We start from the raw sequence: 576,716 nt of genomic DNA, 5'->3' as shown, positions 1-576,716 counted from the left end.
CCTCTACCTGGCAGAACAGAACTGACAACCTGTACTGGAGACCAACAATTTATACAAGGAGAGAGAAAAGAGAGAGAGAGAGCGATTGGCATTGTCCTGGAACTTGCAACTGACAGACCCAGAAGAAACAAGGGAAGCGGGGACTTCAGGAGGAAGGAATGAATTTAAAAGGACAAAAATGAAAAGAAGAAAAGAAAGAGAAGGCATTCCCCTTCACACAGCTAGAGAAAAAACCCTCCCAGAACAAACCCAAAAGTGGGGTCCACACACCCTCAGTAAAGTAGGCAGGACAAGAGAGAAAAATCAGGGTTTCACTAACCAACTTTATAGGCACTGTCTGCTACTACCTCCCTGTATAGTCTGGATTAATCACCAGAGGCCTTGAGCAAAAAGTAGTTTGAACTCTTTTCTTGCAAATTTCTGTGATGTTCACTTGTGAGGGTCATAAAATAATAACTGCTATCGGGAGGGAAATATTCATTCCCACTCCCACCGGAGAGCAAAGAATGGTCGACAGGGCTTTGGGGAGATATGCCAAAAAGGCAATAACTGAGCCAGAACATTTGCCCTTGATCTCCAGCTCCTCTGAGAATATTTAAAGATAAATCATATGGGCCAAGTAAGAAGCCTACCATATAGCATATATACACATAAAAAATATCATATATGTATGCATAGAAAGACAGCAAAAGGCGAGACACCAAAATACTAGTGTTTTCCCAGGGTTTGAGATTACAAGTGATTTTTATTTTCTTATGCAGCACAGCATTTTAAAATATTAATTGATGCTTGTTTTCCTTCTTGATAATCCTTTCTGCCCTGCAGTACATCCCACAATTAAAATTAAACACTAGCTCTGAAGCTTATTGCCCCAGGGAAGGAAGGACAAAAAATAACCCAGGAAAACAATGAGTCAAAATTTTTATATTTGAGTTTCAAAATAAAACTGTAAAGTCCTTAGCTAAGAGGAGAGACTGAAAGCCAAAGAAACTGATTTGCTAGAGTGAGGCACCCAAGAGAGAAAAATAACATTTTGGAATTCTAAAACTTGCCATTCATAAAGACTGGAGGACCCAGGGTTTATAGCATAAATCATTTAGCAGGGAAGAATTTGTAGTGATATAGGAGGGGTTTTCCAGCCATAAAGAGAAAAAAGAATCCCTTCTGTACTGGTAGATGTTTGGAGAAGTTTGAAAGACTAAAGATGCCCTCTCCCCAGGTCAAAAGCCACTGAAATGAGAATGGAAAGTTGAAAAAAAAATCAGATCTGTTTGATAATTCTACATGTGCCCCATTTGTCAACTACATCTTTTGGAGGAGGCAGCCTCTAAGAATGCCCCTGGTGACTGCAAAATGGCTGTACTGGAGTAGGGATGGCAGTATGGCATGTCTAGGCACAAAGGGACTTGATATAGTGCCACTTTTTCCTGAATCTCTCTTGGCTTCCAAGGTGTGTGTAGGTAATCTGAAAAGTTCCCATGTGTCTGAAAGTAGCGAGGAAAATTACCAAGAACTGATAAACAGTATGTCTTGCCAGGGTGTTATCATAGCCCAGGGACAGGGAACGGAGTAGCAGAAGGCGCAACTAGACAGCCGAAGTCTGAAGCTAGTGAAATTGACTGAGTCTCAGCAACTGAGTTTATCTATACGAGCTGAAAAGGAGGTCCAATTAGCCTGAAATTACTATCAGGCTTCCAGTTCCCCCACTTACCCTACCCCCAAACCATTACTGTGCGTTGCCCACACCAAGAGAAGTACACAAGTAAGCACATCAGCATGGAATGCAGAGGTGCTGATACACACGTTCAGGCTAAACAAGCTACACACACCTCAGTGGAGGTCAATCAGCATAGAGGGTTGATGTTCACGCCCAAAGGAAATTAGAACACCCAGAAGAAAGGAAGAAGCAATTGAGTCCTTCATAAAGGACTGAGCTTAAAATCAGAAATACTTAAGATATATTGCAGAACTAAGTTTACTGCAGAAAATTGAAAAGCAAGTTAAAAGCTAGGTGACTTCCAATTGTAGGGAAATAAAGAACCTCGCAGTCTTGTACAGTTGAGTTGTGATTGTGAAAATTTCGACTTCTATATTTCTTTAAACTTTCTGGAATTTTCCAAATGTACTGCATATTTACACTTATTCTTTCAAACCTGAACAAAACAAACATTAAAATAAAGCTATTGGAAAATGTTTTTTCAAAGATGCAGACTACCTTATGTTAGTTTTACAAAGTTCTAGGCTAGTAGAAGTCTGAATTTAAATCTAGAGGCACCATAAAAGAGGGGGTCCTATTGTCAGCATGCAAAGTGCCAAACTTAGAAGCTGATAGAGACTTGCTGAACATTTTTTAATCAATACACATTAAAACCTTTAGAAGTTGCTAAAATCTGTAGGTATCTGGAGACAGTATCTTTTGTTCTAAGAGAAAGTGAAAGATTCTTCATCTCAAATAGGGAAAAGAGTGACATTTGATAAACAACTTGGTAAAGGTATGAACAAAGTGTTATGGGAGCAAATGCAGGGGAGTCATTAGTTCCTTGGAGAGGTTTATAATTCTCTTGCAAGTTGAATCTGCAAACTTAAACATATAAAGTGATGACAGTGAACACTGATACTTCCTTTTCTTTGACAAATCCTCATAATAGGTGTGTGAGTTGATGTCAAGGTAGAGAGGACATAATCGAGGATGCTTCTTGCTGTCCTGGAATAAACGTGGTGTTACAAAGAATAAATTTTCCCTGTCATTTTTAGACTCAATCCAGGAGTAGCAAATGCTTAACACCCTGGCTGACCTGGCCCACAGACATGTTTATTCTGGCTTACAATTTTCTTTAAAATAAATTTAAGCATCCTTTGGTTTATCATACTTGCTCCAGGTCACCATTGGACACACCAGTCCCTTTTGGAAAATCAACACTTCTCAAAGGTTAAGAATAGAGACACTAATAGAGTACTTGAGTTGAAATTCAAGATTTATCACTTACTAACCATGTGACCTTTGAGAAATGATTTAACTTCTCTGTGCCTTGGCTGTCTCATCTATAAAATGGGAATAGTAATAGTAGGGTTGTAGTGAGAATTAGGTGAATTAATATTCATAAAGCATTTAGAATAATGCCCAGCACACAGTAAGCGCTGTGTAAAGATTTGTTAAATATAATATTGGCTTACCTCTAGCTTGATTGTGTTCCCTCCTTGGCCCCTATAAACATTTGGGCTTGTACCTCTGGCTTAATTTTATCCCCCAATAAAACTCTCACCTTGGCCTTCCATGTAAGCAATTGGGTGTCCCTCCCTGCAGGGTGTGATATGAGGGATCCCAAGAGTTATTTTCCACATATCTCCCCTATATGTACCATATGACTGACTCATTACCATCGTCATAAAAATGTCCTGAGCTCCTTGAACACTGGAGACACTAAGGGACACAGATACAGTCTCTGTCTTACGGGGATGACTGCCCAGTCAGAGAGACTGGGATTGTGTAGTGCAATAGAAGATTGCATATGCTAAATGCTAGATGATTGGAGTCTACTGGAGAAAGCAGTGACCACAGAGGGATGGGTTGGGCCAGGTAGGCTCTATAGAGGGTATGGGGCTTGAGCTAGTTCTTGAGGGGAGAGTAGAGCTTAGATCTGGCTGGGGATTAGGTAGAGGAAGGCATTCTGAACAAGAATTTATCGGGAAGTTTGAGAAACTACACACACATTTCCTTTGAGTAGGGAGCAGGTTATGTGTCAGAAATCTTTTTTTGGTTTTAGATTTATTTATGTTTTTAAGCTTTAGAAACTAGCCTTTAAAATATCCTCATCCCCTTCCCTCAGATAGTAAAATACACTCTGACAACTGATACCATTTTAACTGAAGAAGTTCTCCTTATGTGTCAGAAATTATAGGAGATCTAGGCCCATATATGAGGACTGGATTGTAGAGAGCACTGAACTCCAGATGAAGGGCTCAAGGTTTTATCTTGAAAGCAGTAGGAAGTCAAAGGAGATTCCAGAGCTGGGAGAGATGGTAAGGAAAGAGTGATGATTTCTACAAAGAAATATTTTATGACGATTAATCTGTTAACAAGATGGAGGATGGACAGGAGCCAGTGGATAGCAGGGAAGTTAAAACACCAGAGAGGAAACTTGAAGACTGGCTGGGAGAATATTTCAATAAACAGTCTGAGATTGAGCTGACCTAGGTCTGGATCAAAGTGAAGCCATGAACCTGGAAAGGAAAGGATGTAAACCAAAGACATTGTTATGAAGCCTCTCAATTATTTTGCCTAATTAATTTCTTTCTATTCATCCATCAAAATGAAGAGTTAGCTCTTCAAGAACTCTGTTTTCCCACAGCTTTAAGTGCATTTGTACATATTACAACAAACTAAAATGTTCTGTTATCATGTATGTTTCTTCTTAACTTTAGAAACTCCTACAGATGATGTTTTTTTTATTTAAAGATTTTATTTATCCATTTATTTGAGACAGAGAGAGAGAAAGAGAGAGAGAGAGAAGGGGAGGAGCAGAGGCGAAGGCAGAGGGAGGGGGAAAGAATCTCAGGCAGACTCTGCGCTGAGCGTGGAGCCTGACACAGGGCTCTGTCTTACGACCCTGAGATCATGACCTGAGCCGAAACCAAGAGTTGAACGCTTAACTGACTGAGCCACACAGGCTCCTCAGGTTATGGGGTTTTGTGTGATTTTGTTTGTTTCTCTAGAACCCATCACAGTGCCTGGTACATACTGAAGTTTTAAAAAGTGTAAAACTGAACCAAAGAATCAATACAAATAGGTAGCTTTTGATGAATGGGGAAAGAAGTAGCTTTTGAGGCTGCTTGGCACTTGGAAGTCTAAGAGAATATGATAAAAAGAATTTGGAAGAGGATCACGTGGGGTGGGGGGAGGAAAGAAATTTTCAGGTGTGAAAGCTTTGAAAATCTCTTTCTCTCTCTCTCCATCCTTTTCACACCTTTTCCTCTCCGTTTTCTTCCCTCTCTCCTTCCCTCCCTCTCTCAATAAAGTTACTACTTAGGAGGAATAACAAAGCTATATATTTTAATAACTTTGTACACAGTTATTATAAAAACTACAAGGCATAGAGCCCCATTAGGGAATGGAACACAGGAACAATCAGTCTGAGGTTAGAATATAGACAGAAGCAGAGCATCTGGTGATCTGTATGAAATGGGGGTTCAGGGAAACTGAGATGGGATACGAAAAATGCAAGGGGCTCTAAAAGAGTAAACTATTTATTGGCCAATAAAACAATTGGATTAATGTCACCATGATCATCAGCTTTGGGTTTGACCTACCACTGTCCCTGAAAAGATGAAGTCACATACTATTAAATGAAATGTAGAAAGGGACATTTCAAATATAGCCATGCTACTTCCAGATTAAACTTTCCAGGGTCCGCAATTGTCCTTCCACTTCTATAGAACCAGGGACACTGCTTATCTCAGGGACTATCTCTGAACAGTTAAACAATGCAGGAAACTATCCCTTATCTCTTATCTCCTGGAGGTGGATGGGTTTCCAAGAAGCTAAAGGACCTTAGGAAACTAGGCAATTTCCCAGTGGCGAGGCATGGCCTTTTCACTGAACTGCTCAAGAGGTATCTGCTCCCTTTTATCCTGAGAGAGAAGTATGAAATGATATAGTTGCAGTCTAATTCTCTGACAATATCAATACGGCCCCAATGAGTCATCACCGTCAGTGAGACATGGACTTCGCACAGGGCGGGGCATACACGGATGCTTAATAAATGTTTCTGGAGTTAACCCGAATTGCACTTGGGGTGGTGGTGATGAATTTGCCCTTATCTAGCTATATGTGGTCAAGGCATCCAGCTGTGATATTTCTGGTCAAGGTTTAGGTACATACAGTGGCCAGAAAATGAAGTAAATAAACTTGGCAAAACTAATGAGGCAGAGTGGAGAACTAGAAATTTCATGGGCTTTAGAGTAAGATATATTGGGATTTCAGTTCTGGCTTTACCACTTCCTAGCTATATGAACTTGGGCAAGTTTATTAACTTCTATGAGCTCCACTACTGCATCTCCAAAATGAGATTATAATAACACTTACCTCATAACAGTTGCTGTTGGGATTATATTATGTAATCCATAATCATCAGTATGGTACTTATGAAGCATCAAACAATATTAGCTTCACAAACGTAGGTACTCTAACCAAGTAAGCAAAACATTGTTATCATTAGAGTTGGACTGATGTGGTAGACAGAATAATGCCCCTGCAAAGACGTCCTTGTCCTAATCCCTAGAACTGTTGAAAATGTTACCTTACATGGCAAAGGGGATTTTTCAGGTATGATTAAAGATCTTGAAATGGGGAGGTTATACTGCATTTTTTCAGTGGGCTCAATGTAAATACAGGGGTCCCTATAAGAGTGAGGCAAGAGGGTCACAGACAGAAAAAGGAGGAGTGATGATGGAAGCCAAGGTCGAAGTGGTGTGCTTTGAAGATAGGGAAGGGGACATAAGCCAAAGAGTGCAGTTGGCCTCTAGAAGCTGGAAAAAGCAAGGAAATGGATTCTCCCGTAGAGTCTGCCAAAGGAACTTAGCCCTATAGATGCCTTGATTTTAAGACTTCTTACCTCTAGAGGCTCCTCGGTGGCTCAGTTGGTTGAGTGACCCAATCTTGGTTTCAGCTCAGGTCATGATCTCATGGGTCTTGATCAGGTCATGATCTCAGGTCATGATCTCATGGATCTCATGGGTCTTGATCAGGTCATGATCTCAGGTCATGATCTCATGGATCTCATGGGACCTTCATTGGGCTCCATGCTCAGCAGGGAGTCTGCTTGAGGATTCTCTACCTCTGCCACTCCTCCCCAATAAATAAACAAATCCTTAAAAAAAAGAGAGAGAGAGAGACTTCTTACCTCCAGAACGTAACACAATACATTTTTGTTGTTTTAAGTCACTAGGTTTGTGGTAATTTGTTACAGCAGCCATAGGAAACTAATAAATCTGGATTTGATGAAAACAATTAAGTGTATTATCATCATCCTCCAAAAAAATCAGCTTTGGGGATGGTATCACCAAATATCTCCACAGTTTGGCACCATAGCAGCTGTTGCCCATTTAAAGTCAAAAACAAAAATAAAACCTGAATTTCTTTTCCAAATCACACAGTATCACTCTGGAATACAAGCCCTTGACTGGACTGGTAACATTTCTTAGAACATGGTCCTAGAATGGCTATATGGGCCCAAAAGAGAAGTTTGTATTGATATTTTTTTTACCTTCTTTGTGGACGATTCTCACTCTAGGGCTGCAGAGATAGCAAGAAAGATGCTCATCATTTTTTTTTTTTTTTTTTACCCTTTAAGGAAAAGTGGTCTGCTTTAACCACCTGTGCCTAAGAGGTGGCACCAACTGAGTGAGTGGCTGGCACTGTTCTTATGGATAATGCAAACCTTCTGGTTCCTACTCATCAGAATCCAAATTGCATTTGATGCTGAGGGGACATGGGCAGCACTCCAACTCTGTTAGTGTGCTATTTGTACTGCTCTGGTGTGAGACAGAGAGGCAAGATATCTGAGCTTCCATGGAAATATGCCTGGGTAAGTTGCTTGCCATTGTTCCAGGTCCTGTGCCTAATTTCAGAAAAAAAAATGAGACCTTTTGGAATGTTCACTTTCACTAGATTAAGAATAAGCTACTTTCAATTTTACAAAAACCACTGAAGCATTTTGCTCAATACTGAACAAACACTGACTTATTTTTGAAAAAGACTACCTTACCATGTAATGTATTTTAACTGTGAAAAGGATGGTGAGGAATTCTCTCCCTTCTTTCATTATTTTGCATTTTTTAAAATGAAGCATCCAATGTAAAAATCACTATGGACACAATGTTTACATTTTCCTGCCAGCATCAATAAATTCAGCTTTATTTTTTTAAAAGGCAAGCTTCTGTCTGCTGGAAATAAAAATTTTTTTTCAAGTTAACTTTTTCATTATTTGAGTCTAGTTGACACACAATGTTACATTAGTTTCAGGTGTACAACATAGTGATTCAGCATCTCCCTATGTTACGCTATGCTCACTGCAAGTGTAGCTTCCATCTGTCCCCATACAGTATCATCAACTATATTCCCTATATGCTGCGCCATGTATTTCTGTGGCTTAGTCATTCCATAAAGAGGCCTGTACCTCCCTCTCCCCTGCACCCATTTTGCCCATTCCCCTCTTCCCTCTGGCAACCATGAGTTTGTTCTCTGTATTTATAAGTCTGATTCTGTTTGTTCATTTATTTGTTTTGTCTTTTAGATTCCACATATGAATGAAATCATATGGTATTTGTCTTTCTCACTCTAACTTGTATCATTTATATTATACCCTCTAGGTCCATCCATGTCGTTACAAATGGCAAGACCTCATCCTTTTTTATGGAAAAAAATCTTGACCATTGAGTTATTGGGGAAAAATCTCAGATATAACCTGAGAAGACCAAACTTTGTATTTCCCATACACATTGGATATGGACAAATTCCAGAAGTCTAATAGTCAGAAGCACATAACTTTTAGCCAATTAATAAGATCCCTGCACTAACTCCTCCTTTTGAGGCAAATTTCCAAAATTAGAAGTCATGTTCATATCCCAGAGCTCAGTACAGTGCCTGGCATTCATGCACACATTTATTTATTCATAATTCCATTCATTCAACAAATATTTACCAGGCGCATGGTAATAGGAATATAAGAGTGAATAAGACAGGTCTTTGGACTCATGGAACTTAAGGTCTAGTGAATGGTACATAGTAGACATGTGTTACATGTTTGGTAAATAAATAAGTTTATTTGTTTATCTGTAGTTCCAAGGTTAATTACTAAGAAATGCCCTAATTTCTGTGTGTGTGTGGGTGTGTAGTCATAATGGTATTTAAACTAAAGAGAGGAAACAGACACCATGGGGGTGAATCTCATATACTTCACCTAATCTACGCCTGTGCCACTGACAGCTCTAGTCATGAATGTAACCACTGAAGGTAAGGATGATAACCCTGAGATCTTCAATGAAAATCACTATATTTTGATTAAGGCAAGAAAGTGGACTCAGACACTTTTAACGAGAGTTGGGAAGAAAAGGGGTTCTAAGTCATCTTAAATAAATCTAATTATCTCAGAATCAGTATGGTGTAGTGGTTTCCAAAGAACATGGGATATGGAGTGAGATAGCCTGGATTTGAATCTCAGCTCTGTTACATGCATTTGGGCACCTCTCTAGGACTATATGTTTAAAATAGAGGTAATAATACTAACCTAGCAGGGTTCTGGGAATTAGATGAGACAATGCATGTGAATCACTTACCACAAGGCCCCATACATAGTTCTCAGTGAAACTGCTGGCTGTTGTTATTTTTGTTTTTGGTGCTATTATGCTGATTTCCCACAAATTCAGTTAGCTAAGAATTTGCTATGTCCTGACCACCCATACTTACTGGGCTTCCCAGTATAAACAGAAAAGAAAATTGGTCACAGAAGACAAAATATGACTTTGATTCTCTTTCTGAGCCATACATACATCCCCTCTATGGTGTCTTCTTCCCCTCTTCAGTTCTAAACACTATTATAATCTCTCTCTCTCTCTCTCTCTCTCTCTCTCTCTCTCACACACACACACACACACACACACACACACATGAATTAGGCCAGAGTTGGCATGACCTGAGAGAATTTGTTGAGAAAGATCCTGAGATTGCACTGGGAATCAACATTTAAAAGTAACATGATTGATTAGTAATGCCTGTTAAGGGCTTGGATTAGTAAGTGATAGTATACATGCTATATATTTGGCATCTGGCTATATATTTGGCACCCTTTACTGGCAAGAAAGGAGAGATCATTAACACATTAGTATGACGTTCACTTTATTTTCTTTCCTTTTTTTAATTTTTGGAGTACACACATGCCTTTTAGGTTTTAGTATTTATTGTGGAATAAAAGTCTTAGCTTCCTATGAAATTTCCAGCATTGGCAAGCAAGTAATGAAGAGACTTAGGAGGATAGCACTGCCTTTCTGGAAATTGTGTCAGATGATACAACAACCTGCTTCACTCTTGCTTAAGTTGCTCCTTAATTTTTGTGATTCCACAAATGTATTTGCCTTAGACAAATGTAAGATTTCCCTTAATAAATGTTCCTTAATAAAAGCTCTACTAACAACCTATCAATGAGATAACATTATATATTTATACAATGGAATACTAATCAGAAATTTAAAATGAAGGAATTACTGATACATGGAACAATATGAATAAATTTCACAGATATTTTGCTGAGAAAAAAAAGACCAGACACAAAAGAATACATATTATATGATTCTCTTTCTCTTTCTCTATTCATATATATATGAATTTCTAAAGCACACAAAACTGCTTTGTGCAGCAGTTCTCAAACTTAGTTGTGCAACAGAATCTCCTGAAGAGTTTGTTAAAATTTTTCTAGACCCCACTCTCAGAGTTTCTAACTCAGTTGGGCTGGGGTGGGGCCTGAGAATGTGCATCTCTAGCAAGTTCCCAGGTGATGCTGATGTTATTAGTTCCAGGTCCACACTTGGAGAACCACAGATGTATAGTGACAAAAGTTAGAAGAGTGACTACCTTGGGGTGGGGATTGGTGTGGACTGGAAAGGGACACAAAAGAACTTTCTGGGATGATGGAAATGTTCTACATCTTGACCTGGGTGGTGATCATGTAGGTATATACATATGTAAGATACTATTTGGTTGTATCTTTCAGGTTTGTGTCATTTACTGCAGGTAAAATACACTTTTAATTAGAGGGAAGAATGTGAGCTTCAGCGTCAAACAAACGAAGTTTAAATTCCCAGCTCTACCATTTATCAATTCTGTGACATTTGGCAAGTTATTTCACTTGCCCGAGCTTACTATTTTCGTATATAAAATAGGATTCATAACAGTACTACCTCAGAAGATTGTAAGAATTCACTAAGATGCTCACTATAAGGTGCTGAGGCCAATGCTTGTCATAGAGAAAACACTGTAAATGTTTGCTTTCATTTTTAGACATAAGTCTAAATTACAGGAATGAAGTAGTTCCTCTCTTCTCTGTGTGTCTATCTGTCTCTCTCTCACACGCACACATTCCTATCCCTCTTCTCCATTTGCACTGGCATTCATTATCTTAGAAATGCCCTCATTCTTTTGAACATCACTTTGACCAGTGGAGTTTCTACTGAAACAAAACTATTTATTTCACCGTAATAATGCCAGTATGTGCTGGCCTGGAACCACCTGCCTCCCTGCTAAGCAAATGAGCAGCTGTATCAATTGAGACAGGTGCACCTTAGTGCTCACCATGGGCACGGAGTGTTCCCTGAATGTTACTGAGAGTCCCTGGACTAGGTAAACCACCCATGAAATCCAATTCAACTTGGGGAAATAGATTATAAATATGACTCAATGAAGACACCTCTACGAAGAACTAATCCTGGCAGTTGGTAGCTCCAAGGACACAAACCGAAGGCAGACATGTGCAGGCCACAGATTCAAGCTCTGTGTCCCTCTTTGCAGTGCTGCTACAGCTCACAGCCTCCATATTTCCTGCTTTTAGGCTCTTTAAAGATTGCTAGTCTTCAAAATCCACTCTAGCAGGGACATATACTTGGTAATGAATGTGCCCCCTCTCATCTCATGATATCGAGTTAGCCCTTGCATTTAGTTCAATTCCAGAAATACAGACTGAGCCCCTTCTCTGTGCCAAGCACAGTGCTGCCTGGTACAGATACAGACCCAAAGCATACCTGATTCTTCTCCTAGAGCCTTCTATAAATGGGGCAAGAATGCCATGTAGACAATGATAGATGAAGCAAAGTGTATTAAGGTAACACTGAAGAGAAGTATCTAAATCTACACTGGAGGGCAGAGAGTATGGGGGAGAGCCAAGAAACGCTTCCTGGGAGAAATCACCTTTTAAAATCTTTTGAATCAAACAAACTAGGCTAAAGGCAAGGAGCCCATTTCAGCATAAAAGAAAAAGAAGAGACCAGGTATTATTTGGATGTTTGGATAGGCATGGGAAAGGGAGTTTAAGCACAAGAGTTTATGTGCAGAGTTTATTATGAAATAACCCAGAAGAGAATTAGGAATAATGGGTCTGGTTAGGCCTAGAAACAGGTATGAATCTTGCCATTTTGTCTAGTGCCAGAGCTTATCTAGAGCAGAGTTGAATTAAGGCTCTTCGCTGCACACCTTTTTGTGTGCTTCTACTCTACGTGACCAATCCCCAAATTAACCCTCAAGTTAACTGATTGCTGCTATTGTACTGCCAAGGACTTGGAAAACAGCCCCATGGCACATAGCTCAGAAAACTAGAGACACCTATGAGTCCTGTTCTGCCCTTCCCCACCCATTTCCACCCAACTTAGGGGAAAAAAAATAACCATTTATAAATTGAGGAGTTGACGAACCGAGAATAGGTGCAATAAAATATGTTGCTTTTGAAGATTGATTTTGTGCTTATTTGTGGGGAAAAAGCAGCTTTGTTTCTTTTATGAAGCCCTGTAATTGATTAGACAGAGTGAGGACTCATCATTTTTTTCCCAGTGTTTTTATTAAAATGGGTAAGGCATTTTGTTTTTCACAAGATTATTATGCAATTGCACAGCACATTTTTTCCCACCCCTCTGTTCTATAAGATTTTTCCTGCAGGCAGGCCTGTTATGTAACCCTAACCCTGGCCCTATATAACTGATCATGTCACAGAGGTACTAACTCATCATCCTCCAAGCAAGCACGTGAAATGCCATCCCTGAAAACGGGTCCGTTCTCAAGATTCTCTTTGGAGGCCCATCATTCATCCTCTGGCCATGATAATGATGCCCTTTGAAAAGTCGTGTCTGGACATATCAAACATTTTTCCCTCTCCACCCATGTTCAGGGAGGAAAGAGGCTGACCAAATTCCACCAATACTTTATATGGAGGGTAAGTGATAATCATTGGAGAAAGACATGAACAAAAGCATCAGGAAGTGAAATTGTCAAGCATATGCGCGCACGTGTGCGTGTGCGTGTGTCTGTGTGTGTGTGTGTGTGGAGAGAGAGAGAGAGAAAGAGAGGGAAAATGGAAGGGAGAAACCCCTAAATCTTTTACCTAAATCACAAGGCAGAGGGACTCCTTTAGCCAGGTGATGTATTTTACTTCTAAGTGACATCCTGCCATATTTTGGCCACCAAAATAGCAGTGTGACCTTGATCAAGTTAATTCCATTTTCTGGGCTTCAGTTTCTTCATCTATAAAAAGAGTGAAGAGTGAGCATCAAAAGGTCCTTCCAGCTGTGGTTTCATATGACCTTAGATTGGAGTTAGTCCGTATTACTGAGACATGAGGCCGGGGCACAGAACTGTGCTCGTTACCATAGCTGGCTTCAGCACTGCTGCGCGGTGCCCAAGCCCAATTCAGAATAATGTATGCGCAGAGGTCTGGGTGGGTTTCTAGGCTTTGTTTTATTTTTTAGCTACAAGCTGTTAAGGTGTCCCTTCCAGATGCCCCACTAAGCATATTCTTGGCCACAGAAGAATCAGGTGTGTCCAACTCTAAGCATTGGTCCCTGAGTCCTTGAGCTTAAAATGAGCACTCTTTCTCCCAGATGCTTTATCGCTTCTCGGCCTTTTGGCTAAGATCAAGTGTAGTATCTGTAGCATTCATTCTCTGTAATACTCTTCTATATTGCATTTTGTCATGTGCATTCCTGAATGTGTGTGGTGGAGGGAAGACAGACAGAGACAGAGACAAAGACAGAGAGTATACATCTCCCCAGTCAGTCTCTTAACTCTTTGAGAGCAAGGATCTCTGATTTCAAATCCCAGCCTCCATCACTTACAAGATGAATGAAATTTAACAAGTATTCTAAACTCTCTGAGCCTCAGTTTTCTGATCTGTAAAATGGGGATGATAACAGTTTCTACCTCTGCTATAGACTGAATGCTTGTGGCCCTCCCTCTGAAATTTATATGTTAACATCCTAATCTCCAAAGTGATGATATTTGGAGGTAGGGGCCTTTGGGAAGTGATTAAGTCATGAGAGTAAAACCCTCATGAATGAGATTAGTGTCCTTATAAAAGAGACCCCAGAGAACTTCCTCACCCCTTTCACCCTGCGAGGACACAGCGAGAAAACTGCAGTTTATGAACTGGGAAGTGGGCCCTCACTGGACACCATATCTACTGGTGCCCCTTGGACTTCTTAGCCTCCAGAACTGTGAGAAATAAATTTCTGTTATTTATAAGCCACCCAGTATATGGTATTTTTGTTATAGCAGACTGAACAAACTAAAACAACCTCATAAGGATCTTGTGAAGATTATATGAGCTAATATATGTAAAGCACTTGGAACATTACCTAGCACATAGTAAATACTTCATAAATGTTAGCTACTGTCATGAGCATCGTCATCATTATTATTATCATCTGAAAACAGAGAAAATGCACACCAAGCATGGGCTAGAAGTGACTGAGCCAATCTATCACATACATTTGTTTCATTACTTTGATATATTTAAAGACTGAAACAGTAGAACATGTTCATCTGAAGAATTTCAAATAATGCAGACATCTAAAAAGTAAACAGGGAAAGTGACTCTTCAGGACTGCCCCTCCCCCCCCACCAACAGCACTCCCATCTTTGTTCCCCAGGTGTAACTCCTATCCTTTCAGACTTGTTTTCTATGCAAATATAAGTTTATACCATTTCTTGAAAATTTTACAAAATAAATTGGGTATCATGCTACAGTGTGCTGAAACTCGCTTTTAAATCCTAACAATGAATCATAGGAATACTTTCATGTCCTTGCATCTAATACACTTCATTTTTTTAAATGGCTGCATAATATTTCATCACATGAATGTGCTATAATGTTTAACCACTCCAACTAATGAGCAGTCAGGCTATTACAACTAAAGCGACAATAACCATCCTTTGTATATGTCTCCAAATGCACACAGGGGTAATTCTCTGGGATATATACATAGATGTGGAATTGCTGGGCTGATGTAAAGACCTGTTTTCATATTTTATAGAAACTACCAAACCATCTTCCAAAGGGTTGTGCCTATTTTCGTTCCCACCAACAGTGTATGTGAGTGCATTTTCCCCACGTCCTCTCCACACTAAAGACTGTTTATTTTTGTCTGTTTGAATAGCTATGACGAGATGGTGGTATTTGAATGGGAATTTTTCCCTGATTGCTAGTGACGACCCACAGTGAAAATCTTGCCCAAGTAAGCAATTCCTGTCTCGGTACACAGGGATGGCTCTGGTACAGTAGGCATGGGCTGAAGGGCCTCTTGCCATATTTGCTAGGGACAAGGGTGTCCATGCCCACTGGATTAGGTGTCTGGCGCTGCCGTCGTCTTGTAATGCAAGCTTGCTCCCTGAGACACTGTGCACAAACCATTTGTAGAGTTTGTATTACCTTTGTCTACAGACTTGCATCATGCTTCCAATGCCGCCTTATCTTCATTAAGACTGATTTTCATGAGCTGTGGCTCCTGTTCTTCAACATTTTAATCTTTCTTTTCTACCTCAACATAGCTCTTCCACTATATGGCAGGAACTGTATTAGGCACTTACATATGGTATCATACCGAAGCCTCGCAATAACTCTGTGAGACAGGATGAGTACTGTATTCCTCCCCATTTTACAGATGAGAAAACTGACATGGAGGCACAGAGAGGTTAAGGAACTTGCCTAAGGCTGTTTTCTTCCAAAGCCCATGCTCTTTCCATGGCACCACAGTGTCTTTCAGTTTTCTGGAAGCATTCATCTTTTTGCATTGCCACAGTTCTTATTTAAGAACACTTGCATGGAATCTTTTGTAAACTGAATGCATCAACCAATTAATTCCCAGTGTGAGCAAAGTGCTCTTCTGGTTTCTGACATGAGAACGACATTCCAAAGTATTTTTTCTTTTCACCACAAGGTTTTCAGTTTGTTCAGTGAACTTTCTTTGGACTTCATTCAGGCTGCTGAGGATTATTCAGTTATGGCCTCTGGTCTCACTGTTTTTAGGGTGCAAGCATCAGTGAGCTCAGGACACAAATAATCAATGCTAAAGAAACAACACCAGTTACCTGCTCAGAAATTCTGTCCCTGTCAAGATGGAGGTACTCAGAGTTAGGCCAGGGATCAAAGGGAGGTAAAAGGGAAATGATGGCAGTCTTTGACCCTCCAGTCTGCCTCTGCCCCTCCCTCAGGAGTTGGAGGTGCCATCTGCCTCAGTTGCCCAGAGCCAAAGTGTTCACTTCCCCTACCACCTCTGCCATCTCACCACCGTCCAAAACACAAATTCTCCTGGCTCATGTTTCAGATCTAACCCTTGGATAAAATTAAGTCACCCAGGTCTTCCTCAGACTTCACATTAGTGGATAAACTACAACTAAGGAATTGATGATGGTATTTAATGCTTCTCCCAAATGGTACTGATATTTTAACAATAAACTTCCAAAGATACCATGTCTTAGCCCAAAGATAGAGAGTTTTCTAAGCTGCCTTAGCTTCCCGTCCTGTGACTGAGAACAGACACCAACAAACTGTTGGTCACAGTTTGGACACAGACTGGAGGAAGTACAAGTTCATCTGGTCTCCTGTACCATGGTGTACACATACCCCCAGACGGCTGCTCTGCCTCGGTAACACTCAATGGCCAGGAATACAGATTCCGGATCCTGACAATCACATTCATTGTGTGTATGACAAATTACCATCAACTCCTCTAGCATTGTAGTAGAGTATTGTATTATCAAGGTCTTTCAATGGTCAGATTTCAACTTCCTCCCTGAATCTTACATTCTGGATTTATCAAGATTGTCTCATTGAGCTTGGACCATCTGGAAGCATAGCTCTTTGCTGGGGAAAAGGTGCATTAAAGCAAAAGGTACAGAAAGTAAAAGGGCACACTGGCCTTAGTGATTCATTTCTCTGGAAAATTACGTATGTTTGTCAAACTGTATATGAATCCACCTGTGAAGTCCAACATAGAAAGGAACACTAATGGCTGATTTGACTGAATATTTTAGCAATCCTCAAATCATACCACCTAGGTAATTATCTGCTTTACTTAAGGATGTGGCTATCCCTGGTTGAATTGACCTGACCGCCCCCCCCCAAAAAAAAGAGGCAGCATAAGATAGTGGTCAGGAATATAGTTTCCAAAGTCAGGCACACTTAAATTCAAATCCTGGCTTAGCCAGTTCCTAGCTATATAACCCTGAGTAGGCTATCTAGTCTTTCTGAGGTCAATCTTTTCACTTGTAAAATGGGGATAATAATACTAGCATTCACCTCATAGGGTGGCTTGTGAGGATTCAGTTAAACAAAAGCATACATTTAAAGTGCCTGAAATGGAGTAAGCACTCACTAATTACTGACTATCCATAATGATGATACCAATTATAACAAGATATTTCTCCACACACTACCTTCTCTGGACTGGGGCTCCAAGGTGGTATAAGCCACAGACCTGCTCTGGAGCAGTTAATCATCTATATGCTCACACCTCAGATTGCTAAAACCATCTGAAACTTGCTGCTGAGTTCTGTTAAATATAAGCCCTCATCTATAGATGGTGTGGTTGTGTGCTACTGGCCCCTCCCACCATGGAAAATTGGCCTTGTGCCTTCAGATCATAAATGGCAGAACCCAGTAAGCCAGATGGGAGAGAGAAGCCTCTTGCCAAGAGTCACCTTTAATAGAGCTGCTACTGTCTTTGACCTTTACCTAGTATTTTCCAAAGAGAATCCTCAGAAAGCAAAAAGCTGCTCAAAAGCCTCTCCAGTTAGTCCTAAGTTGAGGAAGATGCTACTGTATTCAAGCTGAGCACTAAGGGGCTGCCTAGTGGTCATCAACTATTTTTCCCAGGGGACGTGAGAGCTGCTCTTGTGGCAGGAGGTACAGTCCAGGCGCTGTCACCTTTGGACACAAACCTCCTTCTTTCAGAAATGAAACTACAAAACATGAGAGATGAAAGAACCTTTTTAGGCTGAGCATGAGGATGTTAAACTAGGGATTCCTCATTTTGATAAACGAGGAAACAGGCCCAAAAAGAAAAGTTGACTTCACCTGGTGAATCACTCACAAAATCCGGCCTAGAACTCTGATCTCCTGGTTCCCAGTCAAATTCTTGAGGAGTCCAGCTCCAGACCAAAATCCTGTGTTGATCTTTAAGACCTGGCCACAGGCAATTACAAGGCTTTGCTTGGCAGGCGTCATGAATGGAAGCTTCCTTCACCACACTAGACTTGGTGCACAGCCATTGCTTTGCAACTTTCTGGAGGGAGTTACTGTCATGGACTCAGGCTGCCCACTCCAGGCTAGTCATGCTCAGACACATATCTGCATTCCTGGCCCAAGCACCCCCACTTGGAGGCCTTCTTATCATAAGCTTCAGCTAAGGCATTTCCCTCACATCTCCACCGTGGTCTCCTTGTAAGGGGTCTCGGTGGAAGTGCTTTTCTCTGATCTGTCTGAATTCCTTTCCACTACTAGCCCTTCCCTCTCTCCTTATCTCCAGCCCACGGGTCCATAAAGAAGAAAGAGCCTTTTGTTAGGGGCTCCTCAGTAGCAAGATGATTACAAGATGATTACTTGTGCACTGTATCCATCTGACCCTTGCCCAGTGCCATTCCATGGGGGAAAATGGAACACTAGAGAGTTGGCACCAATTTTGCCTCTTGTTTGCAGTATCACAGTAAGTAAATAAAGGCTTGATTATTACTTTCAGTTTGTTTCATTGTCCTAATTGACCACCCTGACATCTGGCAGCTGGAGTCTCCTTTCTAATCCACTGCTCTGTTCTCTGGCCTGAGAATGCCAGGGGTTATTTTGAAGGAAGCCTATTTTGTTGTATTTAAAAAACAACATCTATTTTTTGGATGGTTGAGTTTGAGAAGTTCTTTATAGATCTTGGATACCAGACCTTTATCTGTAGTGTCATTTGCAAATATCTTCTCCCATTCTGTGGGTCGCCTCTTTGTTTTGTTAACTGTTTCCTTTGCTGTGCAGAAGCTTTTTATCTTGATGAAGTCCCAAAAGTTCATTTTTGCTTTTGTTTCACTACCTTTTGGAGATGTATCTTGAAAGAAGTTGCTGTGGCTGATGTCAAAGAGGTTACTGCCTATAGGATTTTGATGGATTCCTGTCTCACATTGAGGTCTTTCATCCATTTTGAGTTTACCTTTGTGTATGGTGTTAGAGAATGGTCGAGTTTCATTCTTCCGCATGTGGCTGTCCAATTTTCCCAGCACCATTTATCAAAGAGACTGTCTTTTTTCCATTGCATATTTTTTCCTGCTTTGTCAAAGATTATTTAACCATAGAGTTGAGGGTCCATATCTGGGCTCTCTCTTCTGTTCCATTGGTCTATATGTCTGTTTTTGTGCCAGTACCATGCTGTCTTGGTGATCACTGCTTTGTAGTATAGCTTGAAATCGGGCAACATGATACCCTCAGCTTTGTTTTTCTTTTTCAACATTTCCTTGATGATTCAGGGTCTTTTCTCTTCTTTTTTTTATTATGTTATATTAATCACCATACATTACATCATTAGTTTTTGATGTAGTGTTCCATGATTCATTGCTTGCGTATAACACCCAGTGCTCCAGGCAGAGTGTGCCCTCTTTAATACCCATCACCAGGCTAACCCATCCCCCCACCCCCCTCCCCTCTAGAACCCTCAGTTTGCTTTTCAGAGTCCATAGTCTCTCATGGTTCATCTCCCTCTCCGATTTCTCCCTCTTCATTCTTCCCCTCCTATCTTCTTTTTTTTTTAAATATATAATGTATTATTTGTTTCAGAGGTAAAGGTCTGTGATTCAACAGTATATATCTACAGTGGAATATTATGCAGCCATCAAAAGAAATGAAATCTTGCCATTTGCAATGACATGGATGGAATGGGGTCTTTTCTGATTCCATACAAATTTTAGGATTGTTTGTTCCAGCACTTTGAAAAATGTCATTGGAATTTTGATCAGGATGGCATTGAAGGTGTAAATTGCTCTGGGTAGCATAAACATTTTAACAATGTTTATTCTTCCAATCCATGAGCATGGAATGTTTTTCCATCTTTTTGTGTCTTCTTCAATTCCTTTCATAATCAAGTCAAAAAATGGGCAGAAGACATGAACAGACACTTCTCTGAAGACATACAAATGGCTAACAGACACATGAAAAAATGTTCAACATCATTAGCCATCAGGGAAATTCAAATCAAAACCACACTGAGATACCACCTTACACCAGTTAGAATGGCAAAAATGGACAGGGCAAGAAACAGTAAATGTTGGAGAGGTTGTGGAGAAAGGGGAGCCCTCTTACACTGTTGGTGGGAATGCAAGTTGGTACAGCCACTTTGGAAAACAGCGTGGAGGTGCTTCAAAAAATGAAACAGAGCTACCCTATGACCCAACAATTGCACTCCTGGGTATTTACCCCAAAGACATAGATGTAGTGAAAAGAAGGGCCATATGCACCCCAATGTTCATAGCAGCAGTGTCTGCAATAGCCAAACTGTGGAAAGAGATGAGATGCCCTTCAACAGATGAATGAATAAAGAAGATGTAGTCCATATATATAATGGAATATTACTCAGCCATCAGAAAGGATGAATACCCAACTTTTACATCCACATGGATGGGACTGGAGGAGATCTTACTAAGTGAAATAAGTCAAGCAGAGAAAGTCAATTACCATATGGTTTCACTTATTTGTGGAACATAAGGAACAGCATGGAGGACATTAGGAGAAGGAAGGGAACAATGAGGGGGAGGAATCAGAGGGAGAGATGAACCATGAGAGACTATGGACTCTGAGAAACAAACAGGGTTTTAGAGGGGAGGGGGGAGGGGGGATTGGTTAGCCCGGTGATGGGTATTAAGGAGGGCACGTACTGCATGGAGCACTGGGAGTTATATGCAAACAATGGATTGTGGATCATCACATCAAAAACTAATGATGTATTGTATGGTGACTAACATAACATAATAAAATTAAATTAAAAAAATAAAAGAACTAAGTCAAAAAGAAAATAAATAAATAAATAAAAATAAAAAACAACATCATGCAGAGTGGAGTCTGGGATACCTATAAATTAGATATAGCTTTGTGATCTTATTAATCTGTAGAATCCATATTTTGGTGGTTCTCAAACTTTAAATGGCATCAGAATTAGTTGGAGACCTTTATAAAATTCATATCATCAGGCTCTAAACCTACACATTTTGATTCAGTAGATCTGGGATGGGGATCATGAATCCACATTTTGGAAAAGGATCATAGCTGAAGACATACTGAATTAAGGGAAATAGTCTTCAAAACATGACTCTATATAGAAAAAAAAATAGCCTATTACTCTGTACACACACACACACACACACACACACACACATACACACACACACCAAGCATAATTTTTCTACCTTGAAATAGCCAGATAGGTTGGATAGATTCCCAATTGCCTTTTTAACCAGATATTTGATATCTACCAGGCACTCACTGGAGTTTATTAGAACCATTTCCTTTAATAAAATATAAAGCACTGTCAGACACAGTCTGGGACTCTTAGTGATGATTTTTCCAAGGGGAATCTCAATGTGTGGCATGCTGAGCTAAGCAGAATCAATTCAAGCCTGCTTGATGCCATATCTCAGTGGCAGAAGCTGTTTCTCTATAAAAGAGAAATGGCTGGCAACCTCAAATAATAGCAGGAAGATCCCAAATGGAGCCAAAGCTCCTGGGATGCAAGATTAATGGGAGCCCTTAAAAAGGAGTCATTAAGGTTCACAGCTTAACCTGGTACTACAAAGGGAATTGTAGACGTCCCTTCTGATCTCTTTTGAACGCAATGCCTCATCACCAATTATATATACAGATCTGTGGATGCTACTCCTCTGCTTTAAACTTCCATTGGTTCCTACAGAGTAAAGTCCTTGACTTTGGTGCTGATGAGAACTTAATTTTAGATCTCTTCTCCCACCAATTTCACCATACACGATTTAGCTATTTTGCGCTTCTTACAATTCCCAGACATTCTATGATCTTTCACAGTTCCCTGCTTTTGTTCATGCCATTTCCCCTGCATAGAATGGCTTTCTTATGAATCTTTCTTATGAATCTTATGAATTCTTACTTATTCTTCCAGATCCACCTTAAATGTCACCTCTTTTATTAAGCCTTCCCTGGCACAAAAAAAATGCTGGAGAGTATTGCTGGAATTCTGTCCTCGGGCTCAGTGCACACTTCATGACTACAGAAGAAGCAACTTGAAAGATATGTGTAATTCTGTCATGCTAAACAAATAACAGGCTCTAGAAAGGGAGAAATATTATCTTTTTTTCCATACGTCCTATTGACTATTGAAAATAACACTGCCACTAAATTCATCTTTTCTCTAAGCAGATTCCTCCTTCCAAATTCCCTATTATAAATGATGACATCACCATCTACTCAATATCTCAAACTCAAAAGCACAGATTTTACTCTTTGATTCTTCCCTCTCCTTCCACCCCACTCATGTCTGCTAATCTCTAAATTCTGCAGCCTCTACCTTAGAATTATCATCTCTCAAAATCTATTATCTTCCCATCTCCACTATCATCATCTCTTGACCAGATTATTACAACAGTCTCCTAAACAGTCTTTCTACTTTGTGATTTGTGCTCCAGGCTGCTACCAGAGTGTTTGTTTTTTGTTGTTGTTGTTGTTTTAATGCAAAACTGATCATATTACTCACCAATTCAAAAACCTTTAATGGCTAGAATCACTTCTACCACACAGGCCAAAACTGCTACATGGCATGCAAATGGTCCTTCACAGTCACCAGACTTATTTCCAGGCTCATCTTTCACTATGACTCCATGAAATGTTCATACCAACAAACAGCATTTTGCAGAGATCATGGGGCATACATACAATCTCATCTGAGTTTCTACACATGTGATGTTTTTATGGCTTCACTGCTTTCCCATACTTTCTGCCCAGCTCTTACTGATCCTTCAGTGCTCAGCCTATATTCCTTCATCTTGTGAAGCTTCAAATCCCATTCAAACCCCACAAAGCTGAGTTAGTTCATAGTAACCATTTATTTGGCCCTTCAACCATGCTTTATAAATACTTATATCATGGCACTTAACCGGTTACCAGCCCGTATTCCTCTTTAGTCTATGAGTTGCTCCAGGGAAGTGATCTGACTTCATTCATCCATATTATAGTGAGTACCTATCAAGAACCAAACCAAAGTCATTCTAAAACCATTCACTTAGTGCCTACTGACTGTATTTCTCACAGCTCTTAATGCAGAAGTAGGCACATAAGTTCAGTAAATGCTTATTGAAGAATTAATTCCCCTGGTGGGTTCCAAGAAGCACCTATTTCATTCCAAATTCCTTTCAACAGCAAATAAAGTTATCACACATTTTCAAATTCTTTCTTTTGCCGGAAATCGTTACTGAATATTAAAAATGGTTTTATTTTTGTTTTTGTAATTGAGGCCATGACTATGTACATAAAGCACAACTCTCAAGTCAAGTCAAGCAACCAAATGAAAATGGAAATAAATTGGTTCTGATACCTGGATTTGGTGTGTTCCTGTCCACCTGAGGAAATGGTATTAAAAGGCAGCCTGATAGCCTACCCCTCCCATGTAAGCCAGACAAACAAGACATAATGAAAATAATCCTTATTATGAATTTGTACATGCTGCTTTCTCATCCACTGACTCATTTGATTTTCACAATAATCCTGAGAAATTGGCAGGGAGGTTCTACCATATTTCTTTGTCTCTAGGATGCCATAAATTATAAGATGAACTATCAATTTAATTATAACTTTTCTCAGAAAAAAATAAATGTCTTATGGACATTTATGGACCATAATGGACCATAAGACTTATTCTGATTTCAAAAACTTTAAAGTATGAAAACAAAACTTTTTCTTTTTAAATAGGCTCCACACCCAACGTGGAGCTCAAACTCATGACCCAGAGATCAAGAGTCACACGCTCTACCGACTGAGCCAGCTAGGCACCCCTGAAAACAAAACTATTAAGTAGGAGATCCAGAGAAGAAGTTTATTTTTTTAATAAGGAGGTCAGTCTTCTTTTTATTGCACTAAACTTTTCTAATGTCATTCAATGGAATAATAATCTTGTAAGAATGTTAATGGGGGGAAAGCTTCTGTAATTAACTCAATTTGAGAAATTCAGAGTTAGAAAGAAGTAAGTTTCCTTAACTGTATAACTTCTCAGAGCTTTTACTATGTTAATTAATGTACATCATGAATTTCCAAAATGGGACTATACCATCATACAGTGTTATCGCAAAGTTATTTGAGCATAGAACCTTCTTCTTTCTCTTAAAAAGTATCTTGTGGAACTAGTGCTCTATGTAACACACTTTGGAAAACTACACCATACCAAGATAGAATTTCATCAGCCTCCAAAAGGCATGAATTACAACTTCCAATTTGTTAACCATCAATTTCAAAATGCATATGTGGTAAAGTACTAAGTGGTAGATTCTATTGATCCAATTTGGCTGTTAAGAATGCTGAAGTGAGAAGTTTCATTCAAGAAAACTTGAGGAAGTAGCCATCAACATAGTGACATTGGCCAAAGCGGTACAAGTCTGACATTTGTCATACAACAAATATGACCTAAAACAATCAGGGTTCTCTAAAGTCAGCCTTCCACTAGGAATATAATATTTGCCAACTTCTTGAGAAAAACGATATCCTTGAAAATGGCTGGCAGATTTTTCATGTTGTTTTTCAGTAGTGCATACAGAAATGTCTACTAGTTACTAGAAACTCATTCATTCATCCAACAAATAATCCCAGAGGGCTTAGCATTTACTAGGCACTATCTGAACACTAGGGATATAACAGTAAAAAGGACAGATCAGTCTGGGCTCTCATGATGCCCACAGTCTAGTCTGGGAAAAATTGACATACAAGATACAATCTAATAAACATTTCAATCAAGTCTGAACATGGAAAGTGACACAGAGCACAGGATATTTACCTGCATAATGCATGTCCCCAAAAGTCTGTCTGAAATATCTGAAACAGTAAAGCCCAAGTAGAGCCAAGGGCTTAGCTTGATAGAATGACTGGCCCAGCACTCTGGCTTACATTGTCAACCAAGTGCTGCTCTAACCAATGCCACCCATTTGCAAAGACAAACAAAAATATCCAACGTCTTTACCAATGTCACATTTTTATCTTCACTCACGGTAAAGAGCAAACATTTAAAAATATATTTACAGAAATCTACCTGCCAGGTCCTGATGAATAATTGTTTATTTCAAAGATATTGGAATGTTCTCCAAGTTTAGTAATCCAATGGGTGCACCATAAGGAAATTAGAGATATAAAATACCTGCTAGACTGCTACCAATCTGTCTCTCAGCCGGTGCCAAAAAGCAACAGAAGCAGAGTCCCTCGCAGCATTAAAGCATTAAACACTACTCTGCTGCCTGGAGCTTTTTTTCTTCCTTCTTGTCATTCATATGCCACCTGATACGTTTCTCCATCTTTATACAGAAGGACACATTAATAACTGCCTTCATTGATTGAACATTTTACGTCCTTTTTACCCTTAAATGATCTGCTATAATTTTTTACATATCTATAAACCAAGTGAACTCTCTCTCCCTCTTTTCTATGAAATCCTGGTCTTATTCCTATCTCTGCCTTATTTGCATTCCCCCTTTTACCCCCAGCTTTTGCTTCTGATTCCAGAACTTTGATGACTGCAGTTGTAAAGGAGGATTAAGGACTAATGTATATGTTTGTTCCCAAAGGCCAGAGGGCACTTATTTGTGGGTTAATTCAAAATAATGTTTTCTCGTGTTTCTTCTTTTCAATCTGATGGAGATTTTCTAACTCCACACAGCGGGTTATTGTTGAGTGCTTCTTGCTGAGAGTGCTGGCAGAGGTTGGCTTATCAAGTGATTCATGAGCTTCCCTAAATTCCAGCCCTAACACTGCTTAGGTTTATAAGAATGGCTTTTACAGAGGGACGGCATGGATCAGAATAGTCAGACTCATTCATTTATAGTTACTGTTTGCCAAGACACTTGAACTATGGGCTCCCATTGCTATGAGGCCTTTATTAAACACTATGAACTGGTAATATTGTATATGAGAAAAATAATAATAGTAGGTCTTATTAGTACCTTATTATATCTTAGTACAGTAAGTTCCAACAGGCTTACTATTTGCCAAACACTCTTCTAAACACTTCACATGTAACTACTTATTTAATTCTCACAAATGCCCTCTGGGGAGGTACTATTTTGAAATCCCAACTTTATAGATGGAGAAACTGAGGCATGGGGATACTTACCCATAATGATAGTTAATAAATGATGGAGTTTGGCTTTTGTAGCTGTTAACAGCTTTATATTCACTCCTCTCCTTCCCCTCCCCTGCTCTGCTCTTCATCACAGTAACTACTTTCCTAGGTTCCCCTGTCCTCTGGCTTTGAATAAGTTTGATCCATAGGAGGCACTGGTAAAAAGAAAATTGTAGAACAAGAGTTGGGGAAAGGCCAGTCTCTCTTTCTCTCTCTCTCTCTCTCTTTCTCTACATCTCTATTTCTATCTCTTCCCCTGCCACCTTCCTATAGCATCTCTGGAAGCAGCTGTGTCTCCTCCAGCTAAAGGTGGACACGTCTCCCGCCATAGCCCAAGGTCTGTCTGGGCAGCCTCTGCCTAGGTTCAACCACATAGTCTGGCTTCAACCACATAGTCTGGCTTTAACCACATAGTCTGGCTTCAAGGTTCTGGTAGCACCACCTCCTCTCATTGCCCATCTAGCCCTAGAAGTGAAAGCAGCTTCCTGCTCTTACTAATCTCTTGGTGGTCTCACCATTCTTTGCTTGATTTCTCAGTAAGTCTTCCTCATGTAACCCTTCCCCTATATTAAATCCCCTTTAGCTGAAAGATCTAGTAGTTTCCATTTTCTTGGCAAGACCCTAACAGATAAAACTTTGAACTCAGTCTAGCCCTAGAGTCCATGCACTTAAACACTATGCTATTTTGCACTTCCATAGAAGAGTTTCATTCCGTGAATTTTTCCAAAGGACCTAAGAGTTGAATAATCTAGCTAACTTCTTTGAATTCTGGCTAGTCAAGTGTAGCCTATAACTACCCCCAGGACTTCGCACTAGAACGTAAGCTCTGTGAGGACAGCAACTGTGCCTACTTTGTTCATTGCTGTGTCCCCAGCACACAACACAATGCCTGACACATAGTAAGGGTACATACAACACGTTTGCTGAATCACCACCTGAAATCTACTTCCTTTTGTTGTCATGTAAGTAAAATTGATAATAAAGTCTGTCTCATAATATTTATTCAGCATTACATATAGATGATAAGACATCATATGTTCATTATATGTATTAATGGGTTTAGGAATCAGACTGTCTGGGCTCGGTCCCAGCTCTGCCATTCCCTAGATATGTGAATTTGGGCATGTAAGTTAATTTCTCGGATCTATTATATGAAGACAATGTTGGGATCTATCTCATAGAGTTATTGTAAGAATTAAATGAGGTAATATAAATAAAGTGCCCACTACAGGCCTGGGGCATGGTAATTACTTATTAAATGGAAGCAGGTGCTGCTTTTACTATTGTTGCTATTTTGTTACTATTATTGTTACTATTACTGCTGTTACTGTTATTTATCTTTTCCCCTTTATGAAATGAATTAATGTTGGAACATTTCCTCAGGAGTCAGAGACCTTTTTTTTTTTAGAAGGGGGAGGTGGGGGCAGAGGGCGAGGGAGAGAGAGAATCTCAAGCAGGCTCCACACCCAGCTTGATGCAGGGCTTGACACGGGGCTTGATCTCATGACCCTGAGATCATGACCTGAGCTGAAATCAAGAGTTGGAACCTTAACCAACTGAGCCATCCAGGCATCCCAAGTCAGAGACTGATTTTAACTGCTTTGTTCTCCATAAGACCTCTCAGCCTCTGTTTTCTCCATGCGTCCCTGCTGTACAGGCTGAAAACCTTTATAATTGCAGACTTAAGTCCATCAAGTCCTTGAGCCTCACTGCCAGTGGAGAGGATTTTGAATGATTTTCTCTGTCCTAAGTCTGATACCAGCCCAGGGTTACCATTAGTCTCAACTTCCTTACTGCTTTCTGCTAGGTTTAGCTGGTATAGATAACTGGGATTCTGCCTGTTTCCAGATTGCACTGCAGCTTCTCTGGTGGCTCTAGAGCCTGAATCTCTGACTGTGTGATTACCCTTTGCTGATGGGAACATTCTCCTCATTCCTTGCTTTCAAACAAATGGGCCTTGGGCGCCTGGGTGGCTCAGTTGGTTAAGCGACTGCCTTCGGCTCAGGTCATGATCCTGGAGTCCCGGGATCGAGTCCCGCATCGGGCTCCCTGCTCAGCAGGGAGTCTGCTTCTCCCTCTGACCCTCTTCCCTCTCGTGCTCTCTCTCTATCTCATTCTCTCTCTCAAATAAATAAATAAAATCTACAAATGGGCCTTATAGAACCACAGTGCTACCATATTTCCCATATAGAGCTAACTATCACTTGGAAACTTCTGCTTATGAGCATCCACATACCATCCTGTTGTCTCTCCCTTGGAAATTTATGCCAGCTTGGCCTGAACTTGCTATGCTGCTTATGGACACTATGACATTAACTGCTAGCTTGCTCCTTTCAAAGCTATTGCTAAACTGATTTAGTTCCACAGCCCTAACTATGTTCTCTCCTGGATTGTTTTCCTCCCCCACTGACCCTCTAAAATCCTAGTGGGTTTTGTAGCTCAGCTTATAAGGATTATAACAGCTTTCATCCCAGCATGCTGTGCAGTTAGGTACATCCCACACATTTTCTAAATTAGAGTGCTGGCTTTATTGGACCCAAAACCATTCAGCTAAATCTGCTCATTTGGTCATTTCTCTGTCTTCCTTCCTTCCTTCCTTCTTTCCTTCCTTCCTTCCTTCCTTCCTTCCTTCCTTCCTTCTTTGAGCAAATACCTTTGTGTGTACTCTCCTAGAAACAGGAGATACAGTGGTGAATAAAACAAATCTATAACCTCAAGGAGATTACCTTCTGCGGGGTTGGGGCTCAACAAGAAAACTTTCTGGAATATTTCCAGGTCTTTTCCTGTACTTTCTATCCTTCTAGAAAATGATTTCAAGGATCATATATCACTAATTTACTGACTTCTACAATGATTCCCTTGCAAAGAAAGTGAATTTTTTGCTACCAATAACATCAGGAATAAAAGTGAACACCCTTATCCATCACACACCCACAAACCCACACCCACACACTAAGTTGTTAGTACTAAGGGAAAATAATTATTTTCATTTCACCAAAAACTATGCTCCAAAGTGCCAAAGCATCTACAGATTTGGTTCTATTTAAGAATGGAAGAACTGACCAAGTTAATTGGGCTCATCAAGTCAGACATTCAACAACATTCTGTAAGTTGGGAAAATAAAGTGAGTATGATGTCAGACCAGCCTTCAGGTCAGCAGCTGTGCTCTGTAATCGAGCTCACAATCCATTCAGAATGTCCAATCCAATCCAAAGTAACTAGAATGACCAGACGAATTTTCCAAGAGCAAAAGATGCTATCACTTCCTCTTGTTTGCATCTTTCACTGTCAATAGGTAATTAATGACTACGTTCCACCTCAGTGCTATAGGAATTTTTCTAATGATATATTATATGAATAACTAAAAAGAAAAAAGTCTCCAATGACATAATATGCATAACGTGCATTTTAATTGGAAGGCAATTTAGATATTTATTTAGGCCATGTTCACGTGCAAGTTATTTCTAATGATGGAAAGCTGCTTTTGTGTAACTAATTATAATAAATTACTAACAGTGGTTGCAAACATTAACTATTCAGCCAAAGTGATCAATAGACCAAAAACCAAGCTTAGAGAAAGTTACAAACGCTTTATATGAACTTCTTATGGAATTAAAAAAGGGCCCCCTTTATCTTGTTCTACCAGAGAGTGAGTCCTCCAAGCCAAGTGCATTAAGATCTTCTTAGCATTGGCAAAGCTGCCTTAAGATAGAAATGTAGGAGTCCCTAGATCCCCAGGAAAGGGACTCCTGGTCTTTCCCATAACTCATTCAATTCTCAGAAGAACTGAGGTACTAATACAATGTTGAAACACCCCAACTAAACTTCACTTTTCTGAGAAATCAGTGTTATCTTGGTACAAGAGGTACCAGGCTTGATGGAAACCCCCTAGATGAAAATTTAATTTTGCATCGTTCATTTATTCTCACATTTGCTGTCAGTGACAGAAGAAAATAGGGCAATTTCCATATGACCACAAATCAAATGCAATAGAAATGTATTTAGAGCCATGCAAAGTCCATTTAAAAGTGGGTTGGACCACCCAAAGAACAAATGATCCAATCAAGAAATGGGCAGAAGACATGAACAGACATTTTTCCAAAGAAAACATCCAAACGGCCAACAGACACATGAAAAAGTGCTCAACGTCACTCGGCATCAGGGAAATCCACATCAAAACCTCAATGAGATACCACCTCACACCAGTCAGAATGGCTAAAATTAACAAGTCAGGAAATGACAGATGTTGGCAAGGATGCGGAGAAAGGGGAACTCTTCTATGGTGTTGGTGGGAATGCAAGCTGGTGCAGCCTCTCTGGAAAACAGTATGGAGGTTCCTCAAAAAGCTGAAAATACAGCTACCATACAACCCAGCAATTGCACTACTGGGTATTTACCCCCAAAATACAAATGTAGTGATCTGAAGGGATACATGCACCCCAATATTTATAGCAGCAATGTCCACAATAGCCAAACTATGGAAAGAGCCAAGATGTCCATCAACAGATGAATGGATAAAGAGGATGTGGTATATATATATATCATATATATATATATTGGAATATTATGCAGCCATCAAAAACCCCCCAAAATCTTGCCATCTGCAATGACGTAGATGGAACTAGAGGGTATTATGCTAAGCAAAATAAGTCAATCAGAGAAAGACATATATCATATGATCTCACGGATATGAGGAATTCTTTTTTTTTTTAAGATTTTATTTATTTGACAAAGAGAGACACAGCGAGAGAGGGAACACAATCAGGGGGAGCAGGAGAGGGAGAAGCAGGCTTCCTGTGGAGCAGGGAGCCCAATGTGGGGCTCGATCCCAGGACCCTGGGATCATGACCTGAGCAGAAGGCAGATGTTTAATGACTGAACCACCCCGACGCCCCTGATATGAGCAATTCTTAATCTCAGGAAACAAACTGAGGGTTGCTGGAGTGGTGGGGGGTGGGAGGGATGGGGTGGCTGGGTGATAGACACTGGGGAGGGTATGTGCTATGGTGAGCACTGTGAATTGTGTAAGACTGTTGAATCACAGACCTGTACCTCTGAAACAAATAATACATTATATGTTAAAAAAAAAAAGATAGTAGGAAGGGAAAAATGAAGGGGGGGAAATCAGAGGGGGAGATGAACCATGAGAGACTATGGACCCTGAAAAGCAAACTGAGGGTTTTAGAGGGGAGAGGGTGGGGGTATGGGTTACCCTGGTGATGGGTATTAAGGAGGGCACATATTGAATGGAGCACTGGGTGTTATACGCAAACAATGAATCATGGAACACTACATCAAAAACTAATGATGTAATGTATGGTGATTAACATAATATAATAAAATAAAATTTAAAAAATTAAAAAAAATGGGTTGGACAACTGGAGTCTTTGCTGCCCAAAACAATCTTGCTCAAGTGTGGAGCTACTTTTCTGCTTCAGACTTCATCACAAAAGCACCTGGTTCTGTGCACTGTAAAATATTCAGTAGGACCTCCCACTCTCGCTTGGTATTTTGAAGCCATGGACCACAATGAATACAGAATACCATGCACAGAAATGCTGGTTCCCAGATTGCCAGAGAATGCCCTGGGTATACAGTTTTTAAATTTATGTCTCCTTATTTAAGAACTGCAAACGGCAAAGCAAATAATTCACTCTCCTATCTACCGTTCAGTTTATGAAATAAAACATCACAGATACAAATGAAGCCACCCGTGTAGTGCATCTCGTCCTGTCCCTATTCCCTTCCTCCCTCCCTAGAAGTAAGCACTATTGTAAATTTGGTGTTAGCTATTTCCATGCATGATTAATACTATGCTTTATACATATATACCCATAAACAACATATAATATCATTTTGTATTTTATGGTATCATGCTGTATGTACTTTTCTATAAATTACATGCTGTTATTCACTCAACATTGTGGTTGTTGAGATTCATCTGTGTTGATGCACATAGCCCTAATTGAATCATTTGTATTTCTGTATCTACTGCTTTGTATTCCTACACCACAAATTTATAACTTTTCTCCATTCACACACGTTCAGGTTATTTCCACCTTTCTGCTATTACAAATAATGCCACTGTGAGCATGTTTCTTGACACTCATGTTCAGGAGTCTTTCTAGGGTGTGTACCTGGGGCGCAGAGTTCCTGGACTGCAGGGTATAGGCACATCTCCAGCTTTACCAAATAAAGCCAAATTGTTTTCCAGAGTGATCGTACCAATTTACATGCCCACCGGCAGTGTAAGAGGGTTTCCACGGGATATTTTTCGAAAGTCCCTTTTTTTCCCTCAAAAAGTTACACCTTTGTTAGCGCAACATTATTTCTTACTTCAGTTCCTATAATATTGAAAAAAAATTGAAAATGTGGTCCCAAGCCAGTCAGCTTGTTTAGCCGGGGTCCACTTGGGGATGGAAATGGATCATTTTAAGCTGCTACTTATCAGTTCAGCCAACTGATTTGATGTCTTACCTTGAGTACAGCCGTGCCATTACCAGTAACTACTTCATGCTCCCTCCAAATCCCATTCTCACAATAGTTTGCCTGTCAATCGCTGGCCCATTCATTTATTCATTTGGTCATCCATTCAATTGTTCAACAACTATGTACTGAGTGCTTAAAATTTGCCAGACGCTATATAATGGGGTTAAAAATAGAAGGGAGGGGTCAGAGTGAACAAGACTGGTACCTCTTCTGCCTATGTTCCAACTCTCTTCTCTTTGTCAGAAAATCTGATCAATTAAATCAAGGTGAATAGGAAAAGGACAAGTCTTAATTGAGCACCTACTATGAGCTAATGTGTCTGCAGCTGAAAATGACAGCATGTTTACTCTTACATGTAACATATGTATACAGTAACATGGCCATCAGTGATCCAAAGGAATGCGAGTAGAAAGAAAGCTGTCATTTATTATCAATGTGTTTCAGGCACAGAGTTATCTCCTTTTAATTCTACAACAGTATTATGACATAAGGAGTATTATTATTCACAGTTAGCAATGAGGAAACTGATCTTTAGAGAAAATCAGTGACTTACCCAAGGTCTCATAGTAAAAGCTTGATCTAAGATTCAAATCCTGGTCCCCACTAGTCCAAGGCCTCTGATGGCTGATGGTAGGAATTTTAAATATCATGAACCAGACAAGAAAAACAGTTTCCCATCTTAAGCCACTATATGCAGCCCAGACAGACAGGATATAATTTGCTGATGTGATTTTTGCCAAGAAAACATCAAAGGAATCTTTAATCACTGTGAGTGAGATGAGGTTCCATTGCCCATTATAGATGGTGCCTCCTTTAGGACAAGGTCTCAGTACACAAGTTTTGATTCACTGCCCAGTCTGGTTTCATGTCATGAGAGCTAAGGAGTGTATCTCTGGCTTCAGGATACCTCCACAAAAAAAAAAAAAAAAAAATTCCCTAACATGCCCTAATGAAGGGTAGGGCCAAGACAGAACTGCTGTGAGGCCATCAGCAGTCTTGGAACTTTCTTTTCAATGTGTAGGATCTCCCTAAACTCAGCAACTACAAGGACAACTGGGTGAAGGAAGAAAGTGACATTATGGAGTCAATCCCTGAGGATCAAAAAATGGCAGGTGACAGCAACCTCGTTGCCACCTGGAGGAGCCCAGAGGTCAGATCTCAGTTTACATGTCACCTCTTCAGGGTAGTTTTTCCACACCACTCAAGCCCTGGCTTGGTGTCCATCTTGCATGCTTCCACAGAGCCCTGTGCTGCCCCTACCACTAACACTGACCCTACTGTACTTTGGTTGTTTGATTATAGGTCTGTCTCTTCCATCACGACTGTAAGCTCCATAAGAGAAGAAACCATACTTGTATTCACTCTTCTATTTTTTTATTTTTATTTTTTTATTATGTTATGTTAATCACCATACATTACATCATTAGTTTTTGACTTGTATTCACTCTTCTATTTGTAGTGCCTAACACAGTGGCTGTGTTACACCTGTGTAACAGGTACTCATTAGGTATTTGTTGAATAAGTTAGTGAATGTACAAGTGAAATTAGGGCTGAAAAATCCATCTCCCTTTTTCCTCAGAGGAATAAACCCAGAAATAATCTGACTGAGGCATTATAAGAAGCTAAAAAGCAGGACCCCATTGACCCACAAAACATCCATAACACTTAATTAGCCCTTGCTATGTGTCAGGCACTGTTCTAAGTGATTTTATATTTTATATTTATTGATTCATGTCATTCAGCTAGGAAGTGCTGGAGCTGGGCTTTGTACCCAAATAGTGTGGATTCAATTTCTGTGCTCTTAATCACCTGGGTAAACCATAAAGTACAAAGTCCTCTTGATTTTTGTCCCAAGATAAAGTACTAATAACTCCAGAGCCACCATATTTTCCTATGTCTAGGCCCTAAAATCCTTATTAAACTAGACTCTGCTCTCCTTGAGAGACACCACCTAATCCTGGGCCTAATCCATTTTCGTTGTTCTGAAAAACTGCCATGCTACACTCTATACAAGAAGACCTGTATTTGAGTCAGACTATTATTGTACCTTGGGTAAATTATCTTAGGTTAGGCTCTGGCACGAGGCAAAACTAGGTTTAAATTCTGGCTCTAACATTTACTAACAAATAGATCTTAAACAAAATACCTACACCCTTTAAATCTTAGTTTCTCATCTGTAAGAGATACCAATAGCATCTATCTCAAAGAATGCTCTGCACAGCAAATGTGGTAAGCTAGGTAAAATGCTTCGTGCAGTGCCTGGCACAGAGAGAATGTTCAACAAACATTAGGAAGTGCTGTCTGTGGGATTTGTTTCTCTCTTTGCAAAACAGGGATCCTACTACATATTTCCTGGGGTTGTTGCAAGGACTAGAGGAGCGGATGCCTAGCAACAAGTCATTTTACCTATTGCCTCCCTCTGCATCCCACTTTCCTCTTTCCTACTTCCTTCCAGCTATAGACTTACCACTATACTAAAACTACTCTTTAAAAGGTCACCTATAGCTTCCAAAATGTCAATTCTAATGTTATTTTCTCAAGTTTCATCCTTACTGGCCCTGTCTGCTATGTGTGTGCATGTGCGTGCGTGCGTGCGTGTGTGTGTGTGTGTGTGTGTGTGTTATTGACCACTCCTCTGTCTTAAATTTCTCTCCTCTTGGTCACCGTAAAATTGCATTGTTGCTGCTGCCTAGAGAGATATCTCTTATACTACAAGCTCCTCTCTGTCAACCCCTTCAATGGATACTTGCCAAGGTTCTAGCCCTGACACATTCCCCTTCCTACTGAGCCCACTCCTATGAGGCAATCACATCTACTACTGCAGCCACGAGAGCTTGCTCTGTGTGGATGAGCCCCAAATTTATGACTCTGACCTTAACCTCAAGTAAACCCGAGTCCTGAATTTCTATTTGTTGCGGGATGTCAAGCTTGGCGATCTCACCTTTCTCCCTCTTCCTATGTTTCTTGTTTTCAGTTAATGGTCTCACCACCCTCCCAAGACACCAGAGCTTGAAACTGTACTAATGCCTTTCGGTTGTACCCCTTATTATTTCTCGTCCAAACTAGAATAGTAATTACCAAACAAAGCTCATCGGTTCCACTCTCCATCTGTTCTACCTGTCCTTTAGCCTGTTCCAGTTTCATAGATGTAATAGAGCAACTCCCTGGTCTAGAAGTACGCATAGACGCAACAGTGACAAATTGAAAATTTCAAACCCCTTCACCCAGTAATCTTGCCTTCAAAGTCCTTTATCAATTCAACCCCCTTCTAAACCTAAATTATCATTCCCCTTGGTATTTTCCAAAGCTGATCCAACCTTTACCACAGAATGTCATACATTTACATTGTTCTCTCTGCTTAGACTATCCTGTGTAAGTCTCTCTTCCCTCAAAGACATGTTTCAAATGCACACTCATCTTCTAAGCTTCCCTAAAATCCCACCTCAACCACATAGCCACCTTAAAAAGCCTCAGTGTGAATTTCTCTCTTTTCCCCTTATAATCCCATAGCATCTAACTTTTTACCTCTGTTATGGAGCTTTCCGCAGTTCATCTTATGTTACAATTATTTAAATCTAGATCTTCTTCATGGACTGGATTATAAGCTATTTGAGGACAAGGAAGATCCTATATGTTTTTATTTATAAATTGGATGTTTTATTTATAAATTGCCCGCATAGGGTTTTACATATGGTAGGAACTCAGGAGGAGTTGTATGTATGTGTGTGTGTTTGTGTGCAGGTTTTAGTGGAACTGAGCTTTATGTACCCTGAACGTTCGTGATCTCTGCAGTCCTTCTCATCAAAGAAGTCCATGGGAGCCCTCTGTGCTCCCTGGGTGGGTGGACTTTAGAAAGAAACCTTACCTGAGCTCCAGAACCCAGTTCAGCAAATGGCCTGGGTAGGGAACTAAACTCAAACCTCTACCTCACTACCCACAGCCTATAACCAGCAACTAAGACAGCCACATAATTTGACAGTTTGGAGACGCCATCAGCTGAGAAAATCTTAGGATTCCACATGCCTAGCTCACTGCAGCCTTAGACAAATGTATTAACAATGTCTGTATGTAAAGCATAACAGTAGGCAGCCTCTCATCATGGGTTTACCATCATCAATTCACCCTTCAAATTTAAAGTGAGACCATTATGATAAGCATTAATAATTCCCAGCATAATAATAGTGAGAACAGCAGGTAGTTCTTGAAAACTATTACCCATATTTCAGGAACACATCCTGAATGTTGAGCTTAAAGCAGTTTCCTGAGTAGAGTTGGAAATGGAAATATTCCAATAATAACAGTTTATAGTAATAATAGTTTAGAGTTCTAGCTTGAAGTTGGTTGTGGGTGTCTTTTCTTTTTTGAGTCTCTGAGTAACATCACTTATGAAATCTCATTTTTCAAAAGTACAGGCATGAGCTGATCTCACTTGATAATGCTGCAGTCATAGAATGGCTACAGTCCAAAAATTTATAAAAATTATAGACTCTCAGAAATATTAGTGGCACCCAAATACCAAACCACAATGTATGGAATTCCTTTTTTGTTATTGTTAAAAGGGTCTGCTCTGTACCAATGGATTATTTAGAAATGGACAATTTGAAAAAAATGCTGAGGTTCAGTGGATAAAAGCAATAGATTTGGAGTATGTCAAAGCTGGGTTTGGAACCTTGGTTTGGCCACTTCCTTTTGGCAAGTCACTTAACATCCCTTCTGTTAAGCTTCTTGTAAGATGGAGCTAATGACACCTCATCTTGTTGGGAAGATTATGTGAGGTAATATGTAGAAAGCACCTGACACACAATAAATAAGCCTGAAGTTGTGAACTCTGATCTTCATACAGGTCAGTTCATATATTCAAGATTTTATTCAACAAACTTTTTCTCTGTGAGCCAGCCACTGGGGAGCCAGTCCTAGGACTCCCTGCCCCTTTGAGGATCACAGCATAGAGGGCCTCAGTGAAAGATGTCTACTACATGGTGTAATAAATGCTGTGATAGAACATACATAGTACAGTAGATCTTAGAGACGGTTTCTCGGAGGAGGCTGGGCCTAAGTTTAGAATAGCTATTTCCAGGATGGAGAGAAGAAGAGAGGCTTTTGCCAGAGGAGACAGCATGAGCAAAGAATAGCTGGTTTTTCTGTCTTAATAGACTGGATTCCCAGTCCCACCCAGTGTCTCACAAGTCCCTTAGACAGAGAAAGAACAGCTGGATCAGAGAAAACCCATCCTATCCCTCGGAGAATAACTCAGACCATCCATCCTTCTGATAGAGTGGGGAGCTTGCAGCATCATCTCCATGAAATTAGGATAGCAAAGTATTTACATAGGGGTCTCAAAATCCTTCAAGATACCAATAAACACAGCACTAAATGGAAACAAAAGACAAAGCCACTTCAGCTAAACTTAGTAAATTGAAGACATTTTCAACTTATTAAAAGTTAGATCTAAGGGGTTTTAAGATGCGTGGCAATAGGAGATGCCTAGGAAAATTACTATGTGTGTCTGAATCAGGAAGATGATCTTTGTTAGCTGTCATTTAGATGAGAGAGATTTCCAACCCATGTGCAAAGGTTACAGGTGTGCTAAGACCACTCCCAACATTCAGCAGACCAGGAGAGGCCTGGGGTAGCCAGAGCCCTGGACTTTTGAGCTATGGCAGTAAGAAGTCCTTTCCTTTTACTCTATGTGAAAATAATATTATTCTATCTGGAATGACAAGACAATAATTGAGAGATATTGCTATGGAGTTCCTTCTCTAAATGAACTTCTCTTAAGAAATGTCAGCCTGAATTATATTGGAGCTAGAGAGTTAAGGACATCATCATCACCACTGTCATCAGTAGTATTTCTGGTTTTTAAATTAACCTAAATTTTTATTTAAATTCCACTATAGTTAACATACAGCATCATATTAGTTTCAGGTGTACAATATAGTGATTCAACAGTTCCACAGATTACTCAGTGCTCATCAAGATAAGTGTACTCTTAATCCCCTTCACCTGTTTCACCCATTCCACCACCACCACCCCCGCCCCCCCCGCCCACCTCCCCACTGGTAACCATCTGTATATGAGTCTGTTATTTGGTCTGTCTCTTTCTCCCCTTTTGTTTGCTGTTTTGTTTCTTAAATTCCACATATGAGTAAAATCATATGGTATTTGTCTTTCTCTGATGGGCTTATTTTGCCTAGCCTTATACTCTCTAGATTCATCCATGTCCTTGCAAATGGAAAGATATCATTCTTTTTTATGGCTGCATAATATTGCATCGTATGCACCTCTTTTTTATCCATTCATCCACTAATGTGCGTTTGGGCTGTTTCCATAGTTTGGCTTTTGTAAATAATTGTTGCTATAAACCTAGGGGGTGCATGGATCCCTTTGAATTAGTGTTTTTGTATTCTTTGGGTAAATACCCAGTAATGCAATTGCTGGATCTAGGGTACTTCTATTTTTTAACTTTTTCCATACTCTTTTCCAGAGTGGCTGCTCCAGTTTGCATTCCCACCAAGAATACATGAGGCTTCCTTTTTCTCCACATCTTCACCAATACCTATTGTTTCTTGTGTTGTTGATTTTAGCCATTCTGACAGGTGTGAGGTGATATCTCATTGTAGTTTTGATTTGCATTTCCCTGATGGAAAGTGATGTTGAGCATCTTTTCATGTGTCTGTTGGCCATCTGGATGTCTTCTTTGGAGAAATGTCTGTCCATGTCTCCTGCCCATTTTTAAATGGATTGTTTTTTGAGTACTGAGTTTTATAAGTTCTTTATATAGTTTGGATACTGACCCTTTATTAGATATGTCATTTACAGAGATCTTCTCCCATTCCATAGGTTGCTTATTAGTTTTATTGATTGTTTCCTTCTCCGTGCAGAAGATTTTTATTTTGATGTAGTCCCAATAGTTTATTTTTGCTTTTGTTTCCCTTGCCTCAGGAGACATATCTAAAAAGGTGTTGCTGTGGCTAATGTCAGAGAAATTACTGCCCATCCACTCTTCTAGGATTTTTATGGTTTCAGGTCTTATATTTAGGTCTTAAACCCATGTTGAGTTGATTTTGTGTATGGTGTAATAAAGTGATCCAGTTTCTTTCTTTTGCATGTTGCTGTCCAGTTTTCCCAACACCATTTGTTGAAGAGACTGTATTTTTTCCATTGCATATTTTTGCCTCCTTTATCAAAGATTAATTGACCACATAATTGTGGATTTGTTTCTGGGCTTTCTATTCTGTTCTATTGATCTATGTGTCTATTTTTGTGCCAATACCATGCTGTTTTAATTACTACAGCTTTGTAATATAACTTGAAGTCCAGAATAGTGATACCTCCAGTTCTGTTTTTTGTTTTCAAGATTGCTTTGGCTATTTGGAGTCTTGTGTGGTTCCATACAGATTTTAAGATTGTTTGTCCTAGTTCTGTGAAAAATGCTGGTGATATTTTGATAGGGATTGCATAAAATGTGTAGATTGCTTTTTTTTAGATTACTTTTTAACAGTATTTGTTCTTCCAATACTTGAGCATGGAATGTCTTTCCATTTCTCTGTGTCATCTTCAGTTTCTTTCATCAAGTTTTTAAAAGATTTTATTTATTTATTTGACAGAAAGAGAGAGAGAGAGAGCACAAGCAGGCAGAATGGCAGGAAGAGGGAGAGGGAGAAGCAGGCTCCCTGCTGAACAGAGAGCCCAATGTTGGGCTGATCCCAGGGTCCTGGGATCATGACATGAGCTGAAGACAGCTGCTCAACTGACTGAGCCACCCAGGTGCTCCACTTTCATCAACATTTTACAGTTTTCAGACTACAGGTCTTTCACCTCTTTAAGTTTATTCCTAGATATTTTATTATTTTTTGGTGGAATTATAATTGGGACTGTTTTCTTAATTTTTTTTTCTGCTGCTTCGTTATTAGTGTATAGAAATGCTACAGATTTCTACACATTGATTTGTACCCTGTGACTTTATTGAATTCATTTGTCAGTTCTCGTAGTTTTTTGGTGGAGTTTTTTGGGTTTTCTACATATAGGATCATGTCATCCACAAATAGTGAAAGTTTGACTTCTTCCTTACCGATCTGGATGCCTTTACTTCTTTTTGTTGTCTGCTTGCTGTGGCTAGGATTTCCAATACTATGTTGAATAGAAGTGGTGAGCGTAGATATCTTTGTCTTGTTCCCAACCTTAGGAGGAAAGCCCTCATTTTTTTCCCCATTGAGGATGATGTTAGCTGTGGGCTTTTCATATATAGCCTTCATTATGTTGAGGTATGTTCCCTCTAAACCTACTTTTTTGAGGGCTTTTATCATGAATGGATGTTGTACTTTGTCAAATGCTTTTTCTGTGTCTATTGAAATGATCTTATGGTTCTTATCCTTTCTCTTATTGATGTTATGTATCACATTAATTGATTTGGGAATATTGAAGCACTTTGTATCCTGGGAATAAATCCCACTTGATCATGGCAAGTGATTTCTTTTAATGTATTGTTGGATTTGGTTTGCCAATATTTTGTTGAGGATTTTTGCATCTATGTTCATCAAAGATATTGGCCTGTAGTTCTCTTTTTTGTAGTGTCTTTATCTGGTTTTGGTATCAGGGTAATGCTGGCCTCATAGAATGAATTTGGAAGTTTTCCTTCATCTTGTGTTTTTTGGAATAGTTTGAGAAGAATAGGTATTAACTCTTCTCTAAATGTTTGGTAAAATTCACCTGTGAAGGCATCTGGTCCTGGACTTTTGTTTGTGGGAAGTTTTTTGAGTACTGATTCAATTTCTTTGCTGGTAATCAGTCTGTTCAAGTTTTGTATTTCTTCCTGATTCAGTTTGCGGAGGTTATATGTTTCTCAGAATTTATCCATTTCTTCTAGGTTGTCCAGTTTTTGGCATATAATTTTTCATAATATTCTCTTGCAATCCTTTGTATTTCTGTGGTGTCAGTTGTTATTTCTCCTCTTTCATTTGTGATTTTGTTTATTTGAGTCCCCCCTCCTCTTTCTTTTTGTGTTTTCTTCTCTGATGAGTCTGGCTTGAGACTTATCAACTTTGTTGATCTTTTCAAAGAACAAGCTTCTGGTTTCATTGATCTGTTCTATTGTTTTTTCAGTTTTATATCATTTATTTCTGCTTTAATCTCTATTATTTCCTCCTTTTTTGTTGGGTTTAGGTTTTGTTTATTGTTCTTTTTCTAGCTCCTTTAGGTGTAAGGTTAAGTTGTTTATTTGAGATTTTTCTTGCTTCTTGAGATAGGTTCAAATTGATATAAACTTCCCTTCTAGAACCACTTTTGCTGCATCCCAGAGATTTTGTACCATGTATTTTCAATTTCATTTTTCTCCATGTAATTTTTAAAAATTTCTTCTTTGATTTCTTGGCTGACCCATTCATTGTTTAGTACCATGTTATTTAAATTCCATGTCTTTGTGCTCTTTCCAGATTTTTTTTCTTGTGGTTGACTTCTAGTTTCATAGCATCATCATCAGAAAAGATGCATGGTATGATTTCAACCTTTTTGAATTTGTTGAGACTTGTTTTATGGGCTAATATGTGATCTATTCTGGAGAATGTTTCATGTGCATTTGAGAAGAATGTGTATCTGCTATTTCAGGATGGAATGTTCTGAATATATCTGTTAAATTCATCTGGTCTAGTGTGTTATTCAATGTCACAGTTTCCTTGTTGATTTTGTGTTTGTGTCCACTGATGCAAGTGGGGTGTAAAAGTCTCCTGTTATTATAATATTATTGATTAGTTCTTTTATGTTTGTTATTAACTGTTTTATGTATTTGGATGCTCCCATCTTGGGTGCATAAATATTTACAATTGTTATGTTTTCTTGTTGGATTGTTCCCTTTATTATTATATTGTGTCCTTCTTTGTCTCTTGTTCTAGTTTTTGTTTTAAAGTCTATTTTATCCAATGTAAGTATTGCTACCCTCGCTTTCTTTTCACTTCCACTTGCATGTTAAATATTTCTTCATCTCCTCTCTTTCAATCTGCAGGTGTCTTTAGGTCTAAAATGAGTCTCTTATAAGCATTATATAGGTGGGTCTCTTTTTTTTTTATCCATTTTGTCACCCTGTGTCTTTTGATTGGAGGTTTAGTCCACTTACATTCGGAGTAATTATTGATAGCTATGTACTTATTGCCATTTTGTTACTTGTTTTATGGTTGCTTTTGTAGTTCTTCTCTGTTCCTTTCTTTTCTTCCTCTCTTCTCTCCCAGTTTGCTGGCTTTCTTTAGTGATATACTTGGATTCCTTTCTCTTTCATTGCATCAAGCATATTCCTAATATTGTTTATTGCACTCTTCACCTCTGATTGGTTCTTTTTATTTCTTTATTAAAGATCTCACTGATGTCCTCCACTCTTTTCTCAAGTCCAGTGAGTATCTTTATAATCTTTGCTTTCTCTAACAGGTGTGCACTCTCTCTCTCTCTCTCTCTCTTGCTCTCTCGAATAAATAAATTTTAAAAATCTTAAAAAAAAAAAAAGGGAGAGGGAGGCTGGGTGGCTCAGACGGTTAAGCATCCAGCTCTTGGTTTCCGCTCTGGTCATGATCTCAGGGTTCTCTCCCTCTGCTCCTCCCCACCCTCAAATTAATTAATTAATTAATTAATAAGTTAAAAAAAATCTTTAAATTCTCTAACAAGCATGTTGCTTATCTCCATTTCTCTTAGCTATCTTGCTGTAATTTTGTCCTGTCTTTTATTTGGGACATATTCCTCTGTCTCCTCACATTATTTGTATCTGTTTTACTTAGATCTCTGGCCATGGCCTTGTCCCCTTCTTTCATTTGGGATAAATTTCTCTGTCTCCTCATTTCGTCTAACTCTGTGTGTCTGTTTCTGTGTGTTAGAGAGTTCAGTTATGTCTTCTGCTCTTGAAAATAATGACCTTATGAAGAAGAGGTCCTGTAGTGCCCTGCAGTGCAGTGCCTCCTGTTCACCAGAACCTGGCATTTCAGGGCTGTCTCCTATCTGTATTGTGTGCACCCAGCTGTTGTGTCCTGGCTGTTTTTTCCTTCAGTCCAGTCATCTGCAGAGGTTCTCTTTGCCTATTGTGAGCAGTGTTTGGCCCCCAGCCAGGGTGGGGCACACAGTTTTAATAAGGTGTGGGCTGATCTTGCCAAATGGGCCCTGCCACCACCCCCCTCCACCAGGACTGGGGCTGTGTGGGCAGGGCACACAATTTTAACAAGGTGTGCCCTGGGCTTCTGCAGGGCCACCCCCATAGCCAAACCAAGGCACCGTGAAACTTGCGGGTCAGGAGATGCGGTGTTGGCACAGTTTGCACCCATCTCCTGGGGGAGGGGACCCACAGTGCCCGGACTGAGGCATATGTAACTAGGAAGGGTGGATCCACCAAATCACGGGTGCCAAGGCTTGGTGTAAGCAAGTTCAGTAGTGAATATTGCCTGCAAATTGAAAGCGAGGGGATGAAGAAACATTTATCATGCAAGTGGAAGTGAAAAGAAAGCCAGGGTAGCAATACTTACATTGGACTGCCCTGGTTCCTGCAGGTGGTATGTGTTTATGCTGGGAGACAGGGGAGGGACATGATGCTTGCCAGCTCCTTTGTTCCTGGAGAACTCCTTCCGTGAGCCCTGCCCCTCTAGAATTTGCTCTGAAATGAGTCAACTAACTTTCCCTCCCCTAAGCCCCAGGTGTCTTTCAAACTGCTGCTTCTAGGCTGTTTCTTCGAGGGCTGTGTCTTTAAGGGCAGGGACTCAGCTTCCTAACACCCTCTGGGCTTTCCCAGAGCTGAGCCCACTGATTCTTAAAATTCCAGGCTTTAAGTCTCATTGGTTGTAAGAACTCAAGAAATTTGGCCCATCTTGCTTTCAAAGCCAAGTGTTAATGAGGATTTGTCTTTTCTGTGAGGGCTCCCCCATGTGACAGTCTGTTTCTCACTCTTCTCTGCACCCCTGGCTCCCTCCCCATGGCAGACAACCTGGGTTTCACTCACCACCACGTCTCCACCTTTCCTACTCTCTTCATTGTCGTCTCCTCTCTACTTTAGTTGCAGAATTTGTTGTGCCAGTCTTTGTGTTGTTTTCTGGATTATTTACACTGATTTGAGTGTTATCTAGTTATATCCGTGGGAAGAAGTGAGCTTAGGGTCCTCCTACTCTGCCATCCTGGCCTCCATCCAGTCGTGTTCCTATTATTAAAGCAAAAGGATTCCCTGTTCTGAGTTACATGGCTTCTCCCAAATATCTTGCTCCACTCCTGGCATAGAGTGATGACCAGAATGAGTGTCATGGGATTATGGTTTATGATATAGAGAAGACAATCAATCTTAATCAAAAGCCATTGTAACTGTGACTAATTCTTGACACTGTCACCCATAAAGTAAGCATGTGTTTGGAGTGGGTATTCATCTGTCACCATCTGAAGGAGCCCTAAATAAGACTGTGCATGTATGTGGCAGCATCATGGAGATGTGGTCTCTCTTTATACAAGAGCAAATAAATATTCCACCTGGAAAGAGGATGATAGAAACAGAGGCAAGAAATCATGAAATCGCCTATTCATTGCCCCTTCTTTTCTACTTAAAATAAAGCAAAAACTAACCAACTGACCTTTCGACATAACAGTTTGGGTTTTTTTCACGCAAAAGCTCATTTCAAGGGCCATTAGGGGAATGTTTCAGCCTGGCCAGGTTACTCTGGATTTGTAGCTCTGCTGTCAATCCAGGGCAGACTCCCAGCAGAAGCCTCCTAATTGGCTGTCAGTGAGTCACTTTTATGCAGAATTTCTTTAAAATCTTTTCCACTCCAGTAACATGGCCTCTCTACATCAGCCCCCAAACACATTGGAAGTGTAGGTGTTGGGAGTGGGAGAAAGGAGGGATGGAAACCACACTGAACTGGTGCTTTGAAATTTGTGAATATTTCCCAAGTGTTTTCACTGTGAATGTATTTCAGTCATGTTAAGACAGTCAAAACAGTTTGACAAGTTTCTCTTTGGCTCTGGTCTCGGCTACTGTGTTCCTGACCTGATTAGCTAGTGCCTAGAAGGGATTGACAAGAGTGGCAAATCCACCGAGACAGCTCTTTGTAAAGGGAATTTATGGCTGTGTAATACAGTGATTAACCCTAAGCACCCACAAGCTGTTACCCAGGGCACAACTTCTTCAGAGCCAAGGAAAGCAGAAGAATGAAATCAAACATTTCCTGCATGTAAATGTGTCCACCCTCCAAATATATTTGCTTGCCTTTGAATCTGACTTTACTGTTGCCAGTTAGAATTTGGAGCTGAATTTGAATCTTGGCTCTGCTACCTAACAGTTATGTGAACCTAAGATATTTAACTTTTCTGAGTCTCATGTTCTTGTTTGTTGATTTCCACCCCTGAGGATGGTTCTTTACATGCAAAACAAGCACAATGCCCGGTTCACAGTAGGCAATCAATATATGTTGATTTCCTTCCTTTCCTTGTTGAGTTAGGACTCGTTCCCATTACCAGCACAAGACTTAAAATCCAGAGAAAACACTTGAGGCCTGAACTGTCTGCCCTTTGCACTATGCCAAAATGATATCCCAAATCTTAAAAGCTCTCTGTTCTGACTAGCTTATGCTGGTTTTCCTGGCCGGATGCAATCTGCCACCTCATTCGTCATCCATAGGAAGTTACCTCTAGGACTTAATATTCTTTTTGGCTGCTCTCGGGCATTGATCTCCAAAGATGAGATATCTGAGCAGAATTCTTTTAACACTATCTTTGCACATGGAGCACTTAGCTTTCTTAAAGGTCTTCCCTCTGCTGCTACTGACTAACTGACCCTCTGGCATATAAGTGCCAGCAAATGCCCTTGCTCTTGAAATATCTTAGACTTTCGGGTCATATTGCCTGGAGAGATAGAGTGCTGAGAAAGGAAATAGGGTATGACAGAAAATTAAGTTGAGCTCATATTTTCTCATTATTAGGATCGTCGTTTGTAAGGTTGAGATGCCACTACCACCCTGCAACTGGGTTGAGCCCCTCTTCTGTCTCCTATTCCTTCTTTTGTTCATCGAAGTACTTACCTTACTATATTGTTATTAATCTCAGAGAGCCTTTGGGTCAGGAACTGTGTCTTGAACTTTGTCATAAACCCAGCAACTTACATAATGCCTGGCACATGATAGGTGTTCAGCTAATTGTCAGGTGAGAGAATAAATGAATAAAAGAATGAATGTTGGCAAAACTATTAATAAATGTTTTCAAGACCTTTAAGAGTTTCCTAATCTCATCTTCCACTCCCCAATTTTGCCCAAATGTACAGAATCCAATATGGGGAAATAAATCTTTCTCCTCCTCCCTGAGAAAAATAAATGAATTATGACAAGAATCCTAATATGACCCCCAGTTAAATACACAGTCCATTATTTAACACCAGGGAAAAGAGAACAGAAATAACTGAAACCCATACACCTGGCACTCTCTACTCTGTGCCATTTTACCTTTTTGGCCTCCCCTCTCACTCCTCCTCAGCCTGAACATACATTGCAAATGTGCCATTCTTCCCTAGGTCTAATTTGCAATGCCAACCCCCTGAGAATGATTCTCACAAGATATTGGGCCTGCAAATCTGCAGTTGAATGGCAGTACCTTGGATCTGACAGCAGAGGTCCAATGAGAAAGCTGTCTCTATGGGACTATTGAGAACTGTAAATGAGATAGTGTATACAAAGCACCCGGCACAGTGCTTGGCACATAAGTGCTCGATATATGTGAGCTAACTAGCTAATTTTCTGCTCCTCTAAGAGAGAGGCATCAAGTGGTCTTCTTAATCCCTCAACTCACTCTTCAACGCACCTTCAAAGAAAGATCCAGAACAGAGTCACAGACCACATTTCTTTCTACATAATTATTGTTGTTTCAATACAGAAAAGGTTACTAGACAGACCATAACTGTAAAATGCTAATTCATTCACTTTTGGCCAGCCCCTCCCCAATGCCCCTCCTTTTTTAACCAGAAGTTTTATTTTCGTTTGAAGAGGTCATTGCCCCTACTACCAGAAACTTTGAACTTTTTTTATAATCCATTAAAGCTTTACTTGTCTTAAAGAAACCAGAATTCCATTTTTTTAAAGAATGCTTAAGATCATATGGAAACAAAACCTTTTAACAAAGCTATATACAGTAATTATTTTCTTGTATGTCATGTGCTTTTTCCTGCTACCCATACTCACTCCACCTGTATTCGCAATGAAGCTGTTCCTGCCAACACCAATTCACACCTATTTTTCCTTCTCTTGGCCTCTTGCAGTGCTTGCAATACAACGCCCACTGCTTAGCCCTTGATTTCAATTCCATAGTTTCTTGGAGATGTCTGGAGTTTCTTCAGATTAAGTGCTCATTTTTCTTCTACTTCTTTTGAATCTCCACTAACATATTGCCTTAGGATAGTTCTTGGCACCAAACAGGGGCTTATTACACCTTGTTGAATGAACATATGGTCTTTAGGTGGGGGTTTTAGCCTGGGAATGGGTAAAGCTCAGGTAACAATGGCTCCATTCTCCTTGTGGTCAATCCCCCACTGCAGCTGTTTCTGTCCCATCTTGTGGCTTTGAGCCTAAGGAAGCATCCTCAGGCCAGACAGAGCTGGAAGAGATGGCTCTCTTAGGTGATTTTCTTTCCAATATGGAAGTTCAGTGAAAAAGCCAAGGAAACAGACGCTCCATCCCTCCAGGTTTTCTTGTTCTCTTGCCTGCAAAAGACAGACTTTCATCAGCTAAATACTCTCTAATATAGCCAGCACCTGGCAACATGGAAACAGAGAAATTTGCTGCCTTAATGGAAAAAGGGGCATTTTTATTTAGCCTAGAAAAACAACTTAGTAGCCAATGAATACATTTGGACCATAAGAGTAAACAAGTGTCTCTATACTAAATGGAAGAAGAAAAGAACCACAATTTAGAGATTAGAAAGCACCATTCAAAATTAGGCCAGTGCTGGATACCATTTCATGTTCAAACTAAGGAGAGGGGACTATTAATAAGGGTATTTGTTTCTCTATGTGTGATGCTCCTCCATACCATCAGTTTACTAGTGAATGGGGAAGGCATTCCACAACTGGATGCCTCCTAGCTGACAGACACTGTTCTAGAAGTTTCTAGGGAATTCTGATGATGTGTTGGATCTATCCAAAGATAAAACTGCTGGAATAAAGAAAAGAGGCTCAAAAAAGATTTGAAAACTGCTTAGTTGCTTCGTGAAGAAGGGGCAGAAAGAAAAACTCCAACAGATGTCTCATTTAATATTCACAAGTCTATGAGAAATGTACTACTATTATCTCCATTTCAGGAATGAGGAAATAGAAGTTAAGAAAATCAAGGATGACTAGAATTATAAGAAAATATTATATTATTTGATTTTCCCATTCATCTTATAAATGCAGAAAGTAAGGATCAGAGAGAGAAGGTGTTTTTATTAAAGTCACACAACTGCTAAGTAGCAGGATCAAAACACAAACACTTCTGACTTTAAATATCGTACTCTACCCACTATTTTAAGCTCATTTCTTTGCCAGCCCAAATCCAATCCCTCCACCCCAAATATACCCCTTTAGTCTTTATCTTCAGTTTGTAGGATGTGATTTAATATTTGTATCTTGTACTCATCCATGTATTCAAATAGTATTTATTGAGTGCCATTTATTGAGTGACATTTGAAATCTAGTGAGCAACACAGACATTAATAAAACGATTAACAAATAGATAACCAACAACCATTAATACAATTAAGGAATACTACAGAGCATATAAGTGTATAACAGGGGGAATAATTTGGTTTGAATGGGATGCATTCAGGAAGGGCCTTTTGAGGAAATGACTATCAAGCAGGGATCAGAAATATAAGTAGAAGTTGGTCCATCAGAGTCCAGTATTATCACTTTGGGGCCTAATGTGTTTAATAATATATTTTATTCACTCAATAAAATATAGTGTTTATCCACTTAAATATTTTGTATGGCAGAGTCATTTCATTTTCAGTATAGAGTTGGATGCTTCAGAAAAGTGTTCTGATGGTAATTATGGAAAAAGAATCAGTCTCATAGAGCACAGATGATTATCTCAAGCATTGATTAGTTAGCCTCACCTAAAGATTTGTTGCCAAAAAGTTTACAAACTGCCTTTAAACTAAGGGCATTACTTGAACAAAGGCACTAAAATGTGCCTTCACAAATCTCAACTGAAATGATCAAACAAGTCTGCCTAATGGGATTATCAACAATCCCAGTTCTCTCACCACCTTATTTCTCATTGTCATTAAGATTGTCCCAAGGTTAGAGGTTACATTTCACAAGTGATAAGACCAATCTTTTAAAGGTAAAATACTTCAGGAGAGTTTTGCACAAACAAATTAGTTAAGAATTCAATGTGATGATGACAAAATACAGATTAAGTATTGATTAAACTTTAGCTGGCCCTTTATCCTACCCTACTCTTTTTGTTCTTCGTACCTGATTTGTAGATATTATCTGGCTAGTCCTTATCTTTACAACAAAGAATGTTATGTGTGGTACAACTCTTTGCACTCTTAAAAACTTTTTTGTCACAACCTAATAGAAAAATTGGAGAGCTATAACAGTTCACACCAAAAAATGCAAATACTCTTTTCTCAAAACATTTGAAACATAAAAATGCAAATTAGACCTGGACTGTGATACCATTTTTCACCTATCAAACTGGCAAAAATCTAAAAGTTTAGTAATATCTATCACTCTGTTGGTGGAACTATGGGTAAACAGGTGCTCTCGTACATGGCTAATGGGATGCAAGATGATACACTTACTATAGAGGGAAATTTGGTAAGATTTAGCAAATTACACATGCATTTACCATTTGATTCAGCAATCTCACCTCTAGGGGTCTATCCCGTGATACATTGTCAAAAATATAAAATGACATATACTGAAATAGCAAAAGACTGGAAACACTCCAAATGCAGATTAGTAAGAAACTATTTTAATAAACTGGGGCATCCATACAATGGAATAACTTGCAGCCATATAAAAGAAATAAGGCAGAGCTCCTTATACTACCATGAAGTGATCTCATATTGTTTTGTACCAAAGTGGGGTACAGAACAGTGTGTTATATTATGCTACTTTTTTTTAAATTTTATTTTATTATGTTATGTTAATCACCATACATTACATCATTAGTTTTTGATGTAGTGTTCCATGATTCATTGTTTTATTATGCTCCTTTTATATAAGGAAGTGTAAAAAGCTATGAATTATAAATAATTATATTTATATTTTCTTATATTTTAAAAAGGAAACAATGGAAGGATAAGCCAAAACTATTTTTAATGGTAATCTATAATAGGGGCAGAGGGAACAGAATGGAAGGGACAGGGAGAGAAACTAGACTTCTTTTAACGTACCTTGTTTTTGTTTTCTTTGGAACAATGTGAATATTTTACATAACTATAAAACAAAGTTAAATTTAAAAAAGGATTGTTGAAAAACAAAAATAAAATAAATGAACTTAATTATATAACAAGTTGTTGGCATAAGTACAAAAATAATTATTTCAAGGGACTTTAAAACACAGTAGTTTGATTATACATTCTAGCAGGATATATACCCCAAGGACAAAAAAATTTTAAAGATCTGCAAAGAATTCTCAAATTACTTTCAGTAATCACTTTATTAGTAATAATATATTTATATTACTGTTTTGAAAGTATACATACCAAAGAAGCAATTATATTAGTGTAATAGGGACCCAAGATTTTCATATAAGAAAAAAGAAATTAAGTAAAACTCATAAATTTGAGTGGAAAATATTAGTATAAAATCATGATATATTTTTCTAGCTCTGGCTACTGAAAATGTTTAAAAGATGATGACTCTGTTCTGAGTACTGGAGATACAAGGACAGACAAGCTAGGATGGGTCCAGAGTAGGGTCTAGTGAGGAAAGCAGAGAGTAAAAATGTACATACAATTGAGCAGTTCAGTTGTAGGTGGACAAGGGCCATGGTAAGTGAACTAGAGTTTCTCTAGAACACAAAGTAAATGGAAATAAAAACAAAAGAATAAATTAAAGATGCACTATATAGAGGATAGAATTGCTGTACATAAAGAAGCAGTGGAACAAATGGAAAAGAAGCAAGAAGCAAGAAGCAAAGTTATAAGGAAGAAAGCTTTTCTGAGGTGAACAAAGACCTAAGTCAGCAGATGGAAAACATTCACTAGATCCTGGACTAAAATGACCTTCAAGGACTAATTCGTAAACATATTCAAATATCCAAATAATGTGGGGTTTTTTTGTTTTCTGGGTTTTTTTTTACCTCCACAGATAAAGGATAGTATCAGTATCCGGACACATTTTTTTAAAGTTTTTTTAATCTACAAAGAAATAAAATCAGTTTTGTCCTCTGCAAAACTGAACAACTACGAATAGACTACAGGTTTGTCATGAGACAGGTGTGTAAAAACTAAGCAATTCTGAAATATTAAAAGTAAAAGAATAAACAAAGGTTGAATCAGACAAATAACAAAGAAAATGAAATCAGACTTGTCAATATCAACATTCAAGACAAAAAGTAGAATTGAAGGTAAGAACCATTGAAGAAGACAGGGAAAGTCAATGTCTATTGATGATAGTTTCATGACAGATCCTCATTGTAAACTTTATGCTTAATGTGTCAAATAATATAAGACTGGAATAAGTAAATAATGATTAAAATATAAAATAGATCTTATTCTTACTGGTAACCAAAAATATAAATATAAATAATCTTTCAGCCACAAAAAAGTGTGGAAATCTCTAAGAAGAAAAGCATAATTTTTAAATGGAAAATACAAAAAAAAAAATCCATGAAAAGAGGAATGAATCAGGGGAGCCTGGGTGGCTCAGTTGGTTGATTTCTGCTCAGGTCATGATCTCAGGGTCATGGGATCGGCCCCACTTAGGGCTCCACACTCAGCACAGACTCTGCTCCTGATTGTTTCTCTCCCTCTCCCTCTGCCTTGTATTAAAAACATGTTAATTCTTCCCATATATATCAATTTAATGCAATCTGAATCCAAAGCATATTGATTTTTTTGAACCTACTCTAAATGTTTTTGAAGTCTATATAAAGGAAAGTACAGGATGAATTTGCATTATTAGACACTGAAGCATATTATTCTGACAACAGAAACAGTGAAGTACTTGAGCAGAAATAGACATATCAATGAAACAAATTGGAAAGCCCAGGGAAATAAACCAGTATATTTAAATATTTAGTAATTTTGGTATATAATAACAATGGTATTACAACACAATTGAGAGAGATTATTTATGGTAATGCCATAACTGGTGAACATTTTTCTAAAAATATAGAAGTTAGGAATATATATTGCACAGTGAAATGAAAGTGATTTCAAGAAAATTTTATGAATATCTGTTGTTTGGGTAGGAAGACCTTTCTAAGTCTAAATATGAAAAAAAGAAACTAGAGAGAAACAGAGAAAAGAAAGAGAAAACATGACAGATTTAACCAATTTACAATTTAAAACTTTGGATGTCAAATGGTACCATAAACAAAATTAAAAGGCAAACAATAAATAAGAAAATATAACATATACCAAAAGAATATTGTATCATTATTTTATATTATAATATATATTTTATAGTAGTTTTATATATGTCATCTAATCTAAAATATCTTACAAATCAGTAAGAAATGGAAATTAAATAAACCAGAGGATCATAGGGGAAGGGAAGGTAAAATAAAATGAGATAAAAACAGAGGGAGGTAAACCATAAGAGACTCTTAACTCTAGGAAACAAACTGAGGTTGCTGGAGGGAAGAGGGGGTAACTGGGTGATGGGTATTAAGGAGGGCATTTGTTGTAATGAGCAATGGATGTTATATGCAACTGATGAATCACTAGACTCTACCTCTGAAACTAATAATACACTATATGTCAACTAATTGAATTTAAATAATTTTTAAAAAGATATAAACAAACAATTCATAATGTAGAAGGACAGAAAACCAAGGAAAACATAAATTAAAACAAGACCAATTTGACAGTTGAAAAGCAATACCATAATGATTGAGATTATAATATCCTGAAATTGTGAGGATTTAGTGAAATAGGTAATTATACAACTATTGGTAGGAATATAAATCGTACAATATATCTGGGAAAAAATGTGTTATATGTACCCACTCATATACTCTCTACAAAAAAAAAAATCACAAAAAGGCACATAGATTTGACCCATTAGTGCAATCACTAGAAATTTATAAATAGTAAATAATGTTACAGTCTTAAGAGTTATGATATAATAGTGATAATAACCCTCACTATTTATTGAGAGCTTTTAATATGCCAAACACTGGGCAGCAGTTTGTATATACAATCTCCTTCAACATCCTTGACAACCCAAAAGGTTGTTAATATTTTCAATTCCATTTTACAAATGAAGAACATGAGAGTTAAAGAAGTTAAGTGACTTGTCAAGATCACAAAGCCAGTGAGCATCAAATCAAGGATTCCAACAGACACTATCCCCCTATTGCTGTAAATAATATAGTGGTTCATAAATTATGATCTATCCCTATGAAAGACTGCCACACAGCCATTAAAATCATAGTGCATCATATTTAGTGACAGGAATATGCTCATAATTTACTAAGTGAAAAAATGTTTTACATTTTGGAGCTGTGTCCACATATTTTCACATGTATGTCATTCTAAGGGTACCAAAAAAATGCCAAATCTGTGCCAACAGGGGACAATGGAAAAAGCAGAGATTGGAGCAAGGCTGCTCTGTCCACATTTCTCATTAGAACCGGCTAGTGCCTCTGATACAATGCAAGCAGTTGAGGTCATGTCCCTTGTGAGCAGGCAGCAGATATCACTGGTGGTGGCTTTGCTGAGATTCTCACACATCCTTGTTTCCCGAAAGCAATCTCCTGACGTTCTTCACCGCACTCCTTCCAATGGAACAAAAGCTTTTAATTCTGTGAATTACTCTCTGTGTACCTCTCTGTATATGTAAAATATCCCAAATGGCTTCTGCCTTTCTGAATGGACAGTGATTGATACAGGATTTAATATCAGAAGATGGTGATACATGCCAGCTAAGAGATGCCAAAGGCAACACAATCTCCTAAAAGGGATTGAGCATTGTTCTGTGGGCTAATGTTCAGTTTTTCTTTAATCTCTACAGTAACAGTACCTCTATTCTTCAGTAATAAGAATATCTGTAAAGAAAACAAATTACCAGCGCTAATCAACCCTATGAACGTCAAAAAATAAAATAAGATAAAATAAAATCCACCCAGCAGACATGTCCCTAAATAGAGATGTTGCATTTGAGTATCTTCAGGACCCCATTCAGGGAAAATTGGTCTTAGTCCACTGAGGTTTGCAGTAAACAGATCTGACTTGTTTCTTATAATTAGCATTGTTATTATTTATAGATTGCTCTATTAAAATAGAATTAAATTGAAGATCAGATTAAGCAGAATTCAAACTAAGTCAAGTTGAAAGCCTAGAATAAAGGGCCAAAAGGGAACAGCAGTGAGAGATCGTAATAATAATAACACCTTGGATTTATATAGCTCTCATCCTCCCACAAGCGCACAGTGAATGTGAACAGCATATATAAGTGGATGAGGAAGTAAATGCAGTTTTGGTTTTTCAAGTCTGGATTTAAAAAGATGTGGCAGAAGAGGCTAGCAAATGGAGAATCAAGATCTTAAGACCAATTTGGAAAAGCTCCTCATGGAAACACATGCTTTAAAAATTTGTTTGCTATTCCTGTTAAAGGGGCAGTGTTCTCAAAAGAAAGCCAAAACTTGTATGTCAAGACAGGGGCATCAAAATAAACAAATAAGAGAGGATATATCAGTAATTGTCCCTCAGATATGACAATAAAAATACTATCTTGTCCATGAAATTTCCCTAAATTGCCCCATCTACAAGTGATCTCTGAACTCCTGAAAGGGTTTTGCATCTGTTTCATGGGGCACACACATAAGGTTCTACCTTATGTTGGGATTATTTTTTTAATTCTTTATTTAAATTCAATGTAGTTAACGTATAGTGTATTATTAGTTACCAGGGTAGAATTTTGTGATTCATCAGTTGCCTGTCACACCCAGTGCTCATTCCATCAAGGGCCCTCCCTAATGCCCATCACCAAGTTACCACATCCCCCCACCCACCACCCCTCCAGCAACCCTCAGTTTGTTCCCTAGTGTTAAGAGTCTTTTATGGTTTACTGCCTTCTCTCTTTTTATCTTATTTTATTTTTCCTTCCCTTCCCTATGTTCATCTGATATGTTGGGATTATTTATGTATATTCTTATCTCTTTCACCAGATCACTAGTTCCCAAACTTAATGTTCTTTATAATCACAGTAGGAATGTATTAAGATCTTGATTTGAATGCCTTATTCTCAGATTCTTATTTGGTTGAGTCTTGGGTGGGCCCCGGAACTGACTTGTTTTATATTCGCTTCTGGTAATCTGGTGTGGTGGTTGAGGCCTAGACTGGGACTTCTTGAGGGCAGCGACAGTGTTCCATATCATAGATAGCTGGATATCACTGAAGCATTTTATACAATGCTATGCACGTAAGAGATTGCTCAGTAAGTATTCGTAAAATGGATGAATGAAGATGAAATAACTAAATGTACCAGATTATCTATTTAGAGGACAAAAGAAGCAGTATAATATTCAAACGCTGTGAAGTTCAGAGAAAGGTAATTTCATGCGCTAAAATACTGGACATTTTCATGGAGGTAGGCATTCTATAAGGTGGACTCTGAAGAAAAGGGGGTGCTGAGAACAGGGGAAAAAAGAGCAGGAAAGGCAGTAGAAAGAGTAAGCAATGGTACCAAAGTAGGAATACATGGGGCATGTTTAGAGAATAGTTATTGGAAATTCCTGTCTCTATTTCTTCCTTTTTCAAAGTCAGAAGTTATAGATTCCACTTAATTTAATGCACAATCCACATATTTTCACCTAGCTCTGCTCCCATAAGAACCAAGTGACTTCCCTTTTTATAACATGACTCCCAAGTGTCTTCAGTTTAAAAATTCCAACTCCTTAGCATGTCATATCTAGACTTTGAGGATCTAGTCCTTTCATATATTTATCCTCCTGAACACACACACACACGCACACACCCTCATTTCCAATTATATCAAACTGCCTGCAGTTTAAGATACAGTGCCTCTATGCCCTTTCTCCCTCCTGCACCCCATCTTTTCAGCCAGAGTTACTCACTTCAAAACAAGGGTCAGATATCACATCTTCCAAGATCAATTCTTTGACCACACATCCAGATCCTTCCAGCATTAGAATACAGTGCCTTCTCGGGGCGCCTGGGTGGCTCAGTTGGTTGGGTGTCTGCCTTTGGCTCAGGTCATGATCTCAGGGTCCTGGGATGGAGCCCCACCTCGGGCTCCCTACTCAGTGGGGAGCCTGCTTCTCCCTCTTTCTCTCCCTTTCCCCCCTGCTCATGCTCTCTCCCTCTCTCTCCCTCAAATAAATAAATAAAATCTTAAAAAAAAAATAAAATGCCTCCTCACTACCTGTGCAATCCCAAGCACATCACATATTATACTGTATTATAACTTACTCTAGCTTTGTTCTATAAATGTATCATCCTCCACAGACATAGTCAGAAAAGAAAAGATAGAATATCTCTAGTCTGAGAAGTTCTCTCTGTGGCAGGCAGCCTCTGAGATGACCCCCAATAATCCCTGCCTCCTGGTATTCATACCCTTCTGTGATCCCCTGCCCTTGAGTGTGGGTGCAATAATTGGCTCTTTGAAATGAAAAGAATACAGCAGAAGTCATGGGATTCCACTTTCAAGATTAGGTTATAAAAAGACTGTGGCTTCCATCTTGGACACTCTTTAGCATATTCTCTCTCTCTCTCCTCATCATCAGTTGCCATATATTGAGAACACTCAGGTCCTTGTAATGAGGAACCAAAGCCTGTCAGCAACCACATAAATGAACTGGAAGCTGATCTTCCCAGTCAACAGATAACGTGAGTGAGATTAGAAGCAAATTCTCCAGTCCAAGCCAAGAGTTGATATGACTACTACTGCTCTGACCAATGGCTTAGCTGTAACTTCATAAGAGACCTGGACTGGGAAGCACCCAGTTAAACTGTGTCCAGGACTCCTGACCCACAGAAACTGAGAGTTAAATCTTTGCTGTTTTAAGCAGCTAAGTTTGGGGAAATTTGTTAAACAGCAATAGATAAGTTTTATATTCTCCTTTATTTCACTAATACTATTCTGGGTGCACTCCAGAAGACAGAATCTGAAGTTTGCTTTCCCTGTTTCTTTCTTAATTTTTAACAGCCTTATTGAGATACGATGTATATGCAATTCAATTTGCCCATTAAAAGTATACCATTCAGGGACACCTGGCTGGCTTGGTAGGTTGTGTCCAACTCTTGATTGTGGCTCAAATCATGATCTCGAGGGCATGAGATGGAGCCCCCAGTCAAGTCCTGCATCAGGCTCCACACTGGGTGTGGAGTTTGCTTAAGATTCTCTCCCTCTCCCTCTGCCCCTCCCCCTCCCTGCTGCTCATGCTTGTGCACTTTCTCTCTAAAAAAAACGTATGCCATTCAGTGGTTCTCAATATATTCAGAGTTATGCATCCATCACTAAAAATTTTAGAACATGTTTCTTCATGTGCTGTATGCCTTTAGGACAATTTCCAGAAACTTTAAATTGTTTTTAAAAAATAATTTTCACCAGTACTCTGAGGAGCAGGTCAAAAGAACTCCTCACTGTCATGCCAGAAGTGGAACCACTCTCTTCTTCTTTCTACAGATAATGAGGACCTAACTCAGCCTGGAGCAGTCTCAAGATAAATGATGCCAGATAAACTAAGTATTACTTTTTGAGATTTCTCTCCTGAGAGATATCCCTTTTTGTATAAGTCAAAATGCTACAAAGAAGAATCGAGGCCCTTCTACAACAAGGATGTGGGGGATATCCTGGTGAATGGAGGGAGGGGAGGCTTGAGTCCTTTTAGGCCAGAGAGGCTGTGTTTAGAGTATTTGTCCAATCACTTGGGAAAAAATAAAGAATTGTTATTTCTTTTCCAGTAACAAAAACAATTCCCAGATTTCTCAGACACCACCGGATTTATGCTCAAAATTTCCAGATATCATGGCCTTTAATAGTTTAGACATTAAATGAGCTTAGCAACTTAGAAAGGCAATCTGCAATTCCAGGAATATTTATTGGGCACCTATTATTTAGAGGACTATCATTGAACATTCTGTTGCTATAAAAAAGAAGTCAATGACTTTTTTGGGGAGCTTGCCAGATAGAAAGAAAATGGATATTCCTGAAATAGCCAGAAAGGTCATTTTAAAATAATATTAATAAGTATAAGAACATGGCACTCTTTAAACAGCATGCCCAGTATGAAAATAATGTTGCGAGCATGGCAGCTTAGTGAGGGAAGGCTTTGAAGAGGAGGCATGTTCTGGTATGAGTCTTGAAAGAGGTGATGTGGATTAAGGTTTATATGGTTAAAAGAAGTTACAACACTGTATGGCAATTAAATAATGTAATCCTAATTTATCTATCTGTATTCATAATTATTTGCAGAACAGCAAATACAATGCTTTAGTACAGCATAAATAGCAATTTTGACATATTTTAGACTTTTGAGAAGAGTAGATGAAATGATGGTTTCATTAAGTTACAGGCAGTTATTCAAGTAAACACAGTTGTGTATACACTCATCCACTCTTCCTATCCTGATTATTTGCATACCAACACCTTTGGTATGTAAATTTTGTTTAATGACACTTGCCAGACATTTAATTATTGGATGTCACACAGAATGTGTAGACATTTTTAATTGTAAAAGCTTAAAATCCTGTCATTCTGTCAACAGCCACATTTACAATATGTCTCCTTTTTTTTAAGTCAGAAGCTATAGATCTGCCTCAATTTAATGCATGATCAACAGGTTTTCACAGTTAACAAATAAACAAATTGGAACACATACTGTAAATGCCTAACACCATTACAACAATATTATGAGATTTCAACAGGCCCAATTTACTACACAGTGAAATTGTGAAAATGATAATGGATAAAAGATTTTATTTTTGTAACAGTGAAGGAGAGAGAAACAGGTTTTTTAAGTCCTTGTCTTCATGAAACTTAAACAACTGTCTGAAATATAAGAAATGCAATCAATTGGTCTGGAATAACACCCAGAATTCATGCTAGCCTTCTTTCTCTACGATCTCCATATGCCTCACCCTCTAGCCCAAGCTAATTTTCATTACAGAATAGTGTGAAAGAGCATGGGGTATGGAATCATAGATCTCAGTTAATATCCCAGATCTGCCACTAAGTGGTTATCTGGCCTTAGGCAAATTATTTAACATCTTTGCATTGTAGTCTTCCATCTGTAAAATGGGAAAATTAATATCTAGTTAATGGGTTTGTTAAGTGGACTGAGTTTATATATATATAAAGAATATAATGTTTATGTACAGTGGTCAAGCACACATTAAATGCTCAATAAATAGCATTAGGTGCTTGATAAATATTTGGTGACTGAATTGAATAAATCTAACTTCCCATAGCAATGTCTTAACTGGAAAAAAATCAGGTGTATGTATTCCCCTTAGAGGGGAGTTACTCATGAGTGGGTGTTACGAACTGAATGTTTGTGTCCCCCCACAATTTATATGTTGAAACCCTACTCCTCAGTGTGAGAGTTAGGAGGTGGGGCCTTTGGGAGGTAATTAGGATTAGATGAACTCAGGAAGGTGGAGCCTCAGGAATGGGATTAGTGTCCTTTTAAGAGTCATCTACTCTCTGCCACATGAGGATACAATAAGAAGCTGGCAGTCTGCAGCTCAGAAGAGGACTCTCACCAGAATTCAACCATGCAGGCACCCTGATCTCTGACTTTCCACCTCCAGAACTGTGAAAAGTAAGTTTCTGTTGTTTATATGCCACCGGGTCTGTGGCACTTAGTTATAGCAGCCTAAACAAAGTGAGTGAGAACTGCGACAGCTATTCAATCAGGTAAGAATTATACCAGACTGAGATTACAGGCAATGTGTAGGGCTTCACAACCAAATAATCAGAGATCGCCACAATATGGTCATTTCAAGAGCTACTGCATCTCACTTTCTTTATGGCCCATGAACTTTGTAATGTAAACTACAAACCACTCCGTGTGGCCCCCATCATAGTTAGCAGGACCATCATCATCTGATCTTCATCCTTTGCTTAGAGAACCTCTCCCTGCTCCAGGTTGAACCTGTTTCTGGGGTAATGGGTTGGAGTTTCCAGAATTGAAGCATTTTTAAAAGACTCTTTAAAATTGAGATAAAATTCACATAATATAAAATTCATCACTTTAATCATCTTAATGTGTACAATTCAGTGTTTTTTTGTATATTCAAAATACCAATATCTAACTCCAGACCATTTTCATCACCTTATGAAGAAATCTTGTGCCCATTCAACACTCATTTTTTAATTCCCCACTCTTTCAACCCCTGGTAACCACTAACCTCCCTTCTGTCTCTATGGATTAACCGACTCTGAATATTTCATATATATGGAATCATATTGTCTTAGTCTACTTGGGCTGCTATAACAAAATACTACAGAGTGGGTAGCTTATAAGCTATAAACATTTATTTCTCACAGTTCTGGGGGACTGGGAAGTCCAAGATCAAAGTGCCAGCATGGTTGAATTCTGATGACAGCCCTCTTCCTGGTTCATAACCTGTGCCTTCTCACTGTGTCCTCAAATAGTGGGAGGGGCTAAGGATCTATCTGGAGCCTCTTTATAAAGCACTAATCCCCTTCATGGGATCTCCACCCTCATGACTTAAGCATCTCCCACAGACCCCACCTCCTAATACTATCATCTTTGGAGGTTAGGATTCCAACATGAATTTTGGGAGGACACAAACATTCACACCATAGCACATAGAATATGTCACCTTTTATGTCTGGCTTCTTTCAGTGTGTTTTCAAAGATCCATCCATGTTGTAGCATGTATCAGTACTTTATTCTTTTATGGCTGAATAATAATACATTTGGATTTACCACATTGTGTTGTTTTTTTTTTTTTAATTACCACATTGTGTTTATCCATTCATCAGATAATGGACATTTGGATTATTTACACTTGGGACTAGTATGAATAATTCTGCTATGAACATTCATGTACAAGTTTTTGTTTGAACATATGTTTTCAATTCTCTAGGTTTACGCTTAGGAGTGAAATTTCTGGGCCACATGGCAATTCTATGCTTAAGTTTTTGAGGAACATCTATACTGTTTTCCACAGTGGTCTCACCATCTTACATTGCCACCAGTGATGTATGAGGGTTCTAATCGCTCCACATCCTCACCAACCATTGTTATTTTCCTTTTTTTTTTAATTCTAGCCATCCTAGCAAATGTGAAGTAATAGCTCATTGTGGTTTTGATTTACACTTCCCTGATGACTAATGATGTTGAACATCTTTTCATGGGTTTGTGGGCCATTTGTATACCTTCTTTGGGGATGTGTCTATTCAAGTGTTTTCCCCATTTTTTTTCACAATTTATTTTTTTTTAAAGATTTTATTTATTTATTTGAGAGAGAGAGAATGAGAGATAGCACGAGAGAGAAGAGGGTCAGAGGGAGAAGCAGACTCCCTGCCGAGCAGGGAGCCCGATGTGGGACTCGATCCCGGGACTCCAGGATCATGACCTGAGCCAAAGGCAGTCGCTTAACCAACTGAGCCACCCAGGCGCCCTTCCCCATTTTTTAATTGGGTCATTTGTCTTTTCCTTGTTGAGTTGTAAGAGTTCTTTACATATTCTGAATACTAGACTTTTATCAGATATATGATTTGCATTCTGTTAATTATTTTTTCATTGCCTTGATAGTGTCCTTTAATGCACAATAGTTTTTAATTTTGGTGAATTCATATTTATATGTTTTTCTTTAGTTGCTTGTACTTTTCATGTATTTAAGAAAATGTTGATTAATAAAAGGTCACAAAGATTTATACCTATTTTTCCTTCCAAAGGTTTTATAAGTTTAGCTTTTCATTTAGGTCTTTGATCCATTTTGAGTTAATTTTTTATAGGGTGTGATATAGGGTTCTATATTCATTCTTTTGCATATGGATATCCAGTTGTCCAGGGACCATTTATTGAAAAGACTATTCTTTCCCCCATTGAATGGCTTGGAGCTCTTGTCAAAGATCAATTGATCATCAGTGAATGGCTTATTTCCAAATTCTCAATTCTATTCCATGCATCTCTGTATCTATCTTTATGCCAGGGCCACACTGTTTCGATTACTATAGCTTTGTATTAATTATTGAAATTGAAAAACATGAATTCTCTTGCTTCATTCTTCTTTCTGATTGTTTTTGCTATTTTGTGTCTCTCACAATTCCACGTAAATTTTAAGATAAGCTTGTCTATTTCTTCACCAAAGGAAAAAAAAGGCAATAGAAAGTTTAACAAGGATTGCATTGAATCCATAGATAAATTTGGTGAGTATTGCCGTTTTCCTATCCATGATCATGGGATGTCTTTCCATTTAATTTTTTTCAACAGTGTTTTGTAGTTTTCAGTATTTAAGTCTTGCACATCTTTTGTTAAAGTTATTTTTAAGTATTTTATTCTTTTAGATACTATTGTATTTCATTTCTGGGTTATTTATTGTTAGTGGTATAGAAATACAGCTGGCTTTTTGTAAATTGATCTCGTTTCCTGCAACAATGTTGAACTTGTTTATTACTCTAAGAGTTTTTTTGTGGTTTCGTTAAAATTTTTTGTGTGAAAGATTATATCAACTGCAAATAGATATAATTTTACTATTTCCTTTTTGATTTGGATGCTTTTTATTTTTTTCTTGCCTAACTGCCCCAGCTAGAACTTCTATACAATGTTTGAATAGAAGTGGTGAGAGAGCAGACATCATGTCATGTCTAATATTAAGTGGAAGGCTTTCAGTCTTTCAACTCTAAGTATGATGTTAACTGTGGGTATTTCATAGATGCCCTTTATCATTTTGAAGAAGCTTCCCTCTACTCGTAATCTGAGTGTTTTTATCATCAAAGGGTATTAGATTTTGTTAAATGATTTCTGTGCATCTAATGAGATAATCATGTAGCATTTTTCCTTAATTCTACTGATATATTGTGTTGAATTGACTAAACCAAATATGTGGAACCAGCCTTGCACTCTTGGGATAAAGCCCATTTGATCCTGGTACATAATCCTCTTAATGTGTTGCTATATTTGGTTTTCTAGTATCGTGTTGAGAATTTTTGCATTCATATTCCTAAGAGATATTGGTCTATAGTTTTTTTCTTGTAATATCTTTTTCTGGATTTGGTATCATAGAATAGTTAGCCTCATAGAATTAGTTAGGAAATGCTCCTTTCTCTTCTGTTTTAGGAGAATCTGTGAATGATTGGTGTTAATTCTTTAAACATTTAGTAGAATTCAGTAATGAAGCCATCTGGTTCTGGGTTTTGTTGTTGTTGCTGTTGTTGGGAAGTCTTTGATTACTAATTCAATCTCTTTACTTGTTATAGTGCTATTCAGAATTCTACTTCTTGTATCAGTTTTAATAGTTTGTGTGTCATTAGGAATTTTTCATTTCATCTACTTTAATTAGTTGTCATATAATTGTTCTTAGTATTTTCTTATAATCATTTTTTATTTCTGTAAGATCAGTAGTAATGACCACACTTTCTTTTCTGATTTTATTAATTTGAGTATTCTCTCTTTTTTTTCTTCATAAATCTAGCTAGAGATTTTTCAAGTTTGTTGATCTTTTTAAAGAAGCAAATTTAGAGCTTGTTGATTCTTTCTACTATTTTTTATTATCCATTTCATTTATATCTGAACTAATCTTTATTATTTCCTTTTTTCTATACAGACGGAAAGTAGATCAGTGGTTGCCTACTGGTGGCTGGGAATGGGGAATGACTTCAAATAGATACAAGGGATCTTTTTAGAGTAATGAAAATGTTCTAAAACTAGACTATGGTAATAGATGCACAATTCTGTAAATTTACCAAAAATTATTGAATTGTACACTTAAAATGGGTACATTTTATGATATGCAAATTATATCTCAATAAAACTGTTCTTAAAAAAATCTCCATCTCTGCCACTTAGTAATTAGGTGATCTTGGACAAAATATTTAATTTCTTTAAGCTTAATTTTCTTCATCTGTTAGGTGAGAATAATAGTTTCTGTTTCAGAAGTTTATCTTGAGTTAGATATCATGTACATCATGTATATAGAATTAGAGATAATGTATATAAAGTAACACAACTCTTTGCACATCATAAATTTTCAGTAAGTATCAATTACCTTTCTACTTCTCTTTAATTTGTTGGTTGTGATAATACTAATGACGATGAGGAGGAGAATCTTACTCTGCTCAGGAAGATCTCTGAAGCATATACAATTCTCATTCAGCCCAGATTCAGTTGGGAGAACACTAGAGTAGAGCCAAATTGGTACTTGAAAAAAAAGACTTATAAAGTGTATCCTCAAAAATGCTTTGACTTCTCAAAATTATCTGTAATACAAAAACAATTTTGAGATAAAACTGAGTCAAAGAGAATGGCATGTTTTATTCTAGTATGGAGTTCATAGTTTGGTTCAAGTATCTAGCTTGGGGAAAGGAAAAATGTTTTGACTTGGGCCTGATTCCATAGGTCTTAAACTGTGGAAGACAATGAAGCCCTCAAAATTTTCACTTTGAGAGTTCTTTGAAGACTTAAATTTCCCCCAAATAGCTATTTGGGGGCTAGGACCCAGACCACTTTTTGCACAAAAAACAGTCTCTGTTTCCTGCTCAAAGTCCATAAAGGGTAGGAGATGGTGGGTTGTTGCAGAGGTTTCCTTTGAGCGGTTTGGAAGCTAGGCAATCACACACACTCAGCCTTGAGACTGAACTATCTTTGGAAATATCTGACATAGAAAACTGCCAAGTATCATCTCAAGTCCCTGGAAGAGTAGCCAAAGCTGCTGACCCTACATTGTTGTAGTTCTAAATAACTTCCCATTCAGAAGTTGTTCCATTCCCCACAGACTACAGAGATACATAGTAAAGGTGGAAGAAAGACAGGAGGCAGGTCAGCACAGAAAAATGGCCCTTTCCTCACTACCTGCTTAGCAAATATGACCACCATTCAAATTCCCTCTACCCTGGGACTAAGCAATAAGGAGAGAAAATAAGATATAAATTCTTATAATTCAAAAGTTGAGGGAGGGAAGGAAAAGGAAGACCTGACACTGTCTGGCAATGTAGGAAGTATATTTTCAGGGTGTCTCTCATTCTCACACTATATGCCTTCTCAAGGACTTGCCTCTTTCCTTACTTGGCTTTCAGTCATAGATATACTACTAAGCAGCTGTGGCTTTGAGCACATAACTTGAACCTCTCTGAGTTTCAGTGGCTTCATATAAAGGATGGGGAAAATAATAAAATTTATCTTACAGCATCCTTATGAGTATTCATGAGGTGATAAAGCAACTGGAAAATATCTAGTTCAGTGCTTGGCACATAAAATATACTTACTTAAATTTCTATTGAATCCAGAGTCCATTTGATAAACTTGTCACTCCAGATGATAATGAGCACTGTGTTTGTATGTTCCTTCCTCTATGTAGCATGCATGCATTTTAAGTCTTTCACTGTCTCAAGTTGAAAGATTGACTACTGATAGATATTTCAGAAAAGATACAAAGCAATAATGAGGGAAGCAAAGAGCCTTTCCATTTTTCTTCGGCCCTCAAGAGAAATTGCAGTAAAGTAATTAGCCCCAGGTGACCTGTCAGGGTCAAAGTTCTAAGTCCTTGCAGGGATGTGAATATATGATACCACTTCTTTACTAAGGAGTAAAGAATTATGATCAATAAGTCTATCTAACACAATAGAAGAAAGTAAAAAGGGGCAGTGAAAACTGGAGCCTAGGTCAATAGTATACATGGGGTAAGGGGGTAGAGACGGGGTAAGAATTATAGGGAGAGGAGTTAACATGAGACATGTAATATAAGGCTATGTTATAGAGGTTTCTGATTTCCAGGACATGGTATTTTGAATAGTTTAGCTCTTCAAGTGTTTACTTAAAAGAAGAATCTGGATCAACACGAGGTAGTGCTATTGCTTATATATGCCCTAACAAATCTTGAAAATTACTAAGTTGGCAAGAAAAGAATGAGTATTTGGTGATTTCAGTGTAATTCTTGGGTCCTTCCTAGAACCATCTGTGAGGTGAGTCTTGGCAAAAAAGCAAATTAAATAATGATGTCATTAAGCAACATGCATATTCATGCAGACGCTGTTGTTTACACATTCTTTTCTGTCATGGCTAAATAAAACACAGCACCATTTACTTGCAAATCACTACATAATGATTCTACCACCCTTCTAAATGACTGAAGAGAGTGTTATTGGGTACAGACTTTCCAAGTCTTTAGGAATTATGGTGAGCCATCCAATAAAAATCAGTTGGTGTGCTCCATTGGATCATGAAACGAAGGATAGCAAGATTGTGAGCCCAGGGAAGAAGGACATCTATAAATCAAAAAAGCCTGGGTGAAGATGAATCAGAGAACAGGTAAGCCACAGAAGTCAAGAGGCCCCATTGAGAAGAATAAAGATAAAAGGGAAGAGAACTGGTAGTGTCTACAATATATCAGGTGCTATTCTAGGTGTTTTATACACATTATCTCAAGTACTGTATTCCCATTTTACAGATGAAGAAACTGAGACTCATCAAGGTTTGCTTGGTGACACCAACTAGTATGCCATGAAGCTGAGCTTAGTTCTCTCTGAAGCCAAAGTCTGTATCCTTCTACCACAGCATGTTATCTCCACAGAAACAGGACAAAGATATTTGGAAAATGGCCAAAGAGTATGCAGTAGGTTCACAGGAAATAAGCAATGGATGGAGTAGGGTGAGGTGGAAGTACAAGGCAGCAAATAGGAGAAGCTAATAAAAATGTAGCACAAAGAGCAAAAGAACAACCACAGGTTGTCTTTGCATCTCTCCCTCAGTTAAGAACAAATCCTGCATAAGCTTAGCCTGGAAACTTGAGAAGACAAATAGAAACAAAAGCCTGAATGCTCAGCACCACTGACTGGCCAGCTGAGCCCTGCATTCAAAGGATTCTGTGTCAGAGACTCTTCCCTGATTCAGCCTTTATATAGATATTAGCACAACTGGCTTCTTTGGCCTTTCAAACCAGTGAGTAGCTTGTGTAAATATTAAACTGGAGAGAAATGCCATCGTGTGAACTCTGTGTCTGTTCCTCTGCTGGCCCCGTGAACATTAATGTTTGCAGAAAAAGCTGTTTACAACTGCTTACTCTGGTCCTCTAAGCAAAGAGCACTGGAAGACTAGTATTTGTATTAGAAAGCCACCATATTGAGACCCTAAGGAGAAGAGCATCAGATAGAGCTCCTCTTTTTCTGGAAAGTTGGGATGCTTTTTGAGAGCACTGGCTAAGGGGAAAAAGAAAGGAAGTCCAGCATAATACCAAAAGATAGAATTTATTGTGTGAGCCAATTTGGTATAGGTTGGGAATATATATATTTTTTGTGTGAGCCAATTTGGTATAGGGTTCAGAATTCTTAAATTACAGGAAATAGCCAGATAAAGCCTTTTCTGCTTACTAGCACAGCTGAACACACATGTGAGTGATCTGAGTTAGGGGCTTATCAATTGATTTTAGGCATTTGTTCAGTAAAACATAAAATTCCACTTTTAAGATTCAGGCTAGCTAATTGAAAAGCATTTTGATCCCTGTTAAAATGTAAACATCCTTGGGCAGGGTAACACTTGTATAAGTTAACTCTTTTATCAGCTGTGCTTTTCTGGACTTTTTCATCTAAAGCAGGGTCAGAAAACTTTTCCTATAAAGGACCAGATAACAAATATTTTTAGTTTTGACATGATTACTCAGCTCTGCGGTTGTAAGGAAAAAAGCAGCCAGAGATCGTGTATAAGCAAATGAGTGCGACAGTATTTCAATAAAACTTTATTTTACATCCCCCCACCACCACCAATTGGCCAAATTTTTGTCAAACATTGATCTAAACACAACTTCTCTGAATAGGAAGGCTAAGATCCCTAAATAGGTGGAACCAGGAGAAAATTGAGAGGCTGCCCTACAAGGCATCTAAATGGGCTAAAGATGTCAGAAGTCATTATTAGTTCTCCACATAACCAAAATGCAAAAGAAAATTCTATCTAGAGAACATGGATTTAAAATGTTGCAGGAATGTACATTTTTCTGAAAAGAAGGTCCTTTTCTTTCATCAGATTTTCAAAAGGATGGATGTCCCAATAAAGGGTGGAACCCCACAGCATAGAAGGGATCGTCTTGCCTTGAAAGCTTACTTTCTTCAAGCCAGCCCCTCATCCTAGTCTTCCAGGAAAGCCCAGTAACCACTGTTATGTCCACTCTCATGCCTTCTGCAATCGACCCAGAGAAAACATACATTTTACATTTTATTTCCTCTAAACTCCTTTTGCTGGCTATTTATTTATAGTAATTGCCCCAAAAAGTATATATTCATCACTAAAAGGTTGAGTTTAGGATTCTACCTATTCTTAACCTGATCCTGGGTAATAAAAATAAAATTATATACTTACAGTTAATGAGCCAATTAATGTTCTACCAGACATTGAACCTATCTTTCATTCTTTTATTATGAGCATAAACTGATTCTAGACAAACAGAGATATGGTCATCAGAATCAACCTTACTCAAAGTTAGCAATAGTGGAGTGAGTGGGTACGTTGAGGCTATGATTTGGGACATAAAAAGACAAGATTTGGGTTCAGATTATGGAAAGAGCTTGGAAATTGTCACTCTTGTTCTTGAAACAACAAAAAGCTGGACAAAAAAAAAAAATCAATGACATTTCTTGGACCCATCACAGAACTGATGTTGCAGAGCAAATATTACCCCAAAATTTGGAGAGATAGTCAAATCCAGAATGATATAACCATTGAAATTTGCTTACCTGGAACAAAAGCCCCTGAAATCCATAAGTTAGTAGGGAGACTTAAATGACTATTTTGATAAATTTCTGAAGGCTAAGTGCAGACTACCTTGAGAGTGACAAACTCCTGGGGGCTGCAGTCAGAAGAGGGCTCCTCACACTTACATGGGCTTTCGCTCCCATAATTCACCAGGTACTCACAGTGAGAATCTAGAAGAGGTCTCCTTGTGGTCATGGTTGATAATTATTAATAAATAATTAACAGTATTTGAAATGTTTTTAAAAGAAGTATCTCGAGAGAGAACAAATGAAATCACATAAAATACTCAAAGCCACAGAAGGTAGAAAAAAGGGGAAAAAAGAAATAGAGCAAAGATGTAGCTAATAGAAAGGAGTTGCAAAGATGGTCTCTATAATCCAACTATATAAATAATCAATTTAATTTTAATTTTTCACCAGTTAACAATGTGGTACAGAGGGGAAGTCTGAATATTCCTGCAACTTTTTTTTGTATACCTAAAACTATTCTAAAATTAAAAGTTTATTAAGAGTTATTTTAAAAAGGCACATTTCATCCCCAAATCTATCTTCCCAGCCCACTGCTATGGGATCCGAAGTGCCACCATAGAGAGCCATCATCTTATTTTGTAATTCTTATTCTGTAAAGGATTCTTATTTTGTAAAGGAAACCTTCCTGGGTATCATGTTAAGCATCAATGTTATCTTGATTAGCACTGTGGTAGGTGTTTTTCTCTCCTATAACTAGCTAACTATAACTTCAGGGAACTGAAGGAACTCAACTTTTCACTGAGGAGAAGGGAGGGTAACTATGGAGCTGACATGGCCAGGAATGCAGGCATAAATCGAGTGCCTCCAGCAGGGTTTACCAATCCTGAGGGCCCAGGCTCTGCGTTTGTGAAGACCTATGGAATAAACATGGTAAACAGAGGGGCAAATAGAAGCAGTTCCAACCTGCATGTGGGGAGGAGGGCCTCTTGACTCCTGGTGACTTTTACCTCAATAGCCTTGGCTTAGTGTCATAGAACTTCTAGTGGCACTCTCTCAGAGCACTTCACAGCGTCTTAAATTAAAAGCAGGCTCTCCCTGGTGATGTATTACTTTAGAACTCTACACAAATGGTGAGGGATTCGCAGTAGCACTTGACTGTCTATTTTATCACAAGTTACAGGAAGGCTGGGAAGAAATGGTTAGGGAGTGGGTAATTATGGAAAGGAATACAAACTCGATGCTTTGCCTCCTAGACATGTTCCAACTTGTGTCTGGGTTCAGCTTAGCATAGGTGAAATCTTACTTAGCCAAATCAACATGGTTCTGAAAATATCCAGGCGATGAGGGTGAGAGAATCAAATTTTTATCAAGCAAATGCTGTTTTCTCCTTGGGTTCAACATCACTTCGGAAATGTTTTATAGTCATATCTTCTGGATCTTCAATGTGTTATGATCCCCTGACATGAATTACAAATCCTCTCTGCCTCCTCCTCTAGTTTCTCTGTCACCTACTTAAACGTAATTCTGTAAATAAATAATTAAAAACAGTAGGAAAGCCTCTTCTTTAATGGTTTGCCACTGTGACTCTTTCTCCTTAAACAAAGAATTCTTCTGGCTATGTCAATAACCCCTTCCCTAGGCATCTGCAGGCCTTGGTTTTCTTAGGCAGAGCATGTCTATCATCCTGTGAGTTTTTCACAGAGGAGCCTTTTACAGGCAGAGCTGGACAAAAAGAGAAACAGCCTGGTCCAACAGCCTTTAGACCTAGATTATCATCAGAATCACCTGGAAAGCTGGTTAAATACACAGATTTCCAGGCCATGCCCCTCACCTACTGAATCCCTGGAGGTAGGACCTAGGAAATAGTATGCTAAAAGTGCTACAATTCCAGATTTAATTACCATGCATATTTGCAGTCAACAGTAGAACAGATTTAACTAAATAAGAACCATCCCACCCCCAGGTCATTCTGATGATTAACCAGTTTTCAAAACACTGATCTAGTCCAAATCTCAACTAAAGGTTTAGCAGTCAAGACAACAGAGCCACAGTGAGCAGCTCCATGAGCCTGGAATATTTCTGAGAAACTCAGTAGCATATTGATTGAGGAGACCTAAGTTCTTAGGTCCTATTCATTTATGTTCACAATTTTCCTGCCTGGAGAACAGGGCCAAGTTTACTATCTATGATCAATATAAGTATTGTATTTTCCTTTGCTTCAGCTCAAGAAAATTTAACCATCTTAGTTCTTTTATTAAAAAAAATGGTTTATTTACTCCCCAAAAAGTTGAAAATAGAGCTACCATATGACCCAGCAATTGCACTACTGGGTATTTGCCACAAAGATACAAATGTAGGGATCTGAAGGGGTACATGCACCCCGATGTTTATAGCAGCAATGGCCACAATAGCCAAACTATGGAAAGAGCCAAGATGTCCATCGACACATGAATGGATAAGGAAGATGTGGTGTATATATACACAATGGAATATTATGCAGCCATCAAAAGGAACGAGATCTTGCCATTTGCAACAACATGGATAGAACTGGAGGGTATTATGCTGAGCAAAATAAGTCAATCAGAGAAAGACATGTATCATATGACCTCACTGATATGAGGAATTCTTAATCTTAGGAAACAAACTGAGGGCTGCTGGAATGGTGGGGGGTGGGAGGGATGGGGTGGCTGGGTGATAGACACTGGGGGGGGCTATATGCTATGGTGAGCACTGTGAATTGTGTAAGACTGTTGAATCACAGACCTGTACCTCTGAAACAAATAATACATTATATGTTAAAAAAAAAAAGAGGAAGATAGTAGGAAGGGAAAAATGAAGGGGGGGAATCGGAGGGGGAGATGAACCATGAGAAACTATGGACTCTGAGAAACAAACTGAGGGTTTTAGAGGGGAGGGGGGTGGGGGGATGGCTTAGCCTGGTGATGGGTATTAAGGAGGGCACGTATTGAATGGAGCACTGGGTGTTATATGCAAACAATGAATCATGGAACACTACATCAAAAACTAATGATGTAATGTAGGGTGATTAACATAACATAATAAAATTAAAAAAAGGTTTATTTACTTATTTGAGAGAGAGAGAGAGAGATTGAGCAGGGGGAGGGGCAGAGGGAGATGGAGGGAGAGAATCTCAAGCAGACTCCCCAATGAGCGTGGAGCTCCACGCAGGGCTTGATCCCAGGACCCTGAGATCATGACCTAGTTGAAATCAAGAATCAGATGCTTAATCAACTGAGCCACCCTGGTGCCCACATCCTAGTTCTTAGCTCAATCTTACTTCAGCCCCTAAAAACCACTCTGGAATCATCCCATTTCTTCACCTTAGTCTGACAGACAATGTGGGGTTAGTACCAGGATTTAAATACCAACTCATAATCTATCAACTACAGACAGAAACATTCACAGGGAAACACTTAGAATTTTCCAGAGGAAATGACTCCAAATTTGGTTGGGCAAATGCCCAAGAGATCAAATTACTAGGCAAAGTGTCATGGTGGCTGAGCCACAGCAATCTTTTCACTCTCAGCTGGAAAAGCTCCAAGAGAATAGGTTCCTCTATTCTATACGATTGTCTGAGTGCAACTTACAAATACAGACCCTAGAATTTCATTTTTTGAGATATATTACAATGAGCACTGCACTTGGAGTTAGGAGACATCTGGTTGGGTAATCTTAGATAAATTACTTTTCCTCTTTGAACCTTTGTTTTCACATCTGTAAAATGAAAGAATTAAACTGAACAAGCTTTTAGAATCATAGCTCTAATATTTCATTGAAACTAGTAGGGGTGTTTGTAGTATGGATCCTGGACTTCTTAGGGCCCCAGCTATGTGTAAGGGATATGAAAAGGAACGCTAACAGTTACTTGCTTGGTATTAAATTCAGCCCCAAAGAACTTCCAACTTTTCATCCCAGCTCACCTTGCACCAGACCTGCCATCTTGGCCTGTAAGCTACCCAGCCTCAAGGCAAGGGAGCCAGGAAAAACAGTCTGTTAACATTGTTGCTCATAGCCTAAGAGGGCCTATCAGGAAACCCATGACTTTCAACATAATTGAGTTCCATGAATGTCAAAGGAAATGGTTTTAAGGTTACTATCGCAATGCAAAATCCCCCAAATGAGATAAAATCCTAAAAAGTCTTTTAGTTAGAACAACGATTGTTCAGTTTTAGCACCTGGTGATAGCAATAAAGACAGCCCCATGCCTATTGTCTGGTCTCTTAAAGTGAAAGGACCAAATTAACATTGGTGGGTGGTCAATAGGCTCACTCAAGCTCTATAGATGGATCTTTCTCGCTTCCCCCTCCTACCTCACCTGTCTTTCTTGGGGGTCCTTATTCTACTTAGTCTCAATCAGATGATTTCTTTGCTGCCAGTTTCCCAGCTACCTTTTTACTGAGATTATCATTTCTGTGGAAACAATCTTTTCTGACCAAACTATGGACACAGATTTCTGCTTGATTTGGGGGTAGTTATTTGAATTTTTTTAAGATTTTATTTATTTATTTGAGAGAGAGAGAAAGAGTGAGAGAGAGACAGAGAGAGAGAGTGCACGGGAGGGGGAGAGTCAGAGGGAGAAGTAGACTCTCCACCAAGCAGGAAGCCTGATGCGGGACTTCATCCTGGGACTCCAGGATCATGACCTGAGCCAAAAGCAGTCATTTAACTGGTAGTGATTTTTTTTTTAATCTTTCTTTCCTTCCTTCCTTCTTTTCTTTCCTTCCTTCCTTCTTTCTTTCTCTCTTTCTTTCTTTCTCTTTCTTTCTTCTTCCTTCCTTCCTTCCTTCCTTCCTTTTCTTCTTTCTCTAGTGTGTGTTGGCAGGAGGAAGCGAGGGTATGATTTTGGTCCCAAAAGCATAGCTCAAGTTTCCCACACTATAAAGCTAACCGGCCTCATAAAACATCATGACAACATCCTCGCCTCTTCTACTGAAAGCCCATAAATAACAGAAGAGGCCATTGGAAGTCCATTTCCCCAAAAAACATACAAGTATCTTTTTATAATACTGATTCCAAAGGTTAGGACCTACACCCAAATATATCATACTACTGAATGGTATGGTTATGTTGGGGAGACAAGGTTTGATGGGTAGTAATGCAAATTGCCATCACAGCACACTGTCCTTTACCTGAAAAAGGCATTTCCCATCACCAAATGAAGTTATCTTTCCAGGAAACCATAAAGTCTCCAATCACCCACAGTGTCAGCACAAATTCACCATACCTGTATTTCCAAAATGGATGTACTATTTTTTTTTTCACTGTTTGTGTCACCACTGCCATAATCACAAAAGTCAGCAAAAAAGCCCTGGTATTCAAGGTTCTGCTGGTTCTAATGTACATCCAAAAGGCTAATGGGCCCTGGGAGGGGGTTAGAATGACCCTAAAAATAAACTTTTCTCAGAGGCAGACCTTCCTATACTCTATAACTTCTTTGCATTCTAAGGATCCAAATTAAAGGGCAAAATCTGACATAGAGAACAGATACCCTGTGGAAGATACCTCAATTCTCAGACCAACTGGGTAAGATGTGAATTAACCCACATAACCATTTACCCAACTCCTTGTCCACAAAGACTTTCAATCCTCTCTGGGATCATTTAGTCCCCTGCTTCAGCTTCAGTGTTGTTCTAACCTCTGGATCAATCAGAACCCTAGTTAGGGAGAATTTAAGAAACTCATAACCAGTATACCCTGCTCATAGATCCTCCTCTGACGTGAAACTGGTTTTTTTGGTTTGTTTCTTATGATCAAGTTCTATCTTATTTCCTTGTTCCAGTAACTGGGCTTTTTTTTTTTTTTTAACATGTCTTTCTGTGACAAGTACCTGAGATTCCCAGGAGTTTCTGCCTATTACCTAAAACTACATCATTGCCATGTTCTATATGCTCATTCTGTGGCCTACTCCTAAGAACTTCCAAGATCAGTTTCTATTTCCCAATAGGGCTGTTTGGACTCTAGGCCTTAGCCCTCTTTGTTCTGGATTATTTCACTACTACCCAAGGCCCACTTGACAGTCCAAAAAAAGTCTCAGATTCACTAGGATCTCAACAGGGAATACCCATGACCCATAGCTAATCCTACTCACCATTAGTAGCCAGTAAGCTAGATTGGCTATCTGGCAACTTCCAAGTGATAGGGGGCAGAGGGGCATGGGGATTGGTTGGGGAAGGGAGCAAGTAAAGCTTCTGTTTGTAGCGAGAAGACAACAATGTTGTCCTTGACTCCCATATCAATATACTAAGGCATGTTTTTCATGACTCCTGGGTATAAACCTGGAGGCCACACCCCACATGTAACATAGTTTGGGTCCCATATACAAGATCCTATCATGTGTTCTTGCATCTTACTATGTACCTCGGGACAGTAGTCATTCTTATGAAGGACCTAACACAAAGGTAATGACAAGTCCTAATTGTTTAGGTTTTGCTTTGGTCTACTCAATCTCCATCCACTCTAGCCAGATTATCACTTCACTCTGCTGCAATAGCACTGCTAGCCTGATGATCACAGTAACCATCAACCTATGAGGATCCTACTCCAGGATGTGAATGTCCAGGGAATTTGTCACATATCTGATGAAAGCCCAGAATTATCAGCAACTCTTTTTTGGCTCAGATCCCGGACACAAGACCCAAAACTTTTCTTTCTGAGAGACTTAGGCATGTCCTCTGGTCCAGAACAAACCCAGCCTTTTGTTTCCCAGAAGCCTGAAATGCTAATATAAAGACTCATAGCCCTTTGGTTCAAATCTGAAACACTGATATTAATTAAATTCATTCATTCAACAAATATTACTAAACACCTAATATGTGCCATTCACCGGGGATTCAGCAAGAAATAAAACAACGTCCCCACTCTCATGAAGCTCAGAGTGTAGCAGCAATAGACAGACATTAAACAAATGAAATTAATTGATTAATATTATATTGTGATTAGGACTATAGAAAAAATGAATCAGGTCAGGGAAGAGGAATGGTATGTTGTGGGAAAGGGTTGCAATTTTAAATACTGTGGTGAGGATAGGCCTCACTAATATGTGGTATTTGAGCAAAGACCTGAGGCATATCGGGGAGAGAACCACATAGGGATCTGAGGGGAAGAATCTTCCAAGCAAAGGGTGTAGGCAGGACAGAAAACCTGGAGTAGGTATGTGCTTGGTGTGTTTGAGGAACAGCAAGGAGGCCAGCGTGGCTGAAGTTGCATGAACTAAGGAAACAGTAGCAAAGGGACAAGCTAAGGAACTAGAGGCCCAATCACAGTCCATTGTGAGGACTTTGGATTTACTACAAGTGGGAGGGGAAGCCATGGGGGTTTTGAGTAGAGAAGTGGCAGGAGTTGACTTACATTTAAACAATACCACTCTGGCTGCCATGTGAAAAATAGATTGAAAGGGGCAAGGGGTGAAGCCAGGAGACCAGTAAGGAGACTATTACTCTAGTCCAGGTAAGCGGGGACAGTGGCTTAGACTGGGGAGATAGCCTCAGGAAGGTTGTCAAAGTTTATTGCCTCTGTTGACTAGCCCAGAATCCTTGGGCCTGCCTTTGCTGAACTCACTGCTGCTAAAGTTTATGAAATCCATCCTCTTTTGCTGCTCTCTCCTAGCCCAATCAACTAGCGATGTCATCTATTTGCCAATCGGGTCTCAGCCCAGTTCTAGTCACTTCAGGACTGGTACCTGTTCTGTGCCTGGAGACTGAAAAAATATCCTGCAGTAGTGTTCCTTTAGCCAGGAAACTAGAACTTCACTTGCCTTCATAAACCAGAAACCAACCCATGAGACATTGGTTGTTGGCTCACAGAAACTCAAGAAGCCACTCCCACAGCACAGCTGAGTGTCATTCTCCAATAGCCCTAAGTAGAGAAGTGATATTATTGTAACATTGTTTTGAGTGCTTATTATATGGGAAAGCATCGTGAAGAATTCTCTGCATGGATTATTTCATTTAAGCCTTTTAACAAACCCATGAGACAGATTCTATTATTACTCACTTGAGATGGTTAGTTTTATATGTCAACCTGACTAGACTACAGTACCCAAGTTTTCAATCAAACATTAATCTAGGTGTTACTGTACAGGTATTTTGTAGACATGGTTAACATACACAATCAGTTGACTTTACATAAAGGAAGTTATTCTTAATAACGTGGACGGGCCTCATTCAATCAGTTGGAAGTAAAACTGAGTTTTCTCAGAGAAGAAATTCCGCCTCAAGACTGCAGAATCAACTCCTGCCTGAGTTTCCAGCCTGCCAGCCTGTTCTACAGATTTCAGATGTGCCAGCCCCCACAATCAAGTGAACTGATTCCTTGAAATATATATATCCTAGTGGTTCTGTTCCTCTGGAGAACACTGACTGATAGACCACTTTGACAGATGAATAAGGAGATTCAAAGTAGTTAAGCAAGTTGCTCTAGATCACAACATCTACTAAGTGTAAAGAATTGGACCCAAGTAGACTGACTCCAAACCACACATCCCATCCCCTGCTTCCTCTAAAATGTCTGAATCCATTTTAAAAATTTTCTGATTTTGAGAAATCTCATGGGAATACTTCAAGCCTCTGTGTACTTATAACATTAAAAGCTTATTATTACTTATACTTATTATACTTATTAGTGATAATTATACTTAGTATTTATTAAGTTGTTCCTGTATGCAGGCATTGTGATGAGCATTTTACATACATTATTTATTTTATATAATCTTCACAACAACCATATAAGATAGTTAATGTTACCATCATTTTATAGATGGCAAATATGAGGATCAGAGATATTAAGTAACTAGTCCAAAGTCACACAGCTAGTAAAAGGCAGAGCTGGGATTCAATATCATTGCTCTGGTCTGACTTCTCCCGAACTAGTGTGAGAAGAACCCAATGATTATACAGTTTTAATTCTAAGGAGCCACTGTTAACCCACTGAGCCAGTTTATTATTTGTCCATGGGCCATGTCTCTGCTTGCTTAGGGTCCTTGGTTCCTCACTCACCTCTAGAATCAAGTTTCTAGAACAGTCCCTAAAAGTACCAGATCTGTCATTTCTACTCTGGATTAAGTAGTTACCAGTACAGGGCCTTGCCCTAGGTAGACACAATTTATGAGGTCAATGGCTCTTATAAAGAGGTATTAAGGAATAGAGAGGCCACGTCTTCTGGTTCTATGGAATAAGCTTTGAAGTCAGAACACTTAGGTTCAAATTTCTGCTCTGTGACTTTGAACACATTAACTAACTTTTCTGAGCCTTGATTTCTTCATCTGTAAAATGGAAATGATAATTGCTATAGGGCTGTTTTGAAGATTAAAAAAGGTAATATGAGGAAAACATCAGGCCAGAATATGGGATCACCAAATGTGAACTATATGCAACCAGTTATAGAACCTTAAACTCTAGCTATTGGAGCTTCAGGCTGACCTGAGCACCTCAGCAGGCAACCTGGGAGCTCTGACTGGGCTCCAAACTGAAATAAATTGCTCAAGTACAAACAAAGCCTTGTCTGTATAATTTACTGGGTAGACCTCATACTCAGCAAATGGCATTTTAAAGCCATTTTAAAACATCTATTATCTCACTGTTTCTGTAGGCCAGGAATTTATGCATAGCTTAGCTAGGTGCCTTGGGTTCAAGGTCTTTTTTTTTTTAAGATTTTATTTATTTGAGAGAGAGAGAGAGAGAACATGAGTGGCGGGAAGAGGGGGGACAAGCAGATTCCCAGCCGAGCAGGGAGCCTAATGTGCAGCTCCATCCCCAAAGCCCGGGATCATGACCTGAGCCAAACGCAGAAGCTTAACAGACTGAGCCACCCAGGTGACCCTCAAAGTCTTTTTTGAGGTCACAGTCAAACTGTCTGCCTGGGCTGCAATCTCTTCTTAAGGCTTGACTGAAAGGGAAAAGATTACATAGGACATAAATACCAGGGGTTGGGGATCTTTGGGGGCCATCTTAGAAGCTGTCTAGCATAGTCTCTAATATCATCCAAAGGCAGAAAACTCTGCATTGACCCTCCTAGTAGATCATTAGTCTGACTTGTTGCCCTCAGGTACTAGAGTATACTGCACCATTGAATTCAGAAGAAATCCTAATAAAAACTACATTAAGATTTTACCTGTACTTCTATGATTTTCATTAGTTTCATTTGTGCCCTTATTTCTAGTTTTTGCCAGACAGGCTTCTGAGAAGTGCTATAAAACTAGACTGTTCCTTCCTTAACTTGCCACCATTTCACCTCTTGACTCAGGTCCAGGAAGACTTCCCTAACTGATCTTGCCTGGCACAAGGGGATTTTCTTGCCTGAGACCTAAATGAGTTCCTTTAAGATACACATATAAGCAAATAATAGCAGGTTTTGTGTGGAATTTGGAATAGGCAAGGTTGATGACACTTTTTCCTGCTAAGTAGAATCAGCTATACCCACAGACTTCTAAGCATTTATTATATATAATTAACACTTATAAAAACCAGGTTACACTCACTGGTACAAAGAACAACGTGGGGTGGGTTCTTCTCTGAGACAAGTGCTTACTTCAGTATTTCTTGTTTATTGTTGTCAACATTTCTAATTTTCTGGACTCTTGGGCCTACATAGATCTCCTTAACTCTTCTTTCCTACCTTAGCTGGTCTAACAAGTGTTGTTAGCAAGTGAGCTGATTAACTGTCTAACGCTGCTGTCTTCCGTTAACTAAGCTTGCCTATCAGCAAAATCAACTTGAGTTTTCATAGACAGTTTGTTCCTCCAAGCTACAACTTTATCTAACCAAACCACAAGTTCTAGACCCTCTTAGTCACCCTTTGTCACTTATTCCATATTGTAAAAACTACCCTCTTTCACCTAGAGCAAATTCTTTGCCTCTATAGGAAATTAATGCCTTTGGGCAAAGACACCTTGTTACAATCTTACCCAAGCTTGTCCTGTCTAAGCTCTGTATCAAACTTGAAAATATTATTTCCAATTTCTGCATCTCCCATCAAATTTACCTGTTCCCTGATGAGTGCCTTCAGCACCCTCTACCTGAAAAACTAACTCATGTTGTGTTGTTGATCACTGCAAATACCTCAATGAGTTACCCTATACAAAAGAATTCTCACTTTAGTTATTGAAGAAAAAAAATGCCAGAGCACAAACTGAATATTTATAGTAGAATTTCTGGCACTCTGGCAGCATAGTAGGATTATTACTTGGGATATAAGGACATAACAGTTGTACCCTTCAAATTACACTACAAGTACCCTCCCACTCCACTTATGCAAAAGGCTAGTCCTTTATAGAACATACATAAGCTATAAAGAAATTGCTCTAAAAAAGTATCTCATCACATTGACCTGCTGAAGCTGTCTTTACCTACATAGCTCTAAATATTTGGAAATATCCTTAGAAAACCAGGAGTTTTTATGTCTTTTAATTAAAAAAAATGGACAATAGTACATTGCATGGAAAAGTGTACAACTTTAGCTATTGTCTGGACCAACATCTTCTGACTGGCTTTCTTTTTAGGACTTTGAAAGCATAATTACTGCCAGCTATCAAGTTCCTATAGAACATAAGATTACACAAAAGAATCCTAAGTATTCTATCCTCTATTGTAGAGAAAAACCAAGTACCATTTTTATATAGCCTTATTTCCAAGGCACAGTGTGTTCTGAGTTACAAAAAACTGCTTGATAGATGAACTTTTGGAAGTCAACCCATGTGCAAGTTAGGAACTACTTATGTTATGTATGTGGTATTTTCCCAGGTTTTTAAACACTATACTATAGAAGATCCTGTGGGTTTTTTTGGCTGGTTGGTTGGTTTCATTTTGTTTTGTTTTGTTTTGTTTTGTTTGCTAATCAGAAGAAATCCACATCTTTTCCATGGTGATATCTGCTTCATCTTACCAACATATAGTGAGAGACATAGACCAGCATCTCTCAGACTGGGTATCAGGACGTTTTGGTGCATTACAAAAATAACTGTGAGTAAAGTGTCTCCCACATGTACACACTTTCCCAGGGGACCCCTAAACAAGCAAAATCTACCCCCAAACTTCAAACAAATGGCATTATTAATAGCATTCCTTTTCTGAAGAAAGGGAAGAAACAAAACCAAAACCCAAATTAAAGATTTAGTCAGAGACTACTCGAATGAGGTGTCAACACCACACTCCTTGATCCCCATCTCCTCTCCTTGGTGCCTGGGGGACAGAGACTGGTCTCCTCAGCCTACCTTACACAGCCTTTCACAGTCAGGCCCCAGTTTTTTCCACGCTCTTCTCTCTTTATTCCTATACATAAATCCTCTCCATACCAGTCAGATAGCCCCTTCACTGGTCCCTGAACATCAGCTCCTGTGTGCCTTTGCTTGCATCATCTCCTCTGCCTGATTGTCTCAGACTGATTCTCTTCACTAAAAGGAAGCAGTCTAGTATGTTGAAAGGAGAATGAGTTCTGGAGTGTGAAAAGTCCAGGGTTCAGATCCTGACTCTGCCACTTAACAGTTGTATGCCTTTAGGCAAAGTTTCTTAGTTTCTCTAAAACTCAGTTCCTTCACCTGAAAAGTGGTGATAATAATGTTGCCTACCTTGTAGGAATATTAGTGAGTTAAATGAGATAATGCATGTAAGGCACCTAGCCCATGTAAGGTTTCCAACAAATAGGATATATCATCATCATTATTATCCTTTTTCATTTTTTAAGTCATAACTCATAGCTCAACCTCCAGCCCAGCCCACAGGGCATGTACGTTCTCTGAACTCTAATATCTTACTGCATCTATATCACATCTGGTACTTTAATATCATTAGTTTTCTTTTAAAGACTTATTTATTTAAGGCAGGGGAGCAGAGGGAGAGGGAAAGAGAGAATCCTGAAGCGGACTCTGCACTGAGTGCAGAGCCTGACATGGGGTTTGATCCCAGGATCCTGAGATCATGACCTGAGCTGAAATCAAGAGCCAGCCACTAACCAACTGAGCCACCCAGGTGCCGCAATATAATTAGTTTTATTTGTAGGTGTAAATATTTTATCTACCCAAGTACACTGAAAGCTTATTTAGGGCTAGGGTTATGCCAAACTTCACTGTATTCTTCCAGATCATCTTATATAACCCCCAAAATATCTGTTGATTGTCTAAGATTACAGATGTACAATCAGTAAGCACTAATTGGCAGGATGATGACATACAGCTTGAAGAATAATAAAATTGAATAATAATGTCACTTGCAGCTAACATTTTATTGAACACTAAAAGCAACTGCTTACTTAAAAAAAAATTGCTTACTAAAAGCAACAAATGTAAGTATTTACTGTATTGCAGATACTCTGCCAGGCACTTGACAGATATGTCATATCATCTTCACAACAACACTGTGAGGTAGGTATTATTAGCTCCATTTTACAGATAGGGAAACTGAGTCTCAGAAGTTATGTAACTTCCCTGGGATTACATAGCTAGTAAGTAGAAGAGCCAGGACCTAGATTGTTTGACTCCAGAATCTGAGTCTTAAACCTGTAGGCATCCTGCCTAACTATGGGACAGATACTGTCCTAAGGACTTTACAAACTATCTGTTGTTAATAAAAGTATACCTTGGTGAAAAAGTCTACATAAGAGGAAGATCGTCAGTATTCCTGGTTAAAAAAAAAAAAAAAACAGTTCTGGCTCACCAGATCATCTCCACACTCATCCACTGCATGTAATTCCTGATCATTCTTGAATTGAGGATCCAATCTATGTGGAAGAAGAAGGGAGGGTGATCAAGAGGAGGCACATAGATGGGCAGATGGCTGGAGGAGTGGATGGCCATGTGGGAGAGTACAGGGACTGTCGCCTGCTGTGTCCTAAGAAGGCTCAATGTCCATCAAGGAAAGAAAACGATTGGGAAACACTGCACAGTGCAACACAACAAATGGAACAAGAGCCTATTCATCCACTTGGAGCAAGAAAAAAGTAACAGTGCCCACTGCCTGTGTGGGTGTTCTTGGCCTTTTCCAGCAAGGTGTGTGTTTAAAAAAAGATTAGTACAATAGGGCACGAACAGTCCTATTGAAAACAGCCGCCTGCATAGACTTGGCAGATTTGTACTGTGGAACAGTTCCGTCTGACATTTAAAATGTGGCAAAACTACTTAAATTCAATTTAAAAATAAGTTTTCTATAGCCCCTTATTTTCTTCATATAAGCATGAGTTCAATGAAGATAGCATCATGAGCTTTACAGGATGCACCTCAGAATGAATGCTTGCCAAAGACAAGAATATGTGGCACTAAGGAATGACAAGCTGATTAGGCTGCAATGATTCCCAGGCTCGTGCCCGAGAAGATTACTCTCTCAAGAAAGAAAACTTGTGGGTGGAATTTTGATTGGGGTTTGGACTGGGATGCAGCTCCAAATCACTGCAGCCAAGTTCACAAAAGGAACATGAGATTGAGATATTTTCTTTAGTAAAGAATGATTCATTCTAATCAACAAATGGCAAAGAGTAAAGGGAACAGAGAGGGACATTTTCTGTAATGTCACTAAGGGACGAATGACTTGGGCCTACATCCTGATTTCTTCATAGTAGTTGAGCTTGGTGAAAAGAATTGCAAAACTCTGGTTGAATAGGTCATGTAGCATAGCTATGGGCTTATTCTTATTCTACAGCATAAAGATTTGAAATGCTTCTTGAGAAACTCAGGAGACAGACTTCTTTTTTATCCAGTGAGATACTGACTCAAAAGCATCTATCTGCATCCTCTGAATTATCCCCCTGCCTTCTTCCTGATGCCTTCTGCTAGAACCATGGCCAGGAATTAGAGAACATACTGTCACCATATAATAACAGTTTCCCTGCTTGGAGTATTGCAGAGGCAAAATCCACTCTTCTCTTGAAACTTCTTCCTCTGTCCCCTTAACAACACGTCCACAAGGGAAAAAGAACTGATATATTTATTGGGCAAAGCCTAAAACATAGATCGTGTTACATTTGAACAGTGGATATAGTTATTGTTCCAGAACCCATTTATGACATTCTCTCACTTGTACCTCTAGAAGGGGTCTATATCGTTGGTACAGATTCAGTCATCCTCTTTTTCTGTACCTTCCTCTTTTTTACCTTCCTGCCTCAGGAACAAACATGGCATTCTTTCTGTCTTCTCTTGGGGCCACTCCATATAGTTGGTGGGGTCAATGGACTCAGGGCCAGGCTCTTCTTGAGATCTGGCTTCTCTCTCTTTCCCACTCACTCTCCACTTATATCCTGCCCCAAACAGGCACGTTTGAGTACATAGATCTCAAGATTAGGATTAGGGAATGGGGTAAGTAAGAGACTACATTAAACCTCCAGCTTAAGTCCCATCATCCCATTCTCTTTTACTAAAGGATTACTGAGTATTGGCTCAGCTATTACTGAAGTGGTAATTAGAGTCCCATTTGGTTATTGTTCTTCCTTGATACAGAACACTGCAAGAAGGAGGGGTCACTGAGAGTGCAGGAACCAAAGATCTCAGCATCCTACGTTATAATGCCAATCTGAGACTCTCAAAATGCTACCTCTAACTACTCTTCTGAATTGGAAATATATCTTGCCTGGATTATTAAAATAGACACTTATTCCTCCCACTTCCATTTTTACCTTTCTTTACCTATCCTTCTCATTATAGCTGGGTGAACTTCCTAATTAGAAAATCTTTTCATATCACTTTTTCCCTTAAAACCATTTGTTTATTTATTTATCCTTAGCATGACTTTGAAGACTCTTGCTAATCTCACCCTGTTCAACTGTAAATGAGGTGTTCTCAAAATATATGTCAATAAGAATCATTTGGTATGTTTGTTCTATCCCAGAAATAGGCTCAGTAAGTCTGGGGAGAAGCCTAGAAACCTGTAATGGAACAAGTGCCTTAGATTCTGACACAGATATTCTGAGTACCATACTTTGAGAAGCACATACAGACTGACCTTCCCTCATCTTCTTGTTCTCCTCATTAGCTGATTTCCTCTACTCTTCCTGAAATACTGCGTTCATAAACTCATAAAATCTTGAGTGGGAGTAAACCTTAAAGATCGCTGAAGGGCCTTTCACACTCTATGCAGGCATCTCCTCCACAGCTCGCCTCACAGGTAGGTCTCCAGCCCCTGCACCTGATCATACTGTTGAATGGCTCTAAAGAGTCCAAATTTCATCCAACAAAAGAAACATCCAGGGATAGTGGAGAGAGCACTGGATGTTTAGTCAGAATTTAGATCTTGACTGCCACTTTTTAGCTATGTGATCGTAAACAAATCACTTGATCTAGCCACAACCCAGTTTCCTCCTCTGTAGAAAGGTGCTAATGTGAAAAGCAATGTAGTATAACAGTTAAGAGTGTGGACTGAAGTCCAGACTGAAGGGAATCAAACTTCGGCTCTGCTAGCTGCTAAATGTGTGATCTTGTTCATGTTATGTAACTCCTCCATGCCTTGGCTTAGTTGTCTTGTAAGGTATACCTGAAAATAGGAGTAACTAACTCATCTGATGAAATGTAAATGAGTTTATATATGCAAAATGGTTGGCACACAGTAGGCACAATATAAATGCTAACTTTTACTGTTTTTCATTAAATTGGGATAAAATTTCTGCAGTAACTACCTCATAGGGTTGGTAAAAAAATAAAAATCATATGAAATGATACATGATAAAGTGCTCAATAAACTATAAAGTGCCATACAAATGTTATCAGATTTAGCTGAAATCTGTTCTAAAACTAATCTCATACTGCACAGAATTTCTGATACCTCTTCTACATAACAATATCTGAAGATAGATAATTATGTACCCCCAGGCTTAACAGCTTCAGCATTTTCAACAGTTCCTTATATCACATAGCTTATGGCCTCTTCATCATCTTGGTCATGTTTTATGGATGAGTTATGTTTGGTTATTCATTTTTTCTATTCGTCAAACATTTCCTGAACACCTACTACATTCTAAGCATTATGCTACATACTGGGAATACAACAATGACTAAAACAGTTCCTATCCTCAAAAAATGCCCAGTGGTCAAAAATACTTCTTAAAATAGGATATTACAACCAAATGTTGCCAGGGGCACCTGTCCAGCTCAGTTGGAAGAGCATGCAACTCTTGATCTCATGGTTGTACATTCGAGCCCCACATTGGGCATAGAGTTTACTTAAATACATAAATACATACATACATAAACTTTAGGAATAAAAAGAACCCAAAGTTACCAAAGGACTGGCTGAGCCAACACACCTCTCCTGTTCTGTATACTACATTTCTACCAGTGTAGTCTAAGGCTCCATTAGCATAGTTGATCAGTGGTACAGTCAAATAAACCTCCAGGATTTACACATAGAAACTCCTGTTGGACCACATCTTCTGCACCTTACATTTGTACAGTTGATTTTAAATCTAAGAATTGGGACTTGAAATTTGCACATATTAAGTGAGCTATTATTATTTTCACTCTATCTTTCTAGATCTCTTTTAACATCTAAACATTCAGTCATTTCATTGATAAAAATAATGAACAAAGCACCATCAGAAATTTCCTTTCTTATTGACATAAATTCCTTAATTAGTATGTTTGCACTGGAGTCATTCAACTCGTTATGGAACCACCTAACACTATTGCCATACAGCTCACATTCCAGGCATCCAAATAATAATAGGAAACATTAATGGACCAATTACTAGATATTGCTCTAAAGTCCTTAGATACTGTTCCAAAAATTTTACCTTTATAAACACTTCTTATCTTCACAACAATCCTATGAAATAAGTGCTACTTTTATTTTGATATTATAGATCAGAAAACTGGGGAACCAAGAGATGATTTCAACTGCCTGAGATCTCACAGCTAATAAGGGGTACAGCTATGATTTAAATTGTGATATTCCTTTGTTATTGAACAAGTGAAATGGAATTAACTATACATAACTTAACCCTTGGTGAAGCATACTGGGCCCTCGTGATCACCACCACAACCATTTCTTTATGAATCCACTAGAGATTTCCACTAAGGACTGATGTCAACATCACTGGCCTATAATTTCTAGAATCTGATCCGCTGCTTTTTGAAAAATCACATTAGCATTACGTTTATAATTGCATTCAGTCAGAGACCCCTCTCATTGGATTACTATGGTGTTTCTCTGACCTATGACTAAGCAGCCAGCTTGCATATCATAATTAAAAGTCAACTTCCGGAATTTCATTAAATATTTAATGAATGTCCTTGGCAGAAAAGCAGAAAGTCTAACAAAAATCTCAAAAATGGCTCTTTAAACCCATTCACAGGGAAAGAAAATAAAGCAGAAGACAAGAAAGTTTATATTCTGAGCAGACACTGGTAATTATCACATTGGACCACGCATCTGTCTAGCCACCTTCTGTTCACAAGATGAAATTAAAACTGTTGGTGTGCTCGCTTGCTATTCCTGTTAGTTACAGTCTCCTCTTATGTGCCTGCAGGTAGGGATGCTCTGCATTGCTATTTCATTTCACTGACATTTTGAGAAAGTAGAGTGGCCACTCTGTTTTTATTTCCTTGTCCCTAATAGGGTCTGTTACCAGATTACCCCCAGAAAAAAAAGCTATTTGTTGTTATCTCCTTTTAGTGTTTTTCTTTTTATCTTTCTGCTAACTTTCTATGGAGAAACTTTATGTGAGCGCTTGATTGGGTAAGAGATGAGAAAATGGGAAGAAAGAAAATAAATTGCTGGCTTTTATTCTTGGATATACGCTGTGACAGCTTTTTGTCAAAATTGTTCAAGTCTCTATCAATTTTAGGGGAAATTATTAACTGCCAATTAAAAAAGTAAATCCTCAAAAAATTTAGATCATCTTTATCTAACTTGTGTACTGTAGACCATGAGTTCAGGGTTAATTTTTTTAAGTAAGTGTTGAAGGGAGGGGGTTGTATGCTCAAACAGGTTTTGGGAAAGTTTTATATCATATATTTTTACATATGTGGACATTATTTATAATTTCAATCAATTTTAATAATTTCCATTATTTACCATTTCAATCATTATTTACAATTTCAATTTAGCAAATGTTTCAGGCACTATTGCAGGATCTGGAGACAGAATGGTGAATAAGGCAAATGTGGTCCCTGCTCTCCTGGAGCTAATATCTTAGTTGGAAAGACAAAATATACAAGTCAATGAATAAATAAATGAGAAAATCATAGTAAGATAATAAATGCTTTGAATTAAATAAAACAGGGGGATGTGATTGAGCATGGCAGGAGGATGTGTTGGAACCACTTTAGATAGAATCAACAGGGAAGGGCTCTTCAAGGAAGTGATATTTGATCTGAAATTTATACGCAGTCCCATTAGAATAGCAAGGGAAAGAGTTGGCATAGAGAACAGTGAATACTGGAAATGCCCTGAGGCAGGAAAGAGTTTAGTGTGTTCAAGGAACAGCAAGTAAGCTGACATGCTAGAGGGTAGTGTTAAGGGGGAGAGGGATACCAGAGGACACTGAAAAGGAAGGCAGGGGCCAGCTCATGTAGGGCCTTGTAAACTGTGGTAGGGATTAAATGGTTTTGAGCAGGAAAGTGGCTTAACTCAATTTACATCAAGACTTTGAGAAGCCCCACCTTAAAGAAATCTGCTTAGCATTTTTAATCCAGTAGTTCCCAAGTACATTTGATCACTAAAGACTTTGATCCCTATAGAACACATTTTAACATCTTGCATAATAGTATCCCACAGCACACCATTTTAGGAAATACTTGAGATAAATTTGTGAGTAAAATATCTGTTTTGCAGTATTATGGGATGTTTGAAGATGTACTGAAAATACAGATATACAGATGAATACAGGCAGACAGATGATGAAGACAAATACTGACCTTTTTGCCTGAGTTTTAAACAGGGTACTGAGTAAATCTCAGAGTTGTGCTGGGTTTGGGGAGGAGGAGGTTAAAATTCTTAATAGTCTTCCAAAATAACCACATTTTCTTTTCTAAAGCACTGACACTGATTGTTGTCAGGAGGACTTCTATTTTACCTGTCCTCTCTCCAAACTTTGTCCACAGTGAGATCTGAAGGAAAAGCAGTTGGACCTACAGCAATGTTGGTGTGGTTTACTTTAAGAAATGCATCAGACATTTTTCCAAAGAAGACATCCAAATGGCCAACAGACACATGAAAAAGTGCTCAGCATTGCTCGGCATCAGGGAAATCCAAATCAAAACCTCAATGAGATACCACCTCACACCAGTCAGAATGGCTAAAATTAACAAGTCAGGAAACGACAGATGTTGGCGGGGATGTGGAGAAAGGGGAACCCTCCTACACTATTGGTGGGAATGCAAGCTGGTGCAGCCACTCTGGAAAACAGTATGGTGGTTCCTCAAACAGTTGACAATAGAGCTACCATACGATCCAGCAATTGCACTACTGAGTATTTATCCCAAAGATACAAATGTAGGGATCCGACGGGGTATGTGCACCCCGATGTTTATAGCAGCAATGTCCACAATAGCCAAACTATGGAAAGAGCCAAGGTGGGCATCACCAGATGAATGGATAAAGAAGATGTGGTATATATATACAATGGAATATTATGCAGCCATCAAAAGGAATGAAATCTTGCCATTTGCAATGACGTGGATGGAACTGGAGGGTATTATGCTGAGCGAAATAAGTCAATCAGAGAAAGACATGTATCATATGACCTCACTGATATGAGGAATTCTTAATCTCAGAAAACAAACTGAGGGCTGCTGGAATGGTGGGGGGTGGGAGGGATGGGGTGGCTGGGTGATAGACACTGGGGAGGGTATGTACTATGGTGAGCACTGTGAATTGTGTAAGACTGTTGAATCACAGATCTGTATCTCTGAAACAAATAATACATTATATGTTTAAAAACAAGAAGAAGAAATGAATCAGTAATGCACACCATTTTTATAATATGCATATTTCAGGATAGGAAAGGAGAGATGGGGAGGTAAATAGGAAAGGACAGCTGGGTGATGGGTGAAAGAAAGGGGAAGTTCAAGTTGACTTTATGGGGCTCAAAACATGATGGATGCTAGGGTTTCTCCAAGCAATGTCATCTCCTCCTTGTGTGATTTCAGAAGGATGATGACAACATGAACTTGAGAGGAAGAAGGGAATTGATGGGAGGCAGTCTAGTTGAGTGTTTAAAAGCATGGGCTTTAAAATTAGGCTTGGGTTCCAGGCCCAGCTCTGCCAGTTACTAGCTATGTGGCTTCAGACAAGTTATTTAATCTCTCTGAGACTTGGGTTCCTCATCTATGAAATGAAGATGATAATAGTTTCTAGCTCATAGAATGTTGAAGGGATTAAATGAGATTATATATGTAAAAATCTGAGCGCAGTGCCTGGATAATATGCATTAAGAAATGTTTCTGTTGTCAAATTTATGAATGTCTACACCTTTGGGAGAGAGGGGAATGGAAATGTAGTTCAGTGTTGTCTAGTGAAACTTTCTGTAATAATAGAAAAATCCTTTATCTGAGCCATAATAGCTTAGCCACTAGTCACATGGCACCATGTGAGCACTTGAAATTTTTCTAGTGCAACTGAGGAACTAAAATATTGATTTCATTTAACTTTAATTAAATTTAAATTTAAGTAGCCATGTGTCTCTACTGGCTACTGTATTGGACAGTGCAGCTCTAGATGCTCAGAATTCTGGGACTGATGGGGAGAGAAAATATTTGAAATGCTTCTGGATTTGGAAGGGGAAGGAGCAAAGAGGGGGGAAAAAGAGGGTAGATTTTAAAAGGGAGACAAAAAGAAGGAATGACACTTCCAAAAGAATTAAGATGAGAATATAAGAAATGCTATTCTTGATTCTATCATCAAGCCAAATATGAACCTTATGAGGATGTCACCTATGGCATCCCCTTAAGAAGTTGAAAGGTCCATGACATATGTATGTTCCCCTTGGATATAGAATCCAATTTCTCTCAGCCCTTCTTGACCCTTTTTCTATTTTCAGCCTGAATCATTTCCTAAGGTAATGGGTTCCATATGTTTACCGCCTTCTGGATAAAGTGGTATTTCTACTTTATTGCTTTCAAGCTACCTCCTCTAGATCCAAGTAATAGTACTTGTCTTTGATGAGTTCCAAGTGCTTTAAAGATATCCCCAAATAACCTAGTAACAAGTGAGCATGTCAATTCTTCCCCTGAGAGTCTTGGCTAATGTAACTGCATTTGGTTTTCAGGGGACTCAGGGTCAGATGGGCTACACTCAAGTGTCCTGGTTTGTCCTACCCTGCCTTAGCACTTAAAACCCCTCTGATTAGGGTTTTCTTTTTTGGTAAAGGCTTTGCTTTTAAAAACCCATTAAAATGCAAGGATGTCACACTTGAAGACAGAAGCAATCACTTAACACCTTGACTTATTTTTTTTTCCACATTGGTTTTTGACAACCTGGGACTATGTCAGTTTGGATTTTGAAAGAATATATGGGGAAAGGCCCAAATCATAGAGAGTCTACTTCATAACATGGGGTACAGAAGAATAAGTACCATAGCCCTGTGCATATGTACAGGAATAAAAAAGAGAAAAGTGAAGAAAGGCATCAAATAACACCAATGTCAACACAATTTAAGTTTTTACCTCTTCCACAATGGGACTCTTTTTGTTGCTTCATTGTTTCACATGGCTGGACCAAGTCACAGGGTCCAGAAACCACAAGGTGAAGATGTTCTAACTCCCTTCACAAACAACTGATTGAAATGATTCACTGGTGATAAACAGTAAAAACTAATGCTTCATTGGACTGATCATCTTCCTGAGAAGTTTATTTGGCCTTTGAGTGTTTTCCAGTCAATCTTCTTTATGTAGAGATTTTAATTGACTCCATGAAGCCCTCAGTTTGGCCTCTTTTGACTCCATCTTCCCTGAATCTGTCAGTAAAATAGCAATACATCATTTTGCCCCAGACCTACATCTTGTTAATGACACTGGCCCAGTACAAACTGAGTTCAAAGATAATCAGTATTCAAGTAATGACACAGTTTATAGGACACTATGTTTTCCATTAAATTTAACAAATAGTTCTTGAGCATCTACTATGTAGGGCTATAAGAGACACAAGCATAAATTTAGAAAAGAAATTCCTGTCTTCAAGAAGTATATGATATGGAATATGATCTTCTTCTTCTCTAGGTCATTCAATATTTATTTATCACACTTTTATTTAGTACCTACTGTGCCAGAAACTGCTATGAATTGGGCATGCAATGGAGAACAAGAGAGAAACATTCCATGTCCTCACAGAGCTCTGCATCCCAGATTTATTTTGTGATTTATTTTGGTGTGAGACTCAGCTCATCTTAGTTTACCTACCATGAAAGCCATCTATTTAGGTATTTGTCTTACATCTCCCTTAGGCAAGGCATGAAAGGAAGAGATGATATTTAACACACGGTTGAACACACGGGATCTTAGCAAACAAGTATGAAAAAGAGGGCATTTGAGTTAGGAGAAACAGCACAACTAGAGTCATGGATGTGTCCTAGATATGCAAGTACTTAAGTTTTGAAGGATAGTAGAGTTCATGGATGGATAATAAAAAGTAAAGCTGGAAAATTAGATTGGTAGAACACCACTGAGAGCTATGAATGTGAGGAGGAGAATTCTATGCATAATTTGGTAGACAGGGTTCAATTATACAGGGCCACATACACCTTGTAGGTCTAGAGTTTTTTGAATGAACAAATTATATGACCAAATATGAACTCTCAGAAGATTAAACTGGCATCCTATGTTGGATGGGTAGGAGGTGAAAAGACAGGATGCAAGGAGACATGTTTAAAATTTTCTATAAAAGACAAAAGGCAATGAGAGCCTTTATTAGGAGAATGTCAGTGGGCATGGAAAGGAGTGGGTGAAACCAAAAATACAAACTGTCTGACTTGGTAAATGACTAGTTTTAGGTTGGAAAAATCAAAGAGGTTACCAAAGGTGGCGTAGAAGAAAGAATCACATTTGCACATTAGTTAAGGATTAGAGGTTTGTAAACAAAATTTCTTTCAATTTTTGGGTGCTTTCTGGAGTGTTTATCATTTCAGAAAGGGCTATGTAATGTTAAAAATAAATTGGGGGTCCATTTAATCTATATTTCTATGGGTATGACTATGTTCAATTCAGGCATGCTTATTGAACATCTACTATATCCTAAGCAGACTTCAAGACACTGGGGCTAAAATGCTGAAGGAAAACAGGCATGGTTCCTGCCCCTAAAAGCTTATAGTCTTTTGAAGTAGATAACAATAAAATAGTTATTAATTCAATATTAATATAAATATAAATAAGAGATGCATATTTTATTTAAGGAGTGTGTACTCTATTCCAGACTCTAAGTGCTGAAGATACAACAATGAGCAAAACAGACAAAAATCTCTACCTTCATAGAGGTTATATTACAGTAGAGGAGACTGACCCTTCAAAAGTAAACAAATAAATAAAATTATTTCAGATAATGATAATTGGTATAAAAATGAAACTAGGTAAATTATATATATATTTGTAAAAATATATATATATATATGTAGTGGCAGATGGGGTTTACATTGGACAGGGTGGCCAGTGAAGGGCTCTTTGAGGAGGAAGCAAATCATGCAAAATACCCAGGGAAGAATACTCTAGCCAGAGGCAAGAGCAAGTACCAAGTTCCTCAGAAGAGAAAGAACATGGCAAGTTCAAGAGACAGAAACAAAGCCAGTGTGGCTAGAGTAGAATAAGCAAGAGAAGGAGAGGAAGGCAGGGCAGATTCATGGAAGGTTTTGTAGGTCATGGTAAGGAGTTTGGCCTTAACTTGAGTGTATAGATGGTTTTAGAAGTAACGTGATTTAGTTTACATTTTTAAAAGGATCATTCTGGCTGCTATGCTGAGAATAGACCCTAGAGGAATAGGGGTAGAAGCAGGGAGACCCATTAGGAGGCCATGAATACACATGTATATCTGTATGTCTCTTGCCTTTTTACGGCAAAACACAATGTTTCTCCCTTTAAAAAAAAGAGAACCTATAATATAAAGACTTTCTCATCACTCATCGTTTTTTGTTCCAATATCTATCAACAAAGCAATCCTTTAAAGTAAGTGGTTAAGAAATTGTATCAAATTTTGGCTGTTTAAGCAATTCATTCATTCATTCAACAAATATTTATTGGGTGGCTACTAAGTACCATGCACTGTGCTAGACCCCGAGGATACAAATCTGAGCAACACAGAAGTAATACCTTCCCTCATGGAGTTTTTGATCTTGTATAGAAGATGGATGTCTATGAAATAATTATACGCATACATAATGACAAACCATGATAACTGCCACAAAGGGAAAATAGGCTGCTCTGCAAGGCTTATCTGTTATATGAATTTGTTTTCCAGTGAGCATGTGGTCATCTGCATTGCCATTTAATATTAGGACACATGTGAATGGGGACACATGTGAAAGGGGGTCTTTAGGAAAGACCTTAACTCAGATCTTCAATCTATCATTAGATATTCACTGTTGAGGAGTAATTATAACTGCACTCCCAATATCAAGAAAAGAATGAAGTATAACTGACTACATTTAAATAAGAGAGTAGCTCCAGAAAGGAAATACAACAATGCCAGAGAGAGCCTACTCAGTACACAGAAGAGGGCTGGAGGGTTCAAGCAAGGACTTTGCCCTGAAGAAGTTACAGTGTCAAGTCCTCCAAGAAGGCTTTCCTGATTGTCTCTACCATTCCAAGTCTGGGTAAGGTGCACTTCTCTAGGATCCAATAGCACCTGCTCTTCACTCTAAGACTGTGACTCTAGACCCTATGGCCATTGCTTTTTAACTTGTCTTTCTTCTGTGACTAGACAATGAATCTCATGAGGCCAGTGACATTGGCCAACTTGTTCACTGAGGTATCCCTACATTTCAAATAGAAATGGCAAATGATGGACACTCAATAAATGATAAACCAACCAAACAAGGTAAACAACACAAGGTAAATAGTAATAAGCATGATGAATGACATATAGATAAGTTGCTACAGTCATTTATTGGAGGGAGAGGGCACTTCTAACTGAGATGAATTAGAAAGAGTTGGCAGAAGATTATTTTTGTGCTAGTCTATGAAGATCTGACAAGATTGGATGTGGGCATTAGGGAAGACCTGCCAAGTAAACTGAACTGTGTGAACAAAGTCATGGGAACAAAAATATCCAGGCATGCTTGTCAAACTAAAATAAGCATGGCATTATTAGGCAAAGAGAACATGAGAAGAAGTGTTGGGCAGTGAGGTTGGAAAGGTAGATTCAGGGCTGAAGTGTAAAGGGCCTTGATTATCAGACTCAAGGGTTTGATCATTTGACACCTGGCCCAATCCACTACAATATACAAGATTGAAATCAGAAGATCTGGATTCTAGTCCTAACTGTGCCATTTATCAGCTATGTAATCGAAGAAAAACTTTAAACTCTGATGGTCTGAGCCTGTGAATCATTAATACAATATGCAAAAATGGGAAATACAGTAAGGGAAAGGGGGAAGGTGGTGAGTTCATTTTTATATCTGCCAAATTTGAGGGCCCCATATGACATCCAATTGGATATATCCATTGATCAGTAGAAATATTTGGGGGATTTAAAAGAAGTAGAGGGAGAGTAGAAATATTGGTTTAGTAGTCATTAAACACAGAACTCATAGTTGAATTCATGATTTTTAAATAAAGAGAAATAATAATCAAAGTATCTGAAAAGGATTTTGTTCAAAAATGCCTTTGATCAATTTAGATTTAGTTCAAGAAATATATTTGGAAAGGAAAAAAATCTCAGCCTGTCCTTTCACTATTAGCCTTCTGCTGCTGGATACTCTTGTAGCCATGGAGATACCAGCTCCCCAAACCAATTCCAGACATATGCAACCTTTTTTTAACCACTCAAAACCTGTATTTCCTCTCATCACAGAAGCCAAAAATCTATAGTGAGAGAAGTTATATTATATATATATCTTATATAAGTTATATCTTATATATATGCTATATATAAGATTATATACACAATTCTTATTTTTCATCATTGTCGCCTGAAGCTCATCCATACTTTTTGAATTCCATCGTAGATTATTTGGATCCAAAAAACTTCTTAAAAATACTCTCAGAAAGTAATAATTTTCTCTCTATAACTCCATTTTTATTAGGGAGTTCATCTTATCAGAAGTACTGAATAAATTTGGGCATGTCAACCCCCATCCCTAACTCTATGCTCTAAATTCTTAGAAGATCATGGCATATAAGTTTTAAGTGTTATCTTCAAGTCATCTAGTCTTTCTGCTTCTGGAATGGGCAGGTGGGTGTTAAATAATACTTTGTAGATACTGTGTTAACCTCAGCCCCATGTGGCTGGGATCCTGATTCCCTGTTGAGCAATTGCCCAACTTCTCATACTTAGGGGCTGAATTTTGTCTTTGTACTTTCAGATAGAGCCTGGAAACCTGTTTCAAATCTGAACGATTTTTAAAACAGCACTGTCTTCTGAATGACTGTAGTTGTCCTACACTAATGCCAAATTCCACCAATGAGATCATCCTTGGATGTAAACGCTGACCACCAAGGGAGCTAAATTCCACCAAACCAGTTCACTTTGGACTTTGGGTCCCCTCCCAAAATGCAGTATTACAGGTGCATCATTCATCATTCAAATGTGGCCTTGACACTGCCACATCCCAAACTTCTCTTTCCCCACTGGTCTGGGCTGCTGAAGTACCATGCATACTCTATAATTCAGCCACTAGAAATTTGTATACAAATGTGTGGATGACTCAGTGCAAATCCATTCCCCACTATTGGGAGAACAACATATATGCCATGTTTATTTTCCACAGTGATGAGGCTAAGCCCAAATGCTTCTTAATCAAATAATCAGTGGCAGATCAGTAATACTGACTTCATGTAGGAGCCTACAATAAACTACCCCAGCCCCACATATATACACAAGTACTTAAAAATGGGGGCAATAAGATTGTCTTCAGGATTATTAGGAAAACACATAATAAATGAGAAGAATAGGCAAAATCATTTTCAACAAACTGAATTTTTGTAGGCCAGCAGAATTAGACTGCAACCTGATTAACTTTATTAATATAGCTAAAGGAAAAATGTGTGCTATGAGAAGGGGGAATTGAGCACAGAGACATAAGAAAAATATAGTCCATGAACAAATATTGACCTTGGACAGTGCCCAGCCAAGCACTGTCCAGGGGAAAAATATCTTAGCCAAAGGATTTGGCATTCTGATTCCATTAGCAAGATTCTCCATCTCTATTGTGTTAATAACCATAGAAAGTTTGAGACAATGGAAATCAAGTATGTTATTCCCATTGCAAGACCTCCTTTATCTGAGATTTATCAGTCTTAGTTTTATGCCACTAAATATTCATTTCATCTAACTAGCTTTAACCTGATTAAAAGCTCATCAAGTTTCATGGCTAATGACTTCCTAAAGGTCCCACAATTTTGACTTGATTTCCCATATCCATCTGTCTAGAAGGAAAGGGTATGTTGGTCATAAAGACTTTATATATTCCAGTTCCTGTGAAATTTATTTCTTATTGTGATTTAATACACTGATACTCTGATCATGATTTGGTTTCCCATGTAGATTGTACCGAAGGCAAGAATTTCTGGTCATGCCAAAACAAGTTTTTTTGGTCTGTGTAACAATCATGTTGTTCATCATTCATTAATACACTGAGATTCTAGTTTTATACATCACTCTTGTGAGAATAGTTAGTATGCATCTGCCTCTAAGTGACAGATCTATTCCAAATATGCTGACAATACCAGATGTTTAAGCAAACAGGCTGAAGGCTAGGTCTCAAACCAAAGTACAAAACCCAGGGTACTAATTGCTACCCTGTGAGATATTTGGGGAACTGGTCAAATGGCCATTACCCAGGCAAAGTACCAGCCATCTCCAATGTCATTTGTGATTACTAGCAAACATTTTGTTGTCTCTATAATTGTTCATATTATAATTTGCCATACTTTAAGTGCATGCATTGAGCAGCATATCAAGAGTCTTACATAAATTATTTACAATATTTAAGTTACTATGTTATATAGATATTATTGTACTTCTTCCAATTTACAAATGGGGAAACTGAGGCTCAGGGAAGTTAAGTAATTTGTCTTTGGTCCCAAAGAAGGTAAATGGCCAAGCTTGGATTTGATCCCTATTCTCTAACTTAAAAATCTATACTCCATCAAAACCCTTATAATTGTTTTTTGTCATTGATGTTACTTTTGACTTATTCACATATATACTAATTTGTTAAAAAAAAACTGTTTTGCTTCTCATGCCTTCCCTCTCAGTTAATTTTCTTCTTCCTGAAGTACATCCTTTAGTAGCTCTGTCAGTGATGGTCTTTTAGAGGTAAACTCTAAGTTGCTGTTTATTTGAAAATGCCTTTATTTTATTCACACTATGTGTATTAACTGGTATTAGATTCAGCTGCAAATAGCAAAAAATAATGTAAACAAAATGGAAGTGTATTTCTCTCTTATGTTAATGTAGAAAATCAAGGGCCAGTATGGTGACTCCATTATCATCAAGAACCCAGATCCCAGATCTATCTCATTGTTCATAATTCTCAATGTTAGGTTTTTATTATTATTATTATTATTATTATTATTAATGTTCAGTTAGTCACTGTACAGTACATCATTAATTTTAGATGTAGTGTTCAATGACCTTCAATGTTAGGCTTTTATCTCATGATTCAAAATATCTACTGTAGGTCTAGTCACTACAAGACCTTCTCTCCCTGTCCTTATTTCTGCTGGCTGGTATTTGGATGATGGCAGAATTTTTCCATGGAACAACTGGCAGCAAATGCCAGCACTTTTATGTTACTGTTTTTATGTTACTGTATATTTCTGGACTATGCAAGGAGTTTAAATTCAAACTCCAAAGCCACATGAGGGCAGGCCCATGATTACACATCATCAGGAAAGACATTTTTCTCTGCCAGGAATGCAGCCTGAAACAAACTCCCTTGCCATCCTCCCCTGTGAAGAAGAGTTTTCCAAGTGCACTCTTTCACTGCACATAAAGCACTTTGAGAGACCCAGTTTTACATGGAAGTCTTGGTCTCAAATCTTATACTGTGTGTAGGTGTTAGAACAAAAACCTTGGTCATTAATATCCAAACTCCCAACATACTCAGGGGAACTACAGTATTAACTCATGGGTACCACTCTAGTTTACAGTTTCCTCATTGTGCTTGGCCCCTGGAAGTATCTTTCTGTCTTGAAAACTCAACCATGCCTTGAAAACTATGTTTGTTCCATTCACCAGAATGTAAACTCCACAAGATCAGGAATTTGTGCCTGTTTAGCTTACTTCTTTTTGCAGTACCTAGAACACTTCCTGGCACATAGGAAAGGTGTTCAATAGCTAACGGGTACAGGATTTCTTTTTGAGGTCATGAAAATATTCTAAAATTGACTGTGGTAAAGACTGCATACATCTGTGAGTATACTAAAAAATATTTACTGGCACACTTTAAATGAGTGAATTGTATAGTATATAAATTACATGTCAATAAATCTCTTATTTAAAAACATACTTGGTGAATGAATAAGTTAACTTTATCCAGTATCTCTGATGTCTTGTAGCTGGGAGTGGGGTGAGAGTTTCCAGAGTATGTAGTATGTGATACTGCTAGAAATGGAAGTCAAATCCATGCTGTTTTCACTTACTATACTATCACTCCTGCTTACAGGTATAGTGAGATTTTCAGAGCACATTTCCAAAGTCAGCCTATGCCAACTATATAGCCTTGTGAGGGTGGACAAGAAAAAAAAATATCCAGAGAGAAGTAGTACTCCGCAGGCTCATCTTAACCACCACATTCTATTAAGAAATTGGATTCTCCAATTGCATAGGGATAGCACAACAAGATTATGCTATAGGTAAATTCTAATCCAGCACCAGATTAGAACTAAGAGCTTGCTAGAAGCTTCCTTGGAAAGTTCTCTAAATACAACTCTCTATCATCAACAAAGCTCCATATATTACCCATGAGCAATAATAGAACCATTTACTGCACACTTACTATGTGCCAGGTACTCCTGCAAATGCTTTACATTTATTAACTTCTTTACAGATATAGAACTGAAGCACAAAGAGGTTAAGTAATTTGCCAAAGGCCACACAGGTAACAACAGAGCCAGGGTTTCTCCAGGCAGACTGGCTCCAAAGCACATAAGCTTAACAACTATGCTATGCTTCCCTATATTTCCTTGAATTATCTAGTCTCATTCCCAATCCCATTCCAAAAGGAATTTTAATGCTCAAGTAGTAAAATATAATTACAGGGCCAAATCCCTTTATTCTTTCTTCAGAAAGCCAGAAGTTGCACTCTGTAACATCATCTGCCATCCGCATTGCCACAATAGGGCTTGTTAGAGTAACGAAAGAGGTGTGAACAGTGGTTAAAGCATGCATTTTTGCCTTCCAGCACACAGGATCATTTAGATTTCTATTAAGGACATCGCAAGGAAAAGCAAGAGAAAAAGTATCATATTAACTCTTCAAGACTGGGAGGGAGGATGCAGTGTGAATACATATATAGTATCTATCAAACACCTCACTCAAAAAAAAGAAAAGAAAATCTGTTTTTAAATATAGGACTCTGGGTTCTTCGGTCAAGAAAATGATTTAGTCTGAAACCCATCAAGGAATGTATTAGACTGGCCTCAACAGCAGCTACAGAAAAGATTTAGAGAACAGTTAGTTTAAAGTTGAAAAATCGCTAAAATATCCAGGCAACATATCAACCTTGCTCTGAGTTTACTAAACCCAATAAATGGAACTGTTTAAAGACATTAAGGATGATGCATGAATAATGCAAATTGATTCAACTTTATTACTTTTTCCGTACTGTTTTCCTAATAGCTGCACATTCACACTGCTCACACATATGAGGGTGCATTTCAGCAGTTGATTCTAAAGTAATTACAGATATTAAGGATTCAGCACACTGAGGAAATATCTCAGTAAGAGAGAGTCCACATGGGACACAATTAGAAAACACTATATATAAACACTGGTTGCATTTTTTAATAAGTTATATGTGATACAGAAGAAGCACTGGACAACAGTGAAATAAAATAGAGATATTGACTGCAGAGAAAAGGAGAATGCTTGTGACAACAAACACTTGCTATGTTCCAGGCACTAGATTTATTATGTGAATTTTATTAGATAGATTGATTGTAGCTAATACACACAAAAACCCTGGGACGTGGTTATTATTACTATTCCTATTTTATAGGTGAGGAAACAGACAAATTCGAGTGACTTTCCTAAAGTTGTTAATAAGTGCCGGAGCTGGAGCCCAGGCAGTCTGGCTCCAGAAGTATGCTTTTAGTCACTCACCTCTACTGCCTTTCATAGCAAAAGGTAAAAAAAAAATCATTCCACACACTTTATCGAGTGCCTGCTATGTATCTCCCGCTGTGATAAGCACTGAGAGGATAAGAAGCATGGAATTGAAGAGGACAGGTACTAATGGTCTTTAAATATCTTGGAGATTGGAAGGGCTTTAAGATGATCTCAATACAAGCTTTTATAAAGGTCATGGAAAAATTAGAAAATGACATTCATTGTATCATAAATTTAGTGAGCCCTCCTTGGGCTCTGCTTCAGCAGCAAACTTCATCTCAAAGTCTGTCAAGATGACATGCAATGAATGCAGTTAAACCAAACAAAAAAACAACAAAAACAAAAACAAAAAACAAAAGAATCTCTGGACAGGCTCTAAAATCCTTAAGATTCCCATGGAGGTTCTCGTGTTTGAGGAGCATTTCAGAATACGTGGTCATTTCCATTTTATTTTCATCAAAGTTGTCTCACTTGAAACCACTCAATTCCATAAGTATGTATGAGCATCTAGCATGATATCAAACATTATAAGGGGTACAATAATATATGAGATATAGTCCTTGCCAACAAAGAATCTACAACCCAGTGAACAGACTAGGAATTCCCATGGGGCAATTATTAGAAAAGACAGTTTATGACAAAATGCTCATTTATGCAGTACAAATGAATGCTTAATGTAGGCAGACAAGGGAGAAATACTGAATTGAATTGTTCAGAGAAGGCCTTTTGGTGACTAGGAATCCAGTGAGGCCTTGAAGGATGGAGGACTTGAAGTGACAGAAGAGAGGACCAAGGGCGTTCCTAAGTCTCAAGGAACAGTCTGACCTGGGTCTTATGGGCAGTGGCATAATACAGGGACCTGAAGAGAAACTAGAGCCATGTCAGATCAGGGCCCCAAATCAACCAATGCAATCTGAGAAGTAAATGTGTTAATTAAAGGTATGAATCAAGCTCACGAGCCCAGAAGCTAAAGACCAGAAAAGGAGGAAAGTACTGGGAACCAGAGAGGGCCAACAGCAAACAGGACCCAGGCTATGTATTTTGTGACCAGACTGACCTAGGTTTAAATTCTGTTTTGCCCCATACTCTCTATGCCAGCTCTATCAAGTTATCTAACACTTCTAAGCCCATTTCCTCATAGGTGGAATAGGGATATCAATACCTACTGTATGGTGCGTTAGAGGGGAATTAAAGATATATGTGAAAGAGTCTTAAAAATGTAAAGTTCTCTGTGAGTGTCAGTTATTATCACCTGTTGTTATATGGTAGATAGAACCGAATCTTGGAGGATCTTGGAGTTAGGAAAGTTGATAGTGATTCTATGTGACATATGGACAGCTGCCCACAGAAGTGAATCAGAATCTTGGGGGGCTTGTTGTTTTTTCTTTGTTCATACATTTCTTCTTTTGTTTGCTTCAAAATACAGCTCCTTTAGATTCTGATAAATTCCTTTCCCCCATACAAGTCCAGAGGATAATCACTAGAATGGGGAACCATTTTACTGATAAGCTGATAAGAACCTGTCATATCCCCATTATGTTGGGGCAATAAAAGGTTAACATCCCATTGATCTAGGAATTTATTTCAGTATATTGAGTATGAAGTGATTAATGGTAGTGGTAGCAATGAAGCAAATTAGAAAGCTATTGTAAAGGAAGATGAAAAAAGAGATAAACAATTTTTGAGTACTTACTACAAGATATTTTACTGTTGAGAAAAATGTGCTAGTAAAAGGCAGAGGCAGAATTTGAACCTAGTTATGGCTGACTTAAAAGAAAGAACTTTTCCTTGGATCAGATGTGAAGGAAGAAAGGACAAGATGGAACAATGGCTATAAGGTTTCTTAAACTGAAACTTTGAACAGAACAGAAATCGGCAAGCTGAGAAGATAAACTTATCTAGAAGAGAACTCTGTGTGAGTTCTGAATTGTATGACATGGGAATCTTAGTATTTAAAAATCAGTTTACTCTTGGGGCACCTGGGTGGCTCAGTCATTGAGCGTCTGCCTTCGGCTCAGGTCATGATCCCAGGGTCCTGGGATTGAGCCCTGCATCAGGCTCCCTGCTGAGCAGGGAGCCTGCTTCTCCCTCTCGCCCTGCTCATGCTCTCTCTCTCTTTCTGTATCTGTGTCTCAAATGAATAAAATCTTTTAAAAAATAAAATAAAATAAAAATCACTTTACTCTTATACCTCTGGCGATATTCTCAGCAATTTTTTCCCTAAGTCAGCAACCTCAGGACTCACTTTGTCATCCATCGACCATGTTTTTGCCCTTTTGATCCCCATAAGTAGAGCTTAGGGTTGATTGCTTAGTGGGGAAGTTAACTGTGCTAATCAGGCATGCCCTTTTTAACTGAAGGTGCACATTTGGAGGTCATCCAGATAGGGCAAAGGGTACCATCTTGAATCCTTGAGAATCCACTTTGTAGTCAGCCAATAGAATTATCAATCTGAAATTAGTGAACTAAATGCAAAATGTCTGAATACTAGGTTTAAAATGCACTGGGTGTTATACGCAAACAATGAATCATGGAACACTACAGCAAAAACTAATGATGTAAGGTATGGTGATTAACATAACATAATAAAATAAAATTAAAAATAAAATGCATATGATTTTTGCAGCACATTATTCGACATTACTTGTCTTTAAATAGTCTGAGTCAAGTTTGGATGAAGATATATAAAGGGCATTCTGTTGTCATTTTAGTTAGAGTTTTTTAAATTGATTGTTTGCTTTTATTTTATTTTACTTATTTTTGCTATTGGTGTTGGTTTATTTTTTGTTCCAGAGTTCATAAAGCTGGGAAAGAAAGCTAAGACAGAATTAAGATTCAAATTACTCAATAAGATACAACAAGTATCCCAAATCAACAGAGCCAGATTAAAGAAGATTCTTTTCTTTTTTCATTTATAGACAGCTTTATTGAAGTTGGTTCACCGATTAACAAACAATAATTTTTTATTTAATTTAATTTTATTATGTTATGTTAGTCACCATACAGTACATCATTAGTTTTTGATGTAGTGTTCCGTTATATATATTCAAAAATTGAGTCAACAAAGGCAAACTAAGTGAAGACTTTCTAGAGATTCACATCAAAAAAGACTGGAAGTCTGTGTTGACCACCATGTCAATATAAGCCCAAATTATGACATAACAGGTAAAAAGTCCCAAAGAAATCTTAGCTTTATTTACTCAAAAATGTTTGATGTGTACCTACTATGTATCAGGCACAAAGATCACGGGTGCAGGAAACAAGGAAGTACATCATCAGTAAAGAATTTTAAAACAATAATACTGACTTTAGTAGTTCTTTTTTATGATTAACATAAACTGGCACTTCTAAACATGTCAGAGAAATAATTTCTCTCCCTGCCTGGGAGGATCACTCCTACCAATCTTCCTCCCACCTCCAACGCTGGGTATACTTCTGGAAACCAGATTTGTGTAACTGTTAAAATGCATGCTTTTCCCATTAATGTAGTATCTTTCAAACTTTTTTGACCACAGGTCTTAGTAAGAAATATATTTCACATATGACCCAGTAAAAACACACATACATGACCCATACACAATAGATACACACACACACACACACACACACACACACTATGATCACAAAACACACACACACACACACACACACACAAATCGTAAAATAATACTACCAATACTGTGGGCAATGCACTCTAATATTTTCTACCCTATTTTGTTTCACCAAAAAAAGAAAGAAAAGGAAAAATAGGTGAGTTTTATCCCACTCGTTTATTTCACAATTCACTAATGGGCTGTAACCCACAGTTTGAAAACGAGTGCACTATATATTTATGGACCACATCTTCTTTATCCATTCACCTATTGAAGGGCATCTCGGCTCCTTCCACAGTTTGGCTATTGTGGACATTACTGCTATGAACATTGGGATGCATGTGTCCCTTCTTTTCACTACATCTGTAACATAACAAAAAAAAAAGTGCACTATAGTGTAGTGTACCATTCTCCCTTCAGGATGCAGCTGGATAGAATGCAGGATGGCAGGGAGGGGTCAGCCTGGGTTTAAACATTAACCACATGACTCCTCAAAGTAGAAAATTGCAGGACTGCATTTGCACACTCTGCCTCTGAATTTTTTGTCTATATTATACTCGAAATAGCTTTTATTCACGTAACCCCAAAACCCTGGAAAAATGTGGTGTTTTTGTTTTGGTTTGGTTTGGTCTTTTACAGCCTACGTACAGTATCCCACTTATATTCTGACACCATTGTGGACTTCAGTGACGTGGTTAGCTTTTGAGGGAGAAGCAAAAATCTTAATTTGCTTTTCTTTGACGAAAATAAGTCTTTGAAATTTATTCAGGGCAGGAGCCAGGCAATGGGGAAATAATTTATACCGTAATCCTCAAAGGAATAGAACATGAATCGAATTAATGTTTCTTCAGGATATGGGATTCTCTTCTTATGAATAAAATCTTTTGAGATCAGGTAGGAAGTTGTAACCATTTTTCTCTTTTATTACTTTTTCTGATATGTTGCTTTGAATATTTGGTTTTATACTGGCAGTGAAATGACCAACAAACCAGCCTGATTGTGTAATACTATCTTCCTGTATAGATTCTATTCAGCAGGGTCTTTTCCCATTTGGACAACTGAAGGAACCAGATTACACTTGTTACACCATTTGGCTCAATCATGTTATAGTTTCCCTTGACTATCTTAGGGGTTCATAGACCCCTTACATATGTGCTACCTATGTCTATGTTTTTTTATTAATTAGATTTGAAACATGCAGCCCATTCTAAGTGTGTGTCTTTATGAAGTTATGGGATTGGTTGGTTCATTCAGCCAAAGTGATCAAATAATTCAAAATGAATCAAAATGAAAGATGAACTAAACTTACTTATTGTTGGATGAGATATAGTCATAGATTGACAAACCACTGTGACTGCTTTGCTTGATTCAGTCATATCAGCCAAAGCTTGCCCTTTGTGCCTCCCTGATGAAGTTTTATTATACCTCTTAAGTAGCTCATAGAGTTCCTACATAGGATAGAGTAATTTAAACTACTTCCTTGGCTGGTTTTTATTGTCCTGGCCAGCTGAGAAAGGTTTGAGTTAGTTAATAAGAACTAAGATGAATAGTGATTTGATTAAAATAACTAGCTTGCCTGAATTTGTTGATTGTTGCAGTGTAACAAATCAGCTATTTGACCAAATTAGTATTTCCCTAAATTGATTAGTCAATTCAATCTGAAGTTGAAATAACTATGGCAAGTAGGAAAACCTGAAAAAATATTTTTACTGAATTCTTCTAATTATACATAGTCCTACCATTTTTTGAGAAAAGAGTAAATTCTCTGTATTCGACAGGGCTCTCAAGAGAAACAAAACCTATTTTTATAAAGGAATTGGCTCATGCATTTATGGAGGCTAGAAAGCCCCAAGATCTGTAGTCAATAAGCTGGAGATCCAGGAAAGCCAATGTACAGTTCCAGTCTGAGGCCAAAAGCCTAAGAACCAAGGTAGTCAATGGTGTAAGTTCCAGTCTGAAAGCTGATGGGCTCAAGACCCAAGAAAGGCCAATGTTTCAGTCTGAATCTGATGGCTGGAAAAGACCAATGTCCCAGCTCAACTGTCAGCCTGGAGGAGTTCTCTCTTACTCCATCTTTTTGTTGTATTCAGATCTTCAGCTGATTGGGTGAGACTTACCCACATATGGGAGGGCAATTTGCTTTACTCAGTCTGCCCATTCAAATATTAGTCACATCCAGAGACATCCTCACAGACACACCCAGAATAATGTTTGTCCAAATGTCTGGGCACCCCATGGCCCAGTCCAGTTGACACATAAAATTAATCACTCCCCCTGATTGTTTTTCTGCTGGCTGACTTTTAAGGGAGTCCCATGACACTGTCCCCTTAAAGGTTTTGTTTACATGATATGAACAGGCTTCATTTATAGCTGGAGTCTGTGACAGCCTAAATGCTATGGTATATGGAGTATTAGGATGCTCCTCAAACTAAAGGTAGTCCCCATCTCTAACCTAACAGAATTCCTGAAATTCCACCATTAGAGTTATTCTTTTGGGATAAGACAGTGTGGGTCACATGCACTAAAATGCAAATATCCATGGAAGGCAAACCACAATAACTCCTTATCAGCATTAACATAAGTTAGCTTGTATAAGTTTTTAGGTGATTTAAAAGAGGTCCCTTTGGATAGTCCAAAATGACCCTGAACTTATCTCCTCCCATGGACATACCAAATCTACAACTACATATAGAATAATTCCTGCTGGAAAAAACCTGAAAACTAGTTGAACAGATTCTTCCAAAACAAGGTATAAAAGGTATCAAGATGGATAGGAGAGGGAGAGATGTAATCTCATCCAAAATCCCACCCCTGGCATGGTAACACACAATAGGGAAGGATCTCATGGCCTGGAGCCTCTCCCTGAGGAGCAAGAGGTTTGTACCTTACATTAGGCATCCCAATCCTTGGGACCTGCACCAGAGAGATGAGGCCTCAAAAACATCTAGCTTTGGAAACCAATTAGGCTTACATCCAGGGGACCTACAGGGCTGTAGGAATCTGAGATACTCCTTTTGAGGGGCTCACACATGGACTCACTTGTCCCAGGAACCAGTACAGAGACAGCAGTTTGAGAGGCAATTGGATTATATGTGAAGGAGATTCAGTTGCTAATCTTAAAGCATCTGCTGGACAGGGAGAAATTAGTTGGGATTTTCCTCAGGTGGAGGTGCTGAAGAGTGCCATTTTTTTGTACTCTCCCTTTACCTTGCTAGAGCACATGAGCATGTGCAGACACAACCTTGTTAAAGCTGAGGGTATGCCTCACTCTAAACACTTTTCTCCAGTCTCAGTAAAGCCATGGGTGTGCCCTTCCCCCAGCATTCTTCTTGGATATTGCTAAAACTACCGGCAGGCCTTACTTCCAACACTCTTTCCTAGCCTCCCTAAAGCCACAGGCTGTGCCCCACCCCCAACACTCTCCTGCAGCTTCACTAAAGCCATTGGGTGAGCACAGTCCACACAGGGGATACCTCTTAATTGCCTGGCTCTGGTGGCCAGAGGGGATTGTGCTCCTGGGCCCCACAGGATTGTAACAATCAGAACAACAGGATACCACACCTAGGGCATAACACAGACTGCAACTTTTTTTAATTTAAATTCAATTAATTAACATATAGTGTATTATTAGTTTCAGAGGTAGAGCTCAGTGATTCATCAGTTGTATATAACACCCAGTACTCATTACATCACATGCCCTCCTTAATGCCTGTCACCAAGTTACCTCATCCCCTCACCCTCTCCCCTCCAGCAACCCTCAGTTTGTTTCCTTTGATTAAGAGTCTCTTATGGTTTGCACAGACAGCAACTTAAACATACCCCCAGTCTGTATGTGAAAAGGCTCATTTAAATGTCCTGGAGCTTCAACCTAAGGGACAGAATTCAGATTTACCACACATCTAAAGGCTACTGAGGCACTCTCAGGGGGAACACAGGTAGAGAACCATCTGTGTGCCTTCTGTTGGCCTCATCACGGCTTGTTGGTACTTCCCAGAAATGAGCTTATACACTTATCTGAAGCTTCAATTCTTACAAGTGTCATCCAGGGGATATCTTCTGATCTCCTGAAGTGGAAGTCACCAGGGTCTATGGTTACAGTACCACAGGACTGTATATTTCTGCATACTTTAAAAGCTGCTGCCTGAGGATCTGGTTTTCAATCAGCCTGAATCTTTCAGCCTGAATTCAATCAGCTGACAAAGATCACTCCTTTTGGAGCATTGACAAATCCTGGCACACCCTCAACAACTGGAGCCTGCCAAGAGTAAATCAGGCTACTTAGACAATTACAAAGATTCAAGAGATAACCAAGAGATAGGACAAGGTTGAACAAAAAGTTTCACCTCCTACATAAGACCACTCCTTCAAGACTGGGAGAGGTAGCTGTTTTACCTAATACATGGAAACACAGAGAGTCAAGCAAAATGAGGAAACAGATGAATATATTCCAAATGAAAGAATAAGATGAGATATCAGAGAAAGGTCTTAATGGAGATAAGTAATCTATCAGAAAAAGAGTTCAAAGTTATGGTCATAAAGATGTTCACCGAACTCAGAGGAAAATGGATGAACACATTAAAAACTGCAACGAAGTGATACAAAATATAAGAAAATACAAAACAGAAGACACAGAGCTGAAAAATATAAGTGAACCGATAAATCCACTAGAGGGGTTCCAGACTAGATAAGTAAAAAAACAAATAAGCAACCTAGAAGACAGGGAAGTGGAAGTCACCCAAATAGAAAAGTCAAAAGAAAAAAAATCTTAAAAGCAGAGATAGTTTAAGAGACCTATGGGACAACACCAAGCAGAATAACATTCCCAGAAGAAGAAAAAGAGAAAGGGACCAAAAACTCACTTGAAGAAATAATGGCTGAAAACTTTGCAACCTGGGAAAGGAAGCAGATATCCAGGAAGCAAGAAAGTTCCAAATAAGATGAACCCAAAGAGATCCACACAAAGACATGTTATAATTAAAATATCAAAATTTACAGATAAAGAGAGAATTTTTAAAGTGGCAAGAAAAAAACCAACTTACTATGTACAAGCAGACCCCCATAAAACTATCAGCTGATTTTTCAGCAGAAATTCTGCAGGTCAGAAGAGAGTGGCATGCTATATTCAAAGTGCTGAAGTAAAGAACTTTCAACTAAGAATACTGTACCCAGCAAGGCTATCATTCAGAATTGAAAGAGAGATAAGAAGTTTTTCAGGCAAGTAAAAGCTGTAAGAGTTCATCGCCACTAAATGAGCCCTACAAGAAATGCCAAAGGCTCTTCTTCAAGCTGAAAAGAAAGGCACTAACCAATAATAAGAAAGCATATGAAAGTAAAAAAATCTCACTGGTAAAGGCAAATATATAGTAAGGGTAGTAGATTAACCACTTATAAAGCTAGTATGAAGGTTAAAAGACAAAAGTAGTAAAAATTAACTATAACTATGATAATTAGTTAAGTGATACACAAAATAAAAAGATATGTATCAAAAACATAAAGCATGAGGAAGAAGTAAAGATGTAGAGTTTTCAGAATACAAATTTAAGTTGCTACCAACTAAAAATAGACTGTGATAGATGACAGATGATAAATAGATAGATGATAGATAGACAGATGATATAGCTAGCTAGCTAGCTAGCTAGTCATATGTGAACCTCATGGTAACCACAATGCAAAACCTACAGAGATACACAAAAGATGAGAAAGGAATCTAAACATAACAGTAAGGAAATTCATCAAACCATAGGGGAAAGGAGCAAGAGAAAAAAGGAGCAGAGAGGAACTACAAAACAGCCATAAAACAATTAACGAGTGGCAATAAGTACATACCTATCAATAATTACTTTAAGTGTAAATGGACTAAATTCTCCAATCAAAACACAAATAGTGGTTGAATGGATAAAAAAAACAAGACTCATCTATATGTTGCCTACAAGAGACTCATTTCAGATCTAAGGACACACATGGACCAAAAGTGAAGGAAAGGAAAAAGATTTTCCATGAAAATGGAAATTAAAAGAAAGCTGGGGTAGCTATACTTATATCAGACAAAATAGACTTTAAAACAAAGACTATAATAAAAGACAAAAAAAGGGCATTACATAGCATTTTTCACAGAACTAGAACAAATAATTATAAAATTTGTATGGGAGCACAAAAGACCCCAAATAGCCAAAGAAATTTTGAGAAAGAAGAGCAAGACTGGAGGTATCATGCTCCCTCATTTCAAACTATACTACAAAGCTATAGTAATCAAAACAGTATGGTATTGGCATAAAAACAGACAGATAGATCAATGGAATAGAAATAATGAGCCCAGAAACAAATCCACACAAATATGGTCAATTAATCTATTATAAAAGAGGTAACAATATAAAATGGGGAAAGACTAGTCTATTCGATAAATGGTATTGGGAAAATTGGACAGCCAAATGCAAAAGAATGAAACTAGACCACTATCTTACACCATACTTAAAAATTAACTCAAAATGGATTACAGGTTTAAATGTAAGGCCAGAAACCATAAAACTCCTAGAAGAAAACATAGGCAGTAACTCCTTAACATTGCTGTTGGCAAATATTTTTTTTGGATCTGACTCCAAAAGCAATGGCAATGAAAGCAAAAATAAACAAATGAGATTACATTAAACTTAGAAGCTTCTGCACAATGAAGGACTCTATCAAAAAATTAAAAAGCAACCTACTGGATGGGAAAAGATACTTGCAAATCATATATTCAATAAGGCTTATATCCAAGATATATGACAAACTCATACAATTCCAAAATAAAACAAACAAAAACAATCTGATTAAAAAATGAGCAGAGGATCTAAATAGACATTTTCCCAAAGACAACTTAACAGGTGGTCAAGAGGTACATGAAGAAATGCTCAATATCAGTAATTATCAGGGAAATGCAAATGAAAACCACAATGAGGTATCTCAGACCTGTCAGAATGGCTATTACCAAAAAGATAAGAAATAAGTATTGGAGAGGTTGTGGAGAAAAGGGAACCCTCATGCACTTTTTGTGGGAATTAAATTGGTGCAGCCACTATTGAAACAGTATTTAGTTTCCTCAAGGAATTAAAAATAGAACTTCCATATTATCCGGCTATTCCACTTCTGAGTACTTATCTGAAGAAAACAAATCACTAATTTGAAAAGATATATGCACTCCTATGTTTGCTGCAGCATTGTCTACAATAGCCAAGATATGTAAATGACTTAAGTGTCTATCCATGGATGAATGAATAAAGACAATGTGGTAAATGTACACAACAGAATATTAGCCATAAAAAAAGAAGGAAATCTTGCCATTTGTGACAACATGGATGGACCTTGAGGGTATTATGCTAAATGAAGTAAGTCAGAGAAAGACAAATACTGTATGATTTAACTTACATGTGGAATATGAAAAATAAAATAAATGAACAAACAAAACAAAACTTACAGATACATAAAACAGATTGGTGGTTATCAGAGGGGAAGGGGAGGGGGTGGGCACAAAGGGTGAAAGGGGTCAATTCTATGGTGACAAATAGTAACTAGAATTACTGTGGTGATCCCTTTGTAACACATACATATACTGAATCATTATGTTGTATACCTGAAACTAATATAAGGTTATATTACAATTTTGCTTCAGTAAAAAATAAATTAAACATCTCTTTGTAAGTGTGAAATGGAAAAGGAAGATCTGGAGACATAAGATCTAGGTTGGACAAATGGGAGGGAACCAAAAAAGTATACCATTTTATCATTTCTCTCTGAACCTGTTTTGATGGTATTAGTAGGTAGATAAAAAATGACCAAGTGATATATATATATATATATATGTAAAGGAATATTAGCCATAAAAAAGAATGAGATCTTGCCATTTGTGACAACATGGATGGACCTAGAGGGTATAATGCTAAGTGAAGTAAGTCACAGAGAAAGACAAATACTATATGATTTCACTTATATATGGAACCTAAAAAACAAAACAAGTTTATAAACAAACAAACAAAAGCAGAAAGAGAGAACAAACTGATGGTTGCCAGAGGGGAGGGTGGTGGATGGGCAAAATGAATGAAGGGGAGTGGGAGATACAGGCTTCCAGTTATGGAAATGAGTAAGTCATGGGTATGAAAGGTACAGCATAGGGAATACAGTCAATGGTGTAATCAAACTCAGGTCTGTCTGTCTGATACACAGCAAAGCCAATCACTGAGATAGCAGGTATGCTGCGAGGAAAGCATTTATTTGAGAGGCAGCCAAACAAGGAGATGGGAGGGCAAGCCTCAAATCCACCTCTCCAAAGGAGGAGAGAAAAAATTTTTTTCCTCAAGATTTATTTATTTGAAACAAGAGAGAGAGAGAAAGAAAGAGAGTGCAGCGGGGGTGAGCAGAGGGAGATGGAGAGAGTCTCAAGCCGACTCCTCACTGAGGGCAGAACCCAACAAGGGGCTCAATCTCATGACCCTGAGATCATGACCTGAGCTGAAACCAAGAGTCAGCTGCTTAACCGGGTGAGCCACCCAGGGGGCCCAGACAAGTTTTTTATAATCACAGCGGTTGAGATTACAAACATATTGATGAAAAGGATAAGGAAATTTACGACTATTCATGAGGAAAGATGGAGCATGCGCACTGAGCAAACATATATGTAACATATATCCCATGTCCACTTTGGGATGGACACTTACAGAACAAGGCAAAATTTAGCTCCTGATGTCAGGAGATTATCTCAGGACAAGGAGAAGGGGCTATGGGCATGCTCTGAATGGGGTCTTGAGCTTGTTATCTTGGGTAAGGAATGCAGGGCCTTGTTTGTTTCTAGGTTAGATCTTGAGTTGATCTTGAGCTCAGCCTTCTGCAGAGACAGATAGTGAGTTTGTTAGTGGGGTCTGAAAAGACACAATAGCTGATTGGGGGAAACAGTTCTCTGAGAAACAAGCTTTAAACTTTCTGCTACCTCATTAACCTTATGGGGCATGGTTTTAACAGTATTGTAATAGCATTGTTTTTTGTTGTTTTTGTTGTTGTTCTTTTTTAATTTTCTTATGTTGTGTTAGTCACCATACAATACATCATTAGTTTTTGATGTAGTGATCCACAATCCATTGTTTTCATACAACACCCAGTGCTCCATGCAGTACGTGCCCTCTGGGCTAACCCAACCCCCCACCCTCCTCCCCTCTAAAACCCTGTTTTTTTCTCAAAGTCCATAGTCTCTCATGGTTCATCTCTCCCTCCGATTCCCCCCCTTCATTTTTCCCTTCCTTCTCCTAATGGCCTCCATGCTATTCCTTATGTTCCACAAATAAGTGAAACCATATGATAATTCACTTTCTCTGCTTGACTTATTTCACTTAGCATCATCTCCTCCAGTCCCATCCATGTGGATGTAAAAGTTGGGTATTCATCCTTTCTGATGGCTGAGTAATATTCCATTGTATATATGGACCACATCTTCTTTATCCATTCATCTGTTGAAGGGCATCTCGGCTCTTTCCACAGTTTGGCTATTGCGGACATTGCTGCTATGAACATTGGGGTGCATATGGCCCTTCTTTTCACTACATCTGTGTCTTTGGGGTAAGTACCCAGGAGTGAAATTCCTGGGTCATAGGGTAGCTCTATTTTTAATTTTTTGAGAAACCTCCACACTGTTTTCCAAAGTGGCTGTACCAACTTGCATTCCCACCAACAGTGTAAGAGGGTTCCCCTTTCTCCACAACTGCTCCAACATTTGTTGTTTCTTTCCCTGTCCATTTTTGCCATTCTAACTGGTGTAAGGTGGTATCTCAATGTGGTTTTGATTTGAATTTCCCTGATGGCTAATGATGAGGAACATTTTTTCATGTGTCTGTCAGCCATTTGTATGTCTTCTTCAGAGAAGTATCTTTTCATATCTTCTACTGACTTTTTGACCTGATTATTTGTTTTTTGGGTGTTGAGTTTGAGAAGTTCTTTATAGATCTTGGATACCAGACCTTTATCTGTAGTGTCATTTGCAAATATCTTCTCCCATTCTGTGGGTTGCCTCTTTGTTTTGTTGACCGTTTCCTTTGCTGTGCAGAAGCTTTTTATCTTGATGAAGTCCCAAAAGTTCATTCTTGCTTTTGTTTCACTAGCTTTCAGAGATGTATCTTGAAAGAAGTTGCTGTGGGCGATGTCAAAGGTTACTGCCTATGTTGTCCTCTAGGATTTTGATGGATTCCTGTCTCCCATTGAGGTCTTTCATCCACTTTGAGTTTATCTTTGTGAACGGTGTTAGAGAATGGTCAAGTTTCATTCTTCTGCATGTGGCTGTCCAATTTTCCCAGCACCATTGATTGAAGAGACTGTCTTTTTCCCATTGCATGTTTTTTCCTGCTTTGTCAAAGATTATTTGACCATAGAGTTGAGGGTCCATATCTGGGTTCTCTATTCTGTTCCATTGGTCTATATGTCTGTTTTTGTGCCAGTACCATGCTGTCTTGGTGATCACTGCTTTGTAATATAGCTTGAAATCGGGCAACGTGATGCCCCCAGCTTTGCTTTTCTTTTTCAACATTTCCTTAGTGATTCAGGGTCTTTTCTGATTCCATACAAATTTTAGGATTGTTTGTTCCAGCACTTTGAAAAATGTCATTGGAATTTTGATCGGAATGGCATTGAAGGTATAGATTGCTCTGGGTAGCATTGACATGTTAACAATATTTATTCTTCCAATCCATGAGCATGGAATATTTTTCCATCTTTTTGTGTCCTCAATTTCTTTCATGAGTGTTCTGTAGTTCCTAGAGTATAGATCCTTTACCTCTTTGGTTAGGTTTATTCTGAGGTATCCTGTGGTTTTGGGTGCTATTGTAAATGGAATCGTTTCTCTAATTTCTCTTTGACAGTTGCGTTGTTAGTGTATAAGAAAGCAACTAATTTCTGTGCTTTGATCTTGTATCCTGCCACATTACTGAATTGCTGGATGAGTTCTAGTAATTTGGGGGTGGAGTCTTTTGGGTTTTCCTCATAAAGTATCATGTCGTCTGCGAAAAGAGAGTTTGACTTCTTCTTTGCCAATCTGAATACCTTTTATTTCTTTCTGTTGTCTGATTGCTGTTGCTAGGACTTCTAGTACTATGTTGAACAATAGTGGCGAGAGTGGGCATCCTTGACGTGTTCCTGAACTTAAGGGAAAGGCTCTCAGCTTTTCCCCATTGAGGATGATATTCGCTGTAGGTTTTTCATAGACGGATTTTATGAACTTGAGGAATGTTCCCTCTATCTCTATACTCTGAAGAGTTTTAATCAGGGAAGGATGTTGTATTTTGTCAAATGCTTTTTCTGCATCAATTGAGAGGACCATATGATTCTTCCGCCTCCTCTTATTAATGTGTTCTATCACATTGATTGATTTTCGAATGTTGAACCACCCTTGCATCCCAGGGATAAATCCCACTTGGTCGTGGTGGATGATCCTTTGAATGTATTGTTGGATCCTATTAGCTAGGATTTTGTTGAGGATTTTGGAATCCATATTCATCAGGGATATCGGTCTGAAATTCTCCTTTTTGATGGGGTCTTTGCCTGGTTTGGGGATTAAGGTAATGCTGGCCTCCTAGAATGAGTTTGGAAGTTTTCCTTCTGTTTCTATTTTTTGAACCAGCTTCAGTAGGTTCAAACATTCTTTGAATGTTTGGTAGAATTCCCCAGGGAATCCATCAGGCCCTGGACTCTTGTTTTTTGGGAGGTTTTGGATCACTGCTTCAATCTCGTTACTGGTTATTGGCCTATTCAGGTTGTCAATTTCTTCCTATTTCAGTCTTGGCAGCTTATAGGTTTCCAGGAAGTCCTCCATTTCATCCAGATTGCTCAGTTTATTGACATACAGTTGTTGATAATAATTTCTAATAAATATTTCTATTTCCTTGGTGTTAGTCGTGATCTCTCCCCTTTCATTCATAATTTTACTAATTTGGGTCCTTTCTCTTTTCTTTTGGATAAGTCTGGCCAGTGGATTATTGATCTTATTAATTCTTTCAAAGAACCAACTTCTAGTTTCGCTGATCTGATCTACTGTGTTTCTGGTTTCTAATTCATTGATCTCTGCTCTAATTTTAATTACTTCTCTTCTAATGCGTGGCTTAGGCATCGTTTGTTGCTTTTTCTCTAGTTCTTTAAGGTGTAGAGTTAGTTGGTGAATTCGGGATTTTTCTATTTTATTGAGTGAGGCTTGGATGGCTATGTATTTCCCCCTTAGGACCACCTTTGCGGTATCCCATAGGTTTTGGACCGATGTGTTTTCGTTCTCATTGATTTCCATGAATTGTTTAAGTTCTTCTTTGATTTCCTGGCTGACCCAAACATTCTTGAGCAGAGTGGTCTTTAGCTTCCAAGTGTTTGAATTTCTGCCAAATTTTTTCTTGTGATTGAGTTCCAGTTTTAAAGCATTGTGGTCTGAGAATATGCAGGAAATAATCTCAATCTTTTGGTATCAGTTGAGACCTGATTTGTGACCCAGTATGTGGTCTATTCTGGAGAAAGTTCCATGTGCACTCGAGAAGAATGAGTATTCTGTTGTTTTAGGGTGGAATGTTCTGTATATATCTATGAGGTCCATCTGGTCCAGTGTGTCATTCAAAGCTCTTATTTCTTTGTAGATTTTCTGCTTAGATGACCTGTCCATTGCTGAGAGTGGAGTATTGAGGTCTCCTACAATTAACGTATTGTTATCAATAGGACTCTTTATTTTGGTTAACAGTTGGCTTATGTAGGTGGCTGCTCAAATGTTGGGGGCATAGATATTTACAATTGTTAGATCTTCTTGTTGGATAGACCCTTTAAGAATGATATAGTGTCCTTCTGTGTCTCTAATTACAGACTTCAGTTTAAAATCTAATTTGTCTGGGGCGCCTGGGTGGCTCAGTTGGTTAAGCGACTGCCTTCGGCTCAGGTCATGATCCTGGAGTCCCGGGATCGAGTCCCACATCAGGCTCCCTGCTCGGCAGGGAGTCTGCTCCTCCCTCTGACCCTCTGCCCTCTCATGTTCTCTATCTCTCTCATTCTCTCTCTCTCAAATAAATAAATAAATAAATCTTTAAAAAAAAAACCTAATTTGTCTGATATAAGAATTGCTACCCCAGCTTTCTTTTGAGGTCCGCTGGCATGGAAGATGGATCTCCATCCCTTCACTTTCAGTCTGGATGAATCTTTAGGTTCAAAATGAGTCTCTTGTAGGCAGCATATGGATGGGTCCTGTCTTTTTATCCAATCTGCAACCCTGTGCCATTTTATGGGAGCATTTAGGCCATTCACGTTGAGAGTGATTATTGAAAGATATGAATTAATTGTCACCATGTTGCCTGTGAAGATGTTGTTTTTATAGATGGTCCCTGTAAATTTCTGTTGTATATCACTCTTGGCGTCTTTCTCCTTTTATAGAACTCTCCTTAATATTTCTTGCAGGGCCAGCTTAGTGGTCACATATTCTTTCAGTTTCTGCCGGTTGTGGAAGCTCTTCATCTCTCCATCCATTCTAAATGACAGCCTTGCCAGATAAAGTATTCTTGGCTGCATGTTCTTCTCACTTAGGACCGTGAATATGTCTTGCCAGGCCTTTCTGGCTTGCCAGGCCTCTGTGGATAGGTCTGACGTTATTCTGATGTTCCTCCCTCTGTACGTAAGGAATCTCTTCCCCCTAACTGCCCTTAAGAAGGTTTCCTTGGTTCTAAGATTTGCGAGTTTTACTATTACATGCCAGGGTGTTGGCCTGTTTTCCTTGATCTTGGGAGGGGTCCCCTCTGCCTCTAGGACGCAAATGTTTGTTTCATTCCCCAGATTAGGGAAGTTCTCAGCTACGATTTGCTCAAATACATCTTCTAGTCCTCTCTCTCTCTCCAATCCCTCCGGGATTCCAATTATTCTGACATTGGAATGCTTCATGGTGTCACTTATTTCTCTGATTCTATTTTCATGGATTCTGAGTGGTTTTTCCCTGGCCTCCTCTTTTCCCTTTTTATCTATTATATTGTCTTCCAGGTCACTTATTTGTTCTTCTGCCTCACTTACCCTAGCTGTTAGATTATCTAGATTGGATTGCATCTCATTGATAGCATTTTTAAATTCTGCCAATTCAGCTGTCATTTCTGCCCTTAGAGACTCTATGTTGCCATTAATTGATTTCTCCATTCTAGCTATTGTCTTCACAATTGCTAGCCTGAATTCCATTTCTGACATCTTGGTTATATCTGCATCCATTTGTAAATCTGCAGCATAAGTCATAATCTCTGAGTCTTTCCTATTTTGGGGGTTCCTCCTCCTAGTCATTCTGTTGATAGGTGGTATGTATAGAATGTACAGAGTCCAAATTATTGACCAGAACCCAAGCAAGATGCACCTGTTTTCTAGGGACCTTAGGGTTGCTGGTCTTTTGTTTTCCCAGCCTGTCTTCTGGGGAAGGGGCCTGCCGCGCGCTGTTACTCAGGCAACCCTGTTTGGGCAGAGTTGCCCTGCCCCCCAGTGGCGGGGGATGGGCTCAGTGGGAATCAGTTTTGGGGGCTTTTGTTCTCTGGCGGCTTTCCCTGGAGGCTTTCCACGTCTCTTCCGTGAGTCAGAGCAGAAGAGACCGTTTCCAACCCTCTGCCTCAGAGCAGAGAGATTGCAGTCTGTTCTTCATTGAGCTCTCCAGGCCACACTGTCTGCATTTCTGTCTGTGCTGCTATAAACTGCAGCGGCCTGGGTTGTGTGCCCCTCCGCAGTTCTCCCAGTCCTGCCACCAGGTCGGGGCACGTCTCTGCCCTTTGTGCTTCTAAAACCACCAGCCAGCCCCAGTTCGCCTGCGTGACCCCACTGCTCAGGTTTCCGCCCCAGGGGCTACCCTAAAGTCCTTTCCCCACTGCTACGGGTCTGCGAGTCTGTGCCCCATCCCCAGCGTGCGAGGCTGTCACTCATTGGCAGTGCAGGATCCCCACGGCCTGGCAACCTCCCACTGCCATTTATCCTCCAATATCTGCCCGCTGAATCATGGCTCCCTGCTTCGTGCCTCGAAACCAACCACCTGCGATATTCTGTTTGTAGAGATCCAGATCTTCTTACATCTCAGGCTGATTTCGTGGGTGCTCAGAGTGGTCTGGTAGATATCCCGCTCAATTCCGGGGACCAGTTGAAATAGGGTCCCCTACTCCTCTACCATCTTTCCTCTTGAATCATAATAGCATTGTTATGGTGACAGATTGTAGCTACACTTGTGGTGAGCACAGCACAGCCTATAGAGTAGTTGAATCACCATGTTGTACACCTGAAACTAATGTAACATTGTGTGTCAATTATACTTCAATTTTTAAAAATGACCAAGTGATTTTCTGTGGCCCATTTCTATGGTCTGGTGACAGGTAAAAACAGAGATAGTTTGCTCTTCATTCAGATGCTGCAATGGAATCAATCTGGCCACTCAATGCAAATCAACTCTTCTTTCCCGAGACCTGGTCTGCAACTTCCAGCAACTCTGTCACCTCACCCATCATCTCTCCATTGTTACAGATCTTTCTAAGGCTCAATTATGTTTGTGAGGCCTGTATTTCTGGAAACATATCAACCTATGTACATGAGAATCAGAAGATTCCCTGTACTTAACATAGAGTCCTAGCATTGGAAAGCTCATTCTTCATAGGAGGAGCACAGAGTGAAATTGTCCAATGTTCCTCAAATCATGAAACATTAGGGAAGCAAGAGGAGGTTGTTCCGCCGGATATATTTTCTGTTCTCTTTAATCAATCATTGTCCAAATAATAGCACTATACAAGACCCAGAAAGTCTTGCTCAGAAGACCTACCATGAATAAAAATTAATTGTTCTTTCTGCCTCTTTACTGGCTGGTTTACAATGTTTTGCAGGTGGTCAAATGATATTAATTATCTACAACAAAGGGAGGACATTCCTAAATGAACCAAAAGGTAGAACATGGCCTAATATATTACGCAGAATGAATTCCCAGTGAGCCCTAATAGTCTTTACACTTGCAGCAGCAAAGGCTATGTAGGTACACACGACAATTCATTTGTGCTCAGTGGGAGGGAGCCCAGTGTGTGGAGTGGAAAGTATTTGTATCTTTTGCATTCAAAAATGATTGAGATGAAGAGCAAAACTTGGGACAGTGAACAGGAAGAGAGCAGCCACATTGAGCAATTCTGTGAATGCGCTTCAAAATGATCTTGGCGACTACAGATAGACTATGACAAAATATTGTAGTAGCACCTGTGCATGTCTATGGACCCTGTAAAGAACAAAAATTAACCAACGAGATCAAGATTATACATTGGCAAAACCCTCTGGGCAAGACTCTCCCTTAGTTGAGTGTAGGGTCAGTGCCTGGTGAATGATTCACTTGGAGAAGAGTAAATATTGCCACGGTAGGAGTCACCTTCAACTTCCATGCTTTTCTTTCTAAGAAAGCCCTGATTTGCAGGAACAGGTCTGACACTTTGGCTTTGGTACTGTTAGAAGCTGGCCTGGAACTCATGGGTAGGCCATGTTTTTTCCCTGTTGGGCATAAACAATCTCACCGAATACTAACATGAGACAACATCAGTCTGTGACCAAAATAAAGTAAGGAAACAGAACACTTTATAATTTTCATCTAAGCACAAACAAAAACATGAGTATTTTCCAAACCACAAAAATATCTGGCTAATATAAGGAGCCAAGGCTTCTTTGCCATTTACTGCTTTAGCCTGCACTCTAGCCTGCCCTCTCTGTAGATAAGATTTATGGAGCTATCCAATGATAGAATTGTCCCCACTTCCTGACGACACCCAATTCAGAGAGAATCCCTCTTCCTTGGGCCCTCCATCAAATCACCTGATCAAAACCCAAATCCTGTAATAAGTGCTTTCTAATGTTCTCTCACTGAGGAACCCATGGTTCTCCATGGTTTCTGTTCTTCCTCATTGCAATGAGTATGAAATCCAACTTACTCAGTTACAGGTATGCTCCTGGCGGTCTTTGGCTAAACAAGACACTACCTTCAGGAAGAAGTGGAGAACATTAAGGGGCAAATGTTGGTAGGATGGCTAAAGCAACAAACTCTGATCCCCCTACCTTCCTTTTGCTCCTCTTTCATAATTTCATAATCAGTAAGAATCTGTACAAAATGGAAATGAATACCAAAACCATAATAAATGATTTGGTTATTCTCCCTTGGAGACTTCCAACAGATAAGGTCTTTCGGCAAACTTTACAGCCATTAGTTTGCATACTGTATAAGTGTACACTTTCCAGGGTGCTTGGTTCTTTCAGCTGTTGTACTTACATCCATTCTTCCCTACATGCAGCAAGCCTATCCCAGTAAGTATCTTTTCACACAGTGGTTTTAAATTTATGGTTTATATGCTGGTAAGATAGGCCACAGACACTTTCCTCAAGTGATTTTCTCCAAATCATCCCATTTTTATTGAGCTCCCACCATTTACCAAGCACAATCTTAGGTTCTGGGAATACAATGATAAATAAGACAAAGTCCTTGCCCTCATGGAGCTTAAATTCTAGGAAGAGAGACAGAAAATAGACAACTAAATAATTCAAGTACCACCTCCTCATTTTCCTCAAAAACCTAGCCCTTTCTCTGAACTTCTATGTTAATGACTCTTTGTGTCACAAAATAATACGCTTATTCATTGTCTTAAAATAGAATTGTTGAAGGAACAAGATATGTTTTTTGAAAAATTAGAAGATTCCATGATGCATAGCTCCTACTTTCACTATCACGTGAAAGAAGGAAGTGTACTTATGATGAGTGGTCTCAAGGAGAAGAATATGATGGCTACTCCAGGAAAGCCGATTTGGGCCTTAAATAAGCAACTCACCTCCTAAACTTCTAAAAGTCAGCAGTCTGGGGCACCTGAGGGGCTCAGGTGGTTAAGCATCTGACTCTTGATTTCAGCTCAGGTCATGATCTAAGCGTCATGAGATCGAGCCCCACATCAGGCTCTGTGCTCAGTGGGGAGAGTGCTTCTCTCCCTCTCCCTCTCACTCTGTCCCTCCCCACCGTGCTTTCACTTTCATTCTCTCTCCCTCTCTCCCCTCTCTCTCAAATAAATAAATAAATCTTTTAAAAAAATAAAAGTCAGCTGTCTGAATACCAAGTAGATGACCTCCAGAATTAATGAGGTCCCTATTACTATGGGTATTCAAACAGATACGAGGCAAGCTCTTAACTGATATGATTTAAGAATATTTAAGCATCAGAATGTTAGTTGACTTAGATGCTTTTTAAGGTTCCTTAAGATTCTAAGACTCAATGATTTTGTGCATTGTTCTCTACTTTATGTATATAAAGCTCCCACCCTCCTCTCCATTATACTGGAAGCTAATTGTGAGCAAGAATCTTGCCTTTCTTATTATTTTATTCCCCAGATCCCTACTGTTTATAACACGGTTCTGGACCTACAATGAGAGCATAATAATTACTTCCTCACTTCAATATTCCCACTAGAAGAAGGCCACTGCTAACTAACTGGGCCATGACCCTCTGGCAAGATCTGAGTTGAAAATATAGTGCTGAGGTCATTATGCCATACTTTTTTTTTCTTTTAAGATTATATTTTTTAAGGAGCCAGGGTCCCAAGATAATTGGCCACGTGTGTTTTCACAGATTCATTGCTATGTTCACACAAGTTGTGAAGATCTCCAAGTATCCCTATCTTACCTACCAACCATAACCTTGACCCTGACAATAAGCAGCCTTATTATTTTTTTCTATACCTGATTTCTTTCCATCCTATATTCAGATTTTGTCTTGTCCCCTCCTTATTCCACCAGAATAAATAGAGAAGCAGGCATGGTGGTTAGATTGATATTAACCCAAAGTAACATGAGGCTACAGAGGCTAGATCCTCCTCTGGGCTGAGCAAGCACGCAAGTGTCTATCTACCAGCTGATTGATGAGGTGCCCATTAATTAGCATCTTAAGGCGAACACCCGGGAAAAACCACAGCCTGTGAACAAAGCTTGTGATTCATGATTCCCCTCCTTTTAACTTTATTGCTATTACCTCACAGGAGACCACTGTAGTAAGCTCGTTAAGCACTGAAAAGCCATTTGAGGAGGTAGATTGAAGAGTCCGTTATGAAGGGAGACCTAAAAACTTGCTTGAGAAACAAATTATGATTAACTGAATGCAAACCTGAAGCCAAACATAACAATCACGACACAATTAAATGCAGCCCTGTTCCTTTCCTTCCGCCTCAGAGCACCAGCTACAATCGCTCTCTTTCCCTCTTATTTATTGACCTGTAATAAAATCTTGTTGGATGGGCATAATGGGAATTTGCAAAGTTGAGGGACTGTATAGTGTCTGGGTATACAGATGGTAATCATCTTTATTTATCTATGACCCTGAAGTCACACCTACCCCAAGATAACTACCAAAGAGACTATTAGTTTCTGTTCTGCCTTGAAATCTCAATAGCAATAAAAAGCGCCTTCCCACACTTGATCAGTCCTCAAAATGATCCTCTTACACTGTGTTTTATCTAGCCTCATATTTTATCAGGGTTGATAGTGTCTGGGAGTTCAATCCTTAAGTTGAATGAGCCAAGGCGAGGTTTTTCCTGTTTTCAGTCTGGCTTGTTGAGAGTGACTCGAGCAATTCAATTGAAGTTGGGTAGTATGGGATATTCTGTTAAGCATATTTTTTTGAATACCAAATTCTATGTCTACATGCACAAATTAGGCTGACCAAATTCAGAATGCCTACAGGTTAAGTTCAACTGAACAAAGGCAATGAGTAGAAAGGAGTGGAAGTAATTTTAATAAATGCCAAAAACACAATTTGACTGAATTGTTGAATCCATTGAACATTTGGTTCAGGTGCGTTATAGGCAAAGCTAATGTCTGCATCATTTCTTCCTTTTTGAGAGAAAAATGCAAAAAAGAGTAAATTGGGGGTGATCTTAATATAGCATTTACCACAATAATGGACACACTAGAGATACTTAGTAAATAACCTTTCACTGACTAAACAGCCAAGGTACTTCTTCAAAACAATAGCCTATGGGCACCTGGGTGGCTCAGTCAGTTAAGCATCTGACTTCATTTCAGGTCATGATCTCAGGGTTCTGGGATTGATCCCCGTGTCTGGCTCCCCACTCGGCGAGGAGTCTGCTTGTCCCTCTCCTTCTCCCTCTGTCCCTCCCTCTGCTTATGCTCTCTCTCTCTCAAATAAATAAATAAAACCTTGAAAAAAAAATAGCCTAACCTCTCAGTGTCCCTCCAACCACGATCCCAGCAGCTTTAGGAGCTAAGGGGATTAGTCATATTTCTAGGGACAGAGCCAAAGTAAAATGGTCTTTTAGGGTTTTGTTTGTTTGTTTGTTTCTCTTTCTAGAAACATTTCATTATCTCTGCCTGGGGTCTGCCACTTAGCATTTCATAATATCTGGACTGTTCTGTTAGCCTCTTAGACTCCCTGAAAAAGCAAATAAAATGATCAAGAATTTTCTTTAGAGAAAAAAAACCCAGAACATAATAACAATATTTCACTTCAGTAATGTCGTAATTTACCGGGTCTTTAATAATGTAACTTTTGCAGAATGAAGAAAGGTCAGACTTCTATCCCTAAAACACCTTTATGATAATGGCAGTTTTTGTTCTTCCCCACTATTGTAAGATCAATCCTAGCCATCCAGAGGTCAATGTTTTCATTATTTAGTACTTGGGTATGATTTAGATGCCTTTTTCCCTAATTCTAGTGCTTTCTCCCAGATAGTTCCCCAAATTTCAAATAACATGATTATGGAAGAAAAGAAATTTGGAGTGCATTTCCCCAGCTTTCCTTCTTTGCATCTTATACAAAAATAAGATGAAACTGGTATTCTGCCTGTGCTCACAGGGACTATGCTACGGTAAATGAATTTTAGATCCAGTAAAAAACAAAAGATTTAAAAAAAAAAAAGTCCACTACTCTGACCTCTGCACTCAGATCATACTCAGGGTGAAAATGGGATCCAAAGGTATGTGAAAATTGTTTAAAAGTATCTAAAAAATAAGTCAGAGAAAGACATGTATCATATGACCTCACTGATAGGAGGAATTCTTAATCTCAGGAAACAAACTGAGGGTTGCTGGAGTGGTGGGGGGTGGGAGGGATGGGGTGGCTGGGTGATAGACATTGGGGAGGGTACGTGCTATGGTGAGCGCTGTGAATTGTGTAAGACTGTTGAATCACAGACCTGTACCTCTGAAACAAATAATACATTATATGTTAAAAAAAAAAAAAAAGAAGATAGCAGGAAGGGAAGAATGAAGGGGGGGAAATCGGAGGGGGAGATGAACCATGAGAGACGATGGACTCTGAGAAACAAACTGAGGGTTCTAGAGGGGAGGGAGGTTGGGGGATGGGTTAGCCCAGTGATGGGTGCACGGAGCACTGGCTGTTACACGCAAACAATGCATCATGCAACACTACATCAAAAACCAATATGTATGGGTGCCTGGGTGGCTCAGTCGGTTAAGCGACTGCCTTTGGCTCAGGTCATGATCCTGGAGTCCCAGGATCGAGTCCCGCATCGGGCTCCCCGCTCAGCAGGGAGTCTGCTTCTCCCTCTGACCCTCCCCCCTCTCATGCTCTATCTCATTCTCTCTCTCAAATAAATAAATAAAATCTTTAAAAAAAACCAATATGTAATATATGGTGATTAACATAACATAATAATAATAAAAAAAGGACATCATCCAGTAGCAGTCAATCTGCACTCATTTGGGGTTAAATAAGTAAACTGTATTTAGGATGTCACATACGTATACTATCCACTCCAGGGAAGGAGTTTTTCACATCTCAAGCCTAGCCTAAACAATTGAGTGGATGACTTCACACATCAGTTCTTAAACTTGTGGATAAATGTCACCTGGTAGGTATGTTAAAATGCAGATTCCCAGATTTTGTCCTCAAATATTCTGAATCGGCTAATTTGGTAGAGAGTCAGTTAATCCACACTTTTAATAGAGTCATTCAAGTGAGTTAAATGTAGTTGGTCAGTAGGCCACCCTTTGAAAAGCACCAGCAAACACAGTGTGTTTGATGATTCTAAAAAGGTCACTGACCTATCAGTGATGCTAGAAAGTTGAGGTGTAAGATCAGATCCCCTTGGAGTACCACCGCAGACATTATGCAAAGTATACAAGATTCTTTCCACTTGACAGCGGATTTTGGTGGGAAAGGAGCATTGGATGCCTGAAAAGCAAACTCTATAAATTGTATTTGTTGCTTAGCTCCTGTCCTATTTTTTCTAGTAGACTACATGATCCCTGAAGGCATGGTCACATCTAAGGCAAAATTTTCAAAGGCAATGCTTCATAGTGTGTTCACTGGACAAAGAATGATAACATGTCAGAACTACAGAGACACTCAGTGATCGTGGGGGCCAACCTAATTCTTTGATCTCTACCCCTACTCCCCACTGGGCTGCTCCTTGGGTTACTTTCCCCTTTGTCCAAGAATGTGATCCCTTTTGTCTCATTTTGATAATCTCATTTCTTGATCACTGCCTTTGATACCATTTTTGGCCCTAGCCACTTTCCAGCCCTGGCTTCTAGTAGCATGATTTAACTGCTTTTCAAGAACTTGCCTGATCACTGACCCATCTGATTTACCAGCCACTGATCTTCTGCCACTCTGTCTAATCCTCTAGTTGCTCTGGTATGACATTCCACCAGGATTTTTTTCTTTAATTAACATCTTGTAGAAAGTCCATAAGGTTTGTTTTCCCTCTTCCAGTAAATGAGAGAAAGTAAAAGGACTTAATCCCCACAGAGAACAGGATGCCAGAAGCCAGGAAGGTTACTCCTTCATCTCTGGTTTCTTGATTTTATCTATGGCTTCTGATAGATGGCTTCATGGCATCTCATTGATCAGACACTTGGGCTCCTGCCCCCAACACCTTGGGCCATGGCCATAAAGTCACCACTGCTTAGGATTCCTGCTTTCTCTACAAATGCCAATGAACTTTTGAAGCTTCACATTCTCTTCAGAGGCTATTTGAATGCTCCTAGCATTGGAAATGGTTGATCAGTTCCTCCTCCTTGAAACACTTTCTTTCCTTGGCTCCTAGCACAAAACTTCTGTGCTTTTCTGGTAAAAAAAAGAAGTTTCTCTGATTGAAGCAGAAGTAGGAATAGGGTCCCTGACCCATGTCCCCAATATTATCCCCAAAGCCTCTAGAAGTTTCAAAATTACAAACTGTGAGAAGATGTGTTCCAAGAACAATTCTAGGTGATACACATATAGTGTTTACATTTTATATCGCTCAGAACTAAATTAAATATTGTTACAATAATCAGAATGACCATCACTAATCAAAGACTTAGATGTGTTTTACACACACACACACACACACACACACACACACACATCTGTGCAAGTTAGGAAGCATATATTTTCAATAGGAGAAGTTAGTAATAATAAAAACAATGATAACAACATTTGTAAGGCAAAGACTATGTGTCAGGCACCATAGTTAGTGCTTTACCTTCTATGCATCTTTTATTGTTCATGGCAACCATGCAAGATAACTATGACCACTCCCATTGTACAAATGATGAAAGTGGGGTTGGGGAGGTAAAGCAGTTTGCCCATTTAAGTGACAAATTTTCACACAAGCCTTGCTGACCTTAAAGTCTTTTTTCTTTTCAACATACCATGCAGCACAGAAATCCTGGCTCAATAGAATGTCTAAAAAGCATTTCCTTTCAATTCTGTATCTATCACCAATAGAGACAATACAGCAGTAAAGCAGAAAGATTTAAAAATAAAAGCTGAGCCAAGTAGCATTGGGAAACAAACTCATAACAAGTTGGGTGTTTCAAAGCAAAGGAGTCCAATGTGCCACAAATCTTTTCAATATTGAACAACTCAAATGCTCTCTCTAATCAGCAGCAGTGCAGACATTTTGGGTTTCACTTTTGATATGAATATGAAAACTCTGTGTCTAGTATCTCAACACAGCTGTTCCAAGGTCCCTAGGGAAGGGCACTGAGAAAGAAGGCAGTGTGGGCATAGTGGAGATTTTTGCCAGATGGTTCCTCTCCACATTAGACTCTCCTCAGCATATTTTATTTATTTAACCCTATTCTATCTGGTCCCTCACAAAAAAAAAAAAAAACAACAGTTATTCTCCAAAGGCAATTTCTCCCCAGATCCTTGTGGGACTTGACATTTTAACAGGCACCATTGTGTATTCTCATTTCATAAATAAGTCAGCTTTTTTTTTAAAGATTTTATTTACTTATTAGAGAGAGAGAGAGAGAGAGATCACAAGCAGGGGAGAAGGATAGAGGGAGAAGCAGGCTCCCCGCTGAGCAGTGAGCCCGATGCGGGGCTCGATCCCAAGACCCCGGGATCATGACCTGAGTCAAAGGCAGACGCTTAACCAACTGAGCCACACAGGTGCCCCAATAAGTCAGCTTTTTTATACCCTCAGTCATTTAACTCCTGCTTTCCCAGCAGGATATTTTTTTCCTGTAGTCTATCCCTTATTTGTTTATATAAGTTCTCAACCTGAGGTTGGCACCTCACTCACTTCTCTCTCTCTCTCTTCTCCCCTCCACCTCCCTACTTGTTTCTATCTGTTCCTTAGCTCTTGGGATATAGCTTCTGGTTTCTTTTTTTTTTTTTTTTTTATGTTCAGTTAGCCACTGTGTAGTACATAATTAGTTTTTGATGTAGTGTTCAATGATTCATTAGTTAAGTATAACATTTATAACCTTCTAATGACCTGCCTTTCTCTCCTTTCTGTATGTCCTTCTTTCTGTTTGCCTGGTCTTGAAAGTACCACTTACCTTAACCTTCCCTCTTTGTGGGAAGCTATGATTTAACTGCCTGCATGGGTCTGACTCCTAGCCATGTCCATACTTTTCCTCAATACTTGTATGAGTTTCCATTCCAGAGTTCTCCCATTGTTCCTTTCCCCAGCTCCATCCTTGACCATAGGTTTCTGAGCTCTGCCTTGAGTGCTGTATGCCTATGTGCTAATCCTATACTCTTATGATTTTCAAACTACTAGAAGCCTTGGGGGTTCTACTGAGTTACTTCAAGGCCACTGTGGCATAAGGAGGAGACTCAGGGGACATAGCTCAGGGACCCCCACCAACGAGAGCTTTAACCAGAGCAATGCTGTTATCTTTTTAAAAATATATTGAGTCTCACAGAAAGTTTCATTTGAAACAAATAATCTACTAAAAAGATTTGAAATCTATATAACATTAGCCTAGACTTAGTAACTCTACCTTTAATTTATGACTCAATTAATCCACAATTCTGGTGCTGAGAGGTAACAAACTACAAATTATTCTGTAAGGAAAGACAGGACATCAGCTCAAAACAGAAGATGGATTTGAACTCCACCTTGTCATAATTTGACACTGTTGAATTTTGTTTCTTTTTAAAAAAACACATAGGGATAGATGTGAGAATTCCAATAAATGCTGCATCATTGGACAAGGGGTAAGCTTCAGGTACGTCTACAAGAAATAATATGAATGCAATAATAGTATTAAAGATTTATTTCTGTAACCAGCTAAGGCACTGAGGCTTGAAATATTACAGAAAGGAACTGCGAGTGGTAACAGCGTCCTCACCACACCATAATTTAAATCTCCTTTAATGAGCACAGTTTCTCCTTGAAGCCCAGGAGAAAGGAAGATGGTGAACTGGATGCCAATGGAGTCACTGTGGCTTTCTAATTTCCTCCATAATGCAAAGTGAGGGAAGGCAGGAATGGCTTCAGGGAAGAAAATGCGTGTGGCATTTGGCTATATGAGTCTGAGATAACTGGATTTGGCTCCCTAAATATAATCTCTTCCTGTCAATATTCAAGAGGTCTTTAGACCTGAGTAAAGTGGATGCCACCACGGGGGGAGAGGGTTCCACTGAATACACAGATGTGATGTTACTACAGGTGTTTGTGGAAGTCTGATTCTCCTCCAGGAGAAACCAATGGGACTTGAGGAATTCATCGAGCTGCAAAAAGCACAGCTTCTTTCAATCCAGTTCAGAGAAAATATTTTATAAAACTTCACATACAGTGATAATGATTTTATCTATGCAGCACAAATAGTAGTTGATTTGCCTGTATCTTCCCAAGGCCCTCCTCAGAGTTTGTTCTCCTAGCCCCTGCTGAGAGTGACCTTTCTTCCAAGCACCATAATTGCTTGTAGATAGGATAGAAAATTGATCACAAACTGGGTTCAAGACTCAGCTCTGACTTCTACTGGTGGTATGACATTGAGCAGGCTGCTTAAGTTCTCTGAACTTCATTTACCTCATCTATAAAATGAAAATAATAATAAACAAATACATCACATTGTAACAGTGGAATTTAAGTGAGATAATATAGGTAAAATACCAAACATCAAGTATCTTTAATATTGATTTTTTTCTAGAGAGAAAAAATATTTCATTTTATCAATGTTAGGAAACTGACTTAGCTGATATTTTTATTGAAATGGATTGCTCCTATTTCTGTGTTTTGTTAAATTGAACTGAATGGGATACATTTAGAAATGTGAAGTATTTTAGTTTTTTAAGATTTTTATTTATTTATTTGAGAGAGAGCGTGAGATAGAGAGCACAAAGAGAGGGGAGGGGCTGACAGAGAAGGAGAAGTAGACGCCCTGCTGAGCAGGGAGCCTGAAGTGGGGCTCAATCCCAGGATCCTGGGATCATGACCTGAGCCGAAGGTGGACGCCCAACTGACTGAGCCACCAAGCCATCCCCAAAATAGACTTTAAAACACTGGTCCTCTTCTAAACCATACAGCATTCAAATTCAGGGTGTATGTGTACGTATACACACACACGTACTTTCTCTCTCTCTCTCTGTCTCCTTTCTCATGTTGGGGCTAGAGCTATCCAATCGTCAAGCTCTGCTGAGGATGCTGAGCAGAAATCAGCTTAACTGTGTCTGTTACTTTTTCACTCTTATTTTTATATCCTCAAGGCACACCCTTGCCTGAAGCCCCAAGAATTAAATGGTACTGCAAATGAATGCTAGTGTCGGAGGGAATTGCTCCTTGTTTTCCTTCTACTTCATTGGCTGCTTTGTCTCAGTCTCTTTTGCTGGTGTCTCCCCTTCTCCCCTACTTCCAAATGAGATGTCCCACAGCTCAGTTCTCAGACCTCCCTTTTCCACATTCTCTCTGTAGGTGATATCATCCAGTCTTATGACATTAAATACTCTTTATGCTGATGTTACCCAAATTTATATATCCAGCCTGGACTTTTCCCTGAACAACAGACTTATATGTTCAACTTCCTACTTGACATTGTCTAGTAAAGCATCTCAAAATTACTCTGTCCAAAACCAAAAATCTTGATTTTTTTCTCTAAACCTGCTTCTCCTACAGCATTCCTCATCTCAATTAATGCTTATTTTATTCATTCAGTTGCTCAGATTAGAAACTTGGGAGTCATCCTTGACTCTTCTCTTTCACACTGCATATCCAGAAAATATCCAGAATATCCAACCTCCACTGGCACTACCAAACACCAAGCCATCCTCATATCTTGCCCTGATTATTACAATAGTCTCCTAAACTGTTTTTTCCTATTTTCGCCCTTGCTCTCATATAGTCCATTCTCCCAAAAGCAGCCGGGGTGATTCTTTTAAAGTCAGATCCATACAAGGGCCTGTAAGACTGTACATGATCATACATTTCCTGACCTCATTTCCTTTCACTATATCCCCTCATTCTGTTCAGCCACAGTGACCTCCGTACTAAAGTCTTTTTTTTTTTTAAGATTTTATTTATTTGACAGAGAGAGACACAGAGAGAGAGGGAACACAAGCAGGGGGAGTAGGAGAGGGAGAAGCAGGGTTCCCGCCAAGCAGGGAGCCCAATATGGGGCTCGATCCCAGGACCCTGGGACCACGACCTGAGCCGAAGGCAGAAGCTCAACGACTGAGCCACCCAGGCGCCCCCTAAGAGTCTTTTTTAAATGGCCCCCAATGAGCCTTGCTGCCTAATATTCTCATCCTTGTGTAATTTCCTCTCCTGTGAAGACTGGACTTAGTGACTTGCTTTTAAGAAATACAATATGATAGGGGCTCCTGGGTGGCTCAGTAGGTTAAGCATCTGCCTTCAGCTCAGGTCATGATCTCAGGGCCTGGGGTCAAGCCCCATGTTGGGCTCTCCGCTTGGCAGGGAGTCTGCTTCTCCCTCTCCTTCTGTGTGGTATCTCTCGCTCTCACTCTCTCTCTCTATCTCAAATAAATAAATAAAATCTTTTTTAAAAAAGAAATAGACTATGAAAGAAGTGATGGGATACTACTTCAGAGATTAGGTTATGGAAAGAATCTGGATCCCATCTTCACCCTCTCTTGTTTGCTTACTCTGAGGGAAGCCAGCTGCCACATGGTGAGCTTCCCCAAGGAAAGGGCCTCGTGAAAAAGTACTGATGGAGGAAGGCTTCTGACCAACAGCCAGCAAGAAACCGAGGCCTTTAGTCCAACATCTTGCAAGAACTGAAGCCTTCCAGAAGCCATATGAATAAGATAAGTGGATCCTCCCCAAGTCAAGCCTTGAGATGAAAGCATGCTAGCTAATACCTTGATTGCAGCCTTGGGAGACAGAGGTACACCGTTAAGTCACATCTAAATATTTTACCTACAGATACTGTGAGATAATAAATAATTTTTTCTTAAGCCACTAGGTTTTGGGGTAATGTATTACACAGTAATAGATAACTAACACAGCCTCATGGAACACACCAGGACACTCTTACTTTAGGGCTTTGGTACTAACTATTCTCTTTACCTGGAACACTCATGAGATAGGTGCATGGCTCTCTCCCTCCAGCTTTGCTCAAATGTCACCTTCTCAGAGTAGCCTTCTTTAACCACCGTTTATAAAAATAGCAAACACTCCCCAGTGCTTCTGATACCCCCATACTTGTTTTTATTTTCCTGTCAATTACCCCACATGACAAATTATATATTAATTAATTTATTGTCTGTCTTCCTCCATTAGAACATAAGTTCTATAGAGGGCTGTGACAAATATTTTGTTCATGTTATACCCCGTTACCTAGAACTATTCATTATACATGGGGGCACTCTATAAATGTTTGTTGAATGAATGAATGAGTTGCCAACTGCATAGTGCAGAGCCACAGGAAATTTTAAAAAATAGTGTTCAGGGGTGAGGTTTGAATCAAGAGCCAAGCAGATATGTCAACCGGAGCACCAGTTTTAAAGCATGGGAAGAGGAATGCAAAGATGCAAAAGTCTAGAAACACCAGGACAAAATAATAGCATTCTATTAGGAGGGTAAAAATGGAGCCTGCAGCAGTATTTTGGAACTATGGTGGTAGAGGTGGAGGAGTTTAGAAATAGTCATATGAGGGCATATTTTGAAACAAAGTTGACAGAATTTGGTGATAAATTAAATATTGCAGTGTGAGAAAAAGAGAAGACTTAGAGATAACTCCAAGTCCTTTGGCTTGAATAATTAATGAATGGTTTTGTTGTCTTTTATGGAATTAGGTAACATTGTGGAAGGAGAAGTTTTGTGGGTTGTGGGACAGTAGAAAATCAGTAATTCCTGTTTGGATATGTTAATTTTGAGGCATTTTTTTAGTTGTCCAAGTATAGGAGTTGTAAATTATAGTCTAAATCCGTATATCATCCATCAGACTGGGTGAATTCCACTAAGTAGTACGCATAGATAACAGAGAGGGTGGAGGGCTTTGTCCTGGAAATACTCCAATCATTATAGTTTAGAAAGAGGAGAAGGATCAACAAGAAATACTAAGAAGGTGGAAAATCAAGAGAATATGGCATCCCAGAAACCAAGTAAAGAATGTGTTTCAAAAAGAAAGGAGTGTATGTGGCCATATTAATGCTCCACCTAGACCTACCTGCAGGGGTATAGTTGACCAGTAACCCCAGCTTCCATCTTCCTGTATCCACCATGCCACTTGTGTTGAGGCCAGGCTTCCCTTGCCAGCCAATGGCTGAACACAGTGCAGAGTTCTACTGTGGGATGTGGGAGTCCAAATGGGCAACTGTGGTTCATTGACTCCTCTGAGCCTCTTTCTACTTTATACTATTTTCCTTCTCTTTTTTCACATGTCTCTGATTTACATCACAGGCTGAGGCTTTCCCTACCTTCTCCTACTCCCTTCTATTACTCATAGGTTTTGCCCTCAATAATTCTCTTATCCCTTTCATCCCATTAAAGGACCCAAGTTTACACACAGAATTAATTGTATCAATGATATTGAGAGGCAGCTTAAAATGAGGAAAGATATTTGACCATTGGATTGAACAAGATAATGGTCATTTTTGATGTTAACAGAAGCCATTTTAGTTAAAGGATGGGAAAGAGAGTCTGATTAGAGTTTGTTCAAAAAAGAATGGGTGGGCGCCTGGGTGGCTCAGTTGGTTAAGCGACTGCCTTCGGCTCAGGTCATGATCCTGGAGTCGCAGGATCAAGTCCCACATCGGGCTCCCTGCTCAGCAGGGAGTCTGTTTCTCCCTCTGACCCTCCCCCCTCTCATGTGCTCTCTCTCTCTCATTCTCTCTCTCAAGTAAATAAATAAAATCTTTAAAAAAAAAGAATCTGTGATAGAGACAGGAGGTACAGATGTCTATTTTTAGAATTTTTGTTATAAAAGAAAGCAGAGAATGGGGTGGAGGCTAGAGGTCAATGAAGGAATTTTTTTTAAGATGAAAAAAATTACGTGCTTGTGCACTGATGATAATGATCCCCGAGAGGGAGAAATCTTGTTTTGCAAGAGAAAGAGATGATAACTGTTGGGGCAAAATAGTTGAGAAGGTGAGAGACTGAGAGGGGATGAGATCCAGTATATGCAGAAGACTGGCCTTAGATGAAACCATGGGCAGTTTATCAATTGTAAGAAGACATCAGAGGTGGGTTGATAGATATGGAGGTGGGAGGATGAAATAGTTTCATTCTGACTGCTTTTATTTTTTCAGTGAAATAAGATTATCAGTTCAGGTTGAGGAGTAAAGAAGCTGTTGGGATTTTATAAGGGAAGCAAGTGAAAATATTTTCTGGGAACATGGGAGTGCAAATGATTTGAGAAGTATGTTAGGACAGTGAGATTTATAGATTAAAATTTTAAACTTAATCCAGTCAGGAGAGCTGTGATTTTTTTTTTTCCAGTCAGGTCTGACTGCTTATGTGTAGACTCTGAGTTGGTGGAGTATTAGAATGAACCAGGGTTAAAGGTTTTCCAGGTGAGTATGATGGAGGTAGAGAGAAACAAAGGAGTTCAATATTTTTGCAAAGCTGAGATTATGGTGATAGAACATGAAATCTACATTTGGTAAGGAGGAAATGAGGATATGAAGTGAATCATGGACAGCTAAGCAAGGTGAGGAGTCAATGGATTGGAGATCCCAGACTATTTAAAGAATCGAGTTAGAGTTACCAAATGAAGTAAGCTAGAAAGATAGGCAGTGTTCAGAGAGTCAAATGCTCTAAGTCAAGTTTCTGGAGGGAGGGCAGTTTATTAGTAATGACAAGTTCTAAATGATGACCATGAAAAGTGTTGCCTAAGGTGGGGTGAATGTCAAGATAATTCAAAGAGAAGATGTGAAGAAATAGAGAAGCCAGAGAGTTGGAAGGATACCTACATGGACACTTAAGTCATCAAGAATAATGAAAGGAAAAAGAATAGGGAGAAAGCAGTGAGTCGAAAGCTAAAATTTTCAGTGAATGTGGGTAGTAGCCAGGAATTCAGTAGATGACCTTTAACAAGGAGGAGCGGTTGGTCAAATGGCTGGAGTTTCAATAAACTTTCTAAAGGCCTCCTTTGCAGACTGTAGGAGTAATGTTGGAAAGGGCCTTACCAGAAACTTTGGAACTTCTCTAAAATCCTTTTGCTGTTTTTAGGTACTACACTGAAAAAAGGAGAGAAATCATATGGTCAAATAAGTTTGGGAACTGCTAGGTTCAACAAGGTTAAAGAGATTTCTGTAGAACATAGCAGAATCCTTAATATGGTAATATGCAATGTGAATTGTCTAAAAAGGAGATAGAATATTTGGGTAAGCAGGTATGTAAGCCATGAAGGTCCTCCAGAATCACCAACCAAACTCAGGTTGAGGAAGTGGAAGGGAGAGCCTTGGATTCTAATCCTGTGCTCAAGAGAGGAGACAGGATCTATGTATAGGCTTGTAATATAATGTGGTACCAAAAATGCATAAGTAAATTGGACTTTTGTCAATTCAGTCATATTTCCCATTGGTCTGCACAATCATTTAGAGTTATTTTCTCTTTTCTAAAGGACTTTCAAAGCACAGTAGTTTCTAACACTTGAGTTTTTAGCTTGAGTTGGGAAACATTTGAGTTTCCAAGAGTGAATCACTAAACACCTAAATGTATTTGTTGTTGTAAAGTAAATGATCCTTTTTTTAACATGTAAGGTAAATAACTCTCCTTAATTCATGTGGTAGATATGTAAAACCATAAATCAGAATACAGGAATAACAATTAGTCTGGGACAAAATTACAGAGAGGAAAAATACTGACTGCCTATCACTGTCGACTTTGCTCATTTACACATCCTATCAGCTTGACCTATTCTTTAGACTGAAGTCATGAAGAAAGGTTGATATTCTATAGTTATACAACATAATGTAATGAGGCCTCTACAATAAAAAAATAATTAAAATCACCGTCATTACCAGTCAGTGTCTTCAAGCTTCATTTTTATAGCACAAAGCGAAAATCATATTTGGAGAATAAATCACATGTCATTTTAAGGTACCATTTTCTTTCTATCCTTTTCATAAAACAATGACATAAAATATGGGTTACATATTTTAATGTGTAGTCCCTAAAGAGAGATGGAGCTGTGTTTCTTTAAAGTGGCCTTTAATTAATGTCCTGTAACTGGCAGGTGGAATGGAAATAAAAATTCAAAATACATGATGCTATTTGCTGGTTATGGCCCTATCTCCATTCTATCAGACCTAGCAACCTTACGGCTCTTGTGTTTAATGGAAGAGTTTAATACAATGGAGAACATGGAGCTGGCCTATCTGAAATTATTTTTATTCCAAGCAAAAAAAAAATGAAGTATGAGCTTGGAGTTAAACAATTACATTAAGTAGTAATAATAAAACAAAGGTTCATTAGACAAATTCTGTACAAACACAGGGAATCTTGTTATTGGAATTTTCAAGTTTTCAGAAGGTAATAACCAAAAACCTATTTTGGATTCTGCATCATTGTTAAACATCTTTTTTAAAAACACACTCCCTACTTTCCTGCCTGAAGAAATCCAGTCCAGAAACAATTTGGAACATGTGGGTGATGAGTGAGTACCCTATAGGGACTCAGGACCATCAATTTCCCAAAGCCTGGGATAAAGACTAAGAGAGTGAGAGAAAGGGATCACTTTTATCATGTTTCAGGAGTTGTGCTAGGCACCTTACATATTTTGTCTCATTGGATTATCAAGCAACCCTATGAATTAGGAGATATTAAGTGACTTTGCAGAGGCAGAACCAGGATGCAATCCCATGTCTGTGTCACACTGGTTGAATGAATACTCATTGTAGAACATGCTGCAAAAAGTTGTTTCCCTTTTTACAAAATCCTAAATATAAGTTTACCTTCCAGTCATTTATCTTCTTTTCTAAAAAGCAAAATGTAGCAAGGAAAAAAAGAAGAAGAAAATCTGGTTCATTGAGGGTCCTTGTCATCTAAATTCTGTTTAAATGAGTTTCTACTGAACTTAAATTTTAAGGAGCAAATGAAGCATAAACTGCAAATGAGATAACAAAATGCATACATTTGAAGAATGTATTACACAGGACTTTGTCTATAATGATAAACATTTATTTAGAATGTACTATGTGCAGGGAACTGTGCTAAGCGTTCAATATGTAGTACCTGTCAGAGTCCAACTAAACAGATGGCACACTCAAATGGGATAATTAAAAGTTTAGTGAAGAGATTATCTGCAAAAGGGTGAGCAAGGTTCAAGGATGATGCAGTACTCCAGGGATAGCAACAGCCAGAAACCCTTTATCACCTATGCTGAAGGGACAAGGAGGTAGGGATTTACCTGGATTGAGAAAATATTACAGCTTTAGCTGTAGCTCTAGGAAACATTTGACAGGAGCTGTGACTTTAGGTTAGAAGAACACACCCACTGCCAACTCATGACAAACCATCAGAGGGAACCACCCACACTCTCCTCTTGACCTCTGACCTCCTGCTGGCTGAACCCAACCAGAAGCTGGAAGGCAAGGGAGCCCCTTGTTGAAGGCACTACAAGCCAGCCTCTTAGAACGGAGAACAGAAAAGAGCTGGGATTTAGAGGGGACATGGGAGACTATTCAGCACACATGTGTTTTGAATCTCTACAACATTGGCAAAGGTAGGTATACCATAATCCTTATTATAGATTAATAAACTGAGGTTTAGCGAGATTAATTTGCCCAAGATAGCAATGTCAGTAACTGGAGCCAAGACTCATACCACAGTCTATCTGAATCCAGAGCTGATGCTCATAACTACTACCCTTACAGAACAACCGAATCAACTGTGGAACACTGTAAAATTGCATCACCTAGGGCCACACCAAAAAGCTACTGAATTGAAATCTCCTGGGGAGCCCTAGAATGTGCATTTTTTGAAGTTTCACAGATGGAACACAGTTCCCAACACCACGGTGAAGAAATGCTGGCTTTTATTATACCTTTCCTCAAAAGTGACTTGAGGTTTAGTCACTTAACCTCTTTGATCTTCAGTTATATTATCTGTAAACTCTGGGTAAAATACTAACGTTATAGATCTATTGTTACAATTAAATAGGGTAATATATATTTAACACCTAACATTATTCCTGACACATGGAAGGTGCTTGATAAAATGTCTGTTCCCTTTTCTTTTAAGATTTATTTACTTATTTGAGAGAGAGAGAGAGAGAGTGGCGTGCATGCAGGGGGGAGGGGCAGAGGGAGAGGAAGAGAGAGTCTCAAGTAGACTCCCTGCCGAGTGCAGAGCCCTGTGCAGGGCTTGATCTCAAGACCCTGAGATCATGACCTGAGTCAAAACCAAGAGTTGGACGCCTAACAGACTGCACCACCCAGGCACCCCTGTTCTCTTTTCTTTCCCATGTCTTTTGCCTTGCCTGCCTTCAGAGTAGCCGGCCCAGTCACCTGAAGATACTAAGGTTTTACATTTTCTTAGTGCTATATCTTTTTAAAATCCTAACCCCTGGGGCGCCTGGGTGGCTCAGTTGGTTAAGTGACTGCCTTCGGCTCAGGTCATGATCCTGGAGTCCCGGGATTGAGTCCCACATCGGGCTCCCTGCTTGGCGGGGAGTCTGCTTCTCCCTCTGACCCTCTTCCTTCTCATGCTCTCTATCTCTCATTCTCTCTCAAATAAATAAATAAAATCTTTAAAAAATAAAATAAAATAAAAAAATAAAATCCTAACCCCTGGCCCCAGTAGAGTATAACCCTCATCCAGCGCCAACTAGTCACAAATTACTGTCTTTATGTTAAACCCAGAATAATGAAAATGTACAAAACATCTAAGAAATAAAATAGAAACCAGTAAGAACATTAAAACTGCTGGGGCGCCTGGGTGGCTCAGTTTGTTCAGTGACTGCCTTCGGCTCAGGTCGTGGTCCTGGAGTCCCAGGATCGAGTCCCACATCGGGCTCCCTGATCAGCGGGGAGTCTGCTTCTCCCTCTGACCCTCTTCCCTCTCGTGCTCTCTATCTCTCATTCTCTCTCTCTCTCAAATAAATAAATAAAATCTTAAAAAAAAAAAAAAACTGCTAGTGACCGGGTCCCTGGGTGGCTCAGTCCGTTAAGCATCTGACCTCAGCTCAGGTCATGATCTCAGGGTCCTGGGATCAAGTCTGCTTGCCCCTCTCCCTCTGCCTCTCCCCCATCTCGCAGGCTCTCTTTCTCTCTCTTTCAAATAAATAAATAAAATCTTTTAACAACAACAAAAACTGCTAGTGACCTTATAAATCATGTATGATTTTACAAAATAATATAGATTATTTTCTTTGCTCCATGAAAGTAATAAGTCTTCAGTGATAAAAGACGCCTTTAATCCCTCTTCTCTCCTTGAATATCACCCTATGTATGTGGTTTTAACTACCACTTTTATGCTGAGAGTTCACACATTTATAAATTCAGTCTGAACTCTCTTCTGAATTCCAGACTCAGATATTCAAATGCCTACTACACAACTCTACCTAGATGTTCCACAAACACCTCCTACACATGTCCACTGAACTGAAAAAAAAAAGCCAAACTCACAACCACACCTCCTCTATTCCCTTTCTTAGCTAAATGGTACCAGCACCCACCCAAGCGAGAAATCTGGTAGTCATATCTTCTATTCAAATGGTTACCAAATGCTATCAATTCTTTGACTACATTATAATTTATCCTTCTCCATTTAATGAATATTTAGGTTTTCCCAATTTTTTATTCATAAAAATGATGATACTGGAATAGACATTCTTTTATGTTTCTTTACTTTTTTTAAGTCACAAAATCATGAACTTGCTTTTTTTTTAATTTAGTTTTTGAATAAGTAAAACATTGACATGGCTCAAAATTCCTTCCTATTCCATCCATCATCCACATAGAAACCACTCCACCCTTATCCCCAGGTAACCACTCTTAGTAATTATTTGTGTATCCTTCCAGAATGTTTTTATTCATTTAAAAAGGAATATGGATATCTATTATTACACCACCTTTTTATAAAAGATTGCATATGTTTTCAAGTTAAAATCAATTTTTAAATTAAATAATGCGTTATCAAAGTTTTATATGAGTTGACCACTAAAACTTGATTCTAGAGAAATTAAAACCTGGAGATAAGTAAGAAAAATGAAAAAAAAAGATGGATATGACTGGGCCAATTTCATTGGTTCTCGTTAAGTGAATGTAAATATCTTCGATCATCTACATTGAAAACTTTTACAGACCTTTTTAGGTGTAAACTAGTTAATGACCTTAGCATTTGATAGGAATATATATGGGATTTTTATTAGATTGGTAGTCTACAATTTATGACTGAAAAAGGTAAAAGTGGTGTAAAACCACCTAAATCATTCTACATTAAATCACACACTACTGCCATGTGCGCTGATTGGTCATATCTCTTAATTATGCTCGTTAAAATGTTTTGTGGGAAAATGGTAACCCAGGGAGATGGAAAACTAAAGACAACCTTCATTTATTGCAGGAGTCACTTTGCTCAATAACTGTGGAACATCCTATCCACAAAGGTAAAAGCAAACTACAACAACTTTTAGGGAAAGTCATTTGGTAAATGGATCAAAAGCTTTTTAAATGATGTACATAACTTTTAACCTAGTAAACTCATTCAAAAGGGTATAAGCTGAAGTACAAAAAATTTTGATAGAAATTATTATTTTATAAGGGTAATATTTGGGAACAAATATCTATGAATGAGGTAATATATTTTGATACATCTCTAAAAAATATTGTCATTAAAAATAGTTTCTGTGAAAAGAAACATAAAGAACTCATCAAATGATTTTAGTGAAGAAAAGCAGATACTTGAGAGAATTGTGTTCTCATGGCTGAGAACTGTGTTCTCAGCATTCATGAAGAATGCTGGCAAATTGATATATGCAGTTCCCAATTTTATGATAAACACAGGAAAACTAATGGAAATGCGTACAAACAATAAATGGGTTATTCTCAGATGTTAGCATTATGAGTAATTTTTATTTTAATAAGTTATACTTTTTGATTTGTTCAAATTTTACAAAAAAATAATGTATTATTTTACAATCACAACAAAGTTATTTTTAAGTACAAATTGCACACTCCTAGGAGGAAGTACTTTGCAATAGTCAAATAAAAAACAAAAGACTTCTACTTCTGGCTGTTATGAACTAGTTTGTAGCAGACCAATTCCCCATCCTAGAACAAATAGAAAAGTTGCTTCTCTTCTACATTTGGCACTCTAGACCAACCACTTCCTCCTTCATTGTCTCCTGTTCATTCTTTTGGTTCTACTCTTACCTCAATTACTGTTCCTTCTGTCTCCTTGCCTGTTTCCCTTACCCAAGATTTGGCCCATCTCTCTCCGCACACTCTCTTTCTTGAAGTGTTTTCCCACTCCCTCGGCTTAACTATCACTTTTATGAAGATGAATGTAATCTTTATTTCTAAATCGAACCATTCTCCCTAGCTCTATACTTATATATCCGCCTATCTACTGCCTATCTGCCTATCTACATCTCCACCTGGATTCTAGAGAAACTTCAAACTAAACAAATTAAACTCACTGTTCATTCCACCAACCCAATGATTGCTCATTTCTGTTGAGAATACCATATGTCACCCAGATTTAAAAACTCGATGACTATGTCATGTTAGTCACCATACAATACATAATAAAAAAAAAGAAAACTTAAAAAAATAAAAATAAAAAAATAAAAACTCAATGACTATGAATTCTTCATTACGTCTCTCTCGCAATATCCAGTCAGTTGCCTCAAACTATAAGTTGGCTATAATGTTTCTTTTTGTGTTCTCTTCCTTGGCATTCTCAATGTCATCTGTGTAGTGTAGGCCCCAATCCTCGTATGGCCAGATGATTGCTTTAGGCTCCTAGTTAACCTGCCTACTTCCAGAATCTCCTCCCTAAATCATCCAGCAAATGTCCACTTGTTTAATCTTATTCATAACTCTATTCAAAAACATTTTACCTAATCACCCCTTCTTAAAGTAGTAAAGTTTCATCCTTGACACATCATCTATTATTGCTCATATGACATCTATCTTATACTGCATTGTTTTGTATTTATATAAGTATATATCTAATATGCCCACACTAAACTATAATTTCTTTGAGCTTATAATGACCTAGCAAAGTACTTGAGACAGGGTAGGACTTTAGGACATATGTATTGAATGAATGAAGTAATTTACTAAAAGCCATAAGGTGGTTTTGATCTAGAAAATTCCCCTCCACAAGATACAACTTTTATGGGGAAATTTATCTGGCCACATAAGCCACTTGTTCAATCTTTATCAAAGCACTAATTTAATGTCACATGATCTGATCCCCTAAGATTTTTCAGGGAATTTGGCAAGAATCCCATCTGATGATTTATAGAGATTTGGGTGAGGTTTCTCAATATTTATATTTTCCCCAGAGTTTCCCAGAAATAAATAGCTACAATCATACAATAATATTTTCAAATGTTTACATGCCTAATGGGCATGGGGGCTACAAACATGAGGCCTTACTCGGCCTGTCTTGTTCTTAGGCAACAGTAACAGTAGGTTGATTCTTGCCAAAGGCTCCTGTACACTGGAGTGCATATATCAATCCTCACAAGCCCTGGCAGTCCTTCTTAAGAGCCTTCTTCCTAGGCAGAACTGAGCATTTATAATGCCAGTTACGTGAGTATGTTATTGTTAGAAGTACCATTCCCATGGATTTCTGGGAAACCAATACTAAATAATCTTCTAAAATGTTATGACCTCATAGCAATATACAAATTACAAAAGCACAATAGCCCAAAGGAACATAGATGAATCTCAAATCATGAACCAGGGATGATATCAATGGTAAGAATTAGCAATACATCAGAATAACAGGTGTTTAAATGTCAACTCCTCTGCTCAGCACGGTCCTTTACTTTCTCCCAAGGGGCAGGTCAAGGGCTATTTCTCTGCCTTGGAAGAAAACAAGATGAAGGACTACCTCACAAACAATATTTGCCCAGATGAAAAAGGTTTGAAGTGAGAATACCATTAAAATTAGAGTACTATTAAATTAAAATTTGTGCAGTGGAAAAAAATCACATCACTGCACCTATGACCAGAATTTAAGTGTTTGGTTTATTTGTTTGGAAGCTTCATAAGGAAGTGATGCTAAAATTTAACATTAACTAATATTACTGATAAAATTTTCAGATAAAGCTTGAAACAACTCAAATGAAAAAGTTTCTATTTAAAAGCTCATGGGGGTGGGACAATTTCCTAAACGTAGTTGATTAATTATAATCTCTTCCTAAAACCCAGCTATAATTATAGTAAACAAATTTTAGAAGTAGATAAACTCACAGGGACAGAGTAAACAGAAACAGTGGACTAGAGATTTTAATGAAATTTTTGAAGACTGAAAGCATATGGGAGTGAGGTAATTAATTTAGCAGAGCATGTTACAATCTAAGAACCTACATAGATTATATTCTTTGGAGAAAAATCTGTTTTCCCTACAGAACAAAGGAAATGTCATGTCTTGGAGGCACGAGTTACCATGAAAGGCAGGAATGTGCATAGTACAGGAAACAGTGAGATTTGTTCAAAGTCTTTCTACTGAGCAATTGGACCTCCAGGTCTCAAACCTCTACCCCGAGCAGCCAAATCACTACCCTCCCTCCCAAAGGAGACAAGAGGTTTATTTTTTAAAGATATTGAACTTGAGAGGTGTTAAATGTGGTAACACCAGACAGGAGTGAGGTTTAAGTCTGAAAACAGGGAACTTAAGTGAAAGTCTAGTCTCCTACTGAATAGTGAAATCTGAGTGCAGGAAACAGAAGTTGATATTAATTCCCCAAGAATGGTTGAGCAGATCTCTGAGGAAGAAGCAATCAAGGAAACTTGTACCCAGCAACACTATCTTGTAAACACCTTTTGAATCACACATAGGTTGACTGACCCCCACTTGCTCAACCAGGTACCTGGTAAGCCTTACCATTAGATATCAATTTACAGTCTTACTTTCCTAGTCACTTTATAAATGTAAGTCAGTAATTGAAGAAAGATAAAGTTCATGAGATCTGGATTCAACTTAACCCAGATTCTATTTCTCCCTCTACCTTTCTCCAGGTATATGATAGAGGGCAACTTAGCCTCCCTAGGTGTCAGTTCCCACCTGAAAATGGGAATGATAATAACAGTCTTATATCCATAACATGGTAGTGAAAATTAAGATACTTATCACAGTGTTATCACATAACCAACTCACTAATATAAGCTACGAGAATTATTATTGGCATATTTGAATTTATTCGTTAGCATTTTATGTCAAGATGGTGTGCTGATCCACAAACCATATTTTCTGTGTATCTTTCTACATTTTAGGCTTGCCCTTTTGATTAGAGATATAAATTGCAGTGTTTTTCTGGCTATAGCCCCCTTCCGAGAAGACCTGCCTTCTTTGAGCAACCCCTCAGACCGTGTGACATTGTTGTCTTTCACCACTACCACCACCTCAACCATGGCTGATTGGACCTGGTAGACACCTGACGCAAAGCAAACCAATTCAATGGCTTTCCTCAGGCCAATCAGAGTTTTTCCTATGTCAAGAATTTGAACGAAGAGACTGTAGTTGATGATGTGCACTGGACAAAGGTTAGGCAGACAAAGGTCTGGCAGTGATACTGGGCAATGGTACAAGCTGGGCCTTGATGGCAGGGAGGGAGGGAGAAACAGAGATGAAAGGTAATTTAAACTTTGTTTCCATTATTTTTTTTGCCACAATATTGCTGTACAATAAACAACAAAGAAAATATAGTAGCATTCAACAATAAACATCTATTTTTGTTCTAGAGTCTGAGTTGGCTAGGCCATTCTTTTGATCTGACCTAGGCTCCATGGGATCTCTCTCTTTTTTTAAGATTTTATTTATTTATTTATTTATTTATTCAACAGAGAGAGAGCACAAGCAGGGGGAGCTGCAGAGGGAGAGGGAGCAGGGAGCCTGATGTGGGGCTTGATCCCAGGACGCTGGGATCATGACCTGAGCCAAAGGCAGATGTTAACCAACTGAGCCACCCAGACGCCCCTCCATGGGATCTCTTATGCAGCTATGGCCAAATGTGCATTTGCTAGGTAACTTTGTTAATATTAGCTGGACTTTCTCACATATTTAGAGCTTCAGCTGAGACAACTGAGCTGACTTGGCTCTGCTCCATACTTATCATTGTCCAGCAGGCTAACCTGGGCATGTTCTCATGGCAAAGTCAGAGAGTGGGACAGGAAATGTGTGCACACATTCCAAGTCCCTGCTTACATCATGTATGCTAATATCCTATTGGCCAAAGTAAGTCAAATGACTGAGCCCACAGCCAGAATGGGAGAGGGCTTCAAAGTTACAGGGCATGGGATGAAGATATAGGAAGACCATTAATTAGAACTATATGCAATAAATCATCCACAACCCCTGACCAAAAAAAGAATGTTTGGTTTAGTACCTTCCCAACTCCACTTCCCAAGAGCTGTGACTGAAATCTGGTTCCCAGGTCTGTGACATCGGTTAGTTTTCTTATAACAAATCCTCCTTACCTGAACTTTCCTGAGTGAGGGCCTTTTCTTTGCAATCAAGAGATCTTTCATTAAAAGAGTCCTAAATTTAGCACAAATAATTTAGGGACAAACAATATTTGCCCAGATGAAAAAGTTTTGAAGTGAGAGTACCATTAAAATTAGAGTACGGGGCGCCTGGGTGGCTCAGTTGGTTAAGCGACTGCCTTCGGCTCAGGTCATGATCCTGGAGTCCCAGGATCGAGTCCTGCATCGGGCTCCCTGCTCAGCGGGGAGTCTGCTTCTCCCTCTGAATCTCCCCCCTCTCATGCTCTCATTCTCTCTCTCAAATAAATAAATAAAATCTTTAAAAAAAATTAGAGTACTATTAAATTAAAATTTGTGCAGTGGAAAAAAAATCACATCACTGCACTTAGGACCAGAATTTAAGTGTTTGGAAGCTTCATAAGGAAGTGAAATCTTCTTCACCAAATACAAACACACCAGGCACATGGCCTGGTTTAAAATGGCAAGAAGTTGGATTAAAACAGAAACCTCTATTCCGTTGGTCAACTAAATCAAGTACTTTAATCATTAAGCACTGAACAAACAGTTATTTAAAGATGCCTCTTTTTCTTTTTAATTTTGCTTTGCTTTCTGTTTTCCTAATCTGTTGGATTTCAGAAGAATTCACTAATTTTATGGTAAATCACCAAGACATGGCACATTTGATGATTCCTGTGTGATTTTTTTTTTAAATGTATGCTGCCCTACACAGACAAACCCAGTACTGCCAGTTATCTATTTCCAAGCTGCCTGTTTCAGCTTCAAGAGATATCTGGGAATATTTCACTCGCTTCAGAACTTCCATAAATATTCAATGAGACTGAGTGACCAGAATAGATCTGCACATTTCTTCTCTTTGCAGAACATGTAAAGAGTGGGGAGACGTTGTGCTGATTTCCAGCTTTGATTCAGAAAAATCTTGGCTCTCAGAGCCCTGAGCATCTGTAGCTCCACACCCACCTGAGCTAATCTTGAATCAGCTGCTAAGACACATCCAATGCTTTGAACACTCACACAGGCTCAATAAAAGCTCTTCACATGGACCCTCTCACCATCAGCTCTAATGTATCATGTAATAGAGACTGTTATAGGGCTTCTAAACAGCCTCCACTGCTGTGAGGTATCTACGTATGATAAAGCGAACCTTCCAAGAGGTCTAAATCCTGGGAAATTTTATACAATTACCATTAATGAGACAATCTCAAGTAATTGGTTTGGATTGTGCCCCTTCCCAAACTTAAGTTCCAATGGGTATCATAAAGCCTACATGAAATTAGCCTGGCTGTGACACAACATTCTTCACCAAGCCTAGGGTTCTCTCACACAAGAATTCCAGATTTGCTAATGACTCTAGCTCTAATATCTGAAACTCCAGAATCATGGAATGCTGTAGATTATTGCATTTTCTGCTTGGCAGGCATCCTACTGATTTAAGATTTGTTACCCAGAGCCTCGGCAACATATTTCTATGGTGAAGAGGAAGTGCAAACTACACAGCGCTAGGCAGAGTATGTGTTTTCCTAAGTGATCTATTGACAATTATTTCAAGCCATATGCAAACACAGCCCTTTCCTCTAATTCACAGACTGTCTATTTCAGTAACTTTGATCAGGGAGACAATAAATGAAATCTCCGCAGTTACAATCACACAATCGTAAGACTTTGAAAGAAGTTTTAATAGTATTAATCAAGTCCTTTGATCGTATATCAAATCTTCTCTTGTCAAGATTAAAGAATGCAAAAGAGAAAAGGTACAAAGATTGAGGGAACATTAGAATCTTTTTATTATTATTATTTGGTTTTTTTTTCTCGTGCAGAAAGAAGATGAGAGGATTCAAAGCAGCCACTTGGAAAAAGCCTAGGATCCCCAAGTTCCAAGACTTGCCTGAAAACCTGTGTGAGCAGCCATTTCCTACTGCAATAATAGTGGAAGTGAAGCCCAAATGTTTGGATGTTCTAACTGGCTTACAGTAAACACCTGTGTCAGATGCAATGAATGAAACTAACCTTTCTGTTTAATAAGCAATAGATTGAAGGCAAATCGTGGGCAATGCTAGCCCCACTTAAAGTTTTTATTGGCTGAAACAAAAGCTTTATTTTGAAATATACATGAGTGTTATATCAGCAAATGGCACTACTGAGGCACCGTAAGTCCCATTGCTTAAAAAAAAAAAAATCTTCAGTGGCTCCAAACACAATTCAGGATGTAGTTCTTCTTACAACATATAAGGCCCTTTGCAATCTTGCTCCTTCCTAATTTTACAGCCTCATCTGCTGCCATTCCCCCACGCCTCCCTGAAAATACCTCTCTCCCAACACCTTGAAATACTTGCCACCCCTCCAACACACCAGGCACTTTCAGGTCTCTTTCCCTTCATACCTGCTCTTGCCCTCATTTTTACCCTCTTCTCAACTCATCATTTAAGACCTAGCCTTGGGAAACCATCCTAGCATCACCATGTATAGTCATTCTTTTAACCTTGTTTACCAAGCTCTGTAGAGATTCCAGCATATTCTGACACTGTGTTTATTTGCCATGTACAATAGTGAGCACACCTGTGAGTTCAGCCATATGCATACACATGCACGTACAGACACACACATATACACACCTCTTGGAACCTGGAACCCTTTTCATACGCATTTCATACTCTCAAGTGTCCAGCAAAATGCCTGGCAAAGAGTAAAGATTCAGAAGGATAGTGGAATTTATGATGTTTGTGGGTAGGTATGGATTCGCACTGAGTACACAGAATCTCTTGCCTAGACTTCCTTGTGAGTGTACTGATAACTTATGTTTGCCAGTTGGTGTATCTATATTAGAAGCAGGCAATGGACAAAATAAGAAAAGAAAAAAATATATAGTGAACTGGCCCAGTTGGGAAAGGACGCCTTCACCATAACGTAAGTCTCATACACTAATCATGTTAGCCACGCCATGGACAAAGTTTTTCAATAAGAGAACCTACTCAGATGCAAGCTAACTGTCATTATTCCCCCACCCCCACACTTCCTTGTTCTTGGGACACGAACCATGATTTTCATTAGTTTCCTTTTTTTAGGTCTTTTTCTGAGCTCCTTAATCCTTCCCCCATTTATAGAGTTATTTATGATGATTTGGCAGACACAAAGCTCTTTGCCATGACTCAATTGGCATTTTAAATTATTTTAATTTCAAGAGAGGCAGCAGTGATGCAACCATTTTTAACCACTAACTACTTAGAAACTTCCTTACTTAGGCAAACCCATTCCTGCAAGTAGAATTGATTTCATGATGAATTGAATCACCAGCCCACATGTCAAACCAAAGAGACTTTTATTTCCACCACACTGCATTGATATTTGGAAAAGAGTTCTCAGGTAGCCTTGAAATATCTACTACTGCTGTTAAAAGAAAAAACCCTAAGTCAATATTCAGCCCAAAGATAGCTTAATATATATATATTTATATATATAAATTTATATACATAAATTTATATTTTATTACATTTAATATATAAAATATATATTAAATATATAAATATATAAAATGTATAAATAAATATTTATATACTATATATATATATAAAATGAACCTGTAGTTGGGATGATTGCCCTTCTCTCAAAAGATCACCCTACAACCCATGAACACAACCTGGAGAGCAAAAGACAGCCTGAGGTTTCTTGGGATCTCGTTTAAAAGCTGAGCCCCAGAGAAGTGAAAAGATAGCAGGAACTAACCATAAAACCCACTGGACTATAAGATGATTGTTTATAGTGACTTCAACTGAAATAGAAACAACTTCCCATTCCTACCCCTACCCCATGAAGACAACTTCATCAATTGACACATGTGTCGAAAATGTATGTAAAGTCATCTTTAAAAAAAATATTAGGCACACATTCATCCAAAATGCACAAGTGCATACAGGCGTGTGCACACACATACCCCTACACACACACACACACACACACACACACACACACACACACACACACACACACACGCCTCACAAAAAGGAAAGGATTTCTCAGTCCAGAAGCCTCAGTACAGAAACAAAAAGCAAAACATCATGACATGTTAAACTGTAAAGGACTGGCCTCCTCCTTTCCCTGTACTTAGAAATTCATTTAAAAACATAATGGGAGGGGGCGGTGCTGGGGGCGGCAGCGCGCGGCTCACACTCATGAGGAGCCGGAAGCTCACAGGTGCAGTGCGGTCCTCAGCGCGCCTCCGAGCACGCTGTTGCTCAGCCAGGTTGGCCTCTGCTAGGGAAGCCGGCACCGCCACGTCTGCCAGGACGGTATGTCAGACCTCGTCACACAAAGCTGCCGACAGGCGAACTTCTAAGAAGTTCAAGTATGACAAAGGTCATCTCGTTAAGGCAGAATTACAGAAACTGGTCCCTAAGAGCGATAGTGCTGCTTTGCCCAAAATACCACCCGAGAGCCCTTGTAACAACGAGCCTCTGGGGTTTGCTGAAGACCACGTGCCGCCTGCAGGAAAGGGAACTGGTGCTCCCGCACAGCCGGAGACCGCGGGGCCCCTCCTCGGGCCCCGCACAGCTGTGGGCGACCCTGGCCCGGCAGAGACTGAAGACGGCCTGTGCCTGCCCGCCCTCGGGGCTCTTACAGGGGAGGAGCCGCAGGGCAGCCGCGCGGCGCGGGGCGGCTCAGCGCTGCAGGGGGAGCAGGCCCCGAGGCCCCCGCTGCAGACAGATGACAGCGTCTTTCTGGACGAGGACAGCAACCAGCCGATGCCGGTGGGCCGGTTCTTCGGGAATGTGGAGCTCATGCAGAACCTCCCACCGGCGTCTTCGTCTTGTCCTTTCGATGAGCAGGCGAGAATTCAGGAAAATGCATTTCAGAGCCAAAGATGATGAAGATGACGATGACGGCGCAGAAATGTAGAGAATAAAGTACGTGGTGATTTCCTTGCATATTTAATACAGTTAATAGTTTGACAGTTTAGCAAGTGACGAGATTTATATCAAGTTTATCTCCCAAGAAAATGTATTCTGAACCAGACGTTGGAACGGACCCAGGAAAGTCCTCGTGCACAACACCAAGTACCTGGAGCGTTGACACTCGCTCCCCAGAACCATCTCTGAGTCTGCGCAGCCGCTGCTACACGCTCATGCATTTTCCTGTGTCTGTGTGTCCATGATGACGGTTTGAGTCCCCCGAGGGGCGCGGGGTTCAGTGGGAGAGACCTTTCTGAAGAAAACTCACTTAAGCCATTTGGTTTTGATAATACACGAGTTTATTTTCCATTATCAAAATTTGATCATTCTTGTGATTGAGTCAATGCCAGTTCTTAAAGAACTCTCCTTTATTTCTGTATATGAAGCTAATGTTTACCTTGAAAATTTTGCAAGGTACATATGAGAAAGAAATAAAATATATTTTGAAAATAAAAAAAACCATAATGGGAAATATAAACAAATTCTAGTTAACAATGTTTATTTTATAGAGGGGAGTGGGATTGGGTGAGAAGTTGAAGGTAGACTTTCATCTTTTACTATGTATTCTTCTATAGTCTTTGATTGTTTTACAAGTATGTATTCATATATTATTTGCACAATAAAAAAATAAGAAAAATAATGAAGGGGACAAAAATAGTGTGACCTAAGCTACTGATATATGTGGCACATGTCAGAGATAGATTGTGCCAAAATTTCCCTTCTTTGTTCAAAATTTTTCATACCTGTAGCTCTGCTAAGACCCATTTTTTGATGCAAGAAATTCCTTTGATCAACCCATCAGACGCCCACTACCATGGGTGGATATGCTGCCATTTTCCTCAAATACATTCTAACATACAGACACATGGCATGTGCACACATTCCCACATGCACCTGCCCTCTCACCATCACTTCCAAGTCACTTACGAAAATCATCAGAGAGTGAGAAAATTCAGAACTTCATAAAAATCCAAGGTCAGTGCCACAACAAAACAAACATCTGAGTTAGAATAAAGTGAGTTAGCCAGTTGGAATCATTGAGTATATTTCAAAACCTAAGTTTCACTGTTTTGTGTACTCTGTGTTTATGTGTGTTTGTGTGTGTGTTTACTTCATTTTCCAAATTAGGTTTTCCCAGATTCTTTATAGATACATTCTCTTTCTGCAATATACATAACAGATAGATAGGTACATACATACATATGTACATACATACATACATAAATGTGTGGGAGTGGGAGAGCTCTAAAATTTTTTGACTCTGAGATTCTAGAATTCATAAGAAGTCTAAAGCAAGTTCCATGCACAAAGATTGGTCACAAAAAGGACATATCTTTAAAAAACTTAATTTGACATTCCAGAAGTACTGAGACAAGTGCATTTGATGTTACACACACCTACCATCCTCCACAGTGGAGCAGCAGTTTTCATATTTCAATCTTGCAGATTCTTATGTGTAACAACTCACACTGGGAAAGCCTTCCTGGATTATAACAGCATAATTTCCTTCAAAGATGACTGTTTCTTTTCCTAAATTACATTAAAAAGAAGCTCCCAATACAAAGAGCATCTCGCAGTGCTCTTTGGATGGGTGGATAATGATGACTGTAATATCAATGGGAATTATGCAAATTAAATGAGGTCTGGGGAGGCAGAGATGGTCTCATGTACTTCAGCAAGAATGCCTTGGGAACTCTTTGAGAGTGAATTTTGGTCATCCCAATGCCAAACAACACACACACACACACACACACACACACACACACTCATGCAAATATGTTGGCATATTTACTGCATACTATATTTGTTCATCTAGAGATGAGAAAGAAGAGTAAATTATAACTGAATACACAAAAACAAGAGAATGAATAATGAGATGAGGGAATCAAGTCAACAAGTATTTACTGTAGGCTCCTAAAGGGATTGGCCGTGAAGGAGAAAGTATAAAGGCATTTGAAGATGAGCCCTGTCTTCAAGGAACTTCCATCCAGATCCAAAGGAAATATTAATCTATGTGAAACATGCAGAGCAGTTAATTGCCAGAATTAATTTAGGCCCTCATAAAAATTCAGACTCTTGGGCCCACCACCAACTTACTGAATCAAAATCTCTGGTGATAGAGATCAGAAATCTATATTTTTAACAAGCTCTTCCAGTAATTCTGATAATCAGTCCATTTGGGGGAACCACTAAAAGAGAGATAACACAAAGGGTACACAAAGGAGTGCTAGATTAATCTGCGGGGGGAGGAAGAATCAAAATGCTCTGGGAAGTAAGAAAATAATAGGATCGATGGGACAGGAGCCATCAGTTAAGGCTTCCCAGGAAAGGTGAGAACAGAGCTGTACCCTGAAGGATGGGTAAGATTTGGATTGGCAAAAAGGAAAAGGGATCATATTTCAAGATGGATGATATAACATGATCAAAAGGATGGAAAGGAAAATGAACAGCTTCAGAGCACAGGAAGAGACCAGCAGTTGCAGAGGGACCACTGTTGAGAAATCGCGTGAGAGAAGACTGGATCTATGAGCGGAGATTAGGATACTAAAACCAGTACGCCAATGATGTCTACAGCAAAAATGGTACCATTTAGTACCTCTGTGTACCACAATTATGATGGTCTTTGCAACCAGACATTCCCTCAATTGCAGGAAAGACAATGAGATATGGCATTGACAAGGGACGTGGGAATAAATGGTAAAAGCAGTATCTTCTCTAAAGGCACAAAGTTACCCCAGACTCCACAATAATTCTCCAAAACCATCAGGTGATAGTTCCAAACCAAATGCTTAAAATTATTCAGTGGTTTCCCATTTCCCTTAGGGCAAAGTTCAAACTTTTGAACATAGTTTACAAGGTGCTTTACGATCTGCCCCTGCTTATTTCTTTCATCATGTGTATTATCACTCCCCTCACTGCACTCTATGCCCCAGTTCTATTGAACTATTTTCCAAGCTTCTCCCCTCATCTCTCTCCACATATCCGTTCCCCTACTCTACCAACTTGCTTAGCTAATTTTTACTTACTTTCAAATTTTCTCTTATAATTGATCTCATCTAGGAAGCCTTCCCTTACCTGCTCTTCACCACATAGCCCAACACACAAATTTGTTCCTTCAAATATTAATGATCGGTCAGGTGCTATCATCACACCTTCTACACAGAAGGCTGTGGAGCCTGTCTTCATAATGTAAGTGAAACCAACACTCTTCCAAGACTTGATTATTTTATACTCAGATATTACAACATTCATCTGGCTCTGGTAATTGGGTTTCAGTCTTTGGCCAAATCGAGCCCCATTGCCTCCCATTTGATGTACAATGCAACTGAGACAAAGCAGAAGTCATGCTGTTTAGCAGTTTTAGCTTCCTATTAGAGATTCAATGACCGCTAACATCAAATGAGGAGTCATTTGATATCATAGATGTGCCCTGATTAGGCTAAGGCAATACACAAAACATTCCAATCATTCCAAAGACCAATTTAAAAGTGAGGGATTGTTTGCTTCCCCAAAAAAAGTTTAAAAAGACACCAAAAAAAAAAACAGATTTTCATTGTTTCTCAGACTCACAATAGGATGCTTAGATAGTGAGCGTCCCTTGTGCTTTGGAAACAGCACTGTATTTTACAGCTGTCCTACTTAAATGTCAGTTCTTGGTAATACTGTTCAGGAAGGTGGAAAGAGCACAGGCTTTAAATCCCCACTCTTCCATTTCCCTCTCTGCCACTTACATGTGTGCAGCCTGAGGTTCAAAACAGGTGAAATAACTTGCCCGGTTTCCTCACATATAAAATTGGGATAATACCAATGCCTACTTCATAGAGCTGCTGGGATAATTACATGGGATGAAAAGGGTAAAGGATTTGGTAAATGTGAGGTTCTCCATGGGTTCCACCTTTTGTGACTGGCACTTCATAGTAATTATTATTTCACTCATCTTTTAATATCTTAATTATTTTTTTCCAGCAGCACAATGCTGTAGAATACATGGGCTTTGGCATCGGATAGGCCTGGATTCAAATCCCAGTTCCGCTACTAATTACTTTCCATTAGGCAAGCTATTCGACATCACTGAGCTTTCACTTACTTATCTACAAAATGGATTTAGTAAAACCTACCTCCTGGAGGGTAATAGGAAGAATGAGGAGACATCGAAAGTATCTATTATAACAATGCCTGGTACATTGCAAATCTTCAATAAATGGTAGCTATTATGATTCTCTAACTACCATTATTCCTTATTCCATAATGAGGTACACTTGTGTTGAATTACAAAAGGAAATCTCAGTCAGGCCAAAAAAGGAAAAACAAACCTGGGGCTATTTCAACAGCTGATATAAGCCATCTGATTTTTGTAAAAAGTCAATGTAGTAAAGGGCGCCTGGGTGGCTCAGTCGGTGAAGTGTCTGCCTTCGGCTCAGGTCATGATCCCAGGGTCCTGGGATCAAGCCCCACATCGGGCTCCCTGCTCAGTGGGGAGCCTGCTTCTCCCTCTCCCACTCCCCCTGCTTGTGTTCCCTCTCTCACTATCTCTCTCTCAAATAAATAAGATCTTTTAAAAAAAATGTAGTAAAACCAGTATGAAGTAAAGTGAAACAAAACTGTCTCTTCAGCCCATGATATTTGAGCAGCACAGACCAAAAAAGTTGTTGAAGAAATTATTCCAGTTTGGCTGATTGTGTTATTACAGTGTATACCTAGCCTCACATTGGTTCCAATTGACCTGAACCAGTTATTTGATATCGTCCTACCTACCTCAAAGCAAGAATCCACATTCCTTTTTAGGGTTGCCAATTCCAATGAACAAAGAAGTCAGCACGACGTATAAGAAGAAGCCATATGCAGGAATGGTATGGAGGGAATATCTGCACTGGGTTGGAGTCAGCCGACGAAACTTCTGAATTCCCTTCACATTGAGACTCTGTGAATCTCTGGACTCTCACTTGCTATGTGACCATGACCAAGCAACTTCACCTCTCTGGGTCTAGGATTTTCCATCTGTAAAATGAGGGAGATGGCTCTAATATTCTGTGGTGCTCCTTTAAAATTATAATCATTCGGCAACAGCCACGAGTGCAGAAAAGCTGAGACTCCTGCAACCATTGCTCTGAGCAAAATCAACTCCAAAGCCATGGAAAAAGTTCTCTCCTTTACCTTTTTTATTGCCCTCACTTTGTCCAGGCCCTGTGTGATTTGTTATAACATCATTGTAACGTGATTACTAATAAACTCACCAAAATGCAGAGAAGAATAAAAACAAGCCAGGATCTTCAATAAATGCCCTTCACTTCAGAGAAGGAGTTAATTTAGTAAAAACAAAAACCCTCTTTTCAAGAAGCCTATGCTGATAAAGCAGGTAAGAACAGTTACCTTTGGAAACATTTTCAAATACCATACAATTCAACTCCTCCTGATAATCCAGGCAGAAAAGAACTGGAGACATACTTCATAAGGATGGTTGGGGGTAGAAAAATATATGTATTGTATCTATTGAAATTTCTACATTAAATATGAACCAAGCTCTTTGCAGGAGATGAGTGGGTACTAGATTTTTTGTTCAGTACTTTCAGTGATGTCCAGCAAAACTTTGATTAACCAGGACTCTATAAATACAAACTTCAAATTTCCAGAATTTTCCAGCTACACTCTGCTCTAAGGAAAATACAGCCAATTTCAGGATCTCTGATCAGCCCTGAGAGGGTGACAACTGTGATGACAACAGATGGCCAGGCCCACAGCATTCACATGCCTCTCTGGGCTTCTTTATCTAGTCAGAGAAGATAATATATAGATAATATTCCTGTAGATAATATTTATACCATTTACATAATATGTATATTATGTTCATATTATAATATTTTATTGATAATATTTATTGACTGCTTACCCTATGCCAGGCTCTATGCTAAGTGTTTATTAAGCCTGAGCTTACTTAGGAGACTGGTAATGAAGGAACCCTATCGGAAGCCAGCAAGGGTTCTTTAAACCCAGAGGGGCTAGCCAGGAGGCACGGGGTGAAGCCATGAGGTGTAGCTGCTGTGGCAGAAAGGACTAGAGAGACTTTCAGACAGCTGACCAACAACTATGGCCTTAGACCTCCTGGTCGCTGCTCGAACAGGTTCCAGAGAAGGCTGTACAGCAATCCTTTAAGCTTGGCTGCTGCAAGTGTCCCACGGAGCTCCTGGACCTTCAGTCAGCCACTTGGACTTAAAATTTAGAGTTCTTGGATCTTGCACTGACCCCCAGTTTCACAATATCTAGATCTAGCCTGGCATTTGCCCTGTACTGAACAAGAAAGGAAACTAGGAGACCCAACAGGAGACTCTTACAATAGTCCACGCAATAGAGGCTTCAAAGAGGGTGGTAGCCATGGAGTGGGATAGAAAGGAACATATTTGAGCTATCTTTTGAGGACAGTAAAATTGGCATGTCTTTCTCTGGGTTTTATGTTCACAATGAATGCTTAATTGTTCCATCTGATTTGGCTGCTTTCTTTGTCAAACTGGCGTATTTGTTTCAACACACTAACCAAAATAAATCCTGGTTTAGAGACTGGATTTCTCACGTTTAAATACTTTCGGTGATATGTGGATACAACCTAAGACTTAACAATTCCAAGAAAAGTGAAGAAGAGAGCATAAATATAAGTGATAATTCAATCCAAAAGAGCAGACTATTGTGTGCCTTGATCCAAAACCTTCTTTCATAAAATATTAATATTCTCAAATGGAAATATTACCTCTGATGCACACGGAGTGCTACTCAAGTGGCAACTGGCCAAGAAGAGAAAGAATTTTTAACACCAATACATTAAGCTCTGTAAAAAATTGTTTACTGCTGAAACTTGTGCACAAAGAATTAGAAATAGAATCAATGAAGCATATGCCTCAGCATATCTTTTTAATCAGTCTCTTCCATGCATTAATTTAACTCCCATTGTTGTATTTTCATCCCTGCTGGAATGGGTTTTACTTTACCTTGTTTGAGCCCCAAAAGCCAGACATTTAGGAGTAATCTAAATCACCAGCAAATGGCCAAACCCATGAAGCCCACCACCTATTTTGATACCCAAACTTTATCTCTTAAGCCAAAGGACATCCAGAAGAAAAGTAGAAAATCCATGCAATCATTTAGATAGATAATCAAAAATGGGGGTATTTAGGAGATTTGGATGCTTCAGGACTTGTGGAGTTTTTTTGTTTTTTTCATTTTAATCCAGATGTTTGCTGTTTCCAGCAGTGCTCTTAGATATTTGCCCTTTGGGGCTGGCATGTTTTGGTTTACCTTATAGCCTCTTCAGAAATACCTGTAAATACTTGACATGTCACCAGGAGATTTCTGGCAGATGAATGAACAACAAATTCAATAGTTTTTTTTTTTAAGATATACTCTTATATACCTTGATGGTTATTTATCAGACAATTTATTAGGAAGTCATTAATTTAGAAGGTGACATTTCCAGACTCTTTTGACTGAACTCTGAACTTAACTTGTTAGTTTAGTCAAGCAACTGTTTTGACACATACTTTCTAACAAATTTCCCAGTTGTTTTGATGCCCATTCTGAAAGAAGACCCCCTAGGGGCAAGCTGGCACAATTATTATAACCAGTTGACATGATTAGACCTAAGGACTGTCTTTCAGGGAGATTTCATTTGCAGATTTCATTAAACTAGCTGAAAGACTCACATCTTTTTATGTTCTAATGTTCGCCTACAAACCCGTAGTTATAGTAACCAAGAGCAAATGCTCAGCCTCAAAGGATTATCAGATTTGAAGCAATGGACTAGATTTGGCAGCTTCTCTGCTGTCCAAGACGCTTAGGGACTTAGAGGCAAAATAGTCTCTTACTCTTTCTCTTCTTTACTTTGAAATGACGGTTGAAATGCCCACTTTCTGGGGGACGCCAGTCTATCTTCCAGGTACCCCACACCCCCCAAAGTAGGCAGCAGAGAGAAGTAAAATGTCAGATAAGAAGATGTACAGGGTTGATGGTTCCTATAAAAAAACATTAAGGGAAGACTCCACATAGAAGCTGGGCCTGGAGCTAAAACATGAAGGATAGGGAGAACCTGAACTGGCAGAAAGGGACACACAGTGAATTCAAAGGATGAGCAAAGGCCTGGAGGAGAGAATGAATATCATGTAAATGTAGAGCCAGGCCAGGTAAAGATCCTTACTGCTTCAAGCTGCAAATGGCGGTGTTGAAGATTTCTCCAAGAGAAAGCCAAGCTTCCCAAACACCTTTACACATGAATCTGGCTTTCCCTTTCCTTCTGATTCAGCCACTGGGATATGGATTTTGATTGAGGCAGTACGGTAAACAGAATAATGGCCCCCAAATATTTCCAAGTCCTAATACCCAGAACTTCTGATTATGTTACCTCACATGTTAAAAGGGACTTGAAATGAGGAAATTATCCTGAATTTTCCGGGTGGACCCAAAGTAATCACAAGCATCCTTATAAGTGAAAGAGAAGGCAGGAGAATCAGAGAAGGAGATGTGATGATGGAAGCAAAGGTCACTGTAACAGGAATGCTGGCTTTGGGCCTGGAGAGTGCTTATGGGCCAAGAAATGCAAGCAACCCGGAATAGGCTAGAAACTGGAATAGGCAAGGAAATGGGTGCTCCCCTAGCACCTCCAAAGGGAATACAGCCTGACACCTTGGTTTTAGTGCAGCGAGACCCATTTTGAACTTCTGACCTCTAGAACTGTACGATAACAACTCTGCGGTTTTTAGCCATGAAGTTGGTAGTATTTGGTATAGCAGCAATAGGAAACTAATACAAGTAATCTAATAAATAATATCCAAAGGAGCATAACCAATCCAGGATTTATGTGGGCCGATATTCCTCTCCCAAAGGCCCATGGGTGGGGCATGACAAGAATAGGCACCAAAGGTAGCATCTTAGGACTGGGTGATCACTGTATTAGGAACCAAGACCCCACTAAGTGACCAGGAGCTAAAAGCACAAACTTAAGTAGTATTAATAATAATTAAAATAACAATGAAAACACCTACCAGATGTTCTATAGCTACTCCATGCCAGCACTTATGACTATTTTAGTCATAAGAAGTCTATATAAAATATGTTATCATTATCCCTATTTTACATAATCCTGTTTTATAGATGAGGAAACTCAGTGCAAGGGAAGGCATGGAAAGAACCAGAGATAAGTCAGGGGCCCAGGAAAGTAGGCTGAAAATCAGGGCAAGGCTCAGTCCCAGCAAGGGACTGTAGCACTAAATAGAAAACTGACAGAAAAATCCAGTGGGGGATTGCAAGTGTGGGAGGAAAGAAGGGCTGCAATTCAGCAGACCTGTGTGTGCCCAGGACTCATGCCAAAAAGGCTGGGTCCAGGTATGCAGGGCAGAATGAGTCATGCTAGGCCTTACCTGTTGGCCGGTTGAAAGTTCAGGGTCAGGGTAAGTGCACTTGTCTATAGGCAAGGCCCACTAATCTTCAAGTGTTCCAGTCCATCGGGCTTACCGAGGCTCACTACAGCGTCTGTCCATCATGTCAGAAACACTCTCCCGCACTGAGCTCAGGGTGCTCTCACAAGGGCTTCGACCGCCTTCAGCCTCATGGCTTGTCATTTTCCCAAAACAGACTCTCTGCTCTGGGCAAACCAACTGCTTTGCCTTCTTTTAAGGATTTGTACCCAGAAAGAAGCAGAGTATTCTCTAGTGAGCAGGGGATAAATTCTGGAAGGAAATCTCTGAGGGGTAATGGATAATTGTTCTTGTAGACCCCACACCACCTCTACTGAGTTTTTGTTCCTCCCTCAAGTTTTTTTTCTTCCTTTTATTCCCTTTCAGAAGCAGTCCTGGTCCCCAGGGGGAGTGTGTCACCTCATTTAAGAATTAAAACCAAAGCCAACACACACACACACACACACACAAGAAAAGGAAAAGAAAAACCCACAAACTAAACTTTTTCCAAACCTGCCTCACCCACACACAATCCTTCTCTGAGTTCCAGCCTGAGGGCCATGAGCTAATTCCAAGCTGACAGGAAAGGCTGTAGAGACTGGCCCCCCTGAGCCCAAATGCATCCAGCCTTCCTGCCTCCCTTCGGCAACACCACTTACCCCAGGAGAATTCTGTGTGGTGACCCATGCAGTTGCTTCCTCCCTCACCCTGCAAAACAGTCTTGTAGAAGTCTATCCATTATAATCTGATAATGTAACAACTTCGTGCCATGTAAATAACTAAACACATGTGAAACTCTTTCCAATCAGCACTAATTCTAAGAAGCCCTTCCTGACCTTCATAAACTGGGTCAAATGTCCCTCAGTGCTCACAGCACCCAGAGGGGTCTCAATTGAGACAATACATGGTCACAGAGGTACAGTGCAGGATTGGAGAAAACAGAATTCTTCACACAATTTTAAATAGTATCCAGTTACCGAACTATACTGCCTGTAGAGTACTCTGAAATAAACTTATCAATTCTGTGTAATTATTTTATGAATAACACAATTATATTACATTGTATTCTTTGTGTATGTAAAAAGGATCCATTTGTTAAATTTAAGTAAAAATTTTAATTTTGTTTTGGCATTTCTTCATCTCTTTAATATACGAGGTGCCTCAAAACATGGAAGATGCTTAGGTCTCTCTCAGGCTCTGAGAGACCCTGCTAGCATTTACCTGTGTGGATTGTAATATCTTGTCTACTTGCCTGACTGCCTCGACCCTGGCTGCACTTCAGAGTCACCTGGGCAACTCTGAAAACCTCTGGGGACTTGCCACCACACTCAACAACTGAAATTAAAATGCTGAGGGAAGGCGGTGGCAGCTGACAGGTGAACTATCCCCCAGGTGATTCTGATCCACATGGAGGGCCTCAAACCACTGGTATTGACTGGTAACTCCTTTTAAGGATGGAAGGAAATCTGTCCTGTTCCCGCCTCTAGCTAATAAACATTCAGGAAATGTTTGCCAAAATAACGAACGGTCCTTCTCTCCATGCTTCTCTGCCCTGGTTTTCTCATTTCCTTGGGCGATTCATTCCCCCCGTCAGGCACTTTCCCCTTCCTCCAGTGTTCTGCTAAAAGTCCACATTCCCAGACTCTGCTCCAGACCATTGAATCATAACCTCTGAAGAGGACCCCAGGAAGCTCATTTTCTGAAAGTGTTCCAGATGATTCTAACATGCAGCTTCCTTCTATTGTATAAACTACCCACCCATTCCCACCACCCAACCCAATTACGAGCCTTTTGGAAATGCCACTGACGAGTAATTAGACCTAACAATTCACAGGTGGTAACACTCAAGCTTGTCCCCTACTTGTCTCAGCCCCTTCCCATCTATCCAACTTAGGACATTTATGCCTTTATGCCTGAAATTAAACTAGGCTCACCAGTCTTTTTTTTTCTAAATCTCTGGTTTATTTTTAAACTACTTTTTCTTCTCTTTTGTGCTAAAATTAAACACCTCTGATAAATCTTGACTACCATTCAAAACAGTGGCAATAGACTGAATGCAATTTTCTTTTAACTCTCTACCAGAAATCCTTTGGCCCCGTGGATTACTTTCACAGGTTGGTTTGTTTGCTTTATCTCCTGACTCCTTTACCCCTAAGGAAAGAGGCTGCTTTCCCAGGGATCTTTTCTAGCTAGGCCCCCTGGGAGACTGTCACATCACCAAGGCTAATGAGCACCCCATTTTTACACTTTTACACTTTTCCTAATTATCACAACAAACACCTATTTAGGAAAACAAGAACGGTCTCAGGCCTGTGATTAGATGGCTACAGCAAGGAGAGGGATTTAGAGCCTCTTGACTAAGTAGAGAGGAGTACCAGGCTGGGGAGCCTCCTCAAGAAACTCCACGCACTCAGTGCTGCCTAAAATCCTACCACTGTGGATTTATTCCTCCAGCTTAAGGGTATCAGTGCTCTTTTCTATGGAGGGGGCTGTTATATGATCTGTCATTTGTAACTCAGAGAATGACTTTATCAGCAATTGTGCTCTATAATCAACCGAATAAATTGAGAGCAGGGGACCATGAGATACATAGGATTTAGGAGGAGGAAGAACAAGGTGCAGGGTTGGAGAAAAGCTGAGTGTTCCAGAGATAGTTTTACTACCCTCTTCATTTTGAGTAGGCTGGATCCCAACCAAACCCTTAGGTTAACAGTAAAAACTAGTTCTGCCTTGAGATGCCACCCTACCAGCCAATCCTCTAATCAATAGCTCTATTGTCCTATTTCCATATGTTTTGGAACACACGAGTCCCACCCACTCTTGAAAATTCTTGTCTACAAGGAGGAATGTTGAGAAGGGATATGAGCTAGATGCTGCTGTTGCTTTTCTCCTGCTAAGCACCTCACTACTCAGTACCCCCTTCCACATCAGCAAGGCATACAGCCGCATAAGGTACACGAAACAAAAAGGAAAGTCACAAAGGGGTATGCTCTCTCTCCCCTTCCCACCCTAGGGTTCAATATTTAAAACTGAAAAACAATGAATTTGCCTCCCCTTCTTGGGATAATATATAGATTTCTTGCCACAGGTCATTAGAGACATCGTCTTACAACTGCCTCAAAATACTGTACCAGGCTTCAAAGAGCCCTTGACCACCAGGGAACTCTCCCCCTGCTGATTCGCTTTGCAGTTCCATACAAACCCAAGCTAATCCATTCCGCTGACTGCACAGTCCTGTGTCTGCAACACTGCATACGGCCTCGTAGGCAGGAAGGGACTGTTTCTTGGCACCAAGCATGTTATCCAAAATTTAATATAAAACTACACAAATTTAGACCAATTCAGGAGAGGGCTTCAGGGAATTTGTGAAAAGCCTAAAGAACAGGATCTGTCAAAGCTAGAAGGAGCTTTGGAGATCATCTACCCCAGTGATTTTCAAACTTCAATCTCTCTCTCTCTCTGATACACACACACACACACACATGCATACATAAACTCATATACATATATACTCTCACATATATATCTCACATATATATGTGTCTACTCATATATATACATACGCACATATATATACTTACATATGTATATACATACATATATATGAGTAATCTGAAAGACCTACACCCCACCTGTTTAGCCCCCTCCTCTCTCTCCCTTAGCAGTCCCTGAGGCATCATCACAGAACCCTAGGGCTTCCCAAAATAGTGCTGGAAAACCACTGATCCAGCCTAACCCCCTGTTGAGAAAACTGAGCCCAAGAGCAGGAAATGTGCTTTGTCCAAGGTCATGTAACAATTCAGTGACAGAACTGGTTGTGGAACACAGGTCTCCTGGTGACCAAGCCAATATGCTTTCCAAATACCATAAAGCATTTTTAATAGCATGTATTGAATTTTTCAGGTGACAAAAAAACACATTAGTCTTCTGCAACATCATTTTAAGAATTCAATAGTATTCTATCTTACAGATATATCATAATTTACTAATTGTGTTCATGCTTTTGAAAACAGTTTGGAACAGGAACGTAACATCTCCCTTAAATTATGCATGCCATTAAATATGCAGTCTCTTAGAATGCATGCTTTTAAGTTGGCTAACTTGAAGAAACCATAAAATTCACCCACTAATAGGTATGTGTCTCCCAATGAGGTCATATTGGCATAATTAGAAGAGAAGCTAAGTTTTCAACACTTGTAAGTTTTAAGATCCAATTGCCGTCGAAGCACATTCTCCAAGCACTCCTTCCCCATGCATGCATTCACCATGCCCTTCTGGGGAGGACCCAGCTGTCTCAATACTGCCTCCACAATCTAAACTGGTCACAGTCTTATAAAATAATCCACCATTGCAAATACCATCCCTCACCACCAAAGCACAATCCAACCATGCTGGTTGATTTTTCTCTTGATTCTTTGGCTTCAAAACCTTACTTAGGTAAACTAATGGGAACTGAAGGTGAATGATGCACTGAGGCCTGATCCTGACCTACTTCACATTCATCCTCAGAATATCTGCCCAGACTAGTACACAAAAATCTCACTTCAGCCCCTTTCTCAAATAAGAACCACTGACTCCTTGCACCCCTCCCACTCCCTTAATCCTACCAAATGCTCCTACTTGAAAGCTACGGCTTGCCCAAGCTCTGAGTCTAAGGACTGTTTCTGGATATCAGGTATACACTTGGTTCAATCATAGTGCTATTGCCCATACCTGTTACCTAGACCTAGGAGCTCATCTTTGCCCACCTAGAACTTCCAGCCTAGGTTCCAGATACCTGCTTCACTGTTGCCCAGATCTTTTTACTAAGCTCACTCCGTGATTTCCAGTCTTCAGTCCAATGCTTATGATCCACTTAAATTCCCTGGATTCTGGACCCTGCTTTCCTTCTTTAGTCGAAATCTCTCAACTGCTGGCACCTACTTGTTCCTCTTTGCCTAAAGATTTTCCAGGCCTGCCTGGTTTGGGAAACCTAATAGCCCCTTTCCTGTGAAGCTGAACCTCAGCATCTTTGCCCTACCCCACTCCCAGGTTTTTCTGTCTTCTTATCACCCAAGTCCCAATGTGACACCTATATTTCCATTCTCCATCAGGCATCATGCTTTAGTAAAAGCTGGAAAGCTACATCTGGCCTAGACATTCATTGGCTCTCTTTTAGAACCAATCCTGACCTCCATATGCCTAGTGTCCTCAGGCAGCCCTATGTTCACTTATATCTACACACTTAGGTGTCCTATCCATATCTGCTCCCCCTAGACAAGACTTTGTGCCATTGCTCAACACACATTTGGAGTTTCTCTTTGGGAACTAGTTTCAGAGCTGTATCAAATTTGTCTGGAAAAGCTCATCATAAGTCTCTCTTTTAAGAGTATGGATGTTATTTGAGGAAGAAGCTAAAAGGAATTTGGGGACAAGCCTGATGAATAAACTGGAAAATTCATTTCCTGGTAAGTACCTGAGGACCAGGAGCAGACATTATGAGCTAGGTCATAAAGGCAAAGAAGCCAGTCACATCATTTAATTGTCCTTCCAAAATAAATATATATTTTTCTTGATATAAAGTAATGTATCCTGATTTTAGCTGCATGTAAAATAATATGCACTCAATATATAAGTGCATAAAGTAGGAAGTTAATGTTTCTTTTGATAATCCCACTACCTCAGAAACAACCATTTTTAACTGCTTATAGCAACACTGTCCAGAAGAAATAATGAGAGAACATATATAATTTTAGATTTTCTTTTTTTTAATAATTTAAAATTTTCTAGTAACCACACTGAAATGTAAAACAAAACGAAAACAACCAAAAGAAAGTAAATTTTTTAAAGATTTTATTTATTTGAGAGAGAGCACACGCAAGAGCACGAGCAAGAGGGAGGGGCAGAGGGAAAAAAAGAAGCAGACTCCCCACTGAGCAGGAGCCCAAAAGGGGACTCGATCCCAGGACTCCAGGATCATAACTTGGGCCAAAGGCAGGTGCTTAACTGACTGAACCACCCAGGCATTCCAGAAAGTAAATTTAATAATATTTTAATTTAATCCAATAGATCCAAAATATTGTCACTTCAACATGTAAAAGTTAAAATATAAAAATTATTAATGAAATATTGTACATACTTTTTTGTGCTGAATCTTCAAACTCTAGTAGGTACTTTTACATTTACAACACATCTCAATTCTGAGTAGCCACAAGTTGCCCAACTGCCACACGTAGCTCCTGGCTACCGTATTAGACCAAGCATGTTAACAGTACAGTTGACCCTTGAACAACACAGGTTTGAACTGCACAGGTCCACTTAATATGCGGATTTTTTTCAATGAGTATGGTAGAGGACTGTAAACGTATTTTCTCTTCCTTATGATTTTCTCTTTCTTTTTAAAGATTTTATTTATTTATTTGTCAGAGAGAAAGAGTGCGCCCACACACAAGCTGGGGAGAGAGGCAGGCAGAGGGAGAAGCAGGCTCCCCGCTGAGCAGGGAGTCCGATGTGGGGCTCAATCCCAGGACCCTGGGATCATGACCTGACCCAAAGGCAGATGCTTAACTGACTGAGCCACCCAGGCGTCCCTCCTTATGATTTTCTTAATAACATTTTCTTTTCTCCAGCTTACTTTATTGTAAGAATACAGTATGTCATACAGATAACATACAAAATATGAGTTAACTGTTTCTGTTATCAGTAAGGCTTCCAGCCAACAGTAGGCTGTTAGTAGTTAAATTTTTTGGGTGGTCAAAAGTTATATGCAGATTTTTGACTGCACGAGGGTCAGTATCTCTAATTCCTCCATTGTTCAAGGGTCAACTGTATATCCTTCTAGATTTTTGTATATAAATATAATTTATTTATGTATTTATTGCTTCACATAAATGGAAACATACTATTCATATCTTCATACTTTGCTTTTTTCTCCTAACAATATATCACAGACACACATCCATATCAGCATCTATAAATTGCCCTAATCCTTTTAAACCACTGTATTGTCCATTATTGGTGAGGCTGAATGTCTTTTCTTGATTACTGGCTTGAATTTCTTATTTCTTTCTTCTGCTCCTTTTTTTCCTGTTTTTTTCTATTTGAGTTGGTTTTATCTCTTATAACTGAATTATATCTCTTATAAGTGTTCTGCCTAGCAATTTGCAATAGTTCTTTAATGTATTAAAAACATTATCTTTTTGTGTCATAAATGTCACAAATAGTTTTCCTAATTTGTTTCTCTTTCAAACATTATTATGTTGGCCTTTTATATTAAAAAAAAGGTGTACATGGGGACATGTGTGTGTGTTTTAATAATGTTTTAAACAATTTCTTTCATTTTTTTCCCCTGGCCTTGATGTCATGCATAGAAAATCCCCATCAACCTTCAAGGTTATATAAACATTCACTTATATTTTCTTCTAAACCCATTATCTAAATATTTAATCCTTCTGGAATATTCTTTTGTAGGAGCTGTCAGTAGATATATAATTTTTTTACACATTGCCCCCAAACTCTTTACAGAATAATATAGTCTTTTGAAATGCTTTAATATATATTAAATCAGTATGTTATTAGGTAGGTAGGTAGGTAGGTAGGTAGATAGATAATGCATTTGTTTCTGAACCTTCTGTTCAACTGCATCGATCTACATGGCTGTTCCCATGCTAGTCACACACTTTAACCACTTTATTTTTATAGGATGTTTTATCATCTGGTAGGACAATTCCCCTCCCCCAGAATTAGTTTTTTTCCAATTGTCTAAGATATGCTCTTCTATTTTTTCAAGATAAACTAGAATATAAACTTGTCAAATTTCCTCAAAATCTTTGGAAATGTTTTATTTGAAATTCATTTGGAATTACATGAGGATAATTGACATTTAAAAACTATTGAGTCTTAACTGCGTGATGGGCATTAAGGAGGGCACGTGATTTGATGAGCACTGGGTATTATACACAACTAACGAATCATTGAACACTACATCAAAAAAAAAAAAAAATCTATTGTGGCGCCTGGGTGGCTCAGTCGTTAAGCGTTGCCTTGGGCTCAGGTCATGATCCCAGGGTCCTGGGATCGAGCCCCACAGAGCAGGGAGTCTGCTTCTCCCTCTGCCTCTTCCCCTGGCTTATGCTCTCTCTCTCTCTCTCTCAAATAAATAAATAAAATCTTTAAAAAAAATCTATTGAGTCTTTCCATCCAATTCCTCCCAAGGAATGTGAGGGTGTCCCTCCATTTATTCTTTGTGACTTAGCATATGTTAAATTGTTATAAAGTATCCATGGCTATTCTAAAATACTGTGCATAATACAAGTGTATCTATATAAAACCAAGCTTGTTAAAAATGCTATTCAAATCTTTCTATTTTTTTTGTCTACTTGAACTACCAAGTTTCAAATGAGATAAGTTAAAATTCCCCACGATAATTGTGTATTGTTATGTATTCCTGACTTTGCCGAATTAACCACGTGTATGTTCTGCTTTTCTATCTCTCTAATTATTTGGAAAGGCCATATTATAGGTCCACTCTACTAATAAATTCTCTTACTTTTTAATATAAAATGCCTTTTTAAGTGCAGAGAAATAAAAAAAACAAAAATTAAAAGACTCTCAGAATCTCCTCTTCCTTAAGAACTGATAAAAATATTTTTAAAATGAAAAGTAATACACATTAAGTTTTAAAAATCAAATAGTATGAAAAGATACAAAAGGAGAATTAAAAGCCTCCCTTATTTGGCCCTGCACCTGTTAACTACAAGTTCTTGTGATTCTATAAATACAAAGCCCTGTATGTCCACATATATATTTATTTATACATAGTACATGAGGAAATACTAAACCATGCTTGTATTTTTCAGTTAGTAACATATCTCAGAGCTCTTCCACATGTGCACTTCGAGACCTACCTAATTCTTTCAACAATACATAGCATTTCACCATATGAACTAATCACAGTTAGGCTGTTCCCACTTTTTTGTTATGTGTGGACACACATGCACAAGCCCACACATGCACACACAAATGCTACGATGGACATCTAGGTTAACATTTCCAAGAATATTTCCTAAAATTTTGTTAAAAATCAAATTGTTGAATCAAAATGCATAAGTACTTTAATTTGTTAAAAATATTATAAATTGTTTTCCTGAAGGTTTGCATAAACTTACAGTCCAATCAACAATGTACAAATTGCTCATTTCCCAACATTTTTACCCACACTGGGTTTCATCTAACTTTTTAGTTTTTGCTGATCTGATAATTAAAAGTGAAATCTCACTGTTTTGATCTTTATTTCTTTGATTATGTGTGAAATTGAGAATTATAACGCATATTTTTGGTCATTTTTTTATTTCTTTCTTTGGTAAACTGCCTATTTATATCTTCTATGCATTTTTGTACTGGGTCATTCATCATTCTCTTACTGATTCATAAAGACTTTCTCTAAATTAAGGAAAGAAGCCCTTTGTCTAATATGTTATATGTTTCCCAGTTTTCACTGGTTCTATTTTTATTTTTGTTTATTGTAGAATTTTAGTCACATAGAAGTTTTGATTATTAGGTAGCCAACAATATAAATCTTTTGTTTCATGGTTTCTGAGTTTCCCTTTATATTTCAAAACCTCATTTTTGGGCGCCTGAATGGCTCAGTTGGTTAAGCGACTGCCTTCGGCTCAGGTCATGATCCTGGAGTCCCGGGATCGAGTCCCGCATCGGGCTCCCTGCTCAGCAGGGAGTCTGCTTCTCCCTCTGACCCTCTTCCTTCTCGTGCTATCTCTCATTCTCTGTCTCTCAAATAAATAAATAAATAAATAAATAATCTTTTAAAAAATAAAAAAAACTCATTTTTAACCTACATCTCTTTATCAATAATAGCATCATTTAAGCATCATCTACTACCTCCCACAAATTGATAAGTTAAAACCCATCATTTCCAAGACTATCTTTTCTCTTCTGTTTTATCCCCATCCTAATTTTCTGGGGAGAGTTGGTGAGTAGAGTGCTTTAATTCAGTACTTTGGGCTGAGGCAGTGTTTTTTCTTCTATTTGCTCCCTCTATTGAGTCATTTTGTTTATTTTGTATTAGTAATAGGCTTTGTAAATTCTAATTCATCCAGCAAATATTTTCTGATTGCTTACTCGTTAAGCGTCTGCCTTTGGCTCAGGTCATGATCCCAGGATCCTGGGACCTAGCCCCACATCGGGCTCCCCGCTCTGCGGGAAGCCTGCTTCTCCCTCCCCCACTCCCCCTGCTTGTGTTCCCTCTCTCGCTGTGTCTCTCTCTGTCAAATAAATAAAAAAAATCTTAAAAAAAAAAGTGCTATACAATATAAAATTGGGATGGGGACAAAAAAAAGTTGAATAAAACCAATCTTAGAGCTGTTCTTATGGAAGTGTATTTTAGTAGATTGTGGAGAAGGAGGTGGAGGAAAAGTAAACTGAAAAATAAATAAAATGCTTGCAAACTTTAGTAAGTGCTGGGAAGAATACAAATAAGGTACTGAGATAAACTTTAGCAGAAGATAGGTGGAGGAGGCCAGGGAAGGTGATTTTTTCCTCCAATTCCTCTTTGTCATGGCAGCTTGGTCTTATTTTATTGATGCTATAACCTCTCAAATGTTATTAAGAAACTGGATTGTAATTTTCTCTAAGTTATTTCCTATTTCCTATGGGGCCAAATGTACTGATTGTTCAATTACTCTCTATCAAACCGTGGATTCTGTCCATACGTCTAGTGGCTTTTCCTTTTCTGTTCATATTTATAAAGCAAGTCATAAATTGATCAGTATCAATAGCCGGTGTGGATTTTGTACCAGTTGGATGGGTCACCAATTACCCATGATAAGTGCCCCCATCTTGGAGCAGGGGCCTCCAGAGGACTGTGGCAGAAAATGCTCTAAACAGCTGCTCAAAGGACATAGTTTGGGTGGCATTCTTGAAAAACATGTATTTGTGCCCCCCTGATACTCCCTAACAACTGCTCTGCCAACTAAGTCCTCTTTCCGTTTCTGCTGGTAGGACTTTATAGCTGGCTATATTCTGCCAGCATGGCAGTTGCCCATGGAGAGGGGGGAGAAGATACTAGGGAGATTTAGCCTGTTAGGAAAAGAAATACCCTCCACACACTAATCTAGGGTTAGCAAAAGATGGGGAGAAAATATGCCAGTTAGATCTGGCCACATTAGCGATGTCCACTCATATTACCCTGAGCACTGTCCATACCAAGGGAAGCCTAGAGACTGATGTGCTCAGATGCTGGAATCAGGGAGCCTAAGTTCAAAACTCGACTGCCAATTACTAGTTGTATGACCTTGAGTGAATTATTTGACCTCTTTGTGATCTTATTTTCTCATTTTAAAGAAAAGGGCATTAAGGAGGGCACTTGATATAATGAGCACTGGGTGTTGGATCACCTGATGAATCACTAAATGCTACCCCTGAAATTAATACTGCACTATATGTGAACTAACTTGAATTTAAATAAAATTTTGAATAAAAAAAATAAAGGAACAGCCATAATACTATTCGACTCATAAGGTTGGTGTGGCTATCTAGCTTTGATGAGAAAATACACACAAAGTACATTAAAATTCCCCAAGCCCTTTGATCCCCTTCCTTTGCTCCATTATCAGTATGTGATAATCCAAACTGAACACTTGACTCTCTAGGATGACTACAGGCAAGAAAAGCACAGCAATCCAGTTTTCACATGTTGTTTAGTCTTGTTGCCTTTCGAGGACTTAAAGATGTTGGTTTTGCCATGACAGTCCATTAGCTCGGACTGAAAATGACATGTTTTATCCTGAGTTACTCTTTTTCTCTAAGGCATGTTATTTGGTCCTTTTTTTCCCCTTGAAAAGTCATAATAAATGTCAAATGTTCAGAGTTTCTATTTATCAAATCAGAATGCATGGCATAATCTTCACAGAATCTTCTTCTGTGTTCATTTTTTTTCTCTCAGATGAATCTAATTGCTGCTATATTTAAAGTTATCTTGCTAGCCGGTACTCTCAAAATTCATCATTTGGTTGAATGAATAAAAATATCGGAATTCTTCAACATCATTTTGAGTCCTTATTTAAATGTCCAAATAATCTTTTTAAATTTTCCTTATTTTAAAATTTGTTATAGGAAATACTATAAATGTAAACAAAAACTTAAAAAGAAAGAAAAACATGAAGTATATTATTGGAGAGAGGAGTGTTCTTCCCCGTTGCCAATGTTCCCTTCCATATGGATGGATCTGCATTATCAAACTTGTCAAAATATAGCTGATTTTCAAATAAAGTATGACCCCACCATACTTTTATGTAAGAATAACCCCCCAAATTAATTACAGCCAAAAACAGGAAGGAAAGTTGGTAAAAGTTTGAACATTTACTTTTAAAAAAAAGCACTTGGTGATTTTATAGGCATGTTATTTCACACATTCAAAGCATAGGTATTTATGCTACTTAAATCATTACAATCACTGAAAAGGGTATAAAATATTCTGACTCGCTTTATAAACTTATAATAACCCTAATGCTATGTAGTGTTTTCACATTTCCCCAACATGCAGGAGAGGTCTGTGGCTTGAAAAGTAAAAAACAGAGCACCCCATGCCTAGCATAGCGCCCGATTGTCAAATGAAAGCACAAGAAAAGAAAACTGAGAGGTCAAACTCATTTATCATTATAAAAGCAAAACTACTACATAAACTACTAATTGAATTAAAAGTTGTTACAAAAGTCATTACCAAGAGCACCTGGGTGGCTCAGTCAGTTGAGCAATGGACTCTTGGTTTCAGCTCAGGTGGTGATCTCAGGGTCATGAGATCGAGCCCCAAGGTGGGCTCCACGCTCAGTTCAGAGTCTGCTTGGGATGTTCTTTCCCCTCTTCCTCTGCCCTTCCCCCCACCCCTGCATGCTCTCTCTCTCTCTCAAATTAAAAAAAAATGTTATTGCCAAATTTACCTCTTCCTAATAATTCACCAATGGTTTAAAATCTTCACACTTCATACCAATAATGTGCTATTTTACTGATGTGTGATAAATGTATTTATCCTATCAATAGGTCAAAAAGGAAAAAAGATCATTTGATAGGAATTGAACATCCATTCCTAAATAAAAGTAAATAAGGACTTTGCATATGTTATCTTAACATGATAAAAAAATAACATACCTGATCATAAATCTCTAAAGCATTACCATCATAGAAAAGATGAGGACAATGCAAACAGTATCACCACTATCACTTAATATTCTTTCCAGAAATTCTAGATATTGCAATGAGATAGAAAGAAATATTGGAAAAGAAACAAAAGTTTTATTTATCATAGATGCTACTGATTATCTGGAAAATCAACTGAAAATTTATTGGAATTTATAATAAACATGACTAGTTATAAAATAATTACTTAAAAACTGTATCTTCTTTATGTACAAACACAAAATCATCAGAAATATTCAAAAGATACGATTAACAGTGGCAATAAATGTTGTAAAAGATACAGGATGAATTTCTTTTGTTTTTTTTATTTTATTTTATTATGTTATGTTAGTCACCATACAATACATCATTAGTTTTTGATGTAGTGATCCACGCTTCACTGTTTTCCTATAACACCCAGTGCTCCATGCAGTACGAGCCCTCCTTAATACCCATCACTGGGCTAACCCATCCCCCCCACCCCCCGCCCCTCTGAAACCCTTAGTTTGTTTCTCAGAGTCCATAGTCTCTCATGGTTCATCTCCCCCTCTGATTCCCCCCCTTCATTTTTCCCTTCCTTCTCCTAATGTCCTCCCTGCTATTCCTGATGTTCCACAAGTAAGTGAAACCATATGATAATTGACTTTCTCTGCTTGACTTACTCCACTTAGCATAATCTCCTCCAGTTCCATCCATGTTGATGTAAAAGTTGGGTATTCAGATACAGGATGAATGTTTTAAAAGACTTTTTAGGGGCACTTGGGTGGCACAGTCGGTTAAGCATCCATTTCTTGGTTTCTGCTCAGGTCATGATCTCAGGGTCTTGAGATCAACCCCCGTGCGGGGCCTTGCACTCAGTGCAGAGTCTGCTAAAACTCTCTTCCTCTGCCCCTCCCCCCTGCACTATCTCTCTCTCCCTCAGATAAATAAATAAATCTTTAAAATAAATAAATAAATAAATAAATAAATAAATAAATAAATAAATAAAAGACTTTTAAAAATTATTCAGGGACTTAAAAGAAGATTTTATCAAGTGGAGATGCATACCATGTTCTTGAATGGAAAGACTCAACAGTATATGAATGTCAATTCGTTCCCAAATTAAATCTATAAGCTGAAGGAAATCCCAATCAAAATTTTCAACAAATTTCTTTTTGGAACTTGTGCCAGAATGATTATAATGTTTATCTGAAAAAAATAAATAGGTAAAAATAGCCAATTTCTTTTTAAAAGAGGATCAATGAGATGTTATATTAGATATCAAAACCATTCATTCGGGGCACCTGGGTGGCTCAGTTGGTTAAGCGTCTACCTTTGGCTCAGGTCATGATCTCAGGGTCCTGGGATCAAGCCCCACATCTGGCTCCCTGCTTATCAGGGAGTCTGCTTCTCCCTCTGCCCCTCCCCCCATTCATGCTCTCTCTCTCTCTCTCTCTCTCTCTCTCTCTCTCTCAAATAAATAAATCAAATCTTTTTAAAAAACCCATTCATTCATTCATTTGGTCCTTTAATTATCAATGCAATACCACTTAGAATAAAACAAGCAGAAATCTAGGACTTAGTTTAAAAAGAAAATAAGTTACAGCATATTTTCTGAGTTGAAGAGGCATTAGCTCTACCCCTTATATAGTTTTTCTTCTCTTCCTCCATGTCCATCCCCAGACCTATATATAAATCATTAACATATCATTAACATTAGCCCCAATTTATATATGAGAAAACCAATGGAGAGTGAGGTGAAATAATTTGCCTACAGGCTATACAACTAGTAAAGTGTTGTATAATGTCTATACTTTTTACCACTACACTATACTGTCTCTCAAAAGAAGCTTTCTAGAAAAATATAGGATCAGTCAGACTCCTCTGGCACACAAACTTGAGCATACTCATGAATCAGGATTTCACTATATTAAATTCAATAATTCAGCAAAATGAAGCAAGTGTTTATTAGGTACCAGACACTATGCCAGACATTGGCTTTAAAAGATGGTGAAAAAACAAATATGGTTCCTTCACTCATGGAACTTAGAGTCTACTGAAGGAAGGTGTCTAGGCAGGCACTGAGCATATAAACAAACAGACACGTATATTTATTGTGATGAATAATTTGAAGGTAAAAAAAATAGGATGCTATGAGAAAGAAAAATGGGGGAGGATACATGATTTAAATTAGAACATCAAGGAAGGCTCCTCTGAGGCAAGAATATGTAAGCTAAGTCATAAGAATGAGAGAAGTTGAAGCAGGCTGAGTGAGCAAAAGTTATTTTCTATGTAATCAAATATATTCATCTATTCCCTTCCAAGTGGGAAGTGCCTTTTCTATTTATTATCCCTTGACAGTCTTTCATCACCTCACGATGCTATAAAGATTTGCCTATACTTTTTCTAACGGTAACAAAATACAACATTGATAAAGTGTGTACTATGTGCCAAACACTCTTCTAATTGCTTTACATGCATTAATTCACTTAATCCTCACAATAACTTTACCAAGTAACTACTTTTATTACCTCCATTTTATAGATGAGGAACCTAAGGCATGAATGGATTAGGTGACTTGGCCAAGGTCACAGAGCTAGTATCTGATGGAGTTGGAGTTTGAAGCCAGGCATGCTTAGCTTCAATCTATACTGTCTTGCAAATGTTACTATTTAATTTTTACATTTAGATCTTTAATCCACCTGTAACTCCTCAGTGCATGCTATGAAAGTTTTTCTTCTAAATGGCTAGTCGACTGTCCCAATACCATTTGCTGAATAAGTATTATTAATGCCTGCTTTAAGAAATACTAAATTCTTACATAATCTTGAACTGCTCTCTTGGCTTTTTATTATTATGTCTGATTGATTTGACTATCTCTGTACTGATACCAGTCTGTCTTAAATACTCTATCTTCTTTAAACAAAACAAGACTTCAACTTAGATTTTTTTTCAACTTCATCTAAAATATCCTGTTTTTTCTTACTACAAAATAGTGATTCACTTTTATGTTAACACACAATAATACTTCTATTCATGAGGACTTGTGGCATGATAACTAGAATTCTGCTGTTTACTCCAATTTAGATGAAGTTGCAGCATCAAACATATTTTGAACACCTACTCTGTTCCAGGTAGTATGGTAGGTGACGGGAACACAAATGAATAAGATGGGTCCCTGCCCTCAAAGGAGTTCATGTTCTAGAGAAGGGGACAGAGAAGTAACTCAGACATGATGGTGCTGTAGGCTGATAGGGGTTAAGTATAGGGAGCATCTAAATCAGATGGGGAGAGGGTGCACAATGAAGTCTTCCACAGAGACACTGTAGCTTGAGTTGAGTTTTAAATGGCATGTGGGAGCTCACAGGATGAAAAGGTGAGGAAAAGTCATTGCAGGCAGCAGAAATAGCTTGTGTGAAAGCCAGGGACGCTCAAGGAATTGCCATAGGTTTGACCTGCCTGAAGCATGGAGTTTGTATTGGAACATAGCAAAGTATGAAGCTTGTAAAGTAGACAGAAGCCATTTCATGATGGCCTTTATACGTAATAGTAAAATGCTTGGATTTTGTTCTAAAAGTAATGAGAAGCTAAAGGGTTTTAAGGAGAGAAATGGCATGATCTGCTTCCACTAGTCATACTCATCTAATTAACTAATGGGGAAGTGTCCAAAGATAATAGTTTTGGGGTACCTGAGTGGCTTAGTCAGTTAAGCATCTGGATTTCACTGTATTAAATTCAATAATTCAGCAGAATGAACCAAGTGTTTATTAGGTACCAGACACTATGCCAGACAGGGTTGTGAGATGGACCCTCATGTCCTCAAGCACTGGGCATGGCACTTGCTTGGGATTCTCCATCTCCCTCTCCCTCTGCCCTTCCCCACCCCTCTCTCTCGCTCGCTAACTCTTAAAAAAATAAAATAATAGTTTTATATAGAAGTATGGAAAATTAAAAATGAATAAAGAATATATTTATGCAAGTCTGTGATCACAGAAGCTCACCAGCAGTGATCAGAAGCAGAGCTATACTTCTTCTCCCTGATCTTGGTATATATAAGCCATCAATCATTTCATCTATGCCCAGGACTTGAAGTGGACCTTTGTTTATATATAGCTTCTGTATGAAGAGAAATGAAAGTCTACTTCAGCATTTGGGCATTGCTGAGGATTCACTGACATGGTCTATGGCTTGTGTACAAAGATCAGGGAAAGAAAGTGTTAGAACTCAGCTGCTTGGCACTGCTGAATGACCCTCACCTCTTCCTATGCAAAGCTCTGCTAAGTCACACAGAGACGCAAATGATATTGCTGGAATTAAACAGTAGGCTCCTATTGGACCCAGACCCAAGGGATCCTACTGAAGGGAGAGAAAGGATAAGCTTCATAGACCCTTAGAGGTTAGGTTCTGTACCAAGGCATTTTTTAAAACATTTCATTGAACCCTTATGGTCAAAGCATTAATAGATTGTATAACAATTGGGACTCTCTTGATTTCAATGGATAGAGAAGCCCACTTAAACTGGTCTTTTGAAAAGGAGAATTTTTTAAGAGGGGAAGGGAAACACTGATTCACATAAACGAAAATCTCAAGGATGAATCTTGCTAACTTTGGGCAGAGCTTGATGCAGTGACTCAAATGTCACCAGGACCTGAAACTCTCAGACTCATGGTTTAGATCTGGTTTATTCTGAGACAGTCTCTCTCTTGGCAATTTTAAAATGGCCACAGCAATGCCAGACTTACATAACCTCAGTTTCACATTCAGGGGAAATTAGTTTCTCTTCCCCAAAAGTCTTGGGTACAACTCTGATCTGATTATATATCCATCCAAGAACCCATCCATGTGTGACCGGATAGATTAAAAAAACAAGACCCATCTATATTCTGCCTACAAAAGACTAATTTTAGACCTAAAGACACATTCAGATTGAAAGTGAGGGGATGAAGAAACATCTATCATGCAAATGGATGTCAAAAGAAAGCCAGAGTAGGGGCACCTGGGTGGCCCAGTCGGTTACATGTCCAATTCTTGGTTTCAGCTTAGGTCTTGATCTCAAGGTCATGAGCTAAAGCCCTGTGTCGGGCTCTGTGTTCAGTGTGAAGTCTGCTTGAGATTCTCTCTCCTTTTCCCTCTGTCCCTCCCACTTGTGCACTCTCATTCTCTCTCTTAAAATTAATAAATAGATCTTTAAAAGAAAAAAAAGCTGTGGTAGCACTACTTATACCAGACAAAATAGACTTTAAAACAAAGACTGTAACAAGAGACAGAGGAAGACACCATAAAGTAATAAGCAGAACAATCCAACAAGAAGATATAACAATTATAAATATTTATGCACCCAAGATGGGAGCACTCAAATACGTAAAACAGTTAATAACAAACATAAAGGAACTAATCGATAATAAATACAATAATAGTAGGGGACTTTAACACCCCACTTATATCAGTGGACACATCATCTAAACAGAACATCAATAAGGCTTTGAATGACACACTGGGACAGATGAATTTAACAGATATATTAAGAACATTCCATCCCAAAAAAGCAGAATACACATTCTTTTCAAGTGCACACAGAACATTCTCCAGAATACATCACATATTAGCCCACAAAACAAGCCTCAGCAAATTCAAGACCAAAGTCATACCATGCATCTTTTCTGACCACAACACTATGAAAATAGAAGTCAACCATAAGAAAAAAATCTGGAAAGACCACAAATACATCGAGGTTAAATAATATATTACTAAACAATGAATGGGTCAACCAGGAAATAAAAGAAGAAATTAAGAAGTACACAGAAACAAATGAAAATGAAAACATAATCATCCAGAACCTTTGGGATGCAGCAAAAGTGGTTCTATGAGGGAAGCTTATAGCAATACGGGCCTACCTCAAGAAGCAAGAAAAATCTTAAACAACCTAATCTTACACTTAAAGGACCTAAAAAAAGAATAACCAATGAGGCCTAAAGCTAGCAGAAGAAAGGAAATAATAAAGATTAGAGCAGAAATAAATGTTATAAAACCAAGAAAAAAAACAATAGAACAGATCAAAGAAACCAGGAGCTGGTTCTTCGAAAAAAATCAATACAATTGATAAACCTCTAGCCAGACTTATCAAGAAAAAAGAGAAAGGACTCAAATAAAATCACAAATGAGAGAGGAGAAATAACAACCAACACCACAGAAATACAAATAATTTAAGGGAGTATTATGAAAAACCATATGTCAACAAACTGGACAACCTAAAGGAAATGGATAGGTTTTTAGAAACATATAAACTAACAAAACTGAAACAGGAAGAAATAGAAAATTTGAACAGACTGATAACCAGTAAAGAAATTGAATCAGTAATCAAAAATCTCCCAACAAACAAGAGGCCAGGGCCAGATGGCTTACAGGCGAATTCTACCAAACATTTAAAGGAGAGTTAATACCTATTCTTCTAAAACTTCTCCATAAAAAGAAAGAAAAGGAAGAAAAATTTCTAAATTTATTGTATGAAGCCAGCATGACCTTGATATCAAAACCAGATAAAGACACCACTAAAAAAGAAAATTATAGGCCCATATTCGTGATGAACATAGATATAAAATCCTCAACAAAATACTAGCAAACCGAATCCAACAACACATTAAAAAAAATTCATTCACCACAATCAAGTGGGATTTATTCCTGAGTTTCAAGGGTGGTTCAATATTCCCAAATCAATCAACATGATACATCACATCAATAAGAGAAAGGATAAGAACCATATGATCGTTTCAATAGACACAGAAAAAGCATTTGACAAAGCACAACATCCATTCATGATAAAAACCCTCAACAAAGTAAGTTTAAAGGGAATATATCTCAACATAATAAAGGCCATATATGAAAAACCCACACCTAACATCATCCTTAATGGGGAAAAACTGACAGCTTCTCCCCTAAGGTCAGGAATAAGACAGGGATGCCTACCCTCACCACTTCTACTCAACATTGTACTGGAAGTTCTAGCCACAGCAATCAGACAACAAAAAGAAATAAAAGGCATCCAAATCAGAAGGAAGGAAGGAAGAAGTCAAACTGTCACTATTTGTGAATGACATGATACTCTATATAGAAAACCCAAAAGACTCCACCAAAAAACCGCTAGAATTGCTAAATGAATTCAGTAAAGTCGCAGGATACAAAATCAATGTACAGAAATCTGTTGCATTTCTATATACCAATAATGAAGCAGCAGAAAGAGAAATTAAGAAAACGATCCCATTTATAATTGCACCAAAAATAATAAGATGCCTAAGAATAACATAACCAAAGAGGTGAAAGACCTGTACTCTAAAAACTATAAAACACTGATCAAAGAAATTGAGGATGACACCAAAACATGGAAATACATTCAATGCTCATGGATTGGAAGAACAAATATTGTTAAAATGTCTATACTACTCAAAGCAATCTACACATTTAATGCAATCCCTATCAAACTACCGACAACATATTTTTTAAAGATTTTATTTATTCATTTGACAGAGAGAGGGATAGCAGAGCAGGAACACAAGAAGGGGGAGTGGGAGAGGGAGAAGCAGGCTTCCTGCCAAGCAGGGAGCCTGATATGGGGCTCGATCTCAGGACTCTGGGATCATGACCTGAGCTGAAGGCAGACGCTTAATGACTGAGCCACCCAGGTGCCCCCCCAACAGCATTTTTCACAGACCTAGAACAAACAATCTTAAAATTTGTATGGAAACACAAAAGACCCCACATTAAAAAAAAAAAAAGACCCTAAATAGCCAAAGCACTCTAGAAAAAGAAAAGCAAAGCTGGAGGCATCACTATTCCAGACTTCGGATGATATTACAAAACTGTACTCATCAAAACAGTATGGTATTGGCACAAAATAGACACATAGGTCAATGGGACAGCATAGAAAACCCAGAAAAAAACCCACAACTGTATGGTCAATTAAGCTTTGACAAAGCAGGAAAGAATAAGCAATGGGAAATAGTCTCTTCAACAAATGGTGTTGGGAAAACTGGACAGCAGCATGCAAAAGAAAGAAACTGGACCACTCTTTACACCATACACAAAAATAAACTCAAAATGGATGAAAGACCTAAATGTGAGACTTACAACCATAAAAATCCTAGAGGAGAACACAGGGAGTAACCTCTTTGACATTGGCTGTAGCAACTTTTTTCTAGATATGTCTCCTGAGGTAACAGAAACAAAAGAAAAAAAAAAAACTATTGGGACTACATCAAAATAAGATTCTGCATAGCAAATGAAACAATCCACAAAACTTATAAGCAACCTATAGAATGGGAGAAGATATTTGCAAGTGACATATCTGATAAAGGGCTAGTATCCAAAATATATAAAGAACTTATAAAATTCAGTACCCAAAAAACAAATAATCCAATTTAAAAATGGACAGAAGACATGAACAGACATTTCACCAAAGAAGACATACAGATGGTCCACAGACACATGAAAAAATGTTCCACATCACTCGGCATCAGGGAAATACAAATCAAAACCACAATGAGATACCACTTTACACCAGTTAGAATGGGAAAAATAAACAATACAGGAAACAACTGTTGGTGAGGATGTGGAGAAAGGGGAACCCTCTCACACTGTTGGTGGGAATGCAAACTGTTGCAGCCACTCTGGAAAATGGAATAGAGGTTCCTCAAAAAGTGAAAAATAGAACTACCCTATGATCTAGCAAGTGGACTACTGGGTATTTACACAAAGAATATAAAAACACTAATTCAAAGGGATACCTGTACCTCAATGTTTATAGCAGCATTATTTACAATAGCCAAGATATGGAAGCACCCCAAGTGTCCATCAACTGATGAATGGATAACAAAGATATCCATTCCAATGTGGAATATTACTGAGCCATAAAAAGAATGAAATCTTGCCATTTGCAGCAACATGGTTGGACCTAAATATAACATTAAGTAAGTCAGTCAAAGGAAGACAAATACCATACGATTCACTCATATGTGAAATTTAAGAAACAAAACAATTGATCAAAGCAGGGAGGAAAGAGACAAACCAAGAAACAGACTCTTAACTATAGAGAACAAATTGATAATTACTAGAGGGGAGGTGGATGGGGGGATGGGGGAATTAGGTGATGGAGATTAAGGAGTGCACTCGTGATGAGCAGTGGGTGACATATGGAATTGTTGAATTTTGTACACCTGAAACTAATAAACTACTCTATGTCAAAAAAAAAAAGAACTCATCCATATGATTAGGGAGGTGATTGACAGCAACTCTCCTATGACTGGGAATGAAAGCAGAGAGCAAGGAAATTTGATTTTTTTTTTTAAGAAGATGGCTAGATGAGGAAACTGAGGCCCAGAGAGGTTAAGTGATTTCACCAAGGTTTCACTGGCAATGACTAGGAAAAGAGGAATTAGAACCTACTCTTGTTTAACTCCAATGTTCATGTTCCTTTTACCACACCACATTGTCTTAAGAAATGCATCTTTTTTTAAGATTTATTTATTTTAGAAAGAGAGAGAGAGGAGGAGCTGAGGGAGAGAGAATCTCAAGCAGACTCCTTGCTGAGTACAGAGCTTGACACAGGGCTCGATCTCACAACCCTGAGATCATGACCTGAGCGGAAGCCAAGAGTCAGGCACTCAACTGACTGAGCCACCCAGGAGCCCCAAGAAATGTATCTTAATTGGACTTGTCAAGAAACCTCAAAATCTGACATTGTACATGATACAGTCACTCTAATGGAAGGGAAATGCAACACAGATCGTTCCAATCAGAGGCAAATTCAGAAACCTTCTCTGTCTGGCTTTGAAATGTCTTTTAAGATCACTGTCATAGCAGATGTACCTTCCTAACAAAGAAATTTCTTGGAGACCATACTGAATGAACAAGAGAAAGAATCTCAGGCTATTTACTGAATGATTTCTAATGATTTAAAACCAGATTTATCCATACATGTGTCCTTTGCTGTATGTATTAATTTTGGGTGTGGAAAAAGTGCACATTTCCTAAATCAATTCCATTGGCTTATAATGTATAAAGAGTACAATCCCTGAAGACAGAAATGAATTTGACTCAGTTTCACCACTTACATGCTGTATAACACTAAGCAAGCTATGGTCAGTCCATCTGTAAAGCTGGTTTACAATTCATAGAGTTGATGTGATAGTTTGATGACATAATATGTATAAAGTGCCTGGAACATAGTAAGGGCTCAAGAGATGGAAATTTAATGGACCCTTGTTTTTCCCATTGGCTTATACACTAATTTTAGAAACAAGGTGACTTGTGTAGGTAAATCTTCCACAGGTAGTAATTCCTTTACTTTCGTTTTCTCTTTGCTTGTGTCCACAGTGAATGCCAAATAGGCAATAATTTGTCAAATGCCCTAAGAAGTGCTCTCCATTTTAGGAACCTTATGGTAAGTCTCTTTGCAGAAGGAAAATTCCTCTTGTGATGTAGTAAATCAATCACTAATTGATATGCTTTCTATGTTCATACATTTCTATGTTCAGGCAAGTTGTGCTTGCTTTAAATCCTGGATAAAGGGTTATCCTGCATAATGATTTACAGACCCTTCTCTTTCAGAGACCTTTTGAACAGAAATGACTCCATTTTCTCAACCCCGTCGTTTAAGGGAAGTGTTCTAAATGCATTCCTACCACCTCTTTAAACAAAAACACACTATATGAGGGGGAAGAGGCCAGAGGTCTGAGATTGGGTCAGCCACTAATGTACTGAAGTCACAGAGACAGCCCAGAAAGAGCAAATAATTCAAGAAGGGAGAAATACTGGTAATTAGAGCATCCCAGCTTTATGGCATTAATAATACTTAAGGGACGCTGAGATTTACACACACAATTCAACAGTCTAGTTAAGGAACAGTACAGCATTTAATCATGAGTGGGGGGAGGACAAGGTTCCCTGATACATTAGACTTGTGATTGCATAGCACAGGGCCAAAATACATCTGAAAGTCATTTCTTTCTATTTCATTACAGTTTACAAAATCCATGCCTAATTTTAGACATTAGCACTCCAGACTAGATGTATAATAGCCTCTATCTAATCCTATGAACCATTACAACACAGTTTATAGTATCATCCACAAGAGCCTGGTGGAACCACATCCTGGTTATGAAATACAGGGCTATAAAGCAGATGGGAATCCAGGGAAGGCTGCCGACAAGCTGAACTGAGTAAGTAGCACTGAAGCATCGCATTAGTGGAAAGTTCATGACAGAAAGGACATAGGTTTACAAACTGAGGCATCACCATGACCTGTAAGGGGGAGGGCACTAAAACTGAATTTAAGGGATTAATGACCAAGAGAGAGATGGCAAAGTGATTTTTTAATCCTCTGATTGAATAATAAAACATTGAGAAACAAATATCGTTTTTTAAAAAAACAGGATATTCCTAATTATCGAATGCTCTGGGACCCGTTAACAGCTACATTTTTCTAATACATACATGCAATTAAATAAAATGTGTCTATGTGTTAGGTGTTTTAAAATCTGGTTGGAATATCAAAATAATCCCTCCAAATAACTGAAACATTAACAATCAAGGAATACTGACCAGAAAAAGATCAATGTGATGATCATTAAAAAGAAAAAAAAAACAGTGAGTGATGAAAAATTCTCTTCCTAAATAAACTTGCTAATACTGAAAATCATCTTTGATCTGGAACACACTAACTTGGAATTTTTGAAAATCTGGAGAGAAATAAAATTAGGGATTAATATTATACTAATATGTTTTAAATATTAGTGAGCTAACTATGGAAGAAATATGACAGAGCAGCATGTTGAACTGACTTACAAAAAGTATACACCATAGCAGCACTAACTAATGAAATAATTGGCATTCTAACTACAAATAATTCATATATTTACTAAGGTAGGCTTAGCAGGACCTCTGCTTGATGACATTGTAAACTTATTGTTTCTTCTTAAAAGTAACACAATTCCCCTTTTTAAAACAGAGTTTTCAATTCATTTGAATGGCCTGATAATTGTTCCTGATATATGAAGAACCAGATGATCGACAATACCATTAAAAACTGAGTGCAAGAGATACATGACAATGTAAAAAATGGGTAACACTAGATGATGAAATCACAGGTAATTTTTTTTCTTTGTGCTTCTCTTTATGTTCTGGAGTTTCTATAATGAGCTTGCATTACGGCTGTAATCAGAGGAAAAAGATTTTATTAGTTATTTCAAATTGGCTTTCCCCTTTCAGTCCAGCCTACTGTTAGATTATTCCCCCTGCAAAAGCATGTCACTCCCTGTTATAAATAAATAATAAACAAGTCCCATGTATGTATGTTTTTAAATCTTTATTGCTACACCAACACTGCCCACAGAATGAACTAGAAATGCCTTAGCTCAAAATGCTCAGTTCCTCCTCAATATGATTGCAGATTCTCTTCCCAGTCTTATCTCCCACCACCCCCAACAGGAATCCTGCATTGCACACAAACATTCCCTGTGTGTCTCCATCCCACATTTTTGCCCTCACTCCTTTTGCTTGGACCTTCTGTGCATCCCTGCTTATTAAATCATCCCTATTCTCCAAAGGCCATCTCAAACATCACAACCTCCAGGAAACCTTTTCAGATGATTCCAGTTGCATATACTTTCTCCCTCCTTCAAATCACTATAGTATTTTGTTCATTCCTCTGTTATAGCATTTCTCATATCCTGCCTTATTATAATTACGTGCATAATCATCTTCTCCCCAGCCCAAACTAGGAGAGCCTGAAGGACAGGACTGGATCTTATTTGTTGTATCGCCCACAGGACCAAGCAGAGTGCTTTTGTAAAATGGCAGTGTTGGTTGGATTAAATTAAATCCATTGCTGTTGCAACAAATATATTATTAGGTTAAATTACGAGGAGCCTAAGCCAAATATCTTGAGCCAATAAGGCAAGGTGAGAATTGTAAAAATAAGAAGCTAATCCAATACAAGTTCAGAGAAGTAAAATGATTTGTCACCCCCCTGACTTTTAGTTATCCATAAAGCTAGGATAAGAACTTGCCACATACTTTGTCCTCGAGGCAAACTGGTGAGGATCAAAAACAAAAACAAAAAAAGTCAACAATCCCCCAACCTAAGATTCTAGACCAGAAGTTTTCACACATTTTTCTGACTTCAGAAGGAATGAAGGAAGGAAGGAAGGGAGGAAGGAAGGAAGAAAGGAAGGAAGGAAGGAAGGAAGGAAGGAAGGAAGGAAGGAAGGAAGGAAGGAAGGAAGGAAGGAAGGAAGTGCAAGCTCCTGTGACCAAGAAAACAGAATTAAGAAGAAAAAAGGATGGGACACCTGTTGCCATATCATATTCTCTGAATTTCCAGTCCCGAGCACAAAACCTATCACGTAAGGACTTAATTAACGTGTTGAACTAAGCTGAACTCCCTACACTGACAAAAAAAAAAAAAAAAAAAAAAGCATATTAGGAGAAACAATTGTTAAATACTCTTGTTGGAACTAGCGTTTATTATTCTTTGTATTTAGCATTTATTTAACATTTAGTATCTGCCATTATTATTCATGTAGTTCCATCATTTTATAGATGACTACCTGTTCATTTGTGTAAAACCAACCAAAAACCTTAAAACCCAAGGAATGAATCAGGCCTAAGACTCCATCTATCAATTAAATTTTCTCTAGGCAGGCTCTTTTCAAAGCCGGCAGTCTCAAAGCATGATTTCCCTCATGCATTTCTTCTTTAAGTTAACAGTATTTCAAAACTGACTCCAGACCCAAAACAAATATCTGAAAATAATGCCTAAAGGAAGACTGCAACTCTGTGTGTGCATGTATGTGTGCATGCAAATGTGCACGTGTGTGTGTGCGCGTGTGTGTGTGTGTGAGAGAGAGAGAGAGAGAGTTTTTAAAGTGGGTTATAATTTTTAATGAATTTTTTGGATAATGAAAAGGAAAAGGTGATTTTTCTCTCTAATGAAAAAAGGAAAAATAATATTTTCTGTAGCAAGGTATGAAATGACTCAATAGACCCAAAGTGACATGTAGAACATGATTGGGTTACATATCTCTGAAGCTAAATTCAGTTCTTGAGTACAGGAAGCCAAATATTTCAGTCCGAAGTTCTCTTACATCTGTCTTCAGAAGCCAACATTTACACTTCATCATAAAAATGCTTTTGTGCCACAAGTAACTGAGTTTGAAATCAGATGAATAGCATTATTGCTTATGTATCATACATGTAAAACAAATTAGCTTTCTTGATTTATTGTAGACAAAAAATGATAGTTTTTTAAAAACAAGACTGCTGAAAAATTGACCTTTCAGTCTACAAACATACCATTTAATTTACAAGAGAAGTAAACCCTTTTGAATTGTATTTACCCAGTTACTTTAATAAAGGTTAGACCTTTCAAAAACAATTGTAAATGTGGCATTTAGCTTCTCATATTTTCCAAAGCATTACTTGAATCTTGAGATTCAAAAGAAACAACTAAGAAAATAACAATAAAGCAACATTGGGGTTCCCCCCAGAGTAAAATAAAACGCACAATCTCCAGATTAAAATCACAGATTTAAAAATTTTACATTTCGGAGACTCAGTAGACTCATCAGGTTTCAGGAAATTCCATTAACATCTCCTGTGGGGAAAAGATGGCCGATACATTCATTAATTCATTCATAAAGCAAAGCTTATTACTGATACACACTGGTATTAGTTACTGAAAGCTGATGATTATTAAAATACAGAAGCACCATCGGGTAATGAAAAATACAGTAATTAAAATCCAGGAGGTGAAATCTCACATTAAAATTCAGAAAGGTTTTATTTTACTCATGGTTTTGTACAAAAGAAGTTAAATGTGAGCATTCCTGTTAAACCACTGTATTTTGAAGTATTCAGCTTTTTACTAATGTGACAAAATTTATCATGTCTACTGATAGTGCATAGTGCCCTCTTACAAAATGAGTTGCACTTCTATTTTCCTTGGATGGGATTCATATTGTCTGAATATAACAAAATCTGCTCAGGGACACAGTGTATGGCAAAAAGAATGTGGACTTTGGAGACAGATAGATACAGTGGAGTTCTGATTTTGGCTGCCCTTTACTAGCTGTGTGACTTTAGACAAGTTACGTAAACTCTCTGAGACTCAGTTGCCTTATTTCTAAAATGAAGATAACAATTTCTGCCTGACCAGGTTACATACAATGATGTCGGTAAACCGTATAATGCTTAGTACTTTGTAAATGCTCAATAAATGTTAAGGTTCTTTTTTTCCTTCCATACTTGTACAAAGATAGCAAATCAAACCGGTGTGACTGAACAAAGTAAAAAGAATTTAAAAAATTGAATTCAGTGGAAAAATAAAACCTAAGTATGTCATTTGGATTCTGTAATATGTAAGTTTATTTCCATTCCCCTGGAAAACTGTTAAAATATATAGGAGTTTTCAATGCCTGCCATTCCTTCACAATCAATGGCAAGATGCCACGACAACTGGATAATTTCCAGGAGTTATGTTCTGGAATGCCTATAAGAAGCTCACTCAACGTCACTGCCTAAATCTGGTAAACTTCTTTCATTTCTGGGAAGACATCAGCATTAGCCAACTTACATCTACATATAAAGCTGTCCCAGGTCCATTTTGCAATAACTGTCTTATAGGACAGATAGGCAATTTGAGAACCAGGTTTTCATTCTGGGTTGTCCATGGTATTATCTAAGATATATAGGGTAGGAAACCAGATATAAAAAGTATCTAATGATCCTATAGGTCTTTGACTACCTGATCACCAGCAGAATAGCTTTGTGGATTTACAAATGCTTCAAGATAGCAGAGTACCATCAGTCTCAGGATTGACATATCTAAGCATTCATATTGTGAGACCCCCTAAGACCGTGGACCTTGCCTGTCACCCCATGGCTTAAGTTGGCCTTTGTGGACTTGATCCCATTTGTGCATTAATTTATGGTGTCTGCCAGACTCCACTATTTGGCTGTGCCCAACATCTAAGTCTTTCCTGGCCAGCCCCATTTCCAAATTCTGACAAACCTGTCCTGGTTTCTTCTATATTCATCTTCCTTAAAGTACTTTAACTACAAAACACTTCCAGGGGTTTTCAGAATAGAAATGATTTAACAAATGTCTTGTGAGGGTGGGGGTGGGTGGGTAGCCATACATTTGGTCAAAGAGAGCATATTAAAGAGTAAGGTGGAAAGTTTGGTCTAACAAAATTAACAGAGAATTGGAGAACTCAATACATTACTGTCAGATTAATGCTAATCTTATGATTTGTTAACATAAAGGTAGCTTAGAAGAATAAATATTGCACTAAATTTTAAAGTAATACTAATACCTAACTCACAAATTATATTCTCTAAGAATTTATATGGATCTTAAAAATAATAGTCATGAAAAATAACTTAAGCTATCTCCTGCTTGGTTAGACCCAACGTTCCCTAAAGCTTTCCCATGTGAGAGCCAGTGAGAAAAGAGTATATTGTCCATTAATAAACTGTTCCCAGAAGCCCAGCAGTGAACAAGGTACTACAGACTGGCCCTAGGGTAGCATCAGAATCCCCTAACAACATTCCAATCATCTCTGAGAATATTTTCCTGAGTCTTTCTTCAAATGAATATTAAGAATCTCTCCCCACCTTTCAGCTCTCTTATCCCATTTTCCCCATTCTTAAACTTAGCCACTGATCACCCTCACAGTTATCGGCCAGGCAGAATTCAGAAGTCATAAAATGTAGACCTGAAGGCCAGATGCTGCCCTCAGACATGTTTTGTCTTGCACAGTACTGTTCTAAATTGTGTATATGAATACCTTTAGATGGATGGCTGCCCTCTGATTAGAACAGTTGCCACAAATTCCAAATGTAGAACCAGCCAACATCTAACATCACATTGTGTATTAGTCCAGTCAGTATTTGTTTCACCAGGGCCTGATGCTAGTAACCTTGTTGCTGGTTTACTCTCAGTACAGGCTTAGTAGCAGTCTCAGTCCTATAGCAGGGCAATCATAGACCCTTCTAACAAAACCTTAGTGATTTCATCCCAATGGGCTCCATGCTCCTATTGCTGTTCACTCCCATTGCTCAATGCTTCCCTATATCTCAACACATAGTGAGCAGGAAAAAAGGAATGAATGAACCAGATCTCCCAAGGATACTCATGAATGAGCATATTTGTATTAGGAGTCCATACAGGACAGAGTCATGTCCCAGAGTTCATGCAACACCAGAAAGACTGGTGTCCACTAATCACAAGCTTTTAGGGAGTATTTCATTTATTAATTCACTTATTCATTCATCATCTATCCAATTTCTCACCCATTGAACAAATTTCACTGAGCACATGAAAAACCTTGAGATGAATACTTGGAAAATTGATTCGAGGGAGACATAGTTCTTGTCCTCAGATTTTTTAGAAGGAAAATGGCAAAAGAAAATTCAAGAAAGATGGGTATTTCAATAATCCTCGCAGCTGACTTTCTATAGACATGTTATAAGTGGACCCAGACATGGGGCTGAAATTCAGGGAGTCTTCACAGTGCGGTGGGGGGGGGGGGCAGTAGTGATGACAAAATCAAGATACGGGTCAGTCCTATGGGAATGAGGATGTTGGGCAGGCTACCAAGATAAGGTCTCCAGCACAGGAAACAAGACATTAATCAGAGCCAAGATATAAAGTAAGGACTGGCTCTCAGAATAAGACAGTTGGCCAATTATCAGAATGAAAGGAAAAGGTCAGGGCTAGCCTGGCAATAAAGAGAATTGAGGATGAGTATGAGAATATTGGTCTGGAACTGCTGAAAGCCTCTGGCAAAGATACATCCTAGAGTCAAAATGGACTGTCCTGCTGCTGCTGCTGGAATGGTGGAGGGAAGGAAAGAAAAAAAGGAAAGAGGGATGCAAAACCTTACCAGTCAGCATCACATCCACATGGATGACTGGCTAGCTGGTAACCTACCTCTCAGAAGATAAGAATAGATGAGACAGCCGCAAAAATGCCTTCTTTCCTGGGGACCCAGTACTTTGTAAGATCAGAGATGCATCAACTCCATAGAAAGAATTCAAATGTCATACATTCAATTAATCGTAACACTTATCACCATAAAGGTCCTTGAAAACTGTAAATTTCTCTTTCAAAAGTCAAATCATTTTAAATCCGCTATGGGGTCTTGCTATTTAAGTAAACCACGAAGTTAAACCTTTTGTAAAGTTGAGAATCTCTTGTGTTATGTGCTAATTTCTCCTCTGATTATGTTTGTTTGTTTGTGTATTAGATCCCTTCAAGTGGGAACCTTTCAGGATGAGGGGTGATGTTGAACTGAGGCACCACCCGTGAGAGTTAAACATGCCTCATATTGCCAAGCTCAGGATGTGACATTTAAAGGGCAGTGATTCAAGGTTGTTTCCATGGCCTCACAGTCCAAGCGAGAGTGACACAACTTTGCAGACACATTCATAGATATTCCAAAGCAAAACAAGGTTGTTCCAACCCAGAGCAACACAGGGCAACAGAAAGACCAAGACCAGGGAGTGTGGGGATTGGAGGAGTAGGTATCATCAGAGAACGCACAGCAGCCACCATTCGAAGCAAAGCAAAGTGACTCAGGGTAAGGCCAGGAACAGTGTTGGAAGTACTAAGGGAAGTCACCCATGTCAAGCTGAGTTGGTGCCAAAATTGAAAGTGAAAAATGGGAACAGATTAGGAACATAAACAACAGAGGAGGTCTTAGACAAAGGCCCTACAACCAAGACTGATAAAAGTCTGGAAAATTGAGAACATGTGGAATGACCAGTTGGTTCCTGTTCGCATGGGATTGAGGGGTTTCATGGAAGGCAGGGCTCTCAGTGCTCAACAGGATAAACTGGGATGGTTGGTCACTCCAGGTGCATCTGGTCCCAGGTAGTAGTTAACAAGCCAGGTGGAGTTAAAGATGTAGAGAGCACTTAATATAGGTGCCCCTAGAATCTATAAATACTATGTGATCACTGGTCCAACCTAGTGCATTCATTTCCTACGGCTGCTATAACAAAATATGACAACTTAGTGGATTAAACAACACAAATGTATTACAATTCTGGAGGACAGATGTCAGAAATGGAGATCACTGGGCTGAAACCAAGGTGGCAGCAGAGCTATGCTCCCTCCAGAGGTTCTGGGGAGAATCTGTTTTCCTTGCCTTTTCTAACTTCTAGAGCTGCATTCTTTACATTCCTTGACTTGGGGTCCCTTCTTCCAGCTTCAAAGCCAGCAGGGTAGCATCTTCAATCTCTACTTCCATCTTCTTATCGCCTTCTGTCTATCTCTGGCTCCTCTTACATCTCTCTTATAAAATCCTTATGGTTATGCTGGCCCACACAGGTAATCCAGGATAATCTCTCCAGTTTGAGAGCCTTACCTTGATCACATTTGCAAAGCACCTTTTGTCATCTAAGGTAACATTCACCGGTTCTGGGGATTGGGGCATGGACATACTTGGGGGGTGCAAAGGACCAGTTTGGGGGCTGGGGTTGGCAAGCGTGCAGAGATGCAGGATGACAGTGAGTGTTGAGTTAGCATGGCTCAGTTCTCCTTCAGCTCTACCCAACCCTACCCATATTTCTCCAACACTGACAACCCTTAAGTGTGGGGGCAACAAACAGGAGAAAGCAAGAAGAGAAGGTAAATGGGAGAATGACCACAAGGGGAATAGATCTAGGAACTAGCTACACCCTAAGATCTAGCTACACTCACCACTCTCAGAACATGCCCATCATGTCCCACCTCTAAGTTTTTCTTCAGTTCTCTCCTACGATCATGTTTGTACGGTGCTTTCTAGTATATTGATTATTTTAATTACTTTTTAACAATCCTCACAATAGTCCTGCCATGTACTTAATATTCTTCACATCTTGCAGATGGGAAAACTGAGGCTTAAAAGTCAAGCAGTTGGTCAAAGTCACCCAGCTCCAAAGTATAGATCCAGAACGCAGAAGAAGAAAGTGAAGAGAGGGGCGGTCTGGGTGGCTTAGTCAGTTAAGCGTCTGCCTTCAGCTCAGGTCATGATCTCAGAGTCCTGAGATCGAGCCCTGCGTTGGGCTCCCTGCTCAGCGGGGAATCTGCTTCTCCCTCTCCCTCTGTCCTTCCTCCGCTCATGCACGCACTCTCTCAAATAAATAAAATCTTTAGAAAGAGAAAAAGAAAGTGAAGAAAAAATCCTTAGAAGATCTGGAGTGGAATTCTCTAGACTTCCCACTCAGAAAAATGCTGACAGAGGAGACACACTTGCTAATGGGTAAATAGCTAATGGGTAAACACAGAGGACACACAACAAACAGGCCAAGGGAATGGAGGGCAGGAATATGCTTCCTATTCTAATGGGCCCAATCAAAGGGAGCATGGAGTTAACACTTAATTTGTTCATTCCTCATGTTTGGAAGGTGAATAGTATTATTATTTAGCCTAAGCTATAGAAAATTTGAAAAATTCAGTGTGGTAACCAACTTCTTGCTAACAAATCAGTTACCCTGCATTTCTAGAAGCCAATAAACAGTACATGCACATAGCAATTCCACAAAGTCAAATATTCCTTAATACGGAAAGAAGGTAAGGAGAATAAATGGTTCAAAGGAGATAAAGAGGGATATGAGGTACAGGCATGGGAAGTGAATGACAACCCAGTTGTGTTGAGGCTGAATCTGTATAAATTGGGAACATATCCAAGGGGGTTGGGGTCTGTTAGCATCAAAAGTTTTGGTTAGTTTTCACTGTTTGTGTTCCAGAAAGAAATTAATCTGGCAAACATTTGTTGAGGTCCCACTGCCTCCTAGGCACTGGATTAAGCTTTTACATGTTTGTTCATTCAATCCTCCTAGAAGTTCTACAAGGCAAGTGTTATTATTTCTAGTTGGAAGATGAAGAATAGGTGGGGAAATGTTGACTAGCTCACCCCAATGTCATATGGTTAATAAGTGACAAAGCTGGATGTTAAACCCAGGTCTTCTGCCCCAAAGTCCTATGTCCATACAGAGCAAGTCCTTAATCACACTGCCTACTTTTGAAACTATTAAGCTGCCTCAGTTTCCACCAATGTTACTGAGAAGGATGGGGGCTGGGTAAACAGATTGAAATAAGCACAAAATTTATTAGGTTGCTTTATGCATAGGAGTGAATTCTCGTCACCCAAGACCCAACCCATAAAGAAACACTTCTGATAGATACACAACTGAATTACAGGCATACTGCAGATAGAAAGGACTGGAAAAGAATACTTCTGGAAAATTGCTATTCAGAGCCTTACACCCATACCTCAGTTAATGCTTACAGATATATTTGCCAGTGTATGGACTGAAAGTCAAGACCAAATCACTCTGAGAAATTAAGCTATCCTACTGATATTTGTAGTTCTCTGGTGCTTATTTTCTGAATGGCTTCTTCATTCTTTTCTCCAAATGGGAAAAATGGCTGACATCATTCCAGAGGTGGGTACAGTAATGAGGATTAAGAGGAAAGACTGGATTCTCTGTGGGCCAGCAGACCAGTCTGAGCAACTTTCAGAATTTGATCCAGGTTGAACAGTAGCAAGGCTAATATACCAAGAATATTCCTTTCCACCTATTCCTATTCCCTTTATAGAAATCAACCAGACTATTTTAGCTTTCAGGAAAATAACCCCAAAAGCTGCAGGACAAATGCATGATTTGCCTAGAAAAGAGAGGAATTTGGAGTGGCACACTTAGTATGGAGAAATAGGTAATTTCAAACAATTTGAAGGAGAAAAAAACCAGTCAAATTCAAGAAACAGAAATGGTCAAAGCAGTTTTCTCTCTGGACTCTTCACATCACATTAAAAAAAAGAAAGTAAAAGAAAAAACCTTAGTCTGAATAAGTAAGAACAAGTTAAGCGATGGTTAAGAAATCAAGCGGACTCCTGGAGTAGAATGCAGAATGGTCCCAGTCAGCAGCCAAGAACAGAATACAGTGGAGGTTCCCTCTGTGGCTTCTCCCCAGGACAAGGTCAGCCCTAGCCACTCCTTTGAATCTTTCATCAGCCTTCTTCTAGCACTCCTCCCCCCTCACACAGAGTTCCCGCTGGCCCCACTAGGCCCAGAGCTGCAGCATTCAACAGGATTGAAACTGCCTCATGGGGCCAATCTCCTTGCCCCAACACAGTTTTCAATGGCAATGTTTAACTCGTCAGTATCCAGCATTCATATATCTTATCTAGTAAATTCTTCTGCTTTCGCCCAAAGGACTGTCACTAATGGGGACATGTCAGACAATGAGATTGACTGGCTCAGAGCTGAGTTTCTAAGATGCAGTTTAAATAGTGATAGCCACTAACTAGCTAAATGAAAATCCCTCCGACATTTTAATGTTAGACTATTGACTGGAGGGAATTCCAATGCTTCACCAAAGAAAAGAGCAAAGCAAACACTTTTGCTGATAAAAGTGATGAAACTTTTCAAACACTGGCTTCGTTTTGGCATAGCCTTCAGTTCCTCTTGCAAGGTCAGACATTGGACTGGTGGGAAAGCGATGTTGCGCCATCCCCAGAGCCCTGAGGCAGACCTGATTTAAGAAGAACTTGGAAAGGGGGCGGAGCAAGATGGCGGAGGAGTAGGAGACCTGGATTTCGTCTGGTCTCAGGAATTCAGCTGGATAGGGATCAAACCATTCTGAACACCTACGAACTCAACAGGAGATCGAAGACAAGAAGAGTAACAATACTCTGAACAGAAAAGCGACCACTTTCTGGAAGGTAGGACGTGCGGAGAAGTGAAACCGAGGCAATATTCGGGAGGATAGACGGTGGGGGAGGGGGCCTCCGTCGGCCGCTTCTGGCAAGTGCTAGAGCCGCAGAGCCCAAAATCGGAACTTTTAGAAGTCGGCTCCGCTGAGGGATGTCGCTCCAGTGGCTAGGTGGGGGGTGGAACCCTCGTGGGACAGTGTGGTCTCAGGACCCTTGGGGTCACAGAAAGACCGGGGGTGCCTGAGTGTGGCAGAGCTCCCAGGTATCGGAGCGGGGAAGCCGGCTGCAGAGACGGAGCCGAGGCGCGGGCTCTCAGCTCGGGGTTGCCATAAACTGTGATCCGCGGCCCAGTCGGGCCACTGCTCCTCCAGCAGGGACCCAACAAGCAGCAGAGCCGGAGAGACTCCCCTTCCTCCCCCGGGAGGAGCGGCACGGGAGCGCACCACAGGGATCTGCTGGGTTTGGAGACTCCACACGGGGTCGGGTGCCAGAGATAGAAACGCTCGGTCACAGGCCAGGTGAGCACAGAGTGCGGCCAGAGACCGGGGAGACAGGAGTGACTGCTTTTCTCTGGGGGCGCACTGAGGAGCGGGGCCCCGAGTTCTCAGCTCCTCCGGGCGGAGATTGGGAGGCCACCATTTTTGCCCTGGTCCTCCAAAGCTGTACCAAGAGCTTGCAGGGAACAAAAGCTCCTGAGAGCAAACCCCAGCAGCTTGCTTAGCCCAGACTCACAAGGGCGGGGCAATTCCGCCTCCAGCAAAGACATTTGGGAACCACGGCAACAGGCCCCTCCCCCAGAAGATCAGCACGAACAGCCAGCAAGCCAAGACCAAGTTTACCCATCAAGGAGAACGGGAGAACTCCAGCGCTAGGGGAATACTGCGCATAGAATTCATGGCTTTTTTACCATAATTCATTAGTTTTTCAAAGTTAATTTTTTAATGGTTTTTTTTAATTTTTCTTTTTCCCTTTTTCAAACAACATCTTATCAATCCCTTTTTTAAAAAAACATTTTTTATTTTTCATTTTTAGAGTCATATTTTTATCCCTTCATAGTAGTTACCCTTATTTTTGGCATATATATATATAAGTTGTTCTCTCTTTAAAATTTTGAGATACAATTTCTTCTAACAGATCAAAATATACCCTAAATCACTAGTGTATGGCTTTGTTCTAGTCTTCTGCCTGATCACATTCTCTCCCTTTTTTTTCTTTTTTCTTTTTCTTTTTAAATCTTCTTTCTTTTTAAAAACAACTTCTTATCAATTCCTTTTATAAAATCTTTTATAATTTTAATCTTTACAGTCATCTGCCATCCCTTCATTGTATCAACCCTTATTTGTACATATGTAAGTCTTTCTTCCTTTAAAATTTTAGCAGGCACTTTCTTCTAACAGACCAACATTATGCCCAAAAGCTAGTGTGTGGCACTGATCTATGCACTAGCCTGATCATATTTGATCATATTCTGGTTTTTTTTTGTCCTGTTTTTGTTTGTTTTTATCTTTTTCTTTTTCCTTTTTTTTTTTTTTTTCCTCTTCTTTCTTTCCCTTTCTTGTCCCCTGGTTTCAGGTCTTTTCTGATTTGTATAGAGTATATTTGCTGGAGACATTGTTAACCTGTTAGCATTCTGTTCTCTCATTCATCTGTTCTCCTCTGGACAAAATGACAAGATCAAAAAAATCACCTCAGCAAAAAGAACAAGAGGTAGTACCGTCTGCCAGGGACCTACTCGATACTGACATTAGTACAATGTCGGACCTAGAGTTCAGAATCATGACTTTAAAGATACTCGCTGGGCTTGAAAAAAGTGTGGAAGTTATTAGAGAAACCCTTTCTGGAGAAATAAAAGAACTAAAATCTAACCAAGTCGAAATCAAAAAGGCTATTAATGAGGTGCAATCAAAAATGGGGGCACTAACTGCTAGGATAAATGAGGCAGAAGAAAGAATCAGCGATATAGAAGACCAAATGATGGAAAATAAAGAGGCTGAGAAAAAGAGAGATAAACAACTACAGGATCACGAGGGCAGAATTCAAGAGATAAGCGATACGATAAGATGAAACAACATTAGAATAATTGGGATCCCAGAAGAAGAAGAAGAAAGAGAGAGAGGGGCAGAAGGTATATTGGAGCAAATAATAGCAGAGAACTTCCCTAATGTGGGGAAGAAAACAGGCATCAAAATCCAGGAGGCACAGAGAACCCCTCTCAAAATCAATAAAAATAGGTCAATACCCCGACATCTAATAGTAAAACTTACGAGTCTCAGAGAAAAGAGAAAATCCTGAAAGCAGCTCGGGAGAAGAGATATGTAACCTACAATGGTAGAAACATTAGATTGGCAACAGACCTATCCACAGAGACCTGGCAGGCCAGAAAGGACTGGCATGATATCTTCAGAGCACTAAATGAGAAAAATATGGAGCCAAGAATACTATATCCAGCTAGGCTATCATTGAAAATAGAAGGAGAGATAAAAAGCTTCCAGGACAAACAAAAACTAAAGGAATTTGCAAACATGAAACCAGCCCTACAAGAAATATTGAAAGGGGTCCTCTAAACAAAAAGAGAGCCTAAAAGCAGCATAGATCAGAAAGGAACACAGACAATAAACAGTCACAGTCACCTTACAGGCAATACAATGGCACTAAATTCATACCTTTCAATAGTTACCCTGAATGTAAATGGGCTCAATGCCCCAATCAAAAGACACAGGCTATCAGATTGGATTAAAAAACAAGACCCATCAATATGCTGTCTGCAAGAGACTCATTTTAGACCCAAAGACACCCCCAGATTGAAAGTGAGGGGGTGGAAAACAATTTACCATGCTAATGGACACCAAAAGAAAGCTGGGGTGGCAATCCTTATATCAGACAAATTAGATTTTCAACCAAAGACTGTATAAGAGATGAGGAAGGACACCATATCCTACTTAAAGGGTCTATCCAACAAGAAGATCTAACAATTGTAAATATCTATGCCCCTAACATGGGAGCAACCAATTATAAAAAACAATAACAAAAGCAAAGAAACACATTGACAACAATACAATAATAGTGGGGGACGTTAACACCCCCCTAAATGAAATGGACAGATCATCTAAGCAAAAGATCAACAAGGAAATCAAGACTTTAAATGAAACACTGGACCAAATGGACTTCACAGACATATTCAGAACATTCCATCCCAAAGCAACAGAATACACATTCTTCTCTAGTGCCCATGGAACATTCTCCAGAATAGATCACATCCTAGGTCACAAATCAGGTCTCAACCGGTACCAAAAGACTGGGATTATTCCCTGCATATTTTCAGACCACAGTGCTTTGAAACTAGAACTCAATCAAAAGAGGAGAGTCGAAAAGAACTCAAATACATGGAGGCTAAAGAGCATCCTACTAAAGAAGGAATGGGTCAACCAGGAAATTAAAGAAGAATGAAAAAAATTCATGGAAACCAATGAAAATGAAAACACAACTGGTCAAAATCTTTGGGATACAGCAAAGGCAGTCCTGAGAGAAAAGTATATAGCACAACAAGCCTTTCTCAAGAAACAAGAAAGGTCTCAAATACACAACCTAACCCTACACCTAAAGGAGCTGGAGAAAGAACAGCAAATAAAGCCTAAACCCAGCAGGAGAAGAGAAATAATAAAGATCAGAGCAGAAATCAATGAAATAGAAACCAAAAGAACAGTAGAACAGATCAACGAAACTAGGAGCTGGTTCTTTGAAAGAATTCACAAGCTTGATAAACCCCTGGCCAGACTTATCAAAAAGAAAAGAGAAATGACCCAAATCAACAAAATCATGAATGAAAGAGGAGAGATCACAACCAACACCAAAGAAATACAAACAATTATAAGAACATATTATGAGCAACTCTATGCCAGCAAATTAGACAACCTGGAAGAAATGGGTGCATTCCTAGAGATGTATCAACTACTAAAAGTGAACCAGGAAGAAATAGAAAATCTGAACAGACCTATAACCACTAAGGAAATTGAAGCAGTCATCAAAAATGTCCCAACAAACAAAAGCCCAGGGCCAGATGGCTTCCCAGGGGAATTCTACCAAACATTTAAAGAAGAATTAATACCTATTCTCCTGAAACTGTTCCAAAAAATAGAAATGGAAGGAAAACTTCCAAACTCATTTTATGAGGCCACCATTACCTTGATCCCCCAAAGCAGACAAAGACCCCATCAAAAAGGAGAATTACAGACCAATATCCTTGATGAACATGGATGCAAAACTTCTCACCAAAATACTAGCCAATAGGATCCAACAGTACATTAAAAGGATTATTCACCATGACCAAGTGGGATTTATCCCTGGGCTGCAAGGCTGGTTCAACATCCGCAAATCAATCAATGTGATACAATACATTAACAAAAGAAAGAACAAGAATCATATGATCCTCTCAATAGATACAGAAAAAGCATTTGACAAAGTACAGCATCCTTTCTTGATCAAAACTCTTCAGAGTATAGGCATAGAGGGTACATACCTCAATATCATAAAAGCCATCTATGAAAAACCTACAGCAAATACCATTCTCAATGGGGAAAAGCTGAGAGCTTTTCCCCTAAGGTCAGGAACGCGGCAGGGATGTCCACTCTCACCACTGCTATTCAACATAGTATTAGAAGTCCTAGCCACAGCAATCAGACAACAAAAAGAAATCAAAGGCATCCAAATCGGCAAAGAGGAAGTCAAACTCTCACTGTTTGCAGATGATATGATACTGTATGTGGAAAACCCAAAAGACTCCACCCCAAAACTGCTAGAACTCATACAGGAATTCAGTCAAGTAGCAGGCTGTAAAATCAATGCACAGAAATCAGTGGCATTCCTATACACCAACAACAAGAGAGAAGAGAGACAAATCAAGGAGTTGATCCCATTTACAATTGCACCCAAAACCATAAGATACCTAGGAATAAATCTAACCAAAGAGGCAAAGGATCTGTACTCAGAAAACTATAAAATACTCATGAAAGAAATTGAAGAAGACACAAAGAAATGGAAAAACGTTCCATGCTCATGGATTGGAAGAACAAACATTGTGAAGATGTCAGTGCTACCTAGAGCAATCTACACATTCAATGCAATCCCCATCAAAATACCATCCACCTTTTTCAAAGAAATGGAACAAATAATCCTAAAATTTGTATGGAACCGGAAGAGACCCCGAATAGCCAGAGGAATATTGAAAAAGAAAAGCAAAGCTGGCGGCATCACAATTCCGGACTTCCAGCTCTATTACAAAGCTGTCATCATCAAGACAGTATGGTACTGGCACAAAAACAGACACATAGATCAATGGAACAGAATAGAGAGCCCAGAAATGGACCCTCAACTCTATGGTCAACTCATCTTTGACAAAGCAGGAAAGAATGTCCAATGGCAAAAAGACAGTCTCTTCAACAAATGGTGTTGGGAAAATTGGACAGCCACATGCAGAAGAATGAAACTGGACCATTTCCTTACACCATACACAAAAATAGACTCCAAATGGTTGAAAGACCTAAACGTGAGACAGGAGTCCATCAACATCCTAAAGGAGAACACAGGCAGCAACCTCTTCGACCTCAGCCACAGCAACTTCTTCCTAGAAACATCGCCAAAGGCAAGGGAAGCCAGGGCAAAAATGAACTATTGGGATTTCATCAAGATAAAAAGCTTTTGCACAGCAAAAGAAACAGTCCACAAAACCAAAAGACAACCGACAGAATGGGAGAAAATATTTGCAAATGACACATCAGATAAAGGGCTAGTATCCAAAATCTATAAAGAACTTATCAAACTCAACACCCAAAGTACAAATAATCCAATCAAGAAATGGGCAGAAGACATGAACAGACATTTTTCCAAATAAGACATCCAAATGGCCAACAGACACATGAAAAAGTGCTCAACGTCGCTTGGCATCAGGGAAATCCAAATCAAAACCTCAATGAGATACCACCTCACACCCATCAGAAGGGCTAAAATTAACAAGTCAGGAAACGACAGATGTTGGCGGGGATGTGGAGAAAGGGGAACCCTCCTACACTGTCGGTGGGAATGCAAGCTGGTGCAGCCACTCTGGAAAACAGTATGGAGGTTCCTGAAAAAGTCGACAATAGAGCTACCATACGATCCAGCAATTGCACTACTGGGTATTTACCCCAAAGATACACATGTAGGGATCTGAAGGGGTACGTGCACCCCTATGTTTATAGCAGCAATGTCCACAATAGCCAAACTGTGGAAAGAGCCAAGATGTCCATCGACAGATGAATGGATAAAGAAGAAGTGGTATATATACACAATGGAATATTATGCAGCCATCAAAAGGAATGAGATCTTGCCATTTGCAACGATGTGGATGGAACTGGAGGGTGTTATGCTAAGTGAAATAAGTCAATCAGAGAAAGACATGTATCATATGACCTCACTGATATGAGGAATTCTTAATCTCAGGAAACAAACTGAGTGTTGCTGAGTGGTGGGGGGTGGGAGGGATGGGGGGCTGGGTGATAGACATTGGGTAGGGTATGTGCTATGGTGAGCGCTGTGAATTGTGCAAGACTGTTGAATCACAGATCTGTACTTCTGAAACAAATAATGCAAGATATGTTAAAAAAGAAAAAGAAGAAGATAGCAGGAGGGGAAGAATGAAGGGGAGTAAGTCGGAGGGGGAGAGGAACCATGAGAGATGATGGACTCTGAAAAACAAACTGAGGGTTCTAGAGGGGAGGAGGGTAGGGGGATGGGTTAGCCTGGTGATGGGTATTAAGGACGGCACGTTCTGCGTGGAGCACTGGGTGTTATGCACAAACAATCATGGAACACTATATCAAGAACTAATGATGTAATGTATGGTGATTAACATAAAAATAAAAAATTAAAGAAAAAAGAATTTGGAAAGAAAAAAAAGAAACAAACAAAACAAAACTCCCTGCAGGACCTCTAGATCATTGTTCTCCATCCCTTTGCCTTTATGAACTGAAGACCCCTACCATATACAAAATGCTTGAGAAAGAGATGGCATTAAAACACTTGCAGGCATTTCTAAAACAGAATTTTAAATCTCAGATTGTGGTGGAGAGTAATCCCCAAGGGAAAAGGCCCAGCACCTGAACATCATGATGGGCAAGGAGAAAGAGTCTTGTTTACCTACTGGGATGAGTGCCCTGAGTTCCTTGGGGTTCTGGACAAGGACCGTGGGTATATGTGCTTGCATTTTATGGGAAGGGTGGATAAAGAAGGTTGAGAGAAATGAAGTGTTGCTAAAAGTGGAGGGAGCATTCAAGAAAAAGGTCATTGACTTCCCAGTCTTCCTGGGTCTAGTCTAGGTGCCAGTGGAGGAAAGAGGTGTTGACAAACTTCCTAAAGCCCCCTCCTTAGGCTTGAGGGCTCCCTCTACTAGGCTGCCACTAAAAATTCTATTTCAATCAAGTCACTTGCTGCCTGTTTATGGAAGTCAGTAATAAATCTCCAAGCCAACTGAACAGGGGTTTGTGCTATATTTTAAACCAAGCTTCTGCCACATCATGTGTCACCTGGAAAGAATGACAGCCTCCAACATGAGACTAGCAAATTCCAGCTGAGTCAGGTATCTTATAAAACTTCTGCCAATCACTGTACCTACCCCAACTATCAGCCCCCAAATAAAACAGCTTTAATTATGCATAGGGAGTGAGGGATGTTGTACTTAATTTTCATAAACTCCCAGGCAAAAAGATTCTGAACAAGTCAAGCCAATCTCAACTATATTCCCAGGATGAAGGACTAGTTGGCTTTCTGCTGATTTGTTCTTTAATAATGGCAAGTTCTTTTTAAAGCAAGATCTATCATTTATAGGTGATGCCTTTGTTTAGAAAATTGTCTCAGTTCCATGAGGAAAAAATGACAATATTCGGTAATGAAGGAAAATTGGCAATTATTATCTTCATATCCTGTCATTACAAATCCCTATATTCTTAAATGTGTCCTGAAAAACTCAACATGACATTTGCCTTAAGCCATTAAAACCATTTTTCTCTCCCTCCTTCCTTATGTCTTCCCCCCATCTTTTGCTTCTCGCTGCATTTCCTCTTGTGTCCCTCTTCCTCCTAGCTTTCCCTTTCTCCCTCTTTCCTGCCCTGTGCCTTTTCTTCTCTCCCTCCCTGCATTCATCCTTCCCATTCCTCTCAGTGACTTGAAGGAAGCTCAGATCTAGACTGACAGTATGACCTTAGGCACTTCTCTCTGCACAGGTCTAGGCCTCAAAAAAGTCGACAGCACTAGAGTTGACATAACTAGAAGAAATAAAACTGGAAAAATAGAATACTGTTCTAAGGGTAGAGTGGGATGACCCTGAGGAATTAAGAAACCTAAAAGATATTTCCACTGGGCTCGCAAAGGACTAGCTCTGTAATGAACACCTCAATGTATAACATCAATGGCTAGCTAGAAGGTAATAGAACAAACTCTTGTCAATTTGGGGTCTCATAAGGTACAGATGGAGACTCTTTGGGAAACGGAAATATGATTTTGTTTAAGTAAATATTTTAAAGCTGTTTTTTTTCTGCCAAAGATTTTCCAAGTCTTGAGAGAGAATCATAAATCTGTGATATTTTCAAACCAAGAGGGAAGAGTATACACTTTTGAGTCTTAATCACCTCTTAGCCCAACCAGGAAACCAGAAACTATTTTTGATATAGTCATTGAAGTAGAGGGTATTTAAGACAAGAAATGCATTATACAATTGATGGAGGAGCTGAGAAGCCAAATAAAGGGAAGGGATTAGCAACAGCAGGAGATCACCACCACCCCTACAACTGCAGAGGCAAAGAAGGGAAATGTTTTTTTCTGGAGCCCAGGGGCCAGAGATACCCAGAAGAAGCTAGAACCCCATCAAGCCTGTCTGGTGGGAGCTGGAGCCCAGAGGAAAGGCAGTCACTTCCTAAAGGTGCTGCCCCAGGCTGGAGGGTTGGGGAGAGTGGTAAGAAATATCATGGCTTCTTCCCTCCTCCTGCTCTCCAGTCTCCTACCTGCATCTCTCTTTGGCTGAACACAGCCAGAAGCTAGTTTTCACTGGAGCCTGAGATATGTAGTCTGCAGAGGTTAGCATTCCTGTGCTACTAAGCAGGGTAGGGGAAAGGCAAGGAATGAATCTGGGGGCAAACAGGTCCAGAATTGGCATACTCATTTCCCTTTCTATAAATTAGGAACAATAGTACCTACCTCCCGGATTGTTGAGACTATTTAATTAGGGAGTCTACGTAAAGTGCCTAACATACTGCCTGGTACAAAGCAGCACTCAATACATGTTAATTTCCTTTCTTAGTTCCAAGAGCTCAAGAAATTCCTACTTTTTTCAAAATGCCTGGATCCACCTGGAACTAAATACTGTTTATACATTCAGAGCCCTTTGTTTCTAAGACAAAATTAGGTAATGTGGAAAAATTTTGCTTATATTTTCATCTGTGCTAATTTCTAACATTCCCTTTGAAAGGAATAAAATTATTTCTTCCCAAATGGTCATTTCAGATTTTTTACTTTCACACCAGATCAGTGTCCTAGTTTACCACATAAGCTATGTTCTTGCCTGATTTTGATGTCTGATAGGGTCCTATAAATTGATTGCTCTTACGCTATCAGTTTGCAATAGCAATGGTCCAGATCCAAAGGAGTTAACGAAGTCTACTAGTGAATACTAAAAGGGGGCTTTTGTGATGAGGAAAGTCCCTCAACAAAAAGCTAACTGAAGATAAACATCCCCACTGTCAAACACCAGCTGAGCCCAAAGCCTCCTGTTTATGTTAGAGAGACCTCTGTCTTATCAATGTGTCCTTCAGCCTCATAGACCAGCCATGAATATTTCAGCAAAGAAATTTTGGAAAACCTTTGCTCGCTTTTCAGAAAATAAAAATGCAAAGGCTGAGACAGAGGGAATATTTAAGCCTCATGCATTGTCATTTGAGATGTTGATCATGAAAAGAAATTTGTGTTTCAATTGCCTATGCTGCCACTTAGGAAATCCCATCCCTAAGGGACTGGAAAATTGTGGAACTTGGAGCTGCCATTGACATTTAAGCTAGACATAGAGGAATGGCGACCGCAGAAGCTGTTTGTGAGGGAAATGCAATTTGCAGCAACAGAGAGCCTTTAAAACTATCTGTGGCTCTCCCTCCATCCCCCAACTCTCCAGCTAACAGATGAATTCCCAAAGTCAGGAAAATTACACAAGGAAACAAAGATCAAAAATGATGGAAGCCATTTTTTCAAAAGCTGAAGGTATTTTGTAAATAATGTTATTAATAATAACAAAGGTAGGAGAAATAGAGTTTCTGCTATGACTCCTGGATTCAAAAGGAAAAGAAGAAGACCCTCATAGAATATCAGCATTGAATGGGAGATCAGGGAATTTTTCATTTTACCATTAACTAAATAACTAGCTGGAAGGCTCTGTGCAGGTCGCATCAGTTCTCTTGGTTTCTGTTTTCAATCTGTGCATAAATGATGGTGTTAGCCAATGATTTCGAAAGTTTCTAATAATGCCAAGATGTGAGGGCCAATAGGCAGAAACTTATTTTAGAATTCTAATATGTAATGAGGAGGTCAGCCTGAAGGCAAAAGGAGGGGTGGGAAAGGGGAGGGGACAGTGCTGTTTGTATTCCTGCTGAGCCAGAATAAATAATGATCTTCATTCTGTCAACAAAAGGCTTAAATCAGCAGACTAGGTAGACAGTGTCAGTAAGGACTTACAAAGATTTGTCCTTGGGGTTGGCCAAAAGTTGACTCTAGTAATACAGTCATTGTCCACATGGAATATCCGATTCCCAACCACTTAGCCCTGCCTTGCTTCAAAATTGTTTTTGTGAAGATGGTAAAATAAGATAAAATAATAAATGAATCTAAGTGTTACAACTCTTTAGTATCCTTGCCATGTTAGAAACTTGTCAGCGCTGAACACTAAGATGTAACTGATCCTGTCAGGAGGGTACATTTTGATGGAAGAATGGGGAATGACACTGACAAACAACTTGGTGACCTATCAGGTAAGGTTTCAAGATCTACTAATAGATAGTATTCTCTTTGTTGAGGTTATTCCTGCTACCCCTGCAGAAGGCCCTTGTTGAAATTGTTCTTATTTCCCAATATACCAGTAAGATAAATATGGTTTAGATCTCTTGCTTTGGACTATGCTTCCCTTCTTTAAATCACCCTTTAAAACTCCCTTTCCCTGTGTATCATAAACTCAGACCCATGCAAGATGAATTCTAGCTAATCGGATAAATCAATGAAATTGGTTAGTGAGCATTTAAGGCCTAATAGTAACATGAAAATATATTTAGATATATTGCTTTCGTGGTTTAAAATATCAGCCCTGGGGTAAAACAAATATGGTCTCTGATCCCAGCTCTGCCACTTTTATAAGCTGTGTAACCTTGAATAAATCATTTAACCCCCCTGTGCCTCAGTTTCCCCTTCCTGAGCAACTGAGTAGCTCTTACCTCACAGAGTTTTGTGTTACATTAGATAAAGCATCAAACAGAACACCTGGTACAAAGAAGGTATTCAGTATCTTGCCCCATCCCTTCCTTCCTAATCTCCATTTTTTTTTTTTTGCCAGAACAATTTACTTGTACTAGCTCTCCATGGTATTCTGTTCTGATTCCACCTGTGCAATTAACCAGTGATCATGATAAGGAACCAAAGCCCAATATGTTGGCACCAAATATGCCCTGGAAGGCTATTAACCAAGATTGCAACATGGTTCCATCTCCTATTCCAGAGATTCTACTGGCTTTTGATGCCTCAATTTATCCAGAGTAGATGGCAATTTAACATTTCCTGGTTTGTGGAACCCTTTGCCAAAGCCTTTTAGTGAAGCTAATCAACATCTAAGGAACTGCAACAAGAGACAGTAAAGGGAGGGTCCAGAGTTTAGAATCAAGTCGTTCCAGGACAAAGCCATTCTTGTTAGTGCTCAGGAAATATGTAGGCTGTCTTCTGCAGAGTGATAATAGCACAGCTCTCCTACTTTTTTTTTTTCCAACTATTGCACAAGGGCCTTCACCCTCTCAGAATAGCTACTCCAGACATTTTCAAACAAACTCACCCAAACCCTTGGACACTAATACATCTAAAGGGCAGGGGATAGAGAGGGCCAGGCATTAGCTTAGAAACACCTTTGTTCATCAGGTCATTACTAAGACAGCTAGCTGATTCCTCTGGGGTTTAATTCACAGAAGAGCAAATTGTAATTTTCCGACAGGAGTTGAGGAGCTGGCTGTGGCCATCACCTTTATTACTCTAGACAGCCAGGCACTCACAATTGTCAGCATGCCCTCATGCCACTGCAGGGGAGGTCCATCCCAATGGGCAGCATGGGGAGAACGGACAACATTTTTGATGGCTGCTTATTAAAGACATACAACAGAATCATCCCACAGCATAATGTTGACCTTTTGGTCTTTAGAGCATGACTTTGCAAATAAATCTGGTGCCTTGATAAAATTCATGTGACATCAGGCCTCATCTGAGTGCCACAGCTGTTAAGACACTAGAAGGTCAGGTGCCAAATAAAGCCCTATCAGGACCTCTCTTGATAACAAGGAAGACCAGATGTGAGGTTGGGCTGACAATCTTACCTCACTAATTTGAATAATGTGGAGAAGACTGTTCATTAGTGTAAGTCTAAATTCCATATTTATGAATCTTTAGAGCTTTAGGACATTCAAACATATCCAGTGACTCAGGAGTCTATAAGTAAGGGTTCTTTAATGCAGAAATAAATATTTTAAATTAACCGCTAAGGGCCAAATACATAGTTAAGCCAGTAAGTGCTATAGGTGTTTTCCAGTCCTAAAGCGGTCGAAGTGGGTTTTATTGGAACAACAGGATTTGAGTTAGGTCACAAGGGAAGGGCAGGACTTAGAAAAGCAAAGAGGAGAGGCAATGATTTTTCAAGTGTGTTAGTCCCTTGAAGTTCAAGGGAACAAAGGCACAATCAGGGCACTTGGGTGACGAGAGAAGTAACCCTCCAGTGTAAGACTATGTGGGGAAGTAGGGAAGTACAGGAAATGGTCTCAGTGGCTTCACAGTCAGGCACTGTGTGGACCTTAAAGATCTTTTAGGATGTGCAGTTTTAGTAACTGAATTGCAACCCTAAAGATCCAGCAAGTAACCAGGCAAGTAGATATCTATTACTTTCAACTCTAATCATTATTTCACATCTTCAACTTTTCACTTTTTCTCTGTTTTTCTCTTTCTAGTTACATCTTTCTCTGTTCCCACTCTCCTACAAATGACTTGATAATCTCTCTCTCTCTCTCTCAACTATCTCTCTGCTTATTTGTAGCTTCTGATTATTATAATATCCTGTGTCTCTAGGTTCTTGCCCACTCTTCCATCTACTGACACTCAGACTGACATCTCCTGACTTCCATCTACTGACACTCATGTGTGTGTTTTTCATACATGTGCCACAACACAAAGAATCGAAATGGGCTGGACTATCACTGTCAAGTTCAGAGTACCCCTTTTAGGAGAATGCTTATGCTAAGCCACCCACAGATCACTGACCTGTCTAGATGACTGATTTTGGGTAAGGCCCAATCAGTCATAGCTGAGATGGTACAGTCATCTGGCATAAAGCATGGTGGTGACCCGTGGGGAAGTTCTCAGAAGGAGTCATGAGAGTGACGTCTCACAGTGGGTAGTATATCTGGTTTCACCTTTCATGGTCTGTCCACCAAGCTGGAGCTAAAAAGGTTGTAGTTTACACACATTTGGGAAATAATGAGTAATCAGTATATTGGTTTGCTAGGGCTGCCATAGCAAAATACCATAGACTGGATGGCTTAAACCACAAATAGTAATTTTCTCACAGTTCTGGGGGCTAGAGGTCCAAGATCAAGGTATCAGCAGATTTGGTTTCTCCTGAACTTCTCTCCTTGGCTTGCAGATGGCTGCCCTCTCACTATGTCCTCACATGGTCTTTCTTCTGTGTGTCCACATCCCTGGTTTTTCTCCATGTGTCCAATTTCCTCTTCTTATAAGAACAGTCAGATTGGATTAGGACTCACCCTAATGACCTCATTTCAACTTAATTCCCTCTTCGAAGGCACTATCTCCAAATACAGTCATATTCTGAGGTACTGGAGGTCTGGGCTTTACCATATGAATTTGTGGGGGGACACAATTAAGCCCATAACAATCATCATGACTGAAGAGGAATTGAGGGAATGGGAGAAGGAAATAAGTTTTGTTAAGCACCTGCTATGGGAGGTACTATGCTAGGGGCTTCTATAAGGCCTTTCTTATATGATTCTCCAAAGAACTCCCATGAGAATGGCACTTGTCATTTGAATTTTACAGAAAAAGAAACTGAAGACCAACCAGCTTAAGATTATACAGTAACTGAGTTGAAATTCAACCTCAGCTGTGAATGACTCCCAAGCCAGTATCTTTGCCACTACACACTGCCACTTCCCAGGGCTACTTAGAGGGGTCCCTTCAGAAATGTAAGAATTGACTCTATATTGACACTTATTGCATGGCATATTGCTACATATTGACATTCAGAGAAGACCCTAAACATCAAGGCAAAGAGTATGATAGAGAATCATTGAAGTATTTGAATCGAGAAGAGAAAATAGTGGTACAGAAAGTGATGTTTTAGGGAATCTAGTAAGAGCTGACTTACATTCAGTGTTTGTGTCAGACATTGTAATAAGAGCTTTACATGAATTAACTTATTTACTCATCACAACCTTATGAAATCGATATTATTATCTCCATTTTACAGAGGAAGAGATTGAGACAGAAATGGTCAGTAACTTGCCCAAAGGTCACACAATTTGTGAGTGGCAGAGCTGAGATTTAAACAAAAGTAGTCTGGCTCAGAGTTAACCTGAAACAATGTATGAAAGATGAAATATAGGAAAAAGTCTGGACAGAGTGAGACCAATTTAGAGGTTATCATAAAGTCTTGGTTCGAGATAAGGACTGGATCAGGGAGACGGGTGGAAAAGAAAGGAAGGGATGGATTTGGGAGACACTAGTGAAGGATCTCTGCCTCTCACTGTTAGGAATGGGACATCTGCAGGGAAGGAGAAAGACAGAGTTGCTTGTCTGCCAGGTCTTTCTAAAAACTACTCCTAGGTTCCCTGCTTATTCATCCATGACTAAAACAGAAGGAGAAGCAGAACAGAATCCTGCAGGTGTGTTTCTCTAAAGCAGTAGCCTAAACCCACATGACTTCTTTTTCCAATCAAAAGATAGTAATTTTCTAATCTCAAAGGAGAGGCACTTGCCCCCACCAAACAAGAGTCTAACTACCATCTATTGTGTTTACTGGTGATTTATACACAATGGTTTCCTTAGCAACGAGAAACTAACAACTTGGTTGTCTGGAGTTAAAATGAAATTTCTAACATCTCAGAAATTATATTCTAAAAGGATTGCAATATCTCATACAGAATCATGCATTTTACCTAGGATTAAAGAAAATTGAATGTACTTGAACAAAGATATTAGAAGTGGCTTTTATGAACACTGACAATCTCCAGACTAACCAAAGGGCACACATTTCAAAAAATTATGGAGATTTCATGGAAAAAGGTGGAAACTAGATTAATTGTTGACAAACAATCTTCAAAATAGCTCAGTTTCTCATAACAAAATCACCTCTATTTTTTTCCCACATCATATTCATTCATTTGAAAATGAAGGGGAAAAGAGAATGAAACAAAGGTTTGATGCCTCCTACCTATGTGCTTCCACATACATGATATCTTTTTAGTCTAAAGATGGCATTTCACCCATTCATTCAACCCAATCATTTTGTTTCCTGCCTCCGGGAAAGATATTTCCTAATGAACACACTTGACTTTCAGAGACCAAACCGGGAGCCAAGTGTAGCCAGTCCATCGGGTGGCTATGTATTGATTGGCATTCAAGGATGGAGGCAGGTCTGGCAGCAGTCAGGGTAGTTGGGGCTCCAGCGACCTAATGGCCAAAATAGTCATTGCTTCAAGGCAAAGCCATGTGGCTCTCTAGCACAGACTGCAAGAATGTCAGAATAGCACTGAGGCAAACAGCTCTGCCAAAGCTTGGTGCCACACTGATGATACCCTCAGATAGAATGGATAGAAAGCAAAGGGCCTTCTATCTTCCAAGGCCTCTGTGGGAACCTGGGAGTGATGATTGAGAGATGTGAAGACCATGATACATAGCAAATTATCTCAGATGAGAATCTCTTGACCTGCAAATATTTCATTTTTTAAATTAGTGATTATAGGTGGAAAATCACAATCAGGACACATTTTATCAAATATACCAATTTCTAAATGCTGGGAATTAGTACTGACCTGGATATTGGGGGAGGCCTGAAGACCAGTTGTGCTTTCTCTATTTTCTTTACAAGAAAGCTATTATCAGGACAACTCATTGTGGAGCACTATTACTTTAAAGAGAAAAACTTGGTCAGCCTTTCCTTCCCCTGGCCAAATTCAATACGAATCATCACCATCATCTCTGTCTGTGTGGAGCCCCTTGAGCAAGATCATTCATCCAAAAGCAACAAAGTGGCCCCTCTCTCAACTTTGCTCTGCCCAATGTCCTGAGTCCCCCTATGAAACTGTACCTAGTTCTTCAGCACTTAATATTCCTCTCTAGTCCTTCTCAATACTTGTTTTCTCTTGCAAGAAAACTCATTGCTAGCAATAAATTTCAAGATGCTACCATGCATTCAAGAGGCAGTGTTTGGCTAAAATGAAATCACATTCTCTGGAGATGGACAGTTCTGGATTTCAGCCATTTTATTCATTACATGAACTTAAGTAATTTTATCTGTGAGTCTCAGTTTCTTTGCCTATGTAATGGGGGAAATAATGTATTACCTCATAGGTTGTTGCAAGGATTAAATGAGGCAATGCACATAAAGAGTGTAGCAGAGTGCTGAGTAAGTATTTGATCTAATGTTAGGTGTTAAAATATTAAAATTAATAAATGTAACCTATGGAAAATATTTATCTTTTTCTTTCCTATTTTGCTTTCCATTATAACAAACCTAAAGGAATAATGAGAATCCATTACAGGAATCCATATTTTTTTCATGTTTCTCCCACTCACAGCAAGTCAGCCCCTTTCCTGTACCTTGGGAAGTAACTCAAAACTGATTTTGACTCAGGTCTTTTTTTTTTAAAGACTGTATTTATCTATTTGTGGGGGGGGGGGCAGAGGGAGAAGCGGGCTCCCCGCTGAGCATGGAGCCAGATGCTGGGCTCAGTCCCAGGACTCTGGGATCATGACCTGATCCAAAGGCAGACACCTAATCGACTGAACCATACAGGCGCCCCTTGATGCAGGTCTTCATAGTTGTACATGAGTGTGATGCATGGCTCTGGGTTTAATCATTCAGATATATCAGGTTCAGTCTAGGGCATTAATACCGAAATGCCAAGTACAGCAAGCATAGATTTCCCTGGTCACAGGCTCAGACATGCTTTAAAAAAGTATCTTCCTCTGAGCCACCACCATTCTGCCTAATACAGAGAATTCCAGCCAGTTATGTCCAGGTAAGTTCAGCAATTTCCCAGTCAGTTTAAGTTGGATACTCAGTCATAATCACTCTTTTCCCCCTTGGTTCAATCCCTTCCTCAGGATCAGTGATCAGCTCTGGGGATGTTTGGGAAGGAGGCAGCAGCTAAAGGGAATGCCCCTGTATTGGCCTTGCTTTCTTGGTGCTGCAGATGTAACTCATCCCATCTGTTCCTAGGCATACATTTTGCACGATGCTCCCTTGAATTCTCTATCAGTTGATGTTTGCTGTTTAACAAGCTACCTCAAAACTTAGTAGATTAAAATAACAACCTTTTATTTAGCTCACAACTCTGTGGGTAAGCAATTTGGGCTGGACTCAGCTGGACTCATTTACACATCTACAGTCAGCTGGCAGTCAAGGACCTCATTCACATGTCTGGAGATTGGCTGGCTGTCAGCTGGGATGAGAGAGTAAGCTGGACCACATGTCTTTCATAATCCAACAAGCTGATCACAGAGTGATCTGGAATCCTAACGGAAGCAAGAGAAGGCAAACCCTAATATGTAAGCACTCCTTTAAGTTTCTACTAGCCATCATGTTTTGTTGCCTTGTTGGCCAAATCAAGCAACATGGTCAAGCTTACAGTCAATGTGAAGGATGATATCAAAGAGTATAGAAACAGAAAGTCATGAATAAATGAGAATTAGGGGCGCCTGAGTGGTGCAGTCAGTTGAGCATACGTCTCTTGGTTTCAGCTCAGGTAGTGATCTCAGGGTCACGCTCTCAGGGTCGTGAAATCAAGCCCTGCATCAGGCTCCATGCTGAACCCAGAGTCTGCTCAGGACTCTCTCACCTGCTCCCTTTGCCCCTCCCCCTATAATCATGTGCTCACTCTCTCTAAAATAAATAAATCTTTAAAAAAATTAAAAATAAAAAAATTAGAATTACTACATTAACCTGCCACAAATGGAAATTGCTTGTTTTATTTATTTATTTTTTTAGAGGGAGAAAGGGTGCACACCCAGGTGCGTATGAGCAGTGGTGGGGGAGGGGGAGGAGAGAGTGAATCTTAAGCAGCTGACACAGGGCTCGATCTCACGACCCTGAGATCATGACCTGAGCTGAAATCAAGAGTCAGATGCATAACCAACTGAACTACCCAGGTGCTCCAGAAATTGCTTGTTTTATAATCATTTAGCTCCCACCTAGCTCTCTTGCGTTGATAAGCCAGTGAAAGGTATTTTATATCTCAATTCATGGCAGAGACTATTGAAATCATACACGGAATCTTCTTATCCTGGATAAAAGCACCTTAGAAACACATTGGTTCTCTTTCCCTCATATAACCTCCCCCAGTCGATTCAGGGAACCACAAGACATTTTCATATGGTCTCCCACATTTGTGGAGGGTTCATAGAACTTAGAGGATGGGAGTTGGCAGGTAGTGAGAGTAGTGGAGACTTATCTTTGACCTTTTCTTGCCTAGACCCGTCACACAGTACAGCTCCACCATAAGACTGCTGCACTAGATTGAAAGGAAGTGGATTGCTCAACCAGGCTTCCCAGTTCACTGGTCCTCACCTAGGATATAAAATTCAAATCCTTCCTCCTTTGATTTCTTCAGCCTTTAACTGGGATTTTCATCATGTTTTACTACCCTTCATATTTGGCCCAACAGGATGGGGGGATAGAATACAAGAACCTCCAAGTACATGTCTAACTGTCTTTCTACCTCCCCAAAGCTCTTTGTTCTTATTGCTCCCTGCTTGAAAAGTCTTTTTCATGTGTGCATGCATGCACATGCACACACATGTTGCACATGTGATGGACACGGGGAGAGTATGAAAAGGCAGGAGAAAATGTTCACATTGATCTTGTCTTCTTTCTAACTTTTTTCTCAATTATATTTAAAAAGTGGCTTTTTTTCTTTTTGAGTTTAGGAGCTAAAAATTGGTCACCTTTATTTTTGGAACTTAGCCTAATAACTACCCCTATGAATTCTGGAGGCTGTTATTCTGGATGCACAGATCCCGGTCAGAGACTTAGTTCCCATCTGAATTCTGCCATAACTGAAGGCAGAGCCTCCACAGAGATCAGATAAGTCTTGCAATGGCCTTGCATACCTTGGTAGGGAGCAGTAGGGAGGGGAGAACTGTGTTGAGGAATCGAAATGCAATGATTTACTATGGAGAAAAATGTAGAGGCATAATATCTTCAAGTATTAACGGATGGGTTTTTATTCTCTTTTTACCCCTCATTACCCCTCAACATTTCCCATTAAAATTAGACCTTGAGCCTGAGACATTACCTCAGGCAAGGTCCCAATGCATAAAACAAAGAGTCGCATTCTTGGAGTTTACTTTGGAATTGGACCTCTGAAACCCTTGGCAGAGCCACTGTCTCAATAGATAAAGCTGGGGATTACAAAACCCAACATTTTTGAAAGAGAAAAAGGTTTTGAGTTTCAAAAGTTTAGACTTAGTGCAAAGACTTAGAGCACAAAGGTTATCTCATAAACAAGGGAGCTGGGAAGAACTTATGGTGAAAGAAGAGCTGATTTTCCACATCCAAAATGAAATTAAGTTCAATTGGCTAATGAAGGGAGGAGAGTTGAAAGTCATTTCTGGGAAGAGGGGTGATAGAAACCCCTGAAATATTTGGGGAATATTGAGAGCAGAGACCTGTGCTTAACTTCCCTGATGAAGAAAGCAGCAAGTTTTGCAAAAATGGTGGCCAGACAGGTCTAGATATAGAGGACCAAAATGTCTTCCAAATCTCCTAAGACCCCAGAGAGTGATGGGAAGATATGTCAAAGTTATCTGTGCCCTCAAGAAGGGTACAGATGACTGAGAGATGGGTAGGGGCCTTGTAATTTTAATAAGGAAACAGTGAATTCCGTATCAGCAGAGCAATGTACATCTGGTCAGACTGTGGACATTAGGAGACACTGCAATAGGGATAAAGGCCAACAATTCAAATATAAACAGGAGCTAAATTCCCCTCCTCAGACACCAAAAGAAAACAGAGAATGATCACTGACAAAATACCGTGCTTTCCACTTTGGTACTTAGATGTTACCCCATAGGAAAAAAAAAATGGAGAACAAAACCTTGATTTTTACTAGATTATTACTTGAAAAAAAATGTTTAATCATACATTTGACTAGTAGTAACTTTTTTTAATTGTCAACATTAAGATTTCCGAGACCAAACAGAATATGGGCTACAAACAATATTGGTGAAGGAGAATCACACCTTTACATCCTTGAATTTGACTATGAAAATCATACCTACGACAGGTTTTCTATTGCTGCTGTAGTAAGTCACCACAAATTTAGTGGCTTAAAACAACACAAATTTATTATCTGATAGTTCTGGAGATCAGAAGTTCTAAAATAAAGATGTCAGTAAGGCTGGATTCCTTCTTGAGGCTCTAGAGGAGAATCTGTAGCTGTTTCCTTAACTTTTCTGTCTTCTAGAGACAAATTTTGGTCCTTGGCTCATAGCCCCTTCCTTCCATCTTCCAGCAGCATAGCATCTTTCCCCACTTCCCCTCCCCTCCCCTTATCATATCCCTTGCTTTGACTCAGACTCTCCTTTCTCTTATAAGGACCCTTGTGTTATATTGGGCCCACCCACATAATCCAGGATAATCTCCCCAACTCAAGATGCTTAACTTAATCACATCTGCAAAGTCCACTTTGCCATCTAAGCTAACATTCACAGGTTTCAGGGATTAGGATCTGGATATCTTTAAAGGGCCATTATTCTCACCTGTCACACAGGATAATCTGAGCTATGACCCAAGACCCAGGAAGATCCACCCTTTTATAGATCATTTTTGGTAAGGACCCATAAAGCCAAATGCTTAGGAGCACATTCTTCTCTACAAGGCTAATGATCAAAGCTGATCTTCAGGCATTATGGATTGATAAGACCCTCCCAGTTGTTCATAGTCAGAATCTGTACCGATTGGTTGGTGCCTGCACAATAGCAGTTGTTAAATACTTTGACTCTCACCCCTGGTGACAATGACAAGTTGAGAAGTGCCACCCTGACAGTGTGAGCAATTAGAGTAAATCCCTAGAGCAAGACAGCCGACAGAGCTAAATGGGCTGCATAAGGCAGAGATTTGGAGGATTAGGTGGATGAAGGAGGTAAATAAAAATGATTCTGTTTTCTATACATATGTCTTGGATAACATCCAAAACAGGCTAGTGTTTTCAGCAATTAAAAAGCATGTATTACATATCTTCATGTCCTCTTCCTTGTGATTTCCAAAGAAGATATAGGTGACTAATTCCCAGACCCCAAGGGACATATTCATTCATTCAACCATCTTCAGTGTCTACTCAGTGTTCGGAGTTATTCTAAGTGCTAGAGATGCTGTGGTAAACAGGACCAGATAGTCTGCCACAAGGCTTTCAAACTTCAGTGTACATCAGGATTGTTTAATAAAATATAGCTTCAAGAGCTGTCCTAAAAAGACAGGTCCCTGAGCCCCTCTCTTAGAGAGGCCTTTTCAGAGGGCTTGGGGCAACTCAGGAATTATCATATTATAAATTACTGACAGTTGTAAGTGGGAATGTTCTTGTGAAAAGGGCTTACAGAGAGGAACTCATCACAATGGCAATGGCATAAAAGAATCCTCAAGGCTAATCACTTACCATCTGTCTTCATTTCTGCTGAACCATACTATGTGTTGGGTCATACAAATACAATGAGACTCAGTTTATGTAAATGCTAACGTGTCTACAGCCTCTCATCTTCATTTGGAATTCCCATGTGGTCATTTGTTACTTTTGGTCAAAACCATAAATCTTGTATCATTGTCTGCTTATTTACTGCAATAACTCTTGGAATAGTCTAGACCAAAAAGTAGTGAGTCTCTAGATCAGAAGATACTCCTCATGGTTTTACTTAGAAGGCAGACTGATCATTTTGACTTTCAACTATTACATCAAAGACAGGCTGTGCTTTATTGTGCTAGAAGTCTTATTTGTACTGATGGCTAGGACACTCAGGAAGTTTGACATCTCTAGGTAAAACATGTTCCACTGACAGATTCTTCTAGAGGAAATTGGCCCACACACAGCCTTTGTTAAGTTGACAGTGAAACACATGATTCTACTTTCCTAGCTATAGTTCTTTTTAGACTACAGATGGACACTGAAACCAAAGAAGTTCAGCCACAGACTTAGAACTGACCTATGGCATGGCCTGGCATAAAGAGATCCGCCCTGAAAGAGGTGAACTGAGTCACTTATTTCCTTTCTTGGTAGTTTAAACAAAAAGCCACAGAAAAAGTCACAGGGTAATTGCAAGTTAGCTATAAGAACTGAATTGAAATGTCATTAACAAGGCAAATCCAGGTTTTGTGCAGCATAGATCTTATACCGTTAGGGCAGGGCAGAAGAATTTGTAGAAAAAGAAACAAAATTTGAAACTAGGTACAAGGCCTGGGAAGGGACTCATGGAAGTGAGGAGCCTTGAAGCTTGCATTCTTTAAGTAGTAGTGTACTAGAGCCAACTCATACCCATTTGTGAAGGATAAAAGTTAAATTTTCAGAATTTAGCAAGCTCATCGATGTCATATTGGTAGCTTGAAATCAGCTGTGGAAATATTCAACCACATAAATTGGAAAATGTGACATATCAGGACATTTCCCTCTCCTCTACTCCAAGAGCCAGCTATTAAACACCAGTACATTATTGCATTTGCTTCTTGATAGGAAAGAACCTATGGCCATCAGGTTGATTCAGTTGGTGGGATAGTTATTAGGAACCATGTGTAAAATGAGTAAGCAGAAGATGCCAGAAGAAAGGAGAAAATAGAGCAGATTCACAGAGAGAAGCAAAGAGATCATGAGAGAGACTCCATCCCTGAGAATCTCCTTTCTGGATGGTATTTTAGTTTAGTTACCAGTCCCAATGAGGCCTAGCTACATTTCATTTTCTCTATTTGGATTTGAATGCCACTTTCCTTTGTCAAATCATCCTCCCTTTACTTGAATTAGCCTGAGTGGGCCTCTATTCCTTGCGAACAACATAACTTTAACCCACAATATTAATGAGACGAGGGAAAATCAAAGATTCTTTATGAAATTGGCTCTTCAGTCACAGACTAGAGCTCTTCCGCAAGCCAAGAATCTTACAAATATGTTTCATTGGGTGGGAAGTTATGGATTACTTGAAGGAAACTCAACCCTTTCTTGATAAATAACTATTTTGAATATATGAAGTTTGAGATGCCTATTAGATATGAAAATGGAGATTTCAAGTTAACAGTTATAAATCTTGAGGTTGGAGGAGAAATCGGGGTTGGATATGCAAATTTGGGGTCATCAGCATATAGACAGTACTGAAAGGGGACTAAATAAAATCATTTGGAGAGAGTGTATAGATAGAGAAGAAAAGGTGGGCCAGCCCTGAGTCCTGGGGCATTTCTACATTTAGAAATAGGGCAGAGGAAAGGAGCCAGCAAAGCAGATTAAGAATGAACAGCCACTAGTTTTGAAGGAAATATGGTGTCCTAGAAACCAAAAAAAGAAGTGGTTCAAGAATAAGGTAGTGGTCAATTGTGTCGGATGTTTACAAGAGATCTATTAACTGTGCCGGAACTGACGATGCAGAACAGAGAGAAGACAATGGCAGGTGAAAAGTCCTTGAGAAGTCAAGAGCAGATGGGATCCAGAGCACAAATGGAGGGACTGCCTTTGATAGAAACAAAGAATATACAGAAGTAGGTTAGATAGATTTAATAGTAGAAAGGTGAGGGGAACCCCCAAATGATAATGTGGGTTTTGAGGGGAGTGGAGTGTTTTAGAAGTTTCGGCAGAGAGGAAAATGAATGAAGTGACTGTTTCAAAGAGGAAAAGGCAAATATGCAAAGACAGTATAACAGAATTCCCAGGTTGTTAAGTTTGAAATTTGAGGACACGAATTTAAAGGGAGACCAGGTAGCACATGGACTAGTTTTCTATTGATGCCGTGACAAATGGCCACAAACTTAATGGTTTAAAACAACACAAATTTATCTCACAGCTCTGTAAGTCAGAAATCCACTGTGGGTCCCATTGTGATAAAAGTCAAAATATCTGCAGGACTGGCTTTCTTTCTGGAGGCTCTAGGATTTTTCCCTTTCCAGCATGCTGTGGGATACCCACATTCATGGCCCCCTTTCTCCATCTTCAAAACCAGCAACAGCAGGAGTCCTTATTCTACGTCTCTCTCTAACCACAGCTGAGAACACTGCTCCATTTTTAAGGACGCATGGATTTAGATTGGGCCCACCTGGATAATCCAAATTAATCTCCCCCGTCTCAAGGTCTTAATCACATCTGCAAAGCCCTTTTGCCATATAAGGTAACATTTACAGGTTACTGGGATTAGGACATGGCTATCTTTGGGGGGCCAGTTTTCTGATGAGCACAGAATGATTGTATATTTTTCCCAGTAGTGTCTGGCTGCTCATGTACAGACCTGAAATAGGCAGAGAGCAGGGTATTAACAGGGTTCGGATTGTGCAAGGAAAGAACAGCTGAAGGAGAGGGAGAGATGGGCAACAGTTGAAGAGGTATGCAAGGAAAGGACTCTATGATAATCAAAATCAAGATTTTCGAGGTGGTTCAGTTTTTGGTGAGGATAAGTTCCAGGATATGACCCTGAGATTAGGTTGGTCAGGCAGGATAAAGAAAAACACCATTGGAAGTGAAAAGGTCAAAGAACTGAAGAGCCAGAAGATTGGATGATTCTTCCATGTGAATGTTGAAGTCACCAAGAATATTATCAACATTAGGGGGGAGAGGAAGAAAGGGGGTCAAGTATTAAGTGTTTATTTTTTTTCAAGTTTTTATCTAAATTCCAGTTAATGTACAGTGTAATATTAGTTTCAGGTATAGAATTTAATGATTCATCACTTTCACACAACACCCAGGGCTCATCACAAGTGTACTTCTTAATCCCCATCACCTGTTTAACCCAACACCCTCCCCCCCACACCCACCTCCCTTCTGGTAACCATTGGTTCATTCTCTACAGTTGAGAGCCTGTTTCTTGGGTTGTCTCTCTCTCTCTCTCTTTTTTTTTCCCCTTTATTTGTTTCTAAATTCCATATAAGACTGAAATCATATGGTATTTGTCTTTCTCTGACTGACTTATTTCGCTTAGCATCATACCCTCTAGTTCCATCCACAGTGTTACAAATGGCAAGATTTCATTCTTTTTGATGGCTGAGTAATATTCCATTATATATATGTGTGTGTGTGTGTGTGTGTGTGTGTGTGTGTACCACATCTTCTTGATCCATTCATCAGTCAATGGGCCTTTGGGCTCTTTCCATAATTTGGCTATTGTTGATAATGCTGCTATAAACATTGGGGTGCATGTATCCCTTCAAATTAGTATTTTTATATCCTGAAGTGTTTACTGAATGAAAGGAAGTGACTGGTTTAAAAGATAACAAGGAGAGGTAGCAGGTAGTAGATTAGGATGGCATGACATGTAAAGGACCAGGGTTGTCTAAAGGAAAAAGGAGAGATCAAAGCAAGGAGGGTACCTACCCCACTTCTACTGAGAACCAATCCTATAAACAGATGAGGAGTTCTACCATACAAAGGGCAGAGGTATGAAATAAACCTACCACCTAAAAGCTAGCATTTAATATCCTTGGGATGAGCCTCAAGAACCTACATACTAGAATTGCATCAAGGGCGCCTGGGTGGCTCAGTTGGTTAAGCGACTGCCTTCGGCTCAGGTCACGATCCCAGAGTCCCTGGATCGAGTCCCACATCTGGCTCCCTGCTCAGTGGGGAGTCTGCTTCTCCCTCTGACCGTCTCTCTTCTCAAGCTCTCTCTCACTCTCTCTCTCTCTCAAAATAAATTTTAAAAAAATTTTTTAAAAAAAGAATTGCAACAAAATCCAGCTTCATGTTGTAGCATGTAGCATGTATCAGTCTCCATATTCAGGAAAATTATATCTGGCTTGAGCTTCAACCCCAGCCTTCACAAGGCCAAATGGCCAACTACATACTTCAACAATATATTTAGCATTCTTGAATTTGTGTAAGATTATTATCCATGAGTCCATGATGTTAACCATCATATCTAATTTGCACACCAATATCAGTAATAGAAACAAAGCACACTATTTAGACTTATTGTCAATATCTGAATATTCACTTGTAAAATATGTGAGCATTCTTGTTGAACCCTGGAGTAAAAATCTTCTTTTGTGCTTTATATTTTGAAATTCTCATTAACCAGTTGAAGAGTAAATATATACATATTATTGCAATAATAAAATCTTTTAATAATTAGTGAAGATTGTGAAAACTATTCTTACACACAAAAGCAATTATTAAAGACTTCCAGGTGGTTAAATAAATTGGGAAACAGATTGGCAATTAATGCAAACATTAAAAGAATCCTGCATCCAGATAAATTTAGAAAGAATATACTTTTCAGCCTTCAAATGTTTATAAATATTTATAATTACAAAGGCAAATACTTATATAATAATTATTATAAAATGATTATAAATATTATAATCATTACAAACACTGAATAATGGATATTAGATGTTATAATTTTCATCTTTATAAAATTATTTGGTATACTAGTTAAATAAAATGATATTTAAAACCTCTATTTGATTTAAAGCTATTTAATCCCATTTATAAAAAGAAAAAGTCATAATTAAACATTATGCACATCTTAAGAGAAAGAATTAAAAACAATATCAATTTTGCCATCTCAAAATTTCATGAGGAAAAGAACTCCAAAATCACATACAAAACCTCCATGATAAATTGTCTTTGATCCAGACAGAATAAAGAATACAGAGTAAAAATTAATAAGGAAGTGTTAGAAAAAAATGGGTTACCCTATAACTATCTTACTCTTGCATAAACCTCAGTTTAAGATGTGTGTCTACTTAGGATCACCAATATGCAGTAGAATGATGCCAGGAATACTCCAGCATCAATCAGTACCAAGAAATTATGATTTCTACACTACAATGTCAAATTTTTTATTTGACTACAAAATGTATAAAATAAAATTATAAAAAATTAATTTGGGGAGAGATTTTACATTTATCCTTGGGTCTCATGAGTTCATTCTATTTTGGTGACATTTGGTTTTGGTTAAGTTTCATATTGAACTTGTATTGTCGTTTATTTTTTATTTTTTTTAAAGATTTTATTTATTTATCAGAGAGAGAGAGAGAGGCAGGCAGAGGGAGAGGCAGACTCCCCACTGAGCAGGGAGCCTGATGCGGGACTCGATCCCAGGACCCTGGGATCATGACCTGAGCCAAAGGCAGATGTTTAACCAACTGAGCCAACCAGGCACCCCTGTCGTTTATTTTTTAAATTGAAATATAATTCAGGTACCATAATATTCACTCTTTTAAAGTGTACAAATCAACGGTTTATAGTGTATTCGCCTAGCTGTGCTACCCTCTCTATGGATAGCTGCTGAGACTACACAGGATTTCATCACCTTCTCCTGGAATATTCTACTTAGCCTACCGGCCACCATTTTCTGGGGCCAGGTCCAGTAGATTCCGTGCCCACTAGGTCTCATCCTGCCTCCAAGTCCTAGCTTACCGCTGTCTCCCCAATGACAACCTTCTACTGAGACCCTCACCACATGCTTCGTATCCAAATCCATATAATTACGATATATTTCAGATGGCTTCATTATTCAGGTTCATAAGACACATTGTTTCATTTATTCTTTAACAACATGACAATAAGTACCATTATTCTTATTTCAGAGATAAAGAAAATAAGCTCAGAGAAGTTAAATTACTTGCCCAATGTCAGAGAGCACAACTGAAGAAAAGGATAATCTCTTTACCTCCTTCTGATGATAAAATTGAGAGTAATATAATTATTGACAGTGTCACAATTAGTAGTAAAACCAGGACCCAAACTTGAACTGCAAAGCTTATTCTATCCATGGACTACCTAATACAGATATCCCCCACTTTTCAAAAGTTCGAGTTAAGGCCACTTAGCTTTTACCAGAGACCACATTAGTACATTTTTTCACTAACTGAAAGCAATCCAAAGAAGATTGTCACTTCTACAAAAAAAAAAAAAAAAGTGGAAAGCAAAAATAGTGCTTAGCATTTGTTTTGCAGCTAGCCCTTATAGAGGCACCCGGAGCGGGGAGAGCGGCCCTGCCCCACTCTTACCCCTCTAACAATACTCAGCATCTCCACATCCAGCCACCTTTTTAGCTTTTAGCTGTGTCTGTGAGCATCTGTGCTTTATCTAGATCTATTCTGTGCGTCTGTTAGCAAGATGTGTCCTAAGGTATTAGAAAAGCCTAAGAGAGCTTATTTTTGGGGTGTGAGTATGCTCAAATTTTTTCCATATAAATTAATGGTAATTGCTTCTTTGCTTTACACCATTTCAGCTTACAAAAGGCTTCGTACGTAGGAATGCTCTACTTTGAGATAGCAAATAGTGTGGGGGGGGGTGAGATCCTGTACTGCTTCTCTACCATTAAATAATTTGTATAAATTTTATTATGAGGACATTTTCCCAAATTATTTTTGGCAGCCTCCAAGTTCTCAAAAAGCTTTAAAAGAATTTTTCTAGCTTGTCTGTGATGTAGCATTGTCTGTCTTCCCCGCCTATCACCAAACTCATTTAATTAATTGTGTTCTGAAAGAATCAGTTTAGTCTATATGTGGCAACAGACGAAGCGACAAAAGCCTAAAAGTGTTGTTAATTTTTATGATGTTCAACTAGTAATTGTTATAGATTCCTCCATAATACTTCAATTCTTAATCAGTCTTTTTTCCTCAATGTTTGTAACACCTGCTTTTCTATCCTAATTGGTTCAAACCGAGATTCCTCAAATTTAGTTTTCAAAATTTTCATCACATACTTTCATCTTCACCCTACTCTCAGCCAAAATTTATTTGCCTATATGAACCCTGCCCTCAGGTCAACCCTCAAACAAGTCTCATTATTACCCTCTTTATACCTCATGCTCACAACCACCTCAACAGTTTTGTTCATGCTGTTCCCTTAACTGGAAATACCCTCTTCTTTCCCCCTACAATGGGATATCTACCTCCCCTTTATGCCTAACACAAATCCTACCTCATCCATAGAGCTTCCCCCGCGCCCCCCCCCCCACAACACACACCTGCAATCCTCAGTGGCCTGTCTTTGGACTGCGACTGCACCATGAGAGGGAATAATCAGAGGAAACATTAATGGGATTGCAGTCCATGGGTTAGAAAATGCTATCTTTCTGAGAAACCCCAGCTTCATTACTTTCACTACCTCTAGTATTCTTGATAACTTTAATTAAATCATCAAGATAATCTCCATCTCCTTCTGATGATAAAATTTAAAGTAATATGATCATTTACAGTGAAAAAAATCTATTTGAAACCAAACAACAAAACCCTTAATTAAGTAGAATTCCTCTGCATAAAACTTTTAAAATAATGAGGCAAAACAAACAAAAAAATAAGCTAATTTAATTTTTAATTACCTTCCGGGTGGTGTCTTGGTCTTGGTAGATACTCAGTCTCATGCCCAACATCTGTTCCATCCAACATCTGTTCCATCCATTCTTGGAGACTGATCACTGATTCTTGAGACGATGAGCCTGTGAATTGGCAAAAGTAAAGATGTTCACTAGATTTTATTTGCTAAGGCAGGAAAGTAGACTCAGACTAAAAAATTTCCAAGAACATGAGGAAAAACAAAATAGGATTGTACTTTGCCAAGGCAATTAAGACAGACTATTTAAAAAAAAAAAAGTGTAAAGTCCTCAAAGACAAGGGCCAAGTCTTAATCCTCTTTGTCTCCCTGACATAGAGTTGAGTCTCAGGAAAGTTTTCCAGATGGAGCATTTCACTAGAAATCCCCCTACCCAGAGCTTTTCAACAGATTAATTTGGATGTTTTATTTAAAATTTCCTCAAAGGCTGAAAATATCCACTGTGAATATTCGATTTAACAGCTTCATTTACACTGACCTTTTAACTTTTTTTTTTTTTTTTTTTTGGCTAATTTCTTCCTCTTGTCCTCTCTCTCATTGGTAGGCTTTGTTTTCTTTTTCAGAGGCCTATTGAGCATGGCACACTTTCAGTAATGTTCCATTTTCTACTTGTTTTTAAATCAACCATATGTGCCTCCATTAAGAAGTGAAGCTCTGATGATTCTGGCTTCCCTCTTTAAGAGTTCTGTTATAAAGAACAAGAAACCTCACTCGTAGATCCAGGACTCTCCTAAGAATGAAGATCCTCTATGTTGGTATTTATTAGATGCAATATTGCAAATTGGAATAGTGCGCACCTTCTCCAAAATTTCACCAGGCAAAAGCCCCAGTTTGGAATGCTTTTACATTAATCAGCTTTCCCGGCAGCATAATGATGCTGGAAATTAGGAAAGCAATGGAGGATTCTTAGTCGGATTTAATAGGCTCGGGCACTTTGCTAACACACTGCAGTGGATCAATTGAAGTTAATTATTATACAAGATTAAACCCCAAGTAACTACAGTACATCAAACCAATGCAAAAAGCTCTGGCTTGGGAAGGAGAAAAAACAAACATGAATTCTAGAGGAAAGACTTTTCAATTGAGTTCTTAACTCACTACATTTTGCATATAAATACAATAGACTAATACAATATGAAATACAGCATATTAAATTCTAAAAGTGAGATATAAACTTCACCTACTGTCTCTATGGAATAGTTAACCCGGAGACCTAAAGGAATAGCTGTGAATTTTCCTAATGTTTCTATTTATTTTTGGATAGTTGATTTGTCTTCTGCTGCTTGCCCAGATTTACATTTCCAGCCACCGGGGACTCAACCTTTTATGATCATTGACCATTCCAAGAAAAATAAGTATCTGAAGAAGCCACAAAAGCAAATAAATGGGATTTCACATTTATTCACTGCCTGAGTCACTTAAAGGAAGCATGGCTAAGCCTGGAATAGGTGCTTAATAAATAACTCTTGAAAGAGAGTTCTTTATGTTCTTTAGGGACCTAACTGGGAGAGACAAAGGAACATACCAGGAAGGAGAAAAAAAATGACAAGGTACATTTATGCTAATTCGTGGTCATTAAGTGATAGTAATGTACCTTTTTGGCAGGATATTTTTAAATTATCAACATTTCTTCCTGATAGTTGCTTTTTCTTGCCCTTCCCCTCACTGAACAGCTAAACAGTTCTGTGCTCATTTGCTTTGGCAGACAGCAAACAGCAGAAATGGCATAAAGCAGTGGGGGAGCAAAAGGCATCTCATCTTGGCATTTGGGTTTCAAAAGCTTAGCAAAGGGCTCACAACATAGACAAGACTGGTGAGAAGTAAAAAGTAAACATTACCCCAACCATCCCCCACTGGACCAGGAAAAGATTTCCTAGGATGAGAGAATTCTTGAAAGGTAGAGAGGAAGCAAGGAGAATATAGATATCAAGTGGTCCAAGAGAGGGGACCAGAAATAAAAAGCCACAGAGGTTTTTGGTTTCTAAGAGATAGGGAATTTAGGCCCCTTTTTCAGAAAAAGCCTTTGGGAGACAATAAGATACACGAGGGACAAATGGCTCTTAAATGTGTCTAGGCAGAAGGGGACTTCACCTCACAGCACTTTACTACATCTCGTCATGGAGCAGGAACAGCTGAGTGATTGCTGTGTGCACAAGAGTGACATGGAAGGAGCATTAAAAAACAATCAACTAAAGGGAGCCATGAAGATAAGAGCAAGGATCATTCCTCCTGGTGCTGTTTATGAACCCTTGATGTGCACTCAGATGGGGCCATGGGTATCTCAACAAATACCTAAATGAGCAGGTGATATTGAAGATACAATAAATCATCTCCCAATATCTTGGTACTATATGAGATCTCTACCGACCCCTCAATAATTTAGACACAACCCAAAGTAAAGAAGCATGAAATCCCTAAACTGACTACAATTATGTTTCCAAAAGCTGTTGGAATAAAAATTCCAAGTGGAAATTTATTAGAAAAATAGGTTCATTTTTTGGATACATGAGTTTATGGACTGAGATTCACACCTATATACCTGTAAGCATATATACAACAAAATACAGGCTAAAGAAGTCTTAAAATAGGAATGGGCAAGTGATTTATTCTATAAACATTGATTCACTGATCACCAGGGCTTTGATTAGGAGTTGGTAAGAACATAATGGCAGGACAGGGGGATCTGGTAGAAATTCATAGAGCCCCAACTACAAGGTTGGAGGTTCAAGGTCAGGACTGGGTAGTAGACCAGGAAACAGAAAGGAAACTGGCATAGAAAGAAAAATGACAATCACCTAGTTTTTTAACTTTGTGTGGAAATATTGGCTCTCAAACCTTAGTACAAATAAGGACCAGCTTTGATGGATTTTTTTTTCTTCCACAATACATACACCAAGGCCTCAGTACCAGATTTAATTCCATGGATATAGAGCAAGGATCACCATACTTGTTCTGTAAAGGTCTAGACAGTAAATGATTTAGGATTTCCTGGACATGTGGACTCTGTCACGACTACCCAACTCTGCACTGTGGTGCAAAAGCAGCCATAGACTATACATATGTGAAAAGATGTATCTGTGTTTCAATAAACTTTTATTTACAAAGACAGTTGGTAGCTTGGATTTGGCCCATAGGCCACAGTTTTCTTTTTTCTTTTTTTTTTATTATGTTATGTTAATCACCATATATTACATCATTAGTTTTTGATGTAGTGATCCATGATTCATTGTTTGCATATAACACCCAGTGCTCCATGCAGAACGTGCCCTCTTTAATACCCATCACCAAGCTAACCCATCCGCCCCACCCTCCTCCCCTCTAGAACCCTCAGTTTGTTTTTCAGAGTCCATTGTCTCTCATGCTTCGTCTCCCCCTCTGATTTCCCCCCCTTCATTCTTCCCCTCCTGCTATCTTCTTCTTCTTTTTTTAAACATATAATGTATTATTTGCTTCAGAGGTACAGATCTGTGATTCAACAGTCTTGCACAATTCACAGCACTCACCATAGCACATACCCTCCCCAATGTCTATCACCCAGCCGCCCCATCCCTCCCACCCTCAACCACGCCAGCAACCCTCGGTTTGTTTCCTGAGATTAAGAATTCTTCATATCAGTGAGGTCATATGATACATGTCTTTCTCTGATTGACTTATTTCGCTCAGCATAATACCCTCCTGTTCCATCCACATCGTTGCAAATGGCAAGATTTCATTCTTTTTGATGGCTGCATAATATTCCATTGTGTATATATACCACATCTTCTTTATCCATTCATCTGTTGATGGACATCTTGGCTCTTTCCACAGTTTGGTTATTGGAGACATTGCTGCTATAAAAATCAGGGTGCACATACCCCTTCAGAACCCTACATTTGTATCTTTGGGGTAAATACCCAGTAGTGCAATTGCTGGATCGTATGGTAGCTCTATTTTCAACTTTTTGAAGAACCTCCATACTGTTTTCCGGAGTGGCTGCACCAGCTTGCATTCCCACCAACAGTGTAGGAGGGTTCCCCTTTCTCCACATCCCCGCCAACATCTGTCGTTTCCTGACTTGTTAATTTTAGCCATTCTGAGTGGTGTGAAGTGATAATCTCATTGAGGTTTTGATTTGGATTTCCCTGATACCAAGCAATGTTGAGCACTTTTTCATGTGTCTGTTGGCCTTTTGGATGTCTTCTCTGGAAAAATGTCTGTTCATGTCTTCTGCCCATTTCTTGATTGGATCATTTATTCTTTGGGTATTGAGTTTAAGAAGTTCTTTATAGATTTTGGATACTAGCCCTTTATCTGATATGTCATTTGCAAATATCTTCTCCCATTCTGTCGGTTGTCTCTTGGTTTTGTGGACTGTTTCTTTTGCTGTGCAAAAGCTTTTTATCTTGATGAGGTCCCAAAAGTTCATTTTTGCCCTTGCTTCCCTTGCCTTTGGCAATGTGTCTAGGAAGAAGTTGCTGCGGCTGAGGTTGAAGAGGTTGCTGCCCGTGTTGTCCTTTAGGATGTTGATGGACTCCTGTCTCACATTTAGGTCTTTCAACCATTTGGAGTCTATTTTTGTGTGTGGTGTAAGGAAATGGTCCAGTTTCATTCTTCTGCATGTGGCTGTCCAATTTTCCCAACACCATTTGTTGAAGAGACTGTCTTTTTGCCATTGGACATTCTTTCCTGCTTTGTCGAAGATTAGTTGACCATAGAGTTGAGGGTCCATTTCTGGGCTCTCTATTCTGTTCCATTGATCTATGTGTCTATGTTTGTGCCAGTACCATACTGTCTTGATGATGACAGCTTTGTAATAGAGCTGGAAGTCCGGAATTGTGATGCCGCCAGCTTTGCTTTTCTTTTTCAACATTCCTCCAGCTATTCGAGGTCTTTTCTGGTTCCGTACAAATTTTAGGATTATTTGTTCCATTTCTTTGAAAAAAGTGGATGGTATTTTGATGGGGATTGCATTGAATGTGTAGATTGCTCTAGGTAGCGTTGACATCTTCACAATATTTGTTCTTCCAATCCATGAGCATGGAACGTTTTTCCATTTCTTTGTGTCTTCCTCAATTTCTTTCATGAGTATTTTATAGTTTTCTGAGTACAGATTCTTTGCCTCTTTGGTTAGATTTATTCCTAGGTATCTTATGGTTTTGGGTGCAATTGTAAATGGGATCGACTCCTTAATTTCTCTTTCTACTGTCTTGTTGTTGGTGTATAGGAATGCCACTGATTTCTGTGCATTGATTTTATATTCTGCCACTTTACTGAATTCCTTTATGAGTTCTAGCAGTTTGGGGGTGGAGTCTTTTGGGTTTTCCACATAAAGTATCATATCATCTGCAAACAGTGAAAGTTTGACTTCCTCTTTGCCGATTTGGATGCCTTTGATTTCTTTTTGTTGTCTGATTGCTGTAGCTAGGACTTCTAATACTATGTTGAATAGCAGTGGTGAGAGTGGACATCCCTGCCGTGTTCCTGACCTTAGGGGAAAAGCTCTCAGTTTTTCTCCATTGAGAATGATATTCGCTGTAGGTTTTTCATAGATGGCTTTTATGATATTGAGGTATGTACCCTCTATGCCTATACTCTGAAGAGTTTTGATCAAGAAAGGATGCTGTACTTTGTCAAATGCTTTTTCTGCATCTATTGAGAGGATCATATGGTTCTTGTTCTTTCTTTTGTTAATGTATTGTATCACGTTGATTGATTTGCGGATGTTGAACCAGGTTTGCAGCCCAGGGATAAATCCCAATTGGTCGTGGTGAACAATCCTTTTAATGTACTGTTGGATCCTATTGGCTAGTATTTTGGTGAGAATTTTTGCACCCGTGTTCATCAAGGATATTGGTCTGTAATTCTCCTTTTTGATGGGGTCTTTGTCTGCTTTGGGGGATCAAGGTAATAGTGGCCTCATAAAATGAGCTTGGAAGTTTTCCTTCCATTTCTACTTTTTGGAACAGTTTCAGGAGAATAGGTATTAATTCTTCTTTAAATGTTTGGTAGAATTCCCCTGGGAAGCCATCTGGCCCTGGGCTTTTGTTTGTTGGGAGATTTTTGATGACTGCATCAATTTCCTTAGTGGTTTATAGGTCTGTTTAGGTTTTCTATTTCTTCCTGGTTCAGTTTTGGTAGTTGATACATCTCTAGGAATGCACCCATTTCTTCCAGGTTATCTAATTTGCTGGCATAGAGTTGCTCATAATATGTTCTTATAATTGTTTGTATTTCTTTGGTGTTGGTTGTGATCTCTCCTCTTTATTCATGATTTTGTTGATTTGGGTCATTTCTCTTTTCTTTTTGATAAGTCTGGCCAGGGGTTTATCAAGCTTGTGAATTCTTTCGAAGAACCAGCTCCTAGTTTCGTTGATCTGTTCTACTGCTCTTTTGGTTTCTATTTCATTGATTTCTGCTCTGATCTTTATTATTTCTCTTCTCCTGCTGGGTTTAGGCTTTATTTGCTGTTCTTTCTCCAGCTCCTTTAGGTGTAGGGTTAGGTTGTGTATTTGAGACCTTTTTTGTTTCTTGAGAAAGGCTTGTATTGCTATATACTTTTCTCTCAGGACTGCCTTTGCTGTATCCCAAAGATTTTGAACAGTTGTGTTTTCATTTTCATTTGTTTCCATGAATTTTTTTCATTCTTCTTTAATTTCCTGGTTGACCCATTCCTTCTTTAGTAGGATGCTCTTTAGCCTCCATGTATTTGAGTTCTTTTCGACTCTCCTCTTTTGATTGAGTTCTAGTTTCAAAGCACTGTGGTCTGAAAATATGCAGGGAATGATCCCAGTCTTTTGGTACCGGTTGAGACCTGATTTGTGACCTAGGATGTGATCTATTCTGGAGAATGTTCCATGGGCACTAGAGAAGAATGTGTATTCTGTTGCTTTGGGATGGAATGTTCTGAATATGTCTGTGAAGTCCATTTGGTCCAGTGTGTCATTTAAAGTCTTGATTTCCTTGTTGATCTTTTGCTTAGATGATCTGTCCATTTCAGTGAGGGGGGTGTTAACGTCCCCCACTATTATTGTATTGTTGTCAATGTGTTTCTTTGCTTTTGTTATTAATTGCCTTATATAATTGGCTGCTCTCACGTTAGGGGCATAGATATTTACAATTGTTAGATCTTCTTGTTGGATAGACCCTTTAAGTAGGATATGGTGTCCTTCCTCATCTCTTATACAGTCTTTGGTTGAAAATCTAATTTGTCTGATATAAGGATTGCCACCCCAGCTTTCTTTTGGTGTCCATTAGCATGGTAAATGGTTTTCCACCCCCTCACTTTCAATCTGGGGGTGTCTTTGGGTCTAAAATGAGTCTCTTGCAGACAGCATATCGATGGGTCTTATTTTTTTATCCAGGCTGATACCCTGTGTCTTTTGATTGGGGCATTTAGCCCATTTACATTCAGGATAACTATTGAAAGATTATGAATATAATGCCATTGTATTGCCTGTAAGGTGACTGTTACTGTATACTGTCTGTGTTCCTTTCTGGTCTATGTTGCCTTTAGGCTCTCTCTTTGATTAGAGGACCCCTTTCAATATTTCTTGTAGGGCTGGTTTCGTGTTTGCTAATTCCTTTAGTTTTTGTTTGTCCTGGAAGCTTTTTCTCTCTCCTTCTATTTTCAATGATAGCCTAGCTGGATATCGGATTGCTGGCTGCATATTTTTCTCATTTAGTGCTCTGAATATGTCATGCCAGTCCTTTCTGGCCTGCTAGGTCTCTGTGGATAGGTCTGTTGCCAATCTAATGTTTCTACCATTGTAGGTTACATATCTCTTCTTCCGAGCTGCTTTCAGGATTTTCTCTTTGTCTCTGAGACTTGTAAGTTTTACTATTAGATGCCGGGGTGTTGACCTATTTTTATTGATTTTGAGAGGGGTTCTCTGTGCCTCCTGGATTTTGATGCCTGTTTCCTTCCCCACATTAGGGAAGTTCTCTGCTATTATTTGCTCCAATATACCTTCTGCCCCTCTCTCTCTTTCTTCTTCTTCTGGGATCCCAATTATTCTAATGTTGTTTTGTCTTATGGTATCGCTTGTCTCTCGAATTCTGCCCTCGTGATCCAGTAGTTGTTTATCTCTCTTTTTCTCAGCTTCTTTATTTTCTATCATTTGGTCTTCTATATCACTAATTCTCTCTTCTGCCTCATTTACCCTAGCAGTTAGAGCCCCCATTTTTTATTGCACCTCATTAATAGCCTTTTTGATTTCAACTTGGTTAGATTTTAGTTCTTTTATTTCTCCAGAAAGGGTTTCTCTAATAACTTCCATGCTTTTTTCAAGCCCAGCTAGTATCTTTAAAATCAACATTCTGAACTCTAGTTCCGACATCGTACTAATGTCCATATTGAGTAGGTCCCTGGCAGTCAGTACTGCCTCTTGTTCTTTTTTTTGAGGTGATTTTTTCCGTCTTGTCATTTTGTCCAGAGAAGAATAGATGAATGAGAGAACAAAATGCTAACAGGGTAACAATGTCCCCAGAATACATACTCCAAACAAATCAGAAAAGACCTGAAACCGGGGGAAAAGAAAGGGAAAGAAAGAAAAAAGAAAAAGATGAAAACAAACAAAAACAGAACAAAACAAAACAAAACAGAATATGATCAAATATGATCAGGCTGGTGCATAGATCAGTGCCACACACTAGATTTTGGGTGTATTTTGGTCTGTTAGAAGAAAGTGCCTCCCAACATTTTAAAGAAAGAAAAACTTATGTTTTTAGTTATATATGTACAAAAATAAGGGTTAATACGATGAAGGGATGGAATATGGCTGTAAAGATGGAAATTATAAAAGATTTTATAAAAGGAATTGATAAGAAGTTGTTTGAAAAAAGAAAGAAGAGGATTTCAAAAAAAAAGAAAAAAAGGGGAGAGAATGTGATCAGGCAGGAGACTAGAACAAAGCCATACACTAGAGATTTAGGGTATATTTTGATCTGTTAGAAGAAACTGTATCTCAAAATTTTAAAGAGAGAACAACTTATATATATATGCCAAAAATAAGGGTAACTACTATGAAGGGATAGAATAGGACTCTAAAAATGAAAAATAAAAATGATTTTTAAAAAAGGGATTGATAAGATGTTGGCTGAAAAAGGGAAAAAGAAAAATTCAAAAAAAAAAAAAGACAGTTAAAAAAATTAACTTTGAGGGGCACCTGGGTGGCTCAGATGGTTGAGCGTCTGCCTTCGGCTCAGGTCATGACCCCAGGGTCCTGGGATCGAGTCCCACATCGGGCTCCCTGCTCAGTGCAGAGCCTGCTTCTCCCTCTCCCTCTGCCAGTCCCTCTGCTTGTGCTCTTCTATCTCTCTGTCAAGTAAATAAAATCTTCTAAAAAAAAAAGATTAAAAAATTAACTTTGAAAGACTAAAGAATCAGGGTGGGGAAAGCCATGAATTCTATGTGCAGTATTCCCCTAGCGCTGGAGTTCTGCCTTTCTCATTGGTCGGTAAACTTGGTCTTGGCTGGGGGTTCTTGATGATCTGGGGGAGGGGCCTGTCGCCGTGGTTCCCAAATGTCTTTGCTGGAGGCGGAATTGCCCCGCCCTTGCCTGTCAGGCTAAGTAACGTGCTTGGGTTTGCTCTCGGGAGCTTTTGTTCCCTGCAAGCTTTCCGTACAGCTTTGGAGGACGAGAGTGAAAATGGTAGCCTCCCAATCTCCACCCCGGAGAAGCCGAGAACTCGGGGCCCGCTCCTCAGTGCGCCCCCAGAGAAAAGCAGTCAATCAGTCCCATCTCCCCGGTCTCCGGCCGCACTCCGTGCTCACCCGGCCTGTGACCTAGCATTTCTATCTCTGGCACCCGACCCCGTGCGGAGTCTCCAAACCCAGCAGATCCCTGCGGTGCGCTCCCGCGCCGCTCCTCCCGGGGGAGGAAGGGGAGTCTCCCCGGATCTGCCGCTTGTTGGGTCCCTGCCACTTGTTGGGTCTCTGCTGGAGGAGCAGTGGCCCGACTGGGCCGTGGATCACAGTTTATGGCCACCCCGAGCTGAGAGCCCGCGCCTCGGCTCCGTCTCTGCAGCTGGCTTCCCCGCTCCGATACCGGGGAGCTCTGCCGCACTCAGGCACCCCCGGTCTTTCTGTGACCCCAAGGGTCCTGAGACCACACTGTCCCGCGAGGGTTCCACCCCCCGCTTAGCCACTGGAGCGATGTCCCTCCGTGGAGCCGACTTCTAAAAGTTCCGATTTTGTGCTCCACGGCTCTAGCACTTGCCAGAAGCGGCCGACGGAGGCCCCCTCTCCCGCCGTCTATCCTCCCGAATATCGCCTCGGATTCACTTCTCCGCACGTCCTACCTTCCAGAAAGTGATCGCTTTTCTGTTCAGAGAGTTGTTGCTATTCTTTTCTTCGATCTCCTGTTGAGTTCGTAGGTGTTCAGAATGGTTTGATCCCTATCCAGCTGAATTCCTGAGACCAGACGAAATCCAGGTCTCCTACTCCTCCGCCATCTTGCTCCACCCCCTAGGCCACCATTTTCTGACCCCTGTTCTCAAGGCCTGAAACCTGTAATTTTTAAAAATTCTACAAGTGATTCAAATGCACAGCAAGAGTATTGGGAAAACACTAAATTAGAATATTTTCCAGAAAGGTTTGGTTTGAATATAAATACATTACTTGTGAGGGGTAACATATTGATACTTTATCCTTACCAAAGTTTTATGTAATTAAAAAAGGAAATTGGTGCAAAAGACACATGGGTCTCATTCATGAATGGCTATGTAAAAGTTATACAAAACATCTAAATTAAATATTGTCAGGTAGAATCCTATAGTATAGTAAAACAATAAATTTTCATAACTAAGTAGGGCTGATTCTGGGAATAGAAGGACATTTCATACCCTTGAGCCTAATAATTTAATTTCTAGGAATCATACAGATACACACACTAAGAGATTTAGGTAAGAAAAGTATTGATTCATTGCAGCATTGTTTGTAATAGCAACAGATGGAAAACCATATAAAGGTCCATTAACAGGAAACTGGTTGATACTATATGCTTAAATACGCATAGACTGTCTCCAGAATATATAGGAAACTAGCAACAAGTGGTTTCTTCTAGAGAGAGGAACTGGTTGAATTAGAAATAGGGCTAAAGGGAGACTTGCTGTATTTTGGGGCTTTAGGGGCTTATACAATGTGCAAATACTATATATTCAAATGACTATAATTTTTTAAATTACATTGCAGTAATTGATTCATTTAGCAAACCCTTATTGACCTCTTACCTCAGGGTAGAGCAATAAACATGAATATCTAGCAGAGGGAAAAACCAAGCAAAAAATTTGGAAAATGGTGGCCTGAGTGTCCAGGTGCCACTACCAAAAATTGATTCAATTGTCTTAGGAGAGGGAAGCAGGTAATCAGCATTTAGTTATATGCCCCCAAAGTGATTCTAATATCTAGCATAACATATCTAATACGTTTGAGGGCTACTTAGTTTAAATAAGTATTAGTTGATGGTGAAAAAAACCTAGAGAAAATCTTAATTGCATCTGAGAATGCCACATCTCCTGAGGACATAACAAGTGCATGATGTCATTTCTCAGAACAATACAGGAGCGGTCAAGAAATGAGTGAATGTCATTGACCAGTTCTTCCACCTTCTAGAGAAATCTTCAATGAGGATAATTCACCAGCCCAACCCCAGGCATTCCAGAAGAGCAATAGCTGCATCGCTCCCATTTTGTACACTTTTCTACTTGCACCCAAAGAAGACTGAGAAAAGAACCTCCTCTCCCTCCAACACACACACACCCCATAGAGAGGTTCCACTTTTTTTCCTCGACATGCTAAGGGACTATTGGAGTAAAAAGTCTTGCTCTATCTTCCAGCATCTTCCAGGTTCACTATTGCCAGAGACCCCTAATAAGCTGATGTTTATGTGTGCTGAAGGAACCCATCCACGAGCAAGTATTGACAATTCATGAGCCAACTAAGGAGACTCAGCAACTTGAGAAAATGGCCTAGCTGAACAACCACAATTTGTGACCGCAATGGAGGGAGAAATAATTATAAGGGAAAGAAGAGAACTTTAAATGAAAATAGTGAGGACCCTCAAAGAGACATAATTAGAATGCAAAAAAAAGGGGGGAGACCAGAAAACATTTTTTTCACAATTTAAAAATTCAATAATGAAAAAGGCAAATAGGATGGCCAATGCTGAAAATTGGAAGATCAAATAAAAAATCTCTTAAAACATAGGGAAAAATACATTGAAATGGGATTTATTAATGAAAAGATAAGATATATTGAGAGCAGGTCCATAAAACTAATAACTAAATAATAGTTGTACAGGAAGAGAAAAAAATAGAGAAATCAATGATCAAAGAAATAATAAAACAAAACTTCCCCAAACTAGAAAAACTTTAGTTTTCAGATTAAAAGTGATCTCCAAATCTCATGAACTGTTAATGAAAAAAGATGCACACCTAGAAGGCCTATGGAAACATCTAAGCTACAAAGAGAGTAAAATCTTAGACACCCAGATAAATAAAACAGGTTGTTTATAACTAAAAGAGAATTAGACTAGCATTTAACTTCTCTTCTTCAATATTGGAAGTTGGAGGACATTGGAACAATATGTATAAATTTGGGGGGGGAAGGATTTAATCAAAGTAATATTCACATGTGAGTAAAAAAAATTGTGAACATGAGTAAATTCAGAAACTATAGCACTATTGATATAGCCACTGGTAAATCAGTATGGAGGTTCCTCAAAAATTAAAAATAGAAATAACATATGATCCAATAATTTACTATTGGGTATTTATCCAAAGAAAACAAAACACTAATTCAAGAAGATACATACACCCCTATGTTGATTGCAGCCTTATTTACAATAGCCAAGATAAATGGAAGCAACCTAGGGATCCATCAATAAATGAATGGATAAAGAAGATGTGGTGTGTGTGTGTGTGTGTGTGTGTGTGTGTGTTATATATATATATATATATATATACATATATATATATATATATGTGACACAGTGATAATAAAGGATGAGATCATGCCACCTGAGACAACATGAATGGACTAGAGGTTATTATGTTAAGTGAAATAACTTAGACTGAGAAGGACAAATACCATATGATTTCACTCACAAGTGGAATCAAAAAAAAAAAAGAATAAACAAAAAGTAGAATCAGACCTATAAATACGGAGAACAAACTGATGATTGCCAGAGGGGAGGTGGGGTGGGCAAAATGAGTGAAGGGGAGTGAGAGATACAGACTTCCAGTTATAGAATGAATAAGTCACAGGAATAAAAGGCACGGCATAAGGGATATAGCCAATGATACTGTAATAGAGATGTATGGGGACAGATGGGAGCTACACTTGTGAACATGGCATAATGTATAGAGTTGTCAAATCACTATGTTGTATGCCTGAAACTAATGTAACATTGTTGTGTCAACTATACTTAAAAAAAATATTAAGTCAGTAATAGCATAAGTGGTACAAAAATAACAAAAATCATAAAAGTGGGGAGAAAGAAAGTATACTACTCATATACTCTTTATAAGTAAATTACTCAAAAACTGTTTCCAAGTGAAAATTATAGCAGATGAAAGAACTCAAGATGAGGGAAGGTAAAAATGTATACAAAAGAGTAGTGAGTGGTGTTTCTTACAAAATGTATTGTTAAAATCTAAATGAATAATAACATGAGCACAAATTGTAACATAAATGTTAGGAAAGGTGTGTTGAACTATAATTTACATTTTGTAAAGTAAAATATATAGTCATAAACTGAAAATAAATTATTTTAACAAAGTTCAGGATTTGGTGGAGAAAATAGGGAGTGAGGCATTTAAAGCTTTGTAAGAAATTTGTTTGAACTTAGTAGTAAAACATTTTGGGGATTGCAAAGCACAATTTATTTAACTTTGGTACTTTGATAGAGGAATATAGCTTTAAATACCACAAAAATGTAGAAATATATCACTAGAAAAATAGAGAATTTATGAATTAACAGAGGACAAAAGAGAAATTTTCTCACTCTGAGAAATCTAGATATAATAAAAGGTAAATGAGCAAATAATAACAGGTATAATAAGTAATAAGCATAAAATAAGAAAAAAAGGAAAAACGTAAATTTATCAATTATCCCAACAAATGTGAATGGATTGAACTCCGAAAGAAAGAAAGATTCCAAACTAAATTAAGAAATAAATGTTGAAAATAAAGTAATAAGCAAAAATGTATCAGGTAAATATTAACAAAAAGAATGCAAGAATTGTGATATTGGTATCAGAAAATGAAAATCAAAGTGAAAAGTATTAAATGGCACAAAGAGAAACATTGATAATTGATTTCTTCATTGAGTAGCTACTATGTGTCAAGCATTGTTTTGGCTACAAAGAAAAAACAATGACCAAACAGAATAAAAGAACTGCTTTTGTGGACCTTGCATTATAATAGCAGAGGATAGATATTAACAAAAAAATTAAATTACTTGGCATATTAGAATCTGATAAATGCTGTGGAGAGAAAAAAAGCAGGAGAGAATAGTGGGGAAGGCCCTAGGTAAGGTGGGAGAAGGCTGAGAAGGTAACACTTGAGCAAGGACTTAAAACAGGTGTAATGGTAAAAAGATATTAAGATACTAAGAAGATATATAAGTCACAAGTACTTATGCACCAAACAATATAAGAGCAAAAGCTCCCAGAATTAGAAAGACAAAGCAATATAACTACACAGAGTGAAGAATCTTAATAGATGTCTTTCAGAAAAAGTAAGGCTATGGAGGATGGGAGTCATTCAATCAAAAAATTCTGTCCCCTTCAAAGAAAGAATACACATTTTCCTCTCTGGCTATGGAAGATCTATAAAAATCAATCATGTACTTGATACAAAGGAAACTTAAAAAATTCATAAAGTTTTAAAAAGCCATATTACCTAACAATGGTACAGAAAATTAGAAACAACAGCAAAAATATAGTAATATCTTAGCCATCTGGAAATTAAGGAATGCTTGGATAAAAGAAGAAATTAAAATAGAAATCATGACTTATCTAAAATTTATCCCAAAATGTACTTTTCACTTTGTATTAAAAGCTGTGGGCAAGCCAGGAACAGAAGGAAATGGACTCAACATAATAAAAACCATCTATGACAAACTGGCTGCTAACATCATACTCTATGGTGAAAGGCTGAAAGCTTCTCCTCTAAGATCAGGAAACGGGCAAAGAGGCCCACTTCTATTGAACATAATACTGGATGTCTTAGCCGCAGCAGTTAGGTTATTAGAAGCTATTAGGCTATTAGGCTAATTAGGCTGTTATTGCTTATTAGAAAAAGAAATAAAAGGCATCCAGATTGGAAAGAAAGAAGTAAAATTATCTCTGTTTGCAGGGCGCCTGGGTGGCTCAGTCAGTTAAGCGGCTGACTCTTGATTTCAGCTCAGATTATGATCTCAGGGCCCTGGGATTGAGGCCCATGTCAGGCTCTGAGCTGAGTGTGAAGTCTGCTTGAGATTTTCTCTCTCCCTCTCTCTCTGCCCCTCCCCCTTGCCCTCTCTCTCTCAAATAATTTTTTAAAGATTTATTTTTTTAAAGATTTTATTTATTTACTTGACAGAGAGAGACACAGCGAGAGAGGGAACACAAGCAGGGGGAGTGGGAGAAGGAGAAGCAGGCTTCCCGCTGAGCAGGGAGCCCGATGCGGGGCTCGATCCCAGGACCCTGGGATCATGACCTGAGCCAAAGGCAGACGCTTAACGACTGAGCCACCCGGGCGTCCCTAAAGATTTACTTATTTATCTCTGTTTGCAAATGACATGATTTTACATATACAAAACCCTAAAGGTTCCACGTAGAAAAAAACTATTTGAACTAATTAGAATTTAAATAAAAAATTGAATTCCAAAAAAAAAAACCCCACTATTTGAACTAATAAATGAATTCAGCAAAGGAGCAGAACGCAAAGTCAACACACAAAAATCAGTTACATTTCTATACACTAACAATGAACGATCTGAAAAGGAAATAAAGAAAACAATTCCATTTACAGTAGCACCAGAAAATCAAATACTTAGAAATTAATTTAACCAAGAAAGTGAAAGACTAATATAATGAAAACCATATAGCATTGCTGAAGGAAAGTAAAGAAGACATAAATCAATAGAAGGATGTCCCATGTTCATGTATTGGAAGAGTTAATATTGTTAAGATTTCAAGACTACCCAAAGCAATCTACAGATTCAGTGCAATCTCTGTCAAAATCCCAATGACCTATTTTGCAGAAATAGAAAAATTCATCCTAAAATTTACATGGAATCTCAAAGTACCTGGAATAACCAAAGCAATCTTTTTTTAATGGTTGATCAAAAATGGTACCATTTTTTGCATAAACAAGTATGTGTATGTAGAGATACATAGAAAATCATTTGAAAAAAATGTACATAAAGCTATTAAGAGTAGTTATGTATGGGTGATGACAGAAGTACTTTGAAAAATATTAATTGGCTTTACAGAGGTATAATTTACCTACAATAAAATATAACCATTTTAAGTCTACAATTCAAATTTTGACAGTGTATACACATTGGCAATCACTACCATAATCAAGACAAAACATTTGCATCTCCCCAAGAAGTTTCTTCTTGTCCCTTTAATCAATTCTACCTCCCCCAACCTCTAGCCCCAGACAATCACTGATCTGCTCTTTTGCAGAAGTACTTTGCATGTTTTAATTTTGCTTATCTATATATTGTAATATTCTCCAGTGAATATATCTCTTTTTTAATAAAGAAAAAAAGATATTTTAATATTTAAAAATAATTTTAAAACTATGTTAAAAACAGGGAAGAAATGAAAAAAAATTAATCTATGATAGTCATTTCAAAATTGATTTACATATATCTCCCCCATAACATATGCACCAAAGGGTGGAATTTCCATTCTCCTGCTTTGCTTCCTAACTCTAATGGACCTCCTCCCATTTCCCCCCCCACACACACTCCAGTCATTTAGCTGACCCAAAGTTGTTCAGACCAACCCTGTCCCCAAAGTCAACAGCTCCCTAAGCCCTCATGAATCAGTAGCTTCTAGGGGTTATGGCAATCTTCTCATCCAAAATGGAAAGAGGAGAGACAGTCCCCTTTACAGAGGGTCGTATATATATGACTAATGTAACATTGTGTGTCATCCATACTCAAATAAAAACAAGAAATAAAATAAATTGATATGAATGTCTTATATCTATAACCAAAGCAATCTTGAAGAAGAACAAAGTTGGAGGACTCACATTTCCTGATTTCAAAACTTACTACAAAGCTACAGTAATTAAAACAGTGTAGTATTGGTATAAAGACAGATTTATAAATCAATGAAATAGAATAGAGAGACCAGAAATAAACCTTCATATATATGGTCAAGTGATTTTTTTTGGTAAGAGTTCCAAGACTGTTCAATGGGGAAAGGACAGTCTTTTCAACAAATGGTGCTGGGAAAACTGGAGATTCGCATGTAAGAGAATGAAGTAGGTCCCTTACCTTATAGCATATACAAAAATTACCTCAAAATGGATCGAAGACTTTAAAGTAAGAGGTAAAACTATGAAACTCTTAGAAGAAAACATAGAGCAAATCTTCATGACATTGGATTTAGCAATGATTTCTTGGATATGACACCAAAGGCACAGGTAACAGAGGCAAAAATAGACAAACTGGATTTCATAAAAATTAAAACTTTTGTGCATCAAAAGAACTGTCAACGAAGTAAAAAGGCAACCTACAGAATGGGAGAAAATCTTTGTAAACCATATATCTAATGGGAAATTAATATTCAGAATATATGGAGAACTCCTAAAACTCAATGATAAAAAAAAAAACCAATTCAAAATTGGGCAAAGGACTTAAATAAATATTTCTCCCAAGAAGATATCAGAATGTCCAATAAGCACATGAAAAGATGCTCAAAATCACTAATTATTAGGGAAATACAAATCATAACCATAGTGAGATAGTAACTCATATCCATTAGGATAGCTACTATCAAAAAAATAGAAAGAAAGAAAAGAAAGAGAACAGGTGTTGGTGAGGATGTGGAGAAATTGGAGCTCTTGTGCACTGTTGGTGGGTAATGGTACAACCACTGTGGACAACAGTATGGCTGTTGTGCAAAAAAATTAAAAATAAAATTATCATATGATCCAGCAAATCCACTTCTGGGTATACACCCAAAAAATACTGAAGGCAAGCTCACTACTGTGAGCTGTGTGACTTTGAGAAAGTTACTTAACCTGTCTGTGCCTCCATTTTTCCTTTGTCTACAAAAAGGAATAATAAAAAAGCTACATCTGTCAAATGGGGATAATAATAAATTATAGATTTTGTGGATTACTGTGAGAATTAAATAAAAGCTATGGGGCACCTGGGTGACATAGTTGGTTAAGCGTCTGGCTCTTGGTTTTGGCTCAGGGTAGTGATCTCAGGGTCATGAGATAGAGCCCCCCCATCAGGCCCCACGCTCGTTGCAGAGCCTACTTAGAACTCTTTCTCCCTCTGCCCCTCCCCCTTGCACTCTCTCTCAAAAATAAATAAATCTCTCTCTAAAATAAATAAATCTTTTAAAAAATGAATTAAATTAAAGCTAAAAGCACTTAGGCTACGGCTTGGCACATGTTAGGAATAACTATGACAACATTCAGCCCTCTCGGGTTACTTCTCCATGTCTCTAATCTCTCTGGCAACCCGCTCACGAATTCCAACCCCTGGAGTAGTCCCAAAACTGTGATCTCTGCCTCTTCTGCCTACCATTCTCTGCTTGGGTTCTGCCATCCTGGGAAATACACCCAGGGAGAACATTCACCCTGGGTAAATGTTGGGCTTGAATCATACACTTGCTGTCTCTCTCAAGGATTGCAGTCCCATTTTGATCACTGCCAAATACCCGTAAATAGTTGTTTTATATATTTTGTGAAGTTTTGTTTTGTTTGGTTTTTAGAGAAAGAGAGAAGGGCAGAGGGAGAGGTGGGGAGAGAATCTTAAGTAGGCTCCATGTCCAGCACAGAATCCAATATGGGGCTCACTCTCACCAGCTGGAGATCATGACCTGAGCTCAAAACAAGAGTCGGATGCTTAACTGACTGAGCCACCCAGGCGCCCCTATTTTGTCAAGTTCTTATAGCTGTTCATGGCAAGAGGGTGAGCCTGATACCAGGTACTCTGTCATGGTCAGAACTGGAAAGCATGGCAACTTCTTAAAAAATTGATTAACATAGAGTGCTGTTGAGTTTGTGAGAGAAATATGTATTCTTTGATGCTGTGGGTGGAATATAAATAAATACCAGGTTTTTAACAATAATAACAAATTATACTTATTGAGTTCATTGTATGTTTCAAAATTTCTAAGCCGTTTATTTAAATCTGTTATTTCTGTAATCCTCACAACAGCCATATGAGATCCGTACTTCCTAATTACAGAAGAGGAAACTGAGTAAAGCAGAGGAGATTAAATAACTTGTCCATGGTGGGGTGCCTGGGTCAGTCAGTTAAGAGTCTGCCTTCAGCTCAGGTCAGGATCTCAGGGTCCTGGGATTGAGCCCCACATCTGGCTTCCTGCTCAGCGGGGAGTCTGCCTCTTCCTCTCCCTCTGCCCCTCCCCCACCACTTGTGCACATGCTCTCTCTCTCTCTCAAATAAATAAATAAAATCTTTTAAAAAAATGACTTGTCCATGGTTATAAAGCTAGTAAGTATGAGGTGGAGTCAAATTTGAAACCTGACGTTTTTATTCTGGAACTTATGCTCTCAACCAGTGTAGTCAAAAACTGCCAACCTGGAAATATTTATTAAAATTAAAATGTGCGCAGCTTCTGACTCAGCAATCTCACTTCCGAGAATTTATCCATCAGATGTAAAAGCACTAATATATCAAGATATATATGTAAATTTATTTATTACAGAATTCGTAATACTTTAAAAAATGCTGAAGCCAATCTGAATTTGATAAAAGAAGTGATAAGGGAACGGTTGAATAAATTACAGGGCCTTTGTACATACTACGGAATATTACATAACTATTAAATGAGATTAATGTGTATTGAATTGAGGATGTACAGGACATATTAAAGATGAAAAGCAAATCAGAATAATATGTATAGTGTGACTCATAAATGACTCACCTAATTTATGTCTTCAGGCTTCCCACTCAACATTTCCTCTTAAAGTCTCAAAAGCAGTGCCAATTCAATATGTCCAAAACTGAACTCAGAGTTCTCTATCCCCAAACCTAATTGTCTCCAGTGTCCTCCCTCCTAGTTAATGCACCATCGTACATCCGAATGTGTGAGCCGGAAGCCCAGGATTTATACCTTTGACATCTCCCTCCCACTCATGTCACCTTCCCACCAGTGCACCTTTCCCACACTACACACGTGTCCAACTCATCATCAAGTTCTGTTGATTTTATAACCAAGACTTATCTGCAATCTATCTCTTTTCATTGTTTCCATTACCACCACTCCCAGGTGAATGGCTAGTGTCTCTCACTTGCATTGCTACAACACTCTCTAGTCCAACTACAGGTAGACTCTCCCTATCAACTCTAGCCCACCCTAATTCATCCTCTACCCTGCATTGTGAGAGCAAAAAACCGTCAATTTGGAAAGCTTTTGCCCTAATCTCTCTTGATCAGACAGAAAACAATGCAGCATTATCATCATCACAGTCTAAAGAATTCAATTGCCTTTTGTTGTTAAAAATAACAAACGCTTTAGTATCTGGGAAACATTTTGAGTCACAAATCCCCTTCCCCTAATACACTGCAACTGAGCACAGGAAATGTAACAATAAAATGCATTTTAAATTCTTTCCAAAGAGATATCCTTTGGTGGGGGCGGGTATTGAAAAAGTTTCTTTCTAGGGAATTCTTCTTGCAACCAGGTCCCGTTTATTCTCTCTCAATTTTGGCTACTACCTCCTAAGTATTGCAGTAGAAAAAAAATGCTACTTTTTTAAAGATTTTATTTATTTATTCGAGAGACAGTGAGCAAGAGAGAGAGAGAGAGAGCACAAGTGGGGGGTGGGGGACAGAGGCAGCGGCAAGAAGCAGACTCCCCACTGAGCAGGGAGCCAGATGCAGGGCTGGATCCAGGGACCCTGTTCCGGCAGACGAAGGCAGATGCTCAACTGACTGAGCCACCCAGGCACCCCCCAAAAATTCTTCTTGCATGCTACTTAGCTCATGTAAATTTATAGCCTGGAAGACACTAAGAACCCAAAGGTCACCTCTAATTAGCCTGCGCTTCTGACCAGGTTCCTACTTCCAAGTTCCTCTGATTAGGGCCCCAATACTCCTGCTAGGCTCAGCTCCCTCCCCTGGATCTCCATCCATTGGTAAGGATTCTGCTACCAATAGATGGAGCTCCCAAATGCACCTGTCTGCCTACGAAGCCCTGAAGACCTACTGCCATGTGTTGCATCTACCTTTCTAACACACTAACATAAGAATGTACACTCTAGTGTCAACTGTTGCTTTACTCCTACTAAGAGGGCTGTACCTCCAAACCCAGCCCAGTCTCTGAATCCTGGAAAGTTTCCTCGGTGACTGCCCTTTCCCCATACGTGGGTTTCACGCCGAGTCGCAGGAAGGTAGTTCCAGATGGGAAGCTTTTCTCATGACTCTTTGAAATACTGGGGAGCTCTGGAGATGTGGGCAGGATGGCTACTACCACGTCTCAATTGACTAGTTCAAGCTCTATAGAGCAGCCTCATTTACCTTTAAGGAAGCTCCCGCCCTCGGATGTACTCAATAAAATATTAATGGTAGTTCAATATGTATAATACCGTTTTGCATTTGTGTGATTTTTCACTTCTTCCAAGCATTTTCACATTGTTATCCTCATATGCACCTGCTATTTTATTGGATCTCATAGGCGTCTTAGAAGATCAGTAAAGTAGGTATTAAGTGAATTATAAACCTCTTAAGGGCAAGGACCGACTAGCTCTATTTGAACCCTCCCTAGTATTCAGTAGGGTGATTCTATACAAAGTAAGTGCTCAATATGTAAGTGCCAACTTAATATTCTCTCCATTTCATAGATTCAGAAAGTAAGGCTCAGAAATGTTGAGCAACACATCTAAAGTCCCACAGCCTGTTAGTTCCACTCCTCATTCCAGGCCCAGTGCCCATCAATTAGACCAATCGTTTTCCAACTGTGCTCCGTGGGAATCCTGAGTTGTGCAGGGAGTATGAGGGTGGGGCCAAGTAGAGAACACACAACTGCTCCAATCAGAGCATCTTCACTTTCATCTATTTTAGATTTTGAGGGTGTGTGTCAGATTTTACTCAAGTCAATTATTGTGCTACTATTTTTTTCTTAAGAGCAAGCAGTCCTTTACCCGTGCTAACTTATAATGTCCTTTATGATGAAAAATATTCACTTGATGGTTAGAAATGAAATGAGGGAGAGGAGATGAAGTAGAAAATGATAGAATCAGGTGGAGCTAAGAGTTAGGAACAAGACCTCGGTTCTCAGACCTTCAGGCCCTCGGCAAGGCGAGCACATCACACAAGTTCAGGTGACACAATTCACGTAGAACGTGGCAACCTTGCCCTCAGGATAGGGACTCCATATACCTAGAAAAGCACTCATGAAAAACGTCTCTGTATCCCTGACAGACACTCAGAATGTACAAGACTATTTTGTTTAGACCAGAAATAGTTAATAAAAGTTACCGCTGAGTGTTTCAATATGATTACCGCTACTATTTTGGAGTTCAACCACCTAACACGTTTTGTTGCCTTAGTTACTATTAAGCATCTTAAGCTCAAGAGGGAAAGAGAGAAGAGAAGTATGCTCATGAGTGGGGGCTGTGTAAAAGTCAAGTATGGATATTGGTATAAGGGTCACTCCAAAAACAAGTGCAGAGGACACGAATAGGCAATTCACAAAATAAGAATGGCCAAAAAGCATATAAAAATGCTCATTCTCACCATTAATCCATGAAAACATAAGCAAAAACAATGTGTTTTTTTATTGAGAAAATTAGCAAATGTTAAAAAAAGAAAAAGGATAACAGCCAGAATTAGGGACATCCAGGGAAATGTAGACTCTTGCATATTGCTTGTAAGAGCATAAATTGATAAAACTTTTCTGGAGGAAAATTCAACAATAAGTAGCAAAAGTCTTAACAGTTTGAATATCTTTTGATTCTGCAACACCAAATAGGAGTTTATTCTATAGAAAGAATCATAAATGAAAACAAAGATATATGTTAATTGGGCTTCACTACAGCATAATTTGCCATAGTGAAATATTGGAAACAGTTGAAATAGCCAATAATAAGGGACTGATTAAATAAATTACTGTATTATACCTATATATGTGGCTATTAGAAAGCAAATTATAGAAGATTCAATGGCATAGAAAATGTTTAAAGATATATTTTTCAAACATACTGAGTTAAAAAGCTGGTTGCAAAATAGTATGTAGAGTATGACATTATATATATATATATATATATATATATATATATATATATATATACACACACACACACACACGTTTATAGTAATCCTTAGGACTGTTCATAAATATTTTCATATTCTCCTTCAAGGCATGTAGTATGATTGTGCTTCCCAATCCTTTTGATGTTACGTATGGTCACGTTATACAACTGGAATGTGAAATGTAGTGGAACATTTAAGGGCCAGTGAGCAATGTGCCACGTGCCCTTTTCCCGCCTTGACAATTGTGGAAGCATGTGTTGAAAAGAGTCTTCTAGCAGCCTGGGTCTCTAAGTGACCATGATGTGCAGAGGCTCCCTGCCCACATATGTTGGATATGTAAAAAGCTTTTATTGTATGAAGCCATTGAGATTTGGGGGGAGTGGTTAACGCAACATAGCCTAGCCCATCCTTGCTTATCCTGTGTTCGTGTGCGTGCGTGCGTGTGTGTGTGTGTGTGTGTTGTGGGCAGAGAGAGAGAGAGAGAATGGAGGGGAGGTGAAGGAGGGGGAAGACTAGATAGTTTTACATGAAAATAATAACAAATGGAGTGATTTTCATTTCCATATTTTTATATGTCTTCTAAATCTTCAACAATGAATACAATTTTTATATTAGGAAGAAAGCAATGTTTTTTAATTTGTGTAAAATTACCTCTTCCTATTCTCATCTACCTTGTCCCTTCAAAGACTTCTACACCATCTTCCTGAGTACCCAAGAGAGGAATGTGAGCTGTGGGACCCTAGGTAAGGCATGTAGTCTCTCTTGGGTTTCCTCCTATCTCAATGGCCTCCATTTCACAATTTGCTTTGCAGACCCCTCTTCATCTTCCTGATGTTTCAGTGTTCATGGACTTTAGGACTTTGTCCTAAGCCTTTGTCTTATCTCTCTCTACTCCTTTTCCCTAAGTGAGTTCATCCAGCCCTCTGGCTTTGAATGCTGACTTCCAAATATGTATCTCTAGTCCAGACCTTTCCTCTGAGCTACAGTCTCCTACACAATTATCTACATTACCATTCCACTTGGATATCTCACAAACATCTGAAACTTAACATGGTTAAGCAGAACCCTTGGATCAACACTTTCACTTCTGCCAAAGCCTATTCTTTCCACCTACGTTGTTACCGCCCTATTCCAAGTTCCCATCATTTGTTGCCTAGACCATTGCAAAAATCTCCTAATTGGTCTGCAAATTCTACTCCTGCCCACCCTTCAACTCCTTCTCTATATAGCAGCAAGAGTGGCCTAAAATAGAGGTCATGTCCCACACCTACTTAAAACCCTCAGTGGCTCCCTACTGTAGTTAGAATAAATCTTAGATCTATACCATGCCCTACCAGCCCCTGTCTTGTTCCCAAACCTCACTTCATGGACTTCTCCCCTCACTTGCTACATTTTAGTCACACTTGTCTTCTTCAAGGTCCTCAAAGATGCCAAACTCTTTCAGTCTCCAGTACTTTGCATAGGCTCTTCCCTCTGCCCACAAGCCCTATCTCCCCCACTTCGTTTGACTTATCTCATCCTTAAAGTCTAGTTAACATGTCATTCCAGCAAGTGGGCCTTTCCTCACCACTCTGAGGCAGAAAATATGGACTGTCCCCACGGCAACAACCCCCACCTACCTTCTTCTTGGCTAGCACAATGATGATTTTGTTCAGATATGTCTCACATAGTCAGGGGAGCCTGGCCCTTTCCCAGTCACAAATAGTAGGTAACAACTTGTCTTAGACAGTCATGATCATATCTTGCCCTCTTGTCAGTGATTGGTTTAGAGATGAGTAAGTGATGTGGATCTGACCAAAACAACACAAAGAGAAGTCTGCTTTGGAAAGGTCCTTGCTAAGAAAAGAAAGACAGAAAGAGAGAGAATACCAATTTTCTTTAACTAGCTGTCATGTGTCTACATGTGATGTTTGCAAGTGTGTAAAACATCTTGCAATTATAAGTGAAGCATTACCCATATGCTAAGGATGGTAGAATAGAAAGATGGAATGTGCCTGGGTCCCTCATAAGAATTATGTTGTATATCTGAATTGACCCTGGATGCCTTGCCTCCAAACTTCTTATTCAGTGAGATAATAAATTCCATATTACTTGACCTAATTTTTTTATTTATTTATTTTACAGCAGGAGGGACAGAGGCACAGAGGGAAAGGGAGAGGGGCTTGATCTCACAGCCCTGAGATCATGACCTGAGCCGATATCAAGAGTCAGATGCTTAGCCTACTGAGCCACCCAGGCGCCCCAACTTGACCTAATTTTAGTTTGGTTTTCCATTACTGGTTGTCAAAAGTTGGTCCTCATCTTCTATTCATATTGCAACATCCTACTGGCTTTCTTTGTTAAGCAAATCCAAATGGATTGTTACTTGTTTGCTTTTTGTTTAACTAACATGAGAGCAGAATTATGTCTATCCTGTTCACCAGTGTCTGCCACAGTATCCAATACATAGTAGGTGCTCAAGAAATATTTGTAAATGAATGACCAAATATCACATCCACAGGGAGAACCGACTAGCTGGTTTAGATGGCAATTGGTAGGGCAGAGGATATGTACAAACACTAAGAAATAAATTATAATTGTCCTTGGAAAATGATTTCCCAAAGAATTCTGATGCCTGATGTTTTAAACTTTAGTTTCAAAGGAATGCAGATGGGTAAGATACTAAAATGGAGGGCTCTAAGAGCTCTTGTCCATCCTCTAGGCAACCTATGTCTCATCATCCCAAGAAGACAAGACAAAAGATAATCATTCCAAATCTCTACCACACCAAAGTGAGCTCATGTTTCTGCCTGGAGCAGATCAGGCACATAACCTGGATTATTTTGCTTCTTTACTCTTTCATCAACTTCTGCTGTTATGAAAAGCATTGTTACTGTCTTTTCACAAATTCAAGTAAATCTAAAATGATGGCACAATCCCATAGAGCATGTCATTCAGATGACTGCAGGAGTCTTGTCCAGAGGCATTGCAGTTTATCCAACTTTGAGAGCCCTATCCAAGACAGGCCTTGTGTGGTATATTTCAGGTCACACTGAGACTATATCTTCTAACCAAAACAATGTCCCTAGTTTGCCAGGGTTCCTGAATTCCCACCATTATCATTGCTTCACTGGACTAATACAGTTATGTCTCCAGAAGTCCCCTATTAAAATGTGAATATACTGTCTAGAGAGACTAATACGTGAATTGTTCGCCATTCGGTTTTGAACAGAGGGCAAAGTCCTGAGGGAATGGAATACTGTAGAGGATAGTTAAGCTCTAATGAATGTGAGAAAAGGAAGAAAGTTCTGGACATGGGAGGGAACATAGGCACTGGAAAGCTGGAGGAAGAGAAAAGATAAAGGAGACTGGAAAATACCAAAAGAGAAAGCTAGTAAAGACTCAAAGAGCGCAGATTCACCCCAGAGCCCCCAGTGATCTTTATGCTACCTGATCGCTTACTTCTGATGGAAACATACGGGGGAAAACACCACTTAAGCCTCTTATCTATCTCTTCATCTGTAAAATGGAGGCTGAAAAAAACAAACATAATAGCAGTGATAGCAGCTGTATAAACAGAAAGGCAGATAAAGAAATGGGCTAATGGAGGAAACCAGAAAAGCATACATTTCAAAGGTCTGGTATCAGCAGGGCCAGTCTGGAAAACTAACCTGGGTCAAGGTGTCATTGACTAGGGTGAACACATTTCCTAGATTATACCATTTGTCTGATGTCCTGGTTTAATTATTAAGTGTCCTCTTTCACTCTCAAAAGTGTCCCAGCTTGGACTAAATGAACGATGCAGTGACCCTTATGAAGGACAGGTGACAGTGTCATGCGGATAGATGAGAGCTGTGTTGAGTTACTAAGTGCCTTCGGGTTTCAAGGCCTTGAAGTGGACTGAGTCCCCCAAATTCCTGACTCCAGTTCAGAGGAGCTGCCTGTTTGCCATGATGCAGAAATGTTGGGAAGCCATGCACCAAATGCGGGAAGTACCGCCATTTTAACAGAGGGCGTCCCAAAGGACAGGGTGAAGACAGAAATTTCAGAAAGTAGAACAAGGCCAATGGGAAGGACACAAAGAAGGTGAAATGGAAGCCCTAGAAGCCCCTCAAATCACACTTGGAGGAAGAACTCACTCCTAGACACAGGGCTAGACCTGATCCAGGTACACAAACTGTTGCCATACTCTCCATTTTCACCCATAATGCAAATAGTGCTTGCTCTAGACAGGATCCCTCAGTCCTGGGCTGGGCTAATATTCATAGATGCATTTGGCCATTTACTTTAGCCCTCAACTTGTGAGAAACAGATCGGTCCTCATGCAATGCCAAATCCAGAACAGCAGTGACAATGACGAAAAAGAAAAAACATTAATAGCCTGTGCACAGAGAAAACGCATGAAAAAAATCCACTATATATGATGTGAAGAAAGAAGAATCATTTGATTATAAACACTGGATTTCAGTTCTCACCTTACAGCACCAGAGAGAAAATTGTTCCAAAATTGATAACTTGTGTTTTTCCTTCCCAAAGTTTGTGTTCCCATCCAAATTGCACTAAATCTTCAGAGACATTGCCTTCTGAGCCTAAAACCTATTTCCCCACCTAATTCTCATTTCTGGGTAAATACTTGGAATGTATCTAGGAAATCAAAGACATAATTTCTTTTTCAATATATGCAAAGACATTCGTCTCCTGTGGTTGAGGGGATGAGTTACACACTACGAGGAAATCAGAGGAGAGCTCTGGATGGGGGCTTCTGTGTAGCTCCTTGCCCCTCTGGCTCTAGTTTTATTACCCTGCAACAGCATCAATGTGTGGGGAAAAAAAAAAAGCAAGGTTCTGGCCTCTTAGCTGCTGCCAGGAAAAGCCAGCATTATCTCAACGTACACTGAGGAGGAGGTGAGGAGAGAAAAATAAAAAAAGATAATCAAAGCCCTCCTGCCGCCCCCTCTTGCCTTGAAAGTCTTCACCAAGAGCCCCAGACTCGGCTATTCTATCTTGTGCTGTGTGCACAGAGAGCAGGTAATCAGCAAAACTAATCAAAAATGCATTCATTACCGCACAGCGGCAGTGGGTGAGAGTGACTGCAGCTTTCACTGGCAAGTGGTTTCTGCACTGGCACAATCCAATCTCCGGGGCTCTTTGGCAAAACCTTTGCATCCCCCTGCCCTCCCCCTCTCCCCCGCCATCCCAGCTAGCTCTGCCATGCTCAGCTCCGCTTCTCCATTAAAGGCAATCTGATTCAGACATTTGACAATGTTTTCCCCTCCATCACCACAACGTTGCTCTGTAAAAGCTGTTTTCTGTCTAATAAGTCTTCTGAGTATTTTTAAAAAGGTGTTTCTTCACTCTAAAATACATTTTCTTCTTTGTTTTTAAAGCAGGAAGCCATTTTCTGCCAGGGCTAAACAAACTCAAATGCTGACAGATTCTGCAAATGCACAAGCCTTTCCTGCTTTGTCCAGCTTAGCAAAATGGACTCTCTCGGAGCCCCCCAGAACCAAAGAAGCTCAGGGGGATCTATGCTAAAATATGCTGTCAGGTCTGGGGCTAATAACAATAATAACTAATGTTACTGAGCATTTATTACGTGTCAGGTGTTATTCTCTGCACTTTAATTACCACATTCCACCCTCACAATAGCCTTGTGGGGTATGGGTTACTCTCATCATCCCCATTGTACTGACAAGGGCTGTAAGACCCAAGGAAGTCAAATCACCCTAACACTAGGTGTGGACGGAGGATTTTGAACCCAGGGAGAGTGGTCCTTGCTCTAAACCACCCACCATGGTTCTGATGGAAGAAGACAAGTACGGCCCTCTGCACATTTGCCCATTCCCTCTCAGACTATAAGGTTAACCCTTCCAGGGCATGTGATTACCACGCAGTAAAATAACTGTTTTCTAGGACAAACAAACAGTACTTCCTCCATCTCCTGGAAAAATCAATCTGCTCTAGCGAAGGTGGAGAGAGAGATTCATAAAAACAAAATAAAACTCTTTCCCAAGTCTTTGTTTGCTCCAGTCTACAATGCTGGTTGAGTGGTCCCTGAGTTTGTGTGGTACAGAGGCAGCTATCTGCTCCCTGCCCTTTGAGAACACACAAAGTAGCTGGGATGTCAGAACATACACACACACACGCACGTGCACGCACACATACAGGCACGCACGCCCATACACACACGCACGCCCATACGCACACGCACACATACACACACGCGCATGCACGCATGCCCATACACACACACACACAGTGTGATTTGGAGGCAGGGTAGCATAGAGGCTTCCTGGATCTCATTTCACCTCTGCAACTTAGAGCTGTGTGAACTTGGGCAAGTCACTTAATCTCTGTGTATGTGTGTATTAGTTATACTGGCTGTAAAATTGAAATAATAGCAGTACCTACCTCACAGGGGCTATGCAGAGTAGATGAACTAATGTGTTAAATCTCTTAGCACATACTTGGCACGTAGTAAGCACCTGATAAATAATAGCTCATACTATAATTCCTCTCCCACTGACCTGAACTTTACAGCGTATGTTATATATCCAAGGCTTAAGCAAAGAAATGAATGGTGGCAATTTGAGGCATGGGAGGGTGGTACCATATGTATTTCATTAACGCTTTGACTTGACCCAGATAATCTGGCAAGTTACTGACCTTGCTTCAGAAGTATACTTGGAAAACATACCAGATTGGAATACTGGGGTTTTGGGGAAGCCAGATATTTCCAGATTTAAGCCTCGGTAACAGAAGCCTTGAAAAATAAACAGCCCCAAACTACATCTTTTTATCTAAAGGAATCTGCCCTCTAAATTATAGGGGACTGTGGGGTGATTTTTTTTAAGTACATATAGGAAACCACAAAAATGACAAAACAGCCAATTTTTTCACTTGAGAAGATGATTTGCTCCAGAGTTCCTTTAAGTGACAAGCGTGTGTCCTGGATTTAAAATAGAATTCAATTTACCTAAATTCATTTTCCACACAAATTTTTAGATGCACGCCCATTTCATAAAGCAAGATTTGCCCATATTATAAGGTATAGCAGTAAATTGCTGATGTCCATTTCCATTTTGTCGGCGTTCACCACCCAGCCTCTTATCATGCTGTGGCCAGCTACAGACACACTCAGCCAATTTCCATGTTCTTAAGAAACCGGAAACGTTAGGGGCACCTGGGTGGCTCAGTCGTTAAGCGTCTGCCTTCGGCTCAGGTCATGATCCCAGGGTCCTGGGATCGAGCCCCGCGTCAGGCTCCCTGCTCAGTGGGAAGCCTGCTTCTCCCTCTGCCGCTCCCCCTGCTTGTGTTCTCTCTCGCGCTGTGTCTCTCTCTGTCAAATAAATAAAATCTTTAAAAAAAAAAAAAGAAAGAAACCGGAAATGTTATACTAACTCAAACCTCCAATTCTTCTCAACTGCCATCCGTTCCTTAAGGGTAACACAAGGACTGCTTTCTGCCAAGTACCTTGTAGATGGTACCAACCACTTAGCTGACAGAATCCCGAAAAGAAGTCAGAAAGGATGGGTAAGTTTTGACGGCAAGGAGGCAAGAAGAAAAAGGTTATTCTCCTTTTGTCCCACCACATCTTTCCTCTACTCTTCTCCACAGTGCTCTGCACCTCAAAAGGCCTTGTCCTAAGCACAAGCTATGGCCGCTACTCTCTGAGTTTGCCAAATCTACCACCCAGATGAAAGGGCATTTGGTCTCTTCATTTTAGTCTGTCCATGAAATCAGAAACTTTTTCTCCCTTGGATTCCTCCTGACTTATGACCCATAATGTTAAACAGAGCACCATTGGATCTTGCTTTAGGTTAATTCATGCATTCATTCACTCATTTGACAAAAGTTATTTAGCATCAATTACATTCCACACATTTTTTTCTGGGTCCTGGGATTACAGTAATAAACAAAACAGACCAAAAAAAAAAAAGTCCCCATACTCACAGAACTCACCATCTTAAATAAAACAAGTTAGTAAATATCTAGTTAGAGTTAAGATATAGAACTACAGTATATTCCAATACCAAGGAAGTTGGTTCCCTCAAGTCTCCCTCTAGTTAGAAAAACAATAAAGTGTGGGGCGCCTGGGTGGCTCAGTGAGTTAAGCATCTGACTCTTTATTTTGGCTCAGGTCATGATTTCAGGGTCATGAGATCAAACTCCAAGTCAGGTTCCATGCTGGGCATGGAGCCTGCTTAAGATTCTCTCTCCCCCTCTCCTGCTGCCCCTTGCTCATGAGCTCTCTCTCTCTCTCTCTAAAAAACAAACAAAACCAATAAAGTGTTAATAATTTTCAAAAAAATGATTAGTTTGGGAATGTAAACATTCCATCCATTTATGTACTTATTAATCACACTGTTCCTAATTCCAAAAAGACTTGGAAATAACCTATAACATAAGACTTAGAAACTTCTTGCTTTAATTTGTTTGCCATGAATCTAACTTAAGCAAAAGTCAAGTATTGTACTCACGGAGAAGTGTAAGATTTCAATAGTCAAGATGCTATGGCTTTGTGCTTGGATAATTGGTCTGCAATTATTGGAAACACTCACAAGGTGGTGGTAATGATGTCTTAGTTTATAACCACATCAGAAGGGCAGGTTGATAATACAGGTATGATATACCTGAAATGAAGGTACAGTGTACTTCTCCAACCACAAAATTTTGTTTCTCAAAACCCTTGTGGCAGAATTCATGATTAAAGAGCTTAGGATGTTTTCAAGAAACTTTTTTTTAAAAAGATTTTATTTATTTATTTATTTGACCAAGAGACACAGTGAGAGAGGGAAGTACAAGCAGGGGGAGTGGGAAAGGGAGAAACAGGCTTCCCGCCGAGCAGGACCCTGGGATCATGACCCGAGCCGAAGGCAGACACTTAATGACTGAGCCACCCAGGCGCCCCTTCAAGAAACTTCTTAAGAAGGGTGAGATCTTGAGTGAACTCATGGAAGCCCTCATTAACTCATCCAGCACACCTTTACTGAGAAGCTTCTGGGTACCAAGCATTATGAAAAGCATGTAAAAATGAATTTCTGTGTTCACAAAATATACCATAAAGGAAGCATCCTAAATAAAAGGAAAAGGCAATGACACTTCTCGCATTCTAACTTACGCAATTACTCTCCATTTACCATTCCTTGTTTAATAGACGCTTCTCGGGGTCTCTTTCCTTTCAAGTTTGTATGAAATGCTTCTAATTTTGATTTGCATTAAATATGGGGATAGTAACGGTACTTACCTCAAAGAGTTAAGGATTCAGTGAGACAATACACTTAAATCATTTAGCAAGTACCTGGTTCCTGGCAAGAAATATATGTTAGTCATCATCATTGTCATCATCACCATGATCATTGACCTCGTTGTCATCATCATCATCATCAGGGGAAAAATCAAGTTAATCTGTATATACCAGAAATCTGAGTGAAGGCAGTTCAGAACTGGAGAGGAGTCACTTCCCTTTTACTAGCAAAACATGACAATGTTCTAAACTTTTAGCCGGACCTTTAAGGGGGACAGGGTGTGTGTTTGTTTTTGCTTTGTCTTCTGTTGTTTTGAATTTCAAGGCATTGCCTCACAGGGACTTTCTTAGTGTGGTGCCTCTAGATGTAAAATGATCTTCCCCTTAGGGAACTCAATGTGAGTTTGGATAGCAGGGTAGGTAAGATTGTAAGACCACTCTTTGGCCTCCTGCCAAGATACAGTGATTTTAAGTGATATTTTTTTTCTCTTCCTTTGTAACACGGAACTTCTCTTGGGACCAGGGCTACCCACTGGGGAGGCCAGAAGAAGTGTTGAGGAACTGTTTGCTGCCTCCCTGGAAGAAGACCTTTCATTTCCTTTAGACCCTGTAAGACCCTTAGTGAATGAGTTTCTCCCTGGTGCCTGGAGTCAAGAGCCCAGGGAACTGAGAAGGGAGGCATTCCTCCTCCAGAGCAGGCTGCCCTCAGGGCCGGCTTTGTCAGGCTGACCTGTGCAGTCTCACAGGGCCCCATGCTAGAAGGGCCCAGTGCTTGCTACCATGCTCTGTCGTCCCTGTCTTGAAAGCCTTTACGATTGAACAAGGGGCCCAGCATTTTCATTTTGCACTGGACCCCACAAATTATACAGCCAATCCTCTCTGCCCTGAAGAGTTTCTAAACACTGGGTGGACCTCATTAGTCTCTCTCCCTGCTGCTACTCAGCAGACTCCAAGCCATTCCCCACCCTTGAGTCCCACTAAGTGTGGCGGCTCAGTGAAAACTAGCTTTCTAACGAAACCTGCACTCTGAGGATCACTCTAGAGATATTTTCGTACCCTGAAGCACTGATGTCTAGTAACAGGAACTACAGGTAGCTTGCAATGAATTAAGGCAAAAGTAGCATAGGAAGTCAGAAAGCCTTGGTGTCAGGTGTGGGGAAGTGATGGGCATTCTGACCTGTCTCAGTGTCTTCACCAAAGAGCTATTGCTATAGAATGTCTAGAAAAGTAAAAGCAGTAGAAATTCTCTGAGAAAGTTCACATTTCCTTATTTAACTTGAGCTAATCAACTTTACCAATCTGAATGTCACAATATTGTGTGCGTTCTTAATGATCTCTCTCTCTCTCTCTCTCTGTCTCTCTTTCTCTCATCAGTGCCTTATATGAAGAGGAAGGTAAGATATATCCCCAATTCACAGCTCAAAACACTGAGGCTCCAAAAGAATAATTTGTGCCTAACTGCAATTAGAATCCAGGTTTTCAGATACCTGGTACAATATTCACATTTCTGGAAAGGTGTGTGGAAAACATTTGTTTTTTTAAACTCCTGGTCTGAGTACATAGAAACAGGGTTTCTTAACAGTGGCCCTATTGGTCTCTGGGACTGTATAATACTTTGTTGTTGGGGGCTGTCCTGTGCTTTATAGGAAGTTTAGCAGCATCCCTGGTTTCTACCTACTAAGTGTAAGTAGAAATCTGCCCCCAACCCCCCACTGCCATGTGTGATGATCAAAAAGTTCTCCAGATATTGCTACTTGTCCCCTGGGGAACAAACAACATCCAATTATAACCACTTCAGGAGAGCACTTCACTATTTAAAGGAACATGTGATGAATCCTTTAGTAAACTACTCTCTGGGCTCTCCAAATTTGTATTTCCACATACTAGATTCTCTTAAATTAGAAGATACCTCCTTTTCAAAGGAGAAAACCACCAATTTGGGCTGTGTGGGGGCAATCACCTAGAAAAATGTGATGCTTTTCTTTTCCCTCAAAATATTATGTTCATGGAAGTGATGTCACAAAGATTCAACAGAATATGCTCACAGCATACAGATTAGAAACATTTAACTTTAGCAAATCCAGCAATTCCTCTTTAAGAATTAGCTACAGTCAAATATCTGAAAATATAACTGTTTCCAGTTACGTTTTCATTCCCCTAAATACGCGGAATTCACTTTTAGAGCGGGAAACACAGACCTTCCTCTATCTAAGGGAGTGTGGAAAAAATACCTCATTCCTAAAGATAGCTAGGGTCAAACCCCCTAATCAAACAGATCAGAAACAGAAATTAAGTGGCAGATGTGGCAAACAAACAGATAGCAAGTCTTCCATCTGGCAATTGAAGCAACCCATAAGTCACCCATTGTTTCAGCTAGACAAACCAGACAGTTTAGCATCTAAACTAGGATACTTGTGAGAGCGAAAGGGGGCATTGGTAATAATTGTGCTGGGACGATGGGCATAAATTGAATTGTCCTGGGCAAACCAGGATGCCTGGTTAACCCTAGCCTTAGTTTGCTCATAGAAACACACCACTGCCAGACACTTGTCATATTAGAGAGCCCCAAATCTTAGTAGCTTAAAACAAAACCATTTATCATTTCTCACCCATCTGTAGGTTGGCTGTGGTTCAGCTGATCTAGACTGATCTCAATTGGGCAGCTCTGCTACAGACTGTAATAACAACGGAAATGGCTCTGTTTCTCACTTCAGGCCTGTGAGTCAACCGAGCCAGTTCTGCTCCACGTGTCATTCATCCTTCTTGGACCAGAAAACTATCTGGTATGTGTTCTTCTCATGACACCCACAGAGGTGAATATGGCAAGCAGAACTGCCATGAGTTTCCTTAAGACATAGGCCAGAACTGGCACACTGCCACTTCTAACCATGCACCACTGGCCAAAGCAAGTCACATTACCCAGCCCAAAATTAAGGAGCAAAGAAATAAACTGCCCCCAATGAGGCCATGATAAAGGTATGAATGCAGGAAGGAGTGAACAATTAGAGCACTCATTCAATCTAACACATATGCTTCACCCGTCCCAACCTCATCACCGCCACCCCCACACATACACATACCTCAGGAAGGGTGGGGGGAGTCTGTTTGCCTTTATACAGTGTGACATAATGCTGACTCAGTTCTTGACATACAGTCATGTAAGCTTCAGAATCCAGAGTCAGTTTCTAGTTTTCATAAGTACTCTGAAAAATGGAAATTTTTTTCCAGGAGAGTATAAAAGCATAACACCTCAGCCAATTGGCATCCAGAATTCCTCAATAAAATTCTCAAATCTGCTCAAACATGTACCCCGTCCCCAACTTGGGCTGGGAGGCAGGGCCAGTTTTAGGTTGGGGGTTAATTTCCCCCAGACTTGCCTGTGCTATATGACAATGACAGTTCCTAACCTTCCCAGAGGAGTAAAAAAAAAAAAAAAAAAAAAACATTAATAAAAATGTCAACAATAACATCTTTGGGAGGTAACCTGGAATAATTCACAATAAATCAACACTTCCCATCAGAGAGACATTGCAGCTTCTAAGAATGTCACTTTGTGAGAAGCAGGAGTCCCAAAGCCATGTGACTTCCATCTGCAGTTTGCAAGCCCATTCAGAGCCCACCAGGGGATAATTACTTGCTAAGATGTACCCATCCCAGCAGAATATATTTGTTATGATTCAATTCTCTCACAGCATGAAGGAGACTCTGGTCTGGTGGATGAAGCCCTAGAGGGATAAGAAACTCCATTCCCCACCACTTGGCTGTGTGACCTTGAGCTGTTCACTAAGCCTCTCTGATTCCTCGGTTCCACAGTCTATGGAGTAACACCCCAGACCTCTGCTTACCCTGAGAAGGACATGAAGAAGAGTCATTAGGTCCCTATCTGTAAAGATCTGAAAGCCTGTTTGCCTCTACCCGCAGGAAAAGGAATTACTTCTACATTCATTTCTCACCCCGAACACTCAATATAAAATTACTTTCTTAGGAGCAGAATTAAATATCAGGCAGATGTATCACAAACTGAATTTAGGGTGATGAGTTACTAAAATCGCAGAAGGATCTCACCACCGAGCAGCCTACCTCTAAAGGACGAAAGACAAGACCATTCAGCAAATTACCATGGGCCTGTAGAGATTTCAAGAGTAAAATGATTACCACCCACATTCATGAGGAGTAGACCTTTGGCAAGGTAGGGATCTTAGTGGTTATTGTGGGACACTGCAGATAGGATATAATCCTGTTCCCCCATGCCAAGGTGATTGGTTCAGGTAGCTCAGGTCTAAGCATGACATTACTTGACCACAGGATTCGAGTCATGAATGTTCATGTGATTCATTTTGAACCAGTGATGCAGATGTGAAGATAAGACATGCTACAGACATTTTGCCATCATATGGTAGGCAAAAAAGGGGGGGGGTGAGAAAAGAAAAGAAGTTAGGTCTTTGATAAAATTTTTGAACTACTGAGTCTAATCAATTCTCAAGTAGTCTTACCTCTATCTCTTCCAAAGATGTGAGTCAATGCATCTCCCTTATTATTTAGACCAGTTTTAGTGGGTTTTGTCTTATCTGAAGCACGAAGCATCCTAACTGATATAGGAACTGAAGGCGTCAAGAGCATGGTCACTAGCCCTGAGAGTCCCTAAAGAAGGCAATGTGAAAGGCCTCTGCATGGCTGCCCTCCCGGGTGGCCAAGCTGCTGTCGACGCTCTTCTACAGGACCTGCTCCTTCCTCATCGTGCTGGTCAACAAGATTCCCATCACCAATTTTTCTTGGAATTGGACAGATGGCAGCTATCATAATGATACTGTATGTATCCAAACTAAATAAAATAATTCACTTCCCTGATTTTGACAAGAAAATTCCTGTGAAGCTGTTTCCTCTGCCTCTCCTCTACGTTGGAAACCACATAAGTGGATTATCAAGCACAAGTAAATTGAGCTTGCCGATGTTCACCCTGCTCAGGAAATTTACCATTCCACTCACTTTACTCCTGGAAACCATCATACTTGGGAAACAGTATTCCTTGAACATCATCGTCAGTGTTTTTACCATCATACTTGGGGCTTTCCTAGCAGCTGGTTCTGACCTTGCCTTTAACTTGGAAGGCTATATTTTTGTATTCCTGAATGATATCTTCACAGCAGCAAATGGAGTTTATACCAAACAGAAAATGGACCCAAAGGAGTTGGGTAAATATGGAGTGCTTTTCTACAATGCCTGCTTCATGATTATACCAACTCTTATCATTAGGGTCTCTACTAGAGACCTTCAACAGGCTACTGAATTTAATGAATGGAAGAATGTTCTATTTATCATACAGTTTCTTCTTTCCTGTTTTTTGGGGTTTCTGTTGATGTACTCCACAGTTTTGTGCAGCTATTACAATTTGGCCCTCATAACAGCAGTGGTTGGAGTCATCAAGAATGTTTCCATTGCCTACATTGGAATGTTAGTTGGTGGAGACTACATTTTCTCTGTGTTAAACTTTGTAGGGTTAAATATTTGCATGGCAGGGGGCTTGAGATATTCCTTTTTAACTCTGAGTGGCCAATTAAACCCTAAACAACCTGTGGACAAAGAAAACATTCCTCTGGATTTGAAGAGTTAGAATCTGAGGCAGGATTGCCAACTGGGAACTTGGGGGTTGGGGGTACATTCCCCGCTGTAGGAATGTGAAGCCAGATGTTCTGGTCACTGACAACACTCACCCCCCTGGTTATAGCACAACAGGAATGTCTGCCAACTACGAAGAGAACCTACCTCACATACTACTGCACAGTGAGCCATCCTCAGCCCCAAGAAGAGTATTTGGGCAAAGCCTTATCATCTGAAAGTGAATCTTTCAAAGGAGACCATTGATTAAAGGGATTGTAACCGAGTGTGGGCAGAGCACTGACCGTTTGGTCACCTAGCCACATCTCTGAGCTGTTGTTCACCAGTACCAGGTGCGTTTAAGAGGACAGAAACGGCTTATGGTGTGAGAGTGGTTATTATCAGCACATTTGCTTTCATTTCAAGGATCCCAGCCAAAGCGAAGTGCCAGTGAGAACAATTTTCTTTTCAATTTAAACAAACATGTCTTTATTTTAATAAAATTAGCCAATTAACTGCAAGTTATTTGTTAGCTCTGATTTGATCATATATGTTGGTATCTTTTCCAAATCATCAAAGTAAAATAAAAAATAATTTATATATATAAAAAAAGAAGAAGGCAATGTGAAAGTGCTTAGTCCAGAGAGAAAAAGTTGGAACAGAGGTACTAAAGGGGAAAGATCATCTCCGTAATTATGCCCCTGCAAATACTTCCTGGAGATATCCTTAGGGCAAAACAAATGAGTTGTAAACACCCTTCCCATCTACAAAAAGCAAGCCAATCTGAAAATAATTCAAGATAAACAATTGCTTCCATGGCCATGCTCACCTGGTGAGACTGTCTCCTCCTGGAAATTGCTATGGATCCATTTCTGGGCATATCAAACCCAAGCTCATAAGACCTCTCCTCTGAGCTACACATAAACTCCCACCAGAAGCAGGGCCGACTAGGCCCATGCCTAGAATTTCAGCTCTGCAGGGCTGTGGATTTATTCAGCAACACCAAGGATGACATCTACATAGAGGACTTCTACAGAGGTTCCTGGAGGGGGAGTAGAGAGAAGACTGAACGACAGAGAAGGTAGATGGAAGACCCAGGCTTTCTTATTTGTCACACCCAACCTGGGTCTCCAGATATGACCGACTCTATTCTTGCCAAAGAATCCAGGAATGAAAGTGCAAGAGCCTGCCATAAAGAATCGGGAGTACCTAAAGTAGTTTCTTGATTAGAATTGTAGGCTACAGTTTTTCTGACCCTAAGATAATCTTGCCTCCTGGAACCATAGGACCATAGAACAGGAGAGAAGTAAGGGTCTTTAGAAATCACCTTGTTCTACTTCTTTTTTTGATGGCATGGGACTGAATCTGGAATAAGGAAAGTACCTTGTTTCAGTTCTTTGAACACCTTCCTCTGTACTCCCATGGTACCTGGTGCTTACTGTTTTCACAGCACTTACCATGTTACATTGTCATTGCCACTGAATACATCTGCTCCTTCTCGGAACTTGAAATTCACTGAAAGCAGAAATTCTCTTGCTCCCTTACCTCCCTGGTACCTACCAGAGTTTGTCAAATAGACTAGACATTTGTAGGTGGTCCAACATTTGCTGAGGATATCAAAGTTTCAAGTCCAACAGTGAAGAAGTTATCTTTCTATTAGGCAAAGGATATAGAATCTTGGTTTCCTTACTTTTAAAGGGTACAGCAGTTTCCTTCCAGTGAATCAGGATGATTTTTGTCATTATTTTCCTTATTTCACTTACATGTCAAGTGAACAAGTATGAGGATCAATGTCTAGTTAGATCTTCTCCCCCAAATCCACTGGCCGACATTTCTTTCTGCTTACCCAAGTGCCCCTATCCCAAGCCTGAAACGAACAGAAACCTCATGAAGAGAAGCACTGTTTTCCCTTTTGTATTGTAAATGTTAAAACTTCGTATTTTCAAAAAAAAATAATAATTGTATCTTCCTTCTGCCTCAACATCCCCACAAACCAAAAGGGCTGGGAGCACCCTGCCCAGGTGACAGGGCGCCCCACTGTGATAAGGATGGCCCCTGCCACAAGTCCCCCTTCTTGCCCTCCCCTGACTGTGATCTACTGTCATTCAAACGTACCAATGAAACCCCCTCATGCCTTTTGCTTGTGTGTTCCATCCTGATAAAAGCACTTGCCTATGGGTCAATCTCTCTCTCTCTTTCTCTCTTTCTCTCTCTCTCTCTCCCCCCATCTGCGTGCTTGAGCCCACTCCTTTGGTGCTCCCCTGCCCTGTGTGGCCTTCCTTCATGGCATACAGTGACTCCGTTTCTCTGAAACTTGTGAGTATAATAAACTTTTTTTTCTGGTGCCTCTCTTGTGTCCCCTCTTGTGGCTACACCTGACTCAACCATTTCATGAGTGAATACAAACAACTTCTCCATAAGAACTGCAATGAATTCTTGCTGCTTCAACTGTCTCATAGAGCTCATTTAGAAGTGCCGACAATGGGTCCTAAGACTACCAGGTAATTCCGAATCCAGCAGAGATCCCTCTTAACCGCAGAGAGAGAGCTAGATGTGGGGCTTTGTGGGCAACTTCAGGCGGCTATGATGCTGCTAGAACAATCTCTGGCTCCTCACTGGAAAAACAAAGCTGAAGTTCAAAAAGCATCTCACTGCTTTCTTGCGTGAGGGATTGAATGCAAAAGAATTTGCATGTATTACACGGACTTTTCAACCAACAGCAATATGCCTAGTTCAGCACTGGGTCCCTGATGGCTCAGAGGAGACTAATTCAATTCTGCCAACAGCTGCCACTGGCAGCTAAAAGTTAAAAGAGTGGCAGCAGATGCAAGAGAGGAAAACAGGTAGTGGGCAGGGGAGACTGAAAACGGGAAGGAGAGGTGCCATTTACAGTGATGAATCCAATGGAGGAATTTCAAGTGCAGAGGCATTGAAATGCCTTTCTTCTGCTCTTTTCTTACTGATCCACCCCGTTACTCTTCAAGCCAAATGACAGTGAAGATGGCCACAGATCTCTTCATCTACCTCTTCTAATGGCTAGCCAAGCACGGATGGGGACCCGGCTGCTTTCAGGAGTGAAGTGAGGTGTGCTCCATCCAAAATGTATTGTCTCCGCACCTGAAATCAAAACTGAAACTCTGCATTAGCGTTAGTCCTTTGGGTCAAGGTACTGAAGGCTCCTATTACAATACAGCTATGTTATCTAAAAGGAGGACCACATAGTGCCTGGCACAGAGTAGAGGTTCTCTAAATGTCACTTTTCATAGCAAATTGGCACTGCCTGCCATTAGAACCTTAGTAAAGATTCATCTACCAGATTCTCTCCTGTCTCCAAGGCCTCTTGAGGAACCCTGATGGGAAGATTTTGATGGAACACTGGCAAGGCCTTGGTAGTAGGGTGTGAGGTCTGGGGATGGTGGAGAAAGGGAAGGCTAACAGCCTGAGGCACTCTGGGGAAGAAAGGGCACTTTTAAAAGGTGAGAAAGAGGGAAGGGAGTTTGGAAATTAACATTTATTGATTCTTCTATGAGTCAGGCATTTGAATTAGATGCTTTTGTATCCACTATTTTATTTAATCCTTATTTAATCCACAACCACTTTATAGGGAAAGAAGTAGTAATATTCCCATTTTGCAGATGGTAAAACTGGAGTTCAGATTAAGAAAGTCGCTCAAGGTCACACACTGCCTATAAGTAATAGAATATAGACTTGAACCTAAATCTGTCTCCTAAGCCTGTATTCCTGAACCATGCCATGTCACTCTCCATACTCGTCAAGGGGTGGCCAACATGGTCTCTGCTACCTCCTTTGCCCTAATGCTCCAATCACTTGCAAATTCAGTCTCCTGTGACAGCCAGGTTTCTCCCTCATTCTTAGCCATGGACTATCCAAATGGAGATAAAAAGATTTCCATGAGTGGTGGGATAGAAAGAGATTTTGCATTATCAAACTGGATATAAAGTTGGGGAGAGCCTAGAACCATTTTTCTGGTTGCTCAAGGGTTTGGAAATTTTCTATTCCAGGCTCCAATCTGTGTCATGCCAAATCCAAAGTTCTGGAGTCACTGGTGGACCAGTTGGGCCCCTGACCCAAATCCCCTGCCCCACACATACTGTGCATCCTGTACACTGGCCGGAAAGTTCATTTTTCCCATAGACCAGGAGGAGAGGATATGAAGAGGAGAGTAGCTGGCACCGAGAGGAATAAAACTCGTCTCTTCCAGAGTAGCTGGGGTAGGAGTGAAAGACTTGGTAGATAAGGAAGCTTCTTTTCTCCCACCACTGGAGAACGGGGCTAGGGAGAAGCATCTATAGTCCCACACAAGATCTTGTGGAGGGGACCATCCCCCAACGGAGATCCAGACCAAAATGCCTGACTTGGAAGGTTCTTTCCTCCCCTTAGAACAGGGAATAAAAGAGGACTGGAGGAGAATCGATAGCCCCTGGGGTCATCAGTCAGGGGCCCAGGCGGCTTCGTCCAGAGTCTACAGCAACGGAGCAAAGCAGCTAGGGACAGTTTCCTCCAACCTTAACTTTCAATCCCCACCCTTATCCCAGCACATTCCCACACCTCTCTCCTCCTTCCTCTGTGGGACTGAGCGTCCTTTTCCTTAACCTTTTAGTTACCACTTCCATGCACATACTTTTCTAAGCCCTCCAGAACAGTCAGCCCCACACTGCCCATCACTGCCTTCTCCCTCGCCGCAAGCCCGGCTCTGCACTTGGGTAAGGGGAGGTACTGGCCTCGCAGAGCCATGGGGGTGTGCGGGGGGGGGGGGGTCAGTTGTTCACCGGCCCTCGGATCTCTGCTGTAAAAACTGAGCGGCAGGGACCAGGCATGCGCAGCATCTTCGGGCGCATTGTGATGGGAACTGCTTCTCCGAGTCTCTACAAAGACTCCGGAGTAACCGCTAACCGCCCCCTCAAGACCCCCGTTCTTTAAGACAGACACACAAACGCAGAGGCAATGCAGCTTTTCTTTCTTTTTTTCAAAGGGCCAGTTGCCGCTTGAAAGGCTAGCCCACGTGAAGACTAGTGTATTTCTATCGATCCCATCTCCGGTGTTGACAAACGCCAGCGCCGAGGCTTTGCAGTCCGGGGCTGCAGTTTGCAGTGGAGCTAGGCGGTGTGCGGCTTTAATTCCACGTCAGATCAACTTTGATCAATATCCCCCTACCGGCCCAATTGGAAAAGCCCAATTCACCGGCGGCGCTGAGCCTTTCCGCTCTTTCCTTCTTTTTTCCCCTTTTTAGACCCACCATCTTCTGGGGGAAGAAAAGTCTCGGATTTTCTTTATAATTTCTTTCTTTTTCTCTCTCTCTTTTGTTTCTTTGGGTTTTTTTGTTTGTTTTGTTTCTCGGTGTTTTGTCTTTTTTTTCCCGGTATTTTAGGTTTTTATTCTCTCTCTCTCTCTCTCTCTCTCATTCTCTCTCTCTCGTAGTGATAGGGAGAGAGATCGCTTTGGCGAACCGAGCTTGCAGCCAATGAACCCGCCTTCCAGATTGGTGTGAAGACAGAAGTGAGGTGGGGGGCGGGGAGGGGGTGTGAGAGAGCCTGGAGAGGGAACAAGAAAGGGAGAGAGAGAGAGAGAGAGAGACTGAGAGAGAGAGAGAGAGGAGGCGGTGGAGGAGGAGGACTAGTGTGGGGTGGAAAGGAAGAGTGAGCGAGAGCAAGTTGAGGGGAGGGGGTGTAAGAGCCGGCGAATTCTTTTTCTTTTTCTATTATTATTTTGACGACTCCTGAGTTGCGCCCATGCTCTTGTCAGCTTCGTTTTAGGCGTAGCATGGCCAGGCAGAAGAAAATGGGGCAAAACGTGCTCCGGGCGGTCTTCCTTTTAGTCCTGGGGCTTTTGGGTCATTCTCACGGAGGATTCCCCAACACCATCAGCATAGGTAAGCGCGAGCAAGCAGCCAGTCGGGCCGGGCTCCCCTGCGCCCGAGACCACTGCCCCGGCGGGGCTGCTGCGGCCGCGGGGCCCCATCCTGCATGGCCAGGGGAGGCGACCGGGGACGGGGACCCGGCAGGAGCCTCGGGGATCTAAGCCCCAGGAAGCCGGCTGGTCTGGGGAGCGGCGGGGACGCGAGAGGGGTCTCCTGGGGCTGGGGGTGGGAGCGGTGGGCTCCCGGGCGTTTCGGAGAGGAGCGGAGCAGGGGAGGCGTGCGGGAGGCCGGGAGACTGCAAAGGGGCGAAGAGTCGCGGCTTTTCGGCTGGCTGCTCTGGACTTTGCCATGGCGTGCGTGCCGCGGCTGGAAGTTGTCCCAGGGTGATGCCGCCTGTCTGGCCGCGCCAGGGCGCCCCGTCCCGCGTGTCCGTCTGCCGGAGACCGGCTGGAGCTGGGGGAGCTGGAAGCCACCCCCCCCCCCGGGTCCCCCAGACCCGGGCGGCAGCCAGGGTCGGTGGCGGATGGGGCAGGAGACGGGTGTGAGGCAGGGAGCCGTCCGAGCGAGCGGGCGGGCGGCGAAGTCACGCAGACCACGAATTCATGAATTACCGCTGTGTCTGTCTGGAGCCCGGCTCCCGGGCGCTGGGAGAGAGTTCTCTCAGCTTCTGTCTTGTATTTTCGAGTCGAGAAGTTAGAATTGTTGCCGTTACTGAACCAAACCCCCGTATTGTCCAGGGGGGATGGGGGGATGGGGGGATGGCTGCCAGGAACAGGATGGGGCAGCAGGGGGAACGGAATTGTTTTTCTTGCCAACCCTTCCCTTTGCACCAGGAAAAGATGAACCAGCTTGTGGAGATGGGCGTCGGGGTGAGGGTGGGGGGAGAAGTGGAGAGGAAGCTACTGCCGGAGAAAGAACCGAGTCCCCAAAGCAGCCCCCTCTTCCCCCTCTCCCCTTTCCCCCTTGTCTCTGGCCTCTTCTCTTCCTCTTCAGTCAGGAGGAAAACCAGGTTTCTCTTGGCCAAAATTTGAGTTCACAAGAGTCTAAAAAGACACACAGGTTGAAAATCAATAATCACCGCACACCCCAGTGCCATCGAGAGATATCCCCTATCTGTAGTGCTCCCCAGTTTCTAGCGGGTGCTGGGAGGGGACACGAACCAAATCTCGGTTCCTTTTGCTTATAGGTGGACTTTTCATGAGAAACACGGTGCAGGAGCACAGCGCTTTCCGCTTTGCCGTGCAGTTATACAACACCAACCAGAACACCACGGAGAAGCCCTTCCATTTGAATTACCACGTAGATCACTTGGATTCTTCCAATAGTTTTTCTGTGACTAATGCTTGTAAGTAGACCTGCTTTTCCTCCCTTTTGGGACCTTCGGGACCTCACTTGCATTTTGCTTGTGGGACTTGGGGTCTGCGTGTGTGCTGGAGGGGGGGGGTGATTGCCTCAGTAGACATATCAGGGGCTCTCCTTCAATCCAGGTTTCATGCGGCATAAATCAACTCCGTAGGTTTCTGCTGAGGGACTTAAGGCAGTGCACAAAACTCTGTTGTGAATAATGTTAGATGCAAAAGTTTTATTCTCCTCCTTGCTAAACTGGCGTTCCCTCCCCCACACTCCCCTCTTTTGGCTGGAAAAAAAAAAGAAAGAAAAAATAGCATGGTGGTTCAGGGAAATTTCTTCAGATGGGATGAAAAAAAAAGAAAACTCTTAATTGAGTCAATTCAGGATGTACATTACTTGATTGTTAAAGCTCGCGCCTGGCTGTAGAAATGAGGTGGATTTGACAATCACCTAATATTTAGGAGCCAAATATGAGAAATTCTGCAAACAAGTGACCTTGAGGCACAGATCAGGCTGGGTTTCCTGGCCTCTTTCTGTCCTACGATATCACCTTTCTTACTAAGAGAGTTCTGATAAGAACTGATAAGACAACAAACTCATTACAAGTGATGAACGCCTGGCAAACTGAAGGGAAGGGAGAAGACAGTGCTCCGGTTACTATTTGGGAAGCTACTTCTGCCTCCCCCAGTATTGTTCACCGCCCCCCCCACCCTGATTCTTCTTAGAACAAAAGGTGGAGGGGAGGGGGGAGGCTTGCAGCAGAAAACCTGAATTTCAAAAGGGAGGAATTTCATCAGCCCCAAAGCCATTTCTGAAATACCTAGTTGTGCTCTGTGATTGTTCCTCTGGAAAGGGGACATTTTGAGAAGTAAAACCACGGGAACCCAAATGACCAATAGCCTGTTGGACACAGGTTTTTCTTGAATGGAATGTTTTATGAGAAAGACTGGTAATTCTTCATCTAAGCTTATTTTACTAAAAGTTTTCACAACAGTGAGGCTGATGATGGCATAAATATGTTTTGCTTTTACGGCTGGTGTAGTTTGGCATTTTGGGTTTTTTTTATTTTATTTCAAGAGAGAAATGATATTTATGTTTCATTGGGGGAAACTTTGTATATAACTTCCTTCAGATTCTTCTGCCTCAAAGGATATGTGACTTCCAAAAACTGTTGAAAGGGTCACCGAGGGCACAGGTTCCTTGGATTTGAAGGCTGAGGTCAAGGGGATGGGGGTGAAGTACTTTGCAAGAGATGTGACACTTCAGCAGGTTTAAGAAAATTTTAGCTGAAGGTACAGATCCTTATATGAACATGTTCTGAGATACTCTGTATTTGACATTCATTGGCTTTCCGACATTGACAAAAATAGGAACTTATTAATTCCAGCTAAGTGTGAAAGTTACAAAATGTCTGTCTATACTTTGCATCTTATTTCAGTAATCCCAGCCTGTCGCTACAGCACTTACAACACACATCTGACTCTTAATCCTGCAGCACTGTGATCTTGTCAAGAGGCTGAATCTCAAATGCAGCTTCCTAAGTATCAATTAGAACAGATTTAAAACCAAATACATCAAACTAGCAGGATTTATTAATAATAATGAATAATATTTATTTCAACTCACTTTAGTGTCTTTCCACTGATGAGGACTGGGATAAGAGTGCCAATTAACTTCTTAGGAATGATTGATTGATTTCCAAACTCTTTGGTCCTGTTCTTCTATGGTCAAATCGGATTGACACCCATCTGCTAAGGGCTATCGGAACCCTACCAAGTAGGAAGAAGGAAATGATCCTTGCCCTGTGAAAAGCTCAGGCTTGAGAACAATTGAGGCAATAAGTCATTCATATTGGTGTTGAGTTGCCTTAATGTCTTAACCTCCCAGGACAATAAAAGAACAACCTTGGGAAAGGAAAAGAAATTGATCAGCTCCCATACCCCTGATCCACAGCACTTCTGTTTAAAAGCTTACAAGGCTAGGTTATGGTTGGGGGCTTGAAAATGTGGGATAATGGGTGTGGCTCACTGGGCAACGAGAAAGACAAAACAAAAAAGTGACCCTGCTTTTAGTTATGCCAAATACACATATATGCCCACAAAGACACGCACAGGAGAAATATCCAGAAACCAGTGATGTGTACCCAGCTGCCTGTTGCACTCTCAGACTTTACAGCTCAGAAGACAGAGGAGGAAAGCTACCATCTTCTCTGGTCCCCGAAACAGTTCCTCTCTGAATGTCACAATCATTGAATGGGGGCCAGATCCCAAAGCTGTCTCCGGGCAGCTGCTGCTTAGAAGCTTAGTATGAGAAAGATGACTAGTCCAACCACAATCTGATAGTCTCTGAATGCAGAAAACAGCATTTCTAGGGTCCATGGGAGCCCTGGAGGTGTAACTCATCCCCCCCCCCCAGGCTTAACTGTTCTTTTTCCTAGAGAAATAGAGATCATATATCTCAGATGCTAACATAATAATACTAGTTCAGGACTAAAGCCTGGCAGGTGATCCCAGGTTCCATTCTTCCAACTGATTGCACTATTGTGCAGAGAAGAAACCCCTGGATCCTCTTTCCTGCCCCTTCCTGGAGACCTAGGGAGAACTGGAGAAAACCCCTGATGAGTCCAAATCTGGCCACCCACCTCTCCTATCTGGTTCAGTATGGAACAGGAAGGCAAAAATTAAAAGAAACTTTTCCCTGTTTCCATTCAGAATTCCTAGTTTCAGCCCTAGAATTGATTTCTTCCCGTGATATTCCCTGCATCCCCAATCTTGGGCGGGCACACACTTTCCAAGGCTTAGGTATGCAGGTAAACTCCTGAAGAATAAACAAAGGGTAATGCTTTCTGTGTGTGTACCTGCTCCGCATCCCCTCCCCCAATGTATTCAGAAGGTTTCCTCACAATGAATCCCGGGCAGCATATTTAAAGACTCTTCTTCACCAGCAACCAATTTTTTTTTTTTTTTTTTTTTTGCACAACCCCCAAGAGGTTTACTTAAGATAGACTCCAACTTCGTTCTGTGTCTTAAGAGGCCAATAAAAGCCTCTTTGGCTTTGAAACGTGGCTCATTTGGGACCTCGGTTCAGAGGTGAATTAAAGTTTATTGAAGAGACTCATCTGATTTGAAGCACATGTTCCCATTTCATAGAAATTAATTGTTTGCTATCTGACTTTTCAGTTTGGCTAGATGACCCCAGAAAGGAGGATGGTGTGAATATATGGTTTCAGGATCCATGCGTTCACACACACAACCAGGGTGTATAAAAAGAGATGTACACACATGTTTTTAAGTTACATGTCTGTTCTTGAAAAACCCCATCTGATCCGTCCCCGGGCTTTGGGGGTTGTGGAAACACCGAGGGAGGGCCGGGTCTCATTTGCATGGCTTTGCTGCCCTGGTTCCTCCGGAGGTGCCTCGGATTCCCTTGAAGTCCCCTCCCCTGTCTTGCTGCTGTGCACTTGTAGTGCACTCCACACTACATCGCCCCAGCCTCTGCAGTGTCAGCTCATTAGCACACAGATCTCATATTCCCTCTCCGCACTGTCATTGCAAAAATTGCTGTTGTACACCTTTACAGCCAACAAATGTGCTCGTGGATTACGCACTGTTTGCAAGAAGCAAGGAAAAGGCAAATGTAACCTTAAAGGTTATTCACCACGGAATTGTGCTCTAAACGCGTTGGCTTAAATAAAAATCTGTTGATGGAGGCGCAGTAGTGATGGTGGGACTTCGGAGTGCAGGCTCTAATGGAGCCCCAGGCAAAATCCCTTTGGCTGCCTAAATCTAACTCATCAGCTGCACATTTTTATTCCATTATTTTTTTTTCGAGCCCCGTGAAATATACCTGCTGAGAGCACGCTCCCTTTATAACTGAGCGCATTTTGCTACCAAGTGTACTTAGCTGAGACAGGTTTCCATCTCTTTGCCCACAGAGTCACAATCTAATTATCTAATTATTCTAATTGCCAGGATCCATTTAACCGTTTAGGTCCATTTGGAAAGGAAATGTCTCCCCTGATCTGCCTCTCTGCTCTTGGGTGGGTTTGGTTTTGGTTTCGTGTTGGTCTCTTTCACGGAGTCTTTGGACTCAGGGTGAAGACCTGCAGTATCACTGCTCCTGCCCTCAAACAGATCTGCGTTATGATAACGAGTGTCGACTGCTCCAGCCCCACCTCCCACCCCCAGCTCCCCATCTTTGTGCCTCGGCTGCTGTCCCTCTCTGTCTGCTGCCTGGTCTTCAATAAGCTGCCTGGCTTAGCTCACTTCTTGGTCCCTCTGGCCAGCTGGCTTAGCCCACTGAAGCACGAAGAGGTCGCCTCTGTGGTGCCAAAGACTTAAGTCACCTTCTCACAAGGTTTATTATGGGTTTTTTTAAATCTGTTTTTTATGTGGAGAGGAGGGAGGAAGGTGATGCTATTCATTTGGGCCGTAAAAATAGATGGCAATCAGCAGGCTGTAAAGGTGAGCTTCTAGCAAAGTGTACTGCCTCCCCTAGAAGGCAGCTTCCTGTTATCTACTAAGTGGGGGCGGGGGGGATGGGGGGCGGTGGGGGGAGCGGCCAGGAAGGGTTTGAGTGGAAGGAACAAAGAGAACTATTGTTCTTTCTCTGTGCTTACAGCCAAATGAGCCACGGGTTTTCTTCCTTTCCGCAATTTTAACTTTTTCCCCCTAAAATGAAACTAGTTTTCTACATCCCCCCACTTCGACCTCTACCCGAGGTTTCTGTAACTCTGCCTTTTCCTCCCTACTCCGCAAGATGGAAAGAGAATAGTGGGGGCTGGTTGAGATTTTTATGTTCTGGTTTTGGCTCCTGGTGGATTTATTTTGAAATGTCATTATGAGGGGTAGTCAGAAGTGATTGGCTGGTTTCATTTTAAGAGACTGGAAAATAAATAAGGCTCCCGAGGCGTTGTTGTTAGTCTTCCTTTGTGGGTAGAGATTTGTCATTTTTATACGGTGGGTTAAAGGATTAACAGACAGCATGGATTTTCAGAGAGGGCCAGAATTTGAGAAGGAAGCGTTCTTAACTTTGGGGGAGTAAACATGCTTATTCGGATGCTTTAGCTTTGAGCTCCTCAGATTGAGACCGCAAACAGATTTGAAGGACCTTTCACAAAACTTTCTACCTTCTCTGCGGGTCAGGAATATTATCTGCATACCTTACCTGATCCATTAAAAGAAATCACATTTTGACTTTGTTCCTTTGGCTTTGATACTTCGGGTCTAATTAGATAAAATGTCCACAGGAGGGTGCAATTAAAACCCTAGGTGGGGGCGATGGGTGTTCTTCAGCACGAGTGTGGGAGTTGTGCAGACGCACAAGGAACTCCCTCCCGGCTCGGGAAATGTCTGGGCTCCAGACGTAGAGCTACAAATAGCCTCAGCCTGTGTGTGGGATGAGTCTTGAGCTAGGGCAGCAGCCCCCCAAAAGGGGTCAGTACTTGGCAAAAGGTGAACACAGGCAGAATGTGTCCTCTTTCAAACTTCTACTTCTTCTCTTGCCATAATTTGCCCCTCCGGGTCTGCCTGCCCAGCCCACGGCTTTTTGCTGGTCTCTGAGTGACCCCCGACTCTGGTATCCCATTCACGATAAACTGACCTCGGCACTGTTCTCCGCTCTGGACTTTTCTGCTCCTTCTCTGTCAGAATATCCCCGTTCTTGATCTATCCTCTTGAGGGCCTGCACTCTACTTTGGGGTGACAGTATTTTACCCTAATACAGGAATCTAGCTGAAAGTGGCTGATAAGGGGTTAGTATACCTAATGTGAATATTTGCTTTAAAACCAGAGATTGTGGGAACCATAATGGTTCAGTTTCAAGGAAGGAAAGATACTCAAGTGGGTGTGTTTCTGGTCGTGATGCACAGAGTGGCTGTTCGCTCTACCCAAAACAAAGATCAGCTGGCCCTGGTCATGGAAGACCTCTACAGGCCAAAGTAAAAAGTTACCTGCACGTGGGTGGTTCGGTGGAAGTACACCCAAGGCACAGGGCAGGTACAACTTCACCATGTTGAACTTGGCCTTTGTGGTAATTGGGAGAGTAGCCACAGTTCCTAGGGATTCATTTTATTCAGAAGGCAAGTATGTACGGCTTTTTTTTTTTTTTATGTCAACCATACCTCGATTAAATGGTCTAAAAAAGTGTGAACTTTTCATATGTTCTACCAAAAGAAAAAAAAAAAAAGAGGCTGTTGTAGAATTGGAAGGTGCCTCCGTGGGCATCAGCGGGAGATACACCAGCATGGGACGGAGGTCATAGGGGGGAGTAAGGTAGTGAGGAAGCTGACACACAGAATGCAGGGATTACAAGGCAGCATTCCCCCCTCATGGACACTAAATGGTAGCTCCGGAGTGCTAAGGAGAGGAAACAGAGCTGGCAAGGACCCCTTCACCCCATGGGACACAGTTTAGTCTAGAACAGCACCTCTCAACCTTTTATGGGCACACTGATCACCCGGGAATCTTGTTAAAATGAAGTTCCTGATTCAATAGGTCCGCAGTAGCATCCAAGAATTTGCATCTCTGGCAAACTCCGAGGTGATGCCGATGCTGCTGGTTCTCAAACCACTTCGATAATGAGTCCAGAGCAGGGAGACCGTGATTACCAAAGAAAAAGGCTCTCCCAGACAAGCTCTTCCCCCTATCTGTACCTCTTGGCCTTCCAAGGAAGTTTCTGTAAGAGACACATTTGGCTCATTCTGATTCAAGGATGTCCCTATCACATTCCCAGGAACCCTGTGCCCAGTTCAGCCATGTCTGTAGGTGATATGATTAGATGTCTGATGAGAGCGTCTACTTAAGGTTGCTTTTCGTAGGGATTTGGAAGAGACTGGAAAGCAGGCTGAGAGAGGAGGTAGCTCATGAGCCAGGATGACAGAGTCTTGGCTCCTTGCCACACCCTAAAGTGTCCCTTTTAGAAACAACCTGCCCGAGAGAGTTAAGGTTGGCATGCAGTGGCATCTGCCTTCCCACTTTGCTTCTCAGCTGTCTGACCCCCCCTTAAACAGGGTGAGAATCAAGAGGTACAACACAACTCGAATTCTGTCTGGTTCCCTAACAACTGAAAAATCGACTCCATTTTCAAGGCTAGTGCCAAGAACACACTGTGAGGTAGAGGGGAGGAAAGGGAGGTAAGGTCACTCTCGAACGTATCTGAGCTGAGGACTGCTCCAGAGAAGTCATTAGAAGCTCACCCAGTGTCATTCGAAGGCTGCCCAACGGCACCCTATTACCCTAAATATTGCCCCCTTTTGGCGGTCGGCCATTAGAAATGCCACACTGTATTTATTTGTGGTATGGCACTTCAAGGCCTGTGCTAAAATGCAAGCATACCATCTGAAAGTGAATGAATTAAATCCTTATCAGCCATTAAGGTTCCAACCAGAATTCTTTGACCAGGTTACCACCTATTACCTTGCAGAATCCTTAGAGGAGTTTTCCAAGACAGGTAAGTGCCCCCAAACAAGGCACCTTCCCAAGAAAATGGGGGCAATAGATGGTGGGCAGTCAGGGAGCACAGGGAGACTCTTGAAGATGAGGAAGAGTCCCTCAAATACATTTCACCTATTTGGCAACATACGACTTTCTCCCTGGATAAATTCTGGGAGTTTCTTCACTAAGATGTTAGTTGCCTTTGACCCTGCAAGTCCCACCTTTTTGATAGTGGTGAGTGTATCCTCTCTGCCACGCATGGTTGTTTGCTGCAACAGATGATCTCAGCCTCTAGATTCCCCACAATTACTGTGGGATATTTTCGGAAGTAAAACCAGTTTGTGATGAGGGATGGTGAGGATTTTTTAAACCTTTTTAAAAATGTTGCAATCAAAACTAGTTCCCTTTCAATTATCCATGATTGGCTGATGTACCTTGCCAATCAGTTATTTATTGCGACAGGGACCTCATTCTTGCAGCTGCCCAGAAAGGGATCAGGCTACCGGCAATGACCGAGACAGGAGGCAACAGGACCCAGCCTGCACAGCAGTAATTGTGTGGATGTGGTTGTGGGTCTCTGTGTGGGTGAACACCTTTACACATTTAAGATAGAAAGGCTGCCAACATCTACAGTCAGCCAGAACCTGTTACAGAGTCTCAAATATTCTTATATTTCATTGTTATCTCCAAAGCTACTTGTTCGTTAGTTTAAAACAGTATTTCTTGAATTGGACCACTTGCATCAAAATCGCCAGAGATGTTTGTTAAACATACAATTTCCTAGGTCACACTCCAGATGTTTTAAATCAGAAAATATAAGGATAGGCCTCTTTTTTTTTTTTTTAAACAAGCTCTATGGGTGATTCTAATGCACACTCACGTTGGGAATCACTAGTTTAATTAGCCCTGGTACTGCAAACAGAGATCTATGGATTCAAACTGAACATTTGTTGAGCACCCACTAAGCTCCGGGCATTGTACCAGGCACTTTCATATACGTGACTTCTGTAAGCAAGCGAGGTGCTTTTGGCCCATGCGAGCATTAGTGAGTGGCTCTTAGGTTGGAAATCCAAGACTTGAGAGAACTAAGACTAACCTCAAGTCACAGTCTCTGAGGTAAACAAAGCAAAACTGCTCTTTGCAATGGTAAGTAGAGATGAGGCAATGACTTGATTTTTGACTTCTCTTCTTTGCTTGTTAGCTAATGATCAGTCCTTAGCCATGCTATAAACTAGGTGGTATGGCAAATGCCAGCCCATTTGTTAAAAAAACAGATGCACTGCACTCACTTTATATGGTATTCATTGTGCCATCCTTGCTATCAACAAAGTCTGAAATAATATTGACTATCATTCATTGAACCCATACTTTGTAGAAGACATGGCACTAAGACTTCTACATGCCTTATCTCATGGAATCAGCCCAACATTGCTAGAAAGGAGGTACTCTCATCTTCATTTTATAAAAGAGGAATCGGGGGTGGTTCAAAACATACATGAGCAACTAGCTCCAGGTCACACAGCTGGCTAATTTGTGAGGCCAGGATTCTAGCTGAGGTATTGCTGCCTCTAGAGCCTGGACTCAATTTCAACTGGGGTTGAAGTCTCCAATGATTACAGGGGCCAGGTGGATCGCATAAATGTGTCAGTTGGGCCAGGTGTGGAGTGGTGGGGCTTGCGGCCATCTGGAGAGTCCATGCCCCTCACCCGAAGACACCTAAATCCATTTTTTTAAAAACCACTGTGGGACAAACAGAACATCTGCAACAGGCCTTGGGGAAGGTGTGAGTCTCTGCCGTCTGCACTGCATTATCCCCCTTCCTCTAGCAGCTAAGTTGCTAGTTGAGGGAAGTTCTATTAACTTGTCGTTAAAAGTACTGAGAAGATCAGAAAATCTCTCCTGCACAAAAGAACTATTTGACCTTCTCCTCCTGGTGTGCCATCAAGGTACCTCAATATGGCAGAACTTTCTCCCCTTGGTGCACACACTTATGGTCCTGTATGCATACACTGTATATCCAGTGGCCTTTCGTGGTTGATTAACCATGACTAACCTTCCTCCAGGCAATGCTGAGGCGTGCAGCAAGAGCTGAATGCTGGCACAGGGTCATTTACAAGTGCCCAGCAGGTCAGAAGAGGTACTACCGGGGGTGCTGTAGGGGAAACTGCTTAGATTCTGGTAAATGCAAATCCCAGCTCCACAAATGGGAGGCCACCAGGTCAAGTACAGCCCTGCCAACATTCACCCAGGGTGGGAGCTTCCCAAACACCCCAAGACAAAGGCTTATTAACTTTAGACCTGGGTCCAAAATAGAGACGTATAGTTAGTTGTGTGGAGCTGTATAAACTGACCTAAGGCAGTTTGGTCATTCAGATGATTGGGTATGTTTTGTTGGATATCAGTAACTTGCCATTGTTAAAGGGAGGACTATAGGTCTTCTCCCCATAACCTCACTATCAGATTTAAAAGTAAGCCTTAGACAAAACTCTGTTTCTCATTAAAATAGCAAGCAGGCATAAAAATAATTGGACAGCCTGTTCTGTAGGCTCAGTCAAGTCCAGCTGCCTTTCCTTTTAGGTGCTCCAACAGCACCTTGCCTGAAGGTTCACTTGGGGCAGACAAACAATATTCTAGTGGTGGGTTGCAGGTAACCAAGAATCCTCTTTAGTGGCTGCCCACAGGACTATTTACAAATTAACTCTAGGGTACCAGTTCTAAGGGATAACACTGTAGAGCTTATTAGATCCTTATATCTTCTTTCTGCTAGTTTGGGACCACCTCTACCATACTTCTAGCCAATCAACATATATTGAACACTACCGAGGTCACCAATGAGAAATTTAATGTTAATTTTAAAAGCCTGTGGTGTTCACTAGAGATAAAGATACCCGAAGTGCTTGTAGGACCACTTCTTGGTTGGAATTTTTAAATGCTAGATAACCACTCCTGCACTGTGTATTTCCCAGTAAGAGTAACTGGACCCCGCCCCCTCACCAGGGTGTAGATTCAGACTAAATAACCCACATCTATACCACACAATTTATGTTGAAGTCTTATAAAGTAAATTACAGAATATATAACACTTGAGCTACCATGTTTCTTATGGCCTTGGAAAGCAGTATAAACTGTAGGGGATTAGGGGCATGGTGAAATGAACAATGGAGCAGGATTAGGAGACCTACCTGGATGACCTCAGCCAAGTCACTCTTGTTCTCTGTTGAAGTTTTTATCTTTGGTAAAATGGGAAGGTTCTTCCGGATGATCTCTAAGGAGGCTTCCATTTTTGACACCTACCATTCCCTCTTGTCTAATCCCTCCCATCTCCTCTTCTAGTAACAGTCTCACTTCATTTCTTACTGAGGAAAGATCATCTAAAATGAAAGCCCCTCAAATTCTTCATCTACATCTAGAAACTTCTCTTTATATCCATCTATTCTCTGGCTTTACAAGACTATGATCCAACTAATAAATCCTTGAAACCAATGGACAGGGCTTCTAGCCAGTTGTGGCTTATCCTGGCTCGCATCTCACCTCTTCCACTTGCTAGCTGTGAGAGCTTGGGGCAAGTTTACTTAACTTCATTGTGCCTCAGATTTCCCAGTTATAAAGTGGGGATAATAATAGTCTTCACCTCATAGGGTTGTGGAGAGTTTCAAAATGAGACAATTTGCAAATCCACATAAAGCACTGAGAATAGTGCCTGGCACATATTGGATATTATTATTATCAACATAATCATTAGTTTAAAATCCTTTGAGCTTTTTGTCCTAAAAACAGAAACCTCATTTCATTTGGAAAGTAAAATCTCTTGTCACTTTAGGGACCAGATTTCCTTCCTGAACAGCTGCCCTCTGAGCCTTTCTATAGTTTTCGGCTCTTCCCCAAACCCAAGGTTATTTTTTCCTGCCAAGAAAACCATCCCAGCATCCTTTCAGATCACCAGCCTACCACCATGACCTTCTATATCCCTCACCCGTGCATCCAAATTTCCAAACCCATCCAGTTTGCTTCTTGGGAACGACAGCTATTCAGATACACTCTGTGGTCAAAGAACTCAGAGATGCAGTTTTCTGCATCATCTAAGGACTACAGATTCAAGGGAAGACCTCAAGTCTTCTCTCCCAAATAAATGGTCTTCTTTATCCCTAAGTCCAACTACTTCCAATCCCCAAAATGAATCATCCTTTCTGTTCTTTTGTGACAAGCCATTATGCAAACAGTACACAAGTAGCCCCCTGACTTCCCAAAGGCCCAGGAGGCATCCACGTGTCTCTCTGATGGTTGATTCGGAAGAAAACAGTTGGGCCAGGCTCCCAGGGGACTGGCTCTTCAGCCCTAGAGCTTCTCTCAGACATAGGGCTGCCTGCTGAGGGATGCAAGGAAAAGAAGCAAGGAGGTGCTCCGGGCCTCCCAGGAGGAAGCCCCTTCATTTTGGGGGGGCACCGTTGGCCCATTAGGGAGGGAGATTCCTCCATGGGCCCCACAGACAAGAGCCCAGGGAACTGAGGAGACAGGCACTTCGTACCCCCCTTTCTTTCCTAGAGCACGCAGTGCCCTGGCGTGCACACTTGCATTCATCTTCCCCTAGTCCTTCCGCTGCCTAGTGACACTGAGCATTTGCTAATCCTTTTAGTCTAATCCTTTTAGGCTCTTGCCATCCAGATGATGACAGCTCAACAGAGACCCACTTCTGGCACATCTCTGAGTCCAGTCAACCCTTTGAGTAAATATCACAGCCTCTTCCAAGAGTTCAGTCCACTTCGTGCAAGGGTTACTAATGGTGTCCTTTGACCTCCTGGTTTCTGTCAGTCCCAACTCTTCCTGTGCCCCATTCTTCCTTTGGCTGTCTGTAGATCTGGAGACCGAGAGGATTGAAAGACAATGAGGAAAGTTGAGCTTGCCCCTGGGCGGAGAGACCCAGAGCTGCCAAGCTCTGTGTGCACTCACTGCTGGCCCTTAGGTTCCGCACCTAACTCTCCAGAGCCAGGGGCTACTCTTTCGCCTACTTAGTTTGGGAGCAACTGGAGGACAAAGGATGGCTCTAAATTGGACTGCCTGCATTTGAATCTTGGCTCTGCCTCTTCCTGGTCACGTGACCTGGGGCAAATGACCTAGCCTCTCTGAGCCTCGGGTTCCTCATCTGCAGAGTGCAGATGAATATAATCATAACTGACTTATAAAGTGGCTGTGAAGATTGACTCAGATCATCCATGTGAAATATTTAACGTCACTCTTGGCATAGAGTAAGCGTTCAATAAATGGTAGTTGGCATTAACATGGAGTGTTGAGGCGGTTGGTGAGTGGAGGAGAGGAATAGAATTAGTCAAAACCAAACTGTGGAAGAGATTCTTCCCATCTCTGGCCATCCCTCAAGCCCTCCAAACTAGGGTGTACCCTCTGTGCGTCTGTAGCTGAAACCAGGCCAGATGGGGTCACTTTTGAGTACTCACAGTGCTGCCTCGGGCATAAGGGATTTGCTTTAGGGCAAAGCAAAGGAGAAAGAATTGACTTGATGATCCCAAAAGCCAGTGCATACACACCACTAGGTTCAATCATGTCACTGTTGAGTGGGATTGTCTAAAAGGACATGCTCCCTTCTGGGTGTTTTTTTTTTTTAATCTGAACTAGATATGCTTGGGGAAAAGCAGCATGGATAGTAATACGATAACCTTGGCACTTGCTGGCTCGAAGGAAAGAACAACCTTTCGTCAAATGTAAAGTCTATTTTCATGTGTGGAGAGTGGGAGAGTGGAAAAGTGGATCCTGGAATCTCCACTTAGACAAGGAAGAATGTGGTGCCAGTTGAGCTCTCCCAGCTGTGATTTTTCTGAGTTCTTTTAATTAAGGGTGATGTGTGGATGGAAGTTGAGAGCATATCAGTTTGAGTGGATGGATTTTCTTCTTTTGATGTTGCTTGCCTAAGTCAGACCAAAAATAGCAAAGGAAGGAGATAACAGAAGAGGTTAAAAGAGAAATTTTGCTAATGTGATTTTCCAGCATTCCAGCCTCCTTTCTCCCCAGAGCAAAGGTTAACTAGCTAATTCCACAAGCACAGACTCACTAGAAAGGATCCTGCTGAGGACCACAGGGCCATGCAGTCCTTTTCCTACCCTCTCTTCCTTTGTATTCTGGGGCTGATCTGCCAGCATGGTGTCTCCAGCAGGCCCAAACCTGGGTGATGACCAAAAGCAGTTTTTTTTTCCTTCCTACCCCAGGGTGCCCTTGCTCTGCCTGCATCACCTCCTCTTCTCATTTCCTATCCAAGCCAACTGCTGTACATCCTCAAGGGATCACTGATCTTTTTTCCCCTCTCAGATGAGGAAACTGAGGAACAGAGAGGCTAAGTCACTTTCTCAGAGTCACACAGCCAGTGGATGGCTGAACCGAGATTATAGTGCGGGTCTTCTCCTTCTTAGCACTTCTCTGTGTTGTCTTCCCAACATAATCCCTTTTGTTTTAACTTTCACGGCGATGCCATGACGTTACATATGAAAATAATAACAGCCTGGTCTTTTATAAATAGGTAGCAGAGAGGAAGAATAAATCCACAGCAAGTGAATTAGAAATGCAGGAAAGCACGAGTTTCGGGCGCCACACGTAATGGTATCTTCTATTTAGTGCCTCCGATGTTAGCCTGTCATCTTACCACCCTCTGATTTATAGTCACAAATGAGCCAAACTAAGTCTTGAAGTCCTGTCATAGATCACAGACTGTTGGAGATAGAGCAAGTAGTTCTAGTCCAACTACCTCATTTTGTGGATAAGGGTAGTGAGGCCAAGGAAGGGGCAGAGATTTGCCAGAGTCGATGCGTGGCAGCTCCCTAGTGGCAGAAGCAAGCTGAGGGTCTAGACGGCCAGATTCCCAGAGTGGGCTCTTAGCCCACCATGGTTTGCAACCTTACCAGCAGAGTGTTGTACCAAAGCAGCACCACAAGGTTTATTACACTCCCATTTGCTGCTTTTTTCTCTAATTGTTTTATGAGTATAAGTCATAGTACCCCAACCAGATTTTTAAAGCATAGGGTATTTTGCTATGATTATACAAGTTAAAATGGAAAATTAACTCATGTTCATCATTAAAAAAAAACACTTCAAAAATATAGATAAGAAAAACCATCCAAGTAAAGTAAAAAATCGCCCCAAACTTGGGTTTTAGCGTATGTAGAGAGATGCGTATCCTGCCTTTTTACTTTGTATTATATAGGGACCATTTTTCCAGAGTCCTTAAATGTTCTCTAAAAATTTGTTTTCTTAATGTCTATAAATTATTGTGTCACATAGTGTCGCTTTATGGCATATATATATATGCCATGATTTTATATAACCGTTACCCAATTTTATGCATTTAGCCAGATTCCCAATTCACTGAGGTTTATAATTACACCTTCGCCTCCTGTAATATCTCCATCCTAGCACAGGTCTGAACACACAGCAAATACTTAATAAATATTTGCTGACTGATGAGTTGCCTTGGCCTTTCTGGAGTGATCATTATTCCTCCCTCAGATAGGGCAACCAAAGCCAGAGCTTGACCTTCCATCCTCTCTTAAGGTACATGTTAAATAGCTCAGGACAGGCTGTATAGCAATGGTGGTTATGCTCAGAAGTCAGGCTGTCTGGGCTCAAGTCATGGACCCATCGCTTTCTGGGGGTAGGTGAGGCACTTAACCCCTCCAAGCCTCAGTTTTCCTGTCTGACAAATGGGGAAAATAGTAGCATCCACCTCATAAGATGGCAGTAAAAATTAAACGAGAAAATATGAAGAAAGCACCTGGTATATAGTGAGCACTCAACAAATGTTAAGTCGCCATTATGAATATTATATCTGTCAAAGGAATAAAGCACCAGACTTGGAGTCAGAACGCCCTGGTTCTTTGTTCCATCTCTGCTCTTATGTGGCCCTATGGCCTTGCAGAAGTCAGTTTACTTGTCTAGGTCATAGTTGCTTCATCTACAAGACAGGAATACTAATCCCTGAGCTGGGTACCTTACAGGGAGTTTATGAAGATCGAGTGAGAGAATGAATGTGAAAGTGTTTTGAAAACCATGAAGTAAAGTATGATTGTGAAGTATGTCAAGTCAGACGTCACGTCAGTAGGCCTGGAGATGCAGAAGGTGCAGGAGACTAGGAGGAATATACTGCGCCTAGAGAGAGGTTTCTAGAACTAAACCCCCGCTATTGGAAATATAGACTGTTATAGACAGATGGGACCTTAGAGATCACCTAGCCCGACATCTGACTATTATGCGGAAGAGAAGGGTTGCAGAGAGGAGAGAGCTTGAGATCACAGAGCCAGTCACAGAACTGAGACCAGAACTCAGGTCTCCAGATTTCCTGAGCAGAGTCCTAAAGCGATCACAGCAGCTCTTTATTTGTTGGCCTTTCTCTCAAAGGGGATGAGGAAAAGATGTAGTTATTTGTGGAATCCTTGTAGGTAGGAGCTGATCAATTGGAGTTTTGTTGCAAGGACAAGCCGCATCTAGCAGAGCTCTGCTATATTTTTAAATGCCAACCTCATTCCAGGAAAGGGAGAGTAAAGGGGCAGGAAGGTGGTGGGGGAGGGGGCGTCTCAGTCAGGTGGGATGAGTGTGCCCTCAGACTTGGCCAGATTGCCAAGGGACTTCTGTTGTTCCCAGCATTGACCACTGCAGCAGATGGCCTTTCTTTGATTGTTAATATTTATCTTTGCAATTGGTCCTCAGTTGTGTGTTTTTGGAGAACTTGGTAAAGCAGATGAAATTGCCAGTTGCTTGAAAATACAATTGCCAATTGTTGGAATGAAGTAAATTGATTACAGCCAGAGGACCATTCATTTTGCCCTGGCACGCATACAGCTGACGTCAAGCATAGAGCTACATCACTGACGGCAGCTCAGATATCACTGCATCCCCTGAATTATATCCCTCCAGGTACTCAGTAAATATATGTGTTGGATACTTTCATCTTTACTCTATTTTAGCTGAGATGAGAGCACATAAACACTTCCATCTGACAACCTTTTCAAGTTCAACACCAACAGAAGGTTATTTTAAAAAGAAACAAGAAAGGGGTTTTTCAATAGCAGACTCCAAAGGTGACTAAAAACGCTATCCAACGAGGCGGCCCGTTAGGAAATGTAGTGTGAAATGTGTCAATACGATGAACCCGAAAGAGGTCTCACTATTCTTAGCTCCAGATTTGTGGCTGCCTTACCCAGCTGCCCCTGTGGCCCAGACAGAGTCCATCAAGTTTCACCCTCCACCCCCAATCCTGAAGCTCTCCCCCCCCCGCCCCCGCTTCCTCCCTTCAGCTGAAGGAGACCCTGTTGCCAGAGGCAACTCGCTTTCACCTTGTCCTCTGCATGGCTCCCATGCGCGTGGAGAGGGACTCCCTGCCTTGGCGGGAGGGGAGGAGAAAGCCCTTAGAAAGTTCTCTATCATGCTACAGAGATCACTGGTTGCTGTGCCTCAAATAAGGCAGTGAGGGCGAGCCGAAATCAGGCCTCTTGCAACCGCAGGAAGTGGCCCTAGTCTGAAATCAACAATAAGGGTGGAAAGGTGAACTGACCTTGTTCGCCAAGCCCTGTTCGTGGAGAACGAGGGGCTCCCCGCCCCCGGAAGCTTGAAAGGAACCAATATCAGGCAAGTCAAAGGCAGGTCTACTTTACCAAGTGGGAAGTAAATATACAGAACCCTTCGCCCAGAGCTGATGCCAGCTGAGAATGTAAATACAGTCTGAGAAGTTTCAGTCCATTCATGCTGTGTGGGGACATCTTTACTCTCTGAACTCAAAATCAGTGAGGACAACTAGGTCCTCTGACAGCCTCCCTCAATGAGCCTGAAGACATGGTCTTAGGATTGTGATCGTGTATTCCAATTAAGCTAGCAAAAAAAAAAAAAGAGGGGCTATTTAGAGGTGGTTGGCTCGAACTGAGCTGCTGAAGTATCTGGTTTGTTCAGAGTTCAAGTCTTGCACACATATAAGGGAGGCGATACGTTACGGAAGATACAACCTTGCCCTTGCCCTGCCACTATGAACTAGCCATATGACCACCCCTCTCCAGGCCTCCCCTTTTCCTAGTTGTAAAATAAGGGCACTAGACTAGGTGACCCCAAAGATCCTTTCTAGCTTCAAGTTGGTTTAATTCAAATGATATCAGAAAGTTCCGTTGGAGAGTTTGGGGGTGCTTTGCACCTTTCCTTGCCCTCCCTTGCTCAGCAGTGCAAGCCCTTCAGTATGCTCAGAGGATGCCCCGGACTCCACCAAGATGTCCCACCCGAGACCCGCCTCCACAGCAGAATTTATATTTCGTGGCCTGTTCCTCGACTCCCCCAAGCCCCCTGCTGCCTTGCACGGAGGTAGAACAGGTTCTCTGTGCAGGGTTGGTTTTGTTCAGTGCAGTAGGCAAGTTTGGGCTCTGAATATTAGAGGCAGCACTGTGTGGGCTCCAAAGGTTGAGCCTGCCACTTCCAGCTGTGGGACCTTCAGCAAGTGACCTCAACACTCTGTGTCTCGGTTTCTTTCTGTGGAAAGACAGTCACAAACCTGCCTCCCTTCTAGAGTGGCAATGAGGACTGATAGGGAGAATTCACATCAAACGCTCAGCGTAACGCCTGGTGTGCAGTAAATGCTACCACCAGTGGGCACACTTCTCTGCTCTTCACTAAACAGAATCAAGCTACAAATCAAAACCACTAAATCAATCAATATTGAGCTAATGAGCAAGACGGTCACTTTTAAGAGTGGCGAGTCATTCAGCTTCTCAGTGCCCCTCCTCCCCCCACGCCATTTTGGTCCCAATAACAGCATATTCACAATTCAGTAGGGGCCTTCTGGAAACGACACAGGCCCACAAGAAAGTTATTTCTGGTGGCATTTGGGTCACCCTCCAAATCACACTGCTTGGATGGATGCTACTTTCACTCCCCTGTGGAGCCAGCCTGGCCCGTGGGGATCCTATAGGGAGGCTGACAGAGAGGTGGGATCCAAAAGGTAACTCCTTGACGTGGCTCATCCCCTCGTAGTGCTGACCAGTATGTCCCCTCCCTGTCCAGGGTGTGAAGTTAGACTGTGTGGCGAGAACAAGACCCCTACAGTGGTCCCTAGCTCCTCCCTTGTCGGGTTCTCACTGAGTGAGCACCACGGGGTGCGGGTGGGGGTCGACGAAGAGAGAGGCTCAGCCTCAGTGTGCGCAACTGGAAGGAGGCAGGTTGAGCCCAAACTCTCTTTCGAGATAGGAGGAAGTGCCTTTTGGAGATAAAATAACAAGACAAAGCTGAGATGGAACGGCATCAAAGTTGATGAAATTGCAAGAAAGGCTAATAAAGGATCATTACTTTGTTCCGCAAGCCCTGTGTTCTGCTGCGTGGGGGTGTGTTCGGGGGTGTGGGGGGGGGGAGATGAGAGCAGCTAGCATGGGGACTCAGCTTCTCTTAATGCAAATCCGGTTGACCAGAGGGTCCGCTTTGACTTGGGGTCCCCATAGCTCATCTTACACAGGTTACCTAAAGATAGTTTCTCTTCTTAGGCTTTTCTGAGTGAGAAGCCCTCCAAGCCCTTTTGGAGGAAAGACCCCAGTAATTAATTGGCATACATGCATGAACATAAACGTGCCTTCAGAGTTTAATGGATCAAGGAAGGAAGGAAGGAAGGGAAGATCATTCCTGAAGGTATGTGCCAGGTCCAGTGTGAGGAGGGTGAAAGAGACAGTGACCTGTGCACTTTACTGGGAGCATGCGTGGATGCAGGCTGGTGTAATACCCACTTCACAGTAAGGGAGGCAAGGCAATACCCATTTCATGGCTAAAGAAACTGAGGCCCAGAGAACTAAATGTGTCGTTCCCAGTAAGTGGCAGGGATAGGACCCAAATCTGCCTCCTAATACTGAGCTCTTTCCATTCACCATGCTGTCTCCATGTAACTAGCACTGGAGAGGAATGAGTGGTTCCACATTAGCTAATTTTCCAGATAATTGAAGCACACATCTCTCAGCAGTGAGAGAGTGCTATTTTTATTTTAGCCATTTTTGAAGGAAAACTTTCTACAATGCATCCCACACCTCCATGCCTTATTATGCAGAAGATACAGATTACTGTGCTTTTAATCTTCTATTTTCATAGCCTTCTATCTCTTCTCTCACTGCGAGGCTGACAACGTTCAATACTTCCTAGGTTACTGAAGATAGCATATTAGAAATGGGGTGCTCCTAGAAGCAGGTGTCCTGAAATGTGACAGTTGACAGTGAGGCAAAAGCCTGCAGAATCAGCAGCTATGAAGGTACGGCAGTCCAGGACTATTTAGTGCAGGGACAGAGAGGCCCGAGAGGCCAAATAGCCTCACGGACGACACAGCCAGTCCTGGGACTGGAGATCCCGATAAAGACCCAGAATCCCCCAATAGAAAATGGAATTGTGTTGATTTAATTACACTGGCCTACCACGGGGAAGGGGTGATCGGGAGAGGTCCTTCCCAGCTGGGAGGAGTATTTTTTTTTTCACTGATACTGTTTAGAGTGGCTGATACTGTTAGAGTTTCACTGATACTGTTTAGAGTACCATGCCCGGTGGTAATAAGAGGCAGACTTTTAGACAGTTTATTACTGTCTTTAAATCCTATACGTATAACACACCCTCTTCTTGTTGGCACCCCAGGCTGACCGCCCCCACCCCTGCCTTGGTGTGCTAGTGCTCTACTGTGTTTAAAAAGGCAGGGAGAGGGGGATTGGTTCATTTTAGAAAGATTTCCATCTCAAATGGCTCAAGAGTGCATGTGTTGAAAGGGGCAAATCTTCACTGATCTGGAAAACGAATCCCATGTGATCAAAAAAAAAAAAAAAATCCCTTTGAGCAAACCCACCACAGAGCACCATCCTATGGGCTTGCTGCCATTACTCGGATCTTTTCAAGTTCCAATCCGAGTGGGCTCTGCTCTGCCTTCTCCATCTTTGTCTCCTCTGACCCGGCAAAGTTTCCCATCTTTCATCCTGTCACTTAGCTAATGGTGTGTGTCCCTCTTGCATACATTCCAGAGTCACTGGCTTCTTTCGCTAGTGGAGTCGTCAGTGAGATGCTCGGCAGATGGCTCACTGGCTGTCGTTCTTGTCCCCTCACTGCAGCAATCTGTTGTTCTAAATCAAAATGTTAATGAAAAATAAAAGAACACAGTGCCAATGTCTGTCTGATTTAAATTAATATAGAGTCATACCTTTTGAGGCAGGTTTTACTGGCACGAGGTTCTCTGTACAGGCTACCCATACATATTGTATATTTTCCTCTCTCTCTAATTAAAATTAAGCGCTTTCATTGATCTGAGAGTTTCTTGGTACCCCCCCCCCGTTCTTTTTAATAATAAAAAGGCTGAACAAACAGCCGATTTCAGCGTTCCAGGGAACGGCATCTTACCTGGCGGAACCTAATTTTGAGAGATTAATATTATATGTGATGTCTAATTATAAGCATGCTTTGATTAGATGCTGTTTTCAATACTGGAATGACATGTTTACTAAATGCTTCGAGTGCAGCTCCAAGTTAGGCATGTAGTCATTGAAATCTCTTTCAATCCATTTGTTTTAAAACTGCTAGCAAGATCATCTCTAATTTGCTACTTTAGTTACAAGGGCCCTTCACTTCCTCTGCACTCAGCGCAGTATTCGCTTCTGCTGCAGCAACAGGACCGCTCCCCTCTTCGGAGAAAACACGTGTGAATGCAAGGTTATCTGCGCAAGACAGATTTTCAGCTTGAGCTTGAAGAAGGGATCACTATGATGTTAACATACCCGGTTGAGGGGGAATTACCTCAGTGTTTTAATTGGCCCCAAATTCCAGAAGCCAAAAGAACAGCGGTTTCAAACAACTGCAGAGGAACCCACCTTTGTTTGTTCTTCCTAAGACTCCTTTGGTATGAGGAGAGCTAACACGGTGGTGCTTTTAACGTACCAGGCATCCTCCTAAGTGATTTACATGTATTTACTCTTTCAATCATCAGAACAGCCCTCTGACTTAGGTCTATTTCACAGATGAGAAAGCTGAGGCACCGAGGGGTTAAGTAACTTGCCCAAGGCTACACAATTAGTAAGCGGCAGGGCTGAAGGTGAGCACAGCTCCTGGCCCCGGGGCCTTCGAGCCTTCGCTTTGAACCACAAGTCCCTGTGGGACTGTGCTGGAAGAGCCACACATCCCAAGCTCCTTGGAGGTGACCTATTGTTTCCTTGCAGATCTGTAGGAGGTTTTCTTTGTTCAAACTGCTGTGCGGGTTAGAATTAGGCTTCGTCTTCAGCAGGGCTTGCTCCTTGCTAAGTGCATGTTGTCTGCACGTGTCACTGCCATGAAGACTAAGCTGAAGCAGGCAAATCAAGCCAAGGCTGTAGCCAGGCAGGAGAAAAGCCTGGATTTTCAGGTGGGAGGTGGGGTGCTAGTCGTTGGATCAGTCACCTCAGTGCTGTGCACCAGTCCACCCAACCGTGCTGACAAGAGAAGGCCAAAAAGGGGGTAAGGGCCCCAGAGCCCCCCATCCACACCAGTAATCCAGGTAGGGACTCTGCTGGGACACACCCTCCGGTCACGCTGCTTCGGGCTCAGCACTCCCCTCAACCCACAGGCCAAGCCACCACACAAACGAATCACCATTGAAGTCCAGCCTCTCTCCTGCTGCTCAGAGCCGGTTCCATTGGAAAAGCAAACAGTAAGAGCTGATTCCCTCTAATTAAATATATGCATCCCAAGCCTAGGGCTTTACTGGGGTATCAAGTTGTTCAAAAGAAAAGGCCCCTAGTGGGACGGGATAGAGTGAAGAGGGAGTTGTTTCCCTTGCTAAACTTCACTTTGGTGGTTATATCTTTCTGGCTTTACCAGCGACTGAATGAAAACATGAGTTTGGAAAAGGATATTACCAGACAGTGGAGTACGTTAAACACAACTCTGGGCTGGGAGCCAGGAGACCTGGGTTCCGGCTCTAGCTCTGTCTCTAACAGACCATGGCCTCTCTGGGTCTCAGTTCGACCCTTTCTAAAATGAAAGGGTTGGAGTGAATAAGCTCTGAGAGCTTTTCCAACATTAAATCTTGCCTGATTTTAGCCCCCCCCAACTTTTAATGAAAGTTGATTCTCCCTAGAGCAGCAAGGATACTCAGAGGATGATCTGACCAAATGAAGCAAAGATTTGAGCTATTTTGGGGTGTTTCTGAGCAACCAACACCGACCACTGGAGTCAGAAAGTAGATTTCTTTTTGGTCTGGTCTCTCCCAGTTGATATCGCTAGATAATTGCTCACCCCTCTGAGTCATCGAATCATAGGCTTATTGAATCTCTGGGATGGGAAGGACCTTAAAGGGCATCTTTTCCCATCTCCCTCCAGGGCCGGGCTTCCCTTTGTCCAAACATAGCCAGTCTAAGCATGGGATTGGTGCCAGCTTTATATATAAGCAGAAGAGGTGCTGCTTCCTTGGCTGCAAGTCACAGGTGCTGGGATGGGTCCTCTGACCCTCGCCCCCAAATAGCTCTTTCCTCCTGCTCACTCATGCCAGAAGCCCCTTTGACAGAAGGCCTAGACTTTCATTTTGCATTGAAAATATATAAGATACAAATCCCTTTGGAAGAGGTGGCACTGTGTAAATTCATATCATGATGCACGTGACTCATAGCAGAGCCTACCATGAAAGCAGATTTTAATAGGAAAGAGAGCTCAAATATACAGAATTCTTGAAAAGAGTGAAATAGGCTTCAGTGACAGGGAAGAATTATACAGAATGGGAATGGAGGGCAGGGCGAAGCACCTATAATGGGAGCCTCATAGAATGTGTGGCAACTTGGAGTCGGACTTGGGTTTCTGTCTCACCTCTGCCACTTAACTGCTCTTTTTACCACGTCTCTTAACCTGAGTCTCAGTTTTCCAAACTGTAATATGGGCATAATAATGTCTACTACACAGGGATCTTGTTGAGAATTAAATGCGATTGTCATGCAAAGCCATAATGGCCGCATACTTGATTTCAATATGCTTTCAGCCCCAGATCCACGGGGTTGCCCTGGATTGATGGCCTTTGATGTGTCCTTGCTTGGTTACGCCTCTGCTGCACCCACACGTATGAATGGTGTTGATGCACACGTCTGCAGCCACCAGTAATACCTTCAAGATGCCTTAACCATCCATGGAGCTAGCCCAATATCTGACTCAAGCACCAGCCAGAATATCAACTAATAAGCAACTGAAATGCCAACCCAGACCTTGATCGAGATTTACAACCACAAAGAGACCAGTTCTATGTTCATAATTTGAGAGGGACCGTGATTTCAAGCCCGTCCAACTTAGCCCAGTTAATAGGAATTCAGAGTGGTTTCCCTAATTAATTAGCTCCAATTAGGAGTCAACACACCCAGTGGCTTTCTTGAACAAATGTCCCCAACATATATTTCAATCTTACTATGTGAGAAGAGCGTTATTAACAAGTGAAATGTTATGGGTTTAGTATAAGTTTGAGGCTTAGGGAAAGGTAGAGAGTCCATATGCTCATCAAAGATAATTAGAGGAAGGTTGGGGCTGGCAAGTCTCCGCCACTTAAATTCTGGCCTGGGCCCCTCCTTCTGCACAATTAGCCTGAATGTGGCAGGGTTCGGGTTTGGGGCTTACTCTGTTCTTTGCTTTGGGAGGCAGTGCTGGTTTGGAGGGACCAATCAACTCTACAATTTTTTATTTTCTATCATAGAAACATGGTAAATTTGGGGCTCAGGGCTCATTTTCTACCTTTTTCAAAACATGCTCAAAGCTCCATATAAAAATAACATCACTCTTTCACCCTGCCATGTTTTTGGCCATCTTCCTCCTTTTGCTTTCTCAATTCTCCTCATCTGAATTGCCTCCATTTTCTATCCCACAGTCTGCTTCTATTCTCACCAATCTACCAATATTTCTCTTTTGAGTTCACCAGTGATCTCCTTCCTGCCAAATCCAAGGGCAGTTTTTCAGTGGTTCATCCTCAACCTCTTTGTGATGACACACCAGTTTTATCTGCTCTTAAAATTCTCTCCTTAGCTTCTATGACACTGCACTTTCTGGATTTTTCTGATTTTTCCCTATTCCCTCTGTGGCATCAGGAAACTCACCTCTCCCTTCTGGGCTTGAGTTTCTTCATCAGTAAAATGAGGGGTTTAAACAGGATGATATTTGAAGTTTCTTCCATATCTAACATTCTGTGGCTCTCAGAGTCAAGGGGATATACCCAAGATCCTTTATTTGACTTCAACACGTCGTGATATTTTTAATATTGAAGGTTTTGTAGCTACTCCTGTCTATTTTAGTGTTCCAGTAATTGATATGCATGTACAAACTTCATAAAGCTGGGCCTTTGCTGATTTATACATATTTAATCTGTGTTTGCTTTCAGTCTTTATCTGAGAATACATATGTTTGACATGCTTGTATACTACACTGTGCCTTTCTTGAAAACAGATACAAGGTACATTCTAGAACGATATCCTGTTGCTTGTGCTTAATATTAGTCTTTCAAAAATGTATACGGGTCAGAAATCATTCACCTTGTTCTGTTTAACTTGGATATTTAGAAAATTAAACAATTTTTAAAGCCAAGTGAAGGCATTATGATCAACCATAAGAATTCCCCAACATCATCAACAAAGAGCTACAAATAATACATAACAGTTTAATGCTGAATTCATACTTTACACAGAAATAGACTGTGGGGTGTATTTAACCCTGGGAGTCTCCATATAACATCACTTGAAGACATTCAAGAGGGCCTAATATTACAACACAATTTCTACTCATATTTTTTCCTTCACACACACCTCAGGTACTATACAGGACACCTTCAGGAGAGTTGCCTGAGACCCCAGGGCAATAGATTGACAATCCATGCCTTAAAAACCATGTCCTCAAATCCTGTGAATAAGAACTTTCCCTTTCCTGGGACACCAGGGGGGCTCAGTCGGTTATGTGTCCAACTCTTGATTTCTGCCAGGTCATGATCTCAGGGTCTTGAGATTGAGCCCCTCATTGGCCTCCACACTGGGCGTGAAGTCGGCTTGAGATTCTCTCTCTCCCTCTCCCTCTACTCCTCCCCCACCCACTCACTTACGCATGTGAGTGTGCACTCTCTCCCTCTCTCCCAATAAACAAATAAATAAGTTTCCCTTTCCCTAATGAAAAGGAAGTGATGCATTGCCTGCATCCAAGGGGTACACAATAAATGTATGTTGGTAGTGAGAAGGGCAAAAGAAGGAAACTGTGAGTGTACAAGGTAGAAAACGCCTGTCCCTGCGAAGGAAGCCAGTCAAGAGTGAGGATAAGGATCCTCAAGCCTCTCCCAAAGCAAGCCACATAAAAAAGCAGCCGAGGTTTTGTATTTTTGCTTATCACCAAAGAATATCTGAATTTGAAAGACCTTGCACGCAAAGGAGTTCTCTTGCTCCATGGAACATAAACATGTCCGTGTCTCAGCAAGGTGTGATATGTTATCATCCCTCCTCTCATAGGAGAAATTCAGTGACTCGCCCAAAGCTCTAAGAGTCAGTGGCTAAGTCAACAGGCCCCCAAATCTCGGTCAAAAATTCAAAAACTCTTCATTTACATACAGCAGGACAACAGCTGACTGCCACTCTTCCTCCTCCTCCTCCCCTGCCTCCTCTTGTCTCTCTCTCACACACACACAAGCACCACGTACCACTTTAGTGTTCAGAAGTCTGCTCGGTGGGCTGATTTTCACTGTATCATATAGTTTTGTTTTCCAGTGTTGTCAGGGACTGGAACACTCAAATTAATAGACTTGGGTATTCAAGTTGCTAGAGAACTGCTAAACCCTCCATGTAAGGTTTACCAATTTTTAAGAGAAGAAAATAAAATTTACTCATGACTAACAATACACTGTACCTAAAGTTATCTCTCATTGATGATTCAGCACTGCCCTGGAAGGACTTCAGGTAGTTAAGGGAAAGGTACCAGCTTAGGAATGATGGGACCGTGAAAGTCTGTTCTAGGTAAAACAACTGATCCTAAGGTCCCTGGGAAAGGAAACAACCTAGATTATTTTTAAAGTGAGTAAACATCACCAGAATTGTTATATAAAAAGCAAAAAAAAAAAAAAATTCTACCTTGAGATTGCAGACTACCCTGTCTTCCATTTATTTTCAAATGAGAAATCCCAATGCTCTGTTCTTACAAGGAATAATGTGATATCTCATTTTGAAACTCAGAATGTTTACTTCTCTAGAAACATCTTTATCTTTTGGGCCTTTAAGACACTACCCTGAGAGGTCATTTTCACTATGTTGCGTTGTCATAACTTCGGGCTTAAATACATTCGACAAAATATCAATTTATTTGTCAAGAGTTCCAGGTGGTATGGTGCCAGTGACAAAGAGTTTGCTATTATGTGCCAAAAGTTATATTTAGGTTTCTGGCACAAATTAATAATTACTTATAACATTTTATAAAAATAAGAAATCATCCCGACAGTCTTCTATCCAAAGCAACACCACCATTTGTTCTATTAGAATGTGGAGTTTTTGCAGTGCCAAGGAGAGAATGTGGAGTAATAATAAAACAGTAATAATACCTACAAACATTCACTTCTCATGCTGTGCCAGGCATTTGCCAAATGCTTTTCCATGCATTATGTCATTTAAATCCATACAATGGACCTATGCCATAGGTATCTTTGTTAGCCTCATTTTACCAATAAGGAAACTGAAGCCTAGAGAAGTGGAGGCGTCTCCAGACAAAGGGCCATTTGCTCAGACAAATGACCGGGTAGAGAAACACATTCAGAACTGCATTAGTTGTTTCCTGTGGAGGAGCATTAATATTTAGTGAGCATCTACCATGTGCCAGGAACTGGGCCAAGTGCTTTACATAAGTTGCCTCATTTAATACTCCCATCAACCTTATGAGATTGTTATTTTTTTTTTAAGATTTTATTTCTTTGACAGAGACAGCGAGAGAGAGAACACAAGCAGGGGGTATGGGAGAGGGAGAAGCAGGCCCCCCGCCGAGCAGGAGCCCGATGTGGCACTCTCGATCCCAGAACCCTGGGACCAGGGCCCCAGCCGAAGGCAGACGCTTAACGACTGAGCCACCCAGGCGCCCCATGAGATTATTTTTAAACACACTTTACAGATAAAGGGCCGAGAAGATCAAAGAAGTTAAGGAATTTCCCCCAAGGTCATGCCACTAAGGAGGGCAAAGCTGGGATGTTAAGATAGGTTTGACCCTAAAGGTCATGCTCTTTCTACTATGAAGTAAAAATCAAGCCAGCAAAGGAGACAAACCACAGTTTAATAATGAATTCCATATTCTGTTTCCTCGGATCTAAAACCTTAGTCACGAAAGCCAATCCCAAAGCCAATGCCAACAGTAAATTCTCCATCCCTCCTGTACACAGAGCTTTTTATCCTATGGAACACAGGGTTACAGCATTCTGCTTTCAGAGCAGTGAATGAGAACTGGTTGAAGCCATTCTCCAGAATATTCTCAGGACAAATGAAGAGAAAATAGACACCAAAAGCCGAAATTCTCTAAACTTTCCATATGCGGCCAGATTGCTCTGTCTGAGATGATGAATTAACTCCTTCATGCCAATAGATCTACAGCTTCGCACAAGAAGCCAGGCCCTCTACTCTTAGTGGCCTGACAGCTGTAACAGCCTCTCCAAATAGAAACACTTCATCAGCATTTCTCCAAGGAATCCCTTGGAGTGCTTATTAAAAATGCAGATACCGAAGCCCAACCCCTGAGAGCGGGACCTATGAATGTGCATTTTCACAAATGCCTCAGATCACCTAGACATACAGTAAGGTTTTGAATTACTGTACAAAGTGATAAAATGCTCCTCTCTCGGGCCTTACTAGTTCTGAATTTGGGATGCTCAGACACAGATGAGCTGAATTTCTTTTTACCCCAAGGAGGGAAAGGCTCCCTTGAATTAATTAATACTAACAAACCATTTCACGTGAGCTTTTAAGGTACTTTAGGAGCACTCCTCGGCAGAGAGAAGATTAAGGTTAGTTGACATCCATCCACCCAGTCCTTAGAGCAGGACACAGGCGCTGGAACATGTCTATGCAAAATACCTTAGTAGCTTTCCTTTAGCTTTTTGAAGGTCCCTATATAAAGTTTAATGTTCACCTAAGAACATTCTGTAACTTAGACTTTACCCTAATTAAGACCGATCTTAATGTCAATTTAGCCCTAAATAATGAAGTTGAACTGTATTTCTGTTCTAAGTCTAAAGCAAGAATAGAAGCCTCGGTAATGAATAGCAACTAATTGAGTGCTTACTGTGTACCAGGTACTATTACAAGACCTAAAATACTGGATTAAAAACATTCCACCATGAGATAATTTGGCCTACTGTCTGTAACCTCCTCTGGAACATTCACAAGGCCCATGAACCTATTAAGTGCTCCAAGAAAGCCTTGCAGGAATGAAATCAATTTTGGTAACTCAGAGTTACCAAAACCTATCTGATCATATGCCCCTTTTATGAGGAAAACCTTCCGATGTACACTTTGAGGACGTGCCGTTCTGCAGCAGTGTTTTTCAAAATGTTGTTAGTGGCATCAAAATGCCGTCACCTCAGACCTGTAGAATCCATCTCTGCGGGGCAGGGGTTGGCTAGTAAGGAATCTGCATTCTTGGGTAACTCTTAGAGAATGCTCTATCCTATAGCAGAAGAGTCCATAGTTGCTCCAAAGGTGAGGGGAATCTTTCTAGCTACATTGACTGAAAATTAAACAAATTCCAAAGATGGAAAATATGACATGACTACATTTTGATGCTTGAAATTTCACCACCTGACCGGTCCAAAAAAAATGGGGCTGTTCACAGGGGAAATGCTTGTCTTTAAGTAACTGGGATCCGGAAATGGTGCACAGAACAAGCCCAGCTAAATATTCCCCGAAGCTCTGCTGCTACTTCAGGGTACAATGGGAGAACATAGGTGGGCAGATCTGTTCTACCTTTTGCTAAGCTGTAGAGTTTTAGGACAGTCACTTACCTCTCTGTTTCCTCATCTGTAAAATGAGAATGGTTTTCTCTACCTCAGAGCGCCACTGTAAGAACTAAAGAGGCAGTATGTATATAGACATTTTCTGTTACAAACAGGAAGCTTAAAAAAATGTTAGTTCTTTTCTCCTCTTTTATTGTTCCCCTCCTCCTCTGGTGTAGCACCCTGATGTCATCTTAATTGCGAGAGGGAGGAGTTTGGGGGAGGGGACAGGAAATTTCGCTGTTGGTTTTGGAGGAGCTGTGCTTTTCCAAGGGCAGTTTTCTTTAGTGAGCCCCTATGTCAGTGGTACAATGTCAAATGCAAGGTACCAGCGGACCCACTCAATTCCATCCAGTTAACTAGGAGTCAACATGCGCTGGCGTACACAGAGATGAACAGACAAGTCCTGCCCTTAAGTTGCTCATGGCACAGTAGTGAAAATACCCTGTGTGCCTATTGTGGCATAAAACGGGAACCCTTTAAATGGGGGCCAGAGCGAGGAGTGCAGCTGGTCATAGAGGCAAATCAAATTAATGCAAAGCGCATTCTGGCTGAGTTAAATCAGAGAGTCCAAGGACACCCAATGTCATCGTGATCTACCCCGAAGAGCCAAGCGCTGACCTAACCCAGGGCTGCAGTTCCAGGGCTCCATTCCAGCAGCCAGCACAAGCCCAGTCACAGGCTGCAGTGTGCTTTGAGCCTAGTGTCGTACTACATACAGGACGAAGCCAATAAAGCAGAGGTGACCCCTGCCCTTTAGGAGGAAAACTACTGATGAAGGCCAACCTTTAGAGCACCTGAATACAGTCGAAGAGTTAGCACTGAGCAAACAGATAAATACCACATTCACTCACATCATTCTCTTCTCAGATTTCTGTTCATTTTTCTCAAAGATTGAAAAGCCTAGATCCTCTGCAATCTGTCAAGAGAGTTGGAGATACTTGCCACTACGTTTGTTTGTTTTTTTTAAACATTGATTTCACCGGAGTTGCATGATAATCAGTGGTCAAACTAATTGGAATTCGGCTTTCTTAACAGTTCTTTCTCTCTTTAGCGATTCTTCAGGCTTTGTCTGTGAGAGAGAGGTGAGGTTCCAGTGATCCTTGCATGGAATATTTCCTAGTAATGCTCCCATCTGGGCCTTAAGCTTCTTTGGACAGTGGAACAAACGACAGGCGGCTCCTGCCACGTCCCTCTTCACTTGCACCTCCTCCCATACCTAGCGGGGCTTTCCGGGTGACAAGGTTGGCACCTCTCAGAGATGGAGGGGAGGGGGCAGCTGTGGTTGAGGCAGGACTAGAGGGTGAAGTGCGCCCTTGGTCAGCAATCTCTTGCACCTTCCACTTAGCCCTATGCCAAGCCCTTCCCCCACCGCTGAGGGGAAAACATACCCTGATTAAAGAAGCCTCTATGAGTGGCACAGGTGTTCCTAAATAGGAAAATGAGTGATGGGGGAAGGGATTAAATTAAGCAAACATTTTTTGCCCCTGATTTTCTTCCAGAAAGGTCTGTAGGAAGAGACTACATTGAGAAGCCATATCTGAAGAGCCATATCTGAATACTTGGGCTTTCCTCTGAGATGGCTTACATAGTTAAGTCTAAGTGAGGTTTTAAAGCTCTGGTCTAGTCTCAGCTGTTCAGCCTAGATTCCACTGAACAGTTGTGCTTCATTCCTAACATCCAACTCCTCAACTAGTTTTCAGTACTATCTGATACTGCTAAAGGGCAAAAGGTGCTGACAGGAACCATGGACATTTCCGCAAGGCCTTTTTTCCCCCAGCAGAACAAACAGTGTTCAGATCTTGCAAAGCCAACAAAACCACAGCATAGGTCAGCTGCAAACTCCCCCTCATCAGAGACCTCCCTGAGCCAGCAAAGTCAAGGCCATGAGCTCAGGGCCCACAGAAGGTCGCTAGAGAGGACAATGAGTCTGCAGGATGAGTCAGGAGAATTGAGGAAGCCCGGCCGGTCCCCAGAGCCAGGCCTGTCGTCAGGCAGCCAAGGAAAAAGCTCTGTAAGAACCTGGAACACCCTGATAATGGAGGAGAGGGTGAAAGAAAGAAGTAACAAAAAGGCAAAACTACCTGTCCTCAGCATCGGCAAAAGAAGAGAGCAGGCCAGACTTATCCTTGACATGTTCATATCCCACTACATCTTCTCCCTTCCCAAAGCATCTGAGCCCCCCATGCGGATGCCAGCTGACCAGGCATTTCCTACCACCCTCAGATCTCTCCCTCCCCCAGCAGACCCACATTCCCCAGACGTTCCCCGGGATCCCACTGTCTCTCAAAGCAGTGTCTTGTTCCCTCAGCACTGCTCTGACCTGTCCCTTCATGATAACTGATCTAGGCCAATGCACCAATGGCTATTCGTGAGTTAGCGTGGTCCCCACCAGGGTCACGTATTGGTAATGAAACAGCTGTCTCTTGGCAACAGAATACCGTCACTCCAAAGAGTATATGTAGGGAAAGGATTTCCAGTGAAGCGGGGGCCTCAAGCAAAGAGATCCCCACCATCAATTCCGTGTGAAAGAATACCCACCTACCTCCTCATTTAAGCATAAGCCAGCCCAAAAGATAGCCACCTGGTCAAAAGCCTAAACCAAATTAGGGCCCAATATCAAGATACCTCCTTATATGGGCCCCAAAAATACAAGAACTTCATCTGAGCTATTTCCAACAGATTGCAAACTGCTAATTTGTGATATCATTGCTTAGGGGAAAAAGCAAATACAGGAGTTAAGAGAATTTGTCCTAATAGGAAAATTGGACATGAGGAAGACAATTTTTTTTAAAGATTTATTTGTTTATTTAAGATAGAGTGCACACGCACAGGGGGCAGCAGAGGGAGAGGGAGAGAGAGAATCTCAAGCAGACTCCCTGCTGAGTGTGGACCCTGAGATCATGACCTGAGCCAAAATCAAGAGTCTGACACTTAACCGACTGAGCCACCCAGGCGCCCCCGTAAGGAAGAAAATTTTTAAAGTAACCCACAGTGTGACAAAAATTGTCTGCTTAGAAGTTTTGAAATCCAAGGTTCTAAATGAGACAATGTAGAACCTGGAAGGCCTGCCCATGGCATCGGCTTGTGTGCCTGACAGCTGGGAGTGAGGATGGGGTGGGGAGGTTTCTGGAAGGAAGATAAACACCTGGCATTTAGGTCACCCATTTTATTAGAGGCTGTAGATTACTGAGGACTCAGTAGTCTGAGTCTGGAGTTATGGCTGAGTTTTCAGAATAAAAGCATATAGTACAGAATTCTGAGTTCCAGAGTATCTAAGAAAGCATCTAGTGATGCTGATTCCAAATGAGCATTGCTGTCTAATAATGAGACTTCTCTGGGCGAAGAATGCTGTGATCTCAGATCACTTGTTGCAAGTGGACTTACCTGAGCGGTCCGAGCAAACGGAGCAAGCTTCTCTGATTTCCTTCTCCTTCCTTTTCCATAGCTCACTCTCCCCACACCCCTACCATTGGGACCCACTTCTTCCTGGCAGCTTAGGGCCCCCCATGGCCTACTCAGTCCAGGTTGCTCACCATGCCTCTATAGTCTCCAGTACGTTCTGTCCCTCCTCCCTCCCATCCCAAAGTTCTATCCTGAGTCCTTCCTCTGAGACCTCTGTTGCCCACCTCCCAAAGAGACATCTGGGGGCTAATGAGTTGTTATGTGCTAAAGTGGTCATGGCAGATAATGAGTTAAGTTCTTGCCCCTTCTAATTACAGGAGACTGGTTGACAAGGAATGAATTTCTTTTTTTAAAAGATTTCATTTATTTATTTGACATGGGGTGGGGGGAGAGAGCAAGCACAAGCAGGGGGAGCGGCAGGCAGAGGGAAAAGCAGGCTCCCCACTGAGCAAGGAGTCCGATGTGGGGTTTGATCCCAGGACCCCTGGGATCATGACCTGAGCCAAAGGCAGCCGCCCAACTGACTGAGCCACGCCCCAACAATGAATGAATTTTCTAATGATAGCATTTCAGGCTAGTGGGGACGGTTCTCGGGAACAAGGACACCATTTGACACACCTCCCATCACACAATGGAAATGGCTGCCTTCTTTGCCCTAAACATAGGACAGAGGAAGTGCTTTGGCTGCTTTAGGGGATGAAAGCAATCAGCTTAATTCACAAATAACGTATTAATGTTGCCAAAAATCCAGGCACAGGCAGGTGTCCATTCCTAACAGGAGGTGTATTTTGCCCATGATTTTTGCTTTGTCTTTTGCACTGCTGCCTTTTTTTTTTTTTTTACCTGAATCCACCTGAGGCAAAGTAAGGTTGCTAAATTGGTATTGCATTTTTTTCCTGAGCCATCTAAAAACTTTTCTTACTACTATTTTGAAATGAGCCTACCCCTAATCCCCATCCTTCTCCTTCTGTTAAGACTCTAGAAGTAGACCTCCCTTGAACCAACAACTGCACTATTGAAAAGATGTGTATATAGGAAGGGCCATACCCACAAGCACACATCACTGAACTGATCTATGATAGAAAGAATTCCAAAAAATCTGATCCATTCATTCAATAAAAAGGTGCAAGGCTAATCTTTGACCAGAGGGCACACCTGTTGTTAAAATGGTAAATACTCCCATAGCAGCTGGTAAATAGCCACTACCCCTTGCCTTGACTGCCTCAGACCCTACTCTGAGATTCCCCAGACCTCCACAAGATCTAACAGCTAACACGTAACGTCTGGCATGGCAGAGGACCTCCAGGACCATAGCTGGAACCTATTCTGATCTGTTGTTTCATGTGCCTTGCCCTGGGAATATCATCTGTAGTCTCGGAGCCGCTTGTGCACCAGATACTGTGGTTGACCCTGAATGTACACCGTGGTCACTTTGCTTAAAGCTGTAGCAGTGACACTGAGGTTTGTTTCAGTCTACTCTGCCACATGCATTCCCATGGAGCAGAATGTCCACGACCTTCAAAAGACGGACAACTTGAGCCATTTCCAAAATAGCACTTGGCAGGCAGCCTAGACTCGGATGGGGACAGCAGACACAGACTGTGGGCATGATGGGCCTGCCCCCTGTCACATCACCTCAGGGGATCCTCAGCCCCATGGGACTCACTAGAAAATCCTTTACATTGGAAAAGCAGAAATTATCTAGTCCACCTGAGCAGCCTGGGAGTGGGTCTGTATTCTTAGCCTCATGCTTCAAGTGCTGAGTTTAGAACAAAAGCCTCTGTTCAAGGTCATATGATGAGTCAGCTACTGAGTGGGGAACAAAAAGAGATGGAGAATAAACAACCCACAACAGGGTTAACCTGAGCTGCTTCCACCTATGAGAAAGGCCTGGCCAAGCCTTTCATAGTCTTTATTTATAGATAGCTTGAGGAATTGTCCTGGAAGGATGTTAATGCACATAGGTAAGGAAGAAGGATGATAGTGGTAGGTCTCTCTTTAATCAGCTGTCCCGGAGACCCAGACTTGCTCTAGCCTCATGATCTAAGTGAATGTACACCGAGCTGCCACTTGCTGTCTTTATTTGTAACTCAGGAAGAATCTAATTCATTCTGCCTCTGACAAAATCTCCCTCTTTCTCCCAATGCATGTTGGCTACTGTTAACCTTACAAGAATGTAAATGGTCAGCTTCCAATTAATTCTGCTTGCTGTGCCCTAACTAATGAGTTAATGCTGTCCGTCATTATAACAGCAAAAAGCTGACTTGTGATAAAGGGAAGCAGAGAGAGCCCCGTGTCTGAGTTTTTTGGGAGGGTCTGAGTTCTAATCTTGATGCTAACTCCCTTGGTAACATTAAGGGAGGCAGCTTCCTCATTTTTATTTTCTTCACTTATAAAATAAGGATAACACTATTACTTGCCTCGTGGCTTGGCCTAGGAAGAAAATATGATTATAGACAAGAAAATGATCTGAACATTTCAATACCCTCCAAACACGTAAGGAAATATGACTGTTTTAAGAAATACTCAAGGGATATGTGGAAACGAGCATTTATCAAACACCTACTATATACCCAGCCCTTTCACATCCATTAATTTTTCTTGACAACGATCCTATGAAGTAGATGTTTGTTGTTACATATAAAATAGCGAGGGATTAAAAAATGACAATATGTCAGTATGTTCAAATTCTAACTTTTAGAATCAAGTAGATTTGACCTTAAGGAAAACCAGGCTTACACACATACACACAAATAGAATCTGAAATACAGATAACAATGACACAACAGGTCAGTTTGGCATCAACGTGCATCTCTCAGATAAAATTGAAAGTAAACAGGTGACACTTTCCATAATTTATGTCACTAAAGTATAATATGGTTCACAGAAACTGGAAAACACATTTAGGATAAGGATTATCTCCCTGGAAGGAAGGCAAGGGTGCTCAAAATGTAGCCAGTTGGTCCAAACAACTACATGGGTACTGTCCAGGGTACTGCAGACTTGTAGTTTTTTGTTTGTTTTTTCATCTTTTTTTTTTTATTATTATTATGTTTCTTCCCTGACCAGTGGCAGGCTACTGCTGTAGCCAGACCTTGTTCTTTATAATTAGCAAAGCAGGGATGAGACCCCCAAGGGTAGGGAACAGAAAGATGAGAATCGTCAACATTTTTGTCCTCACCTTAGACAACGAAAATGGGACCCAGAAAGTTGTTTTCCCAGTCATGCAGCTAATAATGGGGGAAGTTGGGTTTCAAGCCAAAGTATATATGATTTTCCCATACCCACGCTGTTTACAAGAAAAGCCACCACTTCCCCAGACCACATTCCCTCTCTCAGAAATGGTGCCAAAACCTTGGGTGGTAGTGAGACACTGCTCCTGGCCCTTTCTGACATAAGCAACCCCTTACCATGACCACCCCACTGGTAATCCACGACTAAGTTCCACAGGCATGCCTACAAGTGTTATCACTGTTTCCCTGTTCAAATGGGGTAGAATATATGACCAAGAAACGAGCTGTTCTCTATTAAGAAAGCTAACTTACCCTCCTGGGGGATCAGCCTCATCCATGGCCATATCCTTCTTTGCTCAGCCTCCCAGTCACAGAGAAGCTTGAAGGCCAAGACCTTCTCTGAGACATTCTATCCAAATGGTCCCCATAGCATCCAACACAGGATTTGACCCATAGTAGACACTCCAAATACTTGATGAATCAATAACGACCATGTGCAATGATGAGGATGTGTCCTAGATGTCTTAGTTTTATTAGGGTCCTTGGGAAATTTTATCAGAGATCATACACACACACAAGATATAAAATTGAGAGGAATCTAATGATTAGCTTCCACCAAGAAACTCTCCTTTTCCTCAATCACTAACCTAATGACACTTGTTCTAGTCTCAAATCTATCATCACCAGCCAGAGGAACTAACAGAAGATGTCTCCCCTGTTTAAGCCTCAGTTTCCCCATTTTTAAACTAACAGTATTGAGCAAGCTCAGTGGTTCTCATCTCTGACTTTACACTAGAATCATCTGGGGAGCTTTCAAAACTACTGGTATTGGATCCTCTCCCCAGGGTTTCTGATTTAATTGCTGTGGGGTGAGGCCTGAACACTGTTATTTTCTAAAAGCTCCCCAGTGAGCCTGATACGCTGCCAGCCAAGTTGAGAACCACTAGGCTAGATGACCCATAAGGCCCCTTCTTACTCTGAAGATCCATATGCTGACTACAGCTGGGTCTCTCTTGATATCAGGGCTGCCTTGCCTATTATCTACTTTCCTAATACCACACACCACAAGATCTATCAATGGATTGTTCAACAACCTAACATCTCACTTCCCCTCATTTATCTGTTGGTTTAAAACTTCACGCATAGTCTTGGGGCTCCTCAGCACTGCTGTTGAGATCTTGCTTTTTAATGCTAAATGGGTTATTTTGCCATCAGAGAAGCTCCTCTGATCCCAGGATGTATCTTTAAAGCACTAGCCACTCCGCCCTGCTTCCAGGCTGGGAAAGCCCAACAAACAAATATGAGCAGCCTGGAGTCCTCCTGCTGATCTGGAAGGAATCCATAAACACAATGCACAACTTTCCATTTCACTGGACTTTTTCATGGCACCGAGCCTGCCCATTCCATTCGGCCCTTTGTCAAGAATGTCCTTGACACTTATGGAATTGATTTGTTCTTCCTTTGCTTTAAATAATAAGCCAACAGTTACACCGGAGTTTTATAAGGTATCAATTTAACACACAAACTACATAATGGCCCTTGAATGCTACAGCGAGAACCAGTGCCTCATCGGCCAGGAAGACCAATATAGTGACATCTTAGCATTTTCATAACCTGTCAAAACATCCTTGAGCTCTGGGCTTGCTGAAGAACAGACATGCCAAGGATTTAGAAATGTCAAATTAAAATATTCTGGGCTATTTTCAAAAAGACATGAGCCTTTTTAACTGCTAGCATTCTATCAACAATGCTTTTTCAGAACATAGGGCTTCTAAAGGAAGGCGGGCTCTCAGATGAACAGTGTGAACACTATACAGGGAACAGAGGGTCCCTCAAGGTCATAAGACAGCTTTATTCTAGAGGCACTCCATCAGAAACATTTGCCTACTCTGTGTGTAGATAGAAAAGGCTGAAAGGCAGAATCAGGGTGAAAGGAAACACAGGGCAGGAACCTTAATGAAAAAGTCCCCAACTATAAGATCCTAAAATACAGATATGAAAAATTAGAATCTGGCATGGCCTTTTAGTGATATACAGCTTAGGTGCCCTTCAAGGATAGGAAAGTACAGAGGTGCTTTGTTGTAGACCCTTGGACAAATTGCCAAAAGTACGAGATCATTCTCCCCTTCATTGCCAAATGCCTTGCAAGAGTAATTATCTATTCACCTTGCCTCTACTTCTGCATCTTCCATTCATCCTTCAAATTTGCCTCCAATATTCACCACTCTGCTGTAACTGCTCTCATTAAGATATCCATGATCTCCAATGGCCAAATCCTGTGGTCAGCTCTCAGTCCTCATCCTCTACATTATTTGACACTGTTGACCATTCTTTCCTGCTTCGACCTTTGTGACACAATCTCTCTCCAGATTCTCCTCCTATTTCTCGACTTTTATTTTCAGTTGTCTTCTTAGGCTATGCTTCCTATTTCCGACCCTTAAATCACGGACATTTTTCTTGGCCCTTTTCACGCTTTATAAGTGCTCCTGTGATATGACTTATAGGACTCTCAAATCTTTATCTCTTGTCCCAAACGTTCTTCCAGACTCTAAACCCATATGGTCAACTCTTTTGAACATCTTCGCCGGGCCCTATAGCCCATACTCACCCTCATCCCCAATCTGCTCTTCCTCTTGTATTGTTCCATTTGTCACAATAACTTTTTGATTGGTCTCTTCATCTGCAATCTCCTTCTTACCTCCATTTTATCATCCTCATTATCTCCAGAACCTCCTCTTGAAAAAACAGACATATCTGATTTTGTCGCTCTGTTTAAGAACTTTTAGGGGGGGGGCTCCCCTGTACCTATAGAATAACTCTAATACTTGCCCCATAATATTCAAAGTATCTAATGAGCTGGCCCTGCTTTACCTTTCTAGTTTTACTTCTGATATTCTGACCACTCCCCAACACCTCAATCCCACCTCTCCTATATTCTACCACTCCTTAAGTATGCTATGCCAGCTCGTGTCTCAATTTCTTGGTTCATACTACTTCCTCTAGCTAGAAGAACCTTCTCTTCTTCCCATTTCCAATTCATATTCTTAAAATGTCACCTTGCCCAACCATAATGTCATCTCCTGTGTAAAATCTCCAGGCAGAATTCACTGTAGTCTTGTCTGAACTCTGAACTTTCTACAGACCATAACGCTAGCACTCATGCGCATTATTTTACAATGAGATATGTGAGAGTTCTTTAAGAGCTGGGATTCTACCTCAGCCTTCATGTTTAATATTTCAGAGTCTGGAATCAGACAGACCTGGATTTGAGTACCGGCTCTCGTGCTTACTAGCTGTGTGTGATCGTGGACAAGTTCATTAATGTCTCTAAGCTTCAGTGTTCTCATCTGCAAAACAATAGTGTTTCAGGAAGAATAAAGGAGATAATGCATATAAAACATTTATAGTGCCTGACACGTAATAAACACAATAAATGTTAGCTATAATTTTTTTCTATGCTACCGGCACATGGTGGTGTGGAGAACAAATACTCAATAAATGGTTACTGAATAAATTCATCATAGCATGGAAGACTGAAAAACACTTGCAAAATGGACAGGTTCTTCCTTTGTTGGATCTTGGGATCCCTGTCAGAGGCATAAAAATTGAGTTATGTAATGAATCGCCCTCTCTGGAGCCAGATCATTACAGTAGCAGTTGGGGAAACCACAAGCTTTGTATGTGCATTTTATCTTTTGAATCTGAACCTATCACATCTTTATTCCCAGCAAATATAAGTTTTGACATATGCATTTCAAACTTCTTTCCTCAGACTTTTTTTTTCAACTTTAACATTTGACAAATAGGATGATTCAATTAATGTGATAATTATTTAATACAGCAAGCAATAACTTTTAAGATGTAATGATAATTGAGTCTGGCATGTTTGAAAATACCATTCTCTGAGTCAGGTTCAGCAACATGTCTTGAAGTTGGGACCTTAGAGGTTTAACTCATTCCAAACTCCTCTACCACCAAAAATTTAAATTAATGGCATTTCTGATTCTTGCCCCCTCTTACCTGTAATCCATCCTAATCTCTTGACCTCCATTTTAGTCATGAAATCCTAAAAGATTACCTTTCATATTCAACCCAGAACAATCTGTTTAATATCCCTTGATAAGGAATATCCTTTAAAAAGTCCAAATTCTGGCATGCTCTCTCTTTTTTTTTTTTAAAGAGAGTGTGCACATGCATGGGGAGGCAGAAGGGGCAGAGAGAAAGAGAGAGAATCTTAAGCAGGCTCCACACCTGGCGAAGAGCCTGACTCAGGGCTTGATCTCGATCTGATGACCCTGAGATCATGACCTGAGCTGAAATCAGGAGTGGGACACTTAACCGACTGAGCCACCCAGTCACCCCATGGCATGCTTTCAATAGAAGCCCTATCCTTTGGGAAAAGATAAACCCTGTAGTCTTTCCCCTTACTTGGTCCTAGAGAAGGTCCAGAGGAAAACACTTATGTCAAGTCTATTGTAAACCAGACATTAGAAGTATCATTATTATTATAAAAACAATATAAGAAAAACACAGGAAGTTTGGAAAGTGAGAGTGAGGCAGGGATCTTCCAAACCTCCATTATCCACATACAACCAGAATTATTTTTGTATATTTTTCCATTTGTTTTCATTTGCCTGCATTTTTTTCAAAGCTTGCTTCTTAGCATTCTGGGTACACTAAGAAGATTTTAAGAACTTCAGAAAAATGGTAATTCTAATCATATGACTGCCTGGAAGGTTTTCCCATGGCTTCAGTTTTTCAGAGAAAAACAAGAGTCCAGATGGCATAATGACCAGCCCTTTTTACTTCAATTTGGACTCTGAAAGAGAAATGGCATGAGGAGAGAAGGGGATTCTCTAATGACAATGACTTCAATCTTAATGATATTAAAAAATAAAAATTAAAAGCCAGAGAACATTGAAAAAGTTCATTCCGATCCAAAAAGAACAATATGCAAATAGTCATTCTTGTATGCAGTTAATCCTTGATTATCCATTAGAGCAGAAGAGAGCTGATGCTATGAGGTGTGTTAAATCATACTTATCTGCAACTTGTAGCTTCCTGTCCCTCTTCCCCAGTATGCGTGCACACACACCCCTGAGGGCAATAATTGTTTTAGATTGCATTTTGTATGTTCATGAAAACCTAATGTTGGAATTAATGAAAGCTCGGATTTCGGGCCTTTTACCTTTGTTTCTCAAACTGGCCTTCCTTTAGTAAGGTCTTCCACATCCCCCAAAACCCATACAGCTTCCCCCTGCTTAATTACCTAGGCTGCATGTTTTAATGCTGGACTTCATCATATCTTATGCTGTTCTTGAATTATTTAATATGGTTAAGGCTTGTCTCCTCAACTAGATCATGAGTTATGCGACAGTTCATACTGAGTACTTCCCTTCTATCTGCTGTGGTTTTTATCATGTAGACCATGAGCTACTTGAGGCGGGGAGTGTGCTTTGTTCACCTTTGTCTCCCCAGCTACCCTTACTGTAGTGCCTGATAGTGAAGATCCTCAATAGAGTAAATATTGAGGGAAGAAAGAAAGAAATGGTTTAACAAATACATAGATGAAAAGACAGCACCCAAGAATGTCACCTCACTGATTAATGGATTTCATAGCACCTGCCAGCAAGAAGGATGGCCTGCAAGTGTTAAATCAGTCCATAGTTACAACTATTGAGCACCTTCTATCTGCCAGACACAGATATTCTGGGGGAAAAAGAGAAGGGAGGCCTAGAATTGGAAATCCACTGTGTCTAAGTCACGAAGTGAAACACAATTGCCCAATTGCCTGACTTTTTGTCACTGTTGTCCATGTGTAGCATGGCCAATTTTTTTCTCCACCACACGGGGTGAAATAATTTAGGGGGCAGAATATTTCTGTCTTTTGCATGATTCCCTTAGGTTGAGCTGAAAGGTTCAAGCATTGGGATGTGTAATCACTGTTATGATGTCTCCTTTGCTCCATCATCATCCCTTTCAGCCAGTGGGAACGTAAGTTGGAGAGACATTCTGTATTGCAGAGAAGTTGCGGAAGCCGTAGGAGGGTGAGGAAGGAGTGGTTTCCCAGGTGTTTGTACCTTGCTTCCACTTTAGAGCCTGGAGCCTTTCAGTCTCTCCTGCTGTCTCTTTGGAACCTCTTAGGAAAAATCTGCTTTAATAACAATAACAGAGCACAAAAAGGAAAAATGGAAATGATCATAATAGCGTGGGCTTGTTGCCCTAACACTGTCAGCCTTTCAGCGGTCAACCTCATGGAGCTGCCCTACGCTCGTCAAGGAGGAGATAAAAAGGCTATGGAAGAGACATTTCATGGAACCATTTCAGCTGTTCGTTTTAAATATACCCTCCATCAAATATAGTGAGCTGGGACTTGGAGATCACGGACAGCTGGGTTGCTTGAAAAGGGAAAGGATATTATAGTAAATTGTATTATTGGACATTTACAGAATTCCAGGGTGTCTGGGAAAGCCTCAAAGGGCCACAGGAGCATTTCCAACCAGTAGCTTGAAACACCACTGTGCTAGGAGTGAGCCCAAGGCTGGCTAATGGGTCCAACGATGAGAGCATGACTTTGGTAGTTGGGAATTTGGTTAGGGGCTAGCACGGATGATTTTTTCAGAGTTGAAGTACTTGGCAGGCGAGCCAAAAATGAATATTTTTTATGAAGAGATTTAACAACAACAATGAGTTCCCTGCCTGGCCTCAGTGATGCCTTCTGGTATTAAGGATCCATTCAAAAGCAGGTGTCTGAATCTGAGGTTTTATGACCATGCCTCACCATGTCCAACATCATTCCCTTTCACTCGCATTCAGCACTTAGGCAAGCACACATAAAATATATCCAATCCAAAGGCACAAATCAGGTAATTGTCCTAGCAGAGCTGGGAAAGGGAGGAGGCTCCTTTGGATTTCTAGAGACCTGGGAAAATCAGGATGTACCTGATGGAGGGAAGTTAGAGTTGCCAGAGAAGGAGGACAGTTCAACACAGAGGTCAGCAAAGTAGCTGGTTTGATTATATAACATATTGTTATGAAATGGGGCACACGGTTCACTGAAGCCTGATCACCACAGGCAACATACTTGTTTAATTCAAAAGGAGGAGTGTCTCACTGAGGGTAAAACGCTGGAAACTCTAGGTTCAGGCAGTCAACTCACCAGGACCTTGCCCATCTCCATGCTGTGTAGTGAAAATTAGCAGAGGAAAAATCTGAGAGCTGAAAGACACCTTAGAAATTAGAGACTGACCTCTCCCCTTTGCAGATGGAGAAACTGAAGCCCAGGGGTATACCCAAGGTTGCATTGCTAGGACTATAGCTCAGGTTCTCTGACTCCCCAGATGGATGCACTTTCCACTATACCATACTACCTCTCTCTGTTTATAATATATTCATCATGATGACACTGAAACTGCAAAAGACCTTAAGGTACCTTCTGAATTAATTAGCGAAAATCATCCTGTTTCTTCTATTGCCAGTGTGCCGTGAATTGCATTGCATTTACTTTTCTGCCCTTTTGTATCTATAGGAACTCACCATTAAACACAACTTTGAATTAATCTGAATAGCCCATTCCCTAACCCTGCCAGATAGCATATTGTGTTAGGAAATGGAATGTGTTCATTCCCTTGCATCCTTCCCCTGGCTTCCTTAGGGAACCCATGACTCTGTCTAAGAACTAGACAAAGGAAACCAGAGTGAAGGACAGAGGCCAGCTTTCAGAGCGAGGTGTGTGGCTGGGACACTATTTTCTGTTTCCTCCACAGCACTTGGCATGGTGTGGAGCACACGGTAATGTCCATAAGTGCTCATTGGTGGATCACAGAGGTCTCCAGCCCTTGATGCTTTACTGAGGATGGGGGAGAGGGCCATGGGCTTAGTAAGATGAGTCATTATAGATTCACAGAAAGATCACGCATTTTGTACTTAAATGGGCCTGACCGTTGAGATAACACATGTAGGGACCTAGCGTGATGTCTGGCAAATAGTGAGTACTCGTCAAATAGTACTCATTATTACTATTATTTTAAGAAAAAAAATGTGTGCCCTAAGGACTCAAGCTGTCCAGGGGGTCTGGATTACCACCTGGATGCTGAGAGAGAAGTGGGGATGCTAAAATAGGAGTCTTTGTCAAATGCATGAAGCTGGGGGGTGAGGAGGGAGCGTTAAGAAAGCTAAAGAAGTCCCAGTTCTTGGGGCACCTGGGTGGCTCAGTTGAGTGACTTTTTTATATTTAAAGACATTATTTATTTATTGAGAGAGAGAGTGCGCATGTGAGTTGGGGGGAGGAGCAGAGGGAGAGAGAGAATCCCAAGCAGACTCTCCACTGAGTGCTGAGCCCTACACAGGGCTCGATCCCATGACCTGAGCTGAAATCAAGAGTCCGATGCTTAACTGACTGAGCTACCCAGGAGCCGGGTCCAACTCTTGATCTCAGCTCAGGTCTTGATCTGAGGTGCTCAAGCTTTCTCAAGACCAGATGCAAGGTCTCTTGCCACTGTGGAATAGTCCCAGATGGTTTTCAGTGCCCCACTGGACTTTTGGTGCCACTCCCAAGTGGGAGAGGCCAGTGCCCTGCCCTCGGGACACTGGCATTAGCTAATACAAAAACTAATTCATTCCAAGGTGTTAATGATCACCAATACCTCATTTATCCCCTCTGATCCAAATGTAATACTTTTATGTTAATGAACCCACCATGCCCACCTAAAACAACTTGGTAGAAATTGCTGGCACCTGAGTAGGCTGGTAGGGAAGCGATTCAGAGACATATAGGAGCATTTTGGTAGTGCTCAAACCACACTATGTAGGCAACTGTGCTTCAGATCATTCTGGAAATACAACTGGGTACAAATTGTAAAAATAACAAAAATATGGGAAAATTGCCTACTCAACCTATATGTAGGGCCTCCCAGCTGTCACCTTATCTAATTCTGTAGACATTTCGAACACCTACTCTGAACCTGGCACTGTGCGAGCTGCTGTGGATACAAAGCCGGCTGTGACACATCTTGGAGCTCTTAGTTCTTTGGTCCAGCTGGGGTCTCTAACACAACTTCAAGCTGCGTATTTGATTGACAGCAGAAAAAGCCTGGCAGCTGTTTGCTTATAACCACTTAGCATCCGAGAGTTCCCTCCCTCCTTTAAATACTTCTTTGTATTTCAAACACAAAGAAGAGGAAGATCTCCCTGTGAAAGCACCTAATCTTAGAGGTAAAAGCTAAACAAAGAGCAAGTGATCAGAGAAGTGAAGTCTGCAGTGGGCACATTGCTAGTCTTTTCCCAAACAAACCAACACTGTCCCCGCCACACGGCCTTTGAAGAAGAATCCACTAATTAAACCTGTTTTTACCATGACAATTCAAAGCATTTAGCATACTGGAGATCCCTGGAAATAAGAGGCAGCAAACCCTGGGTAGTTTAACTGGGTAATTTTCCCCCACTAATAAGAATCCGAATCCTGACTTTAGTAGAATGGTTAACTATTCAAGCCAGAAAGAACCTTAGAGATCATTGAATCCTCATTTTTTTTTAGGTAAGGAGACTGAGGCCCAAATAGGTCAATACCTCTTTGACCACACATCCAGAAAATAACAAGGCTGGGACCAGAATCCAGAACTCTTGAAGGCTATTTATTCATTCGTCTAGTCAGTCAACTAAATTTCTTGAGCACCTACTGTGAGCCAGGCACTGTGCTAAGTTCGGGGTGGGGGCGGGCTATACAAGTGTCTCTACCTCTGTCCTTATAAAGCTGAGGAAGACAGACATTGAACAAGTGACTCATTGCCTATAAATATGATCCATGCTGTGAGGGATAAGTACCGGATGCTAGGAGAGCGATCTAGGCTTGTAGGGGAAGTTCTAAGAGAACTCTCCCTGAGGAGGTCATGGTTTAGTCTAAGAAACAGAGGATGAGGGCGAGTCCACCAGCAGGGTAAAACTGTCCTTGTGGTTGGGGGAAGAGATGTGTGGAGAGATAACATTCTAGAGAGCATATGGGAAAGTGCAGTCAGCTCAAAGCTATCCCAGCTCCTCTCTCAGAGTCCAGACATCCTGCACTTTTTATAAGGCAGCAGGATCTCCAGTATATTTTATTTCCTCAGAAGCATGGGTGCAGTGGAGAGAAAGGAATTGTAGCCATCTGGACCTATTAAAATAATTATTAAATCACTTCTCTGATTAAACAGTTATTTTTACTTACCAGTGCCATACACCTAGGCAGATAATCACTTTTTCCAGCTTCTGAAAAGGTCACATCCTCATTCTTTGGCAAGGCACCTGAAAATAAAATAAACCTATATTCAAAGAGTAGATTTTAAGTGACACTCACTGAAATCAAGTCCACAGCTTGAAGTAGAAATAAGGAATGGTGGCATTTTCACATATGTATGCATAAAAGGATATACATAGCAATATGTCAGCAGTCAGAGACCAGGCCTTAACCCCTTCCAGCTCTCACTAGAAGTGCCTTGTCCACAAGGGCGAGCAACAAAACTATGCAGCGGGTGCTGCATAGGGGTTTGGCGTCCTGCACCCCAGACGTGGAAGGACAATTCTGATGCTCTCGGAGGTCCCCATTTCTGCCGCATCACTTTGAATGGGCTTAAAATTCTGCCCTCCCCCCACCAATTGCATCTCAGGTGAAAATTAACTTAATATTAACTGTGATCAGTCATATGCAGCATGATAATAATAAAAGCTACCGTTTCGGGCACTCTGTGGTGTAGACGCATTATATCATTTTGATCCTCACTGCAGCCCTTTGACCTGAGCTCCATTCTTGCCATTTTGCAGCTGAGAGAGCTGAGCCTCTGAGAAGCTGAACAATTTGGCCAAGGTCACACAGAAAATCAACCCCCCCCCCAAATAAGAATAGGAGCTACACGAGAGTGGGGATTTGTGTCTGCCTTGCTCACTGATATATTCCCAACATTGAGAACCGTGATTGACACAGAACGAGTGTTCAGTAAATATTTGGTGGAGCTGGAATCTTCTAGATTGTACTCACCCATTGAACACACTGCCTCCAAGGTTGCTATCCCTTTACACCTCATCTATTTCGATCCTTATAATCTCTTATCTGGAAACCACACTGTGCTCTCAACTGCTCATCTTCGCTGCCATTCCCGGGCTCCCTGAGTCTTGTAACTCTTCCTGACATAACACCTAAGCTTAGGTCCACCCCCTTAGTGAAGAGCCTTCCAGATAGCACAGGCCTTGCTTAGCTACCATGAGGGTATTTCAGATAGTCCCAGGCTCACATTCTAACCCTGATATTTGCTACCATGTGATGTTACTTGTTTGGGTCTCAATTTCTTTATCTGTGAAATGGGGAAGCCCTTGGAAAATCACTTGCCTTCTCTGAGCCTCAGTTTCTTGTTTGTCTCCCAGGTTCCTTCTAGCTTTCCAGCCTTCCTGACTAACACACTGGCACTAGATCTCTAGCTGCCCACCCTTAATGGCTTACGTCCCCTTGCTGAAGTCCTATAAATAGGTCTGGTGCCCTGAGAATTTGCTGGACCTTCACTTACTAAAGAACCTGCCTGCATTTACCAAATATGCAGAATTCAGTGATTCTTACCTGTTCTGAAGAGCCATTCCTACTATTTCTGCCTTTATCCCTACTTAAGTCCTTTTATGCTTAAGATCTAGAAATGAAAGAACGAGTAGGATGTCTTCTGCCAGGGAATCTGATGATCAGGGGTTGAAGCCATGAATAGTAAGTATTTGAGGAAAAGTATTAGCTATATAAAGCCGTTAGCTAGTTGATAGGAGCTAAAAGCACTCCTGTGAATAATTCCCACGTACTTACCTTTTGTCATGTTTTCCTCTCCTGCAAGGAAAAGACTACACTAAAATTAGGAAAATAACAGCCCCTGTTTTATGGCCAGAACCATTCCACTCATTTTCTTCCTGCTTCCTTCCATTTGCCTGAGTAACATCACAAGACCCTAGAAAAAGAATGCTGTCCTTGTAGATGAAAATGGTGCTTTTGTCTCAGGCTCTCTTTCTTATGAGCTCTCACCCTCACAGGGGCTTCCACCTGGATGTCGGGGGTCCATCCAGTGATGAAAGTCCAACTGGTTCCCTTACCAGTTCTGGCCTCAGCAGGGCAGGGAATTTCCAGCCACTTCCTTCCAGGGGACTTGAGTCTATGGCTTCCACGAACAGCCACAGTCATCCCCATGACAAGCACCTTCCCGGTCTTCACGCCACTCCCCAAGGCTTCTAGCCTCAAAGGGTTTGTACTTTCTCTCCTGGAATCCAATTCACAAATGTTTCTGACTCTGGACTACCGATAGTATTATTATAACTAGAGTGGCAAAGTGATATGTAGAGGCAATAATGATCTGCAGGATGGGCCAGTTCAGGGGGAGCTTCTTAGAGGAAAGTGCATTCTAAGCAGGCAAGTAGTGCTAACCCAGCTCCCTGAAATTGATTGGGGGACAATCCAATTACAACATGTATCCGATCCTTTCATGCATCATGGCAACATACTGGGATTCAGGAGACCCCTCAGTTCAAGGGAGTGGAATATTCTCAGTGCCTGGCCCACTCCTAATGGGAGCTTAAAACAGAAATAAGGCAATGGCAGGTAAAGAAATCATAACTCTGCATTAAAGGGTAAGGTCTTCATTGACAAACGCGTGATGTCTAAGCAACAATATACCGGGAAATAAGGCAAGAGGATGCAAGTGGCAAAATCTCTTCTAGAGATATATAACTGGATTATAAGCTCAAATAGCAAATATGCATTGAGGGCCAGGATAATTGGTCCTTCATCTTCTCCTTATAAAAGGAAAGGTTTATTTGCCCTTTAAATGGGCCAATAAAATTAGATTGGCATCCTGTGGTGTGTGCTGAATACATAATCAGAAATCTGAAGCAATAAAAAAAAAAAAGAGGGAAAGAGCAAAAAGTAGAAAAATCTAAAATTCTGAACGGTGTAGAAAAACAATGTAGGAAAATAATACATTTCCAAATAGACCTCCTCACTGTGTGGCAGACTCCAGAGCAGTCACTTCTGCTCCTGGAAGCTGGGGGATCACCAGCTCGAGCCACAGTTCCTCAGCAACAGAGGGTGCTTGGCTCTGGGGTGGCCCCAGAGGAAGGGAGGAAGGGATGGGGCAGGGCCAGAAAGTAGGGGACTCTCCACCAAAGAGGGATTCACAAAACTTTGAAAGCAAAAGCAGTACTCAGGGAAATGAATGTTTTGTGGCACTTGAAACATCTTTTAAAGTATACTCCCTATAATCCTCCCAAAGCTGCTCACGTTGAGATCTTCAGAGAAAAAGCACAACAAAAACTTTCTAATACATGAGAATACAGCAATCCAACCTCCAGAAAAAAAGACAGTCGGTGCTTGCTAACTGATGAACGTGAAGCACAGTAAATTAAAAAAAAAAAAAAAAACTCATCTTCCAACTGATTTCTAATTTTGATGGCCAGACACATAAATATTTGTTTAATGAGTGACAGCACATTGATAATACTTTTCTGTATTAGCTGGGCAGATGAAAAAGAAGGGAAATTGTGTTATCATTCAATTATTTTTGTATCAAATATATTCACATGCTCTACTCAGAGAAATTATTAATTATGCACAAAAGAATTTTGACTTAGAAATCTCAGAACACTTTATAGAAAGTCGTTGTGTAGAATGATTCAGGTGGTCAGATAAATGAAGATAAAGATGGGGATGCAGAATGAGTCCCAAAGAATACTTCTTTTAAAATATTTTACAGTTGGAGGTTCTTAGCGAAGGTGGAACTATCTAGAGGTCATCTCTCTGCCTCCAACCAGGAATACATGGAAGCCTTTCTGAATAAATTAAGTGCATCTGCTTTCCAGAGGGAAAGATTCTTCGATTTTTCTAAGGGCTCTTCTTAGTTTTTTCAAGCCTCTTATAGACCAAGAGACCCTTTCACGGCTAAGGGAATGCATATTTTGCTTCCTCTGTGTCTCTCCCAGGCACCCGTCAAAGGACTCTGTACTCAGTGTACCTTCAGACGCCATTGCTGCCTGGCCAACACTTATGTTCAGTGCTCTCGGAGCTGCACCTCCTTCTCAGGGACAGATGAAAACCAACATGGGAAGGAACATTGGCCAAAGCAGGAGCCTCCAGGGCCCCATAAAGACTGATCTCCAACCAGCTTCACCAGAGATTCCCTTTAAAAGGCAAAAGAGGTTGGGGCACCTGGCTGGCTCAGTTGGGTAGAACATGCTCCTCTTGATCTTGGGCTTGTAAGTTTAAGCCCCATATTGGGTATAGAGATGCCTTAAAAGTAAAATCTTAAAACAAATACATAAGAGGCAACTAGACTCCTATTGTGCATAGAAACATAAATCACAAGCAATGAAATAAAGTTAAATACTCATAATTGACTAATTGCTGGTACAGTTGGCGGCTTTTCCCCCCAGGGAAGGCGTCTTCTATATGATTTCTGGAGCATTTAACCAAGTGTAGCTGTAATTATTATTATTCCTATAATAATAGGGTTTCTACAGATCTTCATATTTTTACGTTTTATACTCATTATGGCTAATCCACAAAACATCTCTTTAGGATATATAAATATTGTCCTTGCCATTACGCTGGAGAGGAGTGAGAGCTCAGAAGAAGGTAAAGAGGAGATCGCAGGTTGAGTCAGCAGCAACATAGAGACAGAACTGGAGAATTCTGCTTTTCGGTACCAGTTTATGCCATGGGCTCCTTAAGTACTTACAGTATGAACCAGATTACACCAAACTGGACACACAACTAACGGAACATGGGTTTTGTGTTTCCTGCCATGGGTGAAAGTTCCCATTCACACATACGAGGCAAGCAGGCCACCGCTTGGTTGAGGCATGCTATGGTCAAGTGCCCAAATGGGGGCTTCCATCCAAGTGCTTTGGACACTCGGAGAAGAAATAGGTCTCCTGGGGGATGAAATGTGCGCCAAAAGCTCCATGGAGGAGGGAGCTTCAGGCCAGTTTTGAAAGGTGGGCAAGAACTGGAGTGGTAAAGATTTGGGAAATGGCATTCCAGGATGGGAACACAACATGAAAAATGCTGAGCAGCAGAAATGAGTAAGAAGTGTGTTGAGCACAGAAAGACCAACTAGGTTGGAGCAGAAAGTTGCTACTGGAGAATTATGGGAGACTATTTTGGATCAATCATAAGCCCTAATGATGTTGGCCCATGGGGTAGAAAACAAAGATGCACATTAACTGAGTACTTACCATGCCCAGCTTTGTGCATCATGTTTTTTCTAATATGAATTCCAGGCTGAAGGGTTAGGACTCTGTGACGCAATAGGGGAGCCGAGGGTCCAGTCACTGGGTCCCAATACCTAAAATAAGACAGTGTGTTCAGTTACCTCACTCACGTGTCCTTGGTCAACCTCTGAGGACTTCACTGGGGTATTTCTCTGACTAAATATGTAGCTTCTCTCAGGCAACACCATTGTTATCTGAAAATATGAAGCCTTTAATTTTGCATGGCACTGCACAAAGAGAATTACAGAGGCCTAACTCCTCTTCCTCTTGGAGCAAATGGACAACTCTGACATGGTCAGATGTGTTCATTGGTAGCACGTAGTTACAAGTTGAATACATGACTGAGCAGCAAAGCGCTAGCGGGGGCTACTTATTCTGTCTGCGGCTGAAACTGCATGTGTTTACTTCATTCTAGCTATTTCTAGCTATTTTTAGTCAGATTCTTCCCTGCGGATCAAGTTAGGCACTTTGGGAGACACAGTCTCACTTTCAAACCACTGAAGGACCATCCGCAGGGTCCTTGGAAGACGACTCAGCTGTTCTGTTTTGCTGCAAGAAGTTAAAGTAGGAATCCATTTGAATGATGCTCTGCACCAGTGGTTTCACAGCTTCCAAATGGATTGAGTTCTGAAAGAAGTTGTGTCATCTGGCTGGCATACAGGTGGCCTGGGCACCAGAGCTGTCCACTGGAGCGCATAGGCTGCAGGCTGGAACTGAAGGACTGTATGTATGGTGCTGAACCCAGCCCCCTTGGCGCGCTCAGGTTTTTGTGGGAAGATGCATTCACAGTCCCAGTGTGAAAGCTGAGTAAGGCAAGTTCCCTAATCACTCCCATCTGAGCTAGAGGGAACAGAGAGTCCTCCAGCCCCCAGCCCCAGGCGGCAGCTCAATGGGACTCCAGCTGGATGGGAGGAAGACGAGTCCAGATGGGGGCTGGGAGGATCTAGGGAGGAGGAATGGATTGGGAAAACAGGAGAAGGAATAAGACAGGATTTCTGCAGGAGGTGATAAACAGTGAGGACACAAACGTAGACCAGACCAGTGCTAGGCCCGGGACGGGCCGTGAGGCTACAGTGGTGTATGGTGGTAAAGAGAATACCATTTTATTTAACGACCCACAATACACATGCATATATTTGATAACCAAAAGTTTCACGAAACAATATTTACTCTTACTACACGGATACACATGGCATTTTTCTATTGTATTTTTTTTTTAAAGGCTAGGTCATGACTCACATTGATTTTATAACCCATTAGTGAGCTGTGCCCTGCAATTTACAGAACACTTACTGTAAGGAAAGGGAGGGAGGGTTCATTTTCCTTTATCCTTTCCTTGTTAGTCGTAGACTCTGGTCTGCAACAAGTCAGCAGTGAGGGTGAAACACTGGGGCATGGGATAAGAATGGGGAAGGTGGGTTCCAGGTAAATGAGGAGAGGGAGCAGAGAAAAGTAGGGATGAGGAAAGGTGAGCTGTGGCTGTCCCTGGGCCAGCTCTGAATGCCCTAGGAGGAGGTCATAGGAAAGGGAACTGGAAAGTAGCACTCTATCTACATCCCCACCATCCCGCCTAGTACTTCGTACCGTCCAATAAATGTTGAATGAAAAATACCTGCTGAATTGACACACACAAGTTAGAGGATGTTTGAACAGCCTCGATTGGTTCAAATAGATCTGTGTCTGATCAAAATACAGGGAAGATCAGAACCCATCTTTAGCAAACAACAGTGCTGACGCAGTGTATTGTCACCAACTTTACCCCTCCCCCTCGTTTCTGCCCTCATAACACCCAGCACTGCCTTCACGTGGCGGAAGGGCCCCAGACTGTGGTGCCCCCAAATGGAGAGGCACTGCGGTAGGAGATCATGGACTCAGATCTTTCCTCCCACCACTGGCTCTCAAAATGTACCTGATCTGTGTCCTCTTCCCTCAGTGCCTGGTTCTCAGAGTTCATCTGGCAAACCACTCCATACTGACATGGTCATGAGTGACGCCAACTGAATGTTGCCCTTCCGGGCCACATTTGTCACCTGACAGGGGATATCACCATCCTGGCCAACAGAGGTGGGTGTTTCAAACCTCAGAGTAGTCAGTGGAGAAGACAATTGAAGGCAAGAAGGCTTTCCAGGGGCCCTCAAACCACACTACAAGGCAACTACTTACTCTGCCAACCCATTAGCGTTTCCATGAACCATTAAACAACACCATCCCCAACCCCCCAAAAAAGTGTGAAAGTAGCTAGTACAAGGGCTAGAAGAGAGTAATAAAGAAGTGCTGGTTGACTTAAAATCAAACATATTTAGTTGGGTAGGCGCAGGAGGTAACTTGAATAGGAGTAACGAAGAAGTGCTGGATGACTTAAAATCAAACATATTTAGTTGGGTAAGCACAGGAGGTAACTTGAATAGGACCTACTTAGACCAGCACTCTCTGTGATGATGGAAATGTACCATGTTGCACTTCCCGATGCATGTGACACTCGAAATGCGGACAGTGTCACTGAGAAATTGAATCTTTAATTTTATTTAACTTCAACTAATTTTAATTCAAATAGTCACATGTGGCCAGTGGCTACCAGATCAGACGACCCGGATCTAGGCAATCACTAGACGGAGCAAACGCATTTTGAGGAAGTACCTCTTGTTGGCGCCCTTGTTAAAAAGCTGGATCTTTTTCTAAATAAGCCTCAAGATCTGAAATTCCTCTCTTTTGAGAGATATCCTTATTTATTTTAAGGCAAAGGAGTATGGGAGGACTTTCAGAAGCTGGTTTTGAAGGGTCTTGTTCTCAGATTTGAGCTAGCGTAGCTGTAGTTCCTGATCAAAGTACTTTTAAAATAAAGGGTAGCTGGGGCGCCTGGGTGGCTTAGTCAGTTAAGTGTCTGACTCTTGGTTTCGGCTCAGGTCATGAACTCAGGGCCCCGCGTCGGGTTCCACGCTCAGTGGGGAGTCTGCTTGAGGATTCTCTGTCTCCCTCTGCCTCTGGCCCTCCCCCCTCAAGTAAATAAATAAATCTTAAAAAAAAAAAAATAGAGGGTAGCTGGACCCTGCAATGTCCTCCGAGGGCCATTGACATTTGCCTGAATGTAAGCTCTATGCTCGACAAGCCAAACACCTCTGAATGGACATCTTTGGCACAAAGTTCTGCACAGACCCTGAATGCCTCCCAAACCTAGAATGGGGAATTGCTTTCAGAACTCCAACCAGTTGAATTTGACTTAGAAAAAAAAAATATCTTTAATTTAAACTTGCCTTTTTTTTCCTAAAGGAAAAACGGGTTCTTTGTTCTCCAGGCTGGTAGAACATATTTGAGGGAACTGAGGTTGTATAGATTTTTCAAATAGCAATAGGGTGAAATTTTTGTATAACCACCAATCCTGGATACTGTGAAGATGGCTTTTCAATAGTTGCTTCCCATCAGGATTGCATTTGAGCAATTTTGTAAGGCTGCTTATAGTTTCTTTGAAGTCTACCGGCAAGTGGGGATGCTAAGGACCATGGACTCCAGGAGCTAATCAGATATCAATTATTCCACTTGTAAAATGGGTAGGCCATTTGTTTCCTGACCGCAAAGGGCAATGAATCAGCTTTTTGACCTTAGGTAACGACAGACTGAGTTGGAGGGTAGAAAGGAACAGTTTCCCAGTTCTTCTGGTAGTTCGTTCTTTACCAGAAGGCACTTTTCTGTTTCCTCTCAGCATCCTCTTCTTTTTTCACTTCTTCCCTATAAGACTCAGTGATAAATAATAAAGATACAGGATCAGGGATGATGATACCAGGAAAGAAGAAAATCATTCCAGTTGCTTTTTTTTTTTTCCCTGAAAGGCAGACCTGTGAACATGTCTGAAGAACCAAGGTCAATATTAAGGATCATTTGTATTACCTAAACCAGAAGTGTATTAAAGATACATTTGGAGCAGACCAAAGAACTCTAGCCAGAGTATTTATTACCTAATTGTTGTCATCCTGGAAAGTCTCGGGATGAAAAATGAATTAGCCTACCAAATAATTCTGTCCTTGACCTTGTCCTCTTTAGCACTTTTGTCAATAATTTGGATAATGCTACCCAAAGCAGGCTGGTCAAATTTGTAGATGACAAGTAACTGGGAGTGATAGCTAATAAACTTGTTAACCAAATCCAGATTTAAAAGGCCAGATCAAAATCATGAGGACATTTTAAAAGGGTAAAAGGTACCAAAAAGGCATTTAGCTACAAAAAAAAAAAAAAATACACACACACACACATTCATATATATATATATATATATATATATATATATATATATATATATATATATATATATATATATAAATACATACTCAACAGCACATATCCAAGGTTGGGAGAACCTGGCTCAGCAGAAGTCTTTAACAAGATACCTGGGATATAAATTCAAGACCACAAAGTATGAGTATACCCCAATTCGATAGTAGAAAGGTAAAAAAAAAAAAAAATCAATGCCATCCTAGGCAGCACTGATAGATATATAAGATGTCTAGTTCAAAATGGGAGTCTCCTGCCTTCTGGGTGGGTTCAACCTCACTTACAGTGCAGTGCTCAGTCCTGGACACCAAATTCTTAAGAGTGACATTTAACAAACTGAAACACGTCAAGGGGAAGCTGGCCAGAGTTGAAAGCCTGGGATCTATGACATACATCTGATGTGCTAGTGGTGATTAGCCTGAAGAAGAGAAGGCACAGACAGGTAGAATGTATATCTTCAGATGGTTTCAATCTGCCATTAGAAGAGGGAACAGACATTTTCTGTGAGCTTCAGGGAAAAAAGAAGGAACCACAGGTGGTGAAATTTACAGAGGCAGATTTGCGCTCACTGTAATAAAGACGTTTCTAATCATTAGAGCTGCCCCAAAGTAGAATGAACTGCTTTGGGAAGCGGTGAGCTCGCCATCATCCAAAAGTGTTCAAGAGGAGATGGAATGCCTACCTGTAAGTCAAATTACAGAGGAGATTGTGGCACTGTTAAGAAGCTGGAGGGGGTGACCCAGGCCATTACACTCAATAAAAAGCATAGGATGCTAAGGAATTCAAACACAGTGGGAAATAAAAGTATATCTTCCCAACTGACAATGGGCCTAAACATTTTATTATGTTTATATGGTTCTGTTTTGCATTGTGAAGTCTTTCAAGCATACGCGAGACAAGTCAACCATTAATTAACTTTTAAGAATAATTTTTGTTTAGGGACTCGGCTCACCCTCCTCCCCTGCACAGGCTGCAAAATTAAAGAAAATGGCTTTCAAATGCTATATGGTACAATATCAAACTTGAAGCTCTTACCGGTCTATGACAAATCTTAGGGCTGATTCGAAGGCATCGTAAGAGTTCATCAGTTTCCTGCCCAGCTTTAGAAATTGTTTCATTGTCTGACTGGATCACTGGATCAGTTAGTTTTTCCATTAAGAATTGTGCTAAATCCCATGTAAAATGAGTTGCAAGTCAAGACAGGCCCCTGACTACTTTAGATGTTTGGTAGAGATATGCGGGTGAATGCCAGAGACTGAGGCTGGGAAGAATGAGGATTCTGTTGAGTTCTTTGTTGTTGGGATAATGATTACTGAGAGTCAAGAACCAACTACTTCCTCACTGACACTCAGATAGCAGCTTTTATAATTTTTCAAAGGAGAGTCTCAACTATTATTTCCATTTATTCTCAGCACATGCCTTTGATGTGGGCAGGGCAGTTGTTAGTTCTGCTGGCTTACAAATGACAGGCCTGAAGCCTAGTGAGGTAACTGACCCAAGGTCACACAGCAAGTTAGTGCCTGAACCATATAAAAACCCGTCTCAGTGCAGAAGCACTGAGGAATAATTTTAAAAAATGATATTAGGGGTGCGCCTGCGTGGCGCAGTCAGTTGAGTAGCCAACTCTTGATTTGGGCTCCGGGTCATGCTACCGAGCACTGCTTTGGGATCTGCGCTCAGCGGGGAGTCTGCTTAAGACTCTCTCTCCCTCTTCCTCTACCCCTCCTCCGCATGTGCTCTCTCTCTAAAATAAATAAATAAATCTTTAAAAATAATAACAACATTAGTAGCAGATACCACTTTATCAATTGAGCAGAGTCTTATATGAGAGTCCTGAGCACTTTGAACATACTCATTTAACAGGCACAACAATGTTATGGGGCAGAATCATTATCCCAATTGTTACAGGTATAGTAGTGAGGTTTGGAGAGTTTAAGTAACTAGTTCAAGGCTGTTCAACCATTAATTTGAACTCAGAAATAAACTCCAAATCACTCCACCTTCACTGCCACAACTCAAATCCAACTACTGTTCCCTCTCACCGAGACTACAGAAATAACATTCCAAATGTTCTCCCTGCTTTCACGGATGACCCCTTACTTAAATCCACTGTCAATATAGCAGCCAGATAAATCTTTCTAAAATATAAATCAACTCATGGAACACCCATGATCCTTCCAAGATTTCCTCTCATGGTCCTTAGAATGAAATCTAAATTCCTTCCCAGGGTCCTCAAAGGTCTTCCACGGTTGGGTCCCTGCCTCCTACCAGACTCACCCTGTACCCTCCTCTTCACTGGGCATACTGCGGCCAGGCTAATCTTCTTTCAGTGCCTGCAGGGCATCCAGTGTTGCCCTCCCTCAGAGCCTTAGCAAGTGCTATTCTCTCGGCATCGGATGGTCTTCTACTATCTGAGGTGTCAGCTCAAATGTCAAGTCCTCAGCTAATGTTTCCCTGACCTAAAGTCACCTTGGCACATAGTCTCATAGCACCCTAATACCTTCCCTTCTTAGTACTTAGACCATGATAAACACACACTGGTATAATTATCTTATTAATATTTGCTGCCAATACTAAACCATAAGTGCCGTGAGGACAAAGAGCCTGTTTTGCTCACTACTGTATCCCAGCACCTAGACCATGTTTGTCACACAGTAGGAACTCAAAACTTTATTTGGTGAATGAGTAATTAATGAACAAGCAGAAAAATTTAAAACTCCTGAGCTCCAATGCTTAATCATATTGTGTTGCTATAGAAGGGCCTAAAAAGCACGCCTTTATCCCAACCCACCTCAACGTCTCTCCTGCCATTTCTGATGCTGCTATGGAAGGGTGGATTGCACTTAACAGTTGCAAAACGAATTTTCCAAAATACATGTGTTCATATGTTAATGCCTGCATTTGCAAGCCGTTATATTCAAGTAGGATCAAATGTTGATAATGAATGTTTTCTTTGCCAGCGTTTAGATACATGCCATGTAATTGCAAAAATAACTAGTTAGACTGTCGGAAGGCAGTGTACTCCTGAGAGCTGAACAAAATGTTCAAGGGAATTAACCCAAAGATGGTAATTAAACCATGGAATCATCAGCTGGAGAATGGGGCTGACACCTTATTCTGACTCTGGTACCTTATAAGCACCCACTGTGGTTACTAGAACCCAAGACCAAAGGGTATTTGGTTGGGAGGAGGAGGCTGATCTGTATGAACCGAGGGAAGGTATGAGTTGGCTACTATCCCACACCTACCCCACCATCTCCATCTTTTATCTAGCTCGCCCGCTCCTACATCCCCAAGTTAAACACAAATAGCCAGTTTAAGAGCAAGACCAGGGAGGTATCTGCTTGTATGGTAGGCTTTGAAGAGCCCAAAATATCCACCCTTCCTGACTTTCTACCACTAAAATAACTCCTTTGGGATGTTCTAGATGTGTATGCATTTTCATTAGTCTAAGGCCTTATTCTCTGTGGAGAGTAAGTCATAAGCTAACCCTGTGGTTCTCATATGGGGGAGGCAGGGAGGGAGGAAGGAACAGGTAGTGATGGTGCCCCCCCAGGGGGTATTTGATGATGTTTTGAGGCATTTGGAGTTTCACAACTGGAGAGCAACGGCAGTGCTATGGCCCTCTAATATTAGAGTAGCGTCCAGGGCTGCTAAACATCCTACAATATACAGGACAGTCTATCACAATAAAGAATTATCCAACCCCAAATATCAATAGTACCCGCCGAGGTTGAGATACCCTGAACTGACTCGTGAAGATTCATTTATTAGTCCATTAACAACTCATACACAGGGCAGATTCTTGCCAAAATGGGAGTTGGGATGGGTATATTTTGATTGGACAGTTGGGAGAGAAAGAAGGAAGAGTGATGTGATAGCAGTGCCAGAGATGGATTGTGGAAAAGACTGGAAGCAGGTGACCAGTTATAACACTACTCTCATAGTCTGAGAGAGAAGGAATGAGAACCTGAACTAAAGATAAACAGGAAATAGATCCCCCACATGCTGTAGAGGTGGAATGGACAGAACATCACCAGAGAATGGCACATGGATGAGGTTGAGAGAGAAAAGCCAAAGATGGCCCTGAAGACTCCAGCTTGGGTAACTGGAAGAAGAGCAATGCATTAGGAGAAACAGGGACAAGAGAAGCAGATCCATGGGGTTGGGGGGGGTGGTAAGAGGAGAGAGATAATATGCCCAGTATGAGAATATGAAGGCCTAATAATATGAAGTCCTCCAGGTGAGGTTGTTCTATGAGCAGTCAGAAATGTGGATCTGGAGCCCAGGAATGTGTCTGAAGCTAGAGGTATCTACTTGGAAGCCATCCACATGGAGAGGGTGAGCTAAGACCCCTGCTTGGCACATAGTAGGAACTCTATAAATATTTGTTGAATGAAAAAAAAATATCATTTGGAGTAAGAAGAAAAGAGGGCCAAGGACAGAATCTTTGGACACATCTTCATCGAGGGGGTGGAGCAAGAGGAAAGTGAGCAGGAACAATAAAGGAGGTAGAGCCAGCAGAGTCTGGTGCTCTTGAAACAGAAGAGAGTTTCAAGAGGATAGATTTGGCCAACAAAATCAAATGCTGCTCAGCAGTCAAGTCGAATGAGGTCTGTGAATAAAGTTGGGTTTGACAGTGAGCAGGTCATCATCAAACTTGAGAGAGCAGGTTCAGCAGAATGATGGGAGCAGAAACTAGGCTGCAGATGCAGAGGGCTGCAAGGTCCTCATCACCCCATCATGAGTGACGACGGTAAAGAAGGAGTTAGGAAGATCGTTTATGGATGCGGCAGGGATCAGGGGGGAGGTGAGGTCTTTTAGCAAATTTTTAGCCTGACAGGAAGAAGGCAGCATAGAGAGACTAAATGCACAAACTTGAATAGCTAATAGCCATTATGTATCTCCTGAGTACCTCAGTTGTATTTTTGAGCTTCCTGTAAAAAAAGTTGAGGTCATGCAGAATTGGAGTTCAGTGTATCATTTAACACTCAAGAACCCCAACAGGTAGAGTTAGGTTCAATTTAAGGAAGAGCTCCATAGTCATCAGAGCTACCCTGCAAGGGAAGGGCTACTTATGAGTGGTGAGCCCCCTTGTCACTAGAGATATTCAGGGCACAGTAACACGACCTCACGGCAGGTGGTTCCTGTCCTGAATCAGAAATTGGACTAGATAGTTTCCAAACTTTTGGACTTCTCATATCAGTAATATTTTAAGGGGGGGGAGGGTGAGTGGAATATAGGTTGATCTAGAGTCTCTGGCTTGTAACTTTTGCTCTGTTAAGTGTATTAATTTTCTACTTACTGCTGTAACAAATGACCACAAATTTCGTGGCTTAAAATAGCACACGTTTATTATCTTCCAGTTCTGTAGGTCAGCAGTCTGGTAGGGGGTCTCACCAGACTGCAGTCAGCAGGGCTGCATTCCTGTCTGGAGGCTCGAAGGGAGAATGCGTTTTCTTGCCTTTCCCAACTTCTAGACTCTGCCCACATTCCTTAGCTCACAGTCCCCTCCAACTTCAAAGCTAGCAATGGCTGGTCAAGTCTTTCTCATATAACATCACTCTGATATTGACTCTTTTTTTTCCCCCTGTTCTTCTACATTTAAGGACCCTCGTGATTATCTTGAGTCACCCAGATAATCCGGGATAATCTCACTATTTTAAGGTCAGCTGATTAACAAGCTTAATTCCATCTGTAGCCTTAATTCCCCTTCACCATGTAACCTAATTCATAGATTTGGAGGATTAAGACATGGACATCTTTTGGGAGGACATTATTCAGTCTATCACACAGACCAAATATATATGTACATATGTATGCACACACACATGCACAAACACACACACCATTTCTCATTAACATGATCATCATCATTTCAGAAGAGAAAGGACTACATACAGGAATGGAAAACAGAAATGATACAAAGAAAAGGACTGTCTTTCCTAAAAAAGGACAGTTGTCAACCTTACTCTAACCACCGCCCCCCCCCACCCACACACACAAACGCGTGTGAACGTATTTCACCAGACTGGAAACTCACCATGGACCAACACTACAGCTTTAGAAAGCACTACTAGGGGCGCCTGCGTGGCTCAGTCAGTTAAGCGTCTGCCTTCGGCTCAGGTCATGATCCCGGGGTCCTGGGATCAAGCCCCACATGGGGCTCCAGGCTCAGCAGGGAATCTGCTTCTCCCTCTCCCTCTGCCCCTTCCCCTGCTCATTCTCTCTCTCTCTCAAATAAATAAAACCTTAAAAAAAAAAAAAGCACAACTTTATGATCTCTTAAGGTCCCTCGCAGCTCTAAATTTCTTTGTTCCCCTGGAATTCATGGTACTATGGTATTACCTGGAGAACTTTCTTGTGATATATCTCTATCGGTTCCTTCAGAGCTATATTTTTCTTCTTCCTGCTTGCTTCAAATGTGATCATTAAGTCAGCAAGAGACTTCAGTTTCCTTTTTTCCCCCTGATTCAGAAGGCTATGAAAAGTGTTCTGTAAATGATATGCAATATTGCTATTCTGATCTTTGGGGTAATCAAGTTGTTTGACATTTTTGTAATGATGCCTTTTGGAATATGGGTGGTGTAATTAGCTGCTACATTGTACATTAACAATACCTGTCCCGACCCTATAGACTTGGGGACTATAAATAAAAGCGTGACAGCTGGCTCCAGCGTTGCTTGTCACTCACCATTGAAGGGAACACAGCCGGGAGCTACACTAGAGTCCCCAGGAATCCAGGATGTAGTCAGAAACAGCATCTTCAACAAGAATTTGGTGTTTTGCTAGTAGGAAGAGATGGAGACAGGCACCATTAGGAAGCAGACAACCAAGATATTTCCTACTGGGAAGGCACAGGGGTGCCAAGGAGAGACAGCATTTTAGCAGCACAAAGGCATTATATAGGGAGGGAAAGAGTCAGAGGACAACAGTGCATTCTCAAGCCAGATTAGCAGGGTTTCTTTATTAAACCATTACTCCCTAGGAATTAGAATAGGAAAGAACACTGAAGAAATATATAGGGCAAGGGAAAGAGAAGAAAAGCTATGCTTACCTGGGTACTCAGTGTGACGTTGCAGGCAGTGGTTTCTGTGGGGAGGCTAACCTGATGGGGTTAACAGGACAAAGTATGCTAGAAAGAGCTGGAAAGAGGAAAGAAACAGAGAAAGAACTATTTGGTTCCCAAGTTATATGTTAGGCACTGTAAATATTTTTCATGTACCATTTCATTTGTTCCTTACCTCATGACAGTAACCCAAACCAACACTTACAACTGAGACATCATTTTTACTTGTCTCATCCATTATGGTCTTTCGCCCTCACTAGTATGTAAGTTCCAAGAGGACAGGAACTTTTTTTTTTTCACTCTCCTGTGTCTCCCAATACCTATAACAATGCCTGGCACATAATAGATGCTCAGTAAATATTTGTTGCATGAATAAATAGCTAGCATTAATTGAGTATCTATTTTGTGCCAGGCACTGTTATAGATGGCTTCGCATGACTAAACTCATTTTAACTTTCACAGCCAATGCTGAGACAAGAACTATTATTATCCCAATTTCACAGATGAAGAAACTGGGTTGGAGGCCCAGAGACATTAAGTCACATGTCCAATAAGGGATCGCCTGAGTATTTCAAACTATACAGTCTAACTGCAGGACCTGCCTGTGTAATCACTATCCTATACTGAGGCTCAGAGAGGTTAAGTAACTTGCACAAAGCCATGCAGTTTAAGACTGGCAGGGCTGTGGGCGCCTGGGTGGCTCAGTTGGTTAAGCAACTGCCTTCGGCTCAGGTCATGATCCTGGAGTCCCGGGATCGAGTCCCGCATCGGGCTCCCTGCTTGGTGGGGAGTCTGCTTCTCCCTCTGACCCCCTCTCATGCTCTCTCTCTATCTCATTCTCTCTCTCAAATAAATAAATAAAATCTTTAAAAAAAAAAAAAAAGAAAGAAAGAAAGACTGGCAGGGCTGTGATTGAAACCAAGGTCTGCCAGAAACTGCTGCCCTTTCTTCTTCTGTACTTTGCTGCTGCTTCCAAAGATCATCGCCAAGATAATGATTTCTTCCATTATCATTTTACCAAGGGCTCATCTTCTGAGATAAACAAGTGGGTGTGGTTCATTAAGGACTCAGATAAAGGTAACAGACATCACCCAAGAGAATCCTGAGTCCCAAAGATCACCAACCTGCCACCTGATCTCACTGTTGGTATTTGGGGCTGGAGGGAGGTGACAGCAGTGGCCGGCAGATCAATCATGGGAAACTCCTGGTGGAGCCATCTATGCTGAGAGCTAGGCATTGAGGGCAAGTCACTTTCATGCCAGGCAAATCCTGACCCATGCTGCCCTACATAGCTCCAGAGTAGGGATGGTGTAGAGATGCTGATACAGCTTTTCTAAGAAACTAGTTCATAATTCATTGCGTGACCTTGTGCAAGACACTTCCTCTCTTTGTGTCACAGTTTCTTTATGATAGGGAGGCACCAGTGGAACTCTGTTGAATCAGAAGAGCTTTACTTTATCCCTTTTATATATTGGAGTTTTCCACATAAAATTTCATTTGGAGAAATGATTCCACATGAAAAACTATGCTTAAAAAAAAATCACTGAATAAAATAGTCTTTAGTTCCTTCTAGCTCAAACCTTCTCGGAGTCTAAAGACATGAACACTGTCCTTTGGGTCAGCACAGCGTTCCATTCTGCCTTACTTTCTACAGCCAGGAATGGGCCCAGGGATCTGCTGTGAGAGGCCTTTCACAGGTCCCCTGTGCCCCGGCTTCTCTCAGAGGTGGTTAACCCTGTCTTCCCTATTGGACCCTCTTTTCCTTTGTTATTAAGTTTTTTATTTTAGTTCCAATATAGTTAACATGCAGTGTTACATTAGTTTCAGGGGTACAATACAGTGATTTAATAATTCGATACATTACTCAGTGTTCATCATGTTACGTGTACTCTTTAATCCCCACCATTGGGCTTTCTACTTACGTTACTTATATATGTTGAGATAGAGCAAAGGTAACTCTGCACAACTGTATGTGCAGAGCAGCTGCACCTCTGTTTTATATGAAGGGAATAGAACATTTACTGATTTTCTCTTAACATTCTTTTTGTTGATGTTCACCACCATGTGTCTGCCTGTTGGACCACAGTAGCCTAGTAGGGTTCTCTGAGGATTACTGCTGATCTGTAATACTTCTAAATCCTTTTAAATGAGCCACAACTGGCTTCCCTCACACCTGCTCACTCACACATTTGTATAAGGTCTTCCTTTGCGTCATTCTGTTTACCATGATATGTAGGCTGAAGGACTTCACCGGGCGTTCCTTCCTGGAGTCTGGTTTTCACATATGTAGTATGATTCCCTTTTTATAAAGGTTTAAAACAAAAATAACAAGGGGCGCCTGGGTGGCTCAGTCATTGAGCGTCTGCCTTCGGCTCAGGTCATGATCCCAGGGCCCTGGGATTGAGCCCCACATCGGGCTCCCTGCTCCGCGGGAAGCCTGCTTCTCCCTCTCCCACTCCCCCCTGCTTGTGGTCCCTCTCTCGCTGTGTCTCTCTCTGTCAAATAAATAAATAAAATCTTTAAAAAAATATATCACTTAGGGTGTGTGTGTGTGTGTGTGTGTGTGTGTGTGTGTGTGTGTGTGTGTTTTAAAAGACCAAGGTAATGATAAACACAAAATTCAGGAGAGTAGTTATGGAGGGAGGGCCAGGAGGATGTCCAAACAGGGGGATAGAAAAGAGGGGGAAGACGAAGGTAAAAATAAGTTCTCAGTAATGTTATAGTTTTTGGGTTGGGTGATGGTTTTATGGGTGTTCACTACCAGTGTTCATAAATAAATAAATGTCATAAAAGTCCATATCTGATCTAGTAATGATTAATTCTGTTCCCCTGAGTTTCAAAAACAATGATTCTAAGAGCAAGGATGCAACATTTTTTTATTAACAAAATCTCACTTCCATAGCATATTTTTATTTTGTTTCCTTCCAATGTCAAGGGCTTTTTAAAATTCTAAGTGGATCACAGCTGTAAGTTTGCCTCTCTTCAAGTTAATTTCCCCCTCAATTATTGTCCATAATTTAGTCAGATTGGGGTTTTCCTCATTGGAAATATGTTGCATTTCCCCACAAGACTATTTTTGTCTGGGATTCATGGATCCTCATCTTGGGCCTTGCATGCCAGTTGATATGGGTCCAAGAATTACCAGCTACCTCCTGAATAATGTTCACTGAAGGGCCATGATTGCTTGTTGCCAGAAAAAATACATGATCCTTAAATCTGAATTTCAGGTCAACAACAAATAATTCTTGGGGACACCTGGGTGGCTCAGTCAGTTAAGTGTCTGCCTTTGGCTCGGATCCTGATCCCAGGGTCCTGGGATCGAGTCCCGAATCGGGCTCCTTGCTCAGCGGGGTACCTGCTTCTCCCTCTACTTGACTCTCTCTCTCTCTCTGACAAATAAGTAAAATCTTAAAAAAAAAAAAATAATAATTATTTAGTATATGTATGAACTTGAGGCATACAGAATCTCTATTTTACTTGCTAAATCTTGCCCTATCTCATTTGGGCCAGTAACTACTCTTTAATGTCATTACTGGATTTGCGTCCCTGGGAGTATGAGTTTTAGAGTTAGACTGACTCCAGTTCAAATCCTGGCTCCTCCACTCAAGACACCGAACATTTTTGTCTCAGAATTCTCATCTATTAAATAGAAATATTAGCAATACACCATGAGGTTGTTGGGAATATTGGATATTTGTGTAGTACTTAGCATAGTGCCTGGTACATACTAAGCACTCAATGGCTAGTATCATTATTATTGTCAGTTTTATATAGAACATTATGCGCACCAGCTAAGATCTGACCTGGTACTGCAAAACTCTCCACTTACAGGATTAATTTGGGAACCGACCTTCCTTAGCATCTTCCTTGGTGATAACCAAGGTAAAGTGGCATCCTGCTTCTTCTTTTTTGCTTCTGAATACTTCTTTTGGCCCCCTGTCATGAAGTGCCCCAGATTCATTTCTCTAATTGGTTTTCTCCTTTTAATATAAAGACCTTTTTTATGCCTGTGTTTGGGGGTCACTTAGAATTCCTCAAGTTGGAGGCTATGGCCTTCCCTGATGGAGATGCCTGCATGACCTTTGAAATGCTACCCTTAAGCCAATGACTAATGAGTTTGGCTAACAAAGGAGAACAGCCCTGATCAATAACAGGTTTAAATAGAATGCAGGGAAAGCGAGATCCCACAGATACTGAGAACTCTCTGTTTCTCACAATCGGGTCAAGAAATGAATTAAATTGGTTTTCCACTTGTCATCCTCCTACTTTCAACACCTTCCTTCTTTTTGGTGCCCAATGCCTTCACTGTTTCTCCTCTCAGGAAAGACTCCAGACCCTTTACATTCTCTTCTCTGACTCACCCTTCTGTCTCAAAACTTACCTGTTTACACACGCTCCCTGGTGTCTAATTGGACATAGGACATATTAATTCATTTTTATTTTGAGAGAGAGAGAGAGAGAGGAGGGGGAAGGAGAGGCTGAGGGAGAGGGAGAGAGAGAATCTTAAGCAGGCTCCACACCCAGCGCAGAGCCTGCCACGGGACTTGATCTCATGACCCTGAGATCATGACCTGAGCCACAATCAAGAGTCAGATGCTTAACCACTGAGCCACCCAGGTGTCCCAGATGTATTAATTCATCTTAATATGCTAACAGCTCTAAAAGATTCTATTTAATCCCCCTCCCAAACCACAGAGTTTTTTTCAAGACCCTAAACCTGAAGAAGGAGGCCTAATAGTGGCTTCCTAGCAGATAAGGGAGACCATGCAGGATTCCTTAAATCACATCACATCATCAGCTGCCTGTTCTGTCCGCTGCGCATGACTGGAAGGGAGCAGTAGAGCAGATAATCTAAAGGTCATTCCCACTTGGTTTGGGAATGCACCGCACGGTGTTGTTGTAGCTGATTTGCTTTGGTAATTATGTTCTTCTTAAGCTAATATTGAAATTGGTTCACATTTTTTAAGCTCATCTGGGCCAGAAGAGGGAAAATGTGGTGGTATGGCCCACTTTGAAATGAAGGACATAAAAGTTCTATGTGTGAGCTGATCTAGAAGGAAAATGCAAAAGGAGCAAAATAGAACTTTGCCAGTTACACCTACCCCATGTGACTCCCTGGACACTGAAAGGCCAGTCTTTCCAATGGCCTGCCCAGAATCTGAAATCTTCATTAATAGCCTCCATTAAGGGTCTTAATCATGACACAGCTATTGTTAAAGCAGTATGTGACCTGAGAGGAGTAACACGTTTCCTAGCAGACACGTTAGCAATTTGTCTAAGTCATCAGTCCTTATTGTCATCTAGTGGAAAAAGCACTGAAGGGGTGGGACACAAGATAGTTGTACCTTGATGGGGGCATGCGTACACGAAGAGACTGCTGGGAAGCTATGATGGAAGTACAAGAACACCAAATGCCTTGTGCGTGAGCTGGGAGGGTTGCAGAAAGAGGGTAAGGCAATCTTCACCTCTTTCCTTCGCACATTTTCTTAGTTTCTTGCTCATGGTAGACATAGAAAACATGCAACTCTATCAAATAAATTCTTCCCTTCCTTACACTTCTCTTCCTGAGCAACTTTCAAGGGCTTTCAAGGGCTTCTAGAGATTTCAGAGATCTTGGTTTTCCTTTGAGGCATGTCCTTTAGAGCCAAAGCCTAACTATCCATGTCTTTCCAACCCTACAAGCTGCAGCAAGGGACCATGGGGCTATTGAAATATCTTGCTCTCTTTCTCATTGCAGTCTGCTCCCAGTTCTCGAGAGGGGTGTATGCCATCTTTGGATTCTATGACCAGATGTCAATGAACACTCTGACCTCCTTCTGTGGGGCCCTGCACACATCCTTTGTGACGCCCAGCTTCCCCACTGATGCAGATGTGCAGTTTGTCATCCAGATGCGCCCAGCCTTGAAGGGCGCCATTCTGAGTCTGCTGGGTCACTACAAGTGGGAGAAGTTCGTGTACCTCTACGACACAGAAAGAGGTAAGAAGAGGCATCTGCTCTCCTCTTTGAATATTCATGTAACAGTGGTGGTCAACCCTCTTCAACTCATGTTTGTTCCCTTCTCTTTCAATAAATACAATCTAATACTCTTTTAAAACTGTATTTAAATTCAAGATGAATTTAAATTAAGACCCCCCCAAAATATCAATGCAATGGTGATTTTAGAATCTAATTTTTCAAACTAAATACGTCCCCCCCACCCCCAGCCATGGAAAGGGGTTTCGGACTCTCCTGGCTGAGTCACTCTTGTTGAAAAAGGACCCTCTCCCCCCAAAATAATTTAGGTGGTCTAAAATGCATGAAGTAAAAGCAGCTCCGTCCAAAATAGAGAAAGGCCTAAGCTGGAAAGTTTCAGAAAATTAATCCTATTGGAGAGTGTAATTATCCCCATTTCAAAAATTAGAAAACTAAAGCCCAAAGAAGTGTGCTTTTTTCACTCAGCCATTTAACCACGGAGCTGGGACTGGTGTCAATATCTCCTGCTTCTAGGGCTTGTTCTACTAGATCACATTAAGTCTTCAGCTTACAGGGCCTCAACAATTACCCAATGGAAATAATGAGTGAAGAGTAGCTGAACTGGGCTTTGGGAATGGATGTTTTCCTAACAGTGGGGTAATATATTGAGGACACATTCTATTGAAAAAGTCTCAGAAATTAAGGGTCTGATCTTAAATAGTATACAGTTAGGTGTATTTGTTAATTATATAACACATTATAATTCAGCCAGATAGACTCCTCTAAAGGCCAGTTATCTTTGAGGGGCTCCTCAGTAAAACCAAGGGATCCTTCCAAAAAACAATGTTACTTTATCATTTGTTTGCCTGCAACTCTGGCTGTAGGCTGGGGATGGTTCTTTCTGACTCAGAGAAGGAAGGAACAAATGGAAGGCCTGTCTGCCTCAGTGGCACCTGGAAACCCAAAGAACTCCCTGTATTTGCCTACGGTACTTACTTCTATAATATTATCAGATTTCATGAACACAAAGCAAGAGACCTGAGTTCTAGTTCAAGGTCTGCCATTTAACGAGCACTCTGACCTTGACTAATGCACTGAAGCTCTCTTGGCCTTGTCTCCTCCCCTAAGGTGCCTCTCTTCTTAATGCAACATTCTACGATTTTTAAGATATTATACCAGACACAGGACACTTTATATCTTGCTACTAACCCTAACTCATATGTTATCAGTTAATTAGTCAAGCAATTCTACAAGTTGTTACCAACCCCCAGTGGTGTGTTCCAGTCTTGTGGTAGATGCTTATATAATACGGTTCCAATGGGAGTGGACAGAAAAGGACATTCATGAAGCCATTCATGAACAACATGGAACACTATCAAGTTGAATGTTACACTATAGACTCTGATTGCTTTAAGAATTGTGAAAAGGTAGCACCCCAGGAAAGTAGAGTTTTCAGAGAAGGCTGGCTAGATGATCTAGGCTTTAAAGGATGTGGAAGTTGTAGATTGCAAGAGAAGAGGGAGGTGTGGTTTGGAGAAGGGCAAAAGAGATGAACCAGGGGCAGAATCAGGAAGGAGTGTTGTGTGTTCGTGCAGAGCCTTGCCTGACAAGGGTACAAAAATAGTTTCAACATTCTAATTCACAATTTGCTAAATTCTAATGCATTTCATTTCTTTCAAACACTGAGGATGAATTAGCCTATTTCCATGTACAATATATGGTGTATTTCAGTGCATAACAACCTAAATTTCAGAACAGAAGTTTGTAAATCAGGCAGCTTCTCTCCTGAAACCCTTTGTAAACTACTTACCAGTTTTACTAATACTGTACCTCTCATTTATTCAAAAGCAGAAGATACAGTTCATGTATTTTCTCCTCATCTCCCATGGCCCTTCTTTGCCCATTAGCTGTCAAATGGAGGAAAGGAAGCAAAAGTCCATCTAGGTCTATTTCTTATCCTTGCCTCTTTTCTCAAATCATCTCACTAAGTAGTTTGGACAAATCTGTGGTCTTGGAGCTAAAAGAAACCTTTCTTACTCATGTGTATTCATATTTTTTTCTCTATAGCCATTTAGCCAATAGGACTGATCTGGTCTGCTTAAGAACTACTTTCTATAAACTTTTACACTAACTTCCTCCTTGGAAAACCTTCTTAAAACACTGAGCCATGACCCTGTTCCAGTATTTCCAATGGCTTTTATTGCCCACACTGGGGGAGAGGGGAAAGTAGTCTATTCGTCAAGACTCAACATAATTATGCCTCAGCCAACTAACAAACCTGTTGTGCCTGTGTTACCTAATGAGCACCTTCCACTGCAGGCAGCTCCCGTTTTCCACCATTGCCCAAATGCGCCAGAATTATGCTTGGTCTCAGCAACTTCACTTCTACTACTACCTAGAATTCTCTCCATCTTGATTATGAAAATCCTGTCAGTGCTTCCATTTTTCAAAACCCACCTCAAATTCTACCGCTCCAAGGTAGCCTTCCCTGGCCACTCCAGCTCATAGTCATTCATTCATTCAGTCAGTCAGTCAGTGCTAGGGTTACAATGGTGAACAAGATAGACATGGTTTCTGCACCTATCCTAATGGATAGGACCTAATTTTAAAAAGATTCTCAGTGATAGCCTCATTGAGAAGGGGCATTTAAGCTGAGAAGTAAAGGATCAGAAGGAGACAGCCATGTGAAGAATAGAGGGAAAGAGTTTCAAGCAGTGGAAATAGCAAGTGAAAAGGCCCTGTGGCAGGGAAGAGTTTGGCATGTTTGAGGAAGTGAAAGAAGACAAGTGTGGGTAAAGGGGAGTGAGGATGTTGAGAGTGGCCTGAGATGAAACTGTAGAGGTAGACAGGAGGCAGAGCATAGCCGTGGAGAATGAACTGGAGCCATGGTAAGGAGTATGAATTTTATTCTAACTTCAATGAGAAGTCTTCGGAAAATTCTGAACAGGGGAGTCACATAACCTAAGTTTCTGTAGAGAAGAGAATGTGGTGCAAGAGCGAAAGAAGGGAAACCAATTAAAAGGCCACCGTGGTTATCTAGGTGAGAAATGATGGGGGCTTAGACTAGGCTGGAGATGGAGACCAGTGGATGGAGTTGAAATACATTTTGGACACAGAATCAACAGAAATTGGGGACAGGTTGACTGTGGGGTATGAGGGAGAGAAAGTCTTCGTGGATGACTGCTAGGCTTTTGGCTTGAGAGACTGGGCAAAACGATAACACTGTTTACTAAGGTGACTGGGCAAGGAGGAGAACCAGTTTTGAGGAGCAGAGATCCTGCCTACCTCTGAACAACCACAGAATCCTTTGGTCCATGCCATTCACTTGGCACTTAACATAAGTGTTCTCCATTGTTATTTCACTGGGTCTGCCATATACCTTCCCAAGCCCCTCATCTCCAGTGTAATAATAAACAATTGGTTAACCCCTAGATGTATACTTTGTGCCTACAGGGGTACATAGCACAGGCCTGGGGACACATTTAGTGTTTTCCCAATGCCATTACTGATTCATCAAGAGTAAGCCCATGTCCTTTTTTGTTGTTGGACTGAAAGAGAGAGAGAGACAAGGGAGAGAGGGAGGGAAGGAGAGAGGGAGAGAGGGAGGGAGGGAGGGAAGGAGGGAAGGAGGGAAGGAGGGAAGGAGGGAAGGAGGGAAGAAGGGAGGGAAGGAAGGAAGGAAGGAAGGAAGGAAGGAAAGTGGGAAAGAGGGAAGGCGGGAAGGGAGGAAAGAGGAGAGAGAGAACCCAGTTTGTAAATCAAACCATGAGGTACAGTTCTTTAAAATATTCAATAAAGTATCTATTGTGTATTTCCTCATTTTCTACAATCATCTATTGCTTTCATAATAAAAATTATAGGGAGAAATTACAACTGTGAAATCAAATTTTAGAATATTTTAAATTACACAAGAGAGAAATGGAAGACAGAGAGACAGAAGGGAACACCTCTAATTACATTCAAATAACCTAAATACACAAATGATGTGACTCTACTGTATAAAGGCAGGGGTAAGTGAGAAGCTGAGAAATGGGTTACACTGTTGAGGTCGTTTAAAAGATTTGTGGTGCAATCAGGGTAACATTGCCTCTGAAGTTATGAAAAAGCGAATGGATTTCAAGGCTTTGTTGGCTACACATGGATTTCTGTCTGCCAAGAAAGGTCTGGTTTTGTGTTTGCAGTCTTCACTTTGCTTTGTTACCAAAATACCATGTTGTTTCATTAATACAAAGTTGAAAATTCTGCTCTTGGTGCTATATACAGAGAAATTCATTTCTTGGAAAAATTACGAGGTTGACTAAGTGAGGTATCTGCCCCTCTGTACCCTCTCCTCTTCACCGACACCCCTTTTTTATTTACCCAGGGCTCCCCACTGTGTCACTTCTCTACCCCTGCCCTCCCTGGCGGGAGCAAAGCCTTAATCTCTCTGTCCCAACCTGCCTCTACACCTCCACAGAAACTTTCCTGTCCCCCATTTCGTTTCCACTGATTAATAGACTTTCTCTGCAAGTGACAGGAGTTCAGCTGACCAATGTGCTCATGCTAATTACTCTATGGCTGTTAATGATGTGATGTGTTAGTGCATCCAGGGAAGAAATTTCTAGTCAGGTAAGGGCCTTCTGTGGCATAGAACCCTAGTCCAAAGCGTGGTTTTCTGATGCTGGGATCCCAGGCACCAGAAGTCCAGCTGGGGAGGCCTCTTGCCCACATACCTTCCCACACCAAAAGTCCTAAAGCCATGCCAGGCAGGTGGCCACCTCTCCCAGTTTTCTGTTAGACCTGTCTTTTGGGTATAAGTGACCTAGTTATCTGTGGTGCGAACATTTCCACCAGAACAGCAACATACTTGAGAACTGCAGCCAGACTCTCGTGCCCCTGACAACTCTCCTTGCCTTCAATGGGCACAGCCCACAGAGATGAAAGGTTCTGGCCCAGGCTGTGGCTCTCAGCTTAGATAATGAGATAATAGCTCTAAGTGCCCTTTGAGGCAACTAGTCCCTACCTTCTTGCCAGTGTTCAATAAACTCCTGCTGTTTCCCATTCTCAACCTGAAACTCCCTACTCAGTTCCCAAGTCACTCTCTGGAAGTCAACAGCCTTCTAACGGACCTTTCTATTTGCTCTAGAAAGTTGGGGCAGAAACATGGGCGGTGGCAACAGGTAGTCCATCAGTCACCAAACAATTATTGGGCATTTTCTAGTACTAGCTTGTGCCGGGCCACTGGCAGTGTTTAAGAGAGACAGAATTAGCTTCTGCCTTTGAAGAATTCACAATCCTGTTGCTGAAGTGGTGATTTATCTCAGGGGCCTGGAAAAAATTAATTTTTAACCCAACTGTTCCCTCATTCAATAATGACATGTGCATTCATTAGAGCAGACACCTTGTGAAAAGATGAAAAGTGTTGCCAGATAGCGAGGAAGATGGGAAAATGTTGGAAGAGCCTGAGGGCTTAAGAGGTAAAGAGATTTCCCCCCAGACAAGGAGAAAGGGGCCTTTCCTCAGAGAAGTGTTTTCGGATTGACTGGATTCAGTGCCACACAACTTCCTGCATGTTGTCGTTTACCATCTACTTACACAACCTGGCTTCATCCCTCCCATCCAGTTCTCCATTCCCAAATAAAGCACAGAATCTGTCTCCCCTCTGTGTTTCTGTCTTTGTTTCTGTCTGTCTCTTGCTCTCCCTCCCTCCCTCCTTCCTGCTTCCCTCTCCCTTCACATACACACACACACACACACACACACACACATGCACACACAGGCGTGCACGCACACACGTACACATCCCAGTACCAATCAGTGGCACAAATGAATAAATCCCTATTATTGGCATCATTTCATCATAAGATAAAGCAGTTTGATAAGAGCAGCAGCCATTTTTTATAAGCACTTACTGCGCACTAGGCCGTGAGTTTCTGGATTACCACACTGAATCCACATGGCATCCTCACATCTTTCCAACTGAGGAAACCAAGGCACAAAAAGGCTGAATTATGGCTCCTAGGATCTCACAGCTCGGTGTGCCAAAGTAGCAAAACCAGGATTTCAACCCAGGTCTGCCGCACTCACAGTCCATGCATGCTTTCGCTGCACCAACACTGCTTCCCACACTTCTAACATTTGAAAACTTCTACTACCTCTTCCCTTAGTCCTTCCTTCAGCCATTCATCGAAGGACCTGGTACCTCGACCCTCCCTATCGCAGGTGTCCTCCTGGGGATGTACTCCAGGGGTCGATTTCCTTCATAAAGCCTGGTGTCCACAAATGAACACCACAAGTCATGGTCCCAGAGTTCCAGGAATCCAGATAGGCAGATCAAAAATCCAGGTTAAGGGGCAAATGAGTAGCGACAGCAGCAAATGCAGCCAGACTGGAGGTGGCGGGGGGTGGGGGGGGGTTGTCTGTGGTGCAAACTCATGGAATGCTGTGGTGGGGACCTGGCTCTGAGGTAAAGTGAACTCAGAGATTCCTCTCTGGGGCAGAAACAGTTCCCAGAGCAGAAAAAGATCTGAACCTGCAGATCCTCATCACTACGGCACCATTTTTGGTTGGAGAAGAAGAAAGCAAGGAGAGACAGATGATAGGTTCTACCATGGCTACTTGGCAGAAACTTGAGAAAAAAAAAAAGTAGCAGGTACCTTGACGTAAAAGAAGAAGCAGCAGCAGCAGCAGCAGTAGCAGCAGCAGCAGCAGCAGCAGCAGCAGCAGCAGCAGCAGCAGCAGCAGCAGCAAAAGGACCGACTATCGTGGACTTTTTTTTTCTCCTCCACTTTAAGAGCGGAGTAAAGGATGTGCGAAGGTAACAGATGGCTCTAATTCTAGTCATGTCCATTTGCCTTCTGGGAAAAGCAAAGCCAAGAGAGTTTTTATTGAAATTCAAGCTACTTTTTACATCTGAATAAATTAGGAAGGCCCAGAGAGTACATTATGCTGTGAGAGACAGATACTAAATTCCCTTGTTTGAGCGGCCATAATCGGGGTTGACAGTACCTGAGACATTTGGTAACTTCTGCGGCCTGCTTAATCCATTGTGATGAGTCCTCAACTATGAGAGCATCTTGAGAGCCTGTGCAATAATAACAGGGAATGACTATTTGGACTGGACTGTGAATAAAAGACCGCACATATGTCTATAATGAGAATTTCATTGAAAATGAAAATACCGAAGCTGTCATATTTTTTAATACTTCGATTTGCACATCCTTGACTGCTTTGGGGCATAAAAAGAGAAAGCGCAGAGCAATTTGTTGTCAGCTCTTGAAATAAATTATCATTTAAACACTTCCCCTCCACAAAGGTTATTAGCTTAGTAGCTTGTTCCTGGGGTTGGACCATCAGTAGGGGGAAAAAAATCGCAAGACATTAAACTACCCTTTCAAAAGCTGAACATTAGTTACTGTGGAAATTGTTCTCTCAGTGGCTTCACATATTTTGCTGTAACTCTCCGGTGCTACAGATTAGACTGCAGCGACTATTAATAAATACTGTCATATTTTACAGCTGTCACGCAAAGCTGAAAAAAGGCTTCGCTGTGATTAGATCCTGTTTACTGTAATATTTCCAGCTCAGCCTCAGAAAGGCAGTTTTCCTATAAAGGTATTTTCCATAAGTAGAATATTTCTCCATCAGACAACATGACTCATTTTAATTTATCATTAACTCCATGGTGGCAGTGAATTTGAGGTTGAGTTGACTTCACAGCCAGAGATCCATGCCTCTCCAGAGACACAGTAAGCTAAACTGTCAAATGTGCTCTCTTGGGTTGTCCTTCATATTCCGAGATGGTGTGACCATCGGGAGATGTGCTTCAAGTCGTCACCCCTGCCCCCAACACACACACACACAGGAGGACAAATTGGCACCGGTTTATCCACCTTCTTTTGCCCTGTCCCTCTTGTGACCGATTGCATTGTTTGCAAGACAGCTGGCCAGGATTTAGGGCAGGAGTGACACTTCCGTGGGCTAGCTCGAAATTCTGCTTCCTGAGCTAAAATGCCATCATAAGAGCAAAAGAAACAAATCTCCAGCCCCCCTACCATGCATTAGCTGTTTGGAATGGGATTCACATCTCTGGAAAAAAAGGAGGTGACAGCTGGTAGGGTTGCTTTTGCTCTGACCTTCCATTGCTTTTCATCCAGCTCCTTGAGGAATTAACCCTCACTAAGCTGAATATCTAGTTTTCAATGAGTGTGTGGTCCTGACACTGTTGAGGGTTAGCTGGTATGTTCTGGTAAATTCAGAGTGGAGCCCTAGAGGTCCTTGAGAAGGCTCTTCTAAATGTTCCTTGGGAGAAGAGAGAGACTGTGGTGTAGACCCACAACTGTGGCTTTAAGATTTGTCCCCTGGAGTGCTGTGGAGGTTAAACAAAAGAATGCATGTACTGTTTTTAGCACCAAGCTGGACATAGTAATGTGCTCAATAAGTTTTACCTCTCACTATTTTATTATCATAATGGAACAGTGGTCCTCAGTGGGGAGGGAAGGTGATTTGGCCCCCCCACAGGGACATTTGGCACTATCTGGAGACATTCTCAGTAGTGGGGAGAGGCCAGGAATGCTGCTAAACATCTTACAGCGCACAGGACAGTACCCACCCCCGAAAGAATTATCTGGAACAAAATATCAATAGTGCCAAAGTAGCAGCAGGGTCAAAGGACAGATGGTTGCACGACCTCCTCAACGGGTTGTCAGTGAACCAATCTAGCATTTACTGAGTGTCTCTTACTGTGCTTAGATTGGTGTTAAAAGCCAGTAGGTTCAATAGGAGGTAGAGCCTTCAGCTTTGAAGAGCTTCTATTATGGTCAGTGAGACAGGATAAGATTAATGCACATGAAATAAAGATAAGTGTAAAACAGCATAAGGCAAGAGCTAGATTGTGTAGTACAGATTTGAAGTACCGTGGGAATCCAAATAAGAGAGAGTTCACAATAGACAAGCTGGACCCATCAGGGAAGGCTCAACAGAAGAAGTTAGATATTTTTCTAAGCTCACCACCCAACTAGCAGTGACCTTCCTTGATTGCTAAGGCCAAGTTGGTATCCAGAACCAAAACAACATGGCATTCCCATCCACGCTCCCAAACGTCTGAGCTCAGGGCAAGAAACACAATTAAAAGAAAAACCAAAAAAAGGAACAATGTTCCTTTTACTAAATGGAAAGCAATTACAGAGCTGTTTGAAAATAGGCAGTAAACAAAAGAAGGGAGGAAAATACTGGCAAAATTCCATCCCCCTCCCCCCCCACCAACTAATCCTGTAGCAAAAGTGCAATTTGCAACAAAATCAACAGTGCTCTGGCCCTCTCTCCTGCAGTCAAACACACTGTTTGGCATCAGCACCACTGCACATGATGCCTTAGCAGAAAAGCGGACGGAAGCAAGGAAGACAGGATATGAGTGGGAGGTTAAGGCGGAGCTCGGCTCGCTCCACCCCGCCCTTCCCTCTCCCCACCCCCCACCCCCGCTTCCCCCCTGCTCCAGTCTCTAGGGAGCACCTTCATTCAGGGGGAAAGTGGGAGCCCTAACAGAGACTACATCCCTCCCCATCTTCCTGGATCCTTTCCCATCAATAAGTTGCCAGTGTCGACTGCTTTCCTGCTTTGTCAACTCCACAAACGTCTGATTAATTCTCTGGTGCTAACTGCCTCAGCGGGCTTTCTCAGCAGTAGAACAGAGGCTAATTAAGATCATGTCAGGCGAGGAGGCTGACAGGTTATGTTCCTGGGCCACACAGAACTTTGGCCAAGCACTGGCTCCATAGTAGGCTTTGCATTTATTTCCACCAATTCCTGCATCAATGGGCCTCCCTTTTGTCAAAGATTTACATCCTTCTCCTTGGGGTAATGAGCTGCCACTGTGTTCGCTCTCGATTGCACTATTTCGGCTCCCTTTCATTTGAATTTTTAATATGCTTGTAAACAAAGATAACAATTAATAGTGCGGTCATTTTCCCTCCTAAATCATGTGTGTGAGTGTGCGTGTGAGAGACAGAGAGAGAGAGGGAGAAAGAGACTGTGAAGAGTGTGTGTGTGTGTCTTACTAGCATATAGCCCATAGAGGTGAGTTTAGGACAAGTAAAGGAAGCCCTACTTCTCACAGCAGGTAGAAAATGGAGGAAACATATGGAACTCATTGCACCAAGTGGTGGATTAGACCAAAAATAAAAATAGCTTCTCCCTCCCCCCCCCAATAAAAGCTTAGGTGAATTCATGGATGACAGACCCATAGTGAGTTATTAAGGGAAAGAGATGTTTGGAGATTTCTCGAAACTGAGGTCACCACAAACTGCACAGTAGACTTCAGGGGCCATATTTGCCTTCTTGTGGGCAAATGGTCACACAGGGTGCTGGCATTCGGTGCCCTGGGTTTTCAAAGATAATCTCATGATTATCAAGAGTCCACTACGCACCTAGGAGGTGGAGAGGAATGCTGAGAAATAGGGCAACGTTCTTCAGGACGATTCTGTCTACTCTCATGGAATCAGAGCCTCCAACCACACAGCAAGAACAACACCCTATTGTGTGAGGTGATCAGCCCAGCTAAGGATGTTGAAGAAAACCATCATCAAACCAGAACTAGTCCCATGCCTAACTCTGCCACTAAGTAGCATGTGTGATCCTGGGCAAGTCACAGAGCCTTTCTGGTCCTCAGATCCCACATCTGCAAAGTGAGGGAGTGAAACTCAATCATTCTTCAACCAACAATTGCTGAGTGCGGCAGTTGTGTGTCAAGGGCGTTATTGGGGTTATAAAAGCGAATGGAACGGAGTGCCTACCCTTAAGCAGCTCACAGTTTCAAAGGGGAGCAAAGACATGTAAATAAGTAGAATCTACAGCGATTCTTTTAGGTTCTAAAATTCTGTGGGCTATCATAGCACTTCCATTTCTTTCTCTTCTTTTCCTCATAATGAAACCAGAACTCCTTTTCAAATGACCACTCTTAGGGAGGGTTACAGAGACCTAAATATTCGCCCACATCGGCTTTGGAAATTAGCCAGACAACTTCACGCTCACATTTCTTTCTGGCTCACCCTTTAGTGCCCAGCCCTTAACCCTTCCTGGATCCTGCTGGGCAGAGGAGTAAAGGAAACAAGGCCAACTTGGTAGATTAGGATGTCCAGTAGATCTTAAAACCCTTCATGATAGATCTCATAGGTTTTCTTCTAACGAGGTTTGCTGGAATTTTCAGCAGTTCTCCCTCCCCCTACCTAAGGCCTTTACTGCCAGGACCCTTCAAATTCTTAAACCATAGCCCCACACAGCCCTTTCTAATCTCAAGGCTTCTGTGAAATGAGTGCATTCCTACCAAATATGATACAGATTTCTAGGATAATAATGCAGCTTTGTTTCTTGCCTACATTCAAATTCTGTAAAGATTCAGAATGCTTCACTAGGCAAGACAGTTACAGTTTCACACGGGCTTTCCAGAGGATCTCCCCAAGTCTAGATCTGCATGTCTTGTCTCCCCCTAAAACCTTTACCTTGATGCCCCACTGAGACCTCAAACTCAACATGCTGAATTCTCTGAATTTATCATCTTCCCAGAAAATTCTCTCCTCCACCTGTGTTCCCAGGCCCCATGAATGGTACTGCCTGGCTGCCCGAAGCAAAAATTTCATCCTTGAATCTTCCCTCTTCATCGTTCCTCACACACATCACCAAGACCCTCTTCTGCATTCCCACCACCACTGACTCAAGTGCAGTCTGCCATCACCTCCTGCACCATCCTCCTAACGGATCTCCCTCGTTACCCCCTCCACTGCCACCGGGCCGCAGTCTTCCCTTCCCGTCATTCACTTGCCTAAAGGCTTTCAGTGGTGGCCCGTGACTCCTCCCATTGCATCCTAGCTTCTTAGCAGGGCACAGAAGGCCCTCCCTGATCTGACGCCAACCTGTTTTCCTAGCCTCATCTCCTCTCATCTCTTACCTGCTAGCTCTCTACACTCCTTTCAACAGGCCACAGATGCTATACACTTCTTGTTTTGCCTCCATGCCTTTGCATATACTGTTCCGACTTTCTGGCACTCAGCCCCCTCAGCCCACTCCCCGCACCTTCTCACACACTCACACACTCACACAATCTGCTAAATGACATGGCCTTCAAAACTCTGCTCAAATATTCACTTCCCCAGACCTAGGTGTCCCATGTTGCCTGTCCTGTGTCCTCATAGTACTTCGTATATGCCTCTAGTATAGATCTGACCATACTATAGTATTATTATCTGTTTATGCTTTTATCCTCCTCAAAAAACAGTGAACTTATTGATGATTGTTGTCTTACTCATCTCTGCCAGCACTGTGCTAAGTGCTAAGTATAATAGTGCCTGGATGATTATTATTATTTGTAAATTGAACAAATGAATGAATGAATAACAGAACCTTCACTGAAAACAAAATGGGAGATCTGAGGGGCCTTGAGGAGCTGGTGAAGGAGAAGGACTTGGGTGGGTTGTATCTCCTCAGGTCATACATTAGATGTTGCCCACCTACCTCTTATACATTGGGCTAATGCTCACTTTGAGTCCTTCTGTGACCCAACCTCTTCACCAAAGATGTCACCTTCCTTTAAAGAAATTTTTTTTAAAAAGATATCACCTTCCTGGTCAAATCAACTTGGAAGCAGAATGAACATTTTAGTGCTGGGAACTTTAGTTATAGGTCTCCGGCTGAAGGACAACCCTCCAGGGCCGTAGATGGTCCCTGAGTCTGAGCCAATACAGAGTCATTAACACTTGAGGAATCTCAAGAACTAGGGTCGAGATACTGTACTATTTTATACAAACCAATGGTATGTAGAGATCCACATGAATTCTCTAAAGACAAGAGGAGCATGATATTAATTTCCACAGCTCCCAGTGAAAAAGTAAATAAAGCGAATGATTTCAAAATGTCTGTGTAGACAATGTGACAAGAATGAGAGGTGACCTGAGAACCAGTGCAGTCAGTTCTCAGTTATCCATACAAGATGAAGTGAGCCAGGCACAGATAAGCCAAAGGGCATTGCTGTGGGCCTGAAACAGTGCCTTTTTATAACAGATTTTCCTTCTTGTTTCTATACTACTTAGGCTTGGCTGAACATGGGAATAAAGGGAGGTGCCCTAGGGGAAGGGAACCTTAAAGATGGTCCTTTCAATTATAAATTCTCCCAAATATAGGAAGCACCGTTTTGAGGAACTAGCTGGAACAGGAAATAAAATAGTCGTATGGAGAAATAGAAGTGGATAAGGGAGACACAAAAGAAAAGAGAGGGAGGGCCGTGAATCCAGAGAGTAAAGGGGTGATGCCAAGGCCCCCAAAACAAACTTTGCTGATCGTAAAATGACCAGCCTTATTCCTGAATCCGTAATGACTGACAGACATAAATCATGAACAAAGACCATCGACAGTAAACATCGTAAGCCTGGTAACTTTTGCTAAAGAAATTTGAAGTGGGGCTTTATATTGATTAAGAAATTCAAAAGAATTGCATCAGCTATAAAATTTCCAGGTTTCAACAAGCAAACTACAGAATTATTACACAGAAGCATCGTAAACCTCTGAGAGGCTGAGAAAAAGCCTCTAAAGATTAGTCAGGTCTCTTCCTCTCTTGGGAAGCTCTTGGTAGAGGTGTATTCCTCCTGAAAATCCTGAAGAGGAAATAACTGGTTTCCATTTGACACAGGATAGCAGGAAGCTGTACAATATTATTTGCCAAAACTAGCCATTGTCTTTCATTTTTTTACTCTTTTCAACAATGTAAGTGTATTATGGCTTGTCAATAAGATGGTGACTTTCAAGAGTAAGCACTAAGGCTTATCTAAGTGATTTTTTTTTTTTATCCCACCACTTTTATATAGCATAGTGCCGGATGGTAACACACACAAAAAAATTTACTTGTCAAGCTGGAAAGGTCTTTAAAGTTCCTAAGTCTAAGGTTTCAGGTTCTGAAAGATGGATTGGCCCCATATTTTGTCAAGTCGGTAAGTCTCCTAATCTGTAATTCCACTTAAAATGAGGGATTCCAAAAATCTAAAGGCTAGCCACAGATTTATCATATTAAGCCTCTTCTACGCTGTCTCGATGCTTTTATCTACATAATGGCAGTAATATACTTTACACCCTATCTCGCAGGAGTAAAGAGGAATGGCATAATGACGTAAGGTAAAATCAAATGCTGAGCATGACTGCGCAATTGCCTACAGCTCAAAGAACTCTGTAGATAAGATGCCAGACAGGCTCATCGTCTGTGCCCACAGAGTTACAGAGCTGTCTGCAAGGCTTTACTGGACAGAATTGAAAGAGCACGCACCTTTCCACATTCCACGTGTACTCACCCACTCGGAGGATCCAGCCAGTTCTATCCCTTCTTTGCATCCGTTAGCAAGTCAACGAGCCACCGCATTAAATGGGAATAGTCCACAAATGCTCATCAGACCAGTGGCTCCCATGAGACACTCGTTGGGGCCATACCATGGCCAGCAGGAATGGCCATAGGCTCTAGGCTCTGAGTTGCACGTCCGCTTCCACGCCCTTAGAGTGAGAGACTCCTTGTACCTAATTCATAAGACTGTTGTGCAGATCACATCCAAGAAAGGCACCTAGACAAGTTCCTGACACCTAGTCAGCATTCTGTCAGCATCAGCCGTCATTATTAGGCGCTTACTAGGGTCACAGGGAAGGGGTGAGGACTGAGACACCACACAAAGATCCTAGGCTGCCCTATGTGGTCTCTTCTGTACCTTTCGGGCGACCCTGCTAGCCTCTCCAGGATGCTAATTTTGGTTCTCCTCCATCGGAATCAGAACCTATTCCTAGGAAAGGAGCAAGGAAGCTTATTTACATGGCATGGGGGCAGAAAGGACTGATGCACAACCTCACACAGACATCTTCTGTTTTTGGTAAGTGCAGAAAGCCTCAGGTCCCAGGAAGGAAGGCTTGCCTCTGGAGTTGCGATACTCGTGGTAAAGGAGGGGGATCTCCATCCAGTACTAGGGATGGAGGATGACTTCCTGCAATCCTAACTGCATAGCCAGCCCTCCGTCTGTTCCACATATATTGCTAAGGCTAGGCCCATTGCTGGAGAGAAGGGAAGGATTAGAAGAGTTGGACCAGCGCATTTTGGTTGTTCTCCTGGGCACATGTTCTGGAGAAGAATAAAACAGACAATGGCATTCTCTTCGTTCACAAGCAAATCGAAATACCTAAAGGCAACTGAAGCTGAACAGACAACCTCTTTGGAAAATCTTGAAGCCAGCGGCTCCACCAAAAATATATCCATATTTTCATTTTTTAATAAGCTGACAGAAAGTGGAGCATGTATCTTTTCTGACATATTTTAGGCTCTCTTGGATTCATAGTATGCATATGGAATCCTAGAATCATGAAGCAAAGCTCGGTTTATGGTCTTATATTTGTTTGGCTTAAAGTCGGCCACTGTCGGGAAAGGGAGGGATGGCCAGGTTCTTTCTGCAGGTTCCCTTCCAGTCTCTCCCTTACCTGCAGGCACATTCCCTGCAGCCACGGCCATGGGACTGGATGGACCTGGTCATTTGTGTGCATCACCCACAAGGGAGGGGCGTGAAAAGAAAGTGAAGAACAACAGAAAGCAGGCGGTGGGGAGGGGGGGATCTCTGGTCATTGGGGGAGAGATAGTGCGAAGGATTCTTTCTGTGGCCTTAGAGATGAACAGATAAGATAGAACAACTACCTTCACTGACAAATCTAAAATCAGCATCTTCCAAATCCCAGCTTCCTCATCACTTTATCTTAGGCGTTGTCCCCACCAAGCAGACGTTCAAGAGTCCATGGTACAGTGTGCATATCTTCTGAAATAGGAAATAGGAACAGAAATAGGACACGTGGTCTGACAGTATGTTTTCTTTTCCTTCTGGTTTTTCCAAGGCAGGCCTAAGGATTTCAGTCCCAGTTCTGACATCGATCAGCTGCACAACCTTGGGCAAAAACCACTCTGAGCATCTATAAAGCAGCAATGGTTAAAATATCTGCCTAATTGGACTGTTAACAAAAACTAAATGAGATATGGTAGAAATGCTTAGCAGTGTCCAATAAACAGAAATGCACCCAATAAATGGTAGTTATTATTACCTATGGTAATGGTCGCAATTTTGCAAAAACATCGACCTGAAACTGCATTTAGCTACTAACTTCAAGAAAAGGAGATACATGAAATTTGGTCCGCCCCAGAAAATCCGAGATGGCTTATCACTGTATCTGTAGGTACTGCTTCCCCTTGAGTTTAACAAGGCATATAAAGAAGGCAACCTCACTGACCTCATCATTCCTCGTAGCTACCGATAAGCAATTTAGAGCTCTGTGAATCTGATTTCTCTCCCGGCCCCTACCTTTTGTGCTCTTTGAATATTCCAATTTGAAATTAGAGAAGTATCGTCATAAGCTATTTGCTTGTATGAGCTCACCTAATATGTTGTTGAGAGATCGAGATTATTACTTAACTGGAACCCACCAAAATGGAAGAGCAGTTATTTTCATTAATATTGTTCAAAAGAAAACCTGCCATTTTACACTTCCAAGCATTTTTTCCCATGTCTTTTGTCATCATTCACACCCTGTGAGGAGGGTAGTACAGCTGTATCATTGCTGGTTTACAGGTGCAAAGAAGTCTATATTCCCCGCAAAGGGAAGTGACTTGTCCAAGGTCACACAGCTAATGCGTAATGAAAACAGGACTCAGGTCCAATTTTCCTAACACCCAGTCCCACGATCTTTCCATTCCACCAGCCTGCTGCATGATTTTAGGTCAAAAGATTGTTTCCTTACTGACAATGATAGACTCTGGCTTTAGGGGGGAGGTTTGGAGGCTAATGAATAATTAGTTCTTTGGACCAATATCCTCCCTTGACTGAGCATTCGCTAAGTGCCAGGCTCTGCCTTCTAAATGCACCGTCTCCTTTCACCTCCCTACACTTCTACGGGGAGGTCCTCATGATCCTCATTTTACAGATAAGACAGTAGAGGCATGGCAGAGTGAAGTGATTTGCTTAACGCCACGCTCCTTGTGAGTGCTGAAGCTTGTTCTAGATGCTCTGTTCCCTAACTCCCAGTCAAGTGTTCTTTCTACGACTCCACACTGACAGGAACTTCCAGCTCTCTTATTAACAAGGAAAGGATGTTATTTTTAAAGATGCTTCAGGGCAAAAAGATAAGCCGGTCCTCTCTCAATTCCTCAGACTGATAGAGAAGTACAGAAAGCAGGCAAATCATGCCTAATCCCAAAGCCCTGACTGCACAGCTGTGGAAGGACAGCTAGGGACATGGAATCCAGCAGAGAGGACTCGGGGTAGGGGTACAACGCCTCTTACCTGCTCAAGCCCTGGGCTCCAGTCCCAGATGGTTCTCAACCAAATAGAAGGGTGGAGTCGGGGTAGTCAGTCTGTGGCTCCCTTCCTCCTGTGGGGAGCTTAGGGCCCTGCTCTCGTTCCAATCTATCCCACGTCCCTCACCACAGTCAGCCTGGCTCCCCTTTCCCTAGAACTCCGCTACGTGCCTGGAGCCAAGTCCCACGTTCTCGTGGCTGGGGAGGACAGCAGTTGCACACCTCAGTAAAATTTGCTTTTTTAAGAAGTGCCTTCTAGGCCTTCACCTTCCCAGCGTCTGAATTGGGGGATGCAGAACTGGCTCCGCCCATGGCCCTCTCCCATCCCAATCAGAGGTGGGGATAACCAGTTAGGAGGCGGAGACAGTATGGGTTGCTATGGTTAACTAACTCGCTGTTAATTGGAGCTTGACCAGCCTCATTTTCTTGCTTCCAGAAATTTTTTCTCTGAGGATACAAATGAGTGCAAATCACCCTAAAGACGGGAAAGGTGAAGTTCCACGTGCACATTTCGACCAGGAAGGGGAAAAATCAGTTCATTATTTCAAGACCTCTTGAGATGCTGTAAATACACAGTCAACACAGAACAAAGATCTCTTTTTCCCCCCCTTACATTATTTATGTGCCATCTAAAAATTACATGCCCGTTCTCTTTCCAGCGCGGAGAGAGAGAAACATGCATATTCATGATCTGATAAATATTTAAGTGGGATTTATTTAAATGAGAGAGTCCATTTACAAACATTCCCTGGCTCTGAGATTTTATCCTGAGCACACAGAGAGAGGATAATTTCCTCTGGTAGATTCAAAACCTCCACTGGCCACCTGCCCCCCTAAACTTGGAGCTCTTCCTTGAGAACTGGTGAATGCCACCTGCATTATTTCAAGGGAGTCTTCCGTACCTCCTCCCTCCAGGCCTGCCTTCCTGCTCTGAGCTCATGCCCATGCCCTAGGATCAGTCGTTGGCAAAATGCTAGAACTGGCAGTTTATTTGGGGGCGGGGGTGGGGGAGAGGCAGTCCCAGCTTTCTTTGCCTAGGCACTTCCTCCTCGCCTCTCTAGCCCCACAGCCGCTACCGTCACTGATACCCCCGGCCTTCCTCGGGTCCACCTCTCCGGCTGAGGGAGGATAGTTCTGTGATACGCCAAGTAACCAGGACTGCGCTACCTTTCCCAGGAGGACATGCATTTTAACACTAAAGCATTGTGTCAGCACTCATTTCCAAAGCGTGTATACATACAGTGTTTTCTTTGCTCCTCAGAACAATCCTATGAGACTCCCGATGCAGGACTCCTTTCCTCCGTCTTAGAGATGAAGAAATAAAAGGACACCCTGCTTGCCCAACCTAAGTCACACGGCTAGTGAGTTGCAGATTTAGGACTCGAACTCAGGTCTGACTCTTAGCGCTGGGCGCTTTTCATTACATACAGCTGCCTCTCATCTAGGAAGGATACCCAGAGAGAAAGCAATGGCAACTCAAATGGAAGACTCATGGTGACCTCTCGGGCATCGCGGCTGTTGGAGGGGGAAGTATTTGGGGATGCGTGGGACTGTACTCAACACCTCTTCAGTCCTACCGTATTAGTGTGCGTGAGCTTAACTCGGGGTTCTTGGGCACCACCCTGGCTCTAGGTCTAGCTAGTTCTATCCCACCCATCTTCCTCGCTCCCAAATTCTAGTCCCCTGTTTTTGTATCTCATTTTATCTAAACGTCATGAGCTGATCAGTGAGTTCACCTGTAGAGTGAATCTGGGCTAGGGAGCAAGTACTGGTTAACGGCTCAATGTAAAACCTCTCCTGGGTCTTACACACGTTTCGCCAGAAGTTTCTAATGCCTTAAGTGAAGGACCCTGTGTATGGCAAAGTCCCCAAGCAATGAGCCAGGCCAGCGAGGGCAATATCATTGTGCAAATGAACTTCACAGTTCTCTAACTTACACTACCGAAGTGACCCTCTATATTCTGCCTAATTTACAGTTGCCAGATAAAAAACAGGATGTCCAGCTAAATTTGATTTTCAGATAAATAATCTTTTTTTTAGTGTAAGTATGTCCCAAATATTGCATTGGATGTACTCACACTTACAATTATACATTGTTTACTCTACATTCAAATCTCCTGGGCTTCCCCTTTTTTTATTTGCTAAATCTGTCAACCCCGTCTTAACTATAAGACCTGGCCTGCTGAGAATTATCATCAAAACAGTGCCAAGTGGGCATTTGCTGGCTTGTGACACTTGGTTGTGATTGATCCTATAGCACATGACACTGTGCTGGAGGGCTGAGAGCTGGTGAGGGAGGACGAGCGAAAGCAGCTATGGGAGAAAGAAACATGTCCCAGCCAGCCCATCATGACACTGGTCTTAGTCACTTGTACATGACATAAAAGTAATGTCACCAGGCCTTCTTAGGAAATATAGTCAGTACTATTTGCCTCTCATCCCCAGCTCCTCCCCGCCACAGCCATCTGCTGTGCTATTCTGCTCTTTGAAAAAGGGAACAAGTTTTGGCAAATGTCAAGCCTTGCGTTTTCCGAGGGTGATCTGGGCCTCAGAAGGCACATTGCGAGCAAACAGCAAGGCGGGCGGGAGGGGCGTGGCCAGGCTGCTGTACAGCCCGCAGGGCTGCCCAAATGTAATTAAACACCAGGCGCGGACCCCAGGAGTAACAGTGGGAAGAGTTCCATGGCCAAAAAATATTAGGGTGGTGAAGTGGAGAATGTTTTCAAGCCTAATTAGCAATTTGCACAACTGCAGAGTTAAAAAATTCTGCTAGTGTCAGGCAGGTTTGTGGACTGACGATGGAAGTTGAACTGGACCCAAGGGAGGGGGGGCACTGGGATCTTGCCAAGTCCAGTGACGAGGGCACCTACTAAGAAGTTCAAACTGAGGAAATGACCAAATTAGGGCATGAACAGTATAGGGACTCACTTTCCAGACAATACTAGAGGCAAAAGAAGGCACACTCTGGAAATTATGCTTTTGAGTAGTAATAATAATGACAGAATAGTGATGATAATAATGATAGCAAGCCTTTAAAGCATCCATTTCCCCCAAACACACACATTGAGTGTGTGAAACAAAGAAAGCTAGTCGAAACCTTCATTTTAGAGATGAGAGACAAAAGGCCCAGAGAGGGGAAGTGACTTACGTAAGGTCACACAGCAGGTCAGCAGCAGTCTCCTCACTCCCAATCCAGTGCTGCATCCACTGTCCAAGGATGCTTTTCTGGAGATTCTAAACCAGTTCAGTTTTTCTCCTCCACATTCTTTTTTTTTTTTCCTAATCCATTTAGTTTAGCTTAATTTTGTTTTTATTAGGGTAAGAACACTTCATATGAGATCTACGCTCTTAAAAAATTTGAAGTGCACAATACAGTATTGTTACCTATAGGCACAGTATTAGCAGAATTCTAGAACTTAACTTGTCTTGTGTAACTTCATACCCTTGAACAGCAACTCCCGATCTCCCCTTCTCTCCAGCCCCTGGCAACCACCATTCTACTCTGTTTCTGTGAGTTTGATTCTTTTAGTTTCGTTACATAAGTGGGATCATGCAGTATTCGTCCTTTGGAGACTGGCTAGTTTCACTTAGTGCAATGTCCGACAGGTTCATCCGTATTGTCACGTATGGCAGAATTTCCTTGTCTTTAAAGGCTGAATAACATTCCATTGTAAGAACATAACACATTTTGTTTATCCATTCATCTGTCAATGGACATTTAGGTTGTTTCCATATCTTGACTGTTGTGAATAATACTGCAGTGAACACGGGCGTGCAGATATCTCTGAGATTCTGCCTTCACTTTGTTTGGATATGTACCCACGAGTTAAGATTGCCAAATCATATGGTAGTTCTATTTTTCATTTTTTGAACCTCCATACTGTTTTCCATAACATCTGCATCATTTTTAAATTCCCGCCAACAGTGTATAAGGGTCCCAATTGCTCCGCATCCTCACGAACATTTATCTTTTCAGTTTGTTGTTGTTGTTTTCTTTGTTTTTTTAATAATAGCCATCCCAAAGGTATGAGCTGATATCTCATTGTGGTATGGATTTGCATTTTCCTGAGGACCTGTGATAATTAGCATCTTTTTATATACCTGTTGGGCATTTGTATATCTTTTTTGGAGAAATATCTATTCAAGTCCTCGGCCCATTTTTTAAAAGATTTTATTTATTTATTTATTTATTTATTTATTTATTTATTTATTTATTTAGCGTGAGCGGGGGTCAGGGGGCAGGGGAGAGGTACAGAGGCAGAGGGAGAGAGAATCTTCAAGCAGACTCTGCACTGAGTGTGGAGACCGACACAGGGCTCGATCCCACGACCCTGAGATCATGACCTGAGCTGAAATTAAGAGTTGGATGCTCAACTGACTGAGTCACCCAGGTGCCCCCCTCTGCCCATTTTTTAATCAAGTTGTTTGGTTGCTTTATTATTGAGTTTGAAGGAGTTTCTTGTACATATTGGATATTAACCTCTTATCAGATATATGGTTTGCAAATATTTTCTCTCCTCCCGCAGATTGTCTTTTCACTCTATTGATTGTTTCCTTTGCTGTGGAGAAGCTTTTTTAGTTTGATGTAGTCCCCCTTAGTGCTTTCAGTGTCATATCCAAGAAATCATTGCTTAGGATTTACAGATTCAGTGCAATCCATATCCATCCCTATTTTTTTCAGAAATAGAAAAATCTCCTAAAATTCATATGGAACAACAAAAGACTCGAAATAGTCAAAGCAGTCTTGAGAAAGAAGAACAAAGCTGAAGGCATTACACTTCCTGATTTCAAAATATATTACAAAGCTATAGTAAGTGAAACCAGTATGGTACTGGCATAAAAACAGACATATAGACCAATGGAACAGAATAGAGAGCCCAGAAATAAACCCATGTATATATAGTCAACTGATCTTCGACATGGGTGCCAAGAACACACAATAGGGAAAGAATAGTTTCTTCAACAAATGATGTTGAAAAAACTAGATATCCACATGCAGAAGACTGAAGTGGAGGCCCTTATCTTGCACCATGTATAAAAATCAACTCAAAATGGATTAAAGATTTAAATGTAAGATCCCAAGCTGTGAAACTCCTAGAAGAAAACATAGAGAAAAAGTTTCATGACATTGGTCTATGCAATGATTTCTCCTCTATGTTCTTGCTCTTTTAGTGCTTTTTTTTTTTTTTTTTTTTTTACTCCCTGAACCTTCTGGTTCCCTGCTTTTGAAGTTCACTTGGAAAACAGTCACTCTGTTCCCTCTCCCCACCACCTACTCCTCTGCCTTAGGGTCACGTTTTCCATCCTCTCCATAAATTCCCATAGCAAGGTGATGATTTTCCATATATTACATTCTTTAATTGATAGAGACTCAGCTGGGTCCTGTAAAACAGCTGAGAAACATGGGACCTCTTCCCATTTCTCCCCCACTCAGCCATGAGCAGATGAAGATTCTAAAATTCTGCTGAGGTATGCCTACTGTGGGCCAGGCACTGTGCTGAAACAGTGCATGAATTTTATCTCATTTCATAGTGTAGCACTCTCTCGTGTAGGCACTATGATAGTTCCCATTTTGCAAGCAAGGATCCTGAGGCTCAGAGAGCTTCAGTGATATTCCTAAGGTGACACAGCTAGTACGTGACGCAAGCAGTCTACTGTTAGTGTCCATGCTCTTAGTCTTTATGTGATCCCCTTGAGAGCAGCTGACATACTGCTGCCACAGTACGTTTCCTCAACTGTGTCATTATTGTGTTCTTCCCTACTGCCTCTCGATATGTGCTTTCCAGCATGGAAGCTACTAGACACATGTGGCTATTTAAATGTAACTTACATTAATTACAATTAAATGAAATTTAAAATGCGGTTCCTGAGTCCCACCAGCCACATTTCAAGTGCTCAAAAGCCACACGCAGTTAGTAGCTACCATATTGAACCGCACAAATAAGAGACCATTTCCCTCACTGTGGAAAGTTCTATCGGACAGCCCTTCTCTAGAGGCTAAACTTTGAACTCCTCAGCCTGGTATTTCAAGTGTTCTGCAGTCTGGGTCCTACCAACTTTTTAGCACAAAGACAGAAAATGAGGAGGAAAAAATGAGGCTGGAGAAAGGAGCAGGAGCCTGAGGATGAAGGGCCTGCTGTACCACACCATGGAAGTGAGACCTCATCCTGTAGAGCACGATGGATTTCTTCTGATAGATAGAACCAGTGCAGGTTGAGACCTGAATCAAACTCACCTCTTTGAGGAAGTCTGAGTAAATAACCAGAGAGGTCTGAAGATCATGCCACCCAGGGGCCTGGGTGCCCCCCCCAAGCAGTGACAAGAAGTGTTCCAATGCTTACAAAAAAGAAAGATCTCACTTCTAAAATGGAGTCAAGGACCTGTGTTCAAATCACAGCTCTGCTACTTAATTAGCTATGTAATATTGGGCACTGCCACTTAACATCATTGAGCATCTGTTTGCCTCTCTGTAAATAGAGCCAATAATACCTACTCTCCAGATACGTGTGACAATCAGGTGGGGTAATGAGGATGGTGAGCTCAGGGTCTGGAGTAGGACCTGGGCTTTAAACTCCCATGTGTGATTCTAGGGAGTAAGTAGGGTTGAAAATCATTGCACTACCTGCCCACTGAGGTCCCTTCCGGCTTTGAACTTCAAGCCCTGACCCACAGTAAAAAAAAAAAAAAAAAAAAAGATTAACAGTCGGTTTGGACAAAATACTTACCTGGCTCCTCACAGCAGGCTGCAGGCTTCAGGGGCACTCAGTGTGGCAGCCATCACGGACAGCCCCGGTTTCCAGCCCTAGGACAGCCTCTTTAGTGAGAGTGTAGGGTCCCTGTTGGCTGCTTGGCAGAGTCACTCCCCACCAAGTGACAGATGCACCCAGAACCTCCAGCCCAGGACTGTAATACCATGTGTCTTTATTGCCATGACAGTCGTTAACAGGTCATTATAGAGTGGCAATGGATTTAGCGTTCGGATGTTGGTTCAAAGGTTTCTCCCATCACACAAAATTGCTTTATTTCAAGGAAATAGAAGTTTCAAAACAACAGGCAGGGGAGGTGGGGGGGGATGGGTGGATGGGGGAAAGGTGAAGGGGATTAAGAGTACACCTGAAACTAATGTAACGCTGTATGTTAACTCTACTGGAATTAAAAGAAAAACTTCATGAAAAAGGTACATTTTAGAACAGAAAAAAACATATAACACTGTATGTTAAGCTTACTGGAATTAAAATTTAAAAAAAGAAACAGCAGGGGAATGCAAGGTGAGGAGGGAGGGCTGAGAGAAGCTGGCCGAGGGAGAGGGAAGTGGGAGGGGACTCTTCCAACTAATGCTTTGAGAGCATCCTGTGGGGCCCCAGCAGAATAGCACAGCAAAGGCTCATTTCCCAGCACTTCAGTGCTCCAACAACCTCTCTGTTAGCCAGCCCTTCTGCACGTCAACAAAACGCAAGGAAATTTGACGTTCCACCTCACAGCTCAGGAACCCTTCAAGGCCTTGAAGTACCTCCTTAAATTACTAAAGAAAGATAAAATTATGTTCAACCTGATGTAATATTATTAATGATATTTTGCTTTATATAAATTCACTCTTTGAAAATCAGAAATCCCTAAAGGGTGAATAGGGAAGTATTTTATTAAACTAGAATATTTGATGAATCAAGGCACCCCATTCCCAACTGCATAAGACAAAATCTGCAGGACTGTGGGTGTTTGTAACTCCATCCAACCAGAGAAAAAGAACCAAATGGAGATTGGTAGCTCTCACTTCACAAACGAGTGTCATAGCTCCAAAAAGGGCTCCCAGGGCAAGCCAATCATCACTGTATCACTTATCAATCACAGCCATATTGCTGAGTCAATCTGGAAAAGACGCCCCAAGGTTTTGGACACCAAACCCCAAACGGGTCATACAGATGCTTCTTCTTTCCATGTAGTCTCACCTTATTTCTTGTTCAGCTATTGCCCATAAACTGTACAGAAAACATTTCATCTTTGTGGTGCTTCTGGGTTGGGCTGTCGAACCAGTTTTGTGGCAGAAAGCCAAATTAAATAACTCACTTTTTTATTATTATTACAAATAAGGAAGCTGAGGATTAATCAAAATTGTCAGGGAACGGACTGTTCTAATTAGCAGAATCTTCTGATAAACTGTTGAGCTAACATTAGAAGAATATTGAAACAACCCATTTAGTTTGGTCTATTTTGGGCAAATCTTCTAAAATGTCTGGTTTCACATCCCTGCCTTGAAAATACCATTGAATCTTTGGTATCTGAGGCTCTGGCAGGGCTTTGGAGTTCTCGATCATGCATTCTCGATGTCTAGGGGGAGAAATGAAGACACATACAGCACCGACAGAGACAGAACTCAGGACACAACTTTGGTGGCATCTCCAGTTTCAGAGATTGATTGTCTATTGTCTCTTAAATCAAAGGCATAGGGAGAGAACAGTGCTGTTGAGTGACAGTTCTGGTTAAAATTTAATGTGACAGTACCTTCAACTTGTCCATACATTGTCACGCCTAGATCTTATTTGATCTTTATTATGCTCTTGTGAGGCAGATTCCTCACTTTATGAACTGAGGCCTGGAGATGCTAAGAGGCTTGCCCAAGGCTGAGACCACACCAAGTGTCTGGAGTCTCAGTCTCGTGTCCTTTCACAAGAAAGCCCACTGTGATACCCATGGTGATTCTAATTTCCCTGTATTTGGGTTGACTTCCAACCCCCCTCCCCCCGCCAGGCCACACTGGGCTCAGCTAATACCACCACAGTCAGAGAAATATCTGAGTGTGTGCTCAACTTTTGTAGCACTCAGAATAAATAGCTTAGGTGAAAGTCATATATAATAGCAGTTGCCATGAAAATAGTGTCTTTAAGCACCCCAGTTGAGAACTATTTATTTTGCATAATATGATCTTGGTGTACTAAATGCTCATTTGCACCCTTGTGTTGAGGACACTTGTCTGTGGCATCGCTGTAGGGGGGATGAATGTTTTCCAGAAAGGTTTTGGTCTTTCCCCAGATACGCTGCTGGACTTCTGAGAAGCCAGAGAATACTAATGTTTGTTTGTGCCATTGTGACAGGTGTGAGGTGGTATCTCACCATGGTTTTGATTTGTATTTCCCTGATGATGAGTGATGTTGAGCATCTTTTCATGTGTCTGTTAGCCATCTGGACGTCTTCTTTGGAAAAGTGTCTATTCATGTCTTCTGCCCATTTTTTAACTGGAGGGATTATTTGGCTTTGGGTTGTTGAGTTTGATAAGTTCTTTATAGACTTTGGATGCTAACCCTTTATCAGATGTGGATGCTAACCCTTTATCAGGTGTGTCATTTGTAAATATCTTCTCCTTATCTGCCTTTTAGTTTTCTTGATTGTTTCCTTTGCTGTGCAGAAGCTTCTTATCTTGATGAAGTCCTAATAGTTCAGTTTTGCTTTTATTTCCCTTCCTTTTGGAGCCGTGTCTAGTAAGAAGTTGCTATGGCCGAGATCAAAGAGGTTGCAGCCTGTGTTCTCCTCTAGGATTTTGATGGTTTCCTGTCTCACACTTAGGTCTTTCATCCATTTGGAATTTATTTTGGTATATGGTGTAAGAAAGTGGTCCAGTTTCATTCTTCTGCATGTGGCTGTCCAGTTTTCCCAAAACCATTTGTTGAAGAGACTCTCTTTTTTCCCATTGGATATTCTTTCCTGCTTTGTCAAAGATTAGTTGACCATACAGTTGTGGGTCTATTTCTGGGTTCTCTATTCTCTATTGATCTATGTGTCTGTTTTTGTGCCAGTACCATACTGCCTTGATGACTACAGCTTTGTAATAGAGCTTGAAGTCTGGAATTGTGATGCCTCCTGCTTTGCTTTTCTTTTTCAAGATTGCTTTGGCTATTTGGGGTCTTTGGTGGTTCCATACAAATTTTAGGATTGTTTGTTCTAGCTCTGTGCAAAATGCTGGTGGTATTTTAATAGGGATTTCGCTAAATGTGTAGATTGCTTTGGGAAGTATGGACATTTTAACAATGTTCTTCCAAATCATGAGCATGGGATGCTTTTCCATTTCTCTGTGTCCTCTTCAATTTCTTTCATAAGTGTTCTATAGTTTTCAGAGCACAGATCTTTTACCTCGTTAGTTAGGTTTATTCTTAGGTATCTTATGGTTTTTGGTGCAATTACAAATGGGATCGATTCTTTGATTTCTTTTTCTGCTGCTTCATTATTGGCATATAGAAATGCAACAGATTTCTGCAGATTGATTTTTATATCCTGCAACTTTGCTGAATTCATGTATTAGTTCTAGCAATTTTTTGGTGGAGTCTCCCGGGTTTTCTACAAAGAGTATCATGTCATCTGCAAATAGTGAAAGTTTAACTTCTTCCTTGCCAATTTGGATGCCTTTTATTTCTTTTTGTTGTCTGACTGCTGAGTAGTACTTCCAGTGCTATGCTAAATAGTAATGGTGACAGTGGACATCCTTGTCTTGTTCGTGACCATAGGGGAAAGGCTCTCAGAGAATGCTAATATTTGAAACAAAGGGAGAATGTGTGATCTGAGATTTCTTGTATGTTTTTAGGTAATAAAAATAAATCATCTCCATTGATCTTTAATCTTATGAAGTTGGTAGAGCAGGTGTCATGGTCCCATTTTGCAGAAGTGGGTCCTGAGGTTCAGCTTGGTTGCTATGGTAACCTAAACCCGGCTACACAAATTTTTTCTCCTATGGTGCTTATCAAAGCCCACTTTTCATCAGAATGCCCCAGAAGTTTGTTACAAATACACCTTCCCCAGCTCCATCCCAGGCATACTGAATCAGAATTTTCAGAGATGAAACTCAAAAAATACATATATATGTAAAATTGCCTGCCCTATCAACCTCATAAGATTATTAAGATCAACTGATACCATTTTAATTTTATTACTGAAAATGAAGGAATTAAGATACTAGAGAATGGCAGCTGCTTAGAGCAACAACTTCATGATCATACTCTTGTGATCAGCACCATACGCCATGGTAGAAGTGGACACACAAGATGCAAAAGACTCAGACTTTTGCCTTGGGGAATTTTTAAGGTAGTTTGCTGCTAAGTCAATGGTTCTCAAATTCTAGCATGCATCCGAATCATCTGAACGGCTTTTTAAACAGGAATTCCTGGGCCCCAGCCCCAGAATTTCTGCCTCAATAGGTCTAGAGATGGAGGCCAAGAATCTGCATTTTTAACAAATTCCCAGGTGATGCTGATGCTGCTATTCCCAGGGCCACACTTTTTAGAACCACTAGCCTAGGTAGCATTTTATTTATTTATTTTTTAGAGATTTACTTATTTATTTTAGAGAGAGAGTGTACACGCAAGTGCACAAGTGGGGGTAGGGGTAGAGGGAGACGGAAAGGAAGAAAGAATCTCAAGCAGATTCCCCATTGAGAGCAGAGCCCAATATGGGGCTCGATCTCATGACTCTGAGATCACAACCTGAGCCGAAATGAAGAGTTGGGCACTTAACCAACTGAACCACCCAAGCACCCCTGAAATATCTCTTTTAAACCCTAAGACCACCATAAGATTTAAAATGATGCCTAGTGGGACACCTAGGTGGCTCAATCGGTTAAGCACCCAAGTTTTGATTTTGACTCGGGTCAGGGTCTCAAGGTTGTGATCTCAGGGTCATGAGATCAATCCCTGAGTTGGGCTATGCACTCAGTCGGGAGTCTGCTTGAGAGTCTCTCTCTTTCTCCCTCTGCCCCTCTCCACTGCATTCTCTCTTTCTGTCTCTAAAATAAATAAATCTTTATTTTTAAAGATTTTATTTATTTATTTGAGAGAGAGAGAATGAGAGATAGAGAGCACGAGAGGGAAGAGGGTCAGAGGGAGAAGCCGACTCCCTGCCGAGCAGGGAGCCTGATGTGGGACTTGATCCCGGGACTCCAGGATCATGACCTGAGCCGAAGGCAGTCACTTAACCAACTGAGCCACCCAGGCACCCTAAATAAATCTTAAAAAAAAAATAAAAGAGATATATGTGTGAAAGAAAATTAAAACAAAATTACCTGTGCATCCTTGCACCTCGGTCACAGAAAGACATCTTCCTGACCTGTGAAAACAATGCCACTTTCTTACCACAAATGCACTGGCCAGCACCATTTCTAATGGAAACATTTGCTTCCTTCATGCCCTGGTTTCTCTAGAAATAGAAGAGCCCCCGGCTTTGGAGTCTTGAAGGAAGTGACAGAGGGAATGGTCTCTCTCCCCACTGCAGAAGGCAGTGCTTCTCAAAGTCTAATTCCCCAAATGAACAGTGGCAGACTCGCCCAGGGTGTTTAGTAGGAATGAAAATGAGGGGACCCACTGTAGACCTAGTGAATCAGAATTTCCAGAAGTAAGATGGGAATGTGGGTGCTTCAGGTGCTTAAGTGCTTCAGGTTATTTGTGTTTCTGGTACACACTAAATTGGAGAACCCCTAGAGGAAGGATTTACCAAATGTTAGGTTTAGTCAAGGACCTTGAGGAAGTCTCATTTCTCTTAACGGACCACCACTCCCTCTTTCGTGGATCTACGTGTCCCACAAGAAACCTCGGGAGACTAGGAGAGACACCAGGCTCCTCCCTCCCCCTTCACCTTTCCACATGACACCACCGCCTCCCTCCTCCCACGCCCCTCCCTTGCCCACCCCCCGCAAACAATATGAATCCATTTGCCTAGAACATTTCTCAGGTTGCTTAAAGCACACACACCTAAGTCCCTGAAAAATTCCACCCAGTGAGGAAAAGATTTGGTTTTTTTTTAAGATGCTTTTATTTTATGTTTATACCTTCTCTCCCTTTAAATTTTTATCTCCCTGCTTCTTTATGACACATTCTGGAGATGTTTCAAAGCTATTTATATTCCATACTGACTTAAGTCTTTTTAATGTTCTGAGAAATGCCATAGCTTATATTGAAATGATGCACTAAGATACAAGAGAAAAAGGCGGGGGGAGGGGGAGATGGTGAGGAAAGTACCTGAGAGCAACGTCGGTTAGAAAGCTAGTCAGACACAAGGGTTGGCACTATCCTGCCACAGCACCGAAATATCGTCAGTTCATTACCTGGCATGCCCCTCTTCCTATCTTTCAACAGTGGGGAAGATCTTGGAAGTCTGAGGATGAAATGCAATCCTTTCCCTTGCTGTGGCAACTATAAGTCTGCCAGTGTTTTTGCTTTTTGGTTCACTGTCCAGTTAGAGCAAGTATATATTTTGTGTCTTCCGGCGAGTCACTGTATAACTTTTGTTTATTTTCATTACGAGCTCCTCAATACAATTCCACACACAGTGGATTAACTAATAAAGTTCGGAAAACACCACGGGGGCATAGGTTGCTAGAACACAGAGACAGAGAACCAAACAAGTGAGTCTCCTGCATGGGAGGGACACCCAGCATGTGCTTTAATGAGCTTCTAAATTCTGTTTCTTTTGCTCCTTCTCTTCAAGGGTGAGAGAGAGAGAGAGAGTCTGTCTGAAAAAAATGTGTTAGCATTAGACATCATAATCATGTTCTCAATTTATAGAGCACAGTAACTTTTACAATTCTGCAGAGGATCATATCCAGTGCCTTTTTTTTTTTTTTTTTTTTTTTTGCATTACTTTTCGGGATCATGCAAATGTTACTGACAACTAAATAAAATCTGTGAAAAGGATAAAAAGTCATCCCACAATAGTCCCAAATAGAGCCAGACCTTTTGAAGGTGACTGCTTCCAACATGGCGTTGATGGACACCCAAAATCTTTGGCTAAAAATCTGTCCTTTGATGTCCCTGCCACAGCTATCAAACCCCAGTTGTTGGAACGGAAAGAGCCACCCTTGGAGATTAACAGTTTGGAGAACTCTTCTATGAGTCAAAGCTTTCACACACAGGCACTTATTCAAATTAGCCCCTATCACTTCACCAGGCCCTGAGGAAGTACAGCATAGAACAGGTTACACTTTGATTTTATTGGTGGTGGTGGATGGAGGTCAGGAAAGAACCGAAACTTTTCTCAAATCGCATTCTGTGGGTAGTTTTGCTAGCCTGCAGAAAGGTTAATTTTGAAGAGTCTATGCATTGCACTGGCACAGCAGCCTGACTTGGGCAAAGTGCCCTAGTGAGACACGCTGAATAGCCAGGAGCTAACTTTAAGGTCCTGGAAACCCGGTGGCAGGGAGATAGGTATCTGTTGGGATCACGTGAGGCTGCAAGTAACAAAATCCTGACTAGCAGCCGTTTAAACAAATAGGGCTTTTCAAAATATGTACCAGAAGCCTCCAAGTATGTCGTTGTAGGCACGGATTCCACTGTTCAAGAATGCCATCAAAGACCTAAGTTCTTCCTCTCTGTTTCGCCATCCTTAGAATGCTGGCTTTCACCTTCATGGGTGTTACCTCATGGTCACAAGATGGCTGAGACATCGGTGCTCCCAAGAGGCAGGAAGATGAAGAAAGGGCAGTACCAACCACATCTATCACCTTTTATCGGGAAAACAGAATCTTTGCCAGTTTCCCCAATAGGCTTCCATTTACATCTCCTTGGCTAGCACTATATACATGCCCCACCCACTCAACACCAGTTGCAAGGAAGACTGGGAAAGAGAGTATTTAGCTGGGCACATTGCCACCTTACACAAAACCAGGATTATGTGAGCAAAGAAGAGGGAAATTGATCTTGGGTAGACAACAAACAGTGCCTGCCAAAGACGAAAGGAGAGCATTGGTCACTCATTCAGTTCAGCGAATATTCACTGGGCACCTACTAGGTGCCAAACACTGTGCCATGTGCTTTGACATCTGGCTTTTGCCTCAGGCTATCTAGAATTCAAAGAATGAAGCTTCTTCACTAGGGTAAATTACCGAAACTAGCCTCTAGCTGTGTGTCAGGTTTTATTTTGTTCCTCGCCACCAAGCTGCCCTGAGCTTTGAGAATGTAATTTCATCTAATCTTTCAGATACTTTGGGGCAGAGACTCAAACATCAGCTAACCCGCTCCAGATATGGACCTTCAACAAAGAAAGGCCTTTGAATTTTAGCTATCAGGGTCATTTTTTAAAACCGTGCATCAGAGTTATTTTATGCATGCAAATCCCTTTCTGCTTTTTAATTGGATTTGTGCCTGGATGTACTGCAAATTGCTTTTAACGATGGGCTGCAGAATAGGTTCTCATAGAGAACCCCAATCTCATCCTACTTGCTGACTGGTCAGTACAAAGGACTTCTTATAACCCGAAAACAAGCTTTGAAGACCTCTGCCCTGCAAAATAGCAAAGGCAAAATGATTAAGAGCTCCTAGACAATTTCTATTGAGGGTTTGTTCCTGGGAATTCTCTCTCCAAGGAAAGATGAATGAATGGCTCCCAGGAAAGAAAGGATCTTTGCTGCTTTGATGTGGATGGGGCCAGCCACATATTCCCTAGAGTTTGAAACCCAAGCTCAGTAACACTTTGTTTTTAGGAAAGGCAGAATGGAAAAGGACTTTGGGGAAGTCTGGGAGTGGCCAGTAGGATCACAACGCATAGACTCTTCAAAATTAACCTTTCTGCAGGCTGGCAAAACCACCCACAGAATATGATTTGAGAAGGAATTTCTTGCCCACGGATTGTTTTCCCTTGACCTGTCAAGAGTGAAAGTCCCATTAATGTTGTTTCTTAAGGGCCTTCTGGTGACAGGTGCATTCCATTCCCAGGGAAGGATGACATGCTACATGGTATTAGTTTATTTGGTTGACCCATTGTCACCCAGATGAGATCAGGGCCCTAAAGATATGGTACATAAAATGGGCATTTTTTTGAGGGATAGGAAAAGGATGGTTTGTAGTTTAGGGCCCAGGCAGAACTAAGTGAGGGGTCCCCAGAGAAAGTCCAGGGTAGGCAAGGAAGAGCAGGAGGCCACTGGGAGGAGCAGGAGAGTGGCAGTGTCTCATGGATACTTAGAGACAGTATCTGATAAATCTTCATCATCAAAGACTGCATGAAGCAATTTAAGGGGGGAGGATATGGCTGATGGAAGGGCGGAACATCAGGGGATTAAATGGAAGTGTTCATATCTACTCTGTGCCATCTAGGGCATCCCCTGTACTTTTGCTTGCCCATACCCGATAGGAAACCCTGCCCGCCATAACATCTCCATAGATCAGAGGCATTGGAATTGGCAGGGTGCGGGGAGGGTAATAATAACTCACGGAGCAGGGTAAATAGAATAGGTATGGAAGGGACATAGGAAGGAGACTAAAAGAAGCAGTTGAAGGCAGAAGCAGAATGGAGACGGGGTGTCAAGACATAAAGGGAAAACACGGGGAGAAAAGATGCTGCATATTCAAATAACAACAACAAAAATAATTATAATAGCTAACACACTAGTACCAAGCCCTGTGGGAGGCACCGCATATGCGTGAACTCACTGAATTTTTACAATAATCCTATGAAGTAGATTTATTATTATTATCCCATTTTACATACTAAGAAATGGAGGTACAGAGTTTATGTCAAAATTTGATATTTGTAAAGCAGGGACAAGCAACGAAGAAACTGAGTCCTGATACCATCTGATCTCTAAACTTTTCAGTTATGTAAGCCAATGATGTCTTCTTTAAAGGCAGTTTCAGTCAGGTGTCTGCCCCTCGTAACCCAAAGAGCCCTTACCAATAATTTAAGAAACGACAACATCCATTGGCTGCTTATTATGGACAAGGCACTGAGTTAAGTGCTTCATATACATTATTTTCTTTAATCCTGACAAATAACTTACCCAGAGTTGCGCAACTAATAGGAAGCAGAGCGGAGAAATAAAGTCCTACAGTCTGGTTCCGGACTCTGTGCTCATAAGCTGTGGTAGACAGACAAACAGACACGTAGAAGAGAATGTCACCAGTCAGCAGTGAATAGCAGAAACTGAAGGCAGCTGAATTCCAAGGGTTCCCTTTAATGAGTAACCTGATAAAGTTTTAGCCACCCTCTCACAGTTGTAAGAAATCAGCTGCTACACAGGTGAGCATCTATTTGGAGGCTCCTTAATCTTGGGAAACTGTTACTTCTGGTGCCCTGCAGTCTTGATTCTCCAGTGAGGAGTCACTTAGCACTAACAGAAGCAAGTTCTAGGATCTGCTGTGCCCAAGAGACTCCCTTCCACACAGGAAAGGGAAGAGGCCATGTTGAAGGCATCTATCTGTGTGGCCATGGCTGGGAATACTTCGTGGAATGGAAGCCCAGTAGCATCACACTCTGGGAAGCACCATACTGAAAAGATTCAGGAAGCCAGCATCAACTGAGCGAAGCCAATTTCTGTTCTTACATGCCTGCAGCCTCTCCCTATAATGGGGCCTGGCACCATCCTTAGGGCTCTCAGTCAGTCCCTATGAGCATTCCTTCTTCTGTGAGGACCCTACAAACAATGAATTGCTGTAGCTTCACTGCAGAGGAAGGAATTGTGTGTATGTTTTTAGTGTTTTTGTTGTTTGATGTTTAATGTACATGAAAGCCTGTCTTCTGAGAATAAATATGGGCCAAAGAATGATAGCCTATTCAACTGGGATTCAAACAGTTAAAGATTACGAATGGCTTTCATTGTTTTTATAACTATTAGGTGGCTCTCTTGATAATTCCTGGCTGATTTATATCTTTGGTCTCTATTTCTGCATAGACCCCATAAAAAAATGCTATGTTAAATAATTTCATATTAAAAACAAAACCGGAACTTAATCTTCACTTAAGAGGCAAACAATAATTTTTATCAGCCTTTGCAAATGGGCCTTGCTTCCCATTCATTAAATGTCTATAAATGTTTGCTAGTTCTTAGAGGTTGAATGATTAAAAGGATAGGAGAAACATGAATTTTAAAAAATCAATCACTGTTTGTAGCTCTATTCCCAAATATATCCTGCATGGCACAGCAGATCTTCTCCATGAGACTAGTTAATAACAAGCATTCTGCATATTTTATAATTATGTGCACTGCCAGCAGAGTGTAGTCGGATTTATTGTACATTTGAGTCCCAGGAATCAGAGTCGTGCCTCACAGCACCTATCATAACAAATGGCATGGAGGGGTTCTTTATATCGCAGGATGCTGAGTTGGATATTTAAATAGCATACCCAGGAAGTGTTCTGAGTTATGGTCACCCTGCAAGAGGGGCACCATCCAAAGTACACTATGATTTAAGTGTCGTGGCCCGTAGCTGCTGCCAGACGCTCACTGAGTCAGAATTAGGATCTATAAGAAAGGGAATGAGTAACTGTTGCAATAAAACCCAAGTCGACTGGGAGCAGATTGATCAGAAACATTTATTAGTTCTGATTGGGGTTTTGGCACACTCCAATTTTTAGATGTAAGAGGGACAGATAGCACACAGACACATGCAAGGCTCATGTTACAATTTTTTCCAATGAAGGACACATTTGGTGGAAGTGTGGGAGAGGGTCCAACCTCTTAACCCTCTTTTCTATCTCCATTCTTAAAAACGTTGGAATGTGTCACTAAGTTAGATGATACGTGAGAAGAGACTCTTTGTCTGGTGGAAAAGGTATTCTGTGAGTGGAACAGAGTTTCTCCCACTCCCATTTAGAATGGAGAGAGGATGAGCTTTGGTTTTCTATTATATATCTGGGAGGTTTGAAGAACATACATATCTAATGTGTGTAAATAGTTGCTCATGCTACCTTGACTTTTTAATATCACTTTGCTTGTCAACCTACCGTTCCCAGATAATGTCTTTGGGTCTCACGGCTAGGACTGCCATACTTAGCTCTAGTTCGGCAGGTTTGGAGAGATGGGGCAACTTATCCAAGGTCCCACACCGAGATCAATAGAGGAGATAGACTGGATTGCAGGTCTCCTGACTTCTGGCCCAGCATTCTTACTACAGCCTGTGCTGCCCCCGGTTCATTTACTTTGAGAAGAGTCTGTAAATAAATGTCCAGGATGTCATTTGCTTACCCCATGCTCATGAATCAAACTGGTTCATCTCCCCGCTCCTGTTACCAGCACCCTTCCCATCTCCCACCCTACTTCCACATGCCACTTAAAAACCTACGTCTCCTGCTACTATTCAAGAGGCTGAAATATCAAGATCATCTAACTGGGGCTTGAGATAAATTACGCTATGTTCCCTCAGAAATTACTTTGACACAAATAATTACTCCAGTGATAAATGGTGGAAAATACAGTGTTAAGTACAATCAGCAAATCTAAATGGCCTTAATCGGCATTACTAATTCTTGCACACAAATAATTATACTCCTCTCCTTCCAGATTTCAATTTTGGACATGCAAAGTCCACTTAGTTCACTGAAGCAGAAAGCAGAAGCCTTTACCGAAGTTGACAATCCACATAGCAACGTGTAGCCTACTCTACCTTAAATTCATCTTCACACTGCCCATATTGACTGTTAGCACAAAGCTCTGCATGTGGTAGGGTTTTTATGAGGGCTTGTTAAATGAATGGCTGTTCATGACCAGTCTCAGATTTCCATAGTATTGTTTATTCCATGAGAATAAAATGTCTGATTTCACCTTCTGTTGTGATATGTAAGTCCTTATATACCTTAGTTTATTAAATGGATTCAAGTCTGCCTCTCCCAAAACATACCAATTCTGCAAAAGCCCCTAAAGACGCTGTACCCTATTATAACCTTGCTACTTAAAGTGTGGTTCATAGACCAGAAGCATCAGCATCACCTGGGAGCTTGTCCAAAGCGCAGACCCTCAGGCCCCGCGGCAGACATCTAGACCCAGAATCCACATTCCCAAGATCCCCATGTGATTTGTGTGCACATAAAAGCTTGAGAAGCAATACATAAACAAACAAACAAACAAACAAACAAACAAATAAATAAATAAATAACTTGAGAAGCGCTGTGCTGGGGGAACAGCTGTCATTCCTGTCACCAGGCACTAATAGTCACACTGCAGATTCCAGTCTACAAACATGTTGAGTCCCTGTGGGTCTATTAGGCACTGTGGAAAATACAAAAAAGGAAAATACATGTGTTTTTTTTTTCTTTTACCCAGGACAATATGTAATCTAATCCTAAATTGTGTGCTTTATACTGCAATAATGCAATCATAAGGAAGATCAGGTGGGTTGAGTTATTCAAGAAAGGCTTTTCAGAAATGGGAGTTATGTACAGGTTACCAATCAATATTTTGGGAAGTAGGGAAAACTGGTAACAACAGCTAATGTTTATCAAGTGCTTCCATTAGTCAAGGCCCTAGGTTTCACTTTTTAATATATTATGCCACTTAATCCTTGCATTAACTCAGTGAGTTAGATATAGTGCTGTGGCTAAGTGCGCCAGCTCTGAAAGCGGACAGTCTGGGTTTAATCCCACCTTTACTGTTTACTAGCTGTGTGATCATGGGCAAGATATTGAAACTCTCTGTGCCTCAGTTTCTTCCTCTATAAAATGGAAATAGTAGCACCTACCTCAGAGGATAGCTACCCATGAGAATTAAAGGTGTTGAAATGTATGAACACTGAGAACGATGTCTAGTGCATAGCGACCATCTAATAAATATCAGATATTACTGTTTTCATTTTATGAATGGGGAAACTGATGCACAGAGAGGTTGAATAGCTTTTCCAGAGGCACACAGCTTACAGGTGGTAGAGTTAGAACTTGAACACTGCTTTGCATGACTACAGAGCCCATACTCTAATTTAAAAAACGATTTTATTTATTTGAGAGAGAGTGAGTTGGGGGGCAAGGCAGAGGGAGAGGGAGAAAGAGAATCTCAAGCAGACTCCATGCTGAGTGCAGAGCCTGACGTGGAGCTCGATCCCACAATCGGGAGATCCTGACCTGAGCCAAAATTAAGAGTCAGACGCTCAACTGACTGAGCCACCAAGGCGCCCCTAGAGCCCACACTCTTAAATCCATTACATAACTTAAAATGTGCCGGAGAAGGGAGAAGGAGAAAACAGCTCTAAATCTAAATTTCTCAAATTACTGTGAGCCCAATCTTACTGTTGAGGCTGGGCCTACACAAGAATTAGACAGTTAAGGGGGCCTGGGTGGCTCAGTCTGTTAAGCATCTACCTTCAGCTTAGGTCATGATTTCAGGGTCCTGGGATCAAGCCCCGTGTCAGACTCCCTGCTCAGTGGAAAGTCTGCTTCTCCCTCTCACTCTGCCTCTCCCCGCTGCTTGTGCTCTCTCTTTCTCTCAAATAAATAAATAAAATCTTTGAAAGAAAAAAAAAAAGAATTAGACGGTTAGCTGAAAATGTTTGTGGTAATGTCTTCATATAAGATTTCAAGCAGATTTCATTGTTTGAAACAAAGTTCATAAAAACTTTTGTTTTTCAAAGAGTGGGTCTTGCTTTATCCAGTAATTCCCACTCTTCTGCCTGGATAACTTCATGGCCAGTGGCAGAGACATCCTAGATAGCTTACAAGAGTAAGGGGTTCAGGTTTTTCCCGAGGCCTAGAATAAACGTATCTGCCCCTGATGAGCCCATTACGGAATAAATGGAGCTTCTGGACAAACCATGCCTTTAAGAGACAGATCTGAAAATGTTCAGAATACTTTGGAATCATATTTTAGTCATAGATCAGATGTCACTGGATTAAAGAGATTAAAGATTTTGGTTCTTTTTAGACTTGGGTTCTCGTTCAGATAAAATGAATTCAGTGTTCAATTTTTGGCTAAGCTCTCTTCTATGTCACCTTGAGCCAATCAGTATCCTTTTCTGGACCTCGGTTTCCATATCTATAAAGTAAGACTGATTGGATTGTCTTTAAATATCTTTCCAACCCCAATATATTCTCTATAGTTTTGAAAGCATCTTTCATTCATACCAGTTTTCTCCTCCCAGGTCCCTAGTGAGGTAGGAAGAGGTAGGCTCTGGAACCAGACAGACCTAGGATTGCCTCCTTGCTCCCAGCAGAAACTGGGTGATCTTGGCCAAAACATGCCCCTCTCTGGACCTTAATTTCCTCTTAGAGCTAATAATATTCCCATCCCCCTGGGTTGCTGGTAGTTTTATATAGTAGAAGGCATTCACTCAGTTTACTGCTGTAAATCTCTTCCTGACATTCTGAGGATCGTTATATGGGTCTATCACTCTATCAACACTGAGCCACTTTTGTGAGCTAAGAGAAGTCAAGGGTAACCTGGGCCCGTATGTTCTTCTAATACTGAAATATTTCCCTCTAAGCCGGAAGTTTCCACTGAAGGGCTTTAATCTCTTCACAAGGTCAGAGAAAGTCTGGGGAAGCAGCTCTTTCAAAGGTCATGGTTTTCCCCCTGGTGATTTTATCCTCTAAGCCTGAAAGGACAAGTGTCCACCATTACACACCTACAACAGGATTTCTTTCCTATGGCCCGGGTACCCAGGGAGTGTTTCAAATTCGAGTTTTGGAGCATAAAATTTCCACTACCAGGCCCTTCACCATTTCTCACCCCTGAAGGGTCTCCTATTACTTTCAAGGACTACTGCAAAATTTCTTTGAAGTCACATTAATTTTAGTGTATTTAGATTTTATTCCGATATGCCCTATGGCACTTTGAGGGAAAGATAGGCTGCAGGATCTAGCAAGGGTATGTCCAGGCTCCTGATCAAGCACGTTGGGAAGCAAAATTACTCAGTAGTGGGCAGAATATAAGTTTGATCAACCAAACAAGCATAAAATCACTCATTTGTTTCCAGAGGAGTGCTTTGGTCCAAGTAGGAAGGCTTAGTTCTCCCTAGTCGGAGGGAGCTAGTTCTCCCTAGTCAGAGAAATGAAAGGACACTTCCGAGGAATACTTGTCACCTTGGTTTGGGTGACAATGGGCTGGGTTCAGGAAAGGATGTGAAAGTGAATGAAATGTATGATTCACCCAGTGAGATATGTGCTGGCAATGGTCTGTCATCCACTTTGAGAGTCACATGCCTCACTATTTAGACATTTTAAGGGAACGTGTATCTGGGAAGGCACTGTGGTTAACAGGTCCATCCCTTTCCATGAAGTTCTCTCCGTGCTCCATGCTTTGCGTCATTACTGATTTCAGGCAGGGTCAGTACTGGCCTAGTGCTTTGCAATAATGCCATGTTGTTTGATCCCACAATCTCAACCCCTCTACCTCGATGTCTGACTTCCATGCCCCCAGGAACATCCTGGCTTACTTCTGACATTCCTCTATGGGGAGAATCTCCCACAACCCCAAGGCTCCAGTTTTAGTGCTAAGCCCATGGAGAATCCAATGAAGGCATACGATGTGTCTGCCTTAGTTTCCGGTTTCAAAATAACATTTGGCTATCTTTTTATAGGAAAATCTCAATCATTCAGAGTCTGATGGGTCAGAATCTTCAAATAGCCAGAATTTTTGCCCAGAGTTTTTAGGAAAGAAGTAAGTGATTTAAAAAGAGAGGGAGAGAGAGCAGGTGATACCAGAGATTTGTAAAAGTGACAATTTCCTTGGGCTACACCAGGGTCAGTACACACTTGGCCAACTGCCTTTATTTTTGACTTCTATAGTCCTGGGCAAGGAATACCTATGTTCAGATGGATAATCCTGAGATACTGCAAGATCCCGTACCACCAAGAAAGATTCCACAATATTCGTTTGGTTATATTTGTTAAGGAAGAAACGTGGACTTACATGCGTTAGAGATATTTTCTATAGCATCTCAATAATAACACAAGGACTTTCTGTCAAGCACTCAGGCACCCAGAATATTCCATACACATTACTGGAAGGCACTTTCCTCCTCCTCTTCCCTCTCCAATTCTCTGAGCATGCCACATTCCCCTCTGGCCCTCAGTATGTGCATCCGTAAAATAAAAACATTAGATTGGATGATATCTAAGGTCCCTTTCCATTCTGATGTTCTATGACTACTTCATCTCGACAATCTCTTGCATGGTCTCTGCATTTTTGGCATTATGCATAATTCTAGCAGGGCCTACCTCTCTCATTCAGCGCCTGTGATGTACCAAAAACCAGGTAGACAGTCTTGGGACCATTAGCCCAGGTTGACTAAGGGCAGAGGTTTTGCTGAGCCTGTCTGTGGAAGGCTGTCAGAGTCCTTTAGATGACTACCCTCAAGAGAGCTGATGAGGCCACCTCCCATGTAAGAACGGAAGTCCATCTGACGTGCATGGAATTATTAAATAAGAATTAAATAAAAAGAAGTTTGGCAACTGCTTCCAAGAGTGTTAGACTGGCCTGGAGCAAGTTTGAAATTAAGTTTGCATTATTAATTGAAAGGCAAGAGAGTCTTGGAATAAATCAGATAAAATAAATAAAAAGATGATTTTACTTACTGTCAATAATGCCACAGGCAGTCTTGGGATTTGGTGGCAGTCTTAACAAAAATACCTTATCTTCTTAAGATTTTTTTTTCTGCCAACTCTCAGCAGGTCCAAAATGCATTTCTGGTCCTTCTTCCCCTAAACGGCGATAGTATAAAGCTTCAGTGGCAGGAAAATACACTTTGAAAGTTCTATAATGATAAATATTTCTGAGGCCATCACTTATCCCCCAAGTAAACCTAGCACCTGGATTCTTCCTCCCATTAGAAGAACTTGCCTAGAAGCTTGTCTGAGCCAGTCATTAAACTTGAGACTTAGGCTTCTAGGAGTCGAAGAAAAACCTACTTTCAAATCAAGTTTATACCAGCTGATCTGATTTTGAACCCATGCCTACCCAAGACCAAAGTAAAACTCTGCCACCAATTCTGACTGCTGGTGGGGGTGACTTGTTCCACTTCCTAAGGGGTGTGGTACCAAGACTTGGGAGCTAACAGAACAAAGCAAAACATCAGCAAGGCCAAGAAATCAAAAGAATGACTGCGTGATCACTCTATTGTCTGTATCAGTTATATATCACAACATATAGATTTTTCTACACATATCCAAAAGTTTTTGTACCAAGAATAAACCCCAAGACTTCAGAAGACATGTCTCCTGTATCCTGCTTGCCTAGTAATCGGGGTTATTTACCCTCAGTGCCAATACGGCTTTTGAGTTGGACCATTAACATCCATGTTTCATAATTACTTTTTTCCCCAATATGCCAAATGTTCTCTGTTTTCTTTCCATTTGTCTTTTAAAACTGACAACCCCCCCCACCGCTTCTGCACTAGGCAAGATTTGGGGGAATGCAATTCTACAGAGGTGAATGTTTAGTATTAAGTCTGAGAGGCAAGCATGGAGTCATGAGTCCAAACTGCACGAGAGATGAGCATAAGAAAATGGGACGGTTTCACATTTCCTCTAGCACCAGGACTTTGTATTTAAATCCATTCCTGTATCATGCGGGTACATATTCAATTATAAAGCATAAAAGAGTTGCCAAAATTAACTATAAGTGAATTGAAGTGTATCCATTATTCGGTGCCATTCACACCCTGGATTCCCTGTCCCTATTGCAAATAATCCAGAACAGCACATTTTAAAGAGCAGGTCGACAGAATGGCTGGGGATGGGAGGCTGGGGGAAGCAGGGTTGGGTAGATTAAATGGTCTATTGAGACCTCCACTTGTTCTATCATTCTGTTAGGAGTCATTGATGTTAATGCTCTTGGACTATTCTGTGTGGATAAGGCAAATTATAATAGACCCACAAATTGATCATTCAACAATCTGAGGCCTATTTTGAAAGATGGTGCTTAAGGTCTTTTTTTATTCATCCCTTGGGTATGTGGATAATTCAAAGGCAAGTACTAGACATATCTGTTGGGTCTGTCTGAATAATTGGCCAGTTTGATCTTTAATATTATACAGTTACTACTTTAGATTTATCTAAGGCTTTATGTTTCCCTTTATGTCGCCAGATCACAAATTGCTATCACATCACACATCAAATACAAGGCTCAGAGGGCAGAACAGGTGACGATTATGACTGTGTACCAGACACACTCTTTTCTAGTAGGAAGGGAGTAAACTAACATTTAGTGAGCACCTACTATGTGTCAGACACTGTGCTAAGAAATTTCGCATACATCATCTAGAGCATGTTCTGTATTGAAGGCAAGGGTTGATCTAGTCAAAGAATAGATAGTGCTTGGGAGAGGAAGAAGGGGAAGGTGTTGTATTTGGGAATCAACGAGTCCAACAGCAAAATATGGATCCAAAAAGTACCAGCAGAGTCCCAGAGGAGTTTGCCTTCCAGAGAGATACCAACATCCTTGGCCAGCTAAAGATAAGCTCGGGGAGGCTCAGGGAAAGATGCACATCTTTTGAAATGATCACATTTCAAGCAAGCTACATTGAGCTTGCTCAGCACTACAGACAGAGGAGGGAGGCCTGGGGGTGGACCCACACACTTGTACCCACCCAGCTGTGCCCACATATCTGCCACCTCCAGATAACCCTCTCTCTGGCCCTGGGACACAGGCTGATCACACACCATTTCCTGAAAAGAATTCTGTCTTGCACCAGGGACTTTGGCAGAAGACTGGGGAGGATGCCTTGTGTATCCTTTGGCATTCAAGTGAGGAGTTAATGCCCAAAGCTTGGAGCCAAGGGAGGTTTGTCCAAGTGCCTGACCTAGAAGGGCCATGACTTCACTTCTTTTCTAATTAGGATAATTAACCTCCCCTGCTCATTCATTCTATTCCGATCCAAAAAGCTTAAATTAAAATGGCACAGGGGACTGTCAGGCTCTAGGGACAGGAGACCACTTACAAGCCTTTCCTCTCCATGCAATCACCATCGAGGCGAAGTCAGGACAAAGTCCTCACAGCATCTTCACCCTGGAAACAACCTTGGAATGCCTTCAGGGCCACTTTCAGAATTTTCATTCATGTCCATATCCCATCAGCTAGCAAATTTTGCTCAGCCCCATAGAACCTGCTGACTAACTTTGGAGTTGGTGTTGGGGGGATGCTCACAGGAGGTAGCATTTCTCTTTGTCTTGTCATGTGGGTTTTGTGGTTGGTTCAAGGAGAACAAAAACTGGATGGCTTCAAGTTGGTAGGATTTGATGTGGGACTTATGGAATGTGTTCTTTGGCTACAACCACTGGAGGCAAAATTTCAGGAGCCTTTCAAAAACTGGAATCCAATAGAAGCATCTCACATAAGACAGAGACACAACTGAGGGGTACCTATATTGCGTTAACTCCCCCTACCTCCCCTCTGAGAGGGTTTGAGAGTTTCTCATCAAGTATCTACAGCTTCCATGCTGCCTAGGCAGGTAGCTCTGGGTATAGTCCTCTGGATCTTTTGTTCCTCTTTACTACAGGACTCTGTCCAGGGTCTTTCTTACATGCAGCCCTTCATGCCTGTGGGGGAAGCCACTATGCTCTATAATCTTTCTGTCAAGAACTCTTTGACTACAGCCTTTTGTGAGCCTCCATGGCTGATGGGAAAGGCAAGACAACAGAGTAATAGAGGAGATTAGGCTGCCCATTTGGCCTAAGCAGTAAAGAGTTCTTTCCAGCCCATTAATGCTAGGATCTAGGATTTTCCCTGGGACTGTCTTAGTTGGAGCCTTGAAATATCCCCAGGAGATGAAGACCCTGACTTGCTCCTCAGTATGTCATAGAACCATCAGTGTAAATTTCTCAGCATGTTGTCAAGAGACTTGTTCTGGGCCTAGCTCGAGCACGTGAGTCACTCTCTGGCCTTTGCCAATTCGTGCCCTGGTCCCCTCCGGGCCCTACACTAGTTACTTCCCATCCATAACCTCTACCAAAGCCTAGGCTTTCCTTCCTTCTGAATCACCCATCTGTGCTAACGAGCTGAAGTGTGGTTCTCAGTAGATACATAATAATGGCCAGACCAGTGCTTCTTAAATTCTGATGTGCTTACAGATCCCTGGGGAGCTTATTAAAAGGTAGATTCTGATTCATTTAAGCCTGGGGTGGGACCCAAGAGTCTGCATTTCTAACAAGCAGCCTTGGTGATGCCACTGTCGCTGGTCCATGAAGCATACTTTAAGTGGCAAATGTGCTGATCTAAGGGCCATACTTTAAGTAGCGAGAACATCTGCCATCTTCTGAATGAGTTAAACCCAACTACGCGGCTTGGAGTAAGAGATAGTGACCTCTCTTCTTGGCAGCTAACAATAGCATCCTTTTATACTGAGGCTAAAATAATCCTCTAGTGTAACCAGAGCTGTGCAGAGGGTGTGGCAAATGTGGACCTTGGCATAGACGATCTTTCTTGGGACCTGGGTTACTTGAATAAACCTTCCTGGGCACCTGCCCTGCTTCCTGAAGCCAATCATGCAGGCCAAACTCATTTTGGGTCCAGCCACACCATTTATCGCATCTCCTTTCACAGTGGCTCTGGAAGGCTGCTACCGCCACATCACTCATGCTGTGATCTGCATCAGTGGTTAAGACAATGGAAGCAGCTACATCATCCAAGGCACAATCCATTTATTTCATGCTGAAAAAAACAATCTTCTATCCAAGTGGGGCCGGCTAAGCTGGGCAGTTGCCACAGCTTTGAGTTTATAGGAAATATGCTTTTTGCACTATTTAGCTCCTCAGTGGAGAGCAATGTACCCCTTGAGGAGGCCCCAGATGTCATTAGTGCATCAATAGTGGGCCGGACAGAGCAAGCCCATTTCTCCTCTGAGGCGCAAGGTATATAACTCCTGGGGTTGTTAAAACATAAATTTGCTGGAGAAATGCACTGCCTTGGTTCTCTCCTAAAGTAACTCCTGAATCCTTTCCTCTTTAGCTTTGTGGCTGATTGTGTTCTTTACTCAAAATAAACCTTAAAGAACATTGTATTTGGTTTAGGGGATGCTCTATTACATTGATATTTGCAGAGCTAAACACTGCAGATGGGAAGATTCCCCTAAGAAGATTCCAGAGCATTATGATTATGTGGTTTTGAGCCAAAATATAAACATGTTTTATGGCCTAAGGGAGTTGTCAAGCAATGTTTTAAAACACACTGGCAAATTTAAGATGGTTTTAAAAGTAGGCCTACTTGAGGATCCAGAATGGTCCCATATCTACCCTCCCCAGTAGCTGCCTGGGAACAAGTCTTGCTGGACTGGCTCATTGCTGGCTCCGGTAGGGTCTCCAAGCCAAAATATTCATCATGAACTGTTTTCCTCTTGTCCACTGTCCCTGCCCTCCTATGCCGCTTACTTAACTCTCCTGGAGGACTTAATAAATACTTTCATCTGCAGAGGACCCTACAACTCCACCTCTCCTTCAAAATGATACATAGACCTAGCACACTGGCCAGTGGGATCAAATTTCCAGCCAAGAGGAACTCACTTAGCCATTTTGTTAAGTTCTGTCACTGAGCACTTTGCCTCAATGAGCACAGAAGCTTTTTGGGCATGGTTGACTAGTGCCTCCACTAACCCAATCATTATGATGACTAGCTACATGGTTCCTAATTAGATTCATTTTATTCAAATAAATTCCTCGCCAGTGCCGCCGGTTCCCAGCAGTCCATCACTAGAGTCAGTGTCTTAACTGTAAGTGATTCAGGGTTCTCCCTCCGTAAACCTCCCAGATTCTAGTTTGCTGAAGCACTCCTAAATTCAGTCATAACCATAAGGTTGTTTGTCACTTGCAACTCATTAACTCAGTTAGGTAGATCCCCTGGCTGAATGAAACCCAGGCCATGACTTTGATTGCTGCTAGGGCCAGTTAGCCTCCTTTTTGTCCATGGGTCTCTACTTTTCCCTACATCTTGGCCAGCCAACCTTCTTAGTAATTTGTGCCATGGGTGGCAAAACAAGCGGGGTTTAATGGTGAGGCTGGCTTTGTTTGCACCTCTTAACCTCACACTCATAGCTCGTGCAAAAGTGTCCATTTCCAAGCGAAACACTAATTAGCAATAATGAGGGTAAGTGAACAGACATTTTTATAAAGATCTTTCCTCACTGTCCCTCTTTCAGATTATCTTTCCTTTCCTCTAAGTCCTAGCCTCCGTTTGTCTCTTAGCAGAATAGAATCTTTTTGATCCACCCTCTCCAAACTGTCTGGCAGTACCTATGAATACAGTTCTTAAGGGACCCCTCAAAATTAGAATATTGAGGAAACTGAGTCCCAGAATGGGAAAGGAACAACCACAAGCTCACCCAGTTGATGAGCCACTCAAGACTTTCTTAGAAGGTAAATCCTAGATTGCAAGCAAGTGGAAACATTTATGATACGTCCTCTGAACTTTATCCTAGAGGCAAAGACAAACTTTTGAAGGTTTTTGAGAACGAGCATGGCTGTTACATAATCAGAAGAATGAGAACGTGAAAGGCGGTCTTAGTGAGCAGCTTGGACAGAAGGGGAAGGACTGTTTGCCCAGCCCAAGCAAATACCGGTAATAACTTTAAAATAGCTGGTAGTCATGGGAATATAAAGAAAGGTGAAGACACAGAAAGGATGAATTCGTTTCACTTCATGTTTGCTTAAGACAATGGAAGAGTCACAGATAATGCTCAGATTTGATAACTAGGAAATTTGACAGAAATAAGGAAGTCAGAAAAAAACAGCTGCTTTGGAGGCAGGGGGCATCTGAGACAGTGTGAGAAATAAATAAGGGCACAAGCAATGATAACACCCACCCAATCTAGTAACTCCAGCTCAACTCCAAAGGTGGTGATTAACTGATGAGCGATATGCCATTATCCAGAGAACCCTGACTGTGTTCCTGTTAAGCATTCACTTACAGTTGATTGCGCGGCATGCATCCTAGCAGGCCTGAAAAATCCTGGGGTGTCTTCAGGTAGTTATACAACAATGTGTTTTAAAGTCCTCTCTGTCATGAAGAAATACATAGAAAAATGTATGACTCCATAGTCCATGAACAAGTGCACATGTTGGAGTAATTTCAGCCACTGATGAGAAAGGAGAGTGTGAGCTTGGAAGCCAGGCCCGGGTGTGGATCCCAGCTCCAAAATTTACTTGTTATGTGCATTTATTTATAAACACATACCTCTCTGAGGCTCAGTCTCCTCATCTGTTCATTGGGGATAACTACTTTGCCTAGAATTGTTGGGAGGATTAGATGTAATAATGTGTACAAGGGCTTAGCACAGTGCTAAGCCCAAAGTAGGCAATGTGAATTTATACTCTTATCCCAAACTTGGCAGGGAAAGTAAAAGCAGTTCAATTTAACGTCTGAGGAATTGGGGCACCTGGGTGGCTCTGTCGTTAAGCGTCTGCCTTCAGCTCAGGTCATGATCCCAGGGTCCTGGGATCGAGCCCCGCGTCGGGCTCTCTGCTCTGCAGGAAGCCTGCTTCTCCCTCTCCCGCTCCCCCTGCTTGTGTTCCTGCTCTCACTGTCTCTCTCTCTGTCAAATAAATAAATAAAATCTTAAAAAAAAAAAAAAAAGATTCTCTCTCTCCCTCACCCTCTGCCCCTCTTCCCCACCTTTCCCTCTCCCTAAAAAAAATTATACATGCAGGGGCGCCTGGGTGGCTCAGTTGTTAAGTGTCTGCCTTTGGCTCAGGTCATGATCCCAGGGTCCTGGGATTGAGCCCCTCATCGGGCTCCCTGCTCTGTGGGCAGTCTGCTTCTCCCTCTCCCACTCCCCCTGCATGTGTTCCCTCTCTCACCGTGTCTCTCTCTGTCAAATAAATAAATAAAATCTTTAAAAACAAATAAAATAAAATAAAATAAAATCTGAGGAATTAGGGGCACCCTGGTGGCTCAGTCGGTTGAGCGCCTGACTCTTGGTTTTGGCTCAGGTCATGATCTCAGGGTGGTGGGATCGAGCCCCGTATCGGGCTCCATGCTCAGCTCAGAGTCTGTTTGAGATTCCTTCCCCTTCCCTTGCCTTCCTCCCTGCTCCCCCCGCTCACATTCTCTCTCTCTCTAAAATAAATAAATAAAATCTTTAAAATCTGAGGAATGAGAGTGAAAATTTATATCTGATAATTCAAAAAAAAATCTGTTATTCCAGCAATGGCTCAAAGGTGGCATTCAACCATAACCCCTGAGAGATAGTGGTCACCTTCTGTAGTCTAAGATTCTCAAGCAGATAGAGGATGGGTGTGAGAGCATGGAATCTTCATTTCCCCACCATCTCAATCAGGTGAGCTGTTTGATGAGATATGTGTCGAGCTGAGTTTTAATGAATGAGCGGCTGATGGGTTGGAAGTGAGGCTTTTTTAGGTGTGGAGGGCAGCCAGAGTAAGTCACTAGAAATTGAAGATGCTGGAGAAAGCTGTGTCCTGCATGAGAACTGTGGGATTAGGCAGGATGAATCAAGCCACGAGTTTCAAAGCCTGTGGAGATTAGAATGGGCCCCAGCACCAAAGGGGAGTCCCAGCTAGATTTGAGGAGGAAGAGATGCTCTAATACACAAACTTACTGTAGAATCCCTGGCTCCTCCATGCAAAGGTATTGAAGCAAAGAGGAGCACAGCCCTTAAGGGAGTCACCGAAGTCTTGTAGGCAAAGCTACATGCAATACCCACAACAATTTTCCCGTTGGATTTTAAATTTTACTCAATACCAAAATGAACCTTTATCCAGAAAACACAACAGAAACATCATTTCACATTACTATCGAAAGTTAAAACAAGAAAAGGGTTGTGGTCATTGTCAAGTTGGGATCCACCACTGGATAAACCATTTTCTCCCTCTGGACTCCCGTTTCTCGTTTGTACAATGAAGAGATGGGACCATCGCCAAATTCTGGCTCTCATATTTGAGAATGCTAAGAGACTTGGGAGAATCCTGGCCATCTCAGACAACCTAACTTCTCTACAGTTCAGGCAAGATTCAGCCACTCTTCTGGGAGCCCAAGGCCTGCACGAGATGAAACACTAGCCTCTAACCCTCCACATACTGTTAAATCCACTGTCATATCCCCATTGGAAAAACTCAATTGAAAGAAAACTAATCAAAATGAGTTGATCTTGGTGATGTTTTTATGTGTGTGTTTCTTTTTTTAGTCTGAGAGGGCACATGCAAATGCTTATTTACCTTGTAAGTTCTGAACATCCCACTTTGGATGTTTCCCAACAATTTTTAGACCACAGGATTAAGTCAAAGAAAACTTTCTTAAAGGAAAAGTGTGCTCTCTGCTGTCCTTAGGACTGTATCTTTAGCCCGTCTGTATCCTCTAGGCAAAAGCTTGCCCTTAATATTACCTTTGACAGCCTTCCAATTGTATCAGGATCAAGAAATCTCTGCACTTCCAGGCAGAATAAGCCACAGTCCTTTCCAGTCACATCCAGACCCCTTTCATCTTTGACATAAATCTGCCTTCACTTTCCACCTTCTCTCTTCCCTGCTGGTAGCCAGCATCCATGCCTCACCCCCAAAACTTGGGAATGTTAAGAGGTTTGGCTTAGCCTTGCTTTCTCAAAATTAAGAATGTCAAAGAATGTTTCCAGAGAAGTCACTCTCCTGGTAAGAAATCGTTTTCTTAATAGAATGCAAGCACATATTTTCTGAGCTTAAGTCCCACCTCAGTCAATTCACCGTACTTCTCCATAGGCACAGGCCACAATGTAAACTATAAACTACTGTGTCCAAAGGGAAGCCCATTATGTGGATGCTTAATGCAAAATACACCCACTTCTGGGAATCCATTCAGAATTCCTCCCCTGCTGGAGGAGGGATGGCAGGGTAAGTGGTTATCTTTATTGTGGCCAAGGTTCTATTTGGAATAGCTTGGGCTTGGGGAGAAGATATACTGTGGCTGATTGGTAGCACTTCTTCCCCCAACCCATAAGTGGGGCCCCCTTTTAATCATGTGAAAAGCCCTCCCACCACCCCACTCAACCAGAGCTGGCTAGTGCATTATTTGGTTGACATCTATAGTCAGCTCTCCCCCAGCTGCCCCATAAAGTGCCTGCTAACACCCAGGCCACTCACCACTTGCTTTACTAGGAGATTCAGTCACGTGAGTACTGAAAATTACTGATTTCGAGGGGATTAAAAGCCAAGTGAGGAAATGTTAAATAAGAAGCCTCTCAATGGGCATGATCAATCATCACATGACATCTTTTAAGTGCACAGCAGTCCCCAGAGCAGCTTTGAGATGACTTGGACCCTCTGTGAGTGTGCATTGCAAGCAGTCCATCCCAGGACAATTACCTAGATACCAAATAGAAACATGAAAGAATTGTGCTCAAGAGTTGTAGTATCCCCTTTAATCCAAATTCCAGTTGCTTTCAGTTGTTTCTATTTTTTTTTAGATTTCTTTTTTTTTAATTGAGGTAAAATTAGTATATAATATTATATAAGTTTCAGGTGTACAACATTTTAAGTCATTATCTGTGTGCGCTACAAAGTGATCACAACTAAAAGTCTAGTTACCATCCATCACCATATAATTGACCCCTTTTGCTCTTTTTGCCCACCCTCCACCCCTCCCTTCCCCTCTGGTAACTACCAACCTGTTCTCTGTGTCTATGAGTTTGTTTTTGTTTTGTTTCTTCACTTGTTTCACTTTTTTAGAATTCCGTATATGAGTGTCTTTCTCTGACTTCTTTCATTTAGCATAATACTTTCGAGGTCCATCCATGTTGTTTTAGTGATAAGATTTCATTCTTTTTTATGGCTGAGTAATATTCTATCATATATATATATGGATATACATATGGATACATATATATACACATACATATATGTGCATATATACCATATCTTTTTTTCAAAAGATTTTATTTGTTTATCTGAGAGAGAGAGAGTGAGAGCATGAGCGGAGGAGAGGGGCAGAGGAAGAGGGAGAACCAGATGCCCTGTTGAGCAGGGAGCCCGAGGCGGGGCTCAATCCCAAGACCCTGAGATCATGTCCTGAGCCAAAGGCAGACAGATGCTTAACCGACTGAGCCACCCAGGCATCCCTATAGCATATCTTTTTTATCCATTCATCCATTGATGGACATTTATGTTGTTTCCATGTCTTGGCTGTTGTAAATAATGTTTCAGTGAACACAAGGGTGCATGTATCTTTTTGAATCAGTCTTTTTCTATTTTTCAGATAAATATCCAGAAGTGGACTTACTGGATCATATGACTATTTCTATTTTTAATTTTTTGAGGAATCTCCATTCTGTTTTTCACAGTGGCTGCCCCAATTTACATTCCCACCAACAGAGCACGAGGGTTCCTTTTCCTCCACATCCTCTCCAATACTTTTTGCTTCTTGTCTTTTTTTTTTTAAGATTTTATTTATTTATTTTAGAGAGAGAGAGAGCTTGAGCAGGGGGAGGGACAGAGAAAGAGAATCTCAAGCAGACTCCACGCCCAGCACAGAGCTTGACACAGGGCCCGATCTCACAACTCTGAGATCACAACCTGAGCCAAAATCAAGAGTTGGACACTTAGCCAACCGAGCCACCAGGTGCTCCTTGTCTTTTTGATAAAAGCCATTCTAACCTAACCAGTGTGAGGTGATATCTTATTGCAGTTTCGATTGCATTTCCCTAACAATTTGATACTGAACATCTTTTCATGTGCCTCTTTATCCATCTGTATTCTTTGAAAAAATGTCTATTCAGATTCTCTGCTTATTTTTTAATTGGATTGTTTATTTTCATTGGTGGTGAGTTGTATGAGTTCTTTATATATTTTGGATATTAATCCCTCGTTGGCTATATGATTTGCAAAAATCTTTTTCCATTCAATAGGTTGCCTTTTCATTTTGATGATGGTTACTTTCACTGTGCAAAAGCTTTTTAAGTTTGTTGTAATCCCATTTTTTTAATTTTTGCTTTTGTTTCTTTATTATTATTTTTTCTGTCAGACCTTGTGTGGTTGACGATCAGAAAGCTTGCCTGTTCTGCTTTTTCCAGGCATTAAGCACATCTACTCCAGATGGTCTTCCAAATTTCCTCTCAGCTGACAACGCAAACCAAGTTTACTTTCACTGAACAACACTATCTATCTGGGTGTATCTCTCTGGGTGTGCCCTCTCAGCTTATGGTGAGGAGACTAGAGGAGAATGTAATTCACCAGCAAGGAGAGAAAGTTCATAATGAAGACTAGGATGAAAAAGAAAAATGGAAAGGCAGGATTATATGCACCGCCCATTTCAGAGCCAGCTTTAAACTTGACAAGTAGCCAGTCAGTAGTTGCCACTTCAAGTGGGATATTTGGGTCTCAGGAGTACCTCAGGCTGCCAAACAATACCTCCCGCTTACTATTTTCTACAATTTCTCCATTAGAGTTTGCCCCTTTACTTTCAGGCTTTGACTGTGCTTTAAAACATGAATCTTTCACGGAAGAGGTCACAATTAAGCTTTAATCTGTCACGGGCAGTCTAGTATGAGTAAAGGGGTTGGTGTGGAGGGAGGATTTGTACTGGGAAAGAGGAAAAGGACATAGAACTGGGACATGGAGCGGGGGCATCTTCTGTTCACTGACTCCCAAATTAGCTAAGGTCCCATCCTAATAATGCAGCTGCAAGGAAGAGAAGATTTGTAGAGGGTCAGTTCTTAATTAAAGGGAAACTTAAACAAACAGAATTATGAGGAATGAAGACCTCAGGGAAATCTTAATTCGCTGAGGGTAAATTGGGCTGGGCGTGGGTGAATATTTGTTTTTATCCTGTTCCATAAAATCCACAGACCTGACATCCATATGCAAACACAGAGGGGTTCTTGATCTTTCCATCCTGAGCCCCTCATACACAGAAGAGTTTCTGCATTAACATCTCAAATGTAGACAATTGCTATATCAATTTTGGTGGAAACCAAATGTGTTTAAATCAAGTTAAAACAAAACAAACAACAACAAAATGACAAAATGTAGATTCAAATGTTCTATCGGAATCTTTCCATGAATTCTTTTTAAAGAAAAGCACATTTGTTGGGTGCCTGGCTGGCTCAGTCAGTCAAGCATCTGACTCTTGATTTCGGCTCAGGTCATGATCTCAGGGTCGTGAGCTGGAGCCCCATGTGCTCTGTGCTCAGTGGGAGCCTACTTGAGGAGTCTCCCTCTCCCTCTGCCCCTCCCCCCACTCATGCTTTCTCTCTCTCTAAATAAATAAATAAATCTTTAAAAAAAAAAGTACAACATTTGTAATATGAATAAACATACCCTGAAGTATTGGGTTTGAGTTCAGATCTTTGAATATCGGGTTTCTTAGATATGACGAAACATAACCCAAAATAACTGAATTGGGCTTCTCATCTCTCTCTTTCCTCTGCCTCTATTTTTCTGCTCTTCACTTGTATTTCAGAAACCATCTTCATATTCCATATGTAGCTTCCCCCATTCACTTACTTTGCCACAATATACTAGAAAAATGTATCTGAAATTCCATGGAGACCAAAGAAGTTGTGAGAAATGAAGAGAGTGGTTCACATAAGTTTTGGGTTTAAAGCTCAGGTGAACACTAGAATAAGAGCAGAAGAGAAATTTTCATTTGCTCTTTCTATCTCACATAATTTTTTGATGAACAAGAATATTAACTTCATAAAATGTTAAACTTCTGTTCGTTAAAACATGTCACAGACAACATTAAATGTCAAATAAACTGAATTAAAATATATGTGACATATAGTACACTTAATATCGTTAATATATTAGGACCCTTATGAGTCAATAAGAAAGCCATCAAGGTGCCTGGCTGGCTCAGTCAGTACAGCATGTGACTCTTGACCTCAGGGTCATGAGTTCGACCTACACGTTGGGCATAGAGCCTACTTAAAAAAAATAATAAAAATAATTTTAAAAGAAAAAAAAGAACACCATTAATATCACAGTAGAAATCTGAACAAAGGAAATAAACGGGAAATTATCAAAAGAAGGAATAAACATGGACACAAAAATTTTTTTAAATCATTAACTTTACTAACAAAGAAATGCTAACAAGAAAGGGAATATTTTTATATCTCCCTATCAAATGGGCACATGTCTTATTCAGTGCTAACAAAAGGGCAGAGAGACAAGTACTCTTGTATTCTGCTGATGGGGACATAAAGTGGTACAACCTTTCTGGAGGGCAATTTGGCAATATGTATGAAAAGCCTTAAAAATGTCCATAAATGTTTGACCTGATATTACTACTTCTAGACATTTATCCTGTGGAAATAATTAGAGATGCTATATGAATGTTGTTATCACAGCATTATTTGTAATAGGGAGAGATTAGAAACAATTGAAATTTTCATATTGGGGAATGATTAAATAAATTAAATATGTCTAAGGGATGGAATATTATGTAGCCGTTAAAATCATGTCTGAAAACATTTAATAACATAAAACGATGTTCAAGATATAATGTTAGCTTTTTATTTTTTTTAAGATTTTTTATTTATTTATTTGACAGAGAGAGCACAAACAGGGAACAGCAGAGGGAGAGGGAGAAGCAGGCCCCCCGCTGAGCAGGGGGTCCGATGCGGGGCCTGATCCCAGGACCCTGGGATCATGACCTGAGCTGAAGGCAGCTGCTTAAACAAATGAGCCACCAGGCGCCCCAATGGTAGCTTTATAAAGACAAGACACAGGGGCGCCTGGGTGGCTCAGTCATTAAGCGTCTGCCTGAGGCTCAGGTCATGATCCCAGGGTCCTGGGATCGAGCCCCGCATCAGGCTCCCTGCTGGGCGGAGAGCCTGCTTCTCCTTCTACCACTCCCCCTGCTTGTGTTCCCTCGCTTGCTGTCTCTCTCTCTGTCAAATAAATAAATAAAATCTTTAAAAAAATAAAAAATAAAGACAAGACACAAATAATACAGTCCATTTTACTAAAACAAAGTGCATGTGGTATATTTATATAAAATAAAATGGAAAAAATATATCAAATATTAACAGTGGTTCTCCTTGAGGGACAGAGTCAACTATACTTGTATTTTATTTTTGACACTTTGTGTCTTTTCAAATGTCCAAAATGAGCACATATTAATTTTATACTTAGAAAGAAGAACACAGATGCTACCTCAGAAGAACAAAGACAATTGTTAAGTGCTTTGGACACATTAGGGTCTGCTTCCCACATACTCAGTGTTCCCAGATTCCTCATCTACCACAGAAAGAAGCGATTCATAACCCTGGCCTGAGCCTTCCCCTCTCGCCTTTGTACGTTTGTTTGCTTATTTCTGGAGGGTATATATCTCTTCTTGGATCATGCTTTTCTCACCCAGAACCTTTCCATCAGTCATGAAGGATACTAAGAAGAAACCTGCTTCTGGGGCACCTGGGTGGCTCGGTAAGTTCAGCATCCAACTCTTGATTTCAGGTCAGGTCATGATCTCATGGACCTAAGATCAAGCCCTACATTGGGCTCCTCGCTCAATGTGGAGTCCGCTTGTCCCTCTCCCTCCCCCCACTTGTTCTCTCTCTCTCTCTCTCTCTCTCTCTCTCTCAAATAAATAAATAAATAAATAAATAAATAAATAAATAAATAAAATCTTTAAAAAAAGGAAAGAAATCTGCTTCCACATACCTCACTGTATTGGGTAGCCATTAGAATAGGTCAACAGTTCTCAATCCTGGTTGTACATGAGGATCACCCGGGGAATTTAAAATAAAATAAAACAAAGCCTGGATCCAGGGTGAGGCTTGGGTATCCATTTTTTTAAAGCTTCCAAAGTGATTATAATGTGCAGCCAGAGTCGAGAGCCACAGAGGTAAGTAAAGATGCAGAAAATGCTTCAGTAATGCTTCCTTCAGCTGAAATCAGTTGAGTAACAGGCAGGATGGACACTGACCCCACACTCGACCGGCCTTGGAGATACCCACCAGCTACCAGCTGTTCATTTGTTAAATGCTGTAGCCTAAGGATCATAAAGCACATCACCAACTTTCAGAGCCGTCATGTAAATGACCTCATGAGATAGGCAGACCCCAAAACAATGCTCAACATTCTTTTCCTTCCTTCCAAACTGGCTTGTGTGAAGGCCACTGCTAAGATGTGACTGTGTTAGCTGGAGGCGTAACACATTAAACCATGGGCCATTCTTACACTGGCACCTGGAAAAGGACAGAGTGCTGAGAGAATGGGACAGAGGATGGGCAAGTTTATCGTTCTTCTGTTTTTAGATCAAATACTAAATGTGTTCAGCATGGAGCAGTTTTTCATTTCGTTTGTATAGTGAACAAAATCCTGACCTTCTTTCCCCCTGTGAAAATGATTTTGACAATTGTAGATTTGAGATATTTTTGTATCTGCTGCCGTCCCTGCCATGAGGTCAACCCAATAGTCACAGATTGAATTCCCTGGGAGCAGCTTCTGAGATGGAGATCAGCATGCTAAAGTTCCTCAGGGAGTATCTTCACTGCCAACAGTTGTGGAAGAAAAAGAAGGAAGCGGGTTTGGGCAGAAGGAGGAGCTGGGCTGTGGTGCTGTCCTAACAAGGCCTCCTCCTACCCCTCAGGGAACTCTGAAGTTGGGATGGCCCTTTAGAGTTATCCCATCTGGGGTAAAGGGGTTGTGCCTTTATGCCCTGTAACAAGCGGTCACTGGATGCAGGCTGCTCTGGGTAGGGAGCTTGACTTGAAGCTAGGCAGCTTTCTTCAGCCAACAACCTTTCCAGAAGCTGAAGGAATAAGCCCTTCGGTGCTGAAGGGGTATCTGGTGGTACAGCACAGCATCCCTACACTCGCCTCTCCCACAATGGCTTCCTTGTTTAGCAAGAGTAGCCCAATGACCAGTCCAGTAGGATTGAGCTGGTCATAGGTGGGGCCCGGTTCTTCATCCATAGTCACCTTGCTGCACCTCTACTGTCCTGCTCCTGCATTATCTTGGTTGAATGCAGATGACAATCCATCATTCGCCCGGTTACCTATGTGGTAACTCCCAGTCTTTAAAACGAGGAAGAAGGGGCGCCTGGGTGACTCAGTCAGTTAAGCATCTGCCTTCGGCTCAGGTCATGATCCCAGGGTCCTGGGATTGAGCCCCACATCAGGCTCCCTGCTCAGCGGGGGGTCTGCTTCTCTCTCTCCCTTTCCCTCTCCTTCTCCCTATCACTCGTTCTCTCTCTCTCTAATAAATAAAATCTTTTTAAAAAATAAAATAAAATGAGGAAGAAAATGAAGGTGGACAGCAACAGTGGTCTGGAATCAAGATGAGAGAATTTGCTGCTCAAACGGAAGTAGCTTTCCGTTGGGCATGCTAAAGCTCACACAGAGTGGAGGACAATTCTAAAGCTGCTAAAACAGCAGGCTTATTTTTACAAAGCCAGGGCTTTGTTAAGCACCTCACTTCCTACAGCACCAACGCCTGCCTTGGCTCTGCCTCCAGAGACAAACTTTTCTCTCTTCCCCCCACCCCAAACTCGTTATTTATTCTCTTCGGGCAGCTGCAACGGGGAACAGTCAAACCATAATAAATTAGGTACAAAAACAAATAAGAGCTTGGGGGGGTTACTCATGGATATGTACTAAATTGAGGTGATCATGGCCGCCAGGGCTGTCAAGTACGCAGCCACGTGCTCCGGCAGCCACCCGGAGACTCTGCAAGTGGAAGACCCCGCCCTCTGAAGCCACAGTGCTGACTTATAAGCAAGGCTCATCGCCCAGGAGGCCCCAGACGCCAGCTCATTAAAAAATCAGGGGCTTTCTCAATTTTTGAATAGGTTAGACACTCATATGATTCAAAGACCAAAAGTACACAAAGATCTATAAAATCGGTGTTTATTAAGAGGCCGCTCATTGGTGGCCGCGGACAGAACACAGAGCTGCGCTCACCTGTCACCTGTGTCTTCCAGGAGCTTACGCTTGGAGAGGCCAGCATGAGTCATATTTTTTCATCTTTATTGTTTTTGTACTTACAGAAGATAATACCTGCTTCTCGTAAAATAGTCCAACATTCCATAAATAAGGGGTGGTGCAAGTAGAAGTTCTTGGTAATTTACCTAAACCTCAGAGATAACCACTGCCAACTCCTTTGCATTCTTTCGACACATAAACAAACAGGTGGGGCTTTTCTTTACAAAAATAGAATTATAGTGTAAGTGCTATTCTCAGCTTCTTTTCTCCGTAAGATTTTGGCAGAAGTCCTTTCTTCTATTATCTAGATTGGGCCATCTTTTTTACAGCAGCATAGCATTCCAAGTGTCTCTACTAGAATTTATTTATCCAGTTTTATTTGGAATTTTTAAACGCCTGTCATATAGTTCTTCCAACCAGCTTCTTTATTGCTTGGAACTGATTTCCCTTGCATTTAAGTCTACTCGTCTCTGGAGAAATGAATGAGAGGTCATTTAGGGAAGCTTTATGGGGGAGGAGAGTCATCCACAAAGGTCTATAGGTAGCAGAAAAAGAGACACATCAGGTATAGTTGCCTTGAGCAGGTAACAATGAGAGTACTAGATTATTGTGCAAAACCATCTTCCAGATTTGAGCGAATGTAAAAATGGGGGAGAAGTACAGACTGGTACGGGGTGAGCGATTAAAGAAAGGGAGACAGAAGCAGGTTGGAATGGAACAAATTTTGATACATGGATAGTAAGTCGTTACATAGCAAAGCTTTTATGGAAAGAACCGACATGCTTTAGTTGAATCCAAGCGTGCTTTAGTTGAATCCAAGCGTGGTGTCAATTAACAGCATAATGTGGCGATTTAAAAATATTAGCAGTCCTGGGGCACCTGGCTGGCTCAGTCGGTTGAGCATCTGGCTTCAGCTCAGGTCATGATCGCAGGGTCCTGGGATCGAGTCCCACATCGGGCTCCCTGCTCAGCGGGGAGCCTGCTTCTCCCTCTCCCACTCCCCCTGCTTGTGCTCTCTGGCTGCTCTCTCTCTCAAATAAATAAATAAAATCCTTAAAAAATCTTTTTAAATAAATAAATAAAAATATTAGCAACCCTAGGCTGCCAAAATAACAGCCCAAATCAAAGCAGGCAATAATCCCATTGTCATCCGCACTGGTCAGATCACATCTGATTTATCCAGGTCAATAAAATATTGACAAATATCCATAAGAGAGAGACAGAACAGTGAAGGAAATTATCATCATGTTATAAAAGTAACTGTTGTAGTATTGGGACATCTTTAGTCTGAAGAAAAGAAAAATAAGGGGAGATATGTTAACTGTCATTAAAAAATGTGGACTGTCATACAGAAAAGAGATTAAACTTGCCCGTCACCCCAAGTGGTGGAATAGGACTAGCAAATAGAAATGATAAGAATGTAGATTTTGATGGGGCGGCTGAGTGGCTCAGTCGTTTAAGCATCTGCCTTCGGCTCAGGTCATGATCCTGGGGTCTTGGGATCAAGTCCCGCATCGGGCTCCTAGCTTAGCAGGGAGCCTGCTTCTCCCTCTCCTCTCTGCTCGTGTTCTCTCTTGCTCTCTCTCTCTCTCTCTCAAATAGATAAAATCATTTTCAAAAAAAGTAGATTTTGACTCAATACACAAAAAAAACTTGTCTTTTGTTAAAGGGTCTTTTAAACATATCAGAGCCTCCCCGATGTCATTTCCTTTCCATTATTATTCAGCCAATAATACATTCTTCATAAATAGTACAGAAGTAAAATTCAAACTAGTCCTTGCTGAATTTCATAAATTCTTAATTAGTAGGATTCAAAATAATGAGACCTTATTGTACACTGCTTAAGAAAGGTTTTCAAATACTTTAATCTCCTTCTTCCTGTTTATTTCTTAATCCCGTGCTTTGGCCCACCGTGTGCCCTCAACTCCCACTGAAGCAGAGAGCACACAGAAAATCCACACGAAAATGTAAATCTGAGAAATAAATATGCGTGGTTGGTTTAAAAAGAGTAAGAATTAACATTTAAAGCAATGGTAATTTACTCTGATCTGTAATTTTGAGCTCCTATGCTGAAATTGCTCATTTGGAAATTACCAAGTGCTTGGGTCTCATTTGTGATCTTCTTCCTGCATACACCCAGCACACAAAGGAGTCATAACGGCCGGCTGAGTCACTGCTGCCATCTCCCTGACACGTGCTCTCTAAATGTCAATACATTTTCTATAGTGCAGTGATGAAGATTCCCAACCATAGCTTGCTTACACTACAGGACGGGTCCTGGAATGTGTTCAAAGGGCACCGCGATCTTCCTCCGTCCTCTACTGCTCCAGTGGCCAAACGGTCATGCCACAGATCATTCTGGCTTTGCAAATCATTCCCATTACCCATTTCCATTAGTTATTGCCTAAATATAAATGGAAAACAATTTAAATTTATGGGAAGAAGGGAGCTGCTTTTGACTGGATCCCAATAAAATGATGTCCGTACTTGATGAAATTATACTCAGATTACGGATTCCCACCAGAAGCAAAAATATAGACATGATATAATATTAGAGACGTAAGTACTTGAAAAGACCAGTACATAGAAAACCCTGTACTATTCTGTGGCTCATACTTGAAGATATACTGCTCTTCCCAACTTCACAAACCCCACCTCCAAAAGGGTTACGCAGAACTCAAGTATCACATCTTTTCCATCTTTCCCATTCAGCATAGATCCAGGGCGTTAGTAGCTAATAGTTGTCAGATGTAAATTAACTAAAAAGGAACCAAGAATCCCTGGTAAATTTAATTTTAAAAGGGGAAGAACTGAGGAAGACTTAACATGATTGAACTTTTTCATAACGATGGGATCAAAGGACCAGTATGATATCTTTGTTAGAAACTGTCTTTGTCAGGTTTTCTTAGTTCTTTTACTTGGGAGACGTAATTTATCTTGTTGGGTAGTCATATCCATGTAAGAATCACTCATGTTATAAGGTTCTATCTCTACTGACACTATGTCTCGTTCCAAAGAATGTTTAGTGGAAGATGAAAGACGTGAGCTCCAATAGGAAACACTGAGGCCAGAAACAAGGAAAAAGCTTTGGCATTCATTCCATAGATGTTTTGATAATGCATGTCAATCAAAACGGTTAGGTACTATAATTCAGCTGTGATTGCTTACGTCTGGGCTTTATTAAACACCCAGCCAGCCTGGTTTGTAGAATCTTCCTTTAAAGCAAGATAGAGGGCGCCTGGGTGGCTCGGTCGGTTAAGCGTCTGCCTTGGGCTCAGGTCATGATTCCAGGGTCCTGGGATCGAGCCCCGCATCGGGCTCCCTGCTCAGTGGGAAGTCTGCTTCTCCCTCTCCCTCTGCCCCTCCTCCCTTTCTCAAATAAATAAATAAAATAAATAAAATCTTAAAAAAATTAAAGATAGAGATGATGACTATCTGGATGGTTAAGTCTGGGGTCATGAGTAAGCCTGCTTTCCACAGTGGATAAGATTCAAAGGGACCCAACAGACTGTAATAAAAATGCAGTAGAACCTTTAATACCTACAGGAAGAGTTTAAAAAGAAAAACCTCATCATCGCTGTTCTTCCTTCTTCCAGGATTTTCCATTCTCCAAGCAATTATGGAAGCAGCAGTGCAAAACAACTGGCAAGTGACAGCCAGGTCTGTGGGAAACATAAAAGACGTCCAAGAATTCCGACGCATCATTGAAGAAATGGACAGGAGGCAGGAAAAGCGATACCTGATTGACTGCGAAGTCGAAAGGATTAACACAATTTTGGAACAGGTACGTTTGAGATTTATTCCAGCCCCAGCCAACACGTTAAATCATCAACCTCAGGCAGCTCCCATATCTGCTAATAAATTAAGTAGCCAACAGACTAGATGGGCCAACAGTTTTTGAGAGTCTCTCTAATCTTTTTTCTTCCCCAGTGGCTGCAGGAAAAAAAAAAGAAAAGAAAACACAATCTAAGCTGTTGAAAATTGCATACCATGATTAATCTGGAAGTCTCTGCAATTTAATGCTACCTATCAGATAAACACACCCTTCCCCACCTCCGTTTCATAGATCGCTGATTGCTTCAAAGTAATCCCCTTCTTTTTCCATACCTTTCTCCCAGCACCGACCAGACAAGGGATGAGGCAGGGCAGAAGGGAAGGGTTTTGTGTCAGGGGCGTACTTGCAGAGTGTCAAGGCAATCTTCCCTAGGTTCGAATTTGTGGATATTTTTGCAGAACAGCCCTCCGGTTCCAGAGAGAGACAGAGAGAATGTGTATACGTAATTTAGACCCTTTCGTAAGTACAATGGCATACAAGGAAAAAAAGTGTTTATGGCTTTTAAAATGTGAACAAATTGAAAAAGAATTAGACTGGAGGAAAAATACAATTCAATGGGCCCAAATGTATTCGTTCCTAAGCTCGGATATTTAAATTTAAGACTAAAAAATATTAGAAGAAATGTTTCACCCTAAGCCAGATGGATACTCTGTTTGGAGTAAAGAGTCAAATTGAAATGCAGTGAAAGTTTATTATTTTCCTTAGAAATCTCAATTTTCCAGTTAATAACAGAGTGCCTATGCTGCCATAAACAAAACTGTAGGGGAAACATTTCCATTCTAATTCGATCCCAGCGTACCTGGGGGCCAAAACAGCTTTGGAGATTGAAATTATAGTGAGCAGCCATTGCCTGGGAGAGCTGTTTTTATAGCAAATTAAATATTAACAATTTGTCAGATATACCCCCATAAGAAGGGAATGCAAAAAAAAAAAAAATAGGGAAGAGGAGGGGAGAAGGGAGGGACAAAAAAAGAGAGGAAGGAAGAGAGAAATCGCTGAGCCTGCATCGTGGAGATACAAAGCAGTCCCCTTGCTGAGAAAGGCATCACCTCTAGAGAATCACATCTCACAGGAAATCTAGAGCATAGCCTGTGGCTAAATCAAATTTCCCAACTAACATTCTCTTGAACTACCCAAATGATTCACCCCTCCCTTCTAAAAAAAAAAAAAAAAAAAAAAAACCTTTGATTTTCTTAGATCCTGAAAGTGAAGAATCAGGTCAGTGATTCTGGTGTATGTACTACATGCCCTCTAAAATTGTATACCAAAATAGCCTTTTAGTGGGTGACCTACTTAATAGCCTAAAGTGCAGGAACGTCCTCCTTGTTGTACTTTGTTTTCCTTCTTCTGTCATCAGGAACTTTGGCTTCTTGAATATGTCACATTTGGTTAAGTCGTCTGGGTTTTATAGGGTCTTACACTGGAGGCTGGGATTTGTCAGCATAATGTAATAGAAAACGCAGTGGGTAGAGCTCTGAATTTTATGTAGCTACGGGGTCTTGGGCAATTAAAATACCTATGCTTCAGTTTTCTCATCTACATCATGGGGAAAATAAAACTTGCTCTCTCTCACATGGTTGGTATAATTGCTCCGAGAGACATAAACTGCTATAGAAAAAAAAATAGCCATTATTACCTAACGCTTTCAGGAAAACTAAACTAACATTATTCAAAAGCCCCATTCTCTCTTTTCATGTATCACTTTCTATCTTCCTTTCTTCTATATGTACATTCACAGTATCCCTCAAAATACATACAATTTTTCATTTTTTTAATTTTATTTATTTATTTGACAGAGAGAGACATAGTGAGAGCAGGAACACAAGCAGTGGGAGTGGGAGAGGGAGAAGCAGGCTTCCCGCGGAGTGGGCAGCCCGATGTGGGACTTGATCCCAGGACCCTGGGATCATTACCTGAGCCGAAGGCAGACACTTAACAACTGAGCCACCCAGGTGCCCCTACATACAATTTTTCAGGGAACATTGTTCAAAGAAAAATTTTAGCAACATCCAGGTAAGGCTAAAGAGTTCATTTCACTTATTTTTTTCCCTCTTTCAAAGAATTGTTATAGAACTACCAACTCATGACTGTTTACTCTGCCATTTAAGGAATTTCTCCTAGCCCATAAGTACTATGAGGTAGGGGCCACGTTTGTCTTGTTCACGGTTATATCTCCAGTGTCCAACAGAGTACCTGGCATGTAGTGTTCGACGGATGGGTGGATGAATGGATGGACGGATGAATGAATGAATATTGAACCAGCACATTTTCAGTAAGTTTTGCTGTGATTTTGCAATGCTTCCATGGAGAGGCAAAAAAGTGTCTGCAGCCACATGATAAGATTATTAAAGCACACATTTTCTAAAGGTTTAAGATGGTGGCTCTCTGCTCAAACCTATTCTGATGATATCATGAATTTGCCATAATTTATTTTTTATATAAAAATAGATTTCTCATTAAACGAATTATTTAAATTAAGCAACAAATTCAACATGCTGTTTCTTTAGAGGAAACATTTGAAAAAAATGAATTGAATGCTAAGATACAGAGATGTCACTTTTCCCGTTGGTTCCTAACCATTCTTTTGACAAATTTATCCTAATTCACTATACAGATCCTGGTTAGAATGATGGCATTTATAATTCAAACAGTATCATGTTCTTATAAAAGATGCCCCTATCCTCCAAAGGTGTTTTCAACTTTGATTGAGTTTTTTTCATAAAAAGAAACCTCTATAGTCTCCCACAAAATGATACTTCATGCCACTGTCTGGGGTAGAAGAGCCTGTTACACCATTATAACGCTATTCCCTGAAGATTTGATTTTGGCATAAAGTTCATATTGTACTCTATATCCCATGGGTGTGAATGAAAAGACATCAATATGGTGCAATTTTTAAAATATAAACAGGTCTTCATTACAGTGTTATATAGCATAACCTCCCCATTTCCTGATATAGGTTCTAATTTCCCTGCAAATGTTCAAACACTTAGAGGGTAAATACGAATTCTTCTAACATCTCTCTCCAAAGCTCTTTTTTGAACTCTTTCCAACTCTCGGACTAGAGCAGAAAAAAAAAGACTGAAAGGAGGTACTAATATCTCTCTTTAACAGTTCAATGCTAAGGAAAGCATTCCCAAACTTACAGCTCTAAGAATTAACATAGAAAAAAGAGTGAGACAGATGACAGAAACCATGAAAGATGGTCAGGTTCACAGAGAATATTTAGAAACTGTAGATTTTTAATCTAAAAATGAAGAGCACTTTGTATAGGAAGATTTAGGTGTACTAGGCTGAATGAACCACTGACCCGACCTGATACAGCATTCCTATTACTGTATTCTGTTCATGAGGCCCTCCCATTGGTGGACAGCTGCCTTCATGCAATGACCAATCTAAACATTCACTTTTGAAAAGGTTGCCACTCGTGGACTTACCTATTCATGACAGAATAGATCCTCCATCCCCGTAGCATATATCTGTGGACTGCTTTTGAAAGTCAGGCCCCATAACGTGATATGGCTCTGTTGGACATTTAAAATTTATTTGGAGAGGCAGCAGAGCGTAGTTTCAGAACCTGGACTTTGGAGCCAGTCGGTGTGGATTCTGTCACTAGCTGTGTGACCTGGGGCAAGTTACTCAACTCTCTGTGCCCCCGTTTCCTGGTTGTAAAATGGGGATGGTAACTGTCCGTCAATGACCTAATATAGGCAAAGCTTTTAGAAGATGTCTGACACATAGTGTTTGGGTAGTGCTTTGGTGCTAAATGACGTGTTTTCGCATACATTATCTCATTTGAGCCTCACTATGGGTTTATCCCAAATTAACAGATGATTAAATGGACACTTAGAGACACTCCGATGATTTGTCCAAATGTGGTGCTCCGCTCAATCTTAGTAAGTGGCAAAGCAGGGACAAACTCAGGTCTTCTGACTCCTAGTCCAGCGCTCTTGCCCCTACACTGACCCACCTTCCTTAATTTCGAAGTAATTTATTAGATATTTAGTGAAAGCCAAATCCTAGATTAGGCTTGCTCATCAGATTATGTTGTAAAACACTTGCAAAGCAATTGGAGAAGATCCAGAGAAGAGCAGCAAAAAATGATTAAAGCATTAGGAAACGGGCCCTATGAGGAAAGACTACATGGGGTTGGGGTTGTTTAGGCTGGTGAAAGAGAACCAAGAGGCAGTTTTATCACCATCCTCAAGTATAAAGAGGTATCATAAAGAAGGCACTGGCCAACCCACTCTGCCTGCCTGAGGACGGGACCAGAGCAAATGAGCCTAACTAGGACTAGAGAGTAGGCATTTGAAAGGACTCATTACAAGGGGAGAGGAAACTGGAAGAAAGTAAAAGGTCACCAGTTGAGGCTATGTGGAGGTGAGGCCATTCCGGAGTAGTGAAAAGTTAAATCTAGAATAGTTTTAAGACTGTTTTCAAGAATAGACAAATATTCTGAGTTAATCCTGTTTGTTGACAAGTAAATATCCTTATAGAAGATTTATTTTAATGAACAGATAAGGGTATTTCTTAAGTTGCCTCTCCATTGGATATCTAAAAGGTTGTCTCTTTAAAGACATCTAAACATCTCCCTTCGGGCTTTACCGTGTTTTTATTTTTTTCACAGATAATTCAAAGGGAAATCTCAGCATAGCCCCTGTTTGAATTATGGCATATGCAAACTTGGTGGGGCCCAAACCAACATGTGGCAATGTGCTACTCTCAGGAAAAATACAGAATATATGATTTCCCCTGGAAATATTTCAGGCTAAAATCACCTCATTGTGGATGATGTGAAAGGAACACTTCTTAAGGACAGAATCCTGAAGCAGGTCAATCCTTCAGGCTCCTTTCATTTGAGAACTCTTGTCACTTCAAAGACAGTCATTTTAAGAATGAAACATCCAAGTTAGTAAGTCAGGTCTCTAAAGGTAACAATTTAAGCAAGATGAACACTATTAGGGGCCCTTCTAAAGTATGAGGCTATCATACAAAAGAGACAGTGCTCACTCCAAAGTGTGTGTAGCAATTGGGGTCACTAGAGCACTGTTGCCAATGGCTAGACCTAGATCAAGTGAATTAAAAATGTTATGTAGGCTTATGCCTGCTCCTGGCCTCACTCTCCACTCAACACAGAGTGGTACCATCCAGTTCCTCCCCTCTGTTTGCTCCCCCTTTGCTCTAGCCCTTACTTTCAACGTTCCTTATAGAACATTTAGCTGACTTACCAGTCCATGAGACAGGTTGTGTTAGCATCCCTTCTTCTTGGAAGATTTTGTTTGTGGTACAGTTGAATAAACACCAGCCTGGGAATCAAAGAGACATGACTTCAAATCTTAGCTCTATTACTTCTCTTTTGCATGACTTTGAAAAAGTGACTTAATTTCTTTGAGGCTCAACTTTCTCATCTTGAAAGACCATTCCACTCCCTTCCTTTCATGTGATGCTCGTGTGCTGTGAGGATCACGCAAGATCTGTGGAGAGCACCTGGCACGGTGTTTGGCACCCAGTAGGCACTCAGGAACCAGTAACCGTAGCTATTTGTCCATGAGGGGGAAGTTTTTGTGCTTGTGAAAATTAGTTATTGAGGGACTGTTGCTCCAGAACAGTGTCTTTGTGGATTTTCCAAGATATCAGTTCAATCTAAGGTCTTCACATAAGAGCAGGGTTTAAGACCTGAACTAGCCTCAGGTTTCACTAATATGAGTTTAGCATGTTAGGCGACCTCCCTATCTTTCTCTCCAATGTAACACTGGGTCACACACAGTGATTGATAAGCTCAAGGACTATCTGAGAATTAACTAGATTTTTCAGCATCAATTAAAATAATTAAAAGCATTAAAACCTTGAGCCATCTATGACAACTGGGCATTTTTAATAACAAATAGGTATTAGATGGTTACAAAGTTCCAGATACCACTTTAATCAATGCATGTGGTTATGTGTGTTTATATATCTCCTGTGAATTAATCCCCGTGTTAGCCCTATAAGGTAGATGGGAATAGTATCTCCATTTTATAGATGCGGAAACTGAGACATAGAAGTCATACAGCTAATGACTGGTGGAGCCAGAATTTGAATCCAGGGGGTCTGACTCCAAATGCTGTGACTCACTGCACTCATCAGCCTTGGGTCTGACTGAGGTTTGCAAGCAGAGTAGGTTCAACCCGAGGTTATAAGAGATAAGCATCCTGATGAGGCCTAGAACAGCTTTGTTTACAACAAGCGTTGATAAACAACAAGCATTTCACAGATATTTTCTCCACTTGACGAGGATCCATATTCCATTAACACAAGGAATTGAAAATATGCTCCTTAAACCCACCCTTTGGTGAAAAGCTCATTTATGATGAACAAGTTCATTTACTTATGGCACCAAAACAATCTTCTGCAATGGGCCCCACAAGGGTAGGAATAAATTGTGAGAGGTACTTTATCAGAGTGATATATAAGTACAACTAGCATTCTTATCTGTGTGCAGTTCTTCTCAGGTAAAGAACCACAATCTCCATTCTCTTACCCCCAACTGCTCTAGATGTTGCCCATTTCCTCATTCTCTTGCTAGTTACCTGAATGTAACTGAAAAAGTCTGGAAGGCACAACTCCTCTTCCCTTCATTAACCCCTAGAAAACCAAGCATAAAATAGGACTCATTCTGGGAAAGCACAAATGCCCACAGGATAAGTGTTTGGGGTGGGTGTTGAGCTTTTCTGGACTGCTAGATTTGAGCAGCAGGCCTCCAAGGGGCACGTTCCTCACACCCACCCAATATCACCCTTAAACCCAGGTGAGAGGAGCCACTGCCTTGAGCTCCATGCTTTAGAGGGCTCCTCATACTGCAAACACTAAAACACAGAGATGGGTTTTTTTGCCTTTCTGGTCTTGAGAGTTTTTGAACAGTTAGCAGCTGGTTGAACATCAGGGGAACAAGGAAGTGGGACACATAAGCCAAACTGGGCTCCCCAGATCAGAGCCCAAGGGCACATGGGATTAAGGGGGAGTGGGGCAAGGGCAGGGGCAGTGAAGGAGAAACTGACAACTTATGCCATAGGAAACAAGAGAAAAATGACTAATTTTGTTTACAATTGGCCGCCCCAGATCAGCCTAAGTGAAGAAACTTGGCAGATGGGTTTCTGCAGATAACTGTGCTCCCTCCCTCTGTACTACTTGAATAATGTGGTTTTGGAAGACATGTAGAATTGCTTGGCAACTCCAAGTCAGAAAAGTGAGCCTTGGGGCTGGCCACCTGCTGTCCTTGGCTTCTTGGAGAACTTGACAGCTCTACCCCATCCTGGCTTCAGGTGGGTCCAAGTCACCAGGCAGGAGTTCTGGGCCCCTGGGGCTCAGCTTCCACCCCACCCTGCCCTGCCCCAGCCGCGTGTGGGGACCTCACAGGCCTGGGAGAGAGCCTGAGTCTTTGAGCATCCTGATCTAGTTCAAGGGCATGGCCTGCAGAGCTTTGGGCATGTGAAAGGATTTCAATCTAAAATGGAACTAGAGGATCTGAAATGGAGACTCTCATGCATGCGCCTTCAGGAAAATGAAACTTAAGAACTGAGAGGACTGATTTCCCATAAATGCCTGACTTCATGGAAAACCAGAACCTCTCTCCTGACCAATGAACATCCATCAAGAATTTCTGTTCATCCTCAAGCCAGTGAACTTATTGCTGGGATGCTGACCAGACTTCCCCACTCTTTGCATTCCTTGCCCAGAAATACTGCCCACCCCACACCCTAGACAGACTCGCCTGGAGCTTGCTACAGTTTGCATTTCCTGGAATTGCACTTCCTCTGCTATTCCTGCACAAACTAAATTTCTGGTCATTCGAGCTCGCCTCAGTTTACCTTTTTATTTGGGTTGACAGGTAGATACACGGGCAGGCCAAGGCATACCTTGTTTTTGGACATTTTAACATTTAAATATAGGGTATGTGGTATGTGGTCCTCCATTTGTATTCCTGCCCTGGTTTCCAGAAACGTTAGGGGTGAGCCTGCTCCTATTCACCTCTATCTTTAATACCTAAAAACATAACTGCCCCTGTCAAAATGTCCAGTTTATTCCCGAAGAGTAGGTTTTTCTGAACACTCTAGGCTCATTCCGTGTAAATGTAGCTCTCCCAGTCACCTATCATGGTATTCGTTTGGTGAGGCAGGTTAGGGAGGGTGCTTTTTCACAGTAATAGCATCCCTTCCTCACTAGCTTAGATGCTATGGAAAGTTAATCAAGTATCTGGCAGAACTGGGATAGAGAGTGATATGCCCATCACTCTTGGAAGATTTTTATCCTACTTTTATCTCTCAGGGGTGGGTATAGGCTACTCCAGAGAATCTTTCTGATACTCTCATATCTTTTGCTTTATTCCATAGGTATTCCTTTTTACCCTATCCAAAGTCCAAAGGAGAAGATGGTCAGGGGACACAGTTAGGATAAATTATGGGTCTGGAGGGGCCATGATAGGGAAATAAATTACTCAATTTTCTCCTCCTTTCCATGCCCACTGCCACAGCACACCCTCAAGCACTATGGTCAGTTCCTTTCTTTTTTGTTTTAAGATTTTATTTATTTATTTTGAGAGAAAGGGGGAGAGCATGAGTGGGGGGAGGGGCAGAGGCAGAGAGAGAGAAAGAATCTCAAGCAGACTTCGTGCTGAGCACGGAGCCTGATGCGGGGCTCCATCTCACAACCGGGAGATCATGACCTGAGCCGAAATCAAGAGTCGGACGCTTAACCAACTGAGCCACCCAGGTGCCCCTGGTCAATTCCTTTTCAACACTAGAATTTGTCTAAGAAAGATTCTCTATGCTTAGAATTCCATAGTTCTTCTAGAGACCTGCTTTCAGAGGCATCGTTACAAGCTGAAAGCTAAACATTCTTCTACCCCCACGTGGTAGTGGTTCTATACTTCACACTTAGGTCTATGTCCTCCATGACATTCAGATTATATGATGGGCTGGTACTAGATAGGAGATAGTACAGCGACACTGGAGACCCCTTGAACCAAAGCAAGGTGCTATTTATTTACCAGCTTGTGTCTACGGGTGGACTAAATGAGAAGTCTTTCAGAATCTTTAAACAAAAAGACACATTAAGAGATTTGGCTGGTGTTATTTACCTGGATTTCTAAGGGTGATCTGAGGCCATACCCCCATGATAGAGATGATAGAGAAACAAGGGCCACACAGAATGGGATCTCTTGGAATGGATAAATAATTGCTTCCCTATCTAAGAAATCACTGAGTAATTATGAGATAACGCAGGAAGAAGAAGGAAGGCAAAGGGATCAGACCTCTGGAACAGGCATTGTAATTTACAGGGAACACTTCCAAGACAAGGGCCAATCAACTGTTCTGAGGCTAACCTCACACAAGGGCTTATATTAGAGTACTATCCTAGGCACTACTGGAAGAAACAAAAGTTCTCTTTCTTTCCTTTTCAAAATTTGTAACAGCCCCTAGCAATGTAAATCAAATGAGAGAGCAGCATATCTCAACAAATGTAAACTAATATAATAAAGACAAAGTACATATGTGCTGGTAGAATAAAAGGAATTAGAAAAGCCCCACAGCTGATTTTTGCATATGAGTTTATTCATCATAGAATGTAAAGTCAAAGTGTTTCCAAGACCTTTGCTTCTCTATCCTCTTCCCCCAGGAACATGGTAAGGCCCTTATATAAAAAAGGAGACCCCGTTCCTCTTTGCTTTTCCCTGCTCCGCAATCTCCTAACGGTCATACTTCCAGACCTACATGTAATACATAGCCAAGCACACCCATTGGCCTTCCTTCATTTCTTACCGTATCTTACGAGATGTTCCCTTTCTTTTCCCACCTCCAACCATTCCAGTTTTCTCCCTGAAATGAAATTGGCTGCCTCATACATCCTTTTCAGGGACCTTTCTCATTACTTCACCAATTATGATGTCCCGTGGTCTCTATTTCTTACCTTATTGACAGGGCGATTTAAAGCTATTACTCAACATATATTGGACTACCCTAATAAATATTTTGAAGCAAAAGTGCACCACAAAATTGCAAAACAGTGTCCCAGAAAGCAGAACCTATGGTTGGATTTCTTAAAATGCTCACTGCTGACATTGTTTCTCTTAAATCCAGCCTAACATCCGGCCTCCCAGGCCCTACGTGAATGGGCAGAGCCACACACTTTTACTTGCAGTAAAAGGCTTCTGCATGTTAGGTGATTTCAACACTCACTGGCAGCCTTAAACAAACTTGTTCCCTAAAATGCAAAGATATTTATCCTAAGAGTTAGTAGCAGACACCAGTGTTCTATATTTAGAGATTTTATCTTCGGCTTATTAAAAAAGATGGTCTGATTCTCTGGTCATACTTCACACTAGACTGGCTAGACTGACTTTGTGACTATTTAGAAACAAATCCCCTCTGGGAAAATAAAGACAAGAAACTCATTCAAGATCATTACTTTGAAACAGCAAGACACTTGTTTATTTCAGATGATAGAAGCTTTGGTCTCAAAAAGGAACAGCTCTTGCTCAACCAACAGTTCCCTCCCCTTATTTTAAAAAACTGTGGTACCTAATTATTTGCTTGATTATTTCCTATGAGGTTTGGGGGTTTTATTTAAAAAAATCAACACAATTTCAAATTAGTTTTCATTAGGGAACCTCGTGACAGTCCTTGGGATTACTGGAGGCATCTTGGAGTTTTTATAAAGCAGAGGACAGAGGCCTGGAGACAGACCTGGGTTCTAGCCCCAGGCTGTAGGACTCCCAACAAGTCACTTAATCCCTCTGTGCCTCCATTTCCTAAACTGTATAATGACTGTGTTCTATATGATGGTCCCTTCCAGTTCCAACAGGCTGTGATTCCCAGAGCTGTGAAAAACAAGGTAGGCAATTCGAGAAATATTGAGTCCCAACCTATGTTACCATACGTGGTTCTAGACATGGGCAGGGGGGAGGCCATGTCTTTCATGCTATGGTAGTAGGGGTGATAAGGCAATACAATCGTTCTGGAAGGCAGAGTATAAGTATCTAAAACTGTGTAAGTCAACTTTCCTGCTTCCTCAGATTGCCAGGCTGGTGACCCTCACGGAATGTTTCTTTGCTAACTGTGAATCTTGCAAGCCTCAATATCAGTGAGCTTCACTTAGCCTTGGAGACACAGATGGAGGGGGGAATTGAGATGCTGTGCTCCAAGGCCAGGACACAGCCTGGAAATTTATCATTTACCTCTCTCCTTAGAGTACAGAATAACAAATGCCCCCCATTAACAGGATTTTCTGGTTGATGAAAGCTGTGCACATATGTATATGGAAATATCACATCAGTCCTTATAATATCTGGAAAATGACTGGGGGAAATTCCTATCAGGAATTTCTGGTAGTTGGCTTCTGATTAACTGTGGTTTGTTTGTTCATCACAAGCCTATCATAAGTTCCCCATTATATCCTTATCCACTGTCATACTCCTGCTCAGGCGCCCTTCACACATAGCAATGTAGAATAGATTGCAGTAAAGATTTATTCAATCAAAAGACCTTCTCTCCCATCTAGTAATACCAATATTCTAGGATTAAGGCTGGTACCTTATTCCAAAATTCTAAAGATACGAACCAATTCAAATGCAAAAATAAAACTAATACAAATATCTTCCTTTGTTTTGAGTTGATCCCATCACTTTATCAAGTGAGACTGCAGGTCTTTAAAAAAAAAAAAGTAGAAAGGAAACATTGACCATGCATAGCTGTTTCATCCCTCCACAGGCAATGAGTACATTTTCAGTTAGCATGGGAGGAAAATACCCTGATAACCTGTTCCTTTGTATGGCTTACATTGTGAATGTGCCAGGTAAGGCTTTACAGGCACTGAGAGGTTGACTAAGTCCTATGCGTCAGAATAACTGCCTTGTAAACATTAATGAATTTTTTAGAATCATCATCTTGCCTTATTAGGAAATTTCCCCAGATTAAGAGCAACAAAAATGTAGCAATTAGAAGGTTCATCACACAGCTGCATGATTACAGCAGCCTTGTCCTAGATTCTAACAGATGCTGTAACAAACAGTTTCATAAGGGCTGGAAGAGCCACAGTTTACGACAGCAATGCAAAAGCTAATTATTGCTCCCATTGCCACAGGACCCTTATGTTTAAAATAATTTAGATTTCTGGGATTTCCCACAGAGAGACACCAAGCAAAATAAGTGCAGTGATAAAAAATAAAATAAAAGATGCAAACTCACGTTCTTTACTGCCCTAACACTGAAGGCCAATGGCAATTAATTGATCCGTGCCAAGGTCTGGACTTTGATGAGACAGAGTGTGGGAAAGAGCCCTTGGTCAGTTTGTTACCAACCACCCCACTGGCCGTTCCGATCAAATCTCATGTCTGTTGGGGCAACCTTCCCTCAGTCCACATCTGTCTCTGCCCAGAGGTTATAACAAAGTGCCAAGTAAGGGGCATCATTCAACAGGCCAGGACCAGGGCTTGGGGAGATTGGTGATGATTACTGTCATGTCACCAGAGGTGGAGGTAAGTGGAAGAAAGAAGTAGCCAGGCACCACTCTTCTCTCTCCAACCTTTTAAGATGAATGTAGCTACCAAAGAGCCTCCCAAATACACATGAGTCCCCAACACCCTACTTGGGAAAAGAATAGCAGTTGACAAATATCTTCTGAAGTAATCCAGCGCTAGGCCAAAGACCCAAATGCTGGCTGAGCTCTATCTCAAGATCACCGTGTGACCTTGTACAGCCACCTCACCTTTCATCATCTTAGTGACTTCAGCCATAAAATATAAGAAGCCTTCCCTGCCTGACTAGGATGACGTTAAGATGAATCAGACAATTTCTCTAAAGTATTCTAAGATCCTCAGAGAGGGCAAGTCTACACATATCAAGCATAGCAAGCATTATAATTAGAGTCACTGTACCTCATTTCTTAAGGAGGAGAAAATGAACAAGGAAAGGAACGTGTGGTCCCTGAGCCTGAGAACTCAAAAAGCATTTAAGCTGCTTCTCTAATCTGAGGCGGGTCTCAAGAGAGGGAGACTGAAGTGAGGGAGTCACCTTAAACATCAAGATTTGTGAGTGCTACCAAGGGCGTGCCAGGGGCTTTGATTATGGTTTTGTGGACCAAATAGGTCTGTCCTAAACATGGGTATTGTACTCAAACTTCCATGGTTTCACTTCAATTGTTTTCATGCCTTTAATTGCCCCAACAGTGGGAAATTCTAGCTCTAGGTGTAAGTGGATCATTATTGGGGACAGGGGCAGGAAGGGTGCCATCTCTTTCAAAGTTCAGCATTGCCAGAAAATGTGCCTGCCGATCTTAAGAATGGGGACACAGAACTGGGTGAACTGATTTGCAAATCAGAACCTTGAAACGATGCTATCTAAAAGACACACACACACACACACACACACACACACACACACACACACATATGCATGCACACAGAGGTAAATAAGAGGGAAGAACCAAAATAGAGTGGGACCTCAGTAACACTGTGTCTTAGATTAAGAGATGAATATCCGGGGACACTGAATCAGGAGACTCGACAGTCAAAGACGGTACTATCAAAAGCTTCTTAAAGGCCATTCTTAGGTTCCTTCGCTGCTATGTCCTCAACAGCTCTGAGAGTCCTTTTCACTTCTCTTGACCTATTTCAAACTACTGCATGTGCTTCACTTGAGAACCTCCTACTCAATAAATTGCTCCTCTTCCCCCTTCCCTAGCCAATATAAAATCAATTGTTGCCTGACAGACTGCTTTGTTGCAGTTTTCTCAAAGGCACTAAGGAAAGAAACACACCTTATTTGTACATGCATTAACTTAATTTCAGTCTCACCCACTCCAGCACAGCACAATCCTTCAAACTCTGACCCAAACCCCTTTGCTATTTGGTGTCCATGGCAACAACCACCAGGCCGCTCAGAGAGAGTTGCAAGGAGTGACAGGAAAGTGCATCTCCTGACAGAGCCTTTAGCTCCTCTGCATTTGCTACATCAATAGCAGGTGGCAGCGGGTCCCTCCCCAAATCCTCAGGCATTTGCTTTCATTAGGGAGGGGGAATGTCGTTCTCATCTCCTCCCCAGAAGACTTATGGGCTGCTTCTCACACCCAACCTGTTGAAGATACAGCACTAATTGTGGAATACGGAAACCCAAGTAGGACAGTTTTTGCCTGAGAAAACTTCCCAGTGGTCTCCTTCCCCAGCGACTCTGTCCCCTGCAGCCTCCACCACAATACCCTGCTTTGCTAAACTATAGCCAGTGACCTCGAACCCTCAAAAGACAATACATGTGAAATTCTACCCACTTTTTTTTTATGGTCCTTACCACTCAGTGACCTGAAACTCATTCTCTTAACTTTCTTAAGTCATGTCAATGCATGCATGGCAATCTTGCCATCAAACTGTATTTTTTAAAGAAGAAGGGCTAGGTACTGGAGGATTTATGAGCCAAGAGAAAATTGTATGGTTTCTCCAAACATAGTGAAAGCTGTTCAGTCTGCAAACTGATTTCATGAGTTCCATTTATCTGCTTTGCTCAGAGTTTAGCTGAAAAGTTGTCAGATGGTGATGAATCTCCCCTTACTGTCATCCAGAGGAAGACAGGGATGGTTCCATTTGCAATCTCATTTCAACAGAACCCAACATATCTAACAAAGGCTTTTTGCATAAACAAGACTAGCTCAGACTCGGTTCTTTATGGAAACTGAAAAGGACCCATTACTCAAGTGTCCTCTTCATAGAATCTACATAAACAGGAATACTACTTGAAGTGGGAGAAACGAGTGAATGGCTTTATCTTCTTAACTGCATGAAAAAAGGAAACAGAAGACTCTTACGCACAATCCCCTCCAGCAGATCTGCTGAAATTTTTTTTTAAGATTTTTATTTATTTATTTGACAGAGAGAGACACAGTGAGAGAGGGAACACAAGCAGGGGGAGTGGGAGAGGGAGAAGCAGGCTTCCCGCCGAGCAGGGAGCCTGATGCGGGGCTCGATCCCAGGACCCTGGGATCATGACCCGAGCTGAAGGCAGACGCTTAATGGCTGAGCCACCCAGGCGCCCCAGATCTGCTGAAATTTAAGGAGATGGTTTCAAGCTCTCCTTGAAAGCAAGACAACATTTCTACTCATGCTGCCTATATCTGTTGTCCTGGACAAGAACTAGTAAGAAGTTGAAAGAAAAAAAATAAAAAACAAATAAGACTTGGTTCCGGCCCTTAAGGAGCTCGTGGTTCAGTAGGGAAGCAGTCAAGTAAACAGATGATCGTGGTCTAGTGTGATAAGGGGAACACAGATCCTCCTGGAATGCAGAAAAAACAATGCCTCCTTCAGCCTGACCTGGAGATCAGGGAGGCCTTTTCCTGATGATTTGTTGAACTGAGTCTTCAAGGACCCGACAGTTCATCTGGTTTGGTGAAAGGGGGTGGAATTTCTGTTTGCATAGGTATGATAAATGCCACTTACTGCTTGTCAGAGTGAATGCTAATAAGCTAGGATGTCATAAAGCAGAATGGTAGAAACTTGATACCAAGAAGAACACGGGCTAAATTGGCCAAAACATGACTCTACCTTTCGTCATGACCTTTCGATCCCCAAGAAATGGGATTTTTCCACCAGGAAATGCAGTACCATGGCCTCCAGAATGAGAGGCTTCTACTTAGGGATTAAACCACACTATCATTTTACAGGGAAGACACTGACTGAGGTGAAAAAGCAAGGATTTAAACCCAGATCTGATTTTATTTATTTATTTAATTTTTAAACCCAGATCTGATTTTAGAGTCCATACTCTTCATGGCACACCACCCAAGATTATGCCAATACATGGACCAAATAGAAATCTACAGATGGGTTCCCCTGAATAGGCCACCAACCTCCTCCCCCCCATCCCACTTCCTGCCCAACTGCCTGGAATTAGTGTATAGGTTAAAATAATCTGTTCACAGGAAAACATACTACCCCAGAAAGATAACATTTGAAGTTAATGCACTTCTCATCCTTCTTGTATTTCGAGTCGTCTTCTTTCTCATCATCCACAAACATTGATTGAACACGTGCCCACAGTTCACTGGGCTGAATGATAAAACAAGTTTAAACTGAGACCCTGCCCTCAAGGACCCAGAGTCTAATCGGGATGGCAGAACACATGCCTAAATCGGGTATATCATCAGTAGTCTGAAAGATGAGAGCTAGAAACCACCTAGGAATTCACAGGACGGAGTAATTACTAGCCAACCCAACTAGAGTCTAGGCTTCGTGAGGGCAGGGTTTTTTATGTTTTGTTCGCTGCTGTAGCCCCAGCATCCAAAACAGTTTGGAACCTAGTAAGTGCTCAATAAATATCTGTTGCATTAAATAAATAGCTTCTTAACTTTTTAGTAAAAAAAAAAAGTCCTGACATGTATCACTTGGAGAATAATTGCCAGTCCTGCACACACTGCATATTGTGCCTTTTATTCATGCTGCGTGCACTACCGGAACTCCCCGGGGAGATTTCTAGAAAGGACGGCTCAGTCTATAACTTAAACCTTTGCAAAATCCTAGCAGAGTTGTGTCCTCTGCTGCTCCCTACCATGGATGAGTGTTTCCCAGTGATGAAGAGTAATGTGGAGCGAGGGTTTTTTGTTCGTTTATTTGTTCATTATGACCTCGAGCTCTTTTCAGCAAAAGGCACGGCCCTTCAATAACAACGCAATTCTGGGAGACACAACTCCATTATTTGCTTGGCTCATCTAACAAGGCAGAACGCAGACTCTGATTTAAAAGCAAGCTAATTAAATGAGTTTTGGTTAGGCTTGAAGGATAAACAGTTGTGATTACTGTCAGTAGGCATAGGTTGTAAATCTGTCTTAGATGCTTATATTCCATTAAGAGGGACTCAAATGGGTATCACAATACAATTCCCTTTAAAAAATGGAATCAAGGGGGAAAAAGCAGCTTCAAAAGCAGTCGTTCATGCAGCCCAACCTGGTCAAATTCTTGGTCTTCCAAGGCTTTGAACTAGGTTAGGAGTTTTTTGCTTATATTGTGTTTATCACTGTACAAATTCTTATTAATTTTGGCTTCAGGGCTGGGGAAGATATGGGCAATTACAATGTACCAGAACACTGTAGGGAAACCCAAGCATTCATATAAAAAAACAAGTGGGGATAATACCATCCTACTCTCACCGTGATGGACGCTGACCTCATGGAACCACAGGGCTGTGCTAGCATGTAATTTCAAGTCTGAGATTTATTTTAACACGAATGGAGAAGGATCCAATTTCATAATCTGACTTCTTCCGAAAACCCATAAAGCCGAAATCATTTTCAGCTCCGTGGGTACACCCCCCAAGAAATTAGAACATCACGTACCACCACACAGATATGGGGCTGAACATACCGCCCACTCTGACCCTTTCTTCTTTCGAGAGCTATCATTCAGAAGGTACCTGGTTTATGACAGAGTCTCAGGGAAAAATAAAAAGAGGTCCATACATAGGGCCTTCTACTCTCAAATCAAGAATCCTTGATTGGGAAACTCTCCTGGCTTAAAGCAAGAATACACACTGCCCCGTAGATCTTTCCATATTTTTTCAAAGCTTTTTTTTTGCAACGTATCTCCTTCAAACTTCAGAGGTAGGTAGGGTGAATAGTGTTTTCTCGATTATGTAGATGAGAAACAGACATAGGAAGGTTAAATAACTTACCTGAGACCACGTGGTTCAGAGTGCTGAGTTTCTTTAGACCTTATTTCAAAAAGAGCTAGACCCGTTTTACCCACTGCCTCTAGAAGGTTGCATTTGGAAAAGCAGCAAATGAAACTCCTGTTACACCACAGTACCTATGCCCTGCCCCTATCAGCTCCCCTGCTTTTGAAAGGTAGGGCTAATAACCTTTACTTTGGGCTCAGGCATTCCTCTTTCCCCCTTCCCCACTCTGTTTCCTGAAAGAACAATTAAAATCCATCTGGGACTAATTACAGTGATTCTTGAATTTGAACTTGCAGCCATTACCCAATTGAGGTCACTTATTTTAAATTAACTTGCCTGGTCAGGACATAGGTTTGGTTATCTTCAGAGCCCAGTGCAGAGAGACACCAGCTCGCTCAGACTTTTAATTAACTAGCTAAATAACCTGCACTGTGACAAACTGCCTCTGATTTGATGGAGTCATTCATTTGCATGCAGACAAGGATCAAAATACATTGTCAGAGCTTCAGGGACTGAGTCCTAGAAACATTCGCAGTCTCTCATTCAAGGCTGCGAGCCTCTTCCCTTTGGTTCCCCCCTAATTATTTTTCCTAGGCTTTTGTTCTGATTATCCAGCATTCATCAAAAGTGCAGCTTGTGATGAAACAATGACAACCCATGCTGTACGCTGAGAGGGAATCGAAAATTGGAGTCAGGATCATATGAACCAGGCCCACGGCTTTGAGAAATAATTAGGGGAAACCAAAGGGAAATTCCCAGGATGCCCTGCAACAAAGGAGAATTTCCAAAGATTCAGGCCATAACTGCTCCCCCCTTAGGTAATAATACATAATAACAGTAGGTCCTCAGTCTTTGTTGTATTAAATTCGTAGTGGGAGCTGATCATCCCACAGTCATAATAACAGTTCTTATAATCAGTAATCATTAGTAGAGCTGCTACCACCCGATTGACTGGGCTTTGGATTCAGACAGATCTGATTTTGACTCCAGGCTCCATCGTTTTCTGCCTGTGAGGCCTCGGGCAAGTGACCCAACTTCTCTGGGCTTCGGTTTCCTGACATGGAAGATGAAATTAACAGTAGTACCTACCTTCAAGGGTTGTGGTGAGGATCCAATGAGGTAAAGCATGTGAAAAATCAGTTTCCACCATGCCTTGTACCTGGTAAATGCCCAGGAAATGTGAGCTTATGTTTGTCTTCTGTTCTGTCCCGCCACCAGGCCTTTGTCCAAGGCATCTTCCCACCCAGGATCCTCTTCTCAGCCCCCTGCCCCCAATCATTCAAAATCCAGTCTACAAGGCATCGTCTTCTCCAGGAGAGAGCCTTCCTTGTGCCTGAACTTGTTCAATGCCCATCCCCTCAATATGCTTTTCTCAATTTTATATTACTTTAAATGGCACCTTCTTCTACCACTTCCTAAGCAACCTGGACTTTTCTCCAAGGTGTACTTAAGCCTTCCGTGTTTGAAACATCTATTAAACATCACCTCGGTGTCATACACTGGGGCTCCGTGCCGTGGGGTACATGGGATGAGGAAAGACATAGGGATGAGAGAGAGGGAATCCCTTTAAATCTCACGTGTTCTGCTAGAAACCTTAAATGCATTTCTTCAGTTAGGCCTCACAATAACCTTAAGAAATAGGTGCCATTACGATTCCTATTTTAGATGTGGAAACTGAGATTCAGTGAGGTAAAATGACTTGTCCAAGGCCACTCGGCTAACAAAGAGGAAGAACTGGTGCCCTAGGTCAGTCTGACTCCAGGGTCCACTCCCACCGCCATGATGTTCTCCTGCTCATCTCAGGTTGTTTTTTTTTTTTCATCCGTTGCAATGATGCATGGCAAAGCAATAGGTAAACTGTAAGATGCAGTACGTGTGACTTAAGGGTCACTGCAGTTGTAGCAGGTACTGGGGATGCCCTACCCATGGCCCCTTGGCACTAGCCTTTGTTATCCACACCAGTGGTCTCCTATCGGAAGCACGTTATTCTCCAATGGAAGCCTTTCTCCCAGCCTGAGAGTGAGACAAGTCAGAAGTGTTGGGCAGAGGGCACCTGGGTGGCTCAGTCAGTTAAGCATCTGCCTTCGGCTCAGGTCATGATCCCAGGGTCCTGGGATCAAGCCCCATGTTGGGCTCCCTGCTCAGCAGGGAGTCTGCTTCTCTCTCTCTCCCTCTGCTCCTCCCCCAGCTCCTGCTCACTCACATTCTCGCTCTCTCTCTCTCTCAAATAAATAAATAATTTTTTTTAAAAAAAGAAGCCCTGGGCAGAAACTAATACTCCTGATGGAAGCTATCGGCCAATGGTGAATAGGGAGTGAAGGACAAAGGCTCCAGCTTCCCAGCCCTCACACGCCACTCCCAGAGGTACTCAGAGCTAACCTGCTCCGGAAAGCCCCTGGACTGGCTTCTTGCCCTTTGCTGTCTCATTTCCTCACTCCCCTACCAGCGCTTCCTAGAATCCCAACTTCCGGCCCTCAGATCTTTGTCTCAAGAGTCCGCCTCTGGTGTGGTCCTGTGTGAAACAAGAATCTGTCAGAGATTCCTCCTTTGGCTCCTGTCCCCAGGAGTCTGTGTGAGTGTCCTCATGCTGCCCCCTGCCCTTCCCATGGAAGCTTCTCAAGGGAGCACCCCATAAGCCCAGTGTCTCCCTTCCTATCCCCTTTCATGAAAATCCCATCATTGAGGATCCTTTTAGCTTCTCAAAGTGCATTTATTACCATATGGAAAGGTAGTTCTAGATTTCAGTGTGCATCAGAATCAACCGAGTGTCAAATGCAGACTCCCTGGCCCTGACCCAGACTTTCTGAATCAGGCTCTCCGGAGAGGTGCTCAGGTGCCTGCATTTTCATACGCTCTCCAGGTGATCCCCACAGCATGCGCTTTGAGAAATACTGTCCTAAGACATTCCTGTAGCTTGGGCCTCCAAGGAATGTGAACTGTGTTCCTCGTGTTCTCCCTGCCCCTAAGGCCTCTGTGGATTCAAACAGGGAAGCCTGGAATTGCTCTGCCCCCTTGCTCCAGAAATGAAGTGTGGATAAAGCCACGGACCGGTTGTTACTGGCAGCGTGGGGCGGCCTGAGACTCCCGGGCAACTGTCTACCATGCAGAGGAGAGATCCATCTCGCAGACTCTGCCAAATTTCTGCTCTCACCTTTCTCGCTGCCCACTCCCAACCCCCATTCTCTCCTGTGCTACAAACCCTGTGATGACTACACATGCTCGGTTCAGTAATGGCCTGTGTGTGCTTCTTTGTCTCTGGGCAGAACCCTGCCCCACCTCCAGCCCCCCACACACATCTTCTCAACCATGGTTTCCATGTGGTTTGGATTCCTGGTCCTGATCAATGTTGGAGGCAGGAGAGGAGAGGGCGGTGGAGGGTGACAGTGTGGGTTACTTTGTTGTTGGTTTACCCCCTCCCCGCTTCTTGTCCTTTTTTCACCCTCGACTCAAATGCCTGAACCCTGCATGCAAACTTCAGCTCCTTCCTTGCACCTCCAACTCCGTGCTGTCCTGACCAGTGGCTCCAATACCCCCTCTGCACCAAGTTCTGATGCCTCTCCTTTTCCCTAACCCCACAGCAGTAGGAAACCACTTTTGTACATTTTGAGAGCAAGGGACAGGAAATCAGGGAAGCCTTCATGGAAGAGGCTGCATATGAGCAGGCCTTGAAGGACAGATGTGATTTCTGTGGAAAAGGATGGAGGGAGGGAGCATTATAATAGGAATAAGGAAGGGAAAACATAACGAATATGGGATCAGCATCAGGCACTATGTTAAGAACGATGGGTATTAAAGAGGGCACGTGATGTGATGAGCACTGGGTGTTATACGCAACTAATGAATCGTTGAGAACACAACATCAGAAACTAATGATGTACTATATGTTGCCTAACTGAACATAATTTTTAAAAAAAGAACTATAGGTACATTATTTCATTTACTCCTAGCTGCAATTCTATGAAGTAGGTACTAATGACAGACCCATTTAACAGATGAGTATACTGAAACACAGTTTAAGTGAATTGCTCAAAGCTACACAGCTATGAAAGGGCAAAGTAGGGAGTCTAACCCAGGCAGTCTACCCTGCGCTCTTGACCACCGACTCAGCTGCCTATCCACTATTATGTTCTCTGTTCTACAGATGGAAAACTGAGTCTGAGAGGTTAAGTAGCTTGCCCACGGTTACCACAGCTTGTAACTGGCAAAGCCGGAACACATTGCCCTTAGCAGATCCCATTCTGTTTACCACAGAACCACTTATGCCCCTTCTAACTTAGCTTTTCCACCCGATCATTTCATTCACAATTTCTTCCGGAGCCAGCCCTGGCTGCCGTCACAACAAATGCCTATTTGGCCTAAATAAAAATCTTTCCTCTAGTGTGTGAGCACTGTAAAACGGCGAGGCTCTCCTGAAATCAAGAGAAATAGCCCTCTGAAAGACATCTCTCTTTGTTTTCAAAATAGCCTCTGGTGTTGAGATCATCCAGGCTTGGGACCAGCTTTTGGTGACCTCTGTCTCCCCAGCGTCTGGCCCCAGGATTGGCACAGAGCAGGCATTCAACAAATGTCCATCAGAAGAAGAGATGAATGAAAGATGTGGTTAAGGGAGGCAACTCTTCCATCCACTAGGAACATCAATCTATATTCCTTTTGAGTCCAGTGGTATGCAGGTGTGGTATACGTGTAAACTAGCTCTCAAGGGGGAAAAGCCCTGATTTGTCACGTTGGCCGATGTCTATAGTGTAAATACTCCCGCCATGGCTGATTTCAAGCTACCAATGGCTTAATAACCGGCTCACAAAATTCCTGAATATTTAATGATCGGCTTTCAAGAGCCCCCTGTTTGGGGCTGAAAGTCTGTAATTCTGCCTACAGTGCTTGAACTGTTATCATGTCAGTAGGATCACAAAGGTAGATAAGCTTTCAGAGTGGGGAAGACAATGCCAAATTCAAATAGCAAGAGTGAAAGACCAAAGCAAACCAAACATTTGAGAATTAGGAGAATTCTGTGTTTGGCCTGCCATGAACGAAGCCTCTGTCATTTGTCATCCAGCACCAAATGGAAAGACACTTCGATGACACGGGTCTTAGAAGAGGGAGAAATCTGCCAAGTAAGCAACTATCCTAAAAAACAAAGCCCCCCCCCAAATATACTGGGTTTCTGAGAGATATTTCCTTTTATTTGAAAATATAAACTTGTTCATTCCCTTCCTTCAACAATCAGAAAGTCTCACAGATTGGGGTGTCGAATGCTGGAAGCATTGCACAAACAGCAGATTTATTCCCAAAGGCATAATTAGGGAGTTTTAGGGAGAACATCTCATTCTCCATATCCCCACACCAAATGTGCTTTCCTCTCTCCTCCCAACATGGAGGCTCCATCATTCTGGGCTGAACCTGAGTTTCTAATACTCTTCCCAGCCACCCATGGCTCAATTTTGCACAGCGTATGGAGCTAATGGGTGAATGGCAGGATTTGAATCCAGACCCATCTGGCTCTTTCTAGTACATCACCTTTAATAACTATCAATTTTTTTCCAGGCTTTAAGGGTGATTCAGATCACATCTATAAAGAAAAGTATAAACACTGTAAGGTGTCATTGTAGGGGTAGTACTAGAGTTGTTGATGCTGATAAATACCTAAAGATGGGAAAGTGTGACTCGTGCGGAAATGAACGAAGTCCTGCATTATTCCACCTACCCCCAAGTGGTCACAGTTGAAAACAACACATATTTGAGTGACTACTCGGCTGTATGCCAGAGGTTGCCATGCCTTTTTTTTTTTTTAATCCAAGAAATGAAAAAAAAATACAAGGAATGAGTCCACTGGCACTCTCAAGCCTTCTATTTACCAGCTGTATAGTTCTCCAAGTAGGTCTTAGGAATCCAGGATTATAGTGTTTTGGGCCTAAATGATTTTGCAAAATCTACAAAGAAAAAAGATACCATTTGCTATTTAGAATAAAGTTGTAAATGTTAAAGCCAGAGTTGTAAGCGTGAACATAAAATAACTGACAGTATATTTCATAAAAGAGTATGTGAAGAACTCTGTATATAAAAATGTATTGTTTAGGGGCACCCGGGTGGTTCAGCCGGTTAAGCGTCTGACTCCTGGTTTTGACTCAGGTCATGATTGCGGGGTCATGAGATTGAGCCCTGTGTTGGGGTCCGCGCTCAGCATGGAGTCTGCTTGAGATTGTCTGTCCCACTCCCTCTGCCCCTCCCCCATCAAATAAATAATAAGTCTTTTTTTAAATAAAAAATAAAAATGTATTGTAAAATAAATTATCACTGATTTGGGGGGATAGCCAATACACATGCAGAGAGACTACACAAGTCATACATGTGAGTATGTTGAAGAGAAACTAAGGTCCTTTTTACCGTATTATTCTAGGTTGAATACTAATTAAAATCACCTTACCTTACCTACCTGAAGAAACATCTAGAATATTTCCAACTATAAATAGGGTACTGTGAAAGATCTTCCAGATGAAGTACTCCAAGAAAAGGCACAGTGTTTGGAAACGCATCATTTTACAGGAAGTTCTGGTGGAAAGGCCCCAGTGTTTTAAGTATTCATTATTGGCCCCCTGACCAAGGACTCTAACTGCTCCAAGCTGCTGGACTTCCTGGGTAAGGCACTACATGTAAATTGCCTTAGGAAATATTTTCGTAATTTTCCGTATTTGTCATTTGTACCCAGTCCTGGGCATTGTTACCTCCAAAACGCTGCCCATCATTTTGCTCCCTTACAAAACTCATGAACCTTTGAAAGTAGGCAGGGATACTCAAGATTTGAACCACCAAATTAACCGTATTTTGTCAGGACAGGGAGACGCAATCTACATTCTCTTTGCCAAAGAGGGGACGGCTTTAAGGCATTATTTCCCAGCACCCCTTGTAGTATACCGCAGGATTTTCGGTAACATCTGGATGAATAGATTTTATTTCTATACGGTTGTATTTCTTTTCTTGCATGTAGTTTCATGGATATTATTGCTTTCGACATGGCTAAATTTAAGAAAAGGAGTAGCTATAAAGATAAATATGAAGTAACTAGTAGTCCGGCGGGATGTGGCTAGGACACAAATGGAAGTCTGTGATGGAATGAAATTTGAGAAATATTGTTTCCGGGTTAATACAGTGAGGTGTTCCCCCCAAGGTCAACATGCCCTGAAATGGTCCCTTATCCACAGGAGCGAGAGTAATCTGTTGCTCCTTTAACTTACTCGTGGCCATATATTGCCTCTCATTTGTATGTTCTCTTTGCCTCTCCTGCTGTTTAGCATTAAATCTTCTGTATATTCCATTCAGTCAGAGTGAATGCACTGTTAAAGTCTGGGAAGTGAAACTTCCCAAAGACGTGTTCTCTGGTGAAATCCTCGTCCTCTAATCCTCACATCCAAGCGTTTTATTTGATGCCGTATTCTATTGCCTCCACTCTGCATAAGCTTCCCCTCTAGACAGCATAAGCACTGACGAGATTTCTTGGTTGTACTCCCATTTTCCTTCTCTATGAAAAGCTTCAGCCCGTCTTTCTCCACTGGCACTACCCCCACTCCCACAGCCATTGGGCTGACTTTGGGATGGGTGATTGGCTCTCCTCTGCCTCACTAATCCAGCACATTTATTCAAGTCAGATGACTGCAATATGAGGCACTCACTGTCTTTCAGTTAGAAGAGAGCATGCGCGTGCAGACTGAAATTATTACAAAATAATTCTAACGGAATTGACTTCTGATATATATTTACTAAGACTAAAGCAATTTAGTAGCTCGGGGTTTTCATTCAAGAAAATGAATGCCTTTTATCATATCTGATGGAAGATTTCTTCTGGGAAGTGTGGCATATTCTAAGGCTGATTTTTGTAGCATACCACTATTTAACTCCCAACACAGCTGAAATTAGATAGGTTGCCATAGGACAACATGTCTTTTTATAACTGAGGAAGCAGGAAAGGAAGGGGTGGGTGCTGAAAAATGTTTTCCCTTTGAACACAAGGAATGTGGGTTTTTCCTTAAAGAGAAAACACCTATACAATAGGTAAATCGGGCGAATTAAAACGGGAAACCTCCCTCGCTTCTCTCCCCAGCCCCCCAGACTTCTCAGGGTACTTAAATCAAAGAGAAGCAGATTAAGGTGAGCGGGAAGGCATGTTCTGTACTCAAAGCAAGATCAATCTTTATACATAGATCCTTTTTTGGCACCGATGTAGAAAATCCAAACATGGAGATACTTAGGTCTGCAAATAACCTAATCTGCATACCAGATGGATCTAAGGGGGGAAAAAAAATCATAGACACTTTTCCACATACACATATTTTTTTTTAATGTGAGCATAGAAAAACAGATGCTTTTGCTCCCAAAGGGTCTGTGGGCCTCTCTCAAGTAGTCTTATGGAGCAATTTAATTTCAGATTTCTAAAAATTATGAAAATGTCTAGATTGAGCATTAGATGGAAAAAGAAATGGCCTCTTACATAGATAACCAACTGAACATTTTCTGAATTATTTTTAACTATTCAGTGAAACCCAGCCTCCAATGTCACAGATAAGCACATGGAGGAGTCAATAAGGGAAAGTTTCCCCCAAAAGGGTAGACCATGATTCACTGGATGCTTTAACAAATAATTTAATGCTCAGCTATATGCTCGACTCAGTGAGTTAGTATGGAAGAGCTGTTTTTATCTGCAAACAAAACTGTTGTTTAAGTTTCAATGAATCGGGATTGTGGCATTTTGTTCTTTCGGATCCTATTTGTGAGGCTAAAAATAAATGTCCTTAAAACAATGAATTGTATCAACATTTGACAAATCTCTCCTTATTACATTTATCATATCCACCATCTAGCTCACCATCCGTCATTTCCAACAAATCTTACAAAGGCACAGTGAATATGGTACATGGATTTGGGAACTTGATATTTCCTCCTTAAATTTCACAGTAGACTGTTAAGAGAGCTTTTCTCCTTGAAGTTCTGAAACTAACTCAGAAAGAGTTATTATAATTACTGTAAAAGCAAAGTTGAATATTCTCTTGGTTACCAGAGTCATTAAATAGCTCAGGGTACAATTTATGCCTTGTTCATCTACAGCAGATGGCAAGAATCAAGACTGAGGACTAACTGCACCAGAATCACTCCCATTAACTAGTTCTTTTGTGCATTCTATCACACACCCCACCCTCCCTCCCACAAGCCTTGCACCAAAAATGCAAAACAAAGAAAGACCCAGAGCAAAACAGGACACTTTTTGCAGCGAGGCCTCACTTAGCTGACATTGGCAGGATCACTGCTGCCTCACGGAAGTAAGATTTCAAGGTATCGGAGGGCACTCTCTTAAGTATCAGGACTAGGAGCATTTCTGTTGGAAACCTACAGCAAAACATATCGTGGGGTTTTTTTTAGCAGAAATTACCAACGCAATCAACCAGACCCTGATGACTCAGGCATTGACGACGAACATCCATGATGATCCTGTGCAGGAGTACAATGTTTTCTGCTACCTCCCTTAAGTCAGCCTGTCACTTCCTCTGCTGCTAAAGTGCCTCTTTCTAATATTACGCCCTCCCTCTCTACACACCCCTTCTAATTTGCAGCTTTTCGTTGACCGTGAACTGAAAGACCAAGATTGTAAGAACTGTATGTTAAGTAAGAGTTAAGAAGTAAGGATGAGGAAATAATTAGGGCCTTCGAGGCAGCAGCTCTGTGACACCTAAAGGTTCCTATCTTTAACTTGCCCATCCCTTCCAGTTTAAGCTAAGTCTTGTGAGGTGATAATATGAGACAGCTACCTTCAAATAAGTGAGTTTTTTCTGAGCAGACTATCTGGGCAGGGACTAAAGCAGATATTCCAATAGCTTCAACTGTTTCCGAACCGAAAACACAATGTCTTAGGGAGTGACCCCCCTCTCACGGTTATTTAACCCCCTGTGTGATTACATGAGGCACATTCCCCACCCCAAGTGTAGATGTTCTTCACTTTGATCTTGACAACTCTGCTGAGACAGAAAGGGCCAGGTTCATTGTCCCAGATTACAGATAAGGAAATGGAGGCGGAGTACATTGAGTGATTTGCCCACACGCGAGCGGTGAGGACATGACAAGGTTGGGCTCCTGGCTTCTCGTTTGGGGCTTTTCTCACAACACTGATGTTTCTATGGCTCCCTCTCACCTCCCCTCTGCTCAAAAGGGCACTAAGCCCTTCCTCTGATGAGAAAGACCCCATTTCCTTTGGGCTTGCTGCTTTATTTCTCTAAGTTCTGCCAGATGTCCTCAGGAATCTCGCTCATTTTTCTGGCAGAACTCAAAACCCTCTGTTTTTATTATGTTGAGGGTTGTCAGTGAATTAAAAATGCAACAAATGTATGGTCCCAACTTGCCATCCAAAGTTAACAAATGTCACCAGTAAGGAGGTTTCTCACAAGCGGACACTGAAGAATACTTCCCAGCAGATACCTAAACAGCTCATTTTGTGTCATGGCAGCGTGAGAAATCACTTCCTCAAGACATTCATTAACCTTTCATTTCCTCCATAAATAATCAGTCAGAAATGTGGCTCATATTTTAAATTAATCGAAAACAGCTCTCACTCTCTCTCTCAGCCCTTGAAATGACTGGAAAGCTTCTAATGCCAGCATGATAAGCATATTTAAATATGTGGTTCCACTCCTCTGAGCCAGCTGAAACCTTATCTTCTCCAGGAAACCTTCCCCTATACATCCTAGCAGACTTTAAAAATACCTCTTCTTCCTCTTCTCCAAGAACCTAGAACAATTATTGGTATTTGACATTTAGCGCATATTAAGAAACCATGTAATGTACTGCCAAGAATACGGGTTCTAGAGGCCGGCAGACCCAGGTTCTAACTCCAGCTTTTCCACTTCTGAGCTGTGTGGCCTCGGGCATATCACTTAAACTCTCTTTAGCTGAGATTCCTCCTCTGTAAAATGAAACTAATGATACTTAATCTGTTAAATTGTGCTAGCGATTAAGTACATAAAAAACACCTAGCACAGTGCCTGGCATATACTAGGCACTCAATTAAGGGCAATTGTTTTTACTGTTCTTATGGCCTTTTATATATACTTATGGTTTGATATGTATGCAATTTTGCTGTCTTGTCAAGTTGTTTTTATTTTATCTTTTTTTAAGATTTATTTATGGAGAGAGAGAGAAAGAGAGAGTGGGGGAGGGGCAGAAGGAGAAAGAATCTCAAGCAGACTCCCCACTGAGCACAGAGCCCAACACCGGGCTTGATCCCCACGCCCCCGAGATCATGACTTGAGCCGAAATCAAGAGTCAGATGCTCAACCGACTGAGCCACCCAGGCGCCCCCTCAAGTTGTTTTTAAACCGTTTGATAACTGTGTCCGTGGTGGAATTTGTCAGGAAGCTTAAGCTTAATGGCACCTTACTTGCATGGGTTCTTTCCAAGGCTTTACTATTCATGACTTTGTTTCACTTTTCTTAAAGAGGGCTCCTAAAGTGGTATTAACATCAGACCCGGAACAAAACCGGGTTCCACTTCCGGTTGTATCTTTACCCTCTATGTGATCCCCCTCCTGGTGCCCACTCCCTGCATTCAGTACAGTACTTTGTACATAATCGGTACTTACTAAAGTGACATTTTATAAAATCCTCAATTAACTGGAATTTGCCCTACTTAGCTATCTGGAAATAAGCTTATGTCAGGTATTTAGTCAAAAACTTGCGACTGACAACCAACACATTTGGTTGGAAATTATTCAATCCACTTACACATTTTGAAATAACAAAAATGCATTTTGTAAACTGTAGGGCTTAGAATTAATACAGTGTTATTCATGAAAATTACCATAAGAATGATGACCCCAAGGCAGGGCTTCTCCACCTCAGATGTTACTGACATTTTTTACCAGACAATTCTTTGTTGTGGAGGGCTGGCCTGTGCACTGTAGGATGTTTAGCAGCATCCCTGGCCTCTCCCCACTAGATACTAGTCACCCTTCCAGATGTGAAAACCAAAAATGCCTCCAGGCAGCTCCAAATGTCCCCTAGGGGACAATCCGCCCCCCCCCCCACTGCCCTGCAGCCTAGCATCCAGCAGCAAAAGCTGTACAGATGGTCACAAATCTTTCCTAGTAAGGCAGGAAAAAGAAGGTAAGCATTTTAGAAAAGTCTCAATAAGCAAAAGTAACCTCAATTAACCTGAAAATCCCATTAACCCCATTCCCAGAGTGTTCTATTCCCTAAGCATTCCAGATAACAACAACAAAAAAAATGTACTGTACATTCTATTTTCTAATTTGTATTACACGTTCAGCCCATTTTCCATCTCAGCAGCTGAGTACAGAATCCAGTTCATGGGTGGGGGATCAGCAGCTTCATCACTTCTGCCATCTATTTTTAGTGACAGTGGCAATTTCGAGAGCTTTTTCTCCCTTGTTTTTGACACTTTTAACTTCAATGTTAGCAATTCTTCCTGTATTCTCTGCCTGACATTGAAATGTGCAAAAAGAACTCTGGTCCTATTAACTATGATTTTACTGTATACAAAAGACCTAACTCTGTTGATCATTTAAAAGTGATTCACTCTAGCCCATCGATTGGTTGCACTTCCCATTGATTAGGCAATTGGAAATGCCCTTCTTAAATAAGCAATATTTCTTCTTTCTTCTTCTGCAGGTTGTGATCCTGGGGAAGCATTCAAGAGGTTATCACTACATGCTTGCGAACCTGGTAAGAACAAGCAGAGTTTTTGTATCCCAGGGCAATATATTCTATTTAGTTTGTGTTGTCCATAATCATCCAAAAAAGAAATACACAAAGAACCTAATGTGTTCTTTAGACACTTGGAGAAATGAGTCAGTAAATGCCAAAACCTGAATGCAATAGCCTTGTTTTCAATTGTGCTGTCTCTGTTTTAGCTGTGAAGCTCTTATTCTCTCCTCTTTTAAAACATAGTAATTTGAGACATTCTTCTGAGATCCGATTTGGATTTGACATGTAAACCATTTTATCCAGGTTTGAAATATAGCACAAGGGACAAGGGACACAGGAAACGGACTCTTTCCCCAGTTAACCCAAGTAGATGTGCATATCAGTACTGGGTTTGTCTTTCCAGAAGCAGATCACTACCAAATATTTTCAAATCAGATGCCAGAAGTAGGTTGGAACACAAAACATCAAGGGACCCTGTCAAAGCATACAGCCACCTGTATACTTATAATGAAACACAACTTGAATCTTTTCCTTCACATTTCCCATGCCTTTAAAAATCTGTGAAACTCTAAAAGCTAGTATTTCATTTAGGTGAGTTTATAGTTCTTTCTCCAAAAAGACAATTGGTTTAGGAATTAACAAAGTGGCTTCTAAATCAGGAATATCTCTTTGGCAGAGGTTCTGAATAATACTATCCCCCCTAAATGAAAGAGAAATGTTAAATTATCACTGTAATACTAAGAATCTATTACATTATAACATAACATGAGTTCTAACCCCGATCTTGTTTCATTAGCACAACAGAATGATAATCATTATGGAGCTCTTACACCAAAAGAATAGCAACAAAGGTGAAAGATTATTATAATTATATTCTTAGATTTCTTAAATCAAAGAAAAAAATCTTATTTTGTTTTAATGATTAAAATTTTTTAAACACGAAAGGAAATGTTACTTAAACCTCTGTCTTAGGAAGTGTGTTTTCCAACACTTTATGAAATGACGATTAGAGCTACTGCTTTGAAATGTAGTGTGCCTGTTCTCCAATAAATTGCTCAAAGCGGAGCACTTCAGACCATTTGGGGGATAAATGTATTGACTCTTTTAGGAGGAGAAATCTTGATTCTTCATTTACATCTAAATACATTCAATTTGGTTTTTTTAGGCAACCAATAAGTAAAGGATGTTTGCTACTCACTGGAAGTTAGACCAGGGCTTGGCAGGAAATATGGACGTCACAGCAAGGCACCTGAGGGCAGTTACTGATGGGTTTTTACCATTTCTTTCTCATCAATAAGTATTTTGCTCTCCTTCCTTCCTTCCTTTTTTCTTTCCTTCCTTCCTTCCTTCCGTCCCCCTTTTCCTTCTTTTCTGCCTTATACATCCCAGGGTTCACCCATCACTGACAGTACATGAGATGACTTTACATAGTGCACACATAAACTTTTTTATTATGATGGTAATGTATTATTTATTGTGTGTTAGAAAAATATAAAATGAGCACATTGAAATCCAAATTTCATGGACATTATTACTTCATACAGGGCTAACGTAGAGATGTAACAACAAATGAATCCATTTTGTAATGTGTCAAATGTGTTAAATGTGTCGCGTAAGCAATAGCATAGGGAATAAACATATGGCAAGGTCTGGCTTTTGTGTATGTGGCTGTGGTGGCATGTGGATGACTAAAGTTTGGGAAAGAACATTGAACGAAGGCAGAAAGTTTGGGTTGTCATACGGAATTTGCTACTTTGAACTAGCTATGCTACTTACTAACTAGCTATGGGACCTTGCATAAGTCACTTCAGTTTCCTTACTGTAAACTCAGATGGGAATGGGGGAGTTCTTTGATGTAATGGTTGGGCCCTTTGGAAGCAGATGCTAAGATATCATTAGAAGTGCAAGACATTTACTGGGAATGATACCTGTGAAAAATAAAAGAGAAAGGGTCACAAGTGGGAAGGGAGAGCTTAAGACCACAATTCAGGTCTGATATCAGCCAAGGAGAGGGAAAGGAAGTTTGATGAGAAGAGCTTCAGATGGCGGTATAGTTCTAAGAAAGTCTTGGCCAGCATAACCGAGAGTTCCAGTCAAAGAACCCCATGCTGCCCCGAAACAGCGAGCCAGTGCACCACCATCTTGCTCAGCCATTGGCTGGCAGCTGTTCAGGAAGCACATACCTCCTGCCTCAAAGCTGAGGCAGGTCCTGAAACTGGAGGCTATCAGCTCACTCAACTCCTCAAGGCAGGTTCCATCTTAAAGGGAGATCCAAGCCATGCGCATCAATGACTGGATGATACATTGAGACCTTCGGCACTCTAGAATTCTAAATGGGCCTCCTTATTCCTACCAACAATCCTTCAGACGAGCTTTGGTTTCAACTTGAGACCCAGACCTGACAGAAATGAAAGCCTATGGAGCATTAGAACTGCAAGAAAGAATCATTAGGACAAGGTTGGAGAAAAGAATGGTTAACTGAATGCCTAACCAGGACTCGGAATCATGAGATAGTGGGAGGAAGCCTACGACAAGAACAAGTAAAGTCTGGTCCTTCGGAAAGACTGTAATACATAGCGTTACGTCAGTCTGCCTAATGAAAACGTGCACTCGTTCACCATGCTTTGAGCTGCCACTCCTTTTCCTCTAGTGACCTTCTTTTCCTTTGAACTCAGCCATGTGTTTCCATAAGTCCCAGTACTCTGTATCAAATTGCAAGCAGACAAGAGAGATAGGAACTGTTGCTAATCTCTGATAAAAAATGAGACAGATTATCCCATCATGGTTTTCAGGTTTTTTAAAGCAGACAAAAATACCCCAAATACCTCCACCAAAGACATACACGCATGCACATGCGCGTGTGCGCGCATAGATACCCCCCAAAACTATTTAGAAGTTCCTTAGATGGTCAAAAAGGGTAAGTGGAGCTAAGATGTTTCCTTTCAAAATGAGCCAGCTGGATTAAAGCTGAGGACAGATACACAAGGGAACAGTCTAATCTGAGTCTTGGTATAACAATAGCACAGAACCCCTGCCTTCTTCTACAAATGCAAAATCAAAGACAGTCACGCTGCTTCCCTAAGCTTTCTGGAATCACCTGTACCAGAGTGCCACGTGCGCCCCTTGCCAATGGAGCTCCATCTATCTGCAAAGACTTCTATGTGCTTTGACATGGACTTTCCCTGGTAGCAATCCGGAAGTGAGAAGACTCAGATAGTCCAGGAATGCTTCGACACAGGCCTCTCATGGGTGAGGGTGCACATTTCACAGCAGACAACAAGCTGCAGAAAAGTTCTACCTTGTTGAAGTCCCTGGAAGAAACAAAAGATTCCATCAGAAGCACAGGCCAGAGATGTGATCTGGGGAACACACAGACCAGAGGTGGACATCCCAATGATGAGCGAGCGAGCGAGTCTCTTACAAATTCTGTGTCAGTTGGTGATGTCATTTTGGGGGGAGTGGTTCCATAATTGTGTTCTCTTCCAGGACTCTAAGATGGTAATGTTTGCAACTCTGGTACCAGAGGTAACCAGCATGCATACATTCTGTCAGTCAGGCAACCTCTCTCTCTCTTCCAAGGCAAGGTCCTGCATCAGGATCCTTTACACTGCATCCCCAGGAATGTGGTGTATTGTGATTTAATTTTTTCATATATGTCCGTAATGATAGCTCAATCATTGTGTGCAGAACCCTAGACTGACAACCCTAGGCATGATGAAAACAACCACTAGACCTGGAGCTAGGAAACAGGTTTCCTAATCCATAAAATGGAGAGTTAGACCAGACTACTATTTCCCTAAGTGTGCTACTTGTACACAAGATGATTTTAGGGAGTACACAGCAAAATTTCTTAAACTTATTACTTTTGAATTTATATTAAATATGTAATGCAAAAAGATAACTATCCTCTCACTTCTGTGATTTTTACAGATACCATTCTTTAGAATGAGGGTAAAGTAGATATTTAGGTTAAAAAAATTTAGACCATATAAAGAAAAAGATTAGGTAAATTACAGCTCAGATGATCCACCTCTATGGCAAAAAACTATAAAGGTGGCATATGTGGCATATTAATGACTAAAATTTGGGAAACCTCCAAGGTCACTTCCAGCTCTATATTTCTTCCCTCATGGAGGGTCAGTTTGGACCAGAGAAGGCCAGGAGTGAGAGTATAGGCACAATAGCTGGGCAGAAGCTGAGGATATAAATGGGGGAACGAAACCAGAGCCTTGTTATCCTTAGAGATATAAAGTCATTAAGCAGGCTTAAAATCATTCCAGGTGGGCAGAAGCCAAGAGGGGTATGAGTACCCTTACCTACGTTCTGAACACAGCTGAGGATCTGAAGGATCAATCAAAACTACCTTGTGGTCAACACAAAATGAATTAGATCTGGGCTGAGATGGTCCAGCAACAGATGTTCAGCACCCAGCCCCAAAAATAAGACCAAAAAAAGAAAAAAACCCAAGCATTTGGGGTGCCTAGGGGAGAACATGAGCCATACTAGACTCATTCAGTGCTGTGCCAGTTAACCACTATCTTAGAAGACCCAACAGTTTCTCTGCCTAGGTCAAGACCAACCCCAGAGTGGGGGACTGTTGTTGACCCTACAAGTGGAAGTTAGGTCATGTAGCTGCCACTGGTAGAGGGGCCTCATGAGCAGGCAGTCAAGGACGCCATTGTGCTAGGGAAGCAAAGAAAAGGAAGCTAACATATCTCAGGCTCCTCTCTGCTATGCCAGCTATTTTCTTTAGATTTCTTACTAAATTTATTCAGAACTCTCATGAGGAGAGACGTCTTACCTAGTCACCTCCCTAAGCTTTTTAGAGAACAGGAAAATGGGCTCCGAAAAAAATACGTGACTTGCCCAAAGTCTCAGAGCTAATCCATTGCCAAAGCTAGGCCTCCAGTGCAGGTTGAGCAGACTCGACAGAGCACCTTGCTCTTGCCCTTTGACCCACTCAAGCATCTCAGTGAGACAAAAGGCCAGCCCCACAAAGGTCACATAAGAACATTTGCAAAGACATAAATGCATATGAATGAAATACAAACTATACATTTATGAGAGTAAAGTGATCAGAGAGAAAAAGGCTTAAACCAAGGAGAGCCTTGTGAATAGGGGTTTGAAACCTGTCCAAGAGCCAATATGAAATGCATCTTAACAGGCACCAATTATATCTGTCCATCACTCTCTTCTCTCCTGCCACATTCCCTCTTCCTTCTCTCTCTCTCTCTCTCTCTCTCTCTCTCTCTCTCTCTCTCACACACACACACACACACACACACACACACATGCACACACACACACACACACACACACACACACACACCCCTCTCTCCTGCTCTCTCATCTCCCCTCTTGCTCTTGCTCCCTCTTTTCTCTTTCCCTCCCTATTTGCCCCATTCATATTATTAACATGCCAGGAAATAATGGGGGGGCACTAGCTTACATTTAATTTTTTCAAATTTTTACTAAAACAAAAGCACCATTCATAACACAGAACCCAAAAGAGGCAACCAGGAATAATGTAAGCTTGAAGAAGTGAACTCTGCAGCCTACTAGATCTTGGAATGTACTTGAAACAGAGAGGGGCCCACTTTGTTTAGAGAGAAAACACCTTCACGTGAGATTGGGTCATGTGTTTTGCTTGCCAATAACAACTGTTCCCTTCTGCTCCCTTCCCCTTCCAGGTCTTTTGTTTTGCTTGCTACTCTTTCCCTTCCTTTGTTCTTCCATTTTTATGTTCTAAACAGAAAATTTAAATGTTCAGGGCACCTGGGTGGCTCAGTCAGTTAAGCATCCAGGTCAGGTCATGATCTCAGAGTTTTGAGATTAAGCCCTGCGTCAGGCTCCATGCTGGACATGAAGCCTGCTTAAGATTTTCTCTCTCTCTCTCTCTCTCTCTCTCTCTCTCTCTGCTTACTTGCTTGCTTACTCTCTCTCTCTCTCCCTCTTCTCCTTCTCTAAAAAAATTTCAAATGCTCAAAACCATGTGTTGTGAACAATGCCACCTCAGAAGCTGGCATGTAAACACAGAGTTCACTGGGCTGGAGCCTGGCCTTACAGAGGCAGCATTGAAGGGGTAGGATTGAAAAGAGGTAGAATTGAAGGGAAAAGTCCCCACTGGTCCCAAATGCCAGGAGCCCAGCCTCCTCCCCTAGGTACACAACTTCTCTGGTGGCTGAGGATTCACTTTCTTCTCCAAACGGAGATAGGTTACAGCAGAGCACCAAGGGAATGAGGAGTTGTGGACTGGGCTGGGGTCCAACTTCCTACCTGGCATTTAGAAACCCACAGGCACTTGTCAACTTAAAGTTGCCAACTTTGAGACTCCCATTCTCCCTGTCCAAAAATGTCCCATTGTAGTCAACCGTCCCTTCGTCCCTTTCTCCTTCTCTCTCTCTCAACAAGGAAAGATCACCTTCTAGCCAATGTTCTAGCAAGATAAATTGGAAGAATTCTGTTTTCGTCCCCAGGCTCTCAAATCATGTCCTCTAAAACAGTGCTTCTCAAACTATCTGTGAAGAAGGGCCAGTTTTTTCCTCCAAATTTTCACAGATCAATAGAAGTAAATTACTAAAAACATGAAATAAACAAAACAAGATATATAAAAATACAAGCCAAATTTTTTAGTATTACACTTAACAGACATAATATTACCCTGTCAAATTGCTATAAATGTTTGTAAAAGCTTGCTTTCTGTTTCTTTCCTTATTTCATCTCTGATTACTAACAAACAGCAGACCAGCACCAGTCCACATACAATTTCTCTAAAGATCTTTATAGTAAGTTATTTTTCCTCTGTATCACTTGTATGCCCAATACCTTGTTTGCTCCCCTGCAAGGAAGACAGAGGGTGGTGTCCTTAAGAGCCTTATAGTCATAATGGACAGATAAAACTTGCAGAGCTTATGATAATTGACATGGAGACAGAACAGGTGTTAGGACAGGGAATGAAGAGAAGGCAGAGTATGGAGAATCAAAATTCTGCGTAGCATGGCCAGACAAGACCTTTCAGAAAAGATGACTTTGAAACAATGATCCAAATGAGAACGATCCAATTATATAAAGAATCGGGAATGTTCATGTCACACATAGGGAACAGCATGTGCCAAGGTCCTGAGGCAGAAAGGAGTTTGATACCTTCTCTGAACAGTCAGAAGGCAATTTTGGCTAGAGCAGAGTGAGTTCCAGATTATGTAAGGTGTTAGTAAGCCTGGTTAAGGGAGTTTTAGCTGTTTTCAACAGTGACAGAAAGCCACTGAAGAATTTCAAGCTGGGGCAGGGGCGCATGATCCAATTTTTGCTTTAAAAAAATCAGTGTCAAATGGATGGATTTTATGGTATTTAAATTATGCCTCCATACAACTATTAATAAAAGAGATTGGTGGCTATTTTTCCTGCTAATAGCACTTATATCAACTTATATTCATATAAATAATTCCCACTGGACTAAAGTGCCGTGAGGTCAGGGCAAGTTTGATATGGCTCACCATCTTACCAATGGATAGCACTTAAAATGTTTCAAAGTATGTTGATTGGATTAGAGACTAGAACAGTGAGCTAACAATACAAGCAACCTATAATCAAGTGTTAATTTATATGGTGTAATCTTCAACTCTACACACTACACCCTCCCAGGAGGATGGACCTGCTTCTAGAAAAAGACTTGTGTCTCTCATTAGCAACCTGGTAACTTGAGTCACCACAATTAATATGCATTTCCCAATCGAAGTATCACCCACATGAACAATTCAAGCGACACTAAAGACAGAGCCAGCCTTCATCCAAATTATGAGATAGATACTTGCTCTTGGCAGCTTCCCAACCCTCTTTCTACTGCTTTTATCTTCCCTATAGGCAAGCCACTTTTCCCATTTCTCACCCATAATCTGCTCTCAACTCAATGAAAGTCACCCAACTTATCTTGTCTCTGTTTTCCTTTCGGAACAAAATGTACCTTAAGAATAGTATTATATGAAGGAAATCTCCACATAATATCTTGAAAATAAGTGCTCTAAAAAGTAAGCTTTGAATATATTTATTTGCAACTCTCCATTATCCATAGTACCAGAAGGAAATTGAATTACAGTATGTATATATCAAGGGAGACAGGATAACACTAAAGTCATTTGAATCTTTGCAAACTGACTTGTCTGGCTATTCTCAAATGGGGATAATCTGTGTTTGGATGCCAATTGTGTAGCCAGTATCTGTATAAAAGATGACCCTGGAGAATCAGTCAGTAAAGGGTAGCTTACAAGTCCCCATGTGAACTGCTTAGACACAAAATCATGGTTGGTTTTATAAAGTTGCATTCAGATGTGGGCAACAGTACACTGGCTCAAACAGATGTATCATGATCGAGAAGTGGTTGATGAAATATAGCAGAATTTACAAATCCAAATGAGTAGGTTTCCCTCTCAAGGGACTAACTCCTGGAGATTATATCCATATTTCCAACAAATATTGCCATTGTTACATAGAGGCAAATAGTCAACTGCACAGATACCCAAAACATAAAAAAATGAGAAAGTAGAGTTTCAACTCATCCTATCTGTGAGCACTAGGATCGCCTCCAGTCTTCCTCTGCCTTCTCTCATCTCTTTTCATCTCTCCCTCTGCACACTGTTTTGGCCCAACTAAAGGAAAAGATACCATCCTGGCAATTAGCCAAACAACAACAACAATTTTAATCAAACAGAACTGGTGAGACACAAGCAGCACTAGAACTTGTTAAGTCCAGTCTAAGCAAAAGTCATTGAGTACCTCAGCATCACATCTAGTTAATAAAATCCCTATGAAATAGTAAAATGGGCTCAACAGAAATTCCACCTAGTACAGCAGGGAATTGGGAACCTTGGAGTCACTTAGCAGGGATGCTGTGACAATACATATATACTTATTCCATGGAAGGCATGGGAAGGCATGCAGTAATGAAGAAGGACAAAAGCCCATAAGCAGTCAACAATGTGCAAGAGCTTACATAATAATTGGCCAAAAAGGATTACAAAGGGGCCCTCCTACTACCTGGTAGAGATTGTAGGGACAAATTTGATATCGATCTTCCTTAGTCATTATTTTACTAAAGGAAATGGTTCTTGAAGAATGAAATTTCAGTAGAGAGAGCCAGAGCTGTCAGTGATGAAGCAGATGAAGGTAGCACTGTTCAAAAGGGCATGATATGACTAGAGCATGAGGTCTCTTGAAGGAAGTGGTACAGATGAGCCAGGGGAGCAGAAAATAACAAATAATGGAAATTCTCAAAGGCCAAGTCAAGACATTTGGCTGTTAATACATCTGTAGAAAGTAGGGAATCATTGCAATGATTTGAGGAAAGGAATATTATGCCCTAACTGGTATTTTAGGAAGGTAAGTGTATTTATTTATTTATTTATTTATTTATTTATTTATTTGAGAGAGAGCAAAAGAAAACATGAGTTGAGGGAGGGGCAGAAGGCAAGGGAGAGAGAGAATCTCAAGCAGACTCCCTGCTGAGCACAGTGCCTGACGCGGGGCTTGATCCCAGGACCCTGAGATCATGACCTGAGCTGAAATTGAGTTGGTTACTCAACCAACTGAGCCACCCAGGCATCCCAGGAAAGTAAATTTATTATGTGAAAAATGAACTGGAGAGGTAAAGAACTGGACTTTAGAGCACCAACTAGGAAGCTAGGACAATAATCTAGGCCAGTGGGTCTCAAACCCACTTGTGCTTCCAAGTCACTTGATGAATTTATAAAAATACAGGGGTATGGGCCTCACACCCAATGACCCCGTAGGTCTAAAGCACATTAATTAAAAGAAGGGATCCAGGAAGAGGAAGAGATTTTGAGGGAATAAAATAACTATCCCTTGGGGCACATTCTTTTTAAGATGCTCATGGAGTATGGAAGTTAATTTAATCAACAGGCAGTTAGGAAAGGGGTGCTGGAGTATGAGATAGGCTCTAACTGGAGACTCATTGGTGTCTCATTCAAAGTGAACTCAAATCAAAAATTCCAAAAGAAAACAAGAGTTAATTTGTTTTATAGACTCTAAAGCTTCAACATGTAACAAATTCATCGGCTGAGGTACTATGTATGATAAGTGTCATCCTCTTGAAAAAATAGGTTCTCAGAGGCCAGCTAGATGAGAAATCATGACTACCTCCACACTCAAAATTAAAAATGGAAAAAAAGGTAAAGAAAAAACAAAGAAGAAATTCTAGTATCTTTGTTTGGATAGGAGATGCCAGAAGATGAAACCAGTTTTTAAGCAAAAAATGAACTGCTATGATTCAGCAAAGGGATAGAACAGTTGCTATAAAACAGCAACCTGCTTAAGCAAAATGAGCCATTTTTTCCCACACAAAATATCAAAGAAATCCACTGGAACATTTTATTTTTGATAAAAATATGTTATTTTAAAATGCATAATTTTTAATAGCAGATGAAGCTCAGTGAGAAAATAGAATTCATGACACAAATTTCTTTTGGAGTCAGACATGCTAAAATACATGTATTAAACAAAAGGATATGGGTTTTCTGTCCTTTTTTGAGCAGTCGCCATTGGGAAAAGTACTCAGGTCAGGCACATAAACCCTGAAAAAAAAGTCAGAACAAACTAAAAAGACTTAAAGAACTTTAAACCAAATGTCAATTTAGTTTTGAGCCAAGAGCATGAGTGAAAAAGCAGAACCTTGTGAACTCATTTATCACATATTTAAACTGGTAATCAAACTTATACTTTTTTTAAAGACAAGAATTCTCTAATAACAATTTTTTTAAAATCTGTATCTATTTACATGTATTGCTGTCTGGTCACTGTACTACTACTCACAGACATTTTCAGGGGACCGAGTTAGAACTGGAGTATAAGGAGAGGCTAGGCCTGTGGGCCAGAGAGAAGCCTGAGTGGGAATACTTAAGCATACATGTGACAGAAGGAGGGCTCATGAAAGGGTTCAGAGCCAATTGGCTGGGGGAACTGTGTCCCACCCCATGTGTGTTTCTGTCAAGGAGGAGTGAGAATGGAACTTTCTGGAAAAAGTCACATGATAAAAACTGACCAGCTTCAGGGGTGTAGTCTGAGGTAGCTGGCTGTGGAAAATAATTTGACAGCTGGCAGGCAGACAGGTAGGATGCCTTCCTCCACTACTCCCCACCCCTAACAACCCCATCTCTTTCCCATTTTACTTCTTGGGTTTGGGTGTTGAAAGCCTATTTGCGTCATTAGATTTTTTTTTTTTGAGCCATATTTCCTTAGAGATTTTTTCTTTTTTTCTTTTTTCTTTTTTAATTTGTTATTTAAATTTAATTTAGTTAACATATAGTATATTATTAGTTTCAGGGGTAGAATTTAGTGATTCATCAGTTGCATACAACACCCAGTGCTCATTCCATCAAGTGTCCTCCCCAATGCTCATCACCCAGTTACCCCATCCCCCTACCCCCCTCCCCTCCAGCAACCCTCAGTTTGTTTCCTAGAGTTAAGAGTTTCTTATGGCTTGCCCTCCTGTTTTCATTTTATTTTATTTTTCCTTCACTTCCCCTATGTTTATCTGTTTTGTTTTTTAAATTCCACATATGAGTGAAATCATATGGTATTTGTCTTTCTCTGACTGACTTATTTCACTTAGCATAATACTTTCTTGGTTCCATTCACACTATTGCAAATGGCAAGATTTCATTCTTTTTGATGGCTGAGTAATATGCTATTGTTTATCCATTCATCTGTCAATGGACATTTGGGCTCTTTCCATAGTTTGGTTATTGTGGACATGGCTGATATAAATATTGGGGTGCATATGCCCTTCAAATCACTATATTTGTATCCTTTGGATAAATACTTAGTAGTGCAATTGCTGGGTCATAGGGTAGCTCTATTTTTAACTTTTTGAGGAACTTCCATCCTGTTTTCCAGAGTGGCTGCACCAATTTGCATTCCCACCAACAGTGTAGGAGGGTTCCCCTTTCTCCACATCCTCCCCATCATCTGTCATTTCCTGAGATGTTAATTTTAGCCATTCTGACCAGTGTGAGGTGGTATCTCATTGTGGTTTTTGATTTGTATTTCCATGATGCCAAGTGATGTTGATTTTCTCATGTGTCTGTTAGCCATTTGTATGTCTTCTTTGGAGAAATGTCTCTTCATGTCTTCTGCCCATTTCTTGACTGGATTTTTTGGTTTTGGGCTGTTGAGTCTGCTAAGTTCTTTATAGATTTTGATACCAGCCCTTTATTTGATATGTCATTTGTGAATATTTTCTCCCATCCCATAGGTTGCCTTTTAGTTTTGTTGATTGTTTGCTGTGCAGAAGTTTTTATCTTGATGAAGTCCCAATAGTTCATTTTTGCTTTTGTTTCCCTTGCCTCTGGAGACATGTCTAGCAAGAAGTCGCTGCGGCTAAGGTCAAAGAGGTTGCTGCCTATGTTCTCTTCTAGGATTTTGATAGATTCCTCTCTCACATTTAGGTCTTTCATCTATTTTGAGTCATTAGATTTTTCCAGAAGTTTTAAGTACTTAAGAACTCTAAATTTGCCACATAGCAGATTTTGGTAGCCATCCCCCAGTGCTGGTGATCATGGGAAGGAAGGACATGGGGGACTAGGAGGAAAGTAGTTCTCTCCTAAAGATCTGTCTCTAATTTCTTAACCCCGCCCTTTCCCTTCTCCACTTTTACCTAGTGGCTTTTGGGTGATAAAATCTGTGTGGGCAATTTTACAAAGGCTTCAGAGTGGCCAGAGACTTCAGTTCTCAAAAAACAAAAACAAGAAACCAGACAGAATGGCAAGTCCCACTTGTAGATCACAATGTGATGGAGAGGGAAGCACATTTTTATAAGGTTTAGGGAAGACAGGGGATCAAAATCCCCCAAAGTGCAGACTTTGGGTGGCAGACTTCGAGTAAAGATCATCAAGAGGTAACAAGAAAAGACAGACCAGAAACCACGAACCTCTACCATCCCCCAGGCTCTCACTCTCCCTCTTCCTTTCTGCTGTTATTTACTGGATCTATGGTGGTCAGATCTGTTCAGTTACTGTCTTAACAGAGAGTCTAGGGCATTTGTCCTCAGTTTTCCAAACTCAAGGACTGTGGATGAAAAGCTCAAAAAAGGAAATCTAGCAAGAGGTTATAAGCAAGAATAATTATTTAAAGTTAAAAGGTAAGTGGAGAAAGAAAACCAGAATCTCTACCCTGATGCCACCATACCTACCATTTATCTCTTTTCCCCCATTTGCTCATAGCATCACTTGTCTGTTGAAGGTTTGGCGGTCAGGTCGGCTGAATTAGTGTCTTTGCTGAGGCTTTGGGGAGACTCAGTCCTCAATTTTCAAAACATCATGGGCTGTGCTTACCTACAACTACAGTGGAAATATGTGAAAGAAAACAGAACATGTTTTAAAACAATTGAACAGAAAGGAAGGGTGGCTAAGAGTCAGGCAGTTTCTGCTACTCTCTCCTAACTTCCTTCTTTCCCCCACTGTTCGTCACTGTTCTGTGTCATCTACCCATTTTATCTGTTTAGTGGTCATTTCTTTCACATTAGTCTTTTTACAGAGGGTGTAGAAGTATTTGGCATTTAGATTCAAACTTGAGGTGGGTATGTTGCCATTTCAAAAAAAAAAATCTAACAATTTTAGTTTTTATAATCTTGGGGACTGTCCATGGCCATTCAAACCATGGGATTTAGCAATATTTGATACAAAAAGAAAATTCTTTTTAAAAAAGGAGTTTCAGAAATAGGATGATGAAGAGTCAGCCAACTTGTGCCTGTTAGCCAGAACCTCATTTCCCTAAATGCCTGTTACCTCCTTTCTTTTTCTACCATGCTTCTCTCTCCATTTTGTCCGCGGGGGCCGTGTTAGTGCTCTCTGCCCCTGTGGAAGGATAAGCCCTCGGGGCAGTCGGTAGGAGCTAGTGTTGTATAGGTCTTGCCAGCCAGAACAGTTTGAGGTAACCTTCCCGTGGCTTGATTTGTGTTGCTGTGGATGCAGTTCATCCCATGAGGACAGCCAGGCTGATTCCAATCCGAGGTGTGCCAGAACTCATTCCCAGGCATGTCTGTCATAAACCATAGTTTGACTGTGAAACTTCTAGGTCCTCAGTGGTATGGTTGCTGTGTGGTAGAAAGATGAGTGCAGAGTATGCCTCTAAAGATGTTTTCAAATTACAATGTGTCTATTGGAGAGGAAGATACCTAAGCAGGAATATGTGGGGGCTGCATGACAGAATGAAGCCTCCTGGGAGTATGTGGGTGTGATTGGTGATGTAAATTTGAGCTGGACCCCTTCCTTTAGTATCCCCACCAAGAAAAGGTGAGGGAACATCTTTCTGGAAAGGAACAGTATGGTGAGTAAGCAGACCAAAGCACTAGCTGTTATGCCTTAAGACAGATGTGAAAGTCCCGGGGTCCTCTCTCTCTCCCTCTCTTTTGTTAATTCTATGTTGCCATTTACCCTGCTCTGGATATTAGGAAAACAGGAGTGTGATGCTTATCAAAGTGTGAGGGGCATAAGAGATACTGCATCCTAGTATATGCTGTGGCCATTGACCCTGAAGACCAGGATGGTGGCACAAGCATTCTCAACCCCCTTCTTTCAAGGAAAGGAGCTCCCCTTGTCCAGCCCAGGCTTTTAAGACACGGGACAGCATCAGAAGGCCCACTCTTCATTCCCTCCAGCAGGCAGGTGCACAGTTGGTCAATGTTCTTGCGTAATACTTGTTAACTGACAAATACAGTTTGGCACAGTGAGTGAATTAAAGCCATTTGTTAAAATTTTGTCCCAGGCTCTTTATTTGTATATGTGTTAGGGGGTGGGAGTGGGGAGTTGGGTAACAGGCTTAAGCCCCAGTTGGAGCCTCTACTAGACTTCATACCAAGTAAGTCTCCTTGCTGATTGTAGTGCAGGGGGCAGCAAATGGAAGAAAGCTCTCTTAGTTCCCTTCATGAAGGAGGACTTTGGGACAAAACTCAACCTAACAAGTTAATGTTAACTTTGAAAACAGCTTTTTGATTACCAGAAAGGAGGAATGATACTCAGTGATGCAAACCCTATGTCCAGTCCCCATGGACTCAAGGCCCACTTGTGAAAGCAAGAGGGAGGGGGCTGCAAGTAGTAAGTGAAAAAGCTGTTTCACGGGCCAAGATGTCCATCGACAGATGAATGGATAAAGAAGATGTGGTATATATATACAATGGAATATTATGCAACCATCAAAAGGAATGAAATCTTGCCATTTGCAATGATGTGGATGGAACTGGAGGGTATTATGCTGAGCGAAATAAGTCAATCAGAGAAAGACATGTATCATATGATCTCACTGACATGAGGAATTCTTAGTCTCAGGAAACAAACTGAGGGTTGCTGGAGTTGGGGTGGTGGGAGGCATGGGGTGGCTGGGTGATAGATATTGGGGAGGGTATGTGCTATGGTGAGCACTGTGAATTGTATAAGACTGTTGAATCACAGACCTGTACCTCTGAAACAAATAATACATTATATGTTAAAAAAAAAAGAAGATAGTAGGAAGGGAAAAATGAAGGGGGGGAAATTGGAGGGGGAGACGAACCATGAGAGACTATGGACTCTGAGAAACAAACTGAGGGTTCTAGAGGGGAGGGGTGGGGAGATGGGTTAGCCTGGTGATGGGTATTAAAGAGGGCATGTATTGAATGGAGCACTGGATGTTATACGCAAACAATGAATCATGGAACACTACATCAAAAACTAATGATATAATGTAAGGTGATTAACATAACATAATAAAATAAAATAAAATCCAACTAGTATTTTAATTTTCATTGACTTTTAGATCAATGTAAGGAAATATACTTTTATAATATCAGACAAAAAAAAAAGAAAAAGCTGTATCACTAAAATATAAAGAAAGGTGAATTAAAAGAAGTTGGGGTAGGGGTGTGACTAGAGAGGCACACAGAGGGGACCCTTCTGGATATTGGTTACATTTATGTGTTCAGTTTGTGAGAATTCATCAGGTTATATACTTAAAGATATGTGTATTTTTCTATATGCTTGTTATACTTCAATAAAAACTTGGAATGTTGGGATGCCTGGGTGGCTCAGTCGGTTAAGCATCTGCCTTCGGCTCAGGTCATGATCCCAGGGTCCTGGGATGGAGCCCCACATCGGGCTCCTTGCTCAGTGGGGAGCCTGTTTCTCCCTCTGCCTTCCACTACCCCTGCTTGTGCTCTCTCTCTCTCTGTGACAAATAAACAAATAAAATCTTTAAAAAAACTTGGATTGCAAAAAAAACTTTAGAGGACTAACAGGTATATGCATTTATCAGAACTCATCAAGTGCTACATTTAAGATTTGTCTGTTTAATTGGAAGTAAATTTTACCAGAAAGAAAGAAAGATGCAAACAACACTGAACTCTAGTTAATGACCTGCCTGCCGAAGTCTTCTGGTGTGAAGTATACTAATGTCCACAACTTACTTTGAAATGCATCCAAAAAATGAAATGGATTGATGGATGGATAGAAAAATACTAATTGTGAAATCTAAGTTGAGACTATATGGGTATTCACTGTACAATTCTTTCAATTTTTTTATATATTTGAAAATTTTATATTAAAGTGTTGGGCAGGAGAGTCTAAAGAAGGGAGGAAGAATTCTCCCCATTTATGAATATAAATGTTGGCTTCAGTGCATTGAGGACCTAAATTCCACTACAACTAGCAAGAGCCAGGCATCCAGCAGCAATAGTGAGATTCCTGGGAGAAGTGTTCCAGAAGAGAGCAGAGCCCAGTGGAGCTGCCAGTACCCAGGTGGGGATGGCTTGGTGTGAACCTGAAGAGATTCCTTCAGAAGGCTTAGGTGACAGAGACACCAGATGGTAACCAGAGTGAGAGAAGAAAATGGTGGGTGACCTGAAGTAGATGTTGAGACTTGTTTATAAACACGTGTGAGACATACCCTGGGGTTTGTACCATCGTATACAACCAAGCTGTCAGTTTCAGTCTTTGGCATTTCTGTAAGTCACAAATGTTGAAAGTACTCATCATTAGAATCGGAAGCAATCTGCTGTGCTTGGCATGTTACACTCAAGAAAAAATTTTAAACCTCTAGTTAGGGTCAAACGTTTCAATACTTTCCCAGTTACAGGAAGCATTGTATTTGTACTCAGTGAAGAAAGACTAAAAATACAGGTAGATGAAACAAATCAAAACATTTGCTTGAAGTTGGCACCTGTGTTTGTCCATGCAGCAGCTATACTAAATAAAGACACAGGCACTAAAATGGAAGAATGCATATTTTCTCCATCGTGCCTATAATTTTGGAGACATAGAGCCCTAAGAATTAGTCCATAGCCAGCATTTTTTTTGTATCTGTCCTCATCGTTGTTGTTGTAATTGAGATGTAATTGACATATAACACCGTGTTCCGGGTTTTCTTGATTGGTAAAGAGTGATCCTGAGGAAGGACTTTTCATTTCTTCCTTAGCGTTCTAACCAACAGATAGAGTTAAGAACGCACCACCTCCCACAATAATGATTCTCTTTCACTCTCTTTCTAGGGTTTTACCGATATCTTGCTAGAAAGAGTCATGCACGGGGGAGCCAACATTACCGGATTCCAGATTGTCAACAACGAAAACCCTATGGTTCAGCAGTTTATTCAGCGCTGGGTGAGGCTAGACGAAAGGGAATTCCCGGAAGCCAAGAATGCACCACTAAAGGTAATGTCCCATGGCATGCAGAAACCTTAGGCCAACTTTTCACAGCATCTCAGTATGGCCTTTATATATTTACGGCCATCCTGTGATCGAGTGGTCTTCACTCAGAAGTATTTCAACGATGCTAAAAACCAAGCGGCAGGTGTTGCTGCATTGGAAAACTAAACTTGCAAATAAAGAAGCAATTGAGAAGGAGGTCTTTTAAAACCTAGGGTTTGGGAATGTTAACTAATTTTTTAATGAAGTTCATTTGTAACATGCTCATAACAATTTACAATATTATAAGAACCTGAGTCGGGCAAAGAGTGGGGGCTGTGGGAATAGGTAAGGAAGATTGATAGTCTGAAACAGAAAATTAGATTTTACATTATTTATGTGATTGCTTTGTGTTAATAAGTTTCATGAATCTCAGTACACCCAAGTGAATTGGGCTCTAATACAGAGTGCGTGTTGCCTATACGTATATTGAATGGATATGTTTTGCTGCCTGGAAAAGTATCTTTAAAAATAATTGATTACCTAAGTTGCTCATTTTCATGAAACCAAGATAAGAATATTAAAGGTAGAAAGTCATGCTTAGAGTGCACATTTTTCACATGCGTTCCCCTATGGATAGAAATCCTATTATTTAAAAATTAGGAATTAAAACAGATAAATTACGGGAAAGTTTTTCATGTAACACAAAGGATCCTTCAAGTGTATGTTTTAAGTAACCGTTCCCTCAGTGCATCGATCCAAGTATGACACAGACTTTAAATTCTTCCTTCCTTATATAGTGAAAGTATGTACCTACCATGGCTGTGGGATCCCTGTGATCAAGATAAAGAATCAAAGTAGAGTCAAGGCCTTTCCTGTAAAAAGGAAAGGGGGTGAATAGTTCTTTTCTCGTGGCTTCAAGATACCCATCCTCACATCCTCCCCAGCAAGAATAGAATAAGGGAGAACAAAGGGGCCATAGACCAGACAAGAGACACATTCTGTATCACCTAGTCAGGTCCACCCTAAATGAGTCACATCAGAACATAATACAAGTGGGCCCTGACTTTGTACAATTGCTATGTTCGAGAAAAGTAGTAAGTTACACATAATTTGTTCATTCATTTAAGCCACTCACTAGTTTAGTGGTATTCTGTAAGTTGTAGTGATTTTTCCAGGGAAGTCCCATTTTAAAACATTCTGTCCCATGGTCAGATCAGGTGTCCTTATATGTTTCAGCAAGTATGGTTACAATCCCTGTGATGTTAGGGTTAGGGTTTGCAGTCCAATTTTTTTAGGATAATTATTTTAATTTTTATTGAGATATAATTGACTCACAGCATTAAGTTAGTTTTAGGTATATAGCATAATGACTTGGTAGATGTATATATCTCAAAATGATTACCACAATAACTTTATTTACCATCCACCACTACCGTAGTTACAATTTTTTCTTGTGATGAGAACTTTTAAAATCTACTCTTAGCAACTTTCAAAATACAATACAGTACTGTTAACCATAGTCACTGTGGTGTACCTTACAAACCCAGGACTTGTTTATCTTATAACTGGAAGTCTGTACCTTTTCGACCACCTCCACCCACTTCCCCTACCCCCACTCCCCACCCCCCACCTCTGGCAACCACCAGTCTGTTCTCTGTTTCTATGAGTTCGGGGTTTTTTGGGTTTTTTTTAGATTCTGTATTTAAGTGAGATCACACAGTATTTGTCTTTCTCTGTCTGACTTAATTTCATTTAGCATAATGCCCTCAAGGTTCATCCATCCTGTCACAAATAGCAGCATTTCCTTCCTTTTTGTGGCTGAATAATATTCCACTGTATGTATATACCATATTTTCTTTATCCACTCATTTGTTGATGGACACTTAGATTGTTTCCATGTCTTGGATATTGTAAATAATGCAGCACTGAACCGCAGATATCTTTTTGTAATAGTGATTTTGTTTCTTTTGAAATAAATACCCAGAAGTGGAATTGCTAGATCATATGGTATTTCTATTTTTAATTTTTTGAGGCACCTCCATACTGTTTTCCATGGTAGCTACACCAGCTTACATTTCCACCAACAGTGCAAGAGGGTTCTCTTTACTCCACATTTTTGCCAACACTCATTATTTCCTGTCCTTTTGATTCTAGCCATTGTAACAGGTGTGAGGTGATATCTCCTGTGCTTTTGATTTGCATTTCCCTGATGATTCAAATTTTGTACTTACATTCAAATTCAATGTACTAAATCCACCCACTACATTTAAGTGAGCTTATACAAATTTGGATTTTCATAAACTGCCTGTCTACTGCTTTGCCATCCTTAGATTTAACAGATAATAGGTAGAGTCAAGAAATTCATTTATGCAGTATTTTAAGAGGTACCTACCAAGTGTCAGGCACTGTGTCTTAGGCACCAAAAAAAAAAAAAAATGGACAAGGGTAAAAGGATGAAAAGTATACTACAGAGTAGTTTATGTTTGCTCAGAAGTTGTAGAGGTTGTACAAAAGAGAAGGAGAACAATCTTAGCTCTGGATTATTCATTGATAACTCATGGTATGTATAAAGTAAAGTTCTCAGAACTTGCTGAGAAGAGGGGTTTGTAAGTAAAACCCTTTAAATAGCTTAAGAAAATGGAATCTATAAATAGATGGTTACAACTTTCAGATTGCTTTTGCTTAGTATTAGTCATGGAAACTCGCTCTATAGCAATCAGACAAAAAGCCCATTTTAAAAAATGTTAATATTTTTGATTAGGAAATAAAATTGTCTGGAGATTACAATCCTGATGGTTAATTTATTCTATATTTTATGAATGTTTCCTTTTGGGGCTTTTTTTTTTACATGCTCACACATTGGTAAGTAGGAGCTGAAAAAGTAGAAATTAAATAGCTCTTTTGGCATGGCTTGGAATCGCACACTATTCATGCAGTCAGCTGGAAAAGAGATCATCACCATGTTGGCTTTATGTAGTGCTAGGATGGACAGACACAAAGATTTTTTTTTCCACGAGAGAACATATGCCCCCTGTTATAGTCACACTTGAAGATTTGTTCCTCAAAGAAAAGTAACATGAGGAAAGTCAGAAAAGTAAATTGATAGTCGTAGAAATGACAATGTATTCTATTCCTCTTGGTCGTATTTGGACATACTATAGAGAGAAAACTCCCCCTAGGACATTTTGCTTCATTAAAAAAAAATCAATAGAATTTTATATCCTCCCAGTATTTGTCACCCCTGGAAAACAGGGGCCAGCTTATTTTAATCAGACTTTGTTGATTCATTTAATAAAAAGGCCTCTACCCCGTCAAATCACAGATAATCAAATCCCTTGTATTAAGTGACTGGCCTCATCCCTAGTAGAGCATATCAGTATATCCAAGGAGTAGAAACTAAGTGTTCTTGCCTCAAAGAGGCAGCATCATGAAGTATTGCCTGTGAATTGTCACTGTTATCAGATATAAAACTCAATAACAATTGTAATTTTCTACAATCGAGAACCAGCTTTGGTTTTCTGCTCCCCCCAAGAAACAAAAACTGATTTATTGCTGGCCAGAGGTCCTAGTTCGCCAGAAACATGGTCCAGACAGAAATGATTAATGTTTCCCTCCAAATTAATTTCAAGCTGTCTAACTTAGCTATTTCCATTTTCCCCTAAGTAAACACTGGACTTGAATTTTCTATTACAAACAGCAATAACCAATCTACATATGCCATCCTGTAGCCTCACACATATTTCTTTCTCTATAAAGGACCTGGCCTTTTAGGAGTCACTCACTCAAGACAAAACACAGTACGGAGAGCAAGAGAGAGACTCCCTTGAGCCATTTGATCTTAATAATCTTAACATGTGGACACACGAGGGAAGAAAGATCATTCTAGAATGAATCAAAGTCGGGCTTGCCCAGAGAGATCTCTTGATTCAAATAATTAAGAGGGTGACTTTGTAGAACAAGAGGTGGAGATGAATGAGCATTATAAGGAGCAAGGCAGGTTTTGAGGGCATCATTTGTCATGATACCGTGTTTTCCATACATCCATTTCAGTATACATCTGCACTGACGCACGACGCAATACTGGTCATAGCAGAAGCTTTCCGTTATCTGAGGAGGCAGCGAGTGGATGTGTCCCGGAGAGGCAGTGCTGGAGACTGCTTAGCAAATCCCGCTGTGCCCTGGAGTCAAGGAATTGATATCGAGAGAGCTCTAAAAATGGTAAAGACCATGATGGCTTTTTGAGGTGGGGGCGGGGGCCTTATAACAACACACAAAAAGTGAGACCTTGGTCTGGAGAAGAGCCATCCAAAAAGGGAATAGGATCAGAGTCTAAGAATGTCAGAGTGTGCAGAAAAATGAGCATGGATATGTAGTCATCAAAATCTAGAAATCCCAAACTAGAAGCTTCTAAGCTTCTTCCTTGATGCTTGAGAAATGGCCAATTGAGGACTAATGAATATTTAGTTCTGTGCCACACCGTGGGTGGTAAAGCAAACTCACTACCCTCAAGAATTATGGATTGAACATGTAAACAGCTTCAAAAATTTTAAACTTTCCAGAGATATGGTGTTACTTTAGGGGGACTGGGATATTCTCTAGGAAGCTCCTAAGTTGAAGGTGGACATTACAGCAGCATCCTCTGGCTCATCAAACAGCTCTTGAGTTTGGATGGACTGTGGAAAGGAGCCACTGTGGTAGTAGTTCTGTTGCCAAAGAGAACCTTTCTGCATGCTATCTTCATGGGGAAAGGCAGAAACCTGCTATATTTCTAGGCCTCCTTAGGAAGCTTTTCCCCAATGCCCCAAAGAAAAAGCCTACAGAGAAGTACAAGGAATCAATAGACAGTCAAATGCGTCACTTGTTTTTAGTATTTACTGGTAGGGGATCATTTAAGGCTTCAGGTAGTATCCTTGGAGCAGATGTCACTCTTCACACCAGGAGTAGTATCGGTCGTTCATTGCAGCTTTCCCAGCAAGAGCACTTTCCTGAATATTTTGCTTTATGCCACATGTGCCTGCATGCATTAAAAATGAGCCTTGGAGAGTACAAGCCTCTCTTACTTCTACTTATCTAATTATCCCAATGTTTGGGACATCCAAAGAAACAAAGAGATAGGCAATGATAAGATAATTCTGTGCACAACCCAGCAACGAAGAACTTGTAATGGTCTCCTAATGTACATCATTTTGTGTAGTTGGCTCTCCTACTGCTGCCTTCAATTTGCCAAGTTGGAAGCATTCAATCAAAAGGGGTTAGTAGCCCCTGTGTCTCTCTCCAAGAAAGAGATATGACTCATTCTCCCATCATGTAGATTTTTATGTCATTGTGTCAGCTCCCTAACAAATGCCCTAAGTGTAGTTTTATGGAGGTAGCACTGCACAGTTTTGAAGAGCAGTTAATTAAATTCAACCTTCATAGCAGTTACAAGATTTGTACTGTCAGGTGAAACATAATGATGAGTGAAATACAAAACTCCCTCAGAGTAAATCAAAAAGAGTTTTCATCAACAAAACCTCAAGGGGCGAGTACCAGCATCTCCAACGGACTCCCCATTGATGACACAAACAACCACCTTCCCCAAATAGAAAACTGGCTGCCAGCGTAAAGGATAAGAAATGCATTTGGCTAGAAAAAAAGCAGATTGATCATACTATTGCACAAATAGTGTCTGCATGTCTAACTCACTGATAAACTCGAGTTAGAAGCCAGGTAAGTAACCTTCCTCCCAGGCCCCAAGGATCAAATGCACAACTGAAGGGATGCTTTACCAGTTTCTACAGGCCAACCTCTTCCTATTGCTCCAGAGAGGTTGGAAAGTATTGACCTTTCCCAGAAGCAGATGCTCCCTTTGTGCTAAATGCTCAGTAAAACTCCGCTGTTCAGAGGGACTACAAGGGAGGATGGTCTGGAGTACTAAAGGTTTTACTATATTAAAAGAAATCCCATTTTATTTGAGTTAATTAAAAGTGAGAATGCATGTGTAAAATCATCCCTCACTGTGACAAGCGCATAGTTGTTGCTCAATAAATCATTCTCTTCCTTCAAAGAAATCTGGCAAACAAAATCATTGCCTGATAGAGGCGCCTACAGGGCCTGTTTTAATGAATAAATAAGCACACCATTCATTCAGTAAATATTTATTGAGCACCAATGACTATGTATCAGGCTCGAAGTTGGTATGCAAACATGAAATAAGAGGAGGAGCACTCACACTTACATTGTTAATATACAAACAAGTGTTTTTAAAGACCTTAAAGCCACTTGAAAATTGGGTAATCCTCCTCCTCACAATCTACAATACAAATATCAGCCTGAGCCTGATTGACTGAAATATGTCACAATTCCAAGTCATCAAAACTTGTCCCTTTGTTCAGTAAACGTGTATTAAGCACCTGCTCTATTCCAGTCCCTGTACTAGTTGCTGAGAGTCCAGGAAAAGAATGTCTCTCATCTCAGATGTTCCCTGTCTAGTAAGGGAGATGAAAATACAGAGATGATTAAAATGGTATGGTAGTTAGGTTCTCCAGAGGCTGCTATGGGAACCCAGAGGAGAAGCACCAAATATAGATTGGGGCGGAGGGTGATTAAAGAAGGGATCCCAGATGGGATGGTGGGAAACGGTAACTGACATTCACTTCGGTGAAAATAGACTTCCCTCTGAGGGGTAGTCTAGTCCTACTTCTGCTCACCAAAAGTTTTAATCCTGGAGTCTCGAATCTCCTGGACATACCTAGACCGTTGTCCAGTTTCTCTATCATGTCCAAATATGCTAGATCTTTAGAAATATGTCATTCTTTTAAAAAAAAAAAAAACGCTGTATTTATTTGAGAGAGTGAGAGAGAGCACACTAGCGGGTGTTAGGGGCTCGGGCAGAGGGACAAACAGACTCCCTGCTGAGCAAGAGCCTGATGCGGGGCTCGATCCCAGGACCCTGGGATCGTGACCTGAGCCGAAGGCAGACACTTAACTGACTGAGTCACCCAAGGGCCCCTGAAATATGCCATTCTTAAAGAGACTGGAAGCTTTGCTGTTTTCAGTAAGGAAGGATTTCCTTAGTAAGTTCCTATGCCAGTGTCCCTGCCTGACCTACCTCCTCTCCTAGAACGCAATGCTCGGAGTAGAGTGTAAAGAATCCTTCATGCATCCCAGTGTGCACCAGGCAGGCTAAGTAATTTCTGTCTCAATAAATGACCTTTGCTTTAACTGGAAGTGTGACATCACCTTCTCTGCAAGCCTGAGCTGACAGTAGTGCTTCGGTTTGTTGGGTCAGTAGGACAGTCATCTTGTCCTCAGGAAGTCCCACTGGAGCCTTTCTCTTTCAACAGGAATTTCATTTTCCTGTTAGGGCTAAACAAGCCCCCGTCCCTCTCACAAGATGCTCCCCAATATTTGGCATCAATTTTCCCTCCTGCAGCTCAAGCCCATTACCACTTCTGACTTGCTTAGTAGCTTGTCACTTTCTATAAGTTTTAAATATTCTAATCCTTTCATCCTAGGAAAATGAGACAGACGTTTTTTCTCTGAAGCAAATTCCTTGACCCTTACTCACCAGATGAGTAATTCCAGTGACTTTTATTTATAAAGGGTCTTTCGTGCAGTGTCCCTGGACTGTAAAATAATTGGTAAGGAAATCTTTCCACCCGGCAGAGATAGCCTTTTATTAGTTCATAATACTGGGACCAGACCCAGGAAAAATTGTGGCCTACGTGAATCTGCAGTTGGCATCCCAAATCAGGGTCCAGGCTCTTCTAGTACCTCTGTCTTTCTTATCTAGTACTACACACCCCTGATTCCTTAGACTTACAAATTTCATCAGTGTGTGGTTTATTCCTCCAGGGCCTAGCTCACTGCTACTTGTTTGTAGCTGCGCATAAGTTAAATAAGAGAAAAACTTCGTCTTTGTTACTGTGACAGCTGGCAAATGTGGAACACTCTCAAGAAACAGAACCGAATTCATTGCAATCAACAATAATTTTATTATAGCTACCATGTATTGCAAAGCATACTATGTGCCAAGTGCTGTTCTAAACTCTACACGTGTATAATTCATTAAATCTTCCAACAACTCTGAGGGATAGGTGCTAGTGGGATTTCCCATTTTACAGATTGGGACACTGAGGTACAAAAGCATTAAGGAACATATAGAAGGTCATAGGGTTAGTAAGTGATGAAGCTAGAATGTGAATCCAGGAGCTCCAGAGCCCATATTATTGAAACCAGTTTATGTGATATTGGGAGTGTTAAGACACAGACACATCCCTCACGGAACTCATAGTTTATAAGAAAGCATTATGCTAGTTAAGAATACCCTTCAGGGGGCACCTGGGTGGTTAGGTCGGTTAAGCGTCTTCCTTCGGCTCAGGTCACGATCCCGGGGTCCTGGGATCGAGCCCCCGCATCAGGCTCCAGGCTTGGTAGGGAGCCTGCTTCTCCCTCTGCCTCTGCCTGCCGCTTCCCTTGCTTGTGCTCTTGCTTTCTCTCTCTCTGTGTCAAATAAATAAATTATATCTTTAAAAAAAAAAAAGAATACCCTTCAAGCTGGGGCGCCTGGGTAGCTCAGTCAGTTAAGCGTCTGCCTTCAGCTCAGGTCATGATCCCAGGGTCCTGGGATTGAGCCCCACGTCAGGCTCCCTGCTTAGTGGAGTCTGCTTCTCCCTCTTCCTCTGCCCTTTCCCCTGCTTATGCTTTCTCTCTCTCTCTTTGTCTCAAATAAATAAATAAATCTTAAAAAAAAAAAAAAAGAATACCCTTCAGGCTATTCCCTTAAGAAGAGACTAATGGTAGAAATTTCAGGCCCTTGAAAAAGTGGTGGTGGGGCCTTCACTGTATCATATAGGTAACTGCCTATCAATCACGCAAAGCTTCACAACTAAAAGGCACACCTAGAAAACACTGAGGAGGAAATGAAGATCTGTATAGACTGATCTGGTGGATTTAGCTCAATGACTCAAGATAAAAGATCTCCACGATTCTAAGATCTGTCAGTAGACCTCATCTCAGAGACTTAGAAGGCAATAATGTGGTGCTATTTAAAATATTTACATTTTCCCTTTCTACTAGGTGCAAGTACAAGGAATGACTGGAAACATCCAATTTGACACTTACGGACGTAGGACAAATTACACCATCGATGTGTATGAGATGAAAGTCACTGGCTCTCGAAAAGTAAGTAACCAAACAGATGTCCAAAGAAAAGGTCTTTCAGAAGGCAACAGCACTCCAATGCAAGAAAACAGGTGTTAGGAAAGACACACAAAGCAAATTCCCACACGTTATTTTTGCCTTTCTGTTGGTGAACAGCGTAGACATGATATGGAGTTGCTTTGTGATCAAAGTGTTCCATCTACACATTTTGAAGGGAGCATTTCCCTCTGAGTCTGGTCCTATAAAAGTGATAAATTCAAGAGTTATTAACAGCTTCCAACCATAGAGGGAAGGAACCACAAATTTTACATTATGTTGTTACTTAAACAAGCTGCCAAGGTACATATGGTTTTAGTTTTAGCAAAAGAATCGGAAAGGACCAACTTACATTCCCACCAACAGAGTAAGAGGGTTCCCCTTTCTCCACAACCTCTCCAACATTTGTTGTTTCTTGCCTTGTCAATTTTTGCCATTCTAACTGGTGTAAGGCGATATTTCGATGTGGTTTTGATTTGAATTTCCCTGATGGCTAATGATGATGAACATTTGCCACTTTGGAAAACAGTGTGGAGGTGCCTCAAAAAATTAAAAATAGAACTACCCTATGACCCAGCAATGGCACTCCTGGGTATTTACCCCAAAGACACAGATGTAGTGAAAAGAAGGGCCATATGCACCCCAATGTTCGTAGCAGCAATGTCCACAATAGCCAAACTGTGGAAAGAGCCGAGATGCCCTTCAACAGATGGACGGATAAAGAAGATGTGGTCCATATAGACAATGGAATATTACTCAGCCATCAGAAAGGATGAATACCCAACTTTTACATCCACATGGATGGGACTGGAGGAGATTAGGCTAAGTGAAATAAGTCAAGCAGGGAAAGTCAATTATCATATGGTTTCACTCATTTGTGGAACATAAGGAATAACATGGAGGACATCCGGAGAAGGAAGGGAAAAACGAAGGGGAGAAATCGGAGGGAGAGATGAACCATGAGAGATTATGGATGCTGAGAAACAATTTGAGGGTGTTAGAGGGGAGGGGGTGGGGGGATGGGTTAGCCCGGTGATGGGTATTAAGGAGGGCACGTACTGCATGGAGCACTGGGTGTTATATGAAAACAACGGATCGTGGATCACTACATCAAAAACTAATGATGTATTGTATGGTGACCAACATAACATAATAAAATAAAATTTAAAAAAAATAATCGGGAAGTAGGTATCTCTCCACCTTGCCCCTCACCCTCCAAAAGACACTGGACAAAGTACCCTTCTCTACAGCCAAATTGTATAATGACCACTTTGCTTCTCTCATACTAATAGTTAAGTTAGGCATGAAATGAGGATTTCATAGCCATGTGATAAAATCTCAGAATGTAAAATAGCCTGTGTCATTTCTAAGGACACTCCTTGGTTTCCCACCCTCACATTCCAGCCTTCCTATAGTTCAGAGCACAGCACTTTCCTGCTATAGGAGTTTAAAGGGGAAAAAAAGATTGACCATCCTACAGTGGGCTAAGTTATTTTACAAAATACCAGTAAAGGTGAGGTGGGGATGAGAACCCCCAGGATGAAGGTGTGTGTCTCAGGGTTGGGGTCCTGGTGGGGGTGGCAAGACAAAGGGAGACAGGACATCAATCCTTGGAAAGCTCCAGCAACTAAAAAGTGTTATTCCATGACAGCATTTGGATTTCTTGTGGTACCTTTTGAGTGAAAAACAGGCAACCAGGTCAAATGTCTGCTCTTTCTAGGCTGGCTACTGGAATGAGTATGAAAGATTTGTGCCTTTCTCAGATCAGCAAATCAGCAATGATAGCGCCTCCTCAGAGAACCGGACCATTGTAGTGACTACCATTCTGGTAAGTATGGAGAGAAGATGGGTGGGCTTTCTGTATAGCAAGACTTCTGCTTTCTGAAAAACATTATTCAGCCAGTAAAAAAGACTTCAAGTTCGAGCCGTGAAGACATCCAATAGGTCAGCTTAGGAACCTCTTAAAGTATCTTGCCATCATCATGAACAGAATGTCATTTTTTTAATTTATTTTATTTTATTATTTTTTTAGAATTTCATTTTTTAAGATTGTATTTATTTATTTATTTTAGAGAGAGAGCATGCATGTGAGTGAGCACAAGTGAGGGCAGGGGCAGGAGGGAGGGAGAGAATCTCAAGCAGACTCCATGCTGAGTGCAGAGCCCAACATGGGGCTGGATCCCAGGACCCCAAGACCATGACCTGAGCCAAAACCAAGAGTCAGATGCTCAACCCACTGAGCCATCCAGGCGCCCCCAGAATGTCATTTTTAAAAAGAAAAAGAATAGGAATTTGGGACGGTTCCACATATCATTCTCCTCTTTACCCCCCCCCACACACACACTGTAGGACTGATGTTTCATTGTGGGGGAGACAGCATGATGTGAAAGAGAGTAGAGTAGGGTTCTCATATTAGGTCTACCACTAACCTGTGTTTAACTGTGCAAGTCACAACTTCTCTGAGCCTCAGGTTATGTTTCTTTTAATTTACGAAATGGGTATAATAAGGTCATAAGACCATTTCAAGGCAAGATTCACCGTTTAAAGCTTTTCTGCGAAATTCAAAGCACAGTTGAAATGTGAGATAGTGTTCTCATTTAGTTTCAAAATGTTTTTCCAAAAGCTGGTATGTTCTTACTGGGTGAAGTACAAACCAGGGTGAAAAATGAGTATACCACTAGGTCTGAAGTTGTGAATAATTGGATGAAGATTCAACTGAAGTTTACCTTTCATTTAAACAGACATGTCAAATACGCTCTTTGTCCTGGGTACTGTACTAGACCCTGAGGATGTAAACACAAATAAGCCACAGACTTTGACCTCAAAAAGACCACAGTGCTTTTTGAGGGCTTGCCTGGGCTGGCTGTAATAAATCCCGAGAAATTAAAGGCAGTTCACCTTCATGTAAGGGAAATACCTCTGTCCAGTTTGACTAAGACAAAGACTTTATAGGTGGAAACCCGGTCCTGCTTTCAAACCCTCAAAAAGAACTTAAATCCTTCTCTACATCTTTAAATCATCAGTTAAGGACTCCAAGGAATATATAGCCCAGCAAATAGTCAGTCGATTGGGTTCTTCTGCTTCTTAAGCAAACATATTTTAAAGGCTCTTTTCACACACCAAACCTCAACAGCTACACTGGGGAAAAACTTGATTATGGCATGTGTCATCTCTTAGAAAAATGTATGGGAGTAATCCTTCGATCTTCCTCTTGTCCCAAAGGAATCACCATATGTCATGTATAAGAAGAACCATGAGCAATTAGAAGGAAATGAGAGATATGAAGGCTATTGCGTCGACTTAGCCTATGAAATAGCCAAACACGTAAGGATCAAATACAAACTGTCCATTGTCGGCGACGGGAAATATGGCGCAAGGGATCCAGAGACAAAAATATGGAATGGCATGGTTGGGGAACTTGTCTACGGGGTAAGTTTTTTCAACTCTATTTTCATTTACTTCTGTGCTTTCCACTTAACAAAGATAGATTTTATTTTCAAGTGTAGTACTTATCCAATTGTATAGTTTCTGTGTGGTCTGTAAAAAAAAATTTTTTTTTTCTTCTCCAGTTGACTTTTGTAAAAGTAGGTTGTCGATAGCATCCTTTGGGCAACAGGATTATTTTGCCAAAAGCAAAGTAAGATTGGGGAACTTTATTTGGCAACATTAAACACAGCCTGCCCTCTGCTGAAAATCTGTTCCTGTGTTGGGCCGCAAAATCACCCACCTTGTTGCCTCAACAACTTCGCCTAAGCGACCCAGTCATCTTTGCTCGTTGTTCCCTCATTTCTAGGCAGTGACCATGTCCTATCCGTGCTACTCTTCTGTCTTTCAAACCCAGACACATTCTTCATTCCCACCCTCATCATTTCAGTTAAGGTTCTTACCACTTATTGGTCATTTAACTGATTTCCCTGCCTCTACTCTTACCCTGGCAAATCAGATCTCCACATCATTGTAATTTCCCACGCGAAAAATCAGGATAAAATTCAAACCCCTGAGCATGGCAAATAACGCGCTTCATCATCTGGCACCTGCCTACCTCTCTAATTTGTCTTGGACTCTTCCCCCTTCATACTTAGTGTTCCAGCTGCCAAGAAGTATGTGTCATTCCCCGAAGGTGCCCACCTGCCACTTAGGGCATCCCTGGAAGTACCTTTGCCCCTGTCCATCAGCTAACCTTGCTTCGCAGTCCTCCAGAGCACAGGTGGCAGCATTTTCAGGAAACCTTCCCTAATCCCATTTACCCACCTGTGGTCTGCTTAGGTGCCCCTGCTTTTTGCTTTCTTGTAGTACTTTTGAACCAGTATTATAATGATCTGTTTACAAGTTCAGCTGCCCCAAGTGGACTATAAACTCCTTGAGCACAGAAGCCATATCTGATTTATTTCAGTATCCCAGAGCACAGCACAGAATGGAGGTTCAACAAATAATTGTTGAATGAATTAATAAATGAACAGAATCGCTCTGCCAAGGGCTTGCCCATGGGTCAAGTACAGAAGAATTATACTGATAATTAGGGCTTTCAAAAGGGGTACAGCAGTATCTTCAGAGCTCTGCAGTGGCTTCACTTGAAAGGGTTTGGGCCCCTGATTGGGAATGTCAGATCTTGGGCCACCCAGTGAGGCCTATAGAGACAAGCAGAAGTGGGCATAAGAACGGCCCACTGGGTGAACCAGTCACTAGAAAATTCACCCAAGGGTAGGTGGTGGCAGCCGAGGGTTAGTTCTCTCTGCTTTTTATTTTCATCCCAGTGTCATTAACATACAGCATTATACTAGTTTCAGGTGCACAACACAGTGATTCGACACCTCCGTACGTCACCCAGTGCTCATCAGGACAAGTGTGTTCGGCAGAGGTTTGCTTTCTGACAGATAAGGAGTACTCGCAATGACCAGTCCCGGTCTAGACAACAGGTTAGGGGAAGACTAAAATCTAGGGGGTGCATATACTGAGAAGAAGTTGGCAAGAAGCAAACATCCAAGTTATCTCTTGGACAGAGGTTCAGGATAAGGACTCTGGTGCTTGAGATGGGAAGCAGCCAGAATAAGGTGCAGCTCTCCCCTCAGAAGGACTGGGGTCACTAAGTAAGTTTTTGGAACAGGTCCTCAGGAACAAGCACAAAGGCAGAAGCTCATTTCTAAAAATAAGGGCACAGAAAATGAATTAAGGCTTAAACTGAGACTGGACCTCAAGTATCAAAACTAGGGCACTGTCCTCCAGTCAGACAAGCAGCAAGGCAATTTGAACCTTAGCCCCCAGCAGTGGAGCTGGAGCCAATTATCTCCCATCTTGGGTCAAGGTTGGCCCTGGGAACTGGGGTAGAGCTGAGCTGCAGATGAGATTCAAGTGAACTCCTTCATGAGAAAGAGAAGAACTTCTAATGCCAAGACACAGGGGGCTGGACGAGGGGCAGAGCACCTGTCATGCTTTCTAAGGACCCTGAGAAGCTCTGAACTATCTAGACACAGCTCTAACTTCTTTCTGAGTTGGTGATCAAGTCTTCTCTATCCTTCATCTCCCCAACACTCAGGCTCCAAGAGGTCCTGTCTTGCTCACAACTCTCCCCCGCACTTGGCACATTATGTGGTCCATCGTAGATACTCACTTTTTGCTCTAACGAATGAATGCCTGGTATGCAGTAATGCCCAGCCAATGTTCATTAAATTTACCTCATGGTAGGAGGTAATCTTATATCTTACCATTATTTATTATTATTATCATTGCCATTATTATTTTATTTTTATTATTAGCTACCATTTGTTGCTTATTTCCTGGTTGCCGGACACTGTGCTAAGTGCTTTATAGGCATCATGTAACTCAATACTCACAACATACCTCCAAAGGAGGTGCCATCTTATTAACATTCTACAGATGAAAATACTGAAGCCTAGAGAGGTGGTCTTATGCCAAGACCAAACAGCCTGTAGTGACACGGTGATCTGAACCCAGTCTCTGACTATGAGGTCCATGTTCTTTTTTTTTTTTTTTTAAGATTTTATTTATTTATTTGAGAGAGAGCAAAAGCGATCACAGAGGGAGAGGGATCACAGAGGGAGAGGGAGAAGCAGACTCGCCGCCAAGCGGAGAGCCCGATATGGGGCTTGATTCCAGGACCCTGAGATCATGACCTGAGCCAAAGGCAGACGCTTAACCCACTGAGACACCCAGGTGCCTCAGAAGTCCGTGTTCTTTCACCACAGCCCTAGACTGTCCGACAGCTGACGTGTTATTTCAGACCCATCCCATCCTAAAAGATAGCTGAAACTTGTTGAAAGGCTTTTGGTGCCTCTGCTTTTCTAGGGGGAAGATTGGCCCCAGGTGCATCGCAAAGACTTTGGGGTATCAATTTCTACTGGGCCAGAGTAACTGACATGAGCTCTACCATCCCACTGCGACTCAGTAGCCAGAGCTTTCTAGTGTCTCAGAAGAAAGCTTGTCACATTCTGTAAATAGCTCCAGTCCCTCCTGGCATCGAGCAAGACGTTAGGCCCAGTGATGTAGAGCAAGACAGATTTCCTGACACTGTTCAAAGACCCAGCTTTCTCACCAGGTTTTGGCTTCTCTTCTGGCATGTCCTCTGTACCGCGCCCACCTAATCTCCACATTCTCTCCCTCTTCCCAATATGTGTGAGTGAGGGAGCTTGAGAATTAAATAGTCCCTTACTTGTTTAGTAATTTAGAAACCAGCACTTTACTGCTGAATAGGTAAAAATTCTTCTGAAGGAGCCTTCCCACCTTTTCCCTCCAGTTCTTTCCACTAAAGACAAAAAGCAATAGCCAGGGAAGTCTCAAAGAAACGTCCTCCGCCCTCGTCTGACCTGGAACAATTTTCTGATGCTTTCTGGGATTAAAACACAAGGGTGTTTCCAGGGAACTGACTGCAAACCAACTGCTGAATTCCACTTTCCCCTAAAACTTGTGGCTATGAAAAATGGATGTTCTTGTCATGCTTGGATAAAACCTCTCTGTTCAGGCAGATGATCTCATAAGCTGAATGTGTCCTCATCTTCATTTAAAATTTTAATCTTTCAGCATTGGCAGGTTTTCCACTTCTCTTTCAATGATAGAAATGGAGAGAAGTGAAAACACAGGCATTCATTTCTAGCAGGCCTGGCATCTTGTAGTTTGCAAGTTCCTTAAGGAAAAAAAGGAAAGTGGGGCGCCTGGGTGGCTGTCGGTTGGACATCTGACTCTTGATCTCAGCTCAGGTCTTGAGCTCAGGGTCATGAGTTCAAGCCCCACATTGGGGTCTGCACTGGGTGTGGAGCCTACTTAAAAAAATGGGGCGGTGGGGGTACTCTCTTGCAATGAACATGAAAACTACGCAGATAGGCACAGCTTTATCCGGAGGGAATTTTCTTTTATGCCTTTAGCATGTAAAACAGATCAGAGTAGGAAAAATATGAAGAAAGGCAGAGATGAAAAAAGCTTTGCGAAGATTTCAGTATCTACCATAAAGTCTCAAGAAAGAGTCAAAATGAATTAAATTTGTTCAGGAAGAAAGAAGCCAATCAGCAGCCTCTTTTCAGATGATTCCTAAATGGTTTTCTTTTCCCTCTAAAGAAAACCAAATCAAGGTTGATGTTTGGGGCACCTTGTATTGCTAAGAAGGCTATTTTTGAAACAAACGTCAGTAGGACACAATGTGCCCCATTATGTAAGCTCTTCAGAACATTATGGACTTGAAACTGTCCACCTGCTTTTTAGCGGTTTTGATTTTGAGCTGGATGTCTATAACATCACCACATGGTAATTGTCCCTAGCTTAAATGGCTTACAGACCACAAGTTTTTATGGCCCTAAAATAGCATGTGTTTTAAGAGGACATTTAAAAACATTTTGCTGCTAACAGGGCTCTTAGACATCTTTTAGGCTACGTTTCATTCATTTTACAGATAAATATGGGGATCAGCCGGGATTGGCCATTAGGACTGCCATTTGGGTAAACCAGGAAAGGCCTGACGTAAGACAGGGATGACAAGAATGGTGGCAGGGATTATGACAAGGTCGCAAAATCACACAGCTTGGCAGAGCTTAGACTATAACTCAGGTTTCATGACTCCTGGCCCGGTGCTCTGTCCACCGGGTCACACTGGCCCAGTTTACTCAGCTTATCAAATTGCGGGAAGATTGGTGTATGATATATGACATCCCCACCTGCCTTCAAGGGGCTTACAATCTATTTGGATTATGAGCTTTTCCATCCAAGATAACCATCCTGCTTATCTGTGGCCTCCAGAATAACGTAATGCACATCCCTAGTTATCACTTGAAATATTTGAAAACCCAAAGTCAACAGCTGGGCGTTTCTGCCTTTTGAGAGGAGATAAGATCTAACAGAAAAAGAGAGTCAGGGAAAGGGCTGGAAAGAAATTGAGGTCTTATATGACAAAGGGTCGCCTGCCAGCAGGCAGCTACTGTGTTCCTTATGTTCCCAGCACTTAGAAAAGGGGAGGGAAAGAGTTGCCTTGGGAAAGGCCAAACCACTGCCCAGATTGGTACCTCTGGCTTAGAAGAAAGCAGAGAGCTTGGGGTTGGGGGATGATTGATTCCAGGTCACATCCCCTGGGCACCCTCAGACTCCTTCACACTCCCAGGACAAATGGCAATTTTATAGATGCTATTCACACTGACATTTCTCTACCCAAAAGAAATTACCTCTTAGGTTGTCACTATCCTAAGATAGATTCATTTTCCATTAAGAAAGACAGAAAGTCGATCTGTCCTTCCCGCTAAAAGGCAGAGAAGCAAGGGTGCAGTAACAGACACCAAATATTCTCTTCTATTCTTCAGGTGATTATACTGGGCTTTGGCAGAAGGGCTGATGGTTTGATAAAAGTGCCCCTCTCTTTGAAATGATGTATATAAACTCCAGGAAGGAGCATTAATGACACATGGACGTCTGCCATTCTGAGCAGAGAGGGTGGGGAAAGATTACCAACCAAATTTAGTCTCACAAGGCCTTTACCCAGTTCCCGGGATGCTCCTTTATCTTCACTTTGTCTTTAACTCTCTCAGCTCCCCAAGGACAAGGAGCCCTAACCAATAGATCTAGACTGGGACATCTGTTCTGTCTAAGCAGATGAGGAGATCCTGTTGTGACACTGCTTGTTGTTGAACAGATTTAAATAGACCTCATCCCTTTCTCCAGATCTAAACAATTGCAGACAGTGAATATCCCATAGAGTACAGCCAATAAAGCAGTTTTAAGTCCTGTCTTCATTATATTCCTATTGTCTAGCTTGATTCCATCCACTCCTTTCTCCAACACATTTAAACTTGCCAAGGAAATGTCTGCCAAAGGCTACTAGAACCTTATGACTGATACAGGGATAAGGGATCAGGTCATGTCTGCCTGTTCTCTTGGTTAGCATAGTATCTTTTTTTAAGATTTATTTATTTATTTGAGAGAAAGAGCACGAGTACGAGTGGGAGAGGAAGAGAGAATCTCAAGCAGACTCCACCCTGAGCATGGAGCCGGAAGCAGGGCTTGATCCCAGGACCCTGAGATCATGACCTGAGCTGAAACCAAGAGTCGGACACTTAACCAACTGCTCCACCCAGGCTCCCTGTACATAATCTCTTATGCATTACACTCCAGTACATTGCCTCTCCTCTCCCATCGTCCCCCTTGCTTTCAGAAAGTGCTCTAAAATGGCGGCTGACAAGCTTCTGCTCATGTGTTGTCTCCAGGTCGGTTATAAGTTTTATATCAGATGAAAATATTTTAAGATACAACATAAGCCTTTAGCTCAAAAAAAATGTCTTAAATGCCATTTAAATTAAGTGTCATTTCTGTCTTAAACTTGCAGACTCTGCAAGTGTATCATCCCTATACATAGGAGTTTGTTGGGTTTTAAGTTTTATGAAATTTACGACTGGCAACCCACCTATGAAAAGGATTATGAATCCCCTCAAGTTAAATCCCCTCCAATAATGCAGTTCTTCCAGGTTTGCTTTGCCACTGGTGAGTGGAAAAATCAAACCTAATTTGGCGTGTTTACTGAGCCCACACAACCACTCATAAGCCGCTTGATTAAAATGCTTTAAGTAGTCAAGATGCAAGCAAAAGCACTAGCAAACACTTGCCCTGAGCTCTTCCCATTTGCTGGTTTTTATCCGTTACCTGAGGCACCTACATACCACCCAACTTACCCTCCTAGATTTGGGGAAATGGCCTGCCTACTGCTGTTACTAGCAGAGGCTGAAGCTTGAGAACAAAAGGCCGCTGACTGGTTCCAGACACCGGAAGTTAGAGACACTTCATTAGGGAGTCAGCACCTCACCTCCTCCCTATGCTCCCCAGCCCCGTAGATCATTCTTAACCCTCTCTCCCAGCACAGCTGCCTTCCGTAAGGAGCGGAGACCAGGAAAGGAAGCCTGTCTGGGGAGTTGCCTTTCTCACTTTTTCATCACTGTTGGCCTCCTAAATCTTTAGCCTGCCTTGGAAATGACCTTCCCCCTCCTCTGCATGTTGTGGCTGTTCCAGGAGAGCTAAATGGGCGTTTTCTGACACTCGTCACCTACTCCTTCCATTTCCCTTGCTACTCAGGTTGATTGCTCCACAGACATAATGCCAAGCAGGTCTTGGGCTCTGAAATAACTGACCATTTCAACATCCTTTTCATATGGATGAGGGGATAGTGGTGGCGGAGGGCAAGGGCTTCTCCCCAGCTGCCTCGGAGCTGATGGGACAGTCCTGCTGCGTGGGTCTCACCAGGCAGGCATAGAAGGGATGGGAGGGGTTGTTAAGTCCCCTACCCAGCTGGCTGTCCTTGTGGCTTGATCAGGCGCTCCTTCCTTTCTATTGGATGATCCTTCTTCCACCTGCTTTTTGCTAGTCCTTTGTCTTTTTCTGGCTATAATAGGTCTTTTTTTAAGGTTCAACATGGGAAATCTCAGGTCCACATCAATGAGGCTTAATCAAGCACAGATTTAATGCTATTCTTCACTGAGGGAGCACCCTCCAAAAAACAGACGAACTCCACCTTCTTTGGAAAACCTCCTTAGAAAGAAACAGTTCTGGGGCGCCTGCATGGCGCAGTCGGTTGAGCGTCCAACTCTTGGTTTCAGCTCTGGTCTTGACCTCAAAGTCATGAGGTCAGGCTCCGTGCTCAGCCAGGGAGTCTGCTTGAGATTGTCTCCCTCTCCCTCTCCCCCAGCTCACGTGTGTGTGCTCTCTCTCTCACTCTCCAAAATAAATAAATAAATAAATAAAATCCCTTTTTTTAAAAAAAAAGCCGGACTGAGAGAAAAAGGCAAGTGCCTGAGGGGAGCAGGTTCTTTCTGTTGTCTTACGTGACTTCAAAAGTACTTCATATTAGGAACGGCTTCCTTTGGGAATCTGTTCTTTTGCTGCGTATTCCTGGGAACCAGACAAGAAGCCCCACTTCGTCTATCTAGCCACCTCTTGATAGTGTTTAGCTGTGCTTATCATCTAGTGAGTGTTTGTTGCTGAGGTATTGTGTTTTTTTTTTCTTCATAAAGGGTGTCAAGATTCTCAGACTCCTTTCTTTACCTGCTGGAAAAGAGCCAAATTCCCCGAAATGCAATCCAAAGTGATTTTCTCAGACAAATGCCCCTTATTTCTGCCTTCCAAAACAAGGAAATGGCCATTTCTCTTGGAATGATCAGTTATTTAGACTTAAACGATCAAAAAACTAGTTAAATTAAGTAATTAAATTCAAATGAGATCAAATGGGAAATGATACGAGTGGGGCATTTGCATGGAGGCAGAAACACATTGGCAAGGATAGAAGGTGGCTTCATCTGTGAATTCTGTTGGCACGACAAGCCTCTTTCTAGCTGATGCAGACTCTGCCAAAAAAAAAACCCACTAGCTTTCTGGCCAATTCCATTCTCCTCGATAGCTTTTGTTTCTATGATCAGGTCTGGCCCCAGGCAAAAGGGTAAAATGGGTAAAATTTGGGTTTGGCTTCTGACCAGTTATAAATGCAGAACTGGTGATTCAGGAGTTAGCGACAAAAGGAATAGGTTAAATCGGGACGCCTTGCTGGCTCAGTCAGTAAAAGCATGCAACTCTTGAACTTGGGGTCATGAGTTGGAGCCCCACATGGGGTGTGGAGACTACTTAAGAAAAAATAAAATATTTTTTTAAAAAAGAAGGAATAGGTGAAGACACAGCAATATGTTGAGAAGGAAAAGGACATGGAGACAATAGAGCTTGTATCAGTTGGCTCCCATCTCAGTAAAGAAAGAGGCAAGATTGGGGCACCTGGGTGGCTCAGTCGGTTAAGCGTCTGCCTTCGGCTCAGGTCATGATCTCGGGGGTCCTGGGATCGAGCCCCGCATCAGGCTCCCTACTCATTCTCTCTCTCTTTCTCAAATAAATAAAAAAAGAATCTTTAAAAAGAAAGAGAAAGAGGCAAGTTCACCTGCAGGGAGGGTGGAGCTGGTAAGGATTAGGGACTGCAAAAAGTTTGGAATAAGCATCACTCACAGACTTAGAAGAGAATCAGCTTTCCTGTGGTAGATGATGGATTTAACTTCAGAAATGGGGAGTTTGAGATGGTAGTGATCCATGCAGGTAGATTGGGTCAGCGTGCTGTTGGCTTTAAGAAATGCATACTTTCTGCAGCTCCCCCTGGGCTATAGGATATCCTCCATGAGGATAAGGAGTTTTATCTGCTTTGTCTGTCTTGCTTGCTGCTTCGTCCCCAGCATCAAGAGTAGGGCTTGGCACAGAATAGGCACTCGAATATGCACTGGAGTGAATCTGAGAGGGGTTGATTATCGTACATAAAAACCATGTATAGTAGAAACCTGCACATATCTATGGCGTTAGGACATTGTGGTGATTAAGAGCATGAGTTCTAGCAGCATTGTCCACAATAGCCAAATTATGGAAAGAACCCAAATGTCCATCGACTGATGAATGGATCAAGAAGAGGTGGTATATACACACACACACACACACACACACACACACACACACACACAATGGAATATTACTCAGCCATAAAAAAGGATGAAATCTTGCCATTTGCAACAACATGGATGGAGCAACAGTGTATTACGCTAAGTGAAATAAGTCAGAGAAAGACAAATACCATATGATTTCACTCATGTGGAATTTAAGAAACAAAACAGATGAATATAGGGGAAGGAATAAAAAAATAAGAAAGGGAGGCAAACCATAAGAGACTCTTAACTCTAAAGAACAAACTGAGGGTTGATGGAGGGGTGGTGGGTGGGGGATGGGCTAAATGGGTGATGACCATGAAGGAGGGCACATGATGTGATGAGCACTGGGTGTTATATATAAGTGATGAATCACTCCTGAAACAAATATTATACTATATGTTAAGTAACTAGAATTTAAATAAAAACCTGAAAGAATAAAAGGACGTGAGTTCTGAAATCTGAAGACCAGGGTTCTAATCCCAGACCTCAGTTTCTCCTTCTTTAACATGGGAATGATTATGTGCCATCCTTAAGTTTGCTGAGAGAATTAAATAAGATAATATATACGAGGTGCTTACACACAGAGTAAGCACTGAATAAATGTTAGCTGGCTGTTTATTATCTGAATTTCCCTTTAAATTAATTAAGACATGTTTTTTAATCAGTTTGAGTCACCATATGGGACTCAAGGTAGTAAAACATTTCTTTTAAAACATCCTCTATCTCAGACTTCATCATTCCTCCTCCACCTCTCCCCACTGGTAAGGATATTGAGGTATAACTATTTAATGTAGAAAAAGAATTATCAAAATTGGTCCTTGTGTTTTTGTTTTTTGTTTTGAGAGAGCGAGAGAGTGCCCGTGCGCGGGCAAGCAGGGGGAGGGGTAGAGGGAGAGGCAGAGAGAGAATCTTAAGCAGGCTCCACACCCAGCATGAAGCCTGACACGGGGCTGGATCTCTTGTCCCTGAGATCATGACCTGAGGCAAAATCAAGAGTCAGGCGCTTAACTGACTGAGCCGCCCAAGCCCACCAAAATTGGTGTTTTTACTTCATATCTGATATACCATCCAAAAGGCTTTCCTTAGAAGCATTTTTCTCGGTGTGTATTTTAAGGCCTGGCTCCAGACTAAAGTATACTAAACCTACTACTGGGGTAGAGGAACAATTGTGGAAGACCAAAGAAATAAGTGCAGAAATTCCCAGTGCCAGAAAGAAAAGAAAAGAAATTCCTAATGCCTTTTTTCATGGGATTAATATAAAAACATTGCCTGCCTTTGCCTGAGCCCGCCTTTGCCTGAGCCCATTATGCAGGGCACTACTGACACATTTATTTTATTGATCCAATACGCATGAGCACTACACTGATATTTATCACTAGACATGATGGCTTCCTATAGATATTAATATGTATTCTAATAACTGCTTTACCCTTGTTATTGCCCATGCAGAATTCTTTCATGTTTGCATAGATTATATTCAATAGTCAACAGCTAATTTTCTAGGCATCCAGAGTTTCTTTATTTAGGATGTGCTGCAGTGACAGATTGAAAAAAAAAAACAAACAGAAGATTGAGTCCCTGCCTTTAAAGAACCTATGTTTTAATGGACATTCTCTGGAGAAAATAACTCAAGAATAATAGCAAACACTCAAGAATTAAACTGAGGACTGTAGTCCTGTGTTGCCACTCATGGTGGGGAGGGAGGCACGTATAAGGAGTCTAGACTACATGCTTGCCTCTCAAGAACTTCCATTTATGTGAAGAAGCTAAGACATAAGAGCATGCAAATTCAAATTAAAAAAACAAGAGTTGGGGCGCCTGGGTGCCTCAGTGGGTTAAGCGTCTGATTCTTGGTTTCAGCTCAGGTCATGATCTCGGGGTCATGGGATTGAGACCTGCGTTAGGCTCTGCACTCAGCACAGAGTCTGCTTGAGATTCTCTCCCTCCCTCTCCCTCTGCCCCTCCCCACCCCTCTCTCACTCTCTCTCTCAAACAAATAAATGAATCTTTAAGAAAACAAGAGTTAAGGAGTGATTGGGGCACCTGACTGGCTCAGTCGGTAGAGCATGTGACTCTTGATCTCAGGATCATGAGTTCAAGCCCCACGTTAAGTGTAGAACTAGCTTTAAAAAAAATTAAAAGAGTTAAGCAGTGATCTGTCACTTTAGGGAGTACAAGTTGAGTTGCAAGATAGCAAAACTAACTGAAGAAAAAAAATGAGTTGGTTGCCCTAAGCAATAGGTCACAAAGGACAAAAGGCCACCGGTGCCCTCTTCTTACTTAGCCCCGAGCTAGAGCGTTTTAGAACCCATCGAACGCTACTACTTTTCTGACAAAGCACTGACAAATCAATTGGTTATAGGGATCCAAGGGTTTATATTTCCACCAAAGAGGTAGAGTAAGTAGCAAATGACTAATGGAAATACTGTCTCTAAAAGTCAATTTTTTTTTTCCAGAGGGCTGATATAGCGGTTGCTCCACTCACTATAACCCTGGTCCGTGAAGAAGTCATAGATTTCTCAAAGCCATTTATGAGCCTGGGCATCTCCATCATGATAAAGAAGCCTCAGAAGTCAAAACCAGGCGTCTTCTCATTTCTGGATCCCTTGGCTTATGAAATCTGGATGTGCATCGTCTTTGCTTACATTGGAGTCAGCGTAGTTCTTTTCCTAGTCAGCAGATTCAGCCCCTATGAATGGCACTTGGAGGACAACAGTGAAGAACCTCGTGATCCGCAAAGCCCTCCTGACCCTCCGAATGAATTTGGAATATTTAACAGTCTTTGGTTTTCCTTGGGTGCCTTTATGCAGCAAGGATGTGATATTTCTCCAAGGTTTGTTTCCATGTCATACCCAATGCCTCCTTGCACTCTGTGGCCATGATCCATTCATGTACATCTGGTATTCACCCATCTCAAGTCCAGATTTCTTTCATTTGACATTCCATCCAACAGCAAATTATCATCAAGCCATTTTGTTTGCTTGCGTCCATAAAGTGAGTGTGTTATTGGTGTTGTTTTGAATGTCCTTCATGCATTTCTATGGTATTGTATACTTATATCTATCATAGCAAACATTTGGACTCTGGGTAAAGGTAGCATTATCAGCTAAAATTAATATTATTTGGATAAAGCTAATACTAAATCTTGATCAGATCAATCAGACATGATTTCCTCCTTAAGTGAGCTAAAACATTTTCTCATTTGTCTAGAGATGGGATCTAGAAAAAATTTGAAAGAATATAGAACTCTTCTTAAAAGCCCTCCTACTTTCCCCTTGCACTGTCCTACCTTTTTCATTTCACTCTTAGACTGCCTAGAACTATTCATTGTAGTATCTCGCCCAAGTTTTATAACTAAAACTATAAAAGTACGGAAAGAAAACATAAGAGGGAAAAAAAAAAGAAAACCTAAGGGGGAGTCTATATGATCTCGGATTGGACAAAGAGTTTTCAAAACACAAAAAGAACAATCCATTTTTTAAAAATTGACACACTGGACTTCATTAAAATTCAAAACTTTCACATTTCAAAAGACATCTTAATTAAGAAAATGAAAAGACAAGCCACAGACTGGGAGAAAATATTAGCAAATGATACATCTGATAAAGGACTTATATACAGAATATATAAAGATTTCTTGCAACTCACTATAAAGAAAACAACCCAATTTTTAAGACGGACAAAATATTTGAATAGACCTTTCCCCAAAGAAGATATACAAATGGCTAATAATCACATGTAAAGATGCTGAACATCATTAGTCATTGGGGAAAAGCAAATTAAAATCACAGTGAGATACCTCAATATATCCTCTAGAACAGCTATAATAAAAAAGTGGTGGCGAGGATGCAGAATGACTATAGCTCTCATCCATTAGTAGGGTGAATGCAAAATGCTACCGCCAAATAGGAAGACAGTTCCGCAGACTCTTATAGTTAGACACACACTTAAAATATGACACGGCAATTCTACTTATTTACTGAAAAGAAAACCTATATCCACACAAAGACTTATAAATGTTCATAGGAGCTTTATAAAAACCAAAAAGTGGAAACAACCCACATGTCCATCAACAAGTGAATGGATGAACACAATGTGGCATATCCATCCAATGGAATACTATTTGGCAATTAAAAAGAACAAGCTACTGATACGCTACAACATGGATGAACTTTGAAAACATGATGCTACATGAAAGAAGCCAGACACAAAAGGCCACATAGTATAGGATTCCATTTATTTAATTCTATTTATTGAATGTCCCTTATTGCATTGTTCCGTTTGTCCAGGATAGGCAAATCCATAGAGACAGAAAGTCTCTAGGGACTTAGAGGGAGCAGAGTGAAGCTAAGAAGGGTGAGGATTAGGCTGAGGCAGGCAGGGCTGAGTACAGCAAGCATAAGGGGCAAATTCAGTCTTCATTTAAAATTTTGATATTTGTTCATCATGGGTTTTTTTCATTAATCTTGATTTTCTTAAAAATATTACACTGAAATGTTATTTATCTTGATTAGTGAGATTTTGGTACCCCTCTAAATTTTGTGCATGGGGTAAATGCCTCACTGGTCTCACTCTCGTCCTGGCCCTGTCGGGATTAAGCACAAATGAGCATGAAGGAACTTTTCAGGGTGAGGGAAATGTTCCAAAACTGGATTGTGGCGATGGTTGCACAACTCTTAAGTTGACTAAACTCATTCATTGTACACTTACATTGGTGAATTTGATGAGATGCAAATTTTATCTCAGCGAAGCTATTGAAAATACTGAATGTGAATGTCCTGGACCTCACCCACTTAGTTTAGTGGTATTCACCTAAACAAAAACAGTGTTGAATTCGTAATCATAAAATATTGTAAGCAAATGTGGTAGCTTTAAAATCGGTGGGGCGGCGGGGGGAGGGCATTATTTATTTATTTTTAAATTATATTATTATTTATTTTTCTGAAATAAAAAGTTGTAGTTTGGGCAAAATTGAACATTAATCCAAATACTGACTAGAGTCCATTATACAAACATATGGGGATTTTCATTTAGAATATAAGGACTCAGAAGGTCACCTACTATGGTTTTACAGCATACTTCATTTTAAGATTATCCACCTGGAGCACAAAACATTTCAAATGAAGATTTGCAGCATAACTCATGGGTAACCATCTTCAAATTTCTAATGTAACGTGTATGGGGCAAGCCTCTTTTGTCAGGGTCATACCTTTTGCCACTCTCAATCTGCTTGGTCAGATACTCTAAATGATTTCACTCCCTGTTCCTTTTGTGCTTATAATGTGTGTCATTTTGTGATACCATCTGGGAGTTCATTTATTTTGCTAGTTTCTTCTTTTATTTTTTTTAAAACGTTCACTTGGAGGCTAGGGTTCTGAACAATCCTTAATTGAGTGATTTTTAACATGGCTGGTAATCTGTGTTGAGGCAATGCTAAAGAGTCATTAAGGCTAGAGATTTTATTGGTTTCTGTAAGGGAATTTTCAAAACTAAACTTGTGATATCCCCACCGGAGTGCTACATACTACTCTGTATACTCAAACAGGACTCTTCAAAAGCTATCTGTTTTTAGAAGTATTTATGCATATTGCTTCATTAAGTACTAACTTAAAGATGATGACCTGAAAATGACAAGCTGGATAGATTTTTTCTTTTTTTTGTAGAAGAATTTAAGCTACAAATCCTTTTTTGTTTCCCAGGATACATTTATCATTACACTGCACTAGATACTGTCATATAGAGCAATGGCTTTCAAACTTTTTGACCATGTCCCTTAGTATGAAATACATTTTCCGTCATGAGTCGGGGTGTGTGTGTGTGTGTGTGTGTGTGTGTGTGTGTATCACAAGCATCACCAAACATTACCCTTACAGCGTGCCATGCTGTTTTAAATGCTGGTTGCAACTCAACCCAGCAGTGGGACCCACAGGCTATGGAATAAGACCGGTCTAGAGTAACAAATATTCTCCTTTTTGTGCTTTTGAGTAATAAGTTATTACTCTGTATATTTTCTACCAAATGGATGATCCCTCTTTCGATATTGTCTTTTGTGTCCTTCAAAGGAAATTATATCTTTAAGCCTCTTGATAAAATTTTATACATTGTAGCATACTTATTTCTCCTTGTCTTGAGAGCTCTATTGGTTATATATTTGTGCTCAATTGTATAACAGTAATTCCACTGAAATGTGCTTTTCTACTAACAGATTTCGAAATTCCTGATAGTGACAGAGTTGCGCTCTAAGATTCATGGTTGCCTTGACGGCAAATGCCAGTGTTATACTTTATTTTTGTTTAATGGCCACACTTAGAAGTCAGACTCTCCAGAAAGCGCCGCATGTGAACATGCATTGTACACTCTGACTTTTCCCAAAATTGAAGCAATTCAAGGAATTATAAGAGACCACATTTTAAAGTAGAACTATATCAACTATCAGAGCAGGAGGAGACGTCAGATAAATCAACCCAACTGCTTCTGTGTCCTGAGGGCAGAGGGGAAACAGCCTTCGCTGAGCTCCCACTGCGTCTGGGCACTTTTCCTGCATTATCCTGTGGATTTTAATCCTCCAAACACTGCCACCATGTGCTCGGTTTTAAGTTGAAGAAGGTGGCGCTTGGGGTAAATAATTGGCCCAGTCACACAGCTAATGGCAGAACCAGTATTCAAACCTAACTCCAACTCCACACCCTACGCCGGTCCACTTCATGCTGCTTTTTTCACAACAGAGACAAAACCCTATGCGGAGAGATACTGTGGTGGAGGTCAGGGTCAAGGGGTTTTAAGAGCGGGCAGTATAACTGTTCCCACTACCACACACTGTCTCCCACTCCCGACCCGAAAGTGCATTTGCTTGTTCCATTCTTTCCTCATGTGCGTGCCCAGGACTATTCTCCGGTCTCCCGACCTCCGATGAAACTCTGCCATCGCCCGGGTTGTTAAGGAAAGTTTTAGGCAGTGAGCGCTTAAAATGCTGCCGGGTGTGTATCCACTCAGAGTAAAAGGGTGGGAAATCAGCAGTGAGACAGCATGAGGCGCACCGAGCGTCATTGTATTTCCATCAAATAAAGGTATTGACAGGGGCTTAGAAGCTTAAAGAGCCCGTGTCAATATTAGGTTTGATATTTTCAACTACTCCAATTGTTCGGAGTGAACAATTCAGCTAGAGGCTGAATTGCCTTTAGAGAGGCTAATCAAGGTGATCAGCTGAGGTTATATCCATATACAAACTGATTTGTTTGGGGCAGTCGGGAGAAGAAAGTATGAGGAGATTCCACTCAACCCTCTTGCACCGGAGGGGGATGGGGAGATCTGCAGTGGGTATAGCCAGATGGAGGTAGCGCGTAGGGGTTAAGTACGTGGGTGCGGGATTTAGTCTCACTGGATTCGCAATCTGCTTAGGAGTTGTGTAACTCGGGGCACGTTGCTAAATCTGGCTAAGCCTCAGTTCCTCATCCGTAAAGTGTAAAGTATAGTACCTGGCATGCGTACAGTAAGTTCTCGGTAAAGGGTAGCCATCCTCCTTATTAAACTGGCTGCTTTTCACCACCCTAATTTCACAAATACTAATAGTTAATATTTCACTTGCATGTTAGTCCCTAAAACTCCTTGGGAATACAGTTGAAATTGTAGGGAGTGCCACATAGCTGATTCTTGATGAGAAATAACCAACAACTTGCCTCCTTGAATTCATACAGTACCCTCCTTAAGGATTACACCTCGTGCAAATGTTTTGATTGTATATTCTCTAATGATTTACTGATATTGACAGAACGTTACAATTTTTTAAATCTGTCATTTATTTCCTTTGTGAAACTTGGATAGAACCTTGCTGAGCAGTCCAAAGTCCGAGTCCTTCCAGACAAATGCTCCCCCTGCTGACTCTCTTCGAAGCTGCAGGGCCATCTGAGGGCTAAGTTGAAAATGGGAGGATTGGGGGAATTCTAGCCGAGAAACTGGAGGGGACACGCTAACTTGAATCTGATTACTGTGTGCATGTTGTTCCAAAGGCATTACTCTTCTCTAATTCTGCAAGATATCAGAGACTTGAGAGGAGCAGGCAGGGCATCTATCCAGGTTAGTTGACATACAGATCCTTTTGTCAAACGGAAAATACAAGCCAAATAATAAAAGACACGAAGGGTATGAAATGAATGGGACCAACACGACAGGATTTGGGAGCTCCATTTTAAGCAATAGCCTTTCAGCTTTGCTGATGTCTGACCAGAGTCTCATCCTACTGCAAACTCTCTTCAAAGTAGTAGTGATGTGGGGATCAATTAATGATGTAATAGAATTTTTATTGCCACCATTTTATGACTTTTCTGGCTGAAAGCTGTAGTTCTCAGTCTTCAGGAGATGGTTTCTTACTCCCATCAGAAAATACTATACGAGCCAAAGATTGATTCTGCACATTTTTTTAAAAAATCTATCATAGAATCGGCATTGAATAGAGTGTAGAAAAGACACACGCTTTGGGGCGCCTGGGTGGCTCAGATGGTTAAGCATCTGCCTTCGGCTCAGGTCATGATCCCAGGGTCCTGGGATCGAGTCCCACATCGGGCTCCCTGCTCCTTAGGAGCCTGCTTCTCCTTCTACCTCTCTCTCTCTCTGTCTTTCATGAATAAATAAATAAAATCTTAAAAAAAAAAAAGACACACACTTTGGAAGAAAGAATGGGGGGAGAGAGTGTGATGAAGAGTTTGTGCACAGGAGAAGTGGTCACAGTTTCAGCTCTTGATCTTGCAAAGCTAGTAAAGTGCAGATTTCAAAATTTACTTACAGGCTTAAGGTTATAGCACATAGCTCACTTCTATTATTATTCCCGAGGTCATAAAATACATTTTATTATTAACTCGGAAACTCTACTTCCATATGATTACAGATAACAAGAGCATTGTATATTATTTTGCGGTGTTTTTATGTCGTTTTTCTCTTGTTGCTAATCTACTTTCATTCACTTCCTCTTACATTTCTTCAAAAGGTACGATATGCTCCTTATAATGCATTTTTATAAATACTAAATGTGCAGCATTTTATAGCCATTTCATTATGCCAAACTCAAAATCTGTCTTGTGCAACAAAACTATTTGAAATGAATGTTAAACATTTTGAAGCTGCATTAATGGAGGGGAAGAAACTGGAAAATGACAGGTCTTTTTAACTCAACTATAAAGTCTTGTCTTGTTTTAATAGATCCTTTTTAAAATGTCATGGGGCTGACCCATCAGTCACTTTTTATATAGCCTCTGTGTGAAATGTGGGTTATTAAATGGCTATAGTTTCATTAATGAGAAAAGGGAAATGTAAAAATTCTTACAGAGCTTCTTCCCTGTGAGTTCCACTGTACCTTTTCTCAGTGAAAGGATTTAGGCGTTCATGCCATAAAGGAAAGAAAGCGGTAGAAATTCCACCAAGACTCTTGTCAAAGCTACTGCTGCCTTGAGGGGAGATTGTTGAATGCTAGCTTGTGCATTTCACACGGATTCCAAGGAAGCTCCTTTTCCATCTCTGCTGAGGCTTGTGGATACTATTATACCATTTCTATGTGAATATCCACTAAAATTCTCCATGCACATAGGAATATCATCATATTAACCATGTAGTTGCCCGAGCCAATAGCCATGTACACAAGAGGCCACAAAAATGACCATTTTGCATTTAGGTTTATTTTCAGTCATGTCAACAGCCAATCTCAGCTAAGTCCTACAGATCAACCACATGATTATCTGGGTCACCGATTATGGTGGCCAAATAACCAGATTAGCATGGGCAGGATTGATTTTAGATCATACAGACGCAGTCCATTAGCCTTGATAGAACGGCACAAGTGCAATTTCCATAAATTACTGTATTTTTCTCCCCATTTCAAGTAGACAATGCATAAACTACCATTGGTATTCGCAGCAGCTTAATACACCCCTTTCCATACCAAACCATGATTCTGGAAATACTCCAAAATCAGTTCTCCCCTTGGTCTCAGGAAAACCCCATCATTCCAAATAAGGAGAGCTTTCCCAGTTCCATTCCAAATGAACAACAGATAATAAACAATAATTATCCAAATATGTTTGCTTTTCCTACAACTATAATTCTCAGTTATTGTCAGAAAATTGCATCTTCTGTAATGTATACACCATTCTGGATTTTCTTAGACAAACTATGACTGTTCTGTAGCACCAAAATGTGGGTATTTCTTTCCTATTTCTCCTCTCCATGCCTCAGTTTCTTTATCTGTAAAACGCCTCTGTTCTCTTTTTTTTAATTTTATTATGTTATGTTAGTCACCATACAATACATCATTAGTTTTTGATGTAGTGATCCACAATCCATTGTTTGCATATAACGCTCACTGCTCCATGAAGTACGTGCCCTCCTTAATACCCATCACCGGGCTGACCAGTCCCCCCACCCCCCTCCCCTCTAAAACCCTCAGATTGTTTCTCAGAGTCCATAGTCTCTCATGGTTCATCTCTCCCTCCGATTCCCCCCCTTCATTTTCCCTTCCTTCTCCTTATGTCCTCCATGCTATTCCTGATGTTCCACAAATAAGTGAAACCATATGATAATTGTCTTTCTCTGCTGGACTTATTTCACTTAGCATAATCTCCTCCAGTCCCATCCATGTGGATGTAAAAGTTGGGTATTCATCCTTTCTGATGGCTGAGTAATATTCCATTGTATATATGGACCACATCTTCTTCATCCATTCATCTGTGGAATGGCACCTCGGCTCTTTCCACAGTTTGGCTATTGTGGACATTCCTGCTATGAACACTGGGGTGCATATCGCCCTTCTTTTCACTACATCTGTGTCTTTGGGGTAAATACCCAGTAGTGCAATTGCTGGGTCATAGGGTAGCTCTATTTTTAAATTTTTGAGGAACCTCCACACTGTTTTCCAAAGTGGCTGTACCAACTTGCATTCCCACCAACAGTGTAAGAGGGTTCCCCTTTCTCCACAACCTCTCCAACATTTGTTGTTTCTTGTCTTGTCAATTTTTGCCATTCTAACTGGTGTAAGGTTTTGATTTGTGGTTTTGATTTGAATTTCCCTGATGGCTAATGATGATGACATTTTTTCATGTGTCTGTTAGCCATTTGTATGTCTTCTTCAGAGAAGTGTCTTTTCATATCTTCTGCCCACTTTTTGACTTGATTATTTGTTTTTTGGGTGTTGAGTTTGAGAAGTTCTTTATAGATCTTGGATACCAGACCTTTATCTGTAGTGTCATTTGCAAATATCTTCTCCCATTCTGTGGTTTGCCTCTTTGTTTTGTTGACCGTTTCCTTTGCTGTGCAGAAGCTTTTTATCTTGATGAAGTCCCAAAAGTTCATTCTTGCTTTTGTTTCACTAGCTTTCGGAGATGTATCTTGAAAGAAGTTGCTGTGGGCGATGTCAAAGAGGTTACTGCCTATGTTGTCCTCTAGGATTTTGATGGATTCCTGTCTCCCATTGAGGTCTTTCATCCACTTTGAGTTTATCTTTGTGAATGGTGTTAGAGAATGGTCGAGTTTCATTCTTCTGCATGTGGCTGTCCAATTTTCCCAGCACCATTGATTGAAGAGACTGTCTTTTTTCCATTACATGTTTTTTCCTGCTTTGTTGAAGATTATTTGACCATAGAGTTGAGGGTCTATATCTGAGTTCTCTATTCTGTTCCATTGGTCTATATGTCTGTTTTTGTGCCAGTACCATGCTGTCTTGGTGATCACAGCTTTGTAATATAGCTTGAAATCGGGCAATGTGATGCCCCCAGCTTTTTTTTTCTTTTTCAACATTTCCTTGGCGATTCGGGGTCTTTTCTGATTCCATACAAATTTTAGGATTGTTTGTTCTAGCACTTCGAAAACTGTCATTGGAATTTTGATCAGGATGGCATTGAAGTTTTAGATTGCTCTGGGTAGCATAGACATTTTAACAATGTTTATTCTTCTGATCCATGAACATGGAATGTTTTTCCATCTTTCTGTGTCTTCTTCAATTTCTTTCATGAGTGTTCTGTAGTTCCTAGAGTATAGATCCTTTACCTCTTTGGTTGGGTTTATTCCGAGGTATCTTATGGTTTTTGGTGCTATTGTAAATGGAATCATTTCTCTAATTTCTCTTTCTACAGTTGCGTTGTTAGTGTATAAGAAAGCAACTGATTTCTGTGCATTGATTTTTGTATCCTGCCACATTACTGAATTGCTGTATGAGTTCTAGTAATTTGGGGGTGGAGTCTTTTGGGTTTTCCACGTAAAGTATTATGTCGTCTGCAAAAAGAGAGAGTTTGACTTCTTTTTTGCCATTCTGAATACGTTTTATTTCTTTTTGTTGTCTGATTGCTGTTGCTAGGACTTCTAGTACTGTGTTGAACAATAGTGGCGAGAGTGGGCATCCTTGATGTATTCCTGATCTTAAGGGAAAGGCTTTCAGCTTTTCCCCATTGAGGGTAATATTCGCTGTGGGTTTTTCATAGATGGATTTTATGAACTTGAGGAATGTTCCCTCTATCCCTATACTCTGAAGAGTTTTAATCAGGAAAGGATGCTGTATTTTGTCAAATGATTTTTCTGCATCAATTGAGAGGACCATATGGTTCTTCTGCCTCCTCTTATTAATGTGTTCTATCACATTGATTGATTTGCGAATGTTGAACCACCCTTGCATCCCGGGGATAAATCCCACTTGGTCGTGGTGGATGATCCTTTTAATGTATTGTTGGATCCTGTTAGCTAGGATTTTGTTGAGGATTTTGGAATCCATATTCATCAGGGATATTGGCCTGAAATTCTCCTTTTTGATGGGGTCTTTGCCTGGTTTGGGGATTAAGGTAATGCTGGCCTCATAGAATGAGTTTGGAAGTTTTCCTTCTGTTTCTATTTTTTGAACCAGCTTCAGTAGCATAGGTATTATTTCTTCTTTGAATGTTTGGTTGAATTCCCCAGGGAATCCATTAGGCCCTGGACTCTTGTTTTTTGGGAGGTTTTTGATCACTGCTTCAGTCTCGTTACTGGTTCTTGGCCTATTCATGTTGTCAATTTCTTCCTATTTCAGTCTTGGCAGCTTATAGGTTTCCAGGAAGGCCTCCACTTCATCCAGATTGCTCAGTTTATTGGCATATAGTTGTTGGTAATAATTTCTAATAAATGTTTTATTTCCTTGGTGTTAGTCGTGATCTCTCCCCTTTCATTCATAATTTTATTAACTTGGGTCCTTTCTCTTTTCTTTTGGATAAGTCTGGCCAGTGGTTTATCGATCTTATTAATTCTTTCAAAGAACCAACTTCTAGTTTCGTTGATCTGATCTACTGTGTTTCTGGTTTCTAATTCATTGATTTCTGCTCTAATTTTAATTATTTCTCTTCTAATGCGTGGCTTAGTCATCGTTTTTTGCTTTTTCTCTAGTTCTTTAAGGTGTAGAGTTAGTTGGTGAATTCGGGATTTTTTTATTTTTTTGAGTGAGGCTTGGATGGCTACGTATTTCCCCCTTAGGACCACCTTTGCGGTATCCCATAGGTTTTGGACCGATGTGTTTTCGTTCTCATCGATTTCCATGAATTGTTTAAGTTCTTCTTTGATTTCCTGGTTGACCCAAACATTCTTGAGCAGAGTGGTCTTTAGCTTCCAAGTGTTTGAATTTCTGCCAAATTTTTTCTTGTGATTGAGTTCCAGTTTTAAAGCATTTTGGTCTGAGAATATGCAGGGAATAATCTCAATCTTTTGGTATCAGTTGAGACCTGATTTGTGACCCAGTATGTGGTCTATTCTGGAGAAAGTTCCATGTGTGCTTGAGAAGAATGAGTATTCTGTTGTTTTAGGGTGGGATGTTCTGTATATATCTATGAGGTCCAACTGGTCCAGTGTATCATTCAAAGCTCTTGTTTCCTTGTTGATTTTCTGCTTAGATGATCTGTCCATTGCCGAGAGTGGAGTATTGAGGTCTCCTACAATTAACGTATTGTAATCAATAGGACTCTTTATTTTGGTTAACAGTTGGCTTATGTAGGTGGCTGCTCCCATGTTGGGGGCATAGATATTTACAACTGTTAGATCTTCTTGTTGGATAGACCCTTTGAGAATGATATAGTGTCCTTCTCTGTCTCTAATTACAGACTTTAGTTTAAAATCTAATTTGTCTGATATAAGAATTGCTACCCCAGCTTTCTTTTGAGGTCTGCTGGCATGGAAGATGGATCTCCATCCCTTCACTTTCAGTCTGGATGTATTTTTAGGTTCAGAATGAGTCTCTTGTAGGCAGCATATGGATGGGTCCTGTCTTTTTATCCAATCTGCAACCCTGTGCCATTTTATGGGAGGATTTAGGCCATTCACGTTGAGAGTGATTATTGAAAGATATGAATTAATTGTCATCATGTTGCCTGTGAAGACGTTGTTTTTATAGATTGTCCCTGTAAGTTTCTGTTCTATATCACTCTTGGGGTCTTTCTCCTTTTATAGAACCCCCCTTAATATATCTTGCAGGGCCGGCTCAGTGGTCACATATTCTTTCAGTTTCTGCCGGTCTTGGAAGCTCTGCATCTCTCCATCCATTCTAAATGACAGCCTTGCCAGATAAAGTATTCTTGGCTGCATGTTCTTCTCATTTAGTACCCTGAATATGTCCTGCCAGGCCTTTCTGGCTTGCCAGGTCTCTGTGGATAGGTCTGACGTTATTCTGATGTTCCTCCCTCTGTACATAAGGAATTTCTTCCCCCTAACTGCCCTTAAGATGGTTTCCTTGGTTCTAAGATTTGCAAGTTTTACTATTACATGCCGGGGTGTTGGCCTGTTTTCTTTGATCTTGGGAGGGGTCCTCTCTGCCTCTAGGACGCGAATGTTTGTTTCATTCCCCAGATTAGGGAAGTTCTAAGCTACAATTTGCTCAAATACATCTTCTAGTCCTCTCTCTCTCTCTCTCTCCACTCCCTCCGGGATTCCAATTATTCTGACATTGGAACGCTTCATGGTGTCACTTATTTCTCTGATTCTATTTTCATGGATTCTGAGTGGTTTTTCCCTGGCCTCCTCTTTTCCCTTTTTATCTATTATATTGTCTTCCAGGTCGCTTATTTTTTCTTCTGCCTCACTTACCCTAGCTGTTAGATTATCTAGATTGGATTGGATCTCATTGATAGCATTTTTTAGTTCTGCCAATTCAGCTTTCATTTCTGCCCTTAGAGACTCTATTTTGCCATTAATTGATTTCTCCATTCTAGCTATTGTCTTCACAATTGCTAGCCTGAATTCCATCTCCGATATCTTGGTTATATCTGCATGCATTTGTAAATCTGCAGCATAAGTCATAATCTCTGAGTCTCTTCTATTTTGGGGGCTCCTCCTCCTAGTCATTCTGTTGATGGGTGTTTGAGGGAATGTATAGAGTCCAAATTATTGACCAGAACCCAAGCAAGATGCACCTGTTTTCTTGGGACCATAGGGTTGCTGGCCTCTTGTTTTCCCAGCCTCTCTTCTGGGAGAGGGGCCTGCCGCGCTGTTACTCAGGCAACCCTGTTTGGGCGGAGTTGCCCTGCCCCCCTGTGGCGGGGGATGGGCTCACCGGGAATCAGTTTTGGGGGCTTTTGTTCTCTGGCGGCTTTTCCTGGTGGCTTTCTGCGTCTCTTCCGTGAGTCAGAGCAGAAGAGACCGTTTCCAACCCTCTGCCTCAGAGCAGAGAGACCACAGTCTGTTCTTCAGTGAGCTCTCCAGGCCACACCATCTCCGTTTCTGTCCGTGCTGCTATAAACTGCAGCGCCCTGGGTTGTGCGCCTCTCCACAGTGCCTCCAGTCCTGCCTCCAGGTCGGGGCACGTCTCTGCCCTTTGTGCTTCTAAAACCGCCAGCCGCTCCCAGAGCGCACGCACGACCCTGCCGCTGCGGGTTTCCGCCCCGGAGGCTGCCCTAAAGTCCTTTCCCCGCCGCTACCGGCCTGCAAGTCTGTGCCCCGTCCCCAGCGCGCAAGGCTGTCGCTCACCGACAGTGTAGGATCCCCACGGCCTGGCAACCTCCTGCTGCCGTTTGTCCTCCGATATCTGCCCGCGGAATCACGGCTCCCTGCTTCGTACCTTGAAACCAACCGCCTGTGATATTGTTTGTAGGGATCCAGATCTTCTTACATCTCAGGCTGGTTTCGTGGGTGCTCAGAGTGGTCTGGTAGATACGCAGCTCAATTCCGGGGACCCCTACTTCTCCGCCATCTTTCCTTCTCCCCAAAATGCCTCTGTTTTCTAATCTGTAAAAATAGTACCTAACCATAGAGAGGAAGGATTGAAAGAGTTGATCCATGTGAACCCAAAGCAATCAGAACAGTCTGGAAGGGCTCAGTAAGGGTTAGCTATTATTGTTATCATTTTTATAACCCTATTACTACAGATGCTACTTTGAAACATTAACTTTTATGTGGTAAAATTATTGCCAGAGTCAGATCAGTCGAGGATAAATTAAATATATATGGCAGCAATGAAGAAAGACTATAAAGGTCCAAATTCCTAACTGAAATATCCTGTAAACATTTAGCATTTGGACACATTCTTTGTGCCTCATCCCAATGTTTTTACCTCTTCTGATTAAGAGGGACATGTTCCCAGAGGGGATACTGAGAGAATATAATCCTTAGTTAGAGAAGTCCGTTGCAAAGCAGATTTTCACATCTGAAAGGCAAAAAGTGATTGTGTTCAAAAATAAAGAAGGAAGGGTGGTTTTAAGCATCCAGGAACCAATAGGAATGACAGACTTCAAAAAATCAAGTAGCTTTGTTTTAGTTCATCAATAAAGAACAACATTTATCAAAACACCTGCCAAAACTATTTGACCAGAATGTAAAGTCAAAAGCAACTGAATTTTCCAGAAGCTAATAAAAGTTTATCTTGGGACACGGGAATTTAAATTTGCTTCAAAGTGGTCAAATACCAGTACAAACAAAGACGAGCTTGATTTGCCGGCTTTCAGCCCAGAACTGCCCTCTTTCCCACAGAGCCTGGGGATGTGCCAGGCTCCTGCGCCGATTCTTCCCTTCATGACAGAGCGGGTTCTTTTCCTGAGAGTTTTTCTGGGCATGGGAGAGCAGAGCCTAATCAGAATGGAGCTCTGCCACGGAGAGAACTAGCCTAGAGAGAATGTGGCGATGTTTTATAAAACCTAGGGACCAGATTTTCATTTCTGCAGCCAGAGCCAGCCTTCAGCAACACTGTGAAGGAGACGAAGCTGCCTCCGAACGAGCCGAGCCGCATCCCATCCCTGAGCATCCGGGGCCCTCCCTGGCCCCTGACTCCCCACAGACGCTCTCCCTGGGTAGCGTTCACGGTTCAGGACCGTCGCTCCCAATCCCGGCTGCACCAGCGCTTTATACTTATGCTACTGCTTCGGCCTAACCCCCGCCGCGGAGGGCCTGATTCAGTTGGTCTGGGGTGGAGCCCAGGCATTTTTGTGCGTGTCGTCGTACTTTGTTTTCTTTCATCTCAAGCTTCCCAGATGATATTGATGTGCAGGCGGAGTCGAGAATCACTGAGGTAGGAGAACAATATTCCTCAGCTTGGTCTGCAGACCACTGCAATCACCAGGGATGCGTCCAAAGCTCAACTTCCTGAGCACTCAGATATATCCGAGTCTGCCTGTTCACAAACACCCCACGGAGTGCCAAAGGCGTGGCTACCTTTAAGAACCAAATGTTCCCTTGTGACAATTTACCCATCTTCTGTCCCATTCTCTGCTAATTGGATTGGCTCATCCAAGATCACATGATAATAGGTCCTATTGAAGTTATTGGTTAACCTTTTGACCAAGTCTTCTAAAGAAAATGCAGAGGGTGATTCCAATCGGAAGAATTTCTATGGCAGGCTGGTGAGGATGGTTTTGTTTGGTTACTGGGGGTGGGGGGAGGTAGGGGTGGAAACAAACCTTTTAGTGCCTGGCAAATTCTATTATACAGGTAGTTCCCTACTTCGCTTGAGGCCTGTCCTGTGTGCTAAGGCTTAGTTTGTAAAAGGGGAGAGTTTTGATCCCTGGAGTTAAGCTCCTGAGCCCCACTAGCCATTTCTATTAAGAACCTAATAAATATTATCTCACGGCTCCTTGCCTCACAGGTGACCAACTCCACAAAATGGCAAAGTCTTTATTAAATTTACTAAACTCAGAGTGAAGAGTACCCCTCCACCGACCCATTTCTCTTCAAATACATGAGGCTTTTTGACTCTGTGTTTCTCCCATGACATCAGCTTACATCAGTGGTTCTCAGCCTTGGCTATACCCCGTAATCACCTGGTGAGCTTTAAAAAATGTATGTCTGGGTCCCACTTCCCAGGCTCTGATTTAACTGGTGTTGGGTAGGCCTGAGCGTGAGATTTTTTTTTTTTTTTTTTAATGAAGATCCCGGGTGATCCTACCGTGCAGGCTGAGAACGCCTGGCCTTAAAGGAGGTGGGAGAGCTCACACGGGAAGAGAATCTGATAAGTACAGTTCTTACATGTAAGCAGGAGCTGGTAAAAAGATATTCTTCCTAGGATTTAAAAAAAAATCCTGCTTTGCAAGCCATAAATGCCCAAAGAGCATTATGCATGTACCATCATCATCTGTCATCATGACATGGGATGTTGTGAAGGTGTTACTTTGGTTTGGTGTTTTAATTCCCTGACATCATCTACGTCAACTATCTTGAAACCACTTCTCTTTCCAGAAATAAAGATAAGGATTTTTTTAAACTGAAATCCGGCCCCTCTGGGTCTGGATTGGTCTTTGTTTTTTCTGTAGATCGCTGTCCGGGCGCATTGTCGGAGGGGTTTGGTGGTTCTTCACCCTGATCATCATTTCGTCCTATACTGCCAATCTCGCTGCTTTTCTGACTGTGGAGAGAATGGTCTCTCCCATAGAGAGTGCCGAAGACTTAGCTAAGCAGACGGAAATTGCATATGGGACCCTGGACTCTGGTTCGACGAAAGAATTTTTCCGAGTAAGTGCTCTGCCATGAATTGGGCCAGCTGCTTTTTATTTTATCGTCTTCTCACAAAGGCAAATTCACAGGGCTTTTAAAGGAGGGTGGGGAAAGTGTGGGGATGTTATCAAAGCAGAGCGTCTTAAATACAGCACGGCTTGGTTAGTGACCCAATTCATTGTTGTTGACAACTAAGACTTGTGTGCAGCATTACAAGGGGCATATCAAGAGAGTGAGGCTCAAACTCCCAGGTTTGAATCCCACCCCTGCCACAAAGGGATTGTTTGTCCTTGGGCAAGTCATTTCACTTCTGTCAGCCTTCATCGCCTTGCTTGAGAAATGAGGGGACTGAACTAAATAATATGCGTTGTCCTTTCTAGATTTATGAAAGCATGATTTTATTATGTCTCAGCAGTTCACAGAAGGTAGGTACATGGCTCTGCCTAAGACTCTGAGGAGTGACAGACTATCAAATTGCATGTTCTATTTTAGACAATGGTTTCCTATTGAAATGTTTTACGTTTGTTTCAAGGATTCATATCCATGTTGATAATTCAATGTTGATAATTCAATTTTCAGGGAGGCTGGTAATTGTTTAAATTTCTTGAGTACACTTATTCCACGCCCACCACCCCATCATCGGCCAGATTTTAGTGGGGAAACAGCAAGGTGTTCACGAGCAGAAGTTAGTAAAGCTTCTTAGCTAACTAGCTTTCCTCTTGGAAAGCTTCCTCTTTCCAAGAGGAAAGATGAAAGGAGATCGAAGCAGAAAATTATAGAAAGAAAATAGGATGGACAAGCCACTTTTACATAAACTATCAAGATCTTTGTTCTATACCAACTGAACTATAAGAAAGGCCACCGGTGGAGTGTTTAAGAACTCAAATGTTGATTCAGTTGCCCCAAGCAGGAAAGTACGGTGATTAGAAAACGAGCCCATTCTATACATTACCACTGCCGGCCATTGTCGCCAGTAAAACTGCTTATAGCAATGATCCAGAATCCACTTATGTAGTAGGTAAAAGGGAAACATTTAGTATCTCCAGCCAATAATCAAGTTATTGGATGACAGATCTAATTACTGACCTTTCCTCAAAGTCCAGGGTAAATAGATGTTGGTTCAAAACCAGCTTATTTCAAGAAATCAGTAAGAAATAGATTTCTGCATGTATTATCATGAGATTTGTCCAATTGCTTCCTGGGAAACCAGGAGTAGCTTTCTTAAAATTATAGCAATTAACTAAAAACCGTTTTCATTCCCTAAAAAAGAAAACATTAGTTCTGGGACCCTTTCAAGAATTCTCAATGGCTCTGGATATCCCTTTCTCACTTCTACCACTGTTTACCAAGCACATCAAAATCCCCAACCAGGGAGAGGGGCCCAGTATTGGAACCATCAATGAAGACCTTCTGGAACTATGCTGGCCTTGACCCTCACCACTATGGCAGTCCCAGAAACTTATCTCAGAATAATCCCCTGCCTGCATGAAATCATTCACATGTTTCAGGGCAGCAAGCCAGGGATTTCCATCTGCTGAGTAGTCAGCACATAATCAGCTCCATGGCAAACTGGTTTGGTATCAACCTTCAACAGCATCCCAATCGGCATCAAGTTGCTGTATGAGGTAATTGATCACTTAGGCTATCAAGACACCAGACTTGGACCCTCTGATAAGAGATACGTGTTCCATTGGAAAGCATTTTGCCTTCAAAAACGATTCGAAATTAGGAAGGTGTACTTTAAATGGTAATCGATAGATGGCATCAATTCCCATTAAGCTTTCAAAGGCCATTCATCCATACTGCCAGCAAAGGACCCTCTCTGGGAAGATTGATTAGCATTAAGGCTGGAAAGCGTGACCAAAATAGTCATTGTTCCCATACCCAGACCCCACCCCCGCCCACACATTTTGTGTCTTTCTCAAAAACCAGGAAAGTGTCTGCTAATCCATTCAATGATGGTTTCATTAAAAAGTATCGTATTACCAGAGCCAATTTTAATCAACATCCAATTCTGAACATAGCTATTGCCACATTCTAATTGGTTTGCGGTTTCTAATGCTCACCAATTCCTAGTGACCTTTACAGCCAATGAGTAATTCGTATGGAAATGGAGTTGTTATGAAAATCTGATTAGAGAGGGAGCTGGATATTTCTAGGTATAAGAAAATGCAAATCATTTTCTAATTCTCATGCACCACTTTTCTTTTTCCCCAAATGGTCGCTGGTGACAGCATTAGGATTCTGTGGGGAAGTTCTTTCAGGCAGCACACAAAGGTTGATGATCTAAGAGTGAAACTGAGCAATCTAGAAAAACCAACTTTTTTAGCCTGCTTGTATTGAAAATGTCATGTAGACCTAACAAAGGGTAAGGTTGGTATTCATATAATTGGGGGGGGTGCCAACTGAAGCCATCTGTCCTCTCCATGTTCTCCACTCCACCCTCCTTGAACCACATCGATCAGAGAAGACAGCCAGCCAGAACACATCATCTCTTACTCAGGGACTTCACTGAACTAGCTTGTCACCACCCTCCCCTACCCCCCAATGATCTCAAGGCAGTTTTAAGAATAGTTACTCCACCATGTTAAGAAAAAAGTGAGGCCCTCCGATGGCATGCCTTCTGAACTTTAGAGAATAAAACGAGATCACATGCAACATTTACAAACATAACGTGAGCTCATTTCTTCCCATTCTCCTGCATACTAAAACCTCAGGGACCAAATGGTAATACCATAAAACAGCCTGGGGCCAGCCCTCTAGTTCTTCCACTAAGAGAGAGAAATAAATAAAATACAATTCCTTTCTAATTGCCCTGCAGACATTTTTACTCGTCCTGGATAAGGCTGCCATTAAAATGATGGTATTTTAAAATGATTCCTTTGTTTTTCTCATTTTCCAGCTATCCTTAGCTGTTATCTGACCGTCCTGTAAAGTCACGGGCACAGAGAGGCCTGTTCCATCAGGAAAGGGGGGGGGGTGACTGAGCAAAATGCATGCAGCTGGAAGAGACTTCTGAAATATTACTGTCAGCTCTCTTGACTTGCAAACTGATTTCCTTAGACAGCAGCTCCAAAACGAAATGTCCCAACCACAGTGGAGGTACCCATGCTAAAAAACCAGGTGACAGCTTTATTGTCATTGCCCAGAGAAATGCCACTATGAGTTTGAAAGCTGTGCCGAAATGATCATTCTCCACTAGGTTTTGGAAATTTAACCTGATACAGACTCATGTTAAAAAAGTAGCACTGGGAGAAAAAGCAATTCCAACATTCTTTCTGCCTTCAGACCCCTAGCAATATAATGAGATGACTATGATGCTTGATTTCTTTTCCAGAGACTTGGTTGAATCCCCACTAAAGGTAGTTCAGGGGATTAAAGGGTTTTTTTTTTTTAATGAAATGTTTAATATGAATTTGAACCCCTTTAAGAAATTAAACATAAAAGGAAGGAGTGGAAGGAGAGTGAGTTGCTCTAGGGCCCTGGGCAGGACAGAGGAATTGAACTTCATCTGGAGACCACCATCTTCTGACCTGTAGACGTTGTATGCCCCATGTAGCACAATTGAATTACTTACGGAAATTGTTTTGTTTGAACACAGGACTCTTTGACTAATTGTCATTGGTCATTTAATTTTTTTTTTAATTCAGGCTGTAAATGAAGAGCCCTCCAAACTGATTTGAAAAGTAGTCCCTAATAATAGTATTTAGATCCTGCTTACACATTCAGAATCTCTCTCTCTCCCCACCCCCGCCTCACACACACACACACACACACACACACACACACACACATGAATTTTCAGTTGGAGTCCACATGTCAACATTTCTCAGTTACCTATTATAGGGCTTTTGAAGTATATGGGGAAAGGGGAAAAGTCTCCCCACAGATGCACCTCTGCTGAGTATGCTGACCTTTTGACATGGTCAAGAAAACTAACCGTGAATCTTTATGCTTTGTTACAACTGAGCTATGCACATAACAGACCTCCCTAACCCCACAACCCAACCCCTAGCCTTAGGAAACATGTCAAAATATAAAATCTTTTTGTTAAAAATTTTCTCACCAAGTACTATGATGAATTTGCAATTTTGGAAGACAATATACTTGGACAACTGCAACCAGTTTTAATTGGTTTGAAGACACATATGATGAGACCAAATGTTTGAGGACACAGCCAAACCACACACTAGGGAACACATAATAGCAACAACCAGAGATGAGTTGACATCGAGGGATGGCAGGTCAGAGACATCTGTGGTACATACCACTTGACAGTTTTTCAAAAGAAAAATTTGTTTTTTAATTGTGACACGGCTATTTGGATGTCACCTTATCAAAAACAGTCTTATTTTCCTATGTCGTACATGACAAGACTCCTAGACCTCAGAGGTCAAGACTGGAGGTAGAGGCAGGCACAAGCACAAGATGAGGATGCTGAGGCCTGACCACATAGGCCTCTGGAAGAGGGAAAGGTACACCCAGACAGCTGTTGGCTTTTCCCAGCCCTCAGCACCCAGGGATCTGTGGTTCTGTAGGTCTTCCTTGCATGCAAGTCTTGACCTGGGTGGAGAGGACACCTTCCAAGGGAGTGGAGGTTGGTTGACGTGACAACTGCCCACAACTGACAACACACCTAATATCTGTCTCCAAGAGAAAGGAGACAATGTAGCAATGAAGACAGGCTAATAATAATGCCCTAGATTCTACTATGTATTCTTCACTCCTTCAATAATAACTCTTTTTTTGAGCACACTCCATGTACCAAGTTCCAGGCTAAGCACTGAGATTCCATCTCCGTACACAAAATTAAATTTCTGCCTGTCTTTGGCCAGATCACATGAAAACACCTCGACAGGGTTTTCCACCATATTTCGAGGTTATTTCAGGGGACAGACTGGCCTGAAATATAGGCATGTCAGGAAACTAGATGATCACACCTCCAGGGCAGCTGACAGTGTTTAGTTTTATGTTGCTCCTTCCCCACACCTGCCAATCTGTGGGTACACCCCATGGTGAATAACAGTAGGGTTAATGATTCTTCACAACCCCAACACAAAAGTCAGGTAGGTAATGAATAAAACAGAAATGGCCTCTACCCTCTGGAAGCTCACAATCTAGCAGGCTGTCAATTTGCAACACATATTCACATACATTACCACATTCGATGCCCTTGACAATCCTGCAATGCAAGCAGAACAGGTATGATTGCCCCCTACCTCGTGGAGGAAACACATGGGGCAAAATGGCTTTGTGGCTTGCCAAATGTCACTCAGCTCCATGGGGAAGAGCTCGAACTCTGAGTCCAGATTGGGTCCTCTGTCCACCCCATCTCACTGCCTTTCTGGCTTGAGTGTTCACAGAAACAGGGAGTGTTATGCATGAATCAAGCCTCTGGTGCAGCACATGCTAAGGCGTCTGTATTATCTCCTAGTTGATCTTTGTTTTTATATCCCTTGATGGATCAATTAGAAAAGAAAACCTATACACACTTTTAAGTGACATTTTCCCATGCTCTGATAACCTCAAAAGGATCCAAGACAAGATGGCATAGAAAAGGAAGACATCCATAAAACTAGAGTGAATGCCACAAACATAGCAAACCGCCATTATTCACAGCTGATTATAGTTTCTGATATGCCAAGGGTTATGTTGCGGCTGGATAAAACTGGAAAGAAAAAGAGAGAGGATGAAAATGATTTCTAGTTCTACATCCACTGATGACTTTCTCGTTTTTCTTTGGGTAAGAAGTATTTGGTCTCAGTTTCCTCATCTATCAAGGGGAATGTTCTCTGCTCTACCTTCCTTATAGGGTAAGAGGATAATATCACAGAAAGATCTCTAAAAGTATGAAGGGTTCTATAAGTCCCAGGAGACTTTTTTTTAAAAGATTTTACTTATTTATTTGAGAGAGAGAGAGAGAGCAGGAGGAGGAGCAGAGGGAGAGGGCCAAGCAGACTCCAAGCTGAGTGCAGAACTGGATGTAGGGTTCAATCTCACAACCCTGAGATCATGCATGACCTGAGCTGAAATCAAGAGTCCAATGCTCCACCGACTAAGCCACCCAGGCGCCCCAAATCCCAGGAGACTTCAGAGGAAGGGCCCAACTCTAGAACAATTAAAGCATAAAGACTCCCAACAAGGCTCTGTGGAGACATGAGGGAGGGGTATTTCCCAAGAAGAAAATAAGAGAAAATAAAATAATCTTTGCTGGCTCAGTGGAAGAGAGGTGGGTTTCTGCCTGGCTTTGGGAGGAGAGAGAAAGTTCATTTATATCCTCCCCCTCCCCCATCCTCCTGATCCCATCCCTACCCCTGTTATAAAATACTACTCCTGACCTCATCTCTTAGTCCATTTTCAGCCATTCCTTTGTGGCCTGCAGATTCAACCGCTTCGCCATGAACGACTCACAGCTGCCCTTGAAGACCACCTAGAACCTTCAGGTGCTTCCAAGGGGGCATGCCGGCCATCTGCCCAAAGTAACCAACCATATGGATTTCATTAGCATTTCTCTGTTAGTCCTCGCAGGTAACCTACTTGCTTATGAGAGCATTTCACAGCCCAGAAAGCCTAAGGGAGTCTTCATTTTCTTTGAGGCTGCCAACTCTCTCGGACAACGCCAGGGTAATTAACACCACACAGGATCCCCAGATCTTGGGGAGAACTCTGAAACTCTCTTCCCTAGAGTAATTCACCTCAGATCTCACTTTCTTTCCTTAGCTGACAAAATCAAATCCCCTCAGTGCTTCTAGTTGGAGGAATTGGGCCCATCTGTTCAATTAGACATTCCTTGAGTTCACCTGGCAAGCTGGCACAGGTTAATTATTAAATTCTCCTTCATCACCATGCAGATGTCTAAAAGCTTGACCATCAGGATCAAGTAAAAGTTCAACTTCCTGAAACGCAGCTAACAAAAATATTCGGTCAACTAGAATGGTTGGTTGCACTCTACTTTTGGTTTTTTGGTTTGTTTGTTTTAAGATTTTACCTATTATTTCACAGAGAGAGAGACACACAGTGAGAGAAGGAACACAAGCAGGGGGAGTGGGAGAGGGAGAAGCAGGCTTCCCGCTGAGCAGGGAGCCCAATGCGGGACTCGATCCCAGGACCCTGGGATCATGACCTGAGCTGAAGGCAGACGCCCAACGACTGAGCCACCCAGGCACCCCTGCACTCTAATTTTGAAAGGAAAAGGCAACTCACACAAACAAAAGCTTGACATGATTTTTTTCCCAAAAAAAAAAACTACTAGGTGATGTCCTGTGGTCATATTCATTCCAGTCTTCAACATCTTCTACATTTTTAATCAGAGAGCAAATAAATATTGAGGGTCTATCATATCAAGTTAGGCACCAGGGGTATAGTAGTTATGTTTTTGCAAAATGGAGTTAGTCACTTCTACCATAAATCCATCTTCTAAGAAGAAAGCAGTAAGACACAGTAAAGGCATGAAACACAGGGGCTTCTGGACTTGAATATTTTTTTGAGGATTAACCCTATCCAAGTAATAATGCTGCAGTGAACACTGGTGTACAAAGAGCTCTTTGAATCCCTGTTTTCAGATCCTTTCGGTATATACCTAGGAGTGGAATTGCTGGATTGTATGACAATTCTTTGTTTCTCTGTTTTAACTTTTAAGGTCTATTTTGATACAAAAGATGAGGACATTTTCTGTTCTGTTTTCTTCCCATTGCTGCTCAAACAATCCCACTCTTCTCTTAGGCTATAAATGCCTCTCTCCCAATAGGAAGAGGCTGCTAGGGCAGAACTTTAGCTAGTATCACAAAGTTTCATCTTGATACAGGACTGCAACTGAGGGGGAGGTATGTGTATGTATGTAAGTGTTGAAAAAAACCTAGGGTGCCTGGGTGGCTCAGTTGGTTAAGCGACTGCCTTTGGTCATGCCTACCTCCAGGTCATGATCCTGGAGTCCCGGGATCGAGTCCCACATTGGGCTTCCTGCTCAGCGGGGAGTCTGCTTCTCCCTCTGACCCTCTTCCCTCTCGTGCTTTCTATCTCTCATTCTGTCTCTCAAATAAATAAATAAAATCTTTAAAAAAAAACTTAAAAAAAAAAAACCTAAAGTCCTGTCTATATCACGTATGTATATGGAGGGTCCCGGATATTTTAGCTACCAATTCCTGCTTGTAACAAAACTTTGAGGGAACATTCTTTCTCTTTCTGTGTTTGTGCTGCAATTCTGATGCCCCAGCAAGATTGCACCAGAATGCAGGTGATGGGTGGTAGAATGAAACCCACCTTCTTTCTGTTCTAAATGGTTGAGAATGTTACCTGTCTGATGGAGGGACTTAGATAGTGATGATCTATTGCATTTCTTTCCAGTTCTGATTGTGGGCATCTGTCTGTACATTATTCCCAAAACTGATCTCCTATGTGCACACCCCCTGGTGCCCTAATGAAGATGTTCCTGAAGGTGGTTGAAGGTGGTTAGCTGCTATGCCTAAAGAAACCTGAATTCTGGAACTGAATCTTACTTCTCAGTTTTGTAAAAATTCTTGTGTTCACAGCCTGATTTATTTGACTCTCAATTTTATCTTCTTTGAGTCTCTGGTCTGGGTTACAGACTATTTCTTTTTTAAGATTTTTTTAATTTATTTATATATTTGAGAGAGAGCGCACGTGCGCATGAGCAGGGGGAAGGAGGAAGGGCAGAGAGAGAGGGAGAAGCAGGCTCACCACTCAGCAGGGAGCCCAACACCCGGCTCCATCCCAAGATGCCAGGATCATGACCTGAGCCGAAGGCGGACACTTAACCGACTAAGCCACACAGGTACCCACAGACTATTTCTAGCATCATTCAGTAGCATTGATTTTCCAACCCACTGGATAAAGAACCCTGTCCTAGACATTCTGGGAATGAATAGGAGATGCCATCCAGACCCCTGAGTCCAATATATAAACAATAGGGGAGTCAGATGAATTAATCAGAAAAGGTTTCTGGAGAAAAGGACAGCTTCAAAATATTTGGAGAGAAAAGATTTTAAAGGAGACAAAATTTAAAAATAGTTCAAGGGGTACATGAGAATACATATGTGACAAAAAAAAACCAACAATAAAAAAACAAGACCATGACTTTATATCATGTTAGACTATGGCTATTCTTGACTGAGGAACTGTTAGTTTTCTATAGGGTTCACACTAAGATTTGTTTGTACAAGGTAGTGTATGTGTATATGCTTGGGGGAGGAAATTTAGGATGGAAAAAAAGGTTCCCAGAAAAAGTATTGCTTTGAAACAATAGCATCATGGTAGAAATCAATCTATAGCCCGCCACGGGTAGATTGGAAATCATTGCTTGAGACCAGGGTGCTCTGAGCGATGTCTTATTTCTAATTTCATCATTCACATTTGGCATGTGAAGATGAGGTTCATTAAAAAGGGACTCTCCAAAGAATACTTTGCTTTCTTTTAAATGAGTTTGAAGAACCAGTGTTGAAAAGCAAAATCCATCGCTGCTTTGGCAAACAATATCAAATGAAAGATTTCATAACCAACACTTCATATTTAAAAATAACCCCACTATAATAGACATTATTTCAGCCAAAATGAGCAGCCCCTTTTCCTGAATGTGGTAGTATTAATGGGGTAATCATGAAGAGAATCATATTAAAGCCCCTTTGCACAGAGTTTTGAAGTTTGATTTCCAAATATTTGTATCCTGCCCCTTTCTTCCAGACAGACACACATACACATGTGTGTGCATGTACACACACACACACACACACACACACACACACACACCACCACCACCACCACCACCACCATCATTTGGGTAATCGTAATGAACAAATATCTGAAGTTTGTTATAGAAAGCAGCAGGGAGCAAACTACCCCACTGGCCAAATCCTGAAGAACATTTTTGCTTTATTTTCTCAGCCTGGGGTTTCAGCCAATTGTATAAGCAAGAAGGTTGAGAATAGGATGGTCAGTGATTGAGGAGAAATATAAATATATTCAAGGAGGCTTGGATACATTCATGCAATACAGATCCATAGGGAGTCGTCAAAGGTAAGAGACAGGTGCTTGGAGGACACCTTCAGATTTTTAGAGTTGACATCAAGAAGACAACCATGCTTCTCATAGCTCCGTGTTGATCTTGTCTTAAAACACTCCTAGCTGGAATTGCCCAAAGAGCTGACCTACAGGGACTAGTCTACAGTTTTTTACAAGATTGTTTTTCACATCACAAGAATTGAGACTATTTAGCCTGAAGAAAATATGCAGCAGTAGAATATATTAGGATCGTCTTAAAAATATTTGAAGGGTAGAGGCGGGAAAAGGCCCAGGGTTTGAAACATGGCGGACGACGTGGACCAGCAACAAACTACCAACACTGTAGAAGAGCCCCTGGATCTCATCAGGCTCAGCCTGGATGAGCGAATTTATGTGAAAATGAGAAATGACAGAGAGCTTCGAGGCAGATTACATGCTTATGATCAGCATTTAAATATGATATTGGGAGATGTGGAAGAAACTGTGACTACTATAGAAATTGATGAGGAAACATACGAAGAGATATATAAATCAACAAAATGGAATATTCCAATGCTTTTTGTCTGGGGAGATGGTGTTGTACTAGTTGCCCCTCCTTTAAGAGTTGGCTGAAACAAAGAATTTATCATGTATGGAATATAGGAGCTTTTGTATGTTTGCCTCTTTAAATGTAGAAGACATTCAAAAGAGAAACCTGTGTAAATTTTGATATTAAGAAATGACCAAGGATTCTTCCACTCCTGAAATGAGTTGATTTGCAGATAACTAAAAAATTCTTAAGCTAAAGGGCATTTTAATTTTTTTCCAACCCTTTCAATAAATGTGATCACCAAGATGCAGACCTCTTTTTTTCAGGAATTGATTTGTTCTGTTGTTTTCTCAATTTCTGATTTTTTTCCTTTAAATTAAATTTGATGTTTCCTTTTTTGAAAAAAAAATATTTGAAGGGTAGACATTTCAAAGATGAATTGTACTTGTTTTATGGGGCCCTAAGGGACAGAACAAAACTCAAAGGGTAGATATTACAGGGATAGAGATTTTTGGCTCATTGTAAGAAGAACATTCTCATAGAGCGATCCAAAAATAGAATGAGCTGTCTCCATAGATAGTGAGCTGTTCATCTTTGAAGGGATTCAAGAATAAGCTAATGGCCACTTGTCAGGGATGTTGAATAGGGGACTCAATAATTTGATGAATGACTGCACTAGAGCAATGTTTTCCAACACTGGTTGCATATAAAATCATTTGGAGAGCTATTTTAAAACACAGATTATTGGGCTAATGCCTCCTCCCGCCATGTTGATCCCATAGGTTCTATTGATCTGCATTTTTAAACTAGCACCCCAAGTGATTCCAACACAGATGACTAAGAGCTGCTTTGAAGAACGTTTGATTGCATAACATAGAAGAGAATTTCTACTTTGATGATTTGGATTTGCTTTTTTTCCATTAATCCTACATGAAGGATACAGGGGGAAGGCTGGAGGCTGGTCCTATAAGGCAGAGAGAAGCCTGAGTAGAAGTAGCTAGGGCCTGTCTGGCAGGAAGAGGTATCTTGAGAGTGAACACAGCTGACTGGCTGAGTGCTAGCCTCCTCCTCCCAGTGTTCCTGTCAGAGAGGGAAAGAAAGGAAATTTTTTCCTCTGATCAACAGGGACCAATGGGAGATGATTGTTTCAGGGACTGGAATCTGAGGCTTTAGGGTGCCCCAAGAGCAGACAGAAATCTATAGGGAAGTTCAAGCAATGCAAGCAATGGTATCTGGAGACTATGGACTATAGAAGTCCTAAAAATGAGGAAGAAATGACACTACAGGGTAATAATGTCCAGAGGCCTTGGAATGTTTATATTTTCTCCTATGATCCCTATGACACCCTTCCTTTTCCATTGCTCCTTTACTGCGTGGGTCTTGAGTGACCAGGACTGTTGTATTAGTGTCTTTGTGGACCCTTCAGCAAGCCCCTGATTTCAACTTCCCATCCTAGAGGATGGCCGGTGGCTAGGTCCAGGGCTTGGTTATCAGTGGAGATTTCAGTCAGTATGACCTAGGTCAAAGCTGTGAGTAGAGGAATTTCTTAGGAAAAAACAGGACAGAAGTAGAAGATAGCGCTCTCCTACTTCCCTTTAACTGCCCCTCAGCTCCCTCTCTCTTTCTCTTACCAGCTGGGTGTCACATGGTCGGGGCTGCCATATTAGCGATTTCATAGAGGCTTCAAAGAATCTCTTACCTCCAATGGCCCTACCTGGAAGAATTTCGGTGAACATCCCTAGATGCTAGTCAGCACAGAAAAACAAAAGCAGTAGAACCTGGAAAGCAGCAGGGGCACAAGAAATGTCATAAAGAGAAAGAAAACAATGGGACAGAGGGTAGAGATTGCTCAGGAGCTTGAAATCTCCCGCCAGCATGACAAGCTAACAGCCCTCCCTCCATCTCTTTCCCCATCTAACTTGCAGGGTCTCAAGGGGTCCGGGCTGCTGTGTTGGGGTTCTTAGAGAGGCTTCAGGCACTCCTAAGCTTCGCAATTCCCCATGCCAGAGGACAGTAGATAGACAAACACAACAGCTGGCCTTCACTTGGGGAGGTTCAAGTATTAAAATATCATTGGAAACTATGGGCACGAGAAAGGGCCTTTTTAAAAATGAAAAGGGGCAGAATGAGAAATTGCAACAAGGGCTTTGAACTCTTGGCTATTACCAAAGCTCTCTCCACTATCACATGACCTCTGGCCTCCCTCCCTCTGGGACCTTTTGCATGTCTTTTATGATGCAGTGGGTGTGCTGTGCTGTGTTACTGCTCCTCAGAAGCTTCAGGGAGCCCAGAGGAACTTCGCTGGGTAGACATGAACCCGGTCACTGGGAAGAGCTCAGAATTAGGAGGAGTACGTAAATACTATCAGGAAGAGGAGTGTATTTTAAAACTGGTCCAGAAGGGAAAGACGAGCCAGGAGCTGGGAAACACCTGTCCTTCAGCTGGATGCCTTTTCTTTTTTTTTTTTCTGCATATTTTTATTTAAATTCTAATTAGTTACCATACAGTGCAATATTGGTTTCAGGAGTAGAATTCAGTGATTCATCACTTACATACAACACCCAGTGCTCATCACAGGTGCCCTCAAATACCCATCCCCCATCTAGCCCATCCCCCACCCACCTCCCTCCAGCAACCCTGTTTGTTCTCTATCCTTAAGAGTCTCTTATGGTTTGTTTCCCGCTCTCTCTTTTTTCCCCTTCCCTTATGTTCATCTGTTTTGTTTCTTAAATTCCACATTTGAGTGAAATCATGGTATTTGTCTTTCTCTGCCCGACTTATTTCGCGTAGCATAACAACCTCTAGGTCCATCCACATTGTTGCAAATGGCAAGACTTCATTCTTTTGATGGCTGAGTAGTATTCCATTGTGTATATATACCACTTTTTCTTTATCCCCTCATCAGTCCATGGGCATCTGAGCTCTTTCCAGAGTTTGGCTATTGTTGATAACGCTGCTATAAACATGGGGGTGCATATGCCCCTTTGAATCAGTATTTTTGTATCCTTTAGGTAACTGCCTAGCAGTGCAATTGCTGAATCGTAGTACTATTTTCATCTCTTTGAGGAACCTCCATACTGTTTCCCAGAGTGACTGCACCAGTTTGCATTCCCACCAACAGAGTAAGCGGGTTCCCCTTTCTCGGCATCCTCCCCAACACCTGTCGTTTCCTGTGTTGTTCAATGTAGCCATGCTGCCAGGTGTGAGGTGGTATCTCATCGTGGTTTTGGTTTGTCTCAGAAGTACTTTTCTAATACACCCCTCCCTGTTCCTTACCCCCCTCCCTTTTCCTATTTAACCTGCTGGGTCTGGGCATTGGGCCACATACACAATTGCATTTGTTTCTTACAGAGGCATTAGGGAGACCAGAGGTTCAACCTTTCCCACACAAGAGACCTGTGGGGTGGACAGCCCCAGGTACCCACATGGCAGGGTGAAGCCTCCCAGGAGTAAGAGCAGGTGACTGGTGAGGGGAATTTGAATCGGATCCTCCTCCTGGTATCTCTACTAAGAAGGGTTCATGAGGGCTCATCTTTCTGGGAAAGAGGGGTATGGTGAACATTTGTAACCAGACCGAAGTGCTGGCTCTTTGGGCCTTCAAGAAAGAAGTGGAATGGCTGTGCTCTTTTCTTCCTCACTCCCTTTTGCTAATTCTGCCTCGTCCCTGCCATTTCTGCATGCTATGGGCATGAAGCAAACAGGGGTGTGATGCACCGGGGCGGTAGCAGGAGCGTTCTGATTCCCAAGCAGGAGAGAAATGCTTTCTAGCCCAGCGACCAGACTGCCCAGCCTTCATCCACACCATCAGTTAGGGGCCATTTGAACAGGGTTCCAGTCAGTGTGCGCTATGGGTATTGCTCAGACTCATACAGGGTGAAGCCGGCGTGGGGAAATGTTAACAAGATAGTCAAGTATTCCCACCACAAATTATTTGCAATGCTGATGAATACTTAAGAGGGACCATGCCTTCTTTCTAACCTCCCATGGGGTGCCACCATCACCATCTCCCAAACAGAAGCATGGGTGCTGATTATGATAGAGATGAGACCTCCACCCTCCCCCTCACTCAAGAGTAATTTCTCTCTTCTGTGGAGACCAGATGAGTTTTTGTCCACCTAGTGTCCAATCTTTTCCCCCTCTGTTCCACTGGGACCCATACTGTTACCACGGATACCTCTTCTGGTAGCCAGTGGCACTTCAGGGATGCAACACAATACCCAGTGTATCAGGACCTCCCACCTCGAATCGCTTTGTCTTCCCCAGCAATTATGGGGATTGCCCTTCTGCCAGTCCAGAGATTAATAGGGGCTAGTTAAAACTGTTTGTTAGCTTGAAAGCTTCCCTTTTCTTCCCAAACGTTTGGCTACACAACACAGCGGGACTCTTCCTTAAGTAATCCTTATATCAGAAAATTCACAACTGACAAAAGCAATAAATACTAATTATTCACATTAGAAATATAGTCTTCCCTGGAAAATGGAGATCCTTTAGTGCATTTTGGTGTTTGCAGATCATTAACTGCTTGTCAGAAAAACCTAAGAGGAGGGCTGTCAGAAATAAACATAAAACAGCCCATGCATCGAAAGGGAAATAAAATTTGATTTTCAAAAATGAATCTAATTCATGGCACAGCTTTTTCTAAGAATTCATCTGTTACATGATGGAAGGCATACTCTTATCTAGGCATAGCAGCACAAACCAGGGAAAGGCAAGTTTGAAGGTGCCGAAAACCTTACTTCCTGAAGTTGAGCCAATCTACACAGATACAGTTACAGCATTCCAGAAGTCTGGTAGCTAATCTTGGAGTCTCCCTTATAAACATCGGTTATTTTTTCAATGCTTTGGATCCGTGTCTTCCCAACACTGTACTATATATTCAGCATGTCCCATGTTGCCAAGACTGAAATGATGAGAAACTTAAAAAGTTCTGCATTCCCTGATTTTGTATTTAAATTTGTAAACTTATTGTTGCATTAATGGCCTATTTTGCATATCTGTTTGATTGTACCATCTTAAAGATTCATTTAAGCCTGGGGAGGACAGCATGACTCCTACCTGCTTCTCATTAATAACATACTTTTCAGTGAGTGGATAATGAATGACCTGGATAGAAATTAGTAGAAATGCAGATTGCCATTAGGTGTAGAAGCGGGGAGGGAGTCCATTTTTTTCCACCATGCTGACAAACAATTTCAAGGCAGAGGGTATTGAAAGCAAGCCTCAAAGAGAGATGACTATCTAGGAGGGTTCTTAATTAAATATTCCGTTGTCTTTACACGCAGGACTGTGAAGGAAAAGGCATTCTAATGGAAATTAAAATTTGCAAGTGACTTAAAAAAATCTTGGGTTAAGAGAAACAAGCTCTCTAATTCTGAGAAAGAAAACCAGATAACAGTGACAGATTATCCTAATGGGCTCTGAAAAACATACGGGTCTGCATAAACAGTCTTTAATTGGTTGAGTTCACTACTGTTAGTGGTACACTGGTGGGGATGGAGGGTGGGAGGTAGTGAGCAATAAGCATTTCGGCTGATAAAGGTCGGCCATTGGATGATCAGAGTTGGAATAGAAGGCAAGCAGGAGAGTCCTAGAGGAAAATACATAACTTTTTTTTAAAAGTATTATTGGCCTACTCCACTTTTCTGAAATAGCACCAGATAATAATGGTCTTGCTTGAGATATAGAGAGCCTGTTTTTCAAGTTACTGTATTTCTCTGGTAATAAGGTGCTGGTACCAAAATGGGGACTTAAGGAGGATGAATTTTGAACCGACGACTCCTAATAAATTATCCCACAGGCCACAGGTTTCCCAGGTATTAGAAAATATACGAAATTTGGAAATGCAACCAAGGCTTTCAGGTTCCCTTTACTCTTCCAAATCCTTTAGAATTCAACATGGCTTCCTTCTGCAGTTTGACTGTTGATCCTTACTGAATAGAGGTGATAACTGTTATCTATCAGAAACTCAAGTCAAATGAAATAATGGTTTGATTGGATTTACTCTGGAGAGCTTTGTACTTTGGTTTTGTTTCTGTTCAATAGTTGCAGTAAATACAACAGGCCTGAATATGAAACAACCTAGTTTTCTACATGATTCTTTAAAAACAAGAACAATTTTGCTTCAGCATGAATCTGTTTCTATTTCTAATGGGGTTTGATTTGCAAATTTGCGATTTGGCAGCATTCGTTTCAGTGTGGGACTTTTTTTTTTAAGATTTTATTTATTTGAGAGAGAGAACACTAGTAGAGGGAGGGGCAGAGAGAGAAACAGACTCCCCACTGAGCAAAGAGCCCGATGTGGGGCTTGATGCAGGACTCGATCCCAGGACCCTGAGATCATGACCTGAGCTGAAGTCAGACGGTTAACTGACTGAGCCACCCAGGCAGCCCTCAGTGTGGAACTTTTGGTAGGGCTTGTTTCAATATGATGGTCACCGTATGACAGTAACCAAGCCCAATGGCCTTAACATTCAACCCATCTAATTCCCCCAGTCTTACCACCATATGAAATGCTGGTCCCATACTCCCTTTGGTGACTCAGAAAAGGCAAATTTACAGCTGTGACTTTAATGTGATTGTAACACAGTTTGAAAATGCTAGGCAAAGGCCTTTGGAATGAGTACTTGACAAAGTTATTTGGAATTTTTAGTGGAAAGCATCTCTGGAGATTCTACTACTTTCAATTTTGATTATACTCAATCCTTCAACCCGTCTATCAGAGCTGATACAGGGAAGTAGTAGTTTTTAAAAATGGGGGGAAATTGTGAATCTTGCCACCTGCCTACCCACCTCTGTTGGAATTCTTCTCTTAGAAAGGAGACTCAGAGAGAGGGCATCCAAACAACTTAATGTAGCAACTCACAGAGCCAGAAAGACAAAATCAGGCCAGGTGGGAACTTAGGGAGCATACTCTATTTTTTCTTGGCACAAATATTCCCTTGTATAACACTCTGCTCTTTCGAAGGATGGTATAGTTCTCAGACAGCAGTAACGAGAATATTCTTTCATGGCATACCTAGACCCAGGAGTTCATTTATTTTCAATTTTATACTAATAGAATAAATTTAAAGGAAACAGTTCCTGTGTATGCCCAAGGGATTTTTGCCCATGCAAATAATACAGCTGGAGTGGTCTTTCATAACACAGGCTGGATAAGCTATCCGGAGCTATAGATCAGACCTGAATGGAGCAGGAGTTATGGCTCCTCCTCCCCCGCCCCTCAACCTAGGGTATAACCAATTCCTTCAACTGGGGCAAACAGGACTTTGATATGGCCGTCACTTCCACCATCAGAGCAAACACGAAAAATATTGTGAAGAAGTCAAAGCTGTTCTTGGTGCCCTTTTGCTACCTTTTAGTCCCTCGGCCTTCTGCTTCCCTTAAGCTGTAGACCTGCACTATCCAATATGGTACCCACTAACCTCATGTGACTAGTTAAATTTAAACAAAATTAAAATCAAGAATTCAGTTGCTCGGTGGCACTAGCCACATTTCAAGTGGCCAACAGGCATGTGTGGCTAGAAGCTACCATGTTGGACAGCACAGATATAGAACATTTCAGAAAGTTCTATTGGACTGTGCTTCTGTTCGTTCCTTTGGCTCCTTGATAGTAACGCCCACATCTCTGTGCCCTATATCATTCTACCACAGTGCCTGATACAACTATTGAAAGGGGGAGACCCTTAACTAAGTTTCCTAACTTAGTAACTAAGTGCTTACTATGCTGTCAAGAGCTGTGCTAAATTCATTATAAGTGATCTCTCATTTCATCCTTGCAAGAGCACTGTGAGGTAGGTCTTATCACCATCCCCATTTTTCAGATGAGGAAACTGAGATTCAGTAAGGTTAAATGATTTGCCCAAAGTCACTCAGGTAATAAGTACCAAAGCCAGGTCTTTATAACTTTAGGACCTATGTTCTTAACCTCTGCCAGAAGAAAACCAGAAGAAACACATATCTGCACATTTCACCATGGACAAGCCAGCCCCTGACAGAACATTGGTGACTGGGTGGCTTCTTCTCAGCACTCATGCTGGCCAAGGCAAAATAAAAACGGGCTGTCATCAAGGGCCTGAGCATGAAGAATGGGGGTGTAAAGAAGTAGGTTGATTTGTGTTTGTGAGCAAGTATCAAACTAAGTGGCTGACTACTTCTCTAAAGGAAATAAGAGCAAAAGTAGTAGCCTTATCTGCCATTTTGCATAGGGAGGCCATTGCCTCTGGCCCCCAATGATGAAGATTAGTGAAACCTAATTATTTTTTGAAGTCACCCCCCACATGCTGCACTTACCAGAAGGTTCTGTAACTTGAGCTTCCATGCTGCAGAGTTTGTGCCAGGACACACGAATGCCAGAAAACCAATTTTCCTGCAGTTTCACAGTCAGTGTGTTTGCCAGACAAAACCCCAGCCAGCCACTTTTTTAAATCAGCATAGCGCCTTTGGAAATAATACTTACCAGAACACTCCTAACAGCAAGAAGGAAAAGACTTAAATCTAAAGCCCAACTGTTCAAAATTGAGAGCCACCAGAGAATATATTGAAATTGAACATTTTAGTGGCCCCATTTGGACTTAAAGGTATTCTCTGCTAAGCATCTAATGAATTAGCTTTTATCCTACTCTCTGCCTCAGCAGCATTGACGGCACATAACCTGACATCATTCTTCTTCCCACCCACATATGGCCATGCCCTCAGTGTGCTCCTGACTTATCATCCCACGGCATCCCCTCTTGCCTGCCCTCCCCAAGACCTAGCTTGATTCTCCGTCCCTCCCATATTCCTCCAGCACAAATTCTCTAATAAACCAAATCATACAAAGGTGGTGAATATGAGTTTTGTTGCCCTCGCATTTGCTATGATAGCATAATCTAATTTATTGAGGATTTACTACATTCCAGGCACTGTGCTGGGTGCTTTATATAAATTATCTCATTTCACATTCTATCTCCATTTCAGAGATAATTATTAGAGCATTAGGGGAATTTAAGTAATTTGTCCAAGTCAAACAGAAGGCATGATCTATAATGGTAGGATTTAAGGCCTTGTGACAAGCCAGTGGAGTATTATATTGGTGCCTTTTCCCTCATAGCATACTGCACGCGCTTCAAAGCTGAACCAAGGAAGATGAAGGCTATATAAAATCACGTTGAAATGACAGGTCAAAGAAGTAAACCTCAATGAATTCTAGTATATGTGCTGCCGAAGCGAGCACTAAACCTCAATGAATTCACTGGCATTTTGTTCTATGTAATCACTAGCAACTTCTCCACCGGGAGGCAATGTGGAGTAGTAGGGGAAAAAAACAGGTTTTGGAAGCCAAAAGACCTAGATTTGAGCACTACTTCTGGCACTTGGCATCTATGCAATTATCACCTTACCTCTCTACGCTCTGAAAGATGGTGGGGGAGACAAATGATGACAATGTAATTAAGAATATAGACTTCCATGTCAAATGATCTGGGTTTAAATCTCAGCTACTTCATTCATCATTTATTCATTCAGTTAATATTTGTTGAGGACCTTCTGTGTGAGAGCCCTTGTTCTAAGTGCTCAAATGAAACAAATTCCTTTTGGACTTTGTCTTAGTGGATGAGACAAAAAAGATAAACAAATATGTAAATAACATATATGTTTCAGCTGGTGTTAAGTTAAATGAAAACAAACAAGCAGGTAAGGAGACATGTTGGGAGCACTGTTTCATCTCAGCTGATGGAGGAAGGCTTCTCTGTTGAAGTGACATTTGCCCAGACACCTGACTGAAGCAAGGGGGCAGACCATGCAAACGTGACGTGGAGTTGGGTGGGGAGAGATTCATTCCAGATGCAACGGCATGAGCAAAGGCTCTGACATGGGAACGCCCTTGGTGGGTTTGAGGATGGCCCACGTGGTTGAAGCAAAGAGAGAGAGAAGGAACAGTAAGAGATGAGACAAGACAAACCAGAGCCCTGTTGTGCTGGGCTTCCTAAGCCCTGGTAAGGATTTTGGATTTTATTCTGTGACTGATAGGAAGCCATTTTGAGTGCTTTGAGCAGAGGAATGACATGATCCAATTTATGCACAAAAGGACATGCAGACTGCTAGGCGAGGGTAAAAGTTGAGCAGGGAGACCACATAAGAAGCGAGGATGGTCTTTCAGGTGAAAAATGACTGGCTTGGACTGGGGCAAAGATGATAAGAAGTGGTTGGATTTTGAATATATTGTGGAGATTGAGCTGACAGGGAACAGAATGTGAGAGCCAATAAAGAAGTCAAGGATGACTGCCTGGGATTGGCCTGAACAGCGTGGTGGCACCATTTTCTCTGATGGAGAACACTGGAGGAGTAGCAAGTGGGCATGGGGAGAATCGAGAAGTGCATTTTGGCCATGTTAAGTTGGAGATGCCTATGAGATATCCAAGTGGAGACACCACTTAGGCAGTTGGATGAACGGGTCCAGGGTTTAGAGAGGTCAGGGCTAGAAATCTTACCAGCTGTATCATCTTGAACAAGTAAATTAACCAGTAAATAAGCATTAACCAGTAAATAAGCATCCGTTACCTCATCAATAAAATGGGGGTAATGTTTGTTTCACTAGACCATTTGGAGGATTCACAATAATGTATGTAAAGAATGAGGCGCCATTCTTGGTGCACCCAAGAGCTTAATGAATGGTAGCCTTCCGATTGTCAGTATTCACTGCAATAACTGGTGGCTAGCTGTTGCAGAATCTTTGTTGATTGTTCTAAACCCAGACTGAATATTAGAATCACGTAGGAAGCTTTTTAAAAAAATCTGTCAGCCCCACTTCAGGCCAATTACATCAGAATCACAGGAGCTGTGATCAGTAGCTGCCCAGGTATATATTACTTACAGATAGGAAACAGATGGGCTGGCTTTAAGAGAACTCTTCGGATTAGTTCCAGCTCATCTTTTGGAAAACTAACTCGTCCCAAAAAACACTAAGTGGAAAATTTGGGCTCTTCCTGATCTTCCTGAACAAATTACTTCTTTTTTTTTCTATTGCTTTCCCCCCCCCCCCCTTAGTATGAAAATACTTCTTGCTCTAAGGACCTGGAAGAAACAGCCACCGTGGAAACTCAAAATATTGCAATTCCAGGATAGATTTTTTTCTCCTCAGTAGAAGAATATTTGTTCTTCTCATTTCCTCGGCCCTGGATTGTCAGGCTTGACCTCTGCATTACAATTATAACTGATTCAAGAATAATAAGAGTATTGAACTTCTCTTTTAAATACCTTAGTTATAAAAAATAAAAATACAGCTTGAAAGTGAAATCCAATTGGCCAAGGCTCTGGATTGCTGAAGATGAGATTTCATTGAAAAATAGAAGTCCAGCAGGCTGAGGGAAGTAACCCTAGAGGTCAGTGATGGCAGGACTAGAGGCAATCCATTGCTTGGGAGTCAGGGAATTGGATGCTTTGCTTTAGCTGATAGTTAAAGGGTGTGGCAGGCACACTTTCTCTGTGGCCCATTCTCTATCCTGAAAATAGATCCTACAATCTAAAAGTGAAGGTATATAGTTAGAAAAGTCAGCTTTTCAATACTCGCACACACCTCTCCCTTAACCAGTTGACGTGTCTGCTATTGGCCTATCATTCCTTTAGCTGTGTTTTGATCTTTGCTGAAATGCAAGTTCTCCTGCCAGGGGATCCCACTTTAGGCTTTTCCCCGTCATTTCTTGCTCAGTTGGGAATGTTTCCAATCCTTTTCTGTGAGCAGGATGGAGTGGGGAGGGCATCTTGTATCTGGTAAGACAAATGGGAAGAGTTGGTACTGTCCAGGTCAGGGAGTGAAACATGAGAATATCAGAAACAATAAAAGTTGATTCATTCTTGCTTGATCACAGCCCTAGTGGTCCATATGTCTATGTTTTCATTCTCAGAATAAAGGGGAAAAAATAATTTGTTGACTTCTGGTTTAAAAAGTGAGGACTTAATGTGGGTTAAGGGTAAGACATCTTAGTCTTCAACCTCACATTTCAGGGGGGGAAATAATAGAAATATGCCCCTTGATGTCATGCTAAAGCATAGGCACCATTCTGAGCAGATTTTATGTGAACTTGGTCCAGCCCTAGAGTATAATTTGCAAACATCCTTTAACCTACCTGGGCACAGTATACTGTTGGAGAGCATGGACTCAGGAGGCTACATGAGTGAGTGCCCAGCTCCACCACCTGCTGGCTATACAGCCTTAGGCATGTTACTTAACTTGTCTGTGCACTTCTAAAATGGGATAATAATATAATGTATTTCACAAACTTGTGAGTATTACATGAGTCAACACACGTAAAACACCTAAAACAGAGTCTGGGAGAATGGGCTCAATTAAATGTTAATTACTGTTGTTTTGCCCATTAAATTGTGGCTCCATCAAAGCCCATAAAGCAGGGTTTCTCAGCTGTGGTACTACGGACATTTCCGGCCAGGTTGTTGTTGGTCATGAGGGTGTCTTTTGCATTGTAGGATATTTAGCAGCATCTCTGGCTTCTATCCAGTAACACTCTTCTCCCCAAGTTGTAATAATAAAAAAAAGTCTCCATACGTTGCCCAATGTCTTCTGGGAGGCAGAATCATTGCTGATTGAGAGTCACAGGGGTGGAGGATACTGGGTCCCTTCCTCTGTTCCCCCAGAATAGGGTAATAGGACCTTAGAACCATTTTCTCCAAGTCTTTGTTGACTCTGGCTTTCAAAGTCATACAGCCACCGATGCTACTTTCAACCCATTGGAATATTCTTAGTCTAACTTGGCAAGAGAAGCAGAAGACAAATCAGAATAGTGATCTGACTTTGCATGCTAGGGAGGGACGCTAGAAAGGTCACTGGAAACTGATCTGGATTGTCACCTGCACCTTTGGAGAGGAGACATCTGAAACTCCTTGAGGTGGAAGGAAACCTGTCCCTGGACTTCACAGCACAGTGTGAAAATGTTAGTTAGGCAAAGGCACTTGGAACAAGCACCTGACACTTGAGGGCAAAACTCAATGTCTGGGCAAAAGGTGACCTCCAACTCCACTGAAGTTGTCTAAAAGCCCAGCCCCCAAAATAATTCGGACAGGATCCCAATGCACCGATAGAAAAACTAAGAATAGAACCCAGTATTTCTTTCCCCTGCTTCCCCCCTGGCTTGCACCTATAATACATAGTCACACGGCAGTCGCTGACTGAGCAAGAGGAAACTGACAAGCAGAACCTGTCTGAATGCTTAGAAATGTGTGACCTTGAAGTGGAGGAAAGAAAGACAATGGAATTGGGGTTTGGTCATGCTTTAGAAATGAAGTAATTTCCTGTGCACCTTGCTCCAAGTCAAAATGGAAACCATTGCCTTTGCTTTAGGGAAAGAAAGTGTAAAATTCAATGATTCCTTTTTCCAAATGCACCTCGTCAGAGCGGCTGGCTTCTTCAAAGCAGATGTGGAAGAAAACCATGTGTTGGATGCATTTGGCAAGCCAGATGTGCCGCTCTTCCTCTTCTCCAAATTGCTCGGATCCCATCACGTGGTGAGGCGTGAATACTAGGGGCCTGTAGCAGGGTTACAGTGAGTGACAGGAACATTCACCGATTCCAGTGCCTTAGTGGGAAGCGATTGGGGTTAATTGACAGTTTATCCCGATTTTAAAAAAAAAAAAAAGGCTTGAACAAGAAATTTAAAACGTTTTTGGAGACGAATTGCTCTCTTTCACCAAAAAGGATATTGTCAGTGTCAGAGCCGACGAGTCTGGACTTGTCATGGGAAAACAATCCGTAGCCATGAGTTCTGCGGACTTGGAGGGCATCGTGGACTTGGTCCTCATTAGTTGTGTCACCTGGAGCAAGTCAAGGGGCCAGCAGCAACTCCCGAATTTCTGTATCGGAAGCCCGGCAGGGTGGCATTCTGGTTGGGACTCATTTGGAGGCTACACGTAGCAAGCACCACATTACCCAGACTTGTTTGTTTGTGGTGACTCTGGACTAGACTGATGGAACACGCCCACTGTGACACTGCTTGGCCTCAGCCCTGCAATTACCCTCTCTCACTCTCGATTCCCTCGTCTATAAAATGGGGATTCATTCTTCCATTCCACAGATCTTTATTGAGCACCTCTGCGTGTCAGACGTTATTCTAGGTGCTGGGGATGAAGCAATGAACATAAAATTCCTGCTGCTTCTACCGCACCAAGTTGCCGTGGAAGTACATGGGATGGCGTGTATAAAATCTCCTTGGCAACCTGAAAGCCCTATGCGAATAGAAAGTTTAAAGAAATTCAACCATCTCCTGCTTCTGGTCATGATGAATCTAAGGTCTCTAAATAAGAAAGGGAAACACTTGAAAGGTTATGTGATGGGCAACCCCCAAAATCTCCCATTTACAGGCCTAACCCAAGTGCTTGAAACTTCCACTGTCAGAGTCACCACGCAAAGAACTTTTGTAGACCTGAGACTTATAACCACATTAAAGCATTGAGAATGGGCCCCCTCCATCCAGGCCTTGCTCTCCCCTTCGCCCCCCTCCTCCCAGTAGGACCCAAAAGCACCTGTCCTCTTCTGATGCCAGCAAGCATTAGGAAAGGCAGAGAAGAGAAGGAGGAAAGAGGAGGTTAGGAGCTCCTGACACGACAGAGCAGTCGTGTCACCAGCTTCCTTTCTTCCAGTGCCTTCCCTCACAAGGATCACCTGTCCATATCCCGGCATTTGAAAAACACAATGATGCAACATTTGCTCCTGAATGTTAGGGAAGGCACAGGAGGCACACGGCAGTCCTGCAGTGCTCATTTCAGGCAGACAGCTGGCCAAAGCCACCTTTTGGAATTTGTACCAGCTAGCAGCACCCATGCCCCGAACCTTTATTACAAGTAGAAATTTCAGGGTGCCTGGGTTAAGCGTCTGACTCTTCGTTGTGGCGCAGCTCATGACAATCTTAGGGTTGTGGATCGAGCCCCGCATTGGGCTCTGCGCTCAGCGTGGAGTCTGCTTGAGATTCTCTCTCCCTCTCCCTCTGTTCCTCCCCACACTCTCGCACTCTCGCTCTCTCTCTCAAATAAATAAATAATTTTTTTTAAAAAAGTGAAATTTCAGAGGAGAGGCTAAATAATTTGGAAGAAAAAGCAGACTAGAGTTTTTAATGATGTTCTCTTAACTAAAGGCACAATCTAGAGAAGAAAATGATGAAATTATTAAGCAATAAATAATCTATGATAAAAGTAGAGAAGGCAAAACTGAGTGAGGGTAAGGTATTTTTGTATGGAACATGCCACTTTCCCCTTTGTTAGTGGCCTGTTTGCAGGGCTGGCTTTTTCCAGCCCCTGAACAGCACTTTTTACAATGCCAAGAAACCCACTCCCTTCTTTAGGACACCAATCCCCTATCCAAATAAAAATGATCCCTTGCTCAAGGGTAACAGAAACCCTTGGGGGTGTTTGTTTAAAGATTTTATTTTAAACAATTTGAGAGAGCATTTGAGAGAGAGCATGAGCAGAGGGAGGGGCAGAGGGAGAGGGAGAATCCCAAGCAGACTCCATGCTGAGGGCAGAGCTCAACATGGGGCTCAATCCCACGACCCTGAGATCACAACCTGAGCCAAAATCAAGAGTCAGACGCTTAACCGACTGAGCCACCCAGGCGCCCCAAGGGTAACAGAAACCCTTATAATATCAGTGAGCACCTCCATGAGGACCAAGACTACTGACGCCAGAGAAAGGGGACAGAATGGATCTCTGAGTAAAGAAGACAGTGAAATTGGGGGAGAGCGGTAGAGAACCCAGCCTCTCTGTGACATGTACAAAGCTAGTCTTATGCATCCAGTGGTGGAAATAGACAATAAAGGCATGATGGCAAATGTGGCCAAAAAATAAATGCATAAAGCTAGCTTATTCCAATTTGAGGAATGCTGGGGTACAAAGTACCTAAAACTGGGGCACCTGGCTGGCTCGGCCGGTGAAGTATGTGACTCTTGATCTCAGGGTTGTGAGTTCAAGCCCCACATTGGGCATAGAGATTACTTAAAAATAAAATCTTTTTAAAAAGTACCTAAAACCATCTTCCCCTGACCTTTCCTTCATTCTATCCTCTCAAATTTATGTTAGTCGGAACACACAGTACATGTTTGGGACATAGAGATATCACAAACACCAATACTTTCTTAGTTATTTATTTATGTAATATTTTTATGTAATTATGTAATATTTTTACTGCATGCTGACAGCAAATTAATACCATAAGTGAATTAGCAGATTATGCATGCCTCTGTTGACAATCATGCTTCCAATTTATTGGTCTGTTTTGTTAATGTAGTTAATTCTCGACTATCAACATATCAAAAAGTGCCTGTGGAATCCTGTCAAAATGAAAAATTGTGCTCATGTCCAGATCATGAGAAGAGACTGTGTCACTGTCATTTGTGCTAGTGCCACTGTATCAAGCATATTATCATCAATTCCTGGAGCCACATTTAGGAGGGACTCTAAAAAATTACAAAGTCTCTAGAAGATGGGGGATCCCAGAAAGGGGAGGGGGACCACTGGAATTCATGTCATAAGGGTAATAAACGAAGGCCCTTACAATGTTTAGCCTGCAAAAGGGACAGTTAACAGGCAACATGGTGGTGGTCATCTTCAGGCTGCACACCAGGTGGAAAAGAGTATATTTATTCTGTATTGCTACAGAGCGCAGATTTCGGACCAGTAGGTAGAACTGCAATTGTAATATTCATTCATTCCACAGATACATAGTGAGAGTTTCCTACATGCCAGACATTATGCTAGTCACTGGGAATGCAGAGACAAAAAAAGAGAGAGAGACATAATTGCTACTCCCAAGGAGCTCAGATTGCACTGGAGATGACCATTACAAAGCAATAAAACCAGTACTACCTACAATAGAGAAATGGAAACAGAAAGGAGAGACTGCCCATTCAAGCAGAAGGCTTAGGACTGGAGGGGAGAGAGACTCTCATGAAGGATGTCAGTCCAACCAAAAGAATTTTCCATCAACTTGAACTGTTGTAAACTATGAGCTTCTTCTGAGCTCAGGAGTGCCTCACCACCACAGACATTTGAGCAGCGAAGCCATTGCTGCATTGGGTGAGAGGCGGGACCAGATAGTATTTAAGGTCTCTTCTATTTCTTAAAGCCTGTTACTCTACTGATTCCAATTGGATGTTCTGTTGACCAAGTGGATATTCTAATTTAACTCTTAGGGAGGCAGAAAGCTTCATTCATCAGGTCTCCCTAGTAGCAGTGTTCTGGTTAATGGGGATTTTAATGTATGAACCTCAACTAAACTACCAAACATAAATTTTAAAGGAAAATTTGCCATCTTACCCATTTTTCTTTCAACAAATTTTTTAAATCCAAATCAATGGGAATGACTTTTATTGATGACAGACCATGGGCATTCACCAGGAATAATATATCTGAAGACCCAAATACGTAACACTTGAACATATCATTCCCTCCATGAAATGGAAGTAATGATTCTGTGACTATGGGACTAAAGTAATTGATAAGTCTATTAAATTCTGCCACGAAAACAAATTACACTTTCTGTACTATAAAAACATGTAATGTTTTCAGCACTCCCTGTGTGCCAGGCACTGCTCTAAGTGAGATACATGCATTAACTCATGCAATTTCTCCCAAGAATCCCTTGAGGTAGGCACTTTTTAAAAAAAATTATCCCATTTGATGGATGAGGAAACTGAGACACACAGGGGCTTAGATAGCTTAATGCACCCAGCAAGTGGGATTCAAACCCAAGCATTGTAACTCCACACTCTCAACCACTGCACTATACAGTTACCTTGTATTACCTGGGTCTCCAGAGGAATACTTATGCACAGTGATGAAGAGCAACCAGTACTGCAAAGACATACAAAGTCTGAGTGGCGGGCTAAGTGCAGTCACTGATCATATTTCCATGCATCAACCTCACTGGGCCCAAGATTCAAATCTCCACTCAACAAAAAGGCAAATTCCTCCATATGGTTGACCTTCATGATTTATTACAAATAGTTGGTACAGTGACTGTTGAGTCCATGAATGCTAGAGCTCTGCTTTATCTGCTGGTTTGGATTCATCTCCTCCTCCTCCATTCATGGATTTCTCCGTTTTGGATCTCATATGCTAATTATCTAGCAGTGCTAAGAGAATTCTGTGCAGCCTCTCTGCATACCCCTCGCTCATTCCTTCTTAGGTACAACATGGTACTCTGTGGGACAAAATAGATGAATCATGGTGGGTTTGAGAAAAATGAACTTGCCCATAATTTTTTTAATTTCTCCCACATGATTGAGCTAAGATTCAATTCCTTTTATTGCCTTCAGTATTTCAGCCAAAATAAGACAGGCTGCAAAAAAAACAAAAGTGCTAGTGATTTTTTTTCTTCTTTTTGGTCTAAACGTTAGACTGTCACTTAAACACTAGTTAGGAAGACAAACGTTTCAGCTTAATTTTTCTCACTTATGAGCCATAGCTTTTTCCTCTTCTTAACCTAGTTCAGAATTCAGTCATTAACCAGGACCCAGTCATTTCTGCCACTAACTAACTTTTCATTTACTGCGTTCATTAATATCTGCTGCATGTACACCACACACATTTAAAGTGCCCACTTCGAGCACTGCCATTTATTCTCCTAGACATTCATCATTACTTAAAGGAATAAACCTTTTAACCTGTATCAGCAAATGAGCTCAAGTAAATGATGAAGTAAATGAATCCAAATTACAGTGTATTCGGATCAGAATTCACAGACCCTTTTGCCCTTGCCTTATAAATTTATCTTTGGAAGCCACAGCCTGTTTGCAAATAGCATAAGAGACAAATTGGTCTACCCCCTTCCCCCTTTCACTCAGGTTTGATCGGGCAAGATGAACACAAAATACCTCTTTGCAAGTGCACAGAGATATGCACCTACTACAGTGTTATCTCTAATACCAAAAAAAAAAAAAAAAAAATGGGAATTGACCTAAAAGTCCTTCAATAGAAGATTGTGTAGATAAAGTATGGTATAGCCATAGATTGAAATGTTCGGCAGCTATCACAAAGGAGATATGTTTATTCTCATAAAAATATAAAGAGATGCAAGGGAATGATAAAGACCAAATTCAGTGTAATGGTTACTTTTGGTCTGGAGGAAGGGTATGCAGTTAGGAAGGGGAATATAGTCAGACTTCAACTGACTTCATAATGTTTTGTTGAGTTTTGTGGCAGATACAAGGTGTTCTTACATTATTTTTTGTATCTTTCAATGCATCTGAATTATTTACTATTTTTAAAAATTCTTTGAGCCACTGACTAGGAAATTCCTACTGAGATAAAATTCAGTCATTGAGAATGCATTTCATTGTGATGTTTAGAAGTTGTTTTATGTGTCAGAGGATAACGTGATATGGAATGAGCATAAATGTTGATGGGTGAGATTTCAATCTTAGAAGACCTGATTATTAGGGGAGAGTTACTGGTGTGGACAACAAAGACAGACCACGTGGCAAAAACAAAAACAAAACAAAACGGATTACAAAGCATATATCCTGATTGGTTCAGCTGGAAATTGGATCCAATGATCTTAAAAGTGACTTCAGCTCTAGAATTCTACAGTGCTCTAAAACTAGTGCTGGTAGCCATTTTTCACCAACCTTCCAATACCTTTGACCAACAATCTAGATGTCACCCTGATCAGGCTAAGCTTCAGTTATTAAGAAAATATATCTTGAATGCCTACTATGTTGATTGTGCTGGCTGCCAAGAGGGCTACCAAACGGAATCAGGCATGGACTTTGTCCTCAAGAACACCCAGTAATGTGAGTAAGACAGTCACATAGCCAACTCACCAAAATGCATTCCAGTAAGCTCTGTAGCAAAGGTATAAGCAAAAGTGCTTTCAGAGCACCCAAGAAAGCACTTCTGTGGGACCAGGAGAGAGTCAGGAAAGATTTCACAGAAGACATGATATTTGCTCTGGACCTTGTAAGATGAATAGGGATAATTCAGGCAGAAGCAAAAGCATAACCAAAGGCGTAAGACGTGAAGTTGTGTGGCCTATTTCGGTGAACAGTGAGTAGTCTGTTTTGACTAGATCATAGGAGAGTGTAGTTCAAGATCATAAAGTCTCTAAATATCATATGTAAGAGTCTGAATTTTGTCCTGTAGGTTTTAGGGAACTATCAGGAGATTTTAAAGAATGATCAGATTTACATTTTGGAAGGATCACTGGAGGATAAATTGAAGAGAGAGATGAAGCTGGGAGAGCAATTAGGAAGCGATGTAGTCCAGACCAAAAAATGATGGGAGCTTGCTCCAGGGCAATGGTAATGAGGATAGAAAGAAGACAAAAGGACAGATCCTACATTTCTGTGTCAGAATAAACATGGCATAATGAGAGGCTGAGGAAGGGGCCAAAACTAAACTTTCTAGCTTGAATGTTAGGTGGTTTACTGATAGAATTTAGGAGAGCCAGGCTTTCTAAGATAGTAAGTTTGGTTTGGAAATGTTTAATCTCACAGTGTCTATAGGACCATCAGGTGGAGATGTCCATCGGCAAGGCTTGTGTCCTGTCTCCCCAAAACATATCTCTTCTTTCTACCTCCATTGCTCCCAACCTGGTCGAAGCCACAACCATCTCTCCCCTGGACTACGAGAATAGCCCCCTAACCAGTCCCCTTGCTTCCACTCTGGCCCACCTTAGAGTGGATTCTCCATACAGCAGCCAGAGTAATGCTTTAAAACTTTAAATCAGATCTTATCACACCTCTCCTCACAATCCTTCGTTTCCAGTCAGAATAAATCCAAATGTTTTACCATGACCTACAGGGCCTTACGAGATCTGACCTCTGATTATCATTCTAAACTCCTTTCCTACCATTCTCCCTTTTGCTCATTTGGCTTCAGCCATATTGGCTTTTTCTTTTTTCTGTTCTTTTTGCAAACCAAACGTAGAAACCATATTTCCAATCTCAGTGAAGACTTTCAGTGGCTCAGTGAGGGCCTCAGTGGGGGATCTGATTGCCATAAACATTTTCCATGGCCATAGCTCTGGGAGCTGGAATTACTTAAGCCGGCCTCAAGAATGTTGTCAGCCCAAATCCAGAGGAGAGCAGCTAAATTAACAATCAAAAAACCTGAGGTCGGGGCCAGGAAAGCCCATAAAATGACACTTGACATCATGGCATAGGTTTCTAGTTTCTACCGTGCTTCCTCACCTCTGGTCAAATAGCACTTCAGAATTTTTCTGTAGGGTTTTCATTCCTAAGGACCTAGCTCCGAACTCAGTTGGAAGTTCTGGGGTCATTGAGATCACACTCCCTTTATATTCTCCAGAATGCCTTATACAGAGCTATAAGCATTTAGTACACATTCTAAGGACCACCTGAATTGAGATGAAATTTAGTGGCATTAAATTCAAAATCCAAAATGGTAAAGATGAGGGAAACTTGGTTTGGCAGGAAGAACTAAAAGTTGGGGTTTGGCCTCCACCTGAGTTGAAAGAGGGACCCTATTCACTCTCTATTATATTCTTCACACCCCCAGTAGAATGCTTTAGGTATAGCAGATGCTCAAGAAATATTTGTTAAAAGGATGGATGAAAGGCTAAATACATTAATGCAAAACTCAGGCAGTTTTGTGCTAGAAAATAATGCTCCAATGACGAGAAGCAAACTGCGTGTCTTTCCATTCTGTCTTTGTCAGATATCTGGGGTACCATGTCTATCTCTAGGCAATCTAATTAAAGAGAGGCATTGCTAGCTCAAATCCTATGGGAGATAGACCAAAATTGTGAGCATTCTGGAAATAGCTTTAGACATCAGTGGAGTTTGACCAGACGAAGAGGGGGTTTAACAACGGCCATCATGCAGAAGCAGGGATGGGATTGCCTTGCAGAGCTCTTGCAGATAGTGTTAAAGGTTGGGAGTTACAGAGAGACAAATTTCAGCTCAGAATAAGAAAGGACTTTCTTCCAATAATTGATGCCCTGTGCAGGAGTGGGCTCACTAAAATGGTTTATGCTTCCCTCCAATGGCATTTTTTTTTTCAGGCAGGTAAAGGGTAACCACAGAGCAGGATATCATAGGGGAGATTTCTGAATAGAGATGAAGATTGAACCAAGAAAGTGTTTCTCAAACTAGATTGCAAACCCATTAGTGGAGCCACGAAATCAGTTCAGTGGGTCCTGACTTGTGTGTGTGTGTGTGTGTGTGTGTGTGTGTGTGTGTGTGTGTGTTTGCAGTGAATTAGAATAGGGTGGAAAATATCAGAGAGCATCACACATCGCAAAGACGAGGGCAGTTTTGAGAAACCGACTGTGGAACCACGCTTACATATGTATGTGTGTAACTACCGGCCCACTCTTCTTCCTGTGGACGGCAATAAAGCACGTTCGAAAACCACTGCGCCAAGGCCTTTTCCAGTGCTAATATCTGGTAGCTCTAAGAACTCTTCTCTCTGTTGCAGAGGTCCAAAATTGCAGTCTATGAGAAAATGTGGTCTTACATGAAATCAGCAGAGCCATCTGTGTTTACCAAAACGACAGCGGACGGAGTGGCCCGAGTGCGGAAGTCCAAGGGGAAGTTCGCCTTCCTGCTGGAGTCAACCATGAATGAGTACATTGAGCAGAGAAAACCGTGTGATACCATGAAAGTTGGTGGAAATCTGGATTCCAAAGGCTATGGTGTGGCAACCCCTAAAGGCTCAGCATTAAGGTGGGTGGAATAATATAACAATATCCGTGTTGTTATAGTATTCCACCTACCCTGATGCATTTTGTTGTCATTTTCTTTCTTGTGGATTTTGAGGTAACTTTTAAAAGTTTAAAACCTACACTATTCCATGGAGTTAAATAAGACGGTAAATTATGGTTTCATCGATTTAATGCATCCATTTTTTTTTAATGTTCTCTCTCTGTGTTGTCCTCTCTGACTGTTTGTTGCTGTTTTAATTTTACAGTTCAACGGCTTTTTCAATTTAAATGGTAAAAGCCAAGTTATGGTGCCATATGTGACGAATGTTAATTGCATGGATGTGGTGTTCTTGTTACTTTTTTTCTCAAAGACAATTTCCCCATCCCGCACACTTCAGTTTTGAGCAAATGTTATCCTCCATGCCACCTTCCAATATTTAACCCTGTATTTGCTGTACAGACATTTTTATAGCTCCACGTTCTGTGAAATTTAGCCAATTTGTCCTCTTGTGCTCCTTTTTATACGTTAACGATTTCCTAAGCATTTGTGCATTTTCTTACAAGTTATGTTTTATCGTTTCAAGAAATGCTGTTAACCTGGCAGTATTAAAACTGAATGAGCAAGGCCTCTTGGACAAATTGAAAAACAAATGGTGGTACGACAAAGGAGAGTGCGGCAGCGGGGGCGGTGACTCCAAGGTCAGCCTCAATGTCACCACAACCGGGTACCCTTAGTGACGAGTAATCGGCAAGACTGTTATCTTATTATTGAGGAGAGAGCACAAGACTCACACATAAGGTGGAATGACCAGGTTATTCCCCTGCCTGGCAGCTTTGGGAACCAGAAAGACTCCAGGGCACCGCCCGCATTTTTGATCTAACTTGGGTCCCTTCTTAAACTCCCAGACAGAGGCTCCCCCTCCACACCCTCCCTTCCCCTCACGTGCCAGACTGGTTGCCTTATGAAGGCCACAGTGTGGTTTTCAACGGCCTAGGCTTTCAAGAGCCCCAGGCTTGCCTTAAGACTATCCCTGCCTGCCTCACACCAGTGGTGTGAGAAATCAAATCTACCTACTGAAAAATCAGGTTACAGCCTTTTTTTTCCCCAAGGCATGACGGTTGCTCACAGAGGTTGGTTGGTTGGTTGATTAGAGTTGGCTTCTTCAATTATGTGTATGAGTGATGGGATGGTGTTCTTGATATGTGATGGCCTGTTTAAGCTGGCCCCGCTTAACTTGAAAGCCAAAGAACCAGCTCGGTTTCAAGTTAAATGGGGTCTTTCTTCAACAGGCCACCCCATATCCAGATTTGGCAAAGACATTCTGTATATTTAAATAAGTGCGTCGCCTAACTGTGATACTCCATGTGTATAAATCCCTGATTTGGCTTCTCCTTAGCCATGTTCTTGGTTCAGGTAGGTCTAATTGTTATCCAGGCTGCCTCCATGAGAAAATCCATCTTACTTGGCATTCCTTTGGCTCCACAATGCTCTTCAGGGCTAGAAAGAATGAAACGAATAGCCTTCATCCAAGCAACAAGAAATAGGGGCAAACTCAGAAGCCATGATACCAAGTAATGGAAGGACACGTTGGGTAAGTACAAGAGAGGACCTGAAAACAAAATCCTCCATGACCCAAAGGGTATGCGAATTATATTGAAGCATGTAAGATCAACTCTTGTACAACCAAGATACCCATGGGCATCTTAAGGTGAAGAACAGTGTTTCCCACACACAGGCCAACAGACAGGCAAGCCAACCCTTTTCTCCTTCAGAGACAATGGTTACACCTCTGCTCTTCTCTTTCTCTCTCCATTCCTCAGGATCCTGATGGAAAAGTTAGTTGGCCAGTCTGCAGTATATTATGGGTTTGGAAACACTGACACAGAGCACTTTCAAAGAGATAAATTAAAATACAACTTTCTTCAGCCCATAATCTTACCAGGCATTGGCGAGGTCTTTCATTGTAAAACCTTGATTAACCAGAGCTCATCTAACCAGTACCCCAACTAACTGAATTTCCCCTCCTCAGTACTCCACATTGATGAGAAAGCAGCAATAGTACCAAAAAAGAAGAATTCTGCAAGGAATTGATTTTTTTCTTTAAAATCACTTGCCAAGAGATGACCTATGTTTAGGTCCCATTCAACTTTGTCTCCCATATCTTCTTTCCATCTGGATTGACCCTCAAACATTAGAGGCTGCTTCCCGGAGGCGAGAAAGTGGATACAAGCATTTTGCAGGGGTGGGGGGGAGCCATGTTGCTAGCCAAGAATGAAACAAAATGAGTACTCTTAGTGAAAATTCCATTCCTCCCTTATGGATTCCAATTAATCAAGGTTTTACTGTGTGTCAGAAAGCAGTAACTTCCTTTCCCACCAGTGTGAACTGATAACATTGACAGCTTAGCCAAGCTTTCGGCTCAGTTGAGTTTGCAGGGGCTAACCTGATGCCTAGAGCGTTTAGCACCTTCATCCTGGTCTTTTTCTCGTGTTCTTAGCAAGCCACGGAGAACCTAATTTTCTCACTCAAGTGAGTTGCAGAATGAAAAGTGAGTTGGATTGGATACATTGCTCTCGTAACTTCATCCTTCACCCTCAGCATGGTTACAGAGGAGCCATGGACTGTGTCAAGAAGCGTCTAAAACATCCACATGATGCCAAGTGCCCAGAAGTTTTCAAATAACCAGATGTTTGCTGTTGCACAAACCAAAAACAAATCTGCATGTAGTTGGCCGAATTTTTACTTTTCACCCCAAGGTTTTGGTATCCTGAAGACCCCTAAAACTTTAGACCGGCTCTTTGCTAATTACAACCAGCAATCAAGCTTTTCTCTTTTTCCTCAGCTGATACTGCTGCAAAGTTATCAAGTAACCTTATTGCCAGCCCACGATTTCCAGATGATCTGATTTTCAATATGCAAGTAGGAAAAACAGTTCAGTAGAGCCTAAATGTTTCCAACTTCTTTGACACTAGTGCTACCTGCCAGGCATCTTTCAAAATCACTTGTTTCGGTCATCCCTCCAGCCAGCCTTTTGAAATAAGTCAACCCCTTTCTCAGCTATGGATAATAGTATGATGAGTGCCGCATCTCCAACGATTGCTTATTCTGTTTCCGGATTACCAAGGAGTTTGCCTTTGTCCTCTCCCTTCTCGCTACCTGCTGTTTGCTGAGAGTGAGCAAGAGAAGGGGCAAGAGATGAACTTGAATTTGTTTTTACCACTATTTGGTGGTGATGCCTAAAGCAAATCAGTGGAGAAGGTAGAAAAGGCAGTGAAGCCCCATTAATCTGGAGCCCTCAGATTTACAATTTGTGACAAACCTGACAGGGACCAGTGGAGTGTCTACCCGCATAGCATCAAGAAAGGGGCCAGGAGAGGTTTGTTAAGCAAATGAAGAGTTTAGATTGTCAGCTGAATTTTTTCCTTAAGAGAACAAATTTTTTTCGCAAACGTTGCAAGCATTCGTTAGATAGAAACATATTTATTAAAAATCTATCTGCTAAAGTAGTTCTCACAAGGACCTCTACTACAGCATTGTATTATAGTGAGTTTGAATTACAAAACAGACCTAAAGTAATAAAGCTGTCATTCCCCAAGCCCGTTTGGTAATTCAGGACTTTCTCATTCAGACAGTCCTTCCCCTATGTTAGTCCAAATCAGCGAGGTTTGACTGTATTAGTAAAGTGGCTTGAGAATTACACTTCCGCATTGTATCTCATCCCCAGGTGACCTGACAATTGACTGTTGAATGTACCATCATTTCACGGAGAGTGAGACCCAGAGATGGTGGTGACTTTGAGAAGGTCACACAGCTAATGCTGTCACACAGCTAAATCTCTGCTGACTTTCAGGGTCACCTCTTGTGATAATATTGCAGACAGCAATTGATCACATAGACCCATCCAATGAGCAATGCGAAGCTGATTGCATGTGAGATATTTCCACGAAAACCAGGTTCATTCTCAACTACCTTGGTTACAAGGCAAATGGCATATTTAAGCCATTTCAGCCCTCAGTGCTGATTACTAAAAATGACAATAATCACAAAGCCTGACATTTATGAGTGCTTTTACTTTTTCAAAAACACTTCCACACCTATTATCTTTGAAACCAGGAGAGGGAAAAAAACCTACAATACTTATCTCTCTGTTTCTCTCCCGCAACCTTAAAATAACGATAAGTGGGCAATTATGTTAAATTGTTGACTTTTCCCCCCCGGCATGAGACATCATGAATTTTCAGCCTATTCTCAAAAAGTTACCCTTCTACGGAAGGAAGCGGAACCGGCAATTTTTCAGGCTGTTTTAAATGTGCACATGCTTAAACTAATACAACAGATATTTATTTTCTTTCATTTCCCTGATTTTATCTCATTTTCAGAATGCAAGGAATTAAGACAAGGTCAGCCACTGAGGTGGCCCCTGCACCGAAATCCTGCTTCTGTTTTAGCCATTTCCTGAACCTGGGCTAATAGGACCCAAACAAATCAGACCTGACCCTTCCTTGATGGACTATAAATGTACAGCCAAGGATCATGAAAATTAGAGCCGTGGTTTGGGAATTTTTTAACCTGCAAGTCACCCTTTTGTGTTAGTGCGTTATTACAATGTGTTGTGTAAATGCGGTAATTAAGAGCCAGTAGGTTGTTCCAGCGATAAACCCAGATCACGGGGGGGCTTGTGACATAGCCAGTGAAAGTCTGTCTCTGTAAATCACAGCAGAATAGGGATTTAGCTGCTGAATTACCAAATAAGCACATTAGCCTCCCTCCACAGCTGCCAGTCGCCTCAAACTTTCAAATTCTTCTGATTCCGCCCCCGCTTACCCTGCTTCACTCCCTTAATCTTGGGGAAAGTGCACCAGCTTAGCTTTCCTGTGTAGCTGTACCTTCCTAGAGGGGGTCTGCTCTATGAAACAAGCTACCTGTGCCTGGGGGGACAAGGCTTTGTAAGCCCTCCCCCCACCTCACCCTAAAATTGTCCCGGCTTTAGTTCTATCCAGGAATTTAGACTTCTAGTGTCCGTATTTTCCAAGCTGACAGTCAGCATGCTTTGTGTGCTTTGGGGAACACTGGAACAGAATATTTCAATGGAACCACCCTGAACCCCTTGACTGGAAGGAGAGTTGCACGACCAGTACCTTACCTTGCAAGGCACATCAGGAAGTAAGGGATGACAATGGGAGAGATGCAGTTAAACTTTGATTAAGTAAAGAAATGGTTGAATGATCATTATGATTTATAGAAGAACCTCATTAGAGAAATGCAGCTTTGTTATCTTCAAAACTATATAGGGACTAGAATAACCACTGTGACGCTAGGAAAGCATTTAGGGAACTTGTTTTCCTAAATTCAAAAAGTGGCTTGCAATTAAAATTAGTTGTGTTTCTTTTCATGTGGGTGCTTTCAAAGGACCTAAAAAGAGTTTGTTCTCTTAAGAAATTCAAACGCGTCCTTCCTTCCTATCACCAGCAATCATGTTTTTGATCTCCTGCATTTGCTTAGCAAGTCTCATATTCAAAGACGGTAAAAAGTTATACTTTAGAACAGCCCACTTTCAAATGCCCTCAGCTTCCTATTTGGTGGCCCTTAGCTGAATGAGATGATACTATGTTTCCCATATGTATAAGTGAGAGCCTCAGTTTTGTGTGTATTTCTTCTTCCATGTATGTCTACAATCCTCCTCTCCCATGCCACCATCTCTTAACCACTTCTCTTCCACACCCAGAATTCTTTGACATTCTTGGGCCTTGGGTCATGGATGTGAATCTGCATCTGCCTTTTACCTGCAACAAGATGGACCTTTTATTGGCAGAAGCCATCCCTAAAGGTAGACATTTTGGATGCCCAGGGTTAAGATGGATCCCAATGACTCTTTATTGACACTGTTATGTGTGTAGGCAAGAATCATTACAGATCGATGGCACTTCCTGGGTCTTAGAAGAAGTTCCTGTGAATCACCGAGACTGGTTTGGGATCAAGGAGTAGGGTGAGTATATTATGCTCTTCGTTGGTTTGCATGTCTCTGTGCTGGTGCTGCCTCCTGGAAGTATGAAGAACCTGACAGTTTTCTTTGCTGGTAGTGACTAAATTTGCTCCTTGAACTTTACTCAGGTCTTCTTCCCAAGAGCAAACCCTCACTTTCTCTCAAGTGGCTGCTTCAAGCAAGGGACCTTTTTTGCCTTAGGAACTGAACCAGTCCAGTGACTGCCAAAACCACTGATTTTTGCCAGATGGTGTTAAAGAATCAATTCTACCACCAGGAAAAAGTTGTAGTCCAGAAAAAAAAATTGTTTTAATTAATCCATTCTAGCGATTTTTTTTTTTTTTGGGAATTGCGTGGCCTTAACATGATTTCTATGATTAAGACATGATGATTTGCCTTTGGTGTTATCCTGATAACTTGAATGTGTTTCTTATTGACAAATAATGACTAAAATGTTCAACACCTGAGCCACTGAAAGAACAGCAGGAGAGAAAAGCCTGCAGGTAAGAATGCTATTATACAATTGCCGACAGGAGAGACACGGCCACAGAGGCAGAGTGAAATGGTGTGTGTCTCTACCCTTTCTGCCCCACTAAGACGAGATCATTTGGTTTCCTTTCATCTGGAGAGAAGGTTATAGAACTACACTCTCCGAAAGGCAAGACAGCCATGGAACCGAGACGTGAAAGATTTGAAATGATTGAAATATATGCAATGAGGGTGGGAGCTGAAGTTGGTGGAGAAGGGTGGGGGCAAATTTATGGAGAACAATGGAAATCCATTCTCTTTTGACTTTCTAGAGAGCGGTACAGCATTTGGCCCTTGGCACGTGAGGCAAATCCCCATTGGTCGCAGGTGGCAAAAGTGTGTTGCAAGCACTAAATTCCCCATAAAGCTTAATTTCATCTGGCCTTGAAGCAAATATTTCTCAAAATACAAACTGAAGGCAATGGCATACTTTACATCTAAAAAAGAGAGCGAGAGAGAGAGCAAGAGAGAATGAGAGGGAGAGACTGAGTCTGCTGGTGTGTCTTACATAGCCTCACTGCTGGAAAGGGCAGAGAAGTGGATGCTGGACTGCGTGCTAGGAAAGGATGGAATGGGTCCTGGCCTGGCAACCGGTAGTCAGCTTTCAGATCTGACAGATAGAGCCCATTTGTTGCAATCTAATGGAGCGTAAGCTAAGACTGATTATTTTTCTATGGGTCATGCTCAAGAGAGGGCTTTTGGGGAGAAAAGAAGATACCGACACCCATCAGATTAAACTCTCAATGAACATTTTGCCTAGAGTCGGGGCATGAACTCGACGTCTTCAGAAACACGTGTCATGTGAGTTTCTGATCTAACGTGAGATCGGTTTCTGTCTTGTCTGGCTAGGTTTTTCTTTCTTGGTGCCATTGGGATGAACTAAAGGAAACACATTTATAAGTCGTAAAGCCCAACCAAATTTGATAGTTTGAGTTTTTAATGGCTCTTAAAACAGAGTTTTCAAGTGCATCATATCAATTATGACTTGGGGAAGTATCTGTGGCCACGTTTTAACCAAAACTGGCTTCTCCAGATGCTTAGCATCTTCCCTGAGCTCCTTCTCTCTATCAGGGACAAATGGAGTAAGAAGTCCTCCCAAACAAATTGGGTTGTGTGAGTTAGTCCACAACCAATAATGGTTTTGGATTCCTGTTCTAAAGGGAGAGGTTGGACAAAGTCCCGGTTTGGCAGAAGTCCATCAGTGAAATTCACAACTTGTGGACTCAAGGGGTCTATCAGTTTGATCTAAGAGATTATCATCTATAAATGCATTGGCTTTACTCACATATCCACAAGTGACTTCTGGAGCTGCTTCTCTAGCATAGATGCTCATCAATAGGTTTCAGTCACTAGCATTGTTAGGCCCTTAGTAAAATGACTCACAGCTTTCAACTCCTCATGTTATATGCATGCATTATTGAATTTGCTCTTTGCACTTGCATTAAATTATGGTCTAATTAGCAAGGAGTTAAATAGGTCTCAGCTACATTTGTGAACTACATAGATATAAATTCTCACTCAGAGGGAGCTTCTAGCAGCTAAGCTCTGCATAACTCTGCAAATCATTGTAGCTGCCCCTGGGGGCTGAGGGTTGCCTGGGTGGCCAGAGCCCAGTAATGCCAGCAGTCGTATGGAACATGCTCCCAGGTTGTGGAGAAAGCTCAGGCTGATCCAAGGGTAGAAGGATTGAAATGACTTAAATCCTCATTCTCCTAGAGTCCTGCATCCAAAAAGCCCTGTGAAAGAATTGGATAGAGATTTTTTTTTAAGGGCTCCAGATTCTAGTGTAGCCTAGGGCATATACTGAACTACGATGACCTCCAACAGCTAGTGTATGGAGAGGTGACCTATCCCACGATAACCAACAGAAAAGAATATAAAGGACCTTAGAGTAAATCCTTTTATCTAGCAAAGAATCTTCTCTTGCTTGGTCATCAATTGGCTTCAACTTAATAAATCAAGACCTACCTGGGCAGAGATGTCTCTAGCTGCCTGTCTGCACATGCCTGTGATTTCCTGAATGATGCTAGGAGTTTTTCAGAAAAGGTGAGGGAAGCAAGTGAGCAATTGGGAAAAGTGACTTGTCCCCGTGAGAACCTGAAATATCTTCAGTAGAAAAACCAGTGAAAGAGAGGATGGCTGGCAATCCTCCCTCCACTGGGCTGAAGACAATTCTAAGAAGTCACTCAACAGGAAAAAAATCACTAGGTACCAAGAAGCAAGGGTCAGTAAGTTGGAGTGAGGTTTAGATGAGGCATGGGGTGAGGGGAGGGCTTCCAGCTTAGGTTGTGATAAGCTTCCATTGTCATCATCCAGATGTTGGGTTGTTAGAGCAGGTTCTTCACTAACTATGCAAATACATCATGCTTACTCATATATTTCTTTTACTTCTCTGTGATCTCCTTGTCTGTCTCTGTAAGCTATGTATTTATACATATATCCACCCCTCCTAAGGGCACCATTGAAGATCTTCTGGCATCATTAATTAAACAGGCATTTGCTCTTTAGGTGTCCCTGCTCAGAAAGGAGAAGTGAAGCCATTCAGAGCAGAATCCATCCCATAGTCTCTTGGGCAGATATATCATACTGCCCCTGGGATCCTGTATTTTTCAGGCTCAGAGACATAGCCACAGTACAGATTTTTATATCAACACTTCCAGGATCACCATTGGGAGGAAGCAACTTGGTCATTAATTCACTAGGCCATTTTTTCCTTCTTTCCCACTCTGGGAAAACTCAGCACCCTTGCATTGCTCTCCCCACACTTCTCTGTTCTTTGTTCATGGCTCCAGACTACCTATTTTGGGGTATTTCCTGAACTCAAAATTGAAAAAGAAATAGGACACTTCTTTTGAAATATATCAAAAATTTTAGTTACTTTTTTTTTAAGTAAACAGTTTCCACATTCACAGTAAAGGCAATGGTCTTCTTATCCTAAAACTGTCTCTGTATGTAACACTGGCCATCACTAAGTTAACACTGACCCAGCTGGCACATGCCAGGAATGAGCTGGAAACCTGGACACCCACCACCCAGGCCTGGATGCCTTGGATTCATGAGCACCGTCCTTTGTAGCTGAGGTCCTGCCAGGTGTGGATGGCAGAGATAAGCAAAAATCTGTATCAGCCAGTTACGGGTTTTTTTTTTTTCCAAAGTAGGACTCATTTTCAAAACATTATGATTTATATTACATACAGCTAGTGTATGGAGAGATGACCTATCCCACGGTATAGAAAAAATAGATGTCACTCCATGACTATTCTCCATGCTCAGGAAAGCTTCATGTGCTTTCAAATGACGCTAATTCACCTCTGTTCTTATGCTCTCCATCTGCTCACCAGTCCGTACACATTCCTATGACTTCAGGTGCTGCGGATCGTTCTCTTCTTAGGGGGAGCTTTACACTCTTCCTCCCCGAACAGTTTTTAAACAAAACGGAATAGAGTGTTGGAGTTTGTAAATAGTTACTCTGGTCCATGTCCCATTTCCCAAAGAAGCTTTGTATTTTAACAAGGAATGTTGCGCACACTTAAAGGTATGCGAATTTCAGGTCCCCATGAGGAAAATATTTTTGGAGCGGGGGACACTTCCCAGACCTCCTGAAATTACACCACAAAGCTCTCCTGGACCCTTGCCTTCGTCTTGGGAGCGCTGTACTCAGCAAAACGTTCATAGCAAGCCCGCCAAAGGGGAGAATGCCTGACTAATTTCCATGATAGGAATCTGACCTAGTTTGTTTAATTCTTTCTGTTCTCTGTTGAGGTGAGTACAATAAATATTTCTGACTTATAATTCTCTGAGGTATCAGTTAAGGGCCTGCAGTAACTGCTCTGAAGCCTTCCCTTGGAGACCTATGGCAGCAGTGAAAGGCCCCAGCCACCAGATATGCCCTTGCTAGGTTGATAGCTATGTGGAGTATGGTGGTCCCCAAAGACAAACTTCATTAGGAACATCCAAGCACGAAGAACAAAAATAAAGAGGACTGCCACCCTTTCGTGTGTTCCATTGGAAAATGCACTGTACAGAGTTGAACAGATATTCATTTGCCCTCTGGCCTGCCCCATCATTTGCTGTGCAGGCTTGAGCAGGTTGCTTAACCTATCTGTGCTTGGGTTTCTTTACTTACCAAGTAGAGGCCATAAATCTCCCTTCTTAGGGTGATCATTAAATTCGAACAATAAGTAGAAGTATGATAATTTTGTGAGATTCCCAGGCTGAAAAGCAAAACGCTAAAAGAGAGTTATCTATTCAACAAGCATTTGTTGAGAGAACAATTCTAAGCGGGGATACCAATATGTAAGCCACGGTCCCTGCTCTTGAGAAGCACACAGTTTAGGGGGAGTTATGAGACATGGGTGCAAATAATAAGGAGGGGAGAAAATACTGAGGTGGGGAGCGAAAATGGCTTCATGGAGAAAGCGACATTTAAAATGACCAAATGCCCACCTAAATCCTCTTCCTTTAAAATCTCAAATTGTGCGTGCGTGCATGTGTGTGTTGGGGGAGGGTGTCAGCACATGCGGTTGGTTCGGATTGAGCTGGGCAATACATCCCGTAAGGTACAGTAAGAAAGAAAATCCTGGCAGTGATTTCTGATTACAGCTTTTATGCTCCTTGGCTGTGCTCCTGCTTGAAATGTTTGTTTTTCTCCTTCATTTTTATTTAGAAATTCCCAAACGCACATTGGTTCCCTGCCAGATTTCATAAGCCCTGGGATTTTTTTTCCCCCAAAGACTAAACTTCTAAAAGTATATCATTTGTCAGGTTTCTCTAAAGTCCCGGGGCACCGGATGAGGTCTGGATGCTCTAAGGCAGGGTTTCTCAACCTCAGCCCAGCTGACCCTGGGGACTCTGGGGTGGGGGGCTGTCATGTGCACGGTAGGGTGTCTAGCAGCATCCCCAGCCTCTATCCACTAGATGCCCGTGGTGTCACCCCACTCAGTTGTGACAATGAGAAGTGACTCTAGACATTGCCGAATAGCCCCTGGAAGACAAAAGGACCCCTGATTGAGAACCTTTGCCCTAAGGTAACCTCCATGGTAACCACGGAGGCCACAGACGTGGAGAGCGGTTACCAGCCTTTCTGTGGAGGCCACTGGATGGCCTTGGGGAGGGCCAGGCCATTTGTCAGAAGTGGCATTCTAAACTGCTGACATACTGAGCCTGGGTTTGGGCAAGAGTGGATGGTGGCAACCTAGGATAAGCCCTGGCACAGGAAAAGCCTTCCCTCCTCCCAAACCGGTGCTTCACAAATTCTGCTTTGTCCCAGGACCCCTTAAAAACTATAGGGAACTCCCAAAAGATTTTGTTTATGTGTGTTATACCTACTAATATTTACCATACCAGAAATTAAAATGGCATTTTAAAAGCATGTATTCATTAATTTATTTTAAAATAATAAACCCAATATATGTTAACATAAATAACATACTTTTTATGAAAACTGACTTAGTTTTCCAAAACAAAATTAGTAAGGAGCGGCACTGTCCTATGAGTTTGCAAATCGCTTTAATATCTGGCTTCATAGAAGAGAATAGGATTCTCATTTCTGCTTTTTCCTTCAATCTGTTGCAAGATCACATGTTGTGAAGCCTCCAGGAAACTCCACTGTGCAGCAGGAGGCAATGAGAGTGAGAAGGGCAAGGAAGGTCTTAGTATCATTAGAAAAATAGTTTTGATCATGGGGACCCTCTGATGAAAAGGTTTCAGGGATCCTCTGGGGGTTCTTGGGCCACACTTTGAGAACTATCCCCTAAACTAACATGTAACACTCTTATCAACCTAGCTCACTTAATGGTTGACAACCTTCTTTAAAACCCAGGCTCTCTAGGGAGATATCTCTATTTGGACCATAGCGTGAGTGCCTTTAATCACACTGCTCTGTTCCGGAGATCCAGTAAGAGCCACTGTCCTAAGGAAATTGAATGAAGTCATCTGAAGAACATAGTAACTTGAGGGAGGACAGGGACCAGTAAGGGCTTCATCAGAGAGCAGCGGGAGGGCGCTGCGCCCTGTACAATAAGAAAGGGGGAAGCACAGAAAGGAGAAAGAAAATGCTTAGTACTTTGTGCTGGGCTCCTGATGGAATCAGGCACCCTGGTGCCATTGGGAAGCATCCCCCTACCATCGGAACCTGGGTGCCAGTGCCTGGCTTAAGGCATAGCACTGGGGGTGAGCTGGTGATAAAACAAAAACTAATAAGGGGAAAGGAGAAACAGAAGGGGGCCAGACAGTGGGAAGTAGGAGAGAAGGCAGTTCCAACACTGATCTCAGGGCCATAGATGGCCTGTCTGTCCTTTAAAAATCTTAGACTTGGGGCGCCTGGGTGGCTCAGTCGTTAGACGTCTGCCTTCGGCTCAGGTCATGATCCCAGGGTCCTGGGATCGAGCCCCGCATCGGGCTCCCTGCTCAGCGGGAAGCCTGCTTCTCCCTCTCCCATTCCCCCTGCTTGTGTTCCCTCTCTCGCTGTCTCTCTCTGTCAAATAAATAAAATCTTAAAATAAATAAATAAATAAATAAATAAATAAATAATAAAATAAAATAAAAGTCTTAGACTTGGGGCACCTGACTGCCTCAGTCGGTGGGGCGTGCAACTCTCCCTCTCAGGATTGTAAGTTCAAGCCCCATGTTGGGCACAGAGATTACCCAAAAAGAAAATCTTTAAACATAAATAAATAAGTGAAATTAAAAGTCTAAGACTTAACTCTCACTGTCAAAAATATCTTAAAGAGGCTCCAAGTTTTGAGTATCTTTTGTTGCTTTGCATCCCAAGCCAAACCTGTTGGCATTTGAGAAGGCTAAGGTTCTGAGCACTGATTGAAGGAACTTGTTTAAAATATAAAAGGACCTCAATTTCCTGGTGAGATACAAAATGCACATATTCTGGCTGCCAAGCCCAGCACCAACCGAGAAAGTGTCACCTCCCTGACACTCAAGGTTTATAGCTTTTCAAATCTCAAGTACTCTGAAATTGCATATTATTTTTAAATGATGATACATTTCTCGGAATATCTCAGGATGAGATGGTCCCTCTGCTTTCAACAGCAAAGGGGGAGAGAAAGGAAATAGGCTTCGAGGACTTGGTCCGATAGAGGCCACATCTCTGGGACTACAGGAAGTCTTCTCAATGACCGGATATGTTGGTGGCTCCAACATATCCCAAATAAGCTAAGAAATTTTTTGGCATGTTCATAGTCACAGAAATGTGTCTGCTTTCCCCCTTGTGAACTGGTGGTGTTCAGCATAACATGCACTAGTATTCGCAATATTGTTCATGTGACTCTGAACCCACAGTAGCTTATTGCATTGTAATAGAATTATGCCACCCTCTAAATATAATGCATTTTTTATCTGAAGTTACAAGAGATACTTTACTTAAAATCCATTAGCTCTAGAAAGACGACGGGGTAAAGGTCACTATTCCTATTTTACAGCTGAAGAAATTTCTAAGAGAAGAAATCTTAACCTGGGACCAGTAGGGTTTCCTGCATCTGCCCAGTGGCTCGGACAGCAGGCCCAATGCTTTAAGAGGCGAAGGGCTACAGAGCAATGGCCTGGCCTCCTGGAGCTTTAGGAGCCTCTCAGTTGAGGAAGTCTTCTTTTAGGAGAACAGCTTACCTAAACTGCTTCTCTACAGTACTACCCACAGTGGCAGAATCAGTTTGCCATCTTAGACCATGCCATATTAATAATCCATTTTTAAACAGTCTGGTTCACCCTCTCGTTATCTGAGTTGACCACCGACCTACGGCCACACCAGAGAGACAGCCAGTCAGTAACAGAAACAAGCCAGAGTCCAGTTCTCTCGTGGTTGAAACCCCTCTCAGCCACAACTCAGAGGTCCACGTTCCACTCTCAATCCTAAGGCCAGGATGTGCGTAAGAATTCAGTTTGTGGAGTGAAGACATGTCTGCAGGACAGTTCTTTCTGAGATCAGTTTCATCTGGGCAACAGATCTGTATAATAAAGGACAACTAATCAGAAGGCACGTTGTGTACATAGAATCTACTTTCTCTTCTGTTCCGATTCATCCTTTTGTCTTGTCCCCCCCCCCCCCCGCCCCCCGCTCCTCCATAGAGCTTGCTTTCTGTCTGGAAGTACAACAAGACACCCGGTTAGATCAAACCTAACACACCTCCGCCACAAAGCTACCACAAGCTGCCGCCGGACGATTGTCACTTGGGGGGAGACCCCCTCCCCACCACACACAGCCTATCTGAGGAGTGCCTGTTTTTCTATCCTCATTATTTAACAGTGTGTGCCGATTACTCAAAGCGATATGGGCAGGCCCTGGTAAATATAGCGTTGCTGTAGTGTTAACTTTTTATAAGGTAATGCTCAGGTTGCCTGCAGTGTTCTAAAATTACTCTGTGGCCAGGGCCCCCTGCTTTATCGCTTTCTATAGTTTTAAAGTAGTTTGAAGCTTGAATAACATAAAATAACATAATATAATGTTATTTATGTTATTTCCCACGTGAAGAACGCCTGTAAACCTTGCAGTATTGAAACTCAGTGAACAAGGCATCTTAGACAAGCTGAAAAACAAATGGTGGTACGATAAGGGGGAATGTGGAGCCAAGGACTCCGGGAGTAAGGTCAGTCGCTGAAGGTCTTTTTGTACTGATTAGCAATCACATTTTGAACCACTGTTTATTTTCTACCCCAAAACGGCTTTCCTTCCCAACACACCCCCCCCGACACAGTGGGACCCCTTTATAACACCAGCGCTAAAGGCACGAGGTGGGCGCCCCGCTGGCAGAGACCTGCTGCAGAGCATCAACCATTGACCTTGAGCGGACCGAGCTAGTGTTGACATTGGAACGCAATCAGGCCCACCGCACTTCCAAAGCTGTGAAAAGACAGAGCTGTGTTATAAGGGGGTTTTACTGTATTTCACATTTCGAAAGTTCAAAGAGAAAACCTAACAACAACCACAACCAAAAAAAAAAAAAGATCCAGTTGTGACAGTACTTTCTCTTAACCTCTTACAGTGTCAGAGACTTTGTAGTTGTAAATACCTTTGGTTATTTGTACATTATGTCGATCCCATGTGAAAACAGTCAAAGAAAGAAATAATAAAGACTGGTCTCTGTAAGCAGAGTGATTAGCCCCCTCCCAGCTGCTGTCATATTGAGTTCAGCATCTATATGGATCTCAAATATCATTAAGTCTGTCACACTTCTCTCTTCCAAAGGTGTCATTTGAATCTCTGTACGTAATACTTTTGAAATTTAGTCGCATGCTCCTTAAGGGTATACATTGTCAGGATAACATCACATTGATAAGCATGAAACACTCTTCCCCGCCTCCTTCCTGCCCCCTTTGCTCCCCTAAGAAAGTTCTTTTTAGTTTCAATTTTTGCCTTGCCTTTTTTTGAACTAATATTGTGGTATCAGTTAATTCATTTCATGAAATGCCACTCATTTCCCTGTGCAGTGAACCATTTTGCTACTGGTTTTCCACATCCCATGACAGGGAATTCTGTGAAACTTAAATACGTAGAAATGGAAACTGTTCTTGTTGCTATGACCTAACGCGGCTTATGTCCAAGGCTATGTCCTTTTCCCCCGTCAAATACCACATACGTGGAGCAATCTCAGGGCAGAGGGAGGGTTGCCAGAACTGGTCCATTTCCTAGTGGACTGTGGGGCATTCCTTGCAGAGAGCCTGGCCAGCCTCCTTAAGGAAATGATCCATTGTTTCATAAGTGACAGAAATTCCCACTTCTCTAGTTACCTGTCATTCACCCTAGAAGAGTGACTATTTGAGAGGTTGTTGTAGACGTGAGGCTCACACATACCCCCTCCCCGACCATGCAATTCAATTCCAATTGGCCTTCTTATTAAAGTAAACAAGTATAGTGCTGGCTCCTATAGCAATAGAATTAGGACGTGGCCATTATCTGTTCACTGTGTTACCATGTCAATACGATATCCAATTTACTGATGTGACAATCTGGGTATTCCATTCAACGGCATTCAGCAGCAAAATGGTTACATTCCCTCTAAAAAGACTACAAAATGCTATTTTATTTTATTTTTTTCAAAGAAAGGCTCCGGGCCCTTGGTGTGTCCTACCTCAAGGTAGGGCTCAAGGCACCAACTTTTTTCTTTCCATTGTTCGGCAGTTCAGTTTTTGCTTTTTCATACAGGCAGATAGTCAGACTTGCACAGTTCGACCTGAAAGTCACTGACCGGCTTCCTCAATTTTTTTCTCCCATTTTAAATAGAAAACAGAGAAGCATAGTATTTTTTTTTTTTTAATAATTCACTACATTCCCTGGAGTAAAGCTAAAAATGAGCTGGATTTTTTTTTTTTTTTTTTAATCATCAGCCTTTTAGAAAAGCTTTCTGATTTGTATGGAGCCAATTCAGGACCCAGTGGGTCCTCCTGACAGTTTTCCTTAAATTCTCAGGAAGATGGAAGGGAGCCAATTCTTTGTGCTGGGCCCTTGTTCCAGCAGCGTGAAGACTTGCTGCCCTGAGGATGCGAGCTCAGCAACCAGTCCCCAAAGGGAGCAATCTCTCAGCCACCAGGGGAAAGGGGAGAGTTAATCCCTTTTAAACAAACCCTCGCTAAGTAACTCCTCAGAGAAGAATATCAGGAACCTCTAATATTCTCACCTGGTATCTTAAAGACAAGTTGTTGACAAGTTTGTCACAGGGAGAATGAGGGAGAAAGGGGCGTTGCGGGCCAGAGAGGGGAAAGAGTGCTTCAAGTTCCCAAATGAAAAGAGTGTTACATTTCTAGAGATTATGGCACATCTCAACTCTGGCAAATGGCACTTTGCGGCCAGCGGAGGAATGAATTGGGCTTGTGTTTACACTTTTGCTCCCGTGCCCAAGTGCTGTTTTATTTAGTCCTTGACACCATTTTGAGGTACCAAAGGAATTAAGGAGTCAAAGTAAATGAACAGCTAGGTGAGGACCACAACTGTCAACAGAAGCACAATCTACCATCTTGCAGGCCATTGTGAAACATCAGCCAGTTGCCAGAGTCGACTCATAACACTTATTTACATCAATGTTTAGTTATTTTGCAACTTAGAACTATCCTATATAGTTGTCATGTATTGTGATGTCCCATTGCTTGTGTTTTCCCCAAGAACTAATCGCGTTGTTCATTTCTCTTAGGACAAGACCAGCGCTCTGAGCCTGAGCAATGTGGCAGGCGTTTTCTATATACTTGTCGGAGGTCTGGGGCTGGCCATGATGGTGGCCTTGATAGAATTCTGTTACAAATCACGGGCAGAGTCCAAACGCATGAAACTCACAAAGAACACCCAAAACTTTAAGCCTGCTCCTGCCACCAACACTCAAAATTACGCTACATACAGAGAAGGCTACAACGTGTATGGAACAGAGAGTGTTAAGATCTAGGGGTACGGTCAAGGTCTAGTAAACTAATCAGCCTTACCTTACTATATGTTAATCTCTCTCTCTTTCTCTCTGTTTTTTTACTTCAGTTTGTTGTTTCAAGTATGGTCTGTTCTTTGCAACCATTTGATTCTTTGAGAACAATGGTTGCACTTTCTTGTCAGGCGGTGCTGCTTTTCTAATAGCGCCGTCGTAATCGTACTGTGGTGTGTGATCCAAAAGGAGAAGATATTCTCTAGAGCAGCGCTGTTCAATGGGAATGTTTGTGAACCACATATGTGAACCCCATGTATCATCTGAAGTGCTCTACTCACCACACTTTTTAAAAGTAACACAAGTGAAATTAATTTAATGCTACATTTTCTTTACCTTAACATATCCAAGATCTCATCTCAACATGTTCTCAATATCAAAAGTGAATGAGATAGTTTATGTTATTTTCTTCATGCTACATCTTAGAAATCTGGGGTGTATTTTATACTTCTGCTACATCTCAACTCGTACTAGCCACCTGTCGAGTGTTCAGTGGTCGCATGTGGCTGCCGTATTGGACAGTGCAGTTCTAGAGAAAGCAGCGGCCCTGGAACCTATGGTAGAGTGAGGAATGGGAGTGGGGCACTGACGTCTTGACAAATGCAGTGCTTCTGTAAGGGCACAGTGGTTCTCTTAAGCCTAAGCCTGAGACCATTTCTTTAATCTTTGAGTTCCTTTGTTGTCCCTTTCTTGGAATTGATATTCAGGTAAGTGTCTCCCAAAGAACAGTCTAGGCTCCCTGCTGTTGGCTGCCCCAAATCTATACTTAGATGAACCTGACTGATGCCACCTTGACTCTGGCAGCTACAGCTAAACCCCCATCCCTACCCCAACCAGTAGCTCAGATGTGTTCAAAGGCAAGCTTGAAGTGGGCTAATCTGTCCATTCTGGAAGTGTTTAAGAGAATATAGTCTTGTTACCTCCAAGTGCATCTGTCATCACTAACACACCTATCTGAAGGGGAACAGAACAATTAGCAACTTCACAGCCCTCATTCTAGGTGGGAGGTGTTTTACCTCATGAGTCAACATCAACACGAATTCCTTGAATGCTCACGAGTTTCTACAAATGCAGTATTTGCATTTTGATCTCCTTGTATTTCACATTGTGGAACGAAATTCAGCCTCCTTTTAAATAATATTTCATGCACATAAATCATACATAAATCATGTGTCTTCACCATGGAAAGCATTATCTTGTTTGGTGAAGTTGCTGGTTATTCTCTCCTACTGCAGACCGCAACCCTCTGCCACAACATGAACTAACCCACCAAGTGTTCCCATTGCATTGCTGAATGGACAATACATAGATCCATCTGTAATTAGCATTGTTTGCATGCAAGTGTTTCATGTTCCAGTGTGCTTACAATATTTTACTCTTGAGTATGTTATATACGTCCATTACAATTCGGGGCACGTGATTTGCTTTTTCAGAGAGTAGAACATGGGTGATTTCAGCTTACCTTAATTATATCCCAAATTCTGAAATACTGGCATCCAAAGAAAGAATACATCTGAAATCGGCATAACAGTTTTCCAAGTGCTCTCACATCTATTGCCTCATTTGAGGCAATGGGTCACGAAGTGTTTTCCCTTTCAGGTAACTAAGACCCAGTCACGCCGAGTGACTTGCTCAAGGCAACACAACTAGGTAGTGGCCATTCTAGGACTAGGACCCAGTCCTCCTTCCTCCCATAGCTGGATTCCCTTTGCTAAACCATTCTGCCTCTAACCACCCATGGCCTGGTGGCCTCCAGGAACCTTGAAATCCCAACGGGATCCCATCAAATGGAAAGCAGATCCTAAGTCTGTGTCCCACTTTTTTACCAAAAAAGGCATGTGCCTCACTTCTTACACATTGCATGTGAGGTTGTATAGTCAATATCTCCTGCTTTCCCCAAAAAGAATCTTTCTGAGACAAGTATCAGGACTCGGGGTCACACAGGCCCCAGACCCTCTTTATTACCAGCCATTCCATCCGGGAAGCTATAGTCTCTACTTCTCGACTACTACAGCCTCAGTCTCTTGTTAAAGCCCCAGAGCAGTGCTTCTTAAACATCAGTGTATGTCATGAATCACGTGGGGAACTTATGAAAATGCAGGTTTAGGTTGAACAGGTCTGCGATGCTACCTGAGAGTCTCCATTTCTCACAATCTCCCAGGCCATGTTGCTGCTGCTGGTCCAGGGAGTAGTAAGATTCTAGAGAAAATGATCTCAGGGCATATAACTTAAGGAAGGAAAGGAAAGAGGGAGGGAAGGGCAGAGGGGGAAGGACAGAAAGAGGAAGAGAGAGACAAAGAGAGGAAGAGAAAGAAAGAGAAAGCTGGGGATCGGCAAGCCTCTGGGCAGAATGTTGCAGTCCCCAAATGGAAACCCAGAAACAAGATTGCCACAACATCTGTCTCCTTGGCTTCCCTTTAGTCATCTTGGTTGATCCACTTTGTGAGGCAAAATTCAGGCTAAAAGAGGCAAAAATCACATTTAATAGACATCAATGCCAATGTGGTTAGGGCCCAGTTAGCTAGCACCTTGGCAACCATCCTAGGATGAAAAGAAAAGCTGGGGAAACCCTCAGCAAACAAATCTGTCCTCTGAGTCTATGTGAAGTCTCCACACAAGAAGGAAAAGCCTCAGAGGATGCCAGAAAAATCCTTCCATGTGTCAGTCCAAGAGGCACACAGCAAGCTGAGCAGGAAACAGAAACCTCTCTGCTGTTCTCAGCCAGTTTGGTCACGTAATGTTGGTTAAGTGAAGGGTGAGCCCTATATCCAACCATCTTTTAATTCCCACGAAGTTCTGGAAGACCTCCTAAGGACTTATTTGTTACCTAGTTATTAGGCTTCCAGTTCTCCGAATTGGCCTCAATCTGTCACCGCCTGTGCAGGGGCACAGAGATCAAGAGGCACCCTGAGATTTTACTTTTATTGCTAATTATCAGAGCCCGCCTTAGGAGTTTGTGGTACCATTAATTCTTCAGGAAAACTGACTCCAGGGCAAATCACCTGCAAAAATATGATCCAGGTGAAACCTGGTTAATAAAGACCAACTCCTGGAAGGGTGGCCCCCAAGCATGCCTCGGCAGGTGACTGGCCGCCGAGTGTTCCAGATTCCCTGCACCCTAGAGTTGGCTCTGCTAATTGTCTTAAGAGACTCTTCCCAAATTCCCCATTGCTGTCAAGAGCTACTTCTAGCTTCTTTGGTTTCTTCAACAATATTTTTGAAATGCTTCTCATTTTCAAGACCTCAAGATGCCTGAAGTTAAGGGAAACGATTTCCATTTTTCCCCTAAGACAGTTCCGTTTTGTCTTCCCAGAAAATGTTAACTTTGTCCATGTGGCCCATTTTCAAAATGATCAATTTTCCTTCTGCAGCCCATGCATAAACATTCTTGCTGGGGAAATTGTCGGCTCAGGAGAAAAACAAGGGTTCCCTTGGTATAGAGGGAAAGGATGGAGGAGAGGGGTATGAGCTTGAAGAGGAAGCAGGAGAGTGCCCTGCGGGCTTCAGAGTCAGGGGCAAATGAATGCCCTGCCCAGGTTAATCCCTCCTACGGTGGGGGCAGCATCAGCATCCCAATCAGGCCTCTAACATCCAAGCAAAGACCCCATGGATGTCAAGCCTGGGTACCACCGTTCTGACCTCTTTCTGGTATGTGCTGCCCCTTTAAAGTCCATGTGCTATTTTCATATTGGAATAACCAAAGCTGTAGGTATTAAGAGAGACAAGCTGTCACCTTTCCAGCAATGAACGGCACATTTTCTTCTCGCAGTCAAATGGATTTCAATTGAGCAAGCCACACAGAACACTGTTTATCTTCTGTCTTAGGTAAACAGTCCCCTGCCACAGGTTCTGCAATCAGAATACAGCCTGCAGGTTAGTTGTTCTGCACATCTCTATATAAATGCTACCAAGACTTCCTAGTCTACCTGCATCCTAAGTGATCAATGCCTGGAGTTAGACTTCATGTGACATCCGTATATTCCTTAGTACAAGGCACAGTAGAGAAGGAACCTAATTTAACCGATGGCAAAGCATTTGCATCGGGAAAGAGAATTTAAATAGACTTGTTGCCTAAAGCCAGTCAAACTGGGTGCAGCCCCAGTGATGCCAGTTTGAGAAAACACTCATGGTTCTCGTCCAAGATAGACTGAGCCATAAGAAACGTCGAAATCCCTAAGAGAAAGCCTGTTCACATGGAAGTTACCCCCTTGCCTTTGCAGGTCCCGTCCCACTGGCGGCATGTGATGAGAGGAATCACCGAAAACGTGGCTGCTTCAAGGATCCTGAGCCAGATTTCACTCTCCTTGGTGTCGGGCGTGACACGAATATTGCTGATGGTGCAATGACCTTTCAATAGGAAAAACTGATGTTTTTTTCCTTCAGTGCCTTACGGAACACTCTGAGACTCGCGACAATGCAAACCATCATTGAAATCTTTTTGCTTTGCTTGAAAAAAAATTAAAATAAAACCAACAAAAAAAATGGACATGCAAGATTCCAGTATGCGAAAAAAAAAAATCTTATTAAAAAAAAGTCAATTCAACAAAAGCCATTCTTTGATACCACTGCTCAATATACAAACACCACGTTCTTTAATACACACACGCACACACACATGCACACGCACACAGCACACACACATACGCACAAAAAAATTTTTAATTCCAGTTCAGCAAATAGGCCCATCTCAGCTAAAATAATTAATTCCTCCTGATTAAAAAAAAAAATCTCTGACTCCCTGTGTTTGGGAAGACAGACTGGCATTTCTTCTAGGATCTGCTGACCAGATGTTTTTGGTAGTTCCTGTTGGTAGTGATGTTGTGTGCACCCTCTTTCCTTTCAACATTGCTGAAATGTGTGTATCTTTAGAATGTAAATGCGACACATAAGAAAATTCAAACACTTTGGAAAAGGGACTAAGCCTTGACTTCTCTGTGTTCTTGAAATGGTTTCATGAAAATGCTTTGATAACTTCCCACTCGGTGAAGGGATTAACAGAGCTTTCGAAATTGACTTTTGTGTGTAGCAAAGGACGGGGCACTATCAGGCAAACCTCTCGGTGCTTTCCTAAAACGGATCCCGGGGCTCTCCAAGAAGCCTGGAATTGCAGCTCACAGATCTGTTTTTCTTGCTTCAGTGTGCATTTTGAGTCAATACAGCTGAGTATTTAGCATTGAGGTGAGGGAAATGCTGCCTACACTCCCAAATGTGTTTAGAGTATCTTTCTCAGAAACAACACTGTGTCTAGCTCTGCTTTCTCTGCTAAGTATATGCCTTTCAAGTGTACACCTCGGAGACAGGACCGCGTCGCCAGGCGGGCCAGTGGGTTCAGACCACAGTTCTCAGTCCGACTTTTACTCTTGCTAGGTCTGTCTTCCCAGCTGTTGCCTGTTACTGCCCGTGGCTCTCCGTCAGACTGCATGTGTCCTTTTCTAGTTTGCAAAGACTAAACGCATTCCCAAACCTACTGCTAAACCCAGGGCCTCAGCATCATTCCTAGGTCCTTGCTCGGAGCCATCTCTCCACTGGCTCTCTCAGAAGAACGCTCCACTGCTCCACGGGCTATCAAGTAACTAATTGCGCACCTGCCGTTGGCATTATCAGAACAGTCAGAGGAAATAGTCTCCGCTCACTAATTACCTCCTATATAATGACGTATGCTTTCTGTAGTTCAGTAGTTCGCTCTCATCAGTGACGTGCATTGGGAAGTTTCCAGACTGTAAAAACTAGGAGCTCGAATTCATTTCCCAAGTGTGACCTTTAGATGCTTAGCCGACTCGCTGCCCATTTGCTCTTGTCTTCAGAAAAGGAAGGAAGAAGTCTCGTTCCAATGAAATGTTTCCAGAAAAGTGTAATATAAACTTTGATTCCAAAAATTGTGTCATCAGCGAATAACTCACCTGTCAAATTTTAAATGGTATTGAACAAACAAAAGAAAGCTGTTGTGTTTTTGTTCTGTTTTGTTTTCATGAACCTGTGACTTTCAACTTCTGAATGCTATGATGTCCAGAGCAGGAAGCTGACGCCGTGCAAATGTGAAATTGTATAAAACAAATCAACCGACCTACACACAAATGTTTTCAGAGGCACTGTATAAAAAGAAATGTATGTTTATTGACTCAAATCAGTTTTTCAGAGGAAACTTCACTGGGAATGAAGAGGCAGGTAAATTGGTTTGTTATTTTTTAAAAACTTGCATGTTTAAAAAAAACATTGATTGCTTCAAATCTCTGCTACTAACTTCAAGCTATGGGAGTTTGGCGGTAGTCACTTGAGGATTTTTTTTTTTTCCGATTCTTTTCTTTTCGTTGTTAAAGCTGTACTTCAGTGAACAGAAAATTTGCCAAGCAAACTAATGGCCGTAAAAGCGTAAATTGCATGTGTGGGCATAAATTACGGAGCCTCATTGCCATGAGGTATTGTACAAAGTTTTAATACATTTTGTAAATAAAATTGTAAAGAAAGCATTCCGTGTCTATGCTTTGACTGTTTAAAATTTACTTGGATGCAGGTGCCAAGACGTTATTGTTCACTAATTTGCTTCCCACCAGAAGCTTTGCCAACGATGTCACAGTTACCTTGCCGGTGATTCTCATAAAGGATGACGCCACCCCCGCCCGACACTCAACTGCAACCACACACAGTCAGGCTCAGAGCCCTTGACCTAAATAGCAGTGTGCCACCCAGACCTTAGGTTAGGATTGTGGGGATCACCAACAGCGAGTTGGTGTCTACAAGCAGCAAGAAGCAGGACTTCATTGATAGGGAAAGTTTGACCTCAGGGCCTTCCGTTCCCATTCTTTGTCTCCTCCACCTTTGGGGACCCTCTCCTCAGAGGCTTTGACCCTAACCTTGGTCTCCCATCCTCCCTTCTCCAGATCTGACCTCCCAGCAAAGTGCCCAAACTAAGCATTGATGTTCTTCAATAACACTTCCAATTGCTTGCCCACATCATTACAAAGTATGTGTCCTGGTGCTCTTAGGTAACTGGCTACAGTTTGTACTGCGGTCTGAATTCCTGAGAGTAACTTCACGTTCCATTGGAAAAGAAACTTCATTCCACCCAGGGTCACTGATCTAGAGTGCAGAGAGAAGTAATGAACTCAGGACTGTACTGATTTTACGACGGTTCTGCAAGAGAAATGAAAGGCCGCAGATCTAGTCTGATTTGTAGATTCTGAATATGGAATACGGTTTTATCCAATACATATGGCAAGTGTTTATGTAGAGGCCAGTTTTATATTCTGATCCCCATAGGAAACAGGGGATAATGATAGGAGGGAAGGAAGGGATCATTTGCTGCTGAGCCAGGAAAGAAGAAAAGGGCAGTTGAGATGCTAGAGTGACAACGGAAGGAAGCTATCGGGGGTTGTGGAGTTTGGAACAGGGAGCACGAGGCCTTGGAGACAGAAAACTCAGAGTGGGAAAGGAAAGCTCTCAGAAGATTCTCAAGTGTAAGCTGATGTAAACACACTGAGGTTAATTTGGTCGGGAGGCCTCCCATCTTCACTGTCCTCGGAAATGGCAACGGGCTGGCCAACCATCATGCTTTATGACCCTTCAGTTGCTTTCCTCGTCTTCGGTTGGGACACCCACAGCAGTCTCACCGGCAGAGAACTGAGTCCCTAGGGAGCAGATTCAGTGACCAGATTGGAGTAGTGGTTCCCTGGCGGGGGGGGGGGGGTGGCTGATAAAAATCAGTTCAAGTACCAAATGATGCCCCCCAGATCTTTTGAAATAATAGATTTCTATTTTAACGGGAACTTTCAATTGCTTACGCCGAAGGAAAAGCCACTCTTAGGTGCTATGGCAGAGGATGATAGAGCGCAATTTGGGTTCAGGTGGGGTTTAGGTTTTTGTTTTTTGTTTTTTTCCCCCTTGGTGGGAGGGAGAAGTGAAAGGAATACGAGTAGTCTTTCTCAGATCACACTGCAGGTAGCTATATCTCTTGCTTACACATCAGGTCAGACTTGCCAACCAGGTCTGCAAAACGGTCCTGAGCTTCAAATCCTACATGCCCCCTGCCCACGCACCAAAGGAAAATGCCCCTTGGTCCCTGCATTGGTTTCCTTGCCTGTCAAGATTCATATCCAATCGCATCGTAAAATCTTCCAATGGGAAAGGCAAATATACTCAAGGAAACCTTGGTAGGCTCAGGCAAGAACTGTAAATCATCTGCCTGATATTGGGTGGGGAGAGAGGGTTGACTGTGACTTGGGGAGATGAACCTAGAGGAGGAGAACACATTGAGAAGCAAGAAGCAGAACCATTATTCCTCAGAATGTAGAGTCCTGCGGGACGCCTGGGTGGCTCAGTTGGTGAAGCGTCTGCCTTCGGCTCAGGTCATGACCTCAGGGTCCTGGGATCGAGTCCCTTGTCGGGCTCCCTGCTCAGTGGGGAGTCTGTTTCTCCCTCTGTCCCTCACCCCACTCATGCTCTCATGCTCTCTCTGCCATTATAGGGTGGAAGCAACCACAGATAATATGTAAATAAATAAATAAAATCATTAAAAAAAATGCAGACTCCAGGAAGCAGAAGATAGAGTAACATGCTGTCTCAAGAAGGGCCACGAGCCAGTTATAGCACCAAAACCTCCTATCAATCAGAGCCAGCTAGTCAGCTGCTCCAGGCCCTACCCCTCCCCTCTTATCCTCACCCCGTTGGACTGGGCTTTGGGGCACCAGTTTATTACCAGATCATTTGGCAGAGAGGACACTCAGCAGCAATATATCTGCATTCAGTTGTGGGCACACACAGAACGTGGCATCCCAACAGGAAGCCTCTTTTGAGTCTGAGGCCACTGGAGAGACTGACGGTTTCACCCCCATCACTCTGGACTTAGAAGAGAGTGAAAAGCGGCATGGAGAATTAATGAAACTTGCCTCTAGAACTGAAAGCCAAAGAATGAGGTGCTAGGAGATGTCCCGCACATCTAAGACTAGGAGTCATAGACAAGACATTCATATTCAGTGAAGACGCAGGGCACACTTTTGGGCTTTCTCAAAAGGCTTCCTGGGAGGCCTTTTGTCACTGTTGTCAGGAGAGGATGGAGGGAGGTATTATGGAGGGTCTGTCATTGTCCCAAAACTACCGCCACTTCCTTAGCATCCTCAAAACCGAGGGTTCACAAACTCATTTGAACAGGCAAGCTGCCCTTCTCTTTGACAGGCATTGTCCTTGTAACGTCACAGATGATGCAGGAGCAAACTTGGCTCCTGCCCCCAGGGGGCCTGCAGGCTTGGTGGCAAGGTAGACAATGAATCTACATGCATTCATGCCCAGCACTTAGCTCAGAAAAAGAACTATAAGGAGCCTAACATGAAGACTTTCCTCCTGCCTCTTCCTTCAGATGTGTGCTTCCTAATACAGTCAGGTGGAACTTTTGTGCCTCCAAAGCTGTGAGCCTCTTCAACTGAAGGGTCACACCCGGCCCTTGTAGGCCCCTAGCTGCTGAGAACCTCAGAATGATCACTTTCCTGCCACCCTCGAAGCAGGAGATATTTGCTTATTTATTGACTCACAATGCCCTTGCTATAAAAGTATAAAAGAACCAAGGTGCCTGGGTGGCTCAGTCAGTTAAGAATCCGACTCTTGATTTTGGCTCAGGTCATCTCAGGGTCTTGAAATCCGAGGCCCGCCTTGGAGTCCACACTCAGCACAGAGTCTACTTAAGATTCTCTCCCTCTCCCTCGGCCCCTCTCCCCACTCGCACACACACTCTCTCTTGCTCACTCACTCTCAAAAAAATAAATAATAAATAAAAAGTAAATACAAGTATAAAAGAAGCTGCAATGTCAGCCTAAGAAATAATCCTCTCCCCGTGCCAGCAGATTTGGCAAAATTGGCCTTTCAGTGGTTTCACCGAGTTTCAATTCTGTAGCAAAATGGCTGATTTAAATTCTTCCTAATAAATAGTCACGAAGCCTGCACAAGTCAAAGCTCTGGCAACAGCTCGCAAGAACCTTGAATGTAGGCTGATGGAGGAAACAGTTTTACAAATATTTCCAAACAACATTGCCATCTTCCCCCATGAGAGTGCTAATTTTCTTGAAAGACTGGAAACCCACTCTCAACCTGGTAATGACTTTTAAGGCCGACATTTTCCCCACTTACAATAGAGCTTTGGAAAACTTGTTACTCCCCATCTCTTATTCCTCAGCAATTGTACTATGGCTTCTACCCCACCACTCCAGAAGAACTGCTCTTGACAAGGTCATCAGTAAACTGCAAATCCCACTTTATAGCAATGGATGGCAAACTTTGGCCCACAGGCTAAATGTGGCCCACTGCCTGTTTTTGTTAATAAAGTTTTATTGAAACACAGCCATCCCATTCATTTACATATTATCTGTGGCTGCTTTCACCCTACAATTGCAGAATTGAGTACTTGCAACAGTATTGCCCACAAAGTCTAACATATTTACTAACTTGCTCTTTACATAAAAAGCTTGCTAACCCCTACTTTGCCCTACTTGATAGTCATTATCTTATTTGGCCTCTTTCCAGAATTTGATGCTATTAACCTGTCCCACCTTGAAAATCTCTATTCCTTTGACTTCTGTAACAGCACTCTCTCCCGGTCTTCCTCCTACCCTGTTGCTGCTAATTTCTCTCCTGCTTCCTGGTCTCCTTTTCTATCTCTTAATGTCAGTGTTCTCCTGAGTTCCACCATGTTTCTTCCTCTCTTCTCCCCTTGCACACTCTCTCTGGGTATCTATCTGGGAAACTATCCCATAGTTTCCATTTCCACCCGTATTATGCTGTCTCTCAAGTCCCCATTTCCATCTCAAAAAAAAAGAGTCTCCATCCTGACTTAAAACCCCATTGATAAAGAGTAAAGAAAAATATAGGAATAAATCTAATAAACTTTAGAACTGGTAGATGTGACGATCTGAGAAAAATGGGCTTGCACTCAGAAGCAGAATTCACAGTACAATGACAATAAAAAAACAAATAGGTCAGTTTAACATCAACCTGAAGAGCTATAAGATGCAGTGAAAAGTAAGTGTATGATTCTTCTCATCTTTTGGATCTCAGAATTATAATATGATTTGCACTCACATGGAAGAAAATCAACTAGAGTTGTCACCAGTGAAGGAATGTGCAGATTCCAGACAAGCTACACAAATCACATTTGGAAGCATAATATAAAAAGATGGTTCTCATAACGCTCGGGGAGATATGAGGAGGAGCCTGCATGGAACCAAACAAAGAACAAGGAAAGAATGGATAGGGGGGTTGCATCCAGTCTCTATAAAGCCAAGCATGTGTATTTGTGTAAGCGTTCTGAGTAATCTAAGCAGCCTACTCTTTAGCTCTCCTTCCTTACTCTTGCCACTGCCGCAGAGGGTTGGGCCATGCAGAGAGGACAGTAGGACAGGGTGTTAATCACCACCATAAACACAAGCACCCAATCCAGAAACTGAATCCCGGTTATCAACCTTGTGAGCTACCTACCTCATTTTTACCCTCAGTCAAGTCTTAACTCTGAAATCTGAAAACTCCTTCTGTGAATCCCTATCTTAGTTTGAGCTTGTAACACTTTCCATATGACCTAATTCAATAGCCTCAACTGTTCCTCTTGTTTGCAGTTTTTGTTCCCCCAATTCACCCTCCACACTACAGCCAGAATGATTCTTTGGATCTTGTCACTCTTCATTGCCCTGTGGCATAAGGGTAAATCCCTTAGTGTTGTGAGATAGAGCCCCATGTCGGGCTCCACACTGGGTGTGCAGTCTGCTTGAGATTCTCTCTCTCCTTCTCCCTCTTCCCCTCCTGCTGTTCACTCTCTCTCTCTCTCTCAAATGAATAAACAAAATCTCTTTTAAAAAAAGAGTAAATCCCAGGGCACCTGGGTGGCTCAGTCAGTTAGGCGGCTGCCTTCGGCTCAGGTCATGATCCGAGGGTCCTGGGATCAAGCCCCGCATAGGGCTCCCTGCTCTGCAGGAAGCCTGCTTCTCCCTCTCCCACTCTACCTGCTTGTGTTCCCTCTCTCGCTGTGTCTCTGTCAAATAAACAAAATCTTTAAAAAAATAAAAAAAGAGTAAATCCCTTAGTTTACCATAAAAGACCTTTCATAACCTGCCTCTTGCCCATTTCTTCAGCTTCGTTGTTCACCACCTCTTCACCTCCATTCTCTACTGCACTAAGACCTTGTCATATTCAACTACAGAAAATTCCTGGCTCTGCCATGTCTTCCTGCCATGTCTTTTCATGCTTCCGTGGTTTTGCATATGCTTCTCCACCTACCTGGAATTCCCTTCCCCTCACCTTTATGCCTGACTAACTCATAGTTTGTAAGACCAAATTGGCATCATTTCTTCTGGGAAAACTTCCTGACTGTCCTCTCCCCCCAGGATGGAGTTAGAGACTTTCTCTCTATTCCATCCTGGTAGTGCTTGCCTTTTTCATAGCACTATAATGTTATATCATCTTCCCTACTAGATCATTGGCCGAGACCATGGGCAGAGTCTCTCTTAGTCATTTCCACAAATGAAACAGAATTGTACATGTTTAATGAACAAATGAATGAAATGGGGGAGTGGAAAAATAACCCAGAGGCATAACTTAGGAAGCAGTGTTGAGGACAGAGAAGAGGTGCCACCTCATACTGTACAAAATGAAAATGAAAAAACTCACAAACTTTGCGTCCAAAGAAGTCTACCTTCCACATAATTAGTCATAAAAGGCAGTTTTCCACAGCCCGCCATCTTCTCAATGTCTCTCTTCTCCCAAAAGAAGGCCCACCTCATCACCAACTATCCAGGCAGCCAAGCCCTCAACTTCCTCTGGATGCGGAGTATCTCCTGCACTAGGCACCATCACCACCCCTATGGGTGGCCTCCCTGGCCAATGCCCCAAGCTGCTACACTCTATCAAGGTCATGCATTCAGTCATGGGACGCTCAGATGTGCAAATGTAATCTCCTTTGTGAGACTTACCCACTGGATGGATGGTGGGAGGGCCACATAAATTTTAGTCGGAACAGATAAATTTAGTTCATATACAGTGGTATTAGGCTCAGTCCATGTGGGAGACATAGTTATGCACCTCTCATACTCCCCTTTAAGAAATAACTTACTGCCCAGCTGCAAGCAGTGTAGGCACCTGATAGCCTCCAGCTGTTAGGCTCTCCAGACTCCACCTCAGGTTTTGAACAGAGATCACACTCTTGTTGGGGCAGCCTGCAGCCAGTGACTGAGCAAGATGGTTATAAAATCACATTCTCTCGGGGTAACCCCCAGCTAATGACTAAGCAAAGCAATGGAACCTAATCATGTCCACGCAGTACAGGACTTCTATAATGAGCAATCTTGGCTCCAGAAAGCCCCCTTGGGCTGGCAGAGACTTTATCAGGTCCACACCACAGTCTGATGGCCCCCCTGCTCAATTTTTGCTACTTTGTCCTTATTCCTTCACAGGTGTTACTCCCTAATTTAGTTTTGCATTCCTAACCCATCAACACCTGCTTCTCTGAGAGTCTGACCCATGAGATTTGGTACCAGAAGTGGTCCCAAGAAAGCAGGCCGTAGATGGGGTTTGGGGACTGGATCCCTCACCACTACGGTAGTAATGAGGACCCTATTCCCAGTGGGAAGTTGTACACAGACAACCCCTGGCAGGAGAGGGCAGTCCAATTGTTAAAGCTTTCACCTGTGGTGTTTTGGAAGAAGGGGCCAGTGGAAAAGAGGCACTAGCTGGTGGAATGACTCAAGCATTTGAAATGTATGGGAGAATTATAAATATAAAGAAAATGGGATCTGATGCTTTCTGAATAGTTACATTGATGCACTAAAAACAGATAAGAAAAAGCTGAGTGCAAATAACAAAAACTAAATGTGAGGGGCACATGGGTGGTTCAGTCAGTTGATTTTGACTCAGGTCATGATCTTGGGGTCCTGGGATCAAGCCCATATCAGGCTCCACACTAAGTGGGGAGTCTGCTTGAGGACTCTCTCCCTCTGCCCCCCCTTCTCTCTCTCTCTTTCTCGCTCTCAAATAAATAAATCTTTTGTAAACACTAAATGTGAGAACCCAACAGTCTCTTTATTTTTTTTATTATGTTCAATTAGCCACTGTATAGTACAATCTCTTTAGCCTACACATACTCTCATTTCATGCAATGGTGAGCATAAAAAGGTGAAGATCAAACCCAGGATTTGACCATTAGAGTAGCTGAATTGCAAGGATAGTTGAATGCTCAACTGAGGCAAGTATGTTATGCCAAAGTCAGGGTCCTTGGTTGGGAAAACCCAGCACCCTGACACACGGGGTGGGGACATCTAAGTGAATGCTCCTGACGGTTTTCACTCCCCAGTCTTCTCTGAAACTTCTGAGCCGACGCCTCCCAAATAAGAGCTAGTACTTCTTCTGTATAAGGAGACAATACAGAGGTCTTTCCCACACAAAACAACAGGACTGTGAGCAGCACAACCCTCCCCAAAATAAGCTAAACCTGACAGGGGAGGAAAAGGACTATACCCCGAAGGAACTAGAAGATCTAGCCAGCATGCGCTGGCAGGAGTCAAGGGAATACCGGCGGGACTAGATTCCACAGGTGATTAATTGAGAAGTGCTTTAAGTTAAGACTGGATAAGGGAGAGTTTGTGGGTTTGGAGGCACTTTCTTGGGATACAGGACTTAACACCCTAGCAGGGCTCCCAGAAGTTGGTGTAAACTCGCTGTTTATCAGTGGCTCCTCTGCAAGACTAGAGAAAAGCAATGACCCACAGTGAGTGGTATTGAAATTCCTGAGTTATTGTGGCAGATAGCAGAGGAAGGACTTAAAAGGCTGAGGGACGTGGACGTACTGGAGTGGATATATCATATGAAGCCAGAGGACCCACTGGAGGAACATAGTCCTCACGTGAGGGCTAAGGGAACACAGCATTCACCAAGGCCATGAGGAATGCTGGCGAGCGGGACAGCAGCATCACCAAGAAGTTCAGTGATAGCTCTCCCTGCAGGCCAGGGCAGATGATAATGGAGGTTGTCCCTGAATTTGTTGAAAGAAATGGAAATGATAAGCAATCCTCTCTACCTGCCAGCAATAGAGTCCAGGTGATAGAGTTGAGCCACCAGCAGCCAGGGGTTTATAATTATTGGAACAGCAGACAAGACTAGAGTGGCAACCAAGCAGGCCTAATCTATAGGGAGTTAAAGAGATGATTAATAAAACAAAGCATCCCTAGATGCAAGTAGATAGGCAAACAGGGTATTGCTTAACATATACGATAAACTAAAGAGAGTAAGAATACATAATCCAAAATTTGAGGTCAGTCTTCCCAATTAAAAAAAAAATCATGATTTCTAGTCAAGTTTCCAGATCTAAGCTAATTTTCAGTTCCAGAACCCACTGACGGGAGATATGGCACCCAGGGACAGAATCCTGCAACACCATTACTTCCCCCAGTCCTCACCAAAGGGACCCACAGTCATTTACTTGGGTAAGTTTACTGTATATGCTGTACATTTACTGTATGCTGTGGAAAGAGAAATACCCAGACATTTCAAGGACTGTTAGACCGAGGGTCTGAGTTGACATTGACACTTGGAGACATGAAACATCATCATGTCCCCTTGTTAGAGTGGGGTCACATGGGCGTCAGGTAATAAATGGAGTTCCTGGCCAAAGCCTCTCTGTGGATCCCCTGGGTCGGCCAACTCACCTGATGGTTATTTTCATGATACCTGAATATGTAGTTGGGATTGACGTATTTGGCCATTGGAGTAATCCCTCTATTGAGTCCTTGGCTATAGTGGAGAAAGCCAAATAGAAGTTTCTGAAGCTGCCTCCCTCCCCCCCCCACAGTAACTAAATAAGATGGTACATCAAAAGTTATATCACATCCTGAGGGGGATGGTAGAAATCACTGTCACTTGTAAAAATTTAAACAACACAAGGGTGGCACTTCCTATAATATCCTGCTTAATTACAAAATTGAATCCCTTAATTAACTAGATGGATCCTGGAGAATGACTGTAGACTACCACAGACTCAACCAAGACATAGCCCCCTGGCTTCAGGTACATGACATGCAACTAGCTATCGATCTGGTCAATGCCTTCCTTCCTATATCGATCAGGAAAGAGGACAGAAAACAGGGAGCATTCATATGAAAAAGAAAACAAACACATGTGCAATTTTGCCTCAGGGCTATGTTAATCCTCATACCCTCTGTAATAATGGAGTCCAGAGAGATATGGGCCATTTGGACATTCCGCAGGACATGATCACATTGATCTCTTACATCGATCGACATCATCACGTTGATCCAGAAGAATAAGCCTCAGGTGTCCAGCATGAGGATGGCTTTGGTAAGATACATGCTCCAGAGGGTGAGGAAAAAAATGCTTTAAAGATTTAGGGACCTAATAATTCAGTACAGTGATTAGGAGGTCTAATATCAGGGGCACGCGGGAATATCCTCTCCCAAGAGACAAATTGTTGAATCTTGTAAACTCTACTCTAAAGAAGTAAACACAATGCCTGATAGGTCTGTTTGGGTTCTGGAGGCAATGCATTCCATACACAGGAATACTGCTCTGGCCCATGTAATGGGTGAAACAAAAGCCTTACCCATTTTGAGCAGGGTCTACAGCAAGAAAGGACCCCACAGTAGATTTAAGCCATGGAGCAAGCAACCAGGCTACCTGGGCCATACCACCTGGCAGACCTTGTGTTGTTGGAGGTTTTGGTGTTGAAAAAAAAATGCAGTGTTGAATTTATTAAAGAGATGTGAGACAATCACAATGCAGGCCTCTAGAGTTCTAGGACAAAGCAATGCCAGAGGACGTACACACCTTTTGGAAAATAGCTCCTGGCAAGCTATAGGCCATGAGAGAAATAGAATGCTTGACCATGGAAGAGTGACCATGCATCTAGAAATGCCCATTATGTGCTGGGTCCCCACCAAGTTTTAACATCAAGGAGGCCTAGAAGCAATCCATGGTAACATGGAAATGGCACATCCAGGGCCTAGCAGCAATCCATGGTAACATGGAAATGGCACCTCCAGGACCTAGCACAAGCTGAACCAGTAGACCCTGGCAAGCTTCATGAGAAGGTAGCCCCAACTCTCATGTTACCTACCACAGCTACACCAGCACCCTTCCTTCATCTCACACTGATGACCATCCTGAAGGGTTCACCTACAACAAACTGAAGGAAAAAGAAAAACTCTGAATTTGGTTTACAGATGGGTTATCTTGATATACAATGCAAGCCAAAAACAGAAAGTGACTACATTACAGCTTCACTCAGGGGTAACCTTGAAAGATAGCCTAGAGGGGAAAAATACCCAATGGACAAAACTACAGGATGTGTACCTAATCATCTACATTGTGTGGGAGAAGTCACGCTCCAGGATAGAATGAATCCTGATAGGCAGTGGTGAATGGCTGGGTCAGGGCCTTGGAAGGAGGAAAATGGGAAAATCAGGAAGAAAATAAAAACAGATTCTGGAATAGAGGTATGTAGATTGGCATATGGGAGCAGGCATGAATGGTGAAGATTTTTGTATCAAATGTTAACATCCATCAGAAGGGATCTACCATGGAAGAGCTACTAGACATCAAGTAAACAAAATGATGCTAACCACCCTTCTTCATCAACTACCCAAACACTGGCAAAATGTGCTCCTGAAAGGCACAGCATAGTGGGAGGAACTAGGGCAATGTACGGGCCCAAAAGTACGGATGCACTCTCACTCACTTAGGGTGATTTATCTGGCTGTTACGCCTATAAATGTTTAAATGGCCAGTAACAGTAACCAAAGCTGAAGCCCTGGTATGGTAGCATCCCCCAAGGAGACCAATCAGTCACTTGGTAGTAAGTTTACTGCAGTCGCCGCATCTATCCTGGAAGGGCCAGCAGTTCATTTGCACAGGGATAGATATCTATTTTGGGTATGGGTTTGTTTTTCCTACCTGCAGAACCTCAAGCAGAACCACTATCCAGGTACTTACGGAATGCATGACCCCCAAGTGTGAAATTCAACAAGGGAGACCACCTTTACGACAAAGGAGATACGGGAGTAGGCCCGTGACCGTGGGATCCATTGGTCATGTCACATAGCACAACATCCAGAAGCAGCTGGCCTCTCAGAACACTAGAATGCAGGAAAGAAAGGTTGTCCAGGAGGCAGACATTGAGATTTATTGGGGAGTGACACCTATGCAGGAGAAGGAAGGAAGCAGGTCTGGGGTAGGAGAGGCAATCAGACTTGGTGCAGACATGAAAAAGATTCTGGCAGCCCAATGGGGGATTTCTGGAGGAAAGAGTCTCATTGGAGGCGTTTCATGCTAGACAGAAGTGGTGGGGTTCTGGTACCACTGCCTCAGTCAGTCATTGGCCAGAGCCTGCTCCAAGCAGAGCATGACCTTGGCTCAAAAGCTGAGGCCAACCTTGAAGGTGCTAACAGCTGGTGGCTGCCAAGTAATTACTCTCCTTGCAGCTGGGCAGCAAACACTTTCTTGAAGAGGGATCTGAGCGACACATCTGCTGGGTCTGCCACAGTCTGTCCTTGTATTGTGTTGATCTGCTTCTCCACACATGTTCAGGGAAAAGCCCCTCCAGGGCTCCTGTGGCCCTTACAACAGGGACACTGGTAGTATAAAGTGCAGCCTCCCAACTGCAGTTCAACTTGGTCTTGGGCTGTAACTGTACTCATTGCCTTTCTCTTCCACTATCCATTCTAAATTCCCCTCAGCTATCACCTTGGCAGGTTTTGGTGGTTCATCTGATAGTCTGAGCCAAACCCTCATTCCTGAAAGATCAGAGCCCCCAGTAAACCATACCCTTCTCAGAGTGGGGTTGCTGCACATGCTGCTCACTCAGTTTTACAGCAGCCTAGGGGACTATCAGGGGGCACCCAGATGAGTCATCCGAGTTCCACACATATTCCTCTCTATTCTCATTGTGGAACATTATTCCTATCTCTTGCCAAAGAGGACAAATTATACCTGATAGGCTGGTGAGTCCTGTTCTTGGCTGTTGGTCATTGGACACAAGGAGCACAAAGGGTCCAAGTGCCAGTTGTAACTTATAGGTCAATGGGATCTTTATTGTGTCCCCTGGGGAGAATGTATCCCCTTTACACTGTGAAGCAGAGAGTTGTAGAGACAGGAAACACAAAATCCTCCAGCGGGTCACTGGGAGTGACGGCTAGTGGGGCCATTCCTGTTCCTACTCCTTGGTTCCTGAACCCTCTATTTTTCCTATAAGGGACACAGCAGCATATAGAAGTCTCCAATTTAATTCGTTCTTTCTGAGTGCCATCTCTGAAATTGTACCTTTGGGAAAGAGACTTGACAATATGATAAATCAACCATGCCTTGGTGTGAGAGTCATATTTACTATTACATCATCACAAGCCTGTGATGCAGGTTCTCTTACTTTCTCCACTTTACAAATGAGGAAACTGAGGCACAGACAGGTTAAGAAACTTGCTAACCCCAAATTGTAAATGGCAGGATATTTTAATTGGGCCACCCTGCAGAGGCAATATTCAAACCAAAGGAATGAGGGTCTAATAGTAAAATTTCAAGCCTGCTGATTGGCTAATTTCTAGAGGCAGTGGAGTCAAAAACATCCCACTCATAATTTTTTTAACATTTTTTCCGAAAGGAATTGCCATTCCAGGATTTTCCAAAGTCTTGATTAGAAACTCTCGCCTTGACAAATATTCTGGTGAGATGCAAGGCTCCTCTGAAATGCTTCACATCATGAGTGTCATGCCATGAGTTTTCCCTTGTCCATTACTCCTGGCCTATACCTGACCCTCAGTAGGGACCATGCCTTAATGCTGATCATTTCATTGTGGAAACAGAGCCCTAAAACCATCTGAGAGAAAAAGTTTGCAAGTTTAATGTGGCTTTCCCCTATTTTATTTTCTCTGGTGGGATTTATTTACAGGCATAAATATGAAAAATACATAACACATATGATGATTTACAATTATTAAAATTAAATAAGAGAAAATCTTTGGCATTCACATTCATTTTCTTATTTGGAAGAGACATCCCATTCTACTGATTGCAATATAAATAAGTTTGGAATAATGATTGTGATATTCCATTAAACTAATGGATTCAATCTCATTAGTCATTTTTATGGATAAAATTTAAAATACTGTATTAATTCCAAACAGAAAACATTTGCAGTTTGTTCCAGGAAAACAGATTACTACATGTAATGTCAACAGTCATTACTTCCTGGTATTATTTACCTGATCCCAATTTCCTAGCTAATACCACCGAGTGTGTAATGAATAATGTACAGTGTGAAATATACACTGTGCAAAACACATCACATATAGTAGGTATTGGGATGCGCATTGCCTAATAAGATAATTTGTATTTCTTCCCTGCCTCCCACTCACTCCCTTCCCACTATTTTTGATCTAACATATACCTAGAAGAAACATTTGGCAGGGAAGGGACAGGATGTTCAAAGTGAGCAAACTGTTTATGATTATTTATTTATTATTGAGATATAAAATGAACATGCATAATCACTACCCAGATCAAGATATGGAAAGTTTTCAGCACCCCAGAATCCTTCTCCATGCCTCCTCCCCATCTATACCCAGAAGGCAACCACTATTCTGATTTGTATCACTATAGATGAGTTTCAAAGTGAGTAACTTCTTAAAAATGCAGAATCAGTCTTTTAAAAAAGGGCAGGGGGCTCCTGGGTGGCTCAGTCGGTTAAGTGTCTGCCTTCAGCTCAGGTCATGATCCCAGGGTCCTGGGATTGAGCCCCATATCTGCACTGGGCTCCTTGCCCAGCGGAGAGCCTGCTTCTCCCTCTGCCTGCCGCTCCCCCTGCTTGTGCTCTCTCTCTCTCTCTCTCTCATTCTGACAAATAAATTAAAAAATATATATCTTTAAGAAAATCACAAGGAAGAGAAAATACATTTACAGGCCTGTGCTGTATTTATTGGAAAACATTCACATAGAAATGGACCAGCGCAGTCAAACACATATTGTTCCAGGGAATACTGTAGTTCAAAATTATCCAAACTTCTGGCCTTGCTTCTTACTTTAGGGTCTTTAAGGCAGTTCCTTTGCTTATTTATATCCGGGCCTACCCTCACCCCTCATTCTGCCTCCCTCCTCCCACCCACCCCTTCACTAAGTGGTGCATTGGAGCCTGCATGCAGGGGCTTTTGAGAGCTAACTGTACGCCCCCCTATCCCAACTCCACAGTCAATGTTCAATTGGCAGTTTTCCAGTTGGCCATGGTGGGAGTATTGACACCACAGAAATAGGCAAATGTGGCAGATCAGGGCCTTCCAGCCTCCCAGCCCCCCTACCCCCAGGATAAACGTGAAACATTTATCACCACCACCACCACACAGACACACACACACACACGACACTTAAAACATGTCAGATTGCCTCAAAGAGCTTCGGAGATTAAAAATCCTATCCAGTCACACAGAATAGAATCAACCACAGAAATTCGAGTGGGAGCAAGTTCCAACTCAGCCAGTTTTTTCACATCCACAACAGCCTGCTGTTGGTCATGGTTTGGATTTGCAACAATCACGATTTTGTGCTTTGCCCCCTCCCCCTTAATTTAAATGCATGGCAATTTTTTTAATTGAGGTACACTGTTGCTAACCTTGCTTGAAAATTTTTGTAATAGCCTTAGAGATACAATAGCATATTGCAGAAATAGTTGAAAATTCACTGTCTGGGACAGGATTTCAGTAATTCAAGTCTGTACTATAACCTCCATCTGTTTTATATGGCTTCGTGCATATAATGTTCTGTCACCACACCAGACAATAAGTTCATGGGGTCAAGAGTAGTGTCCTCTTCCTGGAAATTCTTCATAGTGCCTAGCACAGTGTTAGGGTTTGGGCAGATGCCAGGTAACGATGCATGAACGTCACTTTTCCCTCCCCTTTTTCCTTTTCCATCCCATCCCCCTAATCAGTTCCCTACACTTCCTACCCCACCCAGTGACACAAAACAAACTCTCCCATTATTCACAAGAGCCAAAATATGGAATCAATACAAATGTCCATCAACAGATGAATGGATAAAGAAAATGTGGTATATACATATCATGGAATATTACTCAGCCTATAAAGAAGCAAATCCAATCATTTGTGGCAACATGGATGAACCTTGAGGACATTCTGCTAAGTGAAACAAGCCAGTCTCAGGAGGACATATACTGTATGACTCCATTTATGTGAGGTCAAACTCACAGAAGCAGAGAACAGAATGGTGGTTACCAACGGCAGGGAGGAGAGGGAAATGGGGCATGATTGTTCAATGGGTATCAAGTCTCGATTATGTAAGGTGAAAGAGTTCTAGAAATCTGCTGTACAACACAGTTCCTATAGTTAACAACATGGTATTGTGCACTTAAAATTGTGTGAAGAGGGTAGATCTCATATTAAGTGTTCTTACCACAACAAAAAAGGGGAGGGTTGCAAGGAAACTTATAGAGGTGATGGATAATGTTTTATCACCTTCATTGTAGTGATAGTATCACAGGTGTATGCATATGTCCAAACCTATCAATTGTATACCTTAAACATGTGCAGGGTTTTTTGTATATCAATTATACCTCAATAAAGCTATTTTTTACATTTAAAAAACCCTACTGTAAAAATTAAGATGATTATTATAATTATACTGTATTTCAGGAACAGAGTACACTCATTTGACAAATCTTTAAGTGCTAACACGATCAAGAGCATTGGCCTAAATATGTAAATGAATACAAAGATGATTTAGACCGAAACCCTGGCATGAAGGAGATTCCAGGTAAACAGAGTAGATAAAGTACACATATAAGAAATTCTGATGCAAATAGAAAAATGAACCAGATAAAAATGCTATCAGAGTTTAAAGAGGGAGAGATGGTTTTTGGGCACGCTTGGTTAGAAGCACAGGTGAAACAGCAAATAACCAAAGCAGGAAAGCCCAAGAGCACATACCAGGAACAGTAGTTTGTCTAGAGCGTAGGATGTGAGAAGAGAAATAGTATAAAATGAGACTGAAAGGTGGAGGTCAGGTTATAAAAGATATCAATATTTTGCTGAGGAGTTTGAGCTTTACCTTAGTCTTTGTATTACTCAAAGTATGCCAGATTATGCTGCAGTAAAAACCCCAAAATCAGTGATTTCAAACAACAGGGTTTGTTTCTTAGTCATGCCACATATCTATTGTGACTAGTCTGGGGGCCTCTCACTTGTGGATGCAGACTAACAGAATAGCCACCACCATGGGCGCCTGGGTGGCTCAGATGGTTAAGCGTCTGCCTTCGGCTCAGGTCATGATCCCAGGGTCCTGGGATCGAGTCCCGCATCGGGCTCCCTGCTCCTTGGGAGCCTGCTTCTCCCTCTGCTTCTCTCTCTCTCTCTCCTCCTCTGTCTCTCATGAATAAATAACTAAAATCTTAAAAAAAAAAAAAAAAAAGAATAGCCACCACCGGGAGCCAAAGAGACAGAGAATAGGGCAAATTGTACACTGGCTCTTGAAGTTTCTGTCACAAGACGTCATTCAGCACTTCTGCTCACATTTCATTGACTAAAGTGGGTCATACAATCATACCTAACTTCAAGGGGCTAAAGAAGTGTGATCCTACCCTGTGCCTAGAAGAATGGAGAGCCAGATATATTTAGTAGACAGCACTAATGACCATCACCGTCTTTTATAAGGGGGAGGATATGGTCATATTTAGATGTCAGAAAGATCACTCTAGGAGCATGCATTGGATGAACTGGAGAGAGGCTAACCTGGAGGCAGGGAGCCTAGTCAGGAGGCTGATGCAGTATTCCAGGGGAGAGATGGTGGTGGTTTGATCTAGAACAAGGAAGAATTAGGGAGAAGAGAACCGATGCATAGGCCATTTAATGAGATGTTGAGGAGAATCAACAGGACTAAGCCACAGGGTTGGGAAGTAGGGGGAGTAAATTGGACTACTGTTGGTAGACATATCTGGGGGGCAGAAATGGTGGTGGTGGCCAGGGCTATTGGGTATGGCTGGAGATGGAGAGGCCTAATGGACTGACCTAGTAAGCAGGACTTACTGGGAGTGGGCAGGGTTGGTGAGAGGTTGGTGGTTGTTGATTATTGGTGGTGAGCCGTGGCTGGTGGCTGGTGGGTGTGGGTGATGAATTTCAGTGTGGCTGGAGTATAACCTATGAAGTGGGGAGTAGAGGGAGTTTAGGCCAGATGGGAAAATAAGGCAACATCAAAACAGGAAAGACCTTGGCCACCATGGCAAGAGGTGTGAATTTTATCATAAAGATGATGGGAACCACTTAATTATTTTAAAGATATCTGCTCAATACATAGACAAGTATAAAGGTATCATGTATACGGGCAGGTATAAGTGGGACAATCATGTGGTAGAGTAAGACCAAGGGGAGCTGACCAGCTAATGTGATGTATATATTTGACAGAGCACAAGAGCAGAGAAGTGGGTTGTCTAACACAGACTGTGCTGTCATAACTCATATCTACTTGACAACTATCTAGATGAAGGTGAGGTGGAATGCTTCCTGGTTTCTCATACAGGACCTTTCCCCCATTTTTTCATTTCATCTGCTTTTCCCATTCATTTCCCACCAGTCGGTGGAACTATTCAACTGTTGAGCATGCCCAGAAGAACACCAAGTTCAGAGAAGCCTCTACTAGCCAGAAACTGCTTTAGTGGATGGACCTCAAAATCTGGCCTTAGGAAAAAAACTGTCTGAGTTCCAGGAAATGGGAGACCATTTGGTGATGGCTGCAGAAGTCTAAGGAGTTGGCCAAGGTTGGCAGGATGAAAAGCCCAGATCTGCAGTTGCTTTAATGAAGAAATGTCAATTCTACTGTTATCTCCAAGATTTGTGTTAATGCAAAATTCATCACACTTTAAAGCTCTGAGATTTGAGCGACAAAATGCAAAGAAACCACAGAAATAAAAGGAAAATTAGTCACAAAGAAACTCCTACTTGATAGAGTTCCACAACTAACTTACAGACAAGTGGTAACCCACACCTCGTAGCCACTGAAGCAAAATGAAATATGTTAGAAGCTGCTAACATGCTACATTTATATTTCTAGAACACTTAATAGAAAAAAAATTTTAAATCTACTTCTAGCAGCTAAATATTTTGAGATAAATCAGAAAATATTTTATATGGTGCTTTTAATGTAGTCTAAGAGACCATAGGGAAGGGAAAAAAAAGAGAAAAACATTTTAGTTTGTCAAGAACTATTTAGCAGAAGCAAGGTAAATAGATGTACAACTATTCCGGATGTGTATTTGTACCCATAATTACACACTTTGTGAATGTTTGCTATGTGCCAAGGCACCATTTTATACAGTTTGTATATTTTATCTCATTAATCCTTCTAACTTCCTTCCTTCCTTTAGTTACATCAGATATTGTCTGTGGGTACTTAGGGTCCACACCTGACCTTCTATAATCTTCCCTGTGCTGCTGAAAGCCAGAAAACCTACATTTCCAAGACTCTCTTCGCCAGCAAGTCTCTGGTTAGCTTTTGCCAGCAGAAGACCCTTCCATGAGATAACAAAGTAGGAGGGAAGGGTGAAGTCATTCTGCATTTGGCTCTACCCTTCCCTCCTGCTTCACTGCATTAAGTGATCCCAGGTCAGTGCATCAGCGACTCCAGGTAGGACCAGCACAATAACTGTTCAACCCAAATAACTGACCAACAGAACTGTGACCAAATAAACTGATTATGGCCTGAAGCCCCTAAGTTCGGGGATGACTGGTTGTGAAGTCAAGCTAACTGAGCCATCACTTAGCTATGAATGGACAACATGGCTCCCCCAGGCTCCAAAGATATGAAATAACAAAAAGTTAACAGCATGCAAATGCTGATTACTCCATACCTGAGAGAATAGCACTCACCCTCAAGAAAAATATCACAAACATCCCCCAACTCATTCAAAATACATTCTCCTTACTTGAAAAACATCAATCAACTACTAATACCACCAGGTGCTAACCAGGTGATAGATTTTTTTCCCCCCAAAAGACACGAAAAGTTATTTTCAAAGACTTTTGTCAAAGAAATGTTTATGATTTATTGCTTCAATCTTTTTTAGAAGGCAAATAAATATTTCATTCTTGCATGGGCTTAATTCTCTGTGCAGATTCACCTCCTATCCCCCCAATTATAAAGAGTAAATCTTACTTGCCAAAGAATTACGTTTCTAAGATCACACTTTAAACTTGCAGCTAAAATAATTCACACTCTCCTTTCATGTTTAAAGGGTGCACATTTCTCAGTGTCTTTGAGGAGGTGACACAGCTAATGTTTCTTAAACCCACAATTCTGCTTTCATGAAATCAACAAAGGACTTCCATGGCTTTCTAGGAAGACAAAGGATCCCATTTCTAGCCACCTAAAGAAAGGACAGCTTGTCTGGACCATAAAGATTCAGAATACCTTGTATCAAGTGTCTTTGAGGTCTGGCAACTCTTTGACAATCTTACTTTTCTTTGCTCCAGAAAATCTGAAGTTCTAATAAACTATTCAAGTGAAATTTCCCACAGAATACAATCTTTAGTAACCGTAGAATCAAGTTAGAATGACAAAAATGTGACTTTTCTCTTCCATGTCTAGGATCCTTTATTAGAATTATAAAGGTTTTCTTTCACTATTATTTTTCAATAAGACAACTTCTCATATGCTCAGGCTTTTTTTCTCCTGGGATCATTAACTCAATTGAGTCATGCTTATTGTTAATGAAGCTAAGGTCTTAATGGATTCAGTCCCTACATGGACCGGTTCGGCTTTCCATAGCCAAACTGCACCCTTGCCTCCAACTTCAGTGTGACCTCTGATCTTGGCCAGGTCACCTTCCACCCTGGGAGGACAAGTGACTTTATGGCTATGTCTGTGCAAACATTCCCACCAGGGGAGCAACTCAATCTCTGTTTCCAGGTGTAATAAGGCTTGCCTTCTCCTGCACAAGATTTTACTGCAGCAAAAATGTCCTACTTGAATTTGGGGCTCTGTCCATAGCCTATTTACAGTGTTTTAGGGCAAAATGGTGAGCTGCTTTAACAAACAGTACTAACAATACAAGGATTTTTAAAAAAAGAAGTTGATATATCTCTCTCATACTATTTGTGATGCAAGTATATAAGTCATGGTAAGCAAGGCAGCTCTGTCTGACCTGTGATCATTTAAGGATCTGGTTTCCTTTTGTGGGGCTGCCCCTTCATCCCTTCATTCACGGATGTCATCTGTTTGGTTCAAGTTAGGTTGTTGTGAGTTGCAGTACAGAGGAGGCATATTCACTTTCTTAAGGCCTGGAAGTGGCACCTATCACTTTCATTCACACTTTGCTGGGGGAGAACTTAGTCAAATGGCTAAACCTACTGCACAAGGGACTGGAGAAGGTATAACCACGTACCATGTTCCTAGGAAGAAGGGAAGAACATATTTTGGTAATCAACCGGCAGATGGAAAGTCAAGACTGTGCCTATTTTGCTGTTTGCATACTCAAAAACAGCACTGTGAGGAAGAGCTGTCCCCAGCACAAGGTATATGATAGCATGTTACTGTTCAAGTCAGCACCCTTCACCCAACCTCAGCCACACGCTAGAGGAAGGAAGGTAGCAGTCCAGGCAAATTCACAAACATGAGAAAGAATAAGAATGAGAAACTCCATTGTTCATCCCCCAATGTATTGATGCCATGACCCCAGGAGAGGGTACAGATTGTGCTGAGGAGTGCTTGCACCATTCCCTTGCTCCTTTGGAAAAGGGAAAAAGAGGAGCCATGGAAGAGCAAAAAGAGAATTAGTAATGTTATCAAGAGTTCTTTCTTTGAGATCCTCCCAAAATGAGGGGCCCTGCATTTTCACTTTGCACTGGGTCCTACAAATTATGTAGTTGGTCCTGCATGGGGGATGGGGAGCTGGTGGATGTTTTTCCCTTTTTAACTCCCAGAAAATGGTGCTGATACACATGGTGTACAACCTCTCAGATATCCAGCAGAACTGAGAAAACACTCACCCACAGCTGTGGCCAGCTCCATAACTAATCTTTATATTGGCCCTCCCTCTGTCCCTGTTTCAATTTCCCTGCCCCTCACTCCTGCTTCCTTAGGTCACATTCCCAAAGAAACAACTTTCCCAAAAGCTATTGTGGTCAGCATTTAGGAAGAGACCTTTAGGTGATGAATGATCTCTGTAGATATCTAGAGGAAGATCATTGCAGGCAGTGGGAATAATAGTAAGCAAAGACCCTAAGGTGGGAGCATGCCTGGTGTGTTTGAGAAGCAGCAAAGAAGTCACTGTAGCTAGAGTGCAGTGAGCACTCATAGGCGAGAGTAATAGGAAATGAAGTCAGTGAGGTCATGTATCCCCACAAGGACTTTGGTTTTTACCAGGAGAAATGAGAAGCTGTTGAGGCATCACATGATCATGTGATCACATGATCACAGAAATTATATGATTTGACTTCAGTTTTGAAAGAGTCGGCCAGCTGCTATGTTAAGAATAGACTGTACGAGACAAGGGTAAGAGCAGGGAGAATGTTTACAAGACGATTGCAAGAGTCCCAGGGAGACAGAAGATGATGCCTTGGACCAGGGTGGTAGCCGTAGAGAGGGTGAGAAGAGGTCAGATTCTGGATGTATTTCAAAGTAGAGCCAAAGGATTTGCTGATGAATTGGATGAAGGCAAAAAGAAAGAGAGGAGTCAAGGATGTCTACAAGGTCCTCAGCCTCAGAAAGAGATGTGGCCTGGAAACTTAACAGAGAATAGGTCTCCGAGGGAATGGGAGAGTGGATGCAAGAGGGGTGGTTCAGATAGGAAACAGGATGATCTGAAGAATAGACAAGAGAGTGTCCAGGGAAGGAGACAATGGGACCCACAGTTCAGGGTAAATCTCTATTTCCCCCCTTTTCTTTGCCCAAAAAGCAATGACTAATGAGTAAGGTAACTGGCTATATGCAAATCACATATCTGACAAGGGGTTAATATTTAAAATATATAAAAAACTCATACACTCAATAGCAAAAAATAGATAACCCAATTTAAAAATGGGAAAAGACCTGAACAGTTTTCCAAAGAAGATATACAAATAGCCAACAGGTACATGAAAAGACGCTCAACATTACTAGTCATCAAGGAAATGCAATTCAAAACCACAATGAGACATCACCTCACACCTGTTAGAATGGTTATTATCAAAAAAACAAGAGGGAGGGAAGCCTGGGTGGCTCAGATGGTTAAGCATCTGCCTTCGGCTCAGGACATGATCCCAGTGTCCTGGGATCGAGCCCCGCATTACGCTCCCTGCTTGGCAGGGAACCTGCTTCTCCCTCTCCAACTGTTCCCCCTGCTTGTGCTCTCTCACTCTTCCTGTCAAATAAATAAATAAAATCTTAAAAAAAAAAAAAAAGACAAGAGGGGCCTCTGGCCTGGGTGGCTCAGTCGGTTAAGTATCTACCTTCAGCTCAGGTTGTGATCCTGGGGTCCTGGGATGGAGCTCCACATCGGGCTCCCTGCTAGGCGGGGAGTCTGCTTCTCCCTCTGCCCCTCCCCCTGCTCGTACATGCTCTCTCTCTAATAAATAAATAAATAAATAAAATCTTTTAAAAAAAAAAAAGACAAGAAATAACAAGTGTTGGCAAGGATGTAGAGAAAAGGGAAGCCTATTGCACTGTTGATGAGAATGCAAACTGGTGCAGCCACTCTGGAAAAGATTATAGAGGGTCCTCAAAAAGTTAGAAATAGAACTACCATACAATCCAGCAATTTCACTGCTGGGTATTTATCCAAAGAAAACAAAAACACTAATTCAAAAAGATACACGCACCCCTATGTTTATTGCAGCATTGTTCACAATAGCCAAAACATGGAAACAGCCCAAGTGCCCATCAATGGATGAATGGATAACAAAAATATGGTGTGTGTGTGTGTGTGTGTGTGTGTGTGTGTGTGTGTGTGTGTATGCAATGGAATATTATTTAATCATAAAAAAGAATGACATCTTGCCATTTGTGACAACATGGATGGAGGGCATTATGCTAAGTCAGACAGAAAAAAATAAATATTGTATTATCTCATATGTGGAATCTAAAACAACACCACCACAAACAAAAAGCCAAGTCATCGGGGCACCTCAGTGGCTCAGTCGTTAGGTGTCTGCCTTCAGCTCAGGTTATGATCCCAGGATCTTGGGATCAAGCCCCCCATCGGGCTCCCTGCTCTGGGGGAAGCCTGCTTCTCCCTCTGCCTCTCTCCCTGCTTGTGTTCCCTCTCTCGCTGTGCCTCTGTCAAAAAGCCAAGTCATCAATATAGAGAACAGATTGGTGGTTGCCTGAGGTTGGGGATGGGAGGGGTAGGTGAAATGGGTGGAAAGGTATCAAAAAGTACAAATTTCCAGAATGAATAAGTCGAATTTGGTTTGCTAATATTTTGTTGGGGATTTTGCATCTATGTTCAACAAGGATATTGGCCTATAATTTTTTTGTGATGTCTTTGTCTGGCTTTGTATCATTATGTACAATAACCAAGATAAGGAAGAAACATAACTGTCCATCAATAGATGAATGGACAAAAAAGATGTGGTATATATACACACACACAATGGAATATTAGCCATTCGGAAGAATGAAATCTTGCCACTTGTGACAACATGGATGGACCTAGAGGGTATTATGGTCAGTGAAAGAAGTCAGAAAAAAAATAAATATTGAATGATCTCACTTACATATAGAATTTAAAAAATGAAACAAAGGAAGAAAACAAAACAGAAACAGACTCAAAAATACAGAGAACTAGTGGTTGCCAGAGGGTAGAGGGAGTGAAATGGGTGAAGGGGATTAAGAGGTACAAGCTTCCAGTTACAAAATAAGTAAGTCATGGGGATGTCATGTACAGCATAGGGAATATAGTCAATAATATTGTAATAACTTTGTATGGTGACAGATGGTAACTAGACTTAACGTGGTGAGCATTGCATAATGCATATAAATGTAGAATCACTATGTTTACACCTGAAACTAATATAAGGCAACTGTATTTTAACTTTTAAAAAATTATAATAACAAATTGAAAATAAAGTGAGTAAGTCATAAGGATGTAATGTACAGCATGGTGACCACAGTTAATAGAAAAACATTTTTGTGACTATGTATGGTGATAATTATTAACTGGACTTACGGTGGTGATCATTTTTTACTATACACAAATATCAAATTATTACATTGTATACCTGAAACTAATATAATGTTACATCAATTCT

The 576,716-nt window shown here is 41.2% G+C and overlaps 2 protein-coding genes and 3 pseudogenes across 3 annotated transcripts; all 5 read left to right on the top strand.

Annotated features, from left to right (window-relative positions):
- Positions 1-13,639: 13,639 nt before the first annotated feature.
- LOC114202803 (U2 spliceosomal RNA) lies at positions 13,640-13,820 on the top strand (annotated as a pseudogene).
- A 138,548-nt stretch (positions 13,821-152,368) lies between these two features.
- On the top strand, positions 152,369-153,114 carry LOC114223699 (UPF0688 protein C1orf174 homolog). Its single transcript, XM_088028931.1, is given in 2 exon segments — positions 152,369-153,032; positions 153,034-153,114. Coding segments are annotated over 2 exon segments (723 nt in total). The 5' UTR covers positions 152,369-152,390.
- Positions 153,115-230,683: 77,569 nt separating this feature from the next.
- LOC114223716 (nucleotide sugar transporter SLC35D2 pseudogene) lies at positions 230,684-266,841 on the top strand (annotated as a pseudogene).
- A 5,765-nt stretch (positions 266,842-272,606) lies between these two features.
- GRIA3 (glutamate ionotropic receptor AMPA type subunit 3) lies at positions 272,607-545,436 on the top strand. Of its 2 annotated transcripts, none has more exons than XM_088028930.1 (15): positions 272,607-272,715; positions 273,890-274,048; positions 342,428-342,667; positions 405,067-405,254; positions 435,655-435,708; positions 453,215-453,376; positions 457,403-457,570; positions 462,413-462,517; positions 464,253-464,360; positions 465,755-465,961; positions 477,915-478,291; positions 494,181-494,379; positions 527,321-527,568; positions 542,538-542,652; positions 545,191-545,436. In XM_088028930.1, exons 1-15 carry the CDS (start codon positions 272,607-272,609, stop codon positions 545,434-545,436), a joined length of 2,685 nt encoding a protein of 894 aa, XP_087885056.1. The 2 variants fall into 2 exon arrangements, with proteins under 2 accessions (XP_087885056.1, XP_027978524.1); XM_028122723.2 differs by lacking the exon at positions 542,538-542,652 and adding an exon at positions 528,131-528,245.
- LOC114223723 (U6 snRNA-associated Sm-like protein LSm3 pseudogene) lies at positions 504,664-504,987 on the top strand (annotated as a pseudogene).
- Positions 545,437-576,716: the final 31,280 nt, after the last annotated feature.

The sequence above is a fragment of the Eumetopias jubatus genome, unplaced genomic scaffold (genome assembly GCF_037043125.1).
Source record: "Eumetopias jubatus isolate StellerSeaLion01/CBP00866 unplaced genomic scaffold, mEumJub1_p1.0 scaffold_11, whole genome shotgun sequence".
NCBI lineage: Eukaryota > Metazoa > Chordata > Mammalia > Carnivora > Otariidae > Eumetopias > Eumetopias jubatus.
The sequence above is the reverse complement of the archived record's forward strand: the minus strand, read 5'-3'. Positions and strand labels throughout refer to the sequence as shown.

What these genes read in the sequence shown, in the direction of transcription:
- GRIA3 (XM_088028930.1), top strand. Translation starts at nt 272,607, where the DNA reads ATGGCCAGGCAGAAGAAAATGGGGCAAAACGTGCTCCGGGCGGTCTTC. An exon ending in ACTACATGCTTGCGAACCTG is followed by an intron (nt 435,709 to 453,214) that starts GTAAGAACAAGC and finishes CTCTCTTTCTAG; the next exon opens with GGTTTTACCGATATCTTGCT. An exon ending in TCGAGAGAGCTCTAAAAATG is followed by an intron (nt 457,571 to 462,412) that starts GTAAAGACCATG and finishes CCTTTCTACTAG; the next exon opens with GTGCAAGTACAAGGAATGAC.